Raw genomic sequence first — 576,716 nt, 5'->3', positions numbered from 1 at the left:
AACAAATCTGCTGTTCTATTTCGAGTAATTACACTCCGTCATAACGATGAATAAGAAAACAGCAGGAAGCCACCGAGTTTTCTATAGATGCACGCTAGCACTTCCGTTTAATGATTCACATACCCCGTAGCCTCATTCTGATGCAACTGCTTTTAATGCAACAACACTGATTGTGCCAGACCACACCGACTCCACTTTATCGGCAGAGCTGCTGCTAATGGCATCATTGCATGCTGGCTGCTTTTCAAGATTTTAATTGTTTCAAGAATTTTCCTATACGGCAGGGCTGTCAGGTTGTTTTGTTAATGCATCCTCTGTTTCGCAAAGCAATTCGATGCTACATTACAGTCGTGATCATCGTGGTGGCAACACAAGGCACCAAATCCTTGTTGGGATAGCATGCTTCCCACATAATCCCACAGTTCATTATGCATTTGCGTGACTTTGTCTGTGCCATGTTTTTTTACATAAATGCCAACTAGCTTTATATTTTGTTATATAGGGCAAATACATTCTCACTTTTTTCACACAAGTATCAAAACACTCCTTGTATGCATGTATTCCCATTTGTGCATTTTGTCAAATCTAAAAATAACACTTCAGTCCAATGTGGAGCTATTTCATCATTAAGAATATGTAGTTGAGAAGAGTAACATTACACTAAAATGAGACAGATCGGAAACCAGTTCACTTACATTTCAACTTTCTGTCCAAGTGCCTGTAACAAATGGGCTGGCAGTTTTCTGTAACACAGGGAAATAAAATTGTGCAACAACAACCTCAAATTGCAATTCTTCCACCTTATATGATGCCCTCTAAGACAGTCAGATAATCCTGCTTGGCAAATCCATATAATGTAGAAAATTGAAAGCTGCAGCCCTCATTCACTAAAACGCATACACAGACATAGCTGAACTTGTGGTACCCTCTCCAAATAAATTCTGGCATGACTCTCTCTAAATCCTGTTAAATGACATTGACAGATGTAACACAAGTGTCTGAACAAAAAACTGCTTATGTTAACCCCATTCACACTGCTAATTGATCACACATCCTTGTATCTTTAAAAAATATCAGGCTAGGTCTAAATATAATACTACAAAATATATAGAATGTGACTTTTAATAAAACTAAATAATTATTGCCACTTTTTAGTTGTGGGTGGGGTATATTCAGCTTTCTGATGGTAAGGGTGTGATACTTAATCTTTGAAGCACCTAATCATATTAACTAATTAATATTTTCTGTTAAAAATCTTAAATCAAATTTTACCCAAATATTAATGGGATTGCAAACTATTAATATTTTAAAGGGACACTTTTTAAAAATAGACTCATTTTCCAGAGTTAAACATTTGATTTTTACCGTTTTGGAATCCAATCACCCGAACTCCAGGTACCGCTTTTAGCATAGCTTAGCATAATCCTTTGAATCCGATTAGACCATTAGCATCGCGCTCAAAAATAACCAGAGTTTTGATATTTTTCCTATTTAAAACTTGACCCTTCTATAGTTACATCGTGTACTAAGACTGACCGAAAAATTAAAAGTTGCGATTTTCTAGGCCTGATTTGGCTAGGAACTGTACTCTCATTCTGGCGTAATAATCAAGGACTTTGCTGCCGTAACATGGGTGCAGCAGTGTAGCAGCAAAAGTACCAGAATACAGCAGCTAAGATTAAACCGTACTTGCTAGGTTAGTAATAATGTGACGTATAAAAGAGAGTTCTAAGTTAAGTCCTGCAGCTAAAAAAAACAGACGGATGCTAACTGTGGGCACTTGCCAGTGTTTCTTCAGCTAAGCACTTTGGTTGCTACTGTATGATACTTCTGTTTTGTTTATTAGTTGTTGTGTTATGCGCCAGTTGGTTGTTGGTTATCCCACCCATCCTCCACCTTGATTGGACGGCTAAGTGAAAAGTGACACTGACGAGCTGAGCATTTCCCCCGAAACTTGAAACATTTTTAACTCTGGGCGTTCAGCGCTGAATGTAGAAAAACGTCAGTGCTTAGCATGGACAAAACCGCAGCACTTTGATTGGAACCAATTTAACAAATACTCCGGAAAAACAAGTTGGTGTACAAGCCCCCTAAGAAACTTTTGTGTACAGGAATAAAAGCAGAATTCTGGCACTTACTGTAGGCAAAATCTTTCGTTTGTCTTTCAAGTCTCAATCAACCATCAGAAATAATGAAGCCCTTGTATACTGAATGAAGATAGTGTTATTAGAGGATGTTCTGTCCACTGGCTTCAGTACAAAACTGAAATTACCCCCTTAAAATGGAGGAGTATACATCAAATAAAAGAACTAAATGGGCTGTGCTGTAAAGTGCTGTAACACTGTTCAGTCACCCATCATATTAGGCTTTAAGAATGGCAGGTGAAGAAAACTGTTGATGGAAGATCTCGCTGAAGGTGCTTGTCTGAAGAAAAATAAGTACTACATGAGGAACCTACAGTAGGGATGACATGGAAATGTGTAAGTGAATAGGAAGTGTTCAAGTTAGCATTTTACGTGAAGGCACTCTGTGCTACAGCACACTAGAAATGCTGCCCATGTCATCTGTGTCAGAAGCTTAACTTGTCCTGTACTATCTTAAGGCAGTCTGACAAAATCTGAACTTTTTCTACATTTAATTATTTGCATATTTAAAGGAGCAAAAATATGAAAATTCTCTTATAATTCAAATATGTTGGCAGAGGGGGACGGTCATCAAATCTTACTAATACTCAGTTAATACCAGTTGTCACATGACATGCCTGTTTTATCACGACATGCAAGAACCAAAAAGATATGATGTTAATGATGCGTCGTCATGTTTGAACTTAAAGTACATATCTGTTCCAAAGTCCTTTCCACCGCCATATTTGCAACGCCTCCAGATCTTGTTAAAACAAGACAAACAAGACCTGCTGATTCTGTGAATTCACAAAGACCCTCTCCCAGATAATTATAATTGACTCTTTTTACTGGGAGGTGGGTATAGAGCGGCCATTGTGACAGTTGTGATCTCCCACATTCATACCAATACCAGTACATTTTGTTAATATTAAATATCTTTGTCTGATCTCCGTGTTGCCATAGATACGAGATGTATTTGATTGCTAAATAAGCTTAAAATTTTAAAGGGGACAGGAATAAATCTAACTTTTCCCATGTTTAAGTGCTATAATTGGGTACCCAGTGCTTCTATTAGGGTTGTGCCGATAGACAATATTATCGTGTATCGACGATCGTAGGACATATTGCCAATAGCGGGCTTTTATGACAATAGTTTGCGATGGTAATTATTTTTATCATCATAGTTTCACATTAACATGTGCATTGCGTGCTTTTACTCGTTTGAGAGGGTTTGTGGGCTTCACTTTGCGCGAGAGAGCTTGTAACATGCACGGATTCCTTCTTGCACACACCTTGACTACATGCGCGTCTTGGACTCTTCCAAGACAGTGTTGCCCTTGCTTCTTTTTTGTCCATCAATCAAGTGACTTGTCATAAATGAGGCAAAAATGAACAAATAAATAAATGGTAAACTACTACCCCACCCCCCCAATACTATCGTGTATCGGCGATTTCACAGGCTGACAACGGGCAGGTAACACGGGCAGGTAACATCATCACAGACCCCTCTCACCCCGGACATAACCTTTTTGCACTACTGCCCTCAGGCAGACGTTACAGATCGTCGTGCACTAAAACATGTGGGCATAAGAACAGTTTTTTCCCCAACGCTATCTCCAGCTTAAACTGTTAAACATAGCAATCACCCCTGTTTAGTGTTCACTTTTACTGCTGAGAGTAAAAAACTGGTTCTGTGTGTATATACATATATATATATATATATATATATATATATATATATATAAATATATTCTATTCATCCTGCTGTATATACAATACAAATCTCTATGTCTATGGATCCAAATGTATACCACATTGGTATTATTATTTATTTTATTTTACTTACTTATTTGTTATTACTTACTTTCTTAGTTTTTACTTTTAAAATGTTCCTTATGTTCTCATTTGATATGTATGTATGTACCAAGAGCTCCTGAAAACCACAACAAATTCCTTGTGTGCTTGTGCACACCTGGCAAATAAAACTCATTCTGATTCTGATTCTGATTCTGACAACATGTGATCTTAAAATGGGGCATTTCAACTAACATTAGCTTCTATCAACCTAAAAAAATCGAAAAAGAACAACCCAGTAACTTCGTTTTGGTAAACCATTCTATGCAAGCATGTGAAAAAAATAGGTAATTGAAATCTGTCTCTCCTTGTGATGTCAGAAGGGGATAATACAGCCCCTTAATCTGCACTATCCAACCACGGCACTGCCATTAAGTGCAGAGATCAGCTGATTTGCATTTGGACAAGGGCATGCCACACCAGCAGGCGGTGATATAACCCTAATCGTAAAGCCGGTTGTACTGTCTACACAACAACACTGCAACCGGCATTTCTGAAAAACCTCACCCTGGCATGGGTTTTCAAAAATGTTCGGTTTCAGTGAAGTGACTACGTTTCCATGTGGATGAACGGCCCAACCGCGTAAAAAGTCACGAATATAAAAATACCTGTGTCTGTTTGGACAAGGCCTTAACAAGTCTTGTGAAATGTCCACTTTAATCATTTTCTCTCACAAATATGTCAGATGCATTATATATGGGGGTGGGGAGGGGGCTGGAAGAGAATTCACTTCATTCCAAATGAAAACTGCTATCTGGAAGTCCTCCAACTATAGTCATTTAAACTCAGGGGAAATAAACAACAATGCTGATGGCATGTGGCTCTCTGCCTTTTCTTTTAACTGTGTATCAGAATTACAGCATATATACATTTCTGCAAATATTCCTGGCTATATCATTTTTGATCAAACTGATTTTTAAAGGGACACTCCACTTTTTTTGAAAATATGCTCATTTTCCAGCTCCCCTAGAGTTAAACATTTGATTTTTATCGTTTTGGAATCTCTGGGTCTGGCAATACCATTTTTAGCATAGCTTAGCATAATCCATTGAATCTGATTAGACCATTAGCATCACGCTCAAAAATGACCAAATATATTTTCCTACTTAAAACTTGACTCTTCTGAAGTTACATTGTGTACTAAGACCAACGGAAAACTTTCAATAGCAGGGGACTATTTTCGGGCACTGTGTAATATCATTGCGCCTCCTGCAGTTATGGTACAGCAACAAAGTCCTTGATAGTTATGCCGAAATGAGAGTATAGTTCCTAGCCATATCGGCGTAGAAAATCACAACTTTTAATTTTCCGTTGGACTTAGTACACAATGTAACTACAGAAGAGTCAAGTTTTAATAGGAAAAATATCTAAACTCTTTGGTTATTTTTAAGCATCATGCTAATGGTCTAATCAGATTTAATGGATTATGCTAAGCTATGCTACAGTAAAAGTGGTACCGCCAGACCCGGAGATCGGCTGAATGGATTCCAAAACGGTAAAACTCAAATGTTTAACTCTAGAGGAGCTGGAAAATAAACCTATTTTCAAAAAAGTTGGAGTGTCCTTAAGGTGGCACAATGACTTCCAATGTTGAAGCACCCTACACTACAACAAAGAAATGTATCATTAACTACACGTTAACTAGACGAAAACATCTAACTAAGAAAAAACACAAATACGCTCTACTCCATCAGGGCCTAATCCACTCAGCCTCTCCAAGTGCACCATTTTAAAGCAATAGGACTGAGCTATTCAGTTTGACCTTTTAGCCACAAATGTCATCCGGCCTTTGATATTCTACTGTGCACAGTCATGTGACTTCTCCTGAAGCTTTACATGCTCGCATGGGGTCCACATCTAAATGCTAGCATATGCTTTACTGAACTGAACGGGTGTCAGTCAAGTTGTGTTAATAAGATATGAATATGCATTATGAGAACTAAAAAGCTATAACTATTGCCTTTTTCTGGTTTACAGTAAAGGCAGATTATTAAATAAAGAAATAAAAATTGAGTTCTGTCTCATATGTGATTCTGAGAAAGATAAGCAAAATCTCCAATGATTGATTAAAATGATTGTTTTCTCTTGAGAGATGAATCCTGAATAGGATATACTGTATTTAATCCCTACGTGCCCTAGATTGTGGATAAAGGATACAGGAATATGACGTGTGTGTTTGAACCAGGATAAAGTATCCAAATCTTTGTTCAGCAAGACACACGTTCAACAAATGCATGTTAAGCAGAGCATAATCTAACCAGGGCTGTGCTATTTAACAGAGATTAAGCATGTGTCTAATTATTAAACAATACTCTATTTAGATTTTACTGTAAATATTCTGCCCGCTAAACCTACCTTATATGAGACATTATAAAATCTGACGCATTGCTCATCATCAGCCCTCTCTGCTGACAATATATTTACCCATCATCCCTCAATAGGCCTAGGATTTGATGTGATTAGAGGTTTGAGGAATCTTCTGCTCAGTCTGTCTCAATAATTCTTCCCATCTTTCATGCCACTGGTATACTAGTCTCTATTCTTACTGTCGTGAGCTCTACGAAAACAATAACCAGACAAAATGACGGTTCTAGAAAATCCTAAAAGGTTTATAAAGGAAGATTTTGGAAATAAGTGCAGTCTTACCTACAGTGAAAAAAGTTTTTGAAAGCGTACAAAAACAAGGTAAAGTAAGTCCAGGCAGCGTAAGCACAAATCTACAGACTGTTCAATAGGCTTATTTGCTGCCCTTAAAGAGCTCATTGATTTACTAAACCCCTGGTCAGAGCCTGATTCCACCCACTGGCAATATTTGAAAAATGCAAGAAAAGTGGGCAGACCTCAATGGAGATATAGGGGACGAACTGAGCTCGTACCAAGTGTGTGGTGAGATCGCAACAAGGGCGTGGTGAGCTTGAACCTGCTTACGTAGGATCGTACCGCTTACTAAAACGTCTTACCGCATTACCGCAACATCCAATAGGAAAATTCAACTGCAGTAGCCACCGTTCAACCTGAAGAGGGCAGCACTCAGACGTTTTTACACCATATATTGTAGCATTGAAACACTTTATACCCAAACAGCACTAATAAAGCCCCATTCTTACAGATCATTATCTAAAAAAGTTGGTTTAAGCGTTAGTTACTCTTTAAAGCGTAACTAAACCCCTGGTCAGAGCCTCACTCCACCCACTGGCAATATTTGAAAAATGCAGGAAAAGTGGGCAGATCCCAAGGAGATAGAGGGGATGAACTAAGTGTGTGGTGAGATCGTAACAAGGGCGTGGTGATCTTGAACCTGCTTACGTCACGAGTCATTTTTTGGAGCCACCATCCAATAGGAAAATTAAACTGCAGTAGCCACTGTTCAACCTGAAGGGGGCAGCACTCAGACGTTTTTAAACCATATATTGTAGCATTGAAACACTTTATACCCAAATGTCAAAAAAGTTACTCATATCAATGAACAGCACTAATAAAGGCCCATTCTTACACATCATTAACTAAAAAAAGTTGGTTTAAGGTTTAGTTACTCTTTAAACACAGTGGAAAAAACTATGAATAATAAGACCCATAATAAGAGCCATCATAAACAACATGTTAGCAGTTTTTAAAACATGTACTGTAAAGTAACCCAGCAACCTCTGCTTTGCCTTTTACCCTTTGCTCTTCTTCTTTTATTTAGGTTTCCTCCTCCTTTCCAGCTACTGTTACAGCATCTTTTTCTTTCCCCACGCAAGGACTCCCCCACCCCTCAATATCTCTCTGTCTGCAGTGGCCCAGTTAGCTTCAGATTATTCCGCTTACATCATCGCATTTCGTTGCATCTCCGAATGTCTTTTGTGCCACCCCAGGTACTCTTGAACTGTGTGCACACATTTAAGCCTATTGGATCTACCCGAGACCCCTGCCATAGTGACTTATTCCCCAACAGTCTTTATATTGGGGTGTAACTAAGGGTCCATTGTCTAAATACAATTGTGTCTCACCCTAGCTTCACTACATCATTCACAAAAACTGTTTACTTAATCTTTCTAGACATTAATATCATGTACTGTAAAAATGTAAAAAGGTTTTATAGATAAATATTATGTATTTCAATCTTACGATTTTCACTGAATGTTCTTTACATGATGTTTTTATGTATAAAAATGTACAAAAATGACTGAGTTTTCACAGTCAGGGTCACTCATTGTAAAGGCTACTGTATATAAAACTTGGCAGTATATAAATAATACTTCCTATTTCAATAATAAGATGCACACATGCATTAACTTTCTGAGTCAAGGACGAGAAGAATTGTGCGGTCATGACGTGCAGTCAATTACTCTGTTGACATTTACACTGAAGAATAGGGTTTTTTATCGCATCCATTATTTCCCCACAGCATGCCAGAACCTCTGTGGCGGGGGAGTGCATCCCTCTCAATGCCCTTCTTAAACAAAAGCTGGCTTTTCTGCCCGCTGCAAAACACAACAAATCTGTGTAATCGTTCTGTGAGAAATTTCACTGTATTTTAAAAAACGCCTACATCTTTCTCATCATTCAAATGACAGACTGAGATCTATAATGATAGGGAGGCACAGCTGGCATTCCAAGATAATGCCAATAGATATGCCACCATGGCAACATCTGTTTTTTAATGATTAATGATTGTAGGAGTGCTGGAGACATAGAGCTGCACACTGATGCGGGTACAAAGAAAGAAAGAAATTCTCTCCATGGTGGCAACACAAGGCACCAAATTTTTTTGGGATAACGTTCTTTCCATTTAACACTGAAGTTTAATATGCATTTGTGTGAGAGCGTTTGTGCCATGTTTCCTAAACATAAATGCCACTTGGTTTATATTTGTTATATAGGGCAAATACATTGACACAATTTTCACAAGTGTCAAAACACTCTCAGTACTGCGAGTATTCCCTTTGGAAAGTTTGTCAAATCTAAAAATAACACTTACGTTTAATGTTAAGCTATTTAATCTTTAAAAACATGCAGTAGCTGAGAGGTATTACATTACAGTAAAATGAGATGTGAAACCAGTTCATTTACAATTGAACTTTTAGTGCTATCTGTCCAAGTCTGTAATGAAAAGGCTGGCAGATTTCTGTAACACAGGGAAATAAAATTGTGCAACCTCATTTTGCATTTCTTCTACTGTATATGATGCCATCTAAGACAGTCAAGCAAATCCTGCATGTCAAATCCCTTTACTGTAGCTCTTATCTGGACTACACAGTAAAATAAATTGAAATTGAAGAGCTGCAGCCCTCCTTTACTGAACAGAATACACAAACATACATTAGCTGAAATTGTGCTGAAATAAACCATGGCATGATTTTCTAGATCCTTATACTGTGTAAAATAATATTGACCGAAGTAGATGTGTCTAATAGGATTTTTTATTTGTGCAAACTACTCCTTCAATGGTGTTTAGAATGTATATTCTTGTTTTGCCAGATGATTCTGCAATAAATAGACCTCTTAAGTGACTCATATCTCTATTTAGGAATATCATGAATCCAGAATCCTTGATCTAATGATCAACAATCCTAAATCAACAATGTCTGAAGCCTAGTGTGTTAGTGCTTGACACAGTGAGCTCTAAGGAACTAATAAATAAAAACAGAATTCTAGCACTTAGGCAAAACCTTTCAATGATTTTAATGATTGTAGGCGTGCTGGAGACATAGAGCTGCACATTGACGCTGGTACAAAGAAAGCAATTCTTATAAATTCTATTCTAGTCTTAATTTGGTCATTTAACAAAGGAAACGTATTCAGACATAAAAGAACATTGTCTATTATTGGCAAAATTGCCATCCCATTTAACAATTAGCATGTAAGGTTTTCCAGTGGATTGAAAACGTTTCTTTAGTCCTTGCATTTAATACACAGATATATTGCAGTGGCATGTATGAGCTGCCATTTGCCTCTTTTTTATTGTCATCGGACGATAATTTAAAGGTGCAGTGTGTAGATTTTAGTGGCATCTGGTGGTGAGGTGGTGCACTGCAACCAACAGCTCAGTCCTGCCACTGATCCTTCCCTTTCAAAGCAAATAGAGAAGCTACAGTAGCCACCACAGGAAAAACATGACATCATCTGAGACAATGTACTGACGAAACTTTAAGGCTACATAGAAACATGGTGGTGCAAAATGACGACTTCCATGTAAGGGGATCCACCGTGTATGTAAGTAAAAATGTCTCATTTTAATGTAATAAAAACATAGTGGTATATTATGTAAGGTCTTTATACACCAGTAAAAACATAGTTATCTATATTATATTCCATTTCTGTCAATAGATCCTCTTAAAATGTACACACTGCACCTTTAAACTGTTCCTTAAATTTGTTGCTCCTAATACAAAGACACTCAGATGTAATGCCAATTTGTTACAGACTGTAAAATGACATTGTCATTATTCACTTTTTCATTACCAACAAAACGTGCAGCAATAAAGTCATATACAAAAAGTATTGTTAAGTATCAGATTCTCAGTAAATATGTCTTTCTAAGTAATAAAAAGTGTGTGTGTGTGTGTATGTGTATATATATATATTTATTTATTTATATAAATATTCTGCATGATAAAGGTTTACAAAGTTTTGCTTTCTGTTTTCAGCTCATCTTTAGTATATTACATATATCTGTTATATCGGTCTCATATTGGACAATCAGACCGTTTTTATAATATTGGCATCGGCCATAAAAAAAATCCATATATCGACCACTACTAGAATTCACAAAATTTAAAGATGAATAGCATCTCTTAGCAGATTCAACATCAACAGATCAGATGGTGTGGGAACCTATCAGGAGTGATGAATATATTAAAATATTAAAGATGAAGTCTTTAACACTAATATAAATTGTTAGGCTTAATGATAATGAGTAAAGGCAAAGCCCATTTTCTCTAATACAGAAGTACACATCCATAACAATATGCTGTCTTTGGCAATTGCATGAAGAGATTTTACAAAGGGGTTCAATGAAACAGGGATCAGAACAGTGGCACTTGATCACTGCACACGTGTTTTAACATTATTAAATGAGGCTGTTGAAGCAAAAATCTTTAACTTGATATAACAAACATTAGTTTAGGCATACAACTCTTCAAATTTAATTGCCCATTAACATTCCTGACACCAATATACTGTATCTGTAAAGTCAATCAATACAGAAATCCAATATTCTTTAAAACCTAGTCATCTGAGCTGCTAATAAAGAATAGATTGGTCAGCTAACCTAAGATTTAAAATTAAATAAAATTAAATATCTGTCTAAAATTAGCGTCGATCGTTTTTGTCACTATGTGCTCAGTTAATCTACATCAGTAACGTTACGCAGCTCCGTGTCTCACTCAGAACCTCAAGAACACGCATTCGCGCAGGAGGATCACATTACACATTGTAGAGATGAGAGATAGAGAGAGAGAGGGAAGAATGGTGCACACGTCGGAAAAACTTAATAGAAGTCTAGAAACAAAGTATTAAAGTATGTATAGCCATGTCATTTATCTTATTACAATATGTTAACTAGAAAACTGAATACAACTCATTGTATTGTTTATTAAATAATGTATTTTGATTATACAAATCAATTATGACCTAACTATAGTGATTGTTTTACTAACTGCTGACCAGCTTAGGGAATCTCTATGGCTAATTTATAAGACATAGCCTATTGCTGAATCAGTTTGTTGTTTTTCTTGTTAATTGAGTCTTTTTGGGTAGCCTATCTTATGCCTAGAATTAGTCAAGGAGGTTGAGTCTTATAACTTCCTTCAAAGTTTGATCCATTGTGCATAATGACATGTGCAACAAATGCATATAGGGTGTCAGACTCATAGATTTGCATAATTTAAAGTTCAGGTTTTAAAGTTAATCTCAATTCATCATATGGGCTAGACCAAGGGTCAAACAGAAATTGCGCATTGAATTAATCGCACATTAAAAGTTAGTTGCGTTAAAATGAATTTGCATCAACACGATATTAACGCATACATTTTAACAGCCCAAATATATACTTTTTTAAAAATGTTTTGATTCACATAAAATTGTATAATATATCATCTAATATGTAGTATATCATCTATAGAATCTGCTATATCTGCATTTCTCACAAGGGTTTTTTCTCAAAAGGACTTTTTCAACCCCAAGGGAGTTAGCTGACATTATCTTAACTTAGAATTCTATACATTACATTATTACTCTCCTCTCTAGTACGGTTTAATCTTAGCCACTGTACTCTGCTACTTATGTGATCCCTGATCCCCAATTGTGAAAAGCGCTATATAAATAAAATTTAATTAAAAAATGAATATCTCTTTCCCTTTTGAGCTATGTGGTGGGATCCCCAACTCTACTCTTCACCTCCCCTCTGCTTGAAGTGTACTACCAGGTGAAGTAAAAGGTTTAACTAGTCGGAAGCCGGCAAACATCCCCTATATACACTGTATCTTGACTAATACAGTCACAGCTCTGAAGGGCAATGGCTTAGAAATGTTTTTAGTATCTGAATACATGGGAAATGCTCTCATTGGCACACATGCCGCAAGAAAATAATGAATAAACCACAGAAGAGAGCAAACTGATAATAAAATAACAACAAATACCCACATTGATTCACTATCCAGTGATTTATAAAGGTAAATCGATTGTATTTTCTCAGATAACCACACAGTCTCATGGCTGCATCGATTACTTCTTCAAGAACACAGATTGGTCTAAGCTTGGGTGTACAGTACTTTAAACTGTAGTTCCTGAGTAGATCTCTTGTGTTTGTTTATTTATTTTCTTCCAAGGTTTTAGATTCACTAAAATGAATGTCATGAATGAATTAATCTTACTTATCCTGATATTCCTGTAGCTTATCTGAAAGAGCACTGCACAAGCAACGCAAAGATCATGGGTTCAACCCCATACTGATAAAAAAATAAATTGACTGAATGCACTTTGGCTTTGGCTAAAAGCACCAGCCTAAATGCATTCAAGGTGCCGTAGAATGTAAAACTGTATTTACCTAGGCCAGTGTTGTGCCTGAACGAGTTCAATGAACGAAAGTTCATGAACTCGTTCATATTATGGGCGAACGTGAACTGAATGTACTGTATAAATGCCTGATGAACTTATTGTGAACTCGTTCATTCTGGTGCTTGTGAACGGCACGGTCTCTCAGTTTAACGTCATTCAATAGGGTGCCAGATTTCTATAGTATTCCAGGGAAAACCCGGCTAAAACACAATGTAAACAAGCCTTAATGTGTAGCAGAAAAACACCCAATCTGGCAACACCAGTCAGTGTTTCACGCTGCATGCGTCATCAAAACAACACTTGAAATCCCTGCCGCGCCACTCACATATTAACATTAAATAAAATCATATTTGTCCTAAATCGTTAACGATTAACAAAGGCTGCTAACGCATCTTGGATAAATTACTGGATCTTGAAATAGACTCGTTCACGCTATTTAACATGCATGTGCGGTGTGCATTACCTGCGAGTTGTCTTACACGCGACGCCTTGCAGCGCAACGCTTCTCGCCCCGAGTGCGACCCCCTTGAACCACCGGCTAGCGTTTCAAGGTATGTGCAAGCAAATACAAAAAATAAAAGACAGTCAATGCTAATGTAAACCCTGGTTGGATAAGGATTTAAAGTTGGTTATGAAGATGAAATCTGACCCATTTAGCTTCAGTGTTAAAACTGATTAAATAATTGCTGTCTGTGGTTCTATATGGGCTGTAATGGCAATCGTTTTTTAAAAAATAATATGGGAAAAAAGGACTATAAATTAGTTCATTTTTGGAACTGTGAACTAGTTTAAAATTTTGAATAGAACTATGAACTGAACGAGTTCATTTTCAAATTTGTGAACGGTGAACTGAACTAGTTCATGTATTGTGTAAGTGAACTTTCCCAACACTGACCTAGGCATAGATGAATAATATGTGAGCCTCAAACACAATTGTTTCCTCATTCTTATGTTAATCTTGTGCATGCAAAATACAGCTGGAAAAAAGTCTCAACATAAAACTGACTGTGACGTTAAAGTTGTGATGTAAGCCCCTAGCCTTTATTTTGACACATTAAATTAAGTACAATGTTGTTGTTAGAATGCTAAAAACAAAGTTGTGACTGCTGAGTTAGCGCTATATGCTAGATAAAAATCATAGATATGTACACTAGATGTCGCCTTGGGGTTCTAAAACTGCCGCCATCTTAGAACAGGGGTCTTGTCATAGGAAGTATCTAGGACTAGGTAAAGCTGCTATCTCCGCCTGTACTTCGAATTCATGGACGATGCCGGACTTTTGTGCTGCGTATGGATGTTAGGCCTACTAGCACTATGCATTATAGTTAGAAAAAGTAAATTTTCATAATTTCAAAACGTAAATTTTTTTCTAGACTGACTGTTGAAACGAACCAAAAGAAAACCAAGAAAATCGCATTCATGACGATTTATGGTGATTTTATTTCCGTTACAACATTGCCTACAATGACGCTGATGCGGGGTTCCCCTGTTTCAAGATGGCGGCTCTAGTTGACACATTCGGTCCAATGAACTGCCGTAGCCAAGGCGACATCTAGTGTACATATCTAAGATTAAAAGTCACTTTTTCCCGTGTTTTCGAAGATGTGATTGTGTTTAACGCCACATTCAGACAGCCAGCGATGTTACATAAGTACCATCCACGCCAGTAACTGACGAGAGAAGGATGACGTGAACTCTACTGCTTCGTTCTCATTGGTATTCATTCCCAAAATTCACTCAACATTTGCATAAAATTAAACATTTCTTAACTTTCTTGCGTCGCTGGAAACGCACATACGGTCGCCAACGGTCACTTTCGCTTGTGCCGCCGGGAGGTCGCCCGGTTTCCAATCAGAGCAGAGCTCCACATTATTATTCATGACCCTTTCAAATAAGGTGATAACCATGACCATTTAATACTAAAGGCATATCCTAGAGTTGTAAATTGCCCGGTAAAACCATACCTGGATAATTTTTGCACTATAATGCAATAAAGCCACATACCCTTTATGTAGATATAAGAGAAAAATGTAACATATCATTTCAATGCATTCTTTAGCACCTTTCAATCATCATTACGCAGCAGTCAAATCTAACACTTAATTCCTGACACTGAATCAGAAACGCTTATTAATCAAAGGATTTCTTGCTTGTTTTAGCAGTTTAACAGGGAAGCCACGTTTGGGAAGAGCTGATGTACAAACAGTGTCAGAACTCAGAGAAAAGAACAGCTAAATTGACCCGTCTATGTCTAATTAAAGTAAGCGTGTGTATTTGTGGAGTATAAAGGGGACTTGTGACTCATTAAAACAGCCAACCTTTCTGCAGTCATTATGAAAAAACTGCAGCGCTGCTTGTACTTCTCCCTCATCACCTTTTAAAATGTGTGCGAACAAGGCCGTAGGTGCACAAGAAAATGTTCATTCAACATTATTGCACACCTGAAAATAGTCTACCGCTTCATCCCGATTCGGCCATCTGAAATGTATCAGCTGTCATTCAATTTATCGGTGCAAAAAAGCATCAAAGCTCCTAAACCTGTCAAAAGATTTTCTGCAATGAGCTGAAGAGTTTATTTCTTTTTGTGTCCGTTGCAATGAAATTACCACCATTCGTCATGTTGGCATAAAGAACAGCAAAGACAGAGAGGGAGAGAAAAAAAGTAAAGAAGCTACAGTATGTGAAATAATCTCAGCAGGATATTTTGTAACGGTCTATAATTTATCTTTTCTCGCCTCTGGTTTTCCGTTCCCTCAGGCCACCTGCCTGCTACATCTCTCTACGGAGCAGCTTTGTAAATAAACATGTCCCCTAGTTCTTCTCAGGGCAACAGTAATCTTACACATTTACAAACAGCTTCAGAAGCCTCCGGGCTAATAATGAATAGCATCACTGCTATTGCCATTGTATCCCCTTGACCACATCAAAGCCTCAATGGCGTCCATACTTCTGACTGCTTCACTGAATCAATCCTCAACTGCTTGAGCTGCTATTTCATCTTGACTTTAATCTCTAACATTGATAAAAAACATTATGTTGTGGTTAAGCTTCATCCTGCTTTCTTTTTGAAACATGAATGGTCAAAGGTTTAATTTAATGATAATGAAAGCAGCGTTAAGGGCAGACATACCATCCATTCAACAGCTGATCTCTTTGTCGATCATTCAGTCGAGTAAACATAAAAATTACCATTTAATGCTTTAGAAAACTGCTTTTGAAAGGTAAAGCTTTATACAAGAGTCATTTGAATAGGACAATCTCTTATAGCCTTGTTTTTATTCACACTTCATTAAATGCGGTACTTACGAATGTCTATTGATACTTAAGTCAAAAAACAATGGAATTAAAAACAGAAGAATAAGAAGCGTGAAAACCTTTGAGGCAGAATACAAGGCAGATTTGAACCATGTTTCTGTAAGGCTTTGCACATAATTTTAACAGGATGAGGTGAGCAATGAGCTTTTGTAACAACAAGCACCAACTAATTACTACAATTCACTATGCAGTACTATACTACTGTATATACAGCTTTTTGAATGCTGTAAGATGTGGTTGACAGGACTGCATTTAGAACAGTAGTATACTCCTTTTAGGGATGGTATCACAAGGCGATGCTCATTCGCTGAACGCAAGGTTCTGGATGGGGTGTCGAAGTGTGTAGGAAGGAGTTAAAGTATGCTGGTGCAGTGCCAGTGATAGTACGGGAAGTGAGCAGTAGTGACGATACGGGTTTCAATCGGTTGCCAGTGAAAAGAGATGAAGAGCGGCATCACATGAGCTCTTTTGGGCACCTAGAATATGAGCCGAGCTGCTGAGTTCTGAACCAGTTGGAGTGATTTGATTGCCCATGCAGGAGGACCAGCAAGGAGAATACAAGAACCTTGATCAGAAGTTGTGCAGCTTGCTCAGTAAGCTAGGGCCTGATCTTTGTGATGTTATATTGTGCAAATCTGCATGAGCGCGTTGTCTTTGCAATGTGGCCAGTGAAGGACAGCAGGTCATTAAAAATTACTCCAAGGTTTCTGTCGGTTTGGGGTGATCTAATTGGAAGAATGGCCAAGTTGAATAGAGAAGTCATGCTGAATCTTGGGTTGTCCTGGAAAAATACAAACAGCTGGTGCTTCTTCATCCAAGCTGAGGTGTCTTCTAGACAGGTTGTAATGTATGCTGCTACAGTGGGATCATCTGGATGAAATGAAAAGTAGATCTGGGTTTCATATGCATAACAGTTGTAGAAGAAGCTATGATAGGTCCCAAGGATGTTGTGTAAATGGAGTGGGAAAAAGGAATGGTCCAAGCACTGATCCCTGGGGGACCCCAGTGACCAACTGATGAGCTGTGGACAAGGCACCCATCCATGACACCCTGAAGGATCTATTATTGAGGTAGAATTTAAACCATAGGAGAGGAGTCCCTGTGATCACTAGTGATGATAGGGTGGTTAACAGGATCTGATGGTTAGCTGTATCAAGGGCTGCAGAGAAGTCTAGCAGAATCAAGAACCTTTGCTAGCCGTAGTGCCTCCGTAAACAATAGCCGTGCCGTCTGCATGGACTGATTGCTTTTAAACATGACTGCTTGTCATCAAGTAGGTAGTTCTGAGATATGAATGAAGATACCTAGTTAAAAACGTCCCTTTCAAGTGTTTTCTCAATGAGCAAGATAAGTTAGACGTAATTATTTTTACTTAAACACCTTTTTTACTAGTGTTTTATTATAAAACTAAATGAGATCAGATTCAAATCCAGTCAACATAAACAACATCTGATGTTTACTTAATTAATAATAAAAAAAAGATAAGGTACAACATTTTTTTACTGTACACAAGACATTAACTGGGGATACACCACTACATAGCCGGGCAGGTTTATATCCTGGCAATCAAAAGAGGTGGAAAAGGCATCAAAACTCATACAGTGTAGTTATTTTAAATTTGGTTACAAAAATAACAAAATTGCAGTTTGTACGCGCTGCCCTTGATTTCACAACTTGATACAAGTTGTAAAAAGCAAAACTATCGGTAGATGCCATTCTAAGTAATTGAAAATAATTATAAACACAGAAATCTTGTATCAGTGCATCCCTAATATTAACAATATTGTATTTAACGCCGGGATTAAGAAACTAAGGTTCGTTTCATTCACTCTAGTGTTTATTTAAACACACTGGACACTACAGTATAAAATATGGGTCTCCTGAAAAAACAGCTTTAAACAGCTGAAACATATTACCTAAAGCAATGACTGTGTGAAGCATCCAAATTAGTTTCATTATTAACACATAAAATAATTATTTGTTTGAACTCTTTCCCCGCCATTGACAAGATATCTCGTCAATCAAGAGAAAACGCTTCCCCGCCAATGACGAGTTTTTCCGTCTTTCCGCAGTACCGCAACTTTTTAAGCCCGGAAGTATTGCCCTATGGCAAGCTGCTGCATGTCCGTGTCTGTTTTAAAGATCACTCTGAATGGGATCTCTATGAAAAGTCCGTCACAAAAATTGAATTATCTCTGCTTTTTGCTCAAAATGTGGTGTTTTTGCAGAAACCTACCCATATACAAAAGCTGATTACAAAAGAACTACTGAAGGTAGGATGAAACGTTTTTTTTTTTTTTGAAAGCAAAGGGTTTGTTCTTTCATTTGGTATATTGTATGTTTATATATTTAAAGAAGAACATTTTCTGGAAGACATTAAACTTTTTTGAAAATTATGAAAAACGCTGGCACTGGCTGGCAACTTTTTTTAAAAACGCTGGCGGTGAAAGAGTTAATAAAATAACCTGTTGAGTGACCATTACCCTAGGCAGGGATAAGTAATGATAGAAAGGAAAAGCAAGAATCAGAAAATTAAATAGTAAGACATTACATTAAATTTTTTTGAAATAACTCCCAAAATGGCTCAAAATTCCAAAATATATATCTTGACATGTCCTTGGATAATGGCTGTAAATACAGGCAACTATAAACAAAACCAAAGTTCATCTTTACACTCTTATCCTGGATATGAATGACCTAATGCTGGGTAGTGATACAGGACTGTGACACTCCCATGAGTTGTGTGTGGAAGCACATGGCCATTGTTTTTTCGTGTGTGTGCCATGTGCTCTCAGGTCACAACTCCCTTTTTAACATGACTTACGTTATAGATTAATATTTTGTATAAAACCATACTAACTTTAAAAAGCTCATTGATTTTAGAATTATAGAGTACTTTTATCTTGTCATCCTATAGTTATGAGAGCTCATGAAGGTGTCTAGTTCTGTGCTAGCACCTTCATTATCAATTGAGACAAAATAATGAGTCTGTGCCTGTAAAGAAATAATTAAAAAGCCAGAGAACTGATTAGCAATGAATAAATATAGCCTATTCAGGAAGTGTGTCAGTGAAACACTGTATAATAGGCTGTTTCTAGGCAACACATTGCTGTGTCCCTTAACAATGAGCACTGCCGGGTCATAACACAGGTTTAGCTCTGATAATTTTTTTTTTTACCTGTAAGTTCCTACCATCCGATTTGATCAGATGATTTTAAAGGCAATCATCACAGGTGTATGTCCATGTTATGTTAATTTAATGCAAGCACAAACAATAAATCCATCCGTTACAGATGTAACCCGCAATGCTCCAGGGGTTAATACAGGCCTTCTGAGGGCAATTAATGTGATTTTGTAAAAATTTGTAAATATTTAAAACTTTACAAAGTAAAATAACTACCTTCAATTTAAAAAAAACTGCACATTAAATCCAAAATCCCTGCTGAAAAAACCAGCATCAAACCAGCATGGACCAGCATGGGAATTATGCTGGTCTATGCTGGTTTAGCTGGTGGTCACAGCATACCAGCACCAAAACACAACATATGCTGGTATGACCAGCATGGGATGCTGGTGCTAATGCTGGTTTAGCTGGTGCTAATGCTTGTTTGTTGCTGGTTTAGCTGGTGCTAATGCTGGTGCATATGCTGGTTTAGCTGGTGTTTACTAGCAAACCAGCACCAAAACACAACATATGCTGGTCTTGCTGGTATGATGGTTTTTTTCACCAGGGATGGCTGACATCATGTTGGGTGTTGTTGATATTGACTGTAATTTTGAAATTTCATGAGAACAATATTAGAGATGTCACAATGTCATCATGTGCATACTTGTTAGATTAAATTCAGCCTCAGAAAGACATAAAATATAATATAAAAATTTCATGTGTGGCAACTTCGTTTAACCCTTTCCCCACCAGTGACAATTAAGAAAAAACGCTTTCCTGCCAAAGACGAGTTTTTACAGCAATCCATATTTTCACTTTTATGCACTAGGTGGCGCTTCTACCCCTTATAAAACACCTCAGCATATACGGATCCAAAAGCAGTAAATCTTAATGTTTTGATCTTTATTCTGAATCTGATCTCTGACAATAGTCCTTTACAAAAATGCAATTATTTTAGCTTTTTGTTCATAATTTGAAGAAACCAAACCTAAAAAAAGAAATAGTTATTTTATCTAAAAACAGAGGGTCTGTTCTTTCATTTAAAATATTGTTAGGATATATATTTAAAGAAGAACATTTTCTGGAAGGCATTAAACTTTTGTGAAAGTCATAAAAATGCTGGTGCTGACTGGCAACTTTTTTTTTAAATGCTTGTAGGAAAAGAGTTACTATTTCCACAATTTCACATTAGTCATGTCTCTTCATTACCCTGACCAAGTTCGAAGCACCTTGGGTAAATATAGTATGTTGTTTTAAAGTTACAGTAGCTACATCAATGTGATCAGACCCCATGACCAAACAGCTCAAGTCACTCAATGCATGCAGAAAATATGAGACACTTCCTGTTTTTCTGATTTTGGCAAAAAAGTCTTGCCTGGCCATGCCAACACTGCTCAAGATATTAAACAATCTCTTCGCAATTTCGCATCTTCACTGCCTTGGCATTATCTAAAACAGTTATTGTTACTTTATATTTATCTTTATAGTCACTCTTCATTTAAAAATACGTTAAAGCGCACCTACTGTCCAATTCACATTTTTTTATTTCCTTTATTAATTAATTTATTATTACATGTTAACGATATGCAAAAGGTACATTTTTATTTCCTGGGATTGGTGATGTAGACAAGACCGACATTATCATTACACCTAAGGCTTCGGACTTACAGCCTGTAAGTTAACTCCTGTTAGCAACTGAATCTTTCAAACATGGTAAGGAGCGTCACGTTTCCGGCTGACATCAGGGGTATTCAGGCCAATCACAACGTATAGATTAGCTGGCCAATCAGGGACAGAGAGCTTTTCAAATCTGTGTGTTTCAGGAAGAGAGTGAAATCTGGAGCTACAAAATGTACGGTATGTGGAAATAATGTGTTTTTTAACCATAAACCACGCAAACAAATTGTATTATACCAAAAACTCAAAATATCATTGTTTTTAGTAATGAAATAGGTGCACTTTAAGGTTTGCCTTTTTTATTTAAATACATTCTAATTTTTTAAGCATTTAAGGTAAGGTTTAAAATTTTACGAGTTGAAAAAGATAATATTTGTTTCTCCTACATCAACAGCATAAAGTTTATTTATAAACTGTCATTTGCGCAGCTGACAGGGAAAACTCAACAGAAGATGATGCTAAATTTTAGCAGTGTAACTTGACCTGCAGAATAACATGTAACTTTAGTCCAAATAGAGTAAATTCTTTAAATTACATTGATTTGTCAGTCTCCTAAACCACCAGTTAAAGGCTTCAAGCCAATCTGCCGTTGCAAATTTGTTTTTTCCTACCATGATCCTGGCAGAACAGTCTAGCACACAGTGGCGGAGGCTACTGTACCTGGAATGTGTAGGGTACCAGTCGCTTGAAAGACTGTACAAGTCATCTGATCATAGTTGCAAAAATTCCAACTAAATTTCACACAGTCACATCACATACACACAGCTCTCTCTGAACGATGATTCATAAAGAAACTGCAAGGTTGCATTAGAGTCTGATGGATTTTGAAACACAACATTAATACTTTTTCGTTTTAGCACTCTTTTGAAGGCATCTCGCTGGGACTAGTCAATTTTCAGCCTGAGGCGAGTGTAAATGACAGCTGCAAAAATATCACGCGGGGTAAAACAAGCTAGCGCCTTTTCCTATTTATTTCTCATCCATTTCAAAGGTTTCGAAACACCCCGGACATAGCCCCGGACATTGTTTTGTCGGCTGCATTGGGACTAGTGCCCTACATGTAACACCGCTACTAAATTATGAGTCACAGAAAATGTGTAGTGCTCTAGAGGGCAGGCCTTTAGCAGGTGTGTGTGTTGGTTTTAACAATACAGGCCTGATAAAATGAGAAGGGCTTGAATGTGATTGACTGTTAGAACTTGCAGAAGAGTTGGTGAAGCTTCACACAGATGATGATCTGGGCCATTTGCCAAGTGCTCTTTATTTCGTCAACAGCATCAATTTCAACAAGTGTTTTGATATAACACAGTGGGGTTTTTCTATTTATTACACGGCGCTCTTGAGTGCCTAATTCTGATTGGACAGTGGCAACATTCAAAGGTTTGTTATTTCCAGCCTGAACAACCGCCTGAAACTAATAACACAGCCTCATCGGGGTACTGTGAATCATTTTTACAGGTGCAGTTTAATACTTTTTAAAAAGTTAAATATATGATGCATAATTAATAAAATATATTATATTTTATTCACAAATAATTAAAACCAAAAAAAAAAAAGGTTTTCCTTGCAAAGGTTTGCATTTCCTACAAATGAGCTTATAAAATATATCAAGAAGAGATGCACCGATTGCAATTTTCTTGGTCGATTCCCGATTTTTCTGTGACCTGCCGATACCGATTTTTGCAGATTCCGATTTTCTTTTTAAGAACTATAGTTGACAGCTTATAGGCTACAAACAAAAATCCCCTTTTCTTCTGTTATTTGAACAAATCTCCAAATAAAGTGCTATCAAACCCATTCAAGTTTACTAACATTTTATTATATATAGTCTAGGGGTGTCACGATTCTCCAAATCCTCGATTCGATTACATTTTCGATTCTAAGGTCACGATTTGATTCGATTCTAGATTTTATTTTTTATTTTTTAAGACAAAAATGATATGCCATTTATAATTTATTATTATTATTATAGTTTCACATTAACATGCAAATTGCGTACTTTTCCTCGCATGGGGGTTTGTGGGCTTCACTTTACGCGAGAGGGCTTGTAGAGAGAGGATTCCTTCTTGCACGCAAATGGACTTAATGCGCGCGTCTTGGACTCCTAGCATCTGAAATAAAACCGGTGCGTCATAAGCAGCTGCGCTTCTCTACCAATACATCCCTCGTGTTTAAAATATAAATCACGTTCCGCTGGACCGATGTTTTTAAAGGCACTTCTGAGAGGTTTATTTTCCCCCGCTTGGAAAGCCAACCGGACGTGACATGGGGGCGTGGCAGCATCGACGATCAAATTTTTTCACTCGAAGTTCGAGGTAGTGACTTAATTTCGATCGATTTCGATTTAAAATCGAAATCATGACACCCTTAATATAGTCCAAATATCAGTTGGACAGCTGTGGTTAGAAGCATAGTTCCTAGTTAGTATGACGTGTAGACTTCGATTGATCATGCTTTTGTACAAAGCATCTTAAAGTGCATTCTATATCTGTCATTCTAAATATATACAAAGTTCATTTCATGTCTTTTAGTTTTTAAACCACATTAAAGCACAGTATGAAAAGCTATGAGCTTTAAGACCCGGTGGAATCCCTGGGATGAGTGATGTAGAAGGAAACTTGCGAATAAATTAAATATCTTGAAATGAAACAATAGAAAACTAAACACGACAACAAAAGTCTTTAAATGCAATGTACGTTATTTACAGCAATAATCTGACATTAAATTGATCTGAACAGATTGATTAGTACCCCACGTCCCACCATCAACTATGTTGTTGAACCAACATGGTTCAAACGACAGGTGTGCAACAAAGCTATGTTTTTAGGAAACAGCCATGACACGCTAGTAAATTTTTCCAACTATTCATTGTACTATGTAGGCTCAGCAACGAGTTATGATGTTGTTCAGAAAAACGCACCCCTGAGCACACGGGAGTCCTGCACACGGGTAGGTGAACTGGTGGAATAATATAAAGTATCATCTGCGGGGCAGGAATCAATTTGGCACAAGCGGACTGCATCGGGAAAAGGACAACAAGCCTGTAATCAAACTCGAATGACATCAAGTATTGTTCGACATGTTGACACAAAGCCCAATATTACGACAAACGCAAATGTAGTACTTTTCTTATTATTATTTTTTTTCTAAACAGTTCTATGACATAACCAAACCAAGCTAAACAGCAAAGCAGACATAAACTTTAATTTGAATTGATAGTATTTGTAAACCAGAAAGAACAAACAATAAGACAGTGCGTACCTTATGTTTTTAATTAAGGTACTGTATAGGGCTGCACGATTTATTGAAAAATAACCGAAACCGAAATTCAGAAACGTTAACCGACCCTATTTTATCATGTCGGTTATTTTCAGTTTTTAATACTTTCCCTTTAAAACATACTACCGCGTGTGAGGTTACGTGGCTCCGCCCCGTCCAGTCAGTAGCATAGAGACACATGGAGGAGAACTCAAACACTGTGTTAACTTAGCAGATCATCTAGTACCAAAGAAAAACGAAGTAGTCGCGCATGTGCACGCCCCCCGTGATAAAACTGCGTAATGCGCGATCGGGTTTTTACCGCAAATTTGCATGACACGGCAAAGTTTTACAGAACAGGAACCTGCTGGAAACCAGTTTTTAAACTGAGTCAGGCCCGTTTAAATTGTACCTTGGTGTTACTTTTTATTCTTTCCTGTATAATAAATGAAATGAAATTAAATGAAATGAAATCTTCTTTCCGACAAACACAATCAAAGTTATATTAAAAAATGTCCTTGCTCTTCCAAGCTTATAACGGTAGAAAACAGGGACCAGGGAAAAACTTCTGATTTTAAAGAGCCACACAGATCCAAAATCGAAAATTACCTGTATTGCAGTGCGTCATGTAGCTGTCCATCAATGAAAACAATGTGCAAAGTAGTTGAACCAAAAAGTGCACGATTAATAATGTTATTGGCTTCTAAAGTAGGGAGTCAATTCTGAATTGCTGAAACGAGTCGTCATATGGATTGAATCTCCTGCCTGACTTTATCCACGTAATAAAAACACTTCACATAATAATCTCCGCCTTCAGTCTTGCCCGCGGGAGAAAAGAAAACTATGACCTGCCCACAGCTAGTTAGTGTGTAAACATCATATCACGCTGTTTTCAGTTTGTGTTGAATTCATTGCCAAAGGATGAAGATATATGAAGAATCGTTGGTTAACATTACTTTCTCAAGGAGGGATATACTAAACCTTTGTTTGTGAAGAATCAAAGGTTAAAATGACTTTTTCACGGAGGGATTTACTAGACGTTTGGCGATGGAAAAATGGTTCAGTACCCACTTTATTTGGAACAACATGCTTCTCCTAACCACAACCTGTAAGTATTATTATAGCTACAAACTTGCTTAAATGAGTGTAAAAAATGTTAAAGTGCCCATCCTATGACTCCTTTTCCACAAGTTATATAGGTGTATGAGTTCCATAAAGCATGTTTCAAAAGTTGTTTGCTCGAAATAGCTTGTAGGAAAAGATTGTTACCCATCTCTAGTAGCCTCTGTTTCAGGGCAGTTTAGATTGTGCCGTTTTGAGCTAGTCTTACATATTTATGAGCTGCTGCTCCTTTGATCACGCCCCACTACTAACGTCATGTCCCCGTGCGCGTGCTCAGTGGTATCGTGAGCAGTACAGACCATACGGTGTTATTATTTTATATATTATTATTATTATTAACGGTTTATGTTGCCAACAGACAAATCATGCAGAAAAGTATCACTAATAAGTACACTACAGGTGAAGAAACTCATGACACACAATGAGTAAATTGTGATGTTACGTTAGCAGTCACAACAATAAACTAGTTTTCCCTGGACAATGCTAACATATTCCCAATATAAAACATTTTCAAGCGCATTATTTTCGCAAATTACAGAAATTAAGACCCGGCGGGGGATGTATACTGCTTGTGGGCCACGTGCTAATTGCTAGAAGCTAGCGGGAGGTCCGGACCGTAAAGTTATAAGAGGCTCGGGGGTTAGCATCGTCCCCGGTCTCGGTGTGTCAAACTCATCATGACACAAAGATTCCAGCGTAAATTGTGATGTAGCAGACTGAACAATACACTCGTTTTCCCTGGACAATACTAACATATTCCCGTTATAAACATTTTCAAACGCATTATTTTCGCAAATTACAGAAATTAAGACCCGGCGGGGGATGTATACTGCTTGTGGATCGCGTGCTAATTGCTAGAAGCTAGCGGGAGGTCCGGACCGTGTATATATCTATGCGGACCATTAAATTATAAGAGGCTCGCCTTGTCAGAAAAGCCAGGGCGTACGGTCTCGGTTAGTTTGGCAAAAAGCTTTTAGCTCTAGCATCATAAATGTAGTATTTTGTGACAGAAGATGACAACATGCAAAATATAACGTGACTTCTTACCTTTGTGATGAAACAACGCGATCGCGAATAGAATCCAGTCTGTTTCAGATGTGTGAATGATCCATGAAAGTCCAATAAAATACATCCAATTACCATTTTTGTCCACAAATGCTTATAATCCGTGAAATATAGATACATAGTCTGTTGTTTACATCAGATTTCGCATGAAGGTCTTATCGCCTACAATCTGAGGACTGTTTGCGTCGTAACACACTGTATATAAGATTACTCCGGGTTCCAATAACCACGCGTTAAAACTTTGTTTTTAAAAGTAGGTGGGAGTATAATCCATAATATCCAAATAGCGCTGTTATTTCCGTGAGACATGATAACAGCACAGAGGGTCTCATTCAAGTGACTGCTCTATGCTCTCTAGCTACCTGGTGGGTGGAGACCTGCGAGTGGGGTGGTGGGCGGGAAAATTCAAACTGAATGTGACGAAACTTTTTGTTACGTCACAACGGAGCTGAGTTTTAACTCGCGCAATCTGAGACTCAAGGCAGAGGACATTCAGAAACCTGTATCTCACTCAAAACAGCATGGATGGATTTTTTTCCAAGTTTGTATGCGTGTGGGAGCATCAGAGACACAAATGAACACCCCAAAACCCAGAAAAAGTGAGTTTTTCATAATACGGGCACTTTAATGTCTGTCGTCGTTTTTATAACCTGGACTAATGATGAATAATGTGTATTGATGTTGTTTTGTTTTTTAAACTCTTAATATACTGTCAGAGAGTCACGTTAGCAAGTGGCTAACGCATGCTCCCTTTGCAATTTTGTAGTATGACCCATTTTTATTGCTTGGATTAATCACGAATATGTCGATAATGTCTTCTCAGTAAATCATTTTACTGTAGCACTAGGTCAATACATATTGCACTATTGTTGGTCATGCCACTGATCTGTGGTCTGTGCAGAGACTCTGTCAGTTCACCAATCAGAGCAGAGTAGGCTACTGAAAGGTGGAGTTTAGGCAGACTAAGTCGTTGAACGACTTCACACGAATCGTTTGGGGATCTCTGAGAAATGGGGTAATTTAAAATTTATATTTTGAGAAAATTGCAGTGTTTTTTGATCTTGCATGCACTTAAACCTGTTGTCCGGGACTTATAAACAGTGATAGGATGCCTAAAATTGGCATCTTACTGGCTCTTCAAAGGAACAGTATGTAGGATTGTGGCCAAAACTGGTATTGCAATCACAAAACTTGTGTCTAAAACTGGCACTGCAATCACACAACTGGTGGCCAATACACAAAATGACAACATAAACATCAGTTGAGGGCTGCAACTCCACTTTTTAAATGACAATATCCTGGCCAGACCACTGTTGTCAGTGATATAAGTATTTGTAATGAAAATGATTATGATTCATTAATATAAATTTCTACATACTGTTCCTTTAAAGCCCAAAAAATCCATCCATCCTTTACAGAAGTAATCCAAACGGCTCCAGTGGGTTAATAAAGGACTTCTTATGGTAATCGATGGGATTTCTTAAGAAAATATATATACATAAAGAGTATGAGAGTGAGCAAAAAGTGATATGGTCTAAGAGGCTGACAAAATTTTTATTCAGAAGATGTAATTGATCAAAACACCCAAAAATCTAGAATTTTTATCACGTCATTCTACACTTCAACTTCTCATCAAATTCCCTACGCTCTCTAGATGCTTAAGCATCCCACCTCCTACATCGAAAAAGACGCATAACCGCAAAACCATGCCAAACACTTGTTAATGTTAATACATTTACTAGTTGTTACAGTATATGGGGAATAGCACAAAGTGCACTATGTCAGGGTGAATAAAATCTGATATCACATCAGTGTCACGCGAGCTGCTATTAGACACACACGCACACTCACACATATCCCTTTTCCACTGGGTCTGGCCCCGGTGCTGGAACTCAATCTTGAACAGTGCTGCACTTTACCATACAAAAAGCCCTGGCTCCGTGCCTTGATCCTAGTTCATAATCAGCCCTAAAATCTTGCTGGTCACGAACCAGCAAACCTGTGATGTCAGTAGGCAAACCTTTCAAAACATGCAGTCTGTAAGGTGCTATTTTAAAAGCATCGCAGTTCAAAAAAATACTGTTTTTAGATGCATTATTACTTATTTTAAGTCACAAACACCTGACATTGTTGCATAACTACCACAATAATAATAAACTGGTTAAATGTATACATATCAATGAAGCACATGCTGTTTACCATGGTAAAAATATTATAAAGAGAATCATTAGTAGTTCTTTACCAGAAAATCTGTCATACACCATTTTTAATAATTAATTAAAAGAGTTCAAGGTTGGTTTTCTTTTATCACTCTTAAAAGTTATCTTTAAAATGTATAGTGAAAACGAGTGGGATTTTAACTTTTAAGACCTGACAGTTTATTCAACATCTTTTCAGACCGTTCATGTCACTGCGATGGTATAGAAGTACAGACATACATCTCTATACACCTGTAGTTATGACACAAGGAACAGTGAGTTTTGGTGATTCACATCCGTGACGCAACAGCAGTGCTATACAAGGCACAAAATTTTTTCAGTGAATCATCCTGCCACCTCCGCAGCATAAATACCACCTGTTTCAGAGTGCAGAGGGTCGCAAACCTCAGAAAATCACACAACTATCCTCATTAAGATGCAAACTCCCACAGTCTTGCAGCTAATTCTATACCCTATACTTACACACAACATCCAGTGCTATTAGCGTTATTTAAGACACTGAAGACACGACTGTAAGAAGAAAATCACAAACTGTCCTGAAGAGCAAATTTGGAGAAATCCTATCACAAATCCACTCAGGCTGTCTGGATAAATTATTTATCTAAAATGAAGCTTTCAATAAACGTTAACTGCAATGGATAAATTCAAATATTATTAAATGCTCACATGAAAGGAAGTAAGAAACACTACCATAAAATAATCATTTCAACTCAAGTTAATATTTCCAGCCAAAGTGAACAGGCCAGCGCATTACAAGATTACAACATTAAGAATTTATACCAATCGGAGATCACAGGGCATTCAGAAAAGCAGCACATATCAAGTTTAGGAAACGGAGACCATCTGAAATAACTGTGGTCACAGAAAGTGTCTGCTCAAATGAGTCGATCAAATCAAGAGTGAAGACAATCGCCTCCTCACATGATGGCCGTGTCCTCATTGTCCTCCCTCATCTTTCACATCAATCCATGATGACGACTAAATGATGTCGAATGGATTTCAGAGTGACCACTTAATAGATAATAAAAAGGAATATAGCCTTACACATTAAGCCAAGTCATGGTCTATAATTCAAGGTGTCCTCTGAGCTTATTATGTGATTATTGGCCTATAATTGAGGAACAGGAACCTGTTACCAAACGTAGCCATCATAAAGCCATTCTCAATGATGCTAATCCGGGCAGTGATACAGCTCTACAGACTCCTCCTTCCCAAAGTGATGCAACCTGGCTTTCACTATGTGACAAATAACCAAGTGACTAAAAGTCTTGGTTCTGTGAGAGGTTTTTGACACTTTTAACTGCAAAGTTTGGCAGAAAAGATAAAAATAGAACCTTGTTTTCAAATAGATCTGTATCTGTAGGCTTCATACAATATAAAAGCAAACTATTTCAAGCTTGAAAAATCAAATCACATTATTTTAGGGCACTTGACACAGTGGACTGACTCACATCTAATAAATCTCATATGCACCCACCTCCGCAGTCTGTCTTTCTGTCTGTTATTCCCATTATATCAAACACCTATATTAAATGTACTTCAAAGGAAATATATAATATGTTGGCAAATCTTTGGAATTCAAATTTGGAGTCGGACATTCCAAATTCATTTCAAAGACAATTAAAAAATCATTTGTGAATCAAATTAATCATTTTGCCATTTGTATTGTCTATAGTTACCACAATACCTCACTATCTGAATGTCTATCTATATCTTTCAACTACAGTTCTAAGAGGAATCAAGTCAATGTTTACCTACTGTACAGAAGTTGTTGAACCAAAGGGCTGCACAAATGTTTGGTTGAAATATTCAACATAAATATACAAATAAAGAAAGAATAATTTCAACACCTGTCGACATTTTCCTCACACTTCATTAACAGTAAAATCTTCTGCATTTGCACATATATATCATGTCCTGTAACTGTGTAAGAGAAGTGAATGATCTTTAAAACAGCTGATTTGTTGCACATTTCTTGCTATATAAAATAATGTAGTAGTCTAGCATTTACTAGTAAACTCCTAGATAAGGTAGTGTTTAAAAATGACCATAGTAAACATTACAGTATTTACTAGTTTATCATATTGCTATATTGTAGTATACATTAACAAATTGTAGAAAATGTACTGTAGTAAATACTAAAGTACAGGTATATCTGTTATAGGCTGTACAGTACGGTAACATTGATGCATATTGCTACCTGGCTGCTTTGTTTTACATAAACCCATTCTCTACACCAAATAAAATGATGTAGGCTATAAATGAAGTGGACAGCTTTTTGAAAAGAAAATGTTTAAACAAACGCCTCTGTGTAACATTATTACGGTGTCGCGAGGAATAAACAGATAGCGGCATAAGGCGTGTATGCGAAAGCATTGTCGTTTGCAACAAAAAAAGCAATTATACGGGACTTTTGTGAACAACACCCTTACCTTAATCAGCACTGTATCGGTCACAATTCATGAACACAGCGTTGTGAAGTAAATCCTTTACGATGCTGGATTACAGAATGAGGTGCACTGAAGGGATGTGGTCTGAAATGATACTGGAGTCCGTCTGAGTCAGTCTGACAGCGAGCTCTCTTACCGCAGCCAAACGACGTGTATGTTCAGTAATGCAGGAGCACAGAGAAAACCCGAACTGGATCTAAGCAAGTGTACTGCATTTAATCGATTTTGAGTGTTAATTTAATGATATTGATACATAAGTAGCCTACATGCTTGTAATTTGCTAAAGTATTAACTATTGTAAACATAGCATTGTACGTTTAGACTACGCTTATTATTGTCTCACAAAATTTTAAATGCTCCCGTGGTTGTTGCTTTGGATAAAAACCTTTGCTAAATGAATAAATGGTGATGTGCTATGCCAGTTTCTAATTATTTGGTAACATATAAGTAGGTCTCACATTTTGTCAACCAAATATCTTATTTAAAAATGTGTATTTCGTATTGTGTTTGCTTGAATAAGAGCACAGTTATAAAGTTAGTCTACTGTATATGAGTGGAAAATGTAGTAGGCTAATACTAAACAGAAACGCTTCTTGAAGCGTACAGGTAGCTGACAAAACCATTAGCTGTCATAATATAGGATGTAGGTTTAAAATATACACATATGGAAATGTATAATTTGTTTTAAAATGTTTTTGAGATTTTAAAGTAGCCTAAATAACATAACATAACAACGGCATTGGGTTAACTGGTTGTCATTCTGTAAGTTCCATGCCAGGTTTTAGTTTCTCCCAGCTGGAAACGCTCCATCACAGACCATCATGATTTTACGTAGGAAATGCGCTAAGTTTGATTCCTAAAAGCAAACGGATGTCCTTAACACTTTGATTTTTATCTTTTATGGTAATTTTAAAGAATCAATGTCCTGAATTATGTTGCATACAGATTTCAATAAAATAATAATAATGTTTTCTTTGACAGAAAGGACAATCCTAAAACAAATAAAATGCAAATGAAATTAAATTTATCAAACTATGGGTTTATACAACATTTAGACAACCAAAATATATAATAATAACATGTGGCCAGGTTTTTTTATTTAGATATGTTTACATTAATAAAACTAAATACATACAGTAGCCTACAGTAAGGAGACAAGGCATATAATCAGTGGTGGAAACGACTAGCTAGGAATCACTGGAGTGACCATACCTGGAAAATTAGTATATTTTATAGCCCCCCCCCCCTCATTTCTAGCTCTGAATTTTGTCATTACACTCATGTACATTACAAATGTTGGGTTGTATTTTAACCTGAGTTGTTTTAACCAGTTCTTAGGTTAAATATAAAAAAATTCTGAGTTGATTTAACCCAGCAGCTGCAGGGTTCATCTTTTTTTTTTTTTTTGACCCAAATGTGAAAATAACCCAGCATTTTTTAGTCTTTTAATTTGGGTTTTCAGATCTATAACCATGAAGCTATGGCTATACCAAAAGCTGCACGTTTAAAATGTTAGTTTAAAGGGGTCATGGCATGAAAATCTGACTTTGTCCATGTTTAAGTGCTGTGATTGGGTCCCCAGTGCTTCTATCAACCTAGAAAATGTGAAAAAGATCAACCCAGAAACTTAATTTTGGTAAACTATTCTCTACAAGCACATGAAAAAATAGGTTGTTGAAATGTGGCTCTCCTTATGATGTCATAAGGAGCTCTTATTATAATAATACTGCCCCTTAATCTGCACTATCCAATCACAGCACTGCCGTTAAGTGCAGAGATAAAGAGAGAGAGAGAAAATAATTCACAGCACAATTGAGTTTCAATTGGGACAAACCACCATCATTGTGATCAGTGTTTGCACTTCATCCGCTCATTTGCATTTTAAAGGACACACCCAAAACGACACATTTTTCCACACACCTACAAAGGGGCAATTTTAACAAGCTATAATAAATTATATATATATATATATATATATATATATATATATATATATATATATATATGGTATTTTGAGCTTAAACTTCACATATGTGCTCTGGGGACACCAAATATTTATTTGATTGACATCTTTAAAAAGTCTTGTGCAATGGCCCCTTTAACAAGATCGGTTTCTGAATAAAATATAAATATTTCTCCCCTACAGAGTCTGTCTGTGTGCAAATGGGCGTCAATGCATCCCTAAAATCTTTTATAGAATGCCTTTCTAGAAGTCTTTTTTACTTTTATTACATTTCCCCAAAAAGGAACAATCCAAAGAACTTGCATTAAGCTTGCCTTGCCATATCTTGCTAAAGAGTAAAAAATCTTAGGACATATCATACATATCTGCAAAATATCATTAATTATATGGAGCCATCCAATTAGTCACATTGTTTCCTCTTAAAGTATCAGAGATGCGGCTAAATGGAGCCTATCAGGGCCTGCGATGCTATCTGTGAAATGGGGGGAGTCCTGCTGTGCAGTCTGTCTGTAGAAGGTCAAAATGATCTGGCCCTTTCACAGAGCTCATGTCACTCTCATCCAATCATCAATGTGAATAGGACCAAATGAGAGGTTTCATAAGCTCCTTCTGTCACTGCCATTCTTGTTCTTGGTTAGACTCAGCATGCATTTGATCATGGGGTGCCAAATTTACATCCGTGACATGAAAGGAGCTCATTTTCTTCCCATTCTTTCTATTCATTGCTGATTCATATTGTGGTATTCACTTTGGCTTGATGAGCTTTCTTTTTCAAGATGCCACTTTAAAAACTTTAACTACAACTCCAAATATACAATCACATATTTGAAATAAATAATTATTTAGTTAAGTAATTATTATTATTTTAACTTATGAGTACATGAGTTGACTCCACTTTAGATTTGTTGATAACAACATTTACACCGCTTAAGTGTTCGTTTATCTTTATCAACCTCGTTCTAAGCGCAAAACCATTGGAGGAGGGAATTTTTCTTGCATTGCTCCATAGTTTTAGAATTTGTATTACCTGCTTGCTTCTATTAAGAATATTACCTCCCTCCCTAGAATGTTTCAAGAAACTATTTAAACACAACTTTAGGCTTTTAAAATGTAATTATTTTTGTGACCTGTTATTTTTTTTTTATTTAGCCTTAAAGCAACACTATGTAGTTTCCATGTAAAAATGACTTACAGCTCCCCCATGTGGTTGAAAAGCGCAACAGTGCCTGGTATCAGACACTCTTCTGCAGGCAGGGAGAGGTGTGGGGCTGTGTGCTCTACCCTCCACCGCCACTTTCAGAGTGTGCTTGTAGCAGCTAGGAGGCTGCTCAGGTTGCAGCAACAGTACAATTTGTCCAGTTAAAAGTTGTTCTATCACTGAAATAATTTTAGAGACATTATTTAGTACATAGCGTTGCTTTAACATGATGTAGAACGAAAGTATGAGAAAGTTGCATTACTAATAAAATGTATTACTATTATTATTATTACTATTATTTATTATTTATAAAAATCCATATTCATAAATAATTAATGTACATCTACAAGGTACAGCTTACCCTTAGAAACACATGAAACTGTAAATCATCATTAAGTAAGGAAATGTTTAACACAGAGTTTTGTTTTTGACTAAATTAGTCACAAAATAATTGCCAATACATTAGTCTAATATTGACCAATTACTTTATAGTGAAATTATCAGAGGCATGCATTACTTTAAGAGGCTGCAGGTGTACTATAAAAGATTTTGGTATATAAATACATATAATGCCTTATGGTATACTGTCAGAAATAAAGGTACAAAACTGTACCTTTTCTGTCACTGAGGCTGTACCCTTTCAAAAAGTACAGCTTTGCACCTAGGGATTTCATTGTAGTACCTCAGAGGTACATACTGGGACCAAAGAGAGCTTATTAATACCTTAAAAATACATATTAGGGACATATTGGTACTAAATGTTTACATATCTGATGGTCCATACAATTACATTCTTAAAGGGTGCTGCCCCACTGACAGCTAGGTTAAATATTTTGACTTTTTTCTAACAATTTAGGTCCTTACGGTAATCTACCCCAAATTGTATTCTGTTTTTGTATTCCTATAAAGGAACCAAACGGAAACTTAGGGTACAGCCCCAGTGACAGAAATGGTACAGTTTTGTACCTTTATTTTTGACAGTGTATATTATACACATTTTCAGAAAAAAAATTGTATTTTTATTACTGGGTTGGTACTGTTTTCTGTTTTGTACTTTTGCAGTTATATTAAACTTGATACAATGATGTTTATGGGTACATAACTGTGCATTAGGGATCTATCATGTATCTTTAAAGGTAGTGGTACAGTTAAATGTTTTGTCATTTATCATATATTGGACAAAAATAAACTTATCCATATAAATCTTTTTTTATTATAATAATTTTTCAGTTTCAGTTACATAAAAAGTAAGTTTGTAGTTAGAAATAACTTGATGCTGTTATGGCACCTAGTGGTTGGAATTATGATCTACACATATGGCAGTGTACCAGATGCGTTATCCACCTGCTGCATGATGAATGAAAGCAACCCTTATTAAATCCTGTTTCAATTTTTGCTTGAACTTTATTTTTACTTAAATAAAAATCCCAACCCTGGTTGACAAACATCTGAAAATTTAAATAAGTAAATTATGTACATTAAAGTCATTAAAATGAAATCAAGAAATAAAAATGTCTTAGTTCCTTGTTTTTAACTATTTAAACTAGAATAAAACCCAACTAGTAAAATCTAATATTTTTGCTCGAACTAAATTGTTGTTCCTCAGTGCAGCCACCAGATGACAGCACCTGAATACTACAACGAGGTCAAACGATGTATCCAAGCAATCATCTGTTTATTTCAGGGGTTCTCAAAGTGGGCTCCGGGGACCCCTGGTGGTCCTCACTGCTTAGACAGGCAATCCATGAAATTGTTTGTTATAAATTATATAATTATGTTGTATTATTAACAACGATATACTTACATATGTGACCATCTAAACCGTGTCAGTCTTGCCTCTGCTAATTTTAAGATCATTTAAAAACTTATATATTCTAAAAAATATAACAAAAAACAACTCTTTAAAAAACAAACAAGTTTAATTAACATGATTCAGGAGAAAATGTGTTTATCGCTATAAAACTAGTGTGTAAAAATATTATTTAGTTAAGAATATCCTTAGTAGCCCAACGGAAGAATTTTAAGGGGGTCCTTAGAATTTTTTTCTGTCTGCATTTTTTTTTTTTTTTTTGAGAACCCATGGTTTGCAACTGCATTTGGTATTTAACGCATTCAAACGAGGTTTTCTGACATAATCCCCAAGGCTTAGTCCATTTATCCTTGACATATTGAACAATTTCCAACAAATTTACAAAAGCTAACTGTGGCGGTGCCCTTTCAAAAAGTAAACATTTGTAGGCTACCTAAAGGGTACATTGTACAATAAATCTATAATAATATAGCTTACATAGTCGTAAAAGAACTAGGTATTAACATCGACATCTGTTTTCTAGAAATTGTTCAAGCAAAATTTTCAAAAAAAATAAGCGCATTCTGTGCTCAGTTTAACTTAATGACAATACATTACATAATGCTGTGACATTTACTGCTCAGCTGGTAGATTGTGGTGTTAGCAGCTCAAAGGTCAGGTGTTGTTTTATATCCAGGAAACACACATACTGATAAACTGTATGGCTTGAATGCGTTTTAAGTTGCTTTAGAGACCAGTTGCGTCTAAATGCGTAACGCAGTGGTCCCTTTAAAAGAGCGCCGATTCACTAAATGCGTGCCAGAAGATGTACAGGCGACAAAACAGAACAGCTATTATCGTCTAAATAACGCACACTACAACATCCTAAAAATTATCATTTAAAACAAATTGTGTCAGTAAACCACTGTCAACCTGCGCTTCAATACACAGCATCGCATTAGGATGAAGGTCAAGAGAAGATGAATCTCCGCCAAGATGAAAGACGCCGGTCTGATGTGTCAAGAAAAACGACGAATGGCTTGTCATTAGAGGCATCGAAAAGCGTAAGGGCTTTGATATCTTGAAGAAAGTATACTGATCAGGATCAGCTCATGTCTCCCGAAATGTCCGCGTCCCATCGGTTCATCATTCCACGCTTGAGCATCTCCGAATCGCATCACAAACCCGAGCAGCGCTATGGGCAGCTGAAATGAGTAGTAGGTACACGCTTTTGAATGTCCTCTAAATGACTCCTCCTGTACTACTGGTGCTTTGAAGAGATCATGTGGCCAAACCCACTGGGTTGAGATAGGTACCGGCAGGGGATCTATATAAAGGGTGACATAGTTTGAAAGAACTGGCAGTTTACTGTTCCTCAGCATCCGGATCTCTTACAAGGAGGATATCTAAAAGCACAAATAATCATGTCTCATTCTTGGGGTTATGGTGCACATGATGGTAAGAGCAATTTTACCAATGTTGTCATTAATAATTGTTCAGTTGAAAGCTGTTCTGTACATACAGTACTCAAAACACATACAGAAATGGTTTATTAGGGATTGTGATTTAGTATAGTTTTGTGTATGGCAAACTTTTATTACACTGTTTAAGAAACAAACTATGAAACAAAAAGTCACAATAATAGTCTAAATAAGATTAATGGTAGCAATCTACATTTGCTGACCTTGAATCTGTTGAAGAATGTAAACACGTTTATTTTTTTATTTTTGTTTTGGGGCAAGGTACTGAACGTTTTCCTTTTAATATTTTACTCTGTCATTACAGGGCCAGAAACGTGGGAGGAAAGCTTTCCCATTGCAAACGGACCCAGGCAATCTCCCATTGATATCGTACCCACCCAAGCACAACATGACCCTTCTCTCAAGAGAATTAAACTGAAGTACGATCCTGCTGCTGCTCATAGCATCCTCAACAATGGCCATTCATTCCAAGTGGATTTCGCTGATGATGATGACAGCTCAAGTTAGTACACTGCTGCATTGCATGTAGCATATATGTTAAATTTTACACTTTTATTATGAAAAAAATATGAGTTACTATAGACAAAATGCATAGGAATATCTATACAGATAATGTCATATTAGCCGGGTTCATTTTTTTAAACATTGACTTTTGCTAATTGGTTTTAAGGGTAGGCTAATTTGTGCTTTTTGCTTGTGCAAGTTCTTATTAGTATTCTCCTTTTGCACATGCAATGTAAATCAGGCTGTGTGCATGATAATTTACACAAATGAACTATGTCTTAAGCGTATGTCTTAAGAGTATGTGAGAAAATGTGTACCATAGAAATGTAGCATTTTTTCCTTATTTTTGCTGAAATATGAGTAGTCAATGTGATTTCCTTCATCTGCCAGTGGCCATTTAAAGCCCTGTGTACTTCACTGCTAATGCATTCTATTATGGGAGAAAGAATAGAGGCACATATCAATGTTGTAGGCCGCCTGGTCAATGAGAGAACCATGGGCTGAATTTTAATTACGATTCTAAAAGGGGACTGACACAAGCTTGGAAGAGACTGCACTTTAGACAGAAATGTTTAAGTAGTTTGTTAACATTGCCCAACAGGAAATTGCATCAGCAGTCTAAAAAAAATGGGAAGTAATGGGAACGTAAACTGTATAGGGAATTTTTTTATGTGACCTGATTTGCTTTATTGCTTTTATTTATTGAACCAATAAGGCTTTTGTTATGAAATGCAAATTAGTTAATTTATTGCTTTTATTAAAACTGAATGATTAAAATTGTATGTGTGTGTAAACTGCATAGCTCTGACTGGAGGCCCTATTACTGGAACATACAGGCTGAGACAGTTTCATTTCCACTGGGGATCCAGTGATGACAAGGGCTCAGAGCACACTATTGCTGGTACCAGGTTCCCCTGTGAGGTAATGAGTCTCTCTCTCTCCATCTCTCCCTCTCTCCCGGTCTGTTGTGGGATAGAGAGATCGCTTCCTTAAAAAAAAATCTAATTAAATATGTGATTATTCCTACCGTATGTATGAAATTGTAATCATCCTCACTGTAAAATATCCTTGTTGTACTTACATTTTTAAGTATAATCAACTTCAAGTAAGTCAGAAAGTAGAGCATTAATTTTAAACAATTCAAGTTGTTTAAACTTAAAATTTAAGTGCAACAAGGACTTTTTTTACCAATGTGCTTTGAGAAGCTAAAGAATTACATTTCTTATCACTTATGTTTCTTTCTAAAGCTTCATCTAGTTCACTGGAACACAAAGTACCCAAACTTCGCAGAAGCCGCGTCACAGCCTGATGGCCTTGCAGTGGTTGGAGTTTTTCTGAAGGTCAGGATTTCTGCCAAATGCATTTAATGAATTGCACAGAACTGTGATATGAAATAACAAATATTTTGTGTGGGTCTGTTCACTAGATTGGTTCTGCCAATCCGAGACTTCAGAAAGTTCTTGATGCCCTCGATGACATCCAAGCAAAGGTATTCATATTCTAGCTTGCTTGTCTCTCTAGTTTTTTTTTTATTAGGATATTTGCTGTACTCATTTTCAGCCCTTTGCTGAAATTCTTTAGTAAATTTATCTTTTTACTCCACAGGGCAACCAGACTACATTTGAGAACTTTGATCCTAAAACCTTGCTGCCTGCTTCTTTGGATTACTGGACTTATGATGGGTCTCTGACCACACCCCCTCTTTTGGAGAGCGTCACCTGGATTGTTCTGAAAGATCCGATCAGTGTTAGCCCTGTACAGGTATTTTATTATGCATTTAATACCCATCATTTTTAAAGTGGGTGCTGTGCATTATTACAAGCTCTGTAAGGAGCTCTCAGATGTATTTTACTGTAAACAAAAGCACACCTATTGATTGACCACTTGGCGTGTAGAAGTGATTTGATCAAATCAGTCATTGTTATAAAGGAGGACATTTAACACTCAAAGAGTTGATGAGTTACCAAATCAAATACAAACTGCTTACATACTGTAGTATAATAGCACAAATGAGGTTTTACGTCACTTCTACTTTGAAATTGGGAGGGTGGATGCACTATTGGTCTCTGCTTTAACTAGATTACATTATCTTAAGCCTTATTGCTTGCTTGAGTACCCATATCATATTTAAGGTAGGCTTGTGGCTTTAAGATAGAAGACAACACCCACATATAGTTTGTGAAGGAATAAACTGAGATCTGTTTTGCGGTCATTTTATTTGCATATTGGCCTGTTATTAATGTAAGTTTTTATAACATTGTCTGAAGGAAAATGGGAATTCATCATCATAAGGCAACATAATGGAAGTATCCTATGCATAGAGATGCATGTTTCACTTCTCATTTTAATGAGTGGTCATATGAGAACAGACTCCATAGTGTTACGCTATTACGCACTATGCTCCTTTTCCCATAGCTAATAAGAACTAGATATGTTGTAGTTTTTTAATGTACTTTCAAAGCAGAAACAGAAGTGGTGTAATTACTGTATGCGAATTGATTCTTGTTCTTGTTTCACTATTTCTAATAAACGATTCAGGCTGCCTAACCACTCTATTAACACGAAATCACCAAAATAATTGGTCCTGACATTTAACTCAATTGATGCTATATTATATAACAAGCAGTAAAGTACAAGAGGCTGTGAAATAACTTGTGCCCAACAAAACCTTTAATTCTTGACTTTTTCACGATACAACACTAGCCTTGAATACCTTATTGATTTTATACAATGGTTACTACAATATTTACAATACACAATATTTAAGTAAAATATATGTATCTTTCGTGCAACTTTCATGCAAGTAAAATCACAAAAGTGGTAATGTGGCTCAATTCAAATAGTGGCAGTTTCATGGACAGGCATTACACTGAAAAAATGATTCATTCAATTTACTCATTTTTTTAAAGGTTAGTGTTTGCAATCAATTTATTTAAGCTACATTTAAACAAAAGTTTTTTGTTTTGTTTTGCTTTTCTAATTTTTTTTGCTTAAAGGTAGCTTAAATAAATTGATTGCAACCACTTACCTTAAAAAATGTAAATTGAGTAAATTGAATTAATCATTTTTTTTCAGTTTAGACTAGTTCTAGACTAAAATAAATGTAAGAGCTGTCCAAACTGAAAACAACTTGCACTGACATATCTTAAAATACATAATTCCCCTTTGTTTTACCTCAAAATGCACACAAGTAATGTTTTTAGTACACTGAAAAAATGATTCATTTATTTTACTCAATTTTTTAAGGTAAGTGGTTGCAATCAATTTATTTAAGCTACATTTAAACAACAAAAAAAAAAAAGATTAGTAAAGTAAAATACAATTAAAAACTTTTGTTTAAATGTAGCTTAAATAAATTGATTGCAACCACTTACCTTAAAAAATTGAGTAAATTGCAGGAATCATTTTTCAGTGTAAGGCATCTTTGTTAAAACTAATTATATTTCCTAATTAAACTAAGGTCTAGTCCAGGCGTAACCGTTAACTGGCGCTGTCTGGTAAGCGCAGATCCGGCACCAGATGATAACTAACAGGGGGGCACTCGTCTTCCAACGGGGGGCACGCAATAGCAACAATAACTTGCAAAAACAAGACATTAAAACAACAAATACAGCAAGCACACACTCATACAACTGGTACAGACTGCCAGCTCATTTCCCGTATAAAGTGCAAAAGACCACAAACTATGCGCAAAACTATTGAACTTCGACCGCGGCGTGAGCGCAAGCTGAGCTCCGCTGCGCTCGCGCTTTACTCGACGCACCAACAAACCGCCCTCGCGCGGCGCAAGCAATTGAAATGAATGGGTTTCATAGCGCAGCGCACACCGCGTCCTAGCTTTAAAAAAGCCGCTTTACCATAATCACGTCGTAATGCTGTTAACGGTCTATAGCCACACTTCACATTTAAGCTTACGTAATTTAAAACAACGCTAACTTACCTTTGAAATAGTTGAAGACGGCATGTAAGAACATTAAACTTCCTTAAAACAGTGTCCTGTAGATTTGTAAATTCCACCTCAACCTCTAATCTCTGAGTTTGAGCCAGTCTGTGTTTGCATGAAGATGAAGCAGGTGGTGCTGGTTCGTTCTAAATGTTCTAATATCCATATTTTACACGATCCATAAAATGCCGCAAAAAAACACGTTGCTAGTACAATACATCCAATCAGAGAAACTGGTCTATTTTAATTGAAGAAAACATATCAACTATATTTTCCTCATTTGATTATATTATAAGTCATGAAACATTCAATGTTTAATTTATTTTAATAATTCTTGATATAAATATAAAGTAATAAAAAACTTTGTAGGGGGCACAACAACCTGTTCGGGGGGGCATTGCCCGCGAATACCCCCCCCCCTTGACGCCGGCCCTGGGTAAGCGGGACACCTAAGTTTACTTCAATATTTTTCATATGAATGTTAATCTATCACAACAAACTATATATTGTTTTCATATTTCAAAACCTTTTAGCAGTAATAATAATGGAGTACTGTAATTTATTCATTTGTGACAAGAGTATGCAGCAAACCTCACAGCAAACCAACAAGCTAATTTTTTTGAAAATTTTATGTATTAAAAATAATAACATATTGCATTTTTTATTTATTACAAATAAATTTAAACTGCTCTAAAAATATATTTTCACCTCCAGACACATCTGTAAAAAAACATGTTAAAGTGTTCAAGTGTTAAACGTTTCTAGACCGGTTGAAAAAATGTTAGAGTTATATTAATTTGAATGTGTACATCACCTTTTTACCACCACCCCACTCAAAAAGGGCTGCGCCAGTTAAAAGGTTAAGCTAATCCCTGTCCAGGAAACCACCACTTAGTATAGTAAGTCACAATAAAATTTAAATTAAAAACTGTCATTGGTTTTGGAATATTGGGATATTTTTATTTTTTACAAATGACTATCTGTGAGCTTCATTATTTAAAAAAATTCACGTTCCCTCATAATCTAAAGTCAAAAACGCAGTGTAAAGGTGCTTCAGTGATCACAGAATCATTGGGTACAGCTGTCATAGATGTGACAAAACAAATGCCATTTTTTGCAACATTACTATTATAATATGACTAAAACAACACTCTGTTTCTTTTTGTTTGTTATAGTACTACTGTATAAACAACCAGTCAGTAATTTCAATCTAACAAACAGTTGTTGGTTTATTTCTAGTCGGTGTATACATGTAAGTGAGTCCAATGTTTTTTTTACTACCGATACATTGAGTACGTTAGTGAGATGTTTAAGACTTATCTAAGACTCATTTATCATCTTAACGGATTAATTACAAAGAAACTGGTTTATAAGAGTCATTTCACAAGTCAAGTTAAAAAAAGGCTGACTTCAGTGGCTGAAGTCAGATACACTGCAGATGTTCAAGAGCCTTTTGTGAAATCACAGATCATTCTTTTTTTTATTCTCCACTCCTAGCCCTAGCTGTCATTGCTTTGGTTTCTATTCATCACCCGTCTATGATGTAGGCACTGCTGGAAGTCTCTGGAGAGTATTTTTATCTTCAGTGGTTAGTCAGACTGTTCAAACGGCTGTACAGGGATTGTGCTATGAATGAAGATGGAGATAAATATAGTAAACATAGGCTGTAATAAGACTCAGCACTGCTGCCAACAACAAGCTAAACAGTGCATTCAAAAATAAAACTGTCTGTCTGTTTCTCTTTAGATGGCTAAGTTCCGTAGCCTGTTGTTCACGGATGAAGAAGAGGCACCTTGCTGCATGGTTGACAATTATAGACCACCACAACCTCTCAAGGGACGCAAAGTCCGCGCGTCCTTCAAGTAAATAGCACAACCCCGCCACCTCACCCCCGCATGCCTGCGCATTAATCACGACGTTCCTTTTTCTGGCTACTATTCAATAACATTCCCAGTGGAAATCTGAAACTTTATAGTATTTGTGACCATGGTCATAAGTAGCAGATGTATATTTATAGCAAAAGCTAAAAATACATTGTGTGGGTCAATATTATCAATTTTTCTTTTATGCCAAAAGTCTAAAAGATCATGTTCCATGAAGATATTTTGTAAATTCCCTGCTGTAAATATCAAAACTTTATTTTGTTAGTAGATGAGGTTGCTAAGGACTTCATCTGGACAACTAAATTTTTTATCTAGATTTTCAAATTGTTGGATATCGGCCAAATACTGTTCTATCATTACTATATATCAATGGAAAGCTTATTTACACAGCTTTCAGATTATTAAAAAATTGACCCTTATGACCACATGATCTCAGGCCCTTTACAATACAATAATGTAGAATAAAAAACAAGAAAGTTGGTTATAAAGTTCTTGGGCTATTTGAAAGATGAAAACAGACACTACTGTGAATTATTATTAATATTATTATTTTGTAAAATTATTATATTTTTAAGGAAATGTCTATTGTAGTTTTTAGATTTAAATTAACGTCAGACGACATGAAAAGCATTATTTGGCCATACAAGTTTATTCTGATATCTTGAACGTCTCAGAAACAGTGATCATTGATGCGCTTTTAACTGCAATAGAAAAATCTCTCAGGATCGTGTCAGACTACTTTTCTAACATCTAACATTTATCTAATTCTGATCACAGGTGATCATTTTAATCCAGTCTTTTATAACAGTCAAGTATATCAGTCCTGCTTTGCAGATTTATTATAGCACATATTATAAATTATTCAATAGGAAAATGCATTGTGGGACATTTTTGACATCATTGTTCTGTCTGGGTTTATGGTGATGGGTATATTTATCATTTGTGTGGAGTAAGCAGATAAAATGTATAACAAACCTTCCAGGAAACACATACTGACAGTGACATTATTATGTTTAATAGAATAATGATGATACTGTCAATATGTGTTTCCTTGCAGAAAATTGTAATATTTAAAAATTAAGTTTAAATTAAATAAAGGGAATAAAGTTGTAATGTTTTTTTTTTTAAATGTTGTATGAATGATGTACTGCTGTTTGTACGATGATATAAGCTTATATTTTTAAAAAGTTTAATGACTAGTATTGCATACGAATAACAAAGTCTGCAAATTAGTCATGTGATAGGAATTGTATGAGCAATAAATGAATAAATAAATATATTTTAACCAACAACATACTACCTGGGATTGTTTCCTTTCCACTGCACAATATTTATTCACTGTTTTAGTGATACACAAAAATGTTAATGTTGACTTTAATATAGGATTGAATTGTAACTTAAGTCAAAGGACGTTTCACATGTTCCTTTCTCTTTATTCTTATAGGAACAAGTATACAGTCCAAATCCAGTAGTGGTCGTAATCCTCAAAATGAATAGACCCGTAAACCTGAAGTAGCTAGCACCTGTAATCCAATAACATTCTGGGATTACAACAGATTCAGTGTAGTAATAAAATCCTGAGCATTGAGGTTTCAAGATTCAATATCTGCCAGCCACTATGATTTGTGTCCACTGTGTGGTCTGTTATCATGGTGAAATAATGAGATCATTACCCAGAGATACTGTCACAGAGGCCTTTATCTCAAAACTTGGCACTTTACCATAGATGAGCAAAGTTTTGAGTGCTGGTCAGCCTCGCATTAACACATAGCTAATGCTTTTTGTCTGTGTCCAGCCTTACTTATGCAACTCTTGCTGGCTGCTCACTTTGACTACTATCCTGGTGACACATTCTCATGGATATCTTAAATCTGGGTAGCAGCAATATGCAGCCGACAATGATAATGCACATGCTTTACTGATACAGATCCACATTCTTGTTAAGGGTTTATTTTTAAAAACGGTTTCACAGTTTTCATTGATTATTTTAATGTTTTTTTGTACACTTAATGCATGAAATAAAAGCTGCTTGTGTACTATAAATAAACAAGCTTAGGGGCTGAAGTACATCTAACATTTATTACTTCCCATCTATAGCTTTATGCTCCTGCATGCGAAGCTCAGTGGTATTGCATTAGCAGCGCAAAGGTCAAGGGTTTGCAGGAAACATGCATACAAATTAAAAATGATACCTTGTAATGGACTGTAAGTTGCTTTGGATAAAAGTGTCTATGCCAGGTGCATACATTATATGTACATGTGAATACAATCAGTAAAGTTTGTCTCTAAAGAGGACAAAGGGTGACAAAATGGAGTGGTGCATTTTTTTGTTTTGTTTTTTTGAAAGAAAATTGACAGAAAAGCACAGCAAACACATAAAGTAAATATTAGGATGGATGTAGAGAAAAGCTGAACAAAGAGGGAGAGGGAGGGATGGTCAGAAGATCTGCAGATGAAATGGCATGAGGATGACAAAACTGAGCAAAAATAGAGCATTAAAGGTAATAGGATAAGCTTTTTAATTCATTTTCCTTTTAATTTCAATTTGCATAATGTGTTAGGTGCAATGTGTAACTTATATAAGGATCTCTTGACAGAAATGCAATATAATTTAAATAACTATATTATCAGTGATGTATAAAGATCTACAGTAATAAACTTGTTTTTATTACCTTAGAATGATCCGTTTTTATTTACATACACCACGGATCCTCTTACATGGAAGTCGGCTTTATGTTTCTAGCAGCCTTGTAGACAAACTGCATTACAGAGCGTTGTCTCAGATGACGACATAATTGTCCTGTGGCAGCTATCATATGTGTTTTAAAATTGAGGGTTGAGCTGTTGCTTGCAATTTGCAATCTCACCACTAAATGCACACACCAATAATTTACACACACCATTTAATGCATTGTACCATATAAATTAAGTAGGTGATAAAAACGGTGTTCAATAGCAAAAATGTCATAGACTACATGCTGTAACCATCTTGCACATCATTAGATATAGTGATTTGCAATTTAATTGTATTTGAGAAATGGTATTGCAGCATTGTGTTTATGATTATTACAATTATTTCTGCCTGGTGATCACACCATGCCTAGGCAAACCACAGTTGCACATTGTAATTCCAAAAGCAGACCTCTGTTGTATAAAAGCCCCAATGCATTATTTATTAAAAAGAAAATGCTTGCACAAAACAATCTAACAGTTCACTGGGATTATAAATGTAAACGGTAGCAGTTTATTCTGTCAAATGCATTATTATTTTATACATAGGAGAAAGAAAGAACGAAAGAAAGAAACAGAGGTAGAAGGATTGAGTGAATCAGTGGAAAACTTTTTAATTATCTTAATAGTTCTGCTATAGACAGCACAGCATTGGGCTGCTATTAGGGAACTGTGGGTGAGTGCACCAGAAGAAAGCCTCTTTATCTAAACAATAAAACCATTGAAGACAGGATTTCAGGAGACAGATCAGTTTCATTATACATTGGATTATGAAGCACCACCATCTGAGAACTGAAAACTTCAGATTGAGTTTACGATCACCTTACCAGTTTCATGTCCAGCAGAAAACAGAGTCACATTCTGTGTGCTTTTAATCTTTCTCATTGTGTATTCTTCTTTCACTGCTTGATCAACTGCAACTCAACTAATCTGTTAAAGAAAAAAGACTCCTTCTTAAACGGATAGTGAAAACAAGCAAAATTACCAATTACAAGGTTTGCTCATAGTAATCTTCTGAATAGATTACACAGCAAACTCAAATCTCTATTTTGACAATGGTCACATTGTTTGAAACAGGCATGCATGGTTAATGATTAAAAGTGTCCCTATTTTGAAAGTCAAAAAGTAAAGGTTTACATTATGTTTTATATTTACATAATATTAGGTTTACATTTCTGTGTGTTTGCAGCAGCTGTCATATGTATGTGATGCATGGTGTGTGTCGTAATGGGTAATGCAAGGTTAGGAAACCACAAAGCTCATGTCTGTTACGGAGAAGATAAGAGTGCGGGGAACAGTGTGATTAGCAGGGTGGGTCACTTTAAGTCTTTTCATGCAACCCTAAAACAACCACATAATCGACAAAACATCACCAGTGTTATTGCTAGAGCCCACAATGTTATTACCCATGTAATGATTAAAGTGCAGACATTTATTCTATATATAGAAATTAGCCTGAGTTGATTATTACAGATTACAAATACATTTAAAGGGATAGTTCACTTTAAAACGAAAATTCTGTCATCATTTACTGATCCTCATGTTGTTCTTAATCTGTATGAATTTCATTTTTTCCGATGAGCACAAAAGAAGATATTTTGAGAAATGATGGTAAACACACAGCAGTAAGACTTCCATAGTAGGATAAAATATTTTGGAAGTATTGTGATAAATGACTAAGAAAATATTTTGATAAATGATGGTAAGCACACAGTTGATGGTACCCATTAAATTCCATTATATTTTTTTATTCCTACTGTAGAAGTCTATGGTCACTTACTGCTGTGTGTTTACCATCATTTCTCAAAATATCTTCTTTAGTGTTCATCAGAAAAATGAAATTCATACAGATTTAGAACAACATGAGGATGAGTAAATGATGACAGAATTTTCATTTTAAAGTGAACTATCCCTTTAAGGCATATCTCTTAAAATGCCAATGCAACAATAAACACATCAAATTTAAAGACACAATGTTCACAATGATAATGAGTCTCCATTCAGCGCTGTTATAAATCTTAGCCATAAAACAGCACTTAAAGCATTACTTTTAAAGTGAGTTTAACTAATGCACTTAATGGGCCAAGTTGTGGAGTGATATTTACCTCCATCACTGCTGATGCTTCCCCAAGATGCTTCTCTTTTTGCAACAACGTGCATAACAAGCAACTTCTTCGCCTTTGCCTTAATACTGTGTATACCAATAATATGCACATGGACACTGCCTACTAGCAATCTGCACTTTGTGTACATCAACGCAAACGATGCAAAAGTGTAAAAGTATAAAACTGCAGTCAAACTGTCATGACCTGATATCCCTATTTCTTGTCTTATCCGAGTTTGAGAGAGATTAGGTTGTGACAGTACGTGTCTGCCCTGAGAGAGTTGTGTGACAGGCCCTTCCGTGGTCCACGTTTCTCTCAGGGTTCGTGAATTGTTTCCCGCTCCCTTATGTTTGATTAAGCTACAGGTGTATGTTGTTAGTACTCCCTATTTAATACCCTTCTGTCCTGTCCTCCGTGCGTTGGTATTGTTCTGTGTTCCCAGCTAAGTCTCTAGTGTATTCCCGTTCCTGGTCTTGTGTATGTTTAGGTAGTTTAATGTTTCCAGTGTTTATGTTAGTAAGTTTAGTTCTCGTGTTTGTTATGGTATGTTTTACCCCCTCGTGGGTGTTTTGGTTCTGAGTGTCTGTGTATATTAAAGTATTCTTTATTTTAAGTCTGCGTTTGGGTTTTCCTGTCTTCCTCGTGTTCCAGCCGTGACAGAATAATCCGGCCGAACTGGACGCAGCAGGTTCACGGAGGGCGGCTCCCCCAGGAGTTTCGTCGAGGGGGAGTAGTGACATCAGGGTTCATTCCCCTTCAGCCCCGATGTGTCTTGGGGACCACCGTGAGCGATCGCTCGCTCCTGCGGGCCTGCGGGAGGAGGATCGGCCCAGGCGGTCCCCCAACGGTTGAGTCGTCGTCGACTGTCCCTCGGAGGACCACCATCCTGCTCGCAGGGTGATCCGGAACGGACCACGCCCGATCATTTCCCCGGGGTGGCTACCGAGCGAGGGTCTCCGTTTCCGCGAGGGGATGGGAGATGATTTCCGGGGGCATCCGATCGTCGACGATTCCCAGGAGAGGGGTAATTCGTCTGCCTCGGTTCTCGGAGCGATCACTCCGGTTCTCCTGGCGCAGTCCGGCCAACCGTCCTGTTGGTCTCATCCCGGCGGCTGCCGGCTTCGCCAGGGTCCCCAAGCCCTCCACCCCTCCCTTGGACTCTCGCTACCAGACTTTGTTTTTGTTTTGTGTTTATGTGAGTGTCTGGTAGCCACTTGTAGAGGGAGGGGTTATGTCACGGCTAGTCCGTGTCATGTTTTGTGTATTGCACTGATCCGTCTCACCTGGACACTCATTGACTCATTACGCCAATACACTACACCTGTCTTATGTTTAATTGTCTTTGTATTTATATGCCTTGTTTCTGTCACACCGGTTGCCGGATTATTGTCATTGATACCCTGTCTGTTCCTGTGTTAATGTTCCTGTGTTCCTGCCTTCACCATGTCCGCCCTCGTGTTTTTATTATTAAATGTTGTTTATTTTGAACCTTGCGTTTGCGTCCTGTCCTTACAACCCTTCTGTGTCGTGACACAAACAGGGTGCAGAATGACAGAAAAATAACATCAACAATGAAGGAGATGGACATGTTGCTTAGCTTGGTGGTTCTGGAAGAAGGAGAAAAAGAGAAGGTGGTCTCTGCGACTGCGACTACTTAATCAGAAAAGAACGCGGGATGGGAAATTCATAAATCACCAAGATTTACCTATAAGTATTATAACTTTGTCATTGCCTACTTGTTATGTTGTAATGTATGACTCTGTAAACCATTTCAACAGCAGTTCTTCTACTTGTGCAAAAAATGCAAAGAAAGAAGTATGCAAACATGACATTGTTAAAACACAGTAAAGTACACACAAAATGTAATTAACGATAAAAAGATACACAACTAAAAATAAAGGTGACATATGATTATATCTAGACACACCACCACAGAAGCATGCCCTACAGTATAGTATTACTTTAATCTTATTTATTTAGACAACGCACTCTTGTTGCAATTTAAAGAGAACTTGGGAGATCTCCAAACAGGTATTGGCTTTTTCCTGGTATGACATTTAGCTAGGGTCCTTATGCTTCTTTGAAATAGGTGGTGAGGGAAGCAGTTAAACTTAATTTTGTAGGTTGAGAATGCCATTAGGCAGGGTGGTAAATTAGGAGATGCGGACAGGGAAGTGAGCTCCATATTGCTGGTAGATGGGCCCAGAGCTATGTACAAGAGGTTGAGCGTGATAAGAGGGTCGGTCTGATCACTGCACTCTTTTGTCTGAAACAATAAAATAAAAAACAAAAAATAAAAAAGATTTAGAAATGCACAGTACTAACAGTCACAACATCCAAAAGGCAAAAACTTAATTTTGCACTTACAATGCACTTAAAAGAACACGTCTTTGCGCTCTTTTATACTCTTTCATGGCACTTATATAAATGAGGTACATTCTGACCTCTTCGCATAACCACTCAGCTATGGCCTCCGTTGTTGAAATAACTTGGCTGTTTCTCAATTCTGAGAACGCAAAGAACGGACTTGCGTTCTCATGGAGACTGGTCTTGCAGGCGACCTTGGAAGAACAAACTCAGAAGGTCGCGAGAACACAGAACGCACTTGTGAGAATTGACATGTGTGCGATCTTCCTGCTGGTCACCTGACCTCCCCAGATTTCAACGGCCAATGCTGCATCCGAAACCGCCTACTTCATACTATATAGTACGCGAAATGCAGTAGGCGAGGCGAGTATGTCCGGATACATAGTATTCGAAAAACAGTATGCGAAAAGTACCCGGATGACCTATTACTTCCTGTTAGATTTTGCAGTGTGCATACGATGGACACTTCACTATCCCATGATGCCCCTGGAGAGGAGTTATCCAACGAAGAAGAGGAGGCATGCCGCTGTTTTCACGCTGAAATGACATGACGTGATGACAACATATGTCACGTGATGTAGCAACATGGCAGATGTAGTACGTCCGAATCTCATTCATACTACCAGGATTCATACTATACAGTACCTACTGTTTTAACGGCAAGTAAGTAGGTACTTCATCCTATTCAGTACCTACTATACAGTATGCGGTTTCGGACGCAGCCCAAGTCTCCACCCGATGCATCCTCCATATCAAGAACTCATCCAGGTATTTTCACGCATCCTCTGTACTTGCGTTCTTGAGAATTGGAATTGAACTTTGACTGTTAATGATGACGTAGAGCGAGGACACAAGGACGCAAGATCCCTGAAGAACGCATATTGAGAAACACTGTGTGTCTCAATTCGTTCCCTAGCTCCCGAGGTCGTGAATCAGTATATTGTGTACACAGGTTCGGGCACTGGTAAGGACCCTATAGCTCACTTCACATTGGGACAATGTTCACTTATTTTTCTGTCACTTGGCTGCTTAAGCGCGTTGTAATCACTCACAGCTGTTACTCATCAACAACCGGCAAAACCAACATCTCTCTAACTTAATTTTAAAAACAGTACATTGTGAAAAATGCTGTCATTATTCTTTTACATGTCTGTGCATAAAATTGGAGGCATATAATTATATTTTAAATGTAATAAATATATTTACAATTTTAAATAAATATTATTATTTTAAATATTGAGAAGATTGTGGTCCCTTACTGTGTAAGCAAAGTGTGTTTATATTTACAACTAAAACAAACGTTTGTCTTTATAAAAGTTCTGTAACATTTCATAAAGTTTATTGAGTTGGATCACGTGATGTTCGGTTGGCGAGCTTCAGAAAAGGTCATGTGATTTCCGGTTAGGGAACATAGGGACCATCGATGCTCACTGGTTTTTGCGTTGCATTGTGGGAATTTTTAGGGAACGAACGTTCCAGTGCACTGAACGGATTTTGCGATTGAGACAGCCCTTAAAATGGCCGACTCTCTGATCAGTGCCCTGACTACTGAACAAGGGAGCTGATTGAGACACACGCACAGTCTATGTAATTTTTCTTCAACTTCCCTGTGAATCGATGCACCAAGGACACGGTTGCCACCTTGTGGATAAACTATGTACTGCAAGAAAATGAAATGTGCATGTGCGCCCTGCACGCATACAGTATGCCCGACACAATTTTTTATCATTAAAAGAGTATGCGCACACTGTCTGCACACTGCCAGAATTTTTGTAAGACAATTGAGTAAAAAGTGGACTATACGTCAGGCTTATGACGTAGGTCCTACGCAGAAGTATAATTCGCCCTGAATGGGTGGGAGAGGGTGGGGTTTACTCTACACTCTAATCACTCTCGGGCACCTGTAAAGTCTTTCTACTTATTCATGTTCTTGTTTGCTAAACAGACAAGCATATACAATTATGTGATGTAAAATATGTAATATACAATTTTCTTTTGAACAACTTGACTGTCTCCATTCAAACAGAGAAGGAATGCAAGACTTAGCTACTTCTGCTGCTATCTGTTTGTGAATCAATCTCCTTTTGGCTGCTACACAGACAAACATCCTGAGATGTTATGGAGATTATGTCGACAACACCATACAGTATGTTCTCAAATTAAAGATACAAAAGCTGTCAGTGGGATTGCACCCTTAATTAACAAGCAATATGCTTTGCATATATACAGCCTATTATACTTTTTGTGATAAAGTGGGGAAACCCCAGGAAAATGCCAGCCAAAGTCAGTGTACAGTAATGATACATCACTCCAGCTCAGCAAACTTGAGCAGATTAAAAATAATGACCTTGGCTGCATGCCTCCAAACAGAAGAACTGGGAACGACAGAAGTAAATACGGAGAGACACACACAGCATTTACTTATGGTGTGCTAATATGACCAATGAAACCAGTTTGATTAAATTACGCTGACATTTATTCATTTAGCAGACACTTTTATCCAAAGTGAAAAACAAACGAGAAAGCATTAAACATTTTGTTTTTAACAGATTGCCAGAGGGAAAGGTCATGGTGGTAAATGAACTTGCTTTCAATCAACTCTGATTTCTGGTTGCTTGTACGGTTGCTGCATTTATGCTATTAATCATAAAAGCTTTAAAGATACCTTTAGTGAGCCCAGCCTTATCTTACAAATTTATTCTAGTGGTGCCAGGCAACAGCCAGTACATTTCAAACGCAAGCAATTCCAACAATAGATAAGGCCCAAAGTTGGGCGTGAGTAAGCAGAAACTAATACACACTCACTCGCCTATTCAAAACAAACACATGCAAAGGGTTAAAAAGTAATGACTTATTTGATTCATTCAACTCATGGTTGTTTGCTTTTCCCCCAAACATTTTGACTTTACTGAAAACAGAACATACTGTAGAAGCTATATATTTATCTTATTATGGTCCATTTCTAATCAGCTGATTTTAGTCTGACAAATTTGCTAAGAACCGCCGCTTATCTTTTTAAATCCGACATACAGTAAATACAGTAGAAGCTATTGAACAAGCAGGAATATATCTGCGTTCATGTGTGTGTACGTATGTATGTGTTCATCGATGCTTTTACCCACGGAATAAACCACACTGGTTATGTGTGTCAAGTGAGTGTCATTTGCCATGTTTCCCAGTCTGCTCTTTGCAAAATACTTCAGCACCCACACACACAACAGGAGCGTCTTCCAGCAGCAAGCCAAGTGTCAGCGAACCTCTCTCAATCTGTCTTTCTCACCCGCCCCCTCCTTTTCTTTTCATTTCAATATCATCTCTCCCTCTCTCCAAATGCTTGACTGGAGAAGGTAGCCATAGCAACTGCATGTTCATCATTTATCACAAGCAGAAAATACGGTGGAATATAATGCAGAGGGCCTGGCATAATGGGGTCATTGTTTCATCTGTCAACGCAGATTTTTTTATTGACACAGCATATTCAAACTATACACGCTTACCTTTCATGTCTCCCGCATCTGATTACTTGAGTCTGTGATTAAAAAATATGTTTCCATCTTTTGCCACGTGGTTTGAGGATGGTGACTAGTGGTACTTTCTCTTAATGCATTTTCAGGATGCTAGATTAGTTTTGATGTTAGATTTGCATAAAGTATATTTTACCCTCACAGTGCTTATAAAGCCTGGCATGTTTTATACATATTTTTGTAGTACATGCTAAAAAGAAAGACATTAATAGTATATTTACCAAATTCATATTTCTTTTTTTCTTGCAACATGTGACCCATAAGGTGGCTAGAGTTCTGAATGTAACCTGAATTATAGAATCAGCTTGTCATTGAAATTCCTCTGCTCATGACTGTAATGCGTCTGCAATAAAGTGTATGTGGCTGAGGGGCATCATACAGACCCGTTTCATAATGTATTACAGTAAGATATATGAAGTTTAATGTTAAAGTAAGAAAGCAAGGATGAAATTAAATATTTATAGTTTACATATTGCAGTGTAATCTGCCAAGGAACCATAGTCATTATTGTGTTTTTACAAAAAAATAAAAAATCTATGTACAGTATTAGTCAAATCACAAACCAATTTCATCCACAACAGATTTTGCATATCTACACATGTACATAGCAAATTAACAATTAATTGCAAATTGGCACTGACACAACCTTCTTATCAGTCTGATATCTTTAAAATATATAAGTAATTGTAAGCATACATTTAAACCAGGTCTCAAAGTGAACTGCTGGGCTTTGTTGTATCCTAGCAATTTACTGCATGCCCAAGTGGAGATCTGCCGCAAGGGTTTTATACAGCAGAGGACACTGGTGAGGTTGGCAACACGCATGTATGCACGCACGCACACACACACATATACACACGCTTTCCAACAGCAATATACTTCAAAATGAGGACACGATGTTGCTGTAAGCGGTAATGCTAGGCTACTTGCGTAACCCCGGCTCTGTGATAACATGAGTGAGGCATCGGACTATGGTGGTACCTCTGGCATGACAGATTTTGGAAGCACCAATAAAACCACATCTGTCGGTTGACAGACCAATCATAGTAGTGATGCGGGAGTCCCGCCTCTGATATTTATATATTACTGCCAGTGGTGCCCCACTCACTGGTAAGATACCTCACTCTTGTTATCAAAGAACCGGGGTTACGCAAGTAACCTAACGTACTCTTTCAAGCATTCGCTCGGTATCTCACTCTGGGATATAGACAACTCCCGTATAAGCAAGCTTGTCAACCAACTTGTGATAATGCAACGTAAACATAACACTCGCAGGTAGCTGATTTAGCAGGAATATGAGAGTCAAAAACACTCAAGAGTCATAACGAGTGGGTGTTTAGATTTCTCTCCTTTTTTTTATAACACTCAGTGATGACTCTGTGACGTCCAGTCTATAAAATCGAACAAAAATGTGAGGCGAAGCCCAACTTACTGCCGCACATATGTCCTGAACTAAGGAGAATGAGCTCTCGGCCATTCCGGAGGACTGAGACCACTACTATTATAACCTAAATTAATTGCCTCCACCACCCAGTGAGACAGGCGCTGACATGAAATAGGTTTCCCCTTGTGAGAGTCAGCCCATGAAACAAATAACTGATTACTTTTCCTTAGTGCCTTCGTTATGTTTACATAGCAGCGAAGTGCTTAAACAGGGCACAAACAATTAAGGCGCTCTTCTTCCGATGAGGAAAAAGGCGGTGGATGAAAAGCAATTAAAGTCACCTGTTAACACGCGGAAACTGACTTGCTCACTTTAGGTACAAACGCTGGATTTGTTTTGAAAGTTACTCTTAAGTAATCCGTAGCGAACATCATACAACAGCATACACTCTTTTCCTCACAGTTGCTCAACCGGGCCATAATCATTTCTTGTATCGGTGTGAGCTGAATCCTCTTCTGCTTCTTTGACAGAGGTGGTGAGGGAAGAAGTCGAACGTCATTCTGTAGGTTGAGATGCCATTGGGGATAAAAAGGAGATGTGGACAGGAATGTGAGCTCCATATGGTAAATCAACTGCATTTATATAGCGTTTTTTAACAGACCTATGGCCATCCAAAGCTCTTTACAAGTTGCTTCACATCCACCCATTCAAAAACCAACGGTGGTGTCAGCCATACAAGGCACCATCCAGCTCGTCTGGGGCAGCTGGGGTTGGGTGTCTTGCTCAAGGACACCTCGACACTTGGTCAGGTGGAGCCGGGGATTGAACCACCAACCTTCCGGTTTGTAGACAACCTACATGATCCACCGAGCCACCATATTGCTGGTAGATGGGGCCAGAGCTATGTACGTGACGTTGAGCGTGATAAGAGGGTCTAAAACAATAAAATAAAAAAAAATAAAAAAACAAAACAAAAAAGAATCAGAAATGCACATTAACACTATCAAAACAACAGCCACAGCAACCAAACAGGAAAAACTTTATTTTACAATGCACTTAAAACAACACGTCTTTGTGCTCTGTTATACTCTTTCATCATAACACTGTTACAAAATTTAGGTACAAATTAGGTTCAAATAATCTCCCAGCTATGGCCTGGTAGATTTTCTTTGACTTCCCTGTGAATCAACTCATGGTTGTCACCTTGTGGATAAACTATTTACTATTTAAATAAAATGCGTATGTGTGACCTGCGCGTACAAAATATGCATGGTTACAAAAATTCTGCAAGTGCGCGTGACGCAGTTTTTATCACCAGAAGAGTATGCATACTGCTAGAATTTTTGTAAGACAATTGCGTTAGCATAAAGATGTCACATGATGGCTCCGTGGTGTCCAGTCTATAAAATTGTGAGGGAAGCCCAACTTGCTGCTGCACATATGTCCTAAACCAAGAGAACTTTAAACAGTGCCCATGATGTAGCTATACCTCTGGTAGAAGAGCTCTCAGCTCTTCCGGAAGACTGAGAACCCTGCTATTATAACCTAACTTAATAGCCTTTACCACCCAGTGAGACAGGCACTGATGTTAAATTGGTTTCCCCTTGTGAGAGTGAGGGGCAACCTTCCGATCTCTCTCATGAAGCCAATACGGAAGTGACTTAAACTGCAATTTATCAACGGGCCGCTAGACGCTGGCTCCAAAAGGGTGTCAATTCCTATAGACCTCCATGTTAAAATGCCCAACTTTACAGTAGAAAATAATATGTTTACAGCCTGGTACAAAAAGTGTTTTTGGTCTATATAGCTAATTTTGTCCTCCATGACAACTGTGAGGGGGTACATTTTTTGTAACGTATCCGTTTAACTTATGTTAAGCCTTAAAGTTTTGCACCATTAAGGCCGTGGTCACTTGAGTGACGAGTGAACTACCACTGCTGTCACTACAGTTGAGCTAGGTGAGCATGGTTTCAGCAACCAGCCACCTCAGCTTAACCCACGTCCCCCCTCTTTATCCATTTTCGGTTATGCGCGAGTGATGATGACGGCAGGCAATACCTATTATTGCCTTCAAAAAAGCTCTTCACAAACCAATGGGAGATGTCATGGACTCTACGTACATATTTTTTACAGTCTATATGTAAGAGTCAGCCCACAAAACAAATAACTGATTACTCTTCCTTAGTGCCTTAGTTCTGTTCACATGGCAGTGAAGTGCACGAACATTGAGCCATTAAATTCACTTGCTCACACGCAAGAGCTTACTCTCTTACTTTAGGTACAAACGCTGGATTTGTTTTGAAATTTACTCTCGAGTAATCTATAGAGCATACAAGAGTTATGAACAGACAAAGCATGAAGTTCACTAACATGCTTTGCTGTCGAGAGAGCCAGTAATAAAGCAACCTTTAGCGATCTATACTTTTTAGGCTCAAATAAGGTCCGAGATTAATGACAACTGACAAGTCCCGCGGCAGAATCAGCGGCTTTAAAACCCTGTTCAGACGCCTTGCACCTCTCATAAACCTGAAGTGGGTGCTGGCCAATAGTATTCCCGTCGAAATTGCTGCAAGATTTACCTTTATCCTAGAAAAGGATCTGCACCTGTCCAAAAGATCTTGCAGAAAACAACACATCTGCCACCGAACAAATAAAAGGGAACTGTATTTCTGTGCGTGCACCAACACTCAAATACGTTCCTTTCCATCATACACAGAGCGCATTGAAGCACTATTAATATAACCTAATATAATTGCCTCCACCACCCAGTAAGACAGGAGCTGATGTGCAATAGGTTTCCCCTTGTGAGAGTCAGCCCATGAAACAAATAACTGATTACTTTTCCTTAGTGCCTTCGTTATGTTCACATAGCAAAGAAGTGCACAAACAGGGCACAAACAATTAAGCCGCTCTTTTTGTAATGTGGAAAAGGCAGGAGATGAAAAGCAATTAAACCCACCTGTTTACCGTACACAAGAGAAATCTGTCCAATACGGAACCTAAAAGCCAATATGGAAGTGACTTAAACAGCAATTTATCGACTGGTCGCAAGAGGCTGGCTCCAAAGCGGAGTCAATTCCCATAGACCCTCATGTTAAAATGCCCAACTTTACAGTAGAAAATAATGTTTACAGCCTTGTACAAAAAGTGTTTTTGGTTTATATAGCTACAGCCTTTAGCGAAAGGAGCTTTAAATCTAGTTTCTTAGGCTCAAACGGGTTCATCAAGGACCACTTGGTCCCACGGCAGAATCAGCATCTTTAAAACCCCGTTCAGATGCCTTGCAACTCTTTATAAACTGGCATACAAGTGGGTGCTATCCCATAGTATTTTCGAATCCCACATGGCACACTGAAATGCATAATGATGACACTATCACTTTGCGGCTGAGGTGGTGTTTTGGGCACAAGAGCTACGCCGCTATCCAGTTCTGAAACTCTCTCATTTGAAGTAGCCCCAGTGAAATAGCCCCAGTGATACTTTTGAGGCCATAAGCCCAAGGAGACAAAAATACAGTCTGAATTAGAATTTGTTACCTGTTTGAAACAGGGAGCGACAACCACAAATCAAAATGAAATGCTTGATACAGGGCGGAGTTCAGCCTGAGCCCTAAGTAGATTATCTCTTGTTTGGGCACTAAACAGCTCTTTGTCTCATTTATCTTGAAACCGAAACTTTCCAAATGAGACAAAGGCATTTCTCAGTCTATCTCCACCTGCTGTCGTGATAGGGCACAGATGAGCAGATTTTCCAAATAAGCCGTCACTCCGAGACCTGCTACTCTCAATGGTGTGAGTGTTGCACTTGCTGAACACTCTCGGGGCTAAAGAGAGCCTGAACGGAACCGTCAAAAATGTCTGTTTGCCGGGTAGATGTGAAAGCATGCATCTTTCAGGTCTAGCGATGTACACCAGTCTTTTGGACGAATGACTGGACACAGTGTTTTAAGCGTAAGCATTTTGATCTTGTATTTTCTTAGGTGTCTGTTGAGGCTACGCAAATCCAAAATGAGCGAAGTACACGGCAGACAAAGTAACAGGAGTAAAACCTGTGTTGGCTGTAATCTGACGGTACAACCAGAATAGCATTTTTGCTCAATAAAGACTTTATTTCATCCTATAAAATCTAAGCTGAATCCCCTTCTGCTGTTAAGATTAGCACGCTGTAAAAAACTGGTGGTTTTACAGCAAACTGTAGATGGTATCCCTGAAATATTGTGTATAAACCAGGGGTGAACAGCAAGAGGACCACTAAAGCTCTCGCTTACTAAAAGCATAGCTGCGCCCTCCAGTGGGAGAGCTGGGGACTGCAGCTCTGATCTGGAGAATTGTTTTTGCGTATTCATTTTTGAACCTTGCTGTGCCCTTGGCCCACTGCCTGGATGCAAAGGGAATTACTTTATTAAGTTCACACCATACACTTGTGAAAACTGTCCTCTGCCATCTGTTTTAAACCCGTGGGTGAAGGGTGAATTGGTTATACAAGAACTTTTAGTCTGAACAACTCCCAAGTTCTACGCCTTCTCTTGGCAGGAGGAGGAGAAAAGAACATTTCTTGAGGGAGGAACATAACAGATACTCTGTGAGTGCTGCTGAATCGTCCAACCAAAGGCAGGTTAAGTTGCACATTGTTTTCCCTCCTGAGGGTTAGCTGGTCGGCGTCTATTAGCTGCTGCTGCAAAAGACAACTTTCCTCTTGGCAGAGCAGGGTTTGTCTGTGGCTCTGCCTGTTGAGGCTGCACTGGCCTGTGGGCTCTAAAAGCTGTCTGACCACTTCTCTGAGGGGCTTCAAAACTGGGGGTGCATGTTGAGGGGCTCTAGCAGCAGACTTATGGGGGAGGCAAGTTTGGAACGCCTCGCCCTCCTGTTTTCTTAAAGTCACACGGCTGCCGCAAAGCAGGGTTTAGATGATTTTCCCCTGATGGTTCCACAGGTTGGGGGGGGGCGGTTTGACATCCCCAACTCCTTTATGTTACCAACATAAACCACCGCTGTTTTGCGGCCGGGGCTCGTGGTGGCAGCCTTTTCCCATCGTAAAGATCCCTTTCCACTACCTGAGTTGACAGACAGTCAATGCCAAGTTTTTCCCTGCTCTCCTGTATACTTCAAGCAGGTCAAACTCCCCTGCTGGGGGACCCTTGCTCAACACACTGTCCGGCTGGGAGGGCTGGGAGTGTTTACAAAATGATGGTCATGCTCATCAAGATGTACCAATGTCATAATGGATAGCAACTGATGCAAAGACACTGCATGCCAATGTTTAAGTCAATCAGACCAAAAGTACTGCAGTTACAGCCAATTTAATGCATTTTAGAGCCAGCAAATGGAGCAGTAACACAAGCTCATACTGTCCCCATATGCATCTGGGGAAAATATTGCATTCCATTAAGCAGTTATACACATGTATACAAACACACAAAAAATAAATATCACTTATCTTTTATGTATTTTTTTAGCAACTTACAATGAAAATGTTGACATTTCGTGGTTAGTGTACACTGTAAAAAGTGAAAGTTGGATCTACTTAAACAAATTACTTCAATTGAAAACACTTAAATAAAGTTTTGTCAACTTCAATTTTTTACTTAAAGTGAGAAAATCTAAGTTGAAAAAAAATCATTTATTTAGGTGTTACTAATTAAAGTACATTTTAAGTTAATTTAACTTTCAGTTTTTACAGTGTTGTAAAGTAGCTTTGATTCTGTCTTTATTACGGTCATTTTGTTTCGATCGAGAATGTTCTTTTGCGCTAAATTATATTATATTATAATATAATTATATTTAAATTATACAGTCACCATTGCTTAACTTTTTGCATGCAAGACTGTTGATTCACAGGGTTTTCTATGAGCTGCAAAGCTGAACTTGAACTTCAGAGCTGCACCTGCACTGAAGATCAAGTTCACTGTTCATTTGTTCTCTGATTAGGGCAATCAATGAATTAGAGAGATCAGAATTTCTGCAGTAGAAAACCTTAGTCCTCCTTTAAATGTAATTACCAAAAATATCAATGTGTGGAATTTCAGAGCAATTAATGAATAAGAGAGATCAGAATTTCTGCAGATATATTGAGCTACAGGAGGATTCTCTGCTGTAACAATAATACAACAAGCTAACAGAATGACTACAAGACACTGGGGTCCGTGACTTATGTAGCCTACCGTATCACCCATGTCTCTGTCCTGAGTCTCTGTTCTCCCTCTGCTCATCATTTGTTTGACACAGCCAGGGTGAAAAAACATTTTTATAATGTACTTAAAGTGCTCTATTTTCACACATTAATTTTGTACTTAATATACTTAATTTTTTTCTCTAGTACTTTTAAAATTAATCTTAGGAACATCTAAGTTTCCTTTTCTGTGCTACATTGAGACACCATTCTTCTACTAAAGAAGAATTATTTGCACATTTAGTACCAAAGTAATATGTGAAAATAGAGCACTTTAAGTACATTATGAGAGTCTAGTTCCTTTTTACCTAGAAGGCCTTACTTTCAGCTAGAAGTGAAATTGTTGTGCAACTTTCATATGTCAGACACCCACACAGTTGCTAAATAATTTGCTTTATTAAACAGCCTAATGGTACCACTGTGCAGAAAAACAGTGACCCTAACTTTTGCATAGCAAACTGACAATCAATTTAGCTTTGTTCCAAAACATTAAGAACATAGTAAAATATGGGAACCTCTACCACTGACACATGCTGATACAAAAACAACCCGGCAGCAGAGGTGGGTAATCCATGTGCCATGAGTAAAAGTCCTCTCCAGTATTTTGTTCCAATCACTTGGATTTGCTAATTGCAAAGTTTTTCAGCATGAGGTGAGCTTCTGGCTCATTGGTGTTTTAAGCCCACCTCTACCCGGCAGTAAACTTCACAGCTCTACAACACACTATGAAGCCAAAGTGATGAGGTTTGTTTTGGTTGAATAAGGAAAGCTTCTTTTATAGCAGAAGATTGTAAATTAATATATTTTCATCAAAAACAACAGAAAATTTAAAAGCAGTTTAGAGAGAGGGCGCAACAATTTAGCTAGATGTGTCTGCAGGACACAGAAAAGATATTGCCTGTCAAGGCCCATCTTTACAGAAAGAAGGATATGTGGATAGTTTTTCTAGCAAACCTTTAAAACCTTTGTTTCACAATAAATTCTTTGTGAAAAAGGTTTATTACATTATTAAACAGTTAGAAAGAAACTATTCTTTGAGAACATTTGACTAATAGTTCGTTTGGGCACCAAAAATAGTTTTTCTATAGCATCGCTGTAAAGAACCTTTTGTAGCACATTTAGTTTTGCAGGAGGACAAACCTTCAGTTCCACTGAGAAATATCTGAATGTGGTTATATATGCCTGCCAAGTATGATCAAAATACTAATTAAGGTTCGAGTGGCTGTGCTGCATTGTGAATAAGTCTGAAAAAGCTGAAAAGCGTTGTTAGGCACAAAGTAGACCGCCTGCAACCCCTTCAGCCATGACTTAATTACAATACAGCACTAGCCTCAGGTACCTTATTGCTTTTAAAAAAATGGTTACCACGCAACAAATATTAAACAAAAATTGTATTAGTGTAAAGTAAATTCACTAAAAGCCTTTCTTCTCATGGCAAAAGAGTAGTCCCTGACTGACTGTGAACAGCAACAGAATTTTTCACATATGGGTGATTATATAAGTGCAGGTGTACTGGGTGTCCAAAGGGATTATTTTTCTCAGCTTTTAAAAAAATAGTAACAGTATGGCAGTATTAAAAAGAACGGGCAATCATACACAAAGAAACTTAGATTTTTAAGGAACATCATTCTGCTTGATTTACAGTATAAGCTTGTTTCCTCATGGGGAAATCAAAATGTCCCCACAAGGTCAAAAATTGACTGGTTTTCCTGGTAACAGAGTTTCATAATAACAGAATTGACCCTTACTACTTCAGACAACAGGGAATCATAATTATCAGCTATATAACACACCTTTTACAGAAAATATATTATTATTTTTATGGCTTGTAATATTAACAATAATTAAAATAATAAAATGAATCAAAAGAATGACCTTGGACACCAAATTATTTACTCATATGTTTACGTTGCTACAGGTGGTTGCAGTGATACATGATGACCACCATGGCTCCCTCTACTGGTCCTGAGTATAATCTGCTTTTGACTTGTACCCAAAAATATGCACATCGAACGCACAGCCTTGAAAAGTTTATTTGATTCATACTGTATGTGTGCACAGATGTTCAATGCATGCACATTGCTAGAGACTACATTCTCCTGTAGGAGCATGTGCGACCTACTGTATGCGTACTTTGTACAAGAGTTTTCAAAAATCCGGGAGTGTGCTTACAGTACACGCGCACTTTTGTGATGACGAAAACATAATGCATACACATGAAAAATCGTCTATACTTCGGCTTTGAGGACTACATATGGTGCTTCCCTGTCCCACCCGCTTCTTCCTGGCTTCCCGCTCTGCCGGCACCTCCCTGGCTGTTGACCAATCAGAATCAAGGACCAGAACTAATCTTTTATAAACTAAAATCATTTATATATCTTTTATCTGAAAACTAAAAATGTCAGACACGTATACAAAACGACTTACAGTGCCATCAAGGTATATATTCAGCATACCATTTCCAAACACATTTTATTTTACACTATACGCTCATTGACTGTAAAAAAACAGACTGTCAAAGCCTTTGGAATTGCTTTCTGATAAGCTTAAAAGCTTAAGGACAGATCTTGCTAGTTTGCTGAATGAGCAACAACACACTTAAAAAAATAAAACAGGGGTTAGACAGTCTAAACACATTAACATAGGAAGTCGTGTGCAAGGGAGGCTGTTTCTGCATCCTACAATACTGACTAAAAATCTGCTGGCTTGCACAGTCTACTGAAATACACCTGCCGTAATTTATTCAGACAACATGGATATTAAGATGACAGGATATTTCAAATAAAAGACATACTTAAAGGTATTGCGGAGGATTTTCTTTTTCCGGGTGGATCATCAAGACTATTGGTCCTCCTGGTTGTCAATCAGGAGTGTTGCGCAATTGCATTTTTTTTAGAAGTGGAGAAGGCGGTTCTTTTCTAAAATTCGAGAAAATCCTCCGCTACACCTTTAAGTAAGGTCACCAAAACCCAAACTTGACAAATAATAAAAAATAGCTCAAATATCACTACTGTATAAAAATATATAAAATTTTGCTTTTCAGTGTTTGATTTACCAAATAAATTATGTTAATGAAACAGAAAGAATGACTGAAAAATATATTATATTACAACAAAACATTTTTATTTTTTACCGTAGACAACCATTACATTACAATTATTCATTTGGCAGATGTTTTGTAGACGACTTAGAGTGCATTAAAATAGATTCTTAGCAGCATGTATGTTCCCTGGGTTCGAACCCAACCCATTTTGTGCATCTAACCATGCCCTATGACTGGGATATGAAGGAGCATAATTCTTCTATATGGTATTAATCAGGCCCGGCTCCGGATATGAGATGAAATGAACAGTTCAGTTTTCAGGTGAAGCAGTTATCATCAACAGGAGTCTACAGAATCGTGTAAGTGTATTTGTATTTAGACTTGTGAAGGTTTAGCACAGTGTCGTTGCTGAGAAACGCTCTCTTGTTTAACTTTGTCTCACGTGCTGCAATTCGCGTTTGTTCTCGTGTGTCCTCGTGTGTGTTAGTGTATTACAATAGTTTCGACCATTAACTTATTTGTTGATTGTTATCGAGCGTGGCCTGCTGAGTTTAAGCCCCAATTGAAGAAGTTAATAAAGCAGTCAGTCCACCGCGGCAGCGGTCTCGTGCAGCCCTCGGTGGGTGAGGACCGAAGAGTGTAAAGACCATCGACTCTACCTGCGCGACTCCACCGACACCGACAGGGCACTTGAGTATTGCACTTTTTGTACTAACTTTTTATATTTATCACTCTTTTTTCCTCTCTTGCACATAATTTTAATATGCGTTTTCAAATTTCTACTCTCATTACAACTCGTAAATCTGTTGTATCACGTCACCGCGGGTGAAATCAATGTTAATAACCTCTGCACTCTCCCTCCTTCCACTATTGCCTCACTCACTTTTCCCATTGGCTTATGGAACTGCCAATCTGCTGTAAACAAAGCAGATTTTTTTACTGCCATTGCTTCACATTCTGGCCTTTCTGTTTTAGCACTTACTGAGACATGAATTAAACCAGAGGACACTGCCACTCCGGCTGCCCTCTCCAACAACTACACTTCTCACACAGTCCTCGCACAACAGGAAGGGGTGGAGGAACCGGTCTGCTCATTCCAAAGGACTGGAAATTCCAACAGCAAACCCCCTCATGTGACAGCAGCTCTTTTGAGTTGCATGTTGTTACTGTCATCCACCCTACTAAAATCAATTTTTTACTTATCTATGGCCCCCCAGGTCAACTTGGACACTTCTTGGAGGAGTTGGATGTACTTCTGTCTTCATTCCCAAAGGATCGGACTCCTTTAGTAGTACTTGGTGACTTCAACATCCACCTGGAGAAACAACTCACCTGACTCTCACACTCTCTTCATGACCTTCTCTACCCTTCTTTGTCCCCCTGCCCCCACCTTCATCCGACTTAACGGCTCGTGATTTTGCTTCCTTCTTTGTGACGAAAACTATCAGGAGTCAGTTCTCCGAGCCGCCGCTTCTTGCACATCCTCAAACCTCTGAGACATGCTCCCTCCCCTCCTTCTCACTCCTATCTGAAGCGGATGTTTCCAAGATCTTGGCTTCTAACCATCCGACTACCTGCCACTTAAAATACCATACACACCCATCTCCATCAAGCCATTTCTCTGTCAGTTATCCCTGCTCTCACCCACATTATCAATTCATCCCTTTCCACTGGCACCTTCCCCGTAGCTTTTAAAGAGGCTCGGATAACCCCGCTGCTGAAGAAACCCACACTCAAACCTGCTATGCTAGAGAACTACAGACCCATTTCTCTTCTTCCCGTATTTGCCAAGACTCTTGAACGCGTGGTGTTAACCAGCTCTTCTTTTCACACAAAATAACCTCCTGGATAGCAATCAGTCTGGTTTAAAAAGCGGTCACTCCACTGAGACACTGTTCTCAGTCATTAAAGCCCTAAGGCAGGCAAGGGCAGCCTCCAAATCATCTGTGCGGATCTCACTGGATCTATCTGCTGCTTTTGACACGGTCAATCACCGCATCCTCCTGTCGACCCTCATGTCTATGGGTGTCTCTGACACAGCGCTTTTATGGTTCAAGTCGTACCTCTCAGGTAGGTCATTTCGGGTATCCTGGAGAGGTGACGTCTCGTCTCGATACCTGGGAGCCTCAAGGCTCTGTGCTTGGACCGCTGCTCTTTTCTATATATATGATATCCCTGGGCTCTGTCATTCAAAAGCATGGCTTTTCCTACCACTGCTATGCGGACGGCACTCAACTCCACCTGTCGTTCCACCCTGATGACCACACGGTTTCTGCCCACATCACGGCATGCTTGAGGGACATCTCCCTCTGGATGAAGGATCACCATCTCCAGCTTAACCTAGTGAAGACAGAACTGCTTGTCATATCATCTGAACCAAAGATTCAGAACAACCTTTCCATCTAGCTAGGTTCCTCGACCATCACGCCTTCCAGGACAAACCTGGGAGTGGTCATTGATGATCGGCTTAGTTTCACGGAGCATGTTGCCAGCACTGCTCGCTCTTGTAGATTAATCTTCTATAATATTCAGAAAATTAGACCTTTACTGAATGAGCATGCTACGCAAATCCTAGTCAAAGCTCTTGTCCTCTCCAGGCTGGACTACTGCAATGCGCTACTGGCAGGGCTTCCAGCCTGCATGACCAAACCCTTACAGATGATTCAGAACGCAGCGGCAAGAGTGGTCTTCAATGAGCCAAAGAGGGCGCACGTCACTCCTCTCTTTGTCAAGTTACATTGGCTTCCTATAGCAGCCCGCATCAAATTTAAGGCTCTGCTCCTGGCCTTTAAAACCACCACTGCGTCAGCACCCCCTAACCTTCACTTACTTATCGAGCCTTATGTACCCTCTCGATCCCTGCGCTCTGCCACCGAGCGACGGCTTGTGGTGCCATCTCAAAAAGGGAAAAAAAACACTAGCGCGTACCTTCTCAGAAGCTAACGTTCCACACCTGTGGAATGATCTGCCGGTCGTGAAACGATCTGCTGACACTGTAGCTGTCTTTAAGACTTGGCAAAAACCCATCTCTTCCGCCATTACAGTACCTCACTTCCTAATGACGGACTTACTATCTTTCTCTATTTCCCTTTCTCTCTACAAAAAAAATACTAACAATCCCTTGTCTATGTATATTGTGTTGGACTTGATGAGACTTTTCCAGTGCACTTATGTATTGCTGTTCTTGTGCTGCTATAGTTACTTCTATTGTTTACCTCACTTGTAAGTCGCTTTGAACAAAAGCGTCTGCTAAATGACTAAATTTAAATGTAAATGAAAGGTGGGCCAAATGATATTCCAGCACTCAAAAAAATTAACTTTCGCCTTTGCCAGTTTTACTTAATCCTTTCATATTGTGATTACTTAAAAATGTATTTAACAACTTAATTTAATTGAGTTTATTCAACAAAAAGGTGCGTCTTGTCAGCTTTACTTAAAAATTATTTGTTCAGCCAACATAACAGTGTTGTGTAAAATTAACAGATTAATAAAACCAATACAGACTGGCATCTCATTGGCTGATGATGTTGCAGTGTATTATGGGTAATTGTTGTTGTTCTGGGACCTGTGGCCAACTATGAGTGAATTAACTTGTTCTGATATATTATTAGAACAAAAACAAACAAATTAATGTTTTGAAATGTAACATTTCATTTCAAATATATTTGTGATGTACTTGATAATTAATAAGTTAGAGGCTTATATGATTAGTTGTATTAAGCAGCTGCACTATGATTGATTGATTGATTGATTGATTCAGTGTTAAAGAGTTATTAGATAAAAGGGGTGGAGTTTATAAAATGGCATTATTCAAATTTTTGTCATCATTAATTAATTTTTTATGTACAATCAACTCAACTGTTGTTTGTTAAGTTTACTTAATCTTCTTTTGTTAAATGAACTAAAGTATTGTTCGTTGAGTTTACTTAACAAATTATGTGGAACCTGTTGACAAAATATTTTTAAATAAATCCAACATTTCACTTTTTTGAGTGAGGTGGGCCGGTCAGATGGAGGGGGGGGGGGGGGGGTTATTTAATGCTTTAATATCACATGTCTGTAGTTTTAATATCATATATTTAAGACAATTGTAAGAGTTGTTTGTTTTTGTTGTGTTTGTGTTTTCTTAATTTTTAATATTTTTTTGTACATATTTGGAACTATTTAGTAACTTTATATATATAAAGACAGGAATCTTGTGAAATATGTAATAAAACATAACCATATAGATATGTATACTGCCCTCCAAAGCCTAAGTGCAGTATCTACGCAAACACTGAAACTGAGAAAAATGGCTTTAAAGTTTTTACACTAGCCAGCCAAACATGTTGTAGGTAGATTAGTGGTAATGCATTCATGTAATGCCTTGTTAGGAAGAAATTTTTTATAGATAAAAACCATGACCACCGATGTGACCTTTGACTCCCAAAATGCAGATACTGCACTCTGCCTTTGAAAGACCTAACACAACTAAAACACTATTGCAAAAGCAAAGTGCAGTATCTACGAACTAAATGTGTTCATTTAACTTTTTCTCATGCTTCTTAATACATTTTGATTGTTTTTAATAACTGTAATAGTTTTATTTATGTTTGTGAATGCTAAAAATGCTCCTTTTACCACAAAGAGAGTATTTAACTCACTTTATTAATTTTTATTTATTAAAAAAATTACATTAGACAAGGTTTACTTTAAAACAGTAGTTAAAAATTAACATAATTTAAAAATAGAAGAACATGTTTGTCCCAAAGATATTATTGTTTCAAATGTACTATAAGTGGTAACTAACAGTATGTACATTTTAGTTAATTTTCATCTCAAAGTAGCACAGTTATGTAAACTTAGATATTTTTAAGATTAGCTTAAGAAGTACTAAACTAAATGTTTTAATATTAAGTAGCCTACAAAATTAGTTCGTGGAGAAAGAGCACTTATTATGGAAGTGTACTTTTTCACTTAGTGTGCTTTCTGCTGGCCCGGCTGCGCTCGTCAGTTTGACTGGGATCCGCTATCTTTGCCTAACAATAAAACTTTACCAGACTCTTATCAAACTTTTGAAGGAGTAACCCCTGTCAATACAATTTGATTAGCTGCCTAAAAAGTGGAGAGATGTTCGAATCAACAAACACCAATGCGCTTGAATCGGATTATATCATTATTGTCGGAGGATATTGCCTTCAATGGACGAGCACAGGTAGGTCAAAACTTGCTAGCAGCTGGCTAGTCAATGTTAACTACTTATAAAGCTGTAATTTGCCTTAGCATGAGGTATTATTTAGCTATCTTCCTTACCAGTATTTGTTTTTTTGCGTTTTAACGCGAGTTCAACCATCATTTGGCCGCGGGATTGTGCCATGGTTTGTTGTTTCTGTGTGTTACGATCGGGGGAAACCGCAGTATCCGCGGTATCAAAGCTGGAAAAACAAAGCCAGAACGCAGTAACATCACTTACTGCGGTTTGCCTTGGTATTAGCATGGATTTTGTAGTTACTGCAATTTTGACACCCTCATTTCTCTGAAACGGGACAAAATTGAACCAGGAGACTTTGTCACAAGACAGAACAGATGTCATAAAGCTCATTTCAAGCCTTAACTCAATTTCGACCAAGTGTGTAGTTACTGCGCTTTCGCTTTGGACGGCAGCATATGTATATGTATATTTTTTGACCCCTTAACAAATCTTGTATTAATTACGAAACATTATATTTGATTAAGAGGGGCAGTTCTTTTAAAATAACTATTTACTAAAACAAACTTGTTACAAACTAAAAATGTTAATTTGATCTAAAATGCTGTTATTGTACAACTCCTATACCACCATCTGGTGGCAGTCTTATAGCATTACATCTGTATCTCCAGCACCTCTTCCTCACTGTAATTTCATCATGTCACAGGATTCCTGTCTTTACTGTAGATTTTCTGTAACATAATTATATAATGTAGTGCATGTGAAAATAAAGACCTTAACAGCTTTGCTACAAGGCCCTGTGGTCAACCCAATCTGGTGTACTTGATTCTAATTGGACAACTGTGCAATTCTGTGGTGAAATGTTGTTGTATAATAACTGACCAACAGGCATCTGATAATACATAGATGTGCTACATTTCACATTTATCACCCCTGTGTTCCCATTCTTCTTGCATTTTAAAAGCAATATTAATAGTTTAGGATGAAAAATCAATATTAAGTGCATTTCAATTTCTATCCATTTTTTGTGATTATTTGTAGATGTGTGTATATACAGTATGTCTGAACCGGGATGCAGTTACAGCATACTGGAGTCATCTATTCTGTAAAGCAGCTATCGACCTCTAGCTCTGAGAGTATAACTGGGCAATTTTGTGAAAAGATCTCTGATCATAGAGAGAAATGGCCACCAGTACATACAAACACTACAGTACTCATCTCAACACACAATCCATTGGGCTATTAATGCAGGTTTGCCAAATACTGTATCAGTTGTTTCAGGAATGGTTTTATCCTGACTGCTGTTTATCATTAAACTATACCTCTTTCATATTTAATAAGCAGGACGGAATACAATCTGATTGATAGCTGCGGTATCCCCATCTGTATAGTTTAAATATAGATTAAACGCATTATAAAGTTTTAATGGGTAAGGAAGTCATGACAGTAGTGGAATGGCAATTTTACTCTAGTAAACACCAGAGGGCAGACTGAACAAGCAAATATAATTAACATGAACTTGATGCTTTTGATAATAATTTGCATTAATGGGAATATAAATGCAATGCTATATCAACAATTAGATATAATGATGATGCTATAATGTGGGTTGGAAATAAATTAAACTTATTTACATTTGGAATGTACTGTTTTTATATTAAAAAATGCAAATGGCACAAAGAATTTCGGTCATGCATTATGAAAAAATAAATTAATATAAAATAAATAGAATTTATACTAATAATGTAATTTTTTAAGCTAAAATAATATAATCTTACAATTGCAATTGCATAGATTTCACGAAAATAGGAAAATAAATAAATAAATAAATAAATACCTAAAATATGGATGGTATATACTGAGAATGTTTATTATGAATAATTCTAAATACGAATAATGCTGAACCCACTTGCAATGCAGATTTAGGCGATGCTGCTGTGATTACTCAGTGTAGGACGAACAGGTATCTTATTCCTCCATATAAAGCATAAAAAGTGGCCTGCTGGAGGCTGATAAGCTTTATTTTGCAGGACTTGGGGGACGGATTGAATAGAGCTGTGCTGATCCATCTCGAAGATTAAATCAGGTAGAGGGGCAAAGCCTGTGAACGGCCAGTGCTCTCTAAGGGACATCTCCTCCTCTGCATATCATGAAACCCGGAGTGCTGTGCTGAATAACTGCTTTTATTTACATAGATGCTGAGGCTAGACATGCCAGAATAATGCTGCTCCTGAAGGAATTCTCATAAAACGTCTTGTTTTGTTTGGATCTAGAAATCTTGCACTTCTTAATTAAATACCTTTATCTTCAGGATGGCTGAACTAAGGCACCTCGTGCTCATTTAATATAGAAGAGAGGCGTGCGAAGGTATTTCCCAAATCAGTCATTTATGCTGATCATATAACTGACCATATCGGATAGACTCTGTAGCTATAGCTGCTGTTATATTTCCCCTTTAGCTCCATGGTGGGTAGTTTCATGGTTGAAAACACAGCGTAGTGTCATCACAGTGTTACAAGGGTCATTTACTGTTATTTCACAATGCCTTTTGTTTGCTGTTAGTTAGTGTTTCTTTATTGGTAATCTTTATTAGAATTTCAAGGTCTATAAATGAATTATTGATGCTTTTCTTGGTCTTGGAACAGCATTCGTATAAACCAAATATATATGAGGGTTGGAGTCAGGCTTTGGGCTGGCGTTATAGCTAAAATGTTGTAACAACACACCCAACTGTCACGATCCTGTCAGCTTTAATGTATTTCTGTGTCTTGTTTATTGTAATAGGATCGTGGTATTGCTTCCTCTCTTATTTTGTCATGTGGGGGAGCAACTGACTTCTGTTTTGTGTGTTATATGTTCCCCAGAGTCTTGCCCCCCTTGTAATAATGATTCATTATTAGTTACTCCTTTTATCCGTTAGTTTCTTAATGTCCTGATGTTTTAAGTTTTGTGCCCGTTCATTGTGTTTAATGTCTTCACTGTGTTTGGTACTTTGTCTGTCATGTTTATTTTGCCTTGTTTGCTCCCTCGAGGGCTTCCTGTTATTTATTAAAACTCACTTGTGCTTAGAGCTGCCTGCATTTGGGTTCTGTCTTTGAAAGTCACGACACCCAACACCACCTGTGCCCAAAAGAGCTTTGATGACCTTTAAAGGTAGCTGTCTGTTGTGAGAAGATACAGTTTTGCAACCAACTTCTCATTATTTTACAGTGGATTAAGACAAATTACTACTTTATTTGTGCGGTTTAAAAGTTGGACTATTAAAAGAGACATTTCACAAGACTTTTTAAAGATGTTAAATAAATCTTCAGTGTCCCCAGATGTTAAGTTCTTGCTCAAAATACCCCATAATTTATTATAGCATGTTAAAATTGCCACTTTGTAGGTGTGAGCAAAAATGTGCCGTGTTTTGGTGCAGTCCTTTAAAATGCAAATGAGTTGATCTCTGCACTAAATGGCTGTGTCGTGGTTGGATAGTGCAGATATTTCCCTTTCTGACATCACAAGGGGAGCCACATTTCAATGAGATATTTTTTCACATGTCATAGAGAATAGTTTACCAAATCTAATTTTTTGGGTTGATCTTTTTCACATTTTCTAGGTTGATAGAAGCACTGGGGATCCAATTATAGCACTTAAACATGAAAAAAGTCAGATTTTCATGATATGAGCCATTTAAGGCAAATTCTAAAAGCACAGTCACTAGTAAAACACTTGTAGTGAAAAGACTTCAGAGAGCTTCTGCAAATTATTGTCATGGCAACCAGATATGCTTAGGCTGACTTGCTTTAAAACATTTGACCAAATTAGAGTGTGTCTCAATCAGGTCCTTAGCTCCTGAGGTCATAAATTAATAAATCACTGTTAAGGACCCTAGCTCACTTAACATTGGGACAGTGTTCACTTATTTTCCTGTGATGTGACTGCTTAAGTGCACTGTGATATTTCACAGCTGTTATTCATCAACAACATCTAAAACCAACATCTCTCTGACTAAATTTTTAAACACATTCTAAAAAACGTTTTCATTATTCTCTTACAAATCGGTGCATAAATTTGGAAGAATATAACATTTAAATATTAAGTAGGCTAGATTGTGGTCCCTTCCTGTCTGAGTATGTGTTTATATTAAACTAAAACAAACATTTGTCTTTTCAAAAGTTCTAACTTACTGAGTTAAGCTCACCTGATTTTGTTTGGAGAGCTTTAGAAAAGGTCACGTGATTTCTGGTAAGGGAACATAGCAATACCTAAGGTCTTAAAGGGATAGTTTGGCCAAAAATGATATTAAACCCATGATTTACTCACCCCCAAGCTGTCCGAGATGCATATGTCCATCATTTTTCAGATGAACACATTTTCAGTTATTTTAGAAAATGTTTTAGATCTTTCAGTAAATCAAATGTAAAGTAATGGGGTCCACTCCTTCAAGTCCAAAAAATGTGCATCCATCCTTTACAAAATAAATCCAAACGGCTCCAGGATGATAAACAAAGGTCTTCTGAGGGTAATCCGTGCGGTGTTGTTGTTGAAATATCCATATTTAAAACTTTATAAACAAAAATAACTAGCTTTCGGTAACGCCTCCATCTTAGTCGCGTCCAAGTTTAAGAAGAAAGCGTATGCAGTTTATGGAGGGTTCTGTGCTGCTGCTTTGTGCACCCGCCCTCCGAATTTGTCATACGTCACTAAGAAACTCTCCTGAATACAGAGGAGTCTAAGGTGGCGGCGCTATCGGAAGCTAGTTATTTTAGTTTATAAAGTTTTAAATATGGATATTTCTACAACAACAACGCACGGATTACACTCAGAAGACCTTTGTTTATCACCGTGGAGCTGTTTGGATTTATTTTGTGAAGGATGGATGCACATTTTTTGGACTTGAAGGAGTGGACCCTGTAACTTTACATTTGATTAACTGAAACATAAGACATTTCTAAAATATGCATCTCGGACGGCTTGGAGGTGAGTAAATCATGGGTTTAATATCATTTTTGGCCCAACTATCCTTTTAACATGTACCATTTAGGTACATATGTGTACAGTATATGCATTTGGTACCAAGATGTACTTTTGATGTACTAATATTACCTCTTTAGGTGCAAAACACTTTGTGAAATGGTAGTGACAGCTAAAGTGACCATTTTAATTATTTTATTTTGTAAAGTTTTAACTGTGCATATTTATCCAGATATAATAAACCTCATTGACTTGAACGTAAATCTTGAATTTAAATCATGTCACCTACAGTAACAAAAGGTTTAAACGGTTTGATAGAAATAACAAATGATGTTAATTCTGGAGCATGTCCTAAAGCACTTGGCTAAATGATTTTGTGCAATTTCTAGTTATAATTGTCAATAAAACAAAGACACTGATAACCTTTCCTATAGAGCTTTCAGCTCAAAGTGGTGCTTATTTTTATAATTACTCATTGCTAATTCAATCTGCGATCATTTAATACATACTGTAACTTCATCAGGCCAATAAAAATAAATCATTGCTAATGAGGGTATCCTGTTAGAGGAACCTATGATATAGGCTGTACCCTGAGGATGTCATGCACAGATTGATGGGTGATACACCTTTCATATGGTCTGTAGTATCTACTATTCAATGGAAACATCATACATTACAAGTTGTCAACCTTGAACATTAGCATTTAGAGAGAGTGAAATAAAACATGATTCTTATTCACAGAAAAATAGTAGCCAAAGCATTTTTGTGCAATAAATATAACTTTTATAGAATGTATTACCTAGTACCACCAACTTTCTGATAAATGCTTTGTGGCTTTGTTAACGTACCATTCATAACTAACTGCTGGGCTTATTTTGATCAATGCTGATCAATGATCAATGCTTCACTTTGTTTTCTTCCAATCTCCTGATTTGTTGCAATCTCAGACAAAACATAAGGGAATCTGTCCTCAAAGGGAACCATTTTCTCAAAGCAAGTAGACTTCAAGTGGAACGGTTTGTTTCATGCAGAGTTTTCTATTGATCTGTAAGAAAAATACACCTTCATGGTATTCTTATTGAAATGTCTTTTATATTTCATGCCACAAAGACTAAAGTGCCACTATTGAGAAAAAATGATATATGTTAAAGTTTATAAAATGAAAAAGTTTTACAAATTGATTGCTTTGTAGCATTTGCTATGCTTGGCAATTTCTCTTCAAGAGCTCCAGGTAGCTGCATATGTAGAATTGTATGTTTTATTTAATGCCATATTAAGTGTTTATATTTGTGAATTATAGGCTTATTGTGAATAATAAACTTATAGGGCATGAGAACTGTTGTCAGTGGTATAACGCTAACAGATTGATCAATAACAAAAAGATAAAAAATAAATAAATAAATTAAAAAGGTACACAATAAATATGACCAAAATAACTCACTGCATAACATACAATCTATGATCAATTTATAAATGTTATACACTATGGCTACACTAAAGGGAGGTTTCCAGGACAGGGCATAAACCTAATCCCAGATTAACTGGGATGAATTAAAAAGGGGCGTGAATTCAAAATATGTGTTTAGAGTGTCTTGTGTGTTGCTCGTCATGTCAAAATATGTGTTTGAGTTGAATGAACCATGTGCATCATGCATCATGTAAAAATATGTGCCTGCTGCACATGCATCGAAGGGGTTTTTAAAAAGACCATTAAAATATCATTCCACCAAGTTCTGCCTTCATTGGAGAGCAAATTAAGGGAAAAATAATATATATATATATATATATATATTTGTTTTAAACACATGGAATGGAACATTCAGAAAAAACTCACAGACACTGACTTAACACTAAACTCACATAAAAGCGAGTATCTGGCAAACGTGAGCGTCTTTTTTTATCATAAACCCCTTTGAAGAGTCTGCAGCACATATTGTGATAGGTCACATAATGTACATAAGTTGTTTACATGATGCGCCAAACACGTATTTTGAAATGAAGAGCCACACACATGACGGGCTACATGTTGTGATGAACTTCGCATCGCACACCTTTGAAAAATAAGTCACCGGCCGCCACTGAATCTAATGACTAGTCCTGGATTAGTACCCTGTTTAACCACCCTGAAGAGTTTCCGATGACATTTTTGGATTTGGGAGATACCAAATTACAAGGACATACATAAAAAAAAAAAATTTGCTCTGCCAACGCAATGCTCTACCATTAAGCTATGATTACATCATTCACAAGTAAACAGTCTTTGAACGTTTATCTCAGATGTGTTTGTTGTTACCCCCAATGCTTTAACCACAACTGAGAATGCCATGCTTCTCACAGATTCTTAAAGGTCCAGTGTGAGTTTTTAACTATTTCCCCGCCAGCGTTTATTTAAAAAGTTGCCAGCCAGCACCAGCATTTTTAAGATTTTCACAAAAGTTGAATGCCTTCCAGAAAATGTTCTTTTTTTAAATGTGACCTGATCCAGCAAAATGAGTCACAGTGACCCAAATTTCAAAATTGAGATCATAAGCTTCAAAGATATCCTAGTCAAAGTCATACCATGAATGGTTTCAAAAATATACACATTTGAATGATGGTCGTCTGCCCTCGTTTGCCAACTGAAAACCTGAGAAAATCGCTTTTAAAGGTTTAAAGCATTTTTTTTGTACAGTAGATATCTTTCAAAATCCACTGCATTTTTAAAGGGATAACTATTTATTTTACAGCTTAATTTGACCAAAGACATTATAAATGCTATTACAGAAAACCAGGCTAAAGCTCAGATTATTGTAAAGTATTTAATGGAATAAATATTTTAAAATGCACTTTTACAAAGATTTACTAAAATCAGAAAGATTGAAAGTGTGTGCATGTGTGTGTGAGCTTGCGCGCGTGTGTGTGTGTGTGCGCGCGTGTGTGTGACAGCAGCAAGGTGCTTGGAAGAAAGAGAAAGTCTGTAGAAGAAAGAGCAGAGATATAAACGGAGACTCAAATGCCGGACTCAAAGTCGAATTAATATAGGGTCCGCCATTGACCATTGGAGGAAGTTTCGGGGAGATATGGGACTGAAAACCGATGCTGACATGGCTGACTTTTTGTTGAGCAGGTACGCATTTATTTATACTTTTATGGTGTGAGGTGTTACGTAAATATCTTTATATCAGTCTGACAACATGCTCATGCTGCCGGTCGGCATTGGAATGTTAGCCGTTTAATCACGTATCACGGGTCAAAGTAATTATATTTATTAAAGTGCTTGAAAATAGCCCTAGCGGGTTTCTGTTCGAGCTGATCGGAATTTGAACAAGATGCGCTGTGTGCTGCTATAACAATTACTCAAAACCTTAGCAATACTAACTTATAATTATTGTGCAATTAATGTGCGCTAGGTAGCACTTTTGACCATGGGAATCGAGGCTCAGGAGGGGAAACGTATGCCAAACGTTGTTGTGAAAGTAAATAATGTCAATCAATTATAATTGTAAGTGTTCATTCATTCCTTCAAGGCTTTATGTGTTTACTGCTCGGTAAATCTCTGTTTCGATGTTTACTACCAGTGATCACAGCTTGACTAAGTGACATTGTTCAGGTCGTTTCCCCGTGGGAGGGATCAGGTAGCACAGAGGGGCGGGATGAGTTATTTAAAACTTACTAACCGTCTCAGGCTTTCTCGACCGATTTTCAACATCGTAGTCTACAGCTTTAAGCGGCATCTAGCAGTGAATTGCAGCCAACCTCAATTTTGAAACATAACGTAAAGCAATGTAGGGATAAAATGTGCTCTGTTGTACAGTTAGAAACGTAGATAAAACGACTCATTCTAAGTTAATAAAAACAATACAGTTCATTATGTAAGGCCTTTATACAACACTGATAATATAGTTATGCATATTATATTGCATATTATATTGCATCCTTGTAAAGTCCCACATTGCACCTTTAATATAGTGTCACAAGTGACAAAACAGGCGGAACTAAAAGTGGCAGGAAAAAGTTCCCTCCGGACAGATTTTCGTTCAACTACCGGCACTTCCTGGTTCCCTGGGCAACGTAAATCAGGGCAAACACACATCAGGTGCACTGTAAAAAATTTCCCTGTAAAATAACAGTAAAGAGCTGGCAGCAGAGACGCCAGCAGTATACTGTTATTTTTACGGTATTTATACGTAAAATGACTTTACGGTAGTAGTCTGTAAACCAGAAAAACTGTATTGTTCTGTATTTATATAATTTACAGTAAAGAGCTGGCAGCAGAGACGCCAGCAGTATACCGTTATTTTTACAGTATTCATATGTAAAATTAATTTACGGTAGTAGTCTGTAAACCAGAAATACAGAATACTTCTGTAGTCACACTGTTAAATGATTTCACAGTCTAATACAGTAAAAAATAGATGCATTTTTCTGTGATTTATTTAGAAACTAAAATAATATTGTTTAGGTTTAAAGTAACAACCTAAACAATATTATTGTAATTTCCAAATAATCACAGAAATATGCAGCATTTTTTAAATAACATAAATTTAGTCTCTAAAAATTCTTCATTGATATTTAAAATATCAGTCTCCCATGAACTTGCCCAATGAATTCCCAGGGCTAAAGACAACTCCTTAAGATATGCATTATTGTGAATATTATGCAAAATAAGCAACAAAAACTTCCAAATCAAACACCTTTATTTCAAAGAGAAATGTCAATGTCAACATGAATACAAAAAAGGAAAGAAAATAAATCCTGTTGGACAATGCTGAAAAAGCTTTCTAGTAGTAAACAGAAACAGTAGTGTCTTGCTTTAGACTATGGCAATAAACGTACGTTCTTAAATTGCTCGTCAGAGACTGCCCCTAATCCTAACCAAATGTGAAGGGCATAACCTATAGTTTTGCATAAAAAAGTATTTTTGAAAACATACCTAAGGCCATTTTGAAACTGTTATAGTACAGTAGAACATTTTGTCAGGATGTATCAATAATAAGCATAAAAAACATTTAGGATGAAACCGTATAGGCACATGTGCCACTGCAAGCTAGACTTGCAGGTTACCTCTTAAAATTGTCCTGTGAGGTAGGTTTGTGTTTTTACATCTTAGTTCTTGTGGATCCAGAAGAGACGATCATCACTTTAGTAGCCGCTGTTCCTCTCTGCAGCATTATTCCAGTGCTGCCACTAAGAACAAAAAACAATCATACTCATAAATAAACTAAATAATCACGAATGTAAAGTATAAACTCCAAGCGAATGCTTATAAAGTTAAAAATACCAGTATAATTGTGGCAATGCCAGACTGTCAAAAAAATGAGAGAAAGATTATATACTCACCGATCTATATGAAGTTCCATTAAAAAGTCAAGGAGATCCTTCAGTAGCATGGCCACATGTGTATTTAACTGCAGAAGACGACTTCTGGACGATCACACCTTTCTTCTTAGAGACAATCTTGTCTGATGATTTTGGCATTTGTTCCTCTCTCTTGATTTATATCAATGAAGTGCCTAAATCAAAAGCAATTAATTGTTTTTTTGTCTTTCGTCATTGCACAAATTGAGTGGATTTAAAGAAATAGTCTACCCTTTTGCCATATTAAACTATGTTATTACCTCAACCTAGACAAATTAATACATACCTATCTTTTTTCAATGCGTGCACTGTACAACATGTTGTGAATGTGTTAGCATTTAGCCTAGCCCCATTCATTCCTATGGTACCAAACAGGGAAGCCACCAAACACTTCCGTGTTTTCCTTATTTAAAGACTGTTACATGAGGAGTTATACCAGTAAGTATGGTGCCACAAAATAAAACTTTTTTTTGGTACCATAGGAATGAATGGGGCTAGGCTAAATGCTAACACATTCACAACACGCTGTACAGTGCACGCATTGAAAAAAGATAGGTATGTATTAATTCGTCTAGGTTGAGGTAATAACATAGTTTAATATGGCAAAAGGGTAGACTATTCCTTTAATGACATCAAATGGAATTATAATAAAGTCTATACCCTGTGTGTGTGTGTGTGTGTGTGTGTGTGTGTGTGTGTGTGTGTGTGTGTGTGTGTGTGTGTGTGTGTGTGTGTGTGTGTGTGTGTGTGTGTGTGCGTGTGCGTGTGTGTGTGTGTGTAGGTGTTGAGGCTTGAAATGTACAGTACTAATTACATTTTATGCATAAAATACAAACACATTAATTTAATTGTATATATCTATATAATGATGGCAGGGATTGAAGGGAGGGGTTTACCTCTGAATGAATTCCAGAGGGCAGGCTGTCTCATCTTGATACTGAAGGCTGAAAATGTAGTAGGTTGCAAACATAGCAGCAAGTCCAATTGCAAATGTTGGTGTGATGCCCTCAGAGCCCTTAAAGGTGATCATCCAACCCTTAATTGTGACTTGCCTTGTTGCACTTGAAACTTAACAACATGGTAATACTTGTTACCTTGTGTAAACATTTGTAAACTCAAGATGAATGGATAAAATATACAATGTGTCTATCAATGATTCTAAATTAAATGTATATTACCAGGTATCAGGCGAGGACTTGCAGGAAGACTGAGAGTTGTCTCAACGTCAGCTGCAGTGGCAGATACCTGAAGGGAACAAATACATTATCCTTACCATAATAAGATTTTTAAGAAGAAAATTTATAAAAAGGACAATAATTAGTAAACACTAGGTGGAATGTAACCAAGACGTGAACGAGGTACCTACAATCAAACTTCTAAATAGATTTGACATTCAAAATTTAAAGGGTAACAATTTATCTTTTTAACTCCATGTTGTCACACATAGCTTACATGCAGCTTCCTTTGAGCCAAAAAAATATTTACACCTCTCTTTTTACATATGTAGTAGTACTCCCACAAAATAGTACACACATTGCATTCACAAAGAGTCCAGAAAGACAATATTTTCACACCAATTTGGCGTTTAAAAAGAAAAATGCAAAGCCTTGACTATTCAACTTTAACCAAACTTTTAACTTTTCATTAAAAGTCGACACAAACAAAATAAAACTCACCAAAACCATCTTGGATAGTCGATGTTCAAATAATCCTATGGTTTGGTTCAAGTAAATTTTTTAATAAGTGTTGTTTCTCAAATTCAGAAGTAGCCTACGTCTAACTTTACCAAAATTAAACAAAATACCACTCAAAAGTAATATTGTTAATGGCTATTCAAATCTAAGCCTCACTGTTCAATGACATGTTTAAATCCCTAGCAAGAGAAGCTTCTATCAGTTGATATCAAGCATTTTTGGCAATATGAATAAGATTTGAATTACCGTTTCGTTTGTAGATGCAAGACCCGATGAATTTGATGAAGAACACTTGACGATGTGCAGCACGTCATCTAAATTGTACGTCCTCTTCTGGAAAATCTCCAATCCAAATAATGGTTCCCGAAATTCCATCCAGGGGTTAATGACAAATTACTTCTGTATTTTTTTTAAAGAAAATTGACCAAAAGCAAAAGGCTAGCCTCAATTTATAAAACTAATATTGCTTCTGACCGTGCTCCAAATTCCCCAGTCAACACGCATTTTCGAGAAAATACTGTATTGTCCTGTAATTTAAAACATCAACTTACTGTTGAGGGCCTCTGTCTTGTTGCTCCAATTTAAGCAGCCCACAATGCATTGCTAACTACAGTACTAAACTGTTTAACATGAAAACAGTATTTTAGTGTTGAAAATTGGCTGTAAATTTACGGCAATTGCTTACAGTGTGCGTACGATGAGCGGGCGAATGATTATTGGGTTACTCACAGGGGCTGTGGATATAAAAGAGGCGTGTATTACACAGAGGAGGGGCGACTACAGGCGAATTCACTTCCGCCATGGGCACCACTACTACACGCTCCCGCTGAAGAGTCCGCAAGCCCCGTTGATCCGGCAGACGCTAGAGCGAGCGGAAAGAGTGCGGGGCAGCAAGAGGACGAAAGGAGGGAGGTGTAGTATGTAGGAAGTGTGAAAGTCATCGCGGGTCGATTGTGCTCTTTGTGAGTAAACAGTGAGGTGGCGTGTGGACCGGGCTGTGACACTTTGGCGTGGGGACTGAAGAGACAGGCTGAATACTGAAAAGGATACATTGGAGTATCGGAGAGTTTGGCGTTTCGCCAGGAAACTTCCAGGAAAAGGTATTAGCAGTGTGGTGCAATCCATGTTTACCAGAAGTGTGTGATGCTGTGAGAGCTGTGGGAAAAGAGACCAAGACGGAAGTCGTGAGTACATGCATTGTTTATTGTTGGAAGAGTCGCTAAATTAATAACTCACCGTTGTGTGGAAGGATCTTGGTTTATAGTGGCCCCACCGTAGAAGAACGGAGTCGGTGGGCGTGCCAGGTAAGGACGAGGTGCGCAGAGCGTGTAAAGGGGCGGACGAACTTTATTCCACTCACCGGGACGGCGCTCCAACGGTTTTCCCCCGGCATCAAGCTGGATGGAGTGTGAGAATATTGGCCTTATATTTCACGAGAGTGCGTACTGCTGTGGGTGAGTGTGCTAATTTGACGTGTGTGCACTGGAGTGTTGCAGTGTAGTGCTGTCTCCTGCCATTCATACTTATCACAGGTCCGGTTGAAGTACCGTGTGTGTAGGCTCGTGGAAGTGCTGAAACGGTGGTACCATCGTGGATCTACCTCATTATCCCCCCCTGGCTCGTGTGTATCTTGTCACAGAAGGGAAACTGTGAGTACGGTGATTGAAGCATTGTAGCAATAAACATATGGAATTGTAAGAGCCCGAAAAGCAAACTAAGAGTTATACTCCCCTTTCACGCCTATGAGTCCCACGTAACATGTCAGCGAATTAAGAGCCGAAAAGCAAACTAAGAGTTGTACTCACCTTTCACGCCTATGAGTCCCACGTAACCTGTCAGCGAATTAAGAGCCTGAAAAGCAAACTAAGAGTTATACTTACCTTTCACACCTATGAGTCCCACGTAACATGTCAGCGAATTAAGAGCCTAAAAAAGCAAACTAAGAGTTATACTTACCTTTCACGCCTATGAGTCCCACGTAACATGTCAGCGAATTAAGAGCCTGAAAAGCAAACTAAGAGTTATATTTACCTTTCACGCCTGCGGGTCCCACGCAGCACATCCACAACACCTGGAACGAGAACCAGAGTATAAATACTCGTTTATTCTTGTGATCACAGGAAATGGAGAAAGAAGGACCTCTGAGGAACCAGAGAAAGGACCTACCTCTTTTCAATGAGGCATTGCTTTGGCCCCGTTCAAGGGGACGCCGGGCTCCAACGAGGGAGGTTCTCCCATCACAGGTGACCACTGGATTTCCCGCTAGTGATTGTGTGTTGTTCTTGCCTCTAGGAGCCGAGGAGGGCGCCACGTGTGTATTAAGGAGAAATAAAGTAAGCCACGATTAGAACGCCAGAAGAGCGATCATACTTACTGAGGATGAAGGAGCTCCGTCCTTTCCCCTTGGCCCCTCTCTCTCTTCCCCTGCAAAGAAGAGCATGACAGACATTAATTGAACTCCTTTTCCCCTCCCCATTTAGATTTTAATTAATTTAAATAAAGCTTGTTTTTAACTTTCACTTATCTGGTCTCGTTGTTTGGTCATTGGGGTGCTTTTGGGGACCTCCTCGAGGTGGAACGTCCGGAGGGGCATTAGTGGCCCGCTCCGGCAGGTGACAGATTATGGCGTAGTCGGCAGGGCCTTTCCACCTCGAGTGGAGCAACCAAGGCTCCCCAATGGCCGACAAACGAGCTTCCTGAGGCCCACCCCGTTTTTAAAGATCTCACACAATTGTATTCGTCCCTAGGAGGAGTTCGTTCTAGGGACTAGAACGGTTTGGCGGGGGAGGATGTCACAAGTGACAAAAAAGGCGGAACTAAAAGTGGCAGGAAAAAGTTCCGTCCGGACAGATTTTCGTTCAACCACCGGCACTTCCTGGTTCCCTGGGCAACGTAAATCAGGGCAAACACACATCAGGTGCGTACGATGAGCGGGCGAATGATTATTGGGTTACTCACAGGGGCTGTGGATATAAAAGAGGCGTGTATTACACAGAGGAGGGGCGACTACAGGCGAATTCACTTCCGCCATGGGCACCACTACTACACGCTCCCGCTGAAGAGTCCGCAAGCCCCGTTGATCCGGCAGACGCTAGAGCGAGCGGAAAGAGTGCGGGGCAGCAAGAGGACGAAAGGAGGGAGGTGTAGTATGTAGGAAGTGTGAAAGTCATCGCGGGTCGATTGTGCTCTTTGTGAGTAAACAGTGAGGTGGCGTGTGGACCGGGCTGTGACACTTTGGCGTGGGGACTGAAGAGACAGGCTGAATACTGAAAAGGATACATTGGAGTATCGGAGAGTTTGGCGTTTCGCCAGGAAACTTCCAGGAAAAGGTATTAGCAGTGTGGTGCAATCCATGTTTACCAGAAGTGTGTGATGCTGTGAGAGCTGTGGGAAAAGAGACCAAGACGGAAGTCGTGAGTACATGCATTGTTTATTGTTGGAAGAGTCGCTAAATTAATAACTCACCGTTGTGTGGAAGGATCTTGGTTTATAGTGGCCCCACCGTAGAAGAACGGAGTCGGTGGGCGTGCCAGGTAAGGACGAGGTGCGCAGAGTGTGTAAAGGGGCGGACAAACTTTATTCCACTCACCGGGACGGCGCTCCAACGGTTTTCCCCCGGCATCAAGCTGGATGGAGTGTGAGAATATTGGCCTTATATTTCACGAGAGTGCGTACTGCTGTGGGTGAGTGTGCTAATTTGACGTGTGTGCACTGGAGTGTTGCAGTGTAGTGCTGTCTCCTGCCATTCATACTTATCACAGGTCCGGTTGAAGTACCGTGTGTGTAGGCTCGTGGAAGTGCTGAAACGGTGGTACCATCGTGGATCTACCTCATTATCCCCCCCTGGCTCGTGTGTATCTTGTCACAGAAGGGAAACTGTGAGTACGGTGATTGAAGCATTGTAGCAATAAACATATGGAATTGTAAGAGCCCGAAAAGCAAACTAAGAGTTATACTCCCCTTTCACGCCTATGAGTCCCACGTAACATGTCAGCGAATTAAGAGCCGAAAAGCAAACTAAGAGTTGTACTCACCTTTCACGCCTATGAGTCCCACGTAACCTGTCAGCGAATTAAGAGCCTGAAAAGCAAACTAAGAGTTATACTTACCTTTCACACCTATGAGTCCCACGTAACATGTCAGCGAATTAAGAGCCTAAAAAAGCAAACTAAGAGTTATACTTACCTTTCACGCCTATGAGTCCCACGTAACATGTCATTGAATTAAGAGCCTGAAAAGCAAACTAAGAGTTATATTTACCTTTCACGCCTGCGGGTCCCACGCAGCACATCCACAACACCTGGAACGAGAACCAGAGTATAAATACTCGTTTATTCTTGTGATCACAGGAAATGGAGAAAGAAGGACCTCTGAGGAACAAGAGAAAGGACCTACCTCTTTTCAATGAGGCATTGCTTTGGCCCCGTTCAAGGGGACGCCGGGCTCCAACGAGGGAGGTTCTCCCATCACAGGTGACCACTGGATTTCCCGCTAGTGATTGTGTGTTGTTCTTGCCTCTAGGAGCCGAGGAGGGCGCCACGTGTGTATTAAGGAGAAATAAAGTAAGCCACGATTAGAACGCCAGAAGAGCGATCATACTTACTGAGGATGAAGGAGCTCCGTCCTTTCCCCTTGGCCCCTCTCTCTCTTCCCCTGCAAAGAAGAGCATGACAGACATTAATTGAACTCCTTTTCCCCTCCCCATTTAGATTTTAATTAATTTAAATAAAGCTTGTTTTTAACTTTCACTTATCTGGTCTCGTTGTTTGGTCATTGGGGTGCTTTTGGGGACCTCCTCGAGGTGGAACATCCGGAGGGGCATTAGTGGCCCGCTCCGGCAGGTGACAATAGTGTGACTGCAAATTGACAAAGATGCTAGATTAGTATATTGAATCAGTATAATATAAGTTCTTCTACCACTGAAAATGTTAAACACCATATTATTAACCAGTGATTAGAGAGACTGATGTCACCTTAGCCAAGCTGAGTCAAGTAAGTTTTATTTGCACAGCGCTTTTCTTAATACTGTTAATATAAAGCTTTTTTTTAAAACATCTTGCTTTAACCTTTTGAAATCGAACACTGTGAATAAGCCAAACGCAACTGCTGCAAGAAAAGGCTCACTAAGACAATCAAATAAAAAATACAGTATGTTTCTTTTGGCGTCTGGACAAACCCTCAACATGGTTGAGAATGTACTATCAATGGTTTCTTATGGTGCACATGTCGCTCAACGATATGAACTTGCTGCCAGAAAAGAACTCGTATGGTCCCAGTAATCATTAAAGCTAGCAGGGCACATAATTAGCAATTATGAATGAAACAGATAAGTGAGTGCAATGATGGTCTCATTTCTCCATCTGCAACTCTACCCTAGAATTTAATTATTAATACATGAGCTTTAATTGAGCTTCTGTCTGAGCACATGCTCAGATTAATTAAATTGTGACTGAGATATGCTTTAAAAGTTAATCGGAATATCGAGGCCTAATTTAAGATATTTTATATAAATATAAAAGCGGTGAGTTTATAGCTGGGAACATTAAATTTGAGGAAGAAATTGGGTAGTCATCAGAAAACCTTATGATGCCCTGAATCGTTGTTCAGTCCATTCATTAGGCCTCTAGGGCAAACATTTTACTTACAATATTGTGGATAAATCTGGAAGACTTTTATAGCCCTGTTTTATTACACAGAAAAAATTAAAGGTGTAAAGTGTGCAATTTCAACGCCTCTAGCGTCACCAAATTACTAATTACTGGAATTGCTATGGGTTTGTTTAGAGCAGCCTGACTAGGTTATACATAACAACTTTGGCTTAACCAATGGTGTGAGTTTAGGCAGTAGATATAACAAGATTTGGCACTGCTGTCGAGGGAAATGCAAACTCAATATGGTGTCTGAAGTCCCGCCTTTCAGTAAAAAAACATCAATTGATAAAGAGTGAGGATTCTCTGGAGAAGGGCTCTGTACAGACATGCATGAGACAGTTGACAACCTGTGAGCATGCGCAGTACTTGAAGCAACCTTGAAAAACTTTAGTGGAGCTAAAGAAAGTAATAGTACAGTTCATGTCAGGTTTAATTGTTGGTCAGAAATATGTTGTTTAATTGTAATTTCAGCCTGCAGCAATTCAAGCAGACAGGATTTTAGTCTTGCATGACTAAAATATCTGCCCAGAGGCATTGCAAACATGGCTGATGAGTGGCATGACTTCCCTAAAGGGACTTTGGTTTACGATAAGACATCCTGTTTGACTGAACAAAACAGATGAAAAGTGTTTAAGACTTGTTTGAAAACGGTCACTATTTTTCATTAATATTTTGGGTTCTGGGTTTAAAATGCTAAATATCAAATGTTTGATCTGATTGGGGCTAGCCCAATTTTCTTGTGAGCATATCAGGATGTGTAACATTGATCTATGGTCCTGATTTTCTCTCTGATTATCTTGAGGGAAAAATCAGGGTAAATTCAAGTTAAACAGATCATATAAAGACCTAGATTTAAATTCCGTACAGGAACTCAGAAGCTGTGTGCTAAAGTAAGGTTTTCGGCTTTGAATTATGAAATATATGGTTTGAACTACCTTCCTTTAGTGTAGGGCAATAGCTACAAAACCAAGCTGTTACAGGCAGGTGGAGAACTGAAAGCTCCATTGAAATATGGTAAAAGGTCACATTTGTTCACACTTACCACATCTCTAAAAAAGTGTTTCCAAACAGATTGGATGGAATAACAGCTGGTTGGATCTCCTTAAAGAGGGGCTGTCTCAGTTTTATCTATTCTGCGAAATTCAAGGAGACACAATACATACTGTTCAGTTTGCGTCTCCTGTGGAGCTCTGACCTTTGCTGTTGTCAGAAAGAAAAGCAATCTGCTCTTCTGATCAAGGCGCTGGTGGACATTTCTTATACAGGTATAAATCAGTAATGGAGAGCATTGTGATGGTAATTGTAAAGGTATCCCAGATACATTGTGCAATACTGTATAGGGCCAAGAGCACAAACATAGACTTACTGTACAGTCAAAAATCTGGCCACAATTGAATAAAACTATGTTTCTCATAATCTTAAAGATATAGTTTAGCAAAATATGAAAATTCTCCTGCTTTTCTCTCTCATGCCATTCCAGATGTATATGGCAGTTTAACACAAACAAATCATTTTATGTTGAAACGCTGTCTATCATTAAAGTCATTCAAATTGCGCTGAAAAAAAATATTCATTCAATTGAATCAATTATTTTAAGGTAAGTGGTTGCAATAAATTTATTTAAGCTACATTTAAACAAAAGTTTTTTGTTTGTTTTCCCTTTCTAATTTTTTTTTGTTTAAATGTAGCTTAAATAAATTGATTGCAACCACTTACCTTAAAAAAATTGATTCAATTGAACGATTAATTTTTTTCAGTGTGGGTGAAGCAAACAATACATTTGTGAGAAAAAAACAATGCTTTTTTAGCAAGTCATACTGACATGAGTAATAAAGGAGAATACAGATTCAGATTTTTATTTGTTAAAACATTCCTTCCATTTGTGGCTTGTCAAAGTTTTTGAAGTTATAAATATCATTTATACCTCTACTTTAAAAAATCCACTTCTTTGACATAGTAAACACTAAAGTTGCAAATAAACATTACAAATGATGAAAATCAGCATGTAAAAATGATAAAACTGAACCACACAACAGGGGGCACTGTGATGCATACTGCCACATTACGATTGCATTCAGGTCCAAGTAGCCTACTCACAATGGAGAAATGTGAATGTGATCCATGGTCGTTTCACATGCCATTGTTTATCCAATTTATCTTCCATGTACATAGAGGACTTTGCTAAAAAAAGCTGTGGCGTTTAACTGATTCTGCCAACAAAGCAGTATTTCTGAATAGCCTGAGGCAGAGATAAAGGGTATTTGAAGCAATGGTATTTGTTTTACATATAATACGTCAATAGCATGAACATTTGGTTATGTGGCATTTGGTAGCAAATGTAACAAATGTAGTAGATAAAATAGGACAAAGCTAAACATATGGAAACAGTAGAGAATGCTATTTTGTGTACATACTAACCACAAACAAGGCCAAACTCTAAAAAAAGAATAATAAAAAAACAAATCTGGTTATTCAATTCCCAAACACAGAGTAAAGATTAAAAGATAAGTATTGCATAATGTTACTACTTGCTTGGTCCTCCTCCTGAGGTTTCTGAGGAGGAGCGCGCCGAGTAAGGGAGTAGTCGAAGCCCAGACCGGCATCAGGGAGAATGCTGATGCAGTCTTGTCCCCGTCTCCCATTACTCCCTTACTGAACCAGTTTTTGATGATGCTCGGTGGGTATCGATTTCTAGTGTTAAGCCCACTGGTTGGGGGCGGGACTCTTGTAAGACAGTGGTTCTTAACGTTATTCCTGCAAGCCCACTGCTTTGCACATTTTGTATGTCTCCTTTATTTAACACACCTGATTCAAATCATCAGCTAATTAGAAGAGATCTCCATGAACTGGAACTCCATGAGTCTGCAGATAAAAGAGACATACAAAATGTGCAGAGCATTGGGCCTCCAGGAACAGAGTTAAGAAACACTGTTGTAAGGGATTCAGCACGTCCACCTCCAGAAAGATGCGCCGGCCAGTGCCTTCTCCCTAAACCATACTGAGTCTGTCACGGGGAGACATTGTATCTTCAATACTTAAACTAACTCTTTCTTTTCTCTCAACAGGTATTGTTTCGAAATAGTGAAAACTTGTATCTTGCAATACCAGCACATTTTGTACTATTGCTTCCCTATGACACATCGCTTTTATTGTTTCCTTTACTTTGTAAGTCACTTTGTACAAAAGCTTGTTGTAGTATTGTTCTTAGTTCATGTTAATGCATTATGTTAAGAAATACAAGTTGTAAAGTGTTACCAAATCAATTGAAGTTTTCAAGGTAGGGGTGTCTGAGAAAACATCACCAGATCACACCATTTACAGATGCAAAACTACTTTAATTGGCTTCCTATTGGATTTTGAAAAGCAGCTCACCAGGTTTTATGTTTTTGGTGTTAAAATCTGGGTGAAGGGCTTAATTAGGAACAACAGTGAAAGAGCCGTTTCCTTTCACAATGACAAACTCTTGACACTCATACTCCCTCTGGATCCCACCTTGTGACTTTAGTGACAGCAGGTAAATCCAACAAAATCCAGAAATAGTTGAATTACATATCACAAGTTAATAGAAGCAGTAACTTAACAGTCAGCTTTTCACCCCTCCAATCTCCATAGGCCCCCAATAACAACCAAAACACTGCTGGTTTTTATGTTTTTACTGTCACAGAAGGTTCAACAACATGACATTGATATAAGACACTTTTGCTGAACACTTTTAATAAGGACACGTTTATGTGACAGCTGGCAGCATTGGCCCGCAGAGAAAATCTTTATATTTCGTCATTCAAAGACGAGAACAATTTAAAAAAGTGAAACTGTGAAATGGAATTAAAAAGACAGAATCGTGTCACAGCCCGGTTCGAAAATCCTCATAAATAAATATAGCATAACATTACATAACTGCAATGGCTTATCAGTGAGGAAGTTTAGTGCACTTGGAAAAGGTGACGACTAGATAAAATGACAGGTTTGTTGACTGCATTCTTTGAAATAAACCAGAAATGGAGGCATGTTTCCCCAAGGTAATCTGAGCTGTGGCTGTGACCTTCCAGCATCCGCCTTTTAGATTTTGAATCCAGAGATGACCCAGCGCACAACCAGTCTCTCTATAAGCAGGGGCTGACATTTAATGCTTTTATGTGCACCACGCTGTACATCTCGGAAAATATCAGCAAGCAATTATGTCACTGGCCGGGAAAAATGAATGTCATCAAAGGTATAGTAGGTTTGAATGAATATTGTATTACTACAATATTACGGTCACATCTGACCTCCCTCATCCTCTCAGAACCCACGCCCCTTTTCAAAAGTAGTAAGTGTTTGAACTGCAATGTATTTCTTTTTTTTAAACTATAAGAAGAAAGTCAAACTAGAGCACTAGAAAAATATCTAACTTATTCTTGTTATTGTGTCTATTTGTGACAGCACAGCTTGGGCTGCTTATGGGAAAGAAAACAAAACTATAAAACTCACAGAGAGAAAACGCAAAACATCACATTTAACAAGAGACATTTCTATTTCTGAAAACAAGGTGGATGCCATCCTACCTCATTCGCAATTGCACCCTTGCCTACACCCTTATGCCAGGGCCACATTTCCCATTTTAATAAGCAGGGTCTATAAAATAACCAAAAATAAGCCCTGCATTAGCTAGAGATGGGTTCACAATATGAGGTTTTAACCTTTATAAGAGATATGTCAGTCACAGCTGCCTGTCAGTGACATTCATTCCACGTGACAGCTGTGGAGATGTACTTAGGGATTCTGTAAGCATGCTTGTCTCCCAATCAAAGGAGCCTTTCAGGAGTGAAGAAGGGACTCTGTACAATCAATACCACCCAGCTTTAGTGAACACTTTTATTACAAATGAAAGTAATAATCGTCTTTCTTTTTATAAATGCATGTTAAAAGGAGAGTGTCAAACCCAGCATGTACTGTATGTTTGTATGAACCAATTGAGCTTTTCCCAGATGGCAATAAAGGATAATGTAATGGCAGCTGTAGTGATCAGGACCCAAGGTGAGGTGATTTGAAATATTTTATTAGCTAAATATCTTTTTTATTAAATATTTAATTTTAACAAATACAGACCTTCCGTAAGTTTTTAGTATAAAAACTTGTTTATTTTTGATTTTAAGACAAGACCAGACAAGATGTTCAAATGTCACAAACACACAATTTTTTATCATTTGTAAATATCATGGCATATGTGTTATTAATAGACATTCATAATATTTTTTTGTGTAATTTTAAATTGTGTACCTCAAAATGATTTGGAGCATCCTGGTTGCCGTGTGTTAGTAGTTTTGAGCGGTTGTTATCTGGGAATTACAAACCTTAAATTGTTGCGAATGGCCAATCAGAATCCAGCATTCCAACGAGCCGTGAATTAAAATTAAATACTGGAGATCTCTTGAATTTTATGCTTTGTTAACACGACAACTGTGTAGTAAAAAAACAGAAAAGTTTTAAAATTATTTCTAAAACTTAAATGTACACAACATTGTCTAAAATGATCCATACACAGATCTGTAAAAATGGCCAACAGCTCTGTATTGTGCGTACCAGGGGTGCGTTTCCCAAAAGCATCGTTAGCCAACTACTGTCATAAGTTTTGTCATTACTGACAAAATTCCACGATTTAAACGAACATTCGCAAGCTGCATCACAAACTTGTGCGGTTTGAACGACAGCTCTTCACCTGTTGTTAGAATCATAGATCCTTGTTATTAGAATATGTAGACTTACGTAGATCCTACTTTTGAACAAAATAAGCAAAAAACATGTAGTACATTCTATATCCATCATTCTAAATATATAAAAATTTTATTTTACGTCTTTAAGTTTGTAAACAGAATTAAAGCGCTGCATTTGAAAACTGCGCATGTGCACAGTGCTATGAGCTTTAAGACCCTGGGGAATCCCTGGGATGAGTGATGTAAGAGGGAACTTGCGCATGAATGAAATATCTTGAAAATAAACAACAGAAAACTAAATCACGAAAACAAAATCAGTCAACATATGTTATTTACAGCAATAATCTGACATTAAATTGATTTGTACAGATTAGTAGTACTTCACCTCCCACGTGACATCATCAACTATGTTGTTAAACCTATGGTTCAAACGACGAATGTGCGACAAAGTTACTATGCTTTCGGGAAACAGTCGTGACAAGGTAGTTTGTTTCTCCAACTATGCAACTATCGTACTATGTTGGTTCAGCAGAGAGTTACATTGTTGTTCGGGAAATGCACCCCAGGCCAGTAGTTGGCCTACAAACATAAACATTTTGCTATTTAGCAACAAATACAAACAATAAAGACAGCCAAATGATCAAGCAGTTTTGCTCAAGCATGTTGGTTTACTGCTACCAGTGACTCTGGACTAAAGCAACATATATTTTTATTTTGTTCAAGAAGCGATAATAAATGTAACACAGTCATAGGCCACCATTGTTGTTATGATTGTGAAGTATTTCCTATAGACTGAACATTTATTATGCATGTGTCACAAGCCAGGGGCTGGCTACTAGTGCTATGCACCACGCCCCTTCTAAACGTCCACCTCGAGGAGGTCCCCAAAACCAACCCAATGACCAGACAACAACGAGCACAAGTAAGTTTAAAATGTTCTTTATTGAATTAAATAATTAAAATATAGGGGGGACTGGGAAAGGGGAAATTAAAACTAATTTCGGGTTCTGTCCTCCAGGGGGGCCACGGCCCAATAAATGACTAAGGGTGGGGGGTCGTACGTGGGGGACCGGGCTCCTGCCTCGGGCTCCCTCTACTCGTGGCGCGCTCCTCTTCCTTCCTGGAGGCAGAATAAAAACACTATGAGTGCTGGTATGGGTCTTTCTTTGTTGGTGTACCTGGACTCGGCGCACGGCGGTGCACCGCCTACTTTCCACAAGTCCTTGCTCGTTGACTCACTCGCCTTCCTTATTCTCTTTCTCTTCGCAGGTTCCAACTAGGACACGAGGGCACAGTGAGTCGACTCCCCGACGTTCGCTCGCCTCTGCGCTGGTTACAGCTTCTAGATGGGTATGGCACTCTCCACAATTCAGTATTTCGGTGCTCACGTTAGCTCTCTTTCTCTCCACAGACGGCTGCTGGGATACAGGGACACAATGAATCGTTCTCAAGACGTTGGCTCACCTCTGCGCTGGCTACAGCTTCTAGGTAGGTATGGCTCCCTCCACAGCTCGATATCTCAGTGTTCACGTTAGCTCTCTTTCTCTCCACAGACGGCTGCTGGGATACAGGGACACAATGAATCGTTCTCAAGACGTTTGCTCACCTCTGCGCTGGTTACAGCTTCTAGGTAGGTATGGCTCTCTCCACAACTCAATATCTCAGCGTTCACGTTGGCTCTCTTTCTCTCCACAGATGGCTGCTAGGATACAGGGACACAATGAATCGTTCTCAAGACGTTTGCTCACCTCTGCGCTGATTACAGCTTCTAGGTAGGTATGGCTCTCTCCACAACTCAATATCTCAGTGTTCACGTTGGCTCCATTTCTCTCCACAGATGACTCTGCGCTGGTTTCAGCTTCCAGGTAGGTATGGCTCTCTCCACAACTCAATATCTCAGTGTTCACGTTGGCTCTCTTTCTCTCCACCGATGGCTGCTAGGACACAGGGACACAATGAATCGTTCTCAAGACGTTTGCTCACCTCTACGCTGATTACAGCTTCTAGGTAGGTATGGCTCTCTCCACAACTCAATATCTCAGCGTTCACGTTGGCTCTCTTTCTCTCCACAGATGACTCTGCACTGGTTTGTAATGGAAACGCCGGGGGCCAAGACCCTCTCGGCGAACTCGTTGATGAACAGAGGGGCAAGGAAAAACCACGCCGGCACACCGGGTCGAACGCTGCCCGTTCCTCGAGACCCGTTGGTCAATCGAAAACTGGACCGGGGCGCCCTTTCGTCGAGACCTCGGGCCAGCGGACCTCTCCTGCCTCTACTCTGTGATGATGAAAGAACACGAGTAAGATAACAATGATGGATGCAGTACTCACACACACTGCTACTCGCACAGTTCTCCGCCGCCACTCTATAATTCTGTGGAAATGAAAGCACACTACAGCAGTATTATACAGGTTTTTCCTAGCGCCGTTCTTTCCTCTTCACCGTCCCGGGACGAGTGACTGGAAACGGGATTACGTCAAACAGGACACAGCACTCACACTGCAATACACGGCAATACACAGCACCACTTCAAGTGAAAATTTCCAAAAGACTCACCCCACCACGCTCAGTGCACAACAATAGACACCCGTCCTCTTCCACGTCGCTCTGGGCGAGAATAGGGAGATGGTAACTGGCCTAGCGTTGGTTTGTTATCGTTGTTGTAGCTGCTTTCCCACGGAAACCTTCGGCTCACCCACCACGCTGGTACAGGGGTAGGGCCACTCGATCTCTCTTGAGAACACTCAACCAATGAATCAATCCAACATATATATATAAACACTCACTTCAAGGGTTTTGGTTACTCACGATCTCTGTCTTTCTTCGTCCTAGATTGTCTTCATGCAAATAGTGACTCAAGCATCTAGACAGGGCGCTTTCCAGCCCCAAACACCACTTTTCCCACAGATATATATACTCACAACGGTAAGTTTTCCTCTCGTTCCGTTTCTCTCAACCAGTGTCAGTGTCCGTCTAGTACTTCACCTATAAGGTCTTCGATGTCCTCTTTTCCATCGATCTATAATCCACACATGGAGAGAGAGCAATACAACGATCCGAATATAGCGTATTTGGCGAGCTCAACTCAGCACTACAATACACACCAACACATCAGTGGATAACATCAGCCCAGACTATGATTTGACTTGTCCTTAAATACTCCCCTGGGTGTTGTTCTCCTCCAATCGCCCGGCGCTCCTCTTAATAGTTCCCAGCTGTGTGTAGTTTAGCTGATTACAGCGTTCGCGACGCCACCGGATGTCCGGTGTTTGCTCTTACCGGTCCGGGCGGAAACATCCGGGCGGAACCAAAACTTCCCAATTTTTGGTTCCGCCTAAAAGATCGTCACTCCTGTGACACATGCACATGATGCCATCATTTTTAAAGATATGCAATTTGGTCGTTTACACTGAAATTATTACATTGTTGGTTTCAAAAACTTGCACTTTGAAACCCATTCTTAAAATGTTGCTTTTTCAGGACCCTAAATGCACATCCAAAACGTCTCATTAAAAAAAACTTAGTTTTTTGAGAACCTAGCTACTAATTAAATGAAATATACATGAGAACTCTCATTTACAATGTGTCTCCTATAAAAGAGCAGCACACTATACTTTACAAGTAATTGAAAACCACAGTACATTTAACCACAATACATTTTTTATTATATTGTTACAGGTTTATTGCAATTTTAGTCTCTCAAACACAAATCCAACACAGATACGTGCATAGCTAGATATGTTTGTTTGAGCTGGATCTCATTCCCTTCCAGGTTTGTGGTCAAATTCCCAAACCGGGTCTGTATTCTAAGATAGAATTCCTGGTGCATAGCTGTGCCATGGTTCTGTCATACTTACTGAATTATCCAAATGGATACTGTTTGTATCCTAGATGCTGGTTGGTTAACACAGCACTGCAGCTCTGCTATAATACAGTACATGGTATAAAACAGCTGCTGTAATAAAATATGTGTTCTGTAGTCTATGTACACAATTCTGGAGGAACTGTTTCATAAACACAGGTGTTATTATATAGTGGATATCTAGCTGTTTGGACATGGTGTGAATTTTAAAAATGTATTCTGTTTACAAGATACTACGGTATATGAATATGCTACGGAGGTGTCTGATTTGTCAAGCATGTAAGCTCATGCTTTGTAGGAGTACTGTAGTTCTTTTTTAGATCTAATTTTTGCCTAAATAAAACACAGCAGCCTGAAATTTCATATTGGAGGTGTGACTGTATGACAGTTTTAAGGATTAAATATGAAAGTGTTCCTGCAAAGCTAATCACAGACTTTATTTTACTCCTATTTATGGCATGAGTTTGAAAACCTGTCAAAAACCAGACATTTTTTTCTGAGATAAATTTTCACTGTCTGTGAAAACGGATGTCATTTTTTTGTGATTTACTGTTTTCTACATAAAAAAAAAACATTATGTGAAAGTATAACCTTGATATATTTAATATTGACTGCCAAAGATAGATTAAAATCCTAGTAAAATCATAGATTGAAATCAAACTTTGATGCTCCTCATCTCATTATAAGATTATGATACATAGCTTTGATTTCACAGACAGGGTCACAGTCGGTCAGAGAAAGACAAGGTCACTGTTTGTAGTTATTCAAATAAACCATTTGCATCTTGTATTTTCACCTTAACTATCATCAGTTAAACGAATCGATGGAAAATAAAGGGTCTGCCCACTGCACGCATTTTTTCAGCGACTCTCAAAATAAAAGCTATGAAACTCCTCTGAAACTCTGTAGGAAATAGGCATTTTAGAAAACGTAATAACAACTAGATTGTTCTCCTTTTGCCCATGTAGCTGCTTGCCTGAATCTGCCTTTCTCACATTCAGCTTTAGGATTTCATCTGTACAGTCATAAAAAACTGAATACAGGATTCACATCTCAGCCTGCTACAGATTGCTTTTCCTCCAGGATATATCTGAGATTAAAGCTAGAGCCTGACGGATTGGCGTTATTCACAGTATGACCGATAATATTTTAGCGGTGTCAGGTTAGTGTCTATTCACAGTAAGCGAGCATTTCCACCCATTGTTTTCACATTTTTGGGGTTGAACGCTCCTCTGCACACATCTCCATTCGATTTAGACATTATTTGATTTGCAAGATTTACAAGAATTTTAGACATTTAGGCCTGACTGAATCTTAAAGTTTGCATCGCATTGCATCAACTTTGTTACAGTCAATTTACAAATTATATCTCCAAATCTGTCTGAAAGTAAGCCAACAATTTCTACTAGAACTTTATTTCCAGCACAGGCTGCATAAAGTCTGTAAAGCTATTTGATACCTTCCATCTCTGTGTTGTCCAGGATCACTGCTGAAACAGGAGAAAGAGATTAAAGCGTGAACGCAAATGACATAAGTTTTTACATTTCATATATCATGCAGAGCTTCTAGGTGGTCTCCGCACACCAGGATGGAACAACGGGCACTTGAAAGGCCACCCGCGGTGCATTTGATACAGTCACGGCCAAAACTCTTCCTGTTAATGGAAACGTTTTGATCTGACGGAAATGTTAATCATGTACAAAAGTGGTCCACTCACTGAAATGTCATTGCCACCCTCTTCATTGCCTTCCTATAATTAAGAACATGTTATGGACTTCGTCTTTGCCTTTCTATTTGGAACATTGTGAGCGCTTTTGATAGTTATGATTTTTGAAGATTATGATGTTTCATTAGTTGGACCCCCTGAGTAGCTGCCAACAGCATGCTCTTTATGAATGATACTTTTTACTTAATTCCTCCATATCCTTGACATGAACAAAGAGCATGCATGGAAAATATATCATTTAAACTCCAGTCAGGTTCCTAATGACATTCCAACAGGTGGGCGACTCTGCATTATAAAATCGCAGTCTTGCTTTACACAGTGTAATTAAAAAGTATATAATGTTTCTAATGGTATACATTACATCTGTCAGATTTAATATAAAATGTAATATAATTACTAATCAAATTGTCAGCCTATGCAACAGTATGCACAGTGGTGTGAAAAAGTGTTGCCCCCCTACAGGTTTCTTATGTTATTGCATATTTGTCACTGTTTAATGTGTCAGATCATAAAAATTTAAATATTTTAGTCAAAAATTAACCCAGCATGCAGTTTTCAAATAAAGGTTTTATATTATTGAGGCAAACCAAAACAAACATGGTCCTGTGTGAAAAAGTGTTTGCCCCTCCTGTTAAAACTTTAGTTTATCACATGTAAGTTCAGTTTCTCAAGCCACACCCAGGCAATCAAGAAATCACTTAAATAGGACTTGCCTCACAAAGTGAGGTAGACCAAACCAGGTTACAAAGCCATTTCTAAAGCTTTAGGTTTCCAGCGAACCACACTGAGAGCCATTTTCCCAGCAGTGTCCAAAATCGGTCCTGGAGGGCCGGTGTCCTGCAGAGTTTAGCTAAAACTTTCCTCAACACACCTGCCTCAAAGTATCTAGTCTGCCTATTAAAAGACCTTGATTAGCTGGACCACAAATGGTGAAAACATGGAACTGTGGAGAACCTTCACAGGAGTGGCCGGTTGACCAAATTTACCCCAACAGCGCAGCGATGACTCATCCAAGAGGTCACAAAAGACCCCACATCCTCATCCAAAAAACCGCAAGTGTCATTTGCCTCAGTTTTCTCAAGGTCAGTGTTCATGACTCCACCATAAAAAAAGAGACTGGACAAAAATGGCCTGCATGGCAGAGTTCCAATAAGAAAACCGCTGCTGAGCAAAAAGAACATAAAGGCTCTATTCAGTTTGGCCAGAAAACATATTTTTGATGCCCAAGACTTTTGGGAAAATACTCTGTGGACTGACTAGACAAAAGTTGAACTTTTTCAACAACAAAATAAAGGCTTTGGAGTGGCCTAGTCAAAGTCCTGACCTCAATCCTATTGAAATGCTGTGGCATGACCTTAAAAAGGCGGTTCATGCTCGAAAACCCTCAAATGTGGCTGAATAACAACAATTTTGCAGAGATGAGTGGACCAAAGTTCCTCCACAGCGCTGTAACAGACTCATTACAAGTCATCGCAAACGCTTGATTGCGGTTGTTGCTGCTAAGGGTGGCCCAACCAGTTATAATTGGGCAAGCACTCTTTCACACAGGGCCATGTAGTTTTGGATTTTGTTTTCCCTTCATAATAAAAACCTTCATTTAAAAACTGCATTTTGTGTTCACTTGCCTTGTTTTAAATAAATAGGCAAAAACATAAGAAATCTGGAGGGGGGCCAACACTTTTTCACACCACTTTATGCAAGTTGTCTTTATTTAATATACCTGTAATACAAATATACGGTACAGTAAAAGCTTACTTGAGATTTAAGTATGTATATCGTTTGAATACACATACAATTATATGTGATATTTAATATTAGATGAATTTGTATGGCTTTTAACCAATATGGACCTATAATAATAAGTGTAAATTACTGTTTTTGTGTTTATATTCAGCCTATATTGCGAATATAGAAGTATGGAGAAAAAATTCACATAATATCCTCTACATCGTCTGTGTTACCTTGATCAAAGGCAAATAATGCATTAAACAAGAGCCCTAGCACTGATGAAATGATTCTTTGAAATGTTGCATTGAGTATATTAGTCACCTTAACAGGGACGTGCACATGAATTTTGAGGGGCAGTTGCTCTGGCCAAAAAAAGGGCACCCCCCCAAAATAAAAATAAAAACTCAGAATAACAGAAGTACAGAATGTCACATTTTATTAACCTTTGTTTATGTTTCAACACATACATGCTTTACCAACAAAGAACAACAGCATTAAATGCTGACTTATGTGTGTTGTACCCAAATGCACATAACTCAAACTGATCCTACCCGCTTTTCATGTCATGTGTAAACAATCAGGACACAGCTCATCACTTCAACACTTCTGAACCAATGGTCTCAATATGCCCACATTAGATAGGAGTATTAAAATACAATTGTGTTGTTCATTTGAGGTGAAATATTGTCTGTGTTACAACAGGTAAAAAATAAATGTGACATCTTTTAATGTTTATACATTTCTTGACTCCACAGCAAACAGAGGATTTTTGCCTGTATTTTCCTAATACTTATGAAGGGCACTTATACAGTATGTATGTGTGAAACGTCTCGGTTACGGATGTAACCCTCGTTCCCTGAAGGAGGGAACAGAGACGTCACGTCGTGACCGACGAATTGGGAACTCGCTTAGAGAGACCAATCTGCTTCGTATACTACTAAAACGCCAATGAACTTGGCCATGCTGGCGCCGCCCCGCCAGGTGCCTATATAAGCAGCAGGTGCAAATATGGAAATTAGCTTATTTTCGCTGAGAAAGCCGGGAGAATGAGACCGGCCGATAAACAGCAGGGGGCAGCCCTGTGGCGACGGGACGTGACGTCTCCGTTCCCTCCCTCATTGCATGCTACAGAATGCCAGGAGACCCCTCAGGGGCATATCTTCTATCGGAAATGCCAGGTCTACCACGGGGAAAAATTGAAATGACACGCAGGTGTAATGTTTACACGGTGTATGCCGGTGCGCCACGCTCTCCTCGAGACTCGATCGTAAGCCAACGCTGAAGCGGTCTCATATGAAGCAGCTCGGGCGGTGTCACAGCCGCAGCATGCTATCATATGTCCAGGAGCTTCTGAAATTGTTTCAGAGGGACCGCGTACTTCCCTCGAATTAAACCTAGGCAAGTCAGAACTGACTGGTTGCGCGCTCTTGTAAAACACGCCAATTAGTCGATCAAGTCTATTTCCAAACTGAGAAAAAGGATCCTCTGCACGGGGCAAAGTTGCTCTTTCCCAGTCGACCTGATGACTTAAACGAGCGAGATGCCGAAGCATTAACTCTCTGTGTTCGCGCACGTCTGCCAAGAACGGGCTATTATAAGTCGACGTAAATAAAAGCAGAATGCGAACAACGCTCTCTCTCTGATATTTTAATGCTGTGACTAGCACTTTCATGGAGACACGGAGAGAGAGAGACAGCTCGAATGGTGTACTTAGAATTAATATGCCCACCCCACGACACAGAGCGAAAAAACGGTCTAAAACGAGGGGAGATGGACACATAAAGTACACGTCTTACAGGTCTAAGGCTGCAAACCGATCTGAATATTGAAATACGAGCCTCGGCGTTATCATCCAAAAAGAACACCTTTGTAGAGCCGGTGCGTAAATCAAATCGATCGTAACCCGCCGCATATTTTGGGTACTATGAGATAAAGGCTGGAAAAACCCTATCATCATCATCTCGGTAAGAGGGACCGGCTCGATACATCCTTCGCCAACTGGACATCGACTTTTGCACGCTGAACAGCCAGTGGAACATATGCAAACCAAGGATTTTCCACCCGACCCTCTATCGGGGGAAGGAGCGCCATCTCCTGAAGAGTGATCCTCTGCCAATCCTGGTCGCCCATCACTGGCCACTTAAACTCCCGAATTTCACAGGAAGCGGCTAAGCGGGTGGGGCGAGCTGCTGACGACCGGTTCCCCTGTGCTGCCGAGATGGGGTCCGAGGAGGGGAACCGAGGTGGCCGCCGCAGGACGCCGACGGCGAGAGGCAGACTGAGGAGCCGGCGTAGTATACCAAGGGCAGCTCTTTCGCCGGGGCATGACCTAGGAGATCGCCTAAGTCTGCGCAGCGGAGCTGTACGACTCCCCGGGCTCGCCAAAGAGGCCGGTCTGTGAGACAGGAGCATTCAAGAGGTTGTTCTCGTCTGCGTCCGTCATGTCAGCCAGACACAGCCAAAGGTGGCGATCTTGAACCACTGTGGTGGACATCGCACGACTGAAGGTCGCGGCCTCCCGCGTAAATCCTTGGTGAACCTGCAGCAACGTTATTGCGTGCAGGGAGGAAGCCGCCTCTCCGCATGCCTGATGGGCAGCGTCCGTAACCGGACGACTGTCTACAAACACGGGAGGGAAGGGTTGGGTGGTCCCTCCAGGAACGCAGCTGCATCGCAACCCCCGCTCCACTGAAGGGGTCCCCGTCCTAGCGGCTCCGTTGGGAGGTGAGGGGTGAAAGCTGAACGGCCGAGACGGCCGCAAATCACATCAGCTCTTCGTGCCGTCAGGAAAGAAAGGCACAGGAGGAGAGGACCGAGAGGCCCGAGCAGCTCCGAGTACCAATCATGTGGGCGGGACGGTTCGGGCGGAGAGGGGTTAACCTCTCTAACTCTACCGTTTCCGCCGCTCGAGCGGGCACGGCCACCATCTCCGGAACGACTCCGCCTCGGAGGAAAAAATGGACACCCCTCTGATGCTGCAGAAGTGACGGGACCATAAGGAGGTCCAATGGATTCGGCAGAAATCGTAGAACACGACTCTGCAGTCTCCACCGGAGCCTCAACCGGCTGAGGATGAGAAGGCCGGTAGGTGGAGGACGGATCCTCCGTCCTACTCAGCATAGTGATGCGAAGAGCGTCCTGCGAGCGCTTGACAGCAGCACCATGGCGGCGTCAGCACTGCAAAGGCGCGGACAGCGTTCCCATAGAAACGACAGTCGTCTCCGCAATCCAAGAGGGTTATGCTCTCACAGAGAGAACAAAAACTCTCCACGAACGCAGCCTCGGAGTGCTCGATGCTTAAGCACGAAGACAGCGCTCGTGACCGTCACTGGAGCCCTTATACTTCTCGCATCCAAGATCGCACGGGCGAAAAGCTATCCTGAAAAGGACGCTGATCTCCGAATATACGAGAGAGTGGCTGTCTTTAAAAAGACACAGAGCTCTCACGTTTCACTCTTTTAGGGAAATCACTCTTTAGGTGCTCAGCTGATGATGCACACAGGGAGAGGCAACGCACACACTAAACTCAAAACAAAAAAGATGCAGAGCCATGGAATACTGCGAGCGTCCGCTGTGTTAGTACTGCTTGTCAATCAACTTCAGCAACCGTTCCCAGAAGAGCAAGTAGCTTCTCAGTAGCAGATAATGACGGCTTTCGAAGCGAAAAAGCTAATTTCCATATTTGCACCTGCTGCTTATATAGGCACCTGGCGGGGCGGCGCCAGCATTATGCAAATATCTCAAGGCCAAGTTCATTGGCGTTTTAGTAGTATACGAAGCAGATTGGTCTCTCTAAGCGAGTTCCCAATTCGTCGGTCACGACGTGACGTCGTAGTGACCGACTGAAAGGGAACTACAACATACACAAACAGTACAAATCAAAGAATACAAACACAGAATAGACAAGCATTTCTATCAAATTAACTCTAGTCTCAATGTTGATGTAGCTTTTATCTGAAATTTCAGACAAGTAAACTGACAAGAGAGTTTTGCATTCACTAAGTTAGAGAATCTCCTAAGATGGTCTGAGGACATCGACAGTTTACACTTAGCTGCACAATACAAACTGATTTTAGACAAAACTATTTTCTTGTGAATCTCATGTCACGTGTCGTGTGTGTTGTGAGCAGCACTTTACATACAGTACACAGTATACAGCGAATCAGACGTCAATCATCGATGGATTTTCTTCAATCTGTGCTTCAGTGTTTCTGGAGGTTGCACGCGTTTAACTGGGTCTGACGACGAACAGGTCACGCGTATATATTGGCGGGTACATGTGTGAAGTTTTGCTTTTAGTTTAAAGATTGGTAAATTCATATCCACTTCACCCAACACTGTTTATATCCTGCATGTTTCTACATAGGCTACGAGTAAAACAGCATCAGACGATTCAGTTTTTGCGCGATCTGAACAATTCATTCAAACTGATTCGCGAACCAATTCAAAACGTTTGGCCCATTTGCTTTGTAAAGAATCGACTCAAAAGACTCACTTATTTGCATTACTTTGTAAGGAATCGACTCAAACAAGTCATTAATTCACGAATTCCCCAGAAACACGAGACGGCAATGTAAAAATAAAATACACATTTCGTAGTTAATTAAAATACAGTAACGAAGGAACGCCGCACAAACAAAGTAAAACTACAATTTAATTTTTCCACCACGGAAGGGCAACTTGAGTCGAGAAGGGCATATGGGCAGTTGCTCGGGCAACCTGAGCAACCCCCCTGTGCACGTCCCTGCACCTTAAGCACACATGAGTTTCTAATTATGAAGCTATTTTGTAACACATGATTCTCTTACATTGAATGTGCTAAAAGTTCTTAAATTAATGATGTTGGAAGCAATAGCCACAATATCAACATTCATGCAGCTAATACCATTATATATTTATTTTAATCATAGCTGTACTGTAAATTCTTTGAAACGTGACCTCTAGATAGGTGTTTTTCTCCTTATGAGACTGTGACAGACTTGATTAACAGAACAGAAAGATTTTTTTGGTCGTAATTATTCTCTGCCCTAATGCATCATTGACAATATTTCCCCACAATTTACACTGCAAACATATTAGTGAAAGGTAACCTAGTAATTTTAAATAAGGGGGCTGATTTATCACTAGGGTGGTGAAAAAGCTTAACAAATATAACAGTTGTTGGAGGTTTCACTTTTATTTAACACAACAATATGGATTGCAACAGATTTATGATTATAAAAAAACCTTGAAAATATTGGCAAGAGAATTTTACTTAAATCCAATCTAAAACAATCTATAATCCTCCAGCTAGTTTAAACAGCAGTATTTTTAAGATTTGCATTTTGAGAGGCCAATTAAATGAGAAATTTGGCTGTTTTGTTTTAATGTTAGAGCCTTCATTTTTTTCTGGATTAAATAAACACAATTTCATGGCAATTCGTATGCATTTTATGAGGTGGCTATTTTGTATGCGGGGTTGGGGTTCATACAAACTCATACAAATTAGCCAAACTCGTAAAATACAGTGCATACAAATTCCTGTGAGATCAGGGTGGAATTAAAACAACACTATGGAGTGATCTGCCTGTAGACAATGGAACAACGCTCCATATATATATATGTTTTTCTGTACTGTGTTTACTGTATTTTGTGTATTTGTTATTGTGTATTATTTTATCTATTATCACCTGCTTTTTGATCAGAAAGAAACCTTTTGTATATTTGCTTATAGCTCCAACCATGAGGATGTAGTGCAGTTTGTGAATCTTTATTGGTATGCTGGTTTTGGAAAACACTGAATCGCTGAACTATGTTATTAATGGGGGAACTTGCAAATATAGCTTGCTAATGCTTTTGGCAAACACATCTCAGATTAGAGCTTGTCTGATCGAGAAAATGATGTGAACATTTTGTACACGGCACGCATCAGACGATCAGTAAATGGACAGGGGCGCGACATGATGTCTAAGACTAAAAAGAATTTCTAATTTTCAAAGAGATTGTGTTTTTGTTGCTAAACAAAAGATCTTTCTTCAACTTTGAATTCACATAAGCTTTTGTTACAAAGCTTCAAAACTCAGTCTCAGTTTGATGCCAGCTGCAAGCAGATGGAGACACAGCTGGCAGCTATTGTCTTTCAACGTGCTATCTCAGTTCCAGCCGATGTACACTGCTGGACACCTCCCAGTCCTCAACTCCAATAAGCAGGCAAAAATGTACTTTGGTATGCTCAAGCACTTCACACAGCAGAGAGACAAGTGGTATACATACTGTAAGGGCAGTAGTCAGCACTTATCCTGAAAATAATTTTAGATCCGATTTATTACTCTATGCGTTAGCTTTATTTCTGTTACATTGCATTACTTTTTGTTTTACAACTTTTGGATTAAAGCCGAAATGTAAATGTAAAATAATTCATATTTTCTTATTTTATTTGTATTATTGTTTAGGGATATGGTAAATAGCAGGCTAACACATGGACACAAATTTCATCTAGATAAACAAAAATTCTCAAGAGCAGTTTTTGAAGATACAAATTATAAAGCTAAAATTTTACATGTACAGATATATGTACAAAGGGGACAGCCTTTATATTCTCTTCAAAACCATAAATATATTGCAAATATGTGTTTGAAGTTCTTTACAATCAAGCAACCAATCAAATTTGAACACATCGGTTATCATATTTTTTATGATCGAAGAGCTTTCTTCTCTCAACAGACTTGTGTGTGCAGTTGACATGAAGTAAACAGGGAAAGCAGGCAGCAACCACTGTAAGGTAAGGGACAGGGGACTCAAAATGTTTCCAAATTCTAAATTCTCCATTTGTCTTGTATTGTTTTACTGCTAACATAATTATATAAAGTTTATATTATTATATTATATGGTTTTAATGGGTTTTTTTGGCAGGGGGTATGGCAACCATGGCAGATGGCAGATCACTCTAAAAATGGCTGGGTTTATTTTCAACCCATACTGGGTAATTTATGGACAGAATACACTTTTGGGTTGTTATAGCCAAACCATGGGCCCTATCTTTCACCCAGCGCAATTGACTTTGTCAGTGACACATGTATCATTCGTATTTTGCACCGGCGCACAGCAGGTTTTTCCCTCCACAGGCGCACGTCGGCAAACTAGGGAATGAACTTGCGCTCCCTGGGCGGTTCAGCGCAAAAAAGGAGGCGTGTTGCGGTGCAAACCATCCCTGATGCTATTTTGCAGTTTTTTAAAAAACAATTGCGCTACTGACCAAAAAAAAAACTAGTCTAAAGTCAGTGGCGCGTTGCGTGTGGTTCATTATGCTATTTTAAGGGCGCATGATTGACCATAATGTATAGCGTGCACAACGCGCACACTTTGCTTATCTAATCTACACAGATGCAACAGTTATTTTTGCAAATCATAAATTGTTACACTAAAAAATATTAATACACGAGATAAGGGGAATCATAGTGGTGAGCATTGTGGTGATAGTTTTTATTTATTGTGTGGCTGCGTTAAAAAATTCTCATGCAAATAACGATTAAAATATTTTCACACGTTTGTTGTGTGGCTGTATTACGTTTATTTTATGTAAATAATAATTAATTTGTGTTCATAAGAAACCTTAACGTATATGAACTTGATTTGTAAGTTTACTTTGGGGTGTACCTTGCTTGCGTTTCTTGGGTCCGATTTCAAAGCCCCCAAACCCTTTCAGCGGTGAGGGTGGACGCAGCGATGTCCTCTGCTGGCGTCTGTGTAGAGGCAGATCCACCTCCCGTTACACGGCGTGCCCGAGTTATGCTGGCAAGCTTGGGATTCCCCCATCTCCTGACATCATTGTAGCGCTTGGCGCAATGATGGGGATGCCAGCTGATGAGACAATTGTGGCAATTTCCTCTCACGCCTGTTTAACCTACGCTGATTTGGGCGGGTTTCTCCTATCCCCATACAAAACAACTTCTCTGTCTTTGACTGCTCGTACAAGAACGTCGGTCTCCTCGGCTGTGAACCGCTCCTGGCGTGCGCCTGGTAAATCCGTCATAATAATAGCAACCCGCCATGGAACTTGTGCCCTTGCGTTTAAAGGGAATGTTGGATAGCGTTCTGATTGGTTTATTTGACGTTACGCCCAAACCACACCTATGAATAATGAACCTACTTCACACCAACCCCTTATTGATTTATGCCCGGCGCAAGAGTTATTTCTCACGCCGGGAAGATAGCAACAGCGCCCAAGATCCGCCCACAAACTAACTTGCGCTTTGCGCTTCGCACTTGCGTTTCAGATCGTTAAAATAGGGCCCCATGAGTTTTAATAACCAAGCCACTGGTAATAACATTCCAGCATTGGGTAATTTTTAAACCAGCGATGTGATCTGTCTAATATTTACCCAGTATGGGTTAAAAATAACCCAGCCATTTTTAGAATGATGGTGAATGGTAAAAATGGATGGGTTATTTTTAAACCATAATGGGTAATAAAGGACAGACACGTGCGGGGTTAAAAATTTCCCTATGTTAAGGTTGTTGTTATGCAACCATGGGTATATTATAATAACCCAACAGTTGGGTTAAAACAACTCAGCATTGGAACAATTTTAATCCAACTGTTTGTTCGGTCCAATATTAACCCATTAAGGGTTAAAAATAACCCAGCCATTTTTAGAGTGTAGTTATAAACATAGACATCATATAGATAGACACCTTATTGACCAAATGGTGCGGTCGACCCGTGGGTCCGCCATCTTAAATCGGTCCCCTGCTCCACTCAGTGAAATCTGTATGGAAGTTGCAATGAGCTGCCATACATTTAATCATACTGAACTGATTTTCAAAGGTCATTCATGTAGCTATGATACACGACATATGGTGCAGCGTATTTTAATATTCATAGTAGGAATAAATATTAATTTAATATTCATTACTTAACAGTAATATAATATTCTGATATTAGAAGATATAATCTGACCAGAAGTCCAAAATCAAAATATGTGATGTAGGATATAAGGTATTTTATAAATCACACACTATAAATATGATAAAGAAGCAGAAACAGATAGTTGCAATAAAGTAACATATTTTAAAGTTGAAGAAACAAAAAGTTGAAGAAACAATTTATGATGATTTGTGCCACACGCACACGCACGCACGCACGCACGCACAAACACACACACACACACACACACACACACATTAGCATATGTGGTTTACGGGGACAATTCCATAGACGCAATGCATTTTATATACACACAAACACTCTTCTCTTTCTCTCACACTCTCTCACTCACACACACTAACACAAACACATACAAACATGAACTCAAACACACTAAAACCCCTGAAAGAGGACTGTTTTGCAGAGCTTTTTTCTCGTGCTCCCTTTCTGTAGTTTAGGAGAGGCGAGTTTGGCAACATGGTGGAGCCTTATCTTTAAAAACACAGACATAACCAATGACAACGAGTCACACTGATGGTTGTCCATGCCAAACTGGATCTCCTCAATGTGCTCCCACAAGAAGCAAAACATCATCTGTTCCAATCTACTCCTTTTGACACCTTAGGAGCTTGTTTTGTTGAAGCTCGGCAGATCACCCTCTCTGCAGCTCTCAGCACCTTATAATACAGTTTTTTATGATTGCTATGACGCACCAACACACCTACAACACACAACTGGCAAAATCATTAATTTCATATAGCCTACGACTAGCGGCCGTATTACTCAGTGACCAGCAGCCAATATGACATCTAGTCTCTATTTAATATCTATGGTTATAAATCTACAATACAGCTGAAGGAGTGGGGTGTTCAAACTTTTTAAAATAAAAGTCTGTGCTTATTGCCCATATGCCATTAGGTGCCTCCTAAAAACTGCATATTTGAGTTAATAACAGACTTTTTATTTTGGGTGAACTATCCTGACAGATTGCAGTTGCTGAACATACGCTGCCAGCGCAAATCACTTTGGTGTGAAACTCGCCTGACTAAATGATGTGAGCAGCAAAATATGTAAATCCAAACTGAGTTTATGCTCGCCATGTTATGCACATTTATCACTTCAAACTCCATCAAACCAAAGGCTCCACCCACCTGTATGCTTATGGCCAGTGTTCAAATTCATCCCCTGTTCAATTATTAGCATGAAATGATGAGTGAAGTGAGAATATCCGAAACAAAAAAGTTGAAAGCACTTACTGACGTGCAGCGTGTAATATAATCCAGCCTCAATAGCCAAAAACAAAGCGAGAAGGGCGAGCCAGTGTGTTTTATCCACTACTGAGGGAGTCGATGCATTTGGCTCATACACAAAAGCTTTAATTGGCAGTACACCTCCCACATACTCTGAGTGCTTAACAGCCTGCAAACAATATGGCTATTTATACTGAGAGCCTGGCATTGTCCACAGGTGCTGTCTGCCAGGGTTCAAAACCTCCTGCGTGGGGGTTCGCTGTTTGAAAGGGACACCGACAACCTGGTCATTACTCACCTAGCCAGTGAAGGTTTAGGAGGTCAGGGTATCTATTGTGAATGACCGCAGTAGCAGAGCTGACTGTGCTATTAATGCAACTTGCAATCTTCCATAATTCATAGGTTCGTATGCTAGCACAATAGTGTAATGGAAAAAAATAGCCTTGGGATGTTTTTCTCTTTCTGGTGTTCTGCACCTAACGCTTTGCCGGTTGGTTTGTTCTGTATCCTCCTCAAGCCAGATAAAAATGTGTCACTTTAACACATATGATCTCATGTACATCGGATACTATTTTACGCCATATCCTGATTATGCCACTTAATCACGGTCAATGCTAAACCTTTCCTTATTCAGACCTTTTATCGTTTCCTACATTATTTGGACACTAGTACGGCTCAATTATTAGGTTCATTCTCAGTGCAGAGAAGCTTTATTTGTGTGGACAACCCCTTCTGCTCATCCAAATGCCTCTCCTAATCTACTGACTTTCTCCTGTCACAATCTCCCTTGGAGGTGAATGGCTTAGTGTTTACCGTGACCTTATCTCCACTTAACTTTATCAGTGGGGCGCTTCTGTCTCCTGCTACCAGCACAGTGCCGCCTACAGAGGTGCTTGCTGCAAAGTTAAGACACATTATATAGGGCTTATTCGCAAACACCGGAAGTCGCTAACCGCGGCCATCTTGTTGACATGACATCTGTCCTGCCCCTAGCCGCACGTAGATTTGAGTCGAGGGGAGCAGTAGCCTTATGGCTTCATCTCGTCTGTATTAATAGAAGATGAGCTTGATTATTGTTGAACCATATCAAATAGATCCAATAGCCTTAAGTAAAGATCCGTCCTTATTGCCAACCGTAACTTATCCGGATATTTATAACTATATCGTTCATACAGTATCCGCATTCATCATACAAGCACTGAAGGGCCGTTCACATTAGAACGATAACTATAACGATAACTATATCATCGTCCACATCACCAAACAATACGTTTATGCTAATTCGCTCGCGGCTCTCGCGCAAATCACTTGCCTTTAATATTGCTTGTAATAAAAACTTTTGCAGATGTCCTCCACACGCTGCGTTTTGCGTAACTCTAAACAGTGAATCTAATAGTTTGTGTAATCTCTTACCTTTTGGCATAACAGTTAGTTAATGTAAAATATTAAAAAGCATTACGTAGTCAATTTTCACAGCAACTGGAGGTAATCTACTGTTATAGACCTCAGCAATGAGCTTCACTGTCATGTTAAGTGCTCGTGCACTTGAAGTTCGAATAGATTTTAATGCTATCAATGGTTTATTTTTCATCAGGTGGGAAAAATCGCTCAGAAAGTGATCCCAATGATGTCGTTCATTGTATCTGTACCGTTATAGGTTTGGTGTGAGCTTCGCTATTCTCTTTAATATAAAACGATTTTCAAAACTATATTTTTATAGTTATCATTATAATGTGAATGGCCCTTAATTCCCTACCTAGTATCAATGCCAGACCTATTATTATGTTCATATAGTTATTAATACTAATTTAATAACTGTCTCAATTTATGGCAGCTTATTTGAAAGAGCAGTTTCAGCCACTGCTTACAGCTAACCATATGTGATAAAATGATGGGGACAGACTTTGCTGTGAGGCATATATCCCTAACGTTACCTGTGGTTAAATGATGGGGACAGACTTTGCTGTTGAGTCTCTCCTTCGCTGGTTCAACTCCTCTGTCTCCTTCCTTTCATGTTTTCTGACAGTCGGTATCGCATAAAAACTAATTCCGGGGTTCTTTTTGCTGTTGTTAGATCATCGGTGTATTACACCACACACCATCGCGCGGTTTAAAAAAAAATTACACCGATAATACCATGCATAATTCCCACGCTGCCTCGCTTGTCAATTGACAGACTGACAGTTCTATGTCAACAATATGGCCGCCGCGAACATTGATGACATAGATCGAATAACCCCTATACCTGTGGACTGTTAAAAGAATCTTACTGAAACCTACGTTTTAAATCCTCAGTTCTGAGAAATTCAATTTATTTCCACAAGGTGATTATTTCAAACAGTTCACTTACATGAACAATTTATTCATTCATGGCCCCTGGGGGACTGCCAGATGATACCAGGCAGCCCCAATTTTATGAAATTTATGAAATATATTCTTAAGAAAGAATAGGGCTAACAAAAAAAAACTACTTTGTATAATTTAAATCTTAAGTGTGAGATTATTATGGAATGATTTTTCAAAAGGGGATGGACCCTACATGACGCATGCTAAAAAGGTGGAAACCACTGTCTCACATGCATGCTTTTGATATGGTTTATTTCAGTTTTTGTGTCAGCAAATATGACATCTAAAAATTAACTTATTTAGAGGAATGTTAAATAATGCTAAATGAGGTCATATATGAAGAGTTTGGTTCCAAAAGGCGTCATTTCAGGTTAGTATTAAAAAGTAAATTCCTAATTTTACTCAAAATCCGATATCCGCTGTGTTATTCTGTCATCTTTTCTCCAATTTTTCCCAAAACACAATAAACAGTCCTCCTTCTCTGCAAAATGCAATAAATCCTCTCAACAAATCACAGCAAACCATTCCATGCATTGTAAATAACAATGGCGGCGCTTTGAATGCACACAGAATCCTAGTTTTTCTCATCTACTCTGAACTTTGTGATCAACAAACAAACAAAAGCAAAATAATACTTTTGATGGCATTGATAAACCTGTGGTGGTTTTCTCTGGCAGGGAAGAAACGTAAGCCACGCGGGTGACTAAAAATGCCGGCTGTTGCTTGCTCTCACACAACAACATCAAGCTTCTGTCATGCTAACACAATGACCCCAGGGGATCTTATGAAAAACTTTCCATTATTTTACTTGAAGTGAACGAAAATCGAGCAGGACCAAAACATTTTACAGCTGATCGCTGTCAAAAAAGTTCAGCGACGACGTCCCAAAGATGACAGCAGCAATGACAGTATTCTTAATATAACAAAGTAAGTGTTTTGATTAATGCCATTAATGTTTATTTGTTTTAATCAGTGTATACCACTAGTCAACTAAAAGAATATCACGGCAAAGATGAATCCACATTTATATACTGATTCAATAGATTTATAGCATTTTGTGAAAAAAAAAACAGTTTTTATAATAAATCTTTGAAAATAAAAATATGGATTTGGATTTTTTATGTTATTTTATTACACGGCTCTCTGGAATGCTTGATTCTGATTGGTCAGTTGAGACATTTGCAGGTTCGTTCTTTTCAAATAATAACCGCTCCAAAATAATAACGCATAGCCGGACTACTTGCACGAGTAAAATCGCTCCGCGCCAATAAAGATCAATAAAGATTACTGTCTGTTTGGTGCCATCTTGTGACAAACACTCGACAACCACGACAAGACACAGAGAGCTTACTGAGACTGTACTTGACAAAACAGAGCATGACAGCTACGAAGCCAACACACAAAAAAATACAGAATGGGCATTAAAACTTCTCAAAGACTGGCTAAAAGAGAAAAAATGGAGACAGACAAGTATGAAGCAGAGGATCTTAATAAGGTATTACGATCATTTTATGCATCTGTGCAAAGTTTCGCGGAAGGATAAAAATGTTAATTTAAAACAAATATGCCAATAAAATGTTTCAAATTCATATTCATGTCCAGTTTTTTTTCTTATGTGGCAAGTAGCCGTGTAATAAGCGGGATAATGTAGAGGCAGCCGGTAGTTATTGGGAAATAAGCCCCTTCAGTGTGATACAAGACCCTTCGCTTCGCGTCGGGTCCTGATCACACTGTCGGGGCTTATTTCCCAATAACTACCGGCTGCCTCTACATTATCCCTTACATAACCTCAGAGCCGGCCTTAAGCATCTGGTGGCCCGTTTCAATAACTAATAGGAGGCCCTACCCACATAAAACATAAGCATAATAGAGCAAAAAGCAAGGATTCCTGTTGGTTTGCATCAATGGTATATTATTTTATTGCGTGCACTTTTAGCTTAGGCAGCTCAAAAGAAATGATCCAACCTTATTTAATTACAACTATACAATTATAGTTGCCTCGCCCTTTCATGGACGCTAAATTCTCTGCTTAATTGATTTGCGCAGTATATTTTCAGCTGTCTGGGCTGACTTTAAAAAAAAACATCTCAAACATCCCCTCAACTTGAATTATTTAACAAAAGCAAACAAGACAAGTGTCTGACTGACACTGAACCGAACTTATAAATAAGGATGGGCTCCGCGTTTTTTCAGCACCATAGACAGCTCACCTGGCGGCGAGCGTAGATTTCACCTAAACCTTATTAGAAATCCACCTTTCTGTGTTTGGGTGCTGAGAATTCCCTGATAAGTTTATCTTTGTCCAGCGATTTTGTCACCTCGTGCTCAATAAAAATCTGAACGAGAGCTGACGGCATCTATGTTCAATAGGCTATTATAAAAACAGTTTACATTGTTATGCGGGAGCAAAACAAAAATAGACGATTTCCAAGCCACTGTAAAAAAAATCACCCCTCATTTATCTAAAGTTCTTGGTCATTATGTTCATTTAATGGAACATTGTGTGGATGTTGCGTTAGAGGAAAATGCCGTCATGCACAAAATATATTAAAGGCAGTCAGTAAATGCACACAGATGTTATACACATATTTTAAATACAATTAAATACTGCATTAAGGTTAGTATAAAATCCAATAATATTATTTAAAAAAAAAACCATTGAAATCAGTCCCTAAAATAATTTATTATTAAAAACCTGGAATCGCACTTGCACAGACAAGCCTGATGAGAGAGAGCATGGTCGAATTCAAAACTGCGTTTTATAAAATACATTCATTTCATATTAATAATCCGATTTCTACAGGCTAAAGCGCGTATGAACGTCCGAGAGAAAATAAAGAGCAGAAATTAATTGATTTAAAATGAAAGATATGTGATTGCTAAACATCCACAGGCAATGACAATGTGAGCTCCCCCGTGCAGGAATCATAGCCCCACGTTCAAACATTCTTGCGCCGGGCTGGGGCCCTCCTTTAGGGCGGGGCCCGTTTCAATTGAAACGGTTGAAACATAGCTAAGGCCGCCTCTGCATAACCTAAATATGCTATGTGAAAGTTTGTTCCAGAAAATAGTGGTTTTCATTTTGTCACTTTCTTGGGATAGAACACACATTTTTATTAGTCAAAATGGATTTACATGTATTGTGTTTTGGAACCAAACTCTTCATATATACTTTCCTTTTTCATGTTCTTGTTATTGCATTTAGCAATCATACCCTGATAGCAGGTGATGATGCACAAACATGACAACATTCAAGCATTCAGAAAGTATTATTTTTTTATTGTGTTATGTCGCTGCCTATTGGTTAAATAGATCTACACCCACAACCTCAATGACAAAACAACAGAATTTTTTTTTTTTCAAATTTATGAACAATAAATAAAATTGTTTTAGTCAGTGTGTAGCTAAACTGAGCCGCTGTGACCATATCAATCTATCAATTGGAATAAACAATGATTTGTTCATAAATGAGACATTATATCTGGAACCCAGAGGTATACCTGAAGTCCCTGACAGGATGCATTAAGAGAGATTTTCTGAAACAAGCAACTTACAGATTGAACAGGATGTTTTCATATTGCTGACATCAATACAGTTTTACTTGTAATATCTGAAATTGATTGTATACAGATGCCTATTCACATTGATAAATTCATGTATTGGTCTGAATCTTTTTGCATGTAACAAGCACAAAATGAAATGTTCTCCAAAGTACTGTGGGTCTTCATAACAATGCACATTTACCCCTGTGTGGTGTTCATGGTTTTTTTGTTAGTTAGATGATGTTTGCGCGTCTAGCAGACCCAATGCATCCCACTGCATAATTCCTTTTTTTTTAATCAATGTAACCATACAATTTATGTAACTTTGTTTACATTTACTAGCTTTCAAGCAACATAGATAGGATTTATGGTTAATATTTGTAATTTACCTCACTTACTGTACCTGTTAGATCATATGTAAATGCTATTTGTTTTTTTTACAAAATGTACTAAAAAGAACAGAAATCTATTCAGAAATGGGTAAAACATTTTTAAAAAACAATTATTGTCATTACCATTGTTAAATTATTTAAACTTAGTATGACATTGAACACATTTGTGTCAGTCAACACAGCACAAGGCCCACTGAACAGATGTTGTATCATAACATAATTAAATTTTATTTATATAGCGCTTTGTACAATTCCAAAGCAGATTTACATGAATAAAAACAAGTGACAACACAGAAAAATCAGAGGACAACAAAAGTGGCAAAGTATAGTTTAACTGAAGTGAGCAGAGTAATAATGTAATAAATAGAAGTCCTAAGCTAACGCAGCTAACTCCCCACTGAACACATACTGTTCATGCCAGCCTACATAACACATAAGGAGCAGATTTTACCGTGTGTAGCTGTGTTGCATATGTATGTCACACTTGACACATGTATACTGTGTTTTTCATACAATTTATTGCTATTGGCCACAACCTAGAATGATAAAGCTACTTAAATAACACATTTTAGACCTCTGTCCTATTGGATCCACTCGATTTTAGGATCAAATTTTGACAAATAAATAAATAAAATCTTAAATGGGCCACCAACCAGCTGTACACTCAGGCAGCCATATAACTTAAACTTACAGTTGGGAGAAATTATTATTTTTCTTCCTCCCTTAAAAGAAGAGTAAACTGCCGCACCTCCATAATAATGAGATCAATTACATTTTTCCATCCTGTTTTGTGCTTCCATTCCCAATCGATTTCTTTGACAGTTCTTTTTGAAGTTTTTGCCGCTCTGCTTCTAGAGTCATTTTGTTATTTGTCCTTGACTTCTCTGAGGTATGTACCTGATAAAAACAAACCTATGGGTTGGAGCACAGTAAAACTAATAATAATAAAATTTGGAATCCTTTGAAGATGCTTTGAAATAGACATTTTTGAGGGAACCCAAATAAAAATTAAACTTTTTCCTCCTGCATTCAAATGAAATCAAAACCCTTGGGTTGTTCTTTGAATATCAGTCAGTTTCAATGTATTGCAGCAACCCTACTTTTAATGCCCCAGTTCCAAAGTGAAAGTTCACATTAAAACCCACTATGTCTTCAAAGTGTAAAATCATCTCTTTTTAAATCTCTCTTTCTTTCATTAGTTTTAAACTCTTTTACTAGAAAATCATGCCTTTTTTGAGTCTCAATTTTTGCAAGATTCGTGAGCATTGTCTTTGCTGCCGTTTCTAACATCTCACCAAAATATCCTCAACTTCTTCATGCCCCTATGACATCTTTGTCAGAAAGCAATATGTCAACTTCCCTTATCACACGTGTGTCATCAATCATGCTGCTGAAGCATCAAGCTGAGCCAGTGGGGAAAATTGTTTTTGGGCAGAAAAGGTTGCAGTAAGTTGGCCCAACTCTCAAAAAACAACATGTAAAGCACAACACTTGAACAACTAAAAATATCTAGATAAACAGAGGACAGCAAATGCTGTTATCTATTCAGCAACTGTGAATGTCCCAATTATAGATTCAAACATTATGTGCAGATAATGAGTTTTGAAACAACTAGGCCATTAATTTGTCTTGTGATGCAGTAGGCAATTCCACTTATTTTCTTTTTTTAATCCAACTATCAAATCTCTTTAATCTCAGTGCCAAATAATGATACCCCATTAAATAATTTTGTTTAGATTTCTGAGTATCATATAGATAATTTTAGTCGTTTACTATACCAGGAAGCTTTAATGTTTAATATTTAATAGACCTAAACTGCAAATGACTAGACTTCTGTTGTTATCAGCTATCACAGAACACGATCAATCGTTTAACCCCATTTAATTTAAATAATGTATAACTAAGTGAACCAGCTATGCTTTCTGCTTGAATGAATGCCGTGGTGAGTGCTAACTGCTTTTCATTTAGCACTTCTGACCAATGAGTGGAAGAAAAACAGTTTCTGTTTCATACCACAGTTACAGTTACCTTTTGTGACTATGCTCTGTGAACACCGCAATACTAATAAGATCGATCTCCTCCGCCCTACATTTGGCCCTTTTTGATCCATCTCAAAAAATCCAATACAAGTGGGCAGGTGGAACACATCACCATTTATCTGATAGTAAAAGGGGTGACCACTTATCAGGGCCGGCCCATGGGGTTATGGAGTCATTCCTACACTGTCAAAAATAAAGGTATAAAGCTGTCACTGGGACAGTATCCTTTAAAAATGGTCCTAAAATTTACCATTTAGGTACAAATATGTATCTTTGAACTGCCAATATGTACCTTGGAAGTACTAATATGAACTTTTTGGGTACAAAGGTGTACCTTTTTGAAAGGGTACTGTCCCACTGACAACTTTTGTACCTTTAGTTCTGAGAGTGTAGACGAGACCATGAAAATGGGCTCCACTGGTGAAAAAAATGTCATAGGAATGCAATTTGACAAGTGAAACTAAAACATCACAAAATTGACAATTTAAGTGAAGACAGTTTTATTATTAAGTGCAACATATTAAGCAAGGTTGTTATAGCTACCATAGACTGTAAAAAAGATGGACGACGCGACATCGCCTCCATTGCAATGAATTGAAGCCAAAAATACGTACGTAAAAACATCAGTTTGGAGCCAAGGCATGTGCAGAAGGAATCGTCCGTGGAGCCAGAGGCGGAGCCGCGGTATCAAACTTCCGCCAAAACGCTCATGCGCCCAATTCAATCACGCCAATCATAACGACACGCCTCGTTTCTATAGCATCAAATTACTAGCTAAAATAAAAGGTATCACAAAAAAGAACAATTGAATATATATTAGCATGATATCAACTACCTGAAAGGACCAAAACCATCTTTCGGAAACTTTTATTGGAAGTGTAAATATTTTTTTTTATTTAGAGCAGAGTCCCATTCGTTTGAATGGAGAGGGCAGGGTTAATGAGGGGCAATCAAAGAGCCAAGACTTATGAGGCACACCCGATAGTTACTCTTAGAACAGATGTGTTAAAAAACAACAAATTTGTGTTGATTCTGGGACAACGTTGTCCCAGAATCCACCCATTTCTGTGTTATTATTGAAACACAACTTGTGTTTTATTGTAACACAAAATCAACAGAAAATGACACATAATGTGTTAAAATTACACATAATGTGTTAAAAGCATAACACAAAAAGATTCCATTGTGCAACATAGCTATAATACTGTATGTAATACAAATATTCTGTATACCGTTTTTGCTTGCTATAGTAAATTGTTTAGTATCTAAGAATTTTACCACAGTTTACTATAGTAAATTATATAGTAAGCTATAATAGTTGCATATGCATTAAACAATGTGAAGTAGAAAATACATTTTACGGGTTTTCTTTCTCTGCTTTTCCCTTTTTTTCTCTTTTCAGCTACTAAAAGTACAGTTTTGATACCATAGTTTGCCTAAGCCTTCCACCGCAACCTCATTAAAATAAGTCTTGTTTTTCTCTTCATTGAAAGATGTAACATGAACATTAGTTATACGATACTACATTACCCATAATCCTAAACGTTTCATTTCCAAGCATGCACAACATTTCCAAGCATTACACACCTCTGCCAGCGCAATCACTTCATTAACATTATGCAAATTAGCCCTCTCTGCTTCTATTTTGAATTGTTTTCTGTCTTTATTTATACTAAAGTTTTGTCATTTTACTGTTTTGTCATTTGTTATTAAATCCCTGTGGGTTTTTTTCACATACCGTTTTTGTGATCCATATGTCAATCAATAAGTTCTCGGAGTATTGCACGTTGATTGCGTCTATTGGTTTGTGCAATGACAAATGTATTTTTATGCTTCGAGGGCCCCTATCTTGTTGTGGGGCCCCAGGCAATCGCTTATATTGACTCTTGGACAGGACAGCCCTGCCACTTGTGTTTGTATTACAATGAAAATGTATTTGATTTCATAGCTGCATATTTGTGAGCCAAACTCTAAAAAATGGCAGGGTTATTTTTAATCCATGTTGGGTAAATATTAGACAGAACACACGCTGGTTTAAAAATGATGCAATGTTGGGTTGTTATTAAGCAACCATGGGTTATAATAACCCAGCAGTTGGGGTAAAACAACCCTGCATTTAATCCAGCGGTGTGGTTTTTCCAATATTTACCCAACATGACCTAAAATTAACCCAGCCATTTTTAGAATGCAGTCGGTGAAAACCAAGCAAATTTGTTTGTGGTTTGCCGTTATCTACATAAAATTCATAATGTAAATAACATTCTGTGAAAATATAACCCTGATAACTTAAATATTAACATGAACATAAAATCACTGAAGGAATTAAACTTTGACGCTCCCCCAAAAAATCCACACTTTAGCCTGGATGTCACACACTGGAGTCACATATTCCAAGTATTTTCAAATGGTATTACTATGGCACTTACATGTAGACCTGATTTTAGTGTTGTCAACTTGGATCAGACCAGGTGCAAACAACAAGCTTTTGATAAGTATACAAACGTATTGGAATTATCTATAGTGTGGTATGCATTCCTAATAGTGGGTATGGGCGAAGCAATCAAAGTGCTGTGTCAAAGTGGACTGACATTATTTTCTCATGCTCTTTGTCTCTTCCACACTCATTTCAGCCTCCCCGCTGTGTAAGACAAGCAGGAGGATAATCCCTCTGACTCAACCTACCCTGACATTCACATTGCACCTAGACTGGATAAAGACAAACAGCAGGACGTCTGTGCCTCCATATCAAAGCTTGCGAGATGAGCCGAATTTATTCCCACCCAAAGCTCACTGCCTTGAGTTGGCCCCCCTTGAACATGAACCATGAATATGGTTGTGCATTAAAACACAAAGGTGGACAAATGTGCTGTTTCCAAATTGTTTACATTTTTAGAGTAATAATGATTCTAAGAACTGTATAAATCAAGCTGATATATTTTGATCAGTAAAGGTTTCTTTCGATTAAATCTTGATGGAGATAAATCTAACTCTAATTTTAATTTATCAACATGGATTTTGGCTAAAATGATCATATTAAAGGGAACCATTTATGTGGCAGCAATACATAAAGTAAAGCTACACTATCTGGTTGGAAACAAGTGGCTGGGATATATTTAATCTAACGGACATTGCATCACATTACTGTAGCTCTGGTAGAGGATGGTGTAAGCAAAGCTGATGTCATAGGTTTGAAATCCCAGGGAAGGCTCATGCTCATAAAATGTATAGCTTAGGTGCACAGTAGCTTGCTTTGGATATGAGCAAATGTATAAATGTGTGTTTTGTTGGTTTATGCAGTCTTGAGAAAACTTTTATTGTGTACTTTTGGGTCTCAACTGTGAAATGTTTGCATCATGACTACTAGATAGGGATGGTTTACCACAGCAGCTGGGTAATGACTCAGGTGAGCTTCGGTTTTACTGCATTTAGCATTTCTCCCTTTGGATTTACTACCAAAACATGACAACAATTGCAGTAATCTGCCACATATGCACTGCAGGAGGTACAAAAGACGCAGACTGCTACCATAGTTTATCAAGACGTTTGTTCATTCGGATGCAAGTAATGAGTAATTGAAGCTTTAAACTTCTATGACTAAACTTCCATAAATGGAGTGTATTTCCCCGACTCACATGTGATCGCTTTATAAAAAGCAAAAGCTTAATACATTTTGTCTTTCATTATGACTCCATTAAGGATGGAACAGCTCATTTGATTAAAGCTTTAATTTAATATCACTCATCTAGATCTTATTAGCTATGCCTGTTTGACCTAAAACTGTCCATTGGTCACTTAGATATCATGAATAGAGCTGTAGTCTACTTAAAATAATGAATGTAACAGGCACATCAGAGGTACTGGTGTATTTGTCACAAGGTGACGATCTTTCAGGGCGGAACCAAAAGTTGAGGAAGTTTTGGTTCCGCCCGGATGTTTCCGTCCAGACCGGAGAACAGGAACACCGGACATCCGGCAGCTTTGCGAAGGCTGTAATCAGCCGATTGTTTACAGCTGTGCATAGTTAAAGAGCGCCGGGTAATTGGACAACTAGAGTACATGGGGGAGTATAAAAAGAACAGTTAGATCACAGTTAAGGAGTTGTGTGTGCTAAGGAACGGAGCTGTGCTCGTTGCTAGACGTGGTGGCTGTCTATATTTCTCTCTCCATTCCTCTCTCTCTCGTTGAAGTCTGCGGTGGACCTGCTAGAGTAAAAAGGAAAATCCTATGGGTAAACGGAGCTGCGATCTAACCAGCACTTTTGAAGGGGCAAAGCAGGAAGAAGATTGACTTTGTTGTACAACATAAACAAAGGCTATCCGCTGTGAGTATACATTTTGGTGTGGAGCTACTTGCAGAAATTAACCTGTGAAATCGTTTTGGAAACCTCCAGCAGGAGGAGGGCGGCCCTACCCCTAAGACAGCGTGGTGGGCGAGCCGGTAGGAGCGTAAATCTAAGCAGCCACAGAACGAGACATTATTCTGGTCATATTTCCATCGCCCTTATCTCAGCCCAAGCGAAGTGGAGGATGCCGGGCGGTTTTCTTGTGTGTACCCTTGTAGTGTGGTGAGTGAGACTTTGCAATTAATAAGCTTGTCACGTTGGAGTGGTGCTGTGCATTTGCTGTGGGTTGCTGTGTGTCTTGTCAGAAGAAGGCCCGCATCATCCATTCGTTTACTGGGCAGAGGACGGAGAGGCTAACGACCTCAGAATTAACCGCTATCATACGCAGTGTGCTGTTTTGGAGTGCGAAGGGACGCAGACCAAGAGCTGTCAGTGACTGTGAGTAGAGTATTGGAAATATTCGTGGTGCAAGCTTACCTGTGTCTGTCTGTGTCGCAGAGTCAGAGGCGAAAGGGTCCGCCGCCCCCGCGGTCTCTACAAAGGGGCGCCCCTGTCCAGGATTCGACCGCCCTACGGGCAGTGGAGATAGGGCAGCGCTCGGCCCGGTGAGGTGGTGTGTGACCTTCGCCCCTCTGCTGACCAACGGAGGAAAAACCATACTTACCCAGAGAGCGGTAAGCAGCAGAGCCGGTGAGAAATACTCGAAGTCCAAGTAACAGTGTCTTTGTGTCTTAGTGACCGTCTGTGGAGAGAAAGGCAAACGAGAGTGACCAATTGGAGAACAGACTGTGCAACGTGGTACCTACCCAGAGAGCTGTAAGCAGCAGAGCCGGTGAGAAATACTCGAAGTCCAAGTAACAGTGTCTTTGTGTCCTAGTGACCGTCTGTGGAGAGAAAGGCAAACGAGAGTGACCAATTGGAGAACAGACTGTGCAACGTGATACCTACCCAGAGAGCTGTAAGCAGCAGAGCCGGTGAGAAATACTCGAAGTCCAAGTAACAGTGTCTTTGTGTCCTAGTGACCACCTGTGGAGAGAAAGGAAAACGAGAGTGAACAATTGGAGAACAGACTGTGCAACGTGATATCTACCCAGGGAGCTGTAAGCAGCAGAGCCGGTGAGAAATACCCGAAGTCCAAGTAACAGTGTCTTTGTGTCTTAGTGACCGCCTGTGGAGAGAAAGGAAAACGAGAGTGAACAATTGGAGAACAGACTGTGCAACGTGATACCTACCCAGGAAGCTGTAAGTAGCAGAGCCGGTGAGAAATACCCGAAGTCCAAGTAACAGTGTCTTTGTGTCTTAGTGACCGCCTGTGGAGAGAAAGGAAAACGAGAGTGACCAATTGGAGAACAGACTGTGCAACGTGATACCTACCCAGAGAGCTGTAAGCAGCAGAGCCGGTGAGAAATACCCGAAGTCCAAGTAACAGTGTCTTTGTGTCTTAGTGACCGCCTGTGGAGAGAAAGGAAAACGAGAGTGAACAATTGGAGAACAGACTATGCAACGTGATACCTACCCAGGGAGCTGTAAGCAGCAGAGCCGGTGAGAAATACCCGAAGTCCAAGTAACAGTGTCTTTGTGTCTTAGTGACCGCTTGTGGAGAGAAAGGCAAACGAGAGTGAACAAGTGGAGAACAGACTGTGTAACGTGATACCTACCCAGAGAGCTGTACGCAGCAGAGCCGGTGGGAAATACTTGAAGTCCAAGTAACAAGTGTCTTCGTGTCCTAGTGGCCGCCTGTGGAGAGAAAGGGAAAACGAGAGTGAACAATTGGGGAACAGACTGTGTAACGTGATACCTACCCAGAGAGCTGAAAGCAGCAGAGCCGGTGAGAGAATACCTGAAGTCCAAGTAACAGTGTCTTTGTGTCCTAGTGGCCGCCTGTGGAGAGAAAGGAAAACGAGAGTGGACAATTGGAGAACAGACTGTGTACCGTGATACCTACCCAGAGAGCTGTAAGCAGCAGAGCCGGTGAGAAGTACCCAAAGTCCAAGCTAACAGTGCTTTTGTGTCGCAGTGACCACCTGTGGGGCACGAGGAGAACGAGGGTGGACGTACGACAGGGAACGTAAAGGCACGTGGGGCGAGGACCCCCTGCCGACCCGAGGAAAGGTACACAGACAGTGGAAGAATCTCCTTACCAGTCACACTGAAATTATTCTGCCTCCAGGAAAGAAGAAGGAGGGCGCCACGGTTAGCAGGGTCCAGGCCGGAGCCTGACGTATCCCTTTTTCCCTCGGCTTATGGTGGTTTGCACCCCTGTTGCCCTTGCCCCTGTCTGCCCGTGGTTGCAGTCTCCCTGGAGGGAGGAGAAGATACCTATTAGTTTTAAATTTCCCTTTCCCCAATTCCCCAGTTCTTTTAAATATTTAAACCAAATAAAGCTTGTTTTAAATTTTACTTACCTGTTCCCGTGTTTGTCTGGTCATTGGGTTGGCTTTGGGGACCTCCTCGAGGTGGGAGTTGAAAAGGGGCGTGGCTTTAGTCCAACATAGCCAGCCCCTGGTGGTGACAGATTTTGGCGTAGTCGGCAGGGCCCCACCTCGAGTTGAGTAACCAAGGTCACCCAATGACTGACAACGCGGGGCCTGCAGCCCCACCCCGTGCCACGTCCATCATCATGGGAAGCCCATGGATCCAGAAATATGGAGGAGCAGAGTCGGAGGTACGACTGGCTGAATGGAAGGCCCAGTTGGAGTACTTGGCCGACTTACAGGGCCTTAGCGCCGCCCAGCTGCTCCAGTTTGTATTGAACTCCCTAGAGGGAGAAGCACGGCGAGAGGTACAAGCCGCCCCCGAAGCAATTAGAGCCACCGCCCAGACTGTGTTCCAGTTCCTTACCGAGCAATATGGTGACCATACCCCCGTAGCTGTCCTCCGTTCACAATTCTTTAATTGTAAGCAAGGCCCCCGACAACCCATTAGAGCTTTTGCCCTTCGGCTGCGGGAGCAGTTCACTCGCCTGCAGGCCCGACGAGACCATGGGCTAGGAGACGGAGAGGCCTTGTTACGCGATCAGTTCCTCTTGGGGATGAAAGAGGGCCCCGTGAGGCAAAGTCTAAGGGTCCAGTTTCGGAGGGTCCCTGGGCTTACGTTTGAAGACCTAAAGAAGGAGGCGCTGGCCCTGGAGGGGGACGAGGTCGAAGTAAGTGAAACCCCCGTATGTGCAGTCGTAAGTGGAAATACAGCAGCACCGCCTGAACACACCGATTGGAAGCAAGCCCTGAAAGTAGAGCTGTTGAAAGACGTCCGAGAGCAGATGTCGGAACTATCTAAAACCCTCCTGGGAGAACTTCGTCAAGGTAGGGCGCGAGAGGAACCGAGGCCGGCACCCCGAGAGCGAGTCTACTCTGAGAGGGGCCGAGAGCCACCGGGACGCCCGAACCGTGTGAACCGGCCCCGCTTCGAATGGGATGACCAGGGGCGGCCAATCTGCAATCGTTGTGGAGAACCAGGGCATTATAGCCGTCAGTGTGGGCCTCGCAGGGCGTCGGAAGGGGGTTTTTAGGACGACCGGCCACAGTGGGTCGTGTGGCCGGGACCCCTCGAGAAGACCCGGGAAGACGTGACAATTCTAGAGACCAGATGGTGGGGCATAGCCCAATGGCGGAGGTAAAGGTATGTGGCAAGACAGTACAGTCACTAGTAGATACGGGCTCTCAAGTGACATTGTTTGCAGAAAGTCTCTCGCAGGAAGTATTCGGGAAGCAGAGAGTACAAGGAGGAGAGGCCCCCTGGCTGACGTTGCGGGGCGCCAACGGCCTAGAGATCCCCTACATTGGCTACCAGCTGACGGACTTAGAAGTTCACGGGGTGTTAGTCCCCCAGAAAGGGGTGATCATCGTGGAAGACAGGTGTTTGGGTGTCCATAGAGCCCTATTAGGTATGAACGTTCTCTCCGAGTGTTGGGAGGAGTTATTTCGGGCCAAGCCCGGGCCTAGGATCTCCCCTGTCGAGAGGCCCCTATGGGAGCGAGTAGTCGCCGACTGTCGTCGGGTCCAGATGACCCAGGTCCGCAGAGGCCGGGAAGAGGTAGGGAGAGTGATGTGTCGCTATGCTTTATCTATCCCCCCTAGGAGCGAGGCCATGGTGTGGGTGAGAGTGGCCCCCCGAGGAGTTGGCCCCGAAGAGTGGGTATTGGTTGAACCCCACGCCGATTGCCCCCAAGTGGAAGTAGCACGAGGCCTAGCGGCGGTCCACCGGGGGAGGGTCCCTGTAAAGGTTCGAAATGACCACCCCTACCCAGTACACTTACACCGACACCAGCGGCTGGCCCGACTAACGGGGGTTGCACCCCATCAGGTGAGGGAGGAGAGAGATGTTAGTTTCCGTCAGGTGTGCCCCACTGTCATCGAGGTGGCCCTGACACAGATGGAAGCCCCTTCGAACAACGGGGAGAGGGACGTGCCGAGGCACCTGGCAGGTGAGTCCCTGCAAGGGGAAAAGTTGGAACAGGCGCAGACACAAAGACTCCAAGCCCTCCTTCAGAAATGGCAACATGTGTTTGCAAGACACGAGGAGGATTACGGATGCACTACGGTGGTGGAACATCATATTCCGACTGGAGATGCAGGACCGAGTAGGGAGAGGTACCGGCCGATCCCACCCACCTTGTATACAGAGGTACGCTCGCTATTGCAAGGCATGCTGGGGCGGGGCATCGTCCGGGAAAGCAGTAGCCCATGGGCAGCCCCCATCGTGCTTGTGCAGAAAAAGTCGGGAGCTTGGAGGTTTTGTGTGGACTATCGTAAGCTCAACCTGGTGACAAAAAAAGATGCTTTTCCCCTACCCCGGATCGAAGACTCCCTTGCCGGTCTCACGCGGTCTGCATGGTACTCCACTCTGGATCTGGCCAGTGGGTATTGGCAGGTGCCAGTGGCCGAGGCCGATAGGGAGAAGACCGCCTTCACGACCCCGTTTGGATTATTCGAGTGGGAACGGATGCCTTTCGGGCTCTGTAACGCCCCAGCCACGTTCCAACGCCTGATGCAGCGCTGTCTAGGAGGTCAGTTAATGGAGTCAGTCTTGGTATATTTAGATGATGTAATTGTGTACTCCCCAGATTTCGACTCCCACCTCCGACACCTCGAAGAGGTTTTCCAGGCGATGGAGAAATATGGGCTGAAGCTGCAACCCGATAAATGCCATCTGTTGAGGCGAGAAGTCCAGTTCCTGGGTCACGTGGTCAGCGCTGCTGGGGTGGCCGTAGACCCTGGGAAAGTCTCTGCGGTAAGAGATTGGAGTGCACCCAAGACTGTGAGGCAAGTACGGTCATTTCTAGGGTTTGTGGGATACTACAGACGGTTCATAAAAGATTTTTCAAAGATTGCTAAGCCACTTAACCAGCTGCTGGTCGGTACAGGGCGGAACCGGGGACGGGGGTCACCCCCTATTGACTGGGATGAGTCCTGTGAGGGGGCATTTCAGAGATTGAAACAGGAATTGTTACAGGCTCCTATCTTGGCCTATGCAGACTTTACTCAACCATTTATCTTGTATACAGACGCTAGCAACCTGGGGTTGGGAGCGGTCTTGGCCCAACGACAAGCGGGAACAGAACGGGTGATCGCCTACGCAAGCCGAAGCCTCCACCCAGCTGAGAGGAACGATGCAAACTACAGCTCATACAAACTGGAACTGTTGGCCCTGAAGTGGGCCCTGAGCGAGAAGTTTAAGGACTACCTCTGGGGTGCTAAGGTAACGGTGATTACGGACAATAATCCTTTGGTGCATTTACAGACAGCGAAGTTGGGAGCTGTGGAGCAGCGCTGGGTGGCACAACTTGCGAATTTTGATTATCAACTGCAATATCGGCCTGGGCGAGAGCACACGAACGCGGATGTCTTGTCCCGACTACCAGAGGTGGACAACCCCGGTTGCCGGGAGGGCCAGGAAGAAGAAAGCCAGAGGGAAGGCTATCTGATAGGGGCCGTGGAGGCACCAGGAGGCCAGCAGGAGGCGGTACCGGGGAACTGGGGCTGGGACCCCTGTCGGTGGAAAGCGCGGCAGGCCCAAGATCAGGATGTGTGTCAGGTGAAGATGTGGGTGGAGCAGGGCCGACGGCCGACGTCGTCTGAGAGACTGACACAGACAGAGATGGGAAAAAGACTGCTGGGACAGTGGGACAAGTTGGAACTACAAGAAGGGGTGCTTTGCCGAAAGGTTAGTGACCCGAAGCTGGGCGAGGAGGTGCGCCAGATCGTGGTGCCCGCCGAACAAGCAGCAGCCTTGGTGTCCGCCTATCATGATCAGTTGGGGCACCAGGGACAAGAACGAACAGTATCTCTGTTGCGCAGGTTTTTCTACTGGCCGGGGCTGGAAGCATCAGTACGCAGCTTGGTCCAAGCGTGCCCCAGGTGTATGTTGTTCAAATCTCGACGAGAGGTTCGAGCGCCGATGGTGCCCATCCATGCCAAAGCCCCCCTCCACATCATGGCGATGGATTTCCTGACACTGGGCCGGCCGCAGGACCGCTATCCGAACATCTTAGTGATCACCGACCTGTTCACAAAATATGCATGGGCTGTCCCCACCCTTGACCAGACGGCAAATACCACCGCAACGGTTCTATGGCGGCACGTCTTCCAAACGTTCGGATGTCCAGAGTTCTTACACTCAGACCAAGGGGCCAACTTCGAATCGAAGGTGATCCGCGAATTATGCCAGCTGTATGGGTGCACTAAGACCCATACGATGTCGTATCACCCTCAAGGAAACGGCTGCTGTGAGAGGTTTAATCAGACCCTGTTGGGGCTCTTAGGGACCCTGGATCAACGGAAGCAGAGCGATTGGGTGAGTGCTTTACCGAACCTTTTACAAGCCTATAATAACAGCGTTCATAGTACGACGGGGTATGCCCCCACTTATCTGATGTTCGGCAGACATGTGCGGATGCCCACGGACCTGGTCTTGGGAGTGGCCGCTGGCCAGGAGGAAGGGAGTGTGACGGAATGGGTGGGGCGCCACCACCAACGGCTGCACTTTGCCTACGAACAGGTATCCCAGAAGATACGGGCCACGGGGGAAAAAAACAAGCGGTTGTATGACCGGACGGCCCGGGACGCCCCCTTGTTACCAGGAGAGAGAGTCCTAGTACGAGACAATCGGCGGCAAGGCAAAGGGAAGTTGAGTGACCGTTGGGAGACCACCCCGTACGTAGTCTGCAAGCAACAAAGACCGGGACAGCCGGTGTATACCATCCGGCCGGAAGGGAAGGCCGGCCCTGAACGTGTGGTACACCGAAACATGATTCGCCCTTGCCCGAATTATCCCGAGGTCGCGAAAGAGGTAGTCACGGAACCGGCACCGACGGCCCCCTGGATGGAAGGATGGGCTGTAGTACCCGGCCTACCCGTGGTGGCACCACCCCCGGCTGCCCCAGGAGAGCCAGAGCTAGCACCTGAGCCAGTTGAACCCCCGGCCGCCCAGAGACAACCAGAGCCAGTACCAGGGCCAGCCGCACCCCCGGCCGCCCAGAGACAACCTGAGGTTGTGCCCGAGCCCGCTGAACCTGACTCCCCTGTGAGGCGCTCCCAACGGGAGAATCGAGGCCGACCCCCTTCCCGTTACGGTGAGTGGACTACTCGAAGGCATTCCAGGGACTAGAATGCATTGGCAGGGGAGGATGTCACAAGGTGACGATCTTTCAGGGCGGAACCAAAAGTTGAGGAAGTTCCACCGGACATCCGGCAGCTTTGCGAAGGCTGTAATCAGCCGATTGTTTACAGCTGTGCATAGTTAAAGAGATCGCCGGGTAATTGGACAACTAGAGTACATGGGGGAGTATAAAAAGAACAGTTAGATCACAGTTAAGGAGTTGTGTGTGCTAAGGAACGGAGCTGTGCTCGTTGCTAGACGTGGTGGCTGTCTATATTTCTCTCTCCATTCCTCTCTCTCTCGTTGAAGTCTGCGGTGGACCTGCTAGAGTAAAAAGGAAAATCCTATGGGTAAACGGAGCTGCGATCTAACCAGCACTTTTGAAGGGGCAAAGCAGGAAGAAGATTGACTTTGTTGTACAACATAAACAAAGGCTATCCGCTGTGAGTATACATTTTGGTGTGGAGCTACTTGCAGAAATTAACCTGTGAAATCGTTTTGGAAACCTCCAGCAGGAAGAGGGCGGCCCTACCCCTAAGACAGCGTGGTGGGCGAGCCGGTAGGAGCGTAAATCTAAGCAGCCACAGCACGAGACATTATTCTGGTCATATTTCCATCGCCCTTATCTCAGCCCAAGCGAAGTGGAGGATGCCGGGCGGTTTTCTTGTGTGTACACTTGTAGTGTGGTGAGTGAGACTTTGCAATTAATAAGCTTGTCACGTTGGAGTGGTGCTGTGTATTTGCTGTGGGTTGCTGTGTGTCTTGTCAGAAGAAGGCCCGCATCATCCATTCGTTTACTGGGCAGAGGACGGAGAGGCTAACGACCTCAGAATTTACCGCTATCATACGCAGTGTGCTGTTTTGGAGTGCGAAGGGACGCAGACCAAGAGCTGTCAGTGACTGTGAGTAGAGTATTGGAAATATTCGTGGTGCAAGCTTACCTGTGTCTGTCTGTGTCGCAGAGTCAGAGGCGAAAGGGTCCGCCGCCCCCGCGGTCTCTACAAAGGGGCGCCCCTGTCCAGGATTCGACCGCCCTACGGGCAGTGGAGATAGGGCAGCGCTCGGCCCGGTGAGGTGGTGTGTGACCTTCGCCCCTCTGCTGACCAACGGAGGAAAAACCATACTTACCCAGAGAGCGGTAAGCAGCAGAGCCGGTGAGAAATACTCGAAGTCCAAGTAACAGTGTCTTTGTGTCTTAGTGACCGTCTGTGGAGAGAAAGGCAAACGAGAGTGACCAATTGGAGAACAGACTGTGCAACGTGGTACCTACCCAGAGAGCTGTAAGCAGCAGAGCCGGTGAGAAATACTCGAAGTCCAAGTAACAGTGTCTTTGTGTCCTAGTGACCGTCTGTGGAGAGAAAGGCAAACGAGAGTGACCAATTGGAGAACAGACTGTGCAACGTGATATCTACCCAGGGAGCTGTAAGCAGCAGAGCCGGTGAGAAATACCCGAAGTCCAAGTAACAGTGTCTTTGTGTCTTAGTGACCGCCTGTGGAGAGAAAGGAAAACGAGAGTGAACAATTGGAGAACAGACTGTGCAACGTGATACCTACCCAGGGAGCTGTAAGTAGCAGAGCCGGTGAGAAATACCCGAAGTCCAAGTAACAGTGTCTTTGTGTCTTAGTGACCGCCTGTGGAGAGAAAGGAAAACGAGAGTGAACAATTGGAGAACAGACTATGCAACGTGATACCTACCCAGGGAGCTGTAAGCAGCAGAGCCGGTGAGAAATACCCGAAGTCCAAGTAACAGTGTCTTTGTGTCTTAGTGACCGCTTGTGGAGAGAAAGGCAAACGAGAGTGAACAAGTGGAGAACAGACTGTGTAACGTGATACCTACCCAGAGAGCTGTACGCAGCAGAGCCGGTGGGAAATACTTGAAGTCCAAGTAACAAGTGTCTTCGTGTCCTAGTGGCCGCCTGTGGAGAGAAAGGGAAAACGAGAGTGAACAATTGGGGAACAGACTGTGTAACGTGATACCTACCCAGAGAGCTGAAAGCAGCAGAGCCGGTGAGAGAATACCTGAAGTCCAAGTAACAGTGTCTTTGTGTCCTAGTGGCCGCCTGTGGAGAGAAAGGAAAACGAGAGTGGACAATTGGAGAACAGACTGTGTACCGTGATACCTACCCAGAGAGCTGTAAGCAGCAGAGCCGGTGAGAAGTACCCAAAGTCCAAGCTAACAGTGCTTTTGTGTCGCAGTGACCACCTGTGGGGCACGAGGAGAACGAGGGTGGACGTACGACAGGGAACGTAAAGGCACGTGGGGCGAGGACCCCCTGCCGACCCGAGGAAAGGTACACAGACAGTGGAAGAATCTCCTTACCAGTCACACTGAAATTATTCTGCCTCCAGGAAAGAAGAAGGAGGGCGCCACGGTTAGCAGGGTCCAGGCCGGAGCCTGACGTATCCCTTTTTCCCTCGGCTTATGGTGGTTTGCACCCCTGTTGCCCTTGCCCCTGTCTGCCCGTGGTTGCAGTCTCCCTGGAGGGAGGAGAAGATACCTATTAGTTTTAAATTTCCCTTTCCCCAATTCCCCAGTTCTTTTAAATATTTAAACCAAATAAAGCTTGTTTTAAATTTTACTTACCTGTTCCCGTGTTTGTCTGGTCATTGGGTTGGCTTTGGGGACCTCCTCGAGGTGGGAGTTGAAAAGGGGCGTGGCTTTAGTCCAACATAGCCAGCCCCTGGTGGTGACATATTTGCTATGTGTATAAAAGATGTACAGAACTGAGGTGGCTTATTTTATTTTGTCTCAACTATCTGAGTAGAATCTGATCAATTTCAGTGTCAATGGAAAAACTGACACCTTAACATTGTCATTCCACCTTAAAAAATGCTATCTGGCAGTGGCGGCTGTTGACTCCTATTTTGGAGGGCGCAACGAACATGACACTAAGAACACATATTCTGATTTTGCGGCACCCATCGGATGAGCAGTCACCAGCCGCCACTGCTATCTGGTAAGATGACAAACCCAGATGAGGAAAAATTGGTGAGAAAGACCAAAAACATGAGATAAAATTGAGCCATAATGCTTAAAAAAAAGAAAGTTTAATCTAAAATACATGATGTTTAGCAAGATTTCTTGACAAGATGTCTAGTGCAAGCTTTTTAATGGCACCAGGTCGCAATTTAACTTGTAATATCACACATCTGAACCCCAACTTAAATACACACACACACATGCTCAAATAGTCTTACAATATCTAAAAATAATCTTGATAATTAACAACATACTGTAATCTTTCCAACAGTCCATATATTAATCAAACACAACAAATCACACAGTGCCATCTACAGACTGGTAAACAGACTATTTATAAGCTGCATGGGCGTCGGCGGAAAAAAGCTGTGGGTGGGTCCAAAACATTTACTGAAGTAAATTTGTTTTCTGGTGCCTTTTAATTAAAGAATTGCTTTTATAGCCTAAAAGTTTTGCTTACCTTATTGTGCCGTGGGAGTGCAGTTGGCAAAAGTAGGGAAAACACAAAATGGAGTTAAAATTATATGGACTCCATGTGGAATGGATTTGAGGAAGCAGCAGAGTGGAAGTCAAGGCTGTAGTTGAAACGCAAAACGGAGTTTAATTTATTTGGGGATTTCTCTAATGGAATGGATTTGACTGACATTGCTCTGAAAAGTGAACAGACCTATGCGCTAATTTAGAGAAAAAGTGAGTAGGTCCACTATCACTGGTCTTTAAAAGTGGGTGAGTCTTGTTCCACCCACATATAAAGGCTACGATGCCCATGATAAGATGTATTAAAGTCCCCATGTAGTTGATCATTTTACCACTTAAAATGTATCACTATTTTTTGTTTAGGACTGATGTTAACATCAGCTCACACTGCACGTGTGAGCATCACAGAAGTAGAGCTGAAGCAACTGTCATGCGACCGTTTCAGTGCGGAGTCTATGCAGCATCCATACTGTACATATATCTATGATCTACTCATCCACTCATTAAACTTTGATAATGTGATTCGTTACATGTTTGTGACGTAGGAAACCAATGCGATTTAGAAAACTGCTTTTCGATGAAAAAAATACTCAGCAATGATGTTGAATGATGAATTTGCACATGATTTGTCATGAAAGCATATTAAAAACAGCACATAAACATTTAAACAACCATAATAACTTGATTTTCTCCACAGGGGAACTTTAATAAATGTGACCCGTCACGGAAACCAGGGACTCAAGTCGGCAGCACAAGTTTCGAGAAAATGAGAAACAAAGTTTTTTTTTCGAAATTTGTGATTTTCGTTTTATTGCAGAATCTGTTAGTTGAGATCACGAAGAAGCCTCTCCATGTTTGAGATAGCAGTTTTTGTATATTTAAACGCGTACATTTTGCGGTTAAAATAGGCTTGTTTTTCCGGAGATTCTAGCGTGCAGCGGGGGGCGTCATTGTCTGTGTGTATATTTACATACTGTATAAGCTTGTGTTTTCGCCTCCGCCCCCAAAGGGAACAGCGTGACTACTAAATAAGGATAGTTCGCCCAAAAATGAAAATAATGTAAGTAATGACTCACCCTTATGTCGTTCTAAACTCGGAAGACCTCCGTTCATCTTCGGAACACAGTTTAAGATGTTTTATCGTTAGATTTAGTCCGAGAGCTTTCTATCCCCTTCATTGAAAAGCTATGTATGGTTTCCATGTCCAGAAAGTTAATAAAAACATCATCAAAGTAGTCCATGTGACATCAGTGGGTCAGTAAGATTGTGTTGATGCATCGAAAATATAGTTTGGTCCAAAAATAGCAGAATTACGACTTTATTCAGCATTGTCTTCTCTTCCGGCTCGAGCGTGAAGTCACGTGACTGTTGTGACGCGCTGCCCTGTTCCTCAGATATGTTTGCTAAGTTTTTTTTTTTTTTCAAACTTATAGCCTGCGTCTCCCCAGACTGTTAAGCTCGGGCGCACAAAACAAAAGAAAAATAAAAGAAGCTGGGGCGGAACAAATAACAGTCAGCCGCATCGTACGTCAGCCGCGTCACTGACTTTATGCGGCGCCTCAGTCGGAAGACGTCAAAGTACCGCGAGAGCTCTTCAAGAAATCTTACGGAGTAGTTTAATTTCGACTCGCTCTCGCGGTACTTTGACGTCATCTGTATGTCAGTTCTTGCAGCGCAGCATGAGTCCAAACACACAGAAGTTACACAGATATCGTTGTATTCTTCATATAATTGGCTACATGTTTTGTCTATCAATATTTTCCATGAAGTCATTGGCTGATGGAGGAACGAGCGAGCCATTGGTAACCTCTCTAAAGGATGTCACGTTTTCGACGGCGCTGTTTGGATGATCTATTATACTACTTCCCTATTTTAAATACAAACTTTGAAGGCGGGTTCATGTGTTTAACGGAGTGTAAGCTCATATACCCTTACATGTTACGATTTAAATAGTCTTCAGATTATATATTATATTTTATTACCAGACATTCATGCGAAATCTGATGTAAACAATCTATATTTCACGGATTATACGCATTTGTGGACAAATATGGGCATTGGATAATCTGAAACAGACTGGATTCGACTTGTGATCCCCACAAAGGTAAAAGAGTCATGTTTATTTTTGCGGGTTGTCATTTGGTCATAAAATACTACATATGATGCTAGAACATCTCAAAAAGGGTTTTACAGGGGGCATGGCTTAGCTAAATGAGATGTAAATGAGCCCTATTGTCTCCCCCAGCTGAAAAGAAGAGTCCCTTTCGTCTCGATTTTCTCGGTTTGAGTATTTCTGAGTTCCTATATTCAAATGGCCACAACTTCTCCAAATCTTATCAGATTTCCATGTGTTACACATCGTTGGAAAGCTTAGAAACTGCACTTTCAGAATCTGTGAATAACTCAAAATGCTCAGATCCGACTTGTGTCCCTACTTTCCGTGACTGGTCACAAATGTAGATACCCATACAAAATTCTCCTCTCTTATGGTTAATTTATAAATGCACTGCTGGGAAGTCTTTTACTTGTTTTGATATCCTTTAATAAGTAAGGGATAATCCACGGCTAGCCATGCATTAAAGGGTTTTAATGCACGACGTAGAGGCGAAGAACCACCCGACGCGTAGCATGGCTAGCCGTGGATTATCCCGCTTATACCTTGGTTATTTGCCAAGTTAAAGCTGTAATTAATGTTTACAGTGTAATTTTTTTAACAGACGGGTAAAAATGACAGTCATTTTTAAGTTAAGGCTCGCACTCCATCCGCTTTAAATAAAGTAGTGCTGAAATAAAACCTGCGCACTTTAAAGAGAGATGCACTTATGTCTCGCTCGCTCGCTCGCTCTCTCTGCAAGTGTAACTGTGTTACTATGGTTACCAATGTTTATAGTAGCAGCTTATTTCTAACTGTAATTAAACTGACTGGAACTACCTGTGCATTAAACAGTTTTAATGCACACCTTCCAGCCAATCAGAATCAAGTATTTAAACAGACCATGGTATAATTTGGATTTTACCAAACTTTTGGCCGGCTAGATGCTGCACTAGAGTCATATTGAAAGCTAATTGGATTGAACAGTTGCTTCTTCGAAAGTTTATGTAAACAAATGGAGGTAAATTTTACTTTCACCTTTTCTGTTGTCATGCACGATTCAGTCCCCCCATAATAGAGAGCTGCGGGGATGACATATTTTGAAGGCCAACCCAGAAGTTAGCTTCACATGGGTTTCCTCTGCCAATTTACTAACACTTAAAAGCTGACCTTTGGTTATTAGCGAACTACAACACAGTCACTCGGCCAAGCTTCCAGCAACTCTTACAAACTTTATTGAAGTCCGCCATTACATCTTTGGTCCCATGTATAGCATTTTTAACAACTGACTTTTTAAGACACATAAAAAAGTATAAAAATATAAAAACTTAAAATTACTCATGTGTTTTATGTAGTAGAATAAAATGTGAAAATATTTTGAGTTGGTGTCAACCCAAGATCTTATTTAAGTCATTTAGCCAAAATCCTCTTAAAAAACCTCTTCATCATGAGAGAACTCGTTTTTTGATTTTGCCTAGAAAGGGTAAGTCACTTTGCAATTTCTATACGACCCTAAAGTGATTATGGATGTTTTTGAAACGCAAGGAAGGCTGCATTTTTTGGCTGCCACGTCATCACGCATCGTTGAAGGACATCTCAATCTGAAGGATGCTTCGAAAGCAGCCTCTTTTTTTGTGCCCTTTATTTGGCCACCTTTGAAGAATGCATAACCTGTATCCTTTGTGTCCTCAGATCACCCACAATCCTTTGCACACATTCAAAAAACATTGCGATAGTCAAACTGGTACCTTCATTACTCAATTTTATTTTAAAATATAAGCCAAACATTGGTAGGAAACAAGTGGGCACAGAGCTCACCCAATTCCAATATGAAATGCCAGACATGTTTTATGCACAAAGACACTTTTAATAGGTACGCTATTCAGTGCCTGATTAAAAACCTACAAAATTGGTTCATGCTATTTTTCACATTTGATTAAATAACCAGCCTATAGATTAGGAAATATGCAGTCCTTTTAATACGGTTAGTTTACAATTTGCAAGTTAACAGTTTACAGTGGCTGACTACTGTAGCTTAGCATACAAACAATCAGCCTACTAACTTAGCATAATCTTACACAAGATATTTCTGTTCTCAATAGTACAGAACTTATATAGTATAGTTTCAGATGTGAAAATTAGCTAACGTAACAGGCACCAGGCATTACATAAGGCTAAAAGGGGAATTGATTTTATGGGGGACTGAATCCTGCAAAACAGGCCGCATTTTGGATGGAGAATAATAAAGTTGTGTATTTTTAATACCAACTCTGATTGATTGTCTTACTAGCCTTCAAGCTTTCAGTTATCTCTGGGATTCATGCAGGGAAGAAAACTCAATTGGACTATTGTGCATAAAAGAAAAAAATCTATTAATGTATTTTTATTTTACAAGAGGTTCAGTTTCCTAGATATTAAGAAACTTGTTAGCCCTAGCAACAGTAACCAAGCAGAAATTGCGTAGTGAGGAATCGATTACACAGCACAATATTTTCAAAGTACCAATTAGTAATATACAGAACATTTAGAAAAGAATGAATAATTGTTCACAACAAAATACTTCTTTTGTAGCATCTAAAATCTCAATAGCATGGTTTCTCTTATGTTTTCACTCTTCCTTAAAGTTAATATTTTTGGTACCTGCTCTACTACATTACCATGTCTTATTCATTCAGCTACAGAGGTTATGTTCAACTTGATTTCAGTCACACAAGAGTGACAGATAAAAATAGCTCTGTGCTTCTGGAACACAGCTGCCAAAAACTTGCAAGAGTGGCAGCAGGGTACTGAACTGTGCCCGGGTGAGCATTCAGCTATTCAGATCTTGGCTTCCGGCTTTGAGGGTAAGTAATAAATTACTGCATGTAATTATTTACAGTAGTATGCCATACATTTTAGCCAGTGATAGATTTAGCTTTAAACTGAAAAAAAAAAAAATGGTAGGCTGGTCTTAGCTGGGTTCACCCAGCCTGTAAACCTTGCCCAACCTGGCTTTAACTGGTGGGTCAGACGATCTTTCAGCCTGATCCGCTAAGACCAGTTTGAGTAAGTGGCTAAAACCAGCATGCTTAAAGGAGCATTTCACCCGTGGAAACATTAATCTTTATTAAAAGTTGATCATATTTGTAGTCGAAATGTAACATAAATTTAGAATTTGGTGTCTATTTGACAGAGAAAAGAAGTGTTTGTAGTCAGGGGCGCCATGCACCAATTTTTTAAGGGGGCAGAGTGTGCACAGTTCACAGAAATTTGTGCATACACAGACATCAAACTAATTATATTATAGAGCTTTCAGTCTTTTCCATGGCACTTACATTTCTAACAATATGAGCGCCCCTGCCTTCATGCAAAAAAACTCCAAAATAAAAGTGTTGACTCACTTTCATATCAAATACTATTCAATCGGAATAATGACATGATATTGGTATCATATTTAAAACAGAAACAACGTTTTATTTATTTAAGTTTTGTTTAATGACTTGTTTAATTGTGTCATTAATGCATTTTGCACAACAACTGCATTATGAAATTAATGCCATTTTAAATCCATAAAGAATATAAACAACGAAAATGACATAAGCTATAGCAATGTGATTGATTTTGATGTTCAATAATGATTTAAAAAAATATGTTTAGATAAAATGATTGGAGGAACAAAATTTTGCATTAAATTTTACCTCATATGTGAGCATGTGTGATCCCGCGCCCACGTGAACTGGCGAACTTTGGTGTTGTGCCAAGAAGATTAATCTATAAATGTCTACTAATATAACATCGAGACGGTCACATTTTAAACCACATTTTCTTGACAGAGGAGGTTAACTGCACATTATCGTACTGGGTTTTGAAAATGTTGTAAACGTTTCTTGCACGTTTTAATTCCTCAGATAGCAAAATGCAGCAGCAACATGAAAGCTCGTGAGCGTGCTCACGCTGATGACGTCTGCGGCTGCTCTGACTGCAGCGCCTGCCGCCAGAAAGTAATGTAACATGTTCAAAACACTATCATAACGGCAAAAATCTCTTAAAAGTGACAAGGATGCGGCACAGAATTAATAATATTGTGCATATTAAACAGATTAAAAGACAAGTTACCAATTGATGGACGCTTGTTTGATTTTCAGGTTGCATGCAAAATCCATTTGGCTTAAAAAACGGGGGCACGTGCCCCCTCAGTTTGAATGGGCATGACGCCTCTATTTGTAGTCTCACCCCCTCTACAAAGATATAGGACTTCCTTCTTTCAATGATGCAAAATTATGATTTTTACGAAGGAAGTGCAACACTGAAATCCATATTTCTCCTGTCTCAGGCGAAACTGATGAAATGATGCATGACCGTTCAAAAACATGACTGGGTTTCTAACTATACAAAGCTTAATGCAAATGGGTGAAGTGTCCCTTTAATCAGCTTAAAGGGGAGGTCCAATGCTATTTCATGCCTTCTGACTTATTTAAACTGTTAAAGAGTTTAGAGATTCTCATGCTAAACATTGGCTAAGTTGTAAAAAACAGATGGATGTATAACACAGTATTTCTGTGAAATTTAAGCTTGTTCAGCTTCCCATATGGATGCAGCTTGTTTTTCCGGGGAAGCAATTGTGACGAATGTTTTATTAACGAGGCCCAGTTTGACTGGATTTGCAGAGTTTCTGGGTTAATTTACCCCAATGACTGGGTTTGTCTCTTTGTGACCCAATGGGTTAAACATAACACAGCATTTATTAGAGTGTATTATATAATAAAATATTATCTGTAGTGCTCATGCAGTTGTGATTTTTGGTTTGCATTTAAATAAACAACATTATTTATTCTGACCTCTATCATAAAAAACGGCAATTGTGAAATAACAATGAATAGTAAAGAAAGAGAAAATGTCTAAAATAAGATTTAAACAGACAGATGGACAGCTAAAATTTACGACAATAGATGATATGGCATATCCTCATACTATGTCATAGCATAACTCATTAGTTTAGTGGCTGTATGAATGTCCCTGGTGTGACTTGTCTTCTGCAGTGCCACAAAGGAAGTTACAGATCTATAAACTGGCTCCAAGCTATGCCTGCAGGCACCACTTTCACATTCAGGCAACCCCACGCCTACGACAGCCTGACAAAGGATTGTTACTCCGGACAGACTATACCACATCCCTCTCACGTGTCAGCTCACTGACGCAATAAAAAATTAACATGAGCATGTTTACCAATTCAACTAAATAATATAATAAAATAATAATGCTTGGTCATCCTCCATCTATCTTGCATGATTCGTTTTTCATTTTGAGCATATTACGTTTCGAATCAGGACTTCTGCCATTAACACAACACAGAGGTGCTATTAACCTGCTTGTTAAGTGTCTGGATCCAATTATCGCCTGAATGATCTGCCTAATTACACTTCGCTTTCTGCAATTGTCACTTGCAAAGTTGGTAAGTGGAAATGGAGCACACACACACACTATATATATATATATATATATATATATATATATATATATATATATATATATATATATATATACTGTAGGAAAAACTGCACACTGTAAAACATGTGTGTGTATATATATATATATATGTGGGTGTGGGTGTGTGGGTGTGTTTTAAAGTGTGCAGTTTTTCTTGCTAAAATGTCTTGATATAGTCTTGTTATGACCAAGCAAGTTTGCAAGGATGCCTTTGGGATGTCTAGAATTTGTTGTTGAATGGTATTTGTTGCCAGACTTAGACTTTAAGATTTAATTTTGGCTGTTATTTAAATGGTTTAATAGATGGATAACATGCTTTGGCAGAAAGGATCATAAGTATTGATAAATAAGGGCCCTGGATTTAAGATGGCAGATGAGAAACAAACAAATCTGCAGTTTCATTAACTCGGATGAGAAAGAGCTTTTTAAGTCAATATATGGCAGTCCAATGATTGTGATCTTTATTACTGCCTGCAGACCTTTTTCCTGTCACGAGCGTCATTTTCAGAGTAATGATCCTGTCTGTTGATCTCTGTGACTCCAGCCCAGTCTCCTGAAGATGCGTATAAATAGCACGAAGTGTAAAACTCGTGCAATACATACGCCAAATTCCACTTTGGCGTGCATATGATACGCCAGTCCTTCCCATTCACTTAAACGGTGCATCTTTTTTTGTCGTTTTATTTATTGGTTTCTCAATTTTTTTGCTATTTTTTTCCATTTTCGCTTGGGTTTAGCGAAAATGGTTTTTGAGAAACCAAAAAAATAAACGACAAAAAAGATGCACCGTTTAAAGGCAGGATAGGCAGGAATTAGCTAAAAAAAACTTTTTTACAAATTTGTTTAAACTGTCTTTATATATCAATACATAAGTAAAATGTAAGTACTCTGAAAAAGAGAGTATAAAAATCGAGTGTCTGTAGACCTCTCACCACTGTTTTAAACACAGCTCATTTTTCCATTCACTCCACCCCCTCCCTTCTGGGTTTCTTCTAAAGCCACGCCCCCAAAACACATGAACGCGCGACACCGACTGCTTTGCTGGGAGAAGGATTTACCTCAGACAAGCGGAGAGGAAGGAGCGCGGTGCATGTAATAACATCAAGTCACAATCACATGTAATAATACACCTAACTTTATCACTATGAATATAAACAGATAGGATGGCTTTTAGTACTCACTATTAAGCCAGTGTTTTGCATGGAAGAGTTTCCGTGATGAAAGCATTGTTGACTCTGATGAGGACTACACTCCGGAGACAATACCGCTACCGCATCATCGACTCGAGGAAAAGCCACGTGATATTTACTCTCGTTTGATTGCTTCGTTTATTCCTTTTTTTTGCCTTGTTTGCCTTCACTGACTGGATATGCAGGTACTGTGAGTTGTGAATGAACTTTCTCTGCCATACTTTTGCTCTTCCTAGAGTGCCTCGTGCACGTTCAAATCAATCGGGTGTGCGCATGTCTGGGCAGATCCCATAGCAACGGGTGATGCCATGGTCGCGAGAGAGAGTGATATTCGCGCAAGCAAATCATTTGTTTCGTCCCGAATGGAAATAATTAACTGTGTTTAACACAGTCGTGAGAGGTCTACAGACACTCGAGTTTTATACTCTCTTTTTCAGAGTACTTACATTTTAATTATGCATTTGTATATAAAGACAGTTTAAACAAATTTGTAAAAAAGTTTTTTAGATAATTCCTGCCTACCCTGCCTTTAAGTGAATGGGAAGGACTGGCGTATCATATGCCCGCCAAAGTGGAATTTGGGGTATGTATTGCACGAGTTTTACACTTCGTGCTATTTATACGCATCTTCAGGAGACTGTATTGGTGACTCCTCAAAATTGTTTGCATGATGAACATAATAAGGTACTGTAAAATCTTTGCAAGGACTAAGCCTTAGTTATATTAGGACATTTAAGTAGTTTTTACAAACAAACCTTACAAAACGGGCATCTTGAGACAAAACAATGCCACTGATATTGTTAAGATATGTCAGTACAAGATGTTTTTAAATTAAGGTAGCTCAAACATGCATTTTAGTCTGGGACTAGGATAAACCCTGTCTGGGAAACCACCCCTAGGTGTTCACTTGTAGCAGAGATGTGTGTGTTGCTTGTAAAATATGATAATATTTTTAAAATGATTGAACAAAAACCTAAATGTGTTATGCCCAGCTCTCCCCCTACTTTAAACTCTGGCCTCAAAACCTTGGTTAACCTGGATAAAAACGTTAACATGATGAATCTCCCCTGTCTAGATTTGCCCCTAGTGCATTTGTGGCCAGTTAGCCTACATAGATCTGCTTAAGTTTGTGTAGTAGCTCACTGTTAATTATTCACCGTCACTGAACAATCTTATAATCTGGATCCCATAATGGCCCACAATACATCTTTACTTTAACATAGTAGGAAACAACTTTATCTGACCAAAGTCAGGATAAAGCAGACTGCTGACATTGAGTCATGTTGATAGAGTTCAGGGAAAACGTACCAATGTCAAGGTTTAACGAATTCGAGTTTAAGGTATATGCAAAACATGCGCGCACTTCAGTTAAAACGGTACAGATGCGATTAAAGTGCTTATATGGCTGGATACTGCGTTTAATAAAGATGTACGCCACCTGTTTTAATACGATTATACTTGCTGCTTAGTGAGCTTAATCGCATTATTTTTATCAAAGTATTGTTTACGAAGGTAAAGTATAATCGCAATATTGCTCAAATCCCATTATAATCGCATTATGAGGGTGCATGTAAACGTGGTCATTGTTACAGAAAAGTGATACACAAAGCTTTTACTAGAGCACAACATACATCTCAGAAAGTGCATCTACGACCCTGGAAGTAATTACCTTCAATCGACACACATGAAGCCTATATGTCATCTATGGGCTAGTAATAAAATGGACAATTATGTAGTTCATTATTTTTAACGCAAGCTGCCATGTTCAACAGGGGCGTGGAGAATCCACCAGCGTTAGCTCCTGCACCATAAAAGTAGTCATCAAAGGCAGCGTGGGAAATTGCTAGCAAGCCCATCACGGTTTGATTCCCCAAGCAATTTATGCAGACGGATCAAATGCATTTGACATAGAAGGACTCATTCAAGGTCTATTTTTGTGGTAACTACTAGTATATCTGAGGAACACAAACAAAGATTTTGAATAAATAAAAAATAAATAGAAGAGTAAAAAATGTGAAAGGCATATAAATAAAGGAAGCATTTTCTAAAATATCTAAGGCTGGGGTTGTGCAGGCATAGATGTGCAGTTATGAATGTAAAACATTTTCAGATGTTTTTTAACAAAACTGTGATTATTTAAAGTGGTTATTTTGACGAAACGTCCAAATATTTATTTTGAACTAAACTTTTTTACATAAATTTTTTCAATTTTTTTAAAGGGACACTTCACTCATGCATTAAGCTTTGTATAGTTAGAACCCCAGTCATGTTTTTGAATGGTCATGCATCATTTCCTCAGTTGCCGCTGAGACAGGAGAAATACAGATTTCAGTGTTGCACTTCCTTCTTTCAATGATGTAAAAATCATCATTTTGCATCATTGAAAGAAGGAATTGCTATATCTTTGTTGAGGGAGTGAGACTACAAACACCTCTTTTCTCGGTCAAATAGGCACCAAATTCTAAATGTATGTTACATTTCGACTTCAAATATGACACACTTTTAATAAAGATTAATGTTTCTACGGGTGAAATGCTCCTTTAAGTTGAGTTAAAAAAGATTTTTATAAATAAAAATACATTGTGAATAGCTTAAAAAAAAAAACCACGTGTAACTATTCATGATAATACTAAATCACAATGTATTTATAAAAGATTCATGACCCATTCATGTTTACCACAAAAAAAGCTAAAATAATGAAGAGAATGATTTTTGAACAACTATAAAATATTCAAACAACTTGAGAATATAATGGTGAGGTATCTTAGTTTCAAAATGTCTGAATAGTAATCATTCAATATAACACAAAGTGAGAACTAGGGTTGCCACCTGCACCTGTCCCGGTTTTACCGGGTTTGTCCTTCTTTTTAATAACCTGTCCTGGGAAACGTATCAATTTTTTCGAAAGGCTATGTGAATATGTAAGCGTGCGCACGGCAGAGAGGAAGACCTTGCGTCTGTGTGTGTGAGTGTGTGTGTGTGTGTGTGTGTGTGTGTCTCATTAAGCGCATGTAAGACAGAGAGCATCCTGATTGGCCTGTTTCGGTAAATCAACCAATCAATTGTCAGTGTGGGCGGGCTTTTATCGCTTTTCCCGAACTGAATTATTCAGTGTATCTAGAAACAAGAGTGCCATGGCAGTGGGAAGATATAGCGAAAATATAAGACACATTTTATGCCAGACTACAAGAAAGTTAAAAATAATGACGGTCTTGCACGATGTACAGTTTGTAATAATGAGTTGAGCATTGCCCATGGCGGGATAAATGAGTGTAAAAGACATGTTGAGGTGAGTTCAACAAGTTTAATTTCATGTGGATATTTTTCTAGTTGCTATTTAGACCTGTTGAAAGTTGCAAAGGAATATAAATAAAAACAGTTTACAAATAGTATAAGCAGCTTATATAAATTGTAAAAGTGATTTACATATTTTAATATAATTAACAAATAATTGGATAACACTTTACAATAAGGTTAATTGGTTTACAACATTAGTAGTAAACTGATAATAAACTGCAATTATTAAGCATTTTTTTATCTTTGTTTATTTTCACAATACATTATTTAAATCTTGTTAACATTAGTTAATGCACTGTGTACTAACATGAATAAACCATGAACAGCTGTATTTTTATTAACTAACATTAACAAAGATTAACAAATACAGTAACAAATGTACTGCTATCGGTAAGTTCATGTTAATTAATACATTAAGTAATGTTAACAAATAAGAATTGTAAAGTGTTGCCAGTAATTGCATAGGGCTATCGAAATATTATGCTATTGGGGGGGATGTCTGCACTTGTGAGCAAACCAATTGGTTGGGTCATCGATATGTTTAGGTTTTTTATCAGACATGGGTGGCAACCCTTGTGAGGACTAGAAGTCTGAGATGGACAGTCGCTAATTTTTCTACTTTTTCTGTAATTCTTTAAATTTAATTACAGTACAATGACTGTTAATCTCAGTGTTGGACAATGGACTCGTCTGAGAAGTGAAAATATCTGACACAAAATTGAGCCATATTTATGAACAGTAACTAGACTCTTTAATCGGAACAGGGTAGGCAAATCTGAGTTAGCTATAAAACCATTTTTCTAAATGTGTATGTAAAACAAATACTAATAAAATACTAACAAGGTCAGGTTATTACAGAAGCTTCTTGTTACACAGTGGCACAGTATTTTCATTTTCTAGTAGTTTCATAGAGTAAAAAGTTTAAACCAAAGAAGGACGTATAAAATTGCACCCTTGTTAATGTGTTCACAGAGTCGAGTTGGTTTAACACAGCACACATACTGAGCAGTGAGAATATCACAAATCTGTTCACACCATCAAAACAGAATGAAATAACACTGCTGTCAGCTAATCAACCGCGAGACATTTGACCAAAAAATCAAAACAAAAATCAGTTCACTAAAGTATGAAATTGTACTGCTATGCACACAGGCATGATGAGGATTTAAAAATGCGATGTCAATCATTGAAATGGTATATTTTGACTTGCATTTGAATAGTGTTATGCTTAAAGAAATAAATATAACTCTAAATTTAAGGGCACTATTGATTTGAAAAGAACATGAATTACATATTCAATCTTACTATGGAATTTACATTATAGTTACCCAAATTCAGACCGATTTTACTTCAAACGTTTCCTATGCTTTCGATTGCATGATGTATTCAGCCTGCAGTATTCCGGGTCAGAGTGCTGCTGATGAGCTGCCAGATTGTGTAGGAAAAGTCCATTTCAGTGATGAGGCTAATCAACAGACAACATCATCACCATTAACTGCAAAACAGCCTCTTCTTCAGTGCAAACATAAACAACAAATTATCAATCAAGACTGAAGGCTGAAAAGAAAAATGGGTTTCTTTGTAAGACTTTGTGTGTCTAAGTGTGTGGTAGTGTCTGTGTGTAGAGACAGACATTGAAAACATAAAGACAAAGTACCACCATCTTTTTTTGTTTTTTGAAGGCAAAGCACACATCAAATCAGGTTTGTGCTAAATTTGAAGCACCATGGGGGTAACTTTCATAAATTTATGACCAGAAATCCACAAGTAAACACAAGAACGAGTACAGATTTACAGTTTCATTAAAACTAAAACAATAGATTTTAACACGAGAAGAGTCATTAAATAATTTATAATACCAATCTATTTGGTTCCCTCAACTCTTTTGACAAAAGTGCCACTGTGCACTTAAAACTATAGATTCAAAGCTATCCCCTCTTTTCAATCTCTGTCCACATTTCCGGTTTGTCATTCCATGTACTTTACTATGGGGTTTTAAATGTGAACGGATATGAAATGAAGGGCTTTATAAAAGAACGGGTGACACATTTTCTCTGAGCCGACACTCAGCCTTGAAATGTGCATCATGATTGCTTTTTAAACTAAATGGGAAGTGGATCCAGTCTAATAAAAATTTAAGAGGAGGTCATTTTAGTTTTCTGTAAAGGATCTTTGTTAAATGTTTAAAGGTGCTATGGAATAAAAAAGTGATTTATCTAGGCATAGATGAATAATAAGAGCTTTGTACAGGGTTATGACATATTGTGAGCCTCAAACACGTTTGTTTCTTAACGGCGCATTAACACGGGGCGTAAGCGTTAACGCTTTCCATTCACTTTTAATGGGTGATGTCATGCGTTGCCGAACTGAATTGTGGATCCGTCGCGCCGCGTCAGTGCCGTTGCTCGCGGCAGAAGTTGAACATTTCTCAGCCAATCAGATCGCCTTATGCAAATAGCCAGCCAATTACGTTTATGGAAGAACGGAGCATGTGTAGCGGCCACTGTGATTGGCTGTTGGCCACGCTTCAGACAAGCCTTCCGTTAAGCGTTAACGCTTACGCCCCATGTGAATGCGCCGTTATTATGTAAACCTTGTGCATGCAAAATACAGTCAAGATGTACGCCCCAACATTAAATTACGCATTAATTACAAAGATGATATGATATGATGATAAAATGCTAAAAACAAAGTTGTGACTGATGAGTAAGCGCTACATGGTAATTAATGCTATGCTAACATTTAGGCTGAAGTTCTACTATTGACTTTACAGTTACATTTTGCAGGTCCATACTTAAAAGAAACACAAACTTACCACTCAGAAATGTCCATTAACAATCTCCAAAAGTTCCTCAAAATCTGTATTTTCGTCTAATACAGGCTCAAACATATAAGGTCTGTTTATTATTGTGAGCTACTGGCATGAGCCTCGGAGCAGAGCAATAAGAGCGAAGCTCTACATTATTATTGCCCACTAAACACAGGACGTCAGATAGACATGCAGATCATGTCTATATTGGGTCCGTCGGGCCATGACCAAATCTGGACATCTATTCAACGTCCAAACTAGGTCCACTATTTGGATGCATATTTACGGACAACATTTGACGTTTAAACTGGGTAATTTTTGGGACGTCATTTGGACGTCTATGACAGGCCTATGTCTATATTACATGATTAGGTCTATAAAAATGTGTTTATTTACAAATATCAGCATTATTGTATCAACATGATTAATACATACAAATAGTCTATATTATTATTACAGTACTGTTTTTTTCTGCTTTCTTGAATTACATACAAATTCATCTAAATGTACCATTAAAAATCTGTAATTAAATGTGTAGTTCATTATATTAAAAGTATATGACCATACTAACAATTTAACATGAAAATATTCTCACATAGTCTCAGTTCATGATTTGAATGCAATAAGAATGCCTTGTATACAATGTGAAAATGTGGTCATGTGGTTAGAGAGACTTGTTTGTAACCCAGAGAATGAGAGTTTGAATCCCACATCCGGCAGGAAATGTCTGAAAGGTTTTGGTGTAGCTGTGGATGGGTGAAGTGCAGAGACAATCATGTCTTTTCGCTTTTTTCATGTCTCTTTTCCTTACACGACGGTCCTACGGTTGTCAACATTTAGACATGCAGAACACGTCGAAAAAAAGACTTCGCCTGGCGTTACAAAACAACCCCTTTTATGGACCGGATTCGGACCTCCAAAAATTACATGAAAAAGACGTCATTCCGACATCACTTTGCGCAGTGGGTTATGACCCTTCCAAAAATGGCAAAAATAAACAATTTCATTCAAACAACAAATCCTTGGGTTGTAACTAGGCATGTAAAAACTTTCAGAATAATTTATTAAGTAAAATACCTTCTATTTAAATATCAATGAACAATTTAACATATTATTTCAATGTTTTCTTTGGCACCTTTAAGTTTTAAAATGTTAAAACTTACATGTGACATCATTGTGCACTCTGGGTCTTCATGGATACAAAATCTTGACATGAATGGGTGACTTATTGGCTTGTAATTTTATGCAAGTTCTGTATGGCTCAGAATGATGTACAGTAAAACAGTATTCATATAAAATGTTAAGAAGATACTTATTTGATTTTATTAACAGTAAAATCTAAAAAAAGAACTGGGGCACAATGACCTTATTAAACAGTAAATTTTTTTATTTCTAGTCAAACATTTAAGAGCAATCTTGCTATTATTATAATAATTAAGTTTGATATTTAAGGCCCTGACATTTAATCAACAATCATAATAATATTCATTATTCACACATGCCTAGGTACTGTACCAAAAATCTGTCAAGATAAAAATTTTAAACAAGAAAGTTTAGTTTTTATTGTTGGCCCGACTGAAAGGCTCATTTGGATTCAGCACACCCAGTTTGAAGACCAATAGCATTATTCAGTATGACTATTATAATCATCCTTACATGTTTGTGCTGATATAGGCATCATCTTACTCTCAAATACCAATTATCACATTAACTAGGCTACTGTAAAATGCAACTAATTACAGAGTAAAGTCTTGTACTGGTTGGCTAACAAACTGCCTTGCCACTACTGTACGTGTTAGCATGGCAAAACCTGAGATTTTGATCTTGTCATAATTTAACTCTCTTTAAAGATCATTAATCTATCTGTCAGTAGGTACAGTATGTTTCCCATACTAATTAGCAAATGCTGCTGTCAGATGAAAAGATGTCACATGTGAAACTCCCTCGGCATTCAAAAAACTGTCCTCCAGCACCATTGCACACAGGTGAGCACATTTAGATCAGTGTAATCTGTGGATGGTCTGAAGGCATCATCATTAGGTGGGTATTAAAACAGTCTTTGGGCTCTTTATCTGCATGTCGTGAGGCTCGCGGGAATTGATCATGACTGGATTGCAACACAGACTTTTCACAGTTGATTTATAAGTCCTAGGAAAGTAATAAAAGGTGCCCACTCAACCATTTGAATCCAATTATCTTTCACAGAATGCTGTTGTTATCCAATTAAAACCCATTCTGCTCGTGAGAATTATAAGAAGTTATTTTCTTAGTTTTGACAGAGGTGATTTATATTGAATGTTGTACACGGTATGTTTAATGTTGGTCTGGTATACGACATATGGGGTGAAAAATAGCAAGGTAAAAATTACAAGGTCTGAACACACATTTTTTATTCTGAGAGGGAGAGAATCTTGTTAAATATGTTATGGTATGCATTTTGATTCACTGCTGCCTAAATGGTGGTGATAAAGGACGAGTACGCAACAGACGCATATTTCAAGAATTCAGGAATCATGAATTTTATTAAGCAATAGAAAATATACACCAGGGAAAATAGCTTCCTTTATGAGTTCTGAATTTTTTTTCTCAATTTTAAACTTTTACTTTAAAAATCAACTTACTTTCTTCCACTTGAAGAGGCCAGTGAAAAACAACAGCCATATAATCCCACAGTAAAACTGGATGACAAAAAAGTTTGACTGTAGTCCCATTTGACCAGACAACAGGAAAACAACACGCGACTTCTTGGTTTACAAACATGCACAGCCATTACGGGGTGTGCTGGTTGCCTTTCTCTTGAAAGAGTCTGCTGAGTATTTGTACCTCAGGTCCCCAGTTGTCTACCTGACTGAGGTCCAGATCTGACTGAGGTTCAGGCAGGTCCAGAGAACTGATCGAACCAGAAGTGGAACCACGGCCCTCGTAGGCATACGTTTGAAGAGAATCGTACGGAGGCCCGCTCATATCCCGATCGGCCTCAACCACTTTCAGTTTAATCACATCGTGGATGTCCTCATCTGGTAGGGTCAAAGATGGGCTGAGGACCTCTGAACTCATAGCCCTCCACAATTCCGACTGAAAGTCCTTTCTTAGCCTCATCTCCTCGGCTGCCGCGGGGTTCCTCAGTGCTGCTATGTCAAAGGCCTCGGTGTCTTCCTCGCCTCCACCCTCGTCGTCGTATGTCACCACGTTCTCTCTAATGTCCTCCGCCGAGATGATCAAAGGCTCCTTTTTGCTCTTCTTACTACGCAGAGTGATAAACAGAACCACAATGGCTACAAAAGAAAAGACATAAACTGAGTAAGTCCATCCACTTATAATCACTCATCTGCTCAACATGTAAAATCAACAAATGTTTTGCCTATTTGGGGCACACAATGCAAAGCTCATCTTACATTTATGTAGCCCATCGTGTGTGGCTCGTAATGTCAAAATGTGTGTTCGTGTGTCATGTGAACTTATGTAAATCACGCGTGATGTCATAATACGAGCCTGCTGCAGCCGCTTCAAAGAGGTTTGAGCTAAAAGAGACACTCATGTTTTCCAGAAAATTGCTAAATCTCATGTGTAATCAGAGTTAAGAGTTAAGTTATTGTCTTGCGAGTATTTTGTGAATGTGAGCGTCTCTTTAATCATAAACTAAAAAATCTTTATATAAAGAAATGCAGGATTTTTTCAGGATTATTATTATTATTATTTTCCTTGTTCCCAAACTGTACTCCCTTTGGAGCATAGTCTGTTTTTTTTTTTAACCTACCCTTCCTCATGTAATGCTGTATTTCTTCTTAATGCTCTGTCGACCTATTCTGTCTACCCCATTGTTTTTATGTATTGTATGTATGGACAGGTTGATGGTTTCATTTCACTGGTTCTTGTGACCATGTGACAAATAAAGCTTCATTCATTCATTCATTCAACCCAACATTGAGTCAAAAAGGAACGAACCCAACACATTGGGCTGTTTTTACACAAGATGCTGGGTTGTTTTATCCCATTGTTGGGTCAAATGTGAACATTGTTTAAACCCAAAGGCTCGCAAGCCCTCTAAATTGAACCTGACAAATAATTTTTGGTATTCCAGTGTGTTGTTAATAAAACTATAAGTCTGTCAAGGTACTTGCACACTTTCCAGTTGTTGTTCATGGTTTCAGCCCACACAGTTGTGCAGCAGCCAAGCACACCTTAGTAGTGTCTATATTTGGTTTTGTCAGTAGATGAGAGTGGGAGACAAGGTTTTCACACATCCTGCAGGGCAAAACCTTTCATCTACAACCGGTACATTTTCAAGGCGTGTTACTTAGAATGTCAGGTAAACAAAAATCCACTCGGGAGAAAATCTTGAATATGCATTAGCCTTTGTTCTACTGGAATGCTTTGGTAAATAAGCTAAAACAATGAAAAGATAATTTTTGCATTTTCTTTTTGTTTTCACCTCAAAATCGACAGTCATTTGAATTCATTTAGCTGAAATCGCTAATGCATTCCCTTTTAAATACAGTGAGGTCCAAAAGGTTATAGAGCATTGCACTAGCAGCGCATATAATGTATACTGCAACTTGAATGCACTGTACTACTTTGGATTAAAGTATCTGCCAAATGCATTCCTATATCATAAGCACATCCCATTGTTTTAAACATCCTTAACTTTATCAGTATAGTGCACAAAATGAGATGTCCAACCGAACAGCAGAGTCTGACAGCCTCTGTCACATTTCACTTGTATTGTATGAAACAGGGCATGCTTCAGCATGTTTTAAATCACTTGTGATTCATGGTGAGAAGAAGGCTATACACTCTAAATAAAATGATGGGTTATTTTAGATCCAGCATTTGGCCAGAAAAGGACAAGCCCAGCCGTGAAGTTAAATTAACACAGAAAATGGTTATGTTTGTCCCATCAATGGGTTAAAACAACCCAGCATAGGTTCAATTATAACCCAAGGGGCTGGGACCTTTTTGACATGGAAGGCAATAGCCTCTTTCACTCACTAATTCTGGTAAATTACCATGAATTTACCAGAATGAATTTACCAGTAAATACAAAAATGTGCTGTTCACACATGCAGTGACATTCCGTATTTTCACCAGTAAGACATCATTCACTCATCAGTATCAAAATACCGGTAAATTCGTTGAGAAAGCGGAAGTACCTGTGGCGCGTGGCGAGCTCAGTGTTGTATTTGTAAACAATCCACGTCGTTCATATCCACGGTCCACATTTTGTTGTTTTCACGTCTGTGGTAAATTCTGACAGTCGCCAAGTTGCTCATGACCAAACAACATTGCATGAGGCGACGTCAAACCGGAAATGCGTTTTAAACAACAGTACTGTTTGCACTTTAGGCTTCACAGAGGGCTTGCTAAGGACGTCGGCAATTCGGCAAGTAGGTGGTAAGCTGTTTTAAACAACTTTGGTGAAGAAAATGTGGACGTAAACTTCAGGTGTGCTCGACTTTCAAGCAGCGTGTGTGTGGAAACGTCCGTAAAACGGGGTAAACGCGTCATCTGTAATAAAACATTATGATTGGCCCGAAGCTGTCAGCGCGGTCTGACGTTGTCTGTTCTAAATGCCGGTAATCCTATATTTTTCGTTCACACATAGCGCTTACCGGTAAATTACTGGTAATCTTACAACCTGTCTTACTGGTAAATTGGGAGCACTGATTTAACGGAAAGGTTCTGTTCAAACATGATCTGTTGACTGCAATTTACCAGTAAATTACCAGTAAAGACTGTATGTGTGAAAGGGACTATTAATTGCAACAGAATGTTATGTTTGGGTGTACTGTCCCTTTAAATGCATTCATGTTATTAAAGAGACACTTTTTAAAAAATAGCCTCATTTTCCAGTTCCCTTGAGATAAACAACTTATTTTTATCTTTTGGAATCCATTCAGCCAATCTCTGGGTCTAGCTGTACCACTTTTAGCATAGCTTAGCATAATTCATACTTGTGTAATAATCAAAGACTTTGTTGCCTTTGTTGTTGACTTTATACTATGGCTGCAGCAGGTGCAATGATGAGACTAAGTCAAGACCAAGACCAAGACAGGCTGAGACCAAGTCAAGACCAAGACCAGTGCAAGTCACTGCAAAATAAACACAAATGTGGATATGCATATGATTAGGCACCTGTTGTCTCTGTGTGTGTGTGTGTGTGTGTGTGTGTGTGTGTGTGTGTATGCCATCAGAGAAGTTGATCAAATAATCAAAGGCATTGCAGATATGTGGGAATTTATCTTTGTAAGCAAATAAAAGTGAAAAAACACTAAACAGCTGAAATCAACTTAACCATTTTTTTCTGAACTGTCTTTCCATGGCTTGCATCCACTTAACACAATGCAGGTGTTTTTAGTAATAAAATTAAACAATGCTTAAAAATGCCAAAATCATATGTCAAACCTGAATAAACTGCATAAAATTAATGATAAAAAATAAATTTGTGATGTGCCATCAATTGTGGTCTTGACCGGTTTTGCAATAAAATTCCGAGTCCTCTTTGTCTGAGACCGAGACGAGACCGAGTAAAAAAGCGGTGGATTCCAAGACGAGACCAAGACCTTTAAAAAGTGGTCTTGAGACCGGTCTCAAGACCGAGACCAGTCTCGTGAACTACAACACTAATAGTCCCCTTGGTAACTTTCAATAGCAGGGGACTATTTTCGGGGACTGCGTTATATCATTGCGCCTGCTGCAGCCATGGTACAGCAGCAAAGTCTTTGATTATTATGCCTTTATGAGAGTATATCTCCTAGACATATCGGCCTAGAAAATCGCAACTTTAAATTTGTTGTCGGTCTTAGTACACGATGTAACTACAGAAGAGTCAAGTTTTAAATAGGAAAAATATCAAAACTTTTTTGCTTTTTTGGTAATTTTTAAGAGCCATGCTAATGGTCTTATCAGGTTTAATGGATTATGCTAAGCCAGGCCCGTAGGCAGGGGGGGTTCGGGTGGTTCGAACTAACCCCCCCTCACTGCCAAAGGTCCAGAATTTAAGTCCTTTTTTCATGTGATTACTGTCATCATTGTTTTAATCAATACTTGTGACAAATATTCTGGGTTGCTGTTTCAAATTAATATGATACATTATTGTAGCTGGACGTGTGTGTGTGCCGCGCCTGCAGTTCAGAGAGAGTTCTCGCAATACACTTTTCGATTGACATGTGACGTCTTAGCACCGTGAGACCGATTCAACAGTGAGTATGTTTTTAAATAGATCTCGCGATAGTGTGATGTCACAGGTCTGCGCTGCACCCATTAAGTAAGATAAAGTCAAAATGATACCGAAATGACCAATCAAATCAAACCAGGCAGACAGAGGTGCAACACAGAGGTCAGATGCGCAGTTATGGAAGTGCAAAAAAGATGTAAGTAATCAAACGCTGACTATTATAAAGCAGTTTAATGACGAGAAATATTAAATCGCAGTGATTGTCAATGTGACAAGACAAGAAACATTACTGCAGCTGAGCACATATGTGTGTCAAAATATAATGCGCTGCTTTCACTCCCTCCAGTAATTCACTTCCAGTTATTCAGAGTGTTTAAAAAAATTTAACTCCACCCTTTAATTCTATAATATATATTTTTACTGTATAATCATTAGATTTACTGTGTTGTACTGGACTGCTGCTAAGCTTGAACTTGCCCATGTTCATCTTTTGGCTTAAACATTTTATTGCAGTCTTAAAGCCAAATAACCAGTACCCGTTGAAGTCATTAAAGTTAATTAAATAACAAAAGAAGAGAAAATCACTCACTGGTCCTGACTGTAACTTCTTCCTATAGTGTTGAGCTCTGCTATTTAAAGTAAGTTTGTTATGGAATTTTGATTTCCTGAACTTTTACTAAAGTTACTGCAGTTAACATGAAGCATATTGCTTCATTAACAGACAGTAAATCAGATGTGAGAAGTTTAAAATTCAGCCTTGCATTATGTTTACATCTTACAGTTAGTATAATGCCTAATGCATGCAGGCTAATGCATGCAGGGCAAGAAGAATATTTATCTAATGTGGGGTAATGTGAAGTAATCGTAGATTCATTTATGTTTTTTTTTATAAGTACAGTTTTCTTTCATGGGATATGGACCCCCTAAAGTAGCCTTGGCCAACCCAGTTATACAATTCTAGTTCTACCACTGCATTACTTATGTTGTATTTCAGTATAATAAGTATGTGCATATTTTGAATTAATTTAATAAACAAATTATTCATAGCCTTTAGTTATTTCACTAAAATGATCCTATATTCAGTTAGCCTACTGTATGTTTACTTTACTGACACAGCCCAGTGTGCCCAGGATGATAAAATAATTATTACAATGTATTCCTAATGACCAACACAAGTCTTCTGCATACTGACATGGTTTGAAATCTATATAGTTATTTGATTCTTTGGTTTTCTGATGTATTAAAATTCATATTTGTAGAGCAGAAAAATAAGACATTTTTTTCCTGGGGTGCATGCCCTAGAAAAATACTTATACGGACAGCTGTATTTATAAAATCCTGCGTGAGGCCCTGCTCATAATTAAATACAAAAGGAGAAAAGGTCTGCAAAAAAGGTCCACTTTTTGAAAAAAAGAACCCCCCCTTTCAATAGGCTGGCTACGGACCTGTAAGCTATGCTAAAAGTGGTACCGCCAGACCCGGAGATTGGCTGAATTGATTCCAAAATGGTAAAATCAAATGTTTAACTCTAGGGGAGCTGGAAAATTAGCCTATCAACAAAAAAAGTTGAGTGTCCCTTTTTAAGCATAAAATGGACGTATGAAATACAACATATGAAATTCAACTTTTCACTTAAAAATTGAAAAAAATCCATGGCAAGTCCATATTTATAAAAACTGCCTAGCGCCACATCAGGGTCTGAGCAGACGTACACACTTTTGCTTGTCTGATTTCTGCAGTTTTTTGGAAATATAAGCCATTCTTGCTGCTCGAAAAGGTTTGAAAACATTGACAAGCATTATTTTTATGTCTATGACATTAATTAGGCATCGTTTAAAGGCAGAGATTTAAAACTGCTCAGCTGCGCACAAGTTCAAGATCATTTGCAATTTATAGATATCACATCTGAAAAAAAAAGGGGCACATGTTTTCTGCACATACGTTCGGTTTATGAATCACACATACGCATTTTTGATAAATGATGGTAAGACCAAATGTAGGATGGTTTCTACAGCCGTTCTCCTCTTTACTTTATTGCAGATAGAGCAAGATAAATAAACCATCTTTTCTCTTGCTCACTGTGTTTTCAGTCTTACCCAGAAGGATGAGAACACATAGGAGGATGGCGATGAGAGCTCCAGTGCTGAGACCAGCCGAGGACAGGAACGCTTGAGCTCTGCATACAGGAGCTCTGGCCCCACGCTGGCATGGACACACCCTGAGCGTAAGTGTGCTGGTGCTGCTGAGAAGTGGCTCTCCTCCATCCCACACAACCACCGGCAGCTGGTACAGCTCTTGTTCCGCCTGGCTGAAGCCTTGCCTGCGTGCCAACACGCTCGCGCTGCTATCTGTCAAAGAGAGAGAGCAGAGGTTTATTCTCTCTGGCTACATGCATGTGTGCAACACAAGCCTAACAAAACAATTCGCCCCCCATTCTTGGTGGTTGCCTGTCAAAATGTAGAGCAGATTTTTGAATATTACATAGTTGTTTCATATTCAAGCTGCCTGTTTTCTTCACTCTTAATACCATTTTTGCACACAAGCAAGATGATTCATTACAATTTAAGAAGACATTTAACGTGGATCTGATAAAAAACAGAGCATGCTTTACATTTCTAAAAATACATTTTAGTATGGTTCCCCAAAGAACCTCCCTTCTGTTCAATAGTAACAACAAATATCCTTTTGGGAACCTTTATTTTTAAAAGTGCACTACTGCACCTCTCGAGCACGAGTTTTGGGGCACTGGTATGCTGACAGTCTGTAAACTTCACACATGCAGCGACAAAAACGTCATGCTTTATTAACTCCCTACAGTGCCTCAACTTTTCTCATTTTCGAGGCTTGTGCAGGATTTCCACCTGCTATCTTTCTTTCTCACATACGCTCACACCTAAAACCAGGTCCTAAGCAGCAAGGCGTATGCGCAGTCATGCGACTTTATCATACTGTGGCTGCGTGTTGAGCGGCAAATTTTATCTGACTCTTCTGTTTCCAGAGGTGGTGGGTGGGGAATTGTTGTGGGGTGGACCAGGGTTCAAGTCAGACCCTGTGTGCTTCTGGTTATCAGTTCCTGGGTGAACAGTGGTGTAGGTTTTATTCTTAAAGCAGATTGGGAACATTTAATGCTATAGAGATGCTATATGTTTTAGCCTACAGTGAAACTACATGTTACTCATCATTTGTTCTTCCTCAGATAGACTAATTATAAAAAAAAGAATATGTTCCTTTAGCTCAATCGAAGATCATTGTGTCAGTAAAGGTTGTAAAAAGGTTGTTCAATTCCCAGGGAACTCAAATATTGATAAAATGCCTTGCCTAAATGCACCAGAAATCCGTTTGGAGAAAACTATCTGCGGAATTCACAAATGTAAGTACTGCCTTTAAGTGCATTTACTTTTCCTACACTTACGGACCGCAGAATGACTTGAAAGAAAAGTGGGGGGGCATAATTCTAACCCACCAAACCAATACATTGTGACACGCCTTTAGTGTCACTAAGAGGTACCACTTTTTATGCACAGGGTATCCTCTCCTTTAGGGTCACTGTCTGACACTCAGGGTTTTCCCTATCGGTGTCATTTTTTGAGATGCGGGATACTTTTAGATGTTTAGCTTTTGTGTCACATAAAGATGCCTTTAATTCTTTGTATGTTTACAAGTACAAATAATATTTATTATAATATTACTTTTTAAAAGAGAACTTTAAATCTTTTTTCCACTAAAACTGATGCCTGTAGTTTCCCGCTGGAACCAATGGCATTCCTAGAGGTTTTCATTGGTCCAAAAATTTGTATCCAAACCCAAAGAAACCCATATGTACTACACAGAATCAACCCATGATGCACTGCAAAACATCAAAACATGTCTCGGGCAGAAGGTTGAACTACGCGCTCATAAGGTGGAGTCTGTGAGCGGTTATGGTTGGGGCGTAATCAATGTGACATCACATTGATAGGGGATCCCCAACAGCCTGTTTTGTGTGACTGCTGCGTTTTAAAGGAGATTATACAAAGAAGAATAGATGGATTTGTATAATTACAGGATGTTTCTGCACACACACAGAACGACTCGTTTTCTGATAGAAACACATTTAAAAGTGCATTTTCGCTTTAAGTCAATCAACAAAACATTTTGTCTTACCTTGATAGCATTTTCTTTTGTACCTGACGTTGTTGCATGCAATCCATATTATTCCTCTGTTGTCGATTAAAATAGCATGCCTAATTGACTCATTATTCCACATTCAAAAGTATATCTGCTGTCGGTGACAGATGATTCACAGCTTTTATGTATCTTGAGTCAACTTTCATAATAAGGACTTTGCCCGTTTGAACTATATTAATGACTGCTCATTTAATGTCATGGGCCAGACATTATCATTGCTTATTTGTTGCCATATGCTCTCTGAGCAAAAATGATGTGACTAGACTTTTCATTCGTAATATCATTATAAAAAAAAATGAAAAAAGTGCTACACTTAGGCTGCATCCAAAGCCGCATACTTCCATACTTTATATTAAGCATAAAGCTGTAGGAGAACAAATAGTATGTCCGAAACCTCAGTATACATAAAAAGGTAGGCGAGAATTACCAGGATTTTTGACTATTTCTCGCGAGATTCAGAGGTATGTATACTTAAGTAGTGTCCGAACCACCTACTTACATCCTATATAGTAGGAGAAACGGTATGTGAACAGAGTAGTGTCAGAATCCTCAGTATTCATAAAATCAGTAGGCGAGAAATCCCTGGATGCCCTACTGAGATTCTGAAGCAAGCATCAATGGACACTTATCTATCCCAGCTTTCCCATGATGCCGCGGGAAAGCAAATCAATGATCATATCAAATCAACCGGAGACCAGCAAATCGAGTGATTCCGATACACAAGGCTGTTCCTCAGCACCCTGAATTCAGGATATCCCATAAAGTGCTCAGCTGATTCATCAAAATAAAGCTGCAGAACTAAGCTGTGTTGAGATGGCAGTATATATGTGATAGTTTTTTAGAAAAATACATTTGAATAAAGTTTTGTTTCGTATGGTATTCACTTCTATGTGTTTTTATTTATTGTGATGGTTTTATTGGGCTGTTGAATTATTTGAAAATAATGCACACCCTAGGTGGTAATGTAGAACGACGCGAAGCCGTATTTTGACCAGAGTCAATTATTCCGCTTATACTACGGTTAACACAGACATTACTCTGGTGGTTATTTTAGTACATTTGACAGATTAAGTGTGCGGTTTACGTAAGGGATAATGTAGAGGCAGCCGGTAGTTATTGGGAAATAAGCCCCGACAGTGTGATCTTGTATCACACTGAAGGGGCTTATTTCCCAATAACTACCGGCTGCCTCTACATTATCCCGCTTATTACACGGCTACTTGCCACATAAGAAAAAAAACTGGACATGAATTTAAAACATTTTATTGGCATATTTGTTTTAAATTAACATTTTTATCCGCGAAACTTTGCACAGATGCATAAAATGATCGTAATACCTTATTAAGATCCTCTGCTTCATACTAGTCTGTCTCCATTTTTTTTCTCTTTAACCAGTCTTTGAGAAGTTTTAATGCCCATTCTGTATTTTTTTGTGTGTTGGCTTCGTAGCTGTCATGCTCTATTTTGTCAAGTTCAGTCTCAGTAAGCTCTCTGTGTCTTGGCGTGGTTGTCGAGTGTTTGTCACAAGATGGCGCCAAACAGACAGTAATCTTTATTGATCTTTATTGGCGCGGAGCGATTTTACTCGTGCAAGTAGTCCGGCTATGCGTTATTATTTTGGAGCGGTTATTATTTGAAAAGAACGAACCTGCAAATGTCTCAACTGACCAATCAGAATCAAGCATTCCAGAGAGCCGTGTAATAAAGAAAAATAATCAACACCCGTGGAACATTTCTCAACCAATTAGAATAAAGCATTCAACAGGCATGTGGTATAATATATATTTTATTAATATAGATTATGTATAGAATAATATAGAATAAAGAAGATATAATATAACATATAATAATGTAAATATGTCAACATTATTATATACATTATAATTATAGTCTAGAATTTGATTATGGTGTACATGATTATTGTGTATACAGGGTATAAATTGTTCTCGTTTTTGTTGAATAAAGAGTTGTTCCGAAAACGTCTTCACATTTCACGCACAAATCTGTGTGTACACTTGCTTAGTGAAGGAGACCCAGTGACTAAACTCGACCCATTAAAACGACATGTCTGAAATATTTAAAGAGCAACTATGGTCAGATTCTTGATTTTGTTAGCGAATCTTGACCACGTAAAAAGCATGGTTAATTATACATTGACAGGAAATTAACAGCTGATTTGAATAGCTGTGAATCATTAGTGTGAACCATGCATGCTCTGAAAAATGAATCATTTTCACTATAAGATGCACTGCACAGTAAATAGACAAATAAATAAATAGAAAACAGCAACAACAACACATACTGCCAATACTGGAAGTCTTGCATAGGTATTTATCACTGTAGCTGTTATTCCTTAATGTGAGGGTTCAAATTGAGAACATAAATAGCCTGAGAGGGAATTTCCTGAGAATTGGCCCTCAAGGAAAATTCTCAATGTAACACGTTTAACATCTCAGATGTGATGTGCTCACAAGCATGTAAACATTAACGTATATTTAAACTGAGAAACCATGGCACAGCATTAAACCTTACGTCCTGGTTTTTGACAAACAGACCTTGCGAAAGGGTGCACCATTCGCTTCATCACCCATTCTCAGAAACAGTAAAGCCTGATTATGAATGCTCTCAAGATACATAATATGAACTGTGTCATAAAGTATTACCGTCAAAATGATAATTCTCAATCGAACCCCGTGCCATTTCCCAAAGGGGAAATAAGAGCAGCTGCAGAGGGAAATTTCATCATATTTTTCTTCCTGCCAAACAGTTTGGCCGCGTGGACGGCGGCACAATCACTGCAGTGCCACAAGCGCAAAAAGAAAACCATCTCTGTGATCAGGGTTGACAGTCTTACACACCCACCCAATCAATCAGCAAGCAGACGTGACAGAGCGCTCCTTAAGCCTTTTTCGAGGAATCCCTCAAGCCCAGCGCGTAAAGCGGCCTATAATGATCCATCCACGGGGACAATATTTAAGGTTGAAACCGCCTGTGAGAAGCCAAGGCTTGCATTGTTCAATACAAATTGAAATAAGGCTCTTAAGTACTGTTGCTCCAAACTCTGGACACTTAGCATCTACCTCTTATCTCCCTGATTGCCCAGTTAAACTCTACTGGTCCACCTGCATGTTCGCCATTTAGACCTGATTCTCCAAATCAGCAGTCCAGCATTAGAAGAAATCATTAGAGCCTGGTCTTCTCCCTCAGGAGCCCTGAGCTAACATAAACACAGAGCCGGTTTCCTGGGAAACAGCAGCACTGGCCTTGCAACGATATTAAATAAGAGCGTGAAGAGGAGGAGAAGGCGAAAAATGAGGGTGATCTGTGTGACAACATGTGGTACTAAATATGTTTGCAGAGAGGCATCGAGGGTTTGCCCTGAGCAAACATCAGGAAATCAGTTGGAAAACATTAGAAGATTCCATTACTGAGATGCCTTTAGAGAGGCTCTTTAGATCAGCTTATTTGCCTTTCATGAGAGCTTGTGTACAACTTAAACAATGTATATGTTTTTGTAACAAACTAAGGTTCAAGCTTTCCATGTCAAACTATCTGCATACTCTAGTGGCAAATTAGGCTTTTTTCTTCACCCCACAAAGCATTTAATGGCACACTAGTTGCCCAGAAGATGCTCAGAAGTTGCCTTTTCATAGCTCGGGAAATTTGATGTAGTTCCCAGTTGTGGTTCATTTAAATTTGACCATAATCTTAAATGTTCTCCTAAACTTACTTAGAAGAAAAAATGGAAATAAGGCATTTGTTTAAATGCATTAAAGGGGACATTTCACAAGACTTTTCAAATATGTAAAATCAATCTTTGGTGTCCCCAGAATACGTATATGACGTTTTAGCTCCAATTACCACATAGATAATTTATTATAACATGTTTAATTGCCACTTTGTAGGTGTGAGCAAAAATGTGTCGTTTTTGGGTGTTTCCTTTTAAATGCAAATGAGCTGGGCTGCGTTCTCCAATACATGGGTTTCAGTCATGTGACTTTTTACGTTATGCCGCCATCTTGAGGACCTACCGAGTACCAGTAGGCTACTGACAAGCATTGGCTGGCTTGCTACGATTTACGGATTTCTTATCTTTTACTGTCTATGATTCTTATGGATACGGGAAATGGCTACGAAAGACAACATGTCGCACCTCGACTGTCATGAAAAGAAACGCGACTTTAAAAAAATATACCTTGGTTTGGGTGTGATGCCTACTCAATCCCCGATACGTTCTTCCAGCCGCTGTTCGCTGCTACCGAACTACCACTATTTTACAACACTAAGGCGGCGCGTCACAACATGAAACTTTGCTCGAAGTATCACCTGGATCTCTACTCATGAACGCGAACATTGAGAACATTGTTTGTGTACACAGAGTTTAATAAAAAGAAAGTTTTGTACAACTGATTTTGGCTGTTATGGTGTCTGCTCGTCATCCCTGCCAGACGGAAATAATCGATTTCTGAATGCGAATGAATGAATCTCATATGAGGCTCCTTTTTCAACTAGGTGGTCAATATTGTTTTTCACTTGCGACAAAACAACGAATTATCTGTGCATTTATATGAAACTATGCTTTAGGAGCTATCCATCTTTACTCTCCTCCCTCCTTACGTTCCATTCGCAGATCGATACATCTAGACTGGGAAGATGGCGGCGAGCGGAAGCCAAATCAACCAAAGTCAGTTGTTCAAAACCTTCTTTTTAGTAAACTCTTTGTTCACAAACAATGTTCTCAATGCTCGAGTTCACGTGTAGAGACACAGACGATACTTCGAGCAAAATATCATGTTTTGTCGAGCCTTCTTAGTGTTGTAAAAATAGCGATTTTGATGCTCACAACATATTGAAGGCATAGCTTCTAGTTCTTTTGCGACCACTTCAGGTCCTCAAAATGGCGGAAGACAAGAGAGTGACGCCAGCTGAAACCCATGTATAACGTTGTCTCTTAGCGCGCTACGAAGACTCAAAAGGTACACCTTAACTACAGGTATGCCTTTCCTACGTGTGTTCTCCGAACTATACCTTAGGATGTTGCTTAAGGTAAACCTTCTTAAGTTCGACCTTAGTGGGTGCTGTCCATGGTGGAGGTGCTGAGTAGGTTTATATCGATTGCTCGACAATCAATTGTTCACTTTATGTAATAGGTTTCGCTGCATTATGAGATAGCAGTGTTCTTTATTTAAGAAACATTTTAGAAATAGTTCAAGTTAAATTTATTAGGAATATCTGTTAAAAAATATTTCAAATTGCAAACAACTAAATTCAACCTTCTATATTTTATATCAAACCCGTGCAAAACCCGCAACTTTATTTCCAAATGTATCATGTTTAAACTGCTCCAATTCATCCGCTATGCCTTCACTTTGAAAGGATAATTTATATTAGGGGTTCCCAATAAGTGCGTTGCACAGGGGAATAAAGTGGGTCGTGCAAGTACTTGGTTGTGCATTACACTTAAAATATAAAGTACAAACTGCTGTTGTTCATTAGTTCACGCGTTTATTGTGCTTGGACACTGGATGCGCAAGCAGCATGGTTACAATGGGGATAAAGCTTACGCATTTCTGGAGCCTGTCTGTCTACCTCAAATATAACATATAAAATATACATATTATATAATAAATAAATATATATTATGATTACTCTCAGGGGTTAAATTGGGATTTGTTATGTGGGGGGCTCTGCGGGGAGGGGTACTTCAAGGGGTAACATGTTTAATACTGATGATAGCAAAGCCACTGGTGTGTTTCAATGACATTCTGGACCTCTGATAGGATTTGATAAGTTTCAGCTTTAAAGCTGTGCCAGAGGTTGACCAAAAATATTTTAAAAAGAGCATCTGAATTATAAATGATGCAAATCTATGAGATTGACACCCTATATCCATTTGTTGCACATGTCATCATGCACAACTGATCAAACTTTAAAGGAAGTTAAAAGAATCAACCTCCTTGAATAATTCTAGGCATAAGATAGGCTACCCTAAAAGACTCAATTAACAAGAAAAGATACAACACACAGTACTGTATCGTCAACATGTCTTATAAATTAGCCATAGAGATTCCCTATGCTGGTCAGCAGCTAAAACAATCATATAGTTAGGTTTGATTTGTTTAATCAAAATACATTATTTTATTAAACTATACAATAGTTATATCCAGTGTTATCCTTAACATAATGTAATTAGATGAGTGACATACATACTTTAATCCTTTACACGTTTCTAGTCTTCTATGAAGTTTTCTCGACGTGGGCACCATTATTACCTCTCTCTCTCTGTCTCTCTCTCTCTCTCTCTCGTCAAATGATCCTGCGTGAGAGCGCGTTCTTGAAGCTCTGAGTTTTTTTGCTTGAGTTGCATAACTTGCGCGAAGACGCATTTAAAGAGAAAAGCGGGTGTTTTCGCGGCAATTGCGGCGCCCAATTCGCGTCATTTTCATCGCCCCGTGCGAGGACGCGCCTGGTTGCGTCTTTGCATTGACTTCGTATGTAATCTGCTCGCGCAAATCGTTGAACCTGCGTTGGTAAGTATGCCCCATAATGAATGAAAACACATATTCCCTTCGCGTCAGTGCACACGCACCAGCGCAGCGAGTACACTGGCAAGAGCAGAGCGCGACCTTCAGCCTATGTGCCGGGGCTTATGCTGCGTTCCAGGCAGGCTTTTAAACCCGTGAGTTACGACTTCAAAACCACGACTCACGACCCTATGCGTTCCAGGCAGCCTGTAACTCGTGTTTTTACAACCTTCTACCAGTGAAAGTGCACTGGAACGGCAGTCAAACCCGTGACTTCCCACCCGTGAACTCGTACTAGATCGATGTACTCCCAGTTCAGAGTCGTGAGTCGTGGTTTTGAACTCGTGAGTTACGGGTTACCGGTTGCCTGGAACGCAGCATGGACGGCCCCGGCCCAATTTAAACCCTGATTACTCTAGATTTTAGCTTTGATTAGTTTTAATGTGGAAATTGTGTTGACCTTAGGAGACTATACAAGCAAGTGCGCAGTTTATTTTGAATGTTTATAAAGAATATGGCATGCAGTTGCCTCAAAGTTATAAAACATTAAAAAACTTCGATGCAAAGTCGAATTAACATTAATAATCATAATTAGTTTTTTCCCCCCCGATTTATTTATGCAGCTAAAGCTGGTAGACTAAGATTTAACGGATATGAAATGCACAAATGAAATAGTAGGATTGCCAGTTTCACCAACTCCATCACCCAAAATATATTTTTTAAATAATTTCTTAAGCCTGTAGCATTTAAGAATTCGCAGCGGATGTCCCTTTGGAAAACATAATTACAAATCTAACAACCATCAGTGTAATGATGTCTAATTATGTGAATGTTTTATTCTTTAAATATAAAAATATTTGCCTAATTCAACACGGAGTGTATTGCAACTTTTTTTTTTACAAATATTTAGTAATATAGACTGCAATGTAAGCTTTTATGAAAGTGATGGCCCCTAGTGGAGTCATGTGGGATAAGGTATAGCTAAGAGTGCTCCAGACCAACCTTACGAACGTATGACTTACAGAAGGTATACGTAACTAAGAACGTTTCGGCAAACACGTATTAGCGATAAGGTACAGCATAAGGTACAACTTAAGAACGACGTAGCGTTAAGGTACAACCCCAAAACAGAAAAAGTTGGGACATAGTAGAAATTGTGAGTAAAAAAGGAATGGAATAATTTACAAATCTCATAAACTTATATTTTATTCACAGTAGAATATAGATAACATATCAAATGTTGAAAGTAAGATATTTTGAAATGTCATGCCAAATATTGGCTCATTTTGGATTTCATGAGAGCTACACATTCCAAAAAAAGTTGGGACAGGTAGCAATAAGAGGCCAGAAAATTTAAATGTACATATAAAGGAACAGCTGGAGGAGGACCAATGTTTAGGAATAGTAATGTTGTCCCATTCTTGTCTAATACAGACTTCTAGTTGCTCAACTGTCTTAGGTCTTCTTTGTCGCATCTTCCGCTTTATGATGCACCAAATCTTTTCTTTGGGTGAAAGATCTGGACTGCAGGCTGGCCATTTCAGTACTCAGATCCTTCTTCTACGCAGTCTTGATGTTGTAATTGATGCAGTATGTGGTCTGGCATTGTCATGTTGGAAAATGCAAGGTCTTCCCTGAAAGAGACGACGTCTGAATGGGATCATATGTATCTAGAACTTGGATAAACCTTTCAGCATTGATGGTGCCTTTCCAGATGTGTAAGCTGCTCATGCCACACGCACTCATGCAACCCCAAACCATCAGAGATGCAGGTTTCTAAAATGAGCGCTAATAACAACTTGGTTTGTCATTGTCCTCTTTAGTCCGGATGAAATGGCATCCCAGTTTTTCAAAAAGAACTTCAAATTTTGATTCGTTGGACCACAGAACAGTTTTCCACTTTGCCAAAGTCCATTTTAAATGAGCCTTGCCCAGGGAAAACGCCTGTGCTTCTGGATCATGTTTAGATATGGCTTCTTTTTTGACCTACAGAGTTTTAGCTGGCAACAGCGAATGACACGGTGGATTGTGTTCACTGACAATGTTTTCTGGAAGTATTCCAGAGCCCATGTTGTGATTTCCATTACAGTAGCATTCCTGTATGTGATGCAGTGCTGTCTAAGGGCCGGAAGATCACGGGCATCCGGTATGGTTTTCCGGTCTTGACCCTTATGCACAGAGATTGTTCCAGATTCTCTGAATCTTTGGATGATATTATGCACTGTAGATGATGATAACTTCAATCTCATTGCAATTTTTCTCTGAGAAACTCAGAAAACTATTTTTCACCGCAGCATTGGGGGAATTGGTGATTCTCTGCCCATCTTGACCTCTGACAGACACTGCCACTCTGAGAGGCTCTTTTTATAGCCAATCATGTTGCCAATTGACCTAATAAGTTGCAAATTGGTCTTTCAACTGTTCCTTATATGTACATTTACATTTTCTGGCCTCTTATTGCTACCTGTCCCAACTTTTTTTGGAATGTGTAGCTCTCATGAAATCCAAAATGAGCCAATATTTGGCATGACATTTCAAAATATCTTACTTTCAACATTTGATATGTTATCTACAGTATATTCTACTGTGAATAAAATATAAGTTTATGAGATTAGTAAATTATTCCATTCCTTTTTTACTCACAATTTCTACAGTGTCCCAACTTTTTCTGTTTTGGGGTTGTAGTTTCGGAGAACGCAGCCCAGATCTCTGTACTAAAAGGCAATGCTGTGGTTGGATAGTGCAGATTAAGGGGCGGTATTATCCCCTTCTGACATCACAAGGGGAGCCAAATTTTAATTACCTATTTTTTCCCATGCTTGCAGTAAATGGTTTACCAAAACTAAGTTACTGGATTGTTGTTTTTCACATTTTCTAGATTTATAGAAGCACTGGGGACCCAATTATCGCACATAAACATGGAAAATGTCAGATTTTCATGATATATCCCCTTTAAGAGATGTATTATATTAATGTGGAATGTAATGTAAAATAATCTGGATTTGTGTAAATTTGATGAGAAATGTTTGAGTTCGATGTAAAATCTTCAAGGAAAACACCACCATTCAATATTTGTTGAGGTAAGAACATAGTAAAATATTGAAAAACTGTGTTGTTTTCCTTTCAGATATCACTCTTAAAAATAAAAGGTGCTTAAAAGGTTCTTCACAGTGAGGCCATAGAATAACTGTTTTTGGTTCCCCATAGAACCATACAGTCAAAAGTCCTTTAAAAAAACATTTAATTTTTACCTTTTTTTTCATTGCAAATAACCTTTTGTGAAGCATTGTGAAGCACCTTCTTTTTAAAAGTGTTGACTATTCTGCCCTACAAAGGCTAAGTGCAGTAACTACGCAAACACTGAAACCGAGGAAAAATGCCCTTAAAGTTTTTTACACCAGCCAGTCAAACATGTTACAGCAATTTTGGCACACACGTTTCTCTGAAATGGGACAAAATGTAACCAGGAGACTTTGTCACAAGACACAACAGATCTCAAAAAGCCCATTTCAACCCTTAACTCAATTTTGACCCAATGCTTAATTATTGCGCTTTGGCTTTAGGGCAGTATTGGTGTCAGACTTGGAAACCTTAGCTCAGTTTGTGACATTGTTATGATCTCTTGGAGTGGATTTTCAGAATCTCTAATTTATGGGATTTCTTAGGAGAAACATATGAGACACAGGAGATTTAAGCAAAAAATTCCATTTTCCAAAGAGACATTGTTTGTGATTTTACTTTCTTAAATGAATAGTTTACCCAAAATAAAAATTTTGTCATCATTAACTTACCCTGAGTTTCTTTATTCTCTTGAACACAAAATAGGATAATTTTATAAATGTTGGTAACTAAACAGTTGTCGGTACTCATAGATATTCAGGCGGAGATAGCAGCTTTACTTCTTATGACAAGACCCTTGTTCCAAGATGGTGGCAAGTTTGACGCATGCTTAGAACCCCAAGGCGACATCTAGTGTACATATTTATGGTCGGTACTGTTTTACATACATAGCAGGAAAAATAAAAACTATGGAAGTAAATGGGCACCGTCAACTTTGTCCGTACCATCGTTTATCAAAATATTTTTCTTTGTGTTCAAGCGGTAAAAAAAAACATACAGCATCATGGGGGTAAGTAAATGATGACAGAATTTTCATTTTTGTGTGAACAATCCCCTTTAACATGTGTTTGTGTTGGTTTATTATTTAAGGAAATTTTTACCTTCATTGTCCTTCAGAGTGAAGTTTGGATTCACTGGAAGGTCTTCTGGCCAAGCAAATGAGAACTGGCCATTGGCAAAGTTGTCCTTATCTGTTGCCCTGATGGTCTGAATAACCTACATGGAGAAACAATACAGAACCAGAAGAAGAGAAAGAGTAAGATGTGGATAAAGCACGAGGAGGGAAAACAATCCTTTTTGCTCCACTCAGAATTAAGGTTGAATTAAACATGGCACTAAAAATATCTGAAAAAGGCCCTTTGGGCAATCGCCTAAAAGAGTATAGTCTGGTCACTCCAAATAACCTAGAAATGTAATTGGACCACCTGGGCATCTTGTTCCTCTTCACTTTTGAAAGGCATTTACTTCAGACAGCAGACCTAAACCCCCTTGCCCAGCGGGTTGTCTGAATCACAGACATCGAATAGATGAATGATTTCAAGCTTTGCTCAGCCACATGATGTTCTCTCAGCTTGTTAACCTAATTGGCAACTGCCATTGCATCAGCTGCAAGTGGGAATCTCCTCATGCAGGGTACAGACCAATTATTGAAGTTTTCACCTGTCTGTGTCGTATAACCTTTGTGAGATAAGAGCTATTCAGGAGACTTTGGCATGGTCATTCCATTTGACGTCAAAGTGAGGTTTGTTTGGTTAGCAAAAGAGTGATTACTTGAACTCAACTTTCATCCAAGTGTGCTTAAAAAGGTACAATCTGCAAGTGGCAAGAAAGCCGGTCGTCCTAAATCTGATTATACTGATGTCAGTTAAATTGCATCTTTGAACTTCTCTGTTCACACGTATTACGGTATAATAAATTTTTCATTGCAGGTCGTCTGAATAAATTGCCAGCGGAGGAGCCTGCATTCTTTGCATCTCTTGCACATTTGTATCTGCAGTAGACAAATGCGAGTGCCATTCTATGCGTGTTTTGGTGGTAAAGCCAAAAACACTTAAATATTACAGTTTTTTGAATCATCATTTACACTCTTACAAATAAGTGTGCTTCACGATGCCATAGAAGAACCGTTCTTGGATGAAAAGTTCCTTGAATGAAGAGAACCTTAAACATGAAAAGGTTCTTTGTAGTGAAAAAAGGTTATTCATATTGCAAAAATGCATGAAAGAGTGGTTCTTTTGGGAACCTTTGACTGAATGGTTCTTAGAGAAACCAAATATAGTTGTTTTATGGCATCATTTTTACACTGAAGAACCTTTTAATAAGGGCTCGACATTAATGCTTGTCCAATGTTTTGGATGGGCAAGTGAAAAAGAATTTTACTTGCCCGACCGGACAAAGTAACTTGAAAATGTACTGCACAAATACATTTTTGCACATTGAGTTTTTTACTACTTCTCTTTCACATTAAATGTTCTGTACACACCTGATCCCTCATTTAAAGGGACATTCCACTTTTTTTTGAAAATGTGCTAACTTTCCAGCTCCCCTAGAGTTAAAACATTTGATTTTTACCGTTTTGGAATCCAATCAGCTTGTCTCCGGGTCTCACTTTTAGCATAGCTTAGCACAATCCATTGAATCTGATTAGACCATTAGCATTCAATATTTTTCCTACTTAAAACTTGACTTTTCTGTAGTTACATCGTGTACCAAGATCTACGGAAAATTAAAAGTTGCAATTTTCTAGGCAGATATGGCTAGGAACTATACTCTCATTCTGGCATAATAATCAAGGACTTTGCTGATGTAACATGGCTGCAGCAGGCGTAGTGATATTACACACTGCCCGGAAATAGTCCCCTGCTATTGAAAGTAACCAAGGGGACTATTTTTGGGCAGGAGCCAAAGTTACAAAACTTCCTTATTTGTGGTATAGCCTTTCATTCAAGGATAACCAAATTGGCATGGCTGAAATGTCATTTTTATTTCTGGGCCAGTAAGATTTTTGCTTGATTTTTGCTCCGGTGGACAACCACATGACAATGCTTAATGTCAAGCCCTGTTTCTAAGCACCTTTATTTTTATGAGTGTAGCTACAGCGGTAAACAGTTGTACAAATACTTGCAGTGGTGCTTATACTGATGAGAAAGTCTGCATGGGCAGGGCTTGAAATCAAAGTTCAAACCAAACAACTGAACTAAGTGTTAAAAAGCATCACAGTTTATTTCAGCATATAGTTTTACGCAGGATAGTGTGGATCAATGCAGAGCAGATCAAATGAAGAACAATCGTCCTGCGGGTTGATGGCTGGCCAAGCAATGTGGTTTTGTCTTATCTCTGTGGAAATACCTAATAAGGGCCACAGCATGACAGCAAACCCTGATTATCTTATTCCGCTACAATACAATCACATATTTGGGTATTTGGAAAAAGGATTTTATTTGGATAGATGGGCACACCAGTACGCCAAAAGTCATAATAAATAAGCCAATTTCTACACTTATGAATGGTACTCTGTCTTCTAAAGACACATAAAATGGGTTACTTGGCTTATAAGAAGAGGAATATAAAAAGCTGCATAGTGCCCTAAAAGCAGGCTTTAATTAAGATAAGGTCCAAAAGGAAGACACTACATAGATAAATCACTCACACATTTTATTAAATACCCTTTAAGGTTATAGCTTCAGCATCACAGACAGAAGTGACTGGAGAGGACCCTTGATATTTATTCTAAAAATGTATTGCCGCCCACCTTTCCACGGTGTGCAGATTATGTGTGTCCAGCTGCTTAGCAATCTCATTTAAAGGTAAAGCTCTACCGGATATATGCCACCAAGCTGCTATCCATCGCTGCACATATGGCCTGAATGCGCATACGCGATGATTAACATTTCATGCGAGTTGTTTCTAATGCAAACTGCTATCTGCCAGTAAATACATTGAAATGTGCTGAATTATTTATAGGTTTTAATGCCTTCTAAGTCTGTCAAGCCACAGATAAATCCTTTCCTGATGTGTCAGACATCGCAAAAGGTAAGAGCAGATTCTGTGTTTATGCGTGTGGCCGTGGCATGGGCTTATAATGGGGAGTGGGTGTATGTGCTAAAGAAAAGAATGCAAGGGTTTGAGAAAACAGATAAAGGTGCAAATTTAAGGCAGAAGATGAGGAAGGAAAACTGCACAGTGTGGATAGGAGTGTCAGGGGCTCTGATGGGAGATGAGGAGAGGGATCGTGACAGGTTGAAGCAGAATGATGTTGGAACTGAGTGAAAAGGACATGGTGAGAAAAGAACTGAGAGCAGATAACTAACCTGGCCTGCCTTGAAGCCTTCACACACGATGAGAGCGCTGTCTGTGGCAATATAAGGGGCATTATCATTGATATCCAACACCTGCACTGTCACTGGTACAAAGCTCACCAGATTTGGATTGTCTTAAAAAATAAGAGAACAATTTAGTCATAGATGCAAGCTTTCTGATGTTGAAGCAATATGAAAATACACAAAATATGAGGGTGTAAAGTGCTAGGCAAACATCCTACACTGTAAAAAATCCAATTAATGAAATGTTGGAAGGGCAAAAATATATAAGTTAAACCAATTTTCTTGTTTGGGCTTAGTTGAGTAGACATATTATTTTAAGTCTAGATAAATCTGTGTTTAAAACATTAAGTGAATGGTTATTTCCAAATTCAGTCAACATTCAGAATGGCTATGTTGACTGAACTAATTAAGACAAATCTGGTCAATATGTGGACTTATGACAGCTATGTTTCCTGACAACAAAATGCTCACAATATTACTGTTATTTGGTAACAAAATGTAATTTTAAGAGTTGTTCAGGCGTGAATGTATGTGCTTTAAGTTTAAATATGCGGTCGGTTAATATAGATAGCGTCTATTTAAAAATGTGCTCGGACACTTTCGGACGGAGAAGAGCTCCAGATGAGCTCCAGAAAATCACAGACACTTAAGCGCTCACACCCCGCCCAGCGCAGCCTCGCCTCGGCAAGCCCATCAGAAACCGACTGCTGGCTCTGATATCTCTGTGGCGTTTAAACATGCGATTTAATTCATTTTAATTTCTTATACTTAATAATAATAAAAGGTTTACCGGTATGTTTTAAATCATATTTTAGGATTGCACTTAAATGATATCGCTGTTGAATGATATTTCATATCTTTCACATTTGTTATAACTGGGCTGCGTACTGCCTGCGATTTTGAACTTCAGAGCTGAAGGTGCGAGTGGAGAAATAGTCCCAATATCATAACAATCTTAAAACCTCTAAATATACCCGTGTGTGTACCCGTGTGTGTACCCGTGTGCGTGCGTGTGTGTGCGCGCGCGCGTGTGCTCGCGCGTGTGCATGTATGTATGTATGTATGCGCGTGCGTCTGTGTATTTTGAATTTAAAATGTTTTAACTCGGAAGGATCTGGATCACAGGTCATTTCATCTGAGATCAATCCGCACGCAACAGCTGGAATCACTTACTGATTCACACAAGGGAGGAGGCCGGAGGACACAAGTCAGCCGTTTCCTGAAGTTCACGTCAGGTAAGTGTTTGTAATTAAATGTTAATTTTAGAATATATTAATTGGCAAAGACGCAAATACTCGACGTTTTTGTAATTATATTTTTGTAAAGATACATTAGAAGTGTGTTATGTTACGTGACCGAAGTAAAGTGGAGCTATTTTAGTTAAGATAAAAAGCCTGGATATAGGGTTGGTTTACCGGACAAAGTTTAGAACTCGGTCTTTATTATAATTGGGACATTTTTACAAACAAACCTTATATAATACAATACTGGCGTGCATTTTGAGACAAAACAATAGCACTCATATTTTAAGAGATGTCAGTAACGTTAAGTTATTTTAGTCAGTGAAAAGCCCTGTCCGAGAAAACCGCCCAATAGTGTTTAATTATGTGTGATGTCTGAGGGAAATTTGGCCTAACATTAACGTTATTTAGGGAATAAAGTCTTTCACCGTCAAACTTTATTATATTAAACATGTTAAATATGTATGTGTGTGTGTTTATATTCCTCTGTTTATCAAACCAGAGCGGAGATGATGTGAGGGGCGGACCAGAAGGATACATAGTGAGACAGTCTCCGCTTGGACTGGCTGAGGAAAGTCTCCTAAATGGCCCTGGAGATGTTCTGACTGACTTTGGAGGCTTTTTGGACTGTTTTATGCCCTCTATTTAAAGAAGACTTAATTCTGTATGTTCAGTCTGTATGATAAGTGAATAAAAAGCTTTTGTTTTTATGTGACTGAAGTTAATTATTTTGTTTACAACACCAGCATAAATTATTTGATAAATAATTTAAAAATGTTATTTAAAAAAATCCCAAATAATAAATATGAATTGAAGTAACACATAAAACATTGAGTGAATACTTAAATTTTAATTGACAGAGTCTTTGCTGTAAGTTTTTAAAGATTCAACTGATTAAAACATTTTAGTTGAATGAACTATAAAGCTAATTGAGCCAACATACTTTTTTATATTTGAGTCAAATTTGGGCCAACTAAAAAACATCAATCCAGGTAACACTTTGGAGACAGAAATTGAGTGAACGTAAAATTTCTGTGGAACTAGTTACTAAAAAATAATTCATTGAGCCAACAATTTATTTTTTACAGTGTAGGCCATCATCCCACCATTAGATTTGTTGAGTACTAGATATTAGAGTACAACCAGGGGGGAAAAGGAAATTTGTATGCTATATTAAAAAGCAAAATCTATGATTTTCAGTTTGTACATTTAAAAAAATTGTAAAAAAAATATATATTTGTCTAGTCATTAAAACTCTGCTAAAACAACAAAGCTGGTGGTGACCTAAGACTTTTGCATAGTGCTGTATAAGAAAGTGTGTATAAGTGAATATACTGTAGTCATGCCCTATCAGGACACCATGGCGTAAGGTTTGCTGATGAATATCATCTTCTGTTACCAAGTTAAAACATTTTAAAGAGATAGATGGTTCAAATGAAAATTACCATGAATTACTTACCCTGAAGCCATCCGAGAAACATACTGTATGTCCATCATTCTTCAGACGAACACATTTTCAGTTATTTTAGAAAATGTCCTAGCTCTTCCGAGCTTAACAGTTAGAACAGGTTTCATTTCCTTCAAGCCTGAAGAATGTGCATCCATCTTTTACTTTTAAAGTAACCCGAACGTCTCCAGCAGGATAAATACAATCTTTCTGAGGGTAATAGATGCAATTTTGAAATATCCGTATTTCAAACTTTACAAAGAAAAATGAACTAGCTTCCGATAACAATGCCATCTTAAACTTTTCTGCATTTACCAAAGAGCGTAGTGAGTGGACATTGCTTTAGACCTTTTGCATGTTTGCAAACAAAGAAGATGTTTTTTGTGGGCAGAGCCCAACTGGTGGCAGAAAGTTAAGTGTTTCAGGGTTAAACTGTGATCATTATGGATCCGGTGTTCTGTCAAAATCTGTTTCCCTTTAGTGTAATGTTTCTTATAGCATTTTCATCACATTACGTTTATTTATAAAATAAAGATTTTGATATAAGACAAGAGAATATTGTATTAAACCTGTAGCTAAAACAACGCATGGTATTCACAAAAGTCTGTTTTCAGCGGATCTTGCAAATTGTAGCTATGCTACTATCTAGATTGAGTTATTTTAGTTTATAAAGTTTTACATTGGGATATTTTTCTTACAAAATTGCATTGATTACCCTCAAAAGGCCTGTATTTATCCCCCTGGAGCCGTTTGTATTTATTTTTGCTAAGGATGGATGCACATTATTTGGACATGAAGGAAGTGGACCCTATTCTAACTGTTATAAAGACTGGAAGAGCTAGGAAATAACTTAAAGTGCACCTATTTTATTGCTAAAAAACGGTTTATGGTTAAAAAACTCATTATTTTTCACATTCTGTAGATTTTTGTAGCTCTAGATTTACTGCTTTTCTCAAACGCGTTGATTTTGTACTTAACTCATCAATCTGAAAAGCGCTGTGTCCCTGATTGGCCAGCTTATCTGTACATTATGATTGGCCTGAAAACCTCTGAATAATACTCTGCCGGAAATATGACACTCCTTACCATGTTTAATAGATTTGTTCACAATGCTACATGGACATGGATCTTCTAACTTCTAACAGGAGTTAACTTACAGGCTGACTCTGAAGCGGGAGGAAATATAATAATGTCGGGAAGTAAACTGTTGCCTAAAATCTGTGAATTTGTTGTAGTCCAAGAAAAGAGATTTACATAGGAAATGTTAACTTGCATCATCGTTTACTTTGGGGTTTGTACCTTTTGCATATCATTAACATGTACTAAAACACACACACCAAAGGAAATGTAAAACCATGAATGGGACCACAGTTCTCTTTAAAGATGTCCAGCATATGTATCTCGAATGGTTTCAGGGTAAATCATGTGGTAGTTTAAAATTTTGGCCAAACTATTGCGTTATGTTATTTACAATGCAAATTCCAAATTGTATAATAGAATATTGTAGATCAATTGGGAAGGCATTTCGCTAACAGTGCAAAAGGTTGTGGGTTCCCAGGTAAGTCACTTTGTATAAAAGCATCTGCCAAATCGATAAATGTAAACGTGAATATTTCACAATGAGATACATACATGTTCTTATTTATCTCTCACATTTCCCAAAGATTTATGGGCTTTGATGCAGGAACTTAATGTGGTGAGGGAAAATCACGGCACATGATTTTGGAGTCACAGGCAAGGTGGTGCATTCGCTACAGCTGCACTGAGATAAACCACAGTGATCAACATTATTAACCCACAATCGGCAGGCATTATCTGAGAAAGGGTTTTGTCTATTAGCTGAACACCATTGAGATTAAAAAGTTGTAAGGGTAATTGCTGAGATACGCATCTAAAAATAAAATATAGAAAACAGGAGAGAAGAAAAATTGATTGACCCTACACTGTAAAAAGTCATTCTGCAGGCTTGTAGATTTTATTAAATTGAATATGTAAACTTTATTTAATAAAATTAATTTCATGTAGTTTGTTATTTTTTTTGTGTTAAAATTCTTTAAAAATGACTGGAATAAAAACAACTTATTGTTTTTGTGAAGGATTTAGCTATTCTTATTGTGTATCTGCGCATGTAGCGAATACTGAATAAATCCAACGTAATATTAATCAGCTGTTTTAAATCAAAACCCATTCCGGGTTGTATTGCAGGTCGTGAGCGCTGAGCAGACGGATTTAGGAAATATTTCTGTTATTGTGCCAAAATTCTAAGTTTTGAAAGCATTTCAGTCGAGAATGTATGTTTTTTAAACAAGAATCTGCAGTAGGTTCATAAAGATATCGCCTATTTAAACATTTCCTTCGAGTTTTGTGGCGATGGGACCTCCAGATAATCAGCGGGCGCTCCGCGCGTAAATATACCGGACAACGTCGCCTCACCTCGGCCAGTGTTGCTGAAAATCTCCACTGGCTGTGACGTCAATGTAGTGTTTAAACTGTGGATAAAATTCATTTCGGGTAAATTTAACGGGCAATCTTTAGTCTTATAAGTCTATAAGCAGGGTTTCTTTGTATAATTTGTTTGTAATTTGTAAATATTAATTACAGTAAGGATTAATATGAACTGGGTTTGGACGTAACTTCAGCTTTAGGACCCAGGAGGTCGCATATCTAGGATGCATTCGTCGATTCGCATGCTGCGATTGGTGGTCCAGATGCAACTCATTTTGAGTGACAGAAAAACTGACCAATCATACTGTTCCTCTGAATGGGTGGGTTCTCTTATCACTAACTCTCATAGATATGTATCATGTATGTATCTATTATGACAAATTCTGCTCGCTCTCTCGCTTGGTTCGTGTTATAAAAATAAATGTGACTTTACTGCGGTCTTTTTCGGTTTATTTAGTTTTGTGTTAACTATATCCACAAAGTATTCGAATAAATTGGTAATGTAAAACTATTCTTCGCTGTAAATTAATTGTGTGCTCAATTGCGACGCCCTGTGTTGAATTTTCCCGCGAGTACAGTATCATCACTGAGGGGAAATATAACATTATTCATTTAATTCCACAAAAGGTGAGTAAGATATTAAATGTATAAGTTGTCTTTTTAAAATGTTTAAGCTTTCTACATAATGTAAATTGAACATTCACTATTAATTTCGCGACCTATTATCTAAATTGTGTGTTCATGAAGGCCTGTAACGTACTGCAGCTTCCTGCAGGCAACGTGAAACATTGCTGAGGGAGAACTTTATTCACAACAAAAGGTGAGGAATATTATTAAATAAATATATTGTACATATTATATTGTGTATATAGTGTATTTGTGTGTATATACACATGTGAGTAACTTGGTTAACAAATAAATATGTGACTGTCGTGTGACAGAAAAAAATGTAGGGAAAAGATTTGCCCTAATTATAAATATAGATTATATATCTTTTCAAACATTTTTTGATATTATTGTGATTCCAATGAGAATTTTTTTATCAGTTTTCAATATTATTGCACATTTCAAACATACCTAATAAGCCACAAACTCAGATGATCTCCATTGCACATATCTTCCAGTTTTCTTTAAAACATTTTAATATACAAGTTTAATGTGTGGATTATTTCAATATTCAAGCTGTATACATTTATAAAGGTTTTAAGACATATTTGCTGTTTAATGTTGCAGGATAAAGATGAAGAGGCGGGCCTTGAGCAGCTTGTGATGGCTATAATTGTAAAGAATGGATCTTCTAGGAGTGGAAGCCCAAAGGATGCTGGTATTGTTATTAAGGCCTTAAAGGTGTTCACAGGGCATGCTTTATCCTTGGATCTATGCATTGAATCTCCAGTATCCCAGGCATCTTTTCAAGTGTTTCAGAAACTTTTCTTGGAGCTGGATTCTTCAAAGTTTATGAACTGATTACAGTACAGTGAGTCTAAACTGCTGTCTGATTTTCTGGGTGTGAATCAATGTAACAGAACACAAACATGGAACCTTTCGTCGGGAAATGTGGACGGTTTTCTTTAAAGACTGTAAAATACTTTTTGAAGTTTACACTTACAAATACATCATTAAAATGAGATGCTTTCCTGTTCTTTTGACTGCAATAAAATAAGAATTGATTCATCTTTGTCTGTCATTCTGAAATCAGGTATAATACTCATTACTAATAAAAATATTAATGGATAATGTTAAATTAAAATAGTATAATTGAATAGAATTTATTGTATAGTGCTAGGTCTTTGTCCTGTATACCCAATATTTTGTTTAAATTTAAATTAATTTCTAATTGCAAATTGCAGATTACCTTTTTGAATGGGTTACTATTAAAGAGTTTATGGAGTGATTCTAACACAATTTTTATTTGTTGAATTTAATTAATGATATTGCTTGTAATCTGTTGCCACACTTTTATTGAGTAGATATCACATAATTTTTTTATTGTATAGTGCTAGATCTTTGTCTAGTATACCCAATATTTTTGTTTAAATTTTAATAAAAATTTTAATTGCAAATTGCAGTTTGGCTTTTTGAATATGTAAATATTAAGGAGTTTATAGAGTAAATCTAAATCAATTTTGATTTGTTTAATGTAATTAATGATATTGCTTGTAATCTGTTGCCACAATTTTATTGAGTAGATGGGGCATATTATTTTTTACAGTGTATCCACCTTCAAAGCTATACCAGTATGCAACCCGCAGCCTCAGCATCAATCCCTGAATGCAACAGCGCATCAAGGAGACGGTTTTTCATTTGTTATCAAGGATTCAGACTTCAGGGCTGAACCTCAGGAAAGGGTGTTTTCAGTCCAAACATCAAAAAGAATGCTTGTTTCAAAATGAAGATATCACTGGGGGTTTTCTCAGAAGATCCCACACACACAAAAACAACGAGAACAGACATGAATCTGACCTCAGAGCAGTACATACCAATCTCTGAAGCCATCACAGTGACGTTATGCCAGGCAGCCTCTTCTCTGTCTAGACTTCTGGTAGTTTTTATGAGTCCACTGCTGGCATCAATGCTGAAAAGTGTATCACCTTCAGTATTCTGGTCAATGAGATACCTAATATTACAAAATTTAAAAGTTCAGTTTTATAATCATTTCAGATGCATAAACATGTATATTGTGTATAATATGTTATGCTTTGACAGTAGTTGCTATAAAGTATATGGATGTTAGTATTTTTGTACTAAAGCCATACTGAGAACCCTTTTTGTGGGCCATTTCTGCATGCTTTGTACCCTAAAACAGGTGCATAGCAAAAGATAACAGATTATAATTACTATTAACTGTACTTAGTTATGAATTAGCTATAAACATTTATGAAAATTCATATAACTAAATCTATTAATTCATATCACTGACAGCAATGCTACTTTTATTTGTAAACATTATTTCTGAAAAAAAAAAAAAACGTGTGAAAGCATTTATTGTCATACCTCAAGGACAAATCTCAGCACAAATCTAAAAATCAAAAACTCACTTGACTTTGCTTCTGGTGCTGTCCGGGTCTTGAGCAGTTACCGTGCCAACGTCTGTGCCAGCTGGAGCGTTCTCATACACATCCATGATATAATAGTCCATAGTAAACACTGGAGCTTCGTCAACATCCCCAATGATGAGCTTTAGGGTTGTGATGTCTTTGAAAGGTCCCAGGTAAGAAAAACGAGGATCCAGATTAGTGTTGACACCTTCTATGTTCAAGGTATACGCCTTTTTCTTCTCATAGTCCAGAGGCTACAAAGAACATCAGAAAGAAGATCAAGGAAGAGGCAGGAAAGTCATTTTTAGACAGCCTAGGAAAAGATAGGACATTGCTGGAAGATCAGACATGAATTTACTTGGCAGGAGAACCCAAAATCTCAAGTTATCAGTGGTATGAAAATGGTGAAAGTCTAGTCCATACCTTTCTTAGGGAAATGACCCCTTCTTTTTTGTCACTGTCAGTGGAGATGGAAAACATGGCGGCTCCTTCTTCATTGGCGATTTTGTATGTCATCTCAGCGTTAACGCCGATGTCTTCATCGTTCGCTTTGATTTTCCCAACAGCTTTTCCTACCTGAGCAGATTCTGGCACGTACAACTGATAGTTCTCTGAAGTGGAGAATAAACAAACAAAACAGATTGGATTTTATTAAACAATTAAAAAGCTTTATTTCACAGTTTAAAAAATGTTTCTTGCGCTCAGCTAATTGTAAGAGGTTTATACGAGATCAACTCGAGCTTGCTCAATAAAAGTTGTTTACTTTTAATAAATAAAGCTGAAATGAATGCAGCCATTTGGAAAAAGACATCACAGTATATTCAAAGGGATTTAGGGATTAAACTATTTCTGTAGTACAGGCATGCATAAAATCCACACTTTTCCACGATGAACTAGAAAAGACTGGAATCGTACTTTGTGAGAATCTGGGTGGATTGTCATTGACATCGGTTAGTGTGATGTTGACGGTGGTGGATCCAGACAGACCCCCTACAGATCCGGCCATGTCTTTGGCTTGGATGATGACCGAGTACATCTCTCTTGATTCTCTGTCCATGTTTGGCAACGCAGTCCTGATGACACCTGTAACCCAGGGGTAAAACGTGTAAATATAGCTCTCGCTGACCTACATAACCCACATCCTATTACTGCATGTTCAAAGTGATATTTCCATTTCCTGCAAATTTCTTGCAAGTACAGTCAGAATGAGCTTACAGGTCAGAAGATGAAAATGTCCTCATCTCCTCATGTGGGAATTTTTAAATGAGCCTAAAAGTTAAATGTAAACTATAACAGATTTTTTTAATTCTTAAGTGAATTATTCCTTCAGTAAAATCGCCAGCTATGTCTCCTGGCACTTCCAGCAATAAAACTCCCACATGTTGGAATACTACTGTACGTATTCAGAATCTCATGTGTACATTGCAGATCACTGACCCCTGGTTATTAAGGCCACAAGCTCGAAAAAACAACGATTATCTTCTGTCTTGCCCTAACCCAATCTGAGCCTGACAACAGACCAGCTTGTACGGACTGACCCTTGACCAACTACTATGAGCGTGTGCTGTAATAAGAGACTCCAGCACACGCATACACACACTGGCACAATGAATTCTGGCCATCATCTCCTGTATACTTCACAGCTCCACTGCAAAGTCGACCATCTGCTCCAGCCATTCCCCTCAAGAGACAAAAGAGAAAAACAATTCAAGGATGGTTTGAGAGCAAAACAGCTTGCAATGTGAATTTGCGTTTGTGCCCCTTTATGGCATTAGATCCTATGGTAATGTTTGCTGAGCTATAAGCAGCAGCCATCAACACATATGTTCAAGCTCCTGTGCTCCAAACCGGCAACATGAGATGTTTAAAGACAATAAGAAATTGACATCATCATTTGAAACAACAAGGCCTCTGTCAAGAGGATATATTTAATGTGAGAGCTGGTGAATGTGCTCAGTAAAAATGTTCATTGCTTTTACATCCAAGCCCTGTAGCTTAGTCTTTACTGCACACTTTTTTTAATCAATTGCACGTACAACCTTGAATGTTAATGTGCATTTGTTAAGCCAGTGGTTCTCAAACTGGGGGCCATTGTGCCAGGGGGCACATATTATAAAATATATTTATTTATCATAAATTATGTGTAACTAAACCTCAGGAAAAATAAGGCTACTAAACAAAAGCACTATTTTAGTTGTAAAATTTGTTACAGGGGGGATAGTTCTTCCAAAATAATATCACATTATTTCGCCATCGTTTTGCGCGCGTAGGTCCAGAATGCTGTTTGCTCCATGATAAGTAAATTCCTAAAGCGGTAATTTTTTCTTATAACGCGTTGTGTTCCTCATTTCATGTGTTACAGCACTGATACATCTACAGGTTATTTAGTGCTGTAACACATCCTGAAGTTTGACTTCTCGGAGTTTTTCAAAATAAGAGGTTTCTGTTAGGACGAAAGCAACACTTGTTACTTTCGTCCTGCTGCTAATAGACCCTTTTACTGTTTGTACACAATGATGACGTGGCAACATATGCGTGCACAGTTTGGTAATGGAAGTATGGTAAGAATCAGCAGTGAAGCAACACAGACTGAAAAAGTTATTATAAAAAGTTGACTTATCAACTTTTTCAACAAAGCTACCACATCTGCGTACTATAGTGGAGTGGATAGAAGACGTTAGCAGATGGCCAAATATAAAGTGGCCAGACACATATATACGTATATTAGTATATGATATTAGTGCAACCAAATGCAACAACCAGACATTTTGATGCTGGGAAACCGTTTTAATAAACTTTCTGAGTTGCTAACACGTTAGAACCACTGGGGAATAACATCACTTCTGTTGCCAAAATGCGCGCGCAGGCTATTTGATCACGTGGACTGTAAAAGGGTCTATACTGTTGCATTATGTTAAAAAATATCTTATTCTAATTTGATTTGATTTTCATATTGTTCACACTGTTGAATTTTTTTCTGTTGAAACATTTGATAAAACTGCAAAAATAATTAAATTACATTATGATTACATTGCATTAAAATATATTTGCAGATTTTTCAATTAATCGTTTTTTTTACGTGGTAGATTCAAAATCAATTCTCAAAGAGCATGAAACTAATTTTTTTCATATTTATTTCCGCAAACATTAAACGTAAAATTAACCTTAATCTAATTACTAGTCTTCTACATTAGATGTCACCCTCTTTTTTGCCTTGCGCGATGTTACCAAGGAGCGAGAGGCGTGCCTGTCATTCATTCATTCGGTGCTTAAAATGGCGGTTTCATGTGCTTCATCGACGTTGATGCCACATTCACATAAAAAGTCAGAGGTATGGAAGCATTTTTGATTTCGCAAGCAAGACGACGACGATAGTGTTGTGGCTTTTAATTTCTTTTTATTAATTACCCACTTGTAAACTTCTGTTTACTGTTCTTTTTTATAAATATAGTATTTGTATTATGTGGAATCATTGGCGTTTTAGTTTATATGTACATGAGTAAATGTAAAGGTATGTGTGTTTGTGTGTACATTTGTTGTTGTTGTTTTTTATGGGCCGAGAGAGTGTCCGTAATAAAGATTATTATTATTATTATTATTAAATCTATATTCATTGAGTTAAATTGAGAATCGAGTATAAAAACCGACCTGAGAATCAGAATCGAATTGAGAATCGACAATCGATCTGATAGCTTGCGAATTGAAAGCGAATTGATCTGAAACATCTGAATCGATACCCGGCCCTAATATTAACAAGGTCATAGTCATGTACCGTAAAACTTCAAATAATAGCCGAGTCCCAAATAGACGCCTGTCTCTTTTAGACGCCTGGTGTGACAACAGGTTTGGGTAAATAAACGCCTGTCTCAAATAAAGGCCTGGTCTGTTTTTTAGTTTCGGGTTGTTAATCTTCTAAAACCCGTCAGATAGTCTGTTTAAGACAGTTCTATGGTGCAGATTGAACACGCTAAAGTTTTTTTTGCTTACCGGTAGATGTCACGTGACAGACGCAGTCGTTCCATTACTCATCACTATGACAACACAACAAGCTTCGTCGCCAGGATTGAGGTGATGATGACAGTAGCGAAGTGGCAATCGGGAGAGTCAGGACTTTTCCCGGTGGGCCGGTAGTGTTTTGGGGCCGCTGATAATAGCCGGGCTTTCAGTCTTTTGTCATGCATGCACTCCTGCCACACATTGTATTTCTCACGCGGAAACACTATTTATCATATTTAATATGCTGCAGCGCCTAAAATGTATCTGGCCGCACTGCTCTCTCTCTCTATCAAGCCCGTCTTCCATAGAGTTCTAGTCGAGCGAGCCAATACAAAAAAAAGAAAGAGGCTACACAATAGCCAATCAGAAAATAGCACTGTTGTATCTGGGTAAGATTTCACGCCAACATATCATTGTTTGCTTTATTTATACTGCCAATAATTTAAGACTGTTGTTATTACACGAACTAATTTGTTAAACACATTCAAATTAAAAATAAAACGTAATATGTGGTAACCTCCTGCTGTCATGCTGGAACAATTAAATTAAAAGCCTGTCTCTTATAGACGCCTGTCTCTTTTAGACGCCTGGTGTGATGATAGGTTTGGGAAAATAAAAGCCCGGGCTATTATTTGAAGTTTTACGGTATATTTACTAAAAACAAGTGTATCACAATAATCTATCTGGTTCTGTTGTGTTACTTTTGACCCAACTGTGTGTTACTTTCGTCCCAGCTGACAGGGTTGAATTTAATAATTCGCTACTGGTTCAAAGTAAAATTATATTGATGTAATTTTACATTTGTTCAAAAGTCCACCTGGCATTGATAGACCACGCTTGTGAGTTACTGACCAGAGCAAAAATATATCTTTGTCTAAAACATCTGTCTTTTAAAAAGAGCTGGGCATAGATTAATCTAGATTAATCTCATACAAAATAAAAGTAATGTTTTGCATTACATATAAGTTTGCGCTGTGTGTAATTATTATGTATATATAAATACACACACATTCATGTATGTATTTAAGAAACATTTACATGTGTATATATATATTTATTTCTATTTTTATATATTCTAAATTATATATAAATAAAAAAACTATATTTAAATAAAACATTTCTTAAATGTATATATATATGTATGTATGTGTGTGTGTTTAAATATACATAATATTTACACACATCACAAACGTATATATTTTGCAAAAAATACTTTTATTTTGCCCAGCCCTACTTTTAAAATAACGTTTTTCTGAAAATTTTTACTTTCGGCTACTATGGAAGGTAATGAAGATCCTGTGGCATTCACAGAAGTAAAAACATGGCCAATGCATGTTCATTATGTAATAGTAAATATTCAATGCCTTTCAGTTTTCACTCTCAAGGGACAAAAGTAGTCACTACCCTTTCATAAGTACACCTTGCATTAGTGCATGTTAGTATCTTAAAGTACATACTGATACAGAACCACATGTATACATATCTGAACATATAGATACATATTTGGACCTTTTTAAAGGGTACTGCTCATTTGTACCATTTTTATAAGAGGATAAGGTTACCATTCTCCTTATGAAAAAAACAAACTTAAAGGATAATTCCGGTATTTAACACTTTGGGTCTCATTTCTGGTTTGTTTTGGATGAACTACAGTGTGATGGACACAGACATTTTGACAATGGGTCGTGTCTTGAGTTTTTGACTCGCTTAGAAGCGTCTCTTGACTGCTTCAGAATGGAAGTCAATGGCCATGCACAAACATGTCATTAAAACAACACTTAACGTTCATTTTCAAAACTGTGCTACTCACCGAGTGGTGCGTGGTGTACGTTGATGATTAAAAACAAGTTGTGTAGCGAAATACAGTTTCTGTCGTGTTTTATTTGGCATTTTGTAAAATTCCATTGACTTCGCTTGGAAGACTCATTGATCGCTGATATATCACTCCGCCGCCGGGAAACAGAAAAGGGTCTGTTTACATGTGGTTGTAGTTTTTTCGCTCGGTTTCTCTCAGAAGAAAATTTTCCCATATTTGTAGGGCTGGACCAGAATATTCGAATATTCGTTCCGTGGGTTGACATTCGAGTTTTGAGATTCGAATATATATATATATAAATATTTTACAGCGTTAATGCAGAGCTTTTGCCAAGCAGGAAGTGCGCTTCACGCTCCCGCTCTATAGGTGGCGCAGAGAGACCAACATCCATAGCCAACAGCCACCAAACGCCACCAGTAGAAGAGATCGCCTCGAACGGAGAGGGCTTCCTGCTTTGGCATTCACGCTAATAGTGTTGTAAATAACATTCAGTTTCTTGCAAAAACTGATTGATTTGCTTCACAAGACGTCAATATGTCACACGGAGTTATGGGGGATTACTGTTGTATTGGATATATATGCTTTAGCTCTTAAAGTGTGCGGATCGGTTGACTTGCATGACGGAGCACTGGGGTTTCTGCTAAATATCTTCTGTATTGTTCTGCTGATGAAAAAACATATTGGATGGTGTAAGTGTTATAAATAAACTTGATTTTGAAAGTATGCTACTGTTTTATTACAGTTTGTTGAATTTCGTTCATTTATTTTCGTTGTTTTATTTAAATAGCCTACCCTTTAAGTTGTCAGTAATTACTGTGCTGCTTATTTCTAATACGGGAATGTTTGTTTGTTAGAAAATGTTAGGCTACCTTAAAAATATTGCTCCTGTGTTTTGTTTCACTAATGCTGTTCTCGCAGGACGCGTGACAGGCAAGCCGAGTGTGCTAACGCTTCAGACTCAAATATAGAGCGGAAATATATACGCGGTTGTGAGGTATCTGAAAAAATAGTTCCACTATAGCAAATAACACGGATTGAAATCATACATTGCGCCAATATATTTGTTTTTAATCATCAACGAACACCACGAACCACTCGGTGAGTAGTACAGTTTTGAAAATGAACGTTAAGTGTTGTTTTAATGACATGTTTGTGCATGGTCATTGACTTCCATTCTGAAGCAGTCAAGAGACGCTTCTAAACGAGTCAAAAACATACCGGAATTATCCTTTAAAAATAAATGTCCAACCAAAGCTGGGTCAAGCTGCAAGACAAGCACAAAACTTACATACGTAACTACTGTATGACTATATTTATACGATAAATACAATAATATAATAAAATTTTCTGAACAAAACGATTGAAAATGCAAGGCATCTCCTGGGCTACATGTTACATTGTCCTGTATGCGCATACACGACTAGAACACATACAATGTACGTGGGGTTTAAAAAATACAGCAGTGAACGTACAGTATGCATGCACTCTTTTGATGACGAAAATGTGTTCTGTGTTCACAGATGAACACAAACAAAAACCCCAGATGAACTGAACTCCATAAGCATACATATGCCTACATGCCAATAAATATTGCATGCATCTACAAGCCCACAACCATAGTAAGGAACACAGAGAACCTGTGAGCTTGAGGGAAGAAATTAAAAGGAAGGATTTAAATTACATGTGATGTGTAAAAGTGTGAGACCGACTGATTTTATATTTAAAAAAGCAATGTTCCCTTTTTAAATGGACAAGACTAGTGGGAGTATGAGAAAATATGCAAACAGATACCTCAATCCGCCAGAACAAATAAACACACGGCAGTGTTGAGCCCCAGAGAATGTCACAGAGATTGCACCCAGCCCACTGAGAGCAGACACCACCTGCCAGGACAGGGAATTTCAGCAGACAACACAGCGAAAAAAAGTCAAATGTTCATGTTAAACAGGCTCTTAGTATTCAGCTAGTAGCCAGAAAGCAGAGACGGGGAGTAAATAAAGCAAACGGAAACAGACACTGATGCAGAACAGCTAAGCCCTTCCCTTTGTATTGTGGGTTGATTTTCTATTAAACAACAGATAGTCAGCTCTTTCTAGTGAAAGTGTAAAACATTGGCTGGTTTAAGCATCACACACAGTTAAATGGGTCTAACAAGTGCACAAAGGTGTGGAGTAAATCTCCGCTAAGAGGATCAGACACAATCACGCACATTAGCGCTATACTTTAATAGAGATGGATGGGTGGCAACAGTAGCTAGGGGCAATTTCTCACCTAGGCATTAACTCTAAAGGAAGAGAAAAACAAATTTGCCAACTACACTGCTGTGAAAATCAAAGACAGTCAGTTGAATATTAAGTCAAGGCAAACTTTGCTATGTTATACTACAATTAGAATCAGACAAAGAAACGTATAATAATTTTGTGCCACTGTATAATTCTAATAATTTGAAGTAAATAAAAATTGGGTAATTGGGTAACACTAACAAAAGCACTGAATGCCTTAATAAACCCTCTTAAAAATTTAAAGAAGAAAAGTGCTACCACTTGTTAGCGATCTAAATGAGCATGCCCTTTTGTTCATGACCCAGTTAACATCATTACATAGTAATGATAGAAAGCAGTGTAGTCTGTAAGCCGAAGATGATGATGATGATGTACTATCCCTAAATCTAAAGATCAACTTAAACAGTTTTATAGCTGTGCAGCCCAGCAGAGAAGAGATGAGCCTCCACCAGAGACATATCGTCCCCTTGGAATTATAAGGTTCTATCTGACATTTTTGTCAAAATTGAGTTATTCACATATTCTTACTCTGTGACAACTTATTTACATTATGTGATGTTTTATTTTAAGTTTTGTACATTTTGGGACGTTTTATTAAAAAAACAAAAAGGTTCTATCTACAAAATCGAACTCTAACTTGGCTCTATAAGGTTCTATCTGCGTGAGCTAATCAGCACTCCGAATGCACAGAAGGGGACCAATCAGGATCAACTTTATGGGGTGGTTTCTCAGACAGGGATTAACTTAAGCCAGAACTAGAACTTAATTTCATTAGAAAATATTTAACAAACATGCCTTACTAAAAGTATTACTTTTGTGCATTTTGAGGCTAAACAAAGGGCATTGATGTATTTTAAGATATGTCAGTGCAAGTTGTTTTCAGTTTTGACAGCTCTTACATTTATTTTATTCTAGGACTAGTCTAATCCCTGTCTGTGAAACTGTCCCTATATGTGGTGTTGCTGGCTTTGTCCTTGACGACAGGAAAAATCACAGACACACAATATCTGTGAGGATTATGGCACGCAACGCAAAGTTTTTAAGAAACCTTAAATCGACATCCCGAATTTTAGGCAAGTTCACCATACTGTAAAATCCAGCTTAAGCTGGTGAGATGGTTTTAGCTGGTCTCCCAGCTTGGTTTTTGCTGGTATTGCTGGTATAGCAAGCTGGTCTAGCTGTGTTTTGGTAACTTTTTAAGCTGGTCTAGCTGTGTTTTGGTCACTTTTTAAGCTGGTCTAGCTGTGTTTTGGTCATTTTTTAAGCTGGTCTAGCTGTGTTTTGGTCACTTTTTAAGCTGGTCTAGCTGTGTTTTGGTTACTTTTTAAGTTGGTCTAGCTGGACTTATCTGGTCATGCTGGAAGACCAGCTGACCCACCAGCTTAAAAAGTGACCAAAACACAGCTAGACCAGCTTACTACACCAGCAATACCTGCTAAAACCAAGCTGGGAGACCTGCTAAAACCAAGTTTTGAGACCAGCTCAAACCAGCTCACCAGCTTATGCTGGTCTTAGCTGGATTTTTCAGTAGGGAATGGTACATGCTAAAACAAAATTGTCTATTTTGTAATGAACCCGACATATACAGGAGGATGGTAGAGAAACTGAGGCAGAAGAGGGAAGAAGCAATGTTGTAAAGGAGCAATGTAAAATCAGACTTTTAGAGATAAAAGTGCTAAAATAAAAATATAAAATGTCATAGAAAGGACTAAAATGTTACCTTCTAACACATGTTAAAAAATTGTTACAACATTAATTTTATATTTAATGTTTAAATAATGTTTTGGCAGATAGTACCTTATAATTCTTAGCGAAAAGTGTTTTTTTTTAGAATTAGAAGGTTCTATCTGCATTTGACCCCTTCCAAAAATCCACATTTAGAAATTTGAGAGGATTTTGATATTGAATATTTAGAATGCATTTAGGGTCCCTGTTATTTTCATGTTTAAAAGAAACTTCTTCCCCATGTAAGTTTTTCTATATGTAATGCAAAAACTTTGAAGCTCAATATCTCAAAACTGCTCAGAACGCAGATAGAACCTTATAATTCCAAGGGGACATTATCCTTAATCCTTTAACACTCTCCCACAGAGCAGAAGTGGCTTGTTAAGCTAGAGATGCATTGATAATCTGTAGGCTATTGGTCGATTAAAGAAAATTATACACTGTTGGCTATCGGCTAATATTTCAAAAACAGCCGATAGTCATTGCCAATATACACTCACCTAAAGATTATTAGGAAGACCTGTTCAATTTCTCATTAATGTAATTATCTAATCAACCAATCACATGGCAGTTGCTTCAATGCATTTAGGGGTGTGGTCCTGGTCAGCACTATCTCCTGAACTCCAAACTGAATGTCAGAATGGGAAAGATTTAAGCAATTTTGAGCGTGGCATGGTTGCTGGTGCCAGAGGCTGGTCCAAGTATTTCACAATCTGCTCAGTTACTGGGATTTTCATGCACAACCATTTCTAGGCTTTACAAAGAACGGTGTGAAAAGTAAAAAACATCTAGTATGTAGCTGTCCTGTGGGCAAAAATGCCTTGTTGATGCTAGAGGTCAGAGGAGAATGGGCCGACTGATTAAAGCTGATAGCAGCTGTGTGCAGCAAAGCATTTGTGAAGCCACAACACGCACAACCTTGATGCGGATGGGCTACAACATCAGAAGACCCCACCGCGTATCACTCATCTCCACTACAAATAGGAAAAAGAGGCTACAATTTGCACAAGGTCACCAAAACTGGACAGTTGAAAACTGGAAAAATGTTGCCTGGTCTGATGAGTCTCGATTTCTGTTGAGACATTCAGATGGTAGAGTCAGAATTTGGCGTAAACAGAATGAGAACATAAATCCATCATGCCTTGTTAACACTGTGCAGGCTGGTGATGGTGGTGTAATGGTGTGGGGGATGTTTTCTTGGCACACTTTAGGCCCCTTAGTGCCAATCGGGCATCGTTTAAATGCCACAGCCTACCTGAGCAGTGTTTCTGACCATGTCCATCCCTTTATGACCACCATAAAGGGACCACCTCTGATACTTCCAGCAGGATAATGCACCATGTCACAAAGCTTGAATCATTTCAAATTGGTTTCTTGAACATGACAATGAGTTCACTGTACTAAAATGGCCCCCACAGTCACCAGATCTCAACTTAATAGAGCATCTTTGGGATGTGGTGGAATGAGAGCTTCGTGCACTGGATGTGCATCCCACAAATCTCCATCAACTGCAAGATGCTGTGCTATCAATATGGGCCAACATTTCTAAGGAATGCTTTCAGCACCTTGTTAAATCAATGCCACATAGAATTAAGGCAGTTCTGAAGGCGAAAGGGGGTCAAACACAGTATTAGTATGGTGTTCCTAATAATCCTTTAGGTGAGTGTATCCTGTCACTCAAAGGAGAACAGGAAAATTCAATAAATTTGAGCTCTGTGTATAGTTTAATGTTCACAATTAATTGTCAATATATGAATGGAAAACGTTCAGAAAATTTAATATTCAGAATTTAATTAATGCAAGTTATAAATATATATATAAATATAACCACCAAACTATTGGTATTGGCAGATATCAGTCTGAATAATCGGCTATCGTTATCAGTAAAAAAATGTAATAGTGGTGCATCTCTACTGTAAACCTGAAGTATAGGATTATCTGAGAATGATTCAATCACACATATACAAATGCTACTCTATGTGTTAAATGGAGGAAGTAATACAGATATGCAAGAGTGCAACGTGCTAAAATTTTATCAAATGGCATCCTAATCCCATCAAAACCTTATTGTGATACCGCAAACAGGGGATAAGAGATCAGAGTAAAACAAGATAGTCAAAAGAGTGACCGCGTGGGGGATTACTGTACTGATTGTCCAATTTCTGAGCTTTTGCACTTGAAGAAAAACTGCCATCAGAGATCCACTGCTTCAGTGGAGGAGCACAAAAGTCCCAAAAGGCCCCAGCATGAGACAGGTTTAATGAGCAATTGCACATAATAAATAAAGGCACAGCGGAGAATCCGTGAAGCTTTCCTATCTAAATTGGCTGGGTTTCATGCTGGATATCTTAGAGATGGAGGTGTGTATTGGCACTTTGCTGAGTCTTACAGGTCAGCGGCTTCTGTTGATGCTTACGGGGCACAACTGAACAACCGTATACACAGCTGAAACAGATGCTGCTCACCATCTTACCCTTTACGGAGGTTCACACACACATACACACGCAAAACCCCTGAACGCTTGGATGCCTACAAAGCAGGTAAGATCAGCCACATTTATCCTGCACCAAATAGACCTCATCCTGGGACAAGCACACCGCAGGTTGGCACATTCAAACTGGGACAAACACCCCAGGCGAACTCAACTCGAGAAATACAAGCGCCACCACTGTGTAAATTGAACCAAATGGTTACTAAGCACAAAGTGGAAATTTGACGAGGGGCATTAACTTAAAGGATATGTACTGTAGGCGAGTGGTACATCATAACAAGTAGGACAGTTTAAGGTTTTCCCTCACCGCAGCATAGATCAGGTCAAGCAGTGCTGTACTCCAACAATTCCATCATGTGTTGATAATATTAAGAAAATGATTTGCTTATCCACCCGGGCTTTGCGGGAGTAATTGAGTGTACCATTGAGTCTCTGAAGCAAACCATCCATATTCATCACTCTGAATGTAGGTTTAATTGATTTTGAGATACAATTGAGAAAGCGATTTTTCCCACATGCTTTATTGGAATTTCCTAGAGTCCAAATCTCGTTCATGAGAGCAATAAACACTCACGTCCCTCCATCTGTCTTTCATGCATCCAAATACATTTTTTGAATCCTGATTTAGATCTGAATGTCAAGGCAACAAAAGAATATGTTACTAGCATGTACGGGTTTTGAATACTTCTTTTTTTTTAAGAAAGAAACACCATGTACTGTATGAAAGCTTTTCAACAATTTGAGGGCCCTTTAAGAGAGAAGCACAATAAATCGGGGGTTCCTTTGTGCGCCAGAATGGTTTTTTATGAAGAAACTGTATCTGCATTTTCTTTGGCTTATTATTGTGGAGTGATTCATCTACTGATGACTTTATTCAAGCTCACAGAGACCGTCAGAAAACATTCTACTGGAAATAATCAACAGCATCTCAAAATGTAATTATGGCATTTATTGCTCAGAGATGCTCTTTTAAAGCTGAGGATACGTAATGGGGTTATTTTGTCGCAATCATTTTGTCTCTGATGTTTCTCCAAAAATTTTGTAGAAAAGCTTTGAACCAAAAATTATCATAAATTGTTAAGCAAAATTTCAGAAGTGCTCATTTCAGTCAGATATAAGCAAAAAGTTACTTGAGGCTATGGTGTATTGTGAATACACAGGGCTGAATATGGGGGAAAGCGGGGGACAGAGTGCAGGAAGTTAATGTCAATGGGAAACAGAGTTCAACCTTAAACTGGTTAGAATTTTTGAAATGGTGGAATTAAAAATGAGTTCCATCACATCTTCATCTTCATATGATTTAAAAATTATGAGTTTTTTGAATTGCAACTATTATTTTATAATGCATCAGACTATAGTCACAATGGCTTTTAAAATATATACGAACTAAATATCAATTTTTCTTTAACCTGAGAACTAATTTATTGTTAAAAGTATACTCAAGAAAACATACTTAGGAAAAAACATACAAATTGTAATATTAGTTTAAACCTATTTACCCCCCCCCCCCACAGTGCAGTGAATTTCTGCTATTTCCAGCTCTGTGAATAAGTCACGACTGAAGGACATTGCTAGGCAACTTATTCACAATACAGCACTGCATGCCTCTTGTAACTTATTGCTTTTATAAAACGGTTACCACACCATACAAATAATAAGGCAAACAATATATCTATCAATGCAACATGAAGTAAAATCACTAAACACCTTCCTTCCACTGAAAAAAAATAGTCCCTGAACGACCATCAACAGCAAAGCTTCACATATGTTTACTTTGCTAAGTGTGGTTGCTGAGGGTACTGCAGTGATACACATAAACAATGGGTGAAGTGGTTAAGCTACTAACCAATCAGAATCAAGAACCGGAACTGATGTTTTACAAAGATAGATAAAAGTCATTTAGATGTACAGTAATATAAGCATTTGCCTACCACTTTTGGGATCAACAGTGAAGAAAGGCTGCCCTTGTAGAATACTGTAGACAATCTTGGCACTGTTTCCATATGTGGGGTCGTCGGCATCTGTGGCAGTGACTTGGAATACTGAAGTTCCTGTTTGGACAAAACCGATTTCCTTATTTTCTGCTAGTATTAAGCAAAATGTTTACACTTTATTTTGATAGCTCGACATCCCAATAACTATGAATTACTTTGCAACTCAATGTCAACTAACTCTCATTAATTTGCAACTATATGTCAACTCTCAGTAGATGATGTCTGTTGGGAAACATGCATCACAATAAAGTGTTGATAGATATTTGCAATGGCAAATCCTTTTCTGTCTGCTCCAACACTATGGAACTCCTTACCCATTGCACTTTGTCTCACCACTTTAAATCAAGGCTTAAGACCCACCTATTCAACCTTCACTATCTGTAAATACATATGTATTATAAGTCCTAATCTTTTGGAATGTGGTGTATGTATTGTGTACTATGTAGAGTTCAAATTTCTTGTACTGTATGTTTCATTATGTATGTCAGTTATTATCTCTTGCAGCAGCATGTGATCCTTTGTCCTGGGCAAATGTCTGACAAATACAAATGTGTATATGTATGTTACACTACATTTCATTTGTCTTGAAATCCTGTACCTTGTATATGAAAAATGTATATCTGGGTAATTTTGTCGATAACAATAACATTTTGAATCGTTGAAATTGTGTTTGTGAAAGTTTTATATTGTTCTAGCTCCCTCCTACAACATATTAATATGATTAATAGGTTAATGTTGATGTTATTAACCAACCAGAAAGGTCTTTATGATTTAAAACGGAAGCGTTCAAGCAAACAATACTAAACAGTAGCGTACTTAAAGCAAAAATAACATTGTAATGCAAGTCAGCAAATGCAAACATCCATCAAACATAAGAGGTGATGCATATAGCCTACATAATTGATATAGCAGGTTCCTATTCAGCCATTTCACACTGAATCCAAAATGATCTTGTTAATTCAAAGATTTGCACCTGTCTTCTTTCGTGCATGTCACAAGTATGCTACATTTTCTTAGTTTGTGCACTTCTCAAACACATTGGATTTCTCCTTTTTATTCAAGTGATTCATCTCATGCCTCATTGACCTTCACTGGTTTGAATTCACCTGTCACAAGCTTCTGCTTCAGGCCTTAAAGCATCTAATGCAAATATAAAGTGTTGGGTATGGATGATTAAGAAAGCATCACTGTAGGCTGAGCCACATTCATAAAAGAAGAGAACTTAAGCACAATGGAGGAAATGCACCTACTGTAGCTCTAAAATTGCCACTCTTAAAGGGCCAGAGGTCTACATTCTTTATCAATGCTGCTAGTGATTAATCCATCAGAGGCGGATGCGTGGAGTCAGGGAGCTCACCAGCTCAGTGGGGATGTTTGTATTATATTTCAATGATGCACAATATCGCTTTGATGTTTAAGGAGGGAAAAGGAAGATTAAAGAGATTCAAGACCAAAAGTGACCCTAGCTGTTCCCAGTGGGAAGACTAAGCAGGCAGGTGGTAAGGAATGATCACTTCACAGCTCTTTGGCTTACATCCAGCCAATTGATTTGGACAGAAAGGAAGAGGTCTGCGGACAATTAGCACTTTCCCGACAGTCCATTTTCTGCATGTGGATGCTCTGCATGTGGATTACTCATGTATAACGTTGGATTTACAGTAAGCACAGCATATAATGTGTTGCTGTTTTTTTTTATCTAATCTAGCAAGATCACATCAGAAGCTTCAAAACATTATTATATGCAACCCACGTGAGATCAAATATACTTTCGAGGTTTTATGAAAGATATTGGTACGAGTTCAAGATTATTAGGTTGTAGTGTGATAAATAGAATCCAGAGGGTTAGCGAAAGTATTTTTGTCTATTCCAAACAACACAGAATACATACTGTAGTATCCCCTTGAGGGGCTTTATATAAGAAACAATAGCTTTAATAAATCCTAGCATAAATCCAGCTCAGCCAGCCAGCAGCCTGAGTTGATCCAGAAAAGTCTCAGATCTGCTATGGGACCCTGCAGTGCTTTTTCTTAAAATGATGACCCAGCCAATAAAACCTATTATTTTCTGACAAAATGTTCTTTTGTTACTTCAGACATCAAAAAAGCCCAGAGGTCTTGACTGTTGGCTCACCGATGTCTGCCATCTCAGGCACGGAGGCTGAAAAGGGTCCGTCTGGGAACTTGGGGGCGTTGTCATTCACATCTTGCACCTTGATGATAAATTCGGACTCAGGTTCCACAGCTCTATTGGTGAAGCGGTCGATGGCCCGAGCGTGGAGAACATAATGGCTCTTCTTTTCTCTGTCCAGACTTTTCTTAGCATGAATGTCGCCTGTCATCTCATTGATTACGAATATGGTACCGGCACCTTCTCCAGAGAGGAGATACTGGACTGAGCCATCACCTTTGTCTGAGTTTGAGTGTAACTGAAAGAGAAACAAAAAATACGTTTGTGTTTCGTAACAGTGCTGTAACTCAGAGTATTGACTAAATCTACATAATCACTTTTATGGGACAGTTTGATACAGCCTATTCATTGCTTTGCCTACTAGCATAAAAAACGATTTGGTGAAATATCCTTAATGCTCTTTGTATGACTTTTTAAAACTCGAAGTAAGTAAAAACTTATGCATGTATATACATTCATTACAAAATGCTGTTATGTTTTAAATATGTTGTTGAACAGATGAACATCATGTAGCATCCGTTCTGCTCAAGTAAGCAAGCACTTTGTGAAATTCATAAATGAAACCATCTGTGTCATATACACTGGTATCGCAAATGCTTTTCTCATAAAATTATTGCAACATACAAAAAAAAAAAAAAATGCATGTAAAACAGCATAAAGCTTTAGGTTGAAATACACAAAGCTGGATTTGAGCCCAGACAGACAAACAGCTATTTCAGGCCACTTATCCAACAATAAATGCTGCCATTTCAGTCGCTAATGATTACTAATGTGGCCTCACAAAAAGGCAATGAGTCTGATCCACCAAAAATAAAAAAAATAAAAAATACAGAGCAGCGGGAATTGGCAGAGCATAGCCCTTGGTGTGAACAAAAAAAAAAAAACATTACTTGGCATGTTCTGGACTGCTATTCAAGCAGCTTTCCTTTTTCCCACAATACGTTCCCATAATTCTTGGCAGCCCCATAATCCCACCGCAGTGAGCAATTAGTCAAAATGATGTTCACCTTCCAAACCTTTTCCCCCTGGCTAAGAGGGACATTCACCTTCACAGATATTTACGGCAGGTAGGCCTGAAACCCCACTATTTCTGGGGCTATTACTATATAAAGCTGGCCACAGCTGCAATGCAGCAATACACATATTAAGCCACATAAATATACACTTCTGTACACACATACCTAATCCTGAAGCCTATCTTTTAATTTGTGCTTGTGTACTGTATGGTATTCTCTTATTCACCTGCTGCAATGCACTGTTAGAAAACAGTCAAAATACTGCATGTACCCCAGCATGTGTCACAGGGCTGTACCCTTTAAAAGGTCTTAATATGCATCACTAGGTAAAAATATGTATTCATTTGGTCCCTTTGAGGTACTAAAATGAACTCTTTAGGTCCCAAAGCTGTGCTTTTTAAAGAGGTCTGCCCCACTGACAGCTCGGTATATATTTGACCATTTCCTCTGTCAGTATATGAAGAATGCTCCCACAGTACACTGTAGCTGGAATAAAATGTCATCTTGTTTTGTTACTGTATATACAAACTTTATTTTACATTCTTCTAAAATATCTGATTGTTTAAATAATATGTTTAACTATTGTACATCAGAGGATTAATTAATTAAGACTATTTTAGTAGAAAAAGTTCCTTCTGATTTTGTCAACACATAAACAAGATGGGTTTCTTGTATTTATTGCAGTAAGCCAATATTCACTATCTTACATGTTATACACAATACAATAATACATTCAACATGGACAATACACATTTCGTCATGTTTATGACATGTGATACATTGTTTGCCTATTTAAGGACATGATTATTAAGTCTAAAGCAAGAGTTATACAATATAGATAATTAACCAGCCTGATCTCACAAAATACGTGAAATAGTCACGCATTATTTTGCTCAGTTTTGCGTGACATTGTCACGTATTTCCAACATATTATGTACCCCTGCCACGACTTTCTTTTCCGTGACAGTTTCACGTATTGGTTACTCAACTGTTTTTCCTATTTTCTTACAATTGTCGCTTCGGTTTGGGGTTAGAACAACTTTCTGTTACATAAATTGACATCCTTACCCAAACCCAACTCTAACCATAACGTCAGGCGAAGATGGTTTAAAAAGCATACGAAAAAATTGTATAAACCAATACTATAAGTGACATCCTAACGCAAACAGCAAATCTAACCCCAAACCGAAGAGACAATTGTTTAAAAATAGGAAAAACAGTGGAGTAACCAATATGTGAAAATGTCACGGATAAGAAAGTCGTAGCAGGGGCACGTAATATAGTGGAAATACGTGACAATGTCACACAAAACTGAGCAAAATAATGCGTGACTATTTCACGTATTTTGTGAGATCAGGTTGTAATTAACATTAGGATGTAAAGCATGAGAAACAAATGTAACACTGTACTTGAAGGGATGTTCATGAGACTGACATGACACCTTCATGATATGTGTCATGAACATGATGGAGATTTTATGCACATTTATGACAACTGTCATTAAGTGTCATTCGTTCAATTATGTCATTTTTAATGCAACAATGACATTGTTTGAGATGTTGAGACAAATGTTCTTTATTATGACAACTTGACATAAACCAATACACCATAACTTGTCATGACAACTTGACATTACCAAGACAACATAACTGACAACTTTTTACCAGTGATACAAATTGAATTTGTCATTAACATGTCATTAAGTGTTAATACTCTGTCAAATTGTTTTATAACAGCGTTAGGAATATTTGTATTGACCTCAACTACAGTGGTACAAATATAATTTGTCATTTAAATGTCATTAAGTGTCAAATAGTTTTATAACAATATCATGAATATTCTTCAGTTCATAATGTTTTTCTTTTTAAGTTTTCTCCAGGTGTAATAAAAAATTTAAAATAAAATAAATCATCCATTAATAATTATAAAAGTAATAATAATAGATAAACTTTGTTTTATTGCACTTGGAGACTGATTCACCTAAAATTAAATATAAACAGTACAATAATGGGCTAAGCCATGCAACGTTGGGTCCATATCGCTGGAAAAATTTATTAAATTAAGTCATTTTTTTTCTTCTATGTAAGACATTTTCAGAACCCTCTGTATGAGGAAGAACAATTTGTGTTAGTTGTCAGTTTTATATTGTGCACATACATAAAGTTAAGTATAACCTTTTGACATGTCTGTTGCATTTTGTTTAGGTATTTAAAATGATTTGAGAGAGTATTAACACTTAATGACATTTTAATGACAGTTTAATGTAATGTTAACCCATAAAGCTAGCTAGTTTCATTAGTTTGATAATTATTCTGCTATGTCATGTTTATGACAGATTTATGACGTAGTTATGATGTATTGGTTTATGTCAAGTTGTCATAACAAAGACATCTTAAACAATGTCATCTTTGTATTAAAAATGACATAATTGAGCAAATGACACTTAATGACAGTTGTCATAAACGTGCATAAAACCTTGTAAATGTTCATGGCACGTGTCATGTTATGATTATGAAGGTGTCATGCCAGTCTAATGCACACCCCTTCAAGTAAAGTGTTACCGACTTCCAGTGCACATAATGCATTGCTGTTGTAGTCTAATCAAACTGATGTGTGGCAAAAAGATCAAACAATGCCGTAACTCTCTGTTATTCAGTGACTCTGGGTGTCATTGAACATTAAAGACTACAGATATTTGGAATGATGCTTTGTATTAAACAAGGCCCAGTCCATTTAACACATAAACATGAAAATAGTTTTAGTCATTGAACTCTACACACACAAAGTAGTCTATTAAATAAACAATAAATTAAACTAACTATATAGATAATACAGGACAGGTGAAAAAAGAGAACAGTAAACACTAGTAAGAAATAGAATGCATAAACAGAGATTGTGTACCTAACACAACATAGATATGAAACACCAAGACATAGAATCAAATCTGAAAGTTGTCGTCCTAGAAAATACATACGCATCAAATGCAAATCATTTGATTATGAATAAAACAAACACCTCATCACAATGGAAACACATTAACCATATTAAACAAAATGGGAAAGTTGCACGGTGCATGCTAAGCAGATTGAATCCTGCTTGGAATACTGTACTTCCTTCTGTTTTTTGGTCAAAATCCATTTAGGGTAATTGTGGTCACTAGGCGACCATATTTGCAAATCCTCTAGTCTAAAAATGGCTGTGCTATTTGTTACCGCTGGGTAAATATTAGACAAAACACTCCCACTGGGTTAAAATTGAAACAATGCTGGGTTGTTTTAACTCAACTGCTGGCTAATTATAATCCATGGTTGCATAACAACAATCCAACATGTGTTCTGTCCAATATTTACCCAGCATGAGTAAGAAATAACCCAGACATTTTAGTTAAGAGTGTATCTACTTAATGGGGAAAACGGATATCTTAAAAATCACAATTGACAGACATTATCTGACATTAATTGTACCATTACTTTTCGATGTTGCTTTAGCTACTGGGCATGCACACAGGCTGGCAAGCACATCACATGACAATAGAGCCCTTCCTTAGAGACTCATTAGTGGGAGTGCCAATATATGAGTATTGCATTTTCCCCCAGAGGCGTCATGCCCATTCAAACTGAGGGGGGCACTTGCCCCTCGGTTTTTTGAGCCAAATGGATTTTGCATGCAACCTCAAAATCAAAGAAGAAATCTGTTATTTGTCCTTTAAACTTTTTAATATGCACAATATTATCAATTCTGTGCTGCTGTATACTTGTCACTTTTCTGAGATTTTTGCCGTTTTGATTGTGTTTTGATCGTGTTACATTACTTTATTCTGTCTGCAGGTGCTGCAGTCAGCGCAGTCGCAGACGTCATCAGCGTCTGAGCACGCTCACGAGCTTTTTGCTGTTGCTGCTTCATTTTGTTATCTGGGGAATTAAAACGTGTATGAAACACTCACAACATTTCCAAACCCCAGTACGGTAATGTGCAGTTAACCTCCTCTGTGTAGAAAAGGTATGGTTAAATGTGACAGTCTCAACGTTATATTAGTAGAGATTTCTGGATTCATCTTGGTACAACGTCCAAGTGCGCCAGAGTTCATGAGGGCGAAGAATCACACATGCTCACATTTTCAGGTATAATATATATTGCAAAAATCTGTTCCTCTAATAATTTTATCATATTTTTTAAAATCATATATTGAACATTAAAATCGATCATGTGGCTATAGCTTGTCATTTTTGTTGTTTATATACTTTATGGATTTAAAATTAAATTAATTTTATAGGATAATGCAGTTGTTGTTTGACACAATTAAACAAGTCATTAAACCAAACGTAAATAAACAAAACACGCCGTTTCAGATGTAAATATGATGCCAATATGTCATTATTCCGATTGAATAGTATTTGATATAAAAGTTATTTGGAGGTTTTTGCATGAAGCCAGGGCACTCAGATTGTTAGAAATGTAAGTGCCATGGAAAAGACTGAAAGCTATTTTGTTTGATGTCTGTGTATGCACAAATTTCTGTGAGCTGTGCACACTGTGCCCCCTTAAAAAAATTGGTGCATGACAGCACGGTTTTCCCCTATTCATAAAAAATAAAAAGGATCTTTAAATTCACTTAATATAGTACAGTGAGATCCAAAATGCTAAGACCATACGGAAAATCAAGGATTTAGGAAATAATAAAAAATAAAACAGAAATAAACGGAGGCTCTAAAAAAATGGTTGGGTTATTTTTAAGTCATTTTGGGTAAATACTGGACAGAACACACCGCTGGGTTAAAACTGACCCAATGCTAGGTTATTTTAACCCAACTGCTGGTGAGCCCATGGGGATTTTGCCAAGTGGTTGATGTCCTTAGTGCAACATTATGTTGACCCTGGGACAACATTTTAATCAACCAATCAGATTTCAGAAATAGGTTTACAGTTTGTTATAAGTTTAAGCTTAAAACCAGGATTAGCTGTTTCTAGAACATTGTTTTTCACTTATCATGTCCCTCTGATTTTAGGGTTTGGTTATGGTTAGGGTTGGGGTTTGGGGTGGGTTTAGGTTTTATTTAGAAAAATGTTGTCCTTGGGTCAACACAATATGTTGCCCTGAAAAAAATCAGTTCGAGCGTAAACCATGGTTGCATAAAAACAACCCAACATTGGATAATTTTTAACCCAACTTGTGTTCTGTCCAATATTTACCCATAAAATAAAAATGAAAAATAATCCAGCACAATTTCTAGTGTAGGATCATAAAAATTTGTGCCAGTGCACCACGTTAGGGTCTGAGCAGATGTACACACTTTTGCTTACACGATTGTTTGAAAAGGATTTAAACATTGACAGATGCCCTTTTATTCTGTATGTCAAGGCATTGATGAGGCAGAGATATAAATTTGCAATTTATAGTTTCACATCTGAAAGTAAGGCATGCGTGCATTTTCTGTGCATTCATTCGTTCTATGAGTCACATATACTGTATGTGCTTTTAGAAGATGATTATAAGACCAAATTTTGGACGATCTCCATGCAGCATTTTATAAGGCTCCTGATTCCTTGACTTTTCACTGTAGCACAATAAATGCTTTTTGTACCATTGATGTTGGTAACATGGATCATCCAATTGTGCATTAACTTGACTCCGTGCCAGCTCGAGCGCTGTCATGAATTCAAAAGGGGAGAAATTTCTACAAGCCTAAGAAATGTTCAAATACAGTACATATTCAACTTATAATTTAGTTTGTATGCTGAAAATATAATTTGTCATGAAAATTTGTAACCCTAACTCTAAATTAGAAGCAGTTACAGCTCAAATTTTCATTTCCCACAGTGCACCTGATAACAGGCACTTTATTCAAACTAAGCTGAAGACGTTTTATTGTAGGCCTGCTATTAAAGTACTGAAATGCATTCGAGCAACTATTGTGGATTAAGATTTGTGTTTAAAGATGTAAACAGCGAACAATATAGCTGCTAAATTTTGCAGTGTGACGATTTAAAGTGCGTGGGTTTGTTTGAAAATATAAGACTTTACCCCATATTATCGAAACTAGCCCACCATTAAAGGTATGTTGCCTCATTCTGGGATTCACTGTGCTCGACAGCGTAATCAATATTCATAACAATGCCTACATTAGGAATGCTCAGAAAGAATAAAAAAGATCAAATCCATAGATTCTTACACTTTCAAGAGCCAAGGCTGTGACGAAGGGTGATGGTTATTGCATCTACAGACCTGAGAGCACAGGTTGCCTTGTGCACGGCTTGATAAACTGCCCACGCTACGAGAAGGAAGGGACTGATTAAATCAGGACTCAGCCTTTGCTGCTAACTGCAAATTAAAGCCGGCGTGCTGATGGAAAGGTCAATTTTACACTGCACCAAGAGCCCTTCACATCAGAATAAGGAAGCATGCTATGGCAGCACTGAGTTTGGTAATTTGCCATTAGTGAGAAGGAGGTGAGCGCTTTAATGTAATCCTCCATCTTAAAAGCTGCTATGACAGATATTCATCAGCCAGACCGACTCTGGCTCTGGGCACTTCAACAGCACAGCAGTGGACCGATCTCTCTTTTAATGTTTTCCTCAATCGGATGTCCACTTAACTGTAGACCCTCTAACATATCTACTGATCATACGTACACACTAATATGTTGGTCTGCTGCCCCTAGAGTTTAACAGAGAGAGAAAGAGAGAGAGAGAGAGAGAGAGACCTTGCCAGCAGCTTGCTTGCTCTTTATTACAGATCAAAGCTTAAGCTGTTTGTGTGTATGTGTACATCTCTCTCTCTCTCTCTCTCTCTCTCTCTCTCTCTCTCTCTCTCTGAATGAGCATGTATGTGTGTGTGTATGTGAAAAGGAGCATATTTACCATAGCAATAATCTACAGTACAGTAAAAACAAATTGTATCTGCTAGGCAAAATACACTAAACATATATTTTTTCCCTTCTTTGTACTGGTGGCAACATGTTGATGTAATTCATTCAATATAAAAGAGAGGAGTGAAACAAATCACAGAGCAGATGACTCAAGCACTAGGAGAGTGTGTTTTTATTCAGCCAGTATACAATTGTCAGAAAAACTAACAAAATGGAACCTCACATGTATGACAAGAAGCATGCATTGATTGGGCCGTTCACATTATAACTATATCAGTAAAGAAACAAGAAGCGATATTGTTGGGATCACACAAAGAAGACTCCCTGTTAAAGGTGGTAAAGAGGATGGTTTGTTTTATATTTTTTTGCAATATTACATGAAACTGTCTTTACTAACTGATAAAAGACTATTTGAAGAGTTTCGTTGCAAAACGAGATAACTCCATTTTTTTTTTATTTTTCAGAAATCTCGTTTTTTGGTTGTGCATTCCAATTAATAACAATTCAACTGCAGTTGGTTCGTTTTTATTTAAACCTTCATAACATAAAAAACAGTACCATAAAACAAAATAATAACATGATAAAATAATAATAAACATGTTTTGACAAAAATGTTAAAAACCGATTTGTCTTGTTTTGCAACGAAAATCTTCATTTATTAAGTGCACTGCAAGTAATAATATTAATTTACATCATCTTGGCATAATGTAGGGCCTTAAAAACACCAGCAAATCGTTTACACGATCAATGGATAAACGATTGGCCCTCTGGCTTGTCAATCACTGCCATTACGTTCCTTGTGAGAGATGTGCGCGCTATAGTAACTTTACACAGGCGACGCATGCGGATAGCGCATGAAACTTAGTCTTTAGTTTCGGTTTGTTTACATTGTCGCTTCTGCTTTCCTCCTCGAATTTGCACCATGGAAGGAAAGATACCTGATGGAGGACGCAAAAGAAAGACTTTTTTGAAGTCGCTGAGAAGAGGAGAAAATTGTCAGAAGAATGTAATCTAACCAGAGTCGTTCTTGGAGCAACATGTTAACGCTGGAGAGCAATGAAGGAACAGAGAGGTGTCAAGACAAACGCTTAACAGTAATTATTTCTTTCTTTGTGGAATAAGTATTGTTGTAATGTTATTCAGGTATATTGACGTTGTAATGTAGTTTTAAGGCAGTGACCAGCCTGCTACATGCTAGTTGAAATGGGAGTAGCGGTGACTGAGCTAACATTAAGTCTTATGTGTTTATTATCAGATCAATTCTCAGACTTACAGTAACTTAATCTCGTTGTAGTTATAATACTTGTACTTCCGCTTACTCACCAATGGGTAAACAAACACTCAATTCTCGTGCACGAGTTTTGGAAGGCGTTCCCTAGAAATGAGCTGTGATGGAGGGGGAGGTCTTTGGATTCTCAGTCGGCGAAAACATCCTCTTTATCCCATTTAAGAGATACGCGAAATGCCGCATGACGACATCTGCTGGTTATGGCTGCTGTATTTATACATTTAATGACATGTGAACAATTACAAGCCTTTATATTAAAGGAAATATGCAATATCAGTTAATGCCAATGAAGGTAAATGATTTGCGTGAGTACTGCGCCTGGTGGGCGAATTAGCATAAAGTTATTGTTATCATTCTGACGTCTAAATGGTTAGCGTTATCGTTAACGTTATTGCTATAATGTGAACTACTTGAAACCACTTGAAATTGATTGTATTTTGCTTATATTCTTCTGTAAATCACAGTAGAGTCATTGGAGAGTCTGCAGTAAGACTTTATCATTAACAACTTTTTGTTCATGCTTCAGCTTTCATGCTCTGACCGCAAAGCACTTGTTAGTAGCTCAGACAACATTGGTAAAGTATTTGACAGGTTGACACCCTGATTCTAACACTTTTTGTGGTTACCATGGAGATATGTTGACATTTTGGAGAAAATGTCTTCATTAGGCTATTTATTCCACTTTTATTATACAGACAGTTCGTTTTTAGTGCTGTTCCTGTTCTGATTCACCTTCCTACCTCCCTTTTTTTTTGTAAACGTCAAGACATAGAAACTTTTGACTGCGTTCCTGCGGTTTTGTGGACTTAGAATAGCCACCGTGTGCCGTGTTTATTAAGACCACAGGGTGTCCCATTTGTCATTTTTGGTTTGAAGAGCGCTCATGGGCGCCCCCTTTCTGGTCAATATGCGCCCTTGATGGGCACTTTTCCGAAGCCTGTACTTAAGCAAGCGTTGCAGTGAACTACTTCAGACAGTTAAAGCTGAGATATGTCATGGTGGACTTTTAAGATCGGAGTGTTTAGGATGCATGTGGGACAGGGCCCTTGTTTTATGCATGGGTTGCTAGGTTTAGTGCTCTTTGTATTATGAAACAGTACAGGACGCTTTATACAAATAAACCGCACTTGGACTCAACCCTTTCTGTTTCAATTAGAGGGACATTTTTAGTGACACATTTACTCTTTCATCACACACATTTCAGTCAAACAATGGAAACTAAATACAAAAGGTAACATATTTCAGACATCCTCTGTTTGAAAGCACATTTTTATCTGGATTAGTTTCACATACCTGGATTAGCATTCTAAAAAACAATAGCCTAGATTTTAGTACTTTTAAGAGCTCCACTAGATCAGACAAACATATTCATAAAATTTCAAGTACAATAATTAATTTTTACTACTAATATTGTAACACACAGCATATGGCTCTCTAGTATGCCAAATAAAAAAAGAAGTAAATTTGAACCCAATACAAGTGGAAGATTAAACACAAAATCAGTGTAAATCAAGATATCTATTATTTCCTGTATAATACGTGCACTTATAATATTGAGTCATAGACGCAGCAAATTTAACTGCTCATGCTATCATGTATTTTGTTGTGCTATCTGTCGTTTTTCTGTGCTTTTCACTGCTTCTATTTATGTAAAGCTGCTTTGAAACAATTGACTTTTGTGAAAAGCGCTATATGAATAAAATTGAATTGAATTGAATTGAATTGAACTGTACTGTCTATAATAAACAGTGGCGGCTGGTCACGAGGGGGCGCTGGGGCGCCGGCCCCTTAAAGCTGGCCAGAGAGGAAAGCTACTTTAACATGTTACCAAAAAGTTAAATATATAGTGCAAATTAATACAAAATAAAATCATTTAGTTGTACTAATTCACTGTTAGTCATGTTATAATTTATTTAAAACAATTAAAAATCAAAACTGAGTTCGTTGTGTATGTGTCATGTTTGTGTGTCTGGGGCGCACCCCTAATGAGTGTCTATGTAGGTCAGGAAAAAGGGTAAAAACATGTGACCTGAGGCTGAGCTCTAAGTGGCTGGTTTCGGATCCGCCCTGGGGCGCAGAACTGTGCGCCCCAAACACTTCCACTTATGTTGTAAGCGAATCAATATTTCTTTTAATGTTTTTTACCTCCTGTGATTGGATCGTTCTCAGAGTCTCATAACCGCATTGGAGATTGCTGTGTTAACTGATAGCTACAGTACAGATCAGTGAAAGCAAGTGAAATATCTTGAGATGAAGGAAAATATGCTTTTATCCTTACAAAATCACCCTATACAAGGTATTTAATTGATGAATAAATAAAGGATTAAGAAGCTTGGACCAGATCGACCAACGGAGTCAAATGATGGCAGTCTGTGTGCTCCACCACTTCTCATGGCAAATGGAGTTGGCTAGCTGGATATAGCATGTAAGTCTTGAGTTTTATTTTTTTCCCATTTGCTGTTTTAAAGTCTGAATGCGTGATTGACGTGCACGATATGAACTTTTGTGGCACGTTTGAGCTTGTGTTGCGTGGACATAATGAGAGCGAGCTCATATAATCCGGCATATTCCGTGGCTTGATCAAGTTTGTTGTTAGTTTTGTTGTTGTACAATGTTGTAGAGTTTAAAAAAGCACCCACGAGAAAACCACTGTTTTTAAGGAAACTTCACGAACCGTGCATATTGAGCTGATGGACTATATGTACTCCCTGTTGTGAGGGAAAAATGTGCTTGTGCTATTTCTATAAAAGCAAAAAGAAACGTACGAGTCTGTGATTAGGCAACTTTAGTGTCTCTTTTTGTGTGTGTTCGGTCGCGTTAAACGAAAAGTCTTTGACGGAGAAAATTGAAGCAGAATAAAGAAAAATCTGAACGCCATGTTGGCAGATTGCCCATACAACTCAACTTCAGAATGTAATTCCTAAGTATGTCCAGTTGGTGGCAGTGTGTTGCTCAAATGACGCACTGGTTTCTAAACATTCTCGCGATATTTTGATGTCATACACTGATTGGTCTGCGCATGGCTGCTGAAGTTAAACACCACAGGAGTGCTGCAACAAGACGCCTGTCTAAGGTAAAGATACAAAATCTAATGACAAGAGTCTGCATTAATCTGCCTTCATGCGTTTATTACACAAGATGGTTTCAGATGAGTTTAGTTCCATTCAGATTTTTACATGTTTATTGATATTTTAATCGCAGTAGTGTTTTGGATTTGTTCATATTTGCCTGTTCAGCATAAAGCTCCGTGTTTTATTGCCTCCGCTGTCACTGTGAGAAAAAAACAGTAATTCATCTGCTTCATGTGATGGTAAAGTGATGCACGGTCTCCGTTTATCTGTTCTCTAAACAAATGAATAAACACATTTGACTTGTATGCTCGTCTAGTAAGTTTATGATTAGAAATGGACATGTGAACGAAAATGAAAATAATTAAAACATGAAATTACGGATAATAACTGACTGTGAAGGACTCTTTACAACGCTTTATCAAAAAATGACGGAGATTGAAAAAGTCTATCGCAACCTCTGTGTGTGTGTGTGTGTGTGTGTGTGTGTGTGTGTGTGTGTGTGTGTGTGTGTGTGTGTGTGTGTGTGTGTGTGTGTGTGTGTGCGGCCGGGTAATTATCAGGTTGGGGGGACCAATTGTCCCCACAAAGATAGGAATACCAGTATTTTTGTGACCTTGTGGGGACATTTTGATGTCCCCATGAGGAAACAAGCTAATAAATCAAACAGAATGATGTTTCTTGAAAATCTAAGGTATCAGACAGTTTCCTGTGATGGTTGGGGTTAGGGAATGGGGCAGGTAAGGGGAATAGAATATACAGTTTGTACAGAATAAAATGCATTATGTCTATGGAATGTCCCCAAAAAACATGGAAACCAGAATGTGTGTGCGTGCGTGCGTGTGTGTGTGTGTGAATGATTACTCGGGTACTGACAATTGTATTACCTTGATATTAGTTCATTACAGATTCATAGTACATTTATTTTGTGCGTTTGATTTCAACTGTAACATTTTCAGCATTTTAGCCAAGTAGTAGCTTAATGATACTCATCACCTGATAAATGGCTTTTAAGAGTACTGCATTACTACAGTAAAAGTTTGATTTTGAGTGTGTTTGCGCCCCCCAATTTTTTTAGCACCAGCCGCCACTGATAATAAACTATAATTCTTTGAGCCCTGCATTTGCTGTAGTGAATCAGATAAAGAGCACATATTGTCTGATTCATGTTTTTACATTTCCTATGGTGTTTAAGTGTGTATTAGTACAAGTTAACGATATGCAAAAGGTACAAACCCCAAAGTAAATGATGACGCGAGTTATCGCCTCCAACGTAAATCTCTTTTCTTGAACTACAAAAAACACACGGATTGTAGTAGGGATGTTCACATTGACCGTTTAACCGTTAACCGAAGGTAAGAAATTATGACCGATTAACATTATCAGTTAAAATAAAAAATATTTGTTAATACATGGTGTGTGTCCTCATGAGCCGACAGACATTTCGCCACTTTTCTATCTTTAATTTGTGAATGTTCTGTAAATGACACAAATGATTGCTGCCCTGACGGTCTGATAAAGTAATCATTTGTATGAGAAATCATTTGTATGCGTGTTTGGAAGCTGAACGGAGACGCGCGCGTGTCCGCGCAAGATGACGCGGTCCGTCTGCGCACATCCGGACAGACGTTCGCTGATGGCCTCTGACCCTAACCATAAACATCTAGCTCTTTTTGGACAAACGGAGAAAGACGACGCAAAACCAAAACTTTCTGAAAAGCGTCCTGCTTTAGAAATGACCACTGTGGTAGATGATACGGAGACAATCTGCCATTTGGATATTAATCCACTGGACCGATCGCGTGCTTTTTAACAAGGTATGTTGCGTGAATATCTGATAATGTATGAATCCTGGTTCTGTTTTTGATCTGTGGCTGCTGTTTGCACGACGTAAAACCAAAGACGACGCAAAACCAAAACTTTCTGAAAAGCGTCCTGCTTTAGAAATGACCACTGTGGTAGATGAAACGGAGACAATCTGTCCTTTGGATATTAATCTACTGGACCGATCGCGTGCTTTTTAATAAGATAATGTTGCATGAATATCTGATAATGTATGAATCCTGGTTCTGTTGTTGATCTGTGGCTGCTGTTTGCACGTTCAAATTAAATGTTTTGTTTTTACTAGTTCACAGACAACCGTCAACTGTATTTTTACTCAATGACAATTTCATATTAAAATCTTATCAGTTAACGGTTAATGTTCGGTTTAGAAGCTACGGTTGTCGGTCGGGAAAATTAACTGATATGAGCATCCCTTTGTAGGCAACAGTTTACTTCCTGGGATTGGTGACGTTGTTAATGAAATAGGTGCCCTTTAAACTCAATTAAATCAATTAAAGCATTTATTTTCCACATTTTCCACAAAAAAAGAAAGAGACAATAAATTAAATTGATATAAGCCTCAGAAGATTAATTAATTATTAGTAAAAAAAATTAAATTCCTTACTGTAATTTGTCATAAATTAATATCAAATACATTTTAAACTGCACCCAGACCATTATTTGGAATGTTTTTGGGATATCAATTTTAATAATTTGCTTCCATTGCTAACCCAAATGTAGTTTCACTTAAATTTTTCTTCTGTATTTGAAAGTGACATAGTTCTCATCACTAGATATTTGAGGAGAGGCAACATTTTAGTAGAACAGGTCTTCCTGGGCCCCAATTACTTTTCTTTCTTTTTCTTTTTGTCTGACCACTGAAGTGGAGAGGAGATGGTGGTCTGGGGAGACCAGCCAGGAGAAGGTGTGAAAAAAATAAAGCGATAAAGGCAAGTCGAAGCCCTAACCCATTTCTGTCATAGCAGCTTTCATGGTGCCCTAATTATGAAGACTTGTGTCTTAGTAAATTACACTGACACTGAATTTACAGTATTCATTTGAAATTAAGAAAGTCCACATATCATAGTTTTGAGCTTTGGCCACCATTGTTGTTTTGTAACCAATATTAATAACACTCTGGTATGGTAAATGTACTATGTTTTTACTATGGTAAGTGTAGTAACTATTTGTAATACTTTTGTATTTTAATTTAAACCTGAGCGCCACATGTAGATTAAGAATAGCAGAGATGACACTAAAAATGTATTTGACAATAAATCTGATATGAAAATCGATCTGTGCAGCAAAGAAGTGTGTGCTTGGCTTTCTTTCAGCAGCTGTTTGTGGTAAACATAAACATAAAAAACATATTCCAGTAGCAGTTCTTTAAGACAATATCATCCATAACCAACTGCTTATGCGCTATAAGAACACCAACAAAATGCTTGCAGGTTTGATTCACATCTATCCCCTGTTTCAGTTTGATACGCACGCACATACACACATGCACGCACACACGCACGCACGCACGCACGCACGCACACACACACACACACACACACACACACACACACACATAGACTCCATATAACTCAATGTACAAGTCAGAAATCAAGCTCTGTTTTTTGCACAGGTCTATTAAAGGGTTAATGGTCACACATGGTGATCAACAGTAAAAACAAATTCTACCTCTTTGCAAAAGGAAAAACCACCACCACCAATGATCAAGAATTCATGATTATATATCATGGCTTGCAATCAAAAAAAGAAGTTGCTATAATGGAAGTCAATGGGGCAAAAACAGTCACGAAAAACACATGCTGCACAAAAACTAAAAATGCATTAAAGCCAATCTTTTGTACTATTCTATGACATGCAGAAGAGAGAAAAGTAAAAAAAGCCCAGTCCACAATCCCTTTTTTTATATTGAAGAACTGTCATTTTGTGTGTTTTCCCCAAATCAATGACATCACTTATGAACTTGGCATGATAAAGAGTTAAAATCATGGAATTTTGGTAAAAATTTGGTAGGTTTGATCAGTACTGAGGGTGATTACAGTTTTTTTCAATTGCTAAACAACAGTGAGCACAACTGCAGCGACATGTGCAAAACTCTAACTACAGTCTGCACTACCAAAAGTCACCTGAGCACAACTTTTAACACATGGCTCAAAACAGCTCATTGCAGCCAAACACTAAACATAACCCTCACTGAGATAACACACACTGTCACTAACAACACACTGAGAGGAAAAACACTAACATTAAACACCAATACACAAAATACAAACTTTTTATCTTTACAGTTTCAACAATTTCAGTGATGTCAGACAAAGTAATGTTTTCTTCAAAGAATGATTTATTTATTGATTTATCACATGATTTATAATTTTTTTTCAGAACATCATAATTCTTTAAGGTAAATGAAAATTAGCAGTTTGCTTCAGTAGTCCAAAGTAATTTACGGAATTACAGTAATGAGAAAATAAAGGTAGAAACTAAAAGTACATGAAAGGTAATATTTTATATATATATAAAATATATATATGAAATTGCAATCAGCAGTGTTTCAAAAAGGCACAATGCTGAAATCAATTCTGTTTTGAATGTGTGGTTGACAGTTTTGACAGCAGTGTGTTAGCATTTGAACAAAGTGCTGTAAATCCACAGTGTTGTGCAGGTTGTGGTTAAAGTCATGGGATAAGTGTGTAAAGTTTTGAAAACTGTGTTCAAGCAATGAAAAACGAACTAGAGTTTGGTCCACATGAACTGCTGCTGTGCAGACTGTAGTTAGAGTTTTGCACATGTGACTCCAGTTGTGCCCACTGTCGTTTAGCAATCGAAAAAAACTGTAACAGATTTATGCAAAAACATTCACGCAGATAATCTGTTATGTGTTAAAGGGGCAATCAGTAGGATCTACCCCCATCTAGTGGTGGAATTGTATTTTGCATTCAAACGAACAGTGCTTATTAGCTCCTCCCCTTTCCAAATGCGTGTTGCAACTATGGTAGCCGTTATGTAATCGCTGATCTCCTTGTCCGTTTCAGCTGGTTTAAGTTTTCTGAATGAAAACGCGTTGTGGAAACGCGTTGGTAGGCAAGTGCTTTTTGTCCCTCTCTGCTATTATAGTTTATCAATACGGCGGAACGATATGGATGCCTCCTTGGACTTTCCCGTTCAATGTAAGTAAAGAGAAGAAATTCTAAGCTTACAAAGAAAAGTCAGATCACTGGCAGAGGTCATTTGACACCAACGAGGACATATTTATTAATAAAGACATTGATTTTGATTAATAAAACACTTAAAATCCTACTTATTGCCCCTTTAAGTAAATGTCTGATGTGTAAAATTATATTATCCTAGCATTATAGAATAGACCTAAAAGAAAACAGAGTTTAACATATATTAATATTGTTTTTGATTGTCTGTGTGCAAAATCTATTAGTTTATCTACTAGTTTTACCAGTGATTTTAAGGTAAGGATGTGGTATTTTTTGTGGTAATTAATTTTCTATTTTTCTCAAAATTAACTTATCTGACTCTGTCAGCTTCAAGCAGGTGTAGTTCTGTCATGTTTTGTCAGATTCCAACAAATTATGCATTGTTTTGAAGTTTTTTAATTAAGAATGTCAAAATATAAATAAGTAATTTGTCCGACTCATTCCGACTCAATTTGCCAGCACAGGTCACAAATGATGTAGCAGCAAAACAAAAATGGAGAAAGATAAGGGTCTTCTGAAAGGAAAATTCATATAAAAAACTATTGCTGTTCTGTCAAATGTCAACTGGCTGGTGTAAACATATATTTGCATACACCATCTTGTTGACAGAGTATTATAAACATGGAAAGTGTTAAATTGGTGTACATTTAGAACAGATAAAAATGTCTGATTCATTTTTGCGGTTAATCTTGAGTTAACTCATGACAATCATGCGATTAATCTAGATAAGTATTTAATCTATTGCCATATATTTATAATTTGCCAAATAACATCTTTGCATTATCTATCACATGCATTTTATTATATAGCACCTTAAATCAACAGGAAAACTAAATAGGATTACTGTATCTTTTCAGTATCGTATATCATACAGTGGTGTGAAAAAGTTTTGCTCCCTATCTGATTTTTAATTTTTTGCCTGTTTGTCACACTTTAATGTTTCAGATCATAAAACAAATTTAAAAAGTAATCAAAGATAACACAAATAAACCCCAAATGCAGTTTAAATGAAGGTTTTTATTGCGAAGGGAAAACAAAATCCAAACACACATAGACCTGTGTGAAAGAATCCTTGCCCCCCAAAACCTAATAACTGGTTGGGCCATCCTTAGCAGCAAAAACTGAAATCAAGCGTTTGCGATAACTTGCAATGAGTCTGTTACAGCGCTGTGGAGGAATTTTTGATTCCTTCAAAAGGGTTTCAAACATGAACGGCCATTTTAAGGTCATGCCTCAAATAGGATTGAGGTCAGGACTTTGATTAGGTCACTCCAAAGTCATTCATTTTGCCATTCAGAGGTGGACTTTCTGGTGTGTTTTGGATCATTGTCCTGCTGCAAAACCCAAGTTAGCTTCAGCTTGAGTTCACGAACAGATGGCCAGACATTGTCCTTCTAGAGTTTTTTGTAGACAACAGAATTCATGGTTCCATTTATCACAGCAAGTCTTCCAGGTACTGAAGCAACAAAACAGCCCCAGACCATCACACTACCACCACCATATTTTACTGTTGGTATGATGTTCTTTTTCTGAAATGCTGTGTTACTTTTTTGATAGACTTAATGGGTCAAACACATTTTAAAAAAGTTAAACTTTTGTACCATTAGTCCACAGAGTATTTTCCTAAAAGTCTTGGGGATCATCACATTTTTTTTGACAAAATTGAGGCGATAGTTAATGTTGTTTTTGCTCAGCAACGGTTTTGTCTTGGAACTCTGCCATGCAATTCATTTTTGCCCAGTCTCTTTCTTATGGTCATGAACACTGACCTTAACTGAGTCAATTGAAGCTTTAGAAATGGCTTTAAAACCTTTTCCAGACTGATAGATCTTAATTAATTTCTTTCTAATTTGATCCTGAATTTCTTTGGATCTCTCAACATGATAGCTGTTCCCTAATTCGGAGGCTGCGACCTTCTACGTATTCTAAGGATGTATTCTGAGACCATCACAGCAGCACAACTTAATGCTAATAAGGTTGTCCCAATTCAAAGAATGTTTAAAATGAAGCCTCAAAATGTGTTCTTATTTCTCTGTGCTGTTAACAATAAAAAAAATGGATCCTTCACAGCAGGCTATCCCAAGATTCATTGCGCACTTGCGCAAAATATGTTTTGTATTAATATTATTCTGTGTATGTTGCGTACATTTCTAAGGTTGATTCATTTGATATACTGTTGGTAAGTTTAATCTACATTAACGTGTCATATTTTCTAAAATAAATTAATATTTTTCCGGTTCCATATTTATTTTAATAAGTCAGAAACGTCTCCGCTGTGTGTCCTGCTGACAGGTGACGCATGTGTATTTGAATTTTGTTTTCCCTTCATAATAAAAACCTTTATTAAAAAATGTATGTTGTTTTAACTTGTGTGTTCTTTGATTAATATTTAAATTCGTTTGATGATCTTAAACATTAAAATGTTACAAACATGCAAACAAATAAAAATCAGGAAGGAGCCCAACACTTTTTACACCAGTGTATGTAGTTGCATTTTGTTATTCTAAAAATGTACCTGTAAATGGAACCAGTAAACACCATCAAGCCAATAAGTGGCCTCCATAAGTTCAAATGTTTATTACATGTTAAGGTTGTTTAAAGTAATACAAATATTGAATGTCTTTCTAATAACAGATTTTGTCAGGAGCAGGCAATTATAATGCATGCAGCTCTTCACAGTTGGGGTTCCCATTAAGAATATCTCAAAGAAAACATTCAGTTTAAATTTCTCTCTGTCCAGCACAGAGGTCACACCACAGCTGGGCAAAATTAAGTGGCACCCATGTGAGCAGAATAAGAGCCCTTTTAGCGTTCATGTTCTGCAGGCCAAAATATAAAAGAATGTCCTCATACTGTGTAAATTCTTTTTTTTCAAGAACTCTGCAGGACTGCTAAAATGATGCAATAAGTGCTCTGTATTTTCTGTTAATGACTCAACTCCATACAAAATTTAATTCACCGACTTTTATAAGACTAAGTTTAGAGACTTCTTAGTGGTATTTTAAAGTGTCCCTTTGTTACATCCAGCTGTAATAAAACAATGTCCTATTGTATGAAAATATAAAAATGAGACTGTATAGCAGGAAAAATCTGTATGCGCAATGAATAGTGTCTCCAAAATCTCAGTATGCAAAAACAGTATGTAAGAAATACATTTACATTTAAGTACAGACCTTTTGTGAGTAGTCGTTTTTGCGTTATGTCGCTGCAAGCTGCGCGCGCAATGTGCTGGCAGAAAAAAAGGGAAGGTCACACTTTATGTTACGGTAACACTGTTACAGTGTAATTATACATTTAAGTACAAAGTAATAATCATTAACAACATGTACTTACTATAGAGTTATTGTTAGGATTAGGGTTTGGTTTTGGGTTAGTTGCATATAATTATGCATAATTAACTGTTATTACAATAATAATTACATGTAGTGTGTGTAACAAAGACACCGTAAAATAAAGTGTTACCAAAGGGAATTATACATGAGTGAAATAAGCAAGATAACTCATAAGTTGTGCTGTTGAGTTCAAAATATGAATGCAAAAAAAGATGGCCTTCATTTTTATAGAATATCGTAGTCGAAGACACCATTTGAAGATGAACATGGGTCTTTATGGTTGTAACAAGTTCTTAAATGGACAGACTGGAGTGATGAAATCATTTGGAAATCTTTAAATAATTAGAATAGAAAATAATTAGAGAAGATATCCGGTGTTCTGTCCAAATCTGTTCCCTCTAAGTGTTTTTATACACTCTAAAAAACAAACGATGCTATATAGCACCAAAACTGTTGCTTTGAATCGTAACCATAGAAGAACCGTTTTTAGTGCCATATAGCACCGGTGAAGCACCTGTGTAGCACCTGCGTAGAACCATATAGGGGCCATATAGCACCACTATAGCACCACAAAGAACTATATGGTTCTACACAGGTGCTTCACTGGTGCTTCACCGGTGCTATATGGCACTAAAAACGGTTCTTCTATGATTACGAGCAAAGAACCACTTTTGGTGCTATATAGCACCGTTTGTTTTTAGAGTGGGGTTTTCATCACATTATGTTTATAATTTATTTAGAAAGATTAAAGATTTAAATGGGTTGTACTGAAAAAGCAATTATATCACCATTTATTAAATATTGCATATTTTTTCGTTTTCTATTATTTCTTTTTACCTTATATCTTAGCCTATGTCTTTTTCCTGTTTGTTCTAAAATTATTATGTTTACATACTTAATAAATATATAATATAACACACACACATGATGTAAAGTGTTATTAAAGGCACACAAGGCAAGTCTGAGTATTATTTCTCTACTAGCTTCCCCTAGTGTCTGGGAGTAAATGCGTTCTATATCTAAGACTATACGAGACTGAAGGACACCGGGTCGGATACAGCGAACTTGCAAGTGGGGTATTCTTCCTACAGACGGTAGGGGCGGGCGAGAGAGTCTTCATTCGTCATGTAATGAGTCATTTAACCATATACCGACTTACGAAGATGATTTATTAACATAAAAATGCTGCCTTGTGTCCCTTTAATATATAAACAGGCCTATGCAAATTAATTTGTATGTAAACATAATAGTTTTATAATAATTTTATAACAAACACGTTGGCTATAAATATAAGGAATAAACAGGAAAATTTTGAAATATTTAATAAATTGTATTATATATAATAAATGACAGTTTTGCTTTTATATGTACTTTAGCGATTCATACTGTAAAAATAATTGATTTACCAATAAAGAACAATACGTACAGTATACATTACATACATGCACACATATCAGTAGCCAAGCCATAAAATTTTAATTTATCTAAAAATTACACATACGTGATGAAAACCCTAAGAAACATTGCACTAAAAGGAAACATTGGGAAAACAGACATCACCGGATCCATAAAAATGACATTTTAACGCTAAAACACTTCCCACCGCTACTGCAGAGCTGTCACTTTTTGCCACCAATTGGGCTCCGCCCACAAAAAAACATAATCTCTGTTTGCAAACAAGCAAATATTTAGCCGACTTTGAAAGCTGCAGGTGTTTTTACATTTTCTGCCATTTTCTCACTATACTGTACCTCTAACTTCTGAGACATTGGTCGAATGGCCATATTTGACTGGACAGCGACAACTACGGCAGCGGCGGAGGAGGTCATCTGATGCACACAGAGGGATTTGATGGGTTTTTAAAAATGTTGATAGTTGAGATTGAAATATCGATACACCATCTTGGATATTTTTGCACAGCCCTATTCAAACCCAAGGAACACACATACTGATACAAATGTATACTTAGTAATGTACTGTAATTTGCTTTGGATAAAAGCATCTGCCAAATGCATAAATCTAAATGTAGTAAGCAAATCTCACCAACTGTGGGGACGCTTGAGCTTTCTCATTTATAAAAAAATCGAAAACGTTTTCTGTTAGTGTAGAAATCTATCATTTCATTCCAATTACATAAGATAGCCAAGTAAATGTGTGTGATTGTAGATAATGTAAGCATATGTATATACTCCTGTGGGTAGACCTTAAGTTACCCGTCAAATTCTGCTAAGGAAACAGGCATGCACACATTTTGCTCAGTTCCCAATGGATATAGCCTAGGTAAGACAATTGATGGCTGCTCAGCCATTTCTTCATAAATTCTGTCATCACCAGTTTAACCTTTACCTGAATGAACCAATGTCAGATGCTGTCTGTATTATTTAAACTCATGAAACAGGGTGGTTTCATCTTGACAGAGTTGTCCAATCTTCACAGAGATAAATGAATGAAATAATTGATTCTACTGCTTTTGACTTAAACTCATAGAGGGATCTTTGTATTTTGTTCAAGTCAGAAAATGAATGGAGCCCTAACTACCATAAGCGTAAGAATGCAATTTTGCAAGCTTGCATATGAAAGCAAACACATAAACAAAAATAAAAACAGATTAATGTGTTATCATTAAAATACCTCTGGATCCTTCATTTTCTCTGTCAAAATAATTATGTTGTTATTACTGGAATGAATGTTATGGGTCAGGCTGTAATTTGCAAGCCAAATTACCCCTCTTTCCCCCACAAAAACAAGGTGTTCCAAGAAACCTGGAGTGGGTTTCTGATTATTCTTTTCCACTGTTCCAAGAAAATGACATGATTACAAAAACAAGTTGACATTATAAAGCCTAGACTTCAACAAATAATATGCCACACTAATAAATCCACTGATAAATCTCCTGTTAACAGATTAAAATGACTCTCATTCGGGGAATAATTCGCTCAACAAACCATCCTCCCCAAAGATGACAGCTCACTTTGTTGTAGATAATCACCAATGCACGGATAAACATATGGTCCACAACAACCTTTCAACCCGAATTAAAATAAAGAGCTCTTACCTTCCCAACGTACTGCGCTTCCGAACCAATGTGCTCTTCCAAAACGAAGAACTGATTCCAGATCCAGCCTCTTTTGGGCCGATGGTGCGCATCCTTCTCTACGTCGACCGGTTTGGACTGGTTGTGGCTCAGTGTGGGTCTAACGGAACTGGTTGGGGAAGGCGTCCCGTGGCTCCTCTGGATCACACACAGGCACAGCAGCAGAGGGCAAAGACAGGCAGGGCTGCTGGCTGATCTCATGTTAAAGAGTTACTGCTCCAACTTCAGCTCACCCAGAGGTCTCCCACAGTGGGCGGCTTTAGAGTTCGATCACACCAGTTCGCAGGCCTGGGATGGTGGCCATAATTAAAATCCTGTTGTCGCTGAGACCAAATGGGAAACCCTCACATCGTGGACCGAGAGCGGGTTATGTTGATTCATTGGGGAGATGACATCCACCATAGGCTCACTTGAGGCGATGGCAGGTCGCCACAGAACATCTGTGTGAGGAAAGAGGACAGAGAGTACTTTCATGGGCCAACGGTTATATTAATTTCTCATCAAATTTTAGATTAGTCCTTTTTTTGTGAAAATTGCCTTGCTTCTTTCTAAACTCTTTGATTTTAATCAAAGCCCATCACAATCTAGCCATTTGACATTCAGTGAGACATCTAATACATTTTAGATGAAACATCTGTTCCAATATAATTGTGAGGATCATGACTGGTGGTGCAGGGATGCTTTGTAATGAGCGCTCAGCCTGGCAAGTGGATCCAAATGGCTGAATAGCATCCCGAAGATCAATGGTGTGCAATGCATGGCCCTGATTCTTGGAAAAGAAGCTCATAGCTCTTGACTCCTCAGCCTCACTGTCAATTCTGATCTATCAGTTGAGGAGAAACTGCCTCATATTCGGAGAGTGTAGGGGTGAAACAAGCAAAATGAAATACCTAATGCTTTAGGGTTAATGCAATGGAAATGTGCCAACGTTAAAATGCCAAACAAACAAACAACATTGAAAATGCTGCAGGGCGGGCATTTCTTGTCACCTTAGCTGCATATGAACATTTCATTTTGAAGATGTTAAAATAGTGACAGAAATAGTAAAGCGATGTCCCAGGGCTCTAACATTTTATGACTGGAATGCATAATGCATCAGAAACTGACAGTGAGATATCTTAGACACTAAGTCCTTTGTTGGTAAAAAGATGCCAGTAGGACACGTGAATATAACTTAAATCTCTAAAAAAAGAGCAGCACATCTTCTCTATAGAATTGCACTGGAATAATAATAAGTATAGGGCAGGAATGTTATTGTTCTTATATCACTTGTGTGTTGCAAAAATTTAATTTGAAGTTGAGAATCAGCATTTCAGGATGTGAATTTAATAGCTCACATAAGCCAAGGATAAGAAATAGAATGAGTGCAGAAATAGTCTGATAGAGAAAATATATGTGACAAAATGAATATTCATTAAAAGTGCTTTTGTTGATATGGTCTTTTAATATCTTCGTAAAAGAGTCAATGATATATCAAACAAATGCTGAGAAAACATTAGACCACCAGTATGACCTAAAAAGCTTTCTAATCATTGTACGTTCGTGGTAATAAATACATTAAAATAACAAAATAAACATTACAGATTATAAACTCTACATATGGATTTACAATTATATGTACAAAACATATTGGATTGTTTGTTATATAAACCACCAAAAGTATCAATAAGAAATGCACTCTTTTATTTGTTATGTTACAGTGGTATGTTACCCTTATGCTATTTGTAACACTGGGGAATTTCAAAACAGTTGGAAAATCTCATAAAATGTTCTCGTTTCGAAGAGCACACAAATGCCTCTTTCAGATAAGCTAAACATTAAGCTGCACAATAACCTTCTAATGTTGCCAAAAGCTAACTTAGAGATGAGCCAACCTAATTAGATATTTGGTTTATTTAAACTACAGAGCCTCTGTAGCTGTTTTATTTTCAAAACTGTTGGTGGGAATTTTAGTTTTTGAAGACGCTGACCCACTCACATGGATCGACTGGTGCTTATGACATTATCAAATGTATCTATGATAAAAAAAACACTACAGAAACAAATTACACAATGACTGGGCAGATGCATGTGCAAATTAATTGGACAACAAAAAAGAAAACAAACATTGCCTGGTTTTCACTGGCTTTGCAAGAACTTTAGCTTTTTAACCTCTTGAAAAGCACCCCCATTCTGGTCCGAAACCATGAATATACCTACGTTCACTAAAAGGGCTGTTTTTACTAAACCATTTATAGTATAAGCATAACTGTGGTATCATTAGATAGAAGACACTTTGAGCTTCGTTTTAAGATAAAAAATTTTAAAGTTAGAGAGGCTGAAGTACATTGTAATAATTTTTTGTTTGCATAACATCTTTTTAACACTAAAAATCTTAATGATAAATATATGTGTGAAACCTAGAAATGCAATGAGGCCAAAGCCACAAGTCTAAAGAAGTTATATTTCACGTTTGAAGTCAATAGACCCAAAAATGAGGTTCTTGCAAGAGTTTTTGTAAGACTAGTGCCTTTTCTAAGTGCCAGTCAGCCACAAAATAAAAGTCTTTTGTTTACATGCATACACGTTCGTTCTTTTTATTGTTTATCCTCATATAAGCGTATAAAATGCTGTATCCACACCAGGAAATAAAGCTTCACACAAAGATCGTTGAATTCGTGTTGTAATTGGCTACACGTTCTGTCTATCAATATTTTCCATGAAGTCATTGGAGGAACGCTGTTTGGATATTATGTATTATACTCCCGCCTACTTGTACAATCAAGTTTGAGCGCTGGTTTTGAACGCGAGTGTGATCTCATATACAAGTGTTACGATGTAAATAGTCCTCAGATTGTATATTATAATCTATTACAAGACGTGCATGTGAAATCTGATGTAAACAATGGAAAATATATCCATATTTCACGGATTATACGCATTTGTGGACAAAAATGGTCATTGGATGTACTTTGTTGGAGAGTTTTTATGGGTTATTCACACATCTGAAACAGACTGGATTCGATTCGCGTTCCTTATACCAGCACAAAGGTAAGGAGTCAGTTTATATTATGCATGTTGTTATCAGGACTTCTGTAACAAAATACTTTATTTATGATGCTTAGAGCAATTGTATCTCAATTGTACCTTTTAAACGATGTATAGTAGTGTTATTATTATTGTTGTTTGTACACAGTAGGCTATATATATATTGTTAGCAGCATTAAAAAAAACTGACGTCTTTCCGTCCGCGAGCTAGTGCGTGTCGAGAGGTTAATGAATGTTGTTAATTGTCCCAAGTCAATATTCTCCAATAACCCATGACTGGGCAAATATTGGACAGAATCAATGATATTGGATATAGCAAAGACTGATTCTTCTCACTTTGAATAGAGGACAATGCAACACTCAATATGGTCGCTCTGGTGAAGAGAGCTTTCCAGTTAAAAGAACCAATCATCAATTGATGAAGACAAAAGGATTATTTGGGGGATGGGCTCTATTCACCTTTATTATGTAAATGTGGGTGGCGCCATCTTTGAGCTAATGGTAGTCGTATTGTGAGTGACAAAAGGTAAAAACATGAATTGTTGGTCTTTTCAGGTATAAATCACTGGACTGACTTTCCCGCTGTACAGGTACTGGTATGCCCCTTTGATTTTATAGTTGCGCATTGAAGACCTATCAATATCAAGCAACAACACAAAATAATTGAATATATCTTCATGCGATGAACAGTATCAGGCCACTTCTTCATTTCATCCTCCTACGGGGCAACATGATCTCACGGCACGTCGCGTTATAGTAACAAAAAAATTGTTTAATTTATTTGGGGGTAGATTTGGGGTTTGGGTTAGGATTGTATGTGTTAGTTTCTAACGGGTGTGCCTCATAAAGCCCGATTTATAGTCGTGCGTAGGTTCTATGCCGTAGCTACGTAGGCTATCCGTAGCCTGTGCGTAGCTCTGCGTAGCCTGACGTGCACCTCGCAAAAATTTTAACAGCACGTCAGATCTACGCAGACCGCAAGCACTGTGATTGGTTAACCAGAACCCCTCCCGTCAGGTTTGTGACGGTGAAAACAAAGATGAGCCATGTTAAGGAGTGATTTAACTCAAACTGCATCAAAAGTCGTTGTTTATTTACTTCCATCATTGCTGGTCTCCTCAAATTACACACAAAAAGTTGCTGTTTCTTCTTTGTTTGTGGGTTAACTTGCTAAGTTTTCCCTTCTTTGACGTTCGCGCTGCTACTGTGGTTACACGCGTGGTTACTGCCTCCCAGCGGTCTGGGCATGTGTTTGTACGTCGACGCGGACGACAACGCAAAAGTATAAATGAAAACCGACGCGGAACCTACACCGTAGGACCTACGCACAACTATAACGAGCCCTTAAGTCTTGAAAAGTGAAGCCGCTGGCTCTTTGATCACCCCCTGGTGGCTGGCTGCAGTACAAGTCATAAACCCAGCCCTCTCTATTCAAACGAATGGGACTCTGCTCTAAATAAAAAAACAATATTTACACTTCCAATAAAAGTTTCCGGTAGTTGATATCATGCTGATATATGTTTAATTTTTCTTTTTTGTGATACGTTTTAATTTAGCTAGTAATTTGATGCTATAGAAACGGGGCGTGTCATTATGATTGGCGTGATTGAATTGGGCAGAAGCATTTGGGCAGAAGTTTGATACTGTGGCTCCACCTCTGGCTCTACGGACGATTCCTTCTGCGCATGCCATGGCTCCAAATTGACATTTTTACGTAACATGGCGGCGACCATGTTCGGACATTTTTGGCTTCAATTAATTACAATGGAGGGAGGTGACGTCACGTCGTCCATCTTTTTTGTTTATCTTCTGCTTTTATAGCCATTCTCCCCTGGAGTTGAGGTTAGAGTTGGGGTCTGGATTAGGACGTCTAAAATTGTAACTGAAAGTGATTCTAACCCCAACCCCAAGCGATAATGGTAAGAAAATAGGAAAAAACAATGAGAAAACAATACATAAAATGACGCGAAAAATGAAAGTCGTGCCATGGACACTAAAAACTATTAATTGAAAATTGTGCGAGTGAAACAAAACAAGACATTCGTGCCCAAGTCACAATAAAAAGCTGATTTTCGTGCTATGGACAAAAATAAATGTATACTTTTTTCGTGACTTTTACATGAATTTCCATGAGATCAGTCTGGACTGGGTTATACATGGCGGGTGTAGTAAATATGTACGTTTTTAGTCATGTTTTGTGAGTGTTCCCTCAACATAGTTTTCTACTGGCCAGCTATTGAAACTGAAGTCTTGCACAGAAAAAGGAACAACGTCACTTACTACCGCATTCGAAAATAAGGTAGATACTGTAAAGAGTCGTGTATGCCGCTTGCCAATCTGTGTGCATGTGCAGCAGCTAATGACATGAAAAAGGGCAAAAGCTCATAAAGCTAAAGTTATGTTATTGTTGATGTCAAGTTTAATTGTGTGTTTCAATTGTTTAATTGTGATTTTTGCACACAATTTTAGAGACATCTGTCTCATCCATTTCTCATTCGACTTTAGTCTTGCATGACTGAAACTGCCTGTAGACATTGCCAACATGCCTGCCTGACATGACTAAATGGGCTTTGACAGAACACACCTTTGGGTTAAAAATTGTGGGTTGTTGCACAGCAGTGTGTTCTGTCCGATATTTACCCAGTCATTGGTTAAAAACAACCCAGCATATATAAATGAGTAATTATTTGTATATTTTCTATTCACTGTAAGTTTAAGATGACTTGCTACTTATAAATCCAATAAGGTTGGAATAAGTTTCAAGTTACAGCAACTCATCACTAGTCAAGATAAAAATAAAAATTAAAATGACTTGTAAATCCAAGCTAATTATATTTGCAAATTTAAGTGCATTCTTTACAGTGTAGACAAAAATGCTGCAGTGCTGCATGCATGATAAATCAAATTGGTTATACAATATGCAAGTCATTTGACTAATATATAGTTGACATAAACAAGTTAAAATGATTTAACTTAATTTGTTAGAAAAAAATAATTTGACAAGAATTTTGTTTTTTACAATGATGGAGTTCAAAAGACTTTATACATAACCAAGAAGTGTCCCTAAAGCTATAAAAGAGCCACAACCCTTCATCAATAACAGTTCCCTCTGGGTTATCAAATATTCCTCAACAAACCTACATAAACAAGCATCTAGGCCATAAGGGTGCTCACATTTCAGCTCAGAATTGCATTTCGACCTTTAGAAATGACTTTGAAGAGGAAAGAGCCTAGAATCAACATCTCTGAATGCAGCTGTGTGTATTTGGCTTCACCTGTGTGATGAAACGTAACTGATATTTGAATGCCTGGCTGAACCCACTGGCCTTGATTCAACTCTGTGCACCAATAAGAATTACCAGACAATTGACCTCGGGTCATTGGATGGTGCTGAGTCTGTCCAAGAGAAGAAAAGTGGCTCAATTGTAAAACCCTGAGATTTGAATCTCTGCAAGAGATTTGTACCTGAAATAGTGGGAACATGAGGAGAAATGTTGGAATGGACACCAGCGGCCCTGAAGGAAACATAATAACTTGGTGTCCCAGTTTCATCAAAGTATGCTAATTGCACACAAATTAAATTCAAATTATGCAAATCGAAGAAATTTTTTGTGTGAAATGTTTTGTATTTTGTATGAGAAATTGAAGTCATGCCAGCCATGACGTTGTGCTATTCTTGTGCACAACGTTCTTGTTCTTTAATAAAAGAAAATCTTTCGATTTGAACACATTTTACTGTTTCAGAGTTTGGAAAGCGTATGAATCTTGCATTGAATGGAAATGAATTCTCATTCAGATTAATGTCCATCCGCTCAATCAGAAATGCAATTTATTTACAGAGCCTTGCTGAAGATGTTTCGAGAGGACAAGGGAGGGTAGAGCCTTTTCGCACGCGCTTTTCAAGCGTATTGTGTTGCTTTGAAAAGAAATAGCTTTTTGAGTGCATTTTGACTAATACTGGAAGACAGCTCCATTTTCTTTGATTTTGTTCCAGTTTACAGAAACAGTCAAAAATGCTCTGCTGCTGAATCTTTATCTTCACAATTTGTCATGCAAACTTCATCGCTCATAAATGTGTAATGTTACAGATCTTTTTCAGTTTTCCCAAAATGCCTTTTCATTTTCTGAATTTCTTTTAAAGACAAAGAGATTTAAAGAAAGAGATTTTTTGGTGATAATAAAGTGCTATAGTGCAAATTGAATGCCAGTTCACAGCCAACTTGTAAAAGACAACCTATAAAGAATAAAAACATCAACTAATTCAGTTAATTAACTGAATTGAGCTGGAATGTTTACAGGAACTGTAAAAACAACAGAACCTGTATGATGTTAAAGGTTAATGAACGTGCACTCAGAGCAAAGATATCAAATGATGTTACATATGTAAATGAAAAAATGTTCAAGCAAACTGGAAAGACATCGATATCTCATGTGCCCTTGTTTTGCATTTCAAGAGCAAAGGTGTCTTGACTGATTCACGTAGGTTTCCTGAGGTCTTCAAAACAAATTTGTAATACTGATTAGAATTCAGTGAAGCTAATTAGGATGCTAATTGGAATGAAGTAGATGGAAGAATGACTGAGAGGCGTCTTCTTACAATGACGTTCTTCAATGTTCATTCCTGCTGGCCCTTTTCTTCACCCAATGCTTGAATTAATCATTTTAACATGCAAGTAAATAAACATTTCTGATTAAATATTCATTTAAATTTGATTATAGGAGTCACAATTGTTATTTTTTTTCTTTAAAAGCTACACATAGAGTTGTTATGCAGTATGTTGCTGCTTTGAAAGGATGAGGAGGATTTGTCAAGCTCTCCTACAACACCTGGTAGGTCATCCAATATGACAAAAGTCGTGTTTAGATTTTAAACCCTGATCACAATTAATTTACAGTGTATAAAAAGCAGCAGCATCAACATCCTAAATTAAACTTATTTTTTTTCTGTTAATATTAAAAGTAAATGACAAGAGGCAGTGACAAAATGAAAAAAAATGAAGATAAATTTTATTTTAATTTTCTATTAAATGTCTTTCAAATGGCTCATGCATCAGAAAGAGTTATACAAATAAAATAAAATAAAAAACATAAAGCATTACAATATCCCTGGTGTAGATGGTTCTGCCCACTTTATTCAATTTATTATTTTTCCTTTGCATAGTTCTCATGTCTTATTCACTTCTGAGCACCAAATTGCAGATCTTTTTATAGAACAGAAGTGGTTTTATAACCTCACAATTTCCATGCTGCCTTTCCCTGCATTTGCACTCAATCCAGTGGTGTGAGAAGGTGATGCTGAGACTGATTGCTTGCTACAGGATTATTAATATCAGGGGAGGGAATCCAGGAATTCATTGATGCATGTTTGTCACCTTGGCATGTTCACTGCATGAAGGCATTTTCTCAAACATGACTGACCCTGAAGATCAGACAACTTCCCCCATGCATTCCATAAAATCACTTTATCATTCACAGTCAGAACTCAGTGTCTGCCTGTCACGCATACTCTTACTGAAATAATTTTTGCAATTCTGTGTGCATGCAGCCATGAAAAGCAAAATGCTTGCGAAATAAAAACTTGAGGACAGTAAATGTTTATACAATTACAAAGTCAATAGAAAGAAAGAAGAAAGAAAGAAAAAAACGAAGAGCAAATGTTTTTCACATACATATTTTATGAGGCTATCAAGAAGGACTATAATATCAAACACCCAAGCATTAGACAGCTTCACTCGCCGTGCCCTGCATTCATAGGAAAGTGAGACGTAGCCTTAAAGAATAAAACTCCGAAGTGTGTTGGCAATGAGAGATGCATAGATCAATGAATGGACAAACACTGCCTTCCTATTCACAAGCAGCTGCTCTGATTTATCTGTGAGCACATGCATGTAGACAGACCAACTCTGTCTACGACTTTCTCAGAACGCTGCCTCTTCAGAAGCCCGACAAACGGCAACCCTAAACCCTCAATCAGCGGGAGACAGATCCAATCAGATATGAAAGAAACAATAAGTCTCTTACCTTCTTAGTCTTTCCTTAAAAGAACACAATGCTGTATAATACGGACGAGTGCTTTCAATGTTCCTCCACATTTTTAAAGTCACACTGAGTACATCTGCAGCTCTCAATCCACCCCAGAACAGTCCACTGCCTCCAAAATCTGCCAGCCTGCTGCAGCTGAGAGCTGTGTCCTGATTGGCCGACCGCATGCACTGTCATATCCACAGACACACACACACATCGAAAGTCAGCTCTGCTTTTTCGCTCCTCTCTTACATTTCCTATTCTCTCTCTCTCTCTCTCTCACACACACACACTCTCGCTTTACATCTAACTCTACCTCTCTCACTTTATCTTTTAGTCTCTTTATATCCCCTCCGTCTGCAGCAGGGAGAGGCACACAGGTTCTCTCGGCGAGTATCGCAGGCAGCGTTTGGTTTGAGGCAATAACGCTGCTCCAGAAGGAAACCTAATTAATAATATAGGGGGAGCGCGGAGGAGGCGGACGAGTGGAGGGATGCATGCGAAGCACGTGTGCGAGTGAAGCCCCTCAAGACAGACAGTTTTTTTTTTCAAAGAAAGGGTACCCTGTCAGCTCATAACATAACAGAGGGCATCAGGAACAGGGCAGTGGCTCTGTGGAAAGGTAAGATAAAAATGTGATAAAACAGAGGCCTTGAGGGACAAGAAAGAGCTTTATGTACCGCAACCCCTAGTCATCAAACCCTCAGCCGGCTCTCTGAAGCGATCCATCATTACCTGCACGTCTCCCTCTTCCTTTCAGCCTCGGCACTGGTTGATGATTTATCTTTTCGGCTGCATTTATTTATTTACATTTTTTCCTCGTTCTGAAATCTGCCGGTGTCCTTGCAGGTGAGCTACTGTAAAATGAAACTGTCTGGCACTGAGCCTTTGATGTTAAATTTTACCGTTAACAGTAGGAACTATCAAATCTGAGATTTACTATGTTTATTACATTTGTTTGTGTTGCTGTTTTGGGAAATTGTATATGTTTTAGTTAATTTTTTGCTCATTTGCAGAAATTAAAAATAAAGCTGTAACCTTATTATAAAACAGTTAATGATCAGGTGTCAAAGTTATGCAACAATAAACACATATTTGTTATATAAATTGTAAAATAAAGGAATAAATCAAATTCAAATGAAATCTTGTGGCTCAGGAAACACAAAGCTGTATACTGACTCTCTGAACTGTTATTAGGTAATAATAAAACAATAAACCATTACCTTGACACTACAACCAGTGTTCGAATTATGTCAAAGCTTATGGGGGTCCCCTACCTAAGCCCCACCCCCTGGCCAACCCCCACCCCTCCTCATTATAGGGTCGCTGTGATTTGACAAAGTAAGATGTGATCCTGGATCAACAATCATCTGATCCTGATTTTAATCAAAGAAACCCCAAATTACCCTTAATTCAAACCCTTAACGTTTTTTATTCCTCAAATTAGTGTGAAACACTGCAAGGCCAGAAATTTTAAAGCGAAAAGGGGTAAAATAGGGCGGACCTCAATCCCTACTCTCAAATTACATAATTTTACAATACTGTATTGGTTAAAAGCAGAGGCGATTCTAGGGTTAGAGCTTTAGGGGTGCTGGGCACCCAATGAGCTCCGCTGCCACCACCCATTCTTTTTTCCTACAGAAACCAATAATATGTCTATTGTAAAATAACTATCATTTTAACATTGGTTCAACTAACTCCAAAATCCAGATTTTTTTGGAGACCTTTCAGGCATGAAAACGGGTCAGGGGTGAAAAAGATGAGAAGAAAATTACCCCTCTAGGGTCTGGGAGCATGCTCCCCTTTAGAATTTTTTTAAATTACATATTTTAAAGCATCAATCTGATGAGTTTTGAGATGCATTTTTTTGCCAACCTTTTTTATTTCTAATTAGTGGCGAGCTTGCACTTTTTTGCCATTAATGCCATATTAAAGTATCAGGACAAAAGGTGGGCTACAGCAGCAGTGTGGGTATGGTTTTATGTGGATATACAGTGTGTCGTTTTAAGCCTTTGTCAAAATGACAAATCTCCTAATTTATAACTTTTATGCCTACAACATATGGTAGGTTAATTTATAGTTTAATTTGCAGCTTTTCTTTTAACAGTCCTTTAATTGAACCATTACCTTTACTATAGACCCTTTTACAGTTGGTAAACATTGTGACGTATTTGTGTGGGCGGGGCTTAGCTTGAGGCAGAAAGAGCCGCAGAGGCTATGTTGACAAGCTTAAACTAGCACGTTTTAGGAGGGATTTATTAAACATGGATGCAGAAGAAGTTTCGGATCTGTCCGAATATGTACAGTCACTGATTCTGCGGGACCGTGACAGGTATTTTTGTAAATTAACTCTTGCGATTTTAACCAGGTTTTAGATATTTCATAGACAACATATGACTTACTTTCAGGTGGATTTGGGTAATTTTGTCTAGGCTTACTGTCTTATGTAACTTATCACTGGGCTAACTATGATTAGCAATGTGGATTATTTTAAGAGACTATTCAAACGATGGCATACACATCTATCGCTGTATTTTTGTTTAACATTTAAGCTAAACAATAGCGCGGTTGGCGACTTTTCACCTATAAAACAGAAACTTGCTGATTTGTACTAGATAAAACCAACACAACAGTACATATGCATAGATTATTTTACCTGATATGAAGTGTGCACTGCAAACACGAGTATTATTTATTATCGTCTCTGTCTAGTCTGTACGCCGTATTGCATTCAACCACAATTGTCTTCTTGATTTCTGTGAAGAAATGTCTGCCGGGATTCGGTAAAACTTAATTTTTGAACCAAAAGTGCTGTTCCTTCTAATCTGGCAGCCAAAAACACAACAAGATGACATTTTAAAGTCAAAAACTCAAACTTTTAGCGCGCCGGCTATGAGTTCCTACTTATTTTTTGCCTCCAGCTAGAGCGGTGACGTCACAGTGACGTGGGCTGTAAAAGGGTCTATATGTCTAAAACAAAACACTTGTGACTCCTGCACTAAGGGTTAAAAACGTTATCCCCTTCATATTAATCTACATGTGATAAACTAAAAAAATTGTTATTGTCTAGTTAGTCAGACAGTTAGTGATTTCACACATAACTTACCGGTACTGTTGGTATACAGTGATATGTAGTTTGTTTTCACTCTGTTCCAAACGCCATGTTTTCATGACGACTGACCAGAAAAGACGCACGTGACGTCATGTTTACATGACTCCCGATTGTTAAAATAAGTCTCAAATTAACGATAAATCATACAATAAACTTTAACAACGAAGACACACGTACTGTATGCAACTACCCACTGAGACGCACAAAACTGCATGTGTCTTGCGGAAGAACATTGTAACCGGCACTACTTCTCTCCGTTTATGTCTATGGACGAGTCACCCAGGTACTGTACTACTCCGCAGCGCGCGGGTACCCGCCGGCCTAAAATACACTGTAAAAAAAATCCGTAGAAATTTCAATGTTATTGCAGCTGGGTTGCCGGTAATTTACCGTAGATTTACATTTATGTTATTTACTGGCAAGAGTTTGTTCAAAGTTAAATAAATTTTAAATATTAACAAGTCTTTATCTTTACAGAATAAAACTATACACTAACAGCCTCATGCAAAGCATTCTGGGAATCAGAAATCATCATCAACCCTTTTCTGTTTTTTGCTTCAGATTTTGTTTCCCAGAATGTTTTGCTTGATGCTGTTTTTTTAGTTTTACTCTGTAAAGACAAAGACTTGTAAATGTTTAATGTTCATTTAACTTTGAACAAACTCTTGCCAGTAAATAACATAAATGTAAATCTACGGTAAATTACCGGCAACCCAGCTGCAATTTCTACGGTTTTTTTTACAGTGTAATCCGAAAATAAACACTTATTATACGTGTACCATGGTGATTCAGTATAAGACAAAAACACGGCTTGAAAGATTGATTCGTGATGTACTCGCTCATTATAAACATAACGTAAACATTTTGTAAGATTTGAACAAAAAAGTTGCATCACAACACTTTTAACTGATTCTCACTCTGCGTGTGTTTCGCGCTCGGGCTAAGCGATGCAGGTACAGAGAAGTAAAATAAGAGGATGACACCATTTGCTAAGCGGGGAGGTTTTCATTTTCTGCCTTAGCATATACATTTTAAACCACAAACTACGGAGTATGTTTTGGACATTATTTAACCTTGTCAAAGACGAACGAACATTTTAGAATAAATACATTTCTTGCTCCAAGTTTTAGGGGTGCTGAGCTCCTTTTTAGGGGTGCTGAAGCACCCCTAAAAAGGGGCTAGCCTCGCCCATGGTTAAAAGGATTACATTGCGTTTTTTAACCCTAACCCCTAATTTATATTTTTGTGGTTTATGGGGGGTCCCTCAAGGCTTATACTGTAGCAGGTCCGGGACCCCCCTAGACCCCTTCAATTCGAACACTGACTACAACAGATGGGAAACAATACTTACTAAAGGGGACATTTCACAAGACTTCTTAAAGATGTAAAATAACGTTACGTTTTAGCTAAAAAAAAAACATATCGATAATTTATTATAGCATGTTAAAATTGCCACTTTGTAGGTGTAAGCAAAAATTTGCCATTTTTGGGTGTGTCCTTTTAAATGCAAATGAGCTGATCTCTGTACTAAATAGCAGTGGCATGGTTGGATAGTGCAGATTAAGGGGCGGTTTTATCCCCTTCTGACATCACAGAGGCAGCCAAAGTTAAATAACTGATTTTTTTCACATGCTCGCTTAGAATGGTTTACCAAAACTAAATTACTGGGTTGATCTTTTTCACATTTTCTAGGTTGATAGAAGCACTGGGGAGCCAATTATAGCACATGAACATGGAAAAAGTCAGATTTTCATGATATGTCCCCTTTAGTAAAATTATTCATAATCAGCAAGCATAAAATCTTAAAGGCTGTAAAGCTGCAAATCTTTGGGAAAGGTAAAAATTATCTGGATTTGAATGCCCATAATTCCCATCAAGTGCCACATATCATCCACCCCTTCTGTGTTTACTGTATTATTTTATGATTTGCATTCATTTACACATATCGTGTGGTGCTCTCAGCTGTTACACATTATTTCCCCAAAATCAGAACAGAAAAGCCTTAAGAAACACCAACAAGTTCCAGCTGGGCCTGCCTGTCAGTGTTTGTGAAGCATTACACGGCGTATGGAGGTCTAGATATGGAACGGACCAGATCATTGCTCAGCAAATTGTGGAGGAAAATATAATATGCACTTGGATAAATCTTATATCAAAGTCTTAAGTTGAGTTTAAGTGTGAGTGGGTGTTATGGGTAATGCAAGCAAAAGAGAGGAATAACCACATTCAGTCACAGGTTTTCTTTTTCAGGTCTTTCGAAACATTTTTGTTGCATGTTTTGAATGGTATGATTTGGACCTACAGTAATTGTGGACTATTGGTGAATTTAAGATGATAAATACACTGTACAGTGTATTTAAAATATTTTTTTGGTAATGTTAGGTAAATGCTTTGGTAAAACTGAAAAGATTAATCAAAAATAAAATCGTAACTTGAAATTATAGTCATCCAAATCCAATTCTTTGGATTGAGCAAAACCTGGCAAAAATAAATTAAATAAAGGGCTGGTTCTCCACAAATGAGTACCTGTTGACATGGTGCTGAGTGAAAAAATGCCCTAGAGAAGATCATCTTCAAACAACACTTGAAATCGCAAAGGGCACACAAAACAATTCAAACAGAAAGGCTCAGGTTTGTGGTTCTGAAATAGGGGAGAGCAGGGTCAGTTGACACATTGGTAAGTTGTCACAGTACTGTAACTCCAACACTAGAGGCACTATCTCAAAAAATCAAATAGCCACTTTATGTGAAGACTTCTTCTATAGTCAACTTTGTGTTCACATGTGGTCAGGATCGCTCTGATCTGACGTTAGCACAATTTCTTATTTTTGGCTTAAAAAGTAAAAAAGCACTTTAAATTGTATGCATTACAACTTTGTTTGTTTTAAATGTTAAAAAATATTATTTTGCACAATTGATAATTTGGCTGATATGCTGTGTTGAGCTCACCTTGAGATTTAGCCAACTTTAGCACACATGTTAGTTTGGGGCAAGTTGTCTCAATGACTTTGGGGCAAGTTGTCACATGCTTTTCACACTGGAAATAGTTGGAATCCTGGGTTATCTGTTTCACATTTTACACTGTTCGTATTTAACCACGGGTTAAGTGCCCTGGGTTTTCATAATCTGATGTTTCACACTACACTGTGCATTTCTAAACGGGTCAGGTGTCTAAAACCCTACTCATACACCTGTCTGTTATTATCAAGCAACCCTGAACAACTTTATTAGCTGCTTCAGCTGTGTTTAATTGGGCTCATAACATTTTAACCCTGGGTCTAAATTACAAGTGTGAAACGATTCTTAGGGTTAAAAACACGGTTAAGAACAAAGATAACCCAGGGTTAAGCACAGTGTGAAAATCCCTAGAGTTAATATTTTCAGTTTTAGTTTGAATAAAAAATTAAAATCAATAATCGCAATTAAGTTGTTCTAGTGTTGTTCTTTTTAGATAATCTAGTGTGACAATTTACCCGCCGATGGGGCAAATTGTCACAAGTGAACATTCTCTATTCAACAGTCTACAACTCCATAATGAAATAAGATATGAAAATGTAATGAATACAACATATGTGCCCAAGACTTCCTTCTTTCATTTAGTATGAGATTTATAACATTGTGATGTATGGCGCTCAGTAAATATTAAACAGTGTGAAAAGTGTGACAACTTACCCCGCTCTTCCCTACTATAAAACGTATATTTTTTACATATTCATTTTTTATTTTTGTGTTATGCTTTTAACACATTATGTGTCATTATAAAACAGTATACAGTATGTGTCATTCTGTGTTGATTTTGTGTTAAAATAAAACACAGGTTGGGTTAAAAGTAACACAAAATGTGTTGTTCTAATAATAACACAGAGAGGTGTGTATTTACAGTAGTTTGTTGTCCCTAAACTAACACTGGTCGTGTTGTTTATAACACATCCGTTTTAAAATGGTTTTATCTTCACTGAAAACACCACTAAAATAGGTTGGATGTCGTAAAATAATTTTCGGGGATTGTGGGAATATTGTAAAAGAGGCTGTTTGTTTGAATATTTTTGTTACACTTTTTCAAAATAATTTTGTTTTTGACTCTCCCTTCCGTACACACTCAGACATAGTGCAGCATAGCCTACGCTCTAAAAATGTCTGTGTTACTTTTGACACATAATGGGTAAATATTGGACAGAACACATGCAGGGTTAAAAATGACCCAATGTTGGGTTGTTGTTATGCAATCATAGGGTATAATAACATAGCACAAGTGGTTTTAAAACATTGCAGCATTGGGTCAATTTTAACCCAGAAATGTCTTCTGTCCAATATTGACCCATTATGGGTCAAAAATAACCCAGACATTTTTAGAGTTTAAGGATTATTTTGTAGTTCTAATCCTTAACTGTCAATGCCAATGAGACTTGTGTTTTTATTTTATTTTTATTTTTTTTGAAGACTTTTTTTAAATAGTACTCTTAACTAATGTGTATTTTGTCATGAAGGTTATAATGGCAATGATCAACTGCATCTGAAAAATGATTATTAAACAAATTATTTACAGTCTCTACACTGCTAATTCTTTCAATCTGAGATTAGACTTAATTTAAATAACATCCTCTGTTCTATTCAAACACCTATGCACACACCTGGATGTATTATATTGGTGTAACCAACTATGAGTAACTGTGTGATAATGACAGGAAAGGCAATGCATTATGGGTATGTCTAGTGACCTGATACCATTCTAAGAGCTGCTTTTAGAAGCAATGAAGACCATTATTTTTGAGTTCCTGAGTTAGAATCCTATTTGAACAGTGTTTGTTAAATGGATGTACAGTACTTTTAACATTTAACATGTCACTGCTTTGACATTTAACTAACACCTCTGTTAACTATTAAACTATTAAAATTAGCATGTGGAGACTAAAACTATTAAAATATACATTAGTTTATACCTAATTAGGCACATGGATTTTGCTATTGATAGATCATAATATTTTCTTAGTTTATGTTTTTTCTTTAGTCGTATACTGCATGGTGCCCCTTGTTCATGTAGCAGTATGTAGTAACTGAATGTACAGGTATGTTGTTCTTCTTACATGACTGGATTTTACCCACATTTTTGCGGGTGGTGAGCAGGTGCTTAGTAACAGATAACCAAAAGCCTGCAGGTTAAACATTTTGGAAATTGTGATCCTAAAGCTACCACCCTTGAGCTCTTTAAATGGCACTTAAGCTCAGATTGCTCCAGGGGTTTCTGTATCACAGCACTATGCTTTATTGATTTTTTCTACATGTGTAGCAGTGTACTTTAAGACAGACAAAAATTTCACTGGCCCTGGATGTATATGGATTTAAAAACGTGACATAAAATATTGTATTTTATTCTATTATACATCAAGCTCTAGAGGATCAACAAAAAACTTTCATTTTAATTCAATATATATATATATATATATATACTTTTGCAAAATGATTTTTTGTCAGGCTGTATGGTTCCACAAACCTTCGTGCTGCATTAAACGTTAATTAGTGGAAAATGCTTCTACAGAAATGGTTGTTATAAGAAACTTTGTGAAGAACCCTTTTAAAACCTTATTAAATAGGATGGAACTTTTTAAATAAGAAACATTATGCAAATATATACAGTAAATGTAACAAGCAGTCCATGAAATGTTTTTGATGCGCCCGAGGATGCATCAGAAGGTGACTTGTGTGTCCAAGTTTCCCAGAATGTATTTCACATCAACGACAATGGAGCTGAAAACCTGCACAATTTTAGAAATATTAGACTTTCGGTTTCATAAAATGTAGTTTTAGGAGCTGTTAAGTCGAGAATATAGATGTATATTAAATCTATGGTCAGTTAGTAAAGATAGTGACATTTAAAAATGTCCTCCGACGGTTTCGGATATGTGAGTACCACATGATCAGCGGGCAGTCAATGCCGTTAACACCTTTGAGGCAAGCCTCATCTCGGCAAGTCCTTCTCTTGGTGTCTGGTGGTCAAACGTGGAATATTCCCTTTAGATTTATAACTTTTTAGTATTATACTTATAACTTTTTAGATTTATAACTTTTTAGTATTATACTATTCTATTTATTACTATTTATTTATCTTTATAATTTATATGAATTCTGTTATCTGTTATAATTGTTTTAGCTGTGGTTAAAGTTAAGTTTCATAAGTTAAATCACATATATTTTCTAGTTAATCATAGAGCTGTTCTAACATACTGCCTTTGTACTACAAGTGGATTTTTTCTTGTGTTTACTTCATGTTATACAAACATTTTGTACTTTTAAACTAATTAGTTATGTTTTATATCAGATTTTATTTTGTAATAAATGCATTAAAGCTAATCAGTGTATGCATGTGTTCCCTGAACCACATATTCAAAACAAAAACATTTCGTTATATTGTAAAAATACATTACAATAATAATACCCAGGGCTGGACGTATTGGTTAGACTGAATGACGACATTAAGTACTATGCTCTTCCGTCTGCAATATAACCAGACTGTGTTCTCCCATCCTTGGCAGTTCGAACTCCAGAGTCTGAACTTGCCAAGTCCGAACTCGAAGGACGCAAGTCAGAATTTTTCATTCTTGGTACTGAGAAATGGCCCATAACAAGATTTCAAAGACCATGAACTAAAGACTACTAAAGGAAATGACATTCATTTTTTTTTTTTTATTATTAAAGACATTAACATGTAAAGACAAAAACAGAGAGCCCTTACAATAAAAAAGCTGTGCAGAACTGTTCTTTCTTTTCTGAATGATTGATTTAAGGATCACTTATCCCAGCAATTATGGGGCATCTTTGTAAACATTTTAAGCCATGAGCTTTCCAGCGGCACATTTTGCAAACAGTCAAACAGGTGGACATCACTTTCATTCTGCACAGAAGCCTCTTCCAGCACGGTTCTTGTGGCAGTTAATTTATCTCAATCTGTTGTGAATGAATTTTCAACAGAGTTGTCAGGCCTAGTGGCTCTAATTGCTGTAGTCTTTCCCGTTACATAGCTAAAACAACCAACAGCCTCATAAATCACTTGACATCTGAACATCTAAACAGTGTTTTGCTAAAATGAACTGTTCAAGTATGTTTTCAGTTTTTTTCCAGCTCAATGACTAATGACTCTTTGAAATGTTAGGTTTACTCAAAATGGAGATAAAGTTGCACAACTCAAAGATGTTTTTTTGGCATAATCGCAGGCTTCTTACATTTAAAAAAACTAACTTGTACTGTTAGCGCCATATATATATATATATATATATATATATATATATATATATATTTATATATATATATATAAAGCAATCTACTAAGAGCAGCACAAATTAGTTCAGGATCCCAAATAAGCAGAGCTGATGAGGTGCAGGTGGTCTACTAACGCCTGCTGTGCTTGAGTTCAGCACCATGGACATCCCAGCTAACAAGTACACTGAAAAGAACTGGAGGACCAAAAGATAAAGGTTTACAAGAAGATTCGAAACTTGGTATTGCGTGACTTCTCCTAGTGACCCCTCTTTAATTTCATTCAACTAAAAATAAAAAAGTAAATTAACACGGCTTGGCAAACAATATCATTTTTGAATGATATGTTCCCTTGGCATTCAAACGAAACCTGTTGTATGTGGAGACAATCCTCTGCCTTGTACCACACGCTCTCTGTTCACTGTCAAGCCTTCTCCAATCAACCACAATTGCTGCTACTTTAAGTGCAAAATGATTTAAGACATGCTTTTTATCTGCAATAAATATTGGCGCAAATACCAGTAATATCACATGTGCAAACCTTAGTAAATCGTGTTGTGTGCACATTAAAATAATCTCCTTCTATAAATTTAGCATCTCAAATGGAAACTCATACACATGCAAAAAAAATTAAACAGTACCTTATTGAATGCCATAATTATGGTTTGTGTTGACAGGGAAAATTCCTTGTAATCGTATTGTCACCACACGCTGTGTATACAAGTGTTTTGTAATACTTACCACAGCTTTGTAGCCCCATTTTTTTTCAAGTTTATGTTTTCTTATTGTTAAAGTCTGTTTATTGTTTAATAAAATAATAATCCTATCATTGTCTTGTTTACCTCAACAGTTATTGTTTTCTGTTTCTTGTATAATAAACCTTTTCTATCATACTACATTCAGTACCTGTACAGTAGGTATAGGCTACTTTGCAGTGTTTCAGTAGCAGCACAAAGATCATGGGCTGGATTCAAAGGTCACACATACCCTGAATTCACATCACTTCAGAAAATGTGTCTGTTAAATGCAGAAAAATACAAAGCCTTCTATTCATATGGCCACTTGATCACTTTAAACATATCAAGTTAGACTTAGTTATTTGCATGAGAAATGGAGAGATAGTTTAGCATTTAGTGACAGACAACATCACAACTGTCAGCAGTCTGAGGGCCTGTGATGGTAAATATATTTGGCTGGATGATCAGTTTACGTCCTAGCCCTAAAATAAAGGGACGTGACATCCCAGACCCTCCAGCTGAAGGCCATGACTTAAAATAAATAAATTTGACAGAGGCCCATTATCTGATCTCTCAATCTGGCATCTGTGTTACACAGTGTCAGTGAATATTTAGTCCGAAGGCAAAAACTCTTAAAAAATACATTTTTTAAATGCCACAGTACAAATTTAATGGCAGGACATCTATCAACTGCTAAAGAAACAGGACTGGAACATAATTACTACAGGTATACAGTCTAAAAATGTTGGGTTATTTTTAAGATAGCATTGGGTCAAAAAGGTACAAATCAGCTATGTCTGGCTCTCCCTCAAGGTTTTTTTCCCTCCTAGGACTTTTCCCTCCTGACTAGAAAAGTCAGGAGGTGTTATCTCCTAGGTTTTTTTCATCCCCTGGGGAGTCGGCTGACATTGGCTTAACTTTGCACTCTCTTCTATACGTTACATTATTACTATGCTCACTAGTACAGTTTAATTTTAGCCGCTGTGTTCTGCTGCTTATGTTGTCCAGATGAGTTTTCTCCTGCATCTATTAAAGGTCCCGTTCTTTCTGTGTTTTTGAAGCTTTGATTGTGTTTACAGTCCGCAATATAACATGTGTTCATGTTTCACGTGTAAAAAAATGCGCTATTTTCCACACAATTTACTTATTTGTATACCGCTGTTTTCACTGTCCTAAAAACGGCCTGATGTCTTCCTTGTTCTATGAAGTCCCTCCTTTAGAAATACGTATCGAGTTCTGATTGTGTAGTTTGTTTAGTGTGTTGTGATTCGATAGCAGCTTAGCTTGCCTTTAGCTTAGCTGTTAAAAAAATATATATCGCCTGGCAAGTGAACTGTGAGCTTTATTATTTTACAGGTATTATGTATGCTATTATAGCAACATTAAACACTAACTAGGGTTTAAAAAATGGGATCAGAAATAGCGTGACCTTTAATATGAAGCTGCTTTGAAACAATTAAACAATTGTGAAAATCGCTATATAAATACAATTGAATTGAAAGGAACTTCGGTGGGCCTTTAGGTATAATTTGTAAACATGCAATTCATTAAATGATTCTAGTCACGATGGCCACATTAATTCTCAATAAATGCGAGGTTCACACAGTGTGAACAAGTGACATCAAAACACTGTGCAGGGTCAAAGTGTTGACACAGACACAGAATTCATCACAACGGGTAATGGTCCGTTAGACAGTGGGCTAGTCAGAGGCCACTAGCTTATTGACATTCAGGGTGCAACACAGCACTCGCGCTCTTATACCACTGTGACAAAACACCGCCTCTGCTGAGACAATCACAACAGTCTCTGTTACACCTCAGTGAAATCGAGAAAAAGCCCCCAGTGGCAAACACGATAGCCCCTCATTTCCTGTCAATGCCCAACCTGCATATGCGAGCACATCGGTGTGTATATATATGAGTGACAGAAAGGTCTGATTTTATCACGGCATGTTCACCAACAAATAAACATTTTATCCCGATATGCAGTTCTCATTTCAGCCAGGGCTGCAGAGCATAGGCGCCGGTAGATTATCTTCTACAATCTGTTGCTTTTCCAAGCTTGGATTCTTCCTCATCGCATTTAAAACGAGCACCAATCCATAGCCAGAAGATTAGAATGAGTCTGGGGTAGAAACAAAGGAAACTCCTTTTTCATTTTCCTCTTGGAGAAATTGAATAGCATCATTAAGCATTTGTCACCTGGCATCTGGTGATAGATCACTGATCAATTTCAGGACAATTTAACTATATAAGGATATAATTCAGAGTGAAGTCACACAGCTTGAAAGATGATGTTTGTTATATTTAAATTGTAACTTATGTAAAATAATAAGTTACTGGTATGTAGTCACTTATAAAAACGCCACAAGCAGGCTCATCATGTAAAACAAAGAAATGTAGATTTTAATCATAGAAAAAATATAAAATGCTTGTGAGTGGGTGAATGAGTGAGTGAATAAATAATTGATCTGCATCCTCACATTGTTTTATTTTTTATTTGCTTGCCTCCTGGTTGTGTTTGTCTTTAATCTGTTTTTTCCTAAGCACACCCTCAGACATTGATTGAATGTCAATGTTGAAAGAAAATGCCTTCATCTGTTCATGGCCTCTGTTCTCCTGAGGTTTCATAATGAGATGGGAGACCGCACATCTCATATCTTTTGAATTTGGGGATAAGTGTCACATTGAAATTCTACACTTTGGCATTAGTTAAACATGATGGATGGATGCCGCAACTTGTAATTTATTTTCATGGCCGGGCCAACGGCTTTGAGAGACAGAGATCACTAAAGAGGAAACATTAATCTGGACACTGGCACTCTGGTGGCTATTTGAGTTACAAGGTCAGAATTAGAGTTCATAAAAAATGGCTATAATAAAACCCGGGCTTTAAAATCAAGAGAGATTTGATTAGATATTATAAACTTGATATGGGCTGTACATTCATGGTTTTTATATCCATGGGTTTTATAAAAACTGATCTGTGTATGGTTTGTTCATCATCTTTCGAGATAAAAAGGATCAGATACTGCATGAAGACAAAGAAATATTAATTTTTATTAAAAACAAAGACCTAAGGAACTGTGCAAATACTAAGCTGCAATATCTACTAGTAGTGACATTTCAAAACAAACATAAAAGAAAGCACTGTACAGATGTACAGCAAGCTTCCCCACTTTTAAAAAATGCCAGCAACTGGTTGGTTTTGCCCACACTGGCACTTTCTGCATTTTTAGCTCGTCAATGTCACTTTTCACTTTCCCATCCAATCACACTGGAGGAGGGGTGGGACAAACACCACAACCGCCGCATCTGACAAACGACTGACAAACAAAACAGAAGGATCACAGCAAACAAAGCACTTGGTTGAAGAAATACTGGCACGGGACCATAGTTGGTGTCTGTCTGGGGTTTTCAGTCACGTTTAAACGCTTTGGTGTACATGCCCCCTAAAACATGATCACAGTCCACCTAGCAGACGGTCTTGGGCCGAATGTGGCCTCATGATGGCACTGCTGGCATGCTGTCGGCCAGCCAAGTATGAGACAGGTGCGGAAGTGATGGCACTGGACAGTTGTGTGTATGTGGCCCAGATCAGTCTAGTGATTATAAGCCACATTTGAAATACTGTGATTTACAATAAACAATTACCAGAATTTTAGGATTTTTAAGCTTTCTAAATCTGTACAGAAAAGAGAGAGACCATAAGTTATGTTGTGACTAAAAAACACTTCAAAATAACTGTTTTCTAATTCAGTGTTGTTACCCTTTGCCTAAAATGTGAAGAAATTTCTTATTTTTATTTAGCAGCTTCTTGATGTTATAAACAGCATTTCCTTTTTGGGCTCTGTGGCTGCTGTTTCTTCATTATTCAAATTCATTGCAAGTCATCGTAAAGAAAATGTTTAAATAAAACCTTTAAAGGAATAGTCTACTCATTTTCAATTTTAAAAAATGTTATTACCTTAACTAAGAAGAGTTGATACATCCCTCTATCATCTTAGTACGTGCACGTAAGCGCTGGGGCGCGCTGCAACACTTCGATAGCATTTAGCTTAGCCCCATTCTTTCAATGGTAACACTCAGAGATAAAGTTAGAAGTGACCAAACACATCAACGTTTTTCCTATTTAAGACGAGTAGTTATACGAGCAAGTTTGGTGGTACAAAATAAAACGTAGCGCTTTTCTAAGCGGATTTAAAAGAGGAACTATATTGTATGGCGGCACTTTTGGGAGTACTTCAACTCGCCTGAAAAATCCGCTCCCCTTCTCCCTCTCATAATGGGAGAGGGAGGGTGTTACTGCACTGTAAAAAATAAATTGTTGGCTCAATTAATTATTTTTTAGTAACTAGTTCCACAGAAATTTTACGTTCACTCAATTTCTGACTCCAAAGTGTTACCTAGATTGATGTTTTTTAGTTGGCCAAACTTGACTCAAATATAAAAAGTATGTTTGCTCAACTAGCTTTATAGTTCATTCAACTAAAATGTTTTAATCAGTTGAATCTTACAGCAAATACTCTGTTAAAATTTAAGTATTTACTCATTGTTTTATGTGTTACTTCAATTAATATTTATTATTTGGAAATTTTTAATAAACTTTTTAAAATTATTTATCAAATAATTTATGCTGGTGTTGTTAACAAATAATTAACTTCAGTCACATAAAAACAAAAGTTTTATTCACTTATCATACAGACTGAACATACAGAATTAAGTCTTCTCTTAATAGAAGGCATAAAACAGTCCAAAAGCACTCCAAAGTCACTTAGAACATCTGAAGGGCCATTTAGCAGAACTTCTTTCACCTTGTATTCCTCTGGTCTGCCTCTCACATCATCTCCGCTCTGGTTTGATAAACAGAGGAATATAAATACACACACACACACACATACATAAAAACATGTTTTATATAATAAAGCTTGACGGTGAAAGACTTTATACCCTAAAATTGCCAAATTTCCCTCAGACATCACACGTAATTGAATTAAACACTATTGGGCGGTTTTCTCGGACAGGACTTATCACTGACTAAAATACTGACATCTCTTAACATATGAGAGCTATTGTTTGTCTCAAAATGCACGCCAGTATTGTATTTTATAAGGTTTGTTTGTAAAAATGTCCCAATTATAATTAAGACGAAGTCCTAAACCCTGTCCGGTAATCTTAACTAAAATAGCTCCACTTTAACTCGGACACATAACATAACACACCTTTATATAACTTATATCTGTACAAAAACGTCGAGTATTTGCGTCTTTGCCAATTTAATATGGTCTAAAATTAACATTTATTTACAAACACTTACCTGACGTGAACTTGAGGAAACAGCTGATGACTTGTGTCCTTGTGTGAATCAGTAAGTGATTCCTGCTGTTAGGTGCGGATTAATCTCAGATGAAATGACCTGTGATACAGATCCTTCCGAGTTAAGACATTTTAAATTAAAAACTCACGCACATACTGTACATACACACACGCACGCGCGCGCGCACACGGGTACGCACACGGGTATATTTAGCAGTTTTATTTAAGATTGATATTGGGACTATTTCTCCACCCGCTCCTTCAGCTCTGAAGTTCAAATTCGCATGCAGTCCGGTTATAACAAATGTAAACGATATGAAACATCACTCAACAGCCATATCAATTAAGTGCAATCCTAAAATATGATTTAAAACATAACCCTTTCATTGTTAAGTATGAGAAATTAAAATGAATTAAATCACGTTTAAACGCCACAGAGATATCAGAGCCAGCAGTCGATTTCTGATGCGCTTGCCGAGGCGAGGCTGCGCTGGGCGGGGTGTGAGCGCTTAAGCGCCGGCGATTTTCTGGAGCTCATATGGAGCTCATCTCCGTCCGAAAGTGTCCGAGCACACTTTTAAATAGACAAAAAAATTGGTTTAACTTATATATTTTTGCCCATCCAACATTTCATTAATTGGATTTTTTACAGTGTGCGCCGAGTTGAAGTACTCCCATAAGTGTTGTTCCGCCATACAATATAGTTCCTCTTTTAAATCCGCTTAGAAAAGCGCTATGTTTTATTTTGTACCGTATAACTACTCGTCTTAAATAGGACAAACGTTGATGTTTTTGGTCACTTCTAACTTTATCTCTGAGTGGTACCATTGAATGAATGGGGCTAAGCTAAATGCTATCGAAGTGTCGCAGTGTGCCCCAGCGCTTACGTGCATGCACTAAGATGATTGAGGGATGTATCAACTCTTCTTAGTTAAGGTAATAACATATTTTAATATTGAAAATGAGTAGACTATTCCTTTAAATAAAATGTTAGTTTTGTATTAAAAGAAGCTAATATATTTGGACAATAATCTTTGTCTACATAACTAATTTCAGACACAAACAAATGCCTTCAGGTCATTGTCAAGATAATTTTGTTCAAGTGACCCTGAACTTCCAGATGTTTTTCTTTCTGAATTTTAAAGTTTTGATAACGTTGCTTTGAGAAGCACCATGCATTGTTTTTTTTAAACTTACTTTGGAGTAATTTTCATGGGAACAGGAGTTTATTCCTGCTGGATATTTCTGACTTAACTTCAATGACTGATCCAAGTAGGTAAAGCTATCATTGTGTATAATCAAATATTACTGTATATATGAACAATATATTTTAGGGTGCTTTTTTGCACGCCAAAGTTTTGAAAGACATTAAAATCATTGTATCATAACCTCCGCATTACTTTAGGATGCACAGTTTATTTATGCAGTGCAAAAAGAACTGACAAGCTGATCAAAGGCTTTCGTGGTTTTCTTGTGATTTATTTATTCACATAATTTGTGCAAGATTAGGCTGGGTTATGGCTCAGTATGGAGGTTCTGCTTAAATGCTGGTTTTGATATGTTTAACTTATGGCTGAGAACTGGTACCAATGTAAGAACCTGTTCTGGCCCAGGTCTGGGACGTTTATGGGCTATTAACTCGCTAAAACTTAATTATTTTTGTTGTATGTGGGGCTGGAAAAAAATGCTATGTGGGGGCCAGTGGAGCGTCACACAAAACTTGTGTGTATTTGCACACAGCTGTCACAGTTGCACTTTGCTGGGCAACGTTGTGATAACTGCTGCAGTGAGATTGAAACGGAGCGTCATTTATTTTCCGTTTAAATTTTTTTTTTTTTTTTTTTTGCCAAAATACTTAATGCCATTTTCAACCAGAAAATGTTCGGTGGATGAAATTTTGGTGCATCCCTAGTTTCATTGTAAATGTCAGGGCTTTGTTTGAATGCTATTAGACATCTTTTAAGTGCAAAATTGCTTGCATGGATTAGTAAAACTTAACTCATATACTCTTATACCGATAAAGTATAAACATTAGCAGTAAACCAAATCCATTCATTCAAGAAATCCATTTATTTATGAATCGTTTAACAGCTGAGAAGATAATTCAAAACCACTGAGCAATCAAATCCCTTCTGGAGAGTGAAATGCATCAGAATTCAGGCCCGTGCTTCCCATGGGAAAAGATTGACTCACTCCCTGCTGGAGTATTACAACACTGTTGCGCCTCACTTTTACAGTCAACATAAAGGAAGATTGCAATTGATGCTGTTTGGTCTGTTAGCAGCACTGCTGTGACAACTTTTATCCTAAATTAGCTTGCTTATCCTTTATTACCAAACCTCCTATATTAATGAGCTTTGGGAATGGCTTTTGAAAAGTTGCGATCACTTACTGCACTAATGAGCATACTCTGTCTTACAACACAGAAGAGTATACACAAGTGTGCATTGTCTGCAAGGTATTTAAAAACAGAACACAGTGACTATATGGCTGTAAGCTGTTTCTAACTTATGATGCCTTTAAAAGAACAAAGATTTACCAAATTCGTTTTTGATAATGAGAAACACTCTTCTTATGCACTGACAGTTTTCTAAATCCTGCCCGTAAAACATCCTGACATTTACGCTTTTCTTCAGAGACGATGTATCTAGAGTTAGATTATGCCTATCCCAAGATATATGCATACTTACTTCACTGCATGAAGTCACTTTTAAGGCACAAATTATTGTAAAAATCTCTCCACTCACCTGATTCAGTAACCACTATTTATTGCTGTTAATTTGTTTGCGGAGTAAATTCAAATGGCAGTTTTTATGTGTTGTCACATAGCGTCCGCATGTTAAGAAGTGAGTGATTTCTTTAGTTTAGCTAAAATACTGAATGGTTGTTGTGCAATAAAATGCACTAACTGAAGAAGAGACAATCTTGGGCTATGCTTCTAAAGAATGCCGTCAGAGACAAAAACTCAGAAAGAAGGAATTTGTAATTTTTTTTACATAAATGTATGTGCCTGTCTTCAGTGAGGGGAAGTAATAGCCATCAATGTACCATACACTCGTATTTACATTGACCACTATATGGAAGGATTACCTCACAAAAAAACAGGATTTTTAGTCATATAACATTATTAAAATAAGCGTAATTTTCTTGGATTGTTGTCGCTTACCAAGGCAAATGACTAAAGTGCTTAATTACACTAACTGCTAAAGTTAGCTAAAGAGTTGCAATGTATTCAAAAGTGATGTGAAAAGAGTGAAAATGCAATTTTTGCAAATCCATTTGCACCTTTTAAGATCGATTGTTGTGATCTTGTAAATCTTGTGATCAGATCTTTTTTGCCTTTTATTATTATGATACATACACTCAAAAAATAAAATGTTGGGTTAAATTAAAATATTGTGTCAACAAGTTCTACGCAATTTTTTTAAGAAACCTTGACAAACAATTATTTAGTTCATTTTACAAAAGAAGTTTAAGTAAACTTAACAAACCATAGTAGAATTATCAAATTACAATTGAGTTAATTGTACATAAAAATGTTAATTAATGATGACAAAAAAATTTATAAAGCCATTTATAATCTGCACCCCCTTAAATTAGAATAAAAAGTAACTAAAGCGTAACTAAACCCCTGGTCAGAGCGTGACTCCACCCACAGGCAATATTTGAAAAATGCAAGAAAAGTGGGCAGATCCCAACGGAGATAGAGGGGACGAACTGTGTGTGGTGAGATCGTAACAAGGGCGTGGTGAGCTTGAATCTGCTTACGTCACGAGGTATTTTTTGGACCCAACATCCAGTAGGAAAATTCAACTGCAGTAGCCACCGTTCAACCTGAAGAGGGCAGAACTTAGACGTTTTTACACCATATAGTATTGAAACACTTTATATCCAAATGTCAAAAAAAAAACGTAATAAAATCAATGAACAGCACTAATAATGCATCATTTTTACAGATCATTAACTAAAAAAGTTGGTTTAGGGTTTAGTTACTCTTTAAGTCCATAACACCAAATCAATCAATCAAAGTGCAGCTGCTCAATACAACTCATAATATAGACCTTTTTTATTACAGTTTTTAAACATAATCACAAACATATTTGAAATGCAATGTTACATTTCAAACTTTTTTTTGTTCTAAAATATATCAGAACAAGTTCATTGACTTAAACTTGGCCACTTACTATATTACTCACGTACCTATCTAATGGTGCTACACTTCTGCAAGAGGGTTCCAGAACAACAATTACCCATAATACACTGTTACATACTCAGCCAATGAGATGCAAGTGTGTACTAGTTTTATTAATCTGTTACTTTTTTGCAACAATGTTATGTTGGCTGAACAAAAAAATTGCTTACAAGACACACTTTTTTATTGAATTAATTAGATTAAACTAAGTTCACTTTGTTAAATTGATTTTTTAAGTTATCACAACATGAAAGAATTAAGTCAAATTGGCAAAAGTGTTGTTTTTTTTGAGTGTATATTTCAATACAATACAATACAATATGATATAATATTAATATAATCCTGGTGGGAGTACTATACATGTTAACATAGCCAACATGGAGGTTTGGCATTCAATTTCAACTATCAATAGGGGGTCAGCAGGGGGTACAATTATTATTTAAATACAAAAATTGAATTCATTAAAATAATAGATAAGTATTATATGAGATCACTGTACATCAATGACGATTTTTAATAACTTTGCATTGTAAACACCTAATTAATCATAAGTACAATGTCTTGAACTGCATTAAGAGGTACAACAAGGGGTCTTTGTCTGAAATAGACTAAAGAAATCTGCTTTAGGTATATCACCTGTCTTTTCATTGTTCTTCATACTGGAAATATTAAAAGTAATGAACGTATTGTATATAATGTATATATCTATTATGTGATTTTGCATATTTTAATCACTAGTGCAATACATGATATTATGATGAACCAAATCGCCTGGTAATCCTCACAATATAATGGGGGTTTGGACTGTTTATCATCTCAAAATACTGAAATATCCTGTTTATTTTTGGCTTAAACCTTGGAAAGTGTTGATACTTGAACTGATTCTGCAGACAGTGATGGATTCTAATGTCAAATATACTGACAGGGATCGAAGAAGGACTTTATTTCTGGACAGCCTGCTTGTTTTTCAAGGGTAATACTGTTGATCAAAAGAAGAAAGATAAGAGGTGGTCTGCGGGTTTGCTCAAAATTTTATTTTGTAGTAAGATTTAAGTTAAAAGGATTAAGACAAACAGAAGACTGTTTAAAACGTATGTTTTATATAAGAAATCACATACAAAGATGACAATGTGTATATTGTGGACATTTTAGGAGTGGCAAGAGGTGGACTGTGCCACTGGTTGCAATTCACAATCTAAACACTAAAATATTACAAGTGACCCTGGACAATAAAGCGGCAAAATGTTGTAAACTTTGTTGGTAAATCATTTATAAACTCAGTAGTACAAACACAGTCCTTTAGGTGCTTGCCTGAATACTGAATTAACACACACAACATCACAGTTTTCATTGATTCACCTTTTTTAAGACGACAAGGCATTTTTAAAAACTTGCAATTTCTTTAAAAGTTTGCAATTCCAATACACATTAAACGAACAGCCAAACCACATAAAAAACATTGTTGTGTAAACAGTCCCATAGACACCTTTCAGCTAGATGACAGCAATAATCACAGTGGGCATGCTATCACTAACTGCTCTTTGCAAAAAAAGACCTTTAATGCATTTTGGTGGAGTTGTTGGCCACTAAACTTATTGTGAATGTTGAGTATATAAAGATCAGAGACACAAACGCTGTGCCCTTCTCTTGAATTACACTTCAAACTCAAGTACGATATTGTGTTTAAACTGCGCCTATACATGAGACAATTCCCAACACGCTCAGTTTTTGAATAAGAAAACTCCAACGGTGACCTCCCTTCCACTCCATTTCCTCTCCGCTCCACTGCTTTATGTGAACAGGGGTCCTTTTTGAAGCTTTTTTCTCCTCCCATTCTTGCTCCATTGCTGGGAGCATCGAACATGTGCTGATTATTTCACTCAGAGTTTCCATCACAATCTCTCTCTATCTTTTTCTTCACTGTTAGTGTCCTCACACCGTCTGCCCCTACAAGATTTTCAAAGCAGTAGTAGGCTGTTGTGAATGCCAATCTTCGGGGGACCTCGAAATCACTCGCTGCATCAGACCTTTCCTATTCTCCATTCTCAGTTTTGTGCATCTGCTTTCATCCAGGTTTTTTTTAAGTATTGCCTTTTTGACTCTCTGTCGCTCCATTTTGTCCTAACCCAAGGCACTGTTGTCAGATATGCAGGAGTTGGAGGGCTGGTAGTGAATTTTAATGCTCTTCCTGCCCTCATCTCTTCTGCCGTCACAGGCCAAATGTCAGAGGCGTATGTGATGTATGGCGGATGATGCTTTGAGGATAATACTGCAATACTATCAGGGGCTGTAGATAAATGAGCAAGCAAAACCACAGAATGGCCATAAGAGTTTTATTGTTGAACTTAATGATTGGCCTTATAATATCCACAGGAAAAATTTACTTACATATGCTATGTTAGGAGATGACAGTTTACAGCTCCGGGTCACTATTATAAGAGGAATTTTGTGAAAAATGATGAAGTACATTTTATGAAGCAGACCTAATTTAAGTCAAGTCAAGTCAGGTTTATTTGTACAGTACTTTTCCTAATGTATTTAGTTTCAAAGGAGCTTTTTTAGAAAATAAGCAAGCTAAGGGCGATGGTGAAAAAACTCCCAAAGATGATGAAAAAGAGAGAAAACTTTCTATACATATTTAAAATGTAAAATAAATATTTGGTGTCCCCAGAGTTTGTATGTGAAGTTCTAGTTCAAAATACTCCACCTTTAATTTATTATAGCATGTTAAAAATGCCACTTTGTAGGTGTGAGCAAAAATGTGCTATTTTGGGTGTGTCCTTTTAACTCTTTCGCCGCCAGCATTTTTTTAAAAAGTTGCCAGCCAGCGCCAGCGTTTTTCATGATTTTCACAAAAGTTTAATGCCTTCCAGAAAATTTTCTTCTTTAAATATATAAACATACAATATATCAAATGAAAGAACAGCTCCTCTGCTTTCCAAAAAAAAAAAAAACCCGTTTCATCCTACCTTCAGTAGTTCTTTTGTAATCAGCTTTTGAATATGGGTAGGTTTCTGCAAAAACACCACATTTTGAGCAAAAAGCTGAGATAATTCCATTTTTGTGACGGACTTTTCATAGAGATCCCATTCAGAGCGATCTTTAAAACAGACACAGACATGCAGCCGCTTGCCATAGGGCAATACTTCCGAGTTTAAAAAGTTGCGGAAGGGTATTAGCGGTATTGCAGAAAGCCGAAAATATTCGTCATTGGCAGGGAAGCGTTTTCTCTTGATTGACGAGATATATCGTCAATGGCGGCGAAAGAGTTAAATGCAAATGAGTTGATCTCTGCACTTAATGGCAGTGTCGTGGTTGGTGCAGATTAAGCGGTGTATTATCCACTTCTGACATCACAAGGGGGCCACATTTTAATGACCAATTTTTTCACATGCTTGCAGAGAATGGTTCACCAAAAGTTACCGGGTTGATTTTTTTTCACATTTTATGGTTGATAGAGGCACTGGGGACCCAATTAAAGCACTTAAACATGGAAAAAGTAATATTTTCCATGTTTTTTCCCTAAAAGACATGTGCACACTGAGTGATTTTTACCACATATTCGTAGTCTGAGACATATAAAAAAGATCCCAAAACATTTGTTTAGTTTTAGGGCAAAATCAGCAGCCTTAGCTTGACTTGCATATAGACAACTGATTTATTGCCTATGCCTTCTTAGCCAAGCGATATTTGGCAGTGTGACTGCTGCAGAGGCCCACAAATAGGAGTACAGAAAATAATGATGAACGTATGTGTGTGTGTGTGTGTGGGCACTGTCAGATAAGGGTCCCTAGCCTTCACTGGAGTGGTACCCTTTCAAATAAAGACACCTTTGTGCCCAAAGAGGTCATATTAATACTTTAAAGATACATATTACTTTAATACCAAATGTATCTGCACCTAAATGGTTCATATTAGGACTTTTTTAAAGGGAAAGCCTGTACCACTTTTTTCTGACTGTGTGCTTGCATTGTGTGTGTGTAAAAGACATGAAGAGTCATAAAATAAAAAACAATGTTGATAGTAGATTGTTATTTAATGTCTTTTATTATGGTCGCTCTGTGGAAATTACTTTAAGCTTGCTTACAAGAATGAGCACAGACTGCATTTTCTTGGTTTCAGGCAAAACATAGCCAACATTAGCGCAAGGCATTGCATAGTATCATTTCAGTTTAATGTATCACATAAGTGCCAGTAAAAAGGCATGTAGATACTGTCAATCAAGCCCCTCAGCTAAGATGTGTTTTGTATAGGCTGATAAATATAAAAGACAGTTGTCACCCTGCCGTATCATACAATCATAACAGAAAAATGTGTTCATTCATCACAAGATTGTTTAGTAAAGTTGTGTTTCATATGGCTGTACTGTATGCTGGATGCATAGATTCTGCATCAACAATGGGACTCTGGGCTCCATGTGTTATAACAAAGCAACTGCCTATATGAATGACACAGTGACCAGAGTGCAGGCTGTAGCAGAAGGCATCAATCACCTATGCGTTCAGCCTGAGAGCTTTGATCTGGCCCAGAGGCTAAGCCCTGGCCATGGCAGAAGGTTTATGTCACCATAACAAGACAGGTCAGTGATCAATGTCTTTGGAATGCCGCTAGACACCCAGCAATGCTGGCCTTCACTTTTTGCTGTGCCCTTAAAAAAACGTATGCAAATCAAATAAAGTGAAGTGCTGCTCTATGGGACACCATGGTTGCCGATTTCAATATAGGAAGGCAAAGAGCTATAGAACATCATTGATTAAGTACCATAGACTTTTCAAAATACTTTATCCCTAAAGACAATTGATACAACTTTTACCGGAAATACGCATTGCCAGAAAAACTTGTCATTGCCAGGGAAGCGTTTTCTCTTAATTGACAATGGCGGGGAAAGAGTTCATTTTCCAGCTACAGTACAAGACTGGAGTCTTTATCCCAGTGTGTTTAAATCAATTGAATCATATTTGTAAAACTTTAACATTAAAATAAAAAACACCCAGAGCACCGTTAAGCCTTGGATATACTAAACACACAAAGATCTCATCTCTAAAATGTCAATATCTCTTATCTTTACCTTTGAAAATGAATGTTTCCCTGAACAAAACTACTTTTTCAATGAAGGCTCTCATTAAAGCTAATCCCTGAATACACTCTTGACCTTTGGTAAACGATTAAACCTTCTTTACTGTTGATAAGAGCAGAAATTTTCTCTAGTTTGATCATTTAGGAAACAAATACCCACAACCCTTCTGACAGAAACTCCTCCACTAATATGAGCAAAGGGCTCACAATGAATCTACTGTAATCTCACCTCATATGGAGTAATATGTGCTTAGATGTCATGTGAAATAAAAGGAAAACTGATCTGGAGAACAACTAATGATGTACATTAACTTCAAAACATCTTGATTCTAATGCTTTTCATACCTTGCCCATAATGAGAACGGAAAAAGACTCATAAAACACATGCTGAAGGCAAAGCTAATTGGCCTTATGCATATTTTTCACTGTCATTTTTTTTTGCTATGAAAAAGAGCAAATCTAAAAATAATAAAGTTTGGTTGGATTCAAATTTAGAAGGGCAGTTAATACAGCAAAGCAGATCCAATGACAACTAGTAAATACTGTTATAATGGTTTTTAATTAATTGAGGCTATTAGTATTTCATGTAGTCAAATCATTATATGCTAATACATTATTACAGATTAATTATTCTAATTTCCTTTGCTGCATAGAGTTGAACTTTTTTATGCTGTCTTGTTCATTGTACTAAAAATTTTTTTTCTTGGGTCAATAAGCGACAAACCCAACTGCTGAGTAAAATTAACCTAAAATGTTCACATTTGACCCAACCGTGGGTTAAAACATCCCAGCATTTTAAACCCAAACAACCCACCATATAATTTATAACCCAACAGTTGGGTAAGTCCCTTTTTGAGCCAGCCATATGTTGAAAGTAACCAAGCATTTTTATAGTGAATGCATGATGACTGCAAAAAAAAAGATAATATAAATTGAATATGCGACATCACAGCACATGCAGAGAAGATTGCTTGATACACTTTAGAAGTGGAAGCAGGTGGATTGGATCGCTAAGAGATTGAAAGGAAAGCCGTAAATGTCATCTTTTTAGTAGTATACACTGTCCAAATATGCCTTCTTTTCTGCCACACAGTACACAAAGTGTGTCGGATGAATAGGATGTACTTAGTATTCATGATATAGTGGGCAAACAATACCCAAGTGACGTTCTGACATTTTTAAAATGTGCCACTAGTGAACATTTTGCTATTCCATTAGCTAACGGGAATAAAGATGTACGCTCTAAAAAAAATGCAGGGGTTTTATCAACCCAGTATTGGGTCAAAAAGAAACAAATCCATCCGTTAGGTTAAATAAACTAAGAAAATGTTTATATTTGACCCAACAGTGGGTTAAAACAACCCAACATCTTGGGTTAAAAAATCCAGCATAGGTCAAATTACAATCCAAAGGTTTGGGTTTGTCCTTCTTTGACACAATGCCAAGGCTAAAATAGCCCAGCATTTTAGTTGCCAATAAAATTGGGTAACACTTTATTTCGATGGTCCACTTTAGACATTTTACTAATTATAAGTAACCTTGCAACTACTTATCAACTACCAATCTTTAGAGAATTAGTAGACTGTCTTCTTAATATCTACTAACACTTTATTGTGATGAGATCTCAACAGGCATTCAATTGTCTATAAGTATATTTGCAGGTGCATGTCAACTTATTCCACTAACCCAAACCTCCCTAACCCCAACCCTTACAGTCTACTTATACCCTAATGACAGTTATTTGATGTAAAGTTGCAAATTATTGACAGTTAGTTGACATGTAGTTGCAAAGTTATTTATAGTTAGTAGAAAGTCTAAAGTGGACTATCAAAATAAAGTGTAACCTAAAATTGATTTTTAAAAAAAGTGATTTTGAGCAAAAGATTATGTTAACATGTTGGATATGGCATGTAATGTAATAATACTGCACAAATGCAAATAGAAGTGACATCATTAAGGGTCACAAAATACTTTCTAAGGACATTTTTGAAAGCTTTAATACATTTTAAAGCTTTAGGTTGACACGGATGCTTGTTTACAGATATTAAAATGTTTTGACTCTTTTGGAGACATCTGTACCACTTTAGGCCATGTTAAATCATAGTCTGAGCAACAGCGCACTACTAACTAACCCTGGCATGTTTTTCATGCATTCACTGCTGTGATATCTCCATACTAACCCAAGGACAATTATGTGTCTTGATGTCTGTAGGATATTGCATGTGTGTCATGATGTTTGTGAAAGTTTGTCCCCAATGGTTCCTCACTTACCCATCAGAATTAACATTGTTCAGACTTTATACACTATCTTGATTATTATGCTCAAAATGCAACTGAAAACTGCAGACATCTGCACTGCATGTGATGTGAAAACATAAAAATTTGAAATGCAATGTCCTCAACTATCGTCAACGTGAACTGTCTGACAATAATGGCTTTCTTGTACTGTAGCTTAACTGGTTGCTAGCAATACCAAGGTCTGAATCCTATTAGAATTTATGTAGTGATACAATTTAAAACTAAGTGCTTTGTAAGCTGCTTTAAAAAATAAAATAAAAACATCTGCCAAATGCATAAATGCAAAAGATTCTTTAAATACCTAACTGAATCTCAGTGTATACTGGTGGTAAATTCATTTGATATTCAAAGTAGTATTATACATTCATATCAAATTTAGCAAAACATAAATCAGCCACAGTTAAATGTGGGTGTTATAGATGAAGGTTACTTGCTTATTTGCATGTTTGTGTGTTTATGTGCAAAAGCAGACAGACTATTATTCAGGAGCTAACTGTGCTTGTTATCACATGCATTATATTATTGCGTAAGGAGAGAAAATAAATATTCCTCATGTATTAAACTTTAAGGATTTAAGTTTACTCACAACTAATAAAACATATTCATTAAAGCTTAAATACATAACTGTGATAGCTAATATTAAAATGGTCATGTTGCTCAATTGGTAGAAAAATGTGTTATCAGTACAAATGATCTTTGGTTTGATTCAGAGTGAACAGATACTGATAAACTGACAGGGTGGCATGCACTATAAGTCACTTTAGTTAAAAAAAGTGTCTGCCAAATGTAAAACCTCATCAAACATCAATCAAAAATCCAGATGGGGTAAACTTTTATTTGTTTTCTAATTTTTTTTGTATTTGTTTTAAAATCTTTCAATCATTAGAGTGCACAAAAATGGAAAAAATGTTGCGTGATTTTTTTAACAGTGGTTATATAATCTATTCAAGTCTTGAAAATGAATATCCTCTTATAAAAATCTGTCACTCTGGCTTAGCTTTACATCACACATTTGGTGTTATTTTTAAAAAGGCCTATATTAGCCACTATTTATGTCATTATATGAAAATCTTTTTTTAAATAAACAAGTGTATACAGGTATGTGTATATGTAAATACTACTGTTTGTGAACATATATGCATGCTTACTACAGTATATAATCATCTGAATATGCACATCTATTTATGTTATATAAACTTTGCAGAGAGACCACAAAAATATTTGTGTAATATTTACAGAGGTTTACAAGTCATGACAAACTAATAATTGATGTCATACTGTATGTTGTCCTTTAATTTAAATGTATACTTTGAGGTAAAGGACAATGTTTTCTCTTTTCCATAAGCGATATGCTTGTTCCCTAGTGCACAATACAATTTAGTAAAACACAAACAAAGCAAAAACATGTGACATGTCTACAATCTCTGGAAGTTCAATACGTGCCTCGTGTATATTTGATAAATCACACAAACAAGAATGAATTTTCAGAGCACATGGCTGAACTCTGAGAGCTTAATTCCAACCAAAATCCAATTTCATTTCAGCTTGAGTTGCTGCTGATGAAAGAAAGGTTTTGTTACTGTTGTTACTATTGAATTTATGTGTTTGATATAGATGTTTTCTTAAAGCACAGTAAAATAGAAAATGTGAAAGAGTCAATTACTTAAACAGCTATGTCTTTGATATGTCGCTGAGATAAAAATTCACATTTCAAATGAGAAGCAACACCTCAACACATCTTTATCAACAATACTCTAGTGGACTTTCTGCAAACAACCAACATCTAAAATATGCAAATATGATTTGCATTTGAAAAATGTCTTCAAACAAAGTCGTAATAAAAAAGTTTGATCAAAAGTTTATCAGCTATAATCACATACTTGTGAGAAACTTAGGTGTGGCGAATAAGACCTTGACCTTTACTTATTTCATATTTAGATTGATTTTATTATCTTCGGCGTAAAAGTTTTATCTAATTCAAAGTCTTTTCAAACCCATGCATAACTTGACATTTTCATAACTACTGTGTAATTTTGTCATGGTACGACACTCAGCATTGCTAAAATGGGCTTTGTTCTGTTTTGTCAAATTGCCGTTTTAATTGAGAAAATGGAGGAGAGACATGAGAGAATGACTATACAGTGTAAACACAACATTTATGTTATGCGTCTTGTTAGAAATCTTGCTATATCTGCTTCTTTAAATTGAAAAAGATCACATAAAATACAAAATATATATTAAATATTTTTTCAACGTAAAATGTGGTACCCTCTAAATGATTATGCTAAAAAAATTCAAATCAACCTAACAAAAATTATTTAAAGGTTAGAAAAAGAATAAAAATTGATTCTTGAAGTAACAATCGCATGCTACCACTTTTAACTGTGCAATCTTTGAGCTGTTTTTAGTCCGAATTCCTGCTGTTTCAGTGGAAATGGCTACAAATGATGTATAGCAGCTGCATTTGTCTTTTTTGCTTCCTTGTGCCTACAATTGCTCTCATATTATTAGCACTGCAGTATTGCATCTTGGTCCCTAGAACTAAATGTCTGCCTCTGGTCAAATGGTCCATTACCCTGTCTGCTCCTCTCTGCTCTCCTGCATTACTTATTATATCCCATTGGATCAGACCCAGCTCAGATACTGTGCCAAGGTCACACGGCTAATACAATTTAGTGATCCTCACAACAGCACTTTCCCACTGGCAAAGAACTGCACTGTCAGGTGGTCTACAATAAGGCGCCAAGGTTCCTCCGCTCTTCTCAAGGTTTTTGTTCACCTACTTCAAAATATACTCCACGGTTTAGGGAATAGGTTATACATTTCTAAGAATTATTATTTTTCTCCTGTCACTGACTTATTTTGCAATGTCCTTGTTTGTATATCACACAAAAATCAAATTTTCTGTAAAAAAAAAATGCAAAAAGGAACAAAGGTTGCATTTAAGATAGTAAATCTGCTGCCAGTAAAGAGCGAACTAGCATATCAAAAGCAATTGTTGAAGAATGAATTGCACCCAGTAGCATTCGCAAAAACGTCCTTCAATTGCATCAATTACGCTTTTCTCCATCATTTGGTCATCATTTGATGAATAACTGCTGGAATGAATGATCAATAGAACACATGGTACACAAACATGCCGTATGAAAAGTTTTAATACTACCTGCTTTTTGTGGACGGTAATAGCACAATCTTAACTGCCAGGCAGTTTTATGAATAAAGCTCAATCTATAATACGAAGGCTAATTTGAGTTGTTAAGTTGCATTGTGGGTTTGCATTGACAAACCACACGCTAAACTGTGTAGCCCTCTACATCTTATCTAAACTGTATGTGTGTGTGTGGTTAGTAATTTGAGTCAGCAGGGAGATGGAAGTGAATGGATCAACCTACCATCCACAAGCCAGTTAACCCTATGGTTAGTCTGATGTGTTTAAAGTTAAGGTTAGGCTAGAGGTGGATATTTATAAAACACATTGATCTCTCTCTAGAGGCCAATCTCAGTGCGTCTGCAAATAAGGTAATGAGATGATTGGATAATTATTTTGTCTACTTTCTTCATTTCGAAAAAGTAATCATGGCTGTGCGGTTACAACTTCTGGCACAGGCGGCGTGTGATTGTTTTTCAGATTAGATTCTGGGTTCTATAACAAATCAAGTCCTCATTACTCAAGAACTTACTGAGAAATGCCTTTAAACTCTTTGATGTTGTTTTGAATGGTGTATTGGTTACCGCGAAGCCATAAATTGTAAACTAATGGCATTTCTATTTTCAAAGGGCAACATATGCATTTATTTATGTATTTAAAAATGCCCAGCAGCCAAGTATTAGGACAATATATCACGATTCATTCACACTTAAACTGAACCCACACAAGAATTGCCCAGCAAAATCTAATTATGTTGTTTATCACTACCTGGAAGATTATTACCTTATACATATGCATGCTGGTGTGTCGACTACCTTGATTGATGTTTGCTTGTTATCGGCTCCTTCTGAAAATCATATCGTGTCAAGAGCTGATATGGAATGAGCCATAGAGGAAGAGGTAAATTATGAATTTATTTGGAAATATTTGTTTCACTCATTATATTCCATCTGTGGCTTCAAGAAAAGATTGCGACATTTTAAACAAAGAGCCTACAGTTCTTGTTACCCCCAATGACAGTTTCCTCGTGTGTTTTTAAACATCAAAGAGTTTGTGAGAGGCGTGTTCAGTCATTTATTAAATTATAAGGGTAACCAAGCAGATAACCATGCGGATGGTTAAAGTCACCTTGTTAGAGCTATCAAGCAAAGCAAAATGTCCTAATAAGACGTCACACAAATGGTTTTCCAAACTTTATGGCACATTAAAATCTGATCAAAGTACTGCTATCATATGCTGTAGAAGTGTACTGGCTATGTATGGGAAATACAACTTACCCAGCCAGGGGATGCTGCAGTACTAGACATATGATTGAATGTTGGCAAGTTTGTATAATGTCGCTATGGGCCCTATCTTGCACCCAGCGCAATTGACTTTGTCAGTGACGCATGTATCATTCGTATTTTGCACCGGCGCACAGCAGGTTTTTCCCTCCACAGACGCACGTCTGCAAACTAGGGAATGAACTTGCGCTCCCTGGGCGGTTCAGCGCAAAAAAGGAGGCGTGTTGCGGCGCAAACCATCCCCGATGCTATTTTGCAGTTTCAAAAAACAATTGCGCCACTGACCAGAAAAAACTAGTCTAAAGTCAGTGGCGCATTGCGTGTTGTTCATTATGCTATTTTAAGGGCGTATGCTTGACCATAATGTATAGCGTGCACAACGGGCACACACTTTGTTACAATTGTTACAATAAAAAATATTTAACAAATGAGATAAGGGAAATCATAGTGGTGAGCATCGTGGTGATAGTTTTTATTTATTTTGTGTGGCTGCGTTAAAAAATTCTCATGCAAATAACGATTAAAATATTTTCATAAGTTTGTTGTGTGGCTGTATTACGTTTATTTTATGTAAATAATAATTAAAATGTTTTCATAAGAAACCTTAATGTATGTGAACTTGATTTGTTAGTGTACTTTAAGGTTGGACTGCTTGCGTTTCTTGGCTTTCAGCGGTGAGGGTGGACGCAGTGATGTCCTCTGCTGGCGTCTGTGTAGAGGCAGATCCACCTCCTGTTACACGGCGTGCCTGATTTATGCTGGCAAGTTTGGGATTCCCCCGTCTCCTGACATCATTGTAGCGCTTGCGGCGCAACGTCTTGGGGATGCCAGCTGATGAGACAATTGCAGCTTTTTCCTCCCACGCCTGTTTAACCGACGCTGATTTGGGCGGGTTTCTCCCATCCCCATACAAAACAACTTCTCTGTCTTTGACTGCTCTGACAAGAACGTCAGTCTCCTCGGCTGTGAACCGCTCCTGGCGTGCACCTGGTAAATCCGTCATAATAATACAACCCACCATGGAACTTGCGCACTTGCGTTTAAAGGGAATATTGGATGACGTTCTGATTGGTTAATTTGACGTTAGGCCCAAACCACACCTATGAATAATGAACATACTTCAGACCAACCCCTTATTGATTTGCGCCCGGCGCAAGAGTCTCACGCTGGGAAAATAGCAACAGCGCCCAAGATCCACCCACAAAGTCACTTGCGCTTTGCGCTTCTCACTTGCGTTTCAGATCGTTAAAATAGTGCCCTATGTGTCTCTGTTCTTCAGCTGTCATGTCAATTACTGTATTTTAAATCAATAAAATACAGTATATATTTTATCATTATGATGTCACTTCTGCTGCTAGCCCTTGTCTATGGTTTCTGTAGTTTTTTTATGTTGCCCTGCCCTAATTGTGTCAAATGCAGATTTTCTGTGAATGGGTGTGGTTTTAGCGCTGACAGCGGACACGCTCCCATCATTTGAGAGCAGAGAATGCTGCCTATTTTTCCAAAAATGTGATTATTTCCTCTACTTTTTATTGACCTTTTTTTATCATTTAAATTCGACTGGGTGTGACAAACTGGAAACACATTTAATATTGGACTTGACAAAGACTTTAAAGATGCTGTGTGTAGATTTTAGTGGCATCCAGCATTGAGATCCTAAATTGTAACCAACGGCTCAGCCTCAGCCTTTAAAACACATAGAGAAGCTATACGGTAGCGGCCAAAAGAAAAAAACATGTCATCGCCTGAGACAACATAGGGATGAACCATGCTATGTAGAGCAGTTTGTCCATTTAGGGCTACTGTACAAACATGGTTACACAAAATGGTGACTTCCATTTGAGGGGACCTGCGTCACATGCAGATAAAAATACCTCTTTCTAAAATAATAACATAACAGAAATACCTCTTTGTTGGCATTTGCAATGATTGTAGTTGTGTACTTAGTGATTTTAAAACTGTTGGGAAAAAAGTGGATGTTATGCAAAAAGGCTTGCATGAACTTTTACAGCGGGTTTACAGCTAAAAGACAGTTAAATGTGTTAAATACCAATGCTATGACTAAAGTAACATTTGTGAAAATAAAACGTTTCAATTGCTGACTAATAACCTTTTCATTGCCATTAAAGTGAAATGTACTGTAAACATAAGAGGATTATAAAAATGCTCATTTATAAGAAAACATTTCAGACATATTTATCCACTATATGTACAAATGTAAATGGTATGATTTATGGCTCTTATTTTCTATCATCTTTTCATTTTCTTAAAGCGGTCCTGAGTGTTACCTTTTTGATATGGGGTTGGAGAAATGCTTTTATAACCCTGCACTTATTATACATAAATGGATAAAGTTTTTTTAGGACAACTAATTTTGCCAATGGCAAATTCTCAATTAGTTCTCATTAAGTGTTCAGTACTGGACCTTTATCATATTTATTAACCCATCCTCATTTTAGTGTTGTTGAGCTATAAACTCTAGTTAGTGAACTGACATGCAGCCTCAACCCTTTCCCGTGTAAAACCCTCTAGTGTAGCGTTACTCTGGTAACATAAATGGAAATTACTTTTAAAATAGATACTAGGTGCTCATATATTTGGACGTGAAATTTTACTGTGAATTATGCAGTGCATTTAACTGTAGGCTTTATTTGTTTCATGCAAGAAACCCTACGGGACCAGGTTGTCATTTGTGTCGCACCACTCAAGCATACAGGTACTGTACATGTGAGCAGCACTGCCAATTCAATGACAGCTTTGCAGGAAGAAAAGAGTTGATCATTAACAGTTTAATTCATAGTTTAAACTGTTGTATCCAGTAGTATAACCATTATCTTAGCAAAAAACAAAAAACAAATGCAAATCAGTCTAATTCATGACTATTTGACTAGCAGAACATGCTGATGCTCCAATTTGCTCAACATCATGCATATGGTCAATGCTGTGGTATTTTCTGTTATAAAACAGATTTTCTGTATATTTTATATTTTCTGTATTAAAATGATATACATAAGAAAGTTATATATATATATATATATATATATATATATATATATATATATATATATATATATATATATATATATATATATATATATATATATATATATATATATATATATTCAAAGGCTACACAGAACCATCAGAAAATTATGGTTCATGATGTTGACGGTCACTCACATTATGGGCCCTATTTTAACGATCTAAGCGCATTGTCTAAAGCGCACAGCGCAACGTCTAAATGGGCGTGTCTGAATCCACTTTTGCTAATTTAACGACCGGAAAAATGGTTTTTGCGCCGAGCGCATGGTCGAAAAGGGTAGGTCCTATTGTAATGGGAGTATTTTGGGCGTAACGTGCAGTAAACCAATGAGAGACTCAGCTCTCATCCCCTTTAAATGCAAGTTGCGCTGGCGCTATGTCTAATCCCTGTTTAGATAACGGACTTTGTAAACTGAAAAACTAAGCGGAGGAAGAAGATCCCCAGTTTAAGATTAATGTTAAATAATTGTGTTGTTTTTCACTTGTATTGAAATTGTTATTTTTTTATTAAAACCTTTAAAACCCGTTTTCTTTTAGTCATGGAAGTAAAAAGCAGGCTTGTAATTGCTTTAAATGCATGGCTATACAATATCATAAAAAATAATTTACAAGTATGTAAGATAAGGTTTGTACTCTAAAAATACTTTATTTGTAACAAACAGGAGATAAAGAATTTACAAACGGCTCTCCTCACGTTTCAGCACTTTGGACAGCGTTTTTTTTAGCAAAGAGTTTTTTAAGCATTACTTAAAAATGTTTCTCATCTCACCATATCCACAGGTACAGAGTCATCATATACAATAAATCCGTGAGGTAGCATTAAAAAAACATTTAAAAACAGACGCATTTGTTCAAAGCAAAGCATTTATTTACTTACCAGGCTGCAGATGAAGCAGCTCTTTGCGCCTTCTAACGTCTCATAATCTGTCCTCATTTATGTCCAAGAGACTCAATAATAATCTTTAACATTCAATCCTTTAATCTTTCATATTTAAAAGCATTTTTGTGCTGCTGCGCATTCATGTATGTGATAAGCAAACCCGCGTTGTCCTCCCGTGTATAGGCGCATTTTACTAATGCGCTCTTTAAATAACATAAAACACATTGCGCCATTGACTTTAGACTTTAGACCAGGTTTTTGTTGGTCAATGTCGTAGTCTATTTTAGTTGCCTCAAAATAGCAACGCGCCAACAATGCGCCTGAACACACCTCGTTTTCAGACCAGAACGCCCATGGGCGCAAAAGGAGGCGCAAATGCATTTGCTATTTAAACAATGCGGCGCTAAACGTGAAAATTAGGGTGGAAACTAGCGAAAGACACTTGCGTCGCGCATTGCGCTGCATTGCGCCGGGTGTAAGATAGAGCCCTATGTCATAAATCAGATCTGAGAACTGGTTTGTGTCAATAGATTTTTCCTGCAGAATCTCAAGTTTCCCTTGGGGGCATGGCATACCAATATCCCTCCAATCTAGCTCTATCCCCTCGCACATATACAAAATATGTGAATGCTGCCCTGGTGCCACTGGGTCTTCAGGGCTTTTGCATACTAATGTATATTGACGATTGGCTAATATTAGCCCAGTCAGCACAGATGGCAGCACAGCATTAAAATGTTGTGCTTGCACATCTACCTAGGGTTGAGACTGAACACCAAGGAAAGTAGTTAGTCCCAACGCAGGTGATCACATTTGGGGAAAATATGGAACTAGTCTCCTGCTCGTGTCATGTCCATTTTTACAGAAGTGAACGAGATGAGGCTAGGTCAAACTCACACCAAGTGAAGGTGTTCAGGGTTACGCACACATGCTTCGTATTCTAAGAGGCTGTTTACACTTGGCAGTAACATGCATTTTCATCGATCGACCACTTTCAACCACATTCAGAGGTAGTCGAAACCCCTTTCGATCGGATTGCTTTTTTAGTGTAAACGCACATGTGGATCTGTTCGAACAGCCACACGCGGCCACCTTCTCTCCGCCCATTTATCTAATCTGAGGTACTAAACACAAGTTTTACGTCTTTTTTTACTTCTGGCGTGAACACACGGTGAACAGCGCTATTTTTAGCCTTTCATTGATACAACTAAAGCGGCTGATCTCCATAGTTTATTTTTGAAAGCGTGTGAAAGTTGCGCAATCCTATTTCATCAAATTCAGAGAAAGCTCTAACATATACACGTACAAAACTCTGTGCAGCATGATTACTTGCTAAACAAGCAGCAGACTCCGACATAATACCGTATTAGTTTGCATCCATTTAAACTCCATAATTCCTCCCGCTCGCGTTTGAATGACAGCAGAGAGACTCGCCCCCACCGTCTCACAGACTATCCTCTCAAAGTATTCAGGACAAAAGCGGTCGAAAGTGGACAAAAGAGACGGATTTAAATGCCAGGTGTAAACGTGATGTGTCTCTCGTGTCCACTTGTGATCCGATTGATGAAAACACATCTTAATACCAAGTGTAAACAGCCCCTAAGAATATGAAAAGATTTTGTGTTTCTGTCTCATGGCCCGAGGTTAGGTGCCTCAACAGACACATCTCTGTTAAGCTGAGGATCAGTTATGGAAGGCCAAAAGGGACAAAGATGTCCAATCAGCTAAACATCAGAAATTTTTTGCTTTTGCAACACTGTGGACCTCTTTTCAGGGCGAAGTATGGATTTCAACGACTGCAGGCTTGTTTGTTTCCTGCTCGTATAGAATCCATTCTTTAACCATGGGTTTCCATGGGGACAAGCCATTTCGCATAAACAAGGTCACACGCAAATGCTTGTTTTCTTGCTTAATAATTGTATAAAGACTTTCTCAACATATAACTGCATGGACATGCAGTGGCGTTATATGCAGTTATATGGACATCCATATAACTGCATGGACATGACATATATATATATAATTTTTCTTTAAGTGCACCATAATTTACTATCATTGACAAATGGAGTAAAATCAGAAAATCAGTCTGTTCTTTATTTTTTCCTAAATATTAAAGAGATGGAAGGACTATTAAAATTTTTAGTACTTCAAAGTAAATGAACTGACTGTACATTTCACGTACAGTAAATACACAAGTCTAATACACACAAATTAGATAACAGCAGTCTTTCATTTTACTATCACATTGTTTTTGCTTAGTGTGTAAGAGTTTTTACACAACTGTTATCTGTAATTTGTTACTCTATTTATACCTTGTAACGAATACACTGTGTGCGCACTAAATTAAACTTTTCAGTTTTTTCTTATTTTCAATAAGAGATTAATCTTGTCAGATAGTATAGAATAATATAACACTTTTGTTGTCTAAAATAAGCTTTTGTTAGATGGAAAGTGAAATTTGCAACAATAAATCATTTACCCGAGACAGGTAAGTTAAATCGGTCCCTCACCATTACACAGCAACCATTTAACTGAGCAGTCTGCCTATCAAAGAGATTCCTCGATTTCATTTCTGTGCCTGGATGACCATACATTCACAGCAGGGTGATCAATAAAAAGCAGTGAAGGTTTCACATGGAAAGAAATATGGATGATTGCACACTTCAGTACACTTTACACTTTAAGGTCTTATCTCTAATACAGTTCCAGATTGCTTTGTGGCCTTTTGCCATCCGCTTGGAATATGTGTGTGGCTGTGTGTGCTGGTTGGATGGTTTAGAGATCTATCTGTGTGGTTGAGCGCTGAGTTTAATCGGGCTGAACTCTAATCCATATGGAGTATTTAAAGCTACATGGTAATGTTTTTCTGGGTTGAGCAGGCTGCCATTTTTTAAAGTATTTCTCTTCTAAATCCATCAGTGATTAGTTTCTATACTGCAGGCTGTCATAGACCAGTGGTTTTTGACGGCTGAACCTTGGCATGCATACTGACCCATGCTTTCATCCAGATCAACCAGTGTGCAGTCTGAAAGTCGTCTACTGCTTCAGAGTGTGCATCATTTGTGCAACTTGCATTTCCCTGTTGCTATGGTAGCCGGCTTTCCTTGCAAGCTCTTGTCAATGAATGTGTAGGCTTCAAGTATATGAGCAAATTAACCAGGTCACAGTGTCTGTTTTCACAATCATTGTCTTTGAATACATGGTGAGTTTTTAGGAAAACTGGCATCAATTATTTACAGAAGTAAATTATGAACAAATGAAGACTTCAGAAGCAAAACTCGCTAAGTGCTTATGACATGTTTTCTTGTAAATGAGCATCTTTATCAAACTCTTAAGTTTAGGTTCAGTCATTTTAATTTAATGGCAATGAAAAGGTTATTAGTTATTAATTTAAATGCCTTATTTTCACAAATGTCACTTTACTCATTTTATTGGTATTTAACAAATTTCGACTGTCTTTTACTGCAAAACACTGCATGCAAGCTTTTTGTCAAAACCTCCACTTCTTAAAAAAATCTTGTTTGGACAACCCTAGAACTAGGAACGTTGCAAATGATGAAAGATGAAAGTTAGAATGTAAAAGCTGAAGAAACTAAACCACACATTAAGGGCCGTTGTGATCCATGTGACTGCCACATTCAGGTTCTATTCAGGTCAAAGTACACACAAGGATCACAAGTTTGAATGTGATCAACTGTCATTTCGTGCTCTGTTGTTCTTTTTTTTTTTGCACTTAGAGGACTTTGCTGAAAAATGTGGATTTACTGCGTTGGGATTTAAGCAGTGTTGGGTAAGTGCTCACGAGCTTGGGGCAAGTTACTAAAGTAATGAATTACTAGTTACTAACTTACATCTTCAATTATGTAATTAGAAACAAAATAGTAATAGTTTATTATTATTTTATTATCAATGTTTCTTTTATGTCAAAAATCTTTAGTATATTATGTACAGATAAAGTTACTCAGTAAAGATATTTTGTAATTTTCCTACCGTAAATAGAGTGCACAGCATGAGTATGTTAGTAAATATGACACCAATTTCCTTTCTTTTTTACAAAATAGTTTGATTAAACATTTATTTTTATTAACAAAAGATTGAAAGTCACTGACCATCTTTAGGATTCAAAAAATAACTAATTTAAATCAAATGTGGTGTTGCAAAAATGACACCCCGTTGAACTTGTTAGCAAAAAAAATTATAATAAAGTGTAATTAACAGGAATTCACTAGGAAATGATGAAAATAATTAATCATCACACAGGTGGCCACAGGATAACTGGCAATTGAGAGTTGTAGAGAAAATCCACTCTCATGAAATAAGATCATTTATTTGCATAAAATGGTTAAGTTTTCAAGATAATTAGTTAAGCATTGCTAATAAGTTTGAATGCTGTCATGAAAGGGATCCAAAAATTAAAAAAGATGGACTTGTGGGAAACTCTCTGCGGTGTCCAGGACGTTCACTGAAGTTAACACCTCGTCAAGATTGTTTTGTGATGAGAGAAAATCATCATGCAAGTTCAGCACAGTTGGCTGAATCATTAGAAAGTCAAGCTGGGGTGTTTCCTGTAACACCACACGACGGATGTACAGTGCAAAAGAGAGGCATGCATGGCTGTCATCCACAGAGGAAGCCACTGGTAAAGCCAATGCACAAAAAGCGTTTTGCTAGAGCTCATATTGAGAAAGGTAAAGACTATTGGGTCTCTAACTCTCTATACTTTGGAGTAATGAGACAAAGATTAATCTTTGTGGTTCTGAGGTGCTCCAAACTTTATCTTGTGGCAAGGGTGAGGAGTACAATGAAAAATGCATGGTACCAGAAGTAAAGCATGGTGGTGGCAGTGTTCTCCTGTTCTCCCGGCTTGCATGAGTGCTGCAGGTGTCGGAGAGTTGAATTTTATAGACAGCACCACAAATACATGTACTGTGAAATACTGTGTATACATAATCTGTAATCTTAATAAATAAGCTTTCCATGTTTGGTCTGTTAGAATAGGACAATATCTACCCGTTCTCACCAAGATGCGTACAAATGACACGCAGTGTGATTATCGTGCAATAGATACGCCAAATTCTGATTTTGCCTGCATACGCCAGTCCTTCCCATTCACTTATATGGCGAATCGTTTCGTGACGTTTTATTTATTTTCTTCTCATTTGTTTTCTGTTTTTTTTACCATTTTCGCTTGGGTTTAGGGTTAGAACAACTTTTTGTTATATAAAAATGACATCCTAACCCAAACCCCAACTCTAACCCCAACTCCAAGCGACCATGGCTTAAATATAGATAAAAACTTAGAGAAACCTGTATATTAAATAACCTGCTTAAACAAATGTGAAATCTAACCCTAAACCCAAGCGAAAATGGTTTAAAAAACAGAAAACAAATGAGAAAACAATAAATAAAACGTCACGAAACGATTCGCCATATAAGTGAATGGGAAGGACTGGCGTATCATATGCACGCAAAATCGGAATTTGGCGTATCTATTGCACGATAATCACACTGCGTGTCATTTGTACGCATCTTGGTGAGAACGGGTAGATATTGTCCTATTCTAACAGACCAAACATGGAAAGCTTATTTATTAAGATTACAGATTATGTATACACCTCAATAAAAAAACCTTATGGTTTTGTGGTCCAGGGTCACATATATACATTTACTGTAAATGGCTACATAATTAACAATCAAATACATTACATTGTTTGGCACTGTTCAAAATGACTATGAAGTCTCTAAACTCAGTATTCAAAAGGCAAGTACAACAGTTGAAGATAAAACTAGTTCAGACAGGCATATTTTCTGTTAACAAAAGCTGGATGTTCCAGATAAAAAAAAAACAAAGGAAAACAGACCCATTCAAAATGTGGTCCTGGAAAAGTATCCTGTGTGTGCCATGGACAGACCAACAAGTCAATCATACAGGAATTCAAACCTGAAATGTTACTTGAAAAACAAATTATGAAACTGTGTTTGTCATACTTTGGTCACATGGTTTGAAGAGAAAGATTACTGGAAAAGGACATAAACATCGCAAAGATCAAGGACACAAGATGCAGAGGAAGGTGTATGTTCACAATAAACTGAGGGCAGATGCTAAATGATCTCATAAGACTGAATCCATTTGAATTATTTTGTATTTTAAGTCACCAACACTTGCACATGTTTGATACGACATAACTAACCAACTAAACATAATATTTTTTTTATTCCATTTAAGATGAGATCTACCTTTTTGAGAAATAAAATATTTCTATATAAAGTCTGACAAAAATATACCAAACAACTTATACTGCAGCTTAATAAATGCACTGTATATCATTGTAGATTAATGAGCACATTTGCATACCATCTTTCATAAGCATCTACTCAGCAATCTATTTTTCTCCTTTAGCCTCTTGTTACAATTTCAAATTTGACATTTTACTCTTGTTTTCAGCAATTTCCTGCTCTGAATCCACTTCATCAGTTTCAGTGTGTTTCTCTTCCATACTCTCATTAATAAACTTCATCAACATATTTCTTGAGAAAGAAAATTACATTCATCTACATCTTGCCAGAAAAGCTAATTATACTTGCAGATATACTTGTATGTGTTCATTAATTTATTTGCTATGTCCATTACTGTAACTTGATTTGGTTTCAAATGTTTGGTTGGTATTCTCCTATTATTTGTAGTTGTCATTTGGTTTGTGGGCCACATACTTTTGTAAATGGTGGCTTTACTGTAGTTATGAGTAGCTTGTAGTTGTTTGTTTACCAGACTTTGTATTTGTTTTAGATGTTTTGCCTGCATGTGGTTGAAAAGAGATTTTGAAATTATGCCTCTGATTGACATGGACTATTTCTGTGACCTAGTAAATATTAATGAGCTAAGTCATAAGGGAATGTATTAACTCTGGGAAGGCCAAACGCAGCCTTGCATGTATTCATGTAAACATTGGAGTAGAAACAACATTTCCTTGTCTTGAAAGTGAAATTTGTAAAACAGCTAAAATGTTAGCTGTTGCATTCAGCCTGATCGCACAAAAATGTGTAACTGGTTTATACATTTTCATATGAATTCATATGATGCGAATCATACAAAAAGTATGATTAGTAGAAGAAAAGCAATAATGAACTGTCCAAAAGTAGATAAAAATGGTGTTTACATGAATTCTGCAAATTATTCTGCATGCACATTACAAGCGACTTTGTCACTTTGCACCCTACTTTAACCAGGGCTTTGAACCAGAATTTTTTCCCAATTGGTTCCTTCCGAACAGAAACAGTATTTTAACATTTCTGTTAAACGGTATTAACCGGTTACCATTATTTTAAATAAAAGTTTCTGTTCCGGAACATATATTTTTTTGAAAGTTTCTGGTTTTGTTTCTGTTCCTTGCAAAACATCAAAAGTTTCTGGTTTTCGTTTTCGTTCCGTAAACTGGTTCAAAGCCTTGATTTTAACAATCTAAGTGCATGATCTAAAGCGCATGGCGCAACTGCACTTAAGGTGTGTGCGTATCTACTTTTGCTAGTTTAACAACGGGAAATGGTCTATGCGCCTGGTGCACAGTCTAAAAGGGTTGTTCCTATTCTCGTAATGAGTAATGGGAGTGCAATCTCCCATCCCCTGTAAAAGTCAGCTGCACTGGCACCATGCCAATTCCCTATTTACATGGTGGAATGTGTAAGTGGAAAAACTGTAAGCAGAGAAAGAAGACCACCAGTATAAGATTGATGTTAAAAAATGTGTTGTTTTTATTTTTTTAAATGGTTATTTGTCTAATTAAAGCTTTGATTCTCTTTAAAAGTCGTTATTTCAGTCATGGAGTAATACGTAAAATAACCAGATAAAGTATAATGCATGATCACTGTAAAGGTTTTATAAGAATTATTTACAAATGCAAAAAATATTTTATATTGTAACAAACAGGAGATAAAGAATTTACAAACGTGTGGAGATGGGTTTCAACATTGTAAGTGTTTTGAAAAATATTACTATGGTTCTCGTTTCACCATATCCAGAGATACAAAGACATCATATACAATAAATTTGTGGGCTAGCATAAAAAAATTGCATTAAAATGCAATATTAGCACTTTTTAAAGGTGCAAAAAAAAGCTTACTTATACCAGGCTACAGGTGAAGCAGCTCTTTTGGAAGCTGATCTCAGCTTCACACCTTCTTAAGTCCTGTAAACTGTCATCATTCATGTCCAAGAGCCTCAATAATAATCTTTTACATTTGAATCCTTTAATTTTTCATATTTAAATTAGCCGCATATTACTAACGCGCCCTTTACTTTAGACTAGGTTTTAGTTGGTCAATGGCATAGTCTATTGTACTTGCCTCAAAATAGCAACGTGCCAACAATGTGCCTGAACACACCTTGTTTTCAGACCAGAACTTTCATGGGTGCATAAACGGATGCAAATGCATTTGCTATTTAAACCGTTATTGGGCACACCCCTTCCATGATGCCAAAAATCGTCAGCTCTCTTTTCAAAGAAATTTTGTGTCGCCTTTACGTAATATTAATATCTACAAATTACTGTGAGATTGTGTTGTTTACATTACTATTACATCACAGAAAAAAATCTATTTAGTTGTTGGCCTTTACAAAATTGTGTAGCTTTATAAAAGCTTATAACACTAACAGGAGGGATTTCCCAATAATGTAACAAAACATTCAAGATTCAATCATTCTAGAAACTCCTTCAGTGTGGCTGGTCCAGATGCTACTGTACATGATGCTGAACATACTGTAGGAATGCTTTATACAGTCTCAGGTGGACACAACATCATGCAGGGAGCACTGCTCTATTGTGACTACAGCTTGTCTTTCTCTAGGTTTTGCTGTCATATAAGGCTTGAAAATGTTGTGGTATAATAACTCAGTGTAAGCTAGAGATCTTTTCCAAGCTCCATCATCCAGTGCTTTTATGAAAGTAAAAAAAGATTGTACTACATCCCCAGGCAAGCTTTCAAGGTGGCACTATAGTTAGGTATACCTTCTAGGAAAGGTTGACCAGAGGTGCTTAAGAGGCCTGCATCTGACCAGTGGCGTGTTTACCCACCACGCAAACCACGCAATTGCTTGGGGCCCCACGGGCTTGGGGGGCCCCCTACTGTCCACAAGCGGTTAACTTATTTAATGATTTTTTATTTAATGATTGCAGAGTTATAAAAAGTCTGCGTGGCAAGCATTCCGCTTTTTTCTTATTTTTTTTTTTAAGATCACACACTGAAGTTGCAGTACTGTATTAATTACATCATTTTAAATACATCCTATAAGGAATTTGCCAGCAAAGGATATATCTGAGATAGGCTTAAAAATATATTTCTGTACAAAAGGGAGGCCTTTTGGAAAAAGTTTGGAAACCACTGCGGTAAAACCAAGACCTTTATGTTTTTGACAGATAATGATTCTTTATTCTTTTGAATAAGACAATGGGCACTATTTGTATTTTTAAAACAAGAATTTTTTTCTTAATGTTGGGGCATGGGGGGCCCCAGGTCCTTGGACTTTGCTTAGGGCCCCCAAAATGGTAAACACGCCACTGCATCTGACCCATTAGTGTTTATATGTGTGTGTGTGTGTGTGTGTGTGCGTGCGTGCGTGCGTGCGTGTGTGTGTGCGGGCGTGCGTGCGTGCGTGCGTGTGTGTGTGATAGTGAAATCTCTGATCAGATTCCAACCATTGTTGTTTCACATATTATTTCACAGTCCAAATAATAGTAGTCATATCCTGAATAGAGTGGGACAGATGTATTGACCGCCAATATTTATCAACTGATTTTTAATCAATTTATAACTATCGGCATATCATTACAACATAAAAAGACAAAACATGTATAATAGTTTACTTTCCCTATAATAGGGAAATCAGCCAAACAGTTTTTGAAGTAGTGAAATCTATACTTGATATACAGGTAAGTTAAAATACTGTTACAGGAAGTTTTTTTTTTTTTTCATTTTAAATGAAATTTAATTCTTAGAGATAATGCATTTACATTAATGTTTTATTTATTGAAACTTAAATCACAGAGAAAAAGAGCATTTACCTCTAGGTCAGACATTTTGGTGCACATTTAAACATAATATTGAGTTAAATCGGCATCTGCTGCAAAAATATCTCTCTGATCAAGACTGTGAGGACGGTGCAAAAGGGTGAGAACCACACCTCATAAAGAAGAGACACCCTACAGAGTGCACTAATCACATCCCATAAAATACATTTAATGAAGGAAGCTCTTCAAAGTCATATCGGCTGGTATATAGGTCTGTGCCTTTGGTGCCAGGCTGTGATTTACACGTTGAGCCCTTTCAAGCTGAACTTGAACTAGTATGATGTAATCTAATCAAAATATTTCGAAAGAAACATTCAAAATATTGAATTGCTCCGTTAAGCATTGCCCCATTTTCAACTATTATGTTTTTGTAAATAAACTGCAGTCGATAACAATTATTAACATACTGACACAATCTATAATGAGGTTATTTGTTTAAAATGACCATATTCATGACCTCTGATTGAACAGCAGTACAAACGGACATAATTTGCAACATTTGATTATGTTTTGTCAACAGGGCAGATTATGTTTTGGTAGCAGAGCATAAAATACGCACTAATAACATGTCCTTTTTTAATATATTGCACCCTATAGAACAATAACCTGTTGGCTTATTTTCTTTCTCCTTGAAAACAATTATCTTTTTCAGAGGGCTTATAGGTTAGGCCGGCTTATTTGGCCAGATAATTTTGAGTTTTATAGCACTGGATACTGGAAACTTGTTTTGGTATACACGAAACCTGTCAACTGCTCTGGGGCCATGATGAAGCATCTTGCCTCGGGTTTAAGTGATAACAGAGAAGCTGCTAGGCCATAAAACCACATGCTCAGAGTCACTAATCACAGCCATTTATCAGCCCTACCTCATTTCCATGGACCACAAGGTTCCTTCACCCATACCTGCATTTAAAACATGCTCTTATTGGTAAAGGAAAGCATTGGATGACATTAAACAGTTAGAGACCGGCGGACATTTCTCTTGAAGTGTATATTGGTTTTACCTATATTAAGGTGAGATTTAATGCTGAGCTTGATGAAGACAAGACATGAGATACATAATATTAGCTTGAGATAGTTATATTGCTTTATATGTCTGCATGATCTTTTGATCTGTATACATCCCGGCTTTTAAACCATTGGAGGGTCTGTGGAGGAGATAGATATAATATGAGGGTTAGATTTTCATGACATGAAGTATAAAATCTTTGAACTAATGTTATGTTAAACATATATTTTTGATAAAAGTAATAAAATGCTTAAAGGGCAAGTATTTAATTGCTTAAAAACACGTTATTTTGTGTATTTGGTACAATGTGTTTGAATGGTTTATGGTTAAAAAACAACCTGATCTCACAAATCTCACAGAATATTTTGGTCATTGTCAGGGATCTCTGTATTTTTCCGTGGCCGTACCACGGACTTTGTTTTTCGTGTCATTGTCACGGATTGGTTACTCAACTGTTTTGTCCTATTTCGGTTTAGGGGTAGATTTACATAAAATGGCATCCTTACCCAAACACAACTCTAACCCTAACGTCAATAGACAATGGTTTAAAGATCTGAAAATATAGAGAAATATATCAGAAAAAAATAGTATAAACCAATACTTAAAGTGACATCCTTACGTAAACACCAAATATATCCCTAAACCGAAGCAACAATAGTTTGAAAATAGGAAAAAGCAGTTAAGCAACCAATGCTTGACAATGACACGGAAAAGAAAGTCTGTGGTGCACACTGTCAGAAAAAAGGTACAAAGATGTTCCTTTTTCTGTTGCTGGGGTGGTACCCTAAAAGGTACTTTTTTGTACCTTTATTTGTTGTAGTCTAAGAAAAGAGATTTACGTTGGAGAAAATAACTTGTGTCATCTTTTACTTTGGGGTTTGTACCTTTTGCATATCATTTATACACTAACACACCAAAGGAAATTTAAAAACGTGAATCGGACAATAGGAGCTCTTTAATACTTTTTACAGATTTTTAGTCTAGATCCTTATGATTTGTTTGTATAAATATAGACATACAAATTCAGACATGTCTTTTTCCAAAGGAAAAGTTTGCTCTTACAGTATGGCTGAGCTATGACTGTGTAAATCACACTATCCATGACAAGCATCTTGACACAAAGCATTACATAGTAAATTATAGGCATTGCTAGACATCTCTCCTTTAACAGTTTCAGAGGCAAAGTCAATATCTCCTTCATCCAATTCCATACTGACTCACTTCCATTCTTCCACAATACAAAAAGTATGCATCCTAATAATACATTATGTACTGTATCAAGGAATGCCATTATATGTACTCCCCAAGACTGGTCACTGGTTGACAGACAACATTGTTTCTCCTAAATCTTCTGAATTTTTAGGCAGTGGTGATGAGATTTCTCCCCAGAACATATTTGTAGATTATACCGCACCACTTTTGGAGTACTGATTTTGCACATAAAGGCAATTCATGCCAGAGCGCTTCATGACAGCATTGCGGTGAAAACAGAAAACCACATTGTTCTCTTATTAAAAATATGCTCCACTTGGATGCCCAAAGCACTATTCATATCATTCATACTGTGTAGATGGAGTATGCTGACAATACCCTGTTTAATACGTTCCCATTTCCTCTCAGCATAATGCCTCATAGTGACACAACCTCCAAATGTAATGAGACAACAAGGACAATGAATGATGGGTAATATGAGATCATTGGTCTTTGTATGAGACTGATAAATCAGTAGCACTTAACCTGACTCTCTGGTAAAAGTCACATACAAATGACTGCGCATGCATACCTTGCCAAAAAATATACATCACATTGGCTCCGAATGATGAATTATACAATGTGAGAAGAGCAGAATTCCTTGTCATTTAAGGAAAATGTATGCTCTTTTAAAATCCTATGAGCATGTTATGAATGTAAGCATGCTATGCCAAGTAACATTCGTTGTGTAATTAATTGTGGTTAATAAGACAGTCTGGTTAAAAGTGAAGCATGGTCTTTGTTGGCTTTAACGTGGTCTTGGGGGTCTTTATAGTAGGCATGTGTAATCTGGTTATCCTCTTAGTCTTCATGATCTATTTGGCAATCTATGATTTGTGCCAATCAAAGTCCAGAATTTGTCTGCCAAAAAAACAGATTCTCTGTTTTTTTATGTGGCTCAGCTGATAAATTGAGCAATTGTGTGGCCAGACACAAACTCTGTACTTCACAGAATGAAGATGGGAGCAGATTGTATTGTCTGAGGCAGGAGTTCAGTCGGGGGGATGCTTTGGGTACTCACTCTTTCAAAGACTTTGCCTCCAAATTGAACACAGCTGCACGATGTCGTATTGCTTGGCGAACACCCAACTCCTGTATCATCAACATAAATTCACTTCACACCTGAGCAACAGAAGCCATATTGGCAGTCAGCTTGTATTGTATTGCGAGTCTTTGTGAATGCTCACAAACAATGGGCCATGACATGCATGTGCACATGTACGTTCCCACTGAAGACACACTTGACAGATGGCTTCAAAGAAAAATTCACTTAATAATTGATGTAATGAAAAAAACTGAATACAGTAACACGTGGATTATCCCAGTGACTCTTAACTGAGAGGGTGTTTAATGTAACTCTGGTTTTTAGAGTGTAGGTTAAAAATAACCCAGCCATTTTTAGAGTGATGACAACATACAATTACCATAATTTGTGCTTGTTTGATATCTACAAAACCAAAACTCCAGTTTCAGGTACATGAACAAACCTCTTAAAGCATCTTGCGGAGCAACCAAATACATTTGTGTGACGAGTGACGACATTACCTTGAGAGCCCAGCCCCAGTCCGTGACTCATATTTACCAGTGATATGAATCGAGTAGAGCTATTTAATCACCTGCTGTTACTGGGCTGTCAACCGCAGAGCTCCAATCTTTACTGAAATCCCCCTGGCTTTACAGCATCAGGAAATTCCAGAAAGAATATGACAGGAAGGTAATTAAACAACTCTGCTGTGATTACACAGCTTTAGTGAAACCCTTTATTGTCTCTAGACACTGATTGCATAGCAAATTCATGCCAGAATGGTGAAATAACACCAGCTTTACCAAGCACTGGTGTTATTATCAAGCTCTGTCTTGGATAAGATAAATATTAGCCGTATCATACTCAAAGTTTTTCTCAGACAGAAGTCCCAAAGCATGTCCTACCTGTTCATGTTGAGTGATGTGTGTAGTTCCCCCTGGCTGTAAGGAGGGGAATAACAAGAAGGGGGCAGTAGCTCCAGGCATGCAGATGCTGAGGGAGTTTCCTTTCTGCTGTTCCTCTGCCGATAGAAGGTTGTGTCCTCACTTGAGTATATCAAGCTCACAGCTCACCAGAGAACTGTGTCCACCCATGGCAAAAGAAAAAAAAATATGAGCAGGTTGATACAAAATAAAGTGCCTAAATGGGAGCAAAGCCTTCTGCACTCTGTCATGCTCTAGTTCCTCTTTAGTGGTATGATCCATTCGGTGTTATGGCTGTTTCTTTATCTCTCTCTCTCTCTCTCTCTCTCTCTCTCTCTCTCTCTCTCTCTCTCTCTCTCTCTCTCTCTCTCTCCCTCACTTTTTATATGTGCAGCTCTATTTAGCAGTTACAGTCTGTGAAACAACTGTGAATGGAATACATTTGCAGAGGCGGACACTACTTAAGTATTTTTACTTTCTACATAAAAGTAAATTTTTAAGTATTCGTATTTTTTCAATGTTTTTCTTTTGAAAACATACATTTCAAATCATATTTACATGATTTTTACTCCACTACATTTCATAATCTCAAGTTTTTGGTTTATATTTAATATTTAAGGACATTAAACTCTAGTATTTTTTTTACTTTTACTCAAGAAAAGTAAGTGTACACAATTTTCATGTAATTAGGTATTAAATAAATTTGAATATTCAATATAAATGGGGAAACACAGTATGATTCTACATTTTCAGAAATAAAGGTACAAAACTGTACCTTTTCTGTCACTGGGGCTGTACCCTAAGTTTCCGTTTGGTACATTTAAAGGAATACAAAACAGAATACAATTTTTTTTAGATTACCGTACCTTAAGGACCTACATTGTTATAAAAAAGGCAAAATATCTACCCTAGCTGTCAGTGGGGAAGCACCCTTTAAAAAGGTAATTGTATGGAATTGTATTAGGTACAGATGTGTAAACATTTAGTACCAATATGTACCTTTGAGATACTGATATGTATTTTTGAGGTACTAATGAGCTCTCTTTGGTCCCAGTATGTACCTCTGAGGTACTAGGAAATCCTTAGGTGCATAGCTGTACTTTTGAAAGGGTACAGTTTTGTACCTTTATTTCTGAGAGTGTATGCTTTAGAATGTATGAAAATGTTTTAGTAAAGTAAAGTATTTTTTTCCCAAGACAAACACTCTGATAAAGCACACATATGCATGGCAAATTTACTTAAAATACTTAAGTAGTGTCTGCCTCAGTACATTTGCATACTTTTAAGAAATACCTTTATATAACTTCTAATTAAAAATGTATTATTTGTAACCCGTATGACCTTCTTGCTTCAGTGGAAGCACTGAAAGTGATTCCTATTATGATGCACTTACAGTATGGTTGTTTGGCAGCACCTGGACATAATTTTCTTTGATTGTACAGAAAGTAAGCACCTAATATTTGCTTTTCTTTTCTATAGAATAATTAAAAGAAACAACAATTGAGCATGAGAACATGAGTCTGTATAAATAATTAATCATATTTGGATGAACAATTTCTTTACATCTAAACTTATTTTAAAAATGATTTTATAATCATTGTCCTTCACTAACTTCAAAGTAGGGCACACTGTACTAAATTCATTGCCGTGTATTACAATGAGCTCAAGGACCTTGTTATCTTATTTAATAAACGAATGCTATAATAAAACAGCAAATTGGTTAAGAAATGGGTCAGACAGACTGTTGTGCTTTTATCTCACTTTGGACATGCTTGTTTTTATTTTTGCCTGGTCTTGCAACTAGAAAATATTCAAGATAAAGCAGAATTTTTGTGTATTAACTTGTAGATCATGTCCATATTTTAGAATCACAAAGAGCTCAGATGCAAAACATTCTTCAGTAAGTGCGTCTGACATGGTTTTTTAAAATTGGCATTTTATCAGACTCTTAATTGATTCTGGCCAACAAATTTCTATGTATTTCTGAATGGCCTGAGCCCAGAATTCATCAGATTTGAAGTGATAGTATTTGATGAATGTATAGTGCATGCCCAGAGCATTCGGTTAATATCATTATCTTATTTTTGATGGATGTGGTGTTTAGCGCCTTTTGCATCTGAGCTCCTTCTATATTGCCTAATATATCTCATTAAGTTTGCACTCTTCAGTAGCCTTCACCTCATTTAAAAGTTTTACACATAAAGAAATTAACCTTGGATGTAGTGTGTTGTGGCTTTATAGACTTGTGTTGATCAGCTTCTGCTTTAAAGCCATGCATGCTGATTAGAAATGTTGTCCAATTTGAGACAATTTCAATGCCATTTCATACTAAAGATATCCAGGTTCTGCATAGCAATTCAAGAGCAGACGACTGACTCAGAGAAGGGTACAACTGCAGCCTGGAGCTTACCAAATGGGGACGGAAAACTCCAAGGAGCTGCCAAAGGAAGCATGGGATTCTACTATTAATAGATAGACAGGATAGCCTAACCCTCTTTTGGAGGTACTGCCCAATTTTGGAGTTCGCAATCTTATTTGAAGATCTCCGGTCTGCAGTTAAATCAGCATATCCAGAGCGGCAGCACAACCTCTGACGACAACAGATATATATGATTTACCAACAATGTTTATTCATTCTGACACCTTTAAGATCCAATTCATGCTCAAAAATTTGTGTTTTTATAACAGCCATAAAATAATATAATAGACGCTTTGTTTTTTTATAATATCCCTTACGAAAAAGAAGTTTATTCAAGTGTGCTATAGGTATACTTCTTTTAAACTTAAAATAAGAAAGTATACTTTCAGTTTACTTTTTATGTACTTCTCTAAAATGTACTTTAGGTACTTCCAAGAAATATACTTAAATTGTACCAAAGTATACTTGACCTATACTGACAGAAATGTCTAAGTATATTTGGCATATACTTGTAAACTGACATATACTTAAAAGTATAAAGTAAAAATGCAACAACGAAAGCTACACCAATTAAGCTGCTGCAAAGCCATATGAATAGCCCTTGTGAAAAATAAATATACTTTATTGTAGTTCAAGTATATTTAACTTTGCAATAGTACATTACAAATATACTTAGAAAGAAATCTACCATCTTTGAATATATTGAAAGTATGCTTACAACATATTTGCTTACAATTAAACTTTTAACATATTTCAAAATAATTATAATTTAGTATATTTTCTAAAAGTATACTTTAAAAAAATATACTTGGAGTTAAAGTTCTGTGCAATTTTTAAAGTATACTAATTTGAACTTATTTTAAAGTTTATTTTACGTATACTTTATCTGTTAAAGTTATCATTATAATAATGCACTGACAGCGTATTTATAAAATACATTATTTAGCATCCTTTGGAAACAGTATATTTTAAGTACATTTTCAAAGTATGTGTAGTGTACAAATGTACATTATCTTTATGGAGAATCTTTAGTGTTAGTAAACTAGTAGGTTATTAATTTTGTGCTGCAGGTATACTGGCAAGTATTATTTTACTATACTTTTAGTTAACTAGTGTACTCATACTGAAAGTGTACACGCAAGTGTTCTGTTAGTGTACTCGTAGTAAGCTAGTAAGTTACTTATTGTGTGCTGCAGGTATACTTGCAAGTATTCTTTTACTATACTTTTAGTTAACTAGTAGTTTACTACTCAACTTTACTTTAAGTGAACGTAACATCATACTATAAATATATATATATGTATATATATATATATATATATATATATATATACATACATATATATATATATATATATATATATACATATATATATATATATATATATATATATACATATATATATATATATATATATATATATACATATATATATATATACATATATATATATATATATATACATATATATATATATATATATATATACATATATATATATATATACATATATATATATATATATATATACATATATATATATGTATATATATATATATATATATATATATATATATATATATATATATATATTGCACTTAAAGTACAATACAATGTTCCTGTTAGTGTTGGGCGATATGCCCTATTTTCAGATCGTCCTATCGTCAGCCTGTGAGATCGGCGATACACGATATTATCGGGGGGCGGGGCAGACGTTTACTCATTTTTTTATTTGTTAATTTTTTACTCATAACAAGTCACTTGATGGGTGGACAAAAAAAACAAGAGCAACAGCGTCATGACCGCAACCTTCTTAAACCTGATGCCATTAATGCGAGCGCGTCATTAAAACCCTATCATGATTACTTAACTGTAAAAACATGCATCTGCGTGCGCGCGCACACACACACACACACACACACACACACACACACACACACACACACGTGCGCGCACATACAAACAATTCAATGCATTGGTTTAGTGCTGTTGCAGAAGACTACACGTGTGAAGCAGTGGTGCTCTCATGAGGTGCCTTTTTAAACGCATCGGTCCAGCGGAACGCGATCATATCTTAAACACAATCATATATTAAACACGAGGGACGTGTTGCTACAACTCCTTGAAATGCATATCATAAACAGGATTAATACCTAGTGATCTGACTTCGGACAGAGCGCAGCTTTCAGCACGTACGCGAGAGTGAGAGAGAGGCACTAATATGCAGCGGGTCATATTTTAAACAAAAAGTAAAGTTTGCCTCAGCTCGCATGAAACGCATTAAACTGAACAAATACATAAGGATTACTACTTTAGTTTATGTTTAGACTTCGGACAGACGCGAGAGTGCGTGCACGTGTGACAGAGAGAAGGGCAGCTGCTAATGACGGGGCGCGCTGGATTTAGTTGAAGAAGGAGACCAAGACGCGCGCATTAAGTGCAGGTACGTGCAAGAAGGAATTCTCTCTTTACAAGCTCTCCACGTTAAGTGAAGCCCACAAACCCTCATGTGAGGAAAAGCATGAATTGTGGGTGTTAATATAAAACTATGATGATAATAATAATAATAATAACCATTCGCCAACTATCGTCATGACTATCGCCATGAAAGCCTGCCATTGCCGATATGTCTGAAGATCGTCGATACACGATACTATCGTCTATCGGCACAACCCTAGTTCCTGTGTATTAATTTTTATACTTGACATATACATTTTAATTGTACTTTCAATTTGAAGCTAAATCTTTCGTATGCTATCAGTGAGCTAATCAAAGAAAAAAAAAAAAAAAAAATTTTTTCAAAATTTCTCACTTTCAACATTTGATATGTTATCTATATTCTATTGTGAATAAAATATAAGTTTATGAGATTTGTAAATTATTCCATTCCTTTTTCACTCACAATTTCTACAGTGTCCCAATTTTTATTTATTTGAGGTTGTATATATATCTATATATATGGCTGAATCCCCTGAATATTAACTTTTGTTCTGGACTCCATTTCCCAAAATCCCGCATACCTGGACTGATTACTCTGCCACCTGAAACTCATTGGACAGCCTATATAAACTCTCTGGAAACATTCAGTCAGTGCAAAGTCTTGATTTGTACCAGCTGTCATTGCTGAGCGGTTTGCCTGCCTGCATATCTATCTGTATTTATTGATCTTAATCAGTTTTACCCGGTTTATGAGTATGTTTGTTGCCTGCCCTGACCCTTTTGCCTGTTTCATGACTACGAGATTTGCCTGCCCTACATTGCTGTGTTTGCTGTTGTTTGACTTTGCCTGTTGGAATATGAGTGTGTTTAATAAAAAGCTGCAGATGGATCCTCAGTGTCAAAGTGCTTTGTTACACAAGCAGTATACAATAAGTAACCTACTAGTTTACTAAGAGTACATGAATAGAACACTTGCATGTGCACTTTCAGTATATGACTAGTAAACTACTTGTTAACTAAATGTATATTAAAAGAACACTTGAAAGTATACCTGCAGCACAAAATTAGTAACCTACTAGTTTACTAAGAGTAATCTAACAGAACACTTGCATGTACACTTTCAGTATATGACTAGTAAACTACTAGTTAACTAAAAGTATATTAAAAGAACACTTGGAAGTATACCTACAGCACAAAATTAGTAACCTGCTAGTTTACTAAGAGTACACTAACAGAACACTTGCATGTACACTTGAAGTATAAGTCTAGAAAACTATTAGTATACTCATGAGTTCACTTGCAGTACAAATGAAGAACTAATTTTGCAATAGTTGTACACTTAAAGTTGACTACTCTTACACTTATAGTACACTTAGTAGTATACTTTTATATACTAAAAGTGGGCCAATTTAGTCCCAAGCGGTATTCAAGCAGTACACTTACAAGTATACTCCTTAGTACACTTACTACATAAAGTATACATAAAACTATACTCCAACATTACTTAAGTATACTTAATAAAATGAACTTGAAGTATACTTCTTTTTTGTAAGGGATAGAGGTATCTTGAACTTTTTCTTGTGTACATACAGACACTCTATTACCCAGCACACAACCTACTTGATAAGTTGCTACATTTTAATTTAGTTTATCTGAAAAATATTCAGTCTTATCCAGTTTGTCTGCGATAAAGAAAGCAAACACAACACAAACATCTCTGTGGGAAGCAGAAAGCCTTCCTTCGAAATGCAAGCTGCAAATCTCGTTGAACAGTCAATACAGGGTTGCAAAAAGCCAAAGACGTATATTAGCTTTAATGTAGGTGACAATATATATATTATAGATACCCCCCTTCCAACAGCACATTTGTGAAGTATCTTTACAAAAGCACCGTTAAGGAAATTAGTGTATTAAAGAATTGTTTATTTGACCATTTCGCTCCTTGGTGTCTCGTCATTATCAGGGGAGAATTTACTAAAGGCAGACTGCAGAAAATTAGTTTCAATGTGCCAAGCATGCTCAGCAGGGGAGACTTTCTTTTTCCCCTATTTTTTATTTATTTATCTGCATGTTTGTTTATTTCACAGGTGAATTCTTTAGGGCATTGCAGCATTACCAAAAACACAAATCACTGTAGCTTGGTAAATTGCGGAAGATTATAAATTATTAATCATTGTTGTTACATAAACTAAATATCCTAATGTGAGTTTCTTCCTCTAAGCTAAGAAATACAGTAGCTCTTTGCATGTTTTTCTATTGCAGAGGAACACTCAGAAGACTTCCTACCATGTGCTATTCATATAGCTTGTTGTATAATGCGAATGTGAATCGCTCATTAATCTTTGGCAATTAGGGATCCTAATATCACTCTGTGAGAAATATGTACAGTTTTGCTATTATTTGATTTTAGATAGACCTTTGAATTGATTCAGGCATATGACTGCAAGGTTTTGACACGGACTTGTAATGAGGTTAACTGAGCTGATTGTTTGCTGTGTTATACTGTGTGTAAGGGCAGCGAGACACTCATTAACACCAGCACAGTGCATCTGTTTTCGTAAATCAGTACCATGAAACCCCATTGTGAGAGCTGTTGGGTCAAAATAAATTAGCACCAACAAGTGATACTGAAGCCTTGCACAATGTTTGAGGGGGTTGTCAGCTAATCCAGATGGTGACGGTAAACCAAGACAGAATCAACACAACCTGTTTTTCAGAAAATACCTGGATGTGTGAGTCTCATAACAAGCAATTCTCAAGGCTACTGGCAAACAATATGTGACCATGCCAGTTAACTCAGACTAAACTCTAGTGACCCAATAGATCACAGCAGAGCTGCTCTGGGGAAATGGATCTTAATTATAAAGCAGTTTTACGCTGGATCCTTTCATACTGCTTGGGTTATGCTTTACACCTGATAGAAGAATCTTGATATGTTGTGCTGTATCATGAAAATTGTAAATAAAAGTGTAGCATGTACTCTTCAATAGTAGTCAGCAGGAACTAGTCTGCAGGGGCTGCCTCAGGGAATGAGCAATTTTAGGCTCCAGAGCAGAGGCGTGGAGAGAGCCCTGCTCTGTGTGCACAGAATGTGGAAGATGTCTGTGTGATAGAGTAAGAGAGAGAAAGAGAGAGAGAGAGAGAGAGAGAGAGAGAGAGAGAGAGAGAGACCAAAGATTAGCTCTATCCGATATGTTCCTGTGAAACATGGATAGATAGAATGATGGAATGATGGATGGATGGACATATTGACAAATGGATGGACGGTCAAATAGACTAACAAAGAGATACAGTAGATGATGGATGGAGGGGTGGGTGGTTTGAAGAATGGATGGATGGATGGATGGATGGACAGATTGATGGAAATATGGATGAACGGACTGACAGACATACGAACGGATAGACAGACATAACAGGTGGACACACATAAGGATGTATGGACGGATGGACCGATAGACCAACTAAGAGATAGATTATGAATGGATAGATGGATGTACAGACAGACAAACAGACAGACCCAGAGATGGATGGACAGCTAGACTAAAAATTAGATAGATGAATGATGGATGGATGGATGGATGGGTGTTTGGATGGACGGACGGACGGACGGACGGACAGACAGACAGACAAACAAAACAGACGGACACACGTATGGATGTATGGACAGACAGGCAGATAGACCAACTAAGAGATAAATGATGGATGGATAGATGGATGTACAGACAAACAGACAGACACAGAGATGGATGGATAGATAGACTAAAAATGAGATAGATGAATGATGGATGGATGGATAGACAGACAAATAGGTAGATGGATAAGATGGATGGATGGACGGACGGATGGACAGACAGACATACAGACAAAACAGATGGACACACGTATGGATGTATGGACAGACAGACAGATTGACCAACTAAGAGATAAATGATGGATGGATAGATGGATGTACAGACAAACACACAGACACAGAGATGGATAGACAGATAGACTAAAAATGAGATAGATGAATGATGGATGGATGCAGGCACGTGCACAGATAGGGCTCAACCTGTGCAGAACACATGCCCTTTTTGTCCTTACACTCCGAAGTGCCCTTTTTTGGAGGTGTTTTATTATTATTTTATATATATAAATTAATGCTATTGTTAAACATTTACCTCTGTCTGTGTGTTTTACAAATATATTTATCAAGTAAAATTATTAAAAAACTAAATATTTTTGGATCCGCTCAAACTGTCTGTCAAACATCTTAACTCCGCCCCCTGAGTGCAGCGAGCTGAAGTTCCACAGCAGTCAGAGGCAGCTGAACGTCTTGCAACGGTAAATAAGTATCTTGTTGTTTGAGTACAATGCTGTCTCATTACGAAAAGAAACACTAGTATGTATATAACGGCGCATGTTTTATAAATTTGAGCAGAGCCGAATTATCCATAGACGGGATTGGTCGAGTGGGCAATCAGGGGGCACTAAGAGCTCCAAACTGCGACCAAATTGAGTTTTTGACAAAGCGCGAGCAGTTTTTAAACAAGTGTTCACCCATGTGAAGGGCACCCGTGACAACAATACGGAATGCACGGTCGGGTTTTCTCCGCTTTTTTTGCATGACGCGTCTCAATCGTTAAAATCGTTAAAATGTCTAGCCTACATTAACACCAAAAACATATCAGATTAGAAAGGTCTTAGACATCAGATGCCCAGTTGGGAAAACTGGATAGAGACGAAAAACGTGTAAAGGATACAAGTATGTACATTATATTGCCTGTCACTCATTATAGTATGCAATCTGGATATAATTTATTGTATATGCATGTATCTTATGCATTGAATTAGTCAAGGGAGTTGTATGATTGTTGTATGATTATTTGGTTCATAACTTTTTATTCTGAAATCAACTGCATAGAGTTAAGTCTACTTAGTATTTAGTATATTTATTAGTAATGCAGTTATTTGCACCTTCAAAAGACCAAGGTTCCTGGTCCTCAGCACAGTTTTTGCCAGGTAGGCAGAGATACATGTTGAATATGCTAATGGTATGGCTATAGTATAGTATAATCTCCTATTTTGATCTTTAATCTCCTATTTCCCCTCTTCTCAATCACATATCAATCACACAAATATGTTAACCAAATAATAAAAATGAGCTTATAAAACAAACAGAATACCTTTTTTTTCTTCAAACATATTTTAATGTAACTTTATGTAAGCAGAGGAAAAAATTAAAATTTATATATTCTACAATTAAATAAGAGCAAGTTCACAAGAGCACTTCACAAACACATGACTACAAATAGGCCTAATACAGACAAACACCCAGGATGTAAATTGTTAAAGCCAACTTAAAAGGGCAGATATCGTTTGCACTGTATAATGCCAAGCTATCATAAAATGTCATTTTTCATTCATTAATAGTGATTTTTTTCAATCATTGATAGCGAATAAATATAAAGCTATTAAGATGATTATTAAGTGATATTTATTTGGAGGGGGTGCCCTTTTTCAGTTTCAGCACATGCCCCTCAAAAGGTCTGTGCACGGCCCTGGATGGATGGATAGACAGACAAATATGTAGATCGATAAGATGGATGGATGAGTGTTTGGATGGATGGATGAACGGGCAGACAGACAGACAAACAAAACAGACGGAAACACGTATGGAGGTATGGACAGACACACAGACAGACAGATAGACCAACTTAAAGATAAATGATAAATGATGGATGGATAGATGGATGTACAGACAAACAGACAGAGAGACAAGAGAAAAGATGGACAAACAAATTAATGGATGGACAGACAGACAGACAGACAAATAGGTAGATGGATGAGATTGATTGATTGATTGATAGATGGATGGATGGGTGTTTGGATGAGTGGATGGATGGATTGACGGACAGACAGACAGACAGACAAACAGAACAGACAAACACACATATCGATGTATGGGCAGGCAGACAGACAGATAAACCAACTAAGAGATAAATGATGGATGGATAGATGGATGTACAGACAAACAGACAGACACAGAGATGGTTGGAAAGATAGACTAACATAAGATGGATGAATGATAAATATGAATGGATGGTCGACCAGACAGATGGACAGACAAAGAGGTAGATAGATGAGGTGGATGGATGGATGGATGAGATGAGATGAGATGAGATGGATGGATAGTTCAACAGACAAACAGAACGGACGGACAAACAAATTGATGAATGGACGGACAGGCAGATAGGCTAACAAAAAGATAGATGATGGATGGATGGGTGGGTGGTTGGATAAATGGAAAGACAGACAGACAGACAGACAGACAGACAGACAGACAAAGAGGTAGATGGATAAGATGGATGAATAGATGGTGCAATGGATGACAGACAGCAGACAGATAGATGACACAGTATAGATGGATTTACAGATAGATGATTGAATGGAAGAATGGATGGACAGATCAGATTCTACAGAACTATGCTACAAGTATTAATATAATCCTTTACTGTCTGCCAGGGCCGGCCCTGGCCAATTTGCTGCCCTAGGCAAGATTTCACCTGGTGCCCTTTAGAATCACAGAATCACAATTGTGTTCCAATCATTTTGCTCATAAACTTATACAGAAACACAAACTGCACAGCTTTGTCTTGTTTTTCTTTATTTTGAAAATATTTTGGAAACAAACAAACACGCACACACGCACGCATACTGTGGCTATACTGCACTAAAGCCGCAGTTTAAAATACAAACCCAGAATTTAGCGAACGTCAAGAACAAGAAAGCGGAAACAACAATCAGACCGAGACGCGGGATTTACATAACGTTACACGGACCATGTTTAAATTTCAATGTTTCTGGACAGAAATACCAACTTGTTCACTTTGTTTGGTATTAATAAGCTGCGCATTGGAGTGCTGGCTGCTCCCCGCGGTGCCGAAGACCAAGACAAGACCCGCTCTGACGGAGTACTGGAGGCACTGATGCACTCTTCTTAATTGAAAGTTATAAAGTAAAATAACGAATAATAATTATATAATAACGAATAATAGTTTCCAATGGCTTGCACGTAAATATCTGTGCATGTGTAATATCTGTGCACCAGTACTCCGCCCGAGCGCGTCTTCAGCACCGCGGCCAGCACTTATTAATACCAAACAAAGTGAACAAGTTGGTATTTCTGTCCAGAAACATTGAAATTTAAACATGGTCTGTGTAACATTATGTAAATTCTGCATCTCGGTTGTTGTTTCCGTTTTCTTTGTCTTGACGTTCGCTGAATTCTGGGTTTATATTTTAAACTGCTGCTTCAGTGCAGTATAGAGCTATTTAACAAGCACGATCTTCCGAGATACTATGCTATTAATAATTCATTAATAACTGCTGTTTTCTTGTGCAGAATTAAATATTTATAGTAAAATGTTTATATACACATATTAAAAAATATATATAATTTGGGCGCACGGACGCCCCAAGGGGTCGGCGGCGCCCTTAGCATTTGCCTATTCCGCCTATGCCCAGGGCCGGCCCTGCTGTCTGCATTTACTGCAAAGTTGAGGATATTAAAGGGATAGTTCGGCCCAAAAATAATATTAAACCCATGATTTACTCACCCCCAAGCTGTCCGAGATGCATATGTCCATCGTTTTTCAGACAAACACAGTTTCCGATATTTTAAAAAAATGTTTTAGATCTTTCAGTTAATCAAATGTAAAGTTACAGGGTCCACGCCCTTCAAGTCCAAAAATGTGCATCCATCCTTCAGAAAATAAATCCAAAAAGCTCCAGGATGATAAACAAAGGTCTTCTGAGGGTAATCTGCGTGGTGTTGTTGTAGAAATATCCATTTTTAAAACTTTATTAACGAAAATAACTGCCTTCCGGTAGCACCAGGCCCGGATTAAGAATTCGGAGGCCCCTGGGCACAATGTCTTGGAGGTTTTGCACGTGGTAGTAAATATTTTTAATTCTTTTGGTGTTAAAATAACACATCTTTACACTAAACTAAAAAAGGAGGGTTGCTGCTATATTGCTAATTTCACAGGAAAAATGCTGCAAAAAAGGTGGGAAAAAACACCACAGATAGATTGACAAAATAAAAAATAAAGCAACTGAAACTGTTACAAAAAGTTCCCTTTCAATACGGTTCACTTCGCATTGCGTCAGTTTGCTGACGCTATGGGGGGGAAACTCCTGATTACTCCGTGATTGAAGCCTATTGGTTAACGTCTGTAGAAAATACAGACCAATGACGTTTGAGCCCGCGCGGGGCGTGGCACACGTCCCTATATAAGCCGGTGAAATACGTCAAGAGCTCATTACTTTTCTCCTTCAGCGCGAACCTTCTCGCTGCTCCGAAGAAGAAGCCCTTACTCGCCGTCGATCCAAGCACTGCAGCGGACTACAACACACCAGCGTGTTCCCCTGCCGCTTTCCGGTGAGCCTAAAAGAGTTATCTAAAAGAGCAGAAGCGCGTTGAGATAATGTCGCTTCGGCATTGCGGCTCCTGCCGAGCCCCTTTGCCTGTGGAGGATTTCCACAAGGAGTGCGTCATCTGTCTGGGTCCTGCCCACGCCGAGGCCGTACTCACCGAGGCGGGCTGCGCCCACTGCGAGCTCTTTCCCATCGCGGTGCTGCGCTCCCGCCTCGAGATCTTTAAACGGAAGGCTTCCCGTGCTCTCCCGCCTAAACAGCAGCGGAGCCGTGAAGCTGGAAGACGCTCTGAGACCGAGTCCACGCCGGCTCATCCCCCGCGTGCTCTGTCTCCCCGCCGTCATCCTGTCACCTTCGCCCATGAGGACCTACGCCCCCTGCCGAGTGCTAGCGGCATGGTTTCCTTTGGGTCCGGTGACAACTTGGAAATGATGTCATCCTCTGAGGAGTTAGAGGATTGGGCGGCTTCGGATGACGACGCCCACACGGCCGCCGCTGAAGAACCAACCGAGTCGCGTCCTCACGACTCTGAGCTCATCCGCATCTTGACGCAAGCTACAGCGGAGCTCAATATCAAGTGGTCACCGTCGTCAGAGCCTCAACTCAGCCGGTTGGACGAGTGGTTTCTGCAGCCCGGGCGCCGTCAATCATCCCGCCAACGGCAGGCGCCGTTTTTTCCTGAGGTTCACCAAGAGCTCACCAAATCTTGGCGTGCTCCCCACTTTACCCGAGCTCAGATCGCCGTCTCCCACGTCCTCTCCGTAGTGGACGGCGCCGACGAACACGGCTACTCCAAAATGCCGCCGCTTGAGGAAACTGTCGCCGCCCATCTCTGCCCGTCTTCAGCCGGCGGATGGAGGGCGAAGATGAACCATCCATCAAAGCCCTGTCGCCTGACATCAACCCTGGCGTCGAAATCCTACGCCGCCGACGGCCACGCTGCATCCGCTCTCCATACGATGGCGGTGCTGCAGGTATACCAGGCAAAACTCCTCCGTGACATGGACGAGGCAGGTCCGGACCCGTCGACCTTTAAAGACCTGCGCAGCGCGACTGATCTGGCCCTTCGCGCCACCAAAGTCGCCACTCAGGCTGTAGGAAGAGCCATGGCCAGCCTGGTTGTTCTGGAGAGACATCTGTGGCTGAACTTGACGGAGATCAAGGACACGGATCGGGTTGCCCTTCTTGACTCGCCCGTGTCACCGTCAGGGCTCTTCGGCTCTGCTGTGGAGGGGTTCACCCAGCGCTTCACTGAGGCACAGAAATCGTCGCAGGCTATGCTGCATTTTCTACCGAAACGATCTGCCTCAGCGTCTGAGACCGGTCGCCCAAAACCGCCGCCAGCTCAACGCCCTAAGCCAGCACCAGCTCAGCCCCAGCAGAGAGCTGAACCGGAGGTCAAGCGCCACATCCTGCACGACCAGCTGGCCCGCCTTGACGCCGCGGTCCCCGTCCTCGGATCACGCTGGACCCGACGCCGGCGCCGCCTCCCTGAAGAGAGTCTGAGGAGGAAAAGAGGCTCTGGTCCCGCTTCGGCCGGCCCGCCCTCGAAAGTTCTGCGTGTTTCAGTCCCCTCGGGCGCTGGACACACCCTCGCTGTAACAGCGAAACACAAATTTTTACCTTTTCACAAAAAGAGCAAATTTCCTCCTCTGTACACACACACACACGGCTAAACGTAATCCAACACGGTTATTCACGGTTTCGCGGCGTTCTCTACACCACTGTCCCAGACGATCGTATGCAGATCCTCAGGGAAGAGGTGCGTTCTTTATTACTAAAAGACGCGATAGAGACGGTCCCGGCGGATCAAAGCGAATCAGGCTTTTACAGTCGTTATTTTCTCGTTCCAAAGAAAGACGGCGGCCTCAGACCGATATTGGATCTACGCGTTTTGAATCGCGCTCTTGCCAAACGGCCGTTCAAAATTCGACCGGGCGATTGGTTCATATCAGTGGATCTGAAAGACGCTTACTTTCACATTCCGATAGCGCCACGTCACAGGCCGTTCCTAAGATTCGCGTTCGACGGGACAGCATACCAGTACAAAGTTCTGCCCTTCGGATTATCTCTGGCACCACGCACATTTACCAAATGTGCGGATGCGGCTCTCGCCCCTCTCAGACAGAGCGGCATCCGCATATTGAATTACCTCGACGATTGGCTTATTCTAGCACAGTCAGAGAGGGAAATTACTGCGCACAAGACCGTTGTACTCCAGCATTTGGAGAATTTAGGGTTCAAAATCAACCTCCAGAAGAGTTTGCTCACCCCCACACAGCGAATCGCGTTCTTAGGCATGACGCTCGACTCATTAAAGATGCGGGCATGGCTTACACAGGAACGCGCGCTCACGGTCAGACGCGAGGCGGCATCGTTCAAAGCGGGTTCACATCTCCCTCTCAAACGATTCCAAAAAATGCTGGGTCTGATGGCAGCAGCATCCCCACTAATACCGTTGGGAATGCTGTTCATGAGATCGCTTCAGTTTTGGTTGAAAGCGAAAGTTCCGCCCCGTGCTTGGTTGTCGGGCCGCTTATTAAACAAAATCACGTACAGCTGCGTGAAAGCGCTTTCGATATGGACATCCCCTCACCTTTTCCTCTCGGGCACGGAGCTCGGCTCCGTGAGCAGGAGGAAAGTGGTGACCACGGATGCGTCTGCGACGGGTTGGGGCGCTCACTGTGACGGCGAACTCGCCTTCGGTGCGTGGAACAACCAGTTGTCTCAGCTACATATCAACCACCTCGAGATGTGGGCGGTTATCTTAGCGCTACGACACTTTCGACCGAAACTCCAACATCAACACGTTCTAGTGCGGTCGGACAGTATGACGGTGGTTTCGTTCATAAACCACCAAGGAGGGCTGAGATCTCGCTCCCTATCCAGGCTGGCGAAACGGCTTTTATTATGGGCTCACGCGAACGTACGTTCGTTAAAAGCGACTCACGTACCGGGTGTAGCCAATACGGGTGCAGACATTCTCTCGCGCAACGGTCCGCCGCCGGGAGAATGGAGACTGCATCCTCAGACGGTCGAGAGAATATGGACCGTCTTCGGCCGGGCGGAGATCGATCTGTTTGCATCCGACGAGAACGCGCATTGCCCGATCTTCTTCTCGAGACATCACGATGCCCTGTCGCAGACATGGCCGGCGTGTCTTCTATATGCTTTTCTTCCGGTGGCTCTGTTACCACAGGTCCTTCAGAGGATAAGAGAGACGAAATGCGCGATAATTCTGGTCGCCCCGTTTTGGCACAATCAACCGTGGCTCCCCGACCTATGGCAGCTGAAAACATCAGCACCATGGCCAGTACCGCTGAGGAAACACCTCCTATCTCAGGCGAGAGGGACGATATGGCATCCACAGCCGGAGCTATGGAATCTACACGTTTGGTTTCTGAACGGCAATCATCACGCCTTTCAGGACGAGTGTTAAATACTCTAACTGAAGCTAGGGCCCCATCTACCAGGCGCCTTTACGCTCAAAAGTGGTCTATTTTTTCTGACTGGTGCACGACGAAAAACTTAAACCCAAACACCTGTGAAGTGGAGCATATTCTCTCCTTTCTGCAGGAAATGCTGGACAGCGGTCGCGCGCCCTCGACGCTTAAAGTGTATGTGGCGGCGATAACGGCGAATCACGCCCTTATCGCCGGTCGCACCGTGGGAAAACATGATCTCATCATTAAATTCCTCAGAGGCGCTCGCAGACTACACCCACCGCGACCTAACACGGTCCCGTCTTGGGATCTGTCCACGGTCCTGAAAGCGCTGCGCGGTCCCCCTTTCGAGCCCCTCGAGCAGGCTGACCTGCGCGCTCTCTCGTTTAAAACCGCTCTCCTCCTAGCGTTGGCATCGGTTAAACGAGTGGGCGATTTACACGCGTTTTCAATTGACCCGTCGTGTCTGGAATTCGGTCCTAACGATAGCAAAGTGATCCTTAGACCGAGAGCGGGATACATTCCTAAAGTTTTGACCACGCCATTTAGAGTTCAGGTGGTTTCACTTCTCGCCCTTCCGACGGCGGACGGCGAACAAACCCCGAACACGCTCTGCCCCGTCAGAGCGTTAAGAATATACACGGACCGTTCTGCCTCATACCGCAAGTCAGATCAGCTGTTCGTAAGCTTCGCACAACATTCCTTAGGTATGCCGCTCACTAAACAGAGGCTATCTAAATGGATCGTCGAAGCCATTGCTTTGGCTTACGCCTCCCTGAATGAACATTGTCCAGTTGGTTTAAAAGCTCACTCCACGAGGGGTATGGCTTCATCTTGGGCTTGGTCTACGGGGATTTCTATCGTTGACATTTGTAACGCGGCCGGCTGGTCCTCGCCGTCTACGTTTGTCAGATTTTATAGCCTGGATGTCCCTGCCTTACAAGCACAGGTCTTATCGGCTTAATGATTCACGCGACTGCGTTTCTGTATGCCTTCACGGTGCGTTGCTAGCTCACCGTCATGGCTACCTATTAATAAATCATGCACAGCTCGCGGCGCGCTCAGGGAACCCGCCGTCTCGTGCTCTATTGTATATGCATCATGGTGCGTTTAGAAACTTCACTGTATGCGTATTACTGTCTCATATATGGTGCTTACACTTGCGCTCGCTAGAGCTATGTATATGCTGGGTTAGGGCCACATGCAGTGTCTCTCCGGTAAGGGCACCTCAGTCCGTTGTGTATGCACGGCGGGATGGGATTACGTTCCCCCATAGCGTCAGCAAACTGACGCAATGCGAAGTGAACCGTATTGAAAGGGAACGCTTAGGTTACTCACGTAACCCCGGTTCCCTGAAATAACGGGAACGAGCATTGCGTCGCTGGCCGTGCTACAAACGTCTACGCAGCGAGTGTTATTCGGCTGCGCGCTTCAGTCGAATAATAATGAGCTCTTGACGTATTTCAGCGGCTTATATAGGGACGTGTGCCACGCCCCGCGCGGGCTCAAACGTCATTGGTCTGTATTTTCTACAGACGTTAACCAATAGGCTTCAATCACGGAGTAAACAGGAGTTTCCCCCCCATAGCGTCAGCAAACTGACGCAATGCTCGTTCCCGTTATTTCAGGGAACCGGGGTTACGTGAGTAACCTAAGCGTATTGAACTTTAAACTAACATCTGTTACTATTGGCTTATCTACACTTTAGAAAAATGAGTCATGTTAGCAAGACAAAAATTGTCTTTTGGATAATTAGCTGTAATACTGAGGTACTGGTAGATAAGTAATTTGATCTCCACTGACCTCCCCACAAGTCAAGAAAAACACAGCTGGAATACGACCTGTGTGAAGAGCTCATGCCTACCTGTCTGTCTGTTGGCGATGTTTGCACTGTTGCGCACAGATGCAGAGGAGGAAATATGTGTGTTGCGCACAGTCGCAAATACGACAAACTTTCTGCGTCTGTCTTTGTCTCGCGCGCGCGTTTCCGCGCAGCTTCCAAAGCATACTCAACCACGGACAAGCACGGACGGCTCCGTTCGACACATACGCAGTACAAATGATTTCTTATACAAATTATTACTTTACCAGGCTCTCAGAGCAGCACTGCTTCGCGTCATTTACAGGACATTCACAAATTCAGGATAGATGAAGAAAAGTTATGGACTGTCTGATAAATCAACTGTGCACTGCTGCTTTTCTCACTCATTCTGAACTTAAACTATGAAGACTACTGCCACCCACAGTCCGCTTGAAAGCGCGGGGTTATTTGTGCTTAAATAATTAATCAAAATAATTAAGAATTAAATTTTACATTTTATTTTCTCCCGTCGCTTGGGCCCGAACTGCGCGTGGGCCCCTGGGCACGTGCCCATAATGCCCATTGGATAATCCGGCCCTGGGTAGCATTGCCATCTTAGACTCCTCTGTATTCAGGAGAGAGTATTAGCGTAGTGTACGCACTTTTCTTAGTGACGTATGACAAATTCGGAGGGGCACAGAGCAGCAGCAGAGTAACCTCAATAAGCTGCGTAAAGCTCTGATCTTGAATGCGACGCTACTAAGATGGCGGCGCTACCGGAAGGTAGTTATTTTTGTTTATAAAGTTTTAAATATGGATATTTCTACAACAACACTGCGCGGATTACCCTCAGAAGACCTTTGTTTATCATCCTGGAGCCGTTTGGATTTATTTTGTGAAGGATGGACGTACTTTTTTTAGACTTGAAGGACGTGGACCCTGTAATTTAATTAACTGAAAGATCTAAAACATTTTCTAAAATAACTAAAAATGTATTTGTCTGAAAAACGATGGACATATGCATCTCGGACAGCTTGGAGGTGAGTAAATCATGGGTTTAATATCATTTTTGGCCGAACTATCCCTTTAAGTCCTTTACACCTACATTTTTTCAAGACTATGGGCCATATCTTGCACCCAGCGCAATTGACTTTGTCAGTGACGCATGTATCATTCGTATTTTGCGCCGGCGCACAGCGGGGTTTTTCCCTCCACAGATGCACGTCAGCAAACTAGGGAATGAACTTGCGCTCCCTGGGCGGTTCAGCGCAAAAAGGAGGCGTGTTGCGGCGCAAACCATCTCTTATGCTATTTTGCAGTTTCAAAAAACAATTGCGCTACTAACCAAAAAAAATCTAGTCTAAAGTCAGTGGCGCGTTGCGCGTGGTTCATTATGCTATTTTAAGGGCGCATGCTTGACCATAATGTATAGCGTGCACAACGCGCATACACTTTGCTTATCTAATCTACACAGATGCAACAGTTATTTTTGCAAATCATAAATTGTTACACTTAAAAATATTAATACACGAGATAAGGGGAATCATAGTGGTGAGCATTGTGGTGATAGTTTTTATTTATTCTCATGCAAATAACGATTAAAATATTTTCATAACTTTGTTGTGTGGCTGTATTACGTTTATTTTATGTAAATAATAGTTAAAATGTTTTCATAAGAAACCTTAATGTATATGAACTTGATTTGTAAGAGTACTTTGGGGTTGGACCTTGCTTGCATTTCTTGGGTCCGATTTCAAAGCCCCCAAACCCTTTCAGCGGTGAGGGTGGACGCAGCGATGTCCTCTGCTGGCGTCAAGTCCTGAGGCAGATCCACCTCCCGTTACATGGCGTGCCCGATTTATGCTGGCAAGCGTGGGATTCCCCCGTACAAGGACGTCGGTCTCCTCGGCTGTGAACCGCTCCTGGCGTGCGCCTGGTAAATCCGTCATAATAATAGCAACCCGCCATGGAACTTGCGCCCTTGCGTTTAAAGGGAATGTTGGCTAGCGTTCTGATTGGTTTATTTGACGTTACGCCCAAACCACACCTATGAATAATGAACCTACTTCAGACCAACCCCTTATTGATTTGCGCCCGGCGCAAGAGTTATTTCTCACGCCGGGAAAATAGCAACAGCGCCCAAGATCCGCCCACAAACTCACTTGCGCGTTGCGCTTCGCACTTGCGTTTCAGATCGTTAAAATAGAGCCCTATAACTTTAAATGTCAGAATATATGCAAAATGCACATCTAATAGCAGCAATGTGATAAGTCTGCTTTTAAACTGTGTGTAATGAAGATGAATGTGCATTTCTCAAAGTGCCAAAGGCAACCTAAAACGACAGGGGATACAGGTTAAGATCAAGGTGAGTGACAGTATGTGAGGACTAATGATGACAGCACAAATGCTCCAGTCACATCAGAGGAAGTGCATCCAATTTACAATTTATACACGTCAAACGCATGAAAGATTGGCAAGCACTATAGTAAGACATTTTTTTCCAAGGACACTATTGTGTAAAGAGGCAGATAAGAACTCTAACACTGTGATGGCAAAAGGATTTTAATTGGTTTGTTGACTCAACTAAGTTTCCTTCCACAGCATATAAGACCTTTAACAGTGACAGAGTGTCTTGTTATGTTTTCTAGAGGAGTCTGACGTCTTGAAGTAAATGTTATGACAGCAACTAAAAATCAAGGGAATTCAGATATTTGAGAGGGTACAAAAAAGCTAAATAGAGATAAAAAGATTTTTTTCCTCATCTGAAGGGGACAGTTCTTTGGGTCATTCATATCTGAGACAGGCTGATTGACAAGAGACGCTAAGCCACTGAGATGGATGTATAGCGACATCTCTATTTACAACTGCCATTGTGCGTTTATACTGGATCTAGCGAATATCGACCGTGACAATGACTGACTTTCCTAGCACGGGATCAGAATGAGAACCTTGACCTTAACCTTTCAGACAAAGAAAACTCTATCATCTCCGGTTACTGTTGTCATGGCCACCAGAGCTTTGTGGGGTCGACTTCCTCCTCTGTACGGTCCATAAATTTAGTGAGTGAGGGGGACGGCGAATTGACGCAGGGCTAAAGCAGAAATGAGTAATGGAAGCAATGAGATTGATGGAAAGGAACTTGATTTGAGGACAAGGGTGATTAAAAAGCTTGCGGTGAAATGAGAAAGACTCCCTGGGGAAGTGGACGGATGACTCGGAGCTTTGCTATTATTAAGAAATATATTTGTCTTCTCTTGTGCTAGCAAGAGCACACAAGCTTCCTCTGTATGCTAATGCAGTCATGTAATCAAATGCAAAATATGAGTTTGTATTTTCTTGAGCTGAAATATTGCTTTCATTATTGTCTCTGTTTGCATGCGTGAAGCAAACATGCTGACATATTCTGGAAGTAAAACGAGGAGAGCAAAAGTCCTCTGTCTTCTAAGGATATTGTAATTACCCTTGCATGAGCAGTGTAATCAGTAATAGATTATGGGCGCTGTATACAGTATAGAGAGTATGTACTACATACTATGCAGATATGGACAATGTAATGCTTATGTCAGTCATAGACTAGTATACATTGTGTTTTGCTGTGTGATAACGATTTTAGACCAATTTCAAATCTCCCTTGGCCTTTTCTTTCTAAAATATTAGAGAAAGTAGTGGCAAGCACACTATGCACATTCTTACTAAAAAACTGTATGTATGAAAAGTTTCCAATCAGGATTCAGGCCCCACCAAAGCACAGAGACAGCATTGCTTAGAGTTACAAATGACCTCCTCTCAACATTCGATCGTTGTGAAATCTCAATTCTTATATTACTAGACCTTAGTGCAGCCTTTGACACAATAGATCACACAATATCACTAACTAGACTAGAAACTATGTTGACATCAGTGATCAGGCGTTAGCCTGGTTTAGATCATATTTAACCGATCGCTATCACTTTGTTTATGTAAATGAGGAAAAGTCATGTCACTCTCAGGTTAAATATGGTGTACCACAGGGATTGGTTCTAGGCCCTATCCTTTTCTCGTTATATATGTTTCCTCTAAGAGACATAATCAGGAAACATAACATCAGTTTTCATTGCTATGCAGATGATACACAGCTTTACATCTCTTCACATCCTAGCGAAACCCACCAGTTTTCTAAGCTAACTGACTATATTAACGACATCAGTGACTGGATTGTAAATAACTTCCTTATGCTAAACTTCAATGAGACAAAGATACTTCTGCCTTGGACATATCTTAAAAATTGGCCATATGCTTCAAAGCACCATTGCAAGAATGCTTACTCGATCTAAAAAAGTAAGATTACATTAGTCCAATTCTGGCATTTTTACACTGGATACCAGTTAAGTATTGAATACATTTTAAAATATTGCTGATCACATTTAAAGCCATAAATAGCCTAGCGCCTTTGTATCTTTGTCATACAATCCATCATGTACATTGAGGACACAAAATTCTGGTCACTTAATTATCTCTAAAATATCAAAAGGTTGTGGATCCATTTCCTACTTAGCCCCCAAGCTCTGGAATGATTAATGTAAAAATGTAAGAGAACCAGACACAGTCAATCAATTTAAGTCTAAACTAAAACATATCGCTATAACAAAGCATTCACATAATTCGTCTGGTAAATATACTTATGCCGCAATAGTTGGCTTGTCTAGAACCGAACAGACATTCATCCATTATACTGTATGGCATTACATGTGAGCAGCCCCTACGCTAATGGGATTTTGTTTCTCTCTCTCTATCTCCCCCTCGAACCCAAGGACACTGAGACTAACAGACCTAGTTCCTGCTGCTGTAAAGCTCTTCAAATCATTGATCTAGTGGTTTCCCATCATTGTGATGCCCAGCCAATGTCTGACCAACGACCACCGACCGCTTCCCTGTATTATTATTATTATTTTTAATTCTCTATAAAGTATTTTTTCTACTGGATCGGCTAAATCTGCTAAGCCACAACCAACTGCTTACTTTAACTTTAAATTATTAAAACTTTTAATTCCTATAAATATGTATAATATAATATTCAATACACAGTACATCCTCTATAAGCCAAGTCTGTCTCTCTCCCGAGGGTTTTTTCTCCTAAGGACTTTTTCCCTATGAGGGGTTTTCTCCTGGGAGTTTTTTCCAACCCCTTGGGGGTCAGCTGACATTAGCTTAACTTAGAACTACGTTACATTTTGCGACGTTACACATAAGTTACATTATTACTTCACTCACGAGTACGGTTTAATCTTAGATGCTGTACTTTGCTACTTGGTTGCCCGATGATTTTTCTGTTTTCTCTTGTTTTTATTCATGTAAAAGCTGCTTTGGAACAAATAAACAATTGTGAAATCTGCTATATAAATTAAATAGAATTGAATTAAAATGAGTGGAAATAACTTAATGTACCTTTTGAGAAAAAATACATGATTTTTGTTTTTACACGTAAAAAATGAATGTGACTTTTCTGTTAGTATAACTGATATGCCAAGTGCTATCATTTAAAGTCCTTTTAAGATCTGCGGATGCAACATTTGCCCCCTGTACCTTTATATTGTTAAAACCCAATATATACATTTATGCATTCGGCAGATTCTTTTACATAATCTATACATATTATCAGTATATGTGTGTCTTAGGAATCAAAACCACAACCTTTACATTGCTAACGCAATTCTACCAATTGAGCTAAGTGGACATTTGTGTCATACGCAGTCTTCTCTATAAAAAGAAGAGCAGAGTCAACTGCAAAAAAAATAAAAAATTGCTCCATGACCAGTTTCTAAAACCACATTCTCCCTGTTAAAGCCAAATGACCCAATTTTGCCATGTTTGTAATCCATTGGTCCATTTTACCCTCCCAACATCACACAAATGAAAAATGCCAAACAGTGGTGAATTGCACTTGCTGCTTGGACATGGCTTTTATTTTTCAGGAGTGGTGATGCCCTCTGGGGGTAAACGTAACAAATTGTTTTAAACTTAGGCTTACATTAATTCTATAAAGCTATGTTTCTATTTAAACTGGTAGATAAGAAACATCAAAGATTGATTTCAATCATTGATTACACATTAATTTCAATCTTTGACATGACCTTAAGATATCAAGGTTGTATTTTAACATTATGTTCTTTACTTTATGATGAATGTCACAGCATCACATACTTCAAATATTGTGTTAGTAATAAATTAAAGATTCATATTACACATCCATGTACCTTTATGTCAACATAATGTGCACATGAAGACTAAAGTGTGCCCATCCAATTACTGAGAAATTCATTTGTACTGTCACTCCCGTAACTGGGGCTAAAAGAGTATGAATCACGTAGTGCTTGGAAGCAACTAGGTGGAGATGGAATATTACTATTCCATCACTTAAATGAAACTGTTGCAGTATGATACAAGAATCAATATTAATTTCAGTAAAGAACAGAGGCTTCAAATAAAGCCGCCTATCTGGTCTTTTTTATTGCCTCTTGTTATCAAGCGAAATAACACTTTGCCAGCAGGACAGAAAAGCTTTTCAACAAAGACGCATCAACTTCTAAAGGTAAAAGAAAACACTGTGCTTTTCAAAACTAACAGGCAGCCTTAGGAAAGACTGTAGTATTTCTTCTGATATAATGTAGCCAGAAAACAGTTGGTAAACTCACTTTTTAAGAATACGTTGGAGATTTTGATGGCTGCCTCACCTGATGTGCTATTCACAGGTATACTCCTTTGGATATATGGATATGGATGAAGGTGACAGTGGTTTGAGTGCTCAATCAACACCCATCCACCAAGCCTATAGTTTTCAAAAATAAATACCCTGACGTGTTATAATATGTGCATTCACACATGAGATGGTGTCATCTCAAATCATTCATATTGCATAAAAATTTCTTACAGCTTCTGCAATCTCCTTCTGCAGTGTTGATAGCTTACCGAAGAAATTAAACACATGTGTCAAAAAGCTCATAATCAACTTTGGTGTATTTAGAGCGTATCATCGTTTTGATAGCCTCATGTTAAAGATGCCATTTATTAACAGTGTTATATTTAAATATGTTATTATGCTGGCATCATGACTTGAGATAATGTCAAAATACTGCAAACACTAGGCTGACTTTTTCTCTAAGAGAAAAAAAGAGAAAGGGTGGATAAGGCTTACCTCTGGATCCTAGATGGTTCCCGATGAAACTTTTTAGTGACATATTTAGAGTAATGAATGCAAATGTGAATCAGTAGAGACTACAGCTTCCTTAGAATTCATAGGGCTTGTGAAAAACAATGTGTCTATAGTGTGGGAATTGGAGGCCTTGTTATGAAAAACATCCTTTCATTGTTATTAGCATGCCCTATTTTTTACCTAACCAACCATAGCTCTAATTTAGGATGGCATAACATTGTTCAAAGTCACGATATGTAAGATTTTATCCTAAAATCACTTGCACTCTGATATATTTCATCCAGTTGTGTACTTACATTATCTCAAGTTCCCAAGGATTTGTAAATCCAGAGAAATTCCTATTTTAAATAATTGCTTGTCTCTTGACGGCTATTAATGAAGTAAAATCCACTTGGTTTTCCACTATGCAGAAGTGATGGTTATACAGTATCTAGCATGCAGCTGTTGTGCCATGCAGCTTATTCATTACTATTACAAAATATAATGTTATCAAACGTACAGGAAATAAAAAAATAATTCATAACCTCATCTGTGAACATGATTAGCGAATTCCATACATCTCTGGATGGTAAAAAAAAATCTCCCAATGTGCCACCCTCCTTACGCCTTTGTTATTGTTTTGAGAATGCGACCTTTAATGGTGAAATCCTACATATTGTTCCTTTAAATTCACAATGAAATAAAAAATGACTTTAATTAGAATTACAAATTACTTATCTGTTATCTTAGTTATTTATTTATGTTTTTAAATTCACGTGTCCTCATAATCTTTAATAAAAAATGCAAATCTCATTCCCTCCTCGAAAAGATCTCTCTTTACTTCCAGTGACGAGGAATAACGGGTGGGCACAGGCCCGGATTGGCTTATCTGGACAACTCCTGGTGGGCTGGCCTGTTTTTTAGGGTGGGTTTTGTCACTGGGTTAAAACTTGCTGTCCCGAGGCTGCCAGCACATACAATTTTATCCATCCCCACTTACGTAATTTGCGGGTGGGAGATGTCCCCACCTCTTTATGCCCAGGTTGATTGGGTCCTGACCACTTATTGGAAGAGTTCTTGCATTCATTAACATCTGAAAACGCATGGAAAAAGCAGGAAGCATTGCTTTTTTCTGCTTTTCAAAGCGCTTGCCTGTGAACATGAGTTTTGATTAAGACGCACTTAAATCTACATTTAAGTGGGCTTGCCATGCATCTATATTTAAAATAAACCTGCGACTTGATACGAATGGCCTCTAAAGGGAAAGGATCTAAAAAAAACGTATTCTTTAAAAAATCTAAGTCATAAATGTAACAATGAATCATCATTATTATTGATTTGCAAGAGTAACAAAAATCTATTTGATTCAAAACTCAGTTTATTGGGAAAAAGTAAGTTTCATATGAATAGATGTTTTCTCAAATCATTTGTTCTTTTTTGACACAATGTAGGCCTACCTTACATTGTTTGGCAATTTACGGTACATGATCTAAGTACTATTAAAAGATTTAGATATGGATTTGTATTTTTCCATCTGTTCCCCCTGAAAACTTGATTCATTTTGCTTGTGTATTTTATATCATTATATATATATATATATATATATATATATATATATATATATATATGATATAATATATATATATACCTTTTCAACAGGTAGACCCATCTTTTTTTTCTAATAGAAATATAGGTGAAAAGACAAACACATTTTTTCCCTTTCAGTAGATTTGAATCGGTTTACTTGAATAATATTAGAATACCTTATAGTAGGACTGCACGATTATGGCAAAAATAATTGTTTAGACTGTTGTATTTGCAATCAATTGGAAAATATATATTTGAAAAATACAATGAATTGCAAGGCTGCAGAGAACAGTGCACTATTACAGACTTATAGGCTAGTGAGGATTTAATTATATTCTTTTAATATAGTCAGTCGTGAACTATAGTGGGCCGCTCTAAAACATTAAACTCTAGGGCTGTGTTCCACTCCAGTTTTAGACATGCACTTGCAAACGTCCCTAAACACTTCCCCTCGGGGGAATCCCTGTCACCATTTTGAAGTGCGTTCCACTTCGTCAAGTGGACGAGGCAAGTTTATGTGGACAGACCCTCGCTCCCTTGATTTTGACAGAGGGAGCGAGTATACTTCATACAGTATGTACACTTCAGGCAGCTCATACCACAATGCAACACAATGGTGACATCACTTCAGCAGCTCACTTTGCACAGTTCAAATGATGGAGGGAGCGGTCTCCACTTTCCATGTGATCAAGGTTTTAGGGCAATCCATTTGAACCCACTTTAAGTGTTCCAGCAGTAGTGGGCACTCGTACAAGTTAAGCAATGACTACATCTGAGTGAACGAAACTGAGGGAAGTTAGCGATGTAAGGTCATAAAAAAAGAACTGAAACGTAGGGAAGGGCTGCAAATGCTTCCCACTCCAGCCCTGGGTGGGCGGGTCCAGGAAAAAGATTGCAGCGATTGTCCCAATTTCAATGCTTGATTGACGAATTTAGGTCCATCCCTATCTCATTTCAGAAGCTAGACCTGGAACTTAACCTGAACTCCTGTTAAACAGATGGATTAAAAGTGTTTAAATATTCATTTTGATATCTAAAACAGGATTAATATTGTAGGGTGGCCTGCGTAAGACAAAGGCGCTAATTAAAGAGGCATAAAATGGCTGTTCTTGTATTCTGGTGTAGGTTAGCAATTAGCAAAGATCTAAACACAGACTCCTCCACAGAAAGAAGTTCATCTCACTCTGAAGGGTTTTGCATTCTTGTTCCAAGCAGTGTCAGCATTTACATGCCTAATGTGGATTTAGTAGTATATAGAATTGAAACCAATTCTTTTAAGCCTGTGCAATGGCCATTGACTTAAATGTAGAAACAAGTGCATCTCTTTAAAGTGCTGAAGCGGCTATACTTTTTTTCTTAAGGAGAAAACATTTGGCAAGCAAGAATAATGTCTAGAAATTCAGCACTGTTATATAGTATAGCTCCAGACAAACTAACTATATGCCAGAAGTGACTCTGATTACACCAGCTGTGTTATCAGGTGGCAAACACATTTTCTGCATGTACAGATATGGGCTTGAATGCTAATTATTTTAATACATAGAGCAAACTTTTTATTCCTGCTTTGTATTCCATGTTAATTGGCGAAGCATTCCATTAGCAGTGCTATGGTTGTGGGTTTGAATCCCACACTATCAGAAATAAATGGTAAAAATGTTCCATAATACCCTTACAAAAAGTGCAAATTTGTTTTTTTGTTTGTGCACAGGATAGCTCAGATGTACATACTGTACTGGTACCAAAGAGTGCATATTAGTACCTCAGAGGTGCATTGTTACCAAATGTATAGGCTACATATTTGCACCTAAATGGCACATATCAGGGCTTTTTAAAGGGTTAATAAAGATCTTTTGGGGTTATTATTATAACTTGGTGCTTGCAAACAAAATCAATTCCACAACAGTTAATCGATACCTTAGCAGAGGAATCATTCAACAAGATGTTAATAAAAAACAGCTACCCATGGCCTTCCCAGAATAACAACTGTCAAATGCTAAAATCATCTTTGCTCTGTTGAAGTAAGACAACTTGTACAACACAATTAAAGTTCAAACCCTATGTCTCATTATGATAAGACTTGGGACTTGACATTTAGAACCTGCTTGACATTTTTAAATGTATTATTGCGCTTTAAAATTGAAGTCTAGCCATCTTTCTCAGTACTGGAAGAACAAGATGTCTCCATCGGATATTACAGAAGCACAGAAATAGTCTCTGATGATAAAAGTGACGGAAAGGAAAACGTGTAAATGTGTTTATGAAGAATATGCCTTATGTGATCAACCAGTGGATTACAGAAGAAGAGAGACATAATCTGCGAGAGTGCATGTGTTGCCAAAAGAAAAAGTAATTTCCTTTGCTGTTTTTCTGTTTTTCTTTGCTGCTGTTATCTATGTAGGCTATAAATAGGGTCATCAAAAAACCTTGCGCACACATGGAATAAATAAACAAGATTTTGGTATTTATAACAATTGGACCTGACAACAAAAATATAATGAACAAACTCTGTTTTAAATTTTGACAAAACTGCACTGTAAAAAATGCAGCATGACGTTTAAACAACTTAATTATGAAAGTCAATTCAACCTACTTTCTTAAGTTGACATAACTTAAAGAAACAAGTTGAAATTGTTTAACTGAAAAGGACACTCCACTTTTTTAAAAATATACTAATTTTCCAGTTCCCCTAGATATATTACACAGTGCCTGAAAATAGTCCCCTGCTATTAAAAATTACTAAGGGGACTATTTTCAGGCGCTGCGGCTGCATAATATCATTGCGCCTGCTGCAGCCATGTTACGGCAGAAAAGTCTTTTTTTATTATTATGCCAGAATGAGATTACAGTTCCTAGCCTTATCTGCCTAGAGAAGCTTTAAATTTTCTGTGTCTTAGTACACAATATAACTACAGAAAAGTAAAAAAAGAGTTTTAAATAGGAAAAATATATCTCTTTCATTATTTTTTTAGCGTGATGCTAATGGTCTAATCAGATTCAATGAATTATGTTATATGCTAAAAGTGGAACCGTCAGACCGAGATCAGCTGAATGGATTCACAAACTGTAAAAATCTAATGTTTAACACTAGGGGAGCTGGAAAAGCGAGTGTTTTGAATCTATTAACAACGAAATGGCTGCCGCTGTAGAATTCATATGTGTGGATTCTGACATTGAGTCTGTTCTAAAAGATATCGACAGAGCATTGATTTTAAAAGAGGAACAGAGAAAGGCATTTGTTGATCGGAAAGATGTTTTTGCCATCCATCCTACGGGTTTTTGCCATCCATCCTACAGGATTCGGCACAATTTGATCGCACTTATGGAGGACCAAGAAGCAACTGAAATGGGTTTCACGGCGATGCAACTCGGCGTGCACGACGAGATGGATATAATTAGTTTCGGAACCCCGGAATCATGGCTGCTGAATAAGTGGAGGGACATGCTAGGCTCCGATATTTTTCAAGCAAACGTAATGGGTATCGTCGTGGATGAAGTTTACCTAATGGACAAATGGGAAGAGATAGTCTGACTGTATGACTTAGTAAATACTTAATGTTGTGATATAAATGAAATGTTGTAAACATAGTAGGTGTTGATGTACGTAACGTTCGCTAACTCAGACTTAGTATAATCACAATGTTAGTGTCATTGTAGCGAAATAACTAGCAGTTCGGTCAGGCTGCAAAAGACGTCATTTCAACATACGTCACACACTCCTGTGATCTGATTGGTCATAGGTCTTTCTAATTGAGTGCAGAGGCATTTTTCGTTTGAGACACGCCTCATAATCATAGCCCAATGGAGCGGTATCAGACTCAAATTGGAGAAGAATTGAGTATGACAACGTCAGGCTACCTTTTAGGAGAAGTCCATCAAAAAAAATTCTTTTTTTTTTTAGGCGGAATGAAATTTACTATGGTCAATAGGGGCCATTTTTGAGTGAACACAGTAAAAATTGAAAAGTTGGATCAAATACTTGCAAGTTTTTTTCAAATTACATTTTTCACAAAGTGTTTTTCACTTAAACATATACAGCAAGAATATATATATATTTAGGTGTTACCAATTGCATTTTTTTTTAAGTTGAATCAATACTTTTTACAGTGTACTCCTTTCATTTGTTTAGTTAAAGTTCCATAAAATATATGTTGATTTGATATCATTTTTACAGTTTGTAGCCAATAAAACCTGAATCTAGCATCTAAAAATCAAATAAAAATGTATGGGCATTTATCACAAACATAGCTTTATTGTCCAAAGTCTCAATTTCAGTTTGATATAGACACAAGTTTATACAATGTAGTCAGTGGTAGATAAGAAATGTTTCACGTTCTCTTTTGAACTGCAGGTTTGGACAAACTCGTATCCTTTAAAGAAACACAGATGAAAAAGTGATGAATTAAAATAAACATATATTACTGAATCGGCTGGCCTGTACAGAATCATTGAAATATAAACTGTGGATAGTAAACCAAAGCTTGAATGAATTTCTGCAAGGTGATGTCAGACAACAGGAATACAAAGCCTGTGGATGTCGAACTTGTGTAAGAGGACTTGAATACAGTGAGAATGGAGCTGAATGGACTCCATGTGAAGTCTATTTAATTTTGTACTGTATTTAAAGAAACACGCCTACATTTGGGGAATTTAGCTTATTCACCATACCCCCCAGAGTTGGATAAGTCCATACATACCTTTTTCATCCCTGTGCATGCCGTAACTCTGTCTAAAGCACGTCACACACCCACCGCTAGCATAGCTTAGCACAAAGACTGGAAGTAAATGGCTCCAGCTAGCATAATGCTCCCTATAAGTGACAAAATAACGCCCACATTTTCCTATTTATGTGTTGTGATATGTATAGTCACATCGTGTACAAATAACAAGGTCAAATGAGACACAGCAATCTTTTAACAGTATACTGGGAACTATATTCTCAGAATACGAAGCACTGCTACATCCGCCCAAGTAGTAGTGCTCGTCTTCTGAATATACAGTTCCCTGTATGTATATAGTTAAAAGATTGCGGTGTGTCTTATGACCTTGTTATTTGTACACAGTGTGACTATACAAATCACAACATATAAATAGGAAAATGTTCGTGTTATTTTGTCACTTATTGGGAGAAGTATGCTAGCTGGAGCCATTCACTTCCAGTCTTTATGCTAAGCTAAGCTAGCAGAGGGTGCGTCAGACAGATTTACTGCACCCGCGGGATGAAAAAGGTATGTATGGACTTCTCTAACTCTGGGGGATACGGTGAATAAGCTTAATTCCCAAAATGTGGGCGTGTTCCATTAAATCAGCGATGACTACTCACTGAGAAGTTCAGGCATTACAGAATTTCAGCTAAATGCTGGTCAAACAGTTGGAAAAGAGATTTAGGGTGGAGAGCTTTTGTGATTTTTATCATTATTTCTCCATGGTACACAGCCTTAGACCTCACTTAGATCAAACTAAATTATCATGTGAACAGTTAAACAACAACAACAACAACAACAAAAAAAAATTTTATGAGGCACTTTTCATATCAAAATCATATCTCAGAATCCTAAAAAAGGATTTGAAGGATTATAAAACCGACCTTAAAATGCAATATGAAAGACTCGCCCTTACATTATTATTATTATTTTCTTAATAGTGAACAGGAGAGTGTAAAATATGCATGAGGTATAGGAAAGGCACATAGCCAGCCTTTTCAGAGTGTCTTTCCCTAGCCACAGATTTCTCCTCGATTTAAGTGGCATGCCCGAAATAAATAAACATAGTTTTTACAGAGCATTCCCAAAACAAGACATCAGTCCACTCTTTCCTCAGTGTGTGGTCTAGTTTCTAAGTTCTCTGTGGCTTTAGACTCATGCTCTTTAAATATCCCAGCCAGTGTTTTGAAATGTGGACCCCAGTCACAGTAGCTTCTGTATTCCTCTTTTGAATCAATCACCCAGGACTCAATAGAGCTAAGAGACTCCGCCACCGAGCCGTCCCCTTCGTACGCATATGTAACCAGAGAGTCATACGGAGGCTCTGAGCTACTCATGTGGTCCTCATGAAGACAATGATGGATGTAGGCTCTGATGTCCTCGTCCTCTTCTGTCAGAACAGGTGTGGCACCCTGATCATCTGATCTTACTTTTTGCAACTGCGCAGACTCATCAATGCCTTTGGGATTGCGCAGTGTACCAATGTCAAAAGCTTGAGTGTCTTCCTCGCCTCCACCCTCGTCATCGTAGTGAATCACATTGTCCCTTATGTCCTCTTTGGATGACATCAGACTGTCCTTCTTTTTGTGTCTTCTCAGACCTATATACAGCATCACCATCGCTGCAAAACACAATGAAAATGTTTATATACAGTATATATAATACATTCATACATACTGTACATTCAAGACACTGATTAGACCATTAGCATCGCGGTCAAAAATGACCAAAGACTATAAATATTTTTCCCATTTAAAACTTGACTCTTCTGTAGTTAAATTGTGTACTAAGACCGACAGAAAATTAATATCATTGCGCCTGCTGCAGCCATGTTACGAACGCAAGTCCTTGATTATTACGCCAGAATGAGAGTATAGTTCCTATTGTCTCTTTACACAATAAGGGTCTGGTAAAAAGGGTCACTCATGTGCTTTAGAGGCATCAGCTGATTTTCTTTTTCTTTTGACATAGGTTTTCAAACTGGAACTAAAGAGGACGGCAGCCCGAGGGCAGCAGTAATGCAGTTTTGACATGCTGCCTGTCACCATCATGGTGCAAGAGGGTAGGTAGTTTTTCCGAGTCTTTCATCTCCATCCTCAGAGGCAGTGGAGCTTGCTCGCCCCACTCCACTCATATATGAGAGAGAGAGAGAGAGAGGCACGAGCTACAATAACTAGACCTAAAATGTATGCTCATAAAGGAGAAAATTGAGTGGCTAACCTGCGTTTGTTATTAAGGTAAGCTTGATTTTATGTCCCAGTCCTTCAGAATATAATGAAAGAAGTAAGATTATTTATTCTGTTCATTGTTTTTGCTTTACAGTAGCTCCCCCAAGTGGCTACAGTAAGAAAAATCCTCTTTTTCTGTGTAGATTTTGCTTAGAATTATTAATATTATGCCAGTTCCTGACTTTCCCAAAAATGTATATGCTTTTTTCAGCATTTACAGAAAAGCCACATGCATTTGCACATGTGAAAAACATGTCAACACATTTCACATCTCTTGTTTTTAACACGGACATTTAAGGTGGGATTTGAAAATGTTATATCACATGTGATTTTTTTTTATTTGTTTTTGTACATGAGAAATTCTTCTTGTCCACAGGTCAAACTCCTAAAATGTACATGTTTTTTTTTTTGTAAGGCTGTACTCCACATATATCTTTATTAGTACATTAAATTACTATGACATGACCTCTGGTCCAATGGCAAATGAAAATTTGTACAGTATTATTATTTGTAATGTACAATCACCATCAGTCTATAATTTCCATATAAATACAGTAAAGTAAATTAAATAATAAACAATTTAAACATTCTGGTAAAAAGTAAACTTTAAAAATGAATATACATCTTATGTATCACTGACAAATAAAAACACGAGGTCAATGCCAACCCCACCTTTATTTGTTTGTATCAACACCTTCCAAAAAGACCACAAACTAGATAAACTGTATATAAGGACACGTTAGTCCCCAATATGTGCAAGAGATATACCCAACTCACCCAGCAGAATGACAATGCACAGCAGTATGGCCATCAGAGCGCCAGTGCTGAGTCCCATGGGAAAGAAGACCGCTTCCGAATTGCAGGAGGACAGGGAGCCGTCTGTGTTGCAGGTACACACCTGCACCATCACTGTGCCCGTACTGCTTTGGATCGGGTACCCGCTGTCCTCCACCACTACCGGCACCAGGTAGACCTTCTGCTGTAACCTCCGAAACCCTGCTCGTCTGGTCACCACTCCAGCTGTGTTATCTGAAATGAGAGGACCCATAACACCGCCTGTGATATTTGCAAAAATATTGTGGAGGCTGTAAGTTATTATACTTAATGCAACACCAACTACTGATAATCACACTCAGGATGTCAGGGATCATAACCTGCCATCCTACATTCCTCTGATGGAACATCCTGCATTCGCAAGCCACTTATACAACACAAAAAAAGCTTTTTCCAGAATCAAGGATCCCTTTGAAGTGGAAATAAGTAAGAAAAAAGTGGTTCTAGTTAATGGGATAACAAGCTTACACGTGTTACTCGTGGGAAAAGCATATGGCACACCTTTCCAAGATTCTGACACAGCTGGAGTCCTAACAAAGCTTCAGTATGTTGCACAACACGAGATGTTGTTAGAGAGCAACAACATTCTGTTTAATGTCAGCATCAAAATTTAAGCCACATTATGTGGAATAAAAAAATGCAAATTCTCTCATTATTTACTTACACTTATGCCATTTCAGATATAGTACAATACATGGCATATAACACATTTGCTATGTATTAAAGGGACATTCCACTTTTTTTTTAAATATGCTCATTTTCCTGCACCCTAGAGTTAAACATTTGATTCTTACCATTTTGGAATCCATTCAGTTTATCTCCGGGTCTGGCGTTACCACTTTAGCATAGCTTAGCACAATCCATTGAATCTGATTAGACCATTAGCATTGCGCTACAAATAACCAAAGTTTCAATATTTTTCCTATTTAAAACTTGACTCTTCTGTAGTTACATCGAGTACTAAGACAGACGGAAAATTTAAAGTTGCGATTTTCTAGGCCGATATGGCTAGGAACTATACTCGCATTCTGGTGTAATAATCAAGGACTTTGCTGATGTAACATGGTGGCAGCAAGCGTAGTGATATTACGCAGTGCCCGAAAATAGTTCCCTGCTATTGAAAGTAACCAAGGGGACTATTTTCGGGCACTGCGTAATATCACTACGCCTTCAAAAAATATCGAAACTCTTTGGTTATTTTTAGCGCAATGCTAATGGTCTAATCAGATTCAATCGATTGTGCTAAGCTATGCTAAAAGTGCTAGCGCCAGACGCACAGATCAGCTGAATGGGTTTCAAAACGGTAAAACTCAAATGTTTAACTCTAGGGGAGCTGGAAAATTAGCATATTTTTTAAAAAAGTGTAGTGTCCCTTTAAATATAAAATGTCACTTTATGTACATACTGTATACATAAAGGTCCTATAATATTAAAGCTTCAAAAAAAGGACATACTCTCTACATCCAGATTTGAATCATCCAAATTATTAATCTATGGGGTTCAAATATATCTACTGAAGTAAAACAATAGCTGTGTGAGAGAAAACAATTGGTTTGAGCATATTTAATAATTATTATTTTAGTTTTATTCTGTTTAGACAATGACTTGTTAATGTTTAATGTTCATTTAACTTTGAACAAACTGTTGCCAGTACCTAACATATATTTATATCTACAGTAAGTTACTGGCAAACAGCTGCCATAGAGACAGAAAATCTAAAAATGCACTATAAAAGTACTATGTACAATATTTTGTGCAAGAGAGTAATTTCAAACTGAAATTTAAACTGGCTAAGACAAGCCAGACCAACCGTTTGTATTTCTCCACCATAAAAACACTTGTCCAGCCAGGTGTTTCTTCTGACCCAAAGGAAATTGAAAAATCGAGCCTGAAAACACGTGGACAGGTGCCTGGTGGTCTATCAGTGTGGCCTTTGCTTGCTGTTCGTACAAGCGAGTCGACGTGTCAAAATGTGCTTGTCTTCGTCTGGAAGGTCGCGTGACCCCGTCATCTGAGGTTTGTTACGCCTGGGCAACTGGGGGATTTCTCTTGACAAGGTAGCAGCCATTAAAGCACACCTTATGCCTGTATGCCTGCGTAGCCCTGAGTGACCCTGTCTCTATGAATCACGATTGATAATATTCATGTGTTACGAACGCAAGGGACCGGGCTCAGGAGCGAAGCAGCAAGGCTGTATCTGTCTGTACAAATGGAGCAGGCTGCACTGGGACACAAACACTATCCACGTTACAGTACTTATTTACTTATTGTATACAGAGTCTGTCCTCACAGTAGCGACTGTAATGTGTTATCTACTTCTTGAATAAAGTGGAGCAAAGAAGCTATGCTTCTTCTCTGCTTTTAAAACAACATCACAGCCACAGATGATTCATTTAGTTGCTGCTGTTGAGATTAGGTTAGGGTTTTAAAAACAGGTAGCCATCCCAACCCAATATCACGCCATTGGAAGAGCAAGCTGTAGTACTGTTCAAGGCTTAAGATATGGTAAACATGTCGGACTACTCGAAAACATGTCGTTGTTCTGTTGAACACAAACATATTGTGCAATGTCAACGTTTTAGTACCAGTACGGCTTACTTGGAATCTCAACCGAGGTGCTACTAAAAAATTAACATGTCTACTAGGTACTGTACACAGTGGAACCCCCCAAAAGTGAGCCTTACCGAGAAATACAATGCAATAGAAACATGCTTTAAGTGATGAGTCATGCTTTTTTTTAACTTACTTCCATAGTCCCTGATTGTGAAGTTTCTGTTTCTGATGTGCGAAGGGGATTTAAAGTAGAACCTGTGTTTTACAGCAGGAACGTCTCTGTCTGTGGCACTGATGATCTGAATCACCTGAAGAATACATAATGACAAGAAAACCACCTGAATAAACAGCATGAAAAAGATGACAAAAGAAGAAAGATTTCATTAAAGCACTTCTAGAAGACAGCAACAGGCTGTAAGACTGACAGCTGACATGTTCGACTCATCCTCAGAGGAATCATTTGAGGTTGCGTGCCGCCTTTATTATTCCATCACATGGGGCGTAGATTATGACTCGAGCACTGTCAGCTTGAACGAGTGAATGACATGGTGAAACACGGTATAGATTAAAGCATTAACAGTTGCTCTATCCTTTTTTGGTATATTTTCAAATATACTGTAAATCAATGAACATTGCAGTGCATCATTTTGTGTGCATCAAACAGATCTGCAATAATAATGTCTGTTTTCGAGCAGCTTTACAAAACTCCTTCCAGGTCTTTCATATAGTAGCCATGAGATACAGCAGTGTTGCACTGGGAGTGACTCTTTTAGCATGAAAGGAGAAGATCAAGGTACATTTCTCACATTAATGCACCGCAGCTCCAACAACAGGCCCAGAAGCTCCAAATGAAATATAGGTAGATCCACACACACTCACCTGCCCTACTTTTGCGTTTTCGCAGACAAACGTCTCGTATTCAAAGGCAAGTTCTGGAGGAAACTCATTGACATCCAGCACCTTGATGGTGACTGTAACTTTGCTGGACAGCAGGGGGTTGTCTGAAAGATCAAACAGGGTACTGTCAATGTCCACGATTCACAGTCAGTGATCATTATTGGCAACTGCAAAAACTGCAGACACTTGGTGAAGGAAAGAAGAGTCTAATGAAGATCTTCCACACTCTTAGAACGAATGTGTTAAAAACAACGCATTAGTGTTAATTGTGGGACGACACACAAAATGCGTTGTCTCAGAATTCACCTATCACTGTGTTATTATTGAAACAACACATTTTGTGTTACTTTTAACACAACTTGTGTTATATTTTAATAAAAAAATCAACACAAAATGACAAATAATGTGTTAAAATTACACATAATGTGTTAAAAGCTTAAAGCACGAAGATGTGTAAAAAATTAACACAACTTTTCTAAGAGTGTGCATCAAATGGTGTCAGCTGGTACCACACTCAGTGAGATGCTTACATCTTATAACAAATCATTTTATGTGACTATTAAAGTTACACCAACAAATCAAGCTGCCCTATCAAATTAAAATTCTCAATTCTGGCTGCATTTCTTTTATAATTATTATGTCAATATCTGCTATTTCACCAGGCATTAGTAAGAATAATTTGACAATCTTTTGTAGTACTACTGTACATGAGTAATGCACAGCTGCATTTTCATTCATGTCCACTAGATGGGGATGTGATCTTTATGTTTTAAAGCAACATAAACATTCATCCAGTCTACAGTCTACCACAAATATAATATGCATGTCATACAAGGCTTGGTTGTCCAAGCATTGGTTTCCAAACTGGTGGGGTACCAGATGGAGGTGGGGGTAATGAATTTTCATGAAATATATAAAGTTACCATACTTATTATACAAAATCTGCTTTACAAGGTTTTTGGACATAAATGTGTGTTGGCAGTGTGTGAACACAACCACCATACAATTTAAAAAATCCCTATTATCCCTTTTTAAACCCTATTAAAGTTGCCATAAACAGAAGTAGTGATTGCCTTAGGCCTTGTCCACACGGACATTTTTATACCTGTGACGTTTTTCTAGTCGTGTTCGTCTGCACGGAAACGCAGTATCAGGTCACTGAAACCGAACATTTTTGAATACCCCTGCCAAGGTGAGGATTTTCAGAAATGCTGGTTGCAGTGTTGTCGTGTAGACAGTAAAACCAGGGTTTTTGCTTCTGATTAAAGGAGTAGTCCACTTTAAAGATGGGGTCCATTGACTTTTCATAGTAGGACAAAAATATACTATGGTAAGTCAATGGGCCCCATCTATAAAGTTGACTACTCCTTTAAGGCTTCTGATTGGCCAACGTGGCTTTACGATTAGGGTTATATCACCGCCTGCCGGTGTGGCATGCTCTTGACAGCGTCTGATAGCTTGTTTTTGCATTTTCATGTAGGCAGAGATTTCTTTTAAACCGAGCATGTGTGGACGTGATTTTTTTTAAACACAGGAGGAAAAACTGTAGTTATAAAAACACCTGTGTCCGTATGGACTAGGCCTTATTTCCACATGGTGACGTATATCCGAGTGAAACCGGCTTTTGAAATGAAATAAGGCAGGGCTAGATTTGAATTTGTCCATCAAGATCTGATTGGATAATATGATTTTGTGTCCTGTTTTTAATTGCTAATCTCAGCAATCTTCCCCCAGACCCCGCCCACCTGCCATACCATATGACCGGAAGTAAAGAGAGATCGTTTTGAGGAGGGGAGGAGATTTGCATTTTTAATTAAAGATTATGAGGGCACATTAATTTTTGAAAAATAATGAAGCTCACAGATAAGGAAAAATACCACAATATTATAATTTCATTTTATTTTCATGGTGACAGTAAACAAATGCAGTCTCATTAGACATGCTGTTTTGATTCTCTTACAGTAGCAATGTGATGTCACACTGCTAATGCACTGCCCAAGGCCGTTGACTGACAGTCTTGTATTACCATAGTTTCTGCCTTCAGTGAGTTAACATTGTTTGCAATTTTTTTCTGTGCTTTTTTTGCAAAATCAGATCTTTTTTAACCAAAGCATCTCTTTTGGTAATGGAGAGAAGAGCAATGGCTTATTTGCATTTAAAGGTACACAAACAAAACAATGCGTTCTTGCTTCCACCCAAATAGGGGCATTTTGGACATGCTATAATAAATGATCTATGGGGTATTTTGAGCTGAAACACGGACACATTCTGGATAAACCTAAGATTTCTATTACATATTGTAACAATGGGCATAACATGTGCTCTTTAAATTAAAAGCAGGCTACCAACCAACAGAATCACATTGTATAATTCACCATGTTTTTTTTATTTTTATAAAAAATTCTAAGTTTGAGACATTCATTTACTTTGGGGGGGCACAAAGGGGGTGGACCCTAAACAAGAGTTGTTGACACAGACCAATTTGAGAACCACTGTCATAGAGTATCTGTACATGTGAATGAAACTCCATCATACTTACTAACTTTTGTTGCTACAACAGTGACGTTGTGTTCAGTCTTTTCCTCTCTGTCCAGAGCTTCATTGACAGATATAGTTCCTTCAACTGGGTCAATGTCAAAGTGGTTTTCAGACTCAGTTTTCCATTCAATAGAATACCTACAGATCAAGACAACAGAGGTGGTCTGGTAAAGTGTTTTTTTATTGTTTAAGGCAATAGGTTAAGAGAGGCTTGTCTGTATTGTGACCAGTTATGCACAATATGAAGCCTAACAACCCCCACGGATAAAGTCATTAAAGGCTTTTATTACAATATTTAGTAAATGTAAATAAGAACATAACGTTGCTATGCAACAAAAGTTAACATTTGTGCTGTGCTGAGATACGTATTTTGATGAAGAGGTCATAGCTGTGTATGCGTAAGGAACAGCATCTATTGTATCACCAGAGTTATATGTTTATTAAAGTAACATTTCATCCTGCTATACCCAAAAGGTAAAAACACCATAAAAGCATTCTGAAAGTATTTTACATAACAGTATATACATTCTGAAGCCATATGGTCTAAAAAACAAACTGAAGGTAAAGCCCAAAGTATAGTCTGTTTTTTTACGAATATGCAAATGTATGCGCATAATCGAACGCACAGCCTAGCAAAGTATCATTTATTTGAGTCATACGTGTACACAGACGTTCGACACAGCCGCATTGATTCAAAATACAATGCATTTCCTGGGCTACATAATACTGTACATCAGAGGTCTATAACCTTTTCCAGGATGGGGACCCCTTAATGGATAGAGAAGAGGAGCAGGGACCCCCAGTACATGTATCAAATTAGGACTGTATTTATTATTATTTTTTAAACATACTTTGTTATTATGGGGATGTTACAAAGACACTAAAATAATATTTTTTGGCATACTACATTACATTTTAATTTATCTGAATACATTTTATTGTGGGTACGTTATGCTCTTTATTTAAAGTTTTTTTTTTTTTTTTGTTATTAGCATATTAATAATTTTTTTACTTTCATTTGTCCAAAAATATTATTTTGCATTCAAACTTTATTTGGAGGACCCCCTGTAATACCACCACGGACCCCCTGTTGAAGACCCATGCTGTACATTCTCCTCAGTGTTTCCCACAGGATGTTGAGAGAATTAGCATATCTGTGACATCACCGTGTCTACGTGGCAAGTACACACAAGGCACTTTGAAAACACCACCACGTTTTAATTATTTCACTCACTGACATGAGAGAGAGGTGCTGTCAAGCAGGGTTTTCCGTAGCATATTTCAGTTAAGGCGGCCCGCCTAAGCTTGGAAACCATTCCGCCTTTACCAATTCGTCCCCCCCCCAAAAAAAAAATTCCTGCACAAAAGGCCGTCAAGTGCATCTCAGAGAATAGCGTGTACGCGCATCACACCGCGAGCGGAGACGCGCGCCACCCGGCGGAAATGAGAAAGACGTGGTCCGGACCGTCACTGTCTGGAGGATAACAAACCAGTTGATAAAACATCTCGAGGAATAGCGCAGACGTGCTTCACATCGCGAGCGTGCTCGCGCATCACATGGCCGAAATGAGATAAGACGTGGTCCGTCATGTCTGGAGGATAGCCAGTTGATTTAGCGTGTCCGTGAGAACTGTAAGTGGACTTATGTTTTGGGGTTAATTAAAGCCAGCCTGTTATTGTATTAGTCTATAGTTCTTGCAATTTTAAAGTAAGTTAGCTGGTGATTTTGTTGTTTGAGCAACCAGCTAGGGTTTCACGTGCCTGTTGATTAGATATAATTGTTGAGCGCTCTTGCTCACTTTATTTATGTGCATTATTTACATGCTACAGTAGTTACACTTCTTTAAGATAATGTAATTATTAGTGGGAAATAATCAGTATTTAAAATTTCTCGCTACCTATCATCGTTCGCCAGACATTCTACAACATCTGCTTCAGTTTGTGTTTATTAACCCTTTAGTTTCACTTCATCACACAGCTATTCCCGTTAGAGGTAAAAACAATGTACACTGCTCTTATAGGCGCATATGCCTATAGTTTGAAAACATCCAGCGGTGAGCCTACAGTACGCACGCACTCGTTTGATGATGAAAATTGTGTCACACGGACCGTATATAGCCCTTCGTGTATGTGTAAAGGCGGGACTATACCTTGGCCTTAAGTCTTTTTAATGAAAATCTTACCTTGAAACAATAGAGTCACTGAGTCACATTTAAGATCGATCCAGCCAAAAGGATTTACTGTGTGACTCTGAAGTCTGGTTTCACACCATTTGCTTAGCAGTTTCATCCAAATGCCATCAAATGACCCAACTGAATTTTGTGTCTGACCAAATTTTTCCCTAGTTAAAGCACAGGATTTGGAAAAAAACAGGTGTGTACCACATTGTTAACAATTAACATTTTTAAATGTACATGGTCATAAGTTATTCCAAAGTTAAACGACTGTTCCGAAGTTAACTTCCAGTGCATGTTAATTTATTGGTCTAACTCAGGGATGAGCGTCTTTCTAGTTTGCCTAGTAAGACATTAATTGGCTCCTTCAGGTGTGTTTAATTATGGTTGGAGCTAAACTCTGCAGGACACCGGCCCTCCAGGACCGAAGTTGCCCATCCCTGGTCTAACTAGTGGTTAAACTGACCTCTGGAGCAAATACTTTGTCAAAAATAAAAATGTATAGGTTTCCTAAAGACTGCGAGCATTGATTACTGCTGTGTGAAGAGAGGTTCGGCAGCCAGGTAAGAATTCAAGATCTGTACTGCCCTACAAAGGCAAAAGACCTTAACTCGCTCGAGTGTGAAACTGAGAAAAATGACTTTAAAGTTTAAACTTATAGTGAGTTTCAGTTGTCAGTTAATTTCTTCTTTATTTTTATTTTCTCGAAAAAACATAAAATTGACTCAAGATACTAGTGCAAATAATAAAGGAGGTCTTGAATGTCTCAAAAATATCAATAAGTAATTTTTGACCAAAAACGAAGTTACTGCCTTTTGCCTTTAAGGGCAGTGTAGCTTAGGGTAACCATGTGTGCCGTTTTCCCCAGAAACGTGCTGGCCAGGATTTCAGGCGTGTCCTTCGGAAGTCGCAATTTTGATCGCATACTTCATCGAGGTACTTACATTACAGTTAAAAACATTGCAAAATGAAGATTTATTTCTCTTAAGACATACAATCTTTGTAATTTTATTCTTACCTTGAAATGTATTGATTCATTTTCTGAATTATTAAACCTTGATGACATATGCGGTCGACAAATGCGACTTCCGAAGGACACACCTGAAATCCTGGCCAGGACATGTCTGGGGAAAATGGCACGTATGGTCACCCTAAGCTAAAGATCTTGAATTCTGGTTACACTTTATTTTGATAGTCCACTTTAGACATTTTACTAACTATAAATAACTTTGCAACTACATGCCAACTACCTTTCAATAATTTGCAACTATATGTCAACTAACTGTCATTAGAGTATTAGTAGACTGTAAGGGTTGGGGTTAGGGAAGAGGTTTGGGTTAGTGGAATAAGTTGACATGCACCTGAAAAGATACTTATAGTCAGTTGAATGTCTGTTGAGATATCATCACAATAAAGTGTTAGTAGATATTAAGCAGACAGTCTACTAATTCTCTAAAGATTGGTAGATGATATGTAGTTGCAAAGTTACTTATAATTAGTAAAATGTCTAAAGTGGACTATCGAAATAAAGTGTTACCTGAATTCTTACCTGGCTGCCGAACCTCTCTTCACACAGCAGTAATCTATGCTCGCAGTCTTTAGGAAACCAATTTTTTTTTATTTCTGACAAAGTATTTGCTCCAAAGGTCAGTTTTACCACTAGTTAGACTAGTTAGACCTAGTAACATAGCTTTGTGTAGTAGTTGATATGCTTTAGATATGATTTGAACTAAAGTAATTTAACTGTTATTTATTTTGCTTTTAATCAGAAATACTCTAGAAGTCTATAGAAAGTTTGGGCCACAAAAGCCATTTGTTTATGTTGTTGCAGCCGAAACCATCCAAATAGACTTTTAACACTAGCTGAATTAGTTTTATCTTTATTCTTGCAATTTTTGTTGTAGGCAATAGGCATATATACACTGTCAAAAATACTTTGCTGCCTTAAAAATTTTTGTTGAATCAACTCAGATTTACAAGTCATTTCAACTTACTATTATTTATCTTGACTAGAGATGAGTTGTTATAACTACAGGTGGTTTGTTATAACTTATAATTAACTATATTTTATAAGTTGTGAAAACTCTGTTGACATGACTTGTAAATCTGAGTTTTAAGGCAGCAAAGTTTTTTTATAGTGTAGAAAAAGTCTCTGTAAAACAATTACATTTGTCTACATTGACCAATTCAATTCCGTTTAATTGGGAATATTCTCGGACACCTGAAAAATAAAATTTCAACATGCCTGCCGTCTTTTGGCTCACTACTGTGACCTGTTAAGACCCCTGTCTCTTTAGCGCAGCTGCGGCATGAGTACAAGCAGTTCTTTGGATCAGTGAAGCCAGAAGAATAGCGGCAAACCATTATCTGGGTTATACTCCTGTTGTCCCGGGTGTATCCTCATCCGTTCGCCTGAGGTACTCCAGTAAAGTAAAGCCTCGGCGAGAGGCTCAACGTGATTCTTCTACTAAATGGTACCGAGCTTCTTGGGTACATGCATAGAGCTTTACTATTCTGACTACACAAAGTAGATTCTCCTGTCAAATCACACTTATTCTATCTGCTGAAAAAGACTCGTACATGTAAGTTATACTAAGAAAAACAACTTATATTTAGAAAACAACTTGAGATGGTCTAAACACAATGGATCTGATTGGCATTTTTAGCTTTTTTCCCCAGCATGGTGTACATTACTCTGTGTGCACTACCGTTTAAATGTTTTGATTCATTTACTTGATGTATTTATTAATATTTTATTACTATAAGCCACACAATTTTTCAAAGTTTGGCTGGTCCTACGACTTTTAGTCAGGTGCGACTTGTAAGTCAGTATGAATTAATCTTGACATATATGAACCAGGAGACAACATGACCGTCTACAGCCGCGAGAGTCCACTATATGCTGCTCCTGTATTTATGTAATTCAATGGATTCAGTGATGTTGAATGACAAGCCTCCGAACTTGATGCGTGTTGACTTGTTCTGTTCATTTAGCTTTAGCCTATTCAGCCTTCCAGGTATGTTCTGTATGCTATTGTGTATCGTGTAAATATTACGTTAATGTACGGACACCTTTTCAGCCTGCTGTTCTGTGTGCTATTGTTTAGTTGAATAACTTGCCTTTTCAAATTAACTGTCTGTATTTCGGGATGGATTTTTGAATTTTCTAAACAAATGCGACATATAGTCAAGCCACTGCGACTTATATGTGTTTTTTGTCTTCATGATGCATTTTTGATTGATGCAACTTATACTCCGGAGCAACTTGTAGTCCGGATAATACGGTAAATTCATAAAAACTATGGATTAGCACAAACTTAAATTTGTAAAAAAAAAGATCATGCATTTTTGTCTGCAATATATATATATATATATATATATATATATATATATATATATATATATATATATATATATATATATATATAATTTAGTCCAAACTAATTAAAACTGTCCAGTAAATGCAACACTAAAGTAAAGCCATTTTTGTCACATGGGTTAAAAATGAGAAACACATTTTGGTAAAATGAGGCGTTCTCTTGTCTACCCCAATGAAATATTTGTCTCTAAAACAAATACTTTTATAAAGAAGTTATTTTCATTGTGCTCTCACATGCTTTTAACATCAACATTGTTACACCTTCCAAGGCCCTTAAACGAAGACGGGGGAAAGCAAATGTGCCACTTTAAATAAAGTCCGCACTTGCAAACTGCACCAGAAGTTTGTCAGAGTAGATTCAATCAAAGCAATGCAAAACAAGATTGCCAAACCAGGTCCCAGACGCCTGAGAGACTAAGAACCTAAACCCACGGGAACACATGTCTGTTATTACTTATTTTTTCTATGTACACATGGACTTATTTGTATAAAATAGTTCTGAAAGGAAATCCCAGAGGGCAATGCAAGTACAGATGTGTGGTTGTGTGCTGCATGCATACCTAACAGGACTGTTGCCAACATCCAGGTCCTCGGCTGTGACCGCTCCAACAATAATTCCTACCGATGTGTCCTCATACATCTCCATGCTATACGATGGTCGACTGAAGACAGGAGGCTCCTCCACATCCAGAACGTTAACCTTCACGGTGGCAGTGTCTTTAAAAGGTCCTAAATGCATGAAACGATGATCGAGAATTGCGTTGGAAGCCTCAACTTTAAAGCTGTAAGCCTTCCTGGTCTCATAATCTAGACGCTGCAAAACAAATAACAAATATGAATGTGTACATTAAACTCAAATTTTTTGATCTCCTCTATGCATTTTATCTGTTCATTGGCAACAACAATGCAGGGCTGTTTGGCTGTATACTGTTATAGAATAAGAAAACAGTCATTTTATTCAGGGCATGACACTCAAACTCATGATCTAACTGAAAATGCCTCCACAACAGAGGGCTCATGCTGAGATCAGACGTGAGGAGATCAGGAAGGCCTGCCACTAACTCTGAAAACAAAAATCACATGGAAAACAGCCAGAAGAAAAGAAAGTAAGTTAGCATTCAGACTAGCAGCGTCTAGCAGTAGCAGAGCGACGCAATTTTATTGATTTCAATGGAAGATTGACGACTTCCGGCTACACGAGCAACAGCAACGGTTGGCAACTGGGTTGGGGCGTGTCCAGTCACGTGACAGAGTTGAGAATTGTTTAACTTTATGCAAATTATTAGCGAAATTTGGGAGCGACTACCAATGAGAGTTCACGACATCCGTCTCTCGTCAGTAACTGGAGTGGGCGTTACTCATTTGTTTATGACAACCAGCCTCTTTTGAAAGAGACGAGCCACACACAGTGACAAAGTTGCTTATAATGTGAATGTACCTTTAGTTCTCATCTGGAAGTACTCTGAATGAAGAAGTAGTAAAGTGTAGCTCAGATCGCTCACACTGTGGGGCTTACATTATAATGTTATGGATAAAACTTTATTTCAATGCATCATGCCTGAACATCATTTGTTAATCCTGTCAGATCAATTCCTGTCGACAATGAAGGTGAACAAAAGGGGAACTCCTATCACTGCATGCTTTTTAATAATGTCATCAAGCTGGGATCGTTGTTGCTCTTTAGTGACCTCTAGAAATGAAAATTATATATTGTGCCTGTAATTCACAAAAATCGAATAATAAAAATAGAATATGGATTTACAAGGATAAATTTACCCAACTTTTTGGTTTGTCCATGTTTGATCCAACCAGGTTGAAACAATCCATATTTTTTATAGGGTAGGGAAGATGAGATGTACAGTAAATAAATAAGGCCTCTCAGAACACAGTAAGCAAATCCCCTGAAATTACTTGGATGATAAGCACATAAACATTTAATAAAAACATGTCCTGTTTATACACTAATATTTGCTCAAATGTTTTTTACAGACTGTTACACTTGAGACTGGGGCTTAATAGCTTGTTTAAATGTCAAGTCATGTAAGCCTGCACATATTATACTTAATAAAATTATACTTACTACATTACAAACCCATGAAAACTTCTTGTTAATGTATGTTTTTTACAACAGAAGTGATTCCTTCATTATGTTTGACACCAACAAATACACATGCATTTGCAATTTAGTAAAAAAATCCATCTGCATGAACAAGGTGACACCAGTGAAGTGAGTGTTTATATACACGGGAGTAAAATGTTGGAGTTGGTTTATGAGTTTAACCGGGTGTAACAAGAACAATTTGTATCAGTTTGTTTGCAAGCCATAAACAAGAGGCATGGGAGTAAAATTCACTGGACCTGTTAAGCTCAAAGCACTTCAGAATATCAAGAGAGACACTTTCATCAACCAAAAGAACTTACAAAGACTGTTTAAAAGACTGACTGAATGACAACATACTGTTCTCATTTTCTCTTTGTTTTCAAAGCCATGTGTGTTATAAAACCACATGTCTTAAACACACTGCCGATCCATAGTGCTCCTGGAGGAGATCTCATCATTATTCAAACAGTTATGCGCACTACACCCATTGCAGGCTAATGTTTAAATATGTAGGTGCGCTGTTTTCTGCAGGCTGAGCTAATTACTGTGCCGACCATGGTGAACAATAACAACCTCGGGCATAGCAGAACAGAGATCCAGATGGACAATCTCATGCCGACCCATGTGGCAACCTTTGGTCATCATTAACCTTGTAATAACTTTGCTCAAAAATTTTGACCTGACACAGTCATCTACATGGGGTTAAGTCGAGATGTTATTTGCCAAGTAAGATGTTTTCTTGAAACAGTGATTTTTTATCTCTGTCAATAAATAAATCCGGTTTTATCTTAAGATGTAGCCATAAACCAAACCCAAACAACTTACCACTAAAACCAGAATATAAAAGTAGATTGATGAGAATGGTATACAAGCCAGTCCTAAGCCTAAACCTAACACTGAGCTCAACCGTAATTCTACAATCTGATAGAAAGATTGAAAGGTGTACGACCAGCAATGATGTTGATTCACACACCAGGTATAGATGTCACATCTGCAGCACACTCCAAATAAAAGTACAAGAAGGTACAAAAGTTGTCACTGAGGTGATACCTTTTCAAAAAGTAAACCTAAAAGGTTTGTACCTAAAAGGTACACATTGGTTAGGGTGTTTTTCAGACCTGTACATCGATTGCTTTGTTCTAAAACTGGGGATCAAATCGCTACAATGTTGCAATTTCATCTTGGTTTGGATCGCATTCACAAGGCAATATATCCAACCAGACCAAACTTTCTGAATAAAACGACAGACAGCATGTTTGCAGGTTTATTGTGTATTGTTTTTTTTTTTGTTAACTGCGGTTTTTATTACTTAATTATTTTGAGCAGTAACCAAAACTTAAGCAGGATAGCATTTTTTATCATGTATCTTTTGGAACGAAGAGCAAAGACATTTTATAAGTAACAGGTGTGCTTTGGATTTTGAATGGAGCTGACTTGCTCACCAGAATTTTTTATCAAAGAGCTCAGATATGGTATGTTTATGGTTAATAATCCAATAAGCCTTGTTCATTGGTTCGTTGGGTAGGATTGCTTTCACCTTTATAGCAAACCGCTCCAGAGTTCGTTCGCAATCGGGCCCAGACCACCTCATTTAAGGGGTCACGGAGTGACGGAGTACAATTTCCGTGTTCACATATGCCTAAACAAACCAAACCAATAGAGAAAATGCATCAGGTTCCGAAAACTGAAAACACCCTTAGGAGGTACATATTTCAAATTAGGACCTTTTTGAAAGCTAACGCTTTTGTACCTTTTTTTCTGAGAGTGCATGATGAAATGTTGGTTTGCACTGATCTTGCAATGAATTCGGCTGAATTCCTGAATTTTTTATTTTAATGGTCATATATTTTAATTAGTGAACACGTCTCGTACAAAACCATAGATTTACTTCTGAATCGATTTTATCCTAAACCGGTTCGTCTTGTCCTTTGTGTTTACTTTTGCAACAAAGTCACATTGGAAACCTTTAGATGGCAGTGTTTATCTAGTCGTCCATTGAGAATTAACACAAAGCCTCCTGTTTTGGATCCTCTCTACTCAAAAGTGAATGTTAATCAGATGCAAAACCCCTTGTTGTTATGTTAGTCAGCATACTAAAATTGTAATTCCCCTAGTGATTGACATTTCGTCATAAATTCTTAATTGCACTGTTATACTGAATGCTTGGAAGAAAAAATCAAAATAATTCAGATGCATTGTTTTATGAAGTGTATAAACATATTCTGAACTGAAAACTGTACCATTTTTGTCGCTGGGGTGGTACCCTCAAAGGTAAATTTTTGTACCTTTATGGGTATACAACACATTGAATTTTTTTACCTTTTGAGATACAATATTATAGCCTAAGGTCCTAATGTGTACCATAAGTAACAATTTTGTGCTGTTTAAATTTTAGAGAAAAAAAAAAAACTCAATAGATCCTTCAGGTATAGTAATCTACCCTAAAAGATACAGCATTGTATTATGTTAAGTATACTTGGGGTACCACCCCAGCAACAGAAAAGGTACAGTTTTAAACCTGTTTTCTGACAGTGCATGCTCATCTGCAATAGCTTCTAATAAACATTTATTCTGTGACCCAAAACGATACAAGCCAAACATCTCTCAACCCTCAACAATCGACAATATAAAAGAAATACCAAGTGAATTAAAATATAGTGAAAGTGACATAACTGTCAAGTATGATGGCCCATATTGGAAATTTGGTTCACATTTCAGTGAGTTGTCAACACATGCACTGCAAAGTCGTGAACACACACATCTGTAGCAGTGGGCAGCTGTCACCGCAGTGCTTGAGGAACATTTGGGGGGAAACATGCCTTGCTCAAGGGCACCTCAGGTGCACCTCATTCGCGGCTGCGAGACTCAAACTGGAGACCTTTGGGTAACAATCCCAACATTAAGCCACGACTGCCCCAAAGGGATAGTTTACAGAAAAATAAAAGTTTGTTGTTAAATCACCATCAGGCCATTTTATCTGTAGAACAGTTCACATGCATTAATGCAACAGGAATATCGGTTTTCAGGCACACTTGGGTTTGCCCAAGGCTGTGGATTACTGGAATAATGATGCAGAGTGAATAATGATCGGCTTCTTGCACAGACCATTCTGCTTCATGAGACCTCAGTCTATCGCCAAAGCCAGTGGTGTTAATTTTGTGTTCCCTGTATCTCCCCTCTCGATTCTTAAAGTGGATTGTGGAGATAATGAATCACTGTTTTACGGAAGAAAATGTCACCTACATCTTGGATGGCCTGATGGTGATTAAATAATCCAGAAAGTTTCATTTTCCAGTGAACTCGAACACTCGACTAACAAAGCCGTCCTTGCCTATTACTTTAGATAATCCCACGTTACCCACAGAGTAAAACCCATCTTCATCCTGTCGTTGATATAGAGACAATTATCTTTTGATCCAGTTAACCGAACTGATCCTCTTACTGCTCAAACCAGCGCTTAGCCCTTGAAGTCACGAGATCCCAAATGTTCGACCTCAGCGTTTCAGAAAAGTCCCAGTGTAACACAGCAGGGAGGTGATGAAGCGGCTCGTCAAAGAGAAAGTAAAGCAGAGGGAATTCTGTTAAAAAATTCTGTCAGGGCCATTGTCATTGACCCTCTTATATGCCCCACGGTGAGGATCCCACATATCCATTTGAAGAAATCTTTTTGGGTCACCACATATGGCACACCCAATTTTGCAATGTAAGGACTATCTCACATTGCACAGGGAATTAAAAAGGTACAAAGAGTGAAGGACAGGAAAAAAGGATCACAGTGGCTTTCGGGATGTACTGCAGATGGACTGTGAGATTATGAAACACACCACACCCCTTAAAATATGTTGCATTCTGCTTATGCCTATAGCTCTCCATATGCAGCAGAAACAAACCACAGCAGCAGTGTAAAATCACAGACTGTCATTATGTTTCTATACAGACTACACCAGCTTTGAGTAATGAAGGAGTATAACCTCTTCATCCTCGAGAGGATAAGAAAACCCCAGTCTCATCCACAAGCTTTAACCAATGCATTTGTTTCGGCTTAGCACTTATACCATGTCCAGACTGAACCTTTCGCTGGGTGTCTGAAATAATATTTACTTATGATATCACATCAAGGTAAGATGCTGCCATGACCATAACCATCACTTATGGCTGCTAATATATATATATAAATTGGGGGGGACTCATATGAATTTTTAAATCCCCTCTGAGAGGTCAGCATTTCCCATACATTACTTTTCATCCCACAAAGTCGGCAAAACAGGATTTAGAAAGCAATGTTCAATGGCAGCCAAAGCCCACATAATGAATTGATAAAGTTCGAGAGTATGCATTGGGTAGTGTGGGTTAAGCGTTTGCACTTTCATGGATTAATAAATTATTCATTTGCAACATTATGGACGGTCATCCAATAATAAAATATGAATCACCTGAGGGTAAACACACACACACATGATATTAAATAAAGGAGAACTCAGTGTTATTGCCATCATCCTTGAATACACAACTGTGAAATAAATGTGCAAATAACATCCTGATTTGCATTTGCCGAGTCATGCAGCTTTAAACAGGGCAGCTAAATATTGAAATATTGTCTATCCAAAGATGTCATTTGTTTATCCTCCAAACAAAAACACGCATTAAACACGTACAGTAAAGTGCAACGAGACAACAATTCCTAAACACACAAAAAACATAAATGTAAACGCAGCAGAAAGTAACCCATCCGACTCTGCTGTGCAAAACAAGGCTATTATTCACAAAATATCTTTCTTGTAGCTCTCAAATCTCATTTCACTTCTATATAAATCGAGTTTAACAATAATGGTGTCAAACGTCATGGAGTCGGTAGTAGCCACAATCAAAACAAGACGAATTTGAATAAGGATATATTGAGTGCACAAATAAGACTTGAGAGCCACGGCGGATGGGAAGGTTTTTTAATCAAGAACATGATTAAAATCCTCACACGAGGGTAATGCTTCATAAGACTGTGCACACAAGTCACATGGACTGTTTAAAATTCTTTTAGTTTACATTCACACAGGCTGGTAATGACATGAGTGTAAAGTAAATAATGACAAAAATTTAATTTTTGTGTAAATCCCATCTCTTTGTCTTATCCCTTCGGTGGGACATATAGGCAGTGCTACCCTATGAATAATGAATCAGTTCTGATGGTGAATACAAATACAGCCACAAACCAAATCTGCTTTTATCTGCAGACAGAAAATTACAAAAGAAACCCTGACCCTACCTTTTTCAATATCACCGTTCCCTCTTGGGTGTGTTTATTGCTGTAAATATCAAACAGGGATCCTCCATCATCAGGAAAAATGCTGTATTCCACATCAGCATTCTTCCCAGAGTCCATATCATGAGCTTTGACCTTTCCCACTGATGAGCCCACCGGCGAAGATTCAGGAACCCGCAGGTGAAAAATACCTGTGAAGATTCACAAACAGCTTTATTTGTGACATACTGCCTTTAGGGAATGTTTGATTTCTAGGCCTATATGTAAAATCATGAAGAATAGTTGGTTTCAATACAAGTAAGCTTGTGATTTGAATATTTATATGCCCAGAGAAAAGGTGTTCCACATACATAATCGTGTAATAATCAAGGACTTAGCACCCGAAAATAGTCCACTTGATAACTTTCAATAGCTGGGGACTCTTTTCGGGTGCTGCGTAGTATCATTGTGCCTGAAACATACATGGTATGGCAGCAAAATCCTTGATTATTACGCCGAATGAGAGTATAGCTCCTAGCCATATCAGCCTAGAAAATCGCAATTTTTAATTTTCTGTCGGTCTTAGAACACGATGTAACTACAGAAGAGTATATATTTTAGAAAATTTTGAAACTCTTTGATCATTTTTGAGCACAATGCTAATGGTCTAATCAGATTCAATGGATTATGCTAAGCTATGCTAAAAGTGGTACTGCCAGACCCGGAGATCAGCTGAATAGATTTCAAAACGATAAAACTCATATGTTTAACTCTAGGGGAGCTGGAAAATGAGCCTATTTGCAAAAAAAGTGGGGTGTCTCTTTAACAAAAGTAAAAAACTTTTAAGTTTCTATGATGCTGATAAGCTTACAGTACTTGACCCATCTTACTTTCTATTATAATCAGCATTATGCGGCAAATGCAGCCAATGAAGCGTGCATTGTATTGAACCCGGGGCACTTTTTTAAGACACATTTAGAAATCCCTATCACAGGTAGTTACCAATAATTATCCACTAATCTCTGCAGCAGCTCTGGAGGAAAGTCCTGATATGCTAATCACATTTGGAAATTCAACACTATTTAGTTGTTTGTGCTCAGCGCAAGCCCTGGAGATCCTGATCGTGGCCAATTGTAAATCTGAGATACTTTGCTGTGCTGGGTCATGTGTAATGTTTAGTCCCTGTTTCGAACCAAGATTTTTTTTTCGGTATTAGTGCCATTAACTGAATTAAACAATCCAAATAATGGCCTTATGTTGAAGTTTTCTACAGAGCACAGCAAATATGAAACCAGATTAAATTCACATTAAGGTAAACCCCAGGGATAAACCGCAGCTGATATAGAAATGCTGACAACTTAAGCCTCAGTACACCCGATAATGATTTCACGACAGAAACATCTGTTTATGGACTTACTTTTAGAAAATCGAGGTGGGTTGTCGTTGACATCACGGAGAGTGATATTGATGGTGGTGGTCCCTGCTAACCCTCCAAGCTGACCTCCCATGTCTTTAGCTTGTATGACCACCTGGTACATTTCTTTAACCTCCCTATCCATATTGGGTAAGGCAACTCTTATCACCCCTAATACAGCAAGACAGATAAATGGCAAATGTATAAATAACATGTTCACTGAAATAAATAATAAAAAATAAAAAAAATATTCAGTTAGGTAACCTACAAACATGTAAAATATAAAAATCATACAAACATCCAACAATTTTTTATATTATATTATTTACAACAAAATTGTTAAGGGTCCCTTAGTGCTGAAGGTAACCAATGCACACTTTAACATTTTACCACTTTTATAGAAATAGACATTTTCTAGAATTCAGTACACTTCTAAAGGGACATGGGCCCTATATACACTTCAGCTTAATTCGGTTGTCACTTCACCTTTTAGTGCTTAATCCTGTTTTGTACACACACAGTTCAATAATTCACGGGAGTGACAACCGCATTCTACCGAATTAACTCCCAAAAAATGGAGGTAGTGTCAACCGCATTTACAGAAATGCTGCACAGCGTGCACAGAACAGAACTAAATAACTAGTTCAAAAAAGTATTTAAATGTACATAACATGTCTCTTTTCTTAAAAAACAAATAACATGATGGGAAAAACATCTTTGGTATGCGCATTGCAGAAAATGACAGAGGTATGAGCATTTGCCTACTAATGTTGCCAGATTTTGCTCAAAAAACAGCATACAAGAAAAAATTAATGATAAACCAAAATAATTCCAAATGCTTTACCTTAAGGCTAAAATATTGAGACCGAAACCTTCACAATTTAATAATGCCAAAACTTTGATTGCTTCATCAAGTGCCACAATGGTAAGCCCAATACAGACTTGGACATGGCAACACTACAAGACAACTCCCCATATAGCAGCCTCACAAACGCATACAAACACAATGCCAAGTTTATTAAAATTGCAGAGCATAACGCTGTAATATTATTTCAGCCAGAACATTGCTGTGGTTACCTTTGTGTCAATCATAAAATTTTCGGGAGCAAATCTTGTTCCATACACACATGGAACAATTACTTTTTTCACTCCTGCATTCAAATCCGTTTTATTCCCGAAACTTTCCAGTGTGTGCAGAGGCAGAAAGCACCACCAGCTAAATGAGAAATTTTACAGGCCTTTATTATTCTGTTTTGCAATGCCTCTGAAAACTATCTTATACAAAGCCAGACCTCTGATATTCAACTTAAATCTAACCAATCCTAATAGCTTCCCCTCCAATGAGCCACTTTTTAAGCAGAACATTATAGCATGGCTTAAGGTGAATAAACTAGGGAATGTATATGCTTTGCACAGAAACCCATGCAGAATATTACCACCCATAAAACCAAATTTAGTCTAAAAGAGACATTTCTAGCAATCACGCCTGCAGTAATCCTGTGATGATGAAATTATGTGTAAGAGCATCGTCATCAAGCCTATACAGAAGAAATAGCCGATGGCACTTTTGGCACTTTCCAGAGCCGTTCGGATTCCTGATAGATCTGCTGGTAGAGTGATGCTGTCACAGTAAAATATGCCAGAATGCGTTACATTCTCTATGGCCTAGCACTGCCAACCAGACAACTGTACTGTGCAAATTGCGTTCAGCAGAGAAAGTTAGCTGGGAAAGTTTGCACCTTCATGTACTGTAATGTGCAAATCAGGGTCTAAAATAAAGCAAACAGCACATAATAAACAACACTATCAGGAAAGTCGACATGTGCAGCCTTACCAGTCTTGGGGTCAACTGAAAAGTAGGGCTGTCCATGAAGGATGCTGTACACAATCCTCGCACTGTTTCCATAAGTGGGGTCATCAGCATCAGAGGCAGTTATCTGCGTCACATATGTGCCTGCTCACAAACACCAAAGACAAATGAGTGTAGAAATGCCACATAATAACAAAGAGAGCGCATCTACACTTTCAATAAAGACTAAAAATGCAAATGAGATTCATGGTGCTATAAATATCATAGCGTTTCCCATTGTCTGTCAGGTATTATGTGTTACATACTGTTTTATCTTATATTCACGGTTCCATGGTTAACAGTTATGGATTATCACTTTGGATTTATTAAAATCAATCACATCTGGGCTTAGTTTCTTCCTATTTGTATCATGCAATGGAATGCAAATACAAATATTTCTCTCAAATGTTGCCTTATGAATGTGGCTATAGCATTGGTACAGTATGTTCCTGTAGCTAAGTTTGCATTGCATTAAAAGTGGTCATTGCATACCGATAAAGCTCCTTTATCACACTATAAATGGCTTTGGATAAAAGGGTCTGCTAAATGCATAAATGTAAATGTGCCATTCAGAGGAAACATCTCCACTTCACATACCACTTTAAATATACCGTTCTATTTAAAGACTTGAAATACGTCAAATAAATGCACTGCATAGATTTATTTTGCATAAATGCACTTAGCATCGCTCTCATTATATGCTGCCCATTGCTTTATCATTAGCCCAATTATAAAGCTAAACGTTTTGCTTGATTTACCGTAAATGTGTCTATATGTTTCTAAATAAGATGTGAGTAGGCTGTGAATACTGTGCAAGTTAGTATATTGCCCAAGAGCAAATAATCAAAATGACTGAACACGCTAAAAAGCTTTTAAATAGTTCACGCAGCGTGATACTTTAAAAATACGACTGGAAATCAATCATTTCAAGACATGGTTCAGAAAGACCTGCCTAATGGAAAGAAGAAAATGAGAGATGTTTCCTAAAGGGATTACTGGAATAACAGATTGGTTCCAGACACTGTTAAATAACATTTGGTGTAAGAATAAGCTTTTGGGATTAGTTATCAGGTCATTCTGTTAAAGCTTAAGATAACAGCCTATATGGCCTACAGATGGTATTTTAATACAGTAAAAAATGAGGGTTGTTAAAGCTGATGTCACCGATCTTGAAACTTTTTTACTACTTAATGAATAGTATAGTTAATTGCAAACAATAAAAAAAATGGTAACACTTTACTTGAAGGGGTGTTCACAAGACTGCTGTGACACGTTCATAATCATAACATGACACGTGTCAAGAACATGGAGGAGATTTTAATGCACGTTTATGACAACTATCATTAAGTGTTATTTGTTCAATTATGTCATTTTAATGCAAAGATGACGTTGTTTGAGATGTCTTTGTTATGACAACTTGACATCAACCAATACATCATAACTTGTCATGACAATTTGACATTACCAAGACTACACATTTGACCACTTTTTACCAGTGATACAAATTGAATTTGTCATTAAAATGTCATTGAGTGTTAATATTCTGTCAAATAGTTTTATAACAGTGTCATGAAAATTCTTTAGTTCATAATGTTTGTTAAGTTTCTTCCAGGTGTTAGAGAAATAAAACCGACCATCCAATAATAATAATAATAATAATAGTAATAGTAATAGTAATAGTAATAGTAATAATAATAATAATAATAATAATAATAATAATAATAATAATAATAATAATAATTGATTTAATTATATTTTATTGCAGTTGGAGACTGATTCACCTAAAATTAAATGAAAATGTTGCAGCGTTGGATCCATATTGCTGCAAAAAAACAACAACAGTTAATTAGATTAAATTAATTAATGATATTAATTAAATATTTTCGTAATTTTTTCTTCTATGTGAGAAATTTGCAGAACCGTCTGTGTGAGGAAAAACAAGTTCTGTTAGTTGTCAGTTTTTAACGTATTGTGAAGATACATTAAGTTAAGTGTAAGGTTTTGATGTGTCTGTTGCATTTTGTCTGTTGCATTTTTAAGACACACCCTCATACGCTCCTCGTTTTCTGTTTACACATCTGGCCCTTGAGGTCTATATGACCGCAAAATTGAAAGCATTGTAAGAAAAATATACCTTTTCAATAATACAAATAATATTTTTTTCTCATCTATACAATAAAGCCGTGTTTTTAGACATTTTAAGTACTTTTGTACCTGTTTATCACTAAATTGCTCAACTACACAGTTGGCTTGCCTGGAAAAATATTGAATTATTATGAAAATTTACATAAATTATGATCTAAATTTGGTTTAAATTGTTTTTAGATATTGATCTAGGTGTTAGGTGTTGAATTCAGCCATCGGTTTTTAGAAAAACATATAGACCCCAAGGACCGTTTAAGGGGTTAACACTTAATGTCATTTTAATGTCAGTTTAATGTAATGCTAACTCATAAAGCTAGGTAGTTTCTTAAAGGGGACATATTATGAAAATCTGACTTTTTCCATGTTTAAGTGCTATAATTGTGTCCCCAGTGCTTCTATCAACCTAGAAAATGTTAAAAAGATCAACCCAGTAACTTAGTTTTGGTAAACCATTCTCTGCAAGCATGTGAAAAAATAGGTCATTGTAATTTGGCCCTTATTGTGATGTCAGAATAAGGTAATACCGCCCCCTTTATCTGCACTATCCAATCACAGCACAACCATTTGGTACGGAGAGAAAGAGAGACATAAAATATTTCACAGCACAATTGAGTTTCAATTGCAACAAACCACCATCATTGTGATCAGTGGTTGCACTTCATCCGCTCATTTGCATTTTAAATGACACACCCAAAACGGCACACTTTTGCTCAGACCTAGATTAAGACTTAGTTTACATCTTAAAAAAAATCTCATAATATGTCCCCTTTAAGTTTGATGATTATTCTGCTATGTCATGTTTATGACAGATTTATGATAAGTTATAATGTATTGGTTAAAGACATCTCAAACAACGTCATCTTTGCATTCAAAATTTTGTCATGATTATAAAGGTATTATGTCAGTCTTATGCACACCCCTTCAATTAAAGTGTTGCCGAAAAAATATATACAGTAATTCTATTGAGAGTAAATGTTGTACAGTTGGTCACAATTCCTCTGCTCATGTTCCTTTAAAAAAAAAACAAGCTTTGAGGTCTGTTTTTCCAAAAGACCTGCCATTTGGGACATAATGAGAGATGAACTTACCGACAGGTGACATCTCTGGGACGCTGGCTGCGTATGGGCCCTCCAGGAACCTTGGCTCATTGTCGTTGATGTCCTGAACTTTAATAATAAACTCAGACTCAGGTTCCAAGGGTCTGCCGGTGAGCACATCCACAGCCTGCGCTCTCAGCGTGTAATAAGGCTTCTCCTCTCTGTCCAGGCTCCTTAAGGCGTGAATGTCTCCGGTGCTCGGCTCGACTGTGAATATAGAGCCAACTCCTTCACCTGAGAGAGTGTACTTCACCATATTATCCCCTTTATCCATGTCCGAGTGAAGCTGAAATGAATGAAAAGGGATTTTCTCTAAATGAGTTATGATTACTCATTGCTAAAATTTAATTGCACACATGTGCAAACATGGGCAAATATGAAGTCAGGGGCATTCGCGTTACTACTGTAGATGTAATCATGTACGAAACACAGATCTAGCATATCCATTGTGACTACAACAATTTTAATCCATTTCAAATGTACTCTATAAAAAACTAATCTTATTTCGGGCTCTATCTTACACCCGGCGCAATGCAGCGCAATGCGCGACGCAAGTGTCTTTTGCTAGTTTCCACCCTGCGCAATTATAATTTTCACGTTTAGCGCCACGTTGTTTAAATAGCAAATGCATTTGCGCCCCCTTTTGCGCCCATGGGCGTTCTGGTCTGAAAACGAGGTGTGTTCAGGCGCATTGTTGGCGCGTTGCTATTTTGAGGCAACTAAAATAGACTACGCCATTGACCAACTAAAACCTGGTCTAAAGTCTAAAGTCAATGGCGCAATATGTTTTTTTGTTATTTAAAGAGCGCATTATTAATATGCGCCTAAATGGGATGACAACGCAGGTTTGCTTATCACACAGTACATGAATGCGCAGCAGCACAAAACCGCTTTTAAATTTGAAAGATTAAAGGATTGAATGTAAAAGATTATTATTGAGTCTTGGACATAAATGAGGACTAATTATGAGACATTAGAAGACAAAAAGAGCTGCTTCACCTGTAGCCTGGTAGGTAAATAAATGCTTTGCTTTAAACAAATGCATCTGTTTTTAAATGTTTTTTTAAATGCTACCTCACAGATTAATTTTATATGATGACCTGTGGATATGGTGAGATGAGAAACATTTTTAAGTAATGCTTTAAAAAACTGTCGCTGTCCAAGTGCTGAAAGGTGCGGAGAGCCGTTAGTAAATTCTTTATCTCCTGTTTGTTACAAATAAAGTATTTTTAGAGTACAAACCTTTTCTTACAAACTTGTAAATCATTTTTTTGATGATAGCCATACATTTAAAGCAGGAGTGGGGAACCCTGGGTCCTGAAGGGCCACTGTCCTGCAGAGTTTAGTTCCAACCAACCAAAAACACCTGAATTTAATTTTCAAGTAATCCTGAAGACTTGAATTAGATTTTTCAGGTGTGTTTAATTAGGGTTGGAACTAAACTATCCAGGACAGTGGCCCCCCAGGACCAGGGTTCCCCACCCCTGATTTAAAGCATTAAAGCTATTTTTACTTCCATGACTAAAAGAAAACGGGTTTTAAAGGTTTTAATAAAAAATTAAAATTTCAATACAAGTGAAAAACAACACAATTTTTTAACATTAATCTTAAACTGGGGATCTTCTTCCTCCGCTTAGTTTTTTAGTTTACAAAGTCCATCATCTAAATAGGGTTTAGACATAGCGCCAGCGCAGCTGTCTTTTAAAGGGGATGAGAGCTGAGACTCTCATTGGTTTATTACATGTTACGCCCAAAATACTCCCATTACTCATTAAAAAAAGGACCAACCCTTTTCGACCATGCGCTCAGCGCACAAACCATTTTTCCCGTCGTTAAACTAGCAAAAGTGGATTCGGACACGCCCATTTAGACATTGCGCTGTGCACTTTAGACAATGCGCTTAGATCGTTAAAATAGGGCCCTTCATGTGATCACATGTTGGCTATTATGGTGTGGGTGACATATAATTACAGATACCGTTTGAGGATGTCCAAAGAAGATTGATGTGAATAACCCAAGTTATTTCTTTTCTGTTTGCAGGTTTGACAACCTAACTGATTTATGTACAGCATGGGCGTTCAACAGCTAAAAATATAATGGGTTTTTCTGGAGATTTTATAAAGCCCTCTTTTTCAGAAAGATAAAATAAACATTAAAAAGAAAAAACACAAGGAATATACGGTGTGTTCTATCATCTCAGTGGAACTGTAAATAACACCAAACATTGTTGAGATGGGAAGATGGTTGACTCTGATCCTGAGTCAGATAAGTTTAAAGTTTTGGAATGAATATTCTTCAATAAAAAACATCACTGGTGTAATGTGAAAGGATATGCAATAATCAAAACAGAGAGGCATAACTGTATCACTAAACCCTGCCAAGTTCACGCTTAGCTAATAAAAAATTACATTAGTTGGGTACAACAGACCATCAAATCAAAGACTGTTTGACTTTATGATCCGCAAGGGTAGACTTTGAGATAGCAGATAATCCATCAGCTACAGTAAAAAATTATTCTATGTCCAGCTTTTATACCACTAATCTGGTATGAATGTTCACGAGGCCAATAAATTGAACATAAGGCTCATACAGTATCCAGAACAGTATTACAGTTTTATGTCCATATAGCGGTGAACGGCCTCGCAGCTGCAACCCAATGAGTTCAGAAGCAGAGATACTGAGTGTTGACAGTACGAAAGTAGGAATTGCAGGAAGAGTTATTTTCTACCAAAAAGGTCATATGTGGAAAAAAAGTGTGACAGTGGGGTAATATATCCTCACTGCAAAGGTCAAACAAGGAGTGGGCCTTGCTTCACAGGAAAAGGAAAGGCAAAGAAAATGTTGATAAAGAAAATTGGTTACAGTGATTTGTCATAAACTCGAGAAATTCTCCACCTGTTACGAAATAAAAATAGCTTGCTTTGTGATCACATTTCTAATGATACATTTCTAATCATCGCATCTAATTAATTGTAATTTATTAGCAATCATTGTAATTATAACTCTCCAAAACATTCCTATTAGAATCCAATTACCTTTCTTGTGACAACCTCGAAATATCCACAACCAGCAGACAGCCTACTATATGTCTTCACAAACAGCTTCTGAGCAAGAGCCAGACTGCTTAACTGAACATCCAACCGTCTCAAACTTCCAATATATTTAGAGCTAAAAGACAAATTGTGTACCCAAAGCAGACATTGAGTGAAGTTTGCCTTCCATTCCTACGCTTTACTCGCATACTCACTCGAATTCAAATCTTCCTGCAGTACAAACCTTTGATGCATTCACATTTTATGTGCAAGAACGCTTACATTTGTGGTGGCAGCTCAAACAGGAGATGATGGAATGAGTTATAATTTCCCATGGTGCATGCCGCCCTTCACCATGGTCTCTCCCAAGTGATCAATAAATACATGCCACTGCTGTAAGTTTATTGATTTAATGTAAGTACTGAGAACAATGTTCTGAGTGTCACTCAGAACATAGTTTCTGACTGGCTTCATACAGTATATAAGTGAAGAACTAATAGTGGTTATGCTACAGTACAGTAACTACAGTACAAAAATGCTTTTTCCAAGCAATTATTACATAAATAATAATACAATTTATTATGTTGTATAGTAAAAATTGTTATAATACATGCAATTTGTATAAGAAATGTTGTTAAAATTATCGATTTACTATGACATTTACGTTTGAAAAACATTAAAACAATTCACATTTGATGATATTTCATTAAAATAAATATATTTCATAATAGTAAAAACTATTAATTGTTTTTTGTGTAGGGGTGAAGTGTAGTACAGTGTGAAAAAATCCTACACTGCATTTTAAAGTATTGCACATTGTATTACTTAGTGAAGTGTTATTATAACGTTATTCTGGTGTGGAGAGATGAGGATAAGAATAAACATTTAACTTTTAATAAAACAAGGAGTAAACAGACGCTGCAACCTGATACATCAAACATAACACAAACGAGATCGGACAAGGACTGAACTAAGGCAAGGGTATAAATACAGATAGACACAGGTGATAAAAATGACAATGATATAAGTAACAGATGACAGGTGCAGACAATGAAACATGAGGTAAAACTAAACAACAAAGTAACAGTTACCAAGAAAACATATTAAAAAAATATTAAAAGTATTTGCTGTTTGAAACTTTTTAGACTCTATATAATATCATGCTGTCACCTAAAGAAAATTCCTATGGTATTTATTTTTGTTTGACATAAATGCAGCTCTCGGCCCTATCATACACCCGGCGCAATGTAGCGCAATGCACAAGTGTTATTTTGCTAGTTTCAACCCAGCGCAGTTACCATTTTCACGTCCAGCTTCACGTTGTTTAAATAGTAGTAGTTAATAGTAGTTTAAATTTTGAGGCAACTAAAATAGACAATGCCATTGATCAGCTAAAACCTTGTTTTTGTGTTATTTAAAGAGTGTGTTAGTAATATGCGCTTATAAACGAGACGTCAACCCACGTTTGCTTATTACACACAGCACACAAACGTTTTTAAACATAAAAAATAAAGGATTAAAATGTAAAAGATTATTATTGAGTCTCTTGAACATAAATGAGGACCGATGATACATTAGAAGGCTTAAAGAGCTGCTTCACCTGTAGCCTGGTGAGTAATTCAATGTTTTGCTTCAAACAAATGCAAATATTGCATCTATTTTTAAATGTTTTTTTTATGCTACCCACAGATTTATTGTATATGATGACTTTGTACCTGTGGATATATTGAGATGAGAACTTTTTTGAAGTAATGCTATTAAAAATACGGCGCTGTCCAAGTGCTGAAAGGTTTCGGCTCTCCACATGTTTGTGAATTCGTTATCTCCTGTTTGTTACAAATAAAGTATTGTTAGGGTACAAACCTTTTCTTGGATATTTGTAAATTTTCTTTGAGATTACACTGATCATGGCTATCCTTTCATTTATAGCAATAAAAAGCCTGCTTATTTTACTCCCTTGACTTAAAGAAAATGACTTTTAAAGTGAACCAAAGGTTTTACAAAAATAATTTCAATTATATATATATATATATATATATATATATATATATATATATATATATATATATATATATATATATATATATTAAACTGGCGGTCTTCTTCCTCCGCTTAGTTTTTCAGTATAATAAATTCCACTATTTAAATAGGGAATCGGCATTGGCTGAGCGCAACTGGCTTTAAAAGGGCATGGGAGATAAGACTTTGATTGGTTTATTGCATGTTATGCCCAAAACACACCCATTACTCATTATGAGAATAGGAACAACCATTTTAGACTGTGTGCTAGGCGCACAAACCTTTTTCCCATCTTTAAATGAGCAAACGTGGATTCGGACACACCCTAGGTGCACTTGCGCCATGCGCTTAGATTGTTAAAATAGGGTCCTCTGACTGCAAACATAAGCTACATCAGCACCTTTTTTCAGTTAACAACTGTTAAAAGTGCAGCTTGATTGAAGTATCATCCCCTGTACAGTAGTTTGGGAAGCTATGATTTCAAAACTGCTTTCCCAACTCTGCAACTTAGTAAGTACCATTTATCAGCATGTGCATGAACATGCTACATTATCCCACCATTATGGTAGGAATGACTAATAAATAATGACAAATATCACGACTAAAATGTTTAAGTATTGTTTAAAAAATGTTCTTTAAATAGCAGCTTGCCTATCTGATAAGGGCGAAAGCATTACCCATGAAATTTCTAAGTAGCTGTAAGCCACATTCTTCCAGTGACCCGAGTTAAAAGCGACAAACTCTATTTATAGTGACACGCTTACACGCTTCTTTGCAATTAAAGCTTCATTCCCTCTTGCTAGTGCTGCTACTGATGAATCTGAGGTAACAGGCAAGTCTCGGCCATGTCATCTTGCTTATCTTTAGTGAAGGAGACAGCGGCTACACAAGTGGAGGTGGCAGGTGGTTGAGAACAAGACTCTGACAAGCTCCCGTCTCCCAGTTTACATCCGCTCAGACAGCACTCGGTTAGGCCACACTGATTGCACTGGCATTGACTGCAGACTATTCAATTTAGCTCTGATCCCATTTAAGCTGCAGGTGCTCAATTCCAACTTTCTTTGTAGAGGACCTTTTTTAGCCAGCCACAGATTGCATTCTTTCAAATTTGTAGTTTAAATGCTAATAATATGTTATGGGGATTTCAGATTATAATCATATGGGTTTAATGTTTGACCTCAATATTAGAATATTAGTGAATCCAAATATGTTCACTCTAAAAATGCTGGGTTGTTTGGACAAGTATGGACAACTCCAATTGTTGTTTAAAATAAAATCCTTATTTTACCCAACCATGGTTGTAACAACTAAGCATTTATGTAGAAACAGTAAATCACAAAAAACTTTATCCAGGAATGGGTCACAAATATCCATACTTCATCCTTACTTTCATAGGTTATAAAATATTTTGATGTTTTAGGCATTCCAAAACAGCACACGAACAAAGGCGATACATAAAGGATGAAATGGAATAAAAAGAAGCTGTGGGTAAGGATTGCATTACAAAGAGCTAGCTCAAGTCTTTGAACTCCTCCACAATCTTATTCACTAGCCCCAATATGAAAATATCAATACACCTTTGATTTAAAGCTTTGGCTTTCAGAATCAATAACATCTTACCTTCCCAACATACTGCGGATCAGATCCCATGTATTCTTCTAGGACAAAGAACTGGTTCCACACCCATCCTCTCTTGACTCGGTGAGCTCCCATCATGCCATGTTTCCTATGTGCCATGAGATTCCTGTGGTGCTCCTTGCCCATTCTGCTCTGAGTTGAGGAGTGCAGGGGAGACACAAAGCTTTTGTCTAAGAGGCACCAGAGGAACAGCAGCAGGCAGTTCCCCATGAGCATTGGAACAAGCGTTAGTTGCAAAATCCTTTGATGGACACAGGTGACTTTTATGGAAACAGCAGGGGGATGAATCTAATATGAAGCCCTCCACAGTGCTTTGACTGCACAGAAGAACTAATTTCCATGGAAATTTTGGTTAACCACCTGTAGGAGAAATGAAGTAACAGTGCTTTACATCGGTGAGTTTGCTTTACAACAAGGATTTGTGCAACAGTGCCTAACATCAAGGATTTGTAAGAATGTCTAAATATCATGCTGGCATGCAATAAAAGAAGATGAAGACTTCTCAGTCTAAGACCTCTTCATCTTTGGAGTCTCACTGTACATTCTTGTCTAGGCTACAATATAATCTCCCTTAAAGGGTTTTGCAAATACAGGAAATCCTGAGCAAATTGGCTCACTTGAGTATGTTTAGCACTGGGAGTTCAGAGAAGTGAAAAAATAAAAGATTGCAAAAAAGAGGGAGTTTGGCAAGAGTTGCACAACTGTTGGCAGACATCTAGGAATATGCAGGATGTGCAATGCTCATTTTCAGGCATTAGTGTTGAAAATAAAGTTATATGGCTTAAAATAAAGTCTTTTCAGAGACTTGGTAAAATAAATATTTACACGCACACACACACACACACACACACACATACTTGCTTTTACTACTGGGTGGGGACACATGACATAATGCTGCCTGGTGGGAACCACCCTTTCTGAGGGGTCTACAGACAAGGTAGAAACTGGTCCACACTACATTTACAGTCGTTATAACAGCCATCACTTGTAAATTTGAGCCTGACCCCCAGAAGGCTGACCTGACATTTAACAAACTGCTGGGGACCCAGTCAGGTAGAATTCCCTCCAGGGGACCTATGATGTAATGTTTTGATATGCAAATGAATGACGTCACTGTGTGTGTTAAAAAGGTTAACAATGGGGACCTCACCTCAAGCTTCTTAAATCAGTATCCTGATACAGGTCAACAGGTGCTCCCTGCTAACACTGTAACATTTGCTGAGTTATGCAGCTGTTTGCCAGTAACTTGCTGTAGATTTAAAAGATTGTTATTTACTGGCAACAGTTTTTTCAAAGATAAATTAACATTAAACATTTCTTTAGATTTTGGTGCTTTGAATGCTTTGCATGATGCTGTTATTTTGTGGTTTTATTCTGTAAAGATGTTAATGTTTATTTATCTTTGAAAAAATTGTTTTACAGATACAAATAAGGTGCTTCTTTTTCATGAGTCCAACATCTAGCCATGTAAGAAAACACAACAAAGTGTCAAGTACCAAAAGCCGTCCATGTTAAATCTACATTTCAAGTATTTAAGTATATTATACACAATTGTCCCATATTTTTTCTTTGTGAAGTTGGAAACCCTAGCTACCACTTATCACAAATGTATTGCAAATAGATTAAATTTCAAATAAAATAAATTGCATTCAAATAAATTGTCATTTGGAAAAAAAGTACTTCTTTTATTTATCACACTTAGATATCTCATCGTAAGAATACAAGTGCAAACACAGATGTCTCACTGTACGAATACAAGTGCAAACACAGATATCTCATCGTACGAATACAAGTGCAAACAAAGATCTCATTGCACAAATATAAGTGCAAACACAGAACTAATTGTACTTATACAAGTACAAAAACTTCTCTTAGAAAACACATTGTACAAATAAAAGTGCAAAAAAAAATTATTCGTACAATGAGATTTCTACATTTTTGGACTTTTATTTGTACGATGAGTTTTCTAAGAAAAGTTCTTGTACTTGTATTCGTACGATGAGATTTTGAAGTACAAAAACTTCTCTTAGAAAACTGCAAAAACTTAGAAATCTCATCGTACGAATACAAGTGCAAACATAGATCTCATCGTATGAATATAAGTCCAAACACAGATATCTCATCATACGAATAAGTGTGCAAAATCTTCTCTTAGAAATCTCATCGTACGAATACAAGTACAAAAACTTCTCTTAGAAAACTCAACGTACGAATACAAGTCCAAACACAGATATCTCATCGTACGAATAAGTGTGCAAAAACTTCTCTTAGAAATCTCATCGTACAAATAAAAGTGCAAAAATGTAGAAATCTCATCATACGAATACAAGTACAAAAACTTCTCTTAGAAAACTCAACGTACGAATAAAAGTGCAATCACAGATATCTCATTGTACGAATGCAAGTGCAAACACAGATCTCATCGCACGAATATAAGTGCAAACACAGAACTAATTGTACGAATGCAAGTACAAAAACTTTTCTTTATACGTTGAGTTTTTTAAGAAAAGTTCTTGTACTTGTATTCGTACGATGAGATTTCGAAGTACAAAAACTTCTCTTAGAAAACTGCAAAAACTTAGAAATCTCATCGTACGAATACAAGTGCAAACATAGATCTCATCGTATGAATATAAGTCCAAACACAGATATCTCATCGTACGAATAAGTGTGCAAAAACTTCTCTTAGAAATCTCATCGTACGAATACAAGTACAAAAACTTTTCTTAGAAAACTCAACGTACGAATAAAAGTGCAAACACAGATATCTCATCATACGAATAAGTGTGCAAAAACTTCTCTTAGAAATCTCATCGTACGAATACAAGTACAAAAACTTTTCTTAGAAAACTCAACGTACGAATAAAAGTGCAAACACAGATATCTCATCGTACGAATAAGTGTGCAAAAACTTCTCTTAGAAAACTCATCGTACAAATAAAAGTGCAAAAATTTAGAAATCTCATCGTACGAATACAAGTACAAAAACTTCTCTTAGAAAACTCAACGTACGAATAAAAGTGCAATCACAGATATCTCATCGTACGAATGCAAGTGCAAACACAGATCTCATCGCACGAATATAAGTGCAAACACAGAACTAATTGTACGAATGCAAGTACAAAAACTTTTCTTAGAACTTAAAAGTGCTTGATTTCCCTGAAAAAAAAAGGAATAATCTGACCTGAGACATTACATTTTCTTTCTTTTCTCACACTCTCTCCTGAATGCTGTTATTCGGTTCTTGACATAAAACTTCACTGATTTCCAGGTTCTGTTTTTAAGCAATTCCGGCGCTGACCTGATGCAGTCTTCACACTGTCTTATCCCTGGTAACCTGCCAGATGTGATGCAGTCTAAAAGTTTGTTTTCAACTGCCTTCACCTCCTCTTCTGTCCACTTTCTTTTGGGGCATTTTGACAAACCTAAAAATGAAAATAATTTTACATCAACTTTCAAGAAAGATAATAATTTTACCTCAACTTATAAGAAAGACAATCTTTTGCTTTACTTTAAAAAAACTGAATGTAGAGTACAGTACAGGGGTAATGTACACTAGGACATCGGCAGTCAATACCAAGTAGGGGAGTACCAGACGTTACTATTGAGCAAGGCTTTGAACCGGTTCACAGAACGAAAACGAAAACCAGAAACTTTTAATGTATTGCAAGGAACAGAAACGAAACCAGAAACTTTAAAAATATATATGTTCCGGAACAGAAACGTTTATTGAAAATAGTGGTAACCGGTTAATAACGTAATTTTTTCCGTTCTTTGACAAGATTTCTGTGTAATGACTTGTGGAAGTTCACTTCCGGTCGTTGCCGACTCAGAGAATTGAGAAGCTTGCCACCAGCAAGTACAGTGTTTCTCTCTCGTTGTGTTCAGCGCCTCAGCAGCACACGCTCCTCCCCTGTTGCATGCAGCGCGCCTCTCTCACATAACAGTGAAAAGTATTTTAACTCCGCGTTCCTCCCGCGTGTACTTTCTTTTTTGCATAAACTTCAACGTTCACAGATATTACTGACAGAGAAGATGGCTGATCGAGTTCATCATGAGTGACTTAACAAAAGGTTAGCATTACCACACATACCCATTCTGGTGTGAGTCTGTGTCCAAGATCTCTTCCTACCTATGATGCATATGCACGTGTTCTGTAGTAACAGCAACCGTGTATTCTCTCATATTTCTGTATTTGCATACAATAAAACTACCAATCGTATTTAAAATAAAAAAGCGCTCAAAACGCAACAACACCGATGAGAAGAGCAACATCAGTACAGCCTCAATGTAAATGTATGATGATTTTGCGCGTTTTTAGCAGCAGTTAAAGAGCTGATTTGATTAAACAAGTAGTTACTGGGTCGTGGGACGTTACTAGGTTGTGTTAAGTCACTATTTCATAGACAACAGAACAAATAATCTGTAAAAATAGCATCCAGTTGTGTTAAATGCAATATAATGTGACAGATCACATGGTAAAACACGACGCAATGACGCCACATATATGCTAATCGGCGTGTGACGTCATCACCACCACAGTCTCTAAAAATCCTGTGGGAAACACTAAAGTAGCATAATCAAGCCCAAGTCTCTAATGCTCAATCATAAGAGGTAAATATTGTAGGCTACCAAGTCTCTCAAGATGTTTGTTTTAAAACTAATTAGTGGTGTAACGGATCCATTCCATACAGATCACGACCCACAGTTCAGCTTGCATGTGATTCGCGGATTAATACACAAATTTAAATAGGGTGAAAGTTGATGATTTGCCTATGCCCTTCAAAGATCAGATCTCTTGATGTATAAACTTGAGAGGGAGTTGCTCTACTGTATCTCATACTGTAGTCCAGTGTTTCCCAATCCTGGTCCTCGAGGCACAGAAAGTTTTAGATGTCTCCTTATTTAAAACACCTGATTCAACTTATCAACCTCCTTAAAAAATGGTAAACATGTCTCCCTAACGAGCTGATGAGTTAAATCAGGTATGTTAAATAAGGAAACATCTAAAACTTTCTGGCAGGGGGGCCTCGAGGACCAGGATTGGGAACCACTGCGTGTAGTCCATTAAAATAAGTGGCGAATATAGCACTGAAAAACAACTTAATTTTCACTTCATGTGGAGCGACTGTTTATGCTCCATCTTCTTCCCAAAGCGACATTTGGCATTCGTCCTCCATCTCTGTGTGTGTGCGTGTTTAAGTGCACTCAACGAATGTAGGCATGTCAGAATTACAGTTATGCCGCTTACATAATGTAGCCTTTTTTAATGTTTGATGACAAGATAGAGACTTAAGGAAAATTATGTAGACTAATAATTTAAATTAAATGTCCTTAATGATCAGCCTACTTATTTAGTCCCACAGCTGACATGGAACGTTATTAACCGGTTCGGGAACTTAATTTTTTTGTTCTAACCGGTTCAGGAACGCCAACTTTAGGGTTGAACCGAAAACCGGAAACGTTAAAATACTGTTTGTGTTCGGAACTAACCAATTGGGAAAAAATTCTGGTTCAAAGCCCTGCTATTGAGGCCTATGAGATTAAATTTTTAGTTCTCATTTGTGTGGATAACCAATCACAACAGACTAGGCCATCTTCATTTACAGAGTCCTTTGAAAAATATTGAACAATGTGGTGATATACAATGCATGAGAAAAGTGTTTTTTGACTTTGGATGCATGTAAACCTCTAAAACAAAATTAGGAGCCTTTCAAATACAATAATAGGGGCATTAACTTTAATTAGGCAAGTCAGCAATTAGCAGTGCAGTGCAGTCCTGACTGTTTACCTGAGTTTGAAGTCGTCGCTCTCTCCTTTGCCGACTTGCGGGCAAATGAATTTTCTTCTGAAAGAGAAAACAAACACTTTAAAATTAAGCCGTACTGTAACCAAAAGCTTCAATAATGATGATTTCAGGCAAGTTCATTTCCAGAGCACAGGTTTGACTTTACCTGTAGATGTTGAAGGGGACTGACATTGCTTCTCTTGCTGTGGCATTTCCCTCAAAGACTTGGTGCCAACTGAAGATTCCGCTGAAGGACACAAAAAAGATTTTGACTATTGTAAAAAGTAAACAATTAAATACAGGTTGTACTAGCCAAGACCATTTAGGGATGGACGATTTGACCTAAAATCAAAACCTCGGTTAATTTAACATTGACATAGATTACGATTAATTAACTATTATTTTGCCTCATAGTTCACTGAGAAGGTTTGAACTGTAAATATGCTCAGATAGTAAAGGTGGGATACATTTTTCTATTGAAGGGGAATATTTTTTATTTGAAAAGAATTTTGAGAAAAGAACAAAGTATTAGTTGTTAAGGTTATTTATTGAATTTATTGAAGATTATTGTGTTATATTATTCATATAATTTTTTTATTGCTTATTTGTTGCACTGTTTTATACAGTTATATTCTAAAACTAAAATAACCTTTCAGTTTACAGTGTTAGATTTGTGGCTTGTTTTCTCTCAGGAAAAATAAATAATATTAATGTCTTTCAGATAATAAAAATACTGTAATAAAAGTTCACTGTATGTATTTGTTCATGTTTTATACAGGAATAAGTCTAAAGCACACCATAAATTAATTATATCAATTCATACAGGGCTAGTAGTACGTATAGCTGTATATTATACTGATATGCACACCTAGGTATCGGATCAGTACTCTGTATCGGTCGATGCCCTGAGCCCACATATCTGGAAGAGAAAAATAGTATCGGAACATCCCTAAAGTAAAATCTAACAATGGCCTACTAAGAAAGACCAAAGCAAGGGCACTGTCGTAGTCAAGCAGAGAGATAACCATGGGAAGTTCCAATGGCTGTGGCCTGAGTTGGCTGGTATATTGACGTGGTCAGAGAAGGACAACTGGTCAGTCAGTCATGACACCCAGGTTTCTTGCAACAGATTTGAATTCAGGTCACCATTCTGAGAGAGGAATTCATAGACCTGTTTGAAAACCAATCTTTTGATAGCCTCAGATAATGGGAAATGGGAATAGTGAAACTAGATGATATTTCTCAACTTCAGCAGGACTAAGGGAAAGGGACTGGGTTTTTTCCGAGCAGGGGAGTTACCAAAGCCAGTTTGAACACGGTAGGAAATGTTCCAAAAGCTATTGAAATATAGAAGTGTGATTGCTGATACAATGATAAATGTTATGGCTTAGGTGATGGGTAGTAAGAATGGGGTCCAGCAGACAAGCAGTAGTATGGCCAAGTCAATGAGCGAATGATCAAAGTGATACGCAGTTGATGGGGAAGAAAAGTTGTCCCAGAGTAGCTTTAAGAACTGCTTACTAATGGGTGCCACTTTTTTCAGTCAAGAAAGAAGCAAACAGATCAACTGAGAGGTCAGTGGTTTTGGTACATCATTGTAGAAAGCCATTTTTTCAGCACTAATGCTGGATGAGAAGCAAGGTAGGAGTGAAGGGTTTAAGTTTTCTGACATGTTCTCTCTGCAGCTCCAAGATCAGTATGCAACTTTAAGATTATATTATTCATTCATGGGTGAGGTTGGTTTGAGGGAGCAGGTTTGGTGGAGAGAGGACACAGCCTGTCCAGACATAAGCTTAGTGTAGGGCAGAGAGATTGTGTGGCATCATTAACCTTTAGTGAGGAAAATGTTCAATAGGTAGAGTGGAGGTGACCAGTGAAAAGTGGGTGGAAGGCAGGTTGCAGTAGAAAAACCAGTAGTGAAGGAACAGAGGACTGTTCCAGGAGGCACACAATGAACTGAATGAAACCATGTTCAGAGGCGTAACCATCAGTGACCATTAGGCATTCTAGGGGCACAGCTTGAGTGAGAATGAGATCAAGTTCCTTACCTGCTTTGTAACGGCTGCAAACCTGTTTTAGGTCAAATGAGCATATCAGGGACAGCCACAGAGATTTTTATAATACAAGAGCAAAATCTAAATCTTTATTCTTAAACCCAACCAAAGCAAACACATAATAGGTTACTTGTTAATGCAGGAATTTACATAAAATCACAGAGGACCATACCTATAGATGTTGAAGAGGACCGACGTCGTTTTTTTGGCTGTGGCATCTCACCCTCACTTTCTTCATCCTCAGTTTCAGAAACATCAGTTTCAGAAACATCAGTCTCTACATTCACTTTCTCTGCAAAAAATTATACAAAAACATTTGTTTTAATGCACCGTATAAAGTTGCACAAAAGAGATGTTACTGAACAATACAGAAATTTTGCTCTTGTACATATGTGTTATTACCATTAGGATCAAGGTTAATTTCATCAAGGTTTTTCCCCTTGAATTCTGATACCCTTCCCTGTTCAAGGGCCATCAGCACCTTGCTGATCTTTGCTAGTTGTAACGTCCCTTCAGGCAGTCGGTAAAAGTTTCTATGAACTCTTATATCATGTCCCATAAAATCTGCCAATTGGTCCATATCAGTATCTCTCAGATTAAGCACTGTAGAAAGTGTTGCAATGTGTTTCCACAGCTTTGTGGTTTTTAGAGTCTTTGGACGTTCAGCTCCACACTGGTAGGCAACCTTCCTGATGCAATCCGTGCCTTTGTAGTATGATGTCTCAGTCATGGGTTTTGCGAAAAAAAAAAGATTTTCATCATGTACACCACATGCTTGACGATTCTTTACAAGTAGCTCCATGGAGTCCAGCATACTTGGGGTCAGGAGTATTGGCACCTTTCTGTCTCGCTTGCCTCTAATTTCAACACGTTGGAAATGCTGACAGAGCTTCTGCTCAACTTTAGATAAAGCAACCGCGACATCAGAATGCAAAACAGATGTGTTTCGGAGAAGATATGAATTCAACTTCATTTTCGAAACTTCTCCTGCTCTCCTGCGATTAAACACCATTACATCACACAGAGTCACTTGAGCAAGATTTGACCAGTTCTTTTGACTTTTCTCAAGTTTTAGCTTTTCTTGGTACAGTTTAGTTTGCTTGCTGAGATGGATGTGCATTTTCTTAACATCCTCAGTAAAAGGAAGAAGCTCTGGAGTGTTCCATTTTGCTTCATTAAGTGTCTTCAAGGCTGAGGCTGACACCAATTCATTCCATTTTGTGGTATACATTTTCTTAAACATTTTTACCTTTTGGACAATGTTTTCATCTCCTGCAATCATTGCTTCACATTCTGCAATATCTGCCATTTTTTTTAGGTTGTGCCCCAGTTTTAACGCCAAAGACGGAATTGCAAAGACCTCATCTTCTTCTCGGTATCCCGCTGTATCTTTAACGGCCTTAATAACATCATAGAAGTTTTTGGGTATGAAAAAGTCTTTAATACTCTGCAGTTTTCCAACTTTTCTAGCAGATACCAACAGCCTTCCAGCCTCACGCATTTTAGTTCTGATGTATTCATGCTTGGTTTTGTCGTTCCCCATTTTGTTGCACAAGTGTTCTCCAAACTTGATGATGCATGCATCACTTTTAACCACGTGCGTTACTTCATCTTGCTTCATGTCACTGATCAGTTTCCATAATTTTTTTGTTACTCCTTCAGGAACAGGCTCTGCATAAGCACAGAGTGCTTGAACTCTGGATCTACCTGGTTTTGTGACCTGGCACTTCTTGGCTAGGTTACACCTTGACATATGCCTCCAAAGTGCTTTTCGCCTGAACAGCCCTTGGCAATTCAAACAGTGCAAGTAGTCCTTAAAATTCACGTATTTAGCAGTGGATTGTTGACGTGGCACCAACACTCCTTTGCCAGCTTTTAGAACATTTGTGTTGTGTACACGGTTCCCTTTATTCCTCAAAAGATCCAAATTAATCTTCCTTTCTTTAGACCCCTTTGGATAAGAAAGAGCTTTTGCTACATCGACCTCATTTTTATGAACTTGGGCCAAGTGTCTTGCCATTTTGCAGAATGGTTTGTAACAATAAAAGCAATAATGCTTTTTGTTGTACATTCTTTGGCCATATGCAGTCTTTTTCAGTTTCATTACAGAAACCTCACTACTGCAGTCATTATCTGAATGAGTCATTGTCTCCTTAACTTCAAGTGGGGAACATTCCTTGTCTGCATTCATGGAAGATGAGGAAGAATCAACATTGTCACCTAATGGCACATTGGTAGATGAGGGACTGGACAAAGGCTGTGGAAGGCTGTCTTCAGATTCTTCACAACTGCTCTCTGATTCAGGCACATACTCGTCTTCACTGTTGTCAATGCTGCTAATTGAGTCATCTGAAGTGGAACTGATCCCTAATGATTTCTTGGTAAGCTGTAAATAAATAACATAGTTTAAGTTTAAAATAATTAAACTGGATCTCTGTATGTAGAGTCCATTGTGAGTTCAGAGTTTATTTATATAATTCAAATAAAAGCAGCCTATAAAATTTACAATAAAACAGTTTGTACCTTCATTTTTTTACAAACCTAGGGCCCCATACAATGCAATGCTAGTGTTTTTTGCTGGTTTCAGACAAAGTTATCATTTTCACGTCCAGCGCCACAGTGTTTAAATAGAACAATAGAAATCTCTTGCGCCCATGGATGTGCTGGTCTGAAAACGAGGTGTGTTCAGGCACATTGTTGGTGCATTGTTATTTTGATAAAACTAAAATAGGCTACACCATTGACCAACTAAAACCTGGTCTAAAGTCAATGGCGCAATATTGACTTTGTTATTTAACGAGTGGGTTAGTAATATTCATAAACGAGACGAAAACACGGATTTTCTTTTGCTGTGGCGCACGGCGACACTTTGGTAACACTTAGCTTAGCTCAGTTCATTCAATGGTACCAAACAGAGATGAAGTTAGAAATGACAAACACATCAACGTTTTCCCTATTTAAAACGAGTAGTTATACAACCTTCTAGTGCTTCGACTTGGCGCAGTAAAACTCTCGCTCTCCTTATGAAAGGGAGAAGGGGAGCAAATTTTTCAGGCGTGACTTTTTACTGCGCCAAGTCGAAGTACTCCCAAAAAAGCTATTCCGCCATACGTTATAGTTATCCTTTTTAACCCGCTTAAAAAAGCACAAGGTTTTATTTTGTGCCACCATACTAGGTTGTATAACTACTCGTTTTAAATAGGGAAAACGTTGATGTGTTTGGTCATTTCTAACTTCATCTCTGTTTGGTACCAGTGAATGGAATGAACTGGGCTAAGCTAAGTGCTATCAAAGTGTCACCGCACGCAACAGCAATTAAGTGCACGCACTAAGATGATAGAGGGATGTATCAACTCTTCTTAGATAAGGTAATAACATAGTTTAATAAGACAAAAAGATGGAGTATCCCTTTAATGATAAATATGTGTGTGAAACCTAGAAATGCAATGATGCCATAGCCACAAGTCTAAAGTTGTAAAGATGTTTCATGTTTGAGGTCATTCTTGCAAGGGTTTTCGGAAGAATAGTGCCTTTTCTAAGTGCCAGTCAGCCCAAACATAGAAGTCTTTTGTTTACATGCATACACGTTCGTTCTTATTACTTATCCTTATGTTAGCATATAAAATGCAGTTTCCACACCAGGAAATAAAAGGTCACACAAAGATCTTTGGATTCGTTATCTAATTGGCTACACATACTGTCTATCAATATTTTCCATGAAGTCATTGGAGGAACAAGCGAGTCAGATGACATCACAATATTTGACAGCGCTGTTTGGATATTATGTATTATACTCCCACCTACTTTGTAAAACAAAGTTTGAACGCAGGTTTAAACGCGAGTGTAAGCTTATATACAGTGTTACGATGTAAATAGTCCTCAGATTGGATATTATATTCTATTACAAGACGTTCATGCGAAATCTGATGTAAACAATAGACAATAAATCTATATTTCACGAATTATACGCATTTGTGGACAAAAATGGTAATTGGATGTAGTCTATAAGATGGTTTTAAAGAGTAATTCACACATCTGAAACAGACTGGATTCAATTCGCGATCGTTATACCAACACAAAGGTAAGAAGTCCCGTTTATATTTTGCATGTTGTCATCTGGATTTCTGTCACAAAATACTACATTTACGATGCTAGAGCATCTGTATCTCAAAACAGAGACCATACACTGATGCTAAACCCGTAGACCTTTTAAACGATGTATAGTTATGTTAATATTATTAATGTTTGTAGACAGTAGGCTATATAGATATTTTTAGCAGCGTTAAAAAAAACTGACATCATCCCGCCCCCGAGCTAGTGCGCGTCGAGAGGTTAAGGGAATGGGAGATGAGACTCTCATTGGTTTATTGAACATTACGCCCAAAACACACCCATTACTCATTAAGGGAATAGGAACAATCCTTTTAGACTGTGTGCCAGGCGTATAACCATTTTTTCCCATTGTTAAACTAGCAAAAGTGGATTCCGACACGCCTTAAGTGCACTTGTGCCATGCCCTTTAGACCATGTGTTTAGATAGTTAAAATAGAGCCCTATAGTTATAAACACAAAGCTCGTCTGGAAGGAAAATGGGAAGGAGTTCCTCTTTAACATTGCGCACAAGCAGATCAGTTTACTCACTAGAAAAGCATTTACGAACACTTGAAGGCGTATGGTGGGCGGAGCTAAAGAGTTACGAGTATGCGCAGCATTTGGAAACTAATCTTACACTGTGACGTCGATGGAAACAAACTTAAAAACTATTTTTTAAATAACCATGGCTTACAGTCAGATGCAGCCTTACTTATTTGATCCAGAATCGGATACCGATTCAGTAATTGATCAACAGGAACAACAGCAGCAACAATGGCAGCAGGACGTCTCTATCTAATCGTTGTTTGTTTATCCGCTATTTTAAGCAACGTAAATCTCGATGTGTTTGCATCCACTGTTGTCTCAACAAAGGGAAAACTAAATAATATTTTCTTCTCCTTACATCCAAAGACACACTTCTTTTGTCGAACTATCTTGATAAAACAAAGTTGTTGCGTGCTGTGCAGTGATACCGGTGACTTCTACTTGACTGACCAATACTACTGCACATTACATAATAAATGTGTTACATTTATTATTTGTTGAGGAATTATATATAAAAATGTATTAGACTTTTTGACTAATCAATAGTTGCAGCTCTGAATACAACAGATACTGTAGACTAAATGTAGACTTAAGATAAAATGATCAGCACACACGAGTGTGGGAAACTTACAAATACACTGTCAGTCCTCTTTAGGTCTGGGACATCACAGGCTCCTGGTGATACAGAAGAACTGGGCAACTCTAGGATTTCTGTATCTGCATCACTGTCTGTGTCCTGGACAAAGAGATAAATATAATCAAATGTATTTTTATCCAGCAATGTTCCATCTCTGACTAAGTTTTCACCTAGCAAATACTGGATAAGAGCAGTGTAGAAATTAACAACACCAACGTAACAAAGCTAATGTTTAAAATTTAGCACATATCAAGCAATGTTTTTTTATATATAATATATATATATATATATAAATTAAACTTAAAGTGATTGAGCTTACTGAATCGCATGCTACTGTCAAAGGGACTTTTCACACCTAGTCACTTCATGAGTTTTCTCTAGGGATGCTCCGATCAGGATTTTTGTCTCCTAAAAGTACTGAAAATATGAGCAAAGGGTTGTAAAAATGCTCGCGCTACGTAAAAAATGTCTTTAATTGCAGCCGCATTCAGGATCCTTTTGATGACAAAAGTAAACAGAAAGATCGGTTTATGAGATCGGCAGATTTAGCAAGCACCGATCGAGTCATTTAATGCCATTATTGGCCGATAACGATCGGCGGCCGATCGATCGGAGCATCCCTAGTTTTCTCTGATCGGATAGCTATCTGATTTGTTCAAACTCTTCCATTTACATTTGGCCTCATAAATGCGTCTTGGCAAAATGGATAACAATCTGATCTTCTACTAAAAAACGCAAAAACACTATTTATTACTCCTAATAAATAGATTGCGCTTTACAGAGCAGCAAAAGTTTTAATTCTTGGTTTAATATCGAGTTTGTTTAAAATGTAGAAACCTAAAGGCAACTGTTCAGATGTAAGAGCCACAAAAGCTGATATTAGTCACGTAAGGATATTTATATATGTAAAATGACTACAAAGAAAAATAAAATCCTGCACAAATAAATACACGTGGATGAGACAAAATCCACTCGGGCCTCAAAATCCTCTCCCAAATGTATCTCCTACAAATGAATGCAACATTATCATCTACATGATCCTCAAGGACATGACATCTTAAAGCCAATTTATACTTTTGCGTCGGGGTTACGCCGTAGGGTACGCCAGACGCTACGCACGTAAGCAACGCCGTCATGAGCATTTATACTTCTGCGTTTGTGTTGCTCTGCAGTTACACCACCGAAATGCGTAGGAGGAAACACAATGCATTCACGCCGACCAATCACAGATCTTGCGGTCCGCGTCGTTTCGACGTGTAGTTACATTTTTGAGGAGGTGCACGTCAGGTTCTGCGAAAACTACGGCGACAGGGTTCGCGTCTATGCGTATGTTACGGCGTACCTATAACGCGCACCTAACGCAAAAGTATAAATTGGCCTTTAGACATACACAGTCTTTGCACCGAAGTACATGAAATTGGCTATACAAGTCATTGCTATTTAATGTTTTAATTTTGAGGTTGACTTTTTTGTACTAAATATATAAAATATATTAAAATGACTTGCACTGGCAATTTCATTGTAAATTAAAAACAACAAAAAATTAACAGTACATTAATTGGGCACAGTTTTAAGTACACTGAGTAAACTAACAAGATATACAAACTCCCCTACTGCTAAATTGGGGAAGGAGACCACAAGAAACTCTGAGTACAAGTTACTTCTTCTGAAACAGGCTTACCCCGCTGTCTCTGGTTTAACAAACCTCCCGTTTTGAAATGGAAAACTCAAAGAGTTTCCCTCATTTCAGGGTTAAAATACTTAGTTTTCACCACCTTTCTGAAACGGGCTCCCAGTCTTTTTATGATTGGATAGCTATCCAACCAGAGAAAACGCATGAATTGACCAGATGTTAATATCCTCATAAAGCCAAACCAAATTGATGTGTGTTTTATGGTGCATGTCGGCTATGTTGTCTCTGGCGACATTATGACAAATACTCACCGCAGATTTCTTTGTAGACAGTGACTTTTTGCCAAACGGCTTGGTAACATCTGAAGGTATTGAACTGTCCATATTTCCCTTTGAATCCAGCTGATCAGATTGACAGAAAGTGTCATAAATTATTGCCTTTTTAAACACACCTATTACCTTTGTATTTTTAAAACACACAAATTTACCAAGGATCGTTTTCTACACATCAACTTTAAGTCAAGTATGTCCTGCTGGAGGGGAGATGGGACCTGGTCATCTGGGTCCTGGTGAGGCATGATGGTGCCAACACTTGATGTTTCCATTGCCTGAAATAAGTTCATTTAATTTATAACTGCAGTCAAAAAAAAAATTTTCTTTCACTTTACTTTGCAGCCTCACTTGCTTTAAAAAGTAAATAGGGGATGCAATATTTGATTTTATATGAATATTTAAAGTGCCCATATTATGAAAAACTCACTTTTTCTGGGTTTTGGGGTGTTATTTTGTGTCTCTGGTGCTTCCACACACATACAAACTTGGAAAAAAATCCATCCATGCTGTTTTGAGTGAGATACAGGTTTCTGAATGTCCTCTGCCTTGAGTCTCAGATTGCACAAGTTCAAACTCAGCTCCGAAGTGACGTAACTAGCCGTTTCGTCAAATTCCGTTTACTAATAGTGCTTTGCCAAACTAAAAGTGTTTTGCCAAACTAACCGTGACCGGGCCTTACTGACCTGGCTTTTCTGACGAGGCTAACGTACCCCCAAGTCTCTTCTTTACGGTCCGGACCTCCCGCTAGCTTCTAGCAATTAGCACGCGGTCCACAAGCAGTATATATCCCCCGCCGGGTCTAAATTTCTGTCATTTGCAAAAATAATGCGTTTGAAAATGTTTTATAACGGGAATATGTTAGCATTGTCCAGGGAAAACGAGTGTATTGTTGAGACTGATACATCATAATTTACTCTGGAATCATTATGTGTCATGAGTTTCTTCTCCTGTAATGTACTTTTTAGTGATACTTTTTTGCTTGATTTGTCTGTTGGCAACATAAACCGTTAATATTAATATATAAAAATAATAACACAGTATTGTACTGCTCACAATATCACTGAGCACGCACACATGACCTTAGTAGTGGGCCGTGATCAAAGGAGCAGCAGCTCATAAATATGTAATGACCACCTCAAAACGGCACAATCTGAAATGCACTGAAACAGAGGCTACTAGAGATGGGTAACAATCTTTTCCTACAAGCTATTACAAGCAAACAACTTTTGAAACATGCTTTATGGAACTCATACACCTATTTAACTTGTGGAAAAGCAGTCATAATATGGGCACTTTAATTTTCTGTCTTGGCAAATATGTAGGTTTTGTACATATGTTCACATAATCATAAAAACTAAATGTTTTACATAAACAAAACATGCAACGATTAAGGCTACTTCAATTTGCATGCATGAAAAAAAATCACCTTTTCTCTAGCTGATTGTCTCCTGGCACATTCACCATGATGCTTTCTCAGTCTTGTGATGCGACGTTCAAACCTGCTGATCCTTTTGTTGACTTTATTTGGGCTGTTTAAAATAAAATCAACATCTTTACACATGTACAGTTATGTACAATACAGTTACAACTACAAAACTCTTGTTTACATGTATGCACAGACCAACCGTGACCAACCATAAACATAACATATTTTTGCCACTAAACTGCACTGCATGCATCACAATGTTATTATTATTATTATTTTCTACTTTGGCACATAACTGCTGGCTATTATTTTCAGCAGGAATATCAAAACAAAGGTGAGAAGTCCTGTTATTTAGCATGTTGTTATCCGCAATTCTGTCTCAAAATACTGTATTTATGATCCTATAACATCTGAATATCTCAACAGAGACCATTTACTGAAGCGATACACTTAGACATTTTAAACAATGTATTTTTGCTAATATTATAAACGTTTGTAACGTAGTCTATATGGTAAACAGTGTAAAAACGGTGACGCAGACGAATTAACATTAGTCCACATCAAGAAGTTTTTAACTAAAATAACCATCTCTAGTTTAAAGTTTTCAATTATGAACAATAGACTCACACAACACTTGAAATATTTATGATTATTTTCCATGCGCTATGACATAATAGGCTTGTTCGACTTCCTACGGTGCCGCTAGAACTGACAGGCGGATGACGTTAAAGTGCCACGAGAGCGAGACGAAATTACACTTCGTATGATTTCTCAAATCGTTCTCGCGGTACTTTGACGTCATCCGGCTGTCGGTTCTTGCAGCGCCGCATGAAGTCGAACAAGCCTAATGTTGACAATCAGAACACACGTGACGTTCGGTTATTGATTTAAAACAAGCATATAATTAAGAGTTAACATAAATCAATTTCATATTTATGTGAAGACGATTTACATTCGTTAAACTATCATTCTATCTATCATTATAATGAGCACGCTTGCCAACACGCTTGCTAATTGCTAATTACCTAAAGCTTTAATTTAATCTGTTTAATTGATCTACCTCATCATATTACTACTATAAAATTTACCATGGTTTCGATAACATTTCTTACCTTTTTTTGTCCATGATGCTCCCATCAAAAAGAAATATTCCGGGGAGATGTTTCGTCTTTCCAAGTTCTGATCAAAATTAAACTAAAATGGAGGTCGCACCTGCGTGACTGCATGAGAGTGAATGGGGGAGGGGTGCTGTTGTCATCCCCTATTGGCTATCGCAGGGGGTGGGGTGGTTGTGATGGGGACTTGATATGTCAGGTGAACACACAGTTCAGGAAATTTCCATTAGGCTTATAAGCCCTTCTGATATTATCAGAGGTTTTGAAAAAAAAAAATGAAATATTGACTTATTTTTTAGATTTAATTACATTTTGCATCTTTATAAATCAAAATTAAAAATGAACAGATTAATGTAAAAAAGTCAATTTAAAGTTATCTTTTGTCTAATTGTTTCTCCCACACATTACTCTCAAACCATGATAATACTTTATTTTAAAACTGAAATGGGCATAGAGTGCTGCAGGGATGATGTATTTTTGCAGGCTATTTGAATGTGAACTACTCTTAAAATAAAGAAAATGCTTAATGCATCAAGACCATGATATTGAAAGACTAATCTGTAACATTATTAATAAAGCAGCCTTCTATATTGACAAACAGATCAGGCCTAATATGATGCATTGTGCTTAACACACTTAATGTGCCAATTAATGCATTAAGACTGGCATTTAAAGATTCAGTATAGTCTAGCCTACACCTTGTTAATAAAGCATACTATACAGACATGCCTATGCAGGCATTTAAGCCTACATTAAGCCATGTAAAGCGTTTTAGAATGAAAACCAGATGGATAACAACACTTGACATATCACACCATGTCATTATTTATTTAACAAAAATAAACCAAGGGAAAAAAGACATGAGACAAGTTATGACACTGTTAAAAGATGAATTAAGAGTCTGACAGTAGTATTCAGGCTCTGCTAATCAAATGCCTGTGATTAAGGATTGCCAGGGGAAATCCTCTACTGGAAAAAAACTTGACAGCATGGCTAACGTTTGCAAAGCTGCATGTGAACAAACACCTCACAACAAATGCAACACATGCTTGTTCACCCTGCTGAAAAAAACAGAATCAAACCAGCATGGACCAGCATGGGAATTATGCTGGTCTATGCTGGTTTAGCTGGTGGTCACCAGCATACCAGCACCAAAACACAACATATGCTGGTATGCTAATGCTGGTTTAGCTGGTGCTAATGCTGGTTTAATGCTGGTTTAGCTGGTGCTAATGCTGGTGCTGGTTGGATGCTGGTTTAGCTGGTGTTCACTAGCAAACCAGCACCAAAACACAACATAGGCTATGCTGGTCTTGCTGGTATGCTGTTTTTGTCAGCAGGGCAATAAACCCTTTTCCAGCTCACGTGATCAAATAGCCTGCGCGTGCATTTTGGCGACGAAAGTGGTATTGTTCCCCATTGGTTCTAACGTGTTAGCAACTCAGAAAGTTTATCAAAATGGTTTCCCAGCATCAAAATGTCTGGTTGTTGCGTTTGGTTGCACTAATATAATAACTAATATAGGCTACGTATATATGTATCTGGCCACTTTATATTTGGCCATCTGCTAACATCTTCTATCCACTCCACTATAGTATACGGATCAGGTAGCTGTGTTAAAAAAGTTGATAAGTCAATGTTTTAAAATAACTTTCTCTGTCTGTGTTGCTTCAGTGCTGATTCTTGCCATACTTCCGTTGCCAAAATGTGCGCGCATACGTTGCCACGTCATCATTGTGTACAAACAGTAAAAGGGTCTATAGGCACATGACCTGGGCACCTCACAGTGATTGAGTCGACCATGTGCTCTGCACATTTTGTATATCTCTTTTATTTGACAGACAGTTCAGTTCATGGAGATCTCTTCTAATTAGCTGATGATTTGAATCAGGTGTGTTTAATAAGGGAGACATAAAAAATGTGCAGAGCAGTGGGCTTCCAGGAATAACGTTAAGAACCACTGGTATGACCATTTTGCAAGATGTAAACAACACAGGGTCAGAAGCACTTTCTGTTTCAGTTTTTTTAACACTACATAAACGTTGGGATAAAATACAACCAACAGAACATATAGAACTGAATTAAAAAAGTTAAAAATCATCTTTAAAATGTTTTTTATATGTGAAATAAAGAAAACAGTTACAAACTGAAACAGGAAGTGTTTCTGGACCAGTGTTGTTTACATCTTGGAAAATGGTCTATATTAAACCATCCTAGAGTCCAATGTGAGGACATCCATTTGACAGCTTAAGCTTAGCCACAACTGGGTCATGCAACAGGATAATGATACAAGCACAGAATCATATCTACAACAAAATGTCGGAAAAGAAAATAATAAAGTGGTTGCAACAGTCCAGTCATTGTCCAGACCTCATCCTGACTGAAATCATGTGCATAAACAAAAGCTCCACCAACCTCAATGAACTGGACATTGCAATGTTGTAAAGAAGAACCAAAACCTCCAAACAATGTGAGAGACTGATACAGTCATACAGAAAATTATTACTTAAAGGGATAGTTCAGCCAAAAATGAAAATTCTGTCATCATTTACTCACTCTCATGTTGTTATAAACCTGTATAAATGTGTTTGTTCTCATGAACACAAAGGAAGATTTTATGAGGAATGTTTGTAATCAAACTGTTTGTGAGCCTTGTTCATTTCTATAGTAGGACAAATAATACTATGGAAATGATTGGACTCACAAACAGTTTGATTACAAACATTCCTCATAATATCTTCCTTTGTGTTCATGAGAACAAACACATTTATACAGGTTTATAACAACATGAGAGTGATTAAATGATGACAGAATTTTCATTTTTGGCTGAACTATCTTTAAGCAGCTAAGAAGACGTTACCAGCATTAGCACCAGCTAAATCAGCACCAAACCAGCATTAGCATCAGCATTCCATGCTGGTCATACCAGCAAGACACAGCATATGTTGTGTTTTGGTACTAATTCCCATGCTGGTCCATGCTGGTTTGATGCTGGATTTTTCAGCAGGGTTTCCTTGCATATTCTTATTTATGTGACACCCAGTCGGGCCAGTGGTTCAGATTTTCACTTGCCCTGCCAAAATTCTTACTGGCCCCAATAAAAAAATCTGTGTCACATATTTCAAAAGAATAATTCAAAAATAATTAATATACATATACAACAGACACGTTCCAACGAAAAAAAGGCTCCCAACTTTTCTGCTTTACCTGTAAACTGACAGCAAATTGTGCAAAATATTGCATTGTTTCTTTTGTCGGGTTTTACCCAAGTAGATGTCTGCTTCAAAGATGTTAAATAATATACATTGATGAAAATATATTTTAGTGACTGAGGGTGAAGCACTGGTTCGATCGGGCAAGTGACAATACTTTTTACTGTCCCGAACGCCTCTCATGCTTGCCCCGGGCCACCGGGCAGTCCTTTATGTTGAGCCCTGCCTTGTTTAACAACATCAAAGACAAAAAACCAGTGGCTTCTCTTCCGAGGGGCGCAAATTCAAAATATGTGTTCAGAATGTGTTACATGTGTTGCTTGTCATTCCGAAATATGTGTTCGTTTTGTCATGTGAACCTATGTGCATCATGCGTCTTGTCAAAATATGTCCCTTCTGCACATGCGTCGAGACGCTCACGTTCACACAATTCTCACAAGACACTAACTTAACCCCTGCTGAAAAAAACAGCATCAAACCAGCATGGACCAGCAAGGGATTTATGCTGGTCTATGCTGGTTTAGCTGGTGGTCACAGCATACCAGCACCAAAACACAACATATGCTGGTATGACCAGCATGGGATGCTGGTGCTAATGCTGGTTTAGCTGGTGCTAATGCTGGTAGTGATGCTGGTTTGATGCTGGTTTAGCTGGTGTTCACTAGCAAACCAGCACCAAAACACAACATATGCTGGTATGCTGGTTTTTTAGCAGGGACAGTAAACTTTGATTATATATTAAGCGAGTATCTGGCAAACGCGAGCGTCTCTTTTATCATAAACCCTTTAGACCCTTTTTTATAACTTCCGGTCTCTGTTTGTTTAATGGTCTGACTAGTGTTTAAACTGAACTCTGGAACAATTACCTCATGGAAAATTACAAATGTTTTAGTTTCCTAAAGATAAGGGGAGATGACCCTTATCATTGATCACCGCTATGTGAAGAGCATTTTGGCAGCCAATCTGTAATCAACCATGTTTTTATTTATGGTTACGTGTAGTAAAGATTTTTTTGGTGTATTGATTACTATAATCAAAACTATGCTATGGTTTAACTACAGTAACCATATATTTTCTTTTGTTTTTAAGTGTAGTAAAACCATGGTTACATTTCCTAAAGGAGACATTATATACATTAATTTTAAACAGTAACATTAGCTCAATGTAGTTTTTGATACGCTTTAGCTCTGCTATATGAACTGAGGTAATCTATTTGTTGTGTATTTTGCTTGTTATCAGAAATAATCTACTCTAAAAGGTCACTGATGTTATTGATTCTTTGTAGAAGTTTACTGGAAGTTACGTTGGTTCCACAAAAGTCATTTGTTTATGTTGTTACTGCAGTTCTTACAGTATTTTTCAAGTTGTATTCTTCAAATACAATGGCATAATGTTGTAAAGATGCCTTCACACGACATCAACACCTCCGTGCAGCTGTGGTTGTACAGTAAATTATCATTGGTTGTATTCAAACTGAACAATATACTGTTCTACCGAATATCTAGCAGTAAGTGTATCGACATAAAAACAGTGTTTAAACTCATTGTTTACTTCATTAAATTTCTCTCCAGGGAAAAGTCAGTATGCATGGGTCAGAGGTTTTTTATAAATCACACATTTTGAATAGGAAGAAGTGTAAACCTCTTTCAGGGCAAGTTTTGTGCATATGCAATGATTATAAATTAGGCCAAAGACTATTTTTACTACACCCTGATACACAACACCATAGAATTTAATAGGATGTATTTACTTTTTCACACAACTGTATGTTGGGTTAGGCTATTTTCAATTTGAACATATAGTCTATAGCAACTTATAAACTTGGACAATTTCAAAAGTCACTGTCATTTAGAAGTTGTCTTTATTCATAAAATAAAAGCAATAGGATGGGGAAAAATAATTCAAAAAATTAGAAAGAAAACTAGATAGGGTAAAAGTTTGTTAACAAACTTTATGTTGGCTATATAAGAGACCAGAACCAGGAAATAAATATAAAATCCACGGAACCATCTGTTTTACTAATTAGGTTTCTTAAACATATTAGTTTTTGTTTATATTACTTTTTATATTATTTTTAAGTAATGTGTTAAATGTCTACTTTGTTCATAGACAGACTGGCAGACAGACAGACAGACTGACCCAGGTCTGAAATCAGAGATGATAAAGATCCCAGAAGAGACACCAAATATATTACATTTGGATATATTTAAACATATCAGAACATATAGCAGAAAATAGATAAATGATTAAGGAAATCAATTACGTGTAAAAAAAAATTATAATATGTAAAGAATAATTCATAAAAATAAATAATATGAATAAAGACATCATCATAAACATTGACCATTTTGGATTTAATGTTAAAAAATTTTACTGTCTCTTTAAATCTGTCTGAAACGATTTTGTAATAAAAAAACCACACACACTTGTTCCAGTATTGACCACAGGGGGCGCACTCTGATACACAGTTTATACACACACACAATATTGTTTCTGTGAAACCGACCCCATGAGAACCTAAGGGAATTTTCAGGGAAACACTGCCAGACATGTTAAAGTGGCCATTTCTATTCATTTCAATGGGTGTGCCGGTGGGGACCTTGAATCAGGTCCCCACCGTTCAGGAGGTCCCCACGGGTTTGGTGTGCAAACAGGTCCAAGTCCACATCGGGATATAAAAACAAGTACACACACACACACACACACACACACACACACACACACACACACACACACACACACACACACACACACACATAGTTTCCATGTTTTGTGGGGATATACCATAGACGTAATGCATTTATACTGTACAAACTGTATATTCTATTCCCTTCCCCTAACCATCACAGAACACTTTCTGCAACTTCAGATTTTCAATAAATATTATTCTCTTTGATTTATAAGCTTGTTTCCTCAAGTGGACCTCAAAATGTTCCCACAAGGTCACAAAAATACTGGTATTCCTATCTTTGTGGGGACAATTGGTAATTTGATAATTACCAGGTACACACTCTCTCTCTCTCTCTCTCTCTCTCTCTCTCTCTCTCTCTCTCTCTCTCTCTCTCTCTCTCTCTCTAGTGTTTCACTCAGGAACAAACAAATTGTTGTAATGAACCACATTTGATATAGAATTACCAATGCATGAGCAAATACTATTTCAACTGTATATCCCTGATTCCAGAACAACAAGCAATATTTTGTGTACTTTACTAGTTTAATTCAAAATTAAACATTTGCTTTTTGTAACAAATCATATTGATTTTTTTATTATAATTATCTAAATAAAGTAGGAGGTAACCCTGACCCTAACCTAGCCCTAAACTTGTGCAGTTTCTGTGTTGTATCGTATCACTAACTGATTAATAACTGCCAGTAGCCAAAGTTTTACATTTTGATCACTGCTAATTTTCAGATTTTTTTTTTTACATTTTGTTGAAAATTTCTTGAACAGGTTATTTAATGGAAATGTATTAACCATTACATTTGGGTTGATCTGTGTCACTCGTCATGTTCACAACTGATGCAGACTGATAAACACATACTGCCAGTTTGGTCTGATCTAGAATTGCATAACATGTTTGTAAATTGTTAAATAATCTGGAAACTCTAAAACTAAATATTTGAGGCAGAACTGTTTAGGATTGACCCCTATAAAATAAAGAGGTCTGTGTTTTCAAAAGAATCATTTTGACCCTATAAATGAGCCACAGTGCCTTAGTAATATATTTTGTAGTGCAACATAGTAAAAACTTTGCAATATTTAATTGACATATACTTTACAAAGGGATTATACCACTGTTGAATGCTTTATTCTGATTGGCTGAGAAATGTTCCATGGGTGTTGATTATTTTTCAGCACAACTTGTCAAATGTCTTAAAAATAGGCACCAGAGCAATGTTGGTGGTAACTGTGGTATAAGCAGAATAATGGACTCCGGTCCTTTGAATTATTTGAAAAAAATCCATACCCATGGTGTAACCGCTTCGCGTCATGCCACATTACCACCTTTGGTGTGCATTATTTTCTTAAAATTCAATGGCCTGTCGTCAATTCTCTTTACATTAAATATCTTTTTACACCTTTAAATTGACAATATATTAGTGTAGTAGTAACAATAAAACAGTCAGTTTAATTATCCTAATGAAAAAAAACTTGCTTTAAAACACAAAAATTGAATTTAGATGACATTTTTAATTCATTGTAAACATTTGCCAAATCTAACATGTTTCTGAACAATCCAATAGAAACAAATAAACTATGCTTTACATTGAAGTGGTTGCTGCAACATGTAAAAATCCATTTAGATAAAGAGGACAGGAGAACAAACAGGACAAGTCCGACATTAATTGCTGGACACAGACCACCACACATAGCCCATGATTGCAGGGCAAATCACTGGAGACCTGTTATACGCTCTACTATAGTGACATTATGTTTGGCAGGACATTGCGTCTCTGCAGCAATATTCTCTATGGAGAAACCTCAGCATTTGTCTAAACACTTAACAAGCTCAAAGATTTCAAGTGCAGTGTACTTAAAAGTGCAGCCAGTCTTTCCAAAGGTTATATCACACTATGCTCTCATTATTTTAGATTTTTTTAATGTTTTTCTTTTTGACTGTTTTTAGTGTGTCATGTTCAAACTGTATATTGGCTGACATAATGTAGCATGATGTGAGTCAACTTTTAATCTTTGGGTCTCCTGCTGGATAAAGATGTTGCTGAATTAACATGGGATTTTCTAGCATGCATCAGCCAGCAGATCCCTGAACTCCAATCCTGTTAGACAGCAAAAAAGTGCTGTAAGTTAAAGCTAGCACTGGAAAGACAGAAAGGCAGACAGAGAGGATGTTTAAGAGAAACCACACGCACACACACACACACGCACGCACGCACACACACACACACACACACACACACACACAGACATTGAAAGCCTCATAATGACTGAATGGTACATGACATTAACTGTCTAACCTTCATGCAAACTGTGTCATTTACTTAAATCTTAAATCTTAAAACTTCACTCAACAATGTAAAGTTATGATGAATCCCAGTGTGATTAAAAAGGATTCAGAATACCAGTCAAGTTAACTCCATAAAGCTCATCCAGTTCAAAGCCTATCGAGCTTAGACACAGGGATTAAAGTACAGAAAGAATACACTGTATTAGCATACAGTTTGAGCTTTACAACTTGAGTATTTTTTTCTTTTTTCTAGGAAGGGAAACACTTAAAAAGATAAAAATATATTTTTGTTTAAAAGCTAATTTAAAGGAACTGGTCTCTCTGCGAAGAGTAAAACCCTTCCGGCTCATTTGTACCATGACGAACACACTCTTTGTATACCTGCCCTTATATATTATTTGCATATGATCTTTGAGAGAGGAAGATTGACCTTGGAACTCAACAGTAATAGACATTAGTCAGGGTAGATTATGGAATACAGTATTTCATTTAATCATGCTTGAGGGACAAAAGTACAATCTGTTCAATGTATTGTACATTTAGGCATCAACTATTTAGATATGTCAATATAGGAAGAATGATTTAGACGATTTTAACATGTCTTCTCACAAATTTTACAGTTTTTTTCGATTGCTAAACGACAGTGGGCACAACTGGAGTCACATGTGCAAAACTCTAACTACAGTCTGCACAGCAGCAGTTCATGTGGACCAAACTCTAGTTCGTTTTTCATTGCTTGAACACAGTTTTCAAAACTTTACACACTTATCCCATGACTTTAACCACAACCTGCACAACACTGTGGATTTACAGCACTTTGTTCAAATGCTAACACACTGCTGTCAAAACTGTGAATCACACATTCAAAACACAATTGATTTCAGCCTTGTGCCTTTCAAACACTGCTGATTGCAATTTCATATAAATATAAATTCCAATTTCATATATATATTTCATTTATATATAATATTACCTTTCATGTACTTTAAGTTTCTACCTTTTTTCTCATTACTGTAATTCCGTAAATTACTACAGACAACTGAAGCAAACTGCTAATTTTCATTTACCCTAAAAAATTATGATGTTCTAAAAAAAATATTGTGATAAATCAATAAATAAATCATTCTTTAAAGAAAACATTACTTGGTGTGACATCACTGAAATTGTTAAAACTGTAAAGATATAAAGTTAGTATTTTGTGTATTGGTGTTTGATGTTAGTGTTTTTCCTCTCAGTGTGTTGTGAGTGACAGTGTGTGTTATCTCAGTGAGGGTTGTGTTTAGTGTTTGGCTGCACGGAGCTGTTTTGAGCCATATGTTAAGAGTTGTGCTCAGGTGACTTTGGTAGTGCAGACTGTAGTTAGAGTTTTGCACATGTAGCTCCAGTTGTGCCCACTGTCGTTTAGCAATCGAAAAAAACTGTAAATGGAGAACCTGTGCCTGCAAAACTTTGGAAATTTCTGCAAAAACACCTGTCATTCACAAAGCTTTACATATCCCCAGATAGACACATCAGATATCGCTATATTTTTACACATCTAAATCCTTCTTGCAGAGTTCCCTGTGTTATGCCCCCAAATCAGCATGAAAAATCATATTTATGTCAAGAACATGAGCCAAAACCAGTGCGTATTACATGTACTTTACAAGGAAATTGGGGTTGTTTCGAAAATATGGGAGGTCAGTAGTTTTGGTTTCGGTAGCTGATTTCCATAATAAAGTCATGTATTTGGTCATGCCCACCATAGCACAATAAAGTATGACCAGTATAGCAGCTGTCAAATGTCTGCTGTTTGAGACACTTTTACATGACATTATTAATTACAAGGATGTGTTAATGTGTGAAACAGAGAGAGAGATTTATTCATTGATTTAAATTGTCAGCTGTACGACTGAAAATTTTAATTAACCCCGACTTCCAACTACTGTTATAGCGACATCTGACACTTTTAAGGTTCTGTATAACTGACCCTCACAGACTCACTTATATTGATATCAAATATACAATACAACCTTTCTATGGTCCACCCATTGTTTAATATGTGTTAGTGGAAAATTTTTGTAACATGCCAAAGTGTATTTGAACAGCCATCTTATATCTTTTTCTGACTTCCTTTACAATTCTGAAAGCATCTTTGCTGATCTCAACTATTTCTTTCAAAATCAAGATTTGCATTGTGCAGACTATTCGTATCCTCTTGTTTATCATGCCTTGTATTTCCCACAGTGATGATACCTGTACACTTACAGTACACTAAAGTGGATAGGTTGTCTCATGTAGCCTATAAACTGCCTTCGGGCAACTGTATTCTCATGGAAAGTTCTCAACATGAGGACATGGCAGATAAAGCAATATTTATAGATTAAAATAGCTTTAAAGTGTAACTCAAAGATATTCTGATTCTCAGGAAATTTGTTTATTTAGGTTTAAGAGCACTCAGGTTTCTAGACATAATATGTTATGTCTTCCCACCAGTGCCGGCTGGTGACTTCTCTTCTGAGGGGCGCAAATACAAAATATGTGTTCGGAGTGTCATGTGTGTTGTTCGTCATTCAAAAATATGTCTTTGTTGCGTCATGTGAACCATGTGCATCAAAATAAGTGCCGGCTGCAAACGCGTAAAAACGGTTTATGATGAAAGAGAAACTGATTGTAATGAAAAGACGGCACAATCAGTCTGGCGCAGAGAAGAGGAAGAAGAGAAAAGAGAGTGAGGATGTATATATGTGTGTGTGCGCACACTAAATAGCTTTTATATTAATAATACTATACAAATGTTTAGTAAAATTATTAAAAATGATAATTCTTCAATGTTTTGGTGGATTGTGCCATCCAAACACTGGAACACGTTTCAGCTCTATGGGTAAAGTGAGGGACAACTTTGGAGTGTTAAACAACTTTTCAAAATCTTGATGCCCAGACAATAAGGTATCAATGCGAGCAGCTTGGGAGAACACTGAGCACTGAAAATGAGTCTGATCTTGATTGAAACGACCTTGTTATGGAATTAGAAAGTCTGCCAACTCTTATTAAAGACAAAATGACAGCACTGGAACTACTTGCATTCCTGCCTGATAAAGATATATGTGAGTTGCACCCAAATCTTGCATTTTCATGTCCACGGCATCAATTTGTCTGTTTAACAATCGTTATTCAAAGCAACAAAGTAATTTAAGCAACTTCTCATGTCATAAAATTATAGGTGAAAAATGTGAGTTCTTCAGAGCAAAAATGTTTACCCTCCACATGGTGTTCCATTCCAGAAAAAGTAAAATTTTAAAATGAATGTTTGGAAAAAAACACTTTATATGGGTTTATCCAAAGTTGTTTTTTTATTATTTTTCATTTTATTGCCATCTTCCATGCATCATGTACTTGCAAAATGCAGAAAATTGGATTTTTACCTACAGCCACCAGCCATTGCAGTGACACACATAGTAGCTCGGTGAGGCAGTTATAGCTGTGCCGTCAACCTATAGTATCATCACCAAGGGCCAGAAACTTTTATAATAAGCAATATCACACCACTGCATGGCACAACTGACCAATCAGAACGCAGTGTTCCAAAGAGAACTTTAATGCTAGCTTCAGACTACACAATGGCCCTCATTTATCATTCTTGCGTAGAAACGGGCGTATATGTTGGCGTAAGATTATGCTTACACTCCTCTCACCGCCTGATTTATGAAACTGTGCGTACCTTTGATATTCAGGTGTACGCAATACCTGCCCTTCATAAATGCCGCTGCTGAAAACGATCGTCATTAGAATAACAAGCCCATATAAATTCAAGTCTCCGCCTCCCCCACGCCCTCATTTTACGCCATTGACACACGAAAGACGGCAAAGACGAGAAACCAGGGAAGTGGAAAGAAACAAAATTGTTTTATTTGGGAGTTTAAAGAGCGGGATTAAAAACACATTAATAATTGCATGACGTTTTGTAATATTTGTATTATTATTTTTATTATTAATGACGCTTAATTGATATTTAGAAGAATAATTATTTATTATTATTATTATTATTTAATGTTGCCTACATCTAAATTATATGTCTGCTTAATGGTTCGGTTAAGTTTTTTTAAAATAATATTTTAAAATGATGTAGTAACTTTTGTAGTGTGTTTCCCTTTCAGTCGGTCACTACGACGTCACGTCGTGACCGACGAATTGGGAACTCGCTTAGAGAGACCAATCTGCTTCGTATACTACTAAAACGCCAATGAACTTGGCATTGAGATATTTGCATAATGCTGGCGCCGCCCCGCCAGGTGCCTTTATAAGCAGCAGGTGCAAATAGGGAAATTAGCTTTTTCGCTTCGAAAGCCGGCTTTATCTGCTACTGAGAAGCTACTTTACTCTGTTGGGATTTGATTGCTGAAGTTGGTTGAACTAGCAGTATCACAGCGGACGCTTCGCTTATTCCACGGCTCTACATCTGTTTATTGTTTTGAGTTTAGTGTGTGCGTTGCCTTCCTGTGCGCTCATCAACTAAGCATCTGAGTGAATTTCCCTAAAAGAGTGATACGAGAGAGCTTTGTGCCTTGTTAAAGGCAGCCACTCTCTCGTATATGCGGAGATCAGCGTCCTTTTCAGGATAGCTTTTCGCCCGTGCGATCTTGGATGCGAGAAGTATAAGGGTTCCAGTGACGGTCACGAGCGCTGTCTTCGTGCTCAGGCATCGAGCACTCCGGGGCTGCGTTCGTGGAGAGTTTCTGTTCTCTCTGTGAGAGCATAACCCTCTTGGATTGCGGAGACGACTGTCGTTTCTACGGGAACGCTGTCCGCGCCTTTGCAGTGCTGACGCCGCCATGGTGCGGCTGTCAAGCGCTCGCAGGGCGCCCTTCGCGTCACTACGCTGAGTAGGACGGAGGATGCGTCCTCCACCTACCGGCCTTCTCATCCTCAGCCGGTTGAGGCTCCGGTGGAGACTGCAGAGTCGTGTTCTACGATGTCTGCCGAATCCATTGGACCTCCTTCTGGTCCCGTCACTTCTGCAGCATCAGAGGGGTGTCCATTTTTCCTCCGAAGCAGAGTCGTTCCGGAGATGGCGGCCGTGCCCGCGAGCGGCGGAGACGGTAGAGTTGGAAAGGTTAACCCCTCTCCGCCCGAACCGTCCCGCCCACATGATTGGTACTTCGGAGCTGCTCGGGCCTCTCGGTCCTCTCCTCCTGTGCCTTTCTTTCCCGACGGCACGAAGAGCTGACGTGATTTGCGGCCGTCCGGCCGTTCAGCTTCACCCCTCACCTCCCTCACCAACGGAGCCGCTAAGGGGATGCGTTCCTGGAGGGACCACCCAACCCTTCCCTCCCGTGTTTGTAGACAGTCGTCCGGTTACGGACGCTGCCCATCAGGCATGCCGGAGAGGCGGCTTCGGCCCTGCACGCAATAACGTTGCTGCAGGCTCACAAGGATTTACGAGGGAGCCCGCGACCTTCAGTCGTGCGATGTCCACCACAGTGGTTCAAGATCGCCACCTTTGGCTGTGTCTGGCTGACATGACGGACGCAGACGAGAACAACTTGAATGCTCCTGTCTCACAGACCGGCCTCTTCGGCGAGCCAGGGGAGTCGTACAGCTCCGCTGCGCAGACTGAGGCGATCTCCTAGGTCATGCCCCGGCGGAAGAGAGCTGCCCTTGGTCCACCACGCCGGCTCCTCAGTCTGCCTCTCGCCGTCGGCGTCCTGCGGCGACCACCTCCGTTCCCCTCCTCGGACCCCATCTCGGCAGCGCAGGGGAACCGGTCGTCAGCAGCTCGCCCCGCCCGCTTAGCCGCTTCCCGTGAAATTCGGGAGTTTAAGTGGCCAGTGAAGGGCGACCCGGATTGGCAGAGGATCACTCTTCAGGAGATGGAGCTCCTTCCCCCGATAGAGGGTCGGGTGGAAAATCCTTGGTTTGCATATATTCCACCGGCTGTTCGGCCGGTACCCACTTAACCACACATAAGAGTGCATTCCTCTTCCCTCTCTAGGTCTCCGGAGGATCGAGAGAGCCGTGAGCGGGTACACACCAGCTCCCCTACCTCTCCTCTATCGCCAGCGGGTGACCTGAGGAGTCCGAGCTCTCCGCTGAGGAGACCGGACCACCAGCACCCTCATCGGAGTCTGCGCTCTCCGTAGAGGAGACCAGACGACCGTTACCCTCAGCGGGCTCAGGTCAGTGTCACACACACATACTGTAGATGTTTATGCTGTCACAGCAGACGCACCGGCAGTCCCACCTGTCTCGCTTCGCTGCCCCACCGCGGGTACTTCGGTAGTGTCGTTATTTCTCCTCGTACGGTGCCTGGGTGCTTGGCTTCAGTTCCCAGCCCGTTTCGTTGGGTTTTACGCACGATCCGCCTCGGTTACGAATCCGGCACACCCCAAAATTCGGGCTTTCGTTTCACTGTAGTGAAAGCGTCCGATGCACATGTACTGCGTGCAAAAATCGATATCCTGTTGGCGAAGGATGTTCGAGCCGGTCCCTCTTACCGAGATGATGATGATAGGGTTTTTCCAGCCTTTATCTCATAGTACCCAAAATACGCGGCGGGTTACGATCGATTTGATTTACGCACCGGCTCTACGAAGGTGTTCTTTTTGGATGATAACGCCGAGGCTCGTATTTCAATATTCAGATCGGTTTGCAGCCTTAGACCTGTAAGACATGTACTTATGTGTCCATCTCCCCTCGCTTTAGACCGTTTTTTCGCTCTGCGTCGTGGGGTGGGCATATTAATATTAAGTACACCATTCGAGCTGTCTCTCTCTCTCTCCGTGTCTCCATGTGTAGTCACGGCATTAAAATGTCAGAGAGAGAGCGTTGTTCGCATTCTGCTTTTTTCTACGTCGACTTATAATAGCCCGTTCTTGGCAGACGTGCGCGAACACAGAGAGTTAATGCTTCGGCATCTCGCTCGTTTAAGTCTTCAGGTCGTCTGGGAAAGAGCAACTTTGCCCCGTGCAGAGGATCCTTTTTCTCAGTATGGAAATAAGACTCGATCGACTAATTGGCGTGTTTAACAAGAGCGCGCAACCAGTCAGTTCTGACTTGCCTCGGTTTAATTCGAGGGAAGTACGCGGTCCCTCTGAAACAATTTCAGAAGCTCCTGGACATATGACAGCATGCTGCGGCTGTGACGCCGCCCGAGCTGCTTCATATGAGACCGCTTCAGCATTGGCTTACGATCGAGTCTCGAGGAGAGCGTGGCACACCGACATACACCGTGTAAACATTGCACCTGCGTGTCATTTAAATTTTTCCCTGTGGTAGACCCGGCATTTCCGATAGAGGATATGCCCCTGAGGGGTCTCCTGGCATTCTGTATATTGCAATGCCCTCAGCACGGGATGATCAGCCACGTATGACGGGCTTGCAGTCTCAGGGGTGTGCATAGCACCCCAACTGCCGCGAGCGGTGCGCTGTATATCTGGGACTTGTACGCTCCGCTATGGAGATGCGAGGGAAGGATGTATTAGCCGACACCAATAACATTGCGACTGTTGCGTTATTTACCGTTAAGGCGGTTTTGCGCTCTCGTCACCTGTCGCATCTCGCTCGTCATCTCCTCCTTTGGAGTCAGAAGCATCTGAGGTCCCTTCGTGCCATTTACATCCCGGGTTCGCTCAATACAGCGGCAGACGCGCTTCCCGAGCTGCGCCCCCGGCGAATGGCGACTCCACCTCCAGACGGTCCAGCTAATTTGGAAGAAGTTCGGTTGTGCGTAGATAGATCTGTTTGCGTCGCCGGACGATACCCACTGTCGCCTATTTTATTCACTAACCGAGGGCAGCCTCGGCGTGGATGCGTTGGCACACAGCTGGCCGCGGGGGGTGCGTAAATACGCATTCCTTCCAGTGAGCTTTATTGCGCAGACACTGTGCAAAGTCAGGCAGGACGAGGAGAGCCTTTTATTAGTCGCCCCGTACTGGATTGGGTTTCAGAGTTAATGCTCCTCGCGACAGCCCCTCCCTGACGATTTCCCCTGAGGAAAGACTTTCTTTCTCAAGGAAGGGGCACATTATGGCACCCGCGCCCCGACCTGTGGGATTTCCATGTATGGTCGTTGAGCGCGCGCAAGGTTTAGGTGATTTATCGCAAGCGGTATCTAACACCATCGACGCGGTTCGAGCACCGTCCACAAGACGGGCTTACGCGCTTAATGAAACCTTTTTCGTCACCCGGTGCTCTTCGCAAACGCGAGGACCCCAGAGAATGCCCATTAACATTGTGCTTTTATATCTTTAACATAGGTTAGATGGTAGGCTGTCCCTCCGCCATTAAAGTTGATATCGCCGCTATTTCTGCTTATCACTCACTTATCAACGGCAGATCAGTTGGCCAGCATGATTTAATTATTATATTTTAAGAGGCGCTCGCAGGCTAAACCCCTCGCGCCCTCCCTCTTTCCGCCTGAGACCTGTCCATGGTGCTGAAGCCTTCAGGTCTCCCTTTTGAGCCTTTGCAGTCTACGAGTCTGATGTTTTTATCAATGAAAACTCTGACCCTGATAGCATTGGCCTCCATGAAGAGAGTAGGGGATTTACATGCATTCTCTGTTGACGATTCGTGCTTTAGTTTGGTCCTGCTGTCTCACTGAGACCCAGACCAGGCTACGTGCCCAAAGTTCCCACCACTCCCTTCAGAGATAAGGTGGTGAGCTTGCAAGCGCTGCCCCCGGAGGACGCAGACCCAACCATGGCTTTTGTTGTGCCCCGTACGCGCACTGCGACTCTACGTGGATCGCACGCAAAGCCTCAGGACCTCAGACCAGCTCTTTGTTTGTTATGGTGGCCAGTAGAAAGGGAAAGCTGTCACTAAGCAGAGGATGTCTCATTGGATAGTTGATACTATCGCCCTGGCTTATAATCTTCAGGGTATTCCTTGCCCCTTTAATTTGAGAGCGCACTCCACACGGAGTGTTGCCTCATCTTGGGCTTTAGCTCGTGGTTCCTCGCTAACAGACATCTGTAGAGCTGCTGGTTGGGCGACACCTAATACGTTCACTAGATTTTACAGTGTTCGTATCGAGCCTGTATCCTCTCGTGTTCTTTCCTCACCAGGGGGAGCACGGAGAGCAGTCTCGCAGGTCGGCTTGCAGCCTCCAACTGATGCTTCATAACTGTGTCAGTATGGAAGGCCTTCAGAACAAAAATGCGTAATGGTTTGAATTGTTCTTCCTCCGCTGCCTTGGCAGCCTTTGTTGCGGAGCATTGGCTGTCAGCCTTTCACTAGCTGTATCCTCGCGAACCTACGTGTCTGGCTCGGGCTCCACATTGTGTCCCACCGGGTTCCTTTGTGAGTATTTTTCCGTGGGGTTAATCCTACCAGCCCACGTTTCCCTTAGCAGAGCACTGCTTTGCTTACACAGCCACGGCTGTCTTTATTCCTCAACTACGGTTGACTTCGCCCACCATTAGCCCTTAAGACGGGCGGTGGCTTCCGCAGCGTTCCTATCCCGCTCAGGTAGGGCGCTTCCCAGTCGCTGGCACTTCTGTGGGGTTAAAGGAACATCTAGTGCCCGGCCTTCTGCCTTAAAACCTATCTCCTCCTCCTTAAGTGGAACCGGAGGGCTTTACGCAGACACTGGAAGAGGTCAGCCCCTAGTGGCGTTTTGGTAGGGATTCCCAATTCGTCGGTCACGACGTGACGTCGTAGTGACCGACTGAAAGGGAACGTCTCGGTTACGGATGTAACCCTCGTTCCCTGAAGGAGGGAACGGAGACGTCACGTCCCGTCGCCACAGGTGCTGCCACCTGCTGTTTATCGGCCGGTCTCATTTTCCCGGCTTTCTCAGCGAAAAGAAGCTAATTTCCCTATTTGCACCTGCTGCTTATAAAGGCACCTGGCGGGGCGGCGCCAGCATTATGCAAATATCTCAATGCCAAGTTCATTGGCGTTTTAGTAGTATACGAAGCAGATTGGTCTCTCTAAGCGAGTTCCCAATTCGTCGGTCACGACGTGACGTCTCCGTTCCCTCCTTCAGGGAACGAGGGTTACATCCGTAACTGAGACGTTTTCTGTATTTACATACAGTTGTTTGTTAGCTAAGATCCAGTTTGATACGGAGCTCCGGATATAATTCAAATTAACAATTTGTTTCCACGACATCCACATGTTTTACTAGACTAATTCATAATTTGAAGTAATAATAATTGTAATAGTAATTACGAAATATTATAATAATTAATTCCAAGGAACAAACTGTTGAATATTGGGAACGAATTTTATATTTATGGCCATACTTTAAACTAAATAAGAAAAAGAAGCGTCCATATGTAGCATAAAAGATAATTCGTGGCCATGATTTTGTCCGCATGTCATCATGATCGGATTTATGGCTCCATTCAACACAAACATTTTACTTTACCTATTCATGTGTAGCTATTTATTTATCATCGAATGGTATGTAACTAGCTTACATTTTGATGCATTATTACCATGTTTTCGTAGCACATCCTTGTGCTTTCTTGCAATGTGCCGCTTCAGATTCCAGGATGAATATTTGCTAACTTTTACAGTCTCTCCGCACTTCCTTTTAATGTTTTCTTCCTGTCCAACCTTAACTTTGATTTTTACTTTACATTTATGTATAAGGCTTGAATTCCACAACTTATTGCTAGACGTTTTTACAGATTCTCGAACTAGCAAATTATCAAAGGGCGTTCTGGGTTCAACGAGCGGTGCTGAGCGAGCGGACTTTTTAGAAAGGCGCTTTGATGGTAATATTACCGCACCGCTCAAGGCTCCGCTCCGCTCACATGCTTTGCCCTGAAACGTCAGGTAAAGCGCCCAGGCTCTCAACTGAAGGAATACATATGCATACAAATCAAATGCTTTGGTAAAGTCTCTCAAATTAAACATTGAAGTCCATGTTGCATAAAAATAAACACTGAAGTTTGTAAGTATTATGTTTTTTTTTTTTACAGTGGGTCATAATATATCATATATTTTAGTTTGCCAGTGCGTTTTGTGGTGTTAGGAAGTGTTTGCGCATTTCTGCACTAACTCAAAATGTGCGTACACCACCTCCTGAGCAGGCGTAGGATTTGAGCGTGCCGTACGCCAACGTCCATATTGATAAATCTCAAAGTCACCGTGGTTTTGGGTGTACGCCAGGTGTACGCTGGAAATTTGGTGTACGCACTTTTGATAAATGAGGGCCAATGTGTTTGCCTGTTACAATAGTCACTGTCTGTGATTTGTCAGGCTTTCAGGACACATTGCTAACTGACCAATCATTGCTTGCTGACTTTCATGATATGTGTGATGTCATGAAGCGTCCAGAAACAAAAGCGTAAACAAATATCATAAAGGCAGGAATATCGTATCTCCACGAACATTTGCTCTATTGTAAAATTTCAATTAACAGCAGCAAACCCATCATTTCCCTTTCATTTTGGAATGTTAGAAACGAGCTTGTGTACTCCTATTGGTCAACGTCATAGATAAGACGAAACCCATTGTGGATGCACGGGGAAGGGTAAGCGGTTAAAACAGACAGCTGCTATTTTGCCTCGACTTTAAAGTGGTACTCTCGCTCTAAGGAATTGCATTTGTATATGTTTTGTGCAGATTTGTCATGTTAAAGTGGTGTTAAAATACTGATCCCCAGGTGGCAGCTTATCAACTTGTCCTGGCACTACAGACAGACACTATTGTCCCCCGAAATTTGTCACTTGTCCAGTATTCAACAAAGAAATGATATAAAAGAAATAGCAGAATAGCTCAACACTAGCGGACAAAGATGACATCTCTGTGCTTTGCACTTCAATGTTCTTCCAGTGGCAGAGACGACATCCCTGTCCTCCCGTGAGACATAAAAAACTAAAAAATACTTGATGCACCAGTGCGTCTTCCAGTAATTAATGAATATCAGGCAAAATGTCATCCTTAAAGTTAACCATGGTTTAGTCAAAGTATATATATAACCATGTTTTTGATAGACTGGCTGCCTACAAGTATCACCACATTTTTGGTGCACTTTCAGTAGCTCATGGTGGTCATATGTGGCCAGTGCTAATATCGCTGAAACACATACAAAAGCTGTTGTTTAGGGATTAATCAACCAATATATTGTTCAACACACCGTCAGAGCTTATTTGGCAAAACATACTTGTTATTAAGATAACACTGGTAAATAAGAAGAAGCAGGCATCATGGAGCGACACACTTAATATTTATCTGAGCAAATGATCCCTGGGAAAATACTGCGGAGACACAGCCTACACAAGAGAGGGTATACAATCTGCATATGGTTATATCTTCTTTATTTAGTTTTACATGTGTTTGTTAAGACAATCATATCAGGGTTTTTTACACTGAGCTTAACCCTGGGTTATCTTCGTTCTAAACGCTGCTTTTAACCATGGGTTAAGGATCGTTTCACACTTGTAATTTAAAGAAGGGTTATCCCTGAAATTACCCCAGGGTTATGAAACCCTGCTCCGAAGCAGGGTTAGCACTGCTTTTGTGGTGTTAACCAACGCATGCAGTGTGAAACGAAGTAGGGTTAGAATGTTGTGACTTAGCAACGGACAGCCAATCAGAAACTGAAGTACACGTACCTCATTTCACAATCTGTGTACAGAAAACACCTTAATTGGAGTAAAAATGACATCCCAAGAGACTTAAAAAAATCCAAGAGAGATTTACGTTGTGACCTGTTCTGACACTGACGCGGAAGTGCGAGACAAGCAGTTATTTAAAGCGACAGTGCGCTATTTTAATTCAGTCAGTCTGACATTGCTTTTTTGCCAATCATGACTGTTTATAGCATAAATATGCAAATAAAATGCTAACCCAGGGTTTAGAAATGCACAGTGTAAACCGTCAGAATAGGAATACCTAGGGCCCTATCTTGCACCCAGCGCAATTGACTTTGTCAATGACGCATGTATCATTCGTATTTTGCACCGGCGCACAGCGGGTTTTTCCCTCCACAGACGCACGTCGGCAAACTAGGTTCCCTGTGCGGTTCAGCGCAAAAAAGGAGGTGTGTTCCGGCGCAAACCATCCCTGATGCTATTTTGCAGTTTCAAAAAACAATTGCGCCACTGACCAGAAAAAAACTAGTCTAAAGTCAGTGGCGCGCTGCGCGTTGTTCATTATGCTATTTTAAGGGCGCATGCTTGACCATAATGTATAGCGTGCACAACGTGCACACACTTTGCTTATCTAATCTACACAGATACAACAGTTATTTTTGCAAATCATAAATTGTTACAATAAAAAAAATTAACACATGAGATAAGGGAAATCATTTTGGTGAGCATTGTGGTAATAGTTTTTATTTATTTTGTGTGGCTGCGTTAAAAAATTCTCATGCAAATAACGATTAAAATATTTTCATAAGTTTGTTGTGTGGCTGTATTACGTTTATTTTATGTAAATAATAATTAAAATGTTTTCATAAGAAACCTTAATGTATGTGAACTTGATTTGTAAGTGTTCTTTGGGGTTGGACTGCTTGCGTTTCTTGGCTTTCAGCGGTGAGGGTGGACGCAGCGATGTCCTCTGCTGGCGTCAGGTTTGGGATTCCCCGTCTCCTGACATCATTGTAGCGCTTGCGGCGCAACGTCCTGGGGATGCCAGCTGATGAGACAATTGTGGCTATTTCCTCTCACGCCTGTTTAACCTACGCTGTTTCTCCCATCCCCATACAAAACAACTTCTCTGTCTTTGACTGCTCTTAAAGAACTTCGGTCTCCTCGGCTGTGAACCGCTCCTGGCATGCGCCTGGTAAATCTGTCATAATAATAGCAACCCGCCATGGAACTTGCGTTTAAAGGGAATGTTGGATAGCGTTCTGATTGGTTTATTTAACGTTACGCCCAAACCACACCTATGAATAATGAACCAACTTCAGACCAACCCCTTATTGATTTGCGCCTGGCGCAAGAGTTATTTCTCCCGCCAGGAAAATAGCAACAGTGCCCAAGATCTGCCCACAAAGTCACTTGCGCTTTGCGCTTCGCACTTGCATTTCAGATCGTTAAAATAGGGCCACTAGTGTTATATTTTAACCCCTGGTCAGCGTTTTCCTTGTAACATCAATAGATGCAGTTTACAAGAATTTTACATCATTTTACAAATAACACAGGTTGCCACCTTTTTCCTGACTGCAACTAATGGGCATTTCACACGGTATGCCGCAATCGCAAGTGTTTAGTTCATTTTCGATGGGAGATGTACGTAAAGCAACGAAACTGAGTTGTTACAGAGTTGAAGCTGAGTCGGTCCGCATCCCTTGTTCGTGCACCCAAAATCCTGCCCCTTCTGCAGATACAGCTCTTCATGGTAGGCGCTGTTAAAAATAGACATATTTGCACTAAATGCTGAACAAAACGCTTTTAATTCACAATAAAACCTGTGATTCCGCCTCTTGCCGTGTACCGTGTAAAACAGCCTTAAGACGAAGCCATTGCTTGTAAGTTGCATCGCTAAGACTTCTATCATTCAGGGCTCGAGCCCCGAATTATTTAAATCTAGCCCGAATGTTTTTTAAACAATTAAGCTACTGGATTTAGGAAAAATGACGCAAATAAAGTAAACATTGGTTGTTTAAAATTTAGTTCAGCTGTTGCAAGCTTATGATTTTTAATATCATTGTTTTCCTCCCTCATGCACAGCCCTCTGAGACTCACTGTCAAATAAAAATAATGAATCAAGTCTGCTTTGTCTTTGTCAGAACACGAAAAAGGTAAATTTTAGCCGCTCTGAAAGTAAATTACTGTAACCTACATGCAGTAGTCCACTGACATTTAATGACAGACATCAGGTTTGCTTACATTTTTGTTCAACAAATCCAACGTTAAATATGGACACACGCACAACTCTGCTGTTACCCCGAATAAACAAACTATATCCATTGTTTCCATAAGGCATATATTTCACTCACAAACAACGACACACTACTTCGTTGACGTTGATTTTGTGTCAGCTCATGGTGCCCAATTCCGTTTAAAGTGCCCATATAAGGACTTCCACTTGGGGGGGCTCTATTACACAACAGATTCAGAAGTCGAAAACAAAAACTTTCCGAAACTTGTCGAAAAGAGGAGGAGTGTGTTTGCCTCAGAAATACTGTTTTTTTTAAACTTAGGAATGTTTAACATGTGGAATCCAACTCTTTAACTGTGTTAATAAGTCAGACAACACATGTCGGTCTGATAAAACGATCGTAGGTGGCCAGTTTTACAAGAATGATATTAGACCTAAATACTAATACTAATAACTTAAAATATTACTGTGTGCCATTATTTTGAAATAATGCATCAAAATAAAGGAGATATTCCAACATTATAAAATGTTTTTAATAATAAGATAAGATCTCAGAATAATAGCTTGTGTTGTGGATCATTTTAATTTGACACAGTGGAAACAAGCTTCCTCAGCACAGACATATATAGCTTTTCAAAGCTATTTGCTTCATGTACACCCTGCGGGCGTCATGATGATTTCTTATTCTGTTTTGTTTTGGGACAGTCAAATGATTTATCATATCTTGAGTGTAATACCCAGTATTGAATTTCGAATCCAGACCAATGGTTCAGTTGCAAATGTTGCATACAGTATAGGAAAGATATACATTTTGTTGAATTGTACAGTAGCCTTATATTTACCGCATGGAGTTTGTATAAATGGCATTTATTAATCTGCAATGCATTGTAAACAGTGAATCAAATAAACTCCCTGTCTTTCTCAATCAGTATTTGGCTTTGGAAGTAAAGAGATGCGTTTAATTGTGCTGCTCTGTCCTCTCGAGTCTGAGATGCAATGTAACACTGGACTCTAATCTCATATTCACAGAGCTATTGGCCCATCCAGATGAAGCCCAAGAGAACAGCTTGGATGCTGATGTACCAGTGTTTAAAGGTCTGAACGCACACAACCAATGTTAAGACCATGAACAATTGCTTTTAACGCAGGCCATTAACAGCGGTGGTGAGATGGGAAATGAAAGACAAATGTTGTTTATTAATTTGGCTGAGAATGAATAAGGCATCAATTGCTTTGTAAAATATGTACAATACAAATGGACAGTGTTTAATATATAAATAATTAATTCACACATCTCGATGCAGTTTATTCAGTATATCTGAAGCTTAGTTTATTCAGAGCATCTGTCTGGAAAGTTTCATCTTGCTTGCTATTTGCAGTGTCATTATTTGTTTAGTGAACTTCTTTGTTTGGTACCTCGCCACAAGGTTATGCACTGACAGTCTGCTTTATAAGCATGTATATCAGCAAGCATGTGTTAAATGCTGGGTTATTTCCAACCCAGCACGTTGGGTTGTAATTTAACCTATGCTAGGTTGTTTCAACACAATATGCTTGGTTGTTTTAACCCATTGTTGGTTCAAAAAAATGTTGACCCAATGCTGGGTTCTAAATAACCCAGCATTTTTAAGAATGCAGTACAATAAATAAACTTTTTATAATTGATCATTCTCTTTGTCATACCTATTGAAATGAGAATTATCAAGCATATTAACATTGCATTTACTCAAAGAAAAAAGTCCTTGTCTGCATTTCTTATTATTGTACTCACTTGGGATAAATATTTTATGTATCATGAGTGCATTAAGACCTGACCCCTAGTGTCTGCAGTAGTGCTTAAGCATACTTCAGAGTTACAGTAGATATCAATACCACACATTACGCTTGTCTACAACAGTGCTTACATGATATATCTGGCCAGCATCCCATCAAAGCACCGATCTGAGAAGTGTTTTGCATTTCAGTGTGAAGAAACAAGCTTTGAATGATGATCAAACAACAACTGCAGAAGCTGTATTTGCAATACAAATGTTCTACCAGCTACACCATAAAATGTGCATCATGCTACTGTATACATCATCAACATACAGTACAGTATAAAGCGACTGGTTTATTTATTAATATAAATGAATACTTGACCCCACAGAAAGTAATTGAAAAGGTTTGATCAGATCATTATGGTAACCAATGGTAATAAATAAAATCACCACACACCTTTCAAATGTCCCACAAAGTGCCCAGAGAAATAAAGCGCTGTAATCCAGGGGTCCGGTCGTTATCGCAGCAAACTCTTCGGCATACACTCTCTTTCACTGGTCTTCTCTTCAATCACTCTCTGTAATGCGCTCGCCCTCTCACTCCCGCTTTAACTTGCCCTCACACTATCTCTCCTTCTCTCTCTCATCTGAGCATTGTGCAGAGCTCTGTGAAAACAGAATGAGGGGGAGAGCAAAGCGCTCAGCTGAATTCAGTATTCACCCCTGCAGTGTCAAGGGGACAGAGCAAAGAGAGAGAGAGAGAAAGAGAGGCTTCAATCAGCCTCTATGATGTTGGGCGCCGTAATGTACACACGCTCTCAGAACTGTCCTATCCCTTTTAGAGATCGGCTATCCTCTCCTATTAAATTGCTGGATTAATGCGGGTCCCACCAGTGCTAAACATAGTCCACGTAGTCAGCTTTGCTTTGATACCCTCAAGGGATGTTAAGCTTTATAATGAGCCAGCTGAGAGAGTCGCGTCACATTTTGATATTTTCACCTTGCATGCAAATTTTGCATGTAAGATGTATAGATATTACAAGGTGGTTAAAAATCTTTTTAATTAAGCTCTAAAAATACTGCGTATGCACCATTTTAATAGAAACACACCATCTGTTGAACAATTAATAACTTTTGATGGGTGAGTTCCCTGCTTGTGGATTGACCCATTTTAACATTTGAAGACATTTGAAATACAAGTCTTTATAGAGAAGTTGCACTGAGCTACATAATAAATATTTTATTTGAAAAGCTACACATTTTTATGGGAAAAATAGAACAGTAGTAGACTAAGCTATGTATTAGCCCTTAAATAAAATATGACAGAAAGAAAATATTTGCCGAATAAAAAAAATATGTTCACAATGTTTTGGGTTGAAACAATCTGGAAAATGTTTATATAAATCAGTGCTTGCCTTTGTCCATATTTTATCCAACCATGGGTTGCAAAAAACAACCCAGAAGACCAACTGTTACCTTTTAATTTATTTATTTGTCATTAAGTTAAATATTTTGCAGAGTTACACATTTGCCTATTGGAAGACAAGACTTTGCACTTTATAAAATGCTGGGTTATTTTCAACCTAGCGTTGGGTCAAAAAGGGACGAGCCCTGCAGCAGAATTAATCAAGAATTTAACCCAGAATTTTTTTATCTTTTACCAAAGGTTGGTCAAAAATAACCCAGCATTTTTAGAGTGTGATATATAGATATACATGCTGGGTTGTTTCAACATATTTGGGTAAAGTAGTTTAAATAAACCTATCCTCTAAAAAATATGGGTTGTTTTATCAGTCAAATATGGACAAACCCAACAGTTTGATTAATTTTAACTCAAATTCTGGATTGTTTTGTGATTGTGTATTACCCCTAGTGTTGAGGTAATAACCACCCAGCATAGAGTTATTTCTAACCCAGCTATTTTGGGTATGTCCATATTTAACCCAAGTACAGTAGCTTCTGGGTTGAAACAACCAAACATTTTTAGTGTAGAAAATTTTCATATTTTACCCAACCATGGGTTGAAACAAACCAACCCAAAATGTTTTAGTGTAACCAATTCCAATCTCTTAATTAATTCATTTTTTTTAGTTATAAATTACTTGAGTTACACTTTTGCATATTGGAATATATGATTATGGTAAATATGTGTACAGTATATACAGTACACTAAAAATGATGGATTGTTTAAACCAATGGTTGCGTAAAATATGGACAAACCCCATTCGCTGAAATAAGAACCTAGAAAATGTCAATACTTGACCCAACATGAAACAACCAAGCATTTGTTTCATGTTCTTGATGTGTCACCAGTTTTGACAGTCACATAAAATAGCATTGCTATGAAAGGCATTTTTTATTGTAATATCCCATGATACTAATAGTGTCGTATGTGTTTTTAGGGGACATACCACACACACACACAGCCACAACAGAATATATTAAAGGTTTTGTTCTTCTTGTATTTTTGAAGCTTTGATTGTTTTTACAGTGCGCAATATAACATCATGTTTCACGTGTAAAAAACGCATTCTTTTTCACACAATTTACTTATCTCTATAGCGCTGTTTTCACTGTCCTAAAAACAGGCTGATGTCTTCCTTGTTTTTCCATGATTATGTCGTTTGTTTAGTGTGTTGTGATTCGACAGCAGCTTAGCTTAGCCAGAGCCATTTCAGCTTAGCTGGCTACTGACGTATTCCCGTAGGCGGAGTTTCGTCAAAAACTGTTTTATTGATGTCATTCAACTGGGAATTAGAGGGCTGTAGTCCAAACCGGCCATTCACTGTAGTTTTAGAAAGAGTACTTTTGTTAAAGAAAATATATCGACTGGCAGTGAACTTTGGGCTTTATCATTTTGCAGGTATTATTTATGCTATAAGAGCAACATTACACACTAACTAAAGTTTGAAAAATGTGATTAGGGAAAACCTGACCTCTAATAGTTTTATATTAATAGTAATAGTATAACATTAGTATATTTTAATAGTATGCATGCATGGATTATACATTTAGTGTATATACAATTCTATTTTCTTCATATTAGTTTGTATTGTACATGCAGTGGTGAAAACCCCTGGGCGGTTATCATATCACCATACCTCAAACTGTGTCCATCTGAAGCATCTCACATCAGGAAATTTCAATTTAAAAAAGCACACATGCTTCAAGAGAATTTTAAAGAACCAAAGAAGCATTCAGCCTGAAGCAGACCAGATTAATAAGAAGTGCTTGAGGTAGACTGATTAGTTTTCAGTATATAAACAGCTAAATGGGCTTTAAAGCCATCTATGGCTAATGGAGTAAAAGTCTGCTGACAGTTTCAGGCTGAGATCCAGAACGCATATACACAGGTGCTAAATACCTCTTCCTACAACATAGTATGCAATTAAATAAGGCACTATTATCTTCTAATTGGACCATTCACTGAGAATATCCTGGTGCTGCCTGACGTTTACTTACTACCTACATATGCAAAGTCATTGAGCACACTAATGGCGTAGCTGAAACAAGTTAAGGCACTAGGGCGATGCAGAGTGGGGTTATTTGTGTTGCAGAGTTTTCTCATTGCGAACACTTTACTTTAATTTACTGGTGGTCAGACATTGGCATGAATCCCTGAATCTGATCATCCTCAGAGCAGATGGCATGGCAACCGTCCACCCCGAGTTAAACTAAGAGATAATCCACAGAGCACATGGTGGGCCATAACAGAAATACTCTTTCTGAAGGGGGAGTTCAAGTGATGGGCTAACATACAGTAGTAGTCTTAAAAGCTGGAGGTTAATACTGTATCTTAAGGGGTGTTCATACACCCTCCAGGTGATCTTTTAGCCTCTTACTAGCTTCAATGTAATATGTTAAACACCAAAATAAATCAATTGTAAAAAGTGTGCAACACTTATATCACTGGTTTCACAGACAAGGCTTAAGGCTAGACTCAGACACATGTTTGAAGTGTCTCAATTGAAAAAAGACAGATCTTAAAATAAGCCAGGGCCACTGATTTGTCTTAAGATATACACCAGTAATGTCTTTTTCTATGGCATGTTTTTAAAGATGCTTAAACATCTTAATTTAACTAAGGGCTAGTCCTGGTCTAAGCCTAGTCTGTGAAACCACATTTCGATGATCCAGTCTGTACTATTTTATGGTGAAAAATAATGATATAATGAAGCTCCACCCTTAAACTCAGCATAACAGGAGCCCAAGCAGACCGCACTAACAGGGGCGCTGCTAAGGATTTTGGGCCACATGAAAAGAATCTTGACAGGGCCCCCATCACAGCTGAGACTTTTTTCATAATAATTTACATAAATTTATGCGCTTTTATGGTATTTTGACTACCAATGGGGCGAGAACATTTTACTTGAATTAAGTGTTTAAGAAAAAAGACATTTCACAATTTTTTTCTCACCTCATTGGCAGATAATTTTGATTGTTTTAAGGACAATTTTACTTAAATTGTATATTAATTTGTCTTAAAACTAGACTTATTTACTTAGGTCATTTTGCTCATCAAGAAAAAGCATCTTAATTTAAGAATTTTTAGATATTTCTACTGAAAACAAGACAAAAATACAAAGTAAGAAAGTCATTTTCTTGCGCAATAAGGGTGAGATTTACAAATGTATCCGAAATAGCCACCTTGAGTTCAAATTGTTGGATCAGTAAGGATCAGTAATCTCACATCTGAGGTTTAGTTGATCGACTTAAAACAATGAAAATTCTGCTATAAACCTCAACTATTTGAAACCTCACTTATTAAAACTTTTTGTTGACTTTTTTGTACTTTGTACAATTTAAAAACTTACAAACTTACCACTCAGAAATGTTCATTAACAATCTCCAAACAATATTTTATTCCTCAAATTCTGTATCTTCGTCTGATACAGGCTTAAACACAAGGTTTGTTTATACACACAAAGAGCTACTGAAGGAGCTGCTCTGTGAAACAGCCAATCAGAGCAGGGCTCAACATTAATATTCATGACTCTTTCAAATAAGATAATAATAGAACATTTTATTCTAAAGGCAAATCCTAGGGTTGTTAATGGACATGTAAAACCGTCTCTGGATATTTTTTGTACTTAATAAAGCCACATACCTTCTATGTAGATATCAGAGAACAATTCAACTGATTATTTTAATGCATTCTTTGGCACCTTTAAGCTAAAAGCAAAGATTTTACATTTGTGTTTAACTGTATCTTGAGGTGCCTAAAAAAATGGTTTAGAAAAAAATGCATTTAATTCGATATGTATTATCGAATAAGAAAAGCAACTTCTCAAAAACATGAATCTGGATGTTACAATATTTTTTTACTGGGAAAACAAGACAGAAAACCCGATTAAGAAAATGATTTGCAGTGTACTGCATGTCATTTTGAGTGATGGAGATAAGCATGGTTTGTTTGTGTGTGTGTGTGTGGTTTTTGTTTAGGGAGCAAAATCTGGCCCTGAGCTATACCCACAATAACAGGCCTTTGGCTGATATCTTTATGCATGTACTTATTAATGCACATTATAAAAAACACTTTATTGTAAAGCAAAGACTTCCGTGTCAGATATGCTGTGCCGTACCCGCATTGGGGAGTTCAGCATAAACTTATGACAGATGGGTGGGGACATCATCTGTATAAGGGTATTTGAAAGACAATCTTTTGCATTGGTGATGAAAAACCACAAGTAATTTATCAAACGGGAGAGCAAAAACAGAGTAATTTCAATATTTCCCCTGTGCTCAATGCATCAGATGGTAGCTGACACTGTCAGTTCATTTCTCTGGTGAGCAGAGATGCATATGGAGCATGCTGTTATTCAGTTTCTGTGAGAGGAAAACGGGCAAAGTCCAAGCACACTATCTGACAGTCACAGGAGAAATGGGAGGAGACCACCTTCGGACCCTATCATGTGCAGACTGACTGCATACAGGGTGATAATTTGACCATTGAGGTACCATCATTGGAATGCATGAGAGAGCTCTTTTTTTTCTTCGTCTCTCTATTTCCTTCCCTTCTCTTTATATCAAAAGCTATTTTAATTTGTTTCGGCCCCACGCCTTCACACACAGACTGCATCTATTCAGTCTCATTAGACACACAACCACACCACTTGACCGTGGCTGCCTGACCGTCTTTTCGAGCGAGGTAAGTCTCGCAACCTCCATGATGCTCCACTCTCAAACGTGGCAAATTACTCTTTATAGAGGAAGAGATTTCAACTGACCTCATTTCGGCCCATACCCTTGGCTTACGGGATTAGAGAGGAGGCAAAAATCCCTTCTCAATCCTGCATTATTTACATGACACTCACCTGAGAGGAAACTGTAATTCTTGAAAAAAAACATTTATTAAACGTGTTCATGGTGCAGAGGAAAGGTCATAAAAATGAAAGAGAATATAATTCAATGCTGTAACGGGCATCAGTTGTCAGCATAAGCTATTTTTATAGCGTACAGAAATATTAATGTGTTGACGTCTGCCATTCACTGTGACAAGTTCGGTGGAAATCAGTGAAATTACTTTCTTCCTTGAGCTGAAACCAATATAATACATTATAAAGATGTGAAATGGGCCCACACAGAGGGTTCAATCTAGCAGCAAGAGCTCAGGTTTCCCTAATGGATTGCTAGATATTGTGCTTAGACTATAGAGGTTATAGATGTATAGATGTAGACCTGATGATTCAGGCTGCTCGGATGTGACTTGATTTATATCAAGAGTAAAAATCGGGCCACTTTGAGGCAAAGCTTCATGACATAATCTTTCATTGAAACATATGAAACCCCTGCGGCAGTCAAGCAAAACAATAAAGCAGAGTATTACCGGGACTTAACACAGTTTATGATGCAGGACAGTGAAGCCTGGGTATTTTTGACATAAAACTAAAAAGCACCCTGCAAAAGATGTCAATCTTTGAAGGTAAGTACTCGAAAATGATAAAAAAACACCAATTTAAAATCCATTTATTCATTGTTTCAGAAATAAATATTGTATGCCTGAAATGCCCAAGAGACTTTTATTCTTTACTTGCAGCTCAGCTTTGTGACAGATACCCAGGTGTATGCAGTTGAGTGAATGCGTTCCTTCTCCCAACATGATGCCTTCGGGAAAAGTGAGAATTGCAGAAGGGCTGAAATGTTGGGTAACCATGCATAGTCTCTTTTCCTTTCTTGCCTCCCTTCTCTCCTAGTTTAATAACTTTTGAACATAGTATATGATGCATCCACACTTTTTTATGGTCCTGTATACATTTTATCAATCCATGCTTTACCTGGGAATGACACCCATGATGGTTGGCTAGCGCAATGCGATACTAGAGCTGTAGGAACACAGAATACTAAACATGAGAAACAAAGCTGTACACAATTATGAAACAACAACTGTGAAAAACATATTATTAAAATTCAGTAGCAGTGGGGCGATTGTTTCATTCAGGTGGCGTATCCTGCGGCAGTGAGGTGGCGGGCTGATGATGGTACAATGATTCAAACACACAAAGCAACCAGGGCTGACCAGAGAAACAGACAAACAGTCTCTTTCAGCCGAGGCATAAAGCTGATGCCTCATGCATCACAATGAAGCATGAAGGAATTGAGACAGCAGCACATAACAACTTACTACCCATCATCGGCATGTTGAGCTCATCACATGCCAGTGTATTTGTGTGACACATTGTACAATAGTTAAAGAACGTTCAAAGCAAACAGGGGAACCGCACACGCCAAGGGGAAAACCGTAAGCATGCGGTTAAGCATAGATAATTGCCTTTGGCTGGCTACAAAATAAGGACACTTTGGATACCACGGGGGACACATCGGCACCATCGTGGTGACTACACAATTAAATTAGCCATCTTGTCACCCCGTTTGTAGAAGATTTCACAATATGGACTGGGTATATGTTGTGCAACGCATGTGTTCTGAAAAAGGCTTTCTTGTGCATTTCTTGTGGAGTCCTGAATATTGACTGAGATAAATGGGAAGCAGAAGAAGAACTGCAGGTCTGAGTGCTGCTTCCTTCAATGCTGTGATCAGGGAATTATTCAATAGCAAATTAACCTTACTGCTGTGGAAAGAAAACTGCCTTGTACAAATGCACACATCGATGCACTATGTTTGGTCTGATAGTGTCATCAAAGAGGATGTCAGCTTATTCAGTTGGGTAAATATTGCAGCTGGCTGGTTACAATTGAGGCCCAATTATATGGTGTAGATGCAGAATGACCCGAATCTCTGCTGTAGGTAATGAACCAGGGCACATTGGGGTGTCAGATGAACAGATTATTGTATATTATTTCTGTTCAATTGATTTGCATAGTGTTTTTATACACATAGCTCTAAGCACTTTATGAAGCTGCAGTCTGCAGCCTTTCTTTCAATTATAAATGAACAAACATCTGTTTTTGAGTAAGAAAAAAAACTTCCCCCGATTTAAAATGGTAAGCTTAAAATAATAATTTATCATTTAGGCAGGTCTGTTTTTCGCGGGAAACATTTAAAAAAGTCATTTATCTTTGCCTGATTACATCACATACATTAACCCGGCTACTTTATCACCTGTATGAGCTCGGATGGAGAAGAGTTTTTTTTAGTTTGTTGATACAACAGTTGCTTAGAGTTTAAACTTGTCATCAGCATTTAATCCTTAAAGTTTTTAATAACGATCATCTGGGGAATAATCTGTTGTTAAAACAGTAAAAGCTCAAACTTCAGAAAGTCTCCAGTTAAAAATGGGAACTCAGTGTTAAAACATTGTTAAAATCAGATAGGCTTATATAGATGTGTTGTCCTTAACTAGACACAAGATAATTTAATGTTAATTTAAGTGTAGGATATTTAAAGCTCACATAACACACACACACACACACACTGTTTCTGCTCATCTCATATGAATCTAGAGTATCTGTAAGGTAGTATTACATCCTTCATATCTCCACAGAGTCTTTAGCTTTATCAGAATTATAAAAGACAGATCACCTATAGCGATTGTTTCCGGAAAAGCATGAAATCCCAGAGGCGTCCAGCGGGAGGAACATTATCCGCACAAAACACAAAACATTATCCGACTATCCGGATAACTTATATTTTACAACTTTCATGTTGTTTACATTATATGCACTTACGTGTCAATTGCCAACAAAATATATCTATATCCATTGTTTTCGTAAGGCTGGCTTACTTGGAAAGCTGAACAAGGATTTCTTTTCCTTATATCCAAAAACGTACTTCTTTGTTTGTACCATTGTTAAAGGCGGAGTCCATGATGTTTGAAAGCCAATGTTGATATTTGAAATCACCCAAACAAACACCCAATAGAATCTGGACCTTCTGTTGATAGACCCGCCCCACACATACGCAATCCGGCATTTGATTTGATTGGCTATAAGTGTGTTTTGGTAGTCGGCCCGTTTCCTTCTCCAAACCGTTTTTCAAACATCGTGGACTCCGCCTTTAAGTCTTGATATAAAACAAAGCTGTCACGTGTAAGCCTGGGTTTCCCCATGCTGCCATGCAAGTCTAGCATGGAAACTTTGGACCAATTTTGCCCCTGAAATAGGGAACCAATCACAGAATGGGGAGGGGGCAGCAAGACGATGACAATGTCTATGCGACACAAACTGAAGCAGTTTTGTTTACCCAATGTCGCTACAGCAGACGCAAAGTTCCTTTTCAATGCAGCCTTAGATAGTATTTAAAGTAGTTTTGAACGCAAGTTTAAAAAAAGAGCAACATTTGGCATTAAACAATTTCATATCCAAGAAGGATGTTTGGATATGGCAAGACATGATAGCCACAGAGTTTTAGAGAACCAACCGGCTATAGGCATCGTCGTTGATGAAGTACAATTAATTTATAAATGTTAAGTGGTATTTATTAATATCATATTGTCATTATGCCTCTTGTGTGGTTGTCACAGTGCCACTAAATTGTGTTGCTTTTTAATATCAATATACAGCTACCTGTTTAGTTGTAGCTTTCACACACCGTTAAAAGTTGTTTACGTTTGAATTTATGTCACTCTACATACGTCATCTGGTGTAATTGAAACAATTGGCTATGATGAGCTACAGACGCATTTGATAGACATCCATAGTGCCCAATAAACGGCTCTGGGCATTCGTAAACCACGCCTCAAATACGAGAAAAAGAGCATGTGGTTCCCAGACCACGTCTTATTCTTTATGAGGCTGGTCTGGTGTTAGCCAGGCTAGTCATGTGTAGTGATAAATGTGACTTCTACTTGAAGGAACAATGCTAATGAGCATTCTGATTGATGTGTCGGTGTGCTTATCCATGGGATGCGCCCATTAAAAGAATATGGGGTTAACTTGTAAATACAAAAGAAGAAAAATGTATGCCGAAAATTTCTAAATAAAACTGCTGGATTAAATTAAATTTGTGCTGAACTTCTGTTGCTGAAGTTTTACTGCTCTAGAGATGCACAGATCAGCAGTTTATTATTAATTATACAACTGACACCCATGCACCAGAAACCTCCCAATATAGTCTCATACCTTTACTGTAACAGACATGATATGTAAAATGATTATGTTTTTAAATGAACATGTATTTAAAGTTATTGAGTCTGTCATACACATAAAGGGCGTCAGACCAGTAAATTATTACATGCCCAGAACTTTTAAATGCGTTTACATTTTAGAGAATGTAATGAAATTCCACTGTCAGTGGTGTAACGCATCTACTCGCGACCCACCAATTAATCATGCTATTTTTAATTACTTGACCCACCCGGCCGCCAAACAATCCACGCATCTTTAGCTCCTAGACTACACGCACACGTACATTTGTCCCATAAAAGCAGTTAACAGCTGTTCAGCCAGCACTACTATACGGACTGCTTGCGTTAAAGAGCGCCAAAACTTAATTCACTCTGGGCAGTGTGGCATCAAGTCAAGCACATTTTACTTCAAACTGCTTTGCCCAACGGGGTGGCCCTAGCTTCGTCCCTGGCAACAGTGTAATTGCTTGAAAAAAATCTTCATGTTTTTAAGTCTATGCAGTCAGCATATTTTTCTTTTAAGTTGGGAAGTGTCAGTAAACAGCAACACTCTCAAGTAAGCCGGCAGACTTTAGGAAGATGTGTGGTTAAAATATACAGTAAGACTTTGGCAATGAAAAGAGTGACTTTTAATATGCTGTTTCCTAATTCTAGTCACACAATTTCCTGTTAATTGAACACAGTGTTTGGGCATACCATATACAGTTGCAACATTTATGACATCAAGGCAATCTAGTCTTATGTTACAGATCAGCGATCTACATATGCGTTTAAAAGAATTATGGTAACATATCTGTGTCTTGAGGAAGTGGTTAATCGTGATACAAGAGAATGCAACATTTGTATTCAACTAGTTTGGGGAGATCCGTGAGGCATTCAATGATGGGAAATGTCTTCTGCTAAGCATGAGCTCACCTGTCATGTAGCCCATCTTCTTAGTATATATCCACCCGTCTTTCACCCTGCTGCACAAGATCTAGGTCAAAAGTATAATTTTGTAGTTTCATTTTGGGCCGCCTTACTGCAGAATATAGCTTCAACCCTAATGAAACACACCTGAACAAGCCAAGAAAGGTCTATAGGAGTACTTGAAAATTACAGGTGTGTTTGAGCAAAACTGAAGTGGTCCTCTAGGACAAAAATCTGACACCTCTGATCTCAGCCATCTGTGGTGTACTTTAAAAAAATCTATGGATGACCATCACTATACTGTAAAGAAAGAAATAACGAGATCATAAAAAAAACTTCAAATTGACCCAATGACTGGCATAATATACATTATATTATGTAGTATACCACAGATATTTAAATCTACTCGTAGCATTATAGTAGATGTTGCGTCCCTTTATGCTAAACAAAGAGGCTGAAAACAGAACGAGCAGGAACACAAAGCTGAACTCAAGCCTTCACTGTGCCCTTTAGACCAACATCTCACCCTGCATAAGAGACTGAAACTGTCACTGATCAATGCACAAATCAAAGCGTGACCTTATTGCAGTTAAACCCCCTTTGATATTCCATCCACAATAGAAATAGACCTCTTCTGAATCACTGATTGCATGTAAATTGTAAAATGTCATTTTACGGGGTCATCTTATCTATCAACATTGCTTTTTTGTTTTTCTCGACATTTGCATATCCACTCACACTTTAAAACATACGATCTAACTGAACTGAAATATAAAGATTGATAGCATGTGCTTTATCGTCATTATTGGGTGGCACAGTGGCTCAGTCGGTAGCACTGCAAGAAAAAAAATAAGTTATATTTTTTGTCATTTTTGCCTTTATTTAACAGTGAGTGAGAAGAGGACAGGAAAGTAAAGGAACGAGAGAGGGGTATTTGATCGGCAAATGACTGTGAGCCGGAAATCGAACTTGGGTCACCAAAAGTGCGAAAGCACCTTAACGCTGCTCATTACACCATCGGCTCCGACCAAAAGGACTTTTTGTGTGAAGTCTGAATGTTGTCCTGTGTTGGTGTGGGTTTACTTCAGGTACTCCGGGTTTTCTCCATCAGTCCAAAAAGATGCAGGTTGGGTGAATTTTTGACAACTCAAATTGCCCTCCACCCAAAGTGTGCATGGATCAACTTGTTTGCATTAACTGGTTCTCACCATGAAAATAGCCATAGATGCTGGAATGGCATTATGAGTAAATACAAATATTACCATTAACTAACACCAGCATTAACTCTTTCCCCGCCATTGATGAGAGAAAACGCTTCCCTGCCATTGACGAGTATTTCCGGCTTTCCGCAATACCGCTTTTATCCACTCTTCTGCAACTTATACAACTCCCTAGGGCAAACAGCTGTATGTCCATGTATGTTTTGAGAATCGCTCTGAATCTGATCTCTATCAAAAGTCCTTCACAAAAATGGAATTATCTCAGCTTTTCTCAAAATGTGGTGTTTTGAAGAAACCTACATCAATTTGAGAGGTGATTACAAAAGAACTAATGAAAGTAGGATGAAACTTTTTTTTGTTTGAAAGGGGCTGTTCTTTCATTTTATATATTGTTTATATATTTTAAGAAAAACATTTTCTAGAAGGCATTAAACATTTTTGATAATCATGAAAAATGCTGGCGCTGGTTGGCAATTTTTTTAAACACAAAAAAAAGAGTTAAAAAAGCAGGGAAGAGTTAGGAAAAATTGTAAATCAAAGAAAAATTAGAAAATATGTTTTTTTAATATAATTGTTTCTCCTCTTGCATCTCAGATATTTCTCTTAAGAAAAAGACTCAGAAAGCGTACGTTTTAGGTTTCAGAAAAGATTTCAACTACAGTATGTCAATATTATTTTATATAATGCAATGTGGACATTTTCTTGACATTTATCCAAAACTAGACAGCTCTGTATAACTAAATAATTCACCAGTAAATTCATGCTAGCTCTGTCCTCTTCAGCTGCCTTTTAATAATTGTCTCATTTATATTTACTATTAGCAGTTTTATGAGACAAAGTTGATTATTAACTTAATAAACAAATAAAGACTCAACTGAGAATTCATTTCTGCTTAATTGCAACAAATGTTTAAATATTTTCACACACATAATGTATACATGTAACACACACACACACGCACGCACGCACGCACGCACGCACGCACGCACGCACACACGCACACACACACACACACACACACACTTATATATTGTACTTTACATTGTGTATATTGCAATGTATAGTGTGTTATGTATATTGTATGCAAGTAGTGTCTTTAATGTGTGTGTGCAGATTTGTACAGATCTGTAGGCCTACATGACACATCAATAATCTCCAAGTAGCAAGAAGGCACCTGGAGACTGCTCAACCAGAGTTTCATGTACAGTGACAATAAGTTCTTCCTCTTTTTAAACCTCTCAGCAACAACATTTTTCTCTCTGCATGACTCATGAAAAAACACTTGGCTCAGTCAGAATAAAGCATATTCATTTATTCAACTTGTACGGGCAGAAAGACCACCTAAGCTTGTCAACCATTACGGTATCACACCAAAAATATAAAAATACATAGATCACATTGCCCTCAATCCATTGGCCTCAATGTTCTGGAGATCACTATAAGATTTCTCTGACATTTTATTTGTTCTCACAGTGGTGGGCAAAAGTGTTAGAATTTTAAATGTGATTGATGTGGTCCAATCACCATAAAAATGGGAGCGCAAACATAATGGAATACTGATGGACACAAAGCACATCCACCAAGGTCAGGAACTCCTCTCATGCTACTCCCACATTTTCAAAGAGCAGCTGCTTTCAAACCAAATGCAATTGCACTACATTAAAGCTGTACCAATCATCATCTGCTGGCATGTTTAAAATATTCATACAAATGAATTTGTAAAAGATATGATTTGTCTGTCACAGCAAATGGTCGAATGAGATCTACTTTGCATTTTAAATGGGATCATAATGTCGTGGTGTATGTTCTCTTTGCCAACCTTTCGCATGCCCGTGAGGTCTTGCATGCATCATGAAAGTTACATTTGCATACACACTTGTTCACAGTAATAAATAAAGTAATGATTTCAACATTTGATCACATAAAGAAAGCAAAAGAAACTGGTTCATTCATTTGTCTTATACTGTATATATAGTACCTGCTAAACAATTTAACAATTTCATTATTTGACTTCAATATTTTATGTTGAATTTATCTTTAATTGGTTATAATTTTATTAAGATTCAAGATTTAAGACTTTTATTCGTTATATAGACGGTTTCATCGGACGCACGTGATACACGTCTGGATCCGAACTTTACTTCCGGTTTCGTTTTTTTAATGGTCTGACTATTTACTAAACTGATCTCTTGAACGAATGCCTTGTCGAAAATAACAAATGTTTTGGTTTCCTAGGTAATCTATGTGTTGTTTTTTTGCTTGTTATATAAATAAACTACGTTTAAAGAACTTTGTTGTTATTTATTCTTAGCGGAGTTTACCGGAAGTTACGTGCGGACCGCGACAGCCGCTTGTTTATGTTGTTACTGCTGAAACGGTCTATACATAGTTTAATGCATATACAATCTGTAGTTAAATAAAAAAACTAAATGAAAGTCAAAATTTGGAACAAAAAAGACAAAACTTAAAAAAGTGCAATATATTTATATAAACTTTGATCATGATGACCAAATGACCAAGGCTAAATTTTCCAACCTGATTTCAATAAAAACTTACCTATTTCACATGGTGGCCGTTTATGAATGTGAATATCCATGAGATTTTGTTAATTTTTATTACATTTTCAGAGGACACAATGGACTTCTGGGTGGGTGGGTAGGGAGAAAGATCTCTTTGTCTACTCATTAAATTGCTTTCATGAAATTGACTTACCGGAAAATACCACAAGAGCAATGACTGGTTGAATCCAATGTCTTTGTTTTACATGGGCAAATGTTTTGTCATCTGTTTGCCTGATGGAAGGGTAAGTTAATGTGATTACATGACATTACAGTAAAGTTCAGATTTAATCATTTCTATCAAATTTTCTGTTTGCTTTAAATTCATAACTCCTTTCATAATACAGAATTTTACATTGGTATGGCAGTGGCAGAATGAATGCAGAATTATTTTAAGAGGACAGAATGTGATGTAATACAGTCATACAGTCAGAAATCTCACCAATGTCCACTAACAAAAGGCTTGGAGTGACATTGCATCAAGGAAAAGCACATTGTAGCTTGAAATAGTTCAGATAATCTAAATTCCAATTAATCCAAAAAAATTTAATTCTGTCATTTACTCAACAAGTTGTTTCAAACCTGTATGTTTTTTTTTTTTTGGATGAGCACAAAATAATGTATTTGTAATCTAGCAGGAAACAGAAGCACCACTGACATCCATAGTAGGAAAAATGCTGCTCAAATACGGTTTAGTTACAAACATTGCTTAAAATATCTTTCTTCGAAGGTTTGGAAGGAACTTGTAGGTTAGTAAATGAAAACTATCACTTCTAGGCATTTACTATAATTGCTGAAAAGGAAATCTGTAGTTACGCCCTGTTCTTTACCAATTAAGTGGGTATTTAAAAAAAAGTTAAAGCTGTCAGGTATAAGTGTCAAAGCATGTCAAGTGTTAATGAGAAAGATTAACACTTCACTGGAAAGACTCCCAGTTAAAGGGCTCATTGTTATTCACAAAAGCTGCAGGATTTCTTTCCAGGACCCAAAAAGAAAATCCACATCAGTTTCAGAAGCTATAGAAGTAGCTGTTAGAAAACTAAAGTGGATGTGATGTCATCATACAAGAACCCTATTAAGTTGCAAAGCACACAGTGTATACATGTGTAGATATGATATCTCATTTGCTCAGGATCTGAATCTTGCTCTTATCTCTCTGTAATGCCCTGCCGCTGGCAACTACAGTGCTTTTCAGATGTTAATACTGGAAACATTTTGCTGACATCACAGGCTGCTTGCTTCTGCATGTTAATCTAAAAGCAATTTAAAGAGTAAATTGTTTTGATTATGGGTGTCTTAGCTGAAATTTCTCTTTGAAGCTGAGAATATAATTTTGAGGAAAAAAACATCCTAATGGAGTTATTATGTGCACTGTTATTATGCATGTAAACTTTACTAAACTGTTGTTTTAAAAATTGCTGTTTTTTGTTGCTGTTTTAACATTAATAAAAAAACTGTAATTGACTTTAATTAACAAACTACAGTAAGCTATTAGTGAATGTAAAGATACTGTGACTTGTCATAACAAAAGAAAACATCAAGAATCTGTTTCTATCATCATCTCAATGTGAATAAGTTTAAAAAAAAATAATTTTAGCCTTGATTTGTTACCTAAATTATGTTGCCTGAGGCCAGCAGTAAAAAAAAGGGTTAATAGCCTGAAGGGCCTTTGCTGACAGTTAATTATGGCAGTGACTAATGAACTAAAGTTAACTTTTCCATGCCACAGCAGGTCATGTCAAGTTGTTTTAGCCTTATTAGTTCACTGAAAAACAAACAATTCTATCATCACTTTCTCACCCTCATGTCATGTGAAACTCGAACCTTAATACTTTTAATTTAGGTGAATTCAATGCCATGGCAATACATCATGACTTGTTTTCATGCTTGGTGATGCATCTAAAGGCCTCAGTGAGAAGGTACTTGTGGTTTATTGCTTGTCACCAGCATACTGAGATGGTTTTGATAAAAAGAGCTCATAGAGGCGTGGAGCATTGAGGAATTGCTTAACTAGAACACCCAATGACATCATTCACTTGGTATATGCTATATCTGAATCTTATTTAAAGGAATAGTTCTCTGAAAATTTCTCTCAAAGCTTCACTCCAAAAACTTATCATAAAAAGTAATCATAGAGCAGGGATGGGCAACTTTGATAATGACGAGGGCCAGCATTTTTCTCCTTTATACCAAGGGGGCCAGAACCACACGCACAATTTACATCATTCTTAATTTTCTTTATTAAGAAACAACAGAATACAATGAACCGGTCTTTAAAGATTTTAACTGTTAAACTTGGCAATTACGCTAATTCTAAATCATAACTTTATTTTCAGTGGACAAATCATTTTTAGATAAAACTTCTTAACTGCATTGCTTTAACATCTGTAACAAACAAGGCAGTTTTAAATTATATAGAGGATTTTCTCATCCTGCCCTCAGAGAACAAAATTATTTAAAATAAATATACATAATAATAATAATAATAAATTATATGACGATGACACCAAGGTAACCGCTAAAATTTACATTTAAAATGATCTGACATGTCTGTCTCAACGAAAATTTCTTATCGCCAGCCACACAATGTCGTAATTAGGCGCTCTTGGCAAACAGAGGAAAGGTTTGAAAAGGACATTAACACATACATTAACACACATAGTTCAGGGCTTCTCGGGTCCGTTCGGGAAAAACACATTTATTTTAAATAACCCGAGACCCGATTATTGTACCCGACCTGTGTCCGAGGCATGCGTGAAACATTTAGATCCGAACTTGATCGGGTCTCGGGTCGGACCTTGGGTTTTCGGACCCCGTGAACTTGAAGACATCTTCTTCACATAAGCCCAAACACGGGACTATGCTTACTGTGACGATCCGCGGGACCTAGCGCCCCCTCCTGGTTGGGAGGTTTTACGTCCGAATACAAAAATCATCATTTTAAAAGTATTTGATTAATTATAATATGGTCCAGTATTAAAATTTACCCCAGGCCGTGTGCGGCCCTCGGGCCGCCAGTTGCCCATCCCTGTCAAAGAGGGACCATTTTAAGTGCCATATAGCACATGTGTAGCACCATCTTCTGCTATTTCGGACGTGGTGATATAGGGGTGCTATGGTGGTGCTATATCACCCCCGTATGGTTCTTCATAGGTGCTAAATAAGTGCTATAAAGCACTAATTTTGGTTCTAATGAGCTTTTAGTGCAATTTAGCACCATTTTTAGAGTGTTTGTAATAGCACTGAAAAGTGGTCGCATGTTTGAACCATAGACTGTTAAAAAATATGGCCGTAGTGTCTGTTGACGTCACCCATAGGTTTGTGAAGAGGGTGCCTGCCATCAGCATCTTGGTGTGCTTCATTCGCGGATAACCAAAAAATGGGTAAAGAGGTGGGACGCCTGCCTAGCTCGATTCTAGTGGCAGCAATGACAGTTCACCCGTCACTCAAGTGGCCACACCCTTAATTATGCAGAACCTCAGGCTTAATATAATTTGAACGGATGATATACAAAAAATTCATCCCCTCACAGTTGTCATGTAGGGCAAACTTAGCTATATAGACCAAAAACACTTTTCAGGCTGTGTAAACATATTATTTTTGACTGTAAAGTTGGGCATTTTAACATGGGGGTCTATGGAAATTGACTCCCTTTTGGAGCCAGCCAATGAATTGCAGTTTGAGTCACCTCCGTATTGGCTTCATCAGAGAGATCGGAAGGTTGCTCCTCGGTTTGAACCCCATACAGCATCTAGCATGCAGCTGTTGTGCCTGGCAGCTAATTCATTATCATGGCATAGAATAATGCGACCAAATGTACAGGTAATAAAAAATAATAATTCAAAACACTATCTCTGAACATGACTAGCAAATTCCATAAATGTCAGGATCCTGAATGTTATGAAGTGTATTTAGTCTTGTTTCTGGTGCCGGGATCCTGACACCCCCGTATACGTGTTCTGTGTTTGTGTGGAGAGTCATGTGGTCTGTGTTTATGTTTTGTGTACCGCATGCTCTCCTGTCTTTAGTCTTGACACTGCCCCCTCGTTTCCTTGTTAATTATTCATGATTGGTTTATTCCCTTCACCTGTTTGTCATTGTTCCCTAGTTTAGTTTTCCCTATTTAAAGCCATTGTGTCTTATGTCTTGTGCCGGTTCATTGTGTATCCATTGATACCATGTCGTGTGTGATTTGTCTTGTCATGGTTATTTTTCCAGTTATTGTCATTGTTTGCCCCCTCGAGGGTATTTATGTTTTAATAAACGTCTTTAAGTTACAAGCTGTCTGCGATTGGGTTCTATCTACCACCACACCTGACAATAAATGTCTCTGCATGGTTTAAACAAAATCTCCAATCTTTCTAATTTCCTTCATTATGTCATTTAACTTTGTTTTAAAATTTGTTTTTGTTTTTATCATATGACCTTTAATGGTGAAATCCTACATAGTGTTCCTTTAATGAAAACAGAGTAAGTTGTGTAATCATATGTGATGTGATGAAACGCAATCACTAGACACGCGAGAACCAATGATCATCTTACATATTGCATTAATGTTGTTTCTTTGAAAAAAATCAAGAGTATAATCTGCACATACCTTTACTTTCTTGTTATCCTCTGGTTTGTTAAGCATTAAAGTGAGTCATATTGTACTGCCACTGTCTGAAATCCATTCAACTCTCAACTCTTGCACTTACACAGATACTATAGAGTCATCATTGTTATGATAGGTCTTTAAATGACTAAATGCATGCTTAAAATACATCACAAGTAAGACTTTTTGTTTAGGCAATGGGCAATAAAGTTGTTTTCATAGCATTCTCACAGTTGCAATCGATAGTAACGGTAGTTTTCTGGGTCCCTGATCACATTTTATCCTGCAGTGTCTTAACTAGATTTTAAAAAAGCCAAAAGTTTACTACCCGTGAGGCTCTTGAGGACATCTGTTTGAGGATAAGTGTGATGGTGAATCTAAAACAGAGCTTTTTGTCTCAAACAAAGACATTTAAACATTACAATGTAAATCCTACCATGCTGCATGTAAGTTTTGCTGAACATCAAAGAAATGCACAGGTCAGTTTACTCATCCGTTCACTGTAGGAAATTACCATCATGTGACCTTTATCGTTCCTATCAAGCTTTACTTTTCAGTCGTGATGCTTCTCGTGATACTGTGGATTTGATAAATCTATGTTCCCATGGCAACTTTTCATCCAAGTAAGCACATAATCAACCACTGTACTGTTGTTTTGACTGTAATGTTGTTTCTCCAAAAGAATTGATTTCACTTGGCCTCCAAATTGCACATGAAATAGCAAGAAATGTCAGGAGAAATTGACAGTATTTTGAAGGTGACTGACCTTATGGAACAGATTAAGATGAATTGGGTTGTTGTCTGCTCTTCTAAAACCCTTTAAAACAGCTCACATTCAGCACTGGTTTACTGTGTTTTCAAATGATTTACTGTAAATTAAGCATCATTCACACAATATACTCACACAAAACTTTAAACAAGTCAAGGGGTTTAAACCTAAATGGACCTAAAAAGTCTTGATTTTGTGTACTTATTATTGTACTTATTATTGTCATTGTTGTTTATATTTCTATGTGGTGTTTTAAATATATGCTATAAGACATGTGCAAATTCATCATTCAGCAACATTGCTGAGTATTTTCTACATAAGATTTCCTAAGACGGTCTTATTATCATGGTTTGAAATCATCTTGGTTTCCCACGTCACAAACATTTAACAGTTGAACGAGTGGATCAGTGGTTTGAGCCATAAATATTATATGCGGATGATAGAGAAGCTCTACTTCTTTGAACACACATGCACTGTGGATGCTCTAACCTGTTAACATCATTACTATAAAAAAATCTACTGCAGAAACGCAGAACCATACGAGTGGAGCAAGTGGTCTTTTGGATCATTTCAAAGTTTAAAATCATGTTACTAGAAATGTATTAAATATATTGAATTATATATATACATTCACACTTAGAACGGGTGTGCTAAAAACAACATAATCAGTATTTGTACATGTACAAAAATAATGTTAATGGTAAGAATTATGCTGTTTTACTAACACAAGACTATACAGGCAATTGTTAATAGTTTTTGTTAAATGTATAGTTTATTATTCATTTGTTTTATTGTCTCATAAATAATTAACAATATAAATTGAACACAAATCTTAAAACAAAAATTGATTTGATTGGAAAAGCACTTTAATACTCACAACCAAACAAACTGACAAATGTTGCATATATGTTGATTCTATATCTATACGAGGTACATTTTATTTACTGGTTTTATTTTTTAATGAATATTTTCTAAAATTGTATGACGTTTTTGTTGAGTTATTATTACACAATTCTTTTTCTGACCTTTTTTAATACTTACCATTGAAAAATAACCCAAATAATGAAAAAGACTAAAACTAACACAAAAAAACTAGTAAAAACTAAACTAAAACTAAGCATTTAAAAAAAAAAAAAACTAGCAAATCCACTTTAAAAACTAATTCAAACGAAACTGAATTTGAAAACAAAAAGTCAAAACGAAATAAAAATAAAAACTAATGAAAAATGTAAAACTATAATAACCTTGCACTCAAGTGGGTTTATGACGGGTTTAAATTGACGTAAACTAATATTAGGTCAGAGTCCGCTGCTTGTGTTGTAAGTAAATATGCTGCACAGTGTAAGCACTTTTTCTGATATTTCAGAGCAATTGATGAAATAAGCTTGTTCAACTTCCACATGCTCGCAAAATAAAAAAAAATGAAAGAAGTGGAGAGCAACAGCTTCAGTTTTATTAATACAAGTCTAAAGATCACGCTAAACAATGTGTGTTCGCACAGGAAGTCAGAAAAGATGTAAAACATTGTGCTCGGTACATCACATCAGATTAATAGGTGGAGAGTAGGCGGTCTTTGGTGGCTGTTCAAACACAATCGACCACATATCACAAAAGCAATCCGGTCAAAAGTGTTTTTACGACTACCACTGAATGTGGTCAAACGTGGATGAGCTAAAAACGTTTTCCACCTCGTTTACACCTGTCTTTAGCATCATCCACTTGTGATCCGATTGATGAAAACGCATCTTAATACATGTAAACAGCCTCTTAGAAACACACTAATGTTTACATACTGCAGTATACAGTTTCTTCCAGAAACTGTGAGGTCCCTCCTTCTGAAACGGTCTGATTGGTCAAGCTGGCCTAGGCTGTTTAAATGCTTTTACGTTTATTTCATTCCTATGTTCTTTTGCCTTCCCTCTTTATTTCTCTCTCTTTCCTGTCCTATAACTTCTCCAGAGACTTCTTATTGACCACTACTGCCAGGCTCTTATCTGGATGATGTCGCTCCACACTTTAACCTATCCTTTACTTCACAGTGAATGATAAAGTCTTGGAAAGATTATTAGGGCATAGGTGTAATAACAGCAGACTGGATTGCACTGTTAGTTATCTCGTCATAAACCTGGTGTAGCCGAATCTTTATCACCACAACTGTGGGCAGTAAACAGACTTGTGGAAAAACAGAAGAGACCACAGTGCAAAAAACAGTGAGCCCAAAGCTAGAAACAGCATCAACATTCATCCGTCTTATCGAGGTGGAAAAACAGTATCTTTCACTAAACCACTGAACAAGGCTTCGCCCCAGCCCATTTTTGCATATGAAGAGTTTCGTTGCAAAACAAGATAACTCCGTTTTTTTAATTTTTCAGAAATCTATTTTTTGGTTGTGCATTCCAATTAATATCAATTCAACTGTAGTTGGTTTGTTTTGATTTAAACCTTCATAACTTAAAAAATACAGCTAAGTAGCACCATAAAACAAAATAATAACATGATAACATAATAATAAACATGTTTAGACAAAATGTTAAAAACGGATTTATCTCGTTTTGCAACTAAACTCTTCATATGTTTTCAAATTTTAAAATGAGCAAAACTGTGGTGTCACAATATACATTAGAAGCATAGTTTCAATAAAAAAATTTGTTGTATTTCTTAAAAAGTGTTTTCTGTTTAAGAGAATATCTCCCTCTGGAGTGGACTTTCAGCTTTGTAACTCTGCAAATCTTATTTTATGCTCAAGCAGCAGCATTACACACACACACACACAAAAAAAACTAAAAATAATAAAAAGCATAGGAGCCCTTTAAGAGTAGCGTCAATGTATGAATATACATTGTCATTATTCAGTTTTAATAAAACAATATACAAGTTTCAGCCTCTAAACTGGCCAAATGTTTAGATACACAGAAATGTTTCTTAGTATAAAAAGAAAAACACCAAAGCAGAAAGCTTTAGAACATTGCAATATGTTCTGGAGGGTCTGTATTTCCATTTCATTTTTTCTTTTTTAAATTCATCCTACCAGGTGCTTGTTATACAACATAGCAGGGATGCCAGGTCATCCTGGGCTACACTCATGAAACATTGACTCCCACCTGACTCGAGCGGTTATTTTTTACCTTTGAAAACAAGCCAGAAAATATTAAAGTATCTTATGCATTTTTTATGCTGGTAATTTTAGTCTCCCTCTTGGAAATTTTAAACTTCAAAACAGATTACATGCAATTCAAATCTGAACGCAGCAGTCCACTGACATGTTTTTTTTTTTACCACGGATGGTAACAGGGGATATGGCTTATTTACACGCTGGGTTGACAATGGACACTTTCACTTATAACAGTCTACACAGACCAAAGATGAAACCAGGACCGTGGAGAATTGTCCATAGACACAACTGTAGAACGCTGTCAAAGAAATGTGCTAAAAATATCTACCTTTAGTTTGCCACTCTGGCAGTACCCTCAAGATGTACCTCCTACACTGTATAAAGTAAAAGTTGGATCAACTTAAAACTTACTTTAATTGGTTTGGCCTTAAAATTTTTACTTAATTTTTTTACTTTAAGTAAAAAAAGTATATATATATACAGTATATATATATATATATATATATATATATATATATATATATATATATATATATATATATATATATATATATATATATATTTTTTTTTTTTTAGGTGTTACCAATTAAAGTAAGTTCCCTTTCAAGGTTACTTGATGCTGTGTCATGAAATTACCCTTTGGGGAAGAACACCACAGGGTTCGCACATCTAAATAATTTGTAAAACTAGCCTGTTTTATAGGCGACGAGTGATGATATCACAAGTCGGACGGAACCTGGAAGGTATAAAAAAAGAGGCACAAACAGCACATAACAGCTTTCTGTCATTCAGCAAGCACTCTACGTAACATTATCTGTCAAAATTGTGTCAAAACTGTGTCTTAGTCAAAAATTAGTTTAAGAAATAGTTTAAATGGCTTAAATGGCAGTTCAGGAAATGTGTGTTCCTCTGTCCTGGATTTATAACAGGCGGAGACACTCATGAGTTATGTGTGCAGTTTTTGGGGGCGGAGCACGCTTAGCACAACAAGCACAACATATATTACCCTGCAAATTATGTTGGGTTACATTTAGTTTAAAACAAGGCAGCATGTCGGGCTGGTCCTTATAAATCCTTATTGTATAGTAGGCATTCGTTCCACAGTGTCATTTCATGACGCAGCATCAAGTTACCTTGAAAGGGAATGTCTTGGTTACGACTGGAACCTTGGTTCCCTGAGATAGGGAATGAGACGCGCTGTCTAATTGCCATAACTCCTTGTGACTGTAGCACTTGCTTCATTTTCCAGAAGTTGTAGTGTGCCTCCCTTTTATTCCTTCCGGTTCTCTTCACCGGTACTATCCACCTATAAAACAGGCTAGTTTTAAAGATTAAAAGCTTTGGCATCTTCCCAAACTGTCATTTCATGACTCAACGTCTCGTTCCCTACCTCAAGGAACCGAGGTTACCGGCGTAACCAAGACTTTTTTAAGGAAAGCAGTTTCACTTTATACAGTGTATGTACCATTTAACATCAGTTGAAAATTTATGTTTGTATAATACCTACCTAAAAAAATACATACTTTTAAGGCTGTAATGATAGAGAGCACATATTTCATTGCTAAAAAACAACGTCATTTTGTGTATTTGGTATAATACAATGTGTTCGCGTAGGTTTATGGTTAAAAAAAATTCCACATACAGTACATTTTTGTAGCTCCAGATTTCACTCTCTTCCTAAAACGGACGGATTTGAAAAGCTCTGTGTCCCTGATTGGCCAGCTAATCTGTATGTTGTGATTGGCCTGAATATCTCTGATGTTAGCCGGAAATGAGACGCTCCTTACCATGTTTGAAAGATTCGGTCACAACACACTGCTAACAGTAGTTAACTTACAGGCTGTGAGTCTGAAGCCGAGGGAATTATGATAATGTATGTCTTCTCTACATCTCCAAGCCCAGGAAGTAAACTGTTGCCTACAATCCGTGTGTTTATTGTAGTCCAGTGTTTCTCAAACTTTTTCTGCCATTCCCCACTTTGGAGGTAGGGAAGGGTTCCGAGCTGATTCTGATAAAAAGAATTAGTAGAGATGGGCACAAAAATGACCAAATTTCCTCCCATTTGTCACGCCCCACTTGTAATGTTCCTATTCCCCACCAGTGGGGCCCGCCCCACACTTTGAGAAACGCTGTTGTAGTCCAAGAAAAGAGAAATACGTTGAAGACGATAACTCGCGTCATTGTTTACTTTGGGGTATATACCTTTTGAATATCGTTAGTATGTAGTAATACACATTAACACACCAAAGGAAATGTAAAATCGTGTATCGGACCATTGGTGCTCTTTAAAGGGCATGGATTTTTCTGAATGTACCAGGGGAAAGTCCAAGGAAATATGTTTGTCCAAATTGCCTATTCACAAACATAAATAACCTCCTGGAAAATGTATGTGTCTAGAATTCTCTGAATAAATGTGTTTGTACATTATCCTTAATGTGAGACTCTACCATCAACAAACAACATTTACACCCCAACAGTACTACATAAAACACTGCTTTGTTGTCTGTTTTTATACACACAAAGTAGAAATGTCCAGTACACAAGTAATTTCAACTGATCAGCCATTGACTACTCTCAAATAATTTCAAACAACAGTAGCATTCTTTCTGTTTCAAGCTTAACCACTGGCCCGGCTCTGCTTCATTGTTTTTTAAGTATGTGTTTTGGGGAGAAAAATGAAGGTTATCTATATGGCCACTCACTGTGTGTCTCACTAATCTAAACAGACCGTCAATACAATAATCTATTCACAGACATAGAATGGTCAGAGGGAATGGGCTGCAGGGTTAGCGAAAAAATATTTGAAGCTAAAGCTATTCAATCTCCTGGACTCAGACTATAAATTTAAAACAAATATTGTGAATGGTGACAAATGGGAGCTCTCATATAAAATTCACCCTCTAGAGACAGATTCACTAGAGAAATATTTGTTTTTAATATCTTGTGCAGAACGTTTGTGACTTGTTAGTAAAAATTTAAATTGTATTAGACCTACATTAATATTACTTTACATTTGTGTTCACAAATTAATAAACAGTTTCATGGCTTATTAAACACATCATTGTAAACAGTGTACTCGTATAATATACTGTCAAATGTAAACAAGTGAAATTCCTCCTAACTAAATAATATCGAGCAGAGCAATGTCAACAGTGTCCAAGCAGAGATGGTTTATCAAAACATATGGCATATGGCCAAACATGTGACTTATAAAAGTCTTGCTCTTTCCAGGAGTCTCAGGCTGGGACGCAGGTAGATAAACCAGCAGTGAAGCATGACAATAACCTTTAGCATTATCAGTGACACAATATTATTCACAAAGACATGTCTGTGTGATGCATCTCACCATTATTAAAGTGGAGTTCATATGAAACACACTATGAACCTCAAGAGCTGAAGATAGTGAAGTAGAGCTGATTAAAAAGATTTAAAATGCACAATAAAAGGAGTGTTTTTGTTTTAAAGGTTGGTATTCTCCGGTGCTCTCATTTTTAATACTTTATGTAAATTAAGTTAAACACTCATTTAAAGGTGAGAATACGAGCCTATAATTAAAATTTGCTACTGACTGAATCATCAATAATTCATTTACCTGCATGAAAGCTCTGCTTAATTCTCTCTTCTTCAATTATTTTAGAAAGACACAGAAAACCGGATCTATATAAACCACCAACTACCCTATTGTAGCTTTGGCTGTTGACTATGCCTTATTTTACATACTACATCACCTTAAGGGTAATCTTGAATAAACAGTATTTTACTAAGATAGCTTGGGACACATCTTTACCACATTTACCCATAAACCCATCCTTGAAATGAAAAGTGGAAATAAGACACCTAATGGCCCTGCAGCCAACCACAGGTATTAAATGAAATGTAGACTCAAACACATGTATCATAATAGAAATATGGATTCATTAAATCTATATTGTTAGTGTATATTGGTAATGTAATATACAAAATCTCCTGAGATGGAGGAGAGTTACTAAAGCAGAACAAATTGGGCTGTTTGAAGTTCAGTTGCCAATATACAGTAAATAATAACACATGCAGTCATAGCTCAGACATGGACAATCAATTCTTCCACTGTGCAGATTACCAAATACTGTGTAGATGTGACTTTACCAGTGTAATCTTTTTATGTGATTTCTAGATTAATATAACATTCTACATAAATCATCTTTAATACTGACTTTATTTGAATTAATGTACATTCAATGACTGAAAACAAACTTTGATGCTCGATATCTCAAAATTAGATTGTGAGACTTTAGCATATTTCACAGGCAATGTCACATACTGAAACAGAGAGGTGTTCATAATACCAGGGGCGTAACCATCATTTCAAAAGTGGCAGGGATGAAATATCTAGTGTTATACATGCTTTTTTTTTGGTAACCCTTGTGTAATTGACATGTTTTATTTTAAAGGAGCATTTCACCCGTGGAAACATTAATTTTTAATAACTTTAATGTTTAATAACAAAAATAATAACTTTATTAAAAGTGGATCATATTTGTAGTCGAAATGTATTTGACCGAAAAAAGGAGTGTTTGTAATCGCAACCCCTCTACAAAGATATAGGACTTCCTTCTTTCAATGATGCAAAATGATGATTTTTACATCATTGAAAGAAGGAAGTGCAACAATAAAAATCCATATTTCTCCTGTCTCAGGGGAAACAGAGGGAATGATGCATGACCATTCAAAAACATGACTGGGGTTCTAACTATACAAAGCTTAATGCAAATGGGTGAACTGTCCCTTTAATATGATTATTATAAACATCTTGTAAACACTGTACCTCAGTTCAACGTTATGTTTATTCTTATTTGAAGGGTTTTTATAACATACTTTTTAAAACAAATGATGCTATAAAAGAGTTAAGGGCAAATACACAGAAAATAAGTTAACGTTTGTCCAAGCAGCTATTTTTTCCTTAAAATTTCCAACAAAACTTGCTTATTATTCAACAAGAGCAATGGGCAGAGATACTCAACATTGTGCACCACAATACGGATACCACATGCCAACTTATGCTACTTTACTTTTTCGTAAAAAGTGTTTGCTGCTTTGAACTCACCGCAACCGAATGTTGGATGCAATGCGGGACCATGGATGCGAGCTACAGTAGGGCGTGTGATGATGACGTGACAAGTGAGTGACTGAATGCCATGAAAAAAGGAACGTCATGTATTTTCTCTTCAAATTTTAAATCATTCTGCATTTATAGGCATTGCTCCATTAAAACCTTAACATGTTGTGAATACAACTCTCCAATAAAAAAAGACAAATTTACTTTTTATAAAAAGTGAGGGGGCATATCCCCATCGTTCCCCATGTAATCTATGCCCCTGCATAATACAGTATTTTGCAATGAACTTCAAGCTGCAGAATCTAAGCCCCATACAATGCTACTTTTTTAACATTGTTTTTATGCATCAATTTTTTTATCAATATTTTCAATATAAAATAAATGCCCAAGAAACTGCATGTTTTGATATGATCCTAAGCAGAGGTGAACGGACAGTAGTGAAGTTTTTTTTACTATACTCAAGTATATTTTTCAAGCATCTACTGTATATTTTATCAGAGTGCTTTGGAAAACTTTTACCTCACTAGATTATAAAGCATAGTATCATACTTTTTACTTCCACTACATTTTATTAATTGCATTAAAACTCTAGCGCTTTTTATATTTAAAAGTACAGTAAGTAGAGGCTTTACTTAAAATTAAGTAACTAAAATTAAAAAGTATTAGATTTTATGTCCTTAATTTTTAAATGTAAAATAACAACTTGAATTGAAGTGATGTAAATTATGTTTGGAATGTAGTCAAGTATGTTTTCCAAAGAAAAACATTGTTACTTGAAAGATGTACTTTAGTAGTAAGTAAAATTATTCACTACGGTCCATTACTGTCCTACTGACCTTCAATTCTAAGGGGGCGTGCACACCAAAGCTTTTACGCCTGTGGCCAGCGCATGTTTTTTAAATTGTTTTCAATGGAAGCTCTGCATTTTTCAAATAAGCCAGCAGCTAGCATTTTTTCCACACTGAAAACCGATGCTCTGCGTTTTGTTCCGCGCAAGAAATTCAACTTTGGGTGAAAAGCTCCGCTCGTCAATGTCAGTTCTCAAACACCCATCCAATCACAGTGGAGAGGGGGCGGGACAAGTATTGCAACAATCAACCGGCTCACAGCTGAAGTATCACAGCTAAAGCGCTTGGCTAAAGAAAGCTGGCGCTCAGATGATAAAACAGCTAGCATTCGCTGTCCTCCAGGCATTTTCATCTAGTTTAAAAGTTTTGTTGGCACACCAGACATGGGGACTTGTGACTTGGTGACTTGGACTCGAGTCAACTCGAGTCAACTCGAGTCGCTATTTTTTTGACTTGTGACTTGACTTGACAAAAAATAAAAAACTTGAGACTTGACTCGGACTTGGAAGTTAAAGACTCGGGACTTGACTTGACTTGAGACACGATGACTTGAATGACTTGAGTGTTAATTACATCATGTTTTCAGTTTAAATATAAAATATATAAATTATTTAAAAAAATAAAGTCGACCCAGCTGGAGCGCAGGCTGAGAATGGCGTTGTCATGACTGAATCACGACACTATCATTTGCCATGCCCTCTCGTACCTTACGCACACCACGCCCACTTAGATCAGATATCAACATGTCAGCTGGATGGGTACGGAGGGTCATCACTTTTGGCTTCAACAAGATGGCAAAAGACGAACAGTGCGTTGCAAGACATGCAACATTAAAATCACAGGCAGCCAGACGGCAACCTCCAATTTTGGTCGTCATTTAAAGAGCCATTATGCCCAGTAAGTGCTTGTCAATTTGTTAATATCTTAGTTGGTAGTTATCTAATGTAATAATAGCTAATGTAGCCCTCATCATACTGTGTTGGGGACAAATGTGGGCAAAATAATTTTGATTTATTTTTTAAAATACTTATTTTTATTTTTGAATACTTCTTTTTCAAGTTTGCCACCTGAACACACACACAGAGAAAAATTACTTGATTCTACAATGTTAGGGGCGGTTCACATGTCGCGTCTTTTGCACGCTCAAGTTCGTTATTTCAAATTTAGGCGCGCGAACGGAAGAGGTGCGACGCGCTCGTTTTTTCTGGGCACATGTTTGAGAGAGAGAGAGAGAGAGAGAGAGAGAGAGAGAGAGAGAGAGAGAGAGAGAGAGAGAGAGAGAGAGAGAGAGAGGGGGGAGAAATGTAACAAAGTTTAATGTTGTACGTAAACTGTGTTTGAGAGAGAGGGAGGTGTTCAGAGAGGGGTCTGTTGGATGTTAAGCTGTTATTTGTTTTATGGACTCAATGTGGAAAATTTCAAACACAGTTGGCAGAAGTGAAAAATAAATAATTTATGAAGTTACAATTTTGTTTGATTCCAAGATGTAAACTGAACATGAGTTTTTACAATGCAAATCCAAATTATTGTAATTTACTGATAGTTACTTACTGTATATCTTGTCACTTTATTAAGATCAGATTCTGCAGGTAAAATTAAAATAATAAGATGACTTGACTTGGACTTGACTTGACCTACTACAGGACTTGACTTGACTTGACTTGACATAGCCTGTGACTCGACTTGACTTGACTTGCCCAAGAAAAAAAATACTTGGGACTTACTTGAGACTTGAAGGTTCAGACTTGAGACTTACTTGAGACTTGCACATGTGTGACTTGGTCCCATCTCTGGTGCACACCCCCTAAGACTTACAGTATTGCTTTAAAAGCAAATCGTACAGTATGTGGTGAATACAACAAAGTACAACAAATAAATGTTATATATTTAAATGCGTGATATGCTCATGATGATTGTGATAATTTGTGTTATATTACAAATACATGGAAATACTGTAAATAATGTATGTAACAAATTCATGTTTTATAAATAAAATGATATGAATTCATGATATGCTGATTTAATGATAATATAAATATTTAATATGAATTACATTTCCTTTATAATAATACACAATAATAAGCTTTTTCCCAGACTGATTATGTTTCTGTTTCTTTTAGTTTCCTCTCCCAAAACAAAAATGAAGATTTAATTCTTTTTTTTTTTACTGTACACCCTGCAACTAAACCTCTACAATAAACTAAGAACTGTACATAAACCTGCTAGATGTATTATCTCCATAAATTATTCAGGCATATTTTTCTAGCATTACATTTTCCCCTGATCACATGTACTAAAGTGAAGCCATTACTTTTAGCAAATAAATAAATCTCCCACAAAGTTTACTGGAACGTGTTCGCACAAATCTATGTTCCTTTTAATTAAGTTAGTGTCTATATCCCTAAGGCTTTCTTCAGTGGAGCATACCCTAAATCAATATGTTCTCACTTCAGGAAACACATTTCTCACAACATACTTTTATTCAAGAGATTTCCATCCCTGTCCATCAATATGCCACTACAGGGGTAAAGCCAGCTCTAATTAGCAGTGAAGCTTTAGCCGGACTCTTCCTTTCCTGAAGTCAAACTCTAATTTTAATACGTCTCATCCTATGCCAAATCATAAGCCACAATTACGCTATAATCAATGCATGCAGCGAGTATAGTTTATTTACGACAACAAAACATCTAATTAAATAATCAATGCAAACATTTATAAGTAATTACCACTTGCAAACAGTATACTTTACTACACTATAATAAAACAACATAAGCACATGAGCTCATTTTCTTACATTTACATAGTGTCTGAATACTTTAACTGAAAGTGTTGTAAATCAATACAACAACAGCCACAATTAACTAAATGTCATTCACTACACATTTTTACACTGTGATGGACAGAGCGGTACATCCAGGTACATTAGGAGAGATTTGGCCAAATGTTACACATCTACTTTGTAAATAAAGCACCTTATGATTTTAGATGACCACTGAGCATGAGGACCTAGAAAAAAACCCTGCCTTTGAGGATGAGCACCACCTGCTGGATTGACTATAAAGTACATATATTACAAAAGCAACCTTTGTTGATGACAGGACGTGAGTCCAGCCTCAAGCCCCCTGTGGGTAACAGGTTGAGAGTGATAGGATAATGCTGACATCATGTGCTGCACAAAAAACGCACACACATAAAGCAGTTTTTAAATGGTAGTGTAGGATTAAGCCTAATGAGAAATGCCTAATCCTCTTTGCCATGTACAAACAAAAGCTTAAATATCCACTTACAATGGATTACATATTGCTGTTAATTACTGTAATATAAAATGTGACACTCAGAATGAATGTTTTTCTGCACAGATTTGAAATGGGTTCATTATGATAGTTCTTGAAGTAACACTGCCACCTAGAGCCTATATCTACTAGCACAAGCATTCCTTTTAATCTAGTTTTTAATGTTGAATGTAACAATGAGAGTTAGATTAAAATGTAAATATACTTAATATTACTATACTTAAACAAAAACTAAATATAACAGCATAAGAAATGACTTAACTGTAATTTAAACACAATGACAAATGCTGCATGTAATGTTTAAATTTTTTTTTAGACAAAATGAGTCATGTAATAAAATGCAATAACTTTCAACCCCCAAATAACTGAAGGGGATTCCTTTAAAATTTAATTTCTTTACACAATTTAGGACGTGTGTGATGACGCAAGTCTGTAACATAGACTAACGTTGACCAAATATTTACTTCAAAGGTACTTAATGACACCCAAATGTTGAAAAATAAACCTTTACCCTCAAGTTTTTACAACAGTACCACTTATACCCTTCTGGTGGTCACATACACAGTAGCCACATAATGTAGGTTAAACATAACAAAAATAGATGATAATTCTGTTTTTTGCAAATACTTGCTTTCTCTAGCACAACTTCTGTATGTATCCCCACAGCACCAGGGCATTAGCACCAGAATGTGTTTATTTTAAAGGTAAACACCACTGTTTATCAATATTTTACTATGTTCTTACCGCATCTTAGATGAATTAATACATACCTATCTTTTTTCAATGCGTACAGATAATCTTTGTACAGCGCGTCGTGAATGTGTTAGCATTTAGCCTAGCCCCATTTATTCCTTAGGATCCAAACAGGGATGAATTTAGAAGCCACCAAACACTTCCGTGTTTTCCTTATTTAAAGACTGAGAAGTTACAGAAGTAAGTATGGTGGCACAAAATAAAACGTGATTTTTAAGCAGATAAAAAATGAAAACTATACACTCTAAAAACAAACGGTGCTATATAGCACCAAAAGTGGTTCTTTGCTCGTAATCATAGAAGAACCATTTTTAGTGCCATATAGCACCGGTGAAGCACCAGTGAAGCACCTGTGTAGAACCAAATAGTGCTTTGTAGAACCATATGTGGTGCTATAGTGGTGCTAAATGGCCCCTATATGGTTCTACCAGAGATGGGGACTCGAGTTTGAGACACACAGTGCCTCGAGTTCGAGACACACAGTGACTTCAGACTCGACCTCGACCCTCAAAGACTTCAGACTCGACTCGGACTCGATCCGCGCGACTCGTGAACAATGTTTATTTTTAGAAAATGTCTGATGAGCTCGCTGTCATACCCCTCCCTCCGTTACCTACAACTTGCCCATGACGTAACACGTGACGTATCTGCTCCGCACGCGCGGCCGCGAACATACATGTCGACTGCACCGGCTGCTGCTGTGCCATTCATCTGAAGCTTTGGGTAGTGCTGTGACGGATCCGCGGTTCGGCTCGCATGCGATACGTGGATTAATATGCAATTTAAATAGGGTAAGATTATCATTAACGTGTTTCTAAGGCTTGCAATTGTTTAAATGGTTAAACAATTTAACCGCAAAAAGGTGCTCAAGTGAGCAGATTTCTGTACGCACATGCGTTTAAATGTGTCCGGTCCAGCTCCAGTCAGGTCCAGAGTTGCGCTACTTTGTGTCATACTGTAGTGTAGTCCATTAACATACATTTGCTGAATAGACCAATGAAAAACAATGTAAAATTTTTATGTGAAGCGACTGCTGTATCTTCTTCCTGAAGCGCTGTTTGGAATTCACACTCTGCCTGTGTTTGAGCACGCGTTTAAGTGCCCTCAGTAGTGCACATACAGAGAGAAGTGTTTCAAAAGTTAAGCCAACATAAAATCTTTCTTTTCTTGACAGGGCACATACACACAAAATGATCTCACCGTATTATTTTTCTAATAAAAACATTTTTGTTTACGTCTTAAGAAATCAGTCAGAAACCAGTCTGGGCTTATTTGTTCTTAATAAAGTAACCTCAATTAACCTACTTAAATCTGTGTCATTTATGTCAATCAAACAACCCAAGACAAACAGAAAATCCCTTCTATTGCTCAAAAATAATAATAATAGTATTTCATTTGTACAATAAAGACAGTGTTATTATCCATTTAATTTAATTTCTGTACCTAATGCTAATTTTAGACCTTACTTAATGTGCAACTTTGTTCTTTTTATAAATGTTTATAATTTCTTTATTTGTTATTAGAGTTTTACTTGTTACAACGAGACTTGAGACTTGACTTGGACTCGAGCCCAGAGACTTCAGACTTGACTCGGACTCGAGCTCAGAGACTTCAGACTTGACTCGGACTCGAGCTCAGAGACTTGTGAGCATCTCTGGGCTCTACACAGGTGCTTCACAGGTGCTTCTCCGGTGCTATATGGCACTAAAAATGGTTCCCTTTCAATACGGTTCACTTCGCATTGCGTCAGTTAGCTGACGCTATGGGGGGGAAACTCCTGTTTACTCCGTGACTGAAGCCTATTGGTTAACGTCTGTACAAAGTACAGACCAATGACGTTTGAACCCGCGCGCGGGAGGAACGCGTCCTTATATAAGCGCGGTTCAATCGTCAGGAGCTCATTATTTTCTCCTTCAGCGCGAACCTCTCGCTGCTCCGAAGAAAAAGAAGAAGCCTTACCTCGCCGTTGACAAAAGCCCTGCAGCGGAGTCCAGGCCTAGCGTCTTCCCCTGCCGTTTTCCGGCTGAGAACCGAAGATAGCAGAGTCCAGGTCTAGCGTCTTCCCCTGCCGCTTTCCGGCCGAGAACCGAAGATAGCCTTCGCTTGCCGTGGTTCGAGCCCTGTGCAGCGGACACACGCCTGACGAGGTCTCCCCTGCGGCCGCCCGGTAAGATCAATATTTTTAATATAAAGCTATAAGCTAAAAGAGCAGGCGCTGTTGTAATAGCGTCCAGCACAGCGGCTCGGTGAGCCTCTCTGCTATGAATTTCCTCCGAGCGCGTTACCGGTCTGGCACCTCCCACGCCGGGACCGCGCTTATGCTTTGGTTGTCTTATCCATGTTTCGTGCTCCCCCTGCTGTTCCTCTCTCGCCGGGATGGACACACGGCGAGCCATGAGACTAGATGGATGCATAGACAAGCACACACGGACTAACCCCCCCTGTGTTCTGTCACACCGCAACCGTTCATGCTTACAGAGTCCCTTCGCTCCTATCACATTCAGTGGCGAGATCTCTGGCACATATATTAATCCCCCGAGTGCATCGGGTGATACCGTCACGACGCATGGCTGTTCTGTCTGTGTTGCTGCTCCCCTCTGCCGTTCCTCTCTTGTTGAGATGAACAAGCGGGGAACCGTAGACCTGGATAGATGCATACGACAAGCAAACACGGGCGGTCTGCCCCTGTCTCTGTCATAGCACAGCCACTCGTGCTCCACGCTCGCGGAGTCCCTCGCTCCTTTCCCCACAGTGGTGAGGTCTCTTAACGGCTTAGCTAGCACGCGGTATTACGGCTCGCTGCCTCTAAATGCAGCTGTCCAGTGTTCAACGATTACAGAGCTTCATGCCCCTCCCCTCCTGGAGCGGCGCGATCTCATTCGTCTGCTCGATAGGGCCGATTCGCCGCTATTGGAGCACCAAGAACACTCGTTATAAGAGAGCTTCATGCCCCTCCCCTCCTGGAGCGGCACGATCTCATTCGTCTGCTCGATAAGGCGGACACGCCTCTATTGGAGCGCTAAAACACTTATTATAGAGCTTTACTGGCCTGAGCCGATCTCACTTCAGATAGCTCATTTTTCGTCTGCCTGGTAATTTCTCTCTGGTTTAGACGGAATCAGAGGCAGAACGAATTTGTTTATAATATACTGAGGCCCGAATACCTCCCTTTATTCAGTCCCGTCCTATATCAGTGCGCTGAATATTGGTACATTCTTATATATATATACCCGGTTTTTCTGCCCTTTTAATAAACGGCAAAACCGCGGGCCTCGCGGCAGACTTCCTCTCTGCGATGGGTTCAGTCTGACATTAAACTACCTAGACATAATACCCTGCTCCGTGAGCCGTTCGGTCACCGTCACTACTGAGGCTTGTGCACCTGAACGGCTGAGCTCTGGTCTCCGCAGCATAGCTGCATCAACAGAGAACGAAACTGTCTGGGAAAAAGGGGTTATGTCGCGCCTCGGCTGGACTGCCCTGAAATGTTTTCTGTGTGCTGTTTATCCAAACATACTGTGTAATACTGTCGGCTATGCGACCTCACTATAGTGTCGAACGGTATTTAATTCCTCTAAAAAGAGTAATTTCCGTGCTTACTATACTGTGTATTGACACCCACGGTTGTACGGTGTCTCTAAACACTTTATCGCCTTACTGACAAGCAATCAGTAATACGCACACACGGCCCGCTGTCCATAATTCTATCGACGCTAGCCGAAAAAACCCCGGTTTGGCCATATACTGTGTATTGACACCCCACGACTGTACGGTGTCTCTAACACCTTTCTGCCAAATTCGCTCGCAGCCCACCTCAGTTTTTCCGCTACGATGCTGATGGCGCAAACGAGCACGGTCTTACGGCTGTTATTCTCTCTTCCTAGAGGAAGGACAGCCTCAGACTTTTGCATGGCTCCAAGCGTTTGAATCACGCCCTCTCCGGACGGCCACTCAAAGGCTTACAGCCAAGCGGTTTATGACGTTTTTCGGCCATATAGCTGATTTATATTAGCGGATCCGAAGACGCTCACACCTCCGCTCCAATACTCGGAGATATTAAGGGTAATATCAACCTCAAGTGAGCTTGCTACCCGCCACAATAAGTTTCAAAGCTTAAAGCGCGCGCACAGTCAGACGCGCGCGGCATCTCGTTTAAGACGGGCGCACGTACCCCTCTAACGAGCCTCAGAAAGCTGAATATCGTGGCATTGTTCATAAGTCCACTTCAGTTTGACTAAGCAAAGGTCCCGCCCCGAGCTGACGGCCGGGAAGCTTGCTTAAGTTACACACTGCTGCATGAAGTGCTGTCATTACGAGCTAGCCCAGCATTTGCTGTGGGTTGAACACGCTTTACGACGGCAATCAGCCTTCGGCGCGTGGAACGCCGTTTGTCTCATATAAATCACCTTGTACTGTGAATACGGTACATTAAGAGGATGATTTAGCACTGCAGCACTCTCGACCGTGTTATTGTGATAATGCGGTCGGGCAATCTACGGTGGTTTCATTATTTACCGAACCAGACTGAGATCTCGCCCCCTGAACAAGCTGACGAGTCATCTCCTTTATAAACTCATTGCATCGCTTTATAAGCTATGTTCAATCAGAGTGATACGCATCTCATGCTTAAACTACCAATATTAACCCATTACGATGGGCGTGCGGAGATGGCATCCGTGGGACACGACCTACATTACGTGCCTTATGACACATTGACACAAGCTGCTAGGACCCCTTTCACGAGGCGTCCTTATGCAAAGTCTGATCCATTCTGTCTAGTGACATTTGAAAGTCAATACCCCCCGCGAATCGTGGGTGGAACACTTTTCTCCTCACTACAGAGGCACGGCGGCTCTCTCCCCTACCTATATCTATGTGGCCGTGATAACAGCGAACCACGCTTTTACGACCGACCATTCATTTAATTCACAAGCCTGTCATCTCTCAGATGCGGACGGCGGCGGTAACAGCGAACCATGCTTTTACGGCTGGCCATTCACTTCATTCATAAGCCTGTCATTTCTCAGATGCGGACGGTGCCCGAGGCACAGCGCTCTGGAACTGTCCAAGGTCCTGGATGACACATACGTCTGACGTACATCAGACGATCAGCTGTTCATCTGCGTCACAGATCACTCACTAGAGCACCTGTCAATACAGGCTATTTATGGATCGTTGACGTTATCACCTCCCGTGACAATTATGCTCACTTGTCTTAGAGCATGGGCATGGTCTTAGAGGTTTCTCATTTGACAGTTGTGACACGGCCGGCTGGTCCCCGCCGTCCACGTTGTCAGTTTACAGCTTCGACATCCCTGCTTCGCACTACTGAGGTTTGTTGCATTAAAGGTGCGCCCATTAGCTCACCTGTATGCACGATATGGTTTTTAATTATATGCGTCCACCGTGCGCTCAGAGAAGCTCACATGTACACGCTATAACATTCTGGTATACAATAAGATGCGCTTGGGAAAGCTCACCTGTATACACAGCTGTGTTATGATTTGTGACACATACATTGTTGTTCATCTGTGTACGTTCACGGTGCGTTGGGTGCCCACCGTTACGTTCATCAATCATATTGGTACACATTCACAGCGCGTTCTGTGCACTGATTTATCTATACGCATTCACGGTGCACTGAAGAGTTCACCCGTGTGCGCACAATTTATTATCAGAACACATGACGGCGCGCTCGAGATTCTTGCCGGCCTGTGCATTATAACACTCTGATTCATCTATATGCATTCACGATGTATTCAAGTGTTCACCTGTGCCCGTGCAATTTATAGTCAATACACATTTACGGCGCGCTTGGAAAGCTCACCGATCTGTGCACTATAATACTACCTATATGCATCCCGATGCGCTCGAGGGTGCACCTGGGTTCACACTATTGTGGTATCTGTATAATCCCACGCTACGAACCGTTCTGCCGCATATTATAGTCAGATCGGCCGTTCGTGAGCTTCGCAGATCACTCACTACGTATGTCTGTTGCTTACAGTGGTTATTTAGATGGATCGTTAAAACCATCGCACTGGCTCACGCCCCTCTATGAGCTATGTCCTATATAGAGCCCACTCTCTGCGAGTTTGGCTTCTTCATGAACTTGGTCTACAGGGGTATCTATATCTATATTTGATATCTGCTACGCGGCCGGCTGGTCTTCGCCGTCTACGTTGTCAGATTGTACAGCTTAGACGTCCCTGCCCTACGAGCGCAGGTTCTCTCGGCTCAATCATGCACGCTCATGCGTTTTATGTGTACACCACGGTGCGCTCAGCGAGCTCACCAACGTGACTCTGAATTTACTTATCTCGCACAGCCGCGGCGCGCTCGGTACCTCGCCGTCTTGTGCTATGTTATGTGCCCCCGGTGCGTTTAAAACCCCACCGTGTGCGCGTCAACAATTTATATGGTGCTTACACATTTGCTTTTTAAGCTGTGAATATGCCGGGTATAGGGCCACACGCAGTGTCTCTCCGGTAAGGCACTTCAGTACGTTGTGTATGCACGGCGTGATGGGATTACGTTCCCCCATAGCGTCAGCTAACTGACGCAATGCGAAGTGAACCGTATTGAAAGGGAACGCTTAGGTTACTCACGTAACCCCGGTTCCCTGAAATAACGGGAACGAAGCATTGCGTCTCTTGCCGTGCTACAAACGTCTACGCAGCGAGTGTTATTCGGCTGCGCGCTTCAGTCGAATATAATGAGCTCCTGACGATTGAACCGCGCTTATATAAGGACGCGTTCCTCCCGCGCGCGGGTTCAAACGTCATTGGTCTGTACTTTGTACAGACGTTAACCAATAGACTTCAGTCACGGAGTAAACAGGAGTTTCCCCCCCATAGCGTCAGCTAACTGACGCAATGCTTCGTTCCCTTTATTTCAGGGAACCGGGGTTACGTGAGTAACCTAAGCGTTCTTCTATGGTTACGATCCAAAGCAACAGTTTTGGTGCTATATAGCACCGTTTGATTTTTTAGAGTGTATTGTATGGCGGAAGAGCACTTAGTTTGCAGCACTTCAACCTCGGCGCGCAGTAACATCATCACTCCTGACTCCTCCCCCTCTCGCTCAAACTTCCGTCAGTATTACCTGGCCTGAGATCGAAGTGTTGCAAACTAAGTACTTACTTGTATGGTGGTGTTTTCCTTCAGACCAAATTAAACATAAATCATAGTCATAATTACATGATAATTAAAGTCATTAAATATTATTGTATTAAAAAGTACCGGGTGGTTTCCCGGACAGGGATTATCTTAAACCAGGACTAGGCCTTAGTTTAATCAGGAAATATAACTAGTTTTGACAAACATGCTTTACTAAAAACATTACCTGTGTGCATTGTGAGGCAAAAGGCACTGCTGTATTTTAAGATTATGTCAGTGCAAGCTGTTTTCAGTTTGGACAGCTCTTACATTTATTTTAGTACAGGACCGTCTAATCCCTGTCCGGGAAACCACCACTTTGAGAAAAGTAAAAAAAGATAAATTAGTACTGTGGAAAATGGACTCCGTTTACATACAGACCATAACATAGGCCAGTGGTTCTCAAACTTTTTCAGCGTACGGCCCCCCTTGTGTATGGTGCATTCAGATTTGTTCTAAAACATGACATTTAAATGAAACAAAACATATTAAATTATAAAAAGTTTTAGGTTTAATTACACAGAATCCATGACAAATTAATGTATTTTTATAAATGTCATAAGACCGGGGCCCCCCTGGCACCATCTCGCAGGCCCCCTGGGGGCCCCGGCCCGCAGTTTGAGAACCACTGACATATAGGGTGGCCATTCGTGCCAGTTCCGCCGGACACGTCCCAAACATGTTTTCGGGTTCGTTCTCCGGAAGTCGTGTTGGTCGACCGCATACGTCATCAAGGTTTAATATTTGGGGTTTAATTTCAGAAAAGCAACCGTTACATTTCAAGGTAAGAATGAAACTACAATGATTGTATGTCTTAAAAGTAATAAATCTTAATTTTCTAATGTATTTTAACTGAAATGTGAGAACCTCGATGATGTATATGCGGTCGAGCAGCGCGATTTCCGGGGAACGAACCCGAAAACATGTTCGGGACGTGTCCGGCGGAACTGGCACGAATGGCCACCCTACTGACATAGGCTACTGCTGTTGTGAAACATTATATTGCACTGCATTGCAAGGAACATTTACCTTCTATTTTAGCATGTCAAACTTAATGGGGCAGTTTCCCGGACAGGGTTTAGATTAATCCAGGACTAGGCCTTAGTTATATTAGGACATTATAAGTAGTTTTTACAAATAAACCTTACAAAAAACAACATTAGTCTGCATCTTGAAACAAAACAAAGGCACTGATATACACTGTAAAAAATGCTTGTGAAATCTACAGTAATTAACTGTGTTCATGCACAGCAAATAACTGTAATAAAGTTCACAGTGGATTACAGTGCATTCAGTGTGAAATCACAGTAGTGTTTTTAAACTGTAAAAATCACAGTAAAAAGGTATGTGCTGTAGAAAATCACAGTAAATAAAATATCCTGCAAAGATTCACAGTAACCAGCAATGTACTGTAGATACTCACAGTAACCAACATTGTACTGTAGAGACTCACAGTAACCAACATTGTACTGTAGAGACTCACAGTAGGGGTGAGCAGGGGCGAAAGTACAATTTTTCAGAAAAACTTAATTTTAAAAGATAAAGTTTTAGACAGATATATTTTTGCTGTGATCAGTAACTCAAGTGTGGACTATGAATTCCAGGTGAAATTTTGGAAACAAAATGGCCTTAGACTCTGTCAGCAGGGACGAAAGTAACACATAGGTGGCTCAAAAGCAGAACAGAACAAGATAGATTTTTGTGTTACACTTGTTTTTAGTAAATAAACATGACTATGATCTTGTTTATATGTATTTTCGGTTAAATTTTGGTTTCATCAAATGTTTCTAAAGCAACCTGACAGTACAAACTTGAATTGTTGAAAAAAAAAAATTTTAACGGTTTGAACACAATAAAATTAAATCAAATAAAAAAATATAGATTTTCAACATAATGCAACAGTATTGGCAGTAGGAGAAGAGTAACAAGTGTTACTTTCATCCCGACAGGAACTCCTGACATTTAAACCCGATTGAGTTTTATTTTTAAAAACTCTGAGAAATCAAACTTCATGATGTGTTACAGCTCATTTTACAGTAAATGTATTTAAGTCCAGTCAACAACAATTTTTGTTAGCAACATGCTGATGTCTAATCTTATTCAGGATACTCAAAATAAACTGAAGAAAATTATTTCTTCAATAATCTTTGTTGGGAATTCCTTTTTAAAGTATATTTATTATATTATATTTGAGTATTATGCTAATGACAAATTAGATTTATTTTCGATTTCTTTAAAGGAGAAAGTCACTATGATTATTGTTTTGTCTACAATATGGTACACACAACATTCCATTAAATATGCTACCACACTGAAATAAATTGTAGGTTACACTTAATACTTATACAACTATAAATAAGTTTTCAACTATGTGTACCAACTTTCACTAATTTGCAACTATATCTCAACTAACTGTCTAACTGTCCTTAGAGTATTAGTTGACTGTTAGGGTTAGGGAAGAGGTTAGGGTTAGTGGAATAAGTTGACATGCACCTGCAAAGATACTTATCACAATATCATCACAATAAAGTGTGAATAGATATTAAGCAGACAGTCTACTTATACGGTAAAGATTGGTAGGATAAATAGTTGCAAAGTTACTTATAATTAGTAAAATGTCTAAAGTGGACTATCGAAAAAAAGTGTTACCAAATTGTATTGGCTGACTCGTCATGTTGCTTTGAGTATAATTGGTTAATATGACTGTCATTCAGTAAACTGGCCAATGACTGCTGTGTGAGCACTGGTTTAGTTTGAACAAACTAAGGGTGCATCCCAATTCAGGGTCTGGATCCTTTTAAGGCCGCGGACTTTGAAGGCAAGGCTCAATATTTGAAGGCAGCAGCCTCTAAACGCCACGGAGTGAAATGAAATGAGACGGTCTAGCCTACGGGGGCATCACTTGCTTTTCCCGCCCACTACGCTTGTCACTGGGACACAAAAGCTGAGACCTATCAGACTTTTAAAAATAAATATGGTGGCAGATTTTTTTATTTTACTTTAGAAAATATTCAAACAAAATAGCGTCGCACACCTGAAGTCAATAGATGGGTGCGTAGGATAAGACGACAAAAAGTCTCAAAATATACAAAGAACAATTCCCGCACACTATCTGCTTGCTGAAAAAATGTATTTAATGAAAGTTGCGTTGCAACGTTTCGATCAACTGATCTTCATCAGGCAACATGAAGAGCAACATGATCTTCATCAGTTGCCTGATGAAGATCAGTTGATCGAAACGTTGCAACGCAACTTTCATTAAATACATTTTTTCAGCAAGCAGATAGTGTGCGGGAATTGTTCTTTGTATACTTTAGAAAATATAACACATTGATGCAGATTAAACTATATCCAACAGTATGTAAAATTCACCAACCTTAGAAATATACAAAAGCAAAATGCAACACACAACATTGCAGCAATAATATTAATTTACATCACTAAAACATCATTTATAATAGTAAAACAGACACAAGGACCTTTAATTAGCAAAATATACAATTTTATTTAACTACAGTTTTGAATGTTTATTTCAAAATACCCAGACTTCATATTGAATTTTGGGATAGCCAAGGCTGTGAAGGATACATCTATGGATCCTCGGTAGGGCTGTAACGATTTATCGTGCAAATGCGCGTTTTCTCAATTAATGAATTTGCATGAATTACGGTGAAATGCCGCCACATCCAAAAGCCAGGGGGCGCTCTCGTGCAGAAACTAACTTTGTGCCACAGAAGAAGTAGGCTAGAATTGCAAACGCTGCTCCAGGAAATGTCTACAAGAATATTTATATTGCTGTTCTTCAAATAGTTTCAGGTATTTTCATGATAATAAAGAATATTTTGAATGATTTTGAATGATTTTGTTTTATTTTGAATGATTATGATTTTTGATGCATAATCAGGCAGGTCTTTATAATGGGACAAGCTATAGCGTTACAGCCCTAACTCGGAATCAGTGGGGAAAAGGCCACAGTGAGGCTTTTATATGAATGAGCCTTTGAATTGTGACAGCCTTCGTCACAGCCCGGTGATGTCATTTGCCTTCAGATACGGCCTTGGAAGGCCACAGCCCCTGAATTGGGATGCACCCAGTATGTCAGTTTAAAGGGCGATTTATAGTCGTGCATAGGTCCGTAGCCTGTGCATAGCTCTGCGTAGCCTGATGCGCACCTCACAAAATTTTTAACAGCGCATCAGATCTACTGACGCGCGTCTATCTACAGCGCGTCAGATTGGTCCACCAGAACCCCTCCCGTCAGGTAAAAAAACTGTGTCATAGGTATTTCCGTTTGTGACGGTGAAAACAAAAATGAGCCAAGTTGAGGAGTGATTTAACTCAAATTGCATCAAAAGTCGATGTTTATTTACTTCCATCATTACTGGTCTTCTCAAATTATACACAACAAGTTGCTGTTTCTTCTTCGTTTGTGGGTTAACCTGCTTAGCTTCTTCTTCTGTGACTTCTTTTGCTGCTAAAATATTTAATTTTAGAGAAAATACACATGGTAGGCTAATAGATACTTTAAACAGTATTACACTGAAATCATCTTGGCCATATGCTGGTGAGACATGAAAACACATAAGCCATCTGAATGGAGAGCAGTCCCATTAGAGTTTTACCAGTGGCTAAATATGTTTAAAATAAATATGTTTATTCATACTGTAGGATCCAGTAGATTACTAGCAATTTAAATGAAAACAGCTTTTCAATTTCTTAACATTGTCTGTTGTGGTATGGTTTCACTGACTTTTTTGGGCATATTTTAATGTTACTTATACACTGTAAAATTAGGATTCTGAATTTAGAATCATTTTTAGAATCAATGGTTGTGTTGTGCACTAGAACTATTTATTTTGGAGTGAAAATATTGTAGACATAAATTTGTTTTGCATTTCAGTTATTATACTTCACAGTAATATTGTGTTTAATAAAAATTGGAGGAAACTTTAACAGTTTACTTGAAGTGTACTTTTGATTTATAATTAATGATTTTGTTTTATTTACAGATTGTACTGAATTATATTTAGATATTTTTAGATTGTAACAAAAGTTTAAGATGTTTTAAGATACATTTCTTGGGAATTCATACTTTTTCATCCAGATTAAAATGTTATTTTACAAATGTTAGCATGCATTTATTGAATGTATTTGACTGTAAAAAATTTTTTTTTAATTTAGTACATATCTGTGAAATAGTAGCATTTTCCCTCAAATCAGAAAACTTATTGTATTGTTTTGTAATTTAGCATATTTAAATTAGATAATTAACGTTGTGACATGATCACACAAGATACATGTTTTACCACTCATTATATTGTGACTTGTATATTTGAGTTTAAATTAGTTTTACGTGTTTTCTTAGCCATTTTATCCTTTTGCTATTTTATGTGTGTATGTCTTTTATTTTGCTTCGTCTGCCTGTCATGTGAGGGGTCACATGACATGGAACTTTGTATAAAAGGAAGGAGCAGGAGCACATGGTTAGCTGACGCTATAGCTAAAACAAGCGGTTGCTGGGTTGTGGAGTTTGTGTATTTGGGCTTACCTGTCCAGTTACGTTTTATGGACTTTGGATATCACTTTCTTGGATTTTATATACACAGTGGAAACTTTGCACATTTGGACTTTTAACACGCTTGGACTTTTATATTGTTTTAGATTTGTTTTTTGTATTTCCACCTTTTGACAGTCTTGAGTTTTTAAATAATTGTAACTCAACCTTTAAGGCTGGCCGTTACAACTTTATTTTAACATTGATGAATGTTTACAGAAAATAACTAACCAATCAAATGCTGTAGGGAAAACCACAATGAACTATATATTAAAAACATATAATCTCTGCTTAGTTACTTGTCAATGACTGCCAGTAAATTACTGTGGAAAAAAATCACAGTAGTTACCTGGCAGCCATTGACAATAGTAATTTACTGTAGAAAAGAAATCACAGTAGTTAACTGGCAGCCATTGACAAGTAACTTACTGTGGAAAAGAAATCACAGTATTTAACTGGCAGCCATTGACAAGTAACTTACTGTACGGAAAAATCACAGTAGTTAACTGGCAGCAATTGACAAGTAACTTACTGTACTGAAAAATCACAGTAGTTAACTGGCAGCAATTGACAAGTAACTTACTGTACGGAAAAATCACAGTAGTTAACTGGCAGCAATTGACAAGTAACTTACTGTACGGAAAAATCACAGTAGTTAACTGGCAGCAATTGACAAGTAACTTACAGTACGGCAAAATCACAGTATTTAACTGGCAGCAATTGACAAGTAACTTACAGTACGGCAAAATCACAGTATTTAACTGGCAGCAATTGACAAGTAACTTACTAAAGAAAAAAACACAGTAGTTAACTGGCAGCAATTGACAAGTAACTTACTGTGCTTTTTCTAAAGTAAGTTACTTGTCAATTGCTGCCAGTTAATTACTGTGAATTTCACAATATGTTTTTTACAGTGTATGTTAAGAAACGTCAGTATAAGGTCTTTTTAAATGAAGGCAGCTCAAACATGCATTTAAGTCTGGGACTAGGGTAAGCCCTGTCCGGGAAACCGCCCCAATATCCAGTAATTCGTTGCATTTTACCTTTAGTACCATTCTGAAAATGAAAGGTAAGTTCCACTTTATAAAACACTGTGCGGGGAGTTTGTCAAGGACACTTCATACAACACGGTAGAGTGAATTATATATGGAGTACAGTACGGTTTCAAAAAGATTGTGGTCCATCCCTCCTACAATGCCTTAATTACTGCATGTTTCAGCCTACATGCTGTACAGCTGTATCCACCAATAGTCTAAATGGTGCTACTTGAAAAGGCTTAATACAATGATGCACTTCTTTGAACTAGAGGTCATTAAGATTTCAAGAGCAACACACAGTACAGTATACTTTATAATCAGATAGTGGTAGGCCTACTGTAAGTTTGTATCATCCATTAATGGAGATTATGCAACACATTCTGTGGCTTTGTATTATAGACTGATAGTTTAGTTTTACTCTTTCTGTCAGAATAACTTTTTGGACAAGACTTCAACATTAAATCACAACATTACAATGATCCCTTTCTCAATTTTTTGAAGTTTTTTTCTGAAAAGTTTTTCACCACAATTACAACGGCTTTACAATTGTTTGCGGATTATTCAGACACATGTGCTGTGTCTGTTTCATGTGAATGTTACACTGCAGCGCATATTTTTTTCAGCGCTCTTGGGCATCAGGTGGATCATGGAAGGTGCTTCTAGCAGAAAAAATGCCGGATGAATATTGAAAAACATTCCAAAGAGGATAAAAGACACCTATTTGGAGGCAACATTCCAAGGTAGGAATGCATAAGGCACATCAAATCCAATGCTTGCTTTACTCCCTGTTTCCTGAGATCCCTTCAGTTGTAGCTTACATACTGTGGAAAAGTCTTAGGCCACCCCACCCCATGCCATAAATTTGTTGTTTTAGGAATTTTATGACCATATTTAATTATTTATCTTTATTACATTAATGTATCTCTCAGTTTAGTGCAAAAATATCTGTTCAGTTGTAAAATGAAAATGTGTGCAGTTGTGCAAATATGTTTAAGTGCAGTTGTGCAAATAGGAATTTTAAGTAGTAAAACTGTAAACAGTTTTGCCAGATAAGAGGTAATGATTTACAGCCCAAAAGTTTTTAAAAACTCACCCAAACACACAAAAAATGCCAACATTTTGATTACACAATGGACATACACGAATGCACTTTACTAAACTATTTCAAGATGGCAGGTGTTGGAAGGCATACGTTTTGTAATGGACAAACTTAGGTATTGAATAGCTTGCATCAGTTTACATTGAAATCAACATGGGTATGTGCGCCGTTTAAGAATGCATTAGAAAGCAAAAATATCTGTCATAATTCATGCATAATAAGAAGTTGTCTGTCACCCTTAAAAAAATGCAATATGGGAGTATCAGTATCTTCATAAAATAAAGTCCTTGGCAACTTTATTTTTCATAAAACATAGGCTATGGGTCATCATGAACATTTTTCAGTGGCACGTTACATGGGGGATTGGCTTAGAGTAATAGAGATCTTACCTTTAAGTGCACAACAGGAACAGGCTGTTGGTGGTATACTGGTCTTAACTGGATACAGAAGAACATAGCATTGGAAGTGCACACTGGTTTTGTGTACAAATTATGCATTTTGCCCCGCACAATCAAATTCAAAACTCCCCAATGGTGTGGGAACCTGCCCAATCTGGCAACACTGGTTGTAACTGCAGGGGTCTAGGCATAGTCGGAGCTTGCAGGGGCCAGGCCCCCATTGGCTAAAAGGATTTACAAAAAAATTAATTGTTCCAAATCAGTGTTGGGAACGTTACTTTAAAAAGTAATTAGTTACAGTTACTCGTTACTTCTCACATATATTAACTGAGTTAGTAACTGTGTTACATCATTATGAAAGTAACTAATTACCAGGAAAAGTAACTATTGCATTACTTAAAAAAATTCAAATATTTTAAATAACTTGGATGCCCCAATATTAAATTTGTTAAATTAATGAAATGGATATTTAAGAGAAACCATATATTTTGTGGCAGCATGTGACAATGTTAGGAGCTTTATTAGATCAGAATTTCTTGTTACACACTTGGAGAGACTCTTTCTTACTCAACATAAGTTGAACGTTACATACATGTAAACATTATTGACTTTCACCTCAATGGAAAAGTAATGCTTAATATACTTTGAGTTTGTGACCGCCACCTTTGAGCTTGTTGTACTTGCCATCGCTCTGTCACCAGTGTGTGTGCAACTTGGAGCGATTGCTGCTTGGACCAGGCTGCCTGTGAGTGCCTCCAAAAGTCTCCAACCACGCCAGAAAAGATCGCTAGATTTGTCCTAGTCGCTTTTTTGAAATGAAGTTGCTAAAGGGGTCTAGAAACCTTAGCATCATACCTTTACTACTGAACAACATAACAACATAAAAGTTCATATTGCTTGTCACTTACTATATAACACCCAACACTACCACGATATTGGTTAAACAAATTGGGCCCTAGCATACACCCAGCGTAATGCAGCACAAAGCGCAACGCAAGTGCTTTTTGATAGTATTGCCAGGCGCAGTTGTCATTTTCACATTCAGCGCTATGTTGTTTAAATTTTTGCGCCCATCGGCGAACTGGTCTGAAAACGAATTGTATTCAGGCGCATTGTTGGCACGTTTCTATTTTGAGGTAACTACCGTAGAATAGGCTACACCATTGACCAACTAAAACCTGGTCTAAAGTCAATGGCGCAATATTGTTTTTGTTATTTAAAGAGCGTGTTAGTAATATGCACCTATAAACATGACAACGTGCATTTGCTTATCACTCACATGGATGCGCAGCAGCCTACAAATGTTTTTAAATATGAAAAATTTAATGATTAAAATGTAAAAGATTATTATTGGGTCTCTTAAATGAAGACCGAATGTGGAATATTAGGTGGTGTAAAGAGCTGCTTCACCTGTAGCCGGGAAAGTAATTGGGGGGGTCCTGGGGCCCGTTTCAATAAGGAGGTTCAACCAACTCTGAGATTAAACTTGAACTCTGAGTTGACTTACTCTGAGATAGGAAACTCTGAGTTTTCGGTTACAGAACAGCGGATCTGAGTTAGTTCAATCGACTCAGAGTAGGTTGACTCTGAGTTAAGCGCGTGCACAGCCACAATGAAAAGCCATCATCAATGGATCTCAGATATTACGATTTACCATGGCAACAGCACGTGACAAAGAGGTATTAATACTTTATACTACTAAAACTGAAAGTGTTACTGCAAGTGTACAGCAACTACGAGCATATATTTTAAAGAAAATAGTTGTTTTTAGAAATTGCTACTCTAGTAAATGCGTACATTTAATTTTTTATCACAGTTAAAATATCAGAAGTAAATAAACTGAGGACTGTACGTTATTATATTCATTTACATGCAGATGCAATCCCATGGACAAAAATATGACAGCAACTCAGCTAAAAATGAAATTAAGCATAATACGTTGGCATATAAGGCTACGAACTTTACAAATGTTTGTTATGAATAAAACAGAAATTTGCTTAGCCGGGATTCAAATTCAGATCGCCGATAGTACGTCTGCCCTAACTACTGCGCACAGCACTACCCACTAGACCAGCGATAATGACGAGTGAACACATAAGAAATGTCAAGGCAACTGTTTAGATGTAAGAGCACCACAAAGACTGATATTAGTGACGTAAGTATATTTATTTCTAAAATGACTGCAAAAAATAATAATTTCGCTCACATAAACGTAAGTGGATATGACAAAAAAACACTCTCAAAATCCTCTCGCGACATAAATCTAACTTTTTACAAATGAATGCAACATCATCATCTGCAGGATTCTCTATAAAAGTACATGACATTTTAGTCACTAAGACGATCTATGCACCTAAGTATATCATATTAGCTTTACAATTTAGCTTTTTCAATTTACTGTTTTAATTTTTTAGTTGAAAGTTTGTGTAATATATAAAAATATAAAGTAGTAAGTTAAAATGGTTTGCACTGGCAATTTAATTATAACTTAAAGACAGCTAAAAACATATTTTACAGTGTACATAATAAAAATGTGCACAATGAAGTAAAGCTCTCTCTTAACACTGGAACCCACCGTAATGATAAGTCTGTGTTTTTTATTCGGAGTCGTTTGGTGTGCGATTACAGACAGCCCTCTCACATGTCATCATATTGCTTAGTTGATCTGTCACGTGTGCAGCTCGACATTCACGTAAGCCCGCTGCGCGCATCAAAAGGTTTTTACGGAGCGGATGAAGGTGAGTGGTCGCGCAACTGACGTCTTCACCTTTTGAATCGCGCTCAGGCGCGATTGCGCTCACACCACAGCCTTCCGCGCCTGAGCCCAAGTGAACCGCGCTCCGGCCCACCTCTGCAACCCGTCCGCAGCGCGGTTAACCAATTCGCGCCCGGGCACGGAACAGAGCGATCACACTAGTCAAACACACCAGGCTTTGGGAGTCAAACGTGCCCGAGCGCGGTTTGGTTTGGATAGTGTGAGTGCGCCCTTAGACTGTGTGCCAGCCACACAAAACCATTTTTCAAACCATTTAGCAATTGTGGATACAGACACACCCATTTCTGCGTTGTGCACTTTAGGCCATGCGGTTAGATTGTTAAAATAGGGCCCCTTATCTGCAAAATCAGATAGTTTTAAGACATTTCTTCTGCATATATGTTGTATTATACCAAACAAAGAACATCAGCACTTCAAAAGCTCATTCAAGTGCTCGGTTTTATACATTTTTGAACTTTTGATTTTATTTGAATTAGGCACTGAATTCTGTTGTATTTTAGAACTGAAGAAAATGCCCTAAAATTAACGAATTTGTTCGGTTCTATGAGTTAGATGTGGGTGCTACACCTGGGGCCCAGGTGCATACTTAAGGGCTCATTATAGTTGTGCCACGTTGGTTTTCATATTACTTCTGCGTCATCGTCCACTTCGACGTGCAATTACACATGCTGGTAGGCAGTATCCATGCATGTAACCCACAGGAGCAGTGCAACAGCTCGGCCTCACAAACGAGGAAGAAGAAGCAGCTTGTTGTGTTTGATTTGAGAAGCCCAGCAGTGACAGAGGTAAATAGACAGCGACTTTTGTTGCAGTTTGATTTAAATCACTCCTCAACTTGGCCCATGTTTGTTCTTACTGTCACAATCGGAAATGCCTAAAAAGAAATGAGATACAGTTTTTCTTTACATGACGGGAGGGGTTCCAGCAGACCAAAAAAAGCTCTTGCTGTGTTTTTTGGGAGGTGCGTGTCAGGCTACGCTGAGCTACGCTGATGCATAGCCTACGGCATAGAACCTACGCACGGCTATAAATTACACTATAGCTGTATGCAATGGCTATACACAGTCAGGAACCTGGTACCATTGTGCCTTGGTACATCGTTCCCATAGAATAGGAATGTCTCAGGTTAGACATGTGACCATGGTTCCCATGAGAAGGGAACGCGACGCTGGCCATCCATTGATTGAACTGATCTCATAAGTGCTCAGTTCTGGACATAATTGTTTTACAGCCACTCACCTGAGCTATACATTTTTAAATATTGAAGCACAGAGCCATAGTGCTACACTGTTTAGAGCCTACAGTAGATATTTCTGGCTTACTGTAGTGTCTGCACAAAATACATTGAGTATTTTACCACTACTTCAATTGCACACAATCTGTACACACGTTTGTAAATATCAGTGATACAAATGTGATGCAGAATAAAACGTTAGACAGATGTGCATTGATATTTTTTATTAAAATATATACTTTAAAAAATGTAGATATAAAACAGTTGACTTAACATCCATTCACACAAGCTCAGTGTGCTGCATCACTGTGATCTGCACATTTTGCAAATTAACCAAACTTCACACAAGCAAATTAAGTTGAATTGAACTGCCTATCATCCAGATTTAAAAATACTCTCCTGTTCCTCAGTGAGCATCTCAGTGGTGTGAAGATAATATTACAGCAATTTTTCAACAAGAGAGCGCTCCAAAAGATGTTGAGAGAAATTACACCATAATCAAATGAAACATTCCTCCACAGTGTCAATACTCACATACAAACTGATTTCAATCTATAGCACTTTTCTGCTATAGTCACACTTTCTTTGCTATCCAAATCCAAAATGGCTTTCTTCCACTCCATGCAAGAAAATGTTTACATTATGTAAATATGAGACCGTGTTAACCTGGCTTATTTTTTTTTTAAATTCCCACACTGATGTACATGAATAAGAAAAAATACAGTGCAAGAAAGTAACCGATTAAAACATGGCATAAACATTTTCCTTTAAATGGGTCATCGGATAGTCATTTTCCACTGTTTGATATGAATTATTAGAGTCTTCATTAAATGTCTGTAACATACTTTGGTTAAAATTCCTCAATGGTTGGGTAAAAAATACCATACGCTGCTCACAGCGACCCCGTTTTGGTGCATGTCTCTTTAAATGCTAATAAGTATCAGGTGCTCACGTGAAGTGGTGCAATGGTAACCAGCGTGCGCATACTTTAGGGGAAATAACATTGACTGCGTTACAGTTCGTTTTTTATGACCTTCCCTTGCTAACTTCCCTCAGTCTTGTGCACTCGGATGTACGTCATTACTTACATTGTACGAGTGCCCACTACTGGAGGAACACTTGAAGTGGGTTCAAATAAAACGCTCTGAGCCCTTGATCACATGGAAAACAAAGACCACTCCCTCCATCCATTGAACTGTGCAAAGCGCGAGCTGCTGAAATGTGGTCAGTGTGGTACGACAACAATCGAGGGAGCGAGGGTCTGTCCTTATAAACTTCCCTCGTTCACTTGACAAAGTGGAACGCACTTCAAAATGGTGTCAGGGATTCCCCCAAGGGGAAGTGTTTAAGGTAGTTTGCGAGTGTGTGTCAAAAACTGGAGTGGAACACAGCCCAAATCGATTTGGGATGGAGTCAAACCCCAAAACTAGAGGAGCATTCAGAAGTTTTTTAGCAAATAAGGTTTGAACAGGATGTTTATGAATGGTTGGTTAACTTTATGTCACATTAATTTACCTTTTTATACTGCTGATGATTTGGGCATGACCAGAATGCAATGTGTTAACATACGTATAAATCAAACTATGTCTATGGTACAGTTAATGCTCATAAAGAGCAGGGTATTAGGTTAGTCTTTAAATTATGCGAAGGTCATTGTGCAGTTCTCGGTACAGCTTTAGTAAGGGCAGTAATAATGGATCTAGCATACTGTACATAGACTACATACAGACAGACAACCTCCAAGCCCATATAACACGTTTAACACAGGCTTGTTCTCTTTACACTGTAGATCCCTTCTCTGTTATATTACGCTGTACTTATACAGCAATTTAGACAGTTGATAGAAGCAAATTCAAATAACTAACATTATATAAACATAACATCAGACGTCTCACTATACACTACTATCTCAGATGTATTGTTTGTTAGCATTAGCTAACAGACACATACAACCAGTTATTAAAAATACTTACAACTTGATGATAGAGTAATGGCACAGCTCCATTCTTTCAAATACAATTTGGACTCGCGTCCAGCTCTGTATTGCAACCTGATCTCACGAATTTCCGTGGCATAGTCACGGAATTTTGTGCTCATTTTTCCGTGGCATTCTCACGGATCTCCGCATTTTTCCGTGGCCCTGCTACGGACTGTCTTTTTCCGTGGCATTCTCACGGATTGGTTACTCAACTGTTTTGTCCTATTTTCTTACCATTTTCGCTTCGGTTTAGGGTTAGATTTACATGAAATGACATCCCTCCCAAACCCAACTCTAACCCCAACGCCAGGCGACAATTGTTTAAAGTTTAGAAAATATAAAAGAATACATCAGAAAAAATTATATAAACCAATAGTTAAAGTGACATACTAATGCAAACACCAAATCTAACCCTAAACCGAAGCGAAAATGGTTTGAAAATAGGAAAAAGCAGTTGAGTAACCAATCCGTGAGAATGCCACGGAAAAAGACAGTCCGTAGCAGGGCCACGGAAAAATGCGGAGATCCGTGAGAATGCCACGGAAAAATGAGCACAAAATTCCGTGACTATGCCACGGAACTTTGTGAGATCATGTTGCTGTATTGTTGACGAAACAGTCCGGTGTAAAGTGTTTGGCACACGCACGCAAATTTAATTCTTCATATATAAAATCAGTCACATTTGCGTTTGTTTCCTTTAAGGCTGTGGTTCGATGTAGGGATGCATATGAGCATTTACTACCAAATACGGAACAAGTTGCATTTGCGAACGTGAGTTGAGCGTTGCCGCGGAAAATGCGTGAGTTGAAAATCTGAACTTTGGCGCAAAAACACGTCACGTTAACCAATCAGGAGTTTGCTCTAGTAGTGACGTGATTACAGAAAGTGAGCGGAGTCGCAGAAGCCCCTCCCATGACGCAGCTTTCACGCATGAATGAAGATAGTAAACTAGACGTGGTTGACGTGAATTTGACGCCTCACCCACGGTAAGACTAAATAAAAAATATGTGACAAAATTAACACTAGTTCGGGGGTGGTTTTATTTAAAGAACTAGCTACCTACGTAACAAGCAGAGGAAATTTGGAACGGCTTGCTGAAAGACACAGTTTCAGACTCACAGTTTATAACTAACTGACTTCATGTTTTTTACTTTAGCTTTACTGAGCTGACATACATAATTAAATATCTAAAAAGTAAAAAAGTTAAAAATTCATCCGATGACCCCTTTAAAGCATTTACTGTATGTGGTCTTTCTCTCTCTCCCTATCTCACTGCTCTTTCTTTTGTTTTACTTCAAAATGTTTACTTGTCATAACACCATAGGACCATGAAACACACCATATTTGTATCTGTAGTACTGATATGTAATTCCCGGATATTGTACCATATAGGTGGAGGAACAGGGAGTCATATATAATCTGTCATAAGATGAAGGCAGTCTTGTCATGTTTATATTCACAAAATCATCCATTCATTTTGCTTTTAGTCATGTTTTTCTGCAAGTGAACAAAAAACAATATCATCACTAAATCACCTTACCACAACACCATCCACAAAAATCCATCATAGAACTGAAATTCAGCGTGTGTTGTTAGAAAACAACTTTGAAAAAAACAATTGAAGCATATCCTTTGTGTCTTCTTTCTGTTTCCTTTATGTCTCGTAGCCCAGCAAGTTCACATAAAGAGCATATGAAGTCTTGAATGGCATCTTAATTGGCCGTTCCTGTATCCTTCCCAATGTACATGTCAGCAAGCTTTTTAAACTCCGGCCCCCAGTTAGAGAGGTAATCGTATTCATGGTCTCCTTCAGTAACAGAAGTTTCTAGAGAACTCAGTGACTCCGCGATGGATCCACTGCCCTCATAAGCATAAGTGGCGAGGGAGTCGTAGGGAGGTGCAAAAGGGTCCGTGTCATTTTCTTGCAGTCTGCTAATAATGAAGTCTCTGACATCTGCGCACTCCTTCATGGTTGAAGGTCTGTGATACGGAAACAGCATTTCCGGGATGATGTCACGCCTTAACTTGTTGCTTTCGATCACCTCTGGGTGGCGCAGTGTGCCGATGTCAAATGCCTGCGTGTCCTCCTCACCACCGCCCTCATCGTTATAGCTGACCACGTTGTCTCTTACGTCCTCTTTGGAGATGATCAGCGGTTCCTTCCGCCTCTGCTTCTTTAGAGCCGAGAACAGGACCACGATCACTGGAAAAGAGTACCTTGTTAAAGGGGACATTTCACAAGACCTTTTTAAGATGTAAAATAAATCTTTATGCGAGTAAGTATGTAAGGTTCTAGCTCAAAATGTCATATAGATCATTTATTATAGCATGTTAAAATTGCCACTTTGAAGGTGTGAGCAAAAATGTGCCGTTTTGCCGTGTCCTTTTAAATGCAAATGAGCTGATCTCTCCTAAATGGCAGTGCCGTGGTTGCCCCTTCTGACATCACAATGGGAGCCAAATTTCAATGACCTATTTTTTCACATGCTTACAGAGAATGGATTACCAAAACTGAATTACTGGGTTGTTCTTTTTCACATTTTCTAGGTTGATAAAAGCACTGGAGACCCAAATGTAGCACATAAACATGGAAAAAGTCAAATTTTCATGATATGTCCCCTTTAAAAGATCTGGTTTGTGGATTTTTTGTTGAAAATAAGCTGAAACACCTAGCAGGTTTATGGTATAGTGGCAGCCTTACAGTCTTAAAATAGTACTAATGGCGATTTCCTTTCCATAGTACCCAACAGTTTGGGTCGGGTGAGCTTACATTTGGGGGCTTTCCACTTGGTGCAGTATGTAGTACCCGATACTTTTTTTAGTACCGCCTCGGTTGGGGTTCCAAGCAACCCGAGCTGATACCAAACATGACGCGAAAACACTGTAGATCACTGATTGGTCTGATAGAAACGTCACTAACAGCTTCATCGCTATAATGTAAAGATTAGCTTTATTTTCGAGTAGACCTGTTGTCATCTGTGATTTGCTGTAAATTCCCAAACTCCCTTTTAGCGATGAAAAACATCCATACCTGTTTTTTTCCAGGCTTGCAGTTTGTGGCGGCACATTCGCGATGTGCACGTCCGAATATATGCTTAAATGCAACTTAAATGAGGCTCAGCAGAGCGCCGTCGGCTGACCCCACGGGTGTTTGTACGGAAACTGTCATGTGAGACAGAGGTACTGATAAGCGCGATGGGCAAACATCTATTTGTGGTGGTCAATTTAAATTTTGTGGTGGACTGAGAAATAAATACATGTATGGGAATGTATAGCATTCCAACAACAGTCTCACTGTAATAAACTCAATGGAAAAGCTAACCAAGCCAAAGTGAGGTGAGCTGAGCCGACCTAAACCATGGGGTACTATGCAATGGAAAGGGCCTAAAATTGGTTTATTTGGGTCTTAATCATAAGGGAACCACTTTAAATCCTACACAGTATAGATAATTTAGCACCTACAGTCATTGAAAAAATTAAAAGACTACTTAAAGATTATTTATCTACATTTACTATTTATAGGTAAAGTAAAATCACCCATTGTGTTTTATTCTGTCAACGACAGGCAACATTTCTGCCAAATTCCTAATAAAAATAGTGCATATGTTTTATGTGTCCTATCATCATATCTGTCTTTTACATTGCATCTTAAGATAAATCAGGGCATTTATGTGTAAAAGTGTAGTGAAAAAGCTTTGAATTGAGTTTAACCAATATAATCATGATTTGATCATTTTAAACCATAAATAAACCACAAACGTTAGTCCAGTTTATAAACAGTAAAACTTATTTAAATATAAATAAAAAAGACAAGTATTGAGTTGTACATAAATGCCCCCTTTGACTTGGACAGACCAACTAATCGATAATTAAATCAATTGACAACAATTTTATTGATTTGTTTTTGCAGCCTTTTTTTATAGTTGTTAAAAGATTATCTAGCAGTTAAGGCCAGAAACCAACCTAAAATATCTACCAGTACCCTCTATAAAGCAGGGCTCACACATGATTTTGGCCGAATTTCAAAATGTATCATGCAGTCTGACATAAATGACTGCTGATATTGCAGTGTGCTGTGGCTTTCACCAGGCTTAGTTTGTTGTCTCATTACAAATTGATGTGACATGGGTTATAAAAACAAATCTGGGGCATCACTGAGATAATGGTTATTGTGTACAAGCATATGGTGAGCATAAACTCACTTAGGAGGATGAGGATGCAGAGGAGGATTGCCACTAGAGCTCCAGTGCTCAGGCCAGCAGAGAGCAGTAATGCATCAACGCTGCAGGAACGCATGTTGCCAGTGGCGTCACAACTACACACACGTATGGTCAACGTGCTCGTACTGCTCTGGATGGGGTAGTCGCTGTCGGAGATAACAACTGGCAGATAGTAGACACTCATTTCACGCCTGTTAAATCCACTTCTTCTGGTCAGAATCCTGGCTGTGTTATCTGTGGGGAGGGGGGGTGTTAAGAAAATATTCAGACAGCGAGAGCTGGCGATATGATCTTATGCTGACTCAAACAACAAAATATAAATCTATTCTTCCTAGTGCCAAAAAATAAAAAGATAAAGCACATGAATTTTACATAAGCTTGAAGATTTATTCGTCAAAGGGAAGATTTATTCACCTTCATTATCAAAGATGGTGAAGTTTGAATTCGGGGAACTCAAGCTGAATACAAATTTGTGACCCACAAGAGGTTCATCCGTGTCGATTGCACTGATTGTCTGTATGAGCTGGAAAGATAGACAGTTAAGCAGAATAACACCCACTGTTTTAGGCACTTTATATACATATTATATAAAACTATAGTATAGTATAACATATGAATATATTAACCTATCCTCCAACCCATACAATTGTTTTCGGTCATTTGTCATTCCCCCAAATATGACCCAGATGCATTTAATAAATTAGTGCCTTTATTGGCAGCAGGTCAAACTTAGTATGAAATGATTTATTGGGGTACAATTTTGCAATGATGACATGTATCGGGAAATGATTTTCTATCTTAACTTCCAGAGATAATTGTCTTCATATTACACATTAGACTTTTTAGGCATTTCATGACATACCCATTTATTTATTATATTTTTAATATTAGGCTATAATTATTTTAATGTATTATTTCATATAAAACAAAACATACAAAGCAGTCAAATTATTTCGGTAACACTTTACTTAAAGGGGTGTACATAAGAGTCTGACATGACACATTCATAATCATGACATGACACGTGTCATGAACATGAAGGAGATTTTATGCACATTTATGACAACTTTCATTTAGTGTCATTTGTTCTATTATGTCATTTTTAATGCAAAGATGACATTGTTTGAGATTTCTTTGTTATGACAACTTGACATAAACCAATACATCATAACTTGTCATAAATCTGTCATAAACATGACAGCAGAATAATTATCAAACTTAAGAAACTACCTAGCTTTATGGGTTAACATTACATTAAACTGTCATTTAAGTGTCATTAAAGGAATAATCCATTTTCTTAAAAGAAAAATCCAGATAATTTACTCACCACCATGTCATCCAAAATGTTGACGTCTTTCTTTGTTCAGTCGAGATGAAATTATGTTTTTTGAGGAAAACATTGCAGGATTTTTCTCATTTTAATGGACTTTAATAGACACCAACAATTAACACTTAATTCAACACTTAACATTTTTTTTCAACGGAGTTTCAAAGGATTAAAAACGATCCCAAACGAGGCAAAAGGGTCTTATCTAGCAAAACGATTGTCATTTTTGACAAGAAAAATAACAAATATACACTTTTAAAGCACAACTTTTCGTTTAGGTCCGGTCCAGCGCGACCTAACGTAAATGCGTATTGACGTAGGGAGGTCACGTGTTACATATATAAAACTCACGTTTGCTGACTATTTTAAACAATAAACTAACACAAAGACATTAATTAGTATCAGTTGACATACAACAACGTAGGAACGGTCCTCTTTCACCACATTTGTAAACACTGGGGCGGAGTTTCGCGTTCGTCCTCTGCAGTGTTGTGTGTAACGCGTTACAAAGTAACGCGTTACAGTAACGTAACTACTTTTTTGAGAAAAAAGTAGTGTAACGCGTTACTACTGAAAATTTGGTAAAGTAACGTAGTTCATTTTCCAATTCAGCGCAACGTTACTTTTGGTTAGATCTGACAGCGACACTGCCATCTGCGCGTTTGCGCAATAGTCACAAGGTCCACACACATGACAGAGGCTCGTATCAGTCTGGAAAGAAATCATGGCAAGCAAGAAGCAGCTGACGCTAACTTTTGAGGGATGGAGGCATCTTAATTTTAATCAATGTTTTATCAACCAATTGCCATATTTTAATAAGAAATAAATTAAAGAGAACAATTCAGCTTCATATTTATGTTTGAATGAAATATATTTTTTTAAACATGAATATAAAACTAAATCGTTTTCTTTTATTTATTTCTTATTTATTAAATTCAAGCAATTGGTTGATAAAACATTGATTGAAATTAAGATACAATTAATACAAAACGAAATTCACTTTAGGGAAAGGTTTCTACGAATACAAACTTAATAAAGTGGTCAAAATCATGTCTACCCACTCCGTTTGAAGTGAATTTCGTTTTGTATTAATTGTATCTTAGCATAGTATCTCGGAAGATCGTGCTTGTTAAATAGCTCTGTGGCTATACTGCACTGAAGCGGCAGTTTAAAATATAAACCCAGAATTCAGCGAACGTCAAGAACAAGAAAACTGAAACAACAATCAGACAGAGACGCGGAATTTACATAATGTTACACAGACCATGTTTAAATTTCAATGTTTCTGCACAGAAATACCAACTTGTTCACTTTGTTTGGTATTAATAAGCTGCGCATTGGAGTGCTGGCCGCGGTGCTGAAGACGCGCTCGGACGGAGGGCAGCACAGATATTTACGTGCAACCTATTGGAAACTATTATTCGTTATTATATCATTATTATTCGTTATTTTACTTTATTACTTCCACTTTACTTTATTTACAAACCCTTTTTTTCACTTAAATCTATAATTTAATTATTTTATTAACCCAACTAACTCATCTGGGCGTTCCGATAGGTTGCACGTAAGGGGAAAAGTATTGCTTTCTTCCCCTTGAGAAGAGTTCTGCACTTTTAAACTTAAAAAAATATATCTCTTTACAAAAGCTGTAATTTCGTTATTTTACTAACCCAACTAATGACTCCTCCACTTTCCAATAGATTGCACGTAGATATCTGTGTATATGTGCCATCACGCGTCTTCAGCACCGCGGGGAGCAGCCAGCACTCCAATGTGCAGCTTTTTAATACCAGACAAAGTTGTTATTTCTGTCCAGAAACATTGAAATTTATACATGGTCCGTGTAACGTAATTTAAATCCCGCGTCTTGGCCTTATTTTTTTTTTTCTTGTTCTTGACGTTCGCTGAATTCTGGGTTTATATTTTAAACTGCCGCTCTAGTGCAGTATAGCCACAGAGCTATTTAACAATGAGCACAATCTCCCGAGACACTACAACATGCTACTAATAATTCATTAATAAGAGCTGTTTTCTTGTACACAATTAAATATTTTAAGTTAAATGTACAGTGTTAAAACATGTAAAAAGGACAAGATTTTAACAATGTCAAGATCAAATGCCTGAGTAACAGGGTATTGTGTGTATGTGTTCGTGTGTTTGTGTGTGTTTCCAAAATATTTTCAAAATACAGGCAACATAAAAGTAACGTAAAAGTAACGAGTAACGTAAAAAGTTACTTTCCAAAGGCGGTAACTAAGTAAAGTAATGGATTACTTTTTTAAAAAGTAACGAGTAACGAGCAAACACTACTTTTTTAAAGTAACTTCCCCAACACTGGTCCTCTGTGACCTCTTGAAGTGATGACGTATTGCGTCGGGTCACGCTAGCGCATGACGACCGGATTTAAACGAGAAGTTGTGCTTTAAAAGTGGATATTTGTTATTTTTATTGTCAAAAATGAAAATCGTTTTGCTAGATAAGACCCTTATGCCTCGTTTGGGATCGTTTAGAGTCCTTTGAAACTCCGTTGAAAAAACTGTTAAGTGTTGAATTAAGTGTTAAGTGGTGGTGTCCATTAAAGTCCATTAAAATGAGAAAAATCCTGCAATGTTTTCCTCAAAAAACATTATTTCTTCTCGACTGATCAAAGAAAGACATCAACATTTTGGATGACATGGTGGTGAGTAAATTATCTGGATTTTTCTTTTAAGAAAATTGAATATTCCTTTAAGTGTTAATACTGTCAAATTGATTTATAACAGCATCATGAATATTTTTCTTGACCTCAACTACAGTGGTACAAATTGAACTTATCATTAAAATACATTAATACTATGTCAAATAATTGAAATACCTTAACAAAATGCAACAGACAAAAGATTATACCTTACATTAAAAAAAAAAACTTCTTTCTCACACAGAGGGTTCAGAAATTTTAATGACATATTACATTTGTACCACTGTAGTTGAGGTCAAGAAAAATATTCATAACACTGTTATAAAACTATGACAGAGCAATAACACTTAATTACATTTTAATGACAAATTAAATTTGTATCGCTGGTAAAAAGTGGTCAGTTATGTTATCTTGGTAATGTCAAGTTGTCATGAAAAGTTATGATATATTGGTTTATGTCAAGTTGTCATAACAAAGACATCTCAAACAATGTCATCTTGGCATTAAAAGTGAAATAACTGAAAGAATGACACTTAATGACAGTTGTCATAAATGTGCATAAAATCTCCTTCATGTTTATGGCACGTGTCATGTCATGATTATGAAGGTGTCATGTCAGTCTTATGAACACCCTTCAAGTAACGTGTTGTCAAACGATCGTTTATATTAAGAAAAAAAACGCGAAAGCGATCACTATCTGCTGTAAATATCAGATCCGATGTGTACACTTGTTCAAAAACTGCTGTCATAAGCAGCAATACGTCATCTTTTATTGTGAAATACCAATGGTTTTGTGTGTCTCATGATTGGTTGCATCATTATGTCATCTTGAAATGTGAGGCAATATTGGCTCTTGGGGCAGACTGCGCCATCCTCTAATGTTTCGGTTTATGTTTGAATGAGACCTGAATGTGTGCGTTGCCTTCAGAGTTCTTAATATAAAGTTATTGTATGGATTCAGTTCGCAAGGTTAACAACAAGAGTTGTTTGGAATACTTTTATACTGTCGTTTTTTTTTTTGGTCAATGTATGCAATAAATATGTGCTTTTACTTGTGTGTTGTGTTTTATATGGTTGAGAAGTGGTTGGGTTAAGGGTAGGTGTTGGGTCAGATGCTCCAATATATCTCTAAAACCATGAATGCAGAAAATTACACCTGTCTAATCTGATGCATAATGCAAGCAACCTTAAAACATTATCACAGGTTGTAATACGCTGCTGACCTCTAGATGGCGCTTATCCCTTCCACGTAACTGTATAATGTAATAAGCTGCTTGCACAAACTATGAGATCATTATTTTCGAAGGAGGGTTTTGAATATATAGTTACCTGCCCAGCTTTTACATTCTCGCACACAAATGTCTCATATATCATGGCAAACTCTGGAGCATTATCATTTACGTCCAAAACTTTTATCAAGACAGGAATGCGGCTTCTTTGGTGAGGGTTATCTGAAGGAGTAATGCAAAGAATATGGGAAATAAATCTCATTCTTGTATTTCTAAATATGTCGTGGGCAAGCTGTATTTCAAACATTGTGTTTTCACATACTCATCTCGCTGGCCAGGATGGATAGGTTGTGCCACTTTGACACTTCCCTGTCAAGAGACTTCAGAATTGTGATGGATCCATTCCTGGGGTCGATGTGGTAAAGCTTCTCAGGGTCTGTGTGTTGATCTATTGCGTATCTATGGGAAGGTGTGAGAAGGATAAAAAATATGAAAGTATTTTTATAATCACTGACTTTTCAAATGTTTAATAATACTATTAGAATTTTGAATCAAAAAATGTGAATATTCATAAATATCAATAATTATATATTAGCATTAGAAATTGAATTGTGACTAAAGAGCTCACACTGGATTAACCATTACAGAAACATAACACTTTTTTTGATAATCACCAATTCTGTTAGTGGCACAAATAGGGTGGCCATTCTTGCCAGTTCCGCCGGACACGTCCCGAACATGTTTTCGGGTTCATTCTCCGGAAGTCGCATTGCTTCGACCACATACGTCATCGAGGTTCTCACATTTCGGTTAAAAAAACATTGAAAATTAAGATTTATATCTTTTAAGACATTTAACCATATAGTTTAATTCTTACCTTGAAATGAAACGGTTGCTTTTCTGAAATTAAACCCAAAATATTAAACCTTGATGACGTATGCGGTCGACCAACGCGACTTCCGGAGAACGAACCCAAAAACATGTTCAGGACATGTCCGGCGGAACTGGCACGAATGGCCACCCTAGGCACAAACCTTACATTGGGTGGTGGTCTAATTAATTTGTTAAGCCTTGTATATATAACAAACAGTTGCACAATTTCACATACGTTTGTCTATTCACAAACCACCTGCAGTCCAGTTTTGCACTGGATTAGTGTTGTCACATGCCTATTGATTTGGTTTATTAGTTCAGGTTGCGCAATTTAATTTGTCATTTTTTTTTCTTTACATTTATATGTATTTAACAGGCTCTTTTATCCACAGTGACTTACAAATGAGATTGCATTAAATCAATTTACATTAAACTATTATTAACCGAATGTTCTTTAAAATAGATGTTTGTGTACTTTTTCAAGCAATCATGGCTGAATTAAATAATGGAGAAGAGCATCATAGCTGGGAAAATATCAAGACGTGCTTAGCAGTCGAGCACACTTTGCATTTTTTTAAAGAGCCAATTCAGGTGCAAATACAGCAGTGAAGAGATGGTATACAGTTCCAGTAAATTATGCCCGATCGCGGTAATCTGATGCAGCCTCCCCAGCCTGCAATTTAAAATCAGCATGCAAGATGGGGAATTGCATGCGTGCAAATTGCATCCAACACTAATTGTGTGCCTGTTGGCAGCGTTATCTAATTTGCATAATTTAGTGAATCAGGTATTTAAAAAATACAGACAGAGCATGCAAATAAACAACACTATCAGTATGGTGCAATTCATATGAGTGTAACACTCCCCAGACACTTTAACTACTGCATATTTAAGAGTCTCACAGGATTGGATAATCGGTTGCATCGGGGTCCCAGGCTGTAATGGTTCCAATTGCAGTGCCTTTTGGTGTATCCTCATTGACCTCAAAGACATACTGAGGTCTGCTGAAGATCGGTGGCTCATCCACATCTTTGGCTGTGACCTTGACGATGGCTGTGTCTGAGAACGGCCCCAGATGTAAGAAGTTGGGGTCCTGATGTGTGTTAGACACTTCAATTTTCACAGTGTATACTCGCTTGCTTTCATAGTCCAGTTTCTAGAATAGATCAAGAAGAGTTGGCTGTACGTTCAGTATTTGCACAGTGCTGAAAATGAGCATCACAAGCGTATCACGTTTACCTTTTTGACAACAATAACACCCTCTTGTGTTATCTCATCTGTAATAATATCAAGGTATTCTTTGCCATCTCCATCCATAATTCTGTATTTCATTTCAGCGTTTTCTCCTTCATCACCATCATTGGCTCGTATTCGCCCCACTGTTGACCCAATATTGGCTGACTCATAAGTGCTTAGGTGGTAAGAACCTTTAAAATGATAGAAATTGTGTTGATTTCAAACTAACACATATTGTATGCCATGTAAATCTTGAAGAGATTTACAGCATTGTCATTTATGCATTGATGATCCATGAAAAAGTCATATGGCTTTGGAACAACACATGATGGTGAATACATAGTGACATCATATTAATTCACTTGCAAATCACTGATATCCTACTGTAAGCAAAACGTGGCGGGCTGTCATTCACATCTGTAAGGGTGATGTTGATCATGGCAGTTCCAGATAAGCCACCCATCTGTCCTGCCATGTCTTTAGCTTGTATAACCACCTGGTACTCGTTTCTCACTTCCCGGTCCATGTTTGACAGGGCTATTCTGACAATTCCTGCACAGGAAAGTGCACCAGTTAGCATCATAACAATTGTAGAAGTTAATTTAAAGCAACAGTTTACCCCAAAATAGAGTAGTTTTTCACATGAAGTTGGTCGTAACATAATGTATATGTTTCTTTAGAAATATATATTTTAATAAATTCAGTTGGGTGAATTTATTACAGTGCAGGTACATCATGACTCCCTTTAATGCCTAACATGGTAGCGAAGAGTTTTAGCAAAAGGTACACGTGACCACCATGACACTTTTTCTGCTGTGTTGTAAATGGCTCTGTGGATGCGTACATGATGACATTAGGTGAAAGGTTTACATTCAGTGGTAAAATTCACATCACATCAGGGCCGGGTTTCCCAAAAGCATCGTAAGGCTAAGTAGATCGTAAAAACAATTGTACGAATCTTCTTAGACTTATGTGTCCCAAAAGCTTTGTAACTTAAGTAGCACTTGAAAATCATCGTAGATCTACGAGTGCTCTGGAGTAATTGTTAATTCATAAGTGCGTCGTAAGACAACAAAGTTACAAGGTCGCCTGCAGGACGACCAGCAAATTGCACTCCTGCAATGACGATAATGTTTTAAATTACAGTAGTGGTTCTCAAACTTTTTCAACGTGCGGACCCCTTGTGTACGGTTTATTCCTTCACAGCCCCCCAAAGAAAATCTATGACAAATGTGTTCTAAAACATAACATTCTAATTAAACAAAACATATGAAATTATATAAAGTAGTGCCGCTGGTTAGTAGCCTTATTTTTTTTAGGTTTAATTACAGAGAATTCATGATAAATAAATGTATTTTATAAAATGACATAAAACTGGGGCCTCCCTGGCACCATAAGCGCAGCCCCCAGTTTGAGAACCACTGATCTACAGTAAAAAAAGTTTTGAAGGGAAATGGCATCTGAAACCAAATAAATATTTACGGTACAATGTAATAATCCATAATAATAAATAAACATAGATATTAAACAACAAATAATAATAATAATCTAATTAAACTATAATATAAAATGCAGAAGGCATTTCGCAGTGGAACGAGTCCTAACTAAATAAAAATGTATTAATCTTTGGGAAACGCACGTAAATGAACAACAAATGTTCATTAAGTAGCTCGTAGAAAGCGCTCTTAAGTGCTAAGTTCAATCATTATCGGGAAACCCAGCCCAGGTTGTTTTCTTTAATACCCTGTAAAAAGTGAAAGTTGAATCTACTAAGTGAGAACATTAAAAGTGAAAAAAAAAAAAACATTTAGAAATTACTTCAATTGGTAATCTTTTTTTTTTTCGTGTTACCAATTTAAATATTTTAAGCTAATCCAACTTTCACTTTTTACAGTGTATCACTAACTAAAGTGCATGAAAAATGAGCCAGCTGTATATAAGGAGCTAAAATGCAAAACCCTATGGGTTGGTTTCCTGGACAGGGATTAGCTTAAACCAGGACTAGACCTTAGTTTAATTAGGAAATATAACTAGAATTAAAAAAAATGTCTTACTAAAAACATTAATTGTGTGCATTTTGAGGCAAAACAAAGGGCACTGATGTACAGTATATTAAGATATGTCAGTGCAAGCTGTTTTCAGTTAGGAAAACTCTTACATTTATTTTAGTCTAGGAGTCTAACCCCTGTCCGGGAAACTACCCCAATAAATGCATCTGTTTTCTTGTAAATACAGATTTTTTTATCAGACACTTAATGGATTCTGCCAACAAACTACACTAGACAACATTTCAAGTGGATCAAAACCTTTCCTAAAAGTCATCTTAAATTTTAAACAATACTTTTGTTCTTGTCTTAAGACAACTTTGATGAACTTTTTTTGATCCACTTGAAATGTTGACTAGTATAGTATTTCTGAATGGCCTGAGGCCGGGATTAAGCAGATTTGAAGCAAAATTATTTGATAAACCTATAATAGGTGCCGAGAGCATTCAGTTAATATCATTATAATTTTTTTTGACTGAGGCGGTGTTTAGCAGTTTTGCAACTCCTCACATACAGTACCTTTGCTGACACTCGTAGATGCTTTAAAATGAGTCCTATTATACTGTCATTGTATTAGGTTCACCCAACCAGATAATCATTGAATTCTCAGCTTTTGTGTTATGCAGAGGACAGAAAATGCATACAAGTCCAAACAACATGAGGGGGAGTAACGGGCGACAAACTGTGCCTTTAAAGTTGCTGTAAAAGTAAAGCACACAATGCAATTTACAATATGCTTATTTGCAAGAAATGTAAAAACATCACGTCATTTTTTTTCTAAAAATATGAAATATTTGAAATCTTATTTTTGTGTCAGATTTGTCAAACTGAACATATTTTCCAGCATAATGCATGGATATGACCTGTTACTAATAACACATTTTGTCCCAGCTCAGTCATGTGTAAAATTCACATAAATAATTATACATAAAGCATTCCTATAGCTAAGGAGACATAGCATGCTCTTTGCTTATAAAAAGTCAGCCACTTTGAACCTGCTTCACCCGTCAAAAGGCATAAAAAACATCCAAACAGATTGTGGGTAGAGAATGTATTTTCAGCCATATGTTTGGAGGACTCACCTGTCTCGGGCTCCACTGAGAAGTATGGTTGCCCTTGCAGGATGCTGTAAACAAGTTTAGCACTGTTCCCATATGTGGCATCATCTGCATCAGTGGCATTTACTTCTAACACAAAAGTACCTAAAAAAAATCATAAAATGGCTCCTTATTCTCTCAATTGTTTCTAGACAGAAATGGTACAGCATACATTTTTCTATTAATACATATTTATTAATTGTATGTAAATATCTGAATTATTAATAAAACTAAACGCAAGGACCAAGAATGACCATCCTCATAAAAAAGCTGAATCTGTTTTAGCATTTTGTCTGGAATAGAGTGGATTTCATTCATGTAACATTAAAATGTTTTGTACTGTATATAATATTGTGACAGTTCCATTTCTCAACGATTCCCTCAATAAATGTATTATCAAGGGTGTTATTATGAAAAGGAAACAAATAGTCATGTTGTTTTGTTCTTGGAGCTGTGTTATTAGCATTCATTACATGGTTCAAAGGCTATAGCGCCTCTAACCCAGATTTACCTCCATTCCTTAAATTAATAAACATAGATGGAATTGCATTTGTCCTAGGGTTATGTGTCAGAAAGTAATATGATGACACCCTCTCCTTGATTGAGGGCTATAATTTCATAAATAAGCTGTACATTGCCTTTTATTAGATTTCAGTTGAACATTGGCACTTGTATGAGAGAAGGAAGAGCATTATTATATTTTCTTTGGGGAGATGATGCCAAACAGACTGCCGCACTGCTTGAGGACTGACTTGATTGGAAACAGGACAACCAGAGGTTATTATGATATTACTGTGAAGCAGCATGAAGCTCGTGAATATTCATGCAGTGTGAATATGTATGGTGCCGTGTCACCGCTAGAACAGAGCCACTGATTGTGTGAGACAGTGCTGATAGATGATGTGGGAATGGGAATTAGATGTAAATAGAAAATGTGATAAGATGAACAAATAGAATCTCCTCAATCAGACGCTACATCAGAGCTCAAGGGAGGCCATGAAATGTGGGCATTGGTTTCTGTGTTTAAATATATTTGCATATATTACCTGTAGAGCACTGGGTAAACAGTCATAAAAGGTAGTATATTTATAAACTTTAAAGGACAAGTTCGTTATTTTACACTTAAAGCCCTGTTTTCAGATTGTTTATGATGAAATAGAACGGTTTTGACTGGAATTTGGACATATGATACTGGCCCGAGAATTTTCGGTTTCTGTTGTATCAGCCCCCACCTCTACAATGGCTGTAGAGGTGCACTGGAACACTCCAACCGAAAATGCATTAACCTTTCGTTTACAAAGACGTGAAACTCACCGAGTGGTCAGGGGTGTTCACTGATATGCCAACACAAAAATCCCTGCAAAAGATGCTTTCCAACAGGTGTTTTAGCATTCGTTGTAAACTTGTGGACCTATTTTTCCAAACGCCTCACACCCGTATATTCTTCCGCTGAGAGCTTGAATAATAGAGACTACAGCCCAGTTGGTGGCGATAATCCACCATTGCCAATTGCAAGAATACAAACAAAGTTCCCGGCAGCGGAGTAATACTGTACCTCACAGGACATCTAATGCAAGTCAAAGGAGTTGGACAGAAACTACGATAAAACCTGTGGGAAAGCATCTTTTGCAGAGATTTTTGTGTGAGCATATCAGTGAACACCCCTGACCACTCGGTGAGTTTCACGTCTTTGTAAACGAAAGTTTAATGCATTTTAGGAAGGATTGTTCCAGTGCACCATTAAACCCATTGTAGAGGTGGGGGCTGATACAACAAACACCCGCAAATTCTCGGGCCAGCATCATATGTCCAAATTTCAGTCAAAACCATTCTATTTCATCATAAACAATCTGAAAACAGGGCTTTAAGTGTAAAATACAGAACTTGTCCTTTAAAAGTGTTTAAGTATGCATATGTTTCCAGTTAAAGGCGGGGTGCATGACTTTTGAAAAGGGAGTTGAGCCGAGTACCAAAACACACTTGTAGCCAATCAGCAGCATGTCTACTTACCGACATCGTTTCCTGGGTTGCATATGTGTGGGGTGTGTCTATCAAAAAAGGGCCAGATATGGGACGTGTTTGTTTAGGTGATTTCAAATATCAACATTGGCTTTCAGAGATCATGCACCCCGTCTTTAATAATAAGGCAATGCTACTAGTTTTTAGTTTTGTATATTTTATTTATATATTAGGTCTGGGTATTTTGACCAATTTGATTTAATTCTTTTTTATACGTTTAAAAAAATAATTAACGTTTTGTTTAAATTTTGATTTGATTCAATATGAATTAGTTATCAATATTTTATTAAAAATTGTAGCTTGGAAGAACAAAGATTCCTTATTAAAATAGATATGCTAAAAATAGAAATGCTAGTAACTGATACCTTCCTATTTAGTTATCAGAGGAGTACACTTTTATGTTAACAAGGCCCACATACCAGTAATTGTTAAATTAATGTTACCTTTTACTTTGAGTAGAAAAACACTGCAACAAAAATCATACATGCGCATACAATGCATACAAGTTGCACAAACTGAACAATGCACATTACTGTAAAAAAACAAAACATTATGATGTAATGAACATGTAATGCACAACTGAAATTCATAAATATGGTTTGAAATATAATGGTTTTCAAAATGCATTGTTCAAAACAGGCTTATAAAGCCTTTGTCTGGAAAATGCATAATGTAACAATTCGTCATTACAGTCATCAGTGCATTTGAACATGAATTACCTTTACGTCTCAGACTTTTACAAGAGATGGTTCCAAATTGGCTACTGTGCCCTTTAGCCATTATTCAGTTTTTTTTTTGTGGAGCAACTCGAAAGATGACGACATTTCAGGATGACATGCGAAATACAGATCAGAATCACATCCACTGAAGTAAAGCATGCACATTAAGAATTGATCCAAGGATGTCTCTAATCTTTTGTTTCTTTAAATTGAAGATTAGTTAAATTCTGTGAATCAATATTTTTTACCCAGCCCTATTATATATAAGCATGTTACACAATACACTGAAGCAATTGCTTTGAGAAAAGATTTCTCTCTCTTTCTCTGAAAAACAAGTCAATACACACTTTAACGATTCTCTAGTTTTTAATGGTTAGGACCCCCTGCCATCTCATTTGTCCTCTCGGACCACAGAAGATCTTTGAAATCACTTAAATGGGACTAAAACATGAACATAATATTCCGGTTCACAGTGAAATAAATAAATATTTAACAATTAGAAAGACTTTTATTTTATAAAAAAGGTGGACACCATTTTCCATTACTGCATAAGGATCAAGAACAAAAGAAAGAAGAAAAAATACTGCAGTGACAAAAATGTCACACCTCTTTGCAGTATCCGCTCATGACACGTAAATGCACTTCAAACAGCAACGACGCGAGAAAGAAAGTAATTTTCATTCACTCACCGACGTCTGACATTTCAGGTACACTGGCAGTGTAGACAGCCTTGGTAAATTTGGGCTCATTGTCATTGATGTCATGTATCTTGACAACGAATTCAGTGGCAGGCTCCAAAGGGAGGCCGGTGATCTTGTTGAAAGCTTGAGCCTGCAGTGTGTATGAGGCCTTTTCCTCTCTGTCCAGTCTCTGAGTAGCATGTAAATCCCCAGACTTCTCGTCGATACGAAAAACTGTGCCTGCACCTTCCCCCGAGAGAACGTATCTGGCTGTTCCGTCACCTCGGTCTTTGTCTGAGCGAAGCTGTTTGGGCAGAAAGCAGACGGCAGCTTAACCCCAGTTTAAGCACGTCGTAAAAGGCAGATTTGACATTTGGCACGTACTATAATGTGTTCCGGAGCTTTAATCGAACTCTAGAGTCGTAAAGTCCTTCCTATAGCAGTAAAATGTTAATCTAGAGCGCTGCCATGTTTTATTCACTAGTGGACTTTCAGCGAGCGTGCAGTTATATTTTCAATCATGGTTAGTAACTTAAAAGAAGCAGCTCTTGGAATCAAAGCTCTCTTGGGACAATAGAAACTCATGAAAGCCGCGGATTCATAAAAGTACAAGTCTACAGAACGTATTCCATTAAATACTAATGAAGCTTTTAGGCTCTTTAACCACAGAGGTTTTTCACAACATTGCCATTGGCATTTCTAACTAAAAGAAATCTTAGGCCCTTTTGAACGTTTTACAATTTTCAAATATTTACTTCAGTGGAGACGGTAATAATCATCATTTTAATTAATATTGCTGCCTTGTACTGACTGGTCTTATTATTTTCCTTCAAATTAAAATGGTTGCCAGAGCCAAACAAATAATCCTACAATTGTAATAAACAATGTAAAGTATTATTGATGGCTAAATGAATGGGAGTACACTAGGCCATGTTTCCAGCTAAATATTGGTCTTTCACATTCCACTGGTTCATTCGGTTTCGCCTTATTGAGTTTATTTAGCCAAAAGCTGTCCAACTGTCCCCTTCTGACGCTTGACCAATGGGATACATCCAGGACTGTTGTAATAGGCACAAATTAATTTAATCTAGCCGAGCAGGTGTTTTATGAGTTTATGAGTACAGATGTAGGTCCAACATCAGGTCACAAAGTCATTAGAGTCATGGAGGCATGTAATGCGTTTATCCTGAGCTCTAAAAGGCTGTTTTTAGAAAGAGCCAGAGGGCTGGATCCACCGGCTGACCGCTCAGACACACTCAGCAGGATCTCGCAACAAACTACGCTTTTTGCCATCCACACTGACTGACAGGAAGGTCAAATTAAAGGCTTTGATGCAGGAAGACTACAAAAATCTTGATTAGATTGTTAAATAAACATGATTTATTATTTGCATACATAAAGTATAATGTACACTCTTAAAAATAAAGGTGCTCCACAATGCCATAAAAGAACCATTTTTGGCTGAATAGTTTCATACAGAACCTTTCACATCCAAGGAACCTTCATGTTTCCTAAAAGGTTCTTTGTAGTAAAAAAGGTTCTATAGATTATTAAAAGGCATCACTGTAAAGAACCTTTTAAAGGGACAATAAGTAGGATTTACTCCCATCTAGTGGTGAAATTGTATTTTGCATTCAAACGAACAGTGCTCTCTAGCGCCTCTCCTTTCCAAATGCGTGTTGCAACTACGGTAGCCGTCATGTAATCACTGATCTCCTTGTCCGTTTCAGCTGGTTTAAGTTTTCTGAATGAAAATGCAATGTGGAAACGCGTTGGTAGGCTAGTGCTTTTTGTCCCTCTCTGCTATTATAGTTTATCAATACGGCGGAACAATATGGAAGCCTCCTTGGACTTACCCGTTCAATGTAAGTAAAGAGAAGAAATTCTAGAAAAGTCAGATCATTGCCAGAGGTCATTTGATACCAATGAGGACATATTTATGAATAAAGACATTGATTTTGATTTATAAAACATTTAAAATCCTACTTACAGTCCCTTTAAAGTCACCATGAAAATAAAATGAAAAACTGTAATTTGTTTACGATTTTGTGGTATTTTTTTTTTACAAATGACAAATCTTGTGCCCCCATAATCTTTAACAAAAACGCAAATCTCCTTCCCTCCTCAAAATAATAGGCTTGTTTGAGTTCATGCGGCACTGGGCAGACCGATCGATTATTGCGAATTAAGTGAATTAGATGGTACGTTTTTTAAAAACAAACCTTTTAATAAATAGTTGCAACCAGAAACATTTTATATCAAATATTTTTATTTCTGCTTATACTGTATGCCCGAATATAACGTGATACAAGCCTACATTATTAAAATACCAATAGAGTTTGGTATTCTAATTTTATTACACGACACAATATAACATATTTATGCATATTAATTTGTTTTACCTGTTATAAAAAAATTGAAACGCACGTGATCATTGTCATCAGTGAGGCGACCAATCACAAAGAGCCGTGTCGTCATCACAACTCTGACAGCTGCCCTGGAGAGGCTGCGCCAGCTGAGGTAGCTAGCTACTCTTGAAAAACTCTCCCGTTACTTTAAAACCATTTGACACAGTCACGTGCCTTCAGCACCAGCTCAAGTCAGACAAAATTACTAACCGGCATGCACTGCTTCAAGTCAGCCGCCGATAGGTCTGCGCAGTGCCGCATGAACTCAAACAAGCCTATTTTCTCTTTACTTCCAGTCATATGATATGGCACGTGGGCAGGGTCCGGGAGAAGATGGCTGCTATTAGCAACATGACCCAACTTCAAATAGATGAATTCAAATCCAGCCCTGCCTTATTTCATTTCAGAAGCTGGTTTCATTTACGTGAATATACGTCACCACGGGGAAAATAATGCAATCGCTACTTTCGTTTCATGGCAACTTTAAGCATCTTATTTTTAAGAGTGTAGGCTCCAAGTAATGACATCACCACTGAGTTATTATATGTAACCCTGTGTGTGAAATCCAGGATAAAGTCGTATAATCTAATGATGAGAATGTTATTTTTTTGTGAGAAACAGTAAATTACAAAAAAATGACATGCAGGCAGGTTCACTTATGTACAAATGTGATGCAGTCAGGCTAGTTTAAATGTGGCATGCTTTGGTTTAGTATCACATTTTCACTTTCCACATGGACTTTCTGAAAAAAAGCTTAAATATCGAAAAGCAAAGGATCTATTATTTAGTATGCACCTAATTGTTGCTTTCTACATTTCCATTTCTATAAGTATGCGGCACAATCAGTGCTTTAATGACTGTGCTGTTGAATGTCAGTATGGACCCTTCTTTCATGTTTGATGTGGCATAAATATAGCATGCCTGTGAACTGCAGCCACATGAATTGCAGTCCCTTCCTTCACACAGCCACTGCAGATGGGTGGAAAGTCAATGGGGTGAGTGAGAAAGAGTGAGTGAAATAGCCCATAATTGTTGATTCCTGTCAGGTCTCTGGCGAGCCTCTTTATCCTGGAAATGAGAGGGTTAGAAACTAAACTCTGCTACAAAGTATATTCTGTCTCCACACTCTTATTCACTTTCGCTCTCTGTCTCTCTCTCTCCTCTCTGAATATTCATGCCTCAGTGACTGTGTAATTCATATTTGCGCTGCTTTATTTGCTTTGATGATGGCATCAAGTTTTTCCAAGGGCCTGCCACACAGCGCCGTGTTCAAATACAGTGTCAAAGCACATAAAGCTCAGCAAAATGAAAGCATAATAAGTAAATGATGCAATTTCCATTTCTTGCATCTTCTCCAAGCGGTGTTTTGTAAAACAAGGTGGATCATCGGGGAGCTACAGTGCAATGTAAGTTATTACGGTCTCTCACCTTGCCGACATACTGATAGTTGCTTCCTGTGTATTCCTCCGACAGGAAGAATTGCCTCCACATCCAATCCCTTCTGGATCTGTGCAGCACAATTGTATCATCCTCCATCATATGATTCCAGTTGCGAAGGAGATTTCCATCACTCTTCTCCAGCAATATGACTGGAGAGCTCAGGTGGGCAAAGATCAGTGGAAGCAGCCAGAGGAAGTGATTCATTATCATTGTAGCCAATCGATCGTCGAGTCGACCGCAATTCTTATGAATAAGCTAAGAGGGGGGGCGGCGCTGAATCGAAAGTGATGTAGATGGCAACATCAGCAACCCTGTCATTGTAGAATTGGCTTTGATCCTCCTTTGATTCCCTATAAAAAAATCAAAGCAAAAAAGTTACAGTGTTGTTGGAGGTCATTGCGGCCTGTTTCAAGATGCAATATCCGTTTCTAACACTGTAATGCCTTTGTTGTTCAGCAAGCGTATCCCACAGGCAGTATTTTATTCACTTAACATCAAAAATGTAGCCTCACTCAAAAAGTTGCATACTGTATAACATGAAATTAACAGTCTAGACATCAGTAAGTGCTATGGCATAATAAAGTCCAGAGTATTGTCAGTTTTTTTTACATGTATATGAATGTTCATGCACGGTTGAACGCACATCTAGTTTATTTGACTTGTAGGTGTTTAAAGAAGACCCGATACCAACACGGACCTTAACTTCATGGCAACTTGGAGTAAAGGCGACTAACTGAGCAACATGCCGTAAAAGCGTGTAAAGTGCGGCAAGTAGAAACTAGTGTTGTAGTCAAGACCACCTAAACCGAGACAAAGTCATGAACAAGACCAAGACAGGCCGAGACAGAGACAAGACCAAGACTTTAAAGGGTCGAGACCGAGTCAAGACCAAGACAGGCCGAGACCAAGTCAAGACCAAGACCAGTGCAAGTCACTGCATTAAAACACTTATGATAAAATGTGGAATATGCATATGATTAGGCACTTCTTGTCTGTGTGTGTCCGTGCATGTGTGTGTGTGTGTGTGTGTGTGTGTGTGTGTGTGTGTGTGTGCGTGTGTGCAAAAACACCCAAGAAAATAAAAATAAGTCTAGTTTTCAGAGCAAAAATATCTAATTTAAGTGATTTTGTGAATAAAACAAGCAAAAAAATCTGCCAATGGGGTAATCAAAAAAATCTTGAACTTTTTTCTTAAACACTAAATTTAAGAAAAATTCAAGAATTTTTGCTTGTTTTATGCACAAAATCACTTAAATTTGATATTTTTGCTCTAAAAACTAGACTTATTTTCTTGAGTCATTTTGTTCATCAAGAAAAATCATCTTAATTTAAAAATTTATAGATATTTTACTGAAAACAAGACAAAAATACTAAGAGTCCTCTTTGTCTGAGACCGAGACGAGACCGACTAAAAATGCGGTCGATTCCAAGACGAGTCCAAGACCTTTAAAAAGTGGTCTTGAGACCAGTCTCGAGAACTACAACACTAGTAGAGACCGTAGCTAAGCATAAGCAATAGATGAGATCTGTCTGGAGGTACTTTTTTATGTTTATCATACTTAAGTTATGGTTGACTTCACACATTTACTTTACATTTTTATGGTCAACAAATGTGTTATTTGAAGCTTTATTGATTAAAAGGCCGATAGAGGTGGTATTGGATTGGGATCGTTATCGACAGATACTCAAGGTTGTGGTATCGGCATCGGTATCAAACATGAAAAAGTGGTATCGCCCCATCCCTAGTACAAAGTACACATGGATACAAAAATCGGTACTATTCTGATGACAAAATTTGCATCACGCGCACTGCATGCAGATCCTCGCGTATGCGTAAAACAGAATTATACTTTTAGCTTTAAGCCCAGAGTATAGTCCCGTTTTTATGTGTACGTGAATGTACATGCGTGGTAGAATGCACATCCTTTCAAAGCATAGTTAATTTGACTCGTACGCGTACGCAGACGTTTGACGAATACACAGTGCGGCAAAATGCTATGCATCTTCTAGGCTGCATTATACATTATCCTGTATAAGCAACCTATGTGTAAAAACAGTATGCGTAAAACAGAATTATACTTTTAGCTTTAAGCCCAGAGTATCCCGTTTTTTTTTTTTTTTTATGTGAACGTACGCGCATGGTCGAATGAACAGCCTTGTGAAGCATAGTTTATTTGACTAGTACGTGTACGCAGATTTTGGACGCATACACAGTGCGGCAAAATGCTATGCATCTTCTAGGCTACATATTACATTCTCCTGTACGCTCATGTGCAACCTATGCATGCAAAGTATGTGTGGTTACAAAAATCTGGCGTTGAACGTACAGTGCGCACTATTCTGATGACAAAATATGCATATACGAATTATGATAATTAGGAATATGAGTAGACTGTACATGGACCTTCGCTTATGTTTAAAAACGGGACTATACTTCTAGCTTAGCCAGGCCTAGGTTATGTTATGAGGAGAATTTGATTCTAGGTGAGTTAAGAGTCTTTACCGATCAAGATAACATTTTGTCAACACAGAATAGTTAAACGCTGAAAACAAAGTCTGTGAGTAAATGGAGTCATCAGACAACCCTCATTCGCGAATTGATTCTTATTCCAGTGCTATCTTCTGTCCCTTGTCGCCTTAATATGTTCCACATACAAATCGATTTCCCAAGAGAGTACTATAGTATGGGTGTTACGACTGCATTTGAGAAGAGAGAAATCAACATTCACGCAGGGATCAATAGCAGAGCTTGATTATATATCACAGAATGAGTAGGCTTGGATGCTGGTCACACTATGTAAAAGCTCTCGCCTCAAATAGTGATTGCTGCTGGCAGAGTGGCTTGCCGCTGCGTCGATTCCTCAGCTTTCAGCCTGAGTGTTTAACCATGACAGCCGATGTGCAATACATTCAATTAACTTGGACTAAGTGAAACATTTTTCACCTCTTTTCGCCTCTTAAAGAGGAATTTTCCTAGGCATTACCTTAAATGCAACACCTAAATGTCCCTAAATGTTTGAATGCCTTTCAGGGGAGATATTTAACCTGCCATTAAATTAGTCGTCCAAGGAAAAACATTGTTGTTCAAAACATTCAGTTTGAGCGTATTTAGCGGTTTTGTTTTGTGGAATGAGATAATTCATGGTGTAAATAACTTCATTAGTGACCACCCGCGCTGACCATCTTCCTCTTGGTTTGGTGTTGATAGATGGATGTAATAATCTATTTCTTTGTACCTATCTATCTAGTTTTATTTTTTCCTGATCACTGACTGAAGATGAGCTGGAAGAGCGTGGTGCCAAAGTCATGGGTTCAAATCCCAGGGAAAACACAAGCTGATGAAATGTATACACGGAGCGCACTGTGAGTCACTTTAGATAAAAGCATCTGCCAAATGCGTAATTGCAAATCGTCCAACACAGATTAGGAAGGGATTTTCACAAAAATACGGTTTGGTTTAACAATCTTCTAGGGTATTTGAAATCAAATTTTGCATTTCCTGTTTAACATCGCAAAAATGGCTGTATGTAAATATCCCTTTAATATCGTTTAATAAAGTACTGTGTACTTCCTTATTAATTCCCCTTCTTGCCCCAGGCTTAAATGAAACCATTTCTGTTTTGTAACATGTAATCCACTTTGATTATTATTGTGATTAAATGCCGCAGTTATAATTTAAACTCTTTCCACAAGCCTTATTAGAATATTAATCCTAGATGCGTGCTGAATTACAAGCAGCCTTTGACACCTCATGAATTTTAAGTTATTAGCGGTCAGTGATATGGCCAAGGAGAAAGCGATGGCCATTAGATACTGTACATTGCAGGAGATTCTGTATGTCACTTATTAATTAGAGAATTACCAATAACGGCCACAGCTCCGAGGATGTTTAGTTGTGCCAACGTGGTGTTGAAACAGGGCTCCCTAATGGCAGATAATATCTGCTTTCTTCCATTATATGCAAATTTAATGCAGATATGCCCATTAGTTTGCTTGCCATATGCACAGAAGCCTAAATCACGTAGTGAGCTGCGTCTCATCTGTGCCTGAACTTGCCTCCGATGCAACAGTTACCACTTGGTGGAGCCCAAGACCTTTTTCTCCGCTCTCTTCCTAGGATGGATCTCTCCATCATTTCATCCCTCATGCCGGACGGCTCTCACAGCTGGTCTCTCTCTTGCAATATTAATGCCCTGTCTTCTTTGTTTTGAAACTTTGGTACAGATCAGATATGCACCATGTTGATTGCCTGCCTGGAGGACTAGCTTTGATTCTACCAGGTTCGGAGCCTTAAGGCAATCATTTACACCCCCAGTTATTAGACAGAACACTTTCTTTGATTTCGTATGGCTGCGAGGATATTACAGTATGAATTCAAAACTGAGTTTCGGTAGAAGCTGATGGGGGTCTTGTCTAATTACGAAAATGATGCGTGGTGTCGGAGAAGACCAATAGGGGGGGGGGGGGGGGGGTTGCCCAATGCACAGATGCTTACACTTTTAACAGTGCCGTGGTTTGCGACTGGCATTCGACTGATTTTTTTTAGAAGGAATCTCCTTGCAATTCCTATTTAAGTCAATCATGGACCTCTTGAAATTGTTTGGTTAGTGCCTCGGGTCGGTGCATAAATATAATTTCCTCCCTCAAATGAAATAAATTGAACACATCTTTTGTCTCATTATGAGGCAAATTGCCTTACATACTGTAGATAGAACCCAGCCCTTGGTGAGGCATCCATGAGATAAAAGAGAGAAAATGACAGCGAGAGAGAGAGTTGCACTGAGAGGAAGTGTGTGGGGCCTTATCTCATGATTTATCTCTGTGTTGAAAGCCAATTATACATGTGACATTGGCTCAGAGGAAGTGTGCGCTTTAATTTGTGTGAAACAGTCATGCCATTATGTGTTCACATCGGATGTATAAATCACAGTCGGCGTATAATGGCTCGAGTCGAGCTCTGTGGCTCTGAGGTAAAAAATCTGATGGGATGGAAAACCATCTGAAGTCTATGCTACTAATTAACTCGCAAAGAAAGGTTTACGTACAGTATTGAATGTACTGTAGCTCATCTGTTTGTGCAGCATTGTGTTAAAAGGTGAGCTGTGAATCCCCAAAGAACACATACTGTTAAAAATATATACTTTGAAATAAAGCTTCTGCCAACGCATACCTGTATATGTAAACATACACAGAAAAGATCAACATTGTACTATGATAACATTGATCTGTCTACTGTCTTAAATTTCACATCTGTACGCAGTCACAAGTGGTACAAGCATATGCAATGAAAGCTGGAGAAAGCACATGGGTATCTATTCCTGCAAGAACACTTTCGAACCATTAGAGAGCCGCTTAATGCAGGTTTAGTGTTACAGCGTTTGCCTGTGTACTCCAGAATCTGTACCGCTGTAGTTAAACCCTGGGTTAGGAATCCCAAACAGGCACAGCGACACATGAGAGCGAGTCTCGTTCCTCAGCTCTGATGTGTTTTTGTCGAGGATCAAACAAACCCAAATCTCTCGACACGTGTACACACCTTCTTGTACAAAGCTATGGTGTGATATACTGTACAGATGAGAGCGAGTGAGGATATTAGGAACTTCAGGTGCATCCCCAACCTATTTAACTTAAAATTGACCGGTTTGACTGTATAATACTTATAAAACCATGTACACCATAGTTTGTTTATTTTAAATTATACATTAACCAAGTTTAGTTCATTTTGCACCATACACAATAAATTCTATTTCGATCCTGCAAATGTTGTGCAAATATTGGTGCAATATACCTACATACACATGCATGCATGCATATCACAACAGTGTGTGTATACAACATACTTTAAGCATAGAGCTATACCAGAGCTTCCATATGTGCGCTAACTAAACACATTTTGTTGTGCTTTTATTTATTCTTTAATTTCATCTTTTTCAATATAAGTTCAAGAGCCTGTATCTATACCAAAGCTTGCTCACTTGCACCAACAAACTAAAGAGGCAAATCTCCATCACCAGTGCACAGCATAAATCAAAGAGCAGATGGCATTTGTTATTTTATGTGGCACGTCTGTGGCATTATGACAACAGGCAAAAGCCATACAGTGCTGTACAAATTCTTAAAAAAAACCCATCATGAGGTTATTGAAGTTAATATCATGAAACTTTCTTTGATTCAATTCAACAGCAAACAATTCAAAGTATTTCAGTTTAGATTAGTTTCGATCACTATTCCACGGCATTTCTCACACAAAAGGTTAACTAGATATTGAGTAAGAATGCTTTTTAACTACGCTGTATAATAAAGCGATTAAATCTTACCTGAACAAAACGGTGTGCTGTGCTCTTCTCAGAGCATGTCATCCTCATGGAAATACGGTGCTGGCGTCTGTGCTTGCCTCTTGGCAGCGCTCAGATTCCAAGACTGACTACAGTTGTGTGCGAATCTACAGCTGCCTCCCTCTCTTTCTCTCTATCACTCACTCTCTTACACATAAACCCCTCTCTCTCGCTCGCTAGCTCTATCCTTTTTTCTTGCTCTGCTGGACAAGGATGCAGTTTGCAGAGGGGAGCAAGCTCTGATTGGTTGCCATTCATAAGATTGTGATTGGGGATGGAGTTGACTTGCGGGGAGGAGGGAGGGAAGAGAGAGACCAATGCTGGCTGCAGATCAGGGCATTAAAATGAGGACAGGGGGTTTAACACAGCAGGCCGAGTGACTTTCAAGAATTAAATCTTGGACTGAAGCTTTGTTAAAGGCCAGAAGCCCCAGGAATATCTGACATAAAACTACTAAATCAGAAAAGTAACATTTTCGAAGCGACAATTGTTTTCATTGCGCGCATAAGCGCAAATATAACTGTCAGTTTTTTCTGCAGAACTCATAAATCAGATCGCTCAGTGAAGCTGGCAGGTTTTTTTAACAAAAGATGGAGTTTTATGTGGCTGAAAGGACATTGAAAGGGTAATAGATTCTGCTAAATTAAAAATTATGAAATACAATGCAATGTTGGAGACCGGCGTTTTATTCCAGCGAATATTTCTCAGAGGTAGGAGTGTTTAGCTCTGCATAGACAAATGCTGTAAAGTCTTGGTTGAACAGGGCTATTGAACACCATTTTTTGCGCTATTTATTGTTTTATTTTGGGGCATGTTTTCACAATAAATATAGGGCAATTGGTCGCAATGAAACCTAACATTATTCAACACAACCTGGCAAATCATGAAACAGCAAACTAGAAAAGTTAGCATACAGAAACAGCAAGCCATTGTTTTAGCCAACACATATTGTAAATAATACATTGAGATTCAGTCTGTGAAACCCAGCTGAAGTCATTGTTTGTGATTTCCTTATCATTATCATATATCTGTGAAAAAATAACCTTGATTTATTTAATAAGGTCATGTCAAAGATTGCATGTAAAATCAAAGATTGAAATCAAACTTTGATGGCCTTAATCTCAATATTCGATTATGAGACTTCAGTCTGGATTTCACACACAGGTCACAATTGTTTAATTGTCTACAATGTACAAAACACATGTAATGTAATTTGTGAATAATTGTCACGTCTTGAGAACACAGTTTAACCGCCATGTGACAACTAGCCCCTGATTTCCATAAATCTGAGCAGCTTTAAAGCCAAACTACGGCAGTCCATTAAGTCCATATGTTTCATTCACTTATTATATCAAAATTGCTTGCATCTCACAAACAGAGCTTCTTGTGTGTACAGTATGCAGTGTGAGGATAAGTGTCACCGTGGATAAGTGGTGAAGATGAGAGTGTATTCAATAGGTTCTGACTCTCCGAACTAGAAAGAGCCAAGGTGGAGATGGCAAATACAGCTTTTCATTTCATCCGTGCTTTGATGTGCTATATGAGGTAGATCAAAGACCACACCAATATAGCTTTCCTAAGGCACATATATTGGGAGAAATTCCAGTCAATGTATTAGGAAAAGAATAAACAAAAATGTTTGTAATGCACCATGCCAAAATGTACATTTATTTATTAGTTTTTTATTTATTTATTTATGTATATTATATATAAGTATTTACACAGCTTGGAAGCATAGATATTGTGGAAAAGGTGGTCATATGTGTTAAGGGATAGTTCAAACTTGTAAAAAAATTTGTTCTGCTGAACACAAAGGAAGATATTTTGAACAATGTTGGTAAGATATTTTTCAGCACTTTTTGACTTTTTTCTTTCCTACAATGGAAGTCAAAGGTGGCCCTTTTTCAACATGATCTCACGGCAAGTTGTGTTATAGTCACAAAAATTTGATTAATTGATTCAATTTCTATAAATAGTTTTTCGTGTCCGTGGCACGACTTTCTTTTTTGTGTCATTTTATGTATTGTTTTTTTTTCTTTTTTTTCTAATCTTAAATCATTGTTGCTTAGGGTTTGGGTTAGGATGTACTTTTATGTATTGGTTTCTACATGTTTTCTTCCGCTTTTAAAACTATTCTCGTGGGGGTTTTTTTTCGTGCCAAAGACACAAAAAATGTATACAATTTTTGTGACTATAAAACAACTTTCCGTGAGATCAGTCTGTCCTTTTTCCTGCTTGATTACTTGATCTTCATTGTGTTAAGCAAAAAAATAAAACGTTTTCATTTTTGGGTGGACTATCCCTTTAAGAGGGAATTTAACTGATCATAAAATTTTTACAACTGCATGTATTTTTAGTGACACTTGTGTGCCTTTTTAGGCAAATAATTACTAATTGGCATAAATCAGTTGCTTCAAGGATGCTAATTTACAACATATTTTAATAGATCTTCACTTCAAATGGACCTTGGTCCATGTTGCTCTGATTTAAAACATTGATAAATTCTTTACAGGTTATGAGATTCAGTAGTCCTCAAACTAATATATGCAACTGCCTTCAAATCAAATATGTCAAATTGACAGCTGTAGACTTAAGGCTGTACAATGGCAGTTTTGCAGTAACAGCAGGCAACCATGTTTTTCTTGATAGCCTTCGCCAAGATCATTGTCAAAACATCTATTCACTGTGCTTGAGTGGTTAGAAACACCATCCCTTTACGGTTTTGGAATAACATTAGATGCGACATATATGGAATGTTAATCTGGTAATTTTAAAGAGCAACTATGGACTGATTCACGATTTTCCATTTCCTTTGGTGTGTTAGTAAAAATTAACGATAACGTTATCGTTTCCAACGTAATCTCTTTTCTTGGACTACAACAAACACACGGATTGTAGGCAACAGTTTACTTCCTGGGCTTGGAGATGTAGACAAGACCGACATTATCATAATTCCTCCCGCTTTGACTCACAGCCTATAAGTTAACTCCTGTCAAAATTGCATTATGAGCAAATCTTTCAAAAATGGTAAGGAGCGTCACATTTCCGGCTGACGTCAGAGGTATTCAGGCCAATTAGCTGGCCAATCAGGGACACAGCGCTTTTTTAGTTCGATGAGCTTTGTAAAAAATCAAAGCGTTTGAAGAAGGCTGGATATCTGGAGGTAAAAAAGTACGGTACACTGTCAGAAATAAAAATACAAAACTGTACCTTTTCTGTCACTGGGGCTGTACCCTAAGTTTCCGTTTGGTACCTTTACAGGAATAAAAAAAGGGTACAGGTACCTTTAGGACCTACATTGTTAGAAAAAAGTCAAAATATGTACCCTAGCTGTCAGTGGGGCAGCACCCTTTAAGAAGGTAGCTGTATGGACCGTTAGGTACAGATATGTAAACATTTAGTACCAATAGGTACCATTGAAGTAATAATATGTATTTTTGAGGTATTAATAAGCTCTCTTTGGTCCCAATATATACCTCTGATGTACTAAAATGAAATGTTTAGGTGCAAAGCTGTACTTTTTAAAATTGTACAGTCCCAGTGACAGAAAAGGTATAGTTTTTTACCTTTATTTCTGACAATGTATGATGAAAATAATGTGTTTTTTTTTAACCATAAATCGCGCAAACACATTGTATTATACCAAATACACAAAATGACATTGTTTTTAGCAATGAAATGGGTTCACTTTAATAGATTCATCCTCACCCTTACAATGGACCAACTGTTCAAAAGTCTTAGGCCACCACCACCACCAGACTTTTTGTTTTAGTTTCAATGTCCATCCATATTTATTTTTATTTAAAAAAATACAGGAAATATGTACATAAAAAATAAAATTTCAGTACAAATTTTTAGTGTCTTCTTTAGGCATCGTTGGTGTTTAGTGTGACCTCTCTTGGCACTAAACACATCTTGAGCGTTTGAGCAAACTAGACACATCATTTTACATTTTTATACAGTTTTTAATACTATATACACATTTTCTGGTTGTATTCTATTAAAGGGACTGAGAAACAATGATGTATGATCACTATACAATTGCATAAACAACTAATCTAATTGTAGCATGGTGGTCTAAGACTTTTGCACAGTACTATAGTATATACTAAAGTTGGCTGTTCAGATGCACAAAACCTTCATAATAGTTATGACCCATTTAAGACTTGCTTTCTAAGTTATGAGATCTTTCTGTGTTTTTTCCTTTATTTGTAGGAAATTATTTTAATAAGATTAAAAGTAAAAATAGTATGGTTAAAATATATTATCCACTCACATGGACCTTGCATGTTTGCCTTTTATATTAAAACTCCTCTTGTTTACATACTTGAAGTTCACATTTGTATGTTGTTCAGTCTGATATAAAAATCGTTTTTTATTAATTAGAAATACAACTACTCAAGGCATGCACTACTGCTGTAAATGTTTAGCCTGGTTAGCCAGACCTACATCAAGATGTAAGGTCTGGCAACTCTTCACACAAACGGCTCAATGCAAGGGGCGGGATATAAGGTTGTCCCTCAAAATGCCTCTGCACGCAATAGGATAGCGCTATGACGGATCAGAGCAACGAAGAAGGTGACGTAGTTACCGTAACCAGTCGGCAAAACTCCAAACACATCTTTCTTGCTTAAAAAGGACTTCAGTAGGGTTTATTTGCTCTTCTCTCAAAGAAAAACATAAGTCTAAGTCCTCCAGAGTCGCGGCCAAAGCCGCTTCAAAAGATAGCTGTTCGCCAGCAGCAGCAGCCATTCTCTGTTTTCAAGTAGGAACCGTTGCAGCTCTGTCGTCATCATGTTAAGCTCGCCCCACAGACGCTACACACGATGTGATTGGCCTGACCAAATTTTGGTTTTTGGACCGGTTAAGTGTATTGAGAGTGCCTAGACTAAACCCTGGCAGCAAATATATTTTGCGGCCCCTAGGGTGCGTCTAGATTTCTAGGCTAGTAAATGTTACCATGATGCATTGTATGTTCTTGTCTAACCGTAGTCTGGAAAATTACTGCATTGAAAGATTCAATCTAAAGTTCAATACAGTCCTAATCCTAATCCTTCAATTTATACCACATTTATTGAAATGCCAATTCATTTTTTAATGTGTTTGTTCCAGCTATTTCATTGCACTTGGAACATCGCAAAGTAGAAACATGGTACCAAGAACTGATGACAGATGGATGGTAAATGAAATGTTAATGGATTCAAACTCCTTACCACACGTCTGGGCATCATTGCAGAGATAGCAAAGTGAAAACATCAACTGCAAAGATGATTGAATGTCACAGTTAAAAGGCAAAGTAAAGACAAAATGTTTGTAAGAGAAAACAAACCAAGATAATAACTATATCCCTGCTTATTTTGGCACTTGGCATAGCTCCACAGGAGCATGTGTTATTTTGCACAAACGCCTCCTTTTCCCCTGACAGTACCACACCTCCACCTCCTCATCCTCCATGCCTTCACTTACGATACTCGTGCCAAAATTGACGACACTGCACATGGCCATTTTTACATTTGTAAACCTGTTAGCTGTTCTAGCCAATGCTTAAATATACCCTGGTTGTATCTATACTTGATGATGTGATAAGGATCACTAGCAACAGTTTTCATAAAATTGCAATGCCAAGTTTTAAGAGTTAGCTAGTAAGTATAAGAGCCGAAGTAGAACAAGAAAATATTTTTTTACAAGACTTTCCTTACCTCCTGCTTGTAGGGTGTTTAATTTTTTTCTTGAGCCCCATGTAAGGCTCTAAAAAATTTTGAAACCACAGTACCAGCTAAACCAGCATCAAACCAGCATAGACCAGCATAATACTCATGCTGGTCCATGCTGGTTTGATGCTGTTTTTTTCAGCAGGGGTAACAACATATTTTTGGCTTTGGTGGAACAAACATAACTTTCAGTCAACTCTGCTAAGAATCAATAACAACAAAGTCCTTTTAGAGTACTTTATTTCTGATAACAAGCAAAATAAACAATAAGTAGATTACCTTATTTCATATTTCATAGCTAAATCGTATAAAAGATGACACCGAGCTAGTGTAAAATGTGTGCTATAATGTATAATGTAAACAACAAACCAGCTGCCAAACCTCCCTTCACGTAGTGGTGATTCATGATCGCCGTCTATTCCTGTCTTTAGGAAACCAAACATTTGTTATTTTTGATGAGGTATTTGTTCCAGAGTTCATTTAGCCACTTGTCATTCATTTAGCCCACTTGTCAGACCATTAAACAAACAGAAACAGGAAGTAAAGTTCCGACCAGACGCATAACCGCAACAACGCATGTGCATCCGATGAAACCATCTATATTAACAGTTCAGATGCAAAACTCTCTAAGTGTGTCTGACATGTTTTCTTGTAAGTAAGCTTTTTATCAGGCTCAGGTGATATTCAGTCATTTTACTTTAATGGCAATTTAAAAGGTTATTAGTCAATACTTGAAATGCAATTTCATTGGTTTTTAAAAGGTTTTTTTGCTGCAAAACCCTCTAAGTGCATGTTAGCTTTTTTGGCAAAACCTTCACTTCTAAAAGAATACTGTTACAACCTCTAGGGGAAAAGTTGCAACAAATAAATAGGAGTTAAGGCTCCCCCAGCCATCAGACCAAAATACGAGAATACAGCACAAGTTAAAGATGTATGGGTTCATTTATTATATTAAAAGGTCAAGCAATTTCAGTCATTGTTTAGCAGCAATGAATACAGCTTAAGAGTAAACCATCTGCCCAAAATAACAAACAAAACAATACTAAAAAGAAAACGGGAAAACTTACTAACCCTACAGATGGGACAAAGGAAATTACAAAACCTCTTACCTTTATACGCTACCCAAAATATAAAGAAATATTTAAGGAAAATAAAAACAGGGCAGGTCACCCCTCATATGATATATTTTACAAGTGTCTATCAAATATTCGGTCTGGCGGCTGACGGAGCTCTGAGCACCACGACAGGCCCGTAGTCGTGGAAAGCTGCCATTTCACCGTAGCCCGTCTCTTTTGAAAAGAAACATATTAGCAGCCACCAATCACAGTCACGGGGTGGAGCTAAACTTGATGACGGGGCGGCAACTCGCCTGTCAGTCCCAATCTGCGAGTGTAAGAAAGAGAGAGAGAGACAACACAACCAATATACATTCTCGTAATAATACAAAACATAGTTAACAGTTGCAAAACCACTAAAGATGCAACTAGTAACATTACAAATGATAAAAGTCAAAATTCAAAAGATAAAAATGAAGAAACTGAAGTCATCTTTCATACACTTTAAGAAGTTTGCTGACAAATCGATGTGGCGTTTAGCAGATTCTGCCAACAAAGAGGTGTTTCTGAATGGCCTGAGGCCGGAATTAAGGAAATTTGAAGCTGTTAGGGGGCATGCAGACCAAAGCTTTTATGCCAGTGGTCGGCATAACAATAACAAATTTATGCCATAATTGTTTCCAATGGAACCTCTGCGTTTTTCAACAAAAAAAAACAGCAGCTAGCATTTTTTTTTCGTGCTAAAGGCCGGCGCTCAGCTTTTTTAATTTATGGGTGAAAAAGCTCAGCTCGTCAATGTCAGTTCTCACACGGCCATCCAATCACAGTGGAGGAGGGGTGGGACAAATATCGACAACCAACCGGCACATTGTACGACGACTGATAAACAAAGCAGTTTAACAGTATACCAAAGTATAACAGCAACCAAACACCAACAGCTGGCACTCAGCATCCTCCAGGCATTTTCAGCCCCGTTTAAAAGCTTTAGTGTGCACACACCCTTTTTTGCAGCGATTTTTGTGTGAGCATATCAGTGAACACCCCTGACCACTCGGTGAGTTTCACGTCTTTGTAAACGAAAGTTTAATGCATTTTAGGAAGGATTGTTCCAGTGCACCTATGCAGCCATTGTACAACATACATTCTGTTCAATATACAACAGAAACTGAAAATTCTCGGGCCGGCATCATATGTGCAAATTTTTGTCAAAACATGCATTTTAGTCTGGAACTATTGTAAGATGTGTTCAGGAACCCCCCCTCTATAATGCCAGAAATAGCACGCATTGATAAAATGTTAAGCTTAAATGAAAAAGCTGCTTTGAATAAGCTCATGTTCCAAACTAATAAATGTACAACATGAACATGAACACATAAAACAGCTTCTTTATCTTTCTATCATAATTAATAGTCACTCTTTCTAAACCGTTGCTCAACAAGTGCTTAGTAAACAATGCAGGTTTAATGAAGGTCACTGCGGGTCTAATGATGGTATGAAAACCACCTCACTCGCAGATCATTAATAAATAATTTCAAGGTAATTCCGATTCAGACGTGACTGAAGGTAGCAATGTCTGAATGGGTGAGTTGTTAACTCTGCAATTACTCCGTTCATTTACCAGTCTGACCCATTCCAGATGTTTTTCTGAACGGTTGCGAACATGAAGGATGAACATAATTTATTCACTTGCTAATCAGTCATTCATGATGCTATGGAAGTACAGTGTTGTTTTGGACCCTGATTTCCCCTCGAGGACCAATGGAGTACATCTATCTTCCTGCTACGCTATTTCTAAAAATTAAAATTTGATTTATATTTAAATTTAAGCAGATATGAAAATGAATGCTCCCTTGCGACAAATTTTTCTCCTCAACAGGTCGCACCGGCTTTGCATAATAAATTGCCAAGCTCAACAGACATGGCCAATTGATAAGCAAATTAAGAGGCCTTCGGTTATACGTGCAAAGACAAAGGCGGTGCTGTGTCTGGCAATAGTTGCCCAAGATGTTGACGGATTGGTATTATTAGTGAATTTCAGTCACGCATCACGATTTATCACCAGCACTGTAGTATCTTGCTGACAGCACCTCTTTCTCTCCAGAACACAACATTAGCAGTGAATCCGTGGCTCTGTCTGTCTCAACCTGTGTCTCCCTCCTGCAGGGCTTCACGTGCGGCTGTGCATAGACTGAATGAAGAAAAACCTTTGCTTAATTCTTCTATCCGTGGCTTTCAAACACTAATTCTGAATGCTCTGCCGCCGTAATGTATGCTATTTGAAAGCTTTTTTAATTTTTGGCGTGAACAGCCAATTATAGATGTAAATTCATAAATAAGGCTAATGAGCTACGGGCTGCTTTACGGATAACGCCTAAATGTGACATTTTGCACAGGGGCTTAATCATATAAGTATATGAGGCAATTCTTTCACTATAGAGGGACCCCCGCTAAGCGCCTAATACCCCATTGATTGAAATGATAATTGTCTGTTTACAGAAAGAGCCCAGGTGCACTGCCATTCTGCTGGTTTTCCATGAGCATCGGAATCGCCCAATCAAACACGAGCTCCAGCTGACAGACCTGGTGAGGAAATTACAAACACTTGAGCAACAGATGGCTTTGGCCTCCACACAGGCTGAGTGGCCATCATGGATCCTCCAATTGGGAGGGCTTTGGAGGAATTTTCACTGTGCCGTGAGTGGTGGCTTTCTAGGAAACAGTTTTGTCTGGAGATATCGGTGAGGGATACAGTAGTTAGCTGTAATTTGATATTACCGCAAAATGAACACATGTTGATATTGTTGAAAAGGGTGTAATGGTGCGACAATAACAGATTAGGTCTTGTGTTAGGCGACCATGTGTTCTTTCATTTCTGAGAGGGCACAGCAGAGAAATAAAGGAAATAAAGCTCTTACTGGGGCTGTACCATAATAAAGTGCACCTATTTCGTTGCTAAAAAAGTTATTGGTAACACTTTAGAATACGGATCCATTATTAATGAATAACTACACAGGAACAAATGAGTAATTAAACAATATTAATCTAGTTACTACTGTTAACACAAAACTCTGATTAACGCACTGGTAAGTAATACAGTAGCACACAGATGAACATGTTAGTTCCCTATTAACTTATCAGTACTTCCCAAAGAACTACCAAAGAGTATAGAAGTACAAGAGGGGAAACTCAATAGAATGTTCCATTGCAACACCAGCACCCAGCAGCAGCCCCACGAATCCGCCATTTTGGAATGAAAGCGAATCGGGAGTCAACTAGAAGTAATGGCAATATCTGCTACTTTGTACATTAAAAGATCAAATTCAAACTGAATGATGATTACACAGAGTAACATACAATCAGACCAGTGATCATTAATCCCTTTTTACAGCTTGTTTTCAGATATTTAGACAAGTCTTTCACTTTTATATAGGCTAATTTTACATAGATACATACCAACATAAACTCATCCACACATAATATTTTGGCTCCATATACATACACATATACACACATATACATCTGAATTGCTCGAAATGGATTAAGTAAAAAAAAAACAGCCACTGTCCCAAAGTGGCAATTATACTGTAGGATAACAGACAGAACAATGCATCATGTTCTATAAGATTATAATGTTTGTAGCGGGATCCAGGGGATTAATATGTACAAAATATATTTCATACCTAGTGGAGTTGTTAACTTATAATAGTAGTAAACGTGTAAAGTAGCATAATATAGAACATAATAAAGCAAGAAAAAACTACATCAAATGTGTATCTATTTAATGATTGGATTCCACAACTGATAACAACAAATCAACACATACATACAAGCAGAGGTGTAAAGTACTCAAGTAAATGTACTTCGTTACTGTACTTAAGTATTTTTTGGGCTACTTTGTACTTGTACTGAGTATCAAAAATATAGGCAACTTTTAATCTCTACTCAATTACATTTTTGATTGGGTATTTGTACTCTTTACTCCACTACATTTAAAATAACACTTAACGTTTCTCGCTACATTGTTAATTCGTCAAATAAAAACGAGACGAAAGTGTCAGAGAGTGATGATGGATAGAATCTGTGGTCGCGAGGTTACACGCACACACACAACTGAGGGACTTCATTTGGCGCTGCGCAGAGCAATCGTATGAAATCAAAGTACTGCGACAGCGAATCAAATGCATATGGAGAAGTCTGGTCTCGCGGTACTTTGATGTCAAACGCTGAATGGCTTGCGTTGCTTATTTCCCGCTTCGCGTCGGGTCCTGATCACACTGACGGGGCTTATTTCCCGATAACTACCGGCTGCCTCTACATTATCCCTTACTTAATAATGTAAACAGTCTTGTCTATTAGTTTACAGTAGTAAACATGTTAATGTAGTGTTAGTCATTTGTCCTATATTAGTTGTCGTTTACTTTTGCATGAATTATAAAACTTCTCAGTAGTTCTTTGGGAGGTATGAAAAAATTGTAGTTATTAATTAGTTAATAGTAAACTACCACGTTCATCTGTGTGCTATTACTTACCAGTTTGTTAATTCGAGTTTCTTGTTAGTTAACAGTAGTTACTGTCAGGAAAGGAACTCAGGAGTCAAGTGCAAGTTAACAATTTATTTAGAAAAGGTATATATAAAGAACTGGAGAGCAAAGTCACTGGTAGATCCACACACGGCACACACCCGTTGACTCACTCAGGTGAAATCACTACTGTGGGGATGAAGCACTCCCACAGTAGGAGAGAGTGAGTCGGTGCTACACAATAGTCCAGTACAGATCCGAAGGGAGAGAGAGAGCCACCCACGCACTCCATCGAGAACGCCAGCACAGTCACCACACGCAACAGAGGGATGATACATGCCGCCCTGAAGGTGGATGACAGGCGGAGATGGAAGAAGGAAAATCCAAGTTCTCAGACGGGTAAACCACTGTGAAATCCTGATGTAGTAGAGCCACCCGGAAACCACTGGTCACCGCCTAAAAACGAAGCGAACCAGCGGTTCCGAGAAACAACAGTCGTTAGAGTCAATATAATCCACAATGGTAATAGGTGTACTCCACTCACGGGTGATGATGCAAACCGGAGAGAAAGGGAGACAGCTGGTATACCGCCTTGAAACGAAGCGAACCAGCTGTAGCGAGAGACAAACAAAGTCAATAAATCCAATACTCCACAAGCGAGCGGTCCGGGCGAAGACGAGTCCCCGAACGCCGAAACCAAACCTGGGGTAACAGAGGAGAAGACAGAGAGCGACTGACAAGACAAGGCAGGGCAGCCGGACTGTGATAAAACAATGAGCGCGCAACGAAGGACAGGACTACGTGCAATATAAAGGAAAAGGTAAACGAGACACCACCGGTGAACAATTACCGAAACAAGGGGGCGGAGTTAGTGAATACACGAGGAACCGGCACCACAGGTAAACAACACACACACACACAGATCACACAGCCATCGATCACCCAGCAGTCATGACAGTAGCCCCCCCTCCACGACCGGCACCAGACGGACCGGGAGACTCACCCTGTCGCCGACGGAGGTCCTCGATCAGCCCAGGATCCAGCAAATCCCGACCCGGAACCCAGCTCCTCTCATCAGGACCGTATCCTTCCCAATCCACTAAATACTGAAATCCTCTGCCCCTGCGGCGGGAGTCTAGTAACCTCTTAACAGTGTAGACAGGGGCACCATCCACTAGACAAGGGGCGGGGGGATTAGGGGCAGAGACAGGAGGGTTATAGCGAGCAAAAATCACAGGTTTAACCTTGGATACATGAAAAACAGGGTGAACCCGACCAAGAGAAAGGGGTAACTTAAGCTTTATCGTCACCGGATTAATAACCTTAGAAATACTGTATGGCCCAATGAATCTCGGAGCCAGCTTACGAGAAGGCTCACGGAGAGACAGATCCTTGGTAGAAAGCCATACCTTTTGACCACAAACGTAACGGGGTGGAGGTCGCCGATGACGATCAGCTGCAGCTTTGGTTCGTCTGGAATTAGATAATAACAGGGTCTTAGCTCTCCTCCAGGTGCGTCTGCACCTGCGTACGAAAGCTAACGCAGACGGAACCGCTGCCTCGGGCTCCTGTGATGGAAACAGGGGGGTTGATAACCGATGGAAAGCTCAAACGGGGATAAGTTGGTAGACGTAACGGGAAGAGAATTATGAGAATACTCAACCCACGGGAGCTGATCGCACCAGGAATTCGGATATTGTGACGACAGACAGCGGAGCGTTCTACCGAGATCCTGATTAGCCCGTTCGCATTGCCCATTGGTCTGCGGGTGATAACCAGAAGACAGACTGGCCGTGGCGCCAATTTGTCTACAAAACTCCTGCCAAAAACGAGAGATGAACTGAGGACCCCTATCTGACACTACGTCAGTCGGAATACCATGTAACCGAAAGATATGATTAATCAAAACCTGAGCCATCTCTTTAGCAGAGGGTAGCTTGGGCAGGGGAATGAAATGAACCGCCTTCGAAAAACGATCCACCACAGTTAGAACAACAGTGTTACCATTAGATGCCGGTAAGCCAGTGACAAAATCAAGGGCTATATGAGACCAGGGGCGGGAGGGCACGGGCAAAGATTTAAGCAGACCAGCGGGTGGTAAATTAGATGCTTTATTACGAGCACAAACCGAACAGGCTAGTACAAACTGTCTGACGTCAGTGGACATAGAAGGCCACCAAAAACGCTGACGGACGGCAGCCAATGTTCTCCGAATACCTGGATGGCCGACAAATTTGGACTCGTGACCCCACCGGATGACATCGGAACGTAACCACTCAGGAACCCATAGGCGACCCGCTGGACACCCCTCCGGAACTTCCCCCTCCCGGTCGGCCTCTCTCACCCGCTGTTCGATTCCCCATACGAGGGCGCCGACCACCCTCCCCTCCGGGAGAATGGTCTCCGTCCTCTCCGAATCGGACTTTTCGAACAGACGGGAGAGAGCATCAGGTTTGGTATTTTTCGAGCCAGGCCGGTACGAGAGGGTGAAGTTGAAACGATCAAAGAAGAGTGCCCAACGAGCCTGCCTAGATGTTAGTCTTCTGGCCGAACGGATATATTCAAGATTCTTATGATCCGTCCAGACCAGAAAGGGTTCCGAGGTTCCCTCCAACCAGTGACGCCATTCACCCAAAGCGAGTCTAACCGCCAACAGCTCCCGATTCCCTATGTCGTAATTACGTTCTGCTGGGTTTAACCGGTGAGAGAAAAAAGCACACGGATGTACTTTCCCATCAATAGACGATCGCTGTGATAAGACGGCGCCTACCCCGACATCAGATGCATCCACCTCCACTATAAATTGTTTAGCCGGATCGGGAATAGAGAGGACAGGCGCAGAGATGAACCGGGATTTTAACACATCAAAGGCCTCCTGAGCCTCTCTATTTCAACGGAAACATACATTAGGTGAAGTGAGAGCAGTAAGAGGCTTAGCGATCTGACCAAAATTTCTGATGAAACGCCGATAAAAATTGGCGAACCCCAGAAATCGCTGAAGCTCCTTCCGAGTGTCGGGTACTGGCCAATCGGCAACCGTCTTAACCTTAGCGGGATCGGGACGAATTTCCCCCTCGGCAATAACAAAACCCAGAAACGAAACCGACTTCCTGTGGAACTCGCACTTCTCCGCTTTAACGAATAGCTGATTCTCTAAAAGCTGTTGTAAAACCATGCGAACGTGCTGAGTGTGTATCTGCATGGAGGGAGAAAATATGAGAATGTCATCGAGATACACAAAGACAAATCTGTTATTCATGTCACCCAGCACTTCATTGACCATGGTCTGGAAGACAGCTGGAGCGTTACAAAGACCGAACGGCAGAACGGAATATTCCCAGTGTCCTGAGGGTGTGTTAAAGGCTGTCTTCCACTCATCGCCCTCTCTAATACGTACCAAGTGATAAGCGTTGCGCAGATCTAGCTTGGTAAATACGCGCGCTCCCTGTAATAATTCGAATGCTGATGACATTAATGGCAAGGGGTACTTATTCTTAACAGTAATGTCATTCAGCCCTCGATAATCAATGCACGGACGAAGAGACCCTTCTTTCTTCTTTACAAAGAAAAATCCAGCACCAGCTGGAGACGAGGAGCGGCGAATGAGACCGGCTTTAAGAGCGTCATTAATATATCTATCCATAGCCTCTCTTTCTGGTTTAGCTAGGGAAAATATACGACCCTTAGGCGGAGAAGTGTTGGGAAGTAGTTTGATCTCGGATATCAAACTATATCGGGTAGTTTAATCATACGACCGATGAGGAGGCAGAGAAGTAGCCCGGGACTTACTGAAAACCTGATACAGATCCGAGTACTCCGCCGGGACTCCTGAGACATCGATAGCTGGAACCTGCGAGACAGAACAAGAGACAAGAGAAGGAGCAGGACCGAGACAAGAAACATAACAAGAAGACTTCCAAGATAACACAACATTGTTCTGCCAATCAACGTGAGGATTATGTTTGGATAGCCAGTCATGACCTAAAATGACTGGCGATTGTGAATCCTCTAAGATGTAAAATTCAATTTCCTCACGATGATTGCCAGAAACAAACAAACTCACAGGGGGTGTGCGGTGCGTGATCACAGCCATATGCTGGCCCTTCAATGTCCAGGCAGACAAAGGAGAGGAGAGAGGGATGAGTGGAATACCCCAGGACTTGGCCAACCCAGCATCCAAAAGACACGCCTCCGCACCGGAATCCAGCAACGCCTGTGACGGGAAAGAGTTAATAATAACAGGCAGTGTGGTGCTGCTTACGGGAGATTTAAATGACGATGCGCCCACCGAGACTCCCAGGTTCATCGGCGGGCGTGAGCTTTTACCGGACAGGTGGCCGCCAGATGCCCCGGCTTGCCACAATACAAGCAGAGGCCATTAGACAGCCGATGATTTCTCTCCCCAGCAGATATACGAAACTTGCCCAGCTGCATAGGCTCCTCGGAGGGCGTTTCTGAAGCGATCTCCCCTGGTTCCGACATCCGCTGGTGAAATGAGCGACGCAGATCTCTCTGCCGATGGCGAGACTCAACCCTCAGAGCCAGATCGATGGCAGTTTCCAGGGACGTGGGTGGCTCCCTCAGTGCAATCTCGTCTTGAATGCCAGGTGTAAGACCCTCGAGGAATTGCGCTCTTAATGCCGCGTCGTTCCAGTTGCAGCAAATAGCGAGCGTCTTAAATCATATAGCAAAATCAGTAACAGAGTCATTACGTTGCCGTAATCTCACCAACTCAGCCGCTGCCATGTCTCCCTTGAGTGAGCGGTCAAACAACTTTAACATCTCTTCCTCCAGAGCCTCGAACGAAAATGTAAAAGGAGCACTCCCACAGTAGGAGAGAGTGAGTCGGTGCTACACAATAGTCCAGTACAGATCCGAAGGGAGAGAGAGAGCCACCCACGCACTCCGTCGAGAACGCCAGCACAGTCACCACACGCAACAGAGGGATGATACACGCCGCCCTGAAGGTGGATGACAGGCGGAGATGGAAGAAGGAAAATCCAAGTTCTCAGACGGGTAAACCACTGTGAAATCCTGATGTAGTAGAGCCACCCGGAAACCACTGGTCACCGCCTAAAAACAAAGCGAACCAGCGGTTCCGAGAAACAACAGTCGTTAGAGTCAATACAATCCACAATGGTAATAGGTGTACTCCACTCACGGGTGATGATGCAAACCGGAGAGAAAGGGAGACAGCTGGTATACCGCCTTGAAACGAAGCGAACCAGCTGTAGCGAGAGACAAACAAAGTCAATAAATCCAATACTCCACAAGCGAGCGGTCCGGGCGAAGACGAGTCCCCGAACGCCGAAACCAAACCTGGGGTAACAGAGGAGAAGACAGAGAGCGACTGACAAGACAAGGCAGGGCAGCCGGACTGTGATAAAACAATGAGCGCGCAACGAAGGACAGGACTACGTGCAATATAAAGGAAAAGGTAAACGAGACACCACCGGTGAACAATTACCGAAACAAGGGGGCGGAGTTAGTGAATACACGAGGAACCGGCACCACAGGTAAACAACACACACACACACAGATCACACAGCCATCGATCACCCAGCAGTCATGACAGTTACTAGATTGTTAATACTGCATTATTGATTTGTTCCTGTGTAGTTATTCATTAACAATGGATCCGTATTCTAAAGTGTTACCAAGTTATTTAGTGTATTTGGTATAATATATTGTGTCCACATGGTTTATGGTTCAAAAAACACATTACACAAACCGTACATTTTTGTAGCTCCAGCTTTCCCTGTCATCCTGAAATGCACAGATTTTGTACAAAACTGTCCTTGATTGGCCAGCTAACCTGTAAGAAGTTTCACGCACAAGATTCACGCACAATGCAATGCTAACAGGAGTTCAATTACAGGCTGAGTCCAATGCGGGAGGAATTATGATAATGTCGGCCTTGTCTACATCACCAATCCCATAAAGTAAACTGTTACGTGTGTGTTTGTTGTAGCCCAAGAAAAGAGATTTACATTGAAGATGTGACACATGTGACCTTAATTATGTAATACGTAAAATTACTTTTTTTGTGAAAATGACAATTGTTTTGCTAGATAAGACCATATGCCTCAGTTGGGATCATTTAGAGCCCTTTGGAGCTCCATTTAAACTGCAATTTTAAACTGCATTAAAACTGTAAACTGTTGTGGTCCACTAAAGTCTATTATGGAGAAAAATCCTGCAATGTTTTTCTCAAAAAACGTAATTTCTTCTTGACTTAACAAAGAAAGACATCAACATCTTGGGTGACATGAGATGAGTAAATTATCAGGATTTTTTAATAAACTGGAGTATTCCATTAATGAGTTTAATACATCTAGCATTTATTGGCTTGGTTGAATGGGTTTTACCAGAATAGAGCCAGGTACTTAGAGTATACTGTATGTGTGAACCCTCTTGACCTTGCAAACACATAATTTAGCATGAGCAAATTGAACAAGAATAAGAAACTCTTGATAATGATATAAGGATATTGTAAGGCATGTTCGGTTGTCATGTTGACCATTAGGATATTTCAGTCAACATTATTTCTTGTCGTCCATCTAAATTGGTCATATGACATATACTGTAGTACCACGCAGGCGCAGGTGTGCTGTTGACAGCAAGTGCACTGCTGCATAACATTACATAATGGGGTGGTTTCCAGGACAGGGATTAGACTAGTCCTAGACTAAAATTAGGGCTGTCAAAATTAACGCGTTAATAACCAAACCAAACACGCAATTTCTGTTTGACCCTTCGTGTAGTCCACAGCTGGATGAATTGAGATGCAGCAAGTGACCCGCGCTGCCTAGATGAGTGGAAGGTTTTCATAAAAATAAGAACATTAAGCTCTAGTCTAGCGATTCCAATGCTCTAAACGGTCATTAAACAAATGATCGTTACCTGTACGTTTCCTAAGAGGTGTACCGTTCCAAATTCATAATCTTATGCAAAGATGCATCTTCATTCACTTTTGGGTTTCGTTTTTTGAAGCATGCAGAAATGATAGGAAATAGACTGCAGGACTTGCTTTATGTTAAAATAGTTATTAAGAGAGATAAAGTTCGGGATCTGATTGATGTTAAAAGAGTTATTAAGAGTGACAAGACTCAAAAGCGATTTTCCCGACACTGAAGCGCATGCACACAAACACGCGAGTGCACGACCCTGATATATATAGACATCTACACAAAATTACAGTTTTAAAATATCTGTTTTGACAAGAATCCATGCAAGTAGGACCTATAATCTGTTATATCTGAAGTGAATGTCTGGTTAACCGTTGAGGAAAAGTACCTCATGTGTAACATTATATTAAACCCTTGCATTAGCCTACAGTATTAAAGCGGTCTGTCTCAATCTCAAAATTAAACAATAAAAGAAAAACATTTATTTAAAATTGTTTCTAAGTGAGTAAGCATTTCAATATTTATGTTAGGGAAAGAAAACAGACATTTGGGAGAAACATGTTGATAAAATAAAGCAATAAACCCCGAGAAGCAGTGGGTTACCAGTGCATTTTATAACAGCTAAGGGGCGTTGTTAGGCACGACGCGAAGCGGAGTGCCTAAACCCCCTTAGCTGTTATAAAATGCACTGGTAACCCAACGCTTCGAGGGGTTTATTGCGTTTATAAAACGGTTACTTCATATGCATAACGTTAGCGGGATTTTATAAAATAAAACCCAAAAAAGTTGTAATTATATTAGTACAAATATTACTCTTCCGCCAAACAAAGTAGTTCCTCAGAATCAAGTGTGACTGAAACAGAGCGCAGTTCCCAACCAACACAGACACAGCAAAGACACAATGAAAACATGATTTAAGACTCTGGTGTTTATTTTATAAATCACCATTCATCTAATTTATACATTAACATTTATATCGTGCAACTGTTGAAGTGATGATCAAATATGCTTGGAAGCATGCTGAACTCTTTCCCTGTCAGCGTTTTTTTTTTTAAAGTTGCCACCCAGTTTTAGTTTAATGCCTTCCAGAAAATGATCTTCTTTATATAAACATAAACTATCAAATGAAAGAACAGACCATCCGCTTTGAAACAAAAACAAACAAAAAAAACATTTCATCCTACCTTCATTTGATCTCTTATCACCTTTCAATTTTTTTTATTAAAAGCGGAGATAATTCCATTTTTGTGAAGAACTTTAGTAAGAGATCAGATTCAGACGGAGCCATGAACAGTACTACACGGTGTTTTCAGTGAATGCGTCAGTGTTTAAGTTGGGTAAGATCGCCACCCAGTGGATAATAGCGGACGTATGAACTTGAGTTATAAAATCCTCAGACAACGTTTTCTCTTTATCGACGAGATGACTCAACAATATTTATTGACATTTATCTGGATATCGCCATTAATTGTGCAATTTTAGACAAATTAAAAATATGATTTAAGACTGTGGTGTTTATTTTCATAAATCAATACGCAGTAACAGTGGCGCAGTGATACCTATGTAATGTGGTCTGAACCGTGAGGTTACTGGTGTATTTTATCACGGCTTAGAACGCGTTTCAACCAATCAGAATGAAGAACCAGAACTGCCCGTTTTATAATGTAAGTTTTATTAATAAATCATAGAAAAAATAAACGATAAAAGATAGCCATAGATTATGTTCTTGGGATCACATTTGGCATCAAATGTGTTTATTTTGCTGCCTCGGGGTCGTAAGTAGGCGGTGGCATTCTGTTAGACAGCAATTCAAACTGCAGACTGTGATGCAACGCTGCATAGTTCGAACACAGACAGTCGCAGCTGCAACACAGGTTGCGGAGCTCCTAGCTGAAAAACATTGAAGGTCTCACAATCCACCCGGCACTCAACGGCATTGTCTTCTTCATCTGACATCATGTTAGTGGTAATTCCACTTCAGAAGCCCACTTTGTCCACAGCCAGTACAGTGGGTTTGACTCCAAGAGCTGAAAACAAAAACATGTACATCATTACAGTTTATACTAATGCAACAGAAATAAAAAAAACTGAAACTAATTATAATCTTTCTTACCCTCTTCCTTCTCTGGTGACTCTGGGCTGCGGCCACACCGGCTAGCTCTGGTAATGTCTTGCAGGCCACTAGAAACAAGTGATTGGGTTTGTTTAAAGCAAAAATAGACACAACATAAATATACAGAAATAGCCAGAATAGAAATAACAATGAAAATTACTTAAAAAATAAATTTTTATCAAGGACTTCAATTCCAAGCTTGTAGCCAGTGCTCCCACTAAAAATGAGGTGACCTTCTTATTATGTGGTGAACTTAATCCAAGCAAAATGTGTTAAATTAAAACAAATGTGTTTATTTGATTTGGAAACAACAGAATGCATTTTAGGCTTTATCTGTCATCCATACCTTTGGCCCTGGTGATACAGCCTACAATTTGCATCGGTGTTGTGTAGCCAACAGACTGCCTTCTACAAAATACAAGTAAAAATACTTTGTTACAAAATGGATTCTTTCAAATTAAAGCATGGGTTATTTCATTAAAGGAATTTGAGCTTACCACAATTTTAGGATGGTGCAGCTCTCCTTTTCTCTTCATCTCATTAGTCGGGTAGTTGTTTAATTCGCATTGAGAGCGTTTTACTTCTTGTTTTCTTAAAAAAAAATGACACAATTAACAAGACTTACCAAATTAGATACATTCAATAATGCAAATCAAATTGCACAAAGATAATTAATAAACATAATATTATTAATCTTACTTTATTTCATGTTGATGTCCACATCGCTTTCTCTGACTGGTTTGGATACTGGTTAAGATAGACAGACAGACAGACAGACAGACAGACACACAGAAAGACACACAGAAAGACTGATGGATGGACAGACGGACGGACGGAGAAACTGACGGACAAAGAGACAGACAGACAGACTGACAGATAGATAGATATGGATAGATGGATGGATGGATGGAAGGACGGACGGACAGGCAGGCAGGCAGGCAGGCAGACAGACAGACAGACAGGCAGGCAGGCAGGCAGGCAGACAGACAGACAGACAGACAGATAGATAGATAGATAACCAGACGAATAGATGTATGGATGTATGGATGGATGGATGGACGGATGGGCGGGTGGACGGACGGACAGACATATAGACAGATGGACAGACAGAAAGAACAGACAGACAGACACACAGAAAGACTGATGGATGGACAGACGGACGGAGAAACAGACGGACGGAGAAACTGACGGACATAGATAGATAGATAGATAGATAGATAGATAGATAGATAGATAGATAGATAGATAGATAGATAGATAGATAGATAGATAGATAGATAGATAGAAAGATAGATAGATAGATAGAAGGACGGACTGACAGACAAATAGACAGGCAGACAGAGAGACAGACGGACAGATAGACATACGAACAGATGGATAGACAGGCAGACAGACAGACAGATAGCCAGACAGACAGACAGACAGATAGATAGATAGCCAGATGTATAGATAGATAGATGGATGGATGGATGGATGGATAGATTGATGGACGGGTGAGTGGATGGACGGACAGACAGAAAGACAGATAGACAGAAGGACAGGCAGATAGATGGATTTTCCACATACCGTTCATTATTGTTGCACCAGAGGCTCCAACAGCTTTGGTCAGCAACTGTTGATCCTGTAGCGTATTCTTCGCAGATCTTTAAGTCTGTTTGTCAGTCATGCTAGAGACTCACGTCACCGTGGTCGCCGTCATTGAGTACCGCGGCTGTGCCTCTAGCGTCGACTTTGCAGATCTTTTTAGTCAGTATGACAGTTGTGCTAGAGACTCACGTCACCATGGGTGCCATCCCGGAGCACCACGGCCGAGACTATAGTATCTTTTTCACGCATCACTACAGTCTGCGAGTTAATCATGCTAGAGACTCGCATCACCGTGTCCGCCGTCATGGAGTACCACGGCCGAGCCTGTAGGATTTTCTTCGAAGATTTTTTTAGTCTGTATTTCAGTTTTGCTAGAGACTCCTGTCACCGTGGCCGCCTTCATGGATTACCACGGCCGAGCCTCTAGCGTATTTTTCGCGCACCATTTTAATCTGCATGTTAGTCGTGCTAGAGACTCATGTCACCGTGCCGCCATCCCAGAGCACCACGGCTGAGCCTCTAGTATATTTTTTGTGCATTGCTTTAATCTGCATGTTAGTCGTGCTTTTGTCAACGTCGGTGCCAACCTGGAACACCATGGCCGAGCCTCTAGCATCTTTTTTGTGCATTGCTTTAATCGGCATGTTAGTCGTGCTAGAGACTCTTGTCACCGCCGGCGCCAACCCGGAACACCACGGCCGAGCCTCTAGTATCTTTTTGGTGCATTGCTTTAATCTGCATGTTAGTCGTGCTAGAGACTCTTGTCACCGCTGGCGCCAACACGGAACACCACGGCCGAGCCTCTAGCATCTTTTTTTTGGTGCATTGCTTTAATCTGCATGTTAGTCGTGCTAGAGACTCTTGTCACCGCTGGCGCCAACACGGAACACCACGGCCGAGCCTCTAGCATCTTTTTTTTGGTGCATTGCTTTAATCTGCATGTTAGTCGTGCTAGAGACTCTTGTCACCGCCGGCGCCAACACGGAACACCACTGCCAAGCCTCTAGCATCTTTTTTGTGCATTGCTTTAATCTGCATATTAGTCGTGCTAGAGACTCTTGTCACCGTTTGCACCAACCCGGAACAACACGGCCGAGCCTCTAGTATCTTTTTTTGTAAATTGCTTTAATCTGCAAGTTAGTCATGCTTGAGACTCTTGTCACCGTCTGCGCCAACATGGAACACCACGGCCGAGCCTCTAGCATCTTTTTTTGTACATCGCTTTAATCCGCATGTTAGTCGTGCTAGAGACTCTTGTCACCTACTTCGCCAACACGGAACACCACGGCCGAGCCTCTAGCATCTTTTTTGTGCATTGCTTTAATCTGCATGTTAGTCGTGCTAGAGATAGATAGATAGATAGATAGATAGATAGATAGATAGATAGATAGATAGCGCTGGGCCGCCTGCCCTCCCCACCTCTATTGCTCAACAGTCACGCCTCTAACACAGCCGGGCCACATTCAAAAAAGTGTCACCCACCAACTGGCAGAGCCACTGGGCCTTTATGTCAGTTGGCACGGTTAGCGATTGGAGTGCCCGATGGTAGAGACCGCACTGCGTATTGCTGCCTCAGGTGTAGAAAGAGCGAGCTACCACAGCACCCCCACTGTACAGACTCAATTCAGTTCAGCGGGACAAGCCTCATGGAGAACTCACCATGGCGAAGGCTTTGATTCATCTAACAAGTGTTAGCTTACAGAGAAACACAGGGACTTATCGACATTGCACCAGTTAAATTGTAAACGAATCACTAATAATGGGGTTGGATTATAATCATAGTAAAGAATTGTAGAGACGCAGAAGGGTTAGACACTTAAGACTGACCAGTGTTAGATAGATAGATAGATAGATAGATAGATAGATAGATAGATAGATAGATAGATAGATAGATAGATAGATAGATAGATAGATAGATAGATAGATAGATAGATAGATAGATAGATAGATAGATAGATAGATGGAACAGGTAAAACATGCAGGTTAGATGAATTGGAGATACCAAATTGCATTTGTCTTTATCACATGATTGTATATAATACATTTTTTACTTACATCAAAACATTACGTTTTTCTCAGTCTCTTTGGAGCATTTCTCAGATTAGAAATAAATTTTTCAAATCACTTTATTCAACCTAGACATCATCAAGTCAGTTGTGCACAACATATAAGCAAATTCTTATTGTTTGGGACAAATTGCAAATACTTTAATAGAATCATGCAGATTATTATACAATTGTCCAATATACAATTTAACATTAAAAATTGTAAAAAAGGTGAATTGATCACAGTTTACATCAGAAAATACTGACACTTATAATTGTGTACACTTGGTATATTGACAACATTTGACTAAACATTTTGACTGTCTTGTTCATGAACAATGACACACTGATTTGATATTTTGATGGCACTGACATGTTCACTGACGTAAAAATTTACTTTTGAGAGATGAACTAAGGAGTTTTAACAAGTTACAGGCTTTGCCGGGCATCACATAATGTTGTGCAGTTTATACAGATTGTTTTGAGAAATGCACGCATACATTTAAAGCTCCAAAACAACTGAGAAAAACTGTTATTAATGCACCAAAAACTAACATGAATAACTGTATTCACATTAACTAACATTATCAAGAATTATTACACGGCTCTCTGGAATGCTTGATTCTGATTGGTCAGTTGAGACATTTGCAGGTTCGTTATTTTCAAATAATAACTGCTCCAAAGTAATAACGCATAGCCGGTACTACTTGTATGTTTTAAATCTCTCTGCGCCAACAAAGATTACTGTTTGGCGCCATCTTGTGACAAACACTGGACAACCACAATTAAGAATGGAAAAAGTTTGACATTCATTTTAACATGTACGGAAAAAACAAAACATTTAAACAGTGGATAGAAGAACGAACAACGACAAGACACAGACAGCTTACTGAGACTGAACTTGACAAAATAGAGCATGACAGCTACGAAGCCAACACTCAAAAAAATACAGAATGGGCATTAAAACTTCTCAAAGACTGGCTAAAAGAGAAAAAATGGAGACAGACAAGTATGAAGCAGAGGATCTTAATAAGGTATTATGATCATTTTATGCATCTGTGCAAAGTTTCGCGGAAGGATAAAAATGTTAATTTAAAACAAATATGCCAATAAAATGTTTCAAATTCATATTCATGTCCAGTTTTTTTCTTATGTGGCAAGTAGCCGTGTAATAAGCGGGATAATGTAGAGGCAGCCGGTAGTTATTGGGAAATAAGCCCCTTCAGTGTGATACAAGACCCTCCGTTTGCGTCGGGTCCTGATCACACTGTCGGGGCTTATTTCCCGATAACTACCGGCTGCCTCTACATTATCCCTTACTTAATACATTCTGAAAAAATAAATTGTTGATTGTTTGTTCGTGTAAGTTAATAGATTTACTAATGTTAATGTTAAAGTGTTACCAAATTCAATAAAAACTTTACTTTGACATTAAAGTGTGTGAATTAATTTTTTTTTTCTTTAAAATGTAATAATTTTTACTAACATTTTACAATAAAAGAGAAGAGTTGAGAGAGATGAGAGTTTGGTGCTGCTCTGTGTTGACTGATGATGCGTCACGTTGCCACGGCAACTCAGCTCTCCTCTAGAACTTAAAAGATGCAGAACCACTCAACATCAATATACAATAGATAAAATCACAATATCACTGGTTTTATTGTCAATGGGATAAAGTCTCTTTTTTTGATTGGTTTTAAAAAATTTTCCTGAAAGTTTTAATACACTGGCAATATTTTGATTATCCTATAGGACTTGAAAGTTGTGTCCCAAATTGCACACTTATGCACCATTCTAAGCCATCTTCTGTTATAAATAGTGTAAGTATTGTTCACACTAAAAATACCCCAAAATAAAGTGCACACTCCAAAACACCTTTACCAACTCATCAGCCTCCTTCCAGAATGTCTCCCTAACAAGCTAATGATTTAAATCAGGTGTGTTAATTAAGGAGACATCTAAAACATTCTGGAAGGGGGACCTTGAGGACCAGGGTTGAGAAACACTGGATTAGAGCATTAAAAACTTAAATCACATTTTTATCCGTTCAAAATTTACTTAAATTTAATTTTTAATTTAGGTAAATTTTGAACGGATAAAAATGTGAGATTAATTTGCGATTAATCGCGAGTTAAATCACGTAATCATGAGATTAATTTAGATGAAATATTTTAATCTATTGACAGCTATTAAAATAAATGTAAGAAGTGTTCAAACTAAAAACAAACTGCACTGACATATCTTAAAATACATCAGTGCCCTTTGTTTTACATAAATGCACCCAAGTGATGTTTTAAGACATGTTTGTTCAAACTACTATAGTTATATTTCCCAATTAAACTAAGGTCTAGTCCTGGTTTAAGCTAATCCCTGTCCGGGAACCACCAAAATAAGTTAAATGAATTGCCTGTCCCATTATTGTAGCCCATGCTTGAACACAGTTGCAGTTCAAAAGTTTCTTGTTGAAATAATGGAAGTGTAATCTATAAATGTTTAAAGTTTTATTTTAGTAATCAGATTTTTTTGTTACTGCAAAAAGCAGTGGCGAGAAGCAGCACCTTCAATTTACCATATGCATCTGACTTCAATAAATGAGTGCAAACAGCGTTTCCCAAAACCAATGTTTTGAACATACTTCTGTAAAAATATGCAATAGTTTGTTATCCAGACAGAGGTGCTGGTGGCGCTGCATCAGACAAATACAGTAATACTGCCAAACTCACTTCTCCTTGACGTAGGTGTATAATGATGCTGAGGATCAGATGATGTGAAAGTTAAATTCAGTTCAATTCAATTTTTTACTTGTTTTGATGTCTGACAACAGAAACAGAACTTATACAGGTATGTCAGTCAGAATGGCTTTATTGAGCACTTAGTTGCATTAAAATACAGTTTATACGGCCAGCAAAAGTGCGGTATTCAAATAATTTCTGAATAATTCATTAGGATTAATACAGAAGTAAATATGTAAAAGACTTTTGTGTGGAATTTATGGAGGTTAACTGCAAAAGCGTTTCCACCAATGTTAAGTATTGTTACTGAATGTACTGTATTCAAGCAGGGTGCAATAAAATGTAAAAGAAGCGTTTCAAGGTTTAGGCAGATTTTTTACAGTCATGTTATAGAGTAATATGAGCTGTGTATAGTGATAAAATGTGAGTGATTAAATCAAGCATTTCTATTCTTGCTGGCGATCAATCCTCTCTTTCACCCAGCCTTGAATCTGATGCTAACGGCTATTTTTGGCAGATGATGTCGACAGCTGTTATCATATAGTACAAGGCTGATGATTTATTTTGTCCATTGATTTCACTCACTCTCCACATTCTTTTTTTTTTCTTTAGCAGTTACAGGTACTTTATAACTGCGCAAGGCCAGAATGTTAAAATGTTCTTTATTAAGAAATATATTAGTTATACATTAGTTAAAATGAACCACTTTTAAAAAGCTCTTTTGCAAAACACTGTTGAAACTTTAAATACACGCATTTGATTAAACAAGAAAGCCTGGTAAAATAATAAAAGTAGCTGGAATTAAATTTGGTTGGGGAAATACACTCGGGAGAATACACTCAAAACTATTTGTTATTTCTCAGAGCTACGATTAAATAAAGAAAATGTTCAACATATTTATGACTAATTCGAAATTTAGGAAAGATTTCACTTGCTATAAATTATAAGGATCCAGATGGCAGGAGTCAGCATACAAACCATTTAGATGCTACTGCTGATGTGAGACCTTACAGAATTCTGGCTATTGTTTCACAGTCAGGGATTATGGTTTAAGTTACATCTTAAGGTTAAGGTGGGCTACATATGGAGGTATAGTGAAGGCTCGTGTAAACAGGTGATACTTGTGAGGATTCCAAGGGCACTAAGGTGGATAATCCTTCTGTGGCCCTCTTCAGATCCCTCCTCGCAATACCATCAAAAATCTTTTAATCTGTAGAAGAGTCTTTAGGAATTTTCTTGTTCTCCCAGACGAAGCCTGGGTGGTACAGCCTGGAGATCACATTATAGCCCACTTACATTAGGAGCTCTAGGGGATATTGTGCACATCTGCTGACATTTCCCATGCTCTGACAGTGCCTCGTGTAAGATACGGTGGTTGTCCAGTTGGAAGTGCAACTTGACCTGAAAGTTGAAGAACGTGAAAGGGCCTATACTACCAGCCCCTGTGCATTTATGACAAGGTTCACAGGGTCGGACCCACCTTTACAGAACCAGAAGAGAAGATACTCTTCATCCAAACATAAACACTAATTTTCTTTGCCTGTGAAATAGATGTCTGTAAAATCTTCTGCAAAGCTATACTCAGTCTCAGTTATTTTGTCAGTCTTGCGTAGGACGATAAAAAGCCTGACCTTACTTAAAGTGAACCACTGGCTCTGCCAGCAATTCTTGGCCCCATTATTATAAGTGATTCCTCAGAGATAAAATAAAATCTTTCGTTATTGACCTTTTCAGTCTCAAAATGTTCTGTAATGTTTGCAGTGTTGTAATGTTTGCTTGGAGGCGCTTCATGTGCTCTCAGGGTTAACCGAGGTGTTAGGGATCAGGAAATAAGCCCAGGTTATCTTATACAAGGCTGTAATATATATAGTTGTTTTTGTTACTTTTTGTTACAGGTCTTATATAAAAAAAAAACATGCATTTTCAAAAAAGATGCACACTTCTTGTATCCAGTATTTTGCCTTTTATTATTGAAAACTCATATATTCTTTTTTTGTATTTTAAAAACAACTGCAGTTTATCATTGAATGAGTTATGAACAACTATGAACATTGAACATTGCACAAAACAGTGCAAGAGTAAAAGATCAACACAGAGCTCTTAAACTTCTTTTGTTTATAACTGTTTAATGTACATAAATTGTTACATTAAAAGTATTCACAACATATAGCCTTCTCCTAATGACTAAAATTGCACTTCCCGTTTCTTTTTTTCTTATTTTATTTTATATTTTAAAGATATTATGCTAAACCGCCTTTCCATTGTACACTACATCCGGACATGACTGTTGGAAGTTAGCCCCCTAGTGGCAGTCGTAATAAAAATTTCAGTTTAATCGTAAATCTGTGTCATAGGACAGAAGCTCATTCCAGCGCAATCTATGAATACGTTTATAGTTTACTTATCAGTAATTTACTTATCAGTAATCAATAGTTTTTAAAAGATTCCAGTGTTACTTATAAAGTGCAACATAAAGTAATTAATAATATTTTAACCTTGCACTACTATTGGGCGATATGCCCCATTTTGAGACTGTCCTATTGTCTGCCTCTGAAATTTGCCGATATACGAGAGTATCGGGGGGTAGGGCAGTAGTTTATTCTTTTATTTATTTGTTTATTTTTTGCTCATTATGACAAGCCACTTGATTGGTGGACAAAAAAGAAACAAGGGCAACACTGTCATGAACGCAGTCTTCTTAAAAATGATGCCATTAATCTGAGCGCGTCATTAAAACCCAGGCACTCTAAAATTTCCTGCGTGCCAGGTAGTGGGAACAACACACTCGCTGGTTTTAAACCCCTGCACGCCGACAACTTTTCTAGTGCAAGGAAATGTCAGAGCCATGCGTATTACAAGCTCATGTGCCAGGAAGAGTTTGAATCATGTGATTTACATCAGGTTCAGGTGCTAGAAGGAGTCCATGTCGCGGGCATTCAGGTCTGAGCAAGAGTCCGAGACAAACCATAGTCATAAAAGCCTGCTATTGGCGAAATGTCTGACGATCGTCAACACACGATACTATCGTCAATCAGCACAACCCTACCTTGCACAGAATGCACACAGTGTTTTGATTGGAACACACTGAAATACATCACTTCCAGTCAGCGTGTCGTGTAATCACACACTTTTATTTTTTTTTAATGCATCAAAAGCTCGAATTGGATTAGATAATTACATACCCACAGATGGTTGGCACCCCACACATCCTCTTTCTGACTCGTTTTTCAGATGCTATTTGTCATGTACAGTGTAAAGGTAGAAGTGACAATGCTGATTTCAAATCAGACAAAGATGACCGGCGTTGACTAGCCCTGGCCTAGGCTATCCTGAGATTCACTGCGCACCTGTAACAGCTGAATATAACGGCTGGATATTTTGAAATGAAAGACTAAATAAAAGTGTGCATTTAGCAGAAAACATTTTTTTTTTTTGTCACTGTTTTAGTATTATAAGTTATGTTTTGTATTAATATTATTCTGTTTATGTTGCATATATTTTGTAAGGTTGATTAATTTTATATATCGTTTAATTTTGTAGTTTAATCTACATCAACGTGTCATATTTTCTAAAATATCTATAAATAATATTTTTCTGGTTTCATATTTATTCAAATAAGTTAATCATCTACTGTATGTCTCATTTTAGTTCTCTTCGCGGACTTCGGAGGCTGCGAATTCAAAAGAACGAGTACTCACTTTCGAACCCAGCCTTTGAATTGGGACACAGCTTATGCCTGCTTATTCCTTTGCTAGTTATCACCATTTCTGATCAAAGTGACACAGTGAATGTCTTACTAGGGATGGAAAGACAGTCTTTAAAAAATGACTTGAGTCTCTAAAAATGGCTCTTGTTCCTATTTGAGCTGTCAAATTCAGATCAGTTAATGCACATGGATGCAAGCAGTGTTTCACATAACGCATGCTGTGTCAAATTGCGAGATGCATAATGACCCCGGCAATAACCGCGCACAATTCCAGTCATACTTCAGCTGAGAATACAATTGCTTTGCCCTCTAAATTTCTCTTTACTGAAATATGAGATTTTTTCACCATATTGAGACACAAGGTTAGACTGCATGATAAATGGCTTGCTTCCTTAAAACAGTATATATCTCAAGGTTAGTGTGTTATTCAAGGAATCATAATGTAACATTTAAACCTTTATGATGAATGCCATAGTATGTTAAGAAATATTATATGAATGTAAAGTAGTTACTGTTTCAACATAATAAAAGCCAAACATAAAATGTGGAGCTCAGAGGGACCTGGACAGGCATACTGAGAAGTCTGGCAGAATTGCAATAACACGAGTCCATATTGCAGCTTGTGACATACTGTATACCGGTATAATGGTATCCTTCATTTATCATTGCAAACGGTTGCTCACACGACAAATAATTCACATCACATAATCTTCCATTGTTATTAAATTCAGTCTCCACCTAGTTTAAAGTTAACATCATGCAGTGTGATCTTTGGCAGTCAGTTATTTTAGGTGCACCCTAGTGATAGTGGGGCATTTGGAGATCAATAAAAATTAATTGTCTGACATTATCGTAGCATTTATTTGTTTGTATTAACTTTATATTTATTAACTATAAGGAACTTGGAGCCATTGAATGCGAAATGACTTTCTTTAAATTGTCCTCAACCGGAAGTTCCAACAACTCTCGCCATGGCTTTATTACTTTGTTAGCAGGACTTTTTCATTTAAAGTGACTTACATTACACTAATTGCATGAGCAGCATCCCGGGGTTAAGTGCTCTGCTCCACACCACAATCCTCACAATGGTAATAGAAAACCTTATTATATCTCCAGTTCATGAGTACCATTCTCTCAAAGCCACACACTTTCTGTGTTGCACTTCCCTATACCTGCAAAAAATCCACACTGACCCTTCCGATTTTCTGAGTTTAGGATTTTTTAAATTCAAGCTTTAATAATGGACTGTTTTAACTGGACTCTGAACAAATGTCCATCAAATTTAAATATGGCAGTGACTGCATACTGTGAAGTTAAGTGAGTATTTGCCAATGTATGGTAACCCATACTTGGAATGTGACCTCTGCATTTAACCCATCCAGTGAACGAGGAGCAATTAGGGTTAAGGTGCCTTGCTCAAGGGCACCACAGTCGCAACCCACCAGTCGTGAGCCTCGAACCGGCAATGCTCAGATTACAAGCCCGGCACTCTAACCACTAGGCTACAACTGCCCTATACTGGGACAATACAAAGATAGCAACACCAAATTAAATTGCAAGATCTTTAAAGGAACATGCCCCATATTTTAGAAATTTAGCTTATTCACTGTATCCCCCAGAGTTAGATAAGTACATACTTACCTTTCTCATCTCTGTGCATGCTGTAACTCTGTCTGATGCAGCCCTGCTAGCCTAGCTTAGCACAAAGACTGGAAGTGAATGGCTCCAGCTAGCATACTGCTCCCAATAAGTGATAAAATAATACGAAAATTTTCCTATTTATATGTTGTGATTTGTATAGTCACACTGTGTACAAATAACAAGGTCATATGAGACACAGCCATCTTTTAACAGTATACATACTGGGAACTATATTCTCATAAGGCGAAGCACTGCTACTTGGGCCGAGTGATTTGCACAACTCTGACCGAATTCTCTGCTCCTCACTTCTCGGGTGCTGCGTGCAAATCACTCCGCCCAAGTAGCAGTGCTTCAGGTTATTTTGCTAGCTGGAGCCATTCAGCTGCGTCAGACAGAGTTACAGCACGCACAGAGATGAGAAAGGTATGTATGTACTTATCTAACTCTGAGGGATACGGTGAATAAGCTAAATTCCCAAAATGTGGGCATGTTCCTTTAAGAAATCATGCTTTTAAATTTAATTTCTCCCTGACAGAATCAAAATACTTTTATAACAGCTACTGTAATAGCCAATGTTAAAACATATCTTTTGAAGACACCTTTAAACATATAGCATAGCGAATTGGTTCAGAATTAAATAAAACCCAGTTGAAAAACATTGCTTGATTTTTACATATAAATAATATATATATAAATCACACGTTTTAATGCAATTACTCCATTGTGGAGAATCAGCATGTTAAACAACAGAAAAAATTTGCAATCATAGGTGTCAGCGTCAGACAGCTGCTCATTTACAGATTCAAAACCATAAATGGTTAAACACTGCATACATTAAGGTTCTAAATAAAATGATTAGATTTAAATGCATTGACGTTTACACAACTTTAATATGAAACACTTACGTGTTGCATCATAAAAATTAGATGTTTAAGTAATGTTACTTTTATTTCACTGTTGTTAAAAAGGAAATAATGGTGTAAACATAGCCCGGCCAGCAGTGTGATGGTTAATGTGAAATTGTAATTGAGGTAGCCAATCAATGGCCTGTTTACAATTTGATTAGAGGCACTTACGTCCTACCTACGTTTTTCAACAGTGTGTGTGGGGAAAGAGAAATGAAAGGAAAGTACGAGAGAGAAATAGAGAGAGAGAGAGAGAGAGAGAGAGAGAGAGAGAGAGAGAGAGAGAGAGAGAGAGAGAGAGAGAGAGAGAGAGAGAGTGCCTGGCTAAATAGAGAGTTTTCAGAGCAATGGAGTCTGCCGGAGAGGCTTGCCAGCAGAATTTAATGTCTGTAAAATTTTCTTTTGACATTGGGCAGCAATACAAAATGTTACATTCATTCCTTCAAAGGATACCGTAACTGGGACATCTTGGCATTAAATGGAGAGATTTTAGCTGAGCACAGAGTGTGAAAACGCAATCTTTGTGCAGTCACCAAAATGCTTTTTCAAACAGCATAAACATCAGACATTACAGTCATTCATTTGTTACAGGAAGGTGTGTAATTATTAATACACATATAAAATATAAGACTATAAACCTGTCGACAGTAAAACAATCTTGTATACTGCAGTCAACAAATTAAGGTTTAGGTGACTTGAGATTTGTCAAAACCCACCAGACAGACATCTGACAAGCTTGTCACAAGCAACTTTAATTTTAACCTTCAGTCAAGACTGGCACAGTGTGTCAGGTGAAAATTGGAAATCCCAATTGTTGCTTTGAAATGAAACGCCTGTACACAGCTGTGTCCACCACTGGGTCTATGTATGTGCATTGAGGGTGACAGAAGTTACATTGTTTACAGGACAGTGGAGTAAAGCCCATACTGCTCTGGAACATAAGGCATACAGTTAGTGTAGACGCCTCAAAACTTTAATTATTTGTGTACACAAGCTTTGACCTTCTGGTATAGATTTGTCTGATCAGCAATAAGTCAAATGCTGATGCAAATGACCCGTCTGATTTTATATTCTGATCACGAATATGTCCAAGACAACATTAATGGCATGTATAAATGCCATGGGCAGTGAATTGTTTCTTTTCAATGGTTGCTAAGTAACCTTAGTGCTGTAAGTGTGTGATTAGGTTCTCCTGAGCATCAAGGAAACTCACTGGGTGCTCAATGCGTTTCATATTCTGACGTGAATCGCTTTATTTATTCTGTTGTTATGTTTAATTAAGGGCACATTTTGAAAATGGAGGGGGGTTCAGTAGAGACCCTTAGGTCCAACGCAGAACACACACAAAAAAGTAAATAAAATGTTTTATGTTTAAAATGTAATTTTCAAAGCAATGTGTCTAACATTTGTTAATTGCACCTAATTAATAACATACTGCATAACTGGTAGTACAGTATTAAGAAAAGCATGTGTAATAACAAAATGATGTATGAAATTCTTTAGTATTATACTTAGTGTTTGCATTCAATAATATATATACATATATTAAATGTGCAATACAGGAATACTTTAGGCAATATGATTTACGGGACCATTTTCGTCTTTCTCAAGGTTGTTACAGCAGTCTGCTTTCCAACAGCAGCTGCACTGAAATGAATTGTTTTTAAACACAGCACGAGTCTCTAATTATTTGTTAATGAACTTTGTGTCATGTTATCTGAATTTTGCAGCAGCCCGGAAAAACACACCAGAGCTACATCAGACCTAAATAACAAGCTGAGGATGCATGTGAGCCTATTGTCATGGCTTCAAAAAAAAGCCCTTTGGATCCCTTGAACAGTTTGTATCATATCGGCAACATCTGTTACAATGCTCAAGAGCGCTAAATATATAATATCAAGAGCTATTTTCAAAGTTGTGATTTCTTCGGTTCTCAGACAGTGGTTTTATCGACTCGCTAAGTGCTGTATTGTTTAGGGACCGTGTGCGTGAAGGACTCAGCAGCCTGTACGATAGGTTGATGCTGAATTCCATCCTTGATCTTTTCTATGCAACCTTGAGCTCTTGCCCAATAAAGACATTATTGACTTTACTTTTTCTTTTTTAGATAAACAACCTTCAGGACCAAAGAAAGGTATTTTAGTTTTAAGATAGTCCAAGCTAATGATTGAGGTTTAAAAGACAAAGTATGCTAGCGAGTCTGAAAAGGTCATTACATTATTTCATTTTATTGAAAGCTGTTTAGTTTATGGTAAGTCAGAAGTGCATTTAATTTGCTTTTCTTTTCTTGTTGTAGCAAGTAATGAGAATAGATGATGCCATCCATAAAAGTAATTTCTGCACCTCTAGTGTCACCAAATGAATTGGCAAAAGCCCCCTTTCTCTTCTGTTGGTAATATATCTCAAACTTTATCAGCAAAGCAATATTGATAGAGATGTCTGTTCATAATAAGCTGGTGTAGGATAAGGATTAACACAAAAAATACTACACCACTTAATATATATATATATATATATATATATATATATATATATATATATATATATATATATATATATATATATATATATATATATATATATATGATAATTTACAGTATATCATCATCTGCTCTGTGTCTTCTATAAATCACCTCATGGTTTGATACGTGTGTGTGGGGTATGTGTGTTTGTTGTATATAAAATGTTGTATTATAATCCGATCATCCATAACATTATGACCACCTGCCTTATGTTGTGTATAGGTCCCCCTTTTGCCACCAAAACAGCCCTGACCCGTTGAGGCATGGACTCCGCTAGACCTTTCTATCAGAACCAGCTTGGCTGCCCATGAACCTTAACACCGGTTCACTGCTTTTCCTTCCTTGGACCACTTTTGATACTGACCACTACAGACCATGAACACCCCACAAGTTCAGTGCAGTTTTGGAGATGCTTTGACACAGTTGTCTAGCCATCACAATTTGGCACTTGTCAAAGTCACTCAGATCCGTAAGCTTGCCCATTTTTTCCTGTTTCTAAAACATCAACTCACTTGTCCTCAAAGCGATGCCTTCAATGTAATATATCACGGTTATCAAAACAATCTGGAAAACAAAATGTCAGTATCACAATTACTATGTCGGGTGGTCATAATGTTATGGCTGATTGGGGTGCATATATAAGTATAAGGTAATTCATACTTCTAATTTATGTATAGTTGTGTTTATTTTATGTCTATTGTGGTGTGATACAGATTTTTTGCGTAAATTGGTTAACTAATTTTTTTTTACTTTTATTTCAACAACAATATCTTTATAAATCAATTACAATTTTAATACTATTAGTCTATGCTGATATCTGAATGTGTTACATGAGAATAACAGATATAGTAGACACTTTCTGAAACGGTATTCAACCAAATGGTGCATTACACCTGACATAGTAATTGTGATATTGATGTTTTGTTTTCCACATTGTTTTGATAACCGTGCTATGTTACATTGAATGCAATGAATTAATTCATTTCATAATAAATCTCCATGGAGAGACATCCACTGCACATAGCAGCACTGTCCAGGTGTGGTGCGCGAGATAGTAATTGGACGAAATGACATTTAAATGATGTGAAATTAAAGTAAACAGGGGGTGTAAACTCAGGGCTCACCTCTATCTGGTGAATTTCATCGTCAATTGTGTTCACTACAGGGACACAATTCTTCTTTTAAGAGACTGTAGATTTTAGCCTACCTTTGAAAAAAATTGAAAAAAAATTGTGTTTCATTTGTCAGGCAGGGTATCTGATTTTGAAAAATGTTAACGGTAGCGAAATCACGATCCCAGCCTCCATTCAAATCGTCATCCAAAGTCACACCTCCTCCAAAACACATGAACACGGCATGCACAGACCATACATACATATCTCATGGCTTATTCACCAGTGAGAAAACTTTACAGTACAAAGTGAATAACATTACCAAAATAACCAACATAAACAACTGGTTTAAATTAAATTAGTTAAAGCACGTTTTCAGTTGTGTAGACGTAGTAACACTATTGTTACACTAATCCGTAAACTAACTCAAACTACATAAACAACACTATGTTTCATCAAAGTAGAATATTTGAATCCTTCTAAATACAATCATACCCCTAGCTTACCAAAATAAACACGAACCTTTCAGACCCTAATTGCTCCAGCAGCTTTTTGCATCTAATGGTAAAGCAGTAAAGTTCACAATGTTAATTTGGGTTTTTGTCCAATTATTTAGTTCGGTCAGAGTTTAATGATTTGTTAAACATATTTTGGTCCTCCGCCTTTCACAGATGACATATATTTATAGAAATAGCTGAGGGTTTATCTAGGTTGGTTTATACCACCCAAGTGCTAGATGTACCCCCTCCTTAATTAAAATGATAGATACCAAACCTTTTACATTTATTTGGACGAACAAATCACATAAAATATTTGTAGGTCAAAAATTGACGGAGGATTGAATGTTGTAGATTTTAAGAAATCCAACGCGGTATTAAAAATAAAATGGCTCCAAAATTATTTAAAAAATAAGCAAAGTATAGGGTATACAGTTCCTAAGTTTATATTTTTTAAAAAGTAGGCTGTATTAAATTCATACTGAATTGTGATTATGATAAAATACCCATTAAACTTGCACATTTCCACAAACAGGCATTACTATCATGGAGTCTTATGTATAGTCATAATCCCCCCCCAAATGTCCCATTTGTAATAACAAATACATAAGGATCAGAAACAAATCAATATTTTTTGAAAACTGATTTGATGTGTTTTATACAATTATACTGAATTTGTTCATATTCAGAACTTTTTAGTCGATCCTATCCAATACTTTTTGGTTTTACAGGCAATTCCCAAGGAAATGTTGAGGTTATTAGAAGGAAGTAATAATTATTCTTTACAATCAGATGAAGAATTTACTAGTTGTATTATGTTGCAGGGCAAGGATTTTACAAGTTTTGGATGTAATCATTTTTTCTTACGCTCCCTTCTTCCATCTAAATGTATACTTGCTGTTCCTTCTCGTTGGAATTCTCTATTTAAAAATGTCTTGATTGGAGTAAAATTTGGATCACACCACATAAATATTGCATTACAAATAAAGTGAAAGTTTCATAAAAACTGTTCATCTGGTTTACCCAGTTAAGTCACTTGTAAAACAACGTTTAAAGTGAATATAGAAGATATATATATATATATATATATATATATATATATATATATATATATATATATATATATATATATATATATATATATATATATATATATATATTATAAAATTCTCCTGAGACTATTAATCGTTTATTTTGGGAGTGTCCCAAAACCGTGATTTTCTGGAAAGAGCTTAGTATTTATTTACAAAGAAAAGTTATGAAGCTTGTTAACTTTCAAGAAATTGATATTATGCTATAAATGTTTTTCGTTTGATGGTGATAATAATATTCTGTTAATGCTCTATTTCATTATTATAATTGCCCGTTATTATATTCATAAAGTCAAATGAAAAATGTCAATAGATATTAAAATATATTTAGACAATATCCAAAAGCAATAACTTGAAAGCAAGAAAGACAATATGGTTGTTTAAGAGATACAATTTTTTATGTAAAATATCTTTCCTTTCCTTTTTATTTTATATTTTTTCTCTTCCTTCCTTGTTTTTTCTTTTCTTTTTATATTACCCCTGATATATATGGTTATATGTTCTCTTGTTTGTAAACTACATTGAGTTCTTAACAACTTAACATAGTGATTGCTGTCAGGATGTGAGGAGACTTTTAACCAGCATAACTAAAAATATTTATGGATCAAATCAGATACCCTGCCTTTAAAATAAATAAATAAGTGACAAAACAAGTTGTGTTAAACATATGATGTATGAAAGATATGTATGTATTTTGGGACAACACATTTAGTGTTCTTTTTAACACATCCGTTTTTAACACTTTGCTATTATGTTCTGTTTTGTTGTAATAAACATAGCTTTGCATGTAGGCTGTAAAACATTGCAGCAACTGTAAAAGTAGCAATAAAAATACATTAATTTGCATTGTAGCTGGGACTGTGTAGAAGAACATTGTTGTTTTGCAGATGTCAAGACTTCAAAGAATTAATTACAGAAGAGCTGAACCAATGAGAGATTTTCATTGAATTCTTCCCCTGCAGGTTAATATTATTAGTCTGTTTTTACCATCTGGTTACCTTCTGAGAACAGCTGGATGTCAAGAATAAATGCTAGCAACACGCTTGTATTGTGAAATATTGGCAAATGCTCAGGGTTCTACAGTACCGGGCCAATTAAGTATTGCGTATTAGCGACACACAGGTAGCTTGTGTGACAAGTTATTGACTTGTTTACATCTGGCTGTTCCTTTTCCAATTATATTTTGCTCCTTCAATTGTTAGAAATTGTGAGGCTGGTCAATTACCAATATCACACAACTGTACATGGGGAGCTGGAGAACCAGGGAACCACGCACTGTACATTTCACATGTAATGAGACATGTTCTTCTCCCTGTCTGTTCATTTCCCCACCGCGGCTTTCAAAAATAGTCTGCTGTCAGGATCCAGCAATGAAACAAAACTCCATTTCAGAGGTTGAAACATGTCAATTCCATCTGTCAGACATATCAGTCAGAGACGATAGATTTAATATACTGTACTGTGAAAAGTGTGTATTTCAAGAGTTCTCCTCACATTGCACCTGGACAAATGATCAGATTGGTTGAGGCTGATGCTCAGGAAGTTGCTGAAATTTCACATTCCATCTGTGTGATAAAATTCCAAATTGGAATACTGTGTGACTGCGTGGTAAACGAACCCAGTGAGGTGTTTATACTTTATGACAAACATATATATTTTTTTATTAAATGGATAGTTCACAGTTACTTCTTAATGCTACAAGACAGCTTGAATGTAACTCTACCCACTTGCCTCATTTAGTAAAGACGGATCTATGAATATGCAAACTACTCTTGCCTCTACTTAATTGTCATAATAAGTATTTGAACCCCTAGGAATGAACATGTTTTCTACAGTGATTTGCCATAAAATGTGATTTGATCCTCATCTAGGTCACAAAAATAGACAAACACAATGTGCATAAGCTGACAACACACACATCATTTTAGTTTCTTGTGTCGTTTTTGAAAACACCCATTAAACATTCACAGTGCTGTAGGAAAATGTAAGTGAACCCATAGACTAATTACTTTAATGAAAGCTAATTTGTGTCAGAAGCTGGAATCAGTTTAAATGTGTGGTTTAGTGCAAATTTGATGAATTAAAAGACACTCAGTAACACGTTACTTGAAGTGGTGTGCATAAGACTGACATGACACCTTCATAATCATAACATGACATGTGTCATGAACATGAAGGAGATTTTATGCACATTTTTGACAACTGTCATCAAGTGTCATATGTTCAATTATGTCATTTTTAATGCAAATATGACATTGTTTGAGATGTCCTTGTTAAGACAACTTGACTGTAACCAATAAATCAAAACTTGTCATAAATTTGCCATAAACATGACATAACAGAAAAATTATCAAACTCTAGAAACTACCTATAGCTTCATGGGTTAACATTACATTAAACTGCAATTTAAATGTCATTAAGTGTTTATACTCTGTCATATAGTTTAATAACAATGTAATGAATATATTTAATGACCTCAACTACAGTGGTGCAAATTGAACAAGTAATTAAAATGGCATTAAGTGTTAATACTATGTCAAATTATTTTGAATAAAATGCAACAGACACGTCAAAAGATTATACTTAACTGTATGTATATAATAAATACAAAACTGACAACTAACAGTACTTGTTCTTCCTCATATTTTCTGACATAGAAGAAAAAACGAACAAAACATTTAATTAATCATTCTCATTTAATTTGAGGTGAATCGGTCTTCTAAATGCAATAAATATAATTTTATCAATTTTAATTAGTATTATTTGATGATTGATTTTATTTCTCTAACAACTGGAGGAAACTTAAAAAACAAACATTATGAACAGAAGAATATTCACAACGTTGTTATAAAGTATTATAATTATAAGAGTATTAACACTTAATGACATTTTAATGACAAATTATATTTGTACCACTGTAGTTGAGGTCAAGAAAAATATTCATAACGCTGTTATAAAACTATATGACAGAGTATTAACAATTAAATACATTTTAATGACAAATTTGATTTGAATCACTGGTAAAAAGTGGTCAGTTATGTTGTCTTGGTAATGTCAAGTTGTCATGACAAGTTATGACAACTTTTCATGTCAAGTTAAAACAATGCCATCTTTCCCTTAAAAATGACATAACTGAACAAATGAAACTTAATGACAGTTGTCATAAACGTGCATAAAATCTCCTTCAAGTTCCTGACACGTGTCATGTCATGATTATAAAGGTGTCATGTCAGTCTTATGAACACCCCTTCAAGTAAAGTGTTACCAAACACTCAAATATTTTAAGATTGCTGTCCTTAAGAAGCATCAGCTACTATGAATCATGCCTCTCTAAAGATATCCTATCAAGATTTGTTGCACTCCATAAAGCTGAAAAGGGACACAAAACAATCTCAAAATGTTTAGACATCCATCAATCTACAGTAAGATAAATTATCTATAAATGGAGACAGTTTAATACTGTAGCTACCCCTCCTACCCTTCCGGCACAACTCAGAATACTCAGTGATGTAAAGAAGAATCCACGAGGAACAGCTAAATGCTTAAAGACATTATTGAAACTGGCACACATCTCTGTTCATGAGTCTACTATACGTAAGTCTTTGAACAGGCATGGTGTCAATGGCAGACACCACGGAGGAAGCCGCTGCTCTCCCGAAAAACATTGCTGCAAGCCTGAATTATGCAAAAGAGCACCTTGGCAAACCCCAGTGCTACTGGGAAAATATGGACCGATGGACTGATGAAACAAAAGCTGAATTGTTCTAGAAAAATACTATGGCACAAAAAGGGCACAGTTTACCAACAGTAAGCATCATCCCAACAGTAAAGTATGGTGGAGGGAACATCATGATTTGGGCATGCTTTGCTGCCTCAGGGCCTGGACCATGTACTTGCCATCATTGGGGGGGAAATGTATTTCCAAGTTTAACAAAATATCCTACTGGATAATCAGGGTGGCTGTCTGCCAGTTAAAACTCAGTAGAAGTTGGTTGATGCAGCAGGACAATGACCTCAAGCATCGAAGTAAATCCAACACAGACTGGCTTAAGAAAAACAAAATGCGCCATTTGGAGTGCCCTAGCCAAACCCCAGATCTCAAGAGAGCGGTTCACATGCCTACAAATGTGTTGAACCGGTTTTGTAAAGGGTAATGGGTAAAAAGTTCTTCTGAACAATGTGCAGGTCTGATTCAAGACTACTGAAAGCGATTGCTTGAAGTAATTGCTGCCAAAGAAGGTTCAACAAGCTATTAAATCCAAGGGTTCACTTACATTTTCTTCCAGGACTGTGAATGTTTAATGAGTGTTTTGAAAAAAGACACAACTAGAATTGTTTGTGTGTTGTCAGCAAATCACACTAGAAAACCAGTTTATTCCTATGGGTTTGCATACTTTTTCTTGCCACTGTATATGTAAACAGATGCTACATTCTGAAATCTCAGACACATAACTGCAAAGTTCGGTTTCACAAAATGCATACGTGAAATGACACCTATCTTTTAGCACTAATGTTAACAGGTGTGAGCAGCACATGTGAGCATCACAGAAGCAGAGCTTCAGTGCCAAGTCTATGCAGCATCCATACATATTATCTATGTGATCTATGATTATCTATGTTCTGATGTCAATAACCAAAGCAATTTTAAACCGCAGGAATGAGACTTTTATGGAGTCTCCATAGTGTTGAATGATGAAGTTGCACATGGCTTGTCATAAAGCATATTTAAAACACCACATACACATATAAACAACAATAGAAGCCTGATTTTCCCCACAGGGGGACTTTGAAGAACAGCGAGGCTAATGATAGTATTAACATTTTTTTGTCTTTATATGTCAGCCTTTGTGCATCTAGCAGAGAAATGCCTTCAGTTGGAGATGTCATGAAATAGAATACATGACTTTCCCACATTTGGCATTGAATGGATTGCAGCATTAGTTTGTGAAAGAAAGACTCAAACCAGAGTCGCATGGTAAGCTGTGATTAATTTGGGTTTTCCACATCAGCTGATTGACCTCAAAGCTCCTGATTGTTCTCACTACAATACGACTCATATCAAACTCGAAAAGTCATACATCCCCATCTGTCACTTTAACCCCATCAAGGAGATTCATTTTCATCTAGACTGGGTTTAGATACAATATCAAACATTTGGAAGGAAGAATTTCATGCATCTGTCCTAATCTAACACACCACTGCCAGTTCAATGCCTGCCCCTTAATCCTACCCCACAGGCTGAGATCTCCCCAAACTAATTATGCTTTGCCTCCATACTGCGGCTGTTCCGCTTTCAAACACCGAGCACTGAAACAGACACAATTCTGTTCACCAGAGCCTCCTGCTTTCTCTCTCTCTTTTCTTTCCTCTCTTTCTCTTTTCTTTCTATTACTCTGAATTATGCATGCTGTTTCTATCATTCATACTCTTCCCAAGACTTTTCTGCTGGCAATTAATGATATTGAGGAACTGCAGAGAGAGAACAGGACTCTTCTAGGCGAGACTTTCTGTTTCGATTTGTTAAAAAAGCAGCAAATGTGTTTGTAAGTTATAAACCGCTGTTTGTGTTGTGATTAAAAGCGGACTCGAATCGAGTTAAGTTGTTTTTGAACAGTTGTTCTTTCTGACCGTTTGTGTGAAATGTACTGTAGGGAAAACCTTATTTGAAAGCAAAACAGTCATGTATTACAGAAGGCAGCATTTATGGACTTATCATTCATATGTTATAGTCACCAAAGGACAACTTGCTGTCGTACAGATGTCACAGGAGTGACGATCTTTTAGGCGGAACCAAAAAGTGGGAAAGTTTTGGTTCCGCCTGGATGTTTCCGCCCGGACCGGTAAGAGAAAACACCGGACATCCGGTAGCGCCGCGAACGCTGAAATCAGCCGAATTACATACAGCTGAGTGTCATTAAGAGGAGCGCCGGGTGATTGGACGATGGCAACACTCAGGAGAGTATTTGAGGGCAGTTTAAACCATAGTTAGGGTGCTTGTTATTCCTGTTGGTGGTGTGTATCGTAGCGCCGAGCTGGGCTCACCGGGTACGCTGTTTTGGATGATTGTAACTGCTCTCTCTCTCGTTTGGATTATAGCCTTACATTGATGAAGATACCGAAGACCTTATAGGTAGAAGAGTTAAACGAATACTGACCTTGGATGAAAGAAACGAAGGAAGGAAAGACGCATCATTGTGAGTATACGATTGTGGAAAAGTGGTGTTGGTGGCCGAAAACCACTTTGTTTATGCATCTAGAGTCCTAACAGTGTGAGATAAATCTTGGAGAGCGTGGGACGAAGAGAGTACAGCAGCTGTGAGTAACGGAGTCTTTTTATGGATGTGTTGTACATATATTTGACCTGTGTATCTCTTGAGTGTTTTTGAAAGAGAGTGGGTGGCCCTACCCCTGAACCAGCGCGGTGGGTGAGCCAAAGGGTCTTTGTGCTGAAACAGCTCCAGTGACAAAAACAAACACTAGGCCAAGTTAACATCTCCATATTCTTCGTCCAGAGTGAGGTGAAGGAAGACGGGCGTCTATTGTGTGCACTAGCGTGGTGGGTGAGTCTTGGATGTAGGAATTTTCACTTGAAGTGGTGCTGTGTAATGCTGTGTATTGCAGTGAATTGCTGTGTCTTGTCTGACGTAACCCCGCTTCCAGCCACTCGTTCTTGAGACGACGAAGAGGAAGAACGGTTCTAGAGTAAAAACCTGTACCTGAATATGCTGTGAGTGTGTTTCAGTTCTAACATCTCAGAGTGGCGTCTCGAAGTATTTTTCCCAGCCAAACGCCCGGCGGACTTGAGTTTAGGAGTGGGGGTGAAGAACTGTGCTATCGACGGTGTGTGAGTATCATCTATAATATTGCTACCTTACCTGTGTCCTTTTATCATCACAGAGTTGGAGGCGAAGGAGATCCGCCGGCCCGAGGTCTCGACGAAAGGGCGCCCCGGTCCAGTTTTCGATCGACCAACGGGTCTCGAGGAAAGGGCAGCGCTCGACCCGGTGTGCCGGCGTGACGCCCTCGCCCCTCTGTAGACCAACGAGCCTGCCGTGAGGGTTTTGGCCCCCGGCGTCACATAGGAAAACACTGTCTAGCTGACGCATCGCGCAGCCAGTTACCGTAAGTCCGCCACTCTGTTAAAATAATACATGACCTGTTAAAACTGCCAAATCAACAGGGACGAGGAGTGTGTTGTGAGAGCTGTGCAGAGAGCCATCCCTACCTCGAAGCGGTAGCCAGCAGTCATCTGTGGAGAGAGAGAGAAAGAGCCAGCGTGAGCACTGAGATACCGAACTGTGAAGAGAGCCATACCTACCCAAAGCTGTAGTCAGCGCAGAGGTGAGAGAACCATTGGAGACCGATTCATTGTGCCTTTGTGTCCCAGCAGTCATCTGTGGAGAGAGAGAGAAAGAGCCAGCGTGAGCACTGAGATACTGAACTGTGCAGAGAGCCATACCTACCCAAAGCTGTAGTCAGCGCAGAGGTGAGAGAACCATTGGAGAATCGATTCATTGTGCCTTGTGTTCCAGCAGTCACCTGTGGAGAGAGAGAGAGAAAGAGCCAGCGTGAGCACTGAGATACGGAACTGTGCAGAGAGTCATACCTACCCAAAGCTGTAGTCAGCGCAGAGGTGAGAGAACCATTGGAGACCGATTCATTGTGCCTTTATGTCCCAGCAGTCATCTGTGGAGAGAGAGAGAAAGAGCCAGCGTGAGCACTGAGATACGGAACTGTGCAGAGAGTCATACCTACCCAAAGCTGTAGTCAGCGCAGAGGTGAGAGAACCATTGGAGACCGATTCATTGTGCCTTTATGTCCCAGCAGTCATCTGTGGAGAGAGAGAGAAAGAGCCAGCGTGAGCACTGAGATACCGAACTGTGAAGAGAGCCATACCTACCCAAAGCTGTAGTCAGCGCAGAGGTGAGAGAACCATTGGAGACCGATTCATTGTGCCTTTATGTCCCAGCAGTCATCTGTGGAGAAAGAGAGAACAGGGAAAGGAGAGTGAGTCGACAAGCAAGGAGCTGTGTGAGATAGGCGGTGGACCGTCTTGAGCTGGCTACAGGTACACGGATGAGAGAAAGTCTATACCAACACTGATTTGCTTTATTCTGCCTCCAGGAAGGAAGAGGAGCGCGCCACGGGCAGAGGGAACCAGAGGCGGGAGCCCGTTCCCCGACGCAACCCCCACCCCCCTGTCACTCACTTGCTCGTGGCCCTTTGGAGGACAGATCCAGATATTAGTTTTAATTTCCCTTTCCCCAATCCCCAGAATCTTTTAAATATTTAAACAAATAAAGAATATTTTTATACTTACCTGTTCCTCGTTGTTGTCTGGTCATTGGGTTGGTTTTGGGGACCTCCTCGAGGTGGGAATTGAGAAGGGGCGTGGCTTAACCACTAGCAGCCAGCCCCTGGCTTGTGACAGATTTTGGCGTAGTCGGCAGGGCCCCACCTCGAGTTGAGTAACCAGACTAGCCCAATGACCGACAACGCGGGGCCCGCAGCCCAACCCCGTGCGGTGCCTGTCTTTATGGGCAGCCCGTGGGTCCAAAAGTATGGAGGGATAGAGTCGGGAATACGACTAACGGAATGGAAGGCCCAGTTGGAGTATTTAGCCGACCTGCAAAGCCTTAGTGTAGCCCAGCGGCTCCAGTTCGTGTTAAACTCCCTAGAGGGAGAAGCGCGGCGAGAAGTACAGGCCGCCCCTAAAGCTGTCCGAGCCAGTGCCCAAACTATATTTCAGTTCCTTACCGAGCAATATGGTGACCACACCCCCGTAGCTGTCCTCCGTTCCCAATTCTTTAATAGTAAACAAGGCCCCCGACAACCCATTAGAGCTTTTGCCCTGAGACTGCGAGAGCAGTTTACCCGGCTACAGGCCCGCCGCGACCATGGATTGGGAGATGGCGAGACTTTGCTGCGCGACCAATTCCTCCTGGGGATGAAAGAGGGCCCCGTGAGACAGAGTTTGAGGGTCCAGTTTCGCAGAGACCCCGACCTCACATTTGAAGATCTAAAGAAGGAGGCGTTAGCCTTGGAGGGCGACGAGGTCGAGGTGAGTGAGACCCCAGTATGTGCAGCGGTAAACGAGAGTGTGCCACCACCACCAGAACGCACGGATTGGAAGCAGGCTCTAAAAGTAGAACTGATGAAGGATGTCCGGGAGCAGATGTCAGAGTTATCTAAAACGCTTCTGGGAGAGCTGCGCCAAGGTAGGGCGCGGGAGGAGCCAAGGCCGGCACCCCGAGAGCGAGTATACTCGGAGAGGAGCCGAGAGCCACCGGGACGCCCAAACCGTTATAATCGACCCCGTTTTGAATGGGATGACCAGGGACGACCAATTTGCAATCGTTGTGGTGAGCCTGGACATTACAGTCGTCAGTGTGGGCCTCGCAGGGCATCTGAAGGGGGTTTTTAGGACGACCGGCCACAGTGGGTCGTGTGGCCGGGACCCCTCGAGAAGACCCGGGAAGAAGGGACAGCTCTAGGCAGCAGATGATCGGGCATAGCCCGGTGGCAGAAGTAAGAGTGTGTGGCAAATGGATTCAGTGCCTGGTAGACACGGGCTCACAGGTAACGATGTTCGCAGAAAGCCTCTCCAAGGAGATATTCGGACAGGAAGGAACACGAGGAACGGAGGCCCCCTGGCTGACGTTGAAGGGCGCTAATGGCCTAGAAATCCCCTACATTGGCTATCGCCTGGCGGATCTTGAAGTGCATGGGGTAGTCGTCCCCCAGAAAGGTGTGATCATTGTTGAAGATCGGTGTTTGGGCGCCCACCGAGCCCTATTGGGCATGAATGTCCTCTCCGAATGTTGGGAGGAGATATTCCAGGCTAGGCCTGGTCTGAGGATTTCACCCACCGAGAGACCCAAGTGGGAGCGTGTAGTGGCCGACTGCCGTCGGGTCCAAATGAACCAGGTGCGTAGAAATCGGGAGGAAGTGGGAAGAGTAATGTGTCGTTTTGCTTTGTCTATTCCCCCTAGGAGTGAGGCTATCGTATGGGCGAGAGTGCCCCTTCGAGAAGCGAGCCCAGAGGAGTGGGTGTTAGTAGAGCCACATACAGACTGCCCACAAGTGGAGGTAGCACGGGGACTAGCGGCGGTCCACCGGGGGAGAATCCCGGTAAGGGTACGAAACGAGCACCCCTATGCAGTACAGCTACACCGGCATCAACGACTGGCCCGGCTGACGACGGTCACACCCCACCAGGTGAGGGAAGAGAGGGACGTCAGTTTTCGTCAGGTGTGCCCCACTGTGATCGAGGTGGCCCTGACCCAGTTAGATGCCCCGGCGAGTAACCAGGAGAGAGGTGTGCCAAGACACCTAGCGGGTGAGTCACTGCAAGGGGACGACCTGGGACAGGTACAGACACAGAAACTGCAGGCACTCCTTCGGAAGTGGCAACATGTGTTTGCGAGGCACGATGAGGACTACGGGTGCACCAGGGTGGTGGAACACCACATCCCCACTGGGGATGCAGGGCCGAGTAGGGAGAGATATCGACCGATCCCACCTACCTTGTATGCGGAAGTACGTACACTCCTGCAGGGCATGTTGGGCCGGGGCATTGTCAGAGAGAGTAGCAGTCCCTGGGCGGCCCCCATCGTGCTCGTACAAAAGAAGACGGGAGCCTGGAGGTTCTGTGTGGACTATCGCAAGCTGAACCTGGTAACCAAGAAAGACGCCTTCCCCTTACCACGAATCGAAGACTCCCTTGCTAGCCTCACGCAGTCAGCCTGGTACTCCACCTTAGATCTGGCCAGTGGATATTGGCAGGTGCAAGTAGCCGAGGCCGACCGGGAGAAGACCGCCTTCACGACCCCGTTCGGACTATTCGAATGGGACCGGATGCCCTTCGGACTCTGCAACGCTCCGGCCACCTTCCAACGCTTGATGCAACGTTGTCTTGGAGGTCAGTTGATGGAGTCAGTATTGGTATATCTGGATGATGTGATTGTGTATTCCCCAGATTTCGATTCCCACCTCCGGCACCTAGAGGAAGTCTTCCGAGCCATGGAAAGGTACGGGCTGAAGCTGCAGCCGGACAAATGCCATCTGCTGCGGCGAGAAGTGAAGTTCCTGGGCCATGTGGTCAGCGCAGCGGGGGTGGCCGTGGACCCCGAGAAAGTCTCGGCAGTGAAGGAGTGGGACGCGCCTAAGACTGTGAGGCAAGTACGATCCTTTCTGGGATTCGTGGGATATTATAGGCGATTTATTAAGGACTTCTCAAAGATTGCCAAGCCCCTTAACCAGTTACTGGTCGGCACGGGACGAAGCCGGGGCCGTGGGTCGCCCTCTATTAACTGGGACAATGATTGTGCGATGGCTTTTCAGAGGCTGAAACAGGAGTTGTTACAGGCCCCCATCTTGGCGTATGCTGATTTTTCTGAACCTTTTGTCTTATATACAGACGCGAGCAACCTGGGATTGGGGGCAGTATTGGCCCAACGGCAAGAAGGAACAGAGCGGGTGATCGCTTATGCGAGCCGGAGTCTCCATCCGGCAGAGAGGAACGACGCAAATTACAGCTCCTTCAAGCTGGAACTGCTGGCCCTGAAGTGGGCCCTAAGCGAAAAGTTCAAGGACTACCTTTGGGGAGCTAAGGTAACAGTCATCACAGATAACAACCCTCTAGTACATTTACAGACGGCGAAGCTGGGGGCCGTGGAACAGCGATGGGTGGCTCAGCTGGCCAACTTCGATTACAAGCTGCAGTATCGGCCTGGACGAGAGCACACGAACGCGGACGTCCTCTCGAGACTGCCCGAGGGAAAGAGCCCCAGACGCCAGGGGGATCGAAGGGAGAATAGCCGTGAGGAGGGCTACATGATAGGGGCCGTGGAGGCGCCAGGAGGCCAGCAGGAGGCTGCACCAGGGAATTGGGGATGGGACCCCCGCCGGTGGATAGAAAGGCAGGCCCAGGACCGGGACGTGTGCCAAGTGAAGACGTGGGTAGAGCAGGGCCGACGGCCCACGTCGGTGGAGAGGCTAGCCCAGACGGAGGCTGGGAAGAAGTTACTGGGACAGTGGGAGAAGCTGGAGCTACAGGAGGGGGTGCTCTGTAGGAAGACGTGCGATCCGAAAATGGGCGAGGAAGTGTGCCAGATCGTGGTGCCAGCCAACCAGGTAAACGCATTGGTCTCAGCCTATCATGACCAGTTGGGACACCAAGGACAGGAGAGGACCGTATCCCTACTGCGTAGGTTCTTCTACTGGCCGGGATTGGAGGCATCTGTGCACAACTTAATCCAAGCTTGCCCCCGGTGCATGCTGTTTAAATCTAGACGAGAGGCCCGAGCACCGATGGTACCCATCCACGCGAAAGCCCCCCTCCACATAATGGCAATGGACTTCCTGACGCTGGGCCGCCCTCAGGATCGGTATCAAAATATTCTGGTCATCACTGACCTGTTTACCAAATACGCCTGGGCAGTCCCGACGCTCGATCAGACAGCCAACACCACCGCCACAGCTCTATGGCGAAATGTGTTCCAGACATTTGGATGTCCCGAGTTCCTGCACTCCGACCAGGGGGCAAATTTTGAATCTAAGGTAATCCGTGAGTTATGCCAGTTGTATGGATGTACCAAAACCCACACCACGTCGTACCATCCCCAGGGAAATGGAAGCTGTGAGAGGTTCAATCAGACCCTACTGGGGCTACTGGGGACCTTAGATCAGCGACAGCAGAGCGATTGGGTGAGTGCTTTACCAAACCTTTTGCAAGCATATAACAACAGTGTTCATAGCACGACGGGGTATGCCCCTACTTACCTGATGTTCGGCAGGCACGTACGGATGCCCACTGACCTGGTCCTGGGAGTAGCAGCAGACCGGGAAGAAGTGAGTGTGACGGAGTGGGTGGGGCGCCATCACCAGCGCTTACACTTTGCGTATGAACAAGTTTCTAGGAAGATACAGACGGCAGGAGAAAGGAACAAACGATTGTATGATCGGACTGCTCGAGATGCCCCCCTGTTACCAGGTGAGAGGGTCCTGGCAAGGGATAACCGGCGGCAAGGAAAGGGAAAGCTGAGCGACCGCTGGGAGGCCATCCCGTATGTGGTTTGCAAGCAGCAGAGGCCGGGACAGCCGGTGTACACCATCCGGCCCGAGGGAAAACCTGGCCCCGAACGGGTAGTACATCGGAACATGCTTCGCCCCTGTCCGAATTACCCCGAGGCGGTGATAGAGGGGCCCACAGAGCCAGTGCCGGCGGCCCCCTGGATGGAAGGATGGGCTGTGGTACCAGGTCGACCCGTGGCGGCGCTACCCCCTGCCGCCCAGATACAGCCAGAGATAGTACCCGAGCCAGCTGAACCCCCAGTGGCCCAGATACCGCCTGAGTTGGCACCTGAGCCGGTTGAACCTCCGGCGGCCCAGATGCAACCAGGGGTAGTACCCGAGCCAGTCGAATCCGATTCACCCGTGAGACGCTCCCAACGGGAGAGCCGAGGACGCCCCCCTGCCCGGTACGGTGAGTGGACAACGCCGAGGCATTCCAGGGACTAGAATGCATTGGCGGGGGAGGATGTCACAGGAGTGACGATCTTTTAGGCGGAACCAAAAATTGGAAAAGTTTTGGTTCCGCCCGGATGTTTCCGCCCGGACCGGTAAGAGAAAACACCGGACATCCGGTAGCGCCGCGAACGCTGAAATCAGCCGAATTACATACAGCTGAGTGTCATTAAGAGGAGCGCCGGGTGATTGGACGATGGCAACACTCAGGAGAGTATTTGAGGGCAGTTTAAACCATAGTTAGGGTGCTTGTTATTCCTGTTGGTGGTGTGTATCGTAGCGCCGAGCTGGGCTCACCGGGTACGCTGTTTTGGATGATTGTAACTGCTCTCTCTCTCGTTTGGATTATAGCCTTACATTGATGAAGATACCGAAGACCTTATAGGTAGAAGAGTTAAACGAATACTGACCTTGGATGAAAGAAACGAAGGAAGGAAAGACGCATCATTGTGAGTATACGATTGTGGAAAAGTGGTGTTGGTGGCCGAAAACCACTTTGTTTATGCATCTAGAGTCCTAACAGTGTGAGATAAATCTTGGAGAGCGTGGGACGAAGAGAGTACAGCAGCTGTGAGTAACGGAGTCTTTTTATGGATGTGTTGTACATATATTTGACCTGTGTATCTCTTGAGTGTTTTTGAAAGAGAGTGGGTGGCCCTACCCCTGAACCAGCGCGGTGGGTGAGCCAAAGGGTCTTTGTGCTGAAACAGCTCCAGTGACAAAAACAAACACTAGGCCAAGTTAACATCTCCATATTCTTCGTCCAGAGTGAGGTGAAGGAAGACGGGCGTCTATTGTGTGCACTAGCGTGGTGGGTGAGTCTTGGATGTAGGAATTTTCACTTGAAGTGGTGCTGTGTAATGCTGTGTATTGCAGTGAATTGCTGTGTCTTGTCTGACGTAACCCCGCTTCCAGCCACTCGTTCTTGAGACGACGAAGAGGAAGAACGGTTCTAGAGTAAAAACCTGTACCTGAATATGCTGTGAGTGTGTTTCAGTTCTAACATCTCAGAGTGGCGTCTCGAAGTATTTTTCCCAGCCAAACGCCCGGCGGACTTGAGTTTAGGAGTGGGGGTGAAGAACTGTGCTATCGACGGTGTGTGAGTATCATCTATAATATTGCTACCTTACCTGTGTCCTTTTATCATCACAGAGTTGGAGGCGAAGGAGATCCGCCGGCCCGAGGTCTCGACGAAAGGGCGCCCCGGTCCAGTTTTCGATCGACCAACGGGTCTCGAGGAAAGGGCAGCGCTCGACCCGGTGTGCCGGCGTGACGCCCTCGCCCCTCTGTAGACCAACGAGCCTGCCGTGAGGGTTTTGGCCCCCGGCGTCACATAGGAAAACACTGTCTAGCTGACGCATCGCGCAGCCAGTTACCGTAAGTCCGCCACTCTGTTAAAATAATACATGACCTGTTAAAACTGCCAAATCAACAGGGACGAGGAGTGTGTTGTGAGAGCTGTGCAGAGAGCCATCCCTACCTCGAAGCGGTAGCCAGCAGTCATCTGTGGAGAGAGAGAGAAAGAGCCAGCGTGAGCACTGAGATACCGAACTGTGAAGAGAGCCATACCTACCCAAAGCTGTAGTCAGCGCAGAGGTGAGAGAACCATTGGAGACCGATTCATTGTGCCTTTGTGTCCCAGCAGTCATCTGTGGAGAGAGAGAGAAAGAGCCAGCGTGAGCACTGAGATACTGAACTGTGCAGAGAGCCATACCTACCCAAAGCTGTAGTCAGCGCAGAGGTGAGAGAACCATTGGAGAATCGATTCATTGTGCCTTGTGTTCCAGCAGTCACCTGTGGAGAGAGAGAGAGAAAGAGCCAGCGTGAGCACTGAGATACGGAACTGTGCAGAGAGTCATACCTACCCAAAGCTGTAGTCAGCGCAGAGGTGAGAGAACCATTGGAGACCGATTCATTGTGCCTTTATGTCCCAGCAGTCATCTGTGGAGAGAGAGAGAAAGAGCCAGCGTGAGCACTGAGATACCGAACTGTGAAGAGAGCCATACCTACCCAAAGCTGTAGTCAGCGCAGAGGTGAGAGAACCATTGGAGACCGATTCATTGTGCCTTTATGTCCCAGCAGTCATCTGTGGAGAAAGAGAGAACAGGGAAAGGAGAGTGAGTCGACAAGCAAGGAGCTGTGTGAGATAGGCGGTGGACCGTCTTGAGCTGGCTACAGGTACACGGATGAGAGAAAGTCTATACCAACACTGATTTGCTTTATTCTGCCTCCAGGAAGGAAGAGGAGCGCGCCACGGGCAGAGGGAACCAGAGGCGGGAGCCCGTTCCCCGACGCAACCCCCACCCCCCTGTCACTCACTTGCTCGTGGCCCTTTGGAGGACAGATCCAGATATTAGTTTTAATTTCCCTTTCCCCAATCCCCAGAATCTTTTAAATATTTAAACAAATAAAGAATATTTTTTATACTTACCTGTTCCTCGTTGTTGTCTGGTCATTGGGTTGGTTTTGGGGACCTCCTCGAGGTGGGAATTGAGAAGGGGCGTGGCTTAACCACTAGCAGCCAGCCCCTGGCTTGTGACACAGACATCACTTGTAAGATGCATTTTATGAGAATTGAAACATCATAAGCAAACGGTTACTTTTTGTTGTGTGGGTTAATGTCGTGTGTTTGTGCAATTCAGAGGAATCTTAATGTGTTTACAGTATTTAAATGCAATCCAAACAGCTATTCTTTGAGTCTATAAGATCAGTCACTGAGTGTAAAAGCACTCATCTATGGCTCATTACAGGAGCGCAAACACAAATTTATGCTGTATGTAATATTCCACTAATGTAATATTTGCTTTTATTGATTTTCAAGAACATCTTGCTTTTGTTAAGAAGAAGAGCAGATGTTGGAAAATTGTTTAAATCATTCGTCCTGCAGTGTGGATGGCGAAAATAACCATGCTAAATGCAAATAATGCAAGTAACCAGAGTCATGACATGCCCTCATCTTTAAAAACCACAAACAAATCTGTACAGGGTAAAATTAGAAACTAGACTAAATAGCTGATCACTAATAAACGACTGCAATTTAAATGCTTTTCAGTCTATCTTGAGTTAATGGTTTATGGTTTGACTTTATTAATAAAAGTAATAATCCTGAGGTGGGAGTCCTGAGGTAGGAGACAGTGAAGATTTGAAGTGTCTTTGTACAGGATCAGTCACATTTGTAGTAATTAAATCTTCCACCTGAGGGCACTGCTAAATAATTTAAAAGTATTAATTATAGTACTATCAATTAACAAAATGTATTAGCATATCAGTACTACATAAAGAAATAGAAGAATGAATCTAAAACTCTTTGTCAGCCTCAGTTATTAATTATAATTTTGCATTTGTCTAATCACTCTTGGTCTTTTATATACTGCATGATGTATAAAATAGTGGTAGAAGACGTAAGATAGATAATCTTTTTAAAAAATCAATCATGCTGCCTCTGTCAGCAGTATTTTGATATTGTAGCCTTGGGCAAGTCGCTTTTCTATCGCTTTGTTATTTATAAAAGAAGAGGTAATGCTTATTGTACGCTGCTGGAAATGTGTTTTCAAAAAAAGATCAACAGAGGAACAGAAATCATATTGCACACCGGTTTGTGGAACAGTCACGAATTCATTAAGATTGTTCTGATGCTACGAAAATGAAAGGCATTCAATATTGTGCTCTTACTGTTAAGACCATCTTGGGACATAATATCCTATCATATAGGTTAGTCCTGTACATGCATTTGGAATGAGAGAGAATAGATGTTGTACTGTACAAGCAATTTGGATGAAATGCAATATGCATTTTCTGTACATAGTTTTTAACCCTTGTGCATTGTTCAAATTTACTACCTTTCGTGTTGTTAGTGGATGAACACATCCACTAAATTCAACGGCTATAAAATGTATCAGATGAATATTTTTTCCATTTTTTTTTTTTTACATAAATCTGTTAATCAACCTCAGTACTGATAAAAACTACCAAATCTTCACAAAAATTCCGTAATTTTAACTCTTTTATTGCCAAGTTTATAAGTGGTGTCACTGATTTGGGGGAAACGCACACAAAATGACTCAATGATTTTCAATATAAAAAGTGATTGTAACCTGGATTTTTTTTATCTTTTTCACAGTATTGGAGATGTCAAAGATTGGTATAAACATTGGCTTTGAAGCATTTTTAGTTTTTGTGTAGCATCAGTTTTTTTTCTCCCTCATTTATTATTGTTAGTGGCTGTTGCCCCATTGACTTCAATTATAACCACATTTTTTTGATTGCAGAGCTATGACACCTTTTTATCATGCATCCACTAACAACACGAAAGGGTAGTAAATTTGCCCATGGTATATCGTTGGGTTTTGAATTTCAAAGCATTTTCTTAAAATATACGTAAATATAAGATTTGTCACCAAAAATCATTCAATTTGATAAAACAGAGAGAAAGAAATGGCCAAATTAAGAGTAAAAAAACCTTGCAGTGGATGAAAACATCCCCAACAACACATAAGGGTTAAATATGTTTTGCACAAATGTTGTCTTATTGTCTTTTGCTTTGTTCCTTATGTGTATAATCACATCATAATCATGTTTGCTTTATGTATACAGTTGTGTTACATTTTAACATGTTGATTCATAATGTTGATAATGTGAAACCTGTGAACTGTGGTGCATTTCTCTACATACAGTACATCAGAATGACAATTAAGCCTATAAGTCATGTATACCAGCTAAAAAAATCTTTTTCCAAGCAGTTTTACCATTATGATATGATAATATTGATAAAAAAATTATTAAACCGATAACAAATAATAAGATAAATAGCCACAATTTCTGAAAGTTGATTAATTATACAGTTTTTTTTTTTACAGTGCACCTATTTAATTTCTAAAAAACAACATTATTTTGTGTATTTGTTATAATATGTTTGCATGGTTTATGGTTCAAAAAACATTATTTTCCACATACCTTATTTTTTTTTAGCTCCTTATATCCCTGTCTTCCTGAAATGCACTAATTTTGTACAAAACTCATTGATTTGAAAAGCGCTGTGTCCCTGAATGGCCAGCTAATCTGTACGTTGTGATTGGTCTGAATACCTCTGACGTCAGCCGGAAATATGACGTTCCTTACCATGTTTGAAAGATGAGATAACTTCCAGGCTGTGAGTCCGAAGCGGGAAGAATTATGATAATGTTGGTCTTTACTACATCACCAATCCTAGGAAGTAAACTGTTGCCTACAATCCGTGTGTTTGTTGTAGTCAAAGAAAAGAGATTTACGTTGAAACTATATCTCTGGTCATCGTTTAATTCGGGGTTTGTACCTTTTGCACATCATTAACATGTACTAATAAACACTTACACACTAAAAGAAATGTAAAATCATGAATCGGAAAATAGGTGCTCTTTAATATGGCAGTGTAATAAAATAAAGCAATAATAAATCAATTTAAATAAATTAGCACTCTATCTCTTCCTAAACTGTGGTTGATTTTAATGCTGTGGATGATGTCCATGACTTGACTTGGTATACATTAAATCTGAGCTTAAATATCATATAACCAGACAGTCAGCCTCAAAGTTCATGTTGTTTGTTTGATCATCCTCTGAAAGAGGAATTTTTAGATCAGCTCTGTCCCTGCTGTATCTTTTGATATATCATGATTTTGAATTTCGAAAAGCTGTAATGTGGAGGGCAAACACGAGATGTTTATTTGTTAGTATAATTTTTTCAGTCGCATCAGGACTTTATTAAAAAGTGTGATGCACGAAACCCATCGGGAGGTCCCACCATCACACAATGCCTCGTGGTAAATAAAGATCTGAAGCTGTGATATCAAAGCCTTCCCTCGCTGCAGCCTGCGCTACCATGGGACATCTACACAAATCTGCTCACTCCTTACTGTGCAGACACGAACGCTTCATTACGTTATTTATAAAGATATATAGATACAGTATATATATCTTTGTTAGTGATCCCATTCGCCACAGTGATCTCAGGGCTGCGCATAAAACAAACAGCGATTGCAATTCCTCCGTCTGTTGAGTTCCTCACAAACTATCATTTACGTTACGTTTTCATATGCTCTCATAATGTAACAGCTGGCCCAAAGGTTTTCATTTTTTATTGATGTGCTTTAATAACATACTCCCCGCTGCATGCAGTAGCATAATTTGTTCCTTTGGTTTGAAGGCATCTATCAGTTCTCTTCATCCCATATGTGCGATGCTCACCCTCTTGAGAATGCTAAACCTGTTACTGTTGACTTTAATTCCAGCACCTCGGGCTGTATAGTTCACTTTTGAACTCTCAAAGTGATCATCTGCAGATAGAGGTTGAATAGGCGTTTTGTAGCTATTGGAGAATACAGGTTCAAATTAAAGAAAAAATAAGTCGGCATTTTAAATGCGTTGTTGTCTTAGGGCTACAAGTTTCATTCAGCTGTGAGTGTGAGGCTCTCAGAAAAGAGCTGTCTGCATAATATCAGCTGCTCTACCAAGTTTGAGTAGCTTTGGCAATTAACTAGTTTTTTAGGATGGGAAGCCATCTGGCAGTTTAACCAGGATACCAGTACAGCTAAGACCGGGAAATCAGCTTTGCATGTGTTACGGGTCCCAGGCATAGGACACGTATGCAGATTTAAGTACCTGAATTAACAGGAAAAATAAAGACACAGATAAACATCAGTGGCTTTCCCCAGGCATCGTTCTACAGCGTCTGTTTATTAATATTTTCTCTACAATATCAACATGTAAATAAACTTCTTTCACATATTGCATGTGTCCTGTCTCTTTCATTTCTGGTCCATCTGTTTTACCATTTATGGTTTTACATAACCAAGAATACAATAGTTATACATATTTTGTCTCATTTCACAAAGAAAATTAAGATTTATCTTTAAAAGCAAAGTTTTTATGTTACTGTCAGCTTAACACGTAAAACAAATAACATTGTTTTGTTTTTGTAATTCACATAGTAATAGAAATTCACATTTGAGATCCCTTTAGTCAGCCATTTTATTGTTTATCTATATGAACTTTACCACTTTAAACCTTTAACTGTTTTAAGTGTAAACATGAAACTTAATTTATAACCCACAACACTTATTAAAGCTGTAATACTTGTTTAAACATACATTTATCTGCCCTTTTCTTGTTGTACTATATATAAACACACATTTGGTCTCATTGGACTCACACAACCACACAGTGTCACTCATTTAACTCAATATTTGTCCCTATTAAACAACTCATTCGAAGCCAAACTTTTTTTAACTATAAAAATACATGTTTTAAATGAGTATTAAATCATGACTTCACTTTAAGTGCGTATTTACCTGAATTAACAGGAAAAATAAAGACACAGATAAACATCAGTGGCTTTCCCCAGGCATCGTTCTACAGCGTCTGAGGTAAGGCTCATTTTTCGTCCTAATAAACTGCAGCGCCCCCTTTCTGCACAACCCGGACTTGCACTGCTTCTACTTAAGTTTTTTTTTAACAGTGACACTTATGTGATTTATAACAAAGTACATTTACATAACAGTACATGGAATATAAAGAACCTTAAATCTTAAAAATAGATATATATATATATATACACATATATAAAATATTACATTTAATGTGGATCCATCTTTGGATACCACACACTCCCCATCAAAGAAAAATGGCTCTTGCCAGCATACTCTTTAATACTAACAAACAAACAAAAATGACTTTTCCCTACTTTAATACCAGACTGTCATAGGAGGTACCCAATGTGGAAATGTAGGTAGTGGTGTTAAAAGGGAGTAAGGTGTATGGGGAAAAGGTGTGTTAGAATAATTGATGTAGGGTGTACTATGGTAAGGTGACAGTGCCCAATATGGTATCTGATTTATCTCAGCAGCATGTAAACTGTTCACAGTTGGCTGTGATTGAATTGTGGGCTGGCCTAACGTGTCATAGGTGAACTTTGGTGTAGGTCGTCTGTCACGTGTGGACCGTCGAACTTGACTTGTTTGTTCATTTCCATCTGGATGTAAGGTATGTACTTCATAACTTTCATGCTCTATTGCCTCTTCGTCATTTATTTGACTACTTGCTTCTTCATATTGTTCCTCATTATCCTCAGATCTTTTTGCCAATGTTTCTGTACACAATCCATTGTGTCCATAGTGTTGTTGCCGTGGAGTATCACAGGTAAGTTGATCATTCTCTCTTTGTTGTTCCCTCTCTCTCTCTGTCCGTGATTTTTCTTTTGCAGGTTGTAAATTGGACCATCGTGGTAGGTCACAGGTAAGTTCTTCCTCTCTTTCAGGTTGTGGATTGGACCCTCGTGGTAGGTCACAGGTAAGTTCTCTCTCTCTTGCAGGTTGTGGATTGGACCATCGTGGTAGGTCACGGGTAAGTCTTTTACTGTTCTTCTGGTTATCTCGTACACGTATCCAGTAGTAGTGCCCGCCCTCCTGCTCATCATCACTATCTGACTCACTTAGTGGTCCCGGTCCATCCAGCACTCTTGTCTGACATTTTGGCTGTTTAGGGGTTGTCTCTGGTTTCTCCACTGGTAAGTCATTAACTTGATGTAACAGGTTTCTGTGGAGAATTCTGGACTTAGAGTTCCCTGTCTCTGCAACTACTCTGTAGACCGGCCCATCATTTATCTGCTCTTTGACACTGTAAACAGTTTGTTCCCAGTACGATCTCAACTTCCCTGGGCCTCCTCTTCCACTGAGGTTCCTTACTAGTACTCGGTCGCCTGGTTGAAGAACAGCTCCTCTTGATTTCTTGTCATAGTAATATTTTCCTCGGGCACTTGAATTCTGACTGTTTTCCGAAGCAATTCGGTAAGCTTGTGTCATGCGCTCTGCCCACTGTTTGGCGTATCCTCTTGGATCATTCTGTTCTTCTTCATTGGTCACTTTGAACACAAGATCAATGGGCAATCGTGGATGTCGTCCATATAATAAGAAAAATGGGGAGTACCCTGTCGCCTCATGGCGTGTGCAATTATATGCATGAACAATATGCGGTAAGTGCTCCTTCCACTTTTCCTTCTCTTTCTCTGCAAGTGTTCTCATCATTTGTAGAAGCGTTCTATTAAACCTTTCAGCAGGATTGCCCTGTGGATGGTATGGCGAGGTCCTGGAATGGCTCATTCCTGACAACTGCCGCAAGGTCTTGAAGAGGTCATTTTCAAATTCCCGACCTTGGTCGTGATGTAGTTTAGTTGGAAAGCCAAAGCGGGGGATAAAGTCACTGAAGATTCGCTCTGCTGCGGTTCTTCCAGATTTATTCTTTGTAGCATACGCTTGGGCGAACCTTGTAAAGTGATCCACAAGAACGAGGATGTATTCATAGCCACCTTTACTTCGTTCCAGATGTAGGTAGTCTATGGATACCAATTCAAAGGGTGAGCTGGTGTTTATCCTGCCCATTGGAGCTCTCTCATGCACAGCTGGCTTTTTCTGTTTGATGCAAGGGCATTGCTGTGTGACATAGGTTTCAATATCTTTCTTCATGAATGGCCAATAAAATCGGTCTCTGGCTAGATTCACAACTCTCTCTACGCCAACATGGCCCATGTCATCATGTAAGCGCTGCAAGACCATCTTTTTGTATTGAGCTGGTAGGACAAATTGTCGCCTTTGCTCAGTTTTCCTATAGAGTAATCCTCCTTCCAGGAATAGTTTTGACCATTGATGCATTATTTTTTTTACAGGTCTGCTGGCTATCTGTCTCGTCTCCTTTGTGATGGTCTCATTTGATTCTTTCAGCTTAATGATCTCACCTATAGCTGGATCCTGTCTCTGCGCTTTCCTTAGATCCTCACGACTCAGTTTTTCTAAGATTTCATTGCTTTCGCCATCAAGTTGATCTTCCGGAGCCAAATTGAGAGCAGCAGCCCAAACACCGTCCTCTTGTCCAACGACCCTTGTACCTTCCCATGTGGCTTGGATAACCTTGCTGGACAGCTCTGCGGTGCACTCTGTGATGTACTGGTTTATATCCAATGGGCAACGAGACAGTGTGTCTGCATCCACGTTTACTTTCCCTGGTCTGTACTTGATGTCAAAATGAAAATCAGAGAGTTCTCCTACCCATCTGTACCCCACTGCGTTGAGTTTGGCGGTGCTAAGTATGTATGTCAGGGGATTATTGTCTGTATAAACTGTAAAGTGTGACGCATAGAATAGATAGTCCCGAAACTTTTCGGAGATTGCCCACTTTAGTGCCAGGAACTCAAGCTTTCCAGAATGGAGCCTATAATTCCGTTCTGTGGGTGTAAGTGTCCTCGACCCATATCCAATAACTCTTAGTTTCCCAGCCTGTCGTTGGTAAAGTACAGCCCCAAGCCCTTTATCGGAGGCATCTGTGTGAAGAATGAATGGCAAGTCAAAGTCAGGATAAGCAAGTACTGGTGGTGTGGTCAGCGCATCAATTAGCCTGCATAATGTCTGTTTATGTTCCTCAGTCCACTCTATTGGTGTTCGGGATGGTAACTGAACACTTTTCTTCCCATTTGTCTTTGTTTGGTCAGACCCAGCCATGTTTTTTTTCACTTGTAAGAGATCATAGATTGGCTTGGCAATGCGGGAAAAATCCTGGACGTAAGATCGATAATAACTCAGAAATCCCAGCATTTGTCGGACTTCGCCAATTGTAGTAGGTGTCTTTGTTTTCCAAACTCGTACTGCATCTAGATCCTTAGGGTCTACCTTGACTCCTTCAGCACTGACGAGTCGCCCCACATAACGAACTTCCCTTCTGAACATTTCACACTTAGTTGGCCTCAGCTTAACACCATGTCGTTGTAAGGCTTGTAGTACCTTCCGCAGTTTTTCCACATGTTCCCCAAAGTTCTTTGCGTAACACAGGATATCGTCAAGGTAAGGGATACAACATTCGTTTCGCAAGGAGTCTAACATTTCTTCCATGCTCCTTTGAAAGGCTGCTGGTGCATTGGTTAGCCCGAAAGGGATCCTTACCCATTCATAGAGGCCCCAAGGAGTGATGAAAGCAGTCAGATGTCGTGATCCCTCTTCGATGAAGCCTTGATGGTAGGCTTTTCCTTGGTCTAAGATCGAAAACCAGCTATACCCACCCAAGGTGTCAGTAAGATCTTGAATCCTGGGCAATGGATGCCTATCAGGGACTGTTTTCTTGTTGAGCAGCCGGTAATCAACACAAAGTCGGAGTGTTCCATCCTTTTTCCTTACACAAACGACGGGTGCAGCATAGGGCGATCTTGATTTTACAATCCAACCCTTAGCCAAAAGGTCTTGGATGTATTCCCTCACTTCTTTATGCAGCGGCTTGGGAACAGAGGAGTAGGTTCTCTGAACAGGAATGTCATCAGTCAAGTGGATGGTCATTCGCAGACTTGGAACACAACCCACATCTTCATCATTTTGTGCAAATGCCATGGACTCTTCATACAACATCTTCTTAGCTATGCTTTGTTGCTCCTCGGTTAAATGACTTAAATCCACAGGTGGATCCCAGTGTTCTGTTGCTTTGCTTCTATTGCCATCTTCCGATCCAATGGCCTCTCTGCTAGTAACCTCAGCACTAGCCAGCTCAACTCCCTGGTCTGTCTCTACTATTCCTTTAATAGGGTGTATGCTCCCAAGTGTTGTTCTCCTTGGTAAAGTAACATCATGTTTGGTATTATTTCCTATTGGCACACTGATGAATGGTTTTTGTCTTCCACAGACTTCCAATAAGCCATCTCCAAGACCAAGCTGGTCAAGATGTGGGTCATCTACATTGGGTTCAAAGAGAATGACAGGGTCTGACACATCAAAGTCTACAGGCACAGAACATTTAATATGTGTAAGTTGACCAGGGGAAATCACAACATCTTGACATCCAACTTTAACAGCGACTTCTTGGTCACAGGGTTGCTTCTGCATCTGTATGAAGTTAACTATCACATCAGCCTGTTCATCTCCTATTTCCATAGCTCCTTTTAGTAAGGCAGTGACTGTCGCCAAGACCCTTGTACCACTCGTTTGACCCTTCACCAACTGCTCAATAACGTTGAATCCCAAGATGGGACGTTCAAGGGTCATCCTGCCCACCAGAAAAGGGACTTGGATCGCCAGCTGTGGGTCACTGTTGCCAGGAAGATTCACTGTTGCCTCTACCCACCCATCAAATGGTAGGATATCTCCATTGACGGCTAAGACATTAAGTGGTCTGGACCCTATCAGTTCAGTTAATGATCGTAGCTGATGACCAGGTAGATATGTTTTCCTCCAGCCATGGTCGATGATGCTGACCTGTGCACCTGTGTCCAGTAGTGCAGTCACAGCATAACCATTGATGTTGCATTTCAGCAAGCATTTGCTTCCTACTAATTCTGCTACATTGTTCTGTTTTTGGTTTATTTTCCTACACACAGCAGAGCAGCCTGCACTGCTTGCACTGGCTTCATGGGCTCTGTTATCTGATGCCTGTTCTTCGCCATCACGTCGCCTTCCAATTGATGGCCTCTGTTCGGTAAATTGGTAACTATTTTGTGTGCCCTTTCCTTTTTTACAACATCCAATGGCTCTGTGTCCGTATTCTCCACAAATAAAACAGTGGCTGCATGAGCTGTTGCCTTCCTCTATACACTTTGGACATCCATATGGTCCTCCCCTCCTTGCTGGTGGTCTGCGTATAGTTTGTGAACATTGTGCAGTCTGTGAACAGTGACATGAGCATTCGTTTGATTTAGCTTGTTTTAGTGAGTCAATAACACATTTCAAGGCTTCCACCTCAGCACTTAACTCTTGTACAGTTTTTGCTTTGCTCTTTTTTTGGGTTCTAGGGTTTGGATCCCCACCCTCAGATTCCGAGTCAACTTGTGCACTGTGAGCTTGAGTTAATTTTCGCTGTGTAACATGGCCTAATCTGCGTTGGCGTTCACTTTCCTCACTCGAGATCTTTGTTACTTGCTTCAACAGAGCTTCATCAGTTACTGTGTGATCAGTAAGCAGAGGTTTTAGTTCACTTCTGATGTCGCTGTACTTAGGCAGTAATCCTTGGTGTATGGTGCGCAGAAACACATTCTGTATTGTGCGTGGCTCATATTCAATGTTTGTGTTACTCTGCTTTGAAGCGAAGATAACTTTCTGCTTTAGACCTATCATTCGATACAGAAACTGTTGTGGGGTTTCATGTTCACGCTGCTTTGTACTCATTAGTTCCTGAAAGAGCTCACTACTGCCTTTTTCACTTAAATGTGATTGTAGGAAGCTTTTCAACTCTGTCACAGTCAGGTCATCTTTATTAATTAGCATTTCTTTAAACTGTCCTGGTTTGATAATTCTCAGAACAGCTTGGATAATTTCACCCTCAGCATGATTTGCTTTGAGACCTTCATCAATCTGTTTGCATAGGTTACTGTATCCAATATCAGAAACACTATCACCTATTTGCCCACCATGTATCTTGAATTCTTTGCGAGGTAAGTATGGAAAGTCTCTTGGGTACATCATACTCTCACTTCGCTGGCATGGTAAGTACTCTGGGTAAGAGGACCGTTGTACATTTTGTGTTGTGTGGTGCTCTGCTAGTGGTAATTTGTCTGTTTTGTCATCTACAAGTGATATTTTGTATTCTGATAGTTTCCTGCCCAATTCCTCATAGCTAGAGAGCAACTGCTTATACTCACTTTCTTGGGTATGTTCAGGTGTGGCACTAGAATCTATCAGTTTGTGTGTTGTGGGTGGCAGTATATGTGTATGCACATCAGTTTCATGAGACAAAGAATGGTCATAAACAACACTGTTTCCACGACTTTCAATTAGTTCATCAATCATGTCTCTCAATATCAACAACTGTGAAAGTCCTTCATCTTCTAATTTAAGCAAAGTGTCACTCTGCATATAAGAAGAGATGAAATCAAAATAGCTTTCTTCATCATCTGTGGAAGTGTTTGTCGAAATCAAACCTGCAGTTGGAGTGATGCTTTCAGCGATTTGACTCAGTTCATGTTCAGTCAGCTTGTGTAAGGTTTTCTTTATGCTCCAGACGAGCTTTTTTCTCTCATCTGCCATCTTGCTCAACTCAGCCTCACTGACGACCTTTAGTGATGTGCTGCTTGCCTTTCAGCCTGGCCTCTGCCCGTTCTTTGGACGTTTGTGGCTGACTCAAGAACACACGCAATCCTCCTTGTCGTCGTCTCGTCGCTCTCAAATTTGGATCTCGGCCTCGACCTCACACTCTGGACGTAGATCTCGGTGGGACCTCCATGAATCTGTTACGGGTCCCAGGCATAGGACACGTATGCAGATTTAAGTACCTGAATTAACAGGAAAAATAAAGACACAGATAAACATCAGTGGCTTTCCCCAGGCATCGTTCTACAGCGTCTGTTTATTAATATTTTCTCTACAATATCAACATGTAAATAAACTTCTTTCACATATTGCATGTGTCCTGTCTCTTTCATTTCTGGTCCATCTGTTTTACCATTTATGGTTTTACATAACCAAGAATACAATAGTTATACATATTTTGTCTCATTTCACAAAGAAAATTAAGATTTATCTTTAAAAGCAAAGTTTTTATGTTACTGTCAGCTTAACACGTAAAACAAATAACATTGTTTTGTTTTTGTAATTCACATAGTAATAGAAATTCACATTTGAGATCCCTTTAGTCAGCCATTTTATTGTTTATCTATATGAACTTTACCACTTTAAACCTTTAACTGTTTTAAGTGTAAACATGAAACTTAATTTATAACCCACAACACTTATTAAAGCTGTAATACTTGTTTAAACATACATTTATCTGCCCTTTTCTTGTTGTACTATATATAAACACACATTTGGTCTCATTGGACTCACACAACCACACAGTGTCACTCATTTAACTCAATATTTGTCCCTATTAAACAACTCATTCGAAGCCAAACTTTTTTTAACTATAAAAATACATGTTTTAAATGAGTATTAAATCATGACTTCACTTTAAGTGCGTATTTACCTGAATTAACAGGAAAAATAAAGACACAGATAAACATCAGTGGCTTTCCCCAGGCATCGTTCTACAGCGTCTGAGGTAAGGCTCATTTTTCGTCCTAATAAACTGCAGCGCCCCCTTTCTGCACAACCCGGACTTGCACTGCTTCTACTTAAGTTTTTTTTTAACAGTGACACTTATGTGATTTATAACAAAGTACATTTACATAACAGTACATGGAATATAAAGAACCTTAAATCTTAAAAATAGATATATATATATATATACACATATATAAAATATTACATTTAATGTGGATCCATCTTTGGATACCACACATGTTGTTGCTTACATTTTGTTATGCCAGGACTAATACAGGGATATTATACGTTCTGCAGCGATAGTGTGAGCATGTGCTTTAGCTTTAATATCTATCTTTCTTAAAGGTGCCGAAGAATGCCGATGCTAATGCCGATGCTATTGAGCTGTATTACATATTTAAAATTTAGGTATTATAGTTTTTTTTGAAAATGTGTGTTTTATGTGTCTTATTACTGTAATAGGAACAGAGTACCTAATGTACTTTAAAGTGTTATTTATATTGTAGCTAGTCAAATTCCTATACATTTGTAATGTATTTTCTTGTTTGTATTTTAATGCCTTTTTACATCTTGGCCAGGGGACTACAGATGAAAAATAGCCTTTTGGCTAATTCTGGCTTTTTTAACAATGTTTGTACACGTGTTTTATGAAATTGCGCTGTCCCCTTTTAAAATAAACCATTAAATCAAATCAAATCAAATCAATGCATTGATACAATATGTTACATTGTATCTACATAGAAGGTATGTTGCTGTATTAAGCGCAAAAATGATCCAGAAACATTTTAGAAACCATACATTGGTCCCTATATGACATGGTCTGTTATTACCTTATTTGAAAGGGTCATGAATAATAATGTTGAGCTCTGCTCTGATTAGCTGTTTCTTAGCGCAACTCGTTTAAGTAGCCCTCTGTGTGCAAAGAGAATTTATGTTTACGTCTGTATCATGCAAAGATATAGATTTTGAGGAATAATCAATTATTCAGAGATTGTTAATGGACGTTTCTGTGAGGTAAGTTTTTGTTTTTTTCAGTATGGACCTGCAAAACGTAACTGTAACGTCTATAGTAGAACTTCAGCCTAAATGCTAACTAGCATTAGCATAGCATTAACTTTCAAAGTCAGCAATCACAACTTTGTTTCTAGTATTGTAACAACATTGTAATTAATTTAATGTTGGGGTGTACATCCAGATTGTAACGTCACAGTCGGTGTAATGTTGAGATTAGCCTGTTTCCAGCGGTCTTTAGCATGCACAAGGTATAATTAAAAGGAAGAAACAATAGTGTTTGAGGCTCACGATATGTCATTGCCATGTAGATAACTCTTATTATTCATTTATGCCTTGGTAAATACAGTTTTACTACTAAGGCACCTTTAATACTACAAACAATTAAACAATAATAATAATATCGTAATCATTATCATATTACGCATACGCTCATTCAATGGTCTGTGTTAGTTAATTCTTGACTGGCAACAACAAGCATAAGATAGTAAATGCATTTACAGTGACGTATAGGATGTACCTGGTATTTTTGTCTTAAAGAGCACCTATTTTTCAATTCAAGATTTTTCATTTACTTTGGTGTGTGTGTATTAGTACATGTTAATGATAAGCAAAAGGTATAAACCCCAAAGTAAACGATGGTGTGAGTTATTGTCTCCAACATAAATCTCTTTTCTTGGACTACAACAAACACATGGATTGTATGCAACAGTTTACTTCCTGGGCCTGTTGACGTAGACAAGACCAACATTATTATAATTCTCCCCGCTTTGACTCACAGCCTGAAAAATTAACTCCTGGCAGCAGGCATTGTGAGTGAATCTTTCAAATATGGTAAGGAGCGTTACATTTCCAGCTGACGTCTTAGGTATTCAGGCAAATCACAAAGGCCAATCAGGGACACAGCACTTTTTAGATCAATGAGTTTTGTACAAAATCAATGCATTTGAGAAAGGCAGGATATCTGGAGATACAAAAAGTTACGGTATGTGGAAATAATGTTTTTTTTAAACCATAAACCATGTGAACACATTGTATTACACCAAATAATGTTGTTTTTTAGCAATGAAATAGGTGCACTGTAAATGAATCAGAGCAGAACCCATTGTGAAGAGTAGATCAGGATCTCTTCCAACTCCTCCCAATTGGAGCATCCATGATGGCCACTCAGCCTGTGTGGGCCAAAGCCATCTGTTGCTCAAGTGTTAGTAATTTCCTCACCAGGCTTGTCAGCTGGAGCTCTGGCTTGATTGGGCGATTCTGATGCTCATGGTAAACCAGCAGGATGTTACTGCACCTGGGCTCTTTCTGCAGGCAATTACCGTTTTTAGTCAATGGTGACAAAGAGCTTAGCAACTTCCTTTGTGGTATAGGCATAATCTTTACTTGATGAAAACTGTATATGCTTTACTTGGAGTCCCAACTTAAAATGTTAGATATTGAGATACAGAGTATTTTTGATTGAGATGCATAAGCCAAAAGTGGCTTTTGACTGAAATTATTTGCAGGTTGTCTTTCATGTTTTTTTATCACGTTAAAATGAAACCCTGGTTGCAGAGCCAACAATTGAACCACGAGGGCAAGTGAGTCAGGATTGTCACTGGCAGAAGTGGACAGTAGTAAAGTATTTTTACTATAATCAAGTACATTTTCCAGTATACGCTACATTCAAAAGCACTTTTTTATTTATTTTACTAAATCAATACAATAAATTCCAGGCATTTGTATTACTTGTAATATTTAAGTTGCCTAAATTAAAAAGTTAGTGCTTATTTTACTAGATTTTTTACTAGCTACTAGATTTTAAATGTATGGTAAATAAGTGTGTATTGAAATTTATTTTGAAATGTAGTGAAGTAAAAAGTATGCTTTTGCTGCAGTTTCCCGGACAGCGTTTAGATTAATCAAGTAGGGGAGAGTGGGGTAAGTTGTCACCCTGTTCAAAAATCACTAGGCTCTCAAAAATCAAATAGCCACTTTGTGACGATTTCTTCTATAGTCAAATTTGTGTTTACATGTGGTCAACATTGTGATAATCTGAAATTAGCACAAATTTCTTATTTTTTGGCTTAAAAAAAAATTCACTTTGGACAATACAACTTAGGTATGAATGTTAAAAATTATTATTTTCCACAAAATGGAGATGTGGAATCTGATACTTTTGATACTTTAGCTGATGTGCTATGCTGAGCTAAACCTGAGATTTAGCCAAACATTAACACACGTCACTTTGGGGCAAGTCGTCACATGCTTTCACTGGAAATTGTTAACTCCGGGTTAACGGAATCTTGGGATATCTGTTTCCCTTTTTACACTGTTCATATTTAACCAGGGGTTAAGAGATAACCCTGGGTATTCATAATCTGAACTTTCACACTGTGCATTCCTAAACCTTATGTCAGGTATCTGAAACCCTGCTCCTACACCTGTCTGTAATTATCAAGCAACCCTGAACTGTCACGCCTGGTATAAACAAAAGAGAACCCAAACGCAGACACGACTGAAATAATAATAAACTGAAGGTTTATTAAACACAAAAACCCACGTGGGGGTAAAACAGGGAAATAAACACGGAACAGGAACAAAAGCACTGGAACATAGAAACAGCAGTCAGAAACACGGAACACATGAAAGCTCTGACCTGAGACAATGAACGCGCACACGACAGAGAACGAGAGGGCAATATAAAGACACGACATCAATGGGGAACAGGTGAACATAATTAATTACGTAAGACACGAGCACATAAGGGAGTAAGGTAAAAGTGACGAGACACTGGGAACACGTGACCCAAATACATAATGTGAAACACGTGTTCCCACACAAAGCACAATGCTGCCATAATCTTGCCCTCTGAAATAAGACCTGAATCTACACAAAGGTCTGGCAAGACCATGACAGCGACAAGACAGTGGGAACACGTGGAAGCCACATACACAATATGACTCCACGTGTCCCTACACAGAACATAATACTGTCACGGTCCTGTCAGATGTACTCAGACCTTAATCTAGTACAGAAGGTCTGACAAGACCGTGACAGTACCCCCTCCTTAAAAGGCGGATACAAGACGCCACAGAACAAAACATTAAACACGAGAAACAAGAGACTGCACAACAGAAGACAACCATGACAAGATCACAATAAACAACAAAGGTAAACAAACATACGTAACAAACGGGTTGGGATGGCTTAACAAAAACAGAACATCATGAAGGGGTGGTGGGGCAATAACAGGGGAAAACAAATGTCCAGAATGTGGAAATTGAGTCCTAAACCTCTGCTGAAAAGCAGAGGAGTGGTATGTCCCGGGTTGCGCGGTTGGTTGCGCAGATGGCTGCGCCGGCGGGTGACGTGTCTCCGGTTGCGCCGGCGGGTGACGTGTCTCCGGCTGCGCCGGCGGGTGACGTGACTCCGGCTGCGCCGGCGGGTGACGTGACTCCGGCTGCGCCGGCGGGTGACGTGACTCCGGCTGCGCCGGCGGGTGACGTGACTCCGGCTGCGCCGGCGGGTGACGTGACTCCGGCTGCGCCGGCGGGTGACGTGACTCCGGCTGCGCCGGCGGGTGACGTGACTCCGGCTGCGCCGGCGGGTGACGAGACTCCGGCTGCGCCGGCGGGTGACGAGACTCCGGCTGCGCCGGCGGGTGACGAGACTCCGGCTGCGCCGGCGGGTGACGAGACTCCGGCTGCGCCGGCGGGTGACGAGACTCCGGCTGCGCCGGCGGGTGACGAGACTCCGGCTGCGCCGGCGGGTGACGAGACTCCGGCTGCGACGGCGGGTGACGAGACTCCGGCTGCGCCGGCGGGTGACGAGACTCCGGCTGCGCCGGCGGGTGACGAGACTCCGGCTGCGCCGGCGGGTGACGAGACTCCGGCTGCGCCGGCGGGTGACGAGACTCCGGCTGCGCCGGTTGTAGTAGCAGCTCTAAAGCCCCCTTCGTCCTCCTCCTTCTCCGTCTGGAGACCGGTAACGCAGGACGAAGATCGGGTTCGGCCGTAGTCTCTAGCACCGGTGAGGCGGAAGTCGTCCTCCCCAGCCTGATCGCCACGGTGAGGATACCCCCTAGCTTAGGGGCGGGTGAAAGAGGTCGTGCCGTTTCAGCTGGGCTCTGTCGTTGAGCGAGGCAGTCTACCAAATCCCAGTAGGACAGCTGGAGTAAACTACCTCGCTCCTGAATCGGTGGAGGGTGATCCATACCCGCCACCAGATAGGCGCTGGCTAAAAACTCCGGGTAACATCCCTTCCTCTTCTCGACCGCCCGGGCGTAGTCATTAAGGGGAAGCCCCTTCTGCGGTGGGAAGGGACTACTGCCGGAGAGAGTCTGGTTGGCAATCGAGGACCACCATTCCGGGTCCGACACACACTGCATGCTGTGTCCGCTGGGTTCAATTTGGCGCGTTCATTCTGTCACGCCTGGTATAAACAAAAGAGAACCCAAACGCAGACACGACTGAAATAATAATAAACTGAAGGTTTATTAAACACAAAAACCCACGTGGGGGTAAAACAGGGAAATAAACACGGAACAGGAACAAAAGCACTGGAACATAGAAACAGCAGTCAGAAACACGGAACACATGAAAGCTCTGACCTGAGACAATGAACGCGCACACGACAGAGAACGAGAGGGCAATATAAAGACACGACATCAATGGGGAACAGGTGAACATAATTAATTACGTAAGACACGAGCACATAAGGGAGTAAGGTAAAAGTGACGAGACACTGGGAACACGTGACCCAAATACATAATGTGAAACACGTGTTCCCACACAAAGCACAATGCTGCCATAATCTTGCCCTCTGAAATAAGACCTGAATCTACACAAAGGTCTGGCAAGACCATGACAGCGACAAGACAGTGGGAACACGTGGAAGCCACATACACAATATGACTCCACGTGTCCCTACACAGAACATAATACTGTCACGGTCCTGTCAGATGTACTCAGACCTTAATCTAGTACAGAAGGTCTGACAAGACCGTGACATGAACACCTTGATTAGCTACTTCAGCTGTGTTTAATTGGGCTCATAACATTTTAACCCTGCTTCGTTTCACACTGCGTACATTTGCATCGCAATGCAGGGTTAACCCCACAAAAGCAGGGCTAGCAGGGTTTCATACTCCTAGGTTAATTAATTTCAGGGATTAAAATTAATGTGATTAAAATTCCCCGCTTCTAAATTAGTGTAAAACAATCCTTAGGGCAGGGTTAAGTGCAGTGTGCATTAGTTATAATAGGAAATTTTTACAAAGATACATTACAAAAAATAAAACTGGTGTACATCTTGAGACAAAACAATCGCACTGATATATGTTAAAGCGATAGTTCACCAAAAAAAGAAAATTCTGTCATCATTTACTCACCCTCGTGTTGCTACAAACCTGTATAAATGTCATTTTCTGATGAACATGAATAAGAATATTGTGAGGAATGTTCGTAATCAAACAGTTCAACAGGGCCATGCGTTTTCCAGGAGAGCTCTGAGCTCTTAAAGTTGAAAAAAATTACTCTGAGCGGAAAAGCACCCAACGTCATTCGCATTTTTCCATTGTCCAATCAAATGAGGGGAGATGCGGGCCTTCTGTTGTGGTAACAGTTTAAATTTGCTTGGAACAACCGGAAAATTCACTCACTTACTGTCTACTGCGTGTTTGTCCACCTCTCATCCTCGATCAAGGTTAGAGCATGTGCCCTCTTTTAAAAGTTTCAGCTATTATGACGATTAACAGCAAACCAAAGTTTCAAGAGCGTTCATGCTTTAATATTTGATTGACAGGACAGCTGCATCGGTGGTAGCCTAGCAATGTAAAATCCCGCAGCCGACTTCTCTTTTTTAAAGTAACTAAAAAAGACACTGCGGCATGCTTCAAGTTTATTAACCACTAAAAAGGCATTCTATGTGTTGCAACAATACAGCCAAACAGGAGATACATTTTTTGGTTTATTAATTAATTTATTAATAAATAAACACAATATTTTTTAAAATTATATATTGCTGTTGTTGGTCAAGTAATAAGATGGTTTATACTGTACCAGCATGTTGCTCTGGAACTTCAACCAACAGATGTGCCTTGGGACAGCTACATTGGTGTGGTCTTTGATCCATCTCATAAAGCACATCAAAGCAGGACTGAAATGAAAAGCTAACCTCGGTTCCAACCAGCACAGAGAGAAAGAGGAATCTGACTGTTCTCTGCACTCTCATCTATACCACACTTCTGGTTATGCGCAGATGTGTACAATACTAAAAGTACCTCAGAAAATCACACATAATGACTTTTAAAAGAGTGACAGATATGCTTGTTGAATCATTGCAAGGTGCAGACAAAGGACCATTTCAGTCTCAAATTTGATTTTCAAATTTGATGATTTTCAATGTTTCCCAATGTTGATCGTGATTTGAGAGGACATGTGTCCACCCACAAATGGAAAACCATTTAGTATATAGGTATAGCACACTTGCAAAATAAAGTAGGAAAGAAGGTCAACTTTGTGACTTTAAAGATGACTCAAGGCATTTTAAAATGACATGCCCAGACTCTCAGCATGCATTGCTTTTCTTTGTTTTGCTTCTTTTATGAAGTAAATGGCACTGCATGCTAGAAACTCTGGATTTTTTTCAGTGTTTTTTTTATTGTTTATGTTAAATTCAAAACCGTGCCAGACAACATGAAAGCAGACGACCGCGGACCCTCCTAAAGATGAAAATTATGTCATGCTGTGCGTGGATAGTTTGGGCTTTAGAGACACAACCTGTTAAGGCAGTGACAGAAGATTTTTATTTATTTTTTATAGGGGGTTTCCACAGAAGAAAATATTGTTTTGAATGTTGTGATAGATGCAGGTGACCAGAGTTTGGGAGATCATTCTGCCAGCAAGGAACGGTGAAGGTGAATGAGCAGGAGAATGATTTTGTACCCACCTTGGTACCACAAGGTGTCTTTCATTTCCTAACAGCAGGGTTTAGGATAGGTGTAAATGTGCGTTTTCCAGGATAGCTCTGAGCTCTTAAAGTTGAAAAAAGTCAACTCTGAGCGGAAAAGCACCCGTCATTTGCGTTTTTCCATTGTCCAATCAAATGAGGGGATATGCGGGCCTGTTGTGGTAACAGAAGTTTAAATTTGCTTGGAACAACCGGAGAATTCACTCACTTACTGTCTACTGCGTGTTTGTCCACCTCTCATCCTCGATCAAGGTCAGAGCATGTGCCCTCTTTTAAAAGTTTCAGCTATTATGACGATTAACAGCAAACCAAAGTTTGAGAGCGTTCATGCTTCAATATTTGATTGACAGGACAGCTGCATCGGTGGTATTTATTTTTTATAGGGGGTTTCCACAGAAGAAAATATTGTTTTGAATGTTGTGATAGATGCAGCTGACCAGAGTTTGGGAGATCATTCTGCCAGCAAGGAACGGTGAAGGTGAATGAGCAGATTTTGTACCCACACTGTAAAAAAATTCCGTAGAAATTGCAGCTGGGTTGCCGGTAATTTACCGTAGATTTAAATTTATGTTATTTACTGGCAAAATTTTGTTCAAAGTTGAATGAACATTTAACATTTACAAGTCTTTGTCTTTACAGATTAAAACTAAAAAAACAGCATCAAGCAAAACGTTCTGGGAAACAAAATCTGAAGCAAAAAAACAGAAAAAGGTTGATGATGATTTCTGGTTCCCAGAATGCTTTGCATGAGGCTTTTATTGTATAGTTTTATTCTGTAAAGATAAAGACTTGTTAATATTTAAAATTTATTTAACTTTGAACAAACTCTTGCCAGTAAATAACATAAATTTAAATCTACGGTAAGTTACCGGCAACCCAGCTGCAATAACATTGTAATTTCTACGGATTTTTTTTACAGTGCACCTTGGTACCACAAGGTGTCTTTCATTTCCTAACAGCAGGGTTTAGGATAGGTGTAAATGTGCTAGAGGAATTGGAAGTACAGTATGTCAGTGCAGAGCCAGTGACCAATCTGAAAGCGGGTAGCAGTAATTTAAACTTGATGTGGGCAGCAACACGGAGAGAGATAAGGAGCGGTTTACTAAATTAGCCTCCTTACCGGCAGGCAATCCAAAGAAACTTTCACTGTTATGCATCGTGGGGTTTAATCTGCATAATAGTTTGCAATTCTTTTAGTTCAGTTGGTTGGGCATTGTGCCCTGTGTAGCGCAAAAACTTTGATTTGGATCTGCCAAATGCGTAAACATAAATTTTGAATATTAGAATTGCAAAAATGGTAAGTCTGGTACTACGTAAGAAGTTCTCACAATACGTTTGAACAAACCCGCATTTTGACTGGTATTGATAGTTAAACCTTGATAGTTCAACTATTCATGAATATCAGCTGACGTTACTCACTTGTCTTCCGCCATTTTGAGTACCTGAAGTGATCGCAAAATAACTAGAAGCTATGCCTTCCATATTTTGTGAGCATCAAAATCACTATTTTTACAACACTAAGAAGGCTCGACACAACATGATACTTCGCTCGAAGTATCACCTGTGTCTCTACACATGAACTCGAGCATTGAGAACATTGTTTGTGAACACAGAGTTTACTAAAAAGAAAAGTTTTGAACAAATTACTTTGGCTGTTTTGGTGTCCTCTCGCCGCCATCTTGCCAGTCAAGATGTATCGATCACCGAATGCAACGTAAGGAGGGAGGAGAGTAAAGATGGATACTCCTAAAGCATAGTCCCATATAAATGCATGGATAATTTGTTGTTTTGTCGCAAGTGAAAAACAATATTGACCTTCTAGTTGAAAAGGAGCCTCATATGAGATTAATTCATTCACATTCAGGGATCGATTATTTATGTCTGGCAAAGATGGCGAGCGGACACCAAAACCAGTTGTTCAAAACCTTTCTTTATAGGAAACTCAAACAATGTTCTCAATGCTCGCTTTCATGTGTAGAGATCCAGGTGATACTTAGAGCAAAGTTTCATGTTGTGTCGCGCCTTCTTAGTGTTGTAAAAATACGTAGTTCAGGTGCGGCGGCTGGAAGAACGCTTCAGGGATTTAGTAGGGATCCCACCCTATTGATGATATTTTTTGAAAGTAGCGTTTCTTTTCATGACAGTCGAGGTGCGAAATGTTGTCTTTCGTAGCCATTTTCTATATCCGTACGAATCATAGACAGTAAAAGATATGAAATTCGGAAATTGTAGCAGGCTAGCTAATGCTTGTCAGTAGCCTACTGGTACTCGGTAGGTACTCAAGATGGCGGCAGTAAGCTGGAAAAAGGAGCGGATGACGTAAAAGGTCACAGGACTGATAATCATGAATAGACAGTTTCATCAAATGCACATGCATTATCGCAGTTATGTGCATGCATCAAAGTGAACTTCCGGTCTGTATTTATTTATTAGCCTGGCTTGCGGCTAAACTGGTCTCTGAAACAAATACCTTGTTGAAAGTAATATGTTTTGGTTTGCTAAAGACGAACAGGAATGACAAGCATGGATCACAACTGTGTGGAGAGGTTTAACACTCAGGCAAGAATTCAAGGACATGTAGCTAACATTGTATACATTAATTTTACACAAAAAACATTAGTTCAGTGTGATACGCTTTAGATATGATATATAAATGAAGGTAAATTACTTGTCATTTATTTCCATTGTTATTTAAAAATAATCTACTGTTAAAGGACTCTGTTATTGATTATGTGGAAGTCTACCGGAGGTTGCGTTTAGTCAACTAACGCTGTTTGTTTATGTTGTTGCTGCTGAAACCATCTAGGTCGTAATAAATGTTTGCACAAACAGCATATGGGGTCATTTTTTGAAAGGAAGACATTCTAGAGGTGAAATTAGTTATTTCTTCTCCATTATTGTGGCAACATTGAACTGAAAAGAATAGTGGAGGCAATGTTGTTGTGTTACTGTAGGTTGGCCTGGGTTGTGCTGAATGTGAATGCACTACAATGTTTACACTTTTTGGAAAAAAATCAGCTTGTGAATCTCTGTTTTTTAGGATGCACATGAAAGGTGTTTGAACATCAATATATTGATGTACCTTTTACCTTTACAAAAATGCCTAGAAGCACAGGAAATTCTCAGTGTTTCAGTGCACTTCTATTGTTTCAGGTATTAGTGTTTGCTGTGATCTCTTGCAGTCTCTCACCTTCCCATCATCTCAGCCATCAGAGCAATCTCCTTCCCCCGCTCTCACTCCCGTGTCAGCCAATGAAAGACTGCACTGCAAAGTGTATCCTTATCTAAGCCAAGAGTGGATGGAAAGGAGAGGAAGAGAACGTGACGTACGGAAGCAGATAGAGACTTGAACAGATTCTGAGATATTTAGAAAGAATTGGATTATCATATTGCTCCAAAGAGGTGAAGAAAAACGCAAGATTTCAAACTAAGGTAAGCACCACAACTACAACTAGTCTCTTTTAGTTATGTATAAAAACTATTTTGTTGCTAGTCTTAACAAAAACAAAAAGAAACAAAAATTGTTCTTTTTGCTATTGTTAATATATTAATGCTGTATTACTGTCACTGTAGTATCCATGGCATGTATAGCAAGACTATATGGGTTTTTTAAGACTAAAAATCCCATTATTAGCATGTTTTTAAACTCTTACTGTTTTGCCTCTCACTTCAAGAGATAATATTGTTGCTGGTGATTGAAATAAATGCTATTATGTGACTATGGACCCATATAATGCTGAGATAGAGTTCTGTAACTTCTGTAAGTTTCTTTAAATCTCTCATCATAAATCTCAATTTGTTGTATTGTGTTAAAAAAAACTTTTGCCTGTGACCCATCCAACCCATAAGTTTAAACATATCCTGAGTGTTTCATCAATCTGTCATTTATATTTGGAGCATGACAGTATAACTTGTTATGGAATAGAAATGATTGAGTTTGATAAAATATTCATGTAGTTTGCCATCTGTGTTAAAAAAAAGTCCCTCCACCTTGTATATTAATTTGTGGCAGTATTCACCTAGTTTACTGGGTTCTTTGTTTCTGTGTTATGACAAGCTTCAGCCTTTGATGTAGGGGGATTTGTTTCCCTATCTAATAAATCTGGCATTGTTTAGGTTAGGCATATAGGTTACAGGTAGCCCTGTCCCAAAGTCACATTATTGAGCCAAACAGAGTGAACTGCTCAGTCAAATACATCAGTGTTTTTATAGTGGCACAGAGTCTTAGTGTTTGCACTTATTCAGGAGTTGAACCCATATTATAAATAGTTGTCCTTGGGAATTAACGTGGGGTTGGAGAAAGTATTTTGACACAAAATAAAATGTCATGTGCCTTAATAAAGAGATGTAAATAGGTAACACAAGAGATAATAAAGCTGAAAGACTAAAATAATGAAACTTGAATTTGGAATATATTGTACCATACTAGCTGAGGCCCACATTCCCCCTTTTTGTTTCCCAACAAAGAAAGCCATAACTTATAGAGTTTTTAATGATTATAAAGAGCTTATTAAAGTATTTGTCTATGGATAAAGGGGGTGATTTTTCATTGTGGCTTTTGCATTATCCTTTGTGCATTTAACTACAGCATGAGCTCAAAGGTAAATGGACCTTTTGGCTTTTAGACATAAGTAGAAAAAAACTCACAGAATAATTTGGAGCTGGAGTTGTAATGTACAGTCATTTTGCAACCTTACAACTACATAAAGTACTATGCGCTCGCGCATACGTGCATGCGTATTTGAAAGCTGCTTCAAAAATCTATAGGGCAGATTGCCTTGAATGTTGCAAAATGCTTACATTTTCCCATTGCATTTAATTTGACTTTATTTATTTATTTATTTTCAAGTTATTTTAGTGAATATATGTACACTCTAAAAAGTTGGGTTATTTTCACTCATAGTTGGGTCAAATATGAACAAACCCAATCGTTGGGTTATTTTAACTCAAATGCTGTGTTGTTTCAACTCAAATGTTGTTATTTGGTTTTTTAACCAACTGTTTGGATTGCTATATTTGACCCAACTATGGGGAAAAACAACATACATTTTTTTTAAAAGCCCTATTCGGACAGAATTAGTTTTACAGGGGGACCTCTGAGAAAATCGTGCTTCTCAGAGGTCCTCTGTGTTTTTAATCCCGTCCGAATCGGCCATGTCTGTGTTTTTCTCTGACGACCTCCGTAAGAATTCCAGAGCAATTTACCTACTGTTTTCGCCGAACTCAGAGGTCCTCTGAGAAATTTAATCCCGTCCGGATGCAAATGTCTGTGTTTGCCCGTAATATCCTTTAAAAACACGTTTATAGTATTTCCTGAGTCCCATTCATTCAGATATGGATGTTTTTTCGCATTCGGCAAAATAAAATAATTAAATCAAGACGAGCTGAATATCAAACACTGTTAAGACTGGCCACTGTAATATCAGTAACGTTATAAGAAACTCCGTTCAAAGTTGTTCAACTCCGGAATAGTAATGTTAATTAATAAAGATAATAAATTGTTATTAATCATTATTTCTTCATTTATTTCGGTTTATTATAAGCAGACAGTTATATAAAACGCGTAGGCTAAAGTTACTTTAGTAGGATTTGTATATTTTATTTTGATTTGTTAAAATTAAATTAATAAATTACATGTTCTGTCATAATTTTACATTTAAAGCAATATTAAACATTACAAACACGCGTATCCAGAGCATGTGCTCTTCTGCAACGCCCAAATGCATGAAACAGACACTCCCATCTCTGGAATAGCCTGCATCATTTTAATCCCATCCGAATCAGTACATAAAATCACAGACGTCCTGGGGGACACGTTGAAACTCAAACGTTGTTTGGAAAACTAATCCCGTCTGAATAGTGCTAAAGTAACACTGAAGAGTTTTTGCTTTTTGCTCCCCCACTGGTTGGAAGCCAAATTGTCCATTGCCACTGTTGTAAATAATTTAGTCTATACTGCAGCAAAAGTTGGCTCTGATTGGATTGTAGGTCTGCCGTACAGAAAATTTTTGTAGTTTTCACTCGAACTACAGGACCGCAACCCGACGGTTGGAAAATTCTTTAGTGCGGTTTTGGCCGATAGAGGGCTGCAAAGCGAATGTGAAAGTGCCGTTCACCCTGTTTTCACCCTGTGTATCTTTAAAGCTTATTTATTTGCTAAACTAACTTTTATATTTTTTTGGAAACGTATTTAGAACTTCTATTTCAGTTACGACAAAACTTTCCTTTGTTACTAATAAAGGACAATTAAGGCAGACCCTACAAGATTAAAGCTGCTGATTCAGCTATTCAGATCACTTGACATTCAACAAACACAGCGTGATTAGATTATTCAGATTATTCATCAGGAGATGTGGCTGCCTTGTGGATCGATTAAGAGCAATAATGATGGATCACTTCTCCTGGCTGCTTCCCTCACCTGAGTGCTTTAGTGAATAAAAAGTTGTTACAAGAGACTTTTTTATTTATTTATTTATTTATTTTACACCGAATTGACCAATCCAGTGCACAAAAATATACAAAACTGCAAATGAGGCAGAGATGGAAGTTCTTGGCTATTTGCATGAACTACAGGAAGTAACACCGTGTTTGCTGGTAAACTAAGATGACATAAAGTATAGCACTTTACAGGCATCCTGTGATAAAGAGCTATGTGGCTACCTTTAATCAGTTCTTTCTCCCAAATGGTTCTACAACTAAACCACCACTAGGCTGATTTCAAGCTTGACAGATTTCAATTTATTTCTTTGATGGATTCCTTTCGTGCCCACGGCAGGAGCAACACATGTCTATGCCTTATAGAAGCCTCTCAAAGATGGGTGGGATTTGTTTGAAAGGAGGGGGCATGACATTAGCAGTCCAAATTCATGTTACTGTCTACTTTTTCAGGAAAACAAAAAGTGAACAGTGCATTGGGTCGCACCTTACCTTTTACATATATGGCAAATATTTTGTACTTACAGACAAATGTGTGGTACTTACTTTAGAGTATCTACATGGTAATTAAAGGGTATCATTACTGTACTTATCAGTGGTACAGGTATAGGTATACTGTAACTAACAAGAAACACTACTGTACTACTGTACTACTGTACAAAATAATGTACAATAGAAGTATTTACAGTAGTACTTACAGGCAAGTGTGGGTTGATGACAGATACTTGATGACAGGATTTATTGTGTACGTATTTAATAACTAATAACAAACATTACCGTATCTTTATTGTACCCTTTAAACCCAAGCACTGAAAACCGTACACATAAACTACTGAGTACATTTATTAGTACGTCCATAGTAACTGCATTGAAAGATGACTGTAAAATAAAGTGTTGCATTTTACACAGTTATTACACAGGACCTACCACTTTAGATATAGCATACATACAGTATGCCACTGTGAGTTAAATTAACTAGTCATACCATAAAATAAGATGCATTGTTGGGTTTAAAGTGTACAATAAATGACAAAGATACTGAATACAAAATGGCACATCAGTAATGTTTGTTATTAGTTATAATTTACGCACACTATAAGTACCTGTCATTAATTACACTGGCCTGTAAGTACTATACATTTATCATGTATATACAATTTGTAGGTACTGTAATGTTTGTAATTAGTTATCATATATGTACACTATATAAGTACCTGTCATTAACCCACACTTGCCTGTAAGTACTAAATACTTATATTGTACATTCATTTGTAAGTACAGTAGTGTTTCTTGTTAGTTACAGTATATCTACACTATAAGTAGGTATCTGGTATAACCCAGTACTTACATGTAGTTACATAATAACAACCAAGTATGTACCACTTGTAAGTACTGTAATGTTACCCTTTATTTACCATAGATAATCAAAAGAACCACACATTTGTCTGTTAATACAACATATTTACCATATATGTACAGGGTAAGTACACACATTGTAAAATAAAGTGCTACAGTGCATTGTACACAATACTGAGAATGTTTGGGCTGAGAAAAATGAACTCAATCTAAAAGGCACAAGCGAATTTGAAATGGCAAAATGAACTTGTTACTCTGATCATAGCTCTGATACACTCGCTAGTCTCATCTGATTTTCTGGTTAGTTTTTATGAAAGAGCCTGTCAATTTAAATTGGTTTTCATGGGAGTTTGATGCTATGAAATAGATCAATTTAAACAATGAACATGAGCTCTGCAATGTTTCAAAGATTTTCTCTTGTAGTTTTCCCTTAATTGGCAATGTGTTTGTTTAAATGTCACTTTCATTCCAATCATTTGAACTTTGCATGAAACCATTACTTCTCTTCAAAAATATGCCAGACATCACATCATTTTCCAAATCTTTTACTATAATAATTTGTGAATTAGTAATTAGATTGAATTTGGTAGCAAGTTATGGTACCATTTTATTTTTGATGGTCCCCTTTGACATTCTGTTGACTGTAAGGAACGCTGCACCCAAATGTAAACAAACTCTCATTAGAGCAATGACTTAGTGTCTGAGTTTGCAGTGTATGCATATGCATATAGACCTGGGCAGATTGCGACCACATCCAGGTTATGATGTCATGCACTTCAACGGTTCGCATCTCGAGTGAGCAATGTTGCGCGAGTTACTCACTATCAGACGTGCTGGACAGTCACTTCAACTCGAATATTCAGAGCTCTTTTATTGAGCATCCCTGTTCTGAACAGTACACACTTTCAACATGAGTTAGCTAGTGTGCTGATAATAGATGTGTGAACGGATTGAATAAAATTTATTGAAATATAGGTTTTCAAAAAAAAAATAAAAAAATTTGGAAATACGCATTGTACAACTAGCTTGCATTTTTATTAAAGGTCAAGTAACACACACACACACACAGTTTCTTGTCATGTTTATCTAACACAGTCTCACCCCATGTCGTCAATATTTGACGACACTTGACCATTCGTCATATGTTGACGTGAAGGGTATACCTTTCGCGTCATTTTTTGACGAACTGGGGACTTCAATACTATTACGTCCGTTGCATTCTATTTCCTATTTTATTACCATTTGCGCGTCGGTTTAGGGTTAGATTACGCAAAATTAAACAGTGTACGCGAAATTAAACAGTTGTCACCTGGCGTTGGGGTTAGAGTTAGGTACGCGAAATGAAACAGTTGTCACCTGGCGTTGGGGTTAGAGTTAGGTTTGGGTAGGGATGTCATTATGTAAATCTAACCCTAAACCGACGCACAAATGGTAATAAAATAGGAAAGAGAATGCAACGGACGTAATAGTATTGAAGTCCCCAGTTCGTCAAAAAATGACGCGAAAGGTATACCCTTCACGTCAACATATGACGAATGGTCAAGTGTCGTCAAATATTGACGACATCTTGGGTACCTACAGTATAGATTAGTACTGCATCCTTCATATCTTCGTCTGTTTGTCAGGTTTATAGACTTATAGCTTAAGCATATTAAAAACTACACTGAGCTAACTTTACTAAAGTGTACTAAATGTATACAATGTTAACTACAAACCGGCTGCCAAACCTCCCTTCACATATCAGTGATTCATGATTGCCATCTCCCCTCGTCTTAAGGAAACAAAACATTTGTTATTATCGACGAGGTATTTGTTCCAGAGTTTAGATAGTAGTCAGACCATTAAACAAACCGGAAGTAAAGTTTCGACCAGACGCATAACCGTGGCAATGCATGTGCGTCCGATGAAACTCTATTGTATGTCTCCAAATCCAGCATCGAAATGAGACGTTTTTTTTATAAAACATTACCAAAATGCTGGGAACAAACAAACACACCAGCAACTTTGTTGCTGCCCAAGAAAAACAAACTCGATTCACGGTTCATGTTGCTGGGTACTTTGGGAAGCTGAAAACAAAACAACAAATCAACCATACCAAAAAAAAAAACCTTTCAGAAACTTGTACAAACCCTGACAAAGTGTATTCAGTGTATACTCTTGTCATATATCCAAAAGTTGCTATTTTACTGACAAATGTTGAGAGGGCATTGTTGTTGCTCAAAAGTACATTAACATATAGCAGGTGCGAACCTTTCTACGTGGATTTTTTTTACTTGGCACAAAAATGGACGAACACTCGATACTCGCTGAGCTCTTTATGAATTTCTTGCCAAGAGAGCGTGCACACACTAAAATGTCTGCATTGCAATTGCAAATCTCTCTCACTAAAAATGTACATGTGTGGTCCCAGATTAAAGAATGCCTCAGTGCTCGTGCTCTCTATGATAAATGCCCCGAATTCGTTGCACTTGTTAATTTATTATAATTATTTGCATATGGCCCAGGGCTGACTGCTATGTCACTGCATTAGTGTATTAGTAGATTGTCTACTGTAATGTTCCCCCAATAGACATTCTACTAACTTGGCAACTACATGTCAACTTAGTATCCTATCCTAGCCCTTACAGTCTACCAATACTCTAATGAAAGTTTGTTGACATGTTGATGCAGTGCTACATACAGTCAACAGAATGTGAAATGGAAACCATTAAAATAAAGTGTAACTCAAGTTGGTTCTGGCATATCATTCACAGCCTTAATACAGTACATGGGACATTACTGAGGCTCCAATTTAGTATTGCAACAGTTAACCATGGTAGTGATTTATTTTAATGATTTTTAAGGATATTAGGACTCGGTTTTCAACTTATTGTCAGATATTAATTTTATTATTGTCCAAAAATCCAGGCTGATCTCAAAGGAATTCGTACATATAAAAAAATCTAAATTTGTAAGAAGTTAATCATGCAAAACTTTACAATTATAATAACAAAAAATACTGAAACCCTGTCCATAACCCCAAGTCAGAGGCAAAGGCAAATCGTACAAAATGTATAAATGGGGTCATACTAATTAATATGAATTATAGCCACCCCATAAAATACATATGAATTGCCTTGAGATAGCATTGAAAATCTGATAAAAAGGGATAGTTGATCTAAATATGACAATTCCTCTTATACTGTAATTGCCTCTTATGCCATTCGAGATGTATCCTGTATGTGACTTCCTTTCTTTAGTCGAACACAAACAAAGATTTTGTATTAACAGTGCATGAATTTCCTGAATCAAACCTACAACTTTGCCATTGTGTTGCGCTCTACTTTTTGAGCTTAAAAAATAAACTTTATTCATTTTATTGGTTCATACTGTACTTGTTTGTACAAGAGTATATAAACACTTTGTTCAAAATATAATAGGGAAATAAGCTTCTCTCAAAAAATTGAGAGAAATGACAGTTAAGTGTTGACACAACTCATGTTTTTGCAGTCGCTTCGCGACACATTTATCAAATAATGCACTCCTGCTGCACTGCCATAGTGATGCAGAAGACAAGGAACAGTGTGCCAGACCAAATGAATGTCACTCACCGCTGTACATAAACAGCCCAAGGAAAGCAAATCCATCAGCATAATGACATCATAGTCCCTGCACTCCCTACCGTAGAGTTTTGAGTTAGTACACCCCCCAAAAACGTAGAATAGAATAACGATAACAAATGAAAATGCCCTTTCTCGCAGGCCTTTAAAGTTTACCTATTCACCTGAGGGTCATTTACACACAATGGATTTGTGACTTTAGCCCATGGTTGGAATCTGATATGATGTTCACTGCAACCTTGTGTAATACAGAGAACGCCACGTGTAAGCAGTCAGATTTTTTAATGCTGTTCGGTATTTTCAAATTCGCATTGGAGCTTGACCTTGTTAGAAACTTTAACAGATTATATAAAGACTGCAATGGCCCTGGTTAAGTTGTATTCCCTTTACTGTAGGTTTACAGGCCTAATTAAGTCTACCAGAATTAGAAAAGTAAATTAAACAAACATATGAACAGTTTTGATAAAGTTTTCTCTTGGGTGAGTAGTTTGTTTACACATAGCAAAATTATTGTTTTAAAGGAGCAGTTCACTCAAATATAAAAAAAATGAAAATGAATAAATTACTCACCTTTATGCTATCACAAATTTATTCGATTTCATTTCATTTAGCTGAACAAATAATTTTATATTTAAATACCATCATGATATCTTCTGATATGACAGTAAATGTGGTGAAACTATACATCCATCATAAAATGAATCCATGCAACCGTGTGTTAATATGTTGAAGTGAAACAATATGTTTGTGAGAGAAAACAGTTAATCTTTCGAGCACATTTAGAAACATACAGATCACTGTGGTAAATTCAAATATGGGGGCATTTTGATAACATTGAATCTCATCGGTTCTTGTTTCGAAACATAATCAAAAATAATTCAATTAGGAAGACATATGAAGAGTCTCGTTCCAAAACGCGACAAACGACATTTAAAAAAATGAGTTACTGCCAAAATCAGCATTGTATCAGGTCAGTATTAAAAAGTAAATTCTTAATTTTATGCAAAATCCAATATCCGCTGCGTTATTCTGTCATATTTTCTCCCTTTTTGAGCCCAGAGGATCTTGAAAAGATGAAAAACTTTCGATTATTTTACTCGAAATCAAAGAATGTCGAGCAGAACCAAAATATTTCACAGCTGATCGCTGTCAAAAAAGTTCAGCGACGACGTCCCAAGGATGACAGCAGCAATGACAGTGTTCTTAATATGACAAAGTAAATGTTTTGAGTAATGCCATTAATGTTTATTTTTAATCAGTGTATATCACTAGTAAGCTAAATAAATATAACATGGCAAAAATGAATGCACATTTATATATTGTAGAATTATAGCATTTTGAAAAAAAACTTGTCATGGATTTATTTATAACCTAAAGATGCTATGTGAAAGTTTGTAACAGAAAATAGTGTTTTTCATCTGGTCACTTTCTTTGGTATAAAAAAACAAGTTTTTACCGAAATTAGTCAAAATGAATTTATTACGTTTTGGAACCATACTTGTAATATGTGCGTATGTACTTGATGTGCTTTGCCATGTTTACCCCTATATAAGAATTTAACATGATAGCATTTTAAATGGTAAAGCCTAAATACACTTTGAGTTGCTTTTGATAATGTTATGTAAATATAAATATTGAAAGTAAAAAAAAAAACATGTCACTGTGTCTTAACTGGCCTGGTTAGTAAACTTTTTTAAATAATGTTTTGTTCTACTGTATTTGATTGTAGTTTAAGTAAACAGTCATAAACTCCCATCACATGCTAATAACATTGTCTGATGATTTTTCAAGAACCTAAAATTTGATTTGAATTTGTATTAATCATTGTGTTAATAAATTGGATAATGTATGCTATGATTGACAGAGGGTCAGAGTGTGAACGCAGGAGGCAGAGCGGGAACGCGCATGAAGAGGGATAACGCAGCTCTGTATTACTTCTTCCACAGTGTACACAGAACAAAAGAGCATAAAATAATATAGCCTAATTGGTTTTGGAAATTTTGCCTATGCGACTGCTGTTTCATTTGCAGGAAAATCCTCCTGATCAGATAATGTCTGCACTTTGACTGTAACAAACTTCCATTCAAAATCTTGATTCCTCAATTTAAATCAAATTAAAATCGCATCAAAACCTATATTTGAAATTAATAAAAAAATCTGTAAAATCGAGAGCCCAATTTACAATGATAAACAGGATCAGTTTCGCAATTTTTAGCGTTTTGAGCGTTTGTTGCAAAAGGTAAGTTGTGCAGTGACTCTCATGAATTGCGTGAGTCCAAGAAAGCGTCATGACCGGAATCTAGTTATTTTTGAGAATGCCCCAATCTCAAAATTAGACTGGATTTCACAGAGAGGGTCACAAAAAATTACACCCTTGCCAAAATATCCACCACAACAGAGGTTCAGTAGTTACTAAAGCAAGTCATTATTTTCTTCCTACTGCTGTTTGAACAACTGAGAGATGTTTTCTAGCCTCTAGCAGCAGGTCTAGGTGGTTGTAGGGTCAGAAGCTCCCCTCATAAGCAGGAGGCTAAAGGCTGGACGAGACTTAATGAGCTGTCGCGTTCAACTGCCCGACATCCTCCAGGCCTGCACATGCTTTTTGTCTCTTTTTCTCTGCCTCTCTCTCTCTCTTTCTCTCTCTCTCTCTTCTTTCTCTGACCTTCTACTGTCAGCAGAACTGGTCTTAGAATCAATTCATCCTACACAAGAAGGGATTGGAGAAGTGGGACGAGACGAAACTGGGTGTTGAATAACTGTCAAGCTTCACTTTAAAATAACCCTGCAGCACCCCACATGCAATGTATTGAAATTTCCTACATGAAGAGCTTTCGGACATATTCAAAATCTGAATAGAAAAAGTACTTGAAATTGTTTTTCAAAGCAGGGAAATAGAATCAAAAGTTATTTTGTGGCACTCTTTACCAGGGTAGTTGAGTTCAAGACATTTTGATGGCTACAGATTAATCTGAGTGACCCTAAACAGATCATGCAATCTATAAAAAATGCATGAACGCCCCTCAGATTGAGTTTATATGCACCCTTTAGCTATGTGATGATGGATAAACATCGCATGAGATGTGTCCCTTACAGTATTACTAGGGTGAATCAGCTTGCTTTTACCACACGACGGTTATTCACTTTGAGTACTTAAAGTTGGCGTGTGTGTGTTTATATGCACACGTTTGAACTTTTCACTCACAGTACGTGTATGTATTTTTGGATCTGAATTAGGAACGAATTGTGATAGACCACCTGTTTCGTGGTATCGTATCATCATAACACAAAAGTAGAAAAGGTAATGTGCATTTTATGGGCTAAAGTCAATTTTATCTTGGTGACACAGGTGTGAGGATATCTAAATTTAATTGTTTCAAGTTTAAAATATGAATAATGTTGCAGTGGCATTTGGAAAATTGCTATGCCAAGCTCCTAGAGCTAAATTAACCCCAGGAGGATAGACGGCATTCCTGCAGGTGCTGATTAAACCCAATCAAAGAACGATTAAAAACAAATAAATTAAATGAAATTGGTTATGCCACTCATATAAGGCTTCTTTTTCAAGCACTTATTGTCTGTATTTCTATTTTCTGTAAATAAAATTTCTAATATTTGTGTCATAAAATAAGACATCATACAGTTATTTTAAAAATGCTGGGATGTCACAGTCTTTAATAAGGTGCACAGGCTTAGAGATATATGACTCTCTGCATCCCATTGAGGGGGCTGAAGATGGGCGTTTACTTTAGAAAAGTTTTAATGAAGCTTTAAAACTATTTTCACAGAAATTGTTATTATATAGGGGACTACGGATGAAAATTAGCCCTCGGCTAAATCCGGTACAATACATGAAATGAACATTTTATGTTAAAAATTGTGCATGGTCCCATTATAAATAAATAAATGAATGAATATTTTTGGAACAAAAATATAAATGAACAGACACTGAGTAAATGTATAGATAAAGGCATGTAATGCTGGGATTAATTTCTGTAAATATAACAGAAAATGTGAGGAGCCTTTTACTTGTGTAAAAATTAGTTTAAAAATAATAATATTTTAAATATTGATAGTAGATATTAGTTTAAATATTAGTTGGTATGTTTGTTTTTTTGTTTTTGCAGTCATAATTTTACAGTTTCTACAGTAGGGGTGAGCGGGGCATTTACATATGTATACAGGGGTTAGCAATTTGTGCTTTTGGTCTTTTTCTCTTACTGTCAGAAGATCATCTCCTGTGAATGTGTGAAAGGTTTGATGTGTTTTGGTTAAGATATTGATTAAAGAGTGTTTTGGAGGCATAAAATTGCAACGCGCAAGTGACTTTGTGGGCGGATCTTGGGCGCTGTTGCTATTTTCCCGGCAGGAGAAATAACTCTTGCGCCGGGCGCAAATCAATTAGGGGTTGGTCTGAAGTAGGTTCATTATTCATAGGTGTGGTTTGGGCGTAACGTCAAATAAACCAATCAGAACGCTATCCAACATTCCCTTTAAACGCAAGGGTGCAAGTTCCATGGCGGGTTGCTATTATTATGACGGATTTACCAGGCGCACGCCAGGAGCGGTTCACAGCCGAGGAGACCGACGTTCTTGTAAGAGCAGTCAAAGACAGAGAAGTTGTTTTGTATGGGGATAACAGAAACCCGCCCAAATCAGCGTAGGTTAAACAGGCGTGAGAGGAAATAGCCACAATTGTCTCATCAGCTGGCATCCCTATCGTTGCGCCAAGCGCTACAATGATGTCAGGAGACGGGGGAATCCCAAGCTTGCCAGCATAAATCGGGCACACAGTGTAACGGGAAGTGGATCTGCCTCTACACATCACCTGACGCCAGCAGAGGACATCCCTGCGTCCACCCTCACCGCTGAAAGGGTTTGGGGGCTTTGAAATCGGACCCAAGAAACAAAAGCAAGGTCCAACCCCAAAGTACTCTTACAAATCAAGTTCATATACATTAAGGTTTCTTATGAAAACATTTTAATTATTTTTTACATAAAATAAACGTAATACAGCCACACAACAAATATGAAAATACTTTAATTGTTATTTGCATGAGAATTTTTTAGCGCAGCCACACAATAAATAAAAACTATCACCACAATGCTCACCACAATGATTTCCCTTATCTCATGTGTTAATATTTTTTATTGTAACAATTTATGATTTGCCAAAAATAACTGTTGCATCTGTGTAGATTAGATAAGCAAAGTGTGTGCGCGTTGTGCACGCTATACATTATGGTCAAGCATGCGCCCTGACTTTAGACTATTTTTTTTGGTCAGTGGCGCAATTGTTTTTTGAAACTGCAAAATAGCATCAGGGATGGTTTACGTCGCAACACGCCTCCTTTTTTGCGCTGAACTGCCCAGGGAGCGCAAGTTCATTCCCTAGTTTGATGACGTGCGTCTGTGGAGGGAAAAACCCGCTGTGCGCCGGTGCAAAATACGAATGATACATGCGTCACTGACAAAGTCAGTTGCGCTGGGTGCAAGATAGGGCCCTATGTCTTTTATAACTTAAATATTTTTTGAATGATAGAGCCAAAGTCAAAAAACTTTAGGTTGTGTCTCCCTTATATTTTGCATAAGCCTTCAGCATTTATCTTCAATAAACATGGCAACCCCATGATGCACTGCTACAAGCTCTTAAAAAAAAAAAAAAAAAAAAAAAAAAAAAATGGCAGACAGAACCTAGTTCAATGCTGAGCTTATTTTTATGCAAAATGTAAATTACAGTATCATAACATAAAGAGCTTAGCCACTAAACGCAGCCTCCGTCAAATAATTAATTTAACACAATGTCATTTTTTCAGCAAAGTCCTTAAAGTGCACGAAAGGAATCAAACTTGGGTCCCTCGTGATGACTTAGACCAAAATACAACCCAAATGTGGCAGCTATGTGTACATGCAATATATTATTTTTTAATTCGTTTTATTATTAATTTAGCTTTAGTGATTTTCTATCTTTGTACAATGTCGTGTCCAAAAAAGTGTTTTTCTTTTTTTATGGATCTTATGTGCACTTTTGTTTTGCAGGGAAAGTAAATAAGGCATTCTGGATACTAATTAATAACCTTTTTCATTGCCATTAAAGTGAAGTACTGAACCTAAACATAACACTGATAAAAAATGCTCATTTACTAGAGAACATGCCAGATGCATTTAGACGGTTTTGCATCTGAACTCTTCAAATATTGTTTCATATACAGTAGTTATACAACATAGTAATTATGTGAGACTTGAAGAGCGTGTCACATGAGTGACTGATCACAAAGTTGCTGCCTCTAAAGAGGACTTCAAATCTTAAATGTCTTATACAAGGTTCTAGTTCAGTTGGCATGCTGTCAGTGTAGACAGAAGCCCATGTGGGCTGCATTAAATGTGTCAACTCCCTAGGTTTTCAGAGCCTCCGTAACCTTTAATAAAAATGGAAAGGGACTGAGTCGAAGCTGCTATAAGGATCTTTGTTTAGACCAGGTTAAGCATTAGTTGTCTCAAAAATTTTGAAGCTACCTACCAAAATCTTTTGTGCATCATAGATGAGCATCTGACTGAGAGAAAAAAAATATACACTCTAATTGTGGATTAAATAGGGAATCCCATAAAAGACAACATGACATGAACCCTTCATTATTATGGCAAGCCTATGATCCATTGCATACAAGTTAAAATATAAGTTGTCCCAAATGACGAAATATACGCTATACATTTAAATTATGTACTATGTACTCAACCAAGGGTAGTGTCATCCCAAACCAGAACACTTAACTCTTTCACCGCCATTGATGACATATCTCGTCAATCAGACGAGATATCTCGTCAATCAAGAGAAAACGGTTCCCTGCCAATGACGAGATTTTCAGTCTTTCTGCAATACCGCTATTATCGCAACTTTTTAAACCCGGAAGTATTGCCCTATGGCAAGCGGCTGCATGTCCGTGTCTGTTTTAAAGATCGCTCTGAATGGGATCTCTATGAAAAGTCCGTCACAAAAATTGAATTATCTCTGCTTTTTGCTCAAAATGTGGTGTTTTTGCAGAAACCTACCCATATTCAAAAGTTGATTACAAAAGAACCACTGAAGGTAGGATGAAACGTTTTTTTTTTTTTATTTATTTATTTTTTTTTTTTTTTTGAAAGCAGAGGGTCTGTTCTTTCATTTGGTAAATTGTATGTTTATATATTTAAAGAAGAACATTTTCTGGAAGGCATTAAACTTTGGTGAAAACCATGAAAAACGCTGGCGCTGGCTGGCAACTTTTTTTTAAAAAAACGCTGGCGGTGAATAAGTTAAAGGAAAAGCCCCCGTTTTTCAATATTTTACTTCTTAACTCAACTTAGACAAATTAATACACACCTATCTTTTTTCAATGCATGCTCTTTTAATCTTTGTACAGCCCACCGTGAATGTGTTAGCATTTAGACTAGCCCCATTTGTTCCTTAGGATCCAAACAGGGATGAATTTTTCCTATTTAAAGACTGTTACATAAGAAGTTACACAAGTAAGTATGGTGGCACAAAATAAAACTTTTGTTTGGAGCCATAGAAATGAATGGGGCTAAGCCAAATGCTAACACATTCACAGAGCGCTGTACAAAGATTAAAATTGCATGCATTGAAAAAAGATAGGTATGTATTAATTCATCTTAAGTTGAGGTAAAAACATATTTTTAATATTGAAAAACGGTGGTGTTTTCCTTTAATGCTTTTTGTTAACAAACTATATGCAGTTTCCCAGACAAATGGCAAATGATGTCAAACACATATAATAAAAGTCAATGTCAGTCAGTTTGTTCATTATATTTTAGATGTCAGTGCATCATCCAGGTGATTAGATGCTGAACAAAATCATGCTGAAAAGTGATTTGGGACTCACCTATTGTTTAAAAAATACTGTATTTTCAGATCTAGGTATATTGGTAGGAAAAGTTTCAAGCATTGACTCGTACTTATACATTAGCATTACAATCAAACAAAAGCATTAGTCAGGACTCTTATGTGAATTGTGTTACATGAAAGTGACTAATAGCAAAATTGCTGCCTCTAAAGAGCATCACAAATCAGTGACTTATACGAGGTTCCAGTTCAGTTGGCATGCTGTCTGTATAGACAGAAGCCCATGTGGGCAGCAGAAAATGAGTCAACTCCCTAGGTTTTCAGGGCCTGTATAACTGTCAACAAAAATAGAAAGAGCTTCAATGTTTCAGTGGAGAAGGAGCTGATTTAGAGATCTAAGTTGCGGCTAGGCATAAGGTGATGAGTAGCACTACATTTCGAAAAGTCCAGGAGTCCCTGTAGAAATGTCCTCTGTGTTTGTAAAAAATTGGAGAGGGAAAGATTTGTAAAAATAAGGCTTCGTGTTATAAGCATCAAAAGTACAAAAAAAAAAACAAGAGAAATGATAACAGAACCACTATGTTATCGGATGTAGATAATGATTGTCATAGAAAGTGAACCTGTCTAATAAATAGTGAATATAAATATATATTCAATATTTTTGAATATATTAAAAAAGAATACAGAGCAACTTGCATTTCAGATAATGTTTGGCTAGTCATATATTTTTCTGGCAACAAAACTGTGCCATTATACTAAATATCATCTATAGTACCTTTTTTTTTGTTGTTTGTCATTTCAGCTATGAGCAAGTATAGTATACTTTAATTTAGATTAAGTGGAATAATTACAATTATTCAATAATTAGTGAATTTTACGTAATGTCTGTGTGAAAAGGGCTTAAGACTGCACTACAATTACAGGCAAGACACTGAAGCTGCACAGGCTGTAATTCATGCATGGTACAGTATGTGCCTAATTCATTTGTGAAACTGGTTTTCTGCTCTCTAGTGTTTAATTGGATCTACTTGTCACATCACAGTTCTGAGGGTCTTTAATATTTAACAAGTATGTTCATTATCTGATTACAGTAGTGCTGCAGTATGTTTTTAAGAAACATGTTGTGTGTTGGCCATAAAAAACATAATGCAGTAAGTACTGGGCTTGTTGAATGACGGGCACATTCCTCACCCATTACATTAAATAATGTTTTTTTTTTCATTCTCTTAACATCTTTGTCACAATAAAGGTTTAAATATGGCAGACTTCAAAGGGATTTTTTATTCCAGAGCCATACTAAAGAACCACAGAAGCATGAAACACATAAGCTTTTCTTCTTGCACTGTAAAAGTAGTGAAACATGTAGTGGGGATTTTCTAAGAGGGCATTAAATATTAATTTTATGGACATTTCTGTTAACCACTGTAAAACACAAGGTGTTACATTTTTTTTGACACAAGGAACTAAAAATGCTATCTGTACATGTATTGTGGTGAAGTAATATATATGAAAGTCGACTACAGTATAGTATGACCACACTGTGTACGTGTCTTACTAACAGTAAAGCAGCTACACAGTTTGAAATGAAAAGCAGACACTTTTCCACCTGGCAACATTAATAATTAGTGTTGACATGTATTTGTCTTTACTTGGTTCTTCTGAATGGAATACATTTCCCTTCAGAATTCCTTTGTAAAAATACACTTATGAATATATTCATAAAGGTTTCAGAAATGTTCAGGCAAATATAAAAAAGTAAGACTGTTTCCCAGAACTGTTTGGATTTTTTTTTTGTTATATTGGAATTGACTAAATATTGTTTACTTTAGGCCTTGGTGTTTAATGACACTTTTCTATCACTCTAAAATGAATCAGAGTCTGATGAGAATAAGAAATTAAACAACAGCATCTGTTCTCATTTATGGAAACCATTAGTTGGAAAATTGATAGATTAAACTGATAGATTATAAATGTTCTTGACTGGTTAAGTATTCATTTAAATGATTGAATATAACAATAGTAGGCATGGGCCAGTAGGAGATTTTTGGTGATATGATAACCTTAAGCAAAAATAACAGGGTTTCACGGCATTGCAAGTTTGCAAAATTAAAATGTGTTATTTTCAAATGTCTGTGTATACAAACAACTTTTCAGCTGGACACAATACATTTTAATTTTGAGCAACATTTGCAAGTTAAAAATAAAGCCTTTAAATGATACTATTATTTCAAAATAACACTATATTCATTAATTAATATTTAATTTAAAAATCAAATCAATTACATGACCTTTGAGATTTAACTAATTGTGTATAAACACAGCTCATACCTTGGGAATGGTATGACAGAAAATGTTGGTTTTGAAACCCTTTTAAACCTTGGTATAAGAAATTAAGCTCTTTTCAAAGTTGTAATATTATGGAACTCATTTTAAGTCATCAGGTCTGATTCTGTGTCTTGTTTAAAAACTATTAAAATCAAATGGCAAGTTAAAAAGCAAATATAATATAGTGTATGAACGTATTGCGGGTAACACTTTACAATAAGGTTCATAAGTTAACATTAGTTAATGTATTAACTAACTTGAACACATTTGTTACATTTATTAATCTCAGTTAATAGAAATAAAGATTTTAATTGTTTGTTCATGTTAGTTCACAGTGCATTAACCAGTGCCGGCCTGAGCCTCTTGGGGGCCCTAAGCAGAATGTGTTTGGGGGCCCCCCTCCCACCACGCGGACACAAATGTCACGCTCTAATGTTACATTATAAATGAATAATAATTTAAATAATGAAAAAAATCTATACTTAAATAAAATACTTTATTCTTCAATGTGTCATGTCATATTAACAGGCTATGGAATGTTAACATTGGCCAACAAGAAAAACCTCATCTGCTGCATCATCAGCTGTGGAGACACTGACACTTGATGAAACATCAGGGGCGGGTGGAGTTGGTTGTGCTCCAAAGTACTTCAACAGTGTTCCTGAAAAAAATAGCATTGGATAAGTGCATAGTTGATCGAGCAGAATGAGTTTATTTTGCTTATTTTTCATTACTTACACAACAAGCAATAAATAAATAAATATAGGATAGCACTGTTACATCACTACCCACCATATAAATAAGATTGAAGTCCATTTTCATCACAGAAATCTCCCTACCCAACATGGTATTGGTATATATTCTCATAAAGTCCAATACCATCTCTTACCAAAGATCTTAGACAGAGAGCGCATGTGCTTTGCCTATGAAGCTGGAACGTTACCGATGTTGGAACGTTCACTTCAACACATACAGCAATGCTAGCTAGGGGTGTGATATATCACAAAACTCACGGTTCGGGTCACATTATGGTTTTTGAGGCACAGATCTGATCATTTTTCGGATCAGCAGAATAAGGGGTTGGAAAAACTAATAAAAAATGAAGAAATTACTTACAAACATTTATAAAAAGAACAAAGTTGCACATTAAGTAAGGGCTAAAATTAGCATTAGGAACAGAAATCAAATCAAATGAATCATAACACTTTATTGTATGAATTAAATATAATTATTCTTTTTTAGAGCTACAGAAGTGATTTTCTCTTTGTCTTGGAAGGTTTGATTAACATTAATGACACAGACTTAAGTAGGTTAATTAAGGTTACTGTCTCTTTAAGAGAAGCACGGACCTGGTTTCTGCCTAATCTATACATAAACCGTCTAAAGACATAAACAACTGTTTTTATTGGAAAAGAGTACTGTGGAGATCATTTTGTTTGTATGTGCCCTGTCAAGAACAGAAAGATTTTATGTGTGCCCTACTAAGTGCACTTATACGCGGCGCGCTCACACAGACGGAAATACAGACGGCGGAGCATAAAAACGTTATGTTCTTTTCAGTGCTCTATTCCTCAAATATATGTTAATGGACTACAGTATGACACAAAATAGCGTAACTCTCTCTAAAGTTTAAACATCAAGTGTTAGTGTTCTGATCTCTGAAGGGAGCTGGGCTGGACAATTTAAACCGCATGGGCTTGCAGAATACTGCTCACTTTAGCGCCTTTTTGCGGGATAAAATGTTTAAAATCACTTGAAATGTTAACTTTTGCAAGCCTTTGAAACACGTGCAAATGATAAACTTTCACTATTTAAGCGCATGCGAGCCGAACCGTGGGTCGATCACGGTCACGGATTAACGTCGATCTGTCACACCACTAACACAAATTAAACATACTGTATATAATCATGCAAACATACCTTTATCTTGCTCTTTTTTCTCATCCTCTGTCCTTTTCTTTGTTCTCTTTTCGGCCCCAGAGGGATATATCCTTTTTTTTGACATGTCAAATGGCTCATCATTGTTTACAGTGAGTGACGACGTTGTGCACTTGCGCGCAGGTGGCGCAGGTGTCTATGTTGCGCCTGACTAAAACGCTAGCACTGCAGACACATAGTTGTCTGCAAATCAAAATTTTCTTGTCTTTAATTATTCATTTATAAATTCGTATTCATTCATTCATCCATTTATATTACCTGTTTAAGTTATTTAATTGTATAAAAAATAAAAATAAAAAAACGATTGGGGCGGGGGCCCCCTGGTGGCCAGCGGGGCCCTAAGCAGCCGCTGTGTCGCTTATGCCTCGGGCCGGCCCTGGCATTAACTAACATTAACAAGATTTTAATAAAGCATTAGTAATTGTTAAAATGAACATTAACAAAGATTAATAAATGCTGTATAAGTGCGGATCATTATTCGTTCGTATTATAAAGTATATGTTAAGCTTACTCAGAGTTGTTTTCTTTACGAATTTTTATCTCTAATAAGACCTGACTGCATTTAATATTTTAGTTTTTAAGTATTTAAGCTATATATAATTAGCAGTGCTAGGTAATGTGTTTTTTTATTAACACAGACAGCTTTCACTTTTTTAAATCCTACAGTAAGGCAAGTATCCAATAGCCACACATCCAAAACTACCTTTCTCTAAACTGTGTGTTCACAGAAATGACCATCTTTGAATACATACTTTTCACCAATGGACATTTTGACATAATAATGTGTTTGTGACTATTCAAGTGCAAAGCCTGAAAGTAGAAATTACTTTGGTCCTTGCGTGCTGACAGGCAGAATGCACACGTTTGCTAACGGTAAGATGACATGATAGTGGACAGATGACTTTGTTTTGTGTCCCAACAACTTATCATAAGGATACAAAATAATAAACAATAAATTGTGCATTATGATTGCTTCACCAGGTCCTTGGCATTTATTTGAAACAACAGGTTTGCCACACAGGTTTCACACATACCTATAACGTGTGTATCCTTTTAAAAATAATGCACTATAATTTACATTAACCTTAAATTAAACTATAGATAATGCCATGACGTGTGTTTGGGAGATTGTGATTGACTGTGTGGGTTGCTATGGTAACATGTCGCAATGTGCTAGAGAGAGGGGTCGTTCATGTGCCTTAGTAAAATAAAGCCAAACATGTTCACCAAGTTGTCTAATCTGTATCATAACAGAATATTAGATCATTAAATTTTTATGAGACCTTTTTAATTTTTGTGATTATTTTGTGATGAAATGACAACTTGTGCAGGAAAGCAAAAAATCTGCAATTTGTTGATTTTGCACTGTGTTCCATGATAGCTGAATCACAGAAAACTGGAGCGACTGATCTATGTATGTAACAATGACACCAAATTGCTTACAGTAGAATAAAAAAATTAAAAGAAGGAAAGCATGTCACATAAGAGAACATACTTCGAAGATACACAGAGACACAACTTTAGTGATTGAGGATCTTTGTGCATTTTGGGTCTTTTAACATCATACACTGTAACCTAGGTGACCCAACCCTGGTTAATTAGTGCCTGGCTTGTGTCCCAGCATCACCGGCCCACAGAACGCTCCTCATAAGCCACAGCCATCTGGAGGCCCTTACTGGAGCCTTCATGGTGGACTTGATGGCTTTCCTCTTGCAACCTCAGTATGTAGACCTTATGCAGTAACTGCCAGCAAAGTCTCTACACCCCACTTGACTTGACTAACAGCAGGCCTACCACCCTGCTCTTCTGGACTCCTCCACCAGCTCCTGATACTTGATCTGCTTCCGTCCATTTTCCTCTTCAGTCCAGTCCTCCCAAGTAACCGCAAGCTATATCAGGAGCACCTGCTTTTAAGTGGCTGATGTAAGCATCACATCTGGCCTCAATGCAATTTCCACAATGTGGACTGGCAACTTAAACTGCCTCCCCAGATCAACTTGCACTTCATTACTCTCGTCCGGGCGGAACCATCTTCACCCTTTCTGTTCCGCCCATAAAAGTCATTCCGTGACAATTTCACACCCCACATTTTCAGCTGGGATGGCCATGGTGCTGAACTCAAGCGCATCAGGTGTTAATAGATCACCCGCACCTGAGGAACATAAACTCTGCTTATTTACGACCCTGATCTACATGTACATAGTTATTTTGAAAAACTGAGACATTTCCCTTCATTTACAAGCAAACAGAGAACTCACCTCTGAAACCGATTCTTTTAAAAACTCCGGTCAGAGTGGAGATTTTGAAAATCTTCAGTTGCATGTAAACTGAGACAAACGGATGTTTAGGCAGCCAACATCACAGTATGCGCCAGAGCTCGCACCTACTTCAAAAGTGTGACCTTGTTCAAAAGAGGAACAGGAAGTGATTCATTGCTGTTTTCGGGATTCTGATTAGCTTACTTGGGCTAGAGCTTATCATTACACCATATAAACAGGGGTACGTGTCAATGAACACTTTACTGAAAACTGACACGTGTGCAAAAATTTATTTTTAAAACCAGAGACGTTGAAATGTCCGTTTATGAAAATAGCCGCCCATGTGTAAACGTAGTCTCAGAAAATAACCTGCATATAATACTCCCATCTGCCCT

The 576,716-nt window shown here is 38.4% G+C and overlaps 7 protein-coding genes and 1 long non-coding RNA gene across 14 annotated transcripts in view; 1 reads left to right on the top strand and 7 right to left on the bottom strand.

Moving 5' to 3' along the window:
- Positions 1-31,394, bottom strand: part of dlgap1a (discs, large (Drosophila) homolog-associated protein 1a) — a 126,459-nt gene extending 95,065 nt beyond the window's left edge. For 5 of the 6 annotated variants that reach the window (XM_065276418.1, XM_065276420.1, XM_065276422.1 and 2 more), the window contains exon 1: positions 31,271-31,394. The gene's annotated coding sequence lies outside the window, so the exon portion shown is untranslated. The remainder of the gene's footprint in view (positions 1-31,270) is intronic. The other variant, XM_065276419.1, reaches the window with a different exon arrangement.
- Positions 31,395-36,906: 5,512 nt separating this feature from the next.
- Positions 36,907-45,341, top strand: cahz (carbonic anhydrase). Its single transcript, XM_065276417.2, has 7 exons — positions 36,907-37,696; positions 38,024-38,221; positions 39,026-39,144; positions 39,471-39,563; positions 39,650-39,712; positions 39,829-39,984; positions 43,913-45,341. Exons 1-7 carry the CDS (start codon positions 37,663-37,665, stop codon positions 44,030-44,032), a joined length of 783 nt encoding a protein of 260 aa, XP_065132489.1. The 5' UTR covers positions 36,907-37,662; the 3' UTR covers positions 44,033-45,341.
- Positions 45,342-80,196: 34,855 nt separating this feature from the next.
- LOC135766911 (uncharacterized) lies at positions 80,197-82,172 on the bottom strand. The gene is made up of 4 exons (XR_010541839.2): positions 82,033-82,172; positions 81,751-81,922; positions 80,837-81,009; positions 80,197-80,683 (listed from the first exon to the last, which is right to left on the bottom strand). It is a non-coding gene; the product is annotated as an uncharacterized lncRNA (long non-coding RNA).
- Positions 82,173-152,442: 70,270 nt separating this feature from the next.
- LOC135766910 (cadherin-18) lies at positions 152,443-309,055 on the bottom strand. 2 transcript variants are annotated; one of them, XM_065276414.1, is made up of 13 exons: positions 308,958-309,055; positions 283,248-283,422; positions 223,576-224,054; positions 199,846-200,140; positions 197,653-197,772; positions 184,327-184,494; positions 183,835-184,022; positions 183,412-183,665; positions 182,854-182,990; positions 175,229-175,350; positions 172,019-172,133; positions 159,204-159,455; positions 152,443-153,208 (listed from the first exon to the last, which is right to left on the bottom strand). In XM_065276414.1, the coding sequence occupies exons 3-13, from the start codon at positions 223,813-223,815 to the stop codon at positions 152,703-152,705; spliced, it is 2,397 nt and encodes a 798-aa protein (XP_065132486.1). In that variant the 5' UTR covers positions 223,816-224,054; positions 283,248-283,422; positions 308,958-309,055; the 3' UTR covers positions 152,443-152,702. The 2 variants fall into 2 exon arrangements, with proteins under 2 accessions (XP_065132486.1, XP_065132485.1); XM_065276413.1 differs by lacking the exons at positions 283,248-283,422; positions 308,958-309,055 and adding an exon at positions 232,663-232,842.
- A 6,758-nt stretch (positions 309,056-315,813) lies between these two features.
- cdh12a (cadherin 12a) lies at positions 315,814-393,466 on the bottom strand. Its single transcript, XM_065276411.1, has 12 exons — positions 393,155-393,466; positions 350,358-350,735; positions 343,678-343,972; positions 340,430-340,549; positions 338,599-338,766; positions 337,206-337,393; positions 330,405-330,658; positions 324,293-324,429; positions 321,736-321,857; positions 321,050-321,164; positions 318,247-318,498; positions 315,814-316,862 (listed from the first exon to the last, which is right to left on the bottom strand). Exons 2-12 carry the CDS (start codon positions 350,589-350,591, stop codon positions 316,339-316,341), a joined length of 2,409 nt encoding a protein of 802 aa, XP_065132483.1. The 5' UTR covers positions 350,592-350,735; positions 393,155-393,466; the 3' UTR covers positions 315,814-316,338.
- On the bottom strand, positions 351,214-358,838 carry LOC135766909 (uncharacterized). Its single transcript, XM_065276412.2, has 5 exons — positions 358,620-358,838; positions 358,390-358,509; positions 356,330-356,410; positions 356,167-356,223; positions 351,214-353,800 (listed from the first exon to the last, which is right to left on the bottom strand). The coding sequence occupies exons 1-5, from the start codon at positions 358,795-358,797 to the stop codon at positions 353,568-353,570; spliced, it is 669 nt and encodes a 222-aa protein (XP_065132484.1). The 5' UTR covers positions 358,798-358,838; the 3' UTR covers positions 351,214-353,567.
- LOC135766664 (uncharacterized) lies at positions 358,799-370,091 on the bottom strand. The gene is made up of 7 exons (XM_065276013.2): positions 367,996-370,091; positions 366,884-366,986; positions 365,613-365,732; positions 365,437-365,526; positions 363,487-363,591; positions 358,850-360,603; positions 358,799-358,805 (listed from the first exon to the last, which is right to left on the bottom strand). The coding sequence occupies exons 1-7, from the start codon at positions 368,007-368,009 to the stop codon at positions 358,799-358,801; spliced, it is 2,193 nt and encodes a 730-aa protein (XP_065132085.1). The 5' UTR covers positions 368,010-370,091.
- A 54,447-nt stretch (positions 393,467-447,913) lies between the features above and the next one.
- Positions 447,914-476,025, bottom strand: cdh10a (cadherin 10, type 2a (T2-cadherin)). Its single transcript, XM_065276410.1, has 12 exons — positions 475,891-476,025; positions 469,562-469,923; positions 465,735-466,029; positions 462,293-462,412; positions 459,550-459,717; positions 459,169-459,356; positions 458,832-459,085; positions 457,379-457,515; positions 457,157-457,278; positions 452,238-452,346; positions 451,806-452,057; positions 447,914-449,806 (listed from the first exon to the last, which is right to left on the bottom strand). Exons 2-12 carry the CDS (start codon positions 469,781-469,783, stop codon positions 449,316-449,318), a joined length of 2,358 nt encoding a protein of 785 aa, XP_065132482.1. The 5' UTR covers positions 469,784-469,923; positions 475,891-476,025; the 3' UTR covers positions 447,914-449,315.
- Positions 476,026-576,716: the final 100,691 nt, after the last annotated feature.

This window comes from Paramisgurnus dabryanus, chromosome 6, assembly GCF_030506205.2.
Source record: "Paramisgurnus dabryanus chromosome 6, PD_genome_1.1, whole genome shotgun sequence".
Taxonomy (NCBI): Eukaryota; Metazoa; Chordata; class Actinopteri; order Cypriniformes; family Cobitidae; genus Paramisgurnus; species Paramisgurnus dabryanus.
Note: the sequence above shows the minus strand (reverse complement) of the source record. Positions and strands in the feature narration are given on the sequence as shown.

Bases quoted from the DNA above. Each gene is read 5' to 3' on its own strand.
- cahz (XM_065276417.2), top strand. From the start codon at position 37,663: ATGTCTCATTCTTGGGGTTATGGTGCACATGATG. The intron at 39,713-39,828 runs GTATTCATATTC...TTTACTCCACAG, and splicing joins TCGATGACATCCAAGCAAAG to GGCAACCAGACTACATTTGA. The intron at 39,985-43,912 runs GTATTTTATTAT...GTTTCTCTTTAG, and splicing joins TCAGTGTTAGCCCTGTACAG to ATGGCTAAGTTCCGTAGCCT.
- LOC135766910 (XM_065276414.1), bottom strand. From the start codon at position 223,815: ATGAGATCAGCCAGCAGCCCTGCCTGTCTTTGCCCTCTGCTGCTGTGC. The intron at 184,495-197,652 runs GTAGGCAAATGC...CCTGGGTTACAG, and splicing joins CACTGTTGATCCCAAAAGTG to GTGTCATCAGGACTGCGTTG. The intron at 159,456-172,018 runs GTAAAAATTTCC...TCTCTTTGACAG, and splicing joins CACTCTGAAGGACAATGAAG to ATAGCAGCGCGAGCGTGTTG.
- cdh12a (XM_065276411.1), bottom strand. From the start codon at position 350,591: ATGCTCATGGGGAACTGCCTGCTGCTGTTCCTCTGGTGCCTCTTAGAC. The intron at 338,767-340,429 runs GTAAGGCTGCAC...TTGCTGTATTAG, and splicing joins TTCAGTTGACCCCAAGACTG to GGGTGATAAGAGTTGCCTTA. The intron at 330,659-337,205 runs GTAGGGTCAGGG...TTTGTTTTGCAG, and splicing joins GAACGGTGATATTGAAAAAG to CGTCTAGATTATGAGACCAG.
- LOC135766909 (XM_065276412.2), bottom strand. From the start codon at position 358,797: ATGGACCAATTGGCAGATTTTATGGGACATGATATAAGAGTTCATAGA. The intron at 358,510-358,619 runs GTAATAACACAT...AATTTTTTGCAG, and splicing joins AATTAACCTTGATCCTAATG to AGAAAGTGAATGTAGAGACT. The intron at 356,224-356,329 runs GTAAAGTCAAAC...TTTCTCTTTCAG, and splicing joins GTCCCCTTCAACATCTACAG to AAGAAAATTCATTTGCCCGC.
- LOC135766664 (XM_065276013.2), bottom strand. The intron at 365,733-366,883 runs GTGATTTTTTTT...AACTTATTTCAG, and splicing joins GACAATCAGCTAGAGAAAAG to GCAATGGAAACATCAAGTGT. The intron at 365,527-365,612 runs GTAAATTTGTGT...CAATCTGATCAG, and splicing joins TGTGTAGAAAACGATCCTTG to CTGGATTCAAAGGGAAATAT.
- cdh10a (XM_065276410.1), bottom strand. From the start codon at position 469,783: ATGATAATGAATCACTTCCTCTGGCTGCTTCCACTGATCTTTGCCCAC. The intron at 459,086-459,168 runs GTAAACGTGATA...GATCTATTCTAG, and splicing joins GTGTTATTGTTGTCAAAAAG to AAACTGGACTATGAAAGCAA. The intron at 457,516-458,831 runs GTGAGACTCTTA...ACCTTCCCATAG, and splicing joins GCAACCGATTATCCAATCCT to ATACGCAATAGATCAACACA.